Source organism: Lissotriton helveticus, chromosome 7 (assembly GCF_964261635.1).
Source record: "Lissotriton helveticus chromosome 7, aLisHel1.1, whole genome shotgun sequence".
Classification (NCBI taxonomy): Eukaryota; Metazoa; Chordata; class Amphibia; order Caudata; family Salamandridae; genus Lissotriton; species Lissotriton helveticus.
Window position 1 is genome coordinate 632,219,612 of NC_136068.1, and position 576,716 is coordinate 632,796,327.

Sequence of the window (576,716 nt, forward strand, 5' to 3'; positions counted from 1 at the left end):
TTTTGTTCTGCACTTGGAGAATTCTGAGGAATGACCAATACAAAATAAAGAAGTAAGAACGTTACCAGAGTAAACTATGACACAGAAGGCAGCATGGCTAAAGACAAATTGTGATGGTTTTCATGCCTAAACTTTCAGCTGTTAAATTCTTGTAAGAGTGAATACTACATTTGTTAACTGCCAAGGATCATGTATATGAGGTCACTGAGTGCTAAATTATGCGGTAGAGTTGACTAAATCATGTAAAGAAGAGGTATATCACGAGGCAATAGAAGGGAAATTGTGTATCATATTATGCAGATAAAGGCAAATTATGTAGCACATTTTCTGGTATTATATTCTAGCAACTTTTTAAATCGCATTGATACAAAATGAATTCCAATACTGAAGAAAAAACATATGGGATCCTTAAAAAATGAAACTAATCATATTCAACTGATCCTGTAAAAATGTAAGTCGCCAAAACTAAATTATAGTATTTCGCTTGGAGGCACAGGGATGCAATTTTAATAACACTGTCTGAAATATATGCATAATTGCACTCAGCAGTAAAACAAGCCTACGTATGCATCTATGTGTCAGCATTTACGTTATGCAAACCTAGCTGAGAAAGCGACTGGATGCTGACACGTACACAGTACTTTTAATGAAAGATGAGGCTCTTGTATCCCAGTTATGTTCTACAATTTGTCTTCAATTTTAGTTTTTCTTTCTATTAACACTAAACAGCCAATGGAAATTTCAAATTTTATTTTATTTACCTATTTATCTGACACTTTTCTATAACACTACTGCCTCTCTTGAGTAATATAACACTTTACAGAGAACAGTACACACCTGATGTTAAAATAATGTAGGCCCAGATGTATCATGATTTTGTGTCAAGGTTATGTCACTTTTTTTGTAGCAGCCCTAACGCAAAATCTATGTTTGGATTTGCAAATCCTCGCGAAGCCCGATTTGTGTGACTTTGTTAAAAAAAAAGAAGTAAGGAAGCCCATAGCGCTGCCTTACTTTACCTTGCATCACGTAGGCGTTGCAGGGTGAGGCATGGGTGTTCATCCACCCATGTATTTTGCCGCAAACACATGTCTACAAAGACTAGAAAACATGAGTTTGCACCAAAATGATCCGCCTAACTAAGGCTTGTGTAACAAGAAGAAATATCTTTATTTCCCCTCATTACTTCCTCCTTGCTTGTGTGCTGCATTCTGTAGCACACATACAAAGAAGAATACGCTTCAAAGGATAGTTTTTGTGCAGGAAAGTACCCCTTCCTGTGCATAAACTCATCGACCTTAACTCAGGCCCCCTGAGTCATGGCCAGGGCCACTGGAATTATACGATTATGCAGCCGCTGTGTTTGTAGTATCATTATGGATCTGCCACATTTGCCACATATTCCATCATCTGCTGCATATTTGCAGATTTGAAAAAAAATAAATGGTTCCTACGTCAAACGGTTTACAAATTACTTAAAACGAAGAGACACGTGTGAAAGAACCTTTGCAAAAGTTGGATGGTCACCTTTCTGTTGCCTATTGCTATATTTCGTGTTAAACTGATACTGATGAGGTGCAATCTTTGCCCAGGTAGTGTTATCAAGTATAACAAGTATTGGTAAATGCAATAGGTTTCCCCTACGTGATTATGGGAAAAACTGTCAAAATGGGGAATTCCGCGGGCACTACTAAATGCGCTAATAGCCCTTCATACGGACACATGGGTAAAGGTCAGAGTAACATCAAAATGGACCACCTCTAATAAAATTTACACAAATAGAGGCCTTAAACAAGGGTGCACTCTCGCACCACTACTTTTCAATCTGTACCTCGCTGACCTTCCCGAATGGTTAACTGGATCAAGAGCCTTCCCCCCAGGAATCGGCCAAAGCAAAATCCAAATTCTGCAGTATGCGGATGACACGATTCTGTTAGACCAAACTCAGGTGGGCCTCCAAAGGCTGTTCAATTCTCTCGCCCAGTATTGTAAAAACAATATGCTCGAGATAAACGTAGGTAAAATCAAGGCGATGGCAGTCTCACCTACGAACACAAAAAGCTCCTGTGGTTCATAGAGGGGAAGCAATTGGAGACTGTCCCTACATATAAATATTTAGGCGTCTGGATTGACCACAAAGGTAGATGCTCGGTGCATACAACTGAGATGCTGACAGTGGCTCGCCGTCTAGAGGGGGTCTTTATGAGAACAAAGAATGCCCTACATTCTCAGGATTTTGTCCCATTAATAAAATTGATTAATGCAAAATTTCTGCCCACAATTGCCTTTGGAGCAATCATCTTCAAGGACAAGCTGAATAACTGGCTTGATAGAGCGCAATCATCATGTTACCGCCGGGTCTTTCAACTGCCAAATTCGACTTCCCATGCCCAAATACGGAAAGAATTCTCTCTATCCTCCATGCGTTGGATTATGGCTGCAAGATTCGTTACATATTGCTTAAAAGCGAAACAAGCAAATTCTCATACGCTAAAGAGCTGTATATGGCTGGTCCTCAACAACCCCGCTACATCATGGAATAAATACCTAACGTTCTGCCTCAAATTGCTCGAAGCGGGGGACATATGGTCCTCTTCTCTGCCCAACGAAACGAAAGGAAATCTCTTAATCAAGCAAGCAAAAATCCTTTCAAACCAATCGGACACACAACTGGTACTTAAGCTCTCTCATGGCACCTGGGCCGCCAAATTATACGCTCCGAAAACCCTTCCATCCTATCTTGCATCAGCATTGAAACCGTATATTAAACACCAGCTAATGAGATTTCGATTTGGCCTAATTCCGCTGAAAGCATACAAGTTTGGGCAAGGATATAAGATAGGAGCCTCCTCCCAATGTCGGTTTTGCAAACGGGGAGAGGAAAACTTAATTCACATTTTGTGCATGTGTCATCAATTGCGGCCACAAAGAATATCCTGGCTGAGACCAATTTGGCTCCTTCTAGGTATCAGGACATGCCAAGAAGCACTTGAGGAATGCATGAGGGGGGATTCGCCTCAAATGGCGACCCGCTTTGTCAAATTCATTACCGAAATTAATTCCATGACTTTTCCCTCTGTGCAATGCCTGAATTTAATTCCCTGCAAGTAATCGATTTTTGACTTTCCTTGTCTTTTTACTTTCCCTTCCCACCCATTCACTGTTTTAGTTTTTAACAGCCTCGAATGTTTTTACTACCGTTTTTTTGTATTCTTGCATATTGCAATGATTTTAAATAATTGTGCAATAAAAAAACAACTTTAAACTTTACTTCCCCTACGTGATTAATAATGTTTTTTTGTTGTTGTAAGTTTTAGCTCGGTGAGCAGGTGTAAAACTGATATACGGTAAAGTAATATTTGAACAGGGGTACCTGAATGCCAGAAGGTAGGGGTGTGACATGCAAAAGGTGTGCAGGCTCACCGATAGATTTAACGAAAATAATAATACCTTACCCTCTGTGGGACACTGTAGGAGAATAAGGGACAACATTCTAATGGGCTGAGCCAGGGAGAACAAAATGGTGCAAAAATAAAGTGCACGGGCAAGCGACTTACTAAGAGTAAAGTATGTATTACTGCCGTGAGTAGGTGGGTTTAGACACTGCTGCAGGCCCCTGATGTCAGGATGAGAGTCAGAAAGGAGTAATATTTGGAGCCGTGAGGAAGGCACGCTGGTTCCGCACTAACTGGGCGGGATTAGGGCCCCAGGTTTGTGTGCAGCTGCAGACAGGGCGTTATAGACTAGTGCGTTGGTCTGTGGCATTCCACTGACTACTTAAGCCACCAGCGGACCAGCCTTTGTCCAAATCAGGGATGGGCGCGGGGAGACTAGGTGCAGGGCACGCTGGGGGGGGGCACGATGGTCTTACATAACAACAAGTTAACCATAGTCATTTCAAGAATTAAAAACTCCAGTGATTTTAGACAGAGGGAAAATACATTTTTACGTTTTATTGGTAAGAGAGAAAAGAGATTGTCTGGAGGTACCATTTACTGAATGTAAACAGAACCAAAAGTTTGGACAACTAAAAAGCTGGGTTCATGAACTGAATTGTCCTGACCTGCACTTTTTACATAGGGGGTAACAGAGTGGGGAAGGGAGTCTCAACTGATCAAACACAGGACATCTGATGATTTTTTTTTTATTAGGACTGTTTTACTCCTTTTTTTGGAAAGCTGGCAATAAAAAAATTTCTTAGGAAGTAAAAAAGGCAATTCATGATTAAATCTATGTTATATTTTAAACAACTGATATATTTTTTACATGCATTAGAATCAAAGACGAATCTGTAGCTGTAGAAGAGTGGAGTACCCTCTCTACTATAAAAAAACAACCACAGCAGGGTGTAGCCTGGAAACTGAACTGGACGGCTGCATTGACCTAGGACTTCTGGCTTATCCTGTTTCTTAAGTCCAAAAATAGAGATTACTGGTTACCTGCTCTGTCTTGGGGCTTGTCGGTCTTTGGGCATTTTAAATAAATTGTTCGTATCTTTAATGATCCCTTTTCACAAAAACTCTCAGAACTGAAAACCAAGCTACTGCAACCAGATGTCTATTTGTGAAAGCTTTTGACTATTCAGACTCACATAATAATATGCTTAATTAATATCACACCTATGGCCTGTGGGTGGTAGACATTTTGCTCACCCATTGTAGGACCCAACGTCACTCTCTGACTCAGATAACCACCCAAGAGGCCCACTGACTCTAGGATGCTGCAGCACATAATTGTGTGCCATTGGAGGACCCAGGGGGACTGAAGGAAGGTAATTCTCATGTTGCCGAAGTACCAACAGAATTTAAGCAGTTTCTTTTGGTGAAAGGGAAATTCCAGTTGCAACAAATTGCCTTTTTCTTCTTGCCATTCTTTTTGACTTTTATCATTCCCTCCCCCACCTGGTATTATGACACTGTCTCCTGTAACTCTGCGCCTTAGTAACCCATTAATTGTGCCTTGTCCCCGTGGATATTGTGTAATTAGTTCCACCACGATGGCTTAACTTTCCAATAAGGTATTAGCAGGTTGGTACAGGGATCGGTTAATTTGAAACACATTTCTCATTCACTTTCCCCAGTCAAGGTAGACTTGACAATGGCCTTAAATTAGATAGAAAGTTAGAATGCAGGCTTGCTTTTTTCATAACCAGTGTAATCTGACCAATTTTAGTGGATCTGGGAAGACTCCCAAGCACATCATTAATTAATGAACACCGGATTGGTTAAAAGTTGGAACTTTGAATTTATGATATTATCCAGGAGAGTTTTGTAGAAGTAGCTTGCAGTTTTAATACTTTGCAGAGTTCTTTAACTGAAATAGTTATACAAATCAGGGGCGACTGCTGTCAGTCCGAGGTGGAGGAGCGGGAAGGAAAAAAAGAATAATAATAAAAATAGAAACTTACCTTTCCTGCCGGCCGCCGCGATCTCCTGTCGCGCCACGCTGCTCCACTGCTCCCGTTGTAACACTACAATTCCCGTGGGCACAAGCTTCCACTCATATCACCCCCCCTCCCCAATCCCAGCGCTTCTCCCAGCATGAGAAAAACTCTGGGATTGGGCAGAGCGGGCCCCTTTTGCGCTCCAGCAGCGTCTTGGAGCCTGTGCCCCTGAGCACTAGGACATCTCCAAGGGAACAGCCTGGAGGTATCCAAGTGCGCATGTGGGTTTGGGCGGCCAAACCCACATGCACACTTTTAGTGCCTGCCTACCACCACTCCCCCCTGCTGTGTGACGCTGCTGCCTGGCCCCGCCCCACCCCCGACTCGGCTGGCTGGAAGTAAAAATAGAATGAGAATAAAATAGATGTATTGTCATTTTATTTTTCTCCTTACTGCTGCGTTGTAGCAGTGGGGCAACGCTCCTCCGTCACAGTGGAGGAGCCGCGCCTGGTAAAAATGTACCACATGCTGTTTGTCTTTGGTCGGCCATGTACGAAGGAGATCCGGATAAGATGGCTGCTGTCTCTGATGGAGTTGATTTTGTTGGTAAAATAAGACAGATATGCCTTGCATCTGCATACTGAAAGTGAGGATAGGACTGCACGTGAAATAGTAAAGTTTGTATTTTATAACTTTTAGTATGGTTTGCATAGTTACGACAGGTTGTAATTTATTTATGCAAACAGCTTTAGCAGAGGATGTCTTGCCTATACTCAGTGCTTAAAGGCTGGTGAGAGGCAAAGGTGAACTGGAGTCCAGCCAGCTTTTCTCTCTTTGACAAATTAGTCTTTGCTTTTACTGCAAGGGGACATTGAACCTAGGCTGGCAACTGAGGGTGTAGTTTATTCCGGTGTCAGGGTGCAGTGGTGTAAACACACGTATCAATGATGTCATCACGTTTCTTTAATGTGCCCTTGACATTTGCAAGTCGATCAAGAGGAGGGAGAAACAGCCCTGCAGAAGAGTATAGTTCATTTCATATTTACTCTGTTCATGTCTCAGTGGAAACACTTATTTGTGATTCTTCTAAAGTCTGAGAGCCCATTTCATCAAAAATGTAGTAAGCTTGCACTTGTGATGCTGCTTTTGTCAGTGTACTTCTAGGAATAGGTCAAAGGTGTTCATGTGAGTAGAGCAGCAGGTGCAGAATCAGGGGCGCCCAGGAGTTTTAGGGGCCCACTTTACCCAATTAATGGTTGAATGATTGATAATACTTTTTTTCAGGGGCAAGAGGCAGCCATAAAAACACAATGCAAATAAATAAAACATTATCACGTCCTCGTCTACTCACAGAATTTATAAACAGCAAGTAAATAAATGCATGATAAAAATAGACGATAAAAAACATTACACAAATAAAACTCCTTAGTCAAATGACCAGGGTTAAATGCCCACACAATTAATGGATATTTTTTTAAACTATGAAGCCAGGTAATGATGCCCAACACTCTTGCTTGAAGTAGAGTCACTGGTGGCATTGCTACAGCACTGAAATGGGTGCTGATTTACTACTCTTACAGGCAATTTACAGGCAGGACCACGGTAATCCTGAAAGCTGCACCAGTCACACGTTTTCCAAGATAACTACTTCGAATGCCATGAGACAATATTTCAACATTGCAGTTTCCCCAATGCAGATTTGTACAGAAAGTACAATTCCGCATTGGGTTAAAGCCTCCCCACTGTGCAATGGTTGTACCTTTATTTGTTTTTTTCCTCCATGGAAAAAGATCCAACTCCCACACCCGCACAAAGTTTATGGTTTTTACACACCACATTCTATCATTGAAGGGAATTTACTCCAGTCCTTTGCTGGACCAAATATCTGGAGATTTCCAGGATTAAAAGAGGGTAAGGTAAGAGTGCAGGAATTACCACAACTTTGTAAATTTGTGGGGAGACTCAGGAACTCGTCAACTCATATTTTGGCCCACCCTCTCCACACCCATTGTGTGATGTTTACAACTGCATAATTGGAAGCATTGGTGGCATAATGTCCTATTAAACGCTTTTATTCATAGTAGGTACTATTCTGTGGTTACCTGACAGGCGTACATACAGCCATTTGTGTCCGACTTTACGAAGCGGGCCCATGGTATTCAAATGTAGACATGCCCTGACTGTAAGGTCATATTCCCTAGTTGCACCGTACATTTCCCATTAAATTGACTACTACACATACATCCCAGAGCACAGTAACAAGTACCTGGGTTGCTTTACTTCTACCACACTTTCATTTCTCATGATTCACGCACAGATATCACTCTTGACAAGTGTCTACCTCGCAAAGCCTGGGCCAGAGAGTGCTGTAAACTGTAATGCCAATCAAAGAGCACCATTTTGGTGTTTGCTCAGTGAAAGGTCTTCACAACCATCAATAACACAGAGAGGATGCACAGCTTGGCTAGCACCAGGACAAGCTTTCCACAGGTAGTTCCACAGAAGATGCTTCAGCACAGCCAGCAGCACGTGGAATTTCCCCTCCCAGAGAAAGCACATTGTAGGGAACAGGATTACAAAGATGCCTTACAAGATAGATTGTTGTTCAGGGTAGGTGCGTCTTTTCTTGGACATCATAACCTGTATTATTCACAGAGCATGGTGTAACATTTCTGGAAGCCACACAAGCTTCGCTTCGAGGTGCAGTACACTCAGTATATGAAACAAGCTTCGCTTACAGGCAGGGTACACTCGGTATATGACACAAGCTTCGGTTCCAGGTGCAGTACATTCTGTATATGAAACAAGCTTCGCTTACAGGCAGGGTACAATCGGTGTATGAGACAAGCTTCGCTTACAGGCTGAGTACACTCAGTATATGACACAAGCTTCGCTTCCAGGTGCAGTCCACTCAGTATATGAAACAAGCTTCGCTTACAGGCAGGGTACACTCGGTATATGACACAAGCTTCGGTTCCAGGTGCAGTACACTCAGTATATGAAACAAGCTTCGCTTACAGGCAGGGTACACTCGGTGTATGAGACAAGCTTCGCTTACAGGCTGAGTACACTCAGTATATGACACAAGCTTCGCTTCCAGGTGCAGTCCACTCAGTATATGAAACAAGCTTTGCTTACAGGCAGGGTACACTCGGTATATGACACAAGCTTCGGTTCCAGGTGCAGTACACTCAGTATATGAAACAAGCTTCGCTTACAGGCAGGGTACACTCGGTGTATGAGACAAGCTTTGCTTACAGGCTGAGTACACTCAGTATATGACACAAGCTTCGCTTCCAGGTGCAGTCCACTCAGTATATGAAACAAGCTTCGCTTACAGGCAGGGTACACTCGGTATATGACACTCGCTTCGCTTCCAGGTGCAGTACACTCAGTATATAAAACAAGCTTCGCTTACAAGCAGGGTACACTCGGTATATGACACAACCTTCACTTCCAGGTGCAGTATACTCAGTATATGACACAAGCTTTGCTTCCAGGTGCAGTACACTCAGTATATGACACAAGCGCTTCGCTTACAAGCAGGGTACACTCGGTATATGACACAAGCTTCGCTTACAGGCAAAGTACACCCGGTGTATGACACAAGCTTCGCTTCCAGGTGCAGTATACTCAGTATATGGCACAAGCTTCTCTTACAAGCAGGGTACACTCAGTATATGACACAAGCTTCACTTCCAGGTGCAGTATACTCAGTATATGACACAAGCTTTGCTTCCAGGTGCAGTACACTCAGTATATGACACAAGCTTAGCTCCCAGGTGTAGTACACTCAGTATATGACACAAGCTTCGCTTCCAGGTGTAGTACACTCAGCATATGACACAAGCTTCCCTTCCAGGTGCAGTACACTCGGTATATGACACTTCGCTTCGCTTCCAGGTGTAGTACACTCAGTATATGACACAAGCTTCCCTTCCAGGTGCAGTACACTCGGTATATGACACTCGCTTTGCTTCCAGGTGCAGTACACTCAGTGTATGACACAAGCCTCGCTTCCAGACGGAGTATACTCAGTATATGACACAAGCTTCGCTTCCAGGTGCAGTACACTCAGTATATGACACAAGCTTCGCTTCCAGGTGCAGTAAACACAGTGTATGACACAAGCTTCGCTTCCTGGTGCAGTACGCTCGGCATATGACACACGCTTTGCTTCCAGGTGCAGTACACTCAGTATATGAAACAAGCTTCGCTTACAGGCAGGGTACACTCGGTGTATGAGACAAGCTTCGCTTACAGGCTGAGTACACTCAGTATATGACACAAGCTTCGCTTCCAGGTGCAGTCCACTCAGTATATGAAACAAGCTTCGCTTACAGGCAGGGTACACTCGGTATATGACACAAGCTTCGGTTCCAGGTGCAGTACACTCAGTATATGAAACAAGCTTCGCTTACAGGCAGGGTACACTCGGTGTATGAGACAAGCTTTGCTTACAGGCTGAGTACACTCAGTATATGACACAAGCTTCGCTTCCAGGTGCAGTCCACTCAGTATATGAAACAAGCTTCGCTTACAGGCAGGGTACACTCGGTATATGACACAAGCTTCGGTTCCAGGTGCAGTACACTCAGTATATGAAACTCGCTTCGCTTCCAGGTGCAGTACACTCAGTATATAAAACAAGCTTCGCTTACAAGCAGGGTACACTCGGTATATGACACAACCTTCACTTCCATGTGCAGTATACTCAGTATATGACACAAGCTTTGCTTCCAGGTGCAGTACACTCAGTATATGACACAAGCGCTTCGCTTACAAGCAGGGTACACTCGGTATATGACACAAGCTTCGCTTACAGGCAAAGTACACCCGGTGTATGACACAAGCTTCGCTTCCAGGTGCAGTATACTCAGTATATGGCACAAGCTTCTCTTACAAGCAGGGTACACTCAGTATATGACACAAGCTTCACTTCCAGGTGCAGTATACTCAGTATATGACACAAGCTTTGCTTCCAGGTGCAGTACACTCAGTATATGACACAAGCTTAGCTCCCAGGTGTGGTACACTCAGTATATGACACAAGCTTCGCTTCCAGGTGTAGTACACTCAGCATATGACACAAGCTTCCCTTCCAGGTGCAGTACACTCGGTATATGACACTTCGCTTCGCTTCCAGGTGTAGTACACTCAGTATATGACACAAGCTTCCCTTCCAGGTGCAGTACACTCGGTATATGACACTCGCTTTGCTTCCAGGTGCAGTACACTCAGTGTATGACACAAGCTTCGCTTCCAGACGGAGTATACTCAGTATATGACACAAGCTTCGCTTCCAGGTGCAGTACACTCAGTATATGACACAAGCTTCGCTTCCAGGTGCAGTAAACACAGTGTATGACACAAGCTTCGCTTCCTGGTGCAGTACGCTCGGCATATGACACACGCTTTGCTTCCAGGTGGAGCATACTCAGTGTATGACACAAGCTTCGCTTTCAGGTGCAGTACACTCAGTATATGACACTCGCTTCGCTTCCAGGTGCAGTACACTCAGTATATGAAACAAGCTTCGCTTACATGCAGGGTACACTCGGTATATGAAACAAGCTTTGCTTACAGGCAAAGTACACTCGGTGTATGACACAAGCTTCGCTTCCAGGTGCAGTATACTCAGTATATGGCACACGCTTCACTTACAAGCAGGGTACACTCGGTATATGACACAAGCTTCACTTCCAGGTGCAGTATACTCAGTATATGACACAAGCTTTGCTTCCAGGTGCAGTACACTCAGTATATGACACAAGCTTCGCTTCCAGGTGTAGTACACTCAGTATATGACACAAGCTTCGCTTCCAGGTGTAGTACACTCAGTATATGACACAAGCTTCACTTCCAGGTGCAGTACACTCAGTATATGACACTTCGCTTCGCTTCCAGGTGCAGTACACTCAGTATATGATACCAGCTTCGCTTCCAGGTGGAGCATACTCAGTATACGACGCAAGCTTCGCTTTCAGGTGCAGTACACTCAGTATATGACACAAGCTTCCCTTCCAGGTGTAGTACACTCAGTATATGACACAAGCTTTGCTTCCAGGTGGAGCATACTCGGTATATGACACAAGCTTAACTTCCAGGTGCTGTACACTCAGTATATGACAATCGCTTTGCTTCCAGGTGCAGTACACTCAGTGTATGACACAAGCTTCGCTTCCAGGTGGAGTATACTCAGTATATGACACAAGCTTCGCTTCCAGGTGCAGTACACTCAGTGTATGACACAAGCTTCGCTTCCAGGTGCAGTAAACACAGTGTATGACACAAGCTTCGCTTCCTGGTGCAGTATGCTCGGCATATGACACACGCTTTGCTTCCAGGTGGAGCATACTCAGTGTATGACACAAGCTTCGCTTCCAGGTGCAGTACACTCAGTATATGACATTCGCTTCGCTTCCAGGTGCAGTACACTCAGTATATGAAACAAGCTTCGCTTACATGCAGGGTACACTCGGTATATGAAACAAGCTTCGCTTACAGGCAAAGTAAACTCGGTGTATGACACAAGCTTCGCTTCCAGGTGCAGTATACGTAGTATATGGCACAAGCTTCACTTACAAGCAGGGTACACTCGGCATATGACACAAGCTTCACTTCCAGGTGCAGTATACTCAGTATATGACACAAGCTTTGCTTCCAGGTGCAGTACACTCAGCATATGACACAAGCTTCGCTTCCAGGTGTAGTACACTCAGTATATGACACAAGCTTCGCTTCCAGGTGTAGTACACTCAGTATATGACACAAGCTTCGCTTCCAGGTGTAGTACACTCAGTATATGACACAAGTTTCACTTCCAGGTGCAGTACACTCGGTATATGACACTTCGCTTCGCTTCCAGGTGTAGTACACTCAGTATATGACACAAGCTTCGCTTCCAGGTGGAGCATACTCAGTATATGACGCAAGCTTCGCTTTCAGGTGCAGTACACTCAGTATATGACACAAGCTTCGCTTCCAGGTGTAGTACACTCAGTATATGACACAAGCTTTTCTTCCAGGTGGAGCATACTCGGTATATGACACAAGCTTAACTTTCAGGTGCTGTACACTCAGTATATGACACTCGCTTTGCTTCTAGGTGCAGTACACTCAGTGTATGACACAAGCTTCACCTCCAGGCGGAGTATACTCAGTATATGACACAAGCTTCGCTTCCAGGTGCAGTACACTCAGTATATGACACAAGCTTCACTTCCAGGTGCAGTAAACACAGTGTATGACACAAGCTTCGCTTCTTGGTGCAGTACGCTCGGCATATGACACACGCTTTGCTTCCAGGTGGAGCATACTCAGTGTATGACACAAGCTTCGCTTTCAGGTGCAGTACACTCATTATATGACACTCGCTTCGCTTCCAGGTGCAGTACACTCAGTATATGAAACAAGCTTCGCTTACATGCAGGGTACACTCGGTATATGAAACAAGCTTCGCTTACAGGCAAAGTACACTCGGTGTATGACACAAGCTTCGCTTCCAGGAGCAGTATTCTCAGTATATGGCACACGCTTCACTTACAAGCAGGGTACACTCGGTATATGACACAAGCTTCACTTCCAGGTGCAGTATACTCAGTATATGACACAAGCTTTGCTTCCAGGTGCAGTACACTCAGTATATGACACAAGCTTCGCTTCCAGGTGTAGTACACTCAGTATATGACACAAGCTTCGCTTCCAGGTGTAGTACACTCAGTATATGACACAAGCTTCACTTCCAGGTGCAGTGCACTCAGTATATGACACTTCGCTTCGCTTCCAGGTGCAGTACACTCAGTATATGATACAAGCTTCGCTTCCAGGTGGAGCATACTCAGTATACGACGCAAGCTTCGCTTTCAGGTGCAGTACACTCAGTATATGACACAAGCTTCCCTTCCAGGTGTAGTACACTCAGTATATGACACAAGCTTTGCTTCCAGGTGGAGCATACTCGGTATATGACACAAGCTTAACTTCCAGGTGCTGTACACTCAGTATATGACAATCGCTTTGCTTCCAGGTGCAGTACACTCAGTGTATGACACAAGCTTCGCTTCCAGGTGCAGTAAACACAGTGTATGACACAAGCTTCGCTTCCTGGTGCAGTACGCTCGGCATATGACACACGCTTTGCTTCCAGGTGGAGCATACTCAGTGTATGACACAAGCTTCGCTTCCAGGTGCAGTACACTCAGTATATGACACTCGCTTCGCTTCCAGGTGCAGTACACTCAGTATATGAAACAAGCTTCGCTTACATGCAGGGTACACTCGGTATATGAAACAAGCTTCGCTTACAGGCTAAGTAAACTCGGTGTATGACACAAGCTTCGCTTCCAGGTGCAGTATACTCAGTATATGGCACAAGCTTCACTTACAAGCAGGGTACACTCGGTATATGACACAAGCTTCACTTCCAGGTGCAGTATACTCAGTATATGACACAAGCTTTGCTTCCAGGTGCAGTACACTCAGTATATGACACAAGCTTCGCTTCCAGGTGTAGTACACCCAGTATATGACATAAGCTTCGCTTCCAGGTGTAGTACACTCAGTATATGACACAAGCTTCACTTCCAGGTGCAGTACACTCAGTATATGACACTTCGCTTCGCTTCCAGGTGCAGTACACTCAGTATATGATAAAAGCTTCGCTTCCAGGTGGGGCATACTCAGTATACGACACAAGCTTCGCTTTCAGGTGCAGTACACTCAGTATATGACACAAGCTTAACTTCCAGGTGTAGTACACTCAGTATATGACACAAGCTTTGCTTCCAGATGGAGCATACTCGGTATATGACACAAGCTTAACTTCCAGGTGCTGTACACTCAGTATATGACACTCGCTTAGCTTCCAGGTACAGTACACTCAGTGTATGACTCAAGCTTCGCTTCCAGGTGGAGTATACTCAGTATATGACACAAGCTTCGCTTCCAGGTGCAGTACACTCAGTGTATGACACAAGCTTCGCTTCCAGGTGCAGTAAACCCAGTGTATGACACAAGCTTCGCTTCCTGGTGCAGTACGCTCGGCATATGACACAAGCTTTGCTTCCAGGTGGAGCATACTCAGTGTATGACACAAGCTTCGCTTCCAGGTGCAGTACACTCAGTATATGACACTCGCTTTGTTTCCAGGTGCAGTACACTCAGTGTATGACACAAGTTTCGCTTCCAGGTGGAGCACACTCAGTATATGACACAAGCTTCGCTTCCAGGTGCAGTACACACAGTGTATGACACAAACTTCGCTTCCTGGTGCAGTACACACGGTATATGACACAAGCTTCGCTTCTAGGTGGAGCATACTCAGTGTATGACACAAGCTTCGCTTCCAGGTGGAGCATACTCAGTATATGACTCAAGCTTCGCTTCCAGGTGCAGTACACTCAGTATATGACACAAGCTTCGCTTCCAGGTGCAGTAAACACAGTGTATGACACAAGCTTCGCTTCCTGGTGCAGTACGCTCGGTATATGACACAAGCTTTGCTTCCAGGTGGCGCATACTCAGTGTATGACACAAGCTTTGCTTCCAGGTGCAGTACACTCAGTATATGACACTCGCTTCGCTTCCAGGTGCAGTACACTCAGTGTATGACACAAGCTTCGCTTCAAGGTGCATTACACTCAGTATATGACACAAGCTTCGCTTCCAGGTGCAGTACACTCAGTGTATGACACAAGCTTCACTTCCAGGTGCATTACACTCAGTATATGACACAAACTTTGCTTCCAGGTGCAGTACACTCAGTATATGACACAAGCTTCACTACCAGGTGCAGCACTCAGTGTATGACACAAGCTTCGCTTCCAGGTGCATTACACTCAATATATGACACAAGCTTCGCTTCCAGGTGCAGTACACACAGTGTATGACACAAGCTTCGCTTCCTGGTGCAGTACACTCGGTATATGACACAAGCTTTGCTTCCAGGTGGAGCATACTCAGTATATGACACTAGCTTCGCTTCCAGGTGCAGTACACTCAGTGTATGACACAAGCTTTGCTTCAAGGTGCATTACACTCAGTATATGACACACGCTTCGCTTCCAGGTGGAGCATACTCAGTATATGACACAAGCTTTGCTTCCAGGTGCAGTACACTCAGTGTATGACACAAGCTTCGCTTCAAGGTGCATTACACTCAGTATATGACACAAGCTTCGCTTCCAGGTGCAGTACACTCAGTGTATGACACAAGCTTCACTTCCAGGTGCATTACACTCAGTATATGACACAAACTTTGCTTCCAGGTGCAGTACACTCAGTATATGACACAAGCTTCACTACCAGGTGCAGCACTCAGTGTATGACACAAGCTTCGCTTCCAGGTGCATTACACTCAGTATATGACACAAGCTTCGCTTCCAGGTGCAGTACACTCAGTGTATGACACAAGCTTCGCTTCCACATGCATTACACTCAGTATATGACACAAGCTTCGCTTCCAGATGCAGTACACTCAGTGTATGACACAAGCTTCGCTTCCAGGTGGAGCACACTCAGTATATGACACAAGCTTCGCTTCTAGGCGCAGTACACAGAGTGTATGACACAAGCTACGCTTCCTGGTGCAGTACACTCGGTATATGACACAAGCTTTTCTTCCAGGTGGAGCATACTCGGTATATGACACAAGCTTAACTTCCAGGTGGAGCACACTCAGTATATGACACAAGCTTCGCTTCTAGGTGCAGTACACTCCGTATATGACACAAGCTTCCCTTCCAGGTGCAGTACACTCGGTATATGACACAAGCTTCACTTCCAGGTACAGTACACTAGGTATATAACACAAGCTTCGCATCCAGGTGCAGTACACTCAGTATATGACACAAGCTTCGCTTCTAGGTGCAGTACACTCAATATATGACACAAGCTTCGCTTCCAGGTGCAGTGCACTCAGTATATGACACAAGCTTCGCTTCCAGGTGCAGTACACTCAGTATATGACACAAGTTTTGCTTCCAGGTGCAGTGCACTCACTATATGACACAAGCTTTGCTTCCAGGTGCAGTACACTCGGTATATGACACAAGCTTTGCTTCCAGGTGGAGCATACTCAGTATATGACACTAGCTTCGCTTCCTGGTGCAGTACACTCAGTGTATGACACAAGCTTCGCTTCAAGGTGCATTACACTCAGTATATGACACACGCTTCGCTTCCAGGTGGAGCATACTCAGTATATGACACAAGCTTTGCTTCCAGGTGCAGTACACTCAGTGTATGACACAAGCTTCGCTTCAAGGTGCATTACACTCAGTATATGACACAAGCTTCACTTCCAGGTGCAGTACACTCAGTGTATGACACAAGCTTCACTTCCAGGTGAATTACACTCAGTATATGACACAAACATTGCTTCCAGGTGCAGTACACTCAGTATATGACACAAGCTTCGCTTCCAGGTGCAGTACACTCAGTGTATGACACAAGCTTCGCTTCCAGGTGGAGTATACTCAGTATATGACACAAGCTTCACTTCCAGGTGCAATACACTCAGTATATGACACAAGCTTCGCTTCCAGGTGGAGTATACTCAGTATATGACACAAGCTTCACTTCCAGGTGCAATACACTCAGTATATGACACAAGCTTCGCTTCCAGGTGCAGTACACTCAGTGTATGACACAAGCTTCGCTTCAAGGTGCATTACACTCAGTATATGACACAAGCTTCACTTCCAGGTGCAGTACACTCAGTGTATGACACAAGCTTCACTTCCAGGTGAATTACACTCAGTATATGACACAAACATTGCTTCCAGGTGCAGTACACTCAGTATATGACACAAGCTTCGCTTCCAGGTGCAGTACACTCAGTGTATGACACAAGCTTCGCTTCCAGGTGGAGTATACTCAGTATATGACACAAGCTTCACTTCCAGGTGCAATACACTCAGTATATGACACAAGCTTCGCTTCCAGGTGCAGTAAACACAGTGTATGACACAAGCTTCGCTTCCTGGTGCAGTACGCTCGGTATATGACACAAGCTTTGCTTCCAGGTGGCGCATACTCAGTGTATGACACAAGCTTTGCTTCCAGGTGCAGTACACTCAGTATATGACACTCGCTTCGCTTCCAGGTGCAGTACACTCAGTGTATGACACAAGCTTCGCTTCCAGGTGGAGCACACTCAGTATATGACACAAGCTTCGCTTCCAGGTGCAGTACACACAGTGTATGACACAAGCTTCGCTTCCTGGTGCAGTACACTCGGTATATGACACAAGCTTTGCTTCCAGCTGGAGCATACTCAGTATATGACACTAGCTTCGCTTCCAGGTGCAGTACACTCAGTGTATGACACAAGCTTTGCTTCAAGGTGCATTACACTCAGTATATGACACACGCTTCGCTTCCAGGTGGAGCATACTCAGTATATGACACAAGCTTTGCTTCCAGGTGCAGTACACTCAGTGTATGACACAAGCTTCGCTTCAAGGTGCATTACACTCAGTATATGACACAAGCTTCGCTTCCAGGTGCAGTACACTCAGTGTATGACACAAGCTTCACTTCCAGGTGCATTACACTCAGTATATGACACAAACTTTGCTTCCAGGTGCAGTACACTCAGTATATGACACAAGCTTCACTACCAGGTGCAGCACTCAGTGTATGACACAAGCTTCGCTTCCAGGTGCATTACACTCAGTATATGACACAAGCTTCGCTTCCAGGTGCAGTACACTCAGTGTATGACACAAGCTTCGCTTCCACATGCATTACACTCAGTATATGACACAAGCTTCGCTTCCAGATGCAGTACACTCAGTGTATGACACAAGCTTCGCTTCCAGGTGGAGCACACTCAGTATATGACACAAGCTTCGCTTCTAGGTGCAGTACACAGAGTGTATGACACAAGCTTCGCTTCCTGGTGCAGTACACTCGGTATATGACACAAGCTTTTCTTCCAGGTGGAGCATACTCGGTATATGACACAAGCTTAACTTCCAGGTGGAGCACACTCAGTATATGACACAAGCTTCGCTTCTAGGTGCAGTACACAGAGTGTATGACACAAGCTTCGCTTCTAGGTGCAGTACACTCCGTATATGACACAAGCTTCCCTTCCAGGTGCAGTACACTCGGTATATGACACAAGCTTCACTTCCAGGTACAGTACACTAGGTATATAACACAAGCTTCGCATCCAGGTGCAGTACACTCAGTATATGACACAAGCTTCGCTTCTAGGTGCAGTACACTCAATATATGACACAAGCTTCGCTTCCAGGTGCAGTGCACTCAGTATATGACACAAGCTTCGCTTCCAGGTGCAGTACACTCAGTATATGACACAAGTTTTGCTTCCAGGTGCAGTGCACTCACTATATGACACAAGCTTTGCTTCCAGGTGCAGTACACTCGGTATATGACACAAGCTTTGCTTCCAGGTGGAGCATACTCAGTATATGACACTAGCTTCGCTTCCAGGTGCAGTACACTCAGTGTATGACACAAGCTTCGCTTCAAGGTGCATTACACTCAGTATATGACACACGCTTCGCTTCCAGGTGGAGCATACTCAGTATATGACACAAGCTTTGCTTCCAGGTGCAGTACACTTAGTGTATGACACAAGCTTCGCTTCAAGGTGCATTACACTCAGTATATGACACAAGCTTCACTTCCAGGTGCAGTACACTCAGTGTATGACACAAGCTTCACTTCCAGGTGAATTACACTCAGTATATGACACAAACATTGCTTCCAGGTGCAGTACACTTAGTATATGACACAAGCTTCGCTTCCAGGTGCAGTACACTCAGTGTATGACACAAGCTTCGCTTCCAGGTGGAGTATACTCAGTATATGACACAAGCTTCACTTCCAGGTGCAATACACTCAGTATATGACACAAGCTTCGCTTCCAGGTGGAGTATACTCAGTATATGACACAAGCTTCACTTCCAGGTGCAATACACTCAGTATATGACACAAGCTTCGCTTCCAGGTGCAGTACACTCAGTGTATGACACAAGCTTCGCTTCAAGGTGCATTACACTCAGTATATGACACAAGCTTCACTTCCAGGTGCAGTACACTCAGTGTATGACACAAGCTTCACTTCCAGGTGAATTACACTCAGTATATGACACAAACATTGCTTCCAGGCGCAGTACACTCAGTATATGACACAAGCTTCGCTTCCAGGTGCAGTACACTCAGTGTATGACACAAGCTTCGCTTCCAGGTGGAGTACACTCAGTATATGACACAAGCTTCGCTTCCAGGTGCAATACACTCAGTATATGACACAAGCTTCGCTTCCAGGTGCAGTACACTCAGTGTATGACACAAGCTTCGCTTCCAGGTGGAGTATACTCAGTATATGACACAAGCTTCGCTTCCAGGTGCAGTACACTCAGTGTATGACACAAGCTTCGCTTCCAGGTGGAGTATACTCAGTATATGACACAAGCTTCACTTCCAGGTGCAATACACTCAGTATATGACACAAGCTTCGCTTCCAGGTGCAGTACACTCAGTGTATGACACAAGCTTCGCTTCCAGGTGCAATACACTCAGTATATGACACAAGCTTCGCTTCCAGGTGCAGTACACTCAGTGTATGACACAAGCTTCACTTCCAGGTGGAGTATACTCAGTATATGACACAAGCTTCGCTTCCAGGTGCAGTACACTCAGTGTATGACACAAGCTTCGCTTCCAGGTGGAGTATACTCAGTATATGACACAAGCTTCACTTCCAGGTGCAATACACTCAGTATATGACACAAGCTTCGCTTCCAGGTGCAGTACACTCAGTGTATGACACAAGCTTCGCTTCCAGGTGGAGTATACTCAGTATATGACACAAGCTTCGCTTCCAGGTGCAGTACACTCAGTGTATGACACAAGCTTCGCTTCCAGGTGGAGTATACTCAGTATATGACACAAGCTTCACTTCCAGGTGCAGTACACTCAGTGTATGACAGTCGCTTCGCTTACAGGAGTAGTACACTCCGTATATGCGGCAGCCTAGGGGTTCACAGGGTACCAGGGTCCTGCCGTGGCCTGCACCATCAGTCTGCTATCACAAGGCTGACATATCCCTGCTGTGTTCCTCCACACCAGTGCTTGAAAGGAAACTATTGAAGTGCTTGTACTCACTGTCATAGTGTACCCGTTTTCTACTGAGGGGTGCAGGTACTGTCCCATTAGCAGTATTGCACCGCAGCTGAGAAGTGCAGGCACTGTCCCACTAAAAGCATTGCATTGCAGCCGAGAAGAACAGGTACTGTCCCATTAAATGCACTGCACCGCAGCTTAGAGGTGTAGATACTGTCCCATTAAAAAGTGCAGAAACTGTCCCATTAAAAAAGTACATATACTGTCTCATTAAAAACATTGCACCACAGCTGAGAACTGCAGGTACTGTCCCATTAATAGTATTGAACTGTGGCTGAGAAGTTCAGGTGCTGTCCCATTAAAAGCATTCATAACAGCTGAGAAGAGTAGGTACTGTCCCATTAAAAGCACTGCACCTCAACTTAGAGGTGTAGCTACTGTCCCATTAAAAAAGTGCAGATACTGTCCCATTAAAAAAAGTGCAGATACTGTTCCATTAAAAGTATTGCATAGCAGCTGAGAAGTGCAGGTACTGTCCCATTAAAAGCATTGCTCCGCAGCTACGAAGTGCAGGGTCTGTCCCATTAATCGTGCTGCAACGCAGCTGAGAAGTGCAGGTACTGCCTCATTGACAACATTGCACTGCAGCTGAGAAGTGCAGGTACTGTCCCATTAATAGTATTGCAATGCAGCTGAGAAGTGCAGGTACTGCCTCATTAACAACATTGCACTGCAGCTGAGAAGTGCAGGTTCTGTCCCACTAAAAGCATTACACTGCAGCTGAGAGGGACAGATACTGTCCCATTAAATAGTGCAAATACTGTCCCATTAAAAGCATTGCACAGCAGCTGAAGAGTGCAGGTACTGTCCCATTAAAAGCATTGCACCTCTGTTGAGAAGTGAAGGTACTGTTCCATTAGCAGCATTGCACCACAGCTGGGAAGTGCAGTTACTGTCCCATTAAAAGTACTGCACCACAGCTGAGAGGTGTAGCTATTGTTCATTAAAATCATTGTACCGCAGCTGAGAAGCAAAGGTACTGCCCCATTAAAGGCATTGCACCACCATTGAGAAGTGATGGTACTCTACCATTCACATTAAAGAAGTGCTGGCACTAAGGGCCGAATTCCAAGTTGGAGGTGCAGTGGCAGTCGGGGATTGCCGCACCAGTGGTTCGACTGCCGTATTACAAGTACGGTGGTCAGACCATTTTGGGACCGGAGCAACCACCATGGAACAGCATTCCATGGTGGTGGCGCAGTGGTCTGTGGCAGCAATCTGCTTGGCAGTGCCGCTGCGTCACCGCAAGGCATATTCTGAGTTTCCACACCGCCAGCCTCTTCATGGCAGGGAGCCCACCATGAAAAGGCTGGAGGTGGGGAAACAAAGGGGGCCCTACAGAGCCCCATGTTGCTCCTGTACGCTGGAATGCATGCAGGGTGCCGCATGGTGTGCCCCCCTTTATGCATGCACACCCAGTTTCTGCACGGCACGGACTAATCAGTCCATGCCATGCAAGAATTTGACTTGGGGGTCCAATTGTGTGGCCTTTTTCAAAGGCACCGCTGTGGGAATGCCAAAGGACCGCAAGAAAACTCCTAATCTGGCGTGCGGCCGGCAGTCTACTTTCGTGGTGCGGGATCGGGGCAGTGGTGTGCTGCCCCACTCCCGCACCGCTAAAGTTGTAATCAGCCCCATAGTACATGAGAGTCCCAGTCGATTTAAAGCCCTGCTCTTCACACTGTAGCTACTCCAGGCTGCGGCCAAGCCCCCGCTGTGTCCCATGCCTGACAATGAATTGACACCATCACAATTCTGCTTATTGGGTCCTCACAGGCCCCTGGAGCTGTTCTAACCACTCATGCTTCTCGTCATTCCATACTTCCAAGAAGTGCCTGTGTTTGAATGAATCTGCTGAAACTCAGAGGGGAGGCATATAAATCCCAGGGAGTATTTGAGGATGAAGATGATTTACTATTCTATCTTCAGTCCTCAAATATTTGGTGAAAGTGTTTGTATGTCAATGCGCACATGAGGCTCTATGCACATCTAAGAGTGTAAATCTCCACCTCCACCTCTCCCATCTTTTCTACCGGGACTTATGGGAGACCCTCACACATGTAAGTTTATCTCTTAGTAGTAAATTTGGGAGGAACCAGGAGGAGTGGCTGGAGAAGAGGGTATACCTAACACAAAATAGAAGAGGTATAAGGAGGATTACGGAGTGGTTTTAGCAGGGACATGCACCCACCCTGAAAGGGGTAAGCTCATTGCTATTCACAAACTGCACTTCTAGAGTTATTTCAGCCAAAAAAGGAGCAAAAACAGTAGTTAATTACTCCATCTCAGAGCTAGAGTAATTCCAGCACCACACATGTCCAACCACTGTTACTGCAACATGCTCTCATAGAATTTATTGGAGATCGGGGCTTAAAATAAAATACTATTAGAAATAATGTTAAATTATATTAGGTAATTTAAAATTGTCAAAGATATAAATAAATATAATTTATTGTTTAAATAAATCTAAAAATAACACCTCCACTATCCTTCTCATTCCAAATAACTAACATATCCACCACTCAAATTACTTTCATATTTCACTGTACTAATTCACCAGTAATCCTTTATGTGTTCCAAAGTAGCATGCTACTCACAGAAAAGTACTTTGACGCCTCATTAGGGGTAGTAAGCGCTTTATAAATGCAAACCTTTTTCCCTCTATCCCCCCACTACCTTCTCAATACAAATACCTGACTAACATATCCACCACTCAAATTACTTTCATATTTTCACTATACTAAGTCACTACTAATCCTTTATGGATTCCGGAGTAGCGTGCTACTCACCGAAAAAGAACTTCATCAGGATTAGCAAGCGCTATATAAATGCAAATCCTTTTTGTCTCTTCGATCCCTCCACCATCCTTCTCAATCCAAATAACTTACTAACATATCCACCACTCAAATTACTTTCATATTTCTCTGTACTAATTCACTGCTAATCTTTTATGGGTTCCAGAGTAGCGTGCTAATCGCAGAAAAAGTGCTTCTATGCCTTGTAAGGGGTAGTAAGTGCTATATAAATGCAAACCTTTTTCCCTCTATTCCTCCACTATCCTACTCACTCCAAATAACTGACTAACATATACACCACTCAAATCACTTTCATATTGTCACAATAATAATTCACTACTAATCTTTTATGGGTTCCGGAGTAGCATGCTACTCATTGAAAAAGCACGTCAACACCTTATCAGGGGTAGCAAGTGCTATAAAAAATGCAATCCCTCCACTATCCTTCTCAATACAAATAACTAACTAACTAACATATCCACCACTCAAATTACTTTCATATTTCTGTGTACTAATTCACCGCTAATCCTTTATGGGTTCCAGAGTAGCGTGCTACTCGCAGAAAAAATGCTTCAATGTCTCGTTAGGGGTAGTAAGCGCTATATAAGTGCAAACCTTTTACCCTCTATCCCTCACTATCCTTCTCAATCCAAATAACTGACTAACATATCCACCACTCAAATTACTTTCATATTTTCACTATATTAAGTCTTTATGGGTTCCGGAGTAGCATGCTACTCACCTAAAAAGCACTTCAACACCATATCAGGGGTAGCAAGCATCATATAAATGCAAACCCTTTTCCCTCTTCTATTCCTCCACTATCCTTCTCAATCCAAAAAACTAACTAACATATCCACCACTCAAATTACTTTCATATTTCACTATACTATTCATCAGTAATCCTTTATGGGTTCCGGAGTAGCGTGCTACTCGCAGAAAAAGCGCTTGGACTCCTTGTCAGGGGCAGTAAGCACTATATAAATGCAATTACAATACATACATATTACTTAAATAGAAACTATTTTAACAAAATGTTTTGAATTATAAATGAATGTAACAATAATGTTTTTATCAACATATAATTAAATGACTTTTAGTTAATTCTGTACATGACTTTTAATAATTATTACTGCATAATACATTTTTTTTTACTTTAGGTAGAAATTTATTTTTGAATTGAAACTTCAGAAAAATTATTTTATTTTATTTTTTTAATTTAAATTAATTAAACATATAATTAAAAATTAGGTTAATATGATTGTAGCATTTATTCATTTTAAACTACATTTAAAATAAATACATACAATTAGTTTGCATTAATATTTAAAATAAACATTTTTTGCAGTTATGACACCGGGCTTGCTGTTTGCAACTCCTGGCTGATTCTTTGCAAATCTTGGCACTGTAATTATATCAGCAGGAAATAGCTGAGCAATGTTTAATCTGTGAAAATGAATCAAACATGCATTTTGACTGCAGGTTTGCTTGTTTTTAAGTATACTTACCAACATTCTGTGATCAAATACAAGTTCGAGTTTGATCTAATGACAAAATCATCAGAACATGGTATCAACTTTTTTGGCCAGACTGTGACATCACAGGAAATCATTTCAAATTACATGATGATCTAATCATTACTCATCTAATTTCAGGTAACATTCCCAACATGCAGAACATTTGTCAACAGATAATATTTTTGATCAATGTGCGTAGCCCCCCTTTTTTTGTTATTTTCTGATGTCCCTCATTGTTGTACTGGACGAGGGGACGAAACACCGTTGACACATTTGAACGAACCATTGTATAGCCTTCACAAATGTGGTAAAAGGCTAGGAATAATGACTATGTATTGTATGTATTGAATAATGGTAGTTTTTTGTTGATTTTTAAACCTCAATATATGTTATAAATTGCCACTCTGGTGATCACTCGCGGCCAGTGCAGGTAAGAGCGGCGAGGCCGGGGGATTTCGACGGACGATGATAAGGGGAAAATTAATTATTTATTTAATTTCTCCTCATCATCGTCTGTCGTAATACCCCCATCTGGCTCCACCGCTCTTTCTTGCACGGGCCGCTGCTACTGGTGATTTAGGTTCTATGTTGACTTGGGACACTGAGCACCTTTTTTCTATGGTACTAAATTATTTCCACAAATATTATTGTCCTGTACTTAGCATTCTATGTGATTGGCCTTCTTTTTCAGCATCACTATGTCAATGGTAACTGTCATTGCTTATAAATAATATTAAGTATCCTGTACATTGTCCACGTGAACGGCTGTCTCTTTAGTACCTGATTAGATAAAAGGCATGTTTGGCGTCTGTTCCATACAGCCTAATGATAAATAAAAGGTATGGTCTAAAGGTGTGGTTTTTGAGCAACCTTCAGCCCACATGTTCCATCATCAAACAAGGGTAGGGCAAAGATGCCTATTCCGGAAGCAGAAGTAAGATTGCTCAGTCTGACATGCACTTTCTGAAAGGCTGCTTGTACACTCTAATGGTAAAATTTAGAAAATGTATTGACATTAGGAAAATATACAAACATGAGGCTGTATATTAAGCAAAGGAGTGCCTATTCCTCCTGTAATCAAAAAATGTTGAAACATCAACAACATTTTTCTTCAGAAAGATGCATGGTTCATTTTATTTATCAGTTTCAAAGAAATCAGATCCTTCTGCAGGATAATTCCAGAGTGCACTTACTGTACTGTGAACACCTCCCGCGTAGCAGGGTGAGTACCGTTCCAATGTCTTATGAAGGGGATAAACTGCATATCTCAATCAGTGGTGTAGCAAGGTCAGGTGGTACCAGGTGCGGAACATTTATTGTCACCCCCCGGCTTGACAAAATGGCAAAAATATGTGTTTAAAACACATATTTTTGCCATTTTGTCACCCCCCTCAGTGATGACACCCGGGTCGGCTCGCACCCACCGCCACTGCTCTCAATGAAGCCTACCCAGACAGTGTGTCTCCCCGCAGTACACTGAACTGAGTTTTGCCTACACTACAGTATTTTTATCTGCTTTCGTATCTTTTCCATTACCGTCATTCAATGATGTCACTTCCTTGACGGTCACTGGTGTCAAAGGTCATGTGAAGTAATTTCTTGTGATGTCAGGAGCAGCCGCGGTCGGTAGGGAAGTACCTGCCGGGGCGGTGACGTGGGGAGGGGGGTAGTAATCTATGGATAATGGACGTTTACAGGTAAGTAAACATATAAATACCTCAAATGAATTTCGTTGTGTGCACTGCATCCCTAAATGCAATGCAGTGCATGCAACGAAATTCGTTTGATTTATTTATTTGTTTACTTACCTGTAAACGTCCATTATCCATAGATTACTACCCCCCACCCTGCCCCTCCCCCTCTCCACGTCACCGCCCCGGCAGGCACTCCCCTACCGACCGCGGCTGGTCAGGAGGTGGTGGATCGAAGGGTGTATGATATAACTTGCATTTTGGTGAATCGACTTCCATACATATTCGTCAGAAGAATTAGTGCTAAGGACCACATTTTTTCCTAAGAGGCTGCTCAGGCTTCCTATTTTCAAAACAGTGCCACCCACTGCCACCAGGGGCTCTGAAAACGATATCTGATGCTGGCACTGAAGTTACATATGATATATAATCACTTGTAACGGGTTTCAGACCGCCTCTTAAGCCATGGGTCTGTTATTGTGTCATTCACCTTTTTCTTCCTCTCACAACACTGTACAGTCTGGGGAAATGGGTCAACCCACTTCAGCCATTGCTAACTTCACTGTGAGTGATGGTATTTTGCTCTTTCACAAAGAACACGTTGTCTCAAAGTACTTTCCCTCATTACCAAGGACTGCTATGGCAAAGTGTGCTTTGAAAGACAAGAACATCTTTTTGTGTTTAGCCAATGTTTAATGTTTATATTGGCGTGGGCCCAGCCACCACTCCAAAATAAAATGTTACATAAACAATGACAAATCAAAACAAGCACTGGTAAAGCCAAAAGGCTGTCTGCCCACGCCAGACAGTGCCTTTGCCAGTGCTAGTTTTTGTTCATGAGGACAAAATGAACCCTGACGTTTTTTTCACACACCACTATGCACTTTCGAATAACTGATGGAGGTTAATGTTGTACTATGCAGGTAAATAAGCTTCCTAATTTGTCCAACTGTACTTTAAACTAAGAGTACTCAATTATGTGGTTTCACTAATTAAATAAAATATTTATTTTCCCTGTGTGGAAAAAGAGTCTTCCCTAGGGACATACTACGTGAGATACAAGAATTTAAACACATGTGTCTGCCTTAGCATAACCGTACCCTGTTACTGCCTGTTTTCCTGCTCATAGTACGGTGGGTTAGAAGATGAGCCCATCTCTATGCTGTAAAATGAGAGCTCAGCTAAGATCCTGCTTGTTCTCCGGGCAAGTGATTGATGCTAAAACAATGCAAAAATAATAAATGATGGACAGAAGGCAGAACAATGTCATAAATTCACCCCAGTCCAGAGATCTGGGCCTAAATCCATCGTTTTTTGCTCAACATGCCATTCCAGTTTGGACTCAGCCGTATGGAAATCAGTCTTGACCCTGCGCCCAATGAGAACAGTCCAACCAGAACTGCCAGGCCAGGTCCTCCCTGGACTGGAAACAAGCATCCTAAGACCGGTTTTGGGCTCTTCAGCCCTCATCAGCCAGGATAGTGTGACTCCAGTGGCATGGAGAGCACGGGACTCACGTCTGAGCATATCCGTCCCACTCGGAGTGACAAATGCAAAAACAACAATTGATGGACAGAATGCAAAACAATGTCATGGTGAGCAAAAGAATTATGGATTTAACCCAGATCTCATGACTGGGGTGAATGTTTTGACTTGTACTGCATTCCGTCCATCAATTGAGTGTCTTTTGCTTTCTCGCCCTAAGTGTGCCAGGTATGCCCAGATGTGGGTCCTGGGCTCACTGTGCCACTGGAATCAAGCTATCCTGGCTGAAGATGGGTGAAACCCCGAAACCGGTCCTAGGATGCTTGTTTCCGGTCCAGGGAGGACCTGGCTTGGCAGTTCGGGCTGGACTGTTCTCATGAGGCACAGGGTCAAGACTGATTTGCATATGGCCAGGTCTAAACTGGGGTGGCATGGTGAGCAAAAGAATGATGGATTTAACCCAGATCTCTTGACTGGGAGTGAATGTTTTGATTTATTCACATTCCGTCCATTAACTGTGTGTCTGATGCTAAAACAAGTCTGCAGTAGGATATATGTTTGAAGTCTGCCTTGCATCAGTGAAGTTTGGAATTAGGTGATTATGCAGCCGCAGCGTTCTTCTGATAATTGTAGATTTGCTGCATTTGCCATATGATCTGTCGTCTGCTACATAACCTGCAGATTTCAACAAAAACAAATTTTGTTTCTCGCTCAAACAGTTAAAAAGTTACTAAAAATGCTGCGACTCATGTTACTGAGCAGTGGCAGCCCCTTTGCAAAGGTTGACTGGTCATCTTTCTGTTGCTTTTTGCTATATTTGAATGTTAAACTGGTACTATTGAGGTGTAACCAATGCCTAGAAAGTGTTAACAAGTGTAAAAATAATGAAGTAATACTATCACAAAATGTGCCACATTACGCTGCATAATTTGGCTTTTCTTGACGCATAATTTACTCAATCCTGCCGCATAATTTGGCCCGCCCCTTCCTGGGTATGTGGATCCCATTATCGGTAAACCCTTTGGTTCACAGGCTAATTCCCAGTCCTGCCAAGCGTCACGAAACACGTGTGACGCCCACGCATTTCAGTGCGGTGATCCGCATCACCGCACTGAAATGAAATGTCACGCATTTTGCACCTGCCAGGCGAGCCAACGGCGCCTGTCACTGTGCCCGTCACCGTGGCTCTCTCTGCTGCTCGAGGTGCCGCCTGTGTCCCAAACAGTTAACAGCAGCAGACTGCGCAGCGCTCTGAGAGCCGGCGCTACAAATGTATTGAGTACTGCACTTCTGTCTGCCAGTCCCGATACAGTGCAGCCAATGATGATCACCGACGTGTCACCAGGGGGTCGGGATTAAATCCGGATGTGCGGTAGTCCCGCGTCACGTCCGGCCGCCAGGAACAGGAAGTTAGTACGGTCGGCGGGGGGAATCAAAGTGAGCGTGCAGGCTGCCTCAGTTGCTCACTCTCACAGCCTCTCATCATGGCGCCACCAGGCAGGCCGGGCCGGCCGCAGGGGGGTCCCGACCCTCCGGCTGCATCATGAGCAGCTCAGCTGACCTGAGCTCAGACTGCCTCAGAGTGGATGAAGACAGCACTGGCAGTATGGCAGTAGGCAGTGTCTGTGCTGCACGATCGTGGCTGGGCAGCAGCAGGTCAGTCAACAATAAGTAAGTGGACAGTCGAGTGCCAGCTGGCCAGTGTTTTGCGCGGCTCCACAAATGTATTCAAATATGGCACTTGCAGCGTCGCGCTGCCTGCCACAAGCACAACTCTCACCGGTGCCGCCGTGCGCTATCAGCCTCCTCAATTCAATAATGCCGGAGACCTAAGGGAGCCTGAGAAGAGTGAGTGACCCACCACCAGGTTGCAGCGGCCGCCACGGCAGTCTGAGTGTCACCGTGACTGGACAGCCCAGCCCGTGACTCACTGGCCTGCTGAGCCTGGAGGGTGACCATAATTGAGGCGGCCGGCAAACCGAAATTACCGCGAGCGCAGTAGCTTGAGGCCTAAGTGAGCCTGCAACCACTGCCTTACAGAGCGACGGCGTCGCATGTCAAGCAATTGTTAGAGCGCCACAATCTTCCGGACATTGCGACTACTACTGCTAAAGTAAGTGCCACCAGCCTGTGTGATTTACCGAATGAATGGCAGCGCATGGTCAGGCACAGCTGCAGCCTTCAGTCAGTGCCAGCGTGTGTTAGTACTAAGCTCACAGGTGACACTGCAGGATTTTTTCCAATTTCGCCCCCAGTGCTTTGCAGTGTTTGCAACCATTCTGTCTGGTGTACTGCAAGAAATACGAGCACAAATATATAATTAGCAACTGGGGGCTCAGGCCAGCAGGATAATCGAAATTGAAAGACAGAATGGTTGTGAACACTGCAACACTTCAGTTTCACCCCACGCTATTGCTTGCTTGATGGATGAACTACCTATATTAAACACTTCAGCTGCTGTCAAAGAGATGTGCTACAAATAACATTTGCTAGACTGTAGTACCCACAAAAGAGTCATCGTGTTGGTATAATTAGTGTGTCTGATGTGAAATGCCCTGACGCCCTACATTGGTATGAGAATAACTATTAAGCAAATGAACTGTTGGTGAGAGAGGGACCGAAAGATGTTAGAGTGCTTTTGGAATTAAATCGATGATATAAGGCACATAAATTATTGGTACTACACGATAGTGTTGGGCCATATATGATAGACAAAGAGCATTACAATAGAAATTACAGCAGTCACCAATAGTGAGTAACAGCAAATCCATAGGTCAATTGCAGCAGTTTTAAGATCTTCTTAGAGTTTCTCGTTGCTCAAATGTGTGTAATTTCTGATATTTATATATGCTTCCCTCATTTTCATTGCTTGATTTTGCTTGCGCGAAAGTGTCACTCATAGTCATTGAAATGTCACTCATAATTACACTGAAATATGAAAATGTCACACTTAAGCAATCTGAAACCTTGGCAGCTATGAATTCCTCTTACAGTAAACACGTCCAATCTCAATCAAAATTGTGAGACGAAGTTGTCTTTCACAACTTGCACTTACTGCTCACTGGAGAGTTCATGGAAACAATTATAAGCATGCACTGGAGAACCGAGTCAGAATTTCACTACCGGGTACCATCTTGTCCTCATGAACCACGTGACTGACTCAAGCCTCAGCGTCCTCCTGGTGTGCGTGCTTGGGGTGACGTTGTCTTACGTGTTTCCAAGAGACGACCTCGGTTACCTTCAGTCACGCATTTCGAAATAGTGTCTTTTCCAAATGAAATATTATTTGTCTCAAAGCCGGAAGTAAAGTGTCTCCGAGTCCGCGAGTCTGACTCGATGTTACTCAAACCGTGACTGCCTCTTGAGTCAGACATTTGATTTAGTGTGGGCGGCCTGCATCTATCAATGTTGTGTCTGTGTCTATTCCTCCTCTCTGTATTTCCTCTTCTTCTGTAAACATGATCTTGTCCCAGCCAGTCCTGTTCTCACAGGGCTCCCTGCTGCCTTGGCTTGGAGGCATGTCGTATTTCTCTCTCCTTCAAGTTCCCATTGCTTCAAGAAACAGTCAGCGGATGTCCACAGCTAACATAGTTTGATAACTATTCAGAAAGTATCACTGCTTGACACATCACTTAGGAAGCAATCTCTGGTTTTCACTACTCGTAACTTCTTCGTATTGAGGACCACAATCCTATTTTCCACAATGGATCAGCTTCTCTCTCATATGGCAACATTTCTTCAATTCTCCATGACCTACAGTGTGCTCTTTGAAATGTCTTCCAACTTCACTGGGCATTTCACAGCCAGCACACAGCATTTTCCATGAATTATTGGTATCTTACCTTTTGGGTCGCAAATTCACGAACCAGATCACACATCCCAAACCTGCTGTCAACCTTTTGCTGCACTCCACTTTGACTATGAGTGTTATAATGGAGCAGAACTTTGACTACTTTTTAGTTGGTTTTCTCCATGTAGCTCTTCGTCACAAGCATTAAAGTTTAATTATTTGTCGATCTCCCTCTCAGTGTCTCACAGTCTCATAGGCAGGTTACCAATCCGTGTTACGGTAATGTTGGTTAATGCCCTATTACTTACAGGTAATCTTCATTACTCCTGGTCCTGTTGTCCTCGTCCCATTCATGACTTATCAAGATAAACATCTCCCAGATGGAAAAAAGAAAAGAGGAATGCTGAGACCCCACCCCCTCCCACTGGGAGTACTTAACCTGTACTTATCCATTACTCTTCATGAAATACCAAGCCACCAACAGGAAGGTCAGCCATCCAGGAGGGAGGGAGGGGCATCATGAATAGGACAAGGACAACGGGGCCAGGAGTAATGAAGATTACCGGTAAGTAATAGGGCATTACCCCCAGGTCCCTCCAGTCCTCTGTCCATACGTGACGTATGGAGCATACCAAAGCCAGGAACCTGGGCTTCTAAATCCCCAAAGAACACCCAGGACACCACACCGAAAGCAGCATCCCAAGCGAAGTAGACGGGAGAACCACAGGTAAAAAACAGGCAGAAGCAGAGAGCCTGCAACACTCCCAACCAAAAAAAGGGCTGCAGCACCCTGAACAAGCAGGAGATGACCAAGGTGAACACAAAAGTCATGAAAAAACACAGGGTGTCCCAATCTATAGTCCCAAAAGCTGGGCTAAGGAACTACTGTATGTACACATTCATGGGTCGGACAACAAGACCCAGTGCAGAGCTATCTGGTATTACTAGGTCGCTGAAAAAAAGGGCAAGAGGCGAAAGAGGTTCTGGTATGACAGGAATATGAATGCTGTAAGTGCCAACGGGTTTGGTATTACTGTTGCTCACACAAAGGGCAATTAACAAAGGTAATCCCAGGTAGTTTTTGTAAAAGTGTATACACATGTTATTATCACATACAATATAAATTGCTAATATTTGTTTAAAAACATAGGTGATTGCACATCACAATTTATTACACAGTTATAAAAAAAGCAAAACATGATACATAAAACAAGAATCACTGTAATGTCGACGCGGCATTTCGTTTTTTTTCTTATAGAACACCTTCTTCAGGACAGATTCTAGATTAAAAAAACACAGAATTACTAACCATTGATAATCATAGTGTTGTTTTTTTATACACATTATTACAAACTACTTTATTGCCTGTACACATTTCTAATTGGCAAGCCCACTCCGTTTTTATATCTAAACACAATTTTTATATCTAAACACAATTCCTGTCATTGACCTTATCATGAACCATATTATTAATAAGCAACCATTTATACAAAAATCGCATTTTGTCAAACAATGTTGCCTCTTCCTTTTTCCTAATGGTTACAGTCAATATCTGTTTGGACTATTCCCCTATTTTTAAATCTGTATATAGAAACCAAGGTGTTACATACCTCTAAGTTAAAAAATATGAAAATAATTTGTTCTTGTGCACGGCGGTCTGGGATCCTCTCAAGCCGTCGCTGTGAAGGTTGCGTTGTCCTCGTTTCAGCTGCGATGTGCACCACCGTCGTTTGCACCACCTCCACTGTCCTCGTTTCAGCTCCCGTTTCAGTCCTTGCAGCGTTTCAACAGGTACTCCGCTCTTCTGAGCTCCGCTGTACCTCCTGCGCCGTCGGGTGCTGCAGATTCTGCGAGCTCCGTGCTCCGTGCTCCGCTCCGCCCAGTCCACTCCGCAGCCCGCTCCGCAGATTCCGCCTACAGCGCTGGTCTGCCGAGAACGCTGGAGATGCTGAAGGCACTGCGAGACTTGCACCTCGGCTGCCGCCGCAGCCGCTGCTACGGCTGAATTCAATCCCAGGATCTCTTCGACCCCCATTCAGGTATGTTACAGATAAGCTTTGTATTCGGTAAAGCCTTAAAACTTTAAGCCTTTTGAGATATCAAAGTGTAAATTCCACTGGCTGCATCGTATTCCATCCGAGTTCCATGAAAAAACAGGTCGGCATCGGAGCGTTCTCCCCTAGCCACCTAGCCAGACGCCATCTTGCTCCAATCACACATCCTGTAAAGCTGATCCAGGCACTAGGGGTAAGACAAAAGCAGCGCGTGTGATTAGAGGGGCTGCGAGAGAGACTTCAGCTTCGATAATTTTAACAGGCAGGATTGTGGGAGCTTGAAACTGCATATTAAGGTGGACCCTGAGCCTGAGCTGGAGCTTGCCTGGTACAGAACGGTCGAGAATCTCTCAGCGATATTGCAACTCAGGAATAAAGACGGAGGGAAGAAAAGCGGCAGAAGCTGCAGAGGTTGCTGAGGGGGTCAAAATGGCACCGAAAACTACTCGAGGGGGAAAGCCGAAAATGCCTGAGGCGGGCGAGAATCCTGGCAAACAACTTTCTGGGCAGGTCGTGAGAAAACAAGGGGGTGATAAGGATAAGGATATACATCCCCATAGCGCTCTGAATGAGGAAGGAGCATCTGCCTGGAGCAAAACGAGAGCTAGAAAACAGGCTGCAATAAACGCTGCACAGACAACAGGACAATTGAAGGGCATCCCCGGGTATTTTGCTCCCTGCAATACAGTGAATGCAGCTAAATTAGACACTGCCAACACTTCTGAACCGCCCAGCACTCCCGCAGCAGAGACTCAGTGGGGTAATATCATGGACCTCAATGATATAGTGGACAATATAGAGGAAGATACACGCCCCATTGAAGAAACAGCAACGGCGATAAATATGGATATAACCATTAGTGGGACTCCGGAGGCAACAACCACTATAGCGCAACAAACCGGATTGCTGGTACAAGAAATAACTGCAGATAGCGGCCTGAGCAGGACAAGAGAATAATGTAGATCCAGTAGATAATTTCTACTCAGTGACAGATGGGTCTGACACATCTAAGAACACACATTCTGACTTGGAAGAGAATGATGAGACAAATACAGATTCAAGCTTGGCCATAAGTCTGGAAGGGAGAAGTGGATCGCCAAAGGGGAAAGACCATGAACCAAGGAAAAAAAGATTGTCCAGGCGTCAGAGAAGTACGCAGTCACAAGAGAAAGCTGGTAACAGCCGTAGACGAATCAGCGTGGCAAGCACCGAGACAGAAGCAGGCTTAAACTGGGATTACTCAGCCACACAGCATATTTATAATGAGATTGAGAATGAGAAGGAGGATCTTAGTGCTGGGGGGGCACACGGACAGACACCTTCAGCGGAACCCACGCTTCAACTAATTCTAAACTCAATTAAACAATTGCAGGATGCAACAAAGGCTGAGGGGGAAAAAAAACGCTTAGCAACCAAGCATTTACAAGGAGCTATTAAGAAGGTGGCCAAGATTTGCGCAGCCACAAACACGAGGATGACACACTTGGAAGATAGAACGGGTATGGTGGAAGACCAACAAGCCAAAGACTCAGCTAGACTGATGGGGTATGAAAAACAGATGGTGGATGCCCAGTGGAAGCTAGAGGACTTAGAGAATCGTCAGAGACGAAATAATCTCAGAATCCTGGGTATAGAGGAAGGGGCAGAAGGTGGGGATATCAGGGCGTATATTCTGAGAATGTTTAAAGGAGCTTTCCCGGAATTAAACCACTGGGACTGGGACAGGGAGGTTCAAAGAGTGCATAGATTCCCAATGATCCTCAAAAAGAAAGGGCATTCTACCACTGAGGGGGTACCAAGATCGAGAGCTATATTAGTGTATTTTGGCAACTTCTTATTGAGAGAAGAAGTATATGCAAAAGCTCGCCCCAATGCCAAACGCTCGTTTGAAAGTCAGTCCTTCTTCTCAACCCCAGATTACTGCCATAGCACTGTCGAAAGAAGGTGGAGACTCAGAGATCTACTGGATCCATGCCATAAGATGGGCCTGCAGGCCTATTTAATGAACCTGGCAAAACTTAAAATAATATACAAGAACTCCACTAGGGTTTTTTTTTCTGAAATCCAAGCAAAAGAATATATGGACATGATTCGTGTCAGCGGAGAGAACAGCAGTGAAGCTAGAGATAAACCTTGAAGTCTTCTCTGATGATGTTCTTTTCTAATTAACCCCTGCACTCAGTCAAAAGATCAGTTGGTCTAAGATTGATCTAACTTTGTCTAATATATACAAAGAGAGAGTATATGGATGAAGGAGGGCTAGGGGCAAGGGGGTTGCACATATTGGCTGGGGATAAAATAAGGATAATGGAATATAATGATGAGGGTAATGGTAAAGCCACGGGTGATTTGGTTGAAGGGGATGTGAAGAAGATATCAAAGCGAAGTAATCTATTCAGGAGATTTAATGCAATTTTAAAGGTCGGCAAAGGGGAGTCGATAGCCAGACTCCATCACAGAGGCCAGCGGCCTGCTTGCTGTAACAGGTGGGGGAGGAGGGGGGGGGAGGGGGAAGGAGGGGGAAAAAAAACAAAAAAATCATCACATCAAGATAAGATAAAACAAGGGGAGGATCAGAGACACCAAATTATGAAAGACGAGAGAATAGAAGAAAGGCTGAATGTTGATTTGAGGATAAAACAAGAATATCAATGCGGATAGGTACATTGAATGTTTGTGGATTGAACGATGGAAGGAAGCGAAGGGAGGTGAAGGAGTACTTAAAAACCATGCATGTTGATTTGCTCTGTCTACAGGAGACGCATATAGAGGTGGCTCAAAAGGGATTATTGGGGCAGCTAGGTTTCCAACTGCTTTCTTACACGACACAAGGGACGAGGACACGAGGGGTGGCTGTATTAGCGCGGCATGGCGGTGTGGTTGTTAAAAGACAAAAAGCAGATCCATATGGGCGTTGGGTGCTGATGGAATGCCAGATGAAGGGGTTCAACTTTACTTTATGTTCCCTGTATGCCCCGACAGTTGATGATCCTGAAATGATCAATGGGATGAATACACAATTGTCTAACTGGCCCCAGCCCTTGGTAGTATGCGGGGATTTAAATATCAACGGCCTGAACGGTCTATGGAAGAATGATCCCAAAAAATTTGTGGGGAGGAAAAAGAGAAGCCATGAGACTTTGATAAGGCTTATGGAGGACAATGGCTTAATAGATTTATGGGAACAGCAATATAATGTTGGTGGGGGTAGTACGTATTTTTCGGCACCCCACAAAACATTAGCAAGACTAGACTATTTCTTGGTCTCCCCTACAATAGCAGCTATGGGCAAAGTGAATAGGCTCCCAAGGGTCATTTCAGATCATAACCCGCTGATTTTAGATATTGCAATCCCAACGCAATACAAACAGACCTCAAACTGGACTTTTGAGAGAGCCCTACTACATGATGCTAAGTACATTGAATATATGAGAGAATGGTTGAAAGGGTTTTTAGAGGTAAACAGAGGAACAGCATCACTTGCTATAGTTTGGGATACAATGAAAGCAGGCATAAGGGGAGAGACACTTAGCTACTCAATTAGATGAAACAAGGCAGAAAGGGAGGAGATGGCAGAGAGAATAAGAATGGTGGCTAATATTGAGGAAGAAGTTGTTGTGGCCATTAGGTCTAAACAAGACATTATAACAATATTGCAGAGACTAACAATCGCTAAAGCTGCAGTGGGGGAAATATTTGCATCTAAGGCAGCAGGGCAATACCTGGCATGGAGGAAGGAACAATATGAATACAGTGAACAGATTGGCCGCATACTAGCTATTCGAACAAGGCAGGCGGCCACAAAGGGTGATATTGCGGAGATCATGCTCCAAGATGGAAGTAAAGTAACAGCACCTAGGGATATATGCGCAAGGTTTCAAGAGTTTTATCAGCTACTTTATAGTCCTGAACAAGGGGGCGAGATAAGAGATATAGAGGAGTTTCTTGAAGGAGCAAACCTAGAAAGATTGGACGTGGCTGATAAAGGGGCTCTGGAAATAATATTTAATCAAGGGGAAATGCAGAGAGCAATTTTTGATCTTCCAGCAGGAAAAGCTGTTGGCCCGGATTCCATTCCGTTAGAATTTTATAAAACCTTTATGCCTGAAATAGAAGGGGACTTTTTTAATTTAATAACTAATATACAAAATGGTAACCCCCCCCCCAGAGTCTTGGAGTGAAGCAGTCATGATTGTGTTCATTAAAAAAAATAAACCTCCGACTAATCCCGGGTCATGTAGACCTATTAGTTTAATGAATAGCGATGTTAAAATGTATTCAAAAATTTTGGCAAATCGATTAGGGAGTGTAATAGGCAAGATCGTATCCCCCAGACAACATGGGTTCATACCTGGGAGAGGCACCGCAGAGCATATTAGGAGAGTGTTAACCCTGTTTGATGGCACAGCAGCCTCACGAGACCCTATGTCATTGATACTTTTAGATGCGGAGAAAGCATTTGATAGGGTCGCGTGGGGATTCCTCTGGGCAGTGCTAGAAAAAGTAAACATAGGGAGCATATTTATAAAAGCGGTAAGGGCATTATATTTTAATCCAAGAATAAAATTTAGGATTATGGGTGAAATGAGCAATACAATAACGATTGGGCGGGGAACCAGACAGGGGTGCCCTTGCTCTCCGCTCCTCTTTGCCCTATATATAGACGCATTTATACGAAGAATAGAACAGAACATAGATATACGACCAATTGTTTTGAACGGATATGAAACAAAAATTCTGGGGTACGCAGACGATCTGGCGGTTACATCAAGTGATCCCGAATTGGCATTGCGAGCGATAGAAAGGGAGGCAGCTATATATGGAAAATTATCAGGATACAAGCTAAATGTAGACAAAACACAGGTTGTAGTAAACCAAAAAATAACGTTGGTGGACCAAAGAATTACTGGAACAGCGACATATTTAGGGGTTTTAATTACCTCTGATATTTCGACAGTGGTGGCAAAAAATATAGAACCTATAATTAGCAAGGCCAAGCTCGAGTTTAATAGATTAAACAATTTACATCTGACTACAATTGGCCGGTGTACTGTGATAAAAATGTCATTTTTACCTAAAGGGCTATATCTCTTTAGGACCATTCCCTTGTTATTTGATAATAAGTGGTTTAGGGAGTTGGAAGGAGTAACAAACAGATTCATATGGGCAGGAGGAAGAACACGCCGTAGTCAAAAAAATTTGTCGCTACCTCGAGAACATGGTGGGCTAATGCTTCCTGATTTCAAGGCCTATTATTGGACTACAGTCTTGCAGTATATAAGAGGGATGCTGGGGGGAGATATAACGGATAAATGGAGAGGGAGGGACGTGATTCCAGATGTATATGAACTTCTGGTCAAAGACCCGGATAGATGGCTTCTTAAATACGTGGAGAAAAGTTATTATAAGAAGGTACGCTTCAAGACCCTGGGGGCTGCTATAACAGTATGGTCTATCATTAAGAGGAAGATAAAATTGGGCAGAATGAATTATTATACACCACTATATGGAAATCCATCGCTCCCAGTAGTATTTCATGATTCCGTAATGAAAGGCTGGGATAGGCAAGGGGTTAAAACTATAGGAGATCTGATAGGGGCGGCAGGGTTAATAATCACCTATGAGAATGCGCAACGGTTATATAATCTAAGGCATAGAGATTTTTATAAATATTTACAAGTTAGGTCAGTCTTATCAAAGAAGCGTGGTGGGGGTGTTAATATGCAAAAAATAGATATAATGGAAGATATAAGAAAAGAAACTGGATGCTCCATATCGCAATTATATGGTGAAATATGCAAATATAAGGAAGATGACTGAAAAAATGTATGAGAAATGGGGAACAAAATTGGGGCTGACAGGGAATGAGGCTGAGAAATCGTTAAAAATGTCAAATACTGTGCTGAGAGCAGCAAATCTACAAACCCAGCAATATAAAACTCTGTTTGAACTATACCATACTCCCCACAGGGTGGCACAGTGGGGTGGAACTAGAGGTATAACCTGTCCCAGGTGTCAATCTACTCGAGCCGACACTATTCACTTGTTTGCCTCATGCCCTGTTTTAGATAAATATAAACAAGAATTGGAGCAATTTTTCAAGAACTCGTTGGGAATGAATATAGCATTGCTTGATGAAGTAATGATCTTAGGAGTAACAAAGAATGGCTTGGATATACCTCACTACGAGTTTTTGTATATAGCCATGGTATTAAGTAGATTATGCATAGCGTCGTTATGGAAAGATCCCAGGCCACCAACATTACAACAATGGGTCTCTAGGGTTTTGGCAATATATACGTTGGAACAGGCCCTATTTGAGAAAAAGGGAAGGGTGAGAAAAGAAGCTGCGAGACGGATATGGGCTCTAATAATAGAATGGAAACAAAGATTGGGGGAGGTTTAAGTTTGTAACAAGATATTTAATAATTTGTATTACTTTGAGTCAGTAAGAATGAATACAGTCAGAATTTGTATGAGGAGTTTATTATAAGGATCAATTTGCTGAAATGAATGTTTTTTGTTCATTATTTGATTTTGGTGAATAATACAATGGAAATGTAATCTTGATGTTGATGAATAATAAAAATATAAAAAAAAAATAATAATAATAATTTGTTCTGAACCCAATTGTGTATTGAAGTTCGTTTTGCCTCAGGGTCCCTTCACTTTTGTGGGTCTGTTGGGTACCAATGCTTCTTTTGCTGAAAATGGCAACTAGCTGTGTTAAAATCAGGAGAGACAAAATATTTGTACTTTATATTTTGTACATTGTTTAATATAGCCCTTCCTGCCTTCTAGCTATAGATGAAATTCTATAGTACCTTTAATGATTGTACGAATGGCGATACACACTGTCCGGAGGAGCCACCGATAAGAAAGAGATATTTCTTCTTAATGGTATTTCTAAAGATAGATAATAGGGATGTGCATTAATACACCATCTCTCTGTTGTGTTTTGTTGTATGTTAAATAATAGGGTGCATGCACTCACCGTTTGTTAGTTGTGCGAATCACTGCAGCGGCAGACCTTCTTTTGCATTAGGCACCGGCACATGGAGACTCGGGGTTGACCTCCCGTCTCTATAGGGTTTCACACTCGGATCTGGAAGACAGGTTTTTTTACATTTTCTATTACCTGCCCACTAAGGTAGTCAGTCATAGTTTTGTCATCTATGCTGATTTTTACTTTATGATATATCTGTCATACGACGAGCTTATAAGACTGAACCCCTCTCCGGCACCGAGGTATCGAACTCATGCTATTGCCTCTCATCAGGATACTCTGTCCTGTGGGTTGCTTAACGTTAGATCGCTCTGCAGACATCATGATGAAATAGCATTACTTATAGAGTCACATGATTTAGATTTGCTCTGCATGACAGAGATATGGACCACAGCAGACAGTTCGGTTGAACTGGGTCTTGCTTGCCCACCGGGCTATAAAATTCGACATAAGCCCCGGGTAGGGACTAGAGGGGGAGGCATAGGTCTTATTTATAGAGAAAATCTTGACATCTCTCAGTTAGAGATAAGAGATTTCCTGGGGTGCGAACTAATGGCATTTTCTATAAATGGACAGGGAGGCGCTCTGTGTTCCGGGTTGTTGTGCTACAGACTCCCAGCTAATGCTTTGTCAGCCGTTCCTGAGTTGATTGACCTGATTTACGAGCTCTCTAACTCACACACTAGGATTTTAATCCTGGGAGATTTCAACTTGTGGCCGGATGGACCTATGGATCTAGCTTTTACAGAGTTTATTCAGTCTTGCCGGAACATCCATCTCCAGCAACTGGTACTCACCCCGACCCACTCAAGGGGCCATGTCTTGGACATGATCCTGGCAGAGGCCAGTCGGGTGTTGGTACGGAATATCATCCCCCAATGTTGGACGGACCATTTTTTGGTACATTTCTCCCTGTTACTGCCTGCTGACTCCTTACAGAGGGGTAAGACTGGAGTCCACTCAAAGCGGGGCAGGCAATGGTCCAGGCTCCTGAAACAGTCGAGTCTGCCAACCCTGCTACCGGAAGGTTTCTCATTGGGAGACAACATGGAGGAGAGTTATCTGACCCTTTGTCAGAAAATCACCACTTCACTGGATGAACTAGCTCCACTTCGGAAAATTAGAGACAGGACTAAACCGGCTATGCCTCGGTTCTCTAAGGAGCTCTTTCAGCTGAAACTCCAGTGTAGACGCGCTGAGCGCCACTGGAGGAGACAATATTATGAGTCGGATAAGGTGCTTTTTAAACAGGCGTTACTGGTGTATAAAACTGAGATTAAGCGCGCCAAAGCTAGTTTCCTTGAGGAAACATTGCTAACCGCGGCTAACAAATCTCAGGCACTGTTTAAGATTGTGAGGGATCTATCTCGACCCGCATGTGCCTCTAAGGACATCGTGGCCTCCCAACTGCTTTGCGATTCTTTGGCCAAGGCTTTTGAGGATAAGATCTCCCTCATTCTGAGTAAGCTTGGGACCTCGGTCACCCCAGCTCCTCAAGTCACACTTCATCCTACAGGAGGGATCAACCCTGGTCTCCCAGAGCTGGATGATAAGCGGGCTCAGATGAACAGCTTCCCTCTTCCCTCTTTTGAGGATTTCTGCTCTGTGGCGGGCGTGATCTCATCGGGTTCTCCTCTAGACCCATTGCCACAAAAATATTGGAAACTGTTCCATGAGGAGCTTTACCCCCCTCTTCATGCTATTTGCTGTCAGTCCTTCAGAACAGCTCAGGTCCCGGATTGCTGGAAGCTGGCTGTGGTATCGCCACTTCTGAAAAAGGACACATTGGACCCTATTTGCCCAACGAATTACAGACCTATCTCTCTGCTCCCTTTCCCAATTAAGATTCTGGAGAAACTGGTGACAAAACATCTATCCAGTTTTTTGGAGACTAACATCTGTCTGGACACGGCCCAGTTTGGCTTTAGGCCTATCCATGGCACTGAGTCTGCATTGGTAACCACCTTGGATGACCTTCGTTCGCTTGTCGACCATGGTCGAGCAGCCTTTTTAGTGCTGCTCGACATGTCGGCCGCGTTCGACACGGTCAACCATGCCACTCTGATCGGGAGACTAGAGTAGATTGGGGTCTCCGGCCTGGCCCTTAACTGGTTGGTCTCGTACCTTGATAACAGACACCAGGTGGTTACCTTGCCACCCTACCGCTCGGACATCAGGAGGGTGGGGCAGGGCGTGCCTCAAGGGTCGGCCATTAGCCCCATTCTATTCAATCTCTACCTCCGTCCCCTGATCAGCCTAATCAAGTCCTATGGCATTGCGGTCATCAACCTAAGCAGATGATACGCAACTTATCTTCTCTTTTGAGGGTAAGGATGCTGTGTCACAGGAGACCTTCCACCGCTGCATGTCAGCCACTGCTGAATGGTTGTGCCTCAACTCACTGCAGTTCAACAGTTCAAAGACCGAGGTACTGCACTGATCCTCCGATGGCGTCCCTCGGTATTTGCTACCATATTTTTGCCCTTCCTCCTTCCAGAGCACGGGGGCAGTGGCAGTGTCCACTCGGAACTTGGGGGTGCTGTTCGAACCTAATCTCCAGCTCGACGCGTTCATCAATAAAACCGTGGCAACGTGCATGCTGCTGCTCCGAACCTTGCGGAAGATCCTCTCCTCGCTCCCGGGACATGCCCGCCCTGAGGTAGTGCGTAGTATCATCTTAAGCAGGCTTGATTACTGCAACGCACTACTTCTGGGTGCCCCTGCCACCCTAGTGGGCAAACTGCAGCGGGTGCAGAATATGGCTGCCAAGCTGGCACTCTCCAGACGGCGTCTTGATTCTTCCTTTCTGGCGCTCACGGATCTCCACTGGCTGCCAATCGCCCGGCGCATTGACTTTAAGGCATTATGTCTTGTTTTTAGGGCTCTTCATGGCCAGGGGCCTTCATCGCTGCAGACGATGTTCTCCTGGTACATCCCCACCAGATCCCTCCGCTCCTCTTCCGCCTGTCTGGTGGTTATTCCTAAAATCTTGAGGAAGAGGATGGGGGGTCGTTGTTTTAGGTTCACCGCAGCTAAACTGTGGAATGCCCTACCCTTGGCACTGAGAAGTAAGGAGGACCTTTCCTCCTTCAAAAAAAGTCTATGAACATACCTTTTTCCCAGGTCCCCATAAAGTCCTGAAGCAGCACAATAGTTGTGTATGGTTGATCAGGTCAAGCGCCAGGATGCCCTTGGGGTGACAGTTTAGCGCTATACAAGTATGCCATACATACATACATACATATTGATTTTGACGATTATTGGTAGGTGCTTCTCTTAGTATTTATGTCTCTAGAGGAGCAGTTTTTTGGTATATTGTCCTGGCTAATACTACTATAAAGAGCTGTGGTTATGGTGTCTTGTACCTTCTTTTCACAGCATCAGGTACTAGTAGTGTTCGCAATCTGCGTCAAAATCACGGGGGGTATAACATTAAGCCCACCTTAATTTATGCTAAAAACATGCGGATTGGTGTCATGTTTAGGGCCACTGTTCCTGCCGTGGGGTTGAGATGATTTAAAGTTTTAAATTATTGTCAGCAGCATTCGAACTGTAGCCTCAACTCCTGTCACCCTCTCAGCTGTCCATTTATGCTAAAGGGTCATGCTCTGACTTTGGTTTTAAAGGTCTGAGGAGAGTATCCTATCAAGCCTACCTTAGCAATATCATGCGGCCTCCCTGCTCCTTCTCGTCACAGCGTCGCCTGGTCCGTCTTCTTGTTTTTCAAAAGCGAATAATCTATCAGGGGGTTTTCTGCCTCTTTTATATTAACAGCATTTCAATAGGCAGAGACGTCGGGGCTCCGCGATTGGTTAAAAAACGGCCAATCAGGGTTGCGTTGCTACAGTAACCATAACGCAATTTGCCGTGACTGTCATTAGTTGTTTCCAGCCTGATTTGTTAGATTTTAGCCAATAAGAACTCCGTTGCTGCGGTAACCTAAACGCCTTATTGCGCAATAAACACTGTTGCCCGCTCTGAGTTTAGAGCCGCGTGATTGGTTGGCTGGTGGCCAACCAAAACTTCATTACTATGCTAACCCGAATGCATTAGTGCCGAAGGCGTCATGAGTTTGGGGCCGCGTGATTCGGTAGCGACGATGTAAATATTACCTAGGGATTGGTCGATGGATACCCAATCATGTCTCGCTATCCCTCGCTATTCCTCGTTCCTACAATGCCTGCTTCAAATATTTAAAATGGTCCATCACTAGCCATTGTTATAGTCACCTGCGCATGTCGCGTTTACCATAATTGTCGTCTTGGCTGTCTTTATAGTCCGTAGTATATTGTCCCCATTGGGATGTACGGACGTTATATAGTTAAACATCTGCTGTTATATTTATACTAGTTGCAGTACTGTTCATATCGGAACCCTCTATCCTCTATAGTGGATTCCCATACCCTACGTTGTTTTTAGTGTTCTATGTTTGGTCCGCTATTCATCAATCTTGTTTCTATTGTTATGGTGACTGTCGCTGTACCTGCTTGATATTATTGCCCTATTGGTCTTCGTGTCAGCAGATCTGTTCTTTCCTTGTTTGGCAATCCTATCTTCCTGTAACTTGTGTCTAACGGTAGCTCTCTGCCGATATATAATCTTTGCGGCTTTTATAGTGTGTCTGTCTATTCCTATTGCCATGTTGTGTTGTTTATCCCTATTGGTATCATCCAGTGTCAAGTAATGTCTAAGACCATATCAATGTCCATCAATCATAGCATTTGTATAGCGCGCTACTCACCCGGAAGGGTCTCAAGGCGCTTGGGGGAGGGGGGCCGCTACTGCTCGAACAGCCAAGTCTTGAGTTGTCTCCTGAAGGCGAGGTGGTCCTGGGTCAGCCGAAGGTGGATGGGGAGGGAGTTCCATGTCTTGGCCGCCAGGTAGGACAAGGATCTGCCTCCGACGGTGGCTCTTCGGATGCGTGGTACGGCGGCAAGGGCGAGGCTAGCGGATCGTAGCTGGCGGGTGGGCGTGTGGAAGGTCAGGCGGTCGTTGAGGTACTTGGGGCCCAGGTCGTGGAGAGACTTGTGTGCGTGGGTGAGGAGTCTGAACGTGATCCTCTTGTTGACGGGGAGCCAGTGCAGGTTCCTCAGGTGGCTGGAGATGTGGCTGCGTCGAGGGATGTCCAGGATGAGTCGGGTGGAGGCGTTCTGAATTCGTTGCAGTCTTTTCTGTAGCTTGGCAGTGGTTCCGGCATAGAGGGTGTTTCCGTAGTCCAGCCGGCTGGTGACGAGGGCCTGGGTGACCGTCTTCCTGGTTTCCATCGGGATCTATCGAAAGATCTTGCGGAGCATGCGGAGGGAGTGAAAGCATGACGAGGAGACGGCGTTGACTTAAATGGTCATCGAGAGGGAGGAGTCCAGGATGAAGCCCAGGTTGCGTGCGTGGTCTGTCGGCTTGGGGGCGGTGCCCAGGGCTGGGGGCCACCAGGAGTCGTCCCAGGCGGGGGTGATGGTCCAAGGATGAGGACTTCCGTCTTGTCTGAGTTCAGTTTCAAGCGGTTGTTCTTCATCCACTCGGCGACGTCTTTCATCCCTTCGTGGAGGCTGGTTCTGGTGGTGTCGGGGTCTCTGGTGAGGGAGAGGATCAGCTGGGTGTCGTCGGCGTAGGAGATGATGTTGAGGTTGTGCTGGCGTGCGATGGCTGCGAGAGGTCTCATGTAGACGTTGAAGAGCGTGGGGCTGAGTGATGATCCTTGCGGGACGCCGCAGATGACTTCGGTGGCTTCGGAATGAAACGGGGGGAGGTGGACTCTCTGTGTTCTTCCAGCGAGGAACAAGATGATCCACTTCAATGCCTTCTCTTGGAAGCCGGTGTTGCTGAGGCGTTGGACTAGGGTGCGGTGGCAGACAGTGTCGAACGCGGCAGAGAGGTCCAGGAGGATGAGTGCCGCTGTTTCCCCGTTGTCGAGAAGGGCTCGAATGTCATCGGTGGCTGCGATGAGGGCGGTCTCGGTGCTGTGGTTGGCTCTGAAACCGGACTGCGAGGGGTCGAGGGATCCATTCGTCTCGAGGAAGGCGGCAAGCTGTCTGTTGGCGATCTTCTCGATGACTTTGGCAGGAAAAGGGAGGAGCGAGATGGGGCGGAAGTTTTTGAGGTCGGTGGGATCCGCTGTTGGTTTCTTCAGTAGGGCACTGAGCTCGGCATGCTTCCAGCTCTCCGGGAAGGTGGCGGTGTCGAAGGAGGTGTTGATGACGTCTCGGAGCTGGGGTGCGATGGTGGAGTTGGCCTTGTTGTAGACGTGGTGGGGGCAGGGGTCAGTCGGAGAACCGGAGTGGATGGTGTTCATCGTGCGGGCTGTGTCTTCTGTGGTCACTGCGGTCCAGGTGCAGAGGGTCGTGGTGGGGTGCGTTGGTTCGATGGTTGGGTGCGAGGATGGTGTGCCGAAGCTGTTGTGGATGTCGGCAAACTTGCGGTAGAAGAACGAGGCGAGAGACTTGCAGAGGTCTTGTGAGTGGGTGATGTCGTTGTTGCCGGTGCTGGGGTTGGAGAATTCCTTGACAATGCTGAAGAGTTCCTTGCTGTCGTGGGCGTTGTTGTCCAGTCGCTCCTTGAGTGATTTCTTCTTGGTGGTGCGGATGAGCTGGTGGTGCTTGCGGGTCGCGTGTTTGAGGGCGGTCATGTTGTCAGTGGTCCGGTCGAGCAGCCAGGCTTTCTCGAGGGTGCGGCAGGTCTTCTTGGAGTCCTTGAGTTCGTCGGTGAACCAGGGAGCCTTCTTGCTTCTGGGTTTGCTGGGAGGGTTCTTCAGTGGTGCGAGGTCGTCGGCGCAGGTTGTCAGCCAATGCGTGAAGTTGCGGGCAGCTTCGTTGGGGTCCGGTGTGTTGGCAGGTGGGTTCTGGTTGAGGGAGGTGGTGAGCTGGTCGGCGGTGATCTTGCTCCAGCTCCTGTGGGGTACCTGTTGCGGGTGGTGGTGGGTAGTCGTTTTCCTGAAGCTGAAGTGGACGCAGCTGTGGTCGGTCCAGTGAAGTCCGGTGGAGTGGCTGAAGGCGATGTGCTTGCTGGATGAGAAGACGGGGTCAAGCGTGTGGCCGGCGTAGTGGGTGGGGGTGTTGACCAGTTGCTTGAGTCTGAGGTTGGTGAGGTTGTCGAGCAGGGCGACGGTGTTGCGGTCCTTGTTGTTCTCCAGGTGGAAGTTGAGGTCCCCTAGGAGGATGTAGTCGGCGGAGGGGAGGGCGTGTGTGCTGATGAAGTCCGTGATGTCTTCGCTGAATTGTGTGCGTGGTCCCGGGGGTCTGTAGATGAGGGTGCCTCTGAGGGTCGTCTTTGGGTCGGTGTGGATCTGGAAGTGGAATTGTTTGGCGGCGGTGAAGGTGTCGTCGGCGTCGTTCGTCTGGTTGATGCGGTCCCTCCTGATGATCTTGTATCCGTCCGGGATGGCGATGGCGATGTCGGGGGCTGAGGAGGCGTTCATCCAGGTTTCAGTGAGGAACGCGACGTCTGGTGATGTTGTGTCGAGCAAGTTCCAGAGTTCGACGGCGTGTCTGTGGACGGAGCGAGTGTTGAGTAGGATGCACTTGAGGTGCTTGTTGCTGGTGCTTGGCTTGGTGGGTGCGGTGCCTGTCCGGAGGCAGGTGAACTTGCAGGTGGTGCAGGTGAAGGGTCCGTGGAAGCGTTTGGGGGCGGCTCGGCAGCAGGCGGGGTTCCGGCCGGTGTTGAGTGCGTAGAGGGCGGCGGCGTCGTAGGTCTGTCGGGTCGTCTTGCGTCGGTGGGGTCCAGGGGTCCTGGCGCTTGGCGCGATCCAGGCACGGACGGGCGCAGACGGGCTTACCTTTGGTGCGCCTTCGGCGCACAATCGGCGCGCCCGCTGCGCGTGACCGCTGCGCATACGCGCGGTCGCCATTTATGGCGAAGTGGGAGGGAGGGAGGAGCAGCTGGGAGGTGGGAGCGGGGAGGGCACAGAACAGAAAGGGGGCGTGGTCGTAGGACGGCGGCGGGAAGCGGGGAGCGGGGCGGGCACAGGGGGCTGATCAGCTATGAGGCGAAATAACACACGCACGAGGAGGAACAGCTGAAAACAAATCTAGGTAAAAAACAGAGGGCAGTGAGACACGTATGAGGAAGGAAACAGTTAAATAACAAAAGCAAGGTTAAACACGGAGGCAGAAGCACACGCACGCAGAGTGCGGCGTGGGGGCGGGGAGCACGGAGGCAGTCAGAGCGAGGCTACGGGCAGCAGCGAGGCAGGGGGCACGCACACAGCTGGTGGACGTGCGGCGCGGGGGTGTCCTGAGAGCAGGTCACACTCACCTGCGCCGCGCGGTCGCCATATATGGCCATGTGGGAGGGAGGGAGGAGCAGCTGGGAGGCGGGAGCGGGGAGGGCACAGAACAGAAAGGGGGCGTGGTCGTAGGACGGCGGCGGGAAGCGGGGAGCGGGGCGGGCACAGGGGGCTGATCAGCTATGAGGCGAAATAACACACGCACGAGGGGGAACAGCTGAAAACAAATCTAGGTAAAAAACAGAGGGCAGTGAGACACGCATGAGGAAGGAAACAGTTAAATAACAAAAGCAAGGTTAAACACGGAGGCAGAAGCACACGCACGCAGAGTGCGGCGTGGGGGCGGGGAGCACGGAGGCAGTCAGAGCGAGGCTACGGGCAGCAGCGAGGCAGGGGGCACGCACACAGCTGGTGGCCGTGCGGCGCGGGGGTGTCCTGAGAGCAGGTGCATATGGAACAAAGTGTGCTAGATCTCAGCTTATTGCACAATTCGTTCCCAATCTTCTCTGCTGTTTAGGCCACATCTTACACTGTTCAATCGGAACATATAAAATTGTCCCGATTATCTATCTTTAGAAATACCACTAAGAAGAAATATCTCTTTCATATCGGTGGCTCCTCCGGACAGTGTGTATCGCCATACGTACAATCATTAAAGGTACCATAGAATTTCATCTATAGCTAGAGGACAGGAAGGGCTATATTAAACAATGTACAAAATATAAAGTACAAATATTTTGTCTCTCCTGATTTTAACACAGCTAGTTGCCATTTTCAGCAAAAGAAGCATTGGTAGCCAACAGACCCACAAGAGTGAAGGAACCCTGAGGCAAAACGAACTTCAATACACAATTGGGTTCAGAACAAATGATTTTAATATGTTTTAACTTGGAGGTATGTAACACCTTGCTTTCTATATACAGATTTAAAAATAGGGGAATAGTCCACACAGATATTGACTGTAACCATTAGGACTAAGGAAGAGGCAACATTGTTTGACAAAATGCGATTTTTGTATAAATGGTTGCTTATTAATAATATGGTTCATGATAAGGTCAATGACAGGAATTGTGTTTAGATATAAAAATTGTGTTTAGATATAAAAACGGAGTGGGCTTGCCAATTAGAAATGTGTACAGGCAATAAAGTAGTTTGTAATAATGTGTATAAAAAAACAACACTATGATTATCAATGGTTAGTAATTCTGTGTTTTTTTAATCTAGAATCTGTCCTGAAGAAGGTGTTCGATAAGAAAAAAAACGAAACGCCGCGTCGTCATTACAGTGATTCTTGTTTTATGTATCATGTTTTGCTTTTTTTATAACTGTGTAATAAATTGTGATGTGCTATCACCTATGTTTTTAAACAAATATTAGCAATTTATATTGTATTTTGTATTAAAATTTGTATACACTTTTACAAAAACTACCTGGGATGTTAATTGCCCTTTGTGTGAGCAACAGTAATACCAAACCCATTGGCACTTAGAGCATTCATATTCCTGTCATACCAGAACCTCTTTCGCCTCTTGCCCTTTTTTTCAGCGACCTAGTAATACCAGATAGGTCTGCACTGGGTCTTGTTGTCCGACCCATGAATGTGTACATACAGTAGTTCCTTAGCCCAGCTTTTGGGACTATAGGTTGGGACACCCTGTGTTTTTTTCATTTCTTCCCCCTGGTCCCAGACAACCCCAAAGAGGGGGCCTCCTTACTTTTTCAAATATACACTCGGCTTGTCAGCTGAGGAGGACATTGCTATCTCTGTTGACTAACAGAGGGTACGATTGTCATACCGTGAATTTCAGACAGTCCGAGAGGCCAATGGAGGGAATAAAAACCTATAGCTTATAGGAAGACTAGTTTAATAAAATAATGAACGGGTCATCAAAACATGTCACTTCAGTCAGACTAGACAAAACAGAAAAGGAGCAATGGCGCACCCTCTGGAACCTAAAAAAGAAGGTAGTAAGGGCAGAACTGCATGCCGACTTCCTTGTGGAATATTGCAAAAATGGCATAATACCTAAAGGACTACAGGTGACCAACGAGCTGGGCATTTTCATTGCGAATAAAAAATTCGTAGAAAATTGGACTCTAGTGGCAAATCGCTGCAGCCGAGATTGGATGTTGCTAATCATAGAGACGGCACATGAGGTCCTGGTGTTTGAACGTAGAGAGATTGATGAACTCGAATTAAAACTAAGCGATAGGACAGCCCTAGATGAAGCCAAATTGAAACTTGAAGAAATACAAACCGATATAGCAGGTTACAGTGAGTACCTAGTGAATAAAAAAAGTAACAAACTTAGGAAAGATATTACAAATTACAATCCAGAGTTTGTATATCCCTATTTACAGAAGGATTTCTATGAGCGCCCGAGAGAACAGTTTCAACCACGTAAACATTGGCAACAACAACCTCGTAACTTTCCTAAGAAGAAAGTAAGGTTTTTTGACACTTCCTATACAAGTTCCGAATCTGAGGGAGAACAACTAAACGATAAAAGGAACACAAAAGAGAGGAACATCCCAACGGGATTTTACAGAGAGGGCCTATCTTTTTTAGAGTAGCGCCATCAAAACTTTGGACAGCCAAGGGGAAGAGGGAGGGGGCGGGGCAATTACAACTCCCAACCCCAATTCCTTCAACGTCCGAGGACAAGAAGCCAGAAGGTCTGGGATTAACTAACACGCACAAGGCAGCTGTGATTAACCTCTCAAAATATGACTTAACAACAGCACAAACAACACTCTTAGAGAAAGGTTTAGGATATGCCCTCTGCTCCACAATAGATAGATACTCATTGGAACGTGACGTGCAGAGTTTCTTCCGAGAAATTAGGTTAAACATCTTTTTTGAGGGCAAGGAGAGACAATCTAGACCCAACAAATCAGGCCTTAAAAATAAATCAGTTTGGACACCTACCCTAAGTATGGTCCATAAAGATATCAAAGCATTCGAACGTGTAGTTGACAAAAGTATTGACGACCTTTTAAAACAAAAAAACTGGATCAACTATAATTTGACCAAGTAGGAAACAATAGCCTTAAGGACCTTAGAACAAAAGGAAGATTTGACTATAAAGCTGGCAGATAAAGGTGGAAGCATAGTGGTAATGGATAGTCCGGACTATAATAACAGAATGTACCAACTCCTTAATAACATAGAACACTACAGGGAGTCTTACAGAAATGAATGGACAACACTAAAAGATAACATAACCAGACTGTTGATCCAGGCAAGGGAAGACGAAGTCATCTGTGATGATGAGTTCGCGTTTTTATCTAACCCTGACCCTATCATACCAGCATTACATTTTCTCCTAAAAATCCATAAAGATATTAAAAACCCTCCCATGAGACCCATCGTATCCAGCATAGGTTCACTCACAGAACCCCTCAGTAAATATGCGAACGTGTTCCTACAGCCGTTAGTCATCAAACAAAAGGCATACGTCAAAGACACCACTTCTATGATAAAAAAAAGTAGAGTGCCTCAGTTTTAATCCTGATACGCAAATTTTAGTAACGTTAGATATAGAGGCACTCTATTCCAATATTCCCCAGGACAGCACTATTGCAATGATATGAAATCTCCTGAGTGTTGAAGGAGGAGACTTGACAGCCCATCAGACTTTCATTATAGACTGTATAACTCTGGTTCTCAAGAACAACATATTTTTATTTAAGAAAGACCTCTACAGACAGGTCAAAGGGACCAGCATGGGGGCTACTTGTGCTCCAAGCTTGGCCTGTCTGTATGTCTCCCAGTTTGAGGACAAACATGTATTCAATCAAAATGTGCCCTTTTTTGAAAATGTATCAGAGTGGTCTAGATACATAGACAATATTTTTTTCAGTTGGACAGGCAGCATGGACACTCTTACTGAATTTTTAGATTGGCTGAACTTGGGAGATGCAAATCTCAAATTCACCTCACACAAAGATCGTGAGCAATGTGAATTCCTTGACATCATAATCAAACATACAGAAGGTTCACTAAATGTCGAGTTGTACACCAAACCAACCGACAGAAATACCATGCTGCATTTCAACAGCAACCACCCGCCCTGTCAAAAAAACAACATTCCGTTCGGGCAGTTCTTAAGGTTGAAGAGGAATTGCACGACCATAAAAGACTATGATAGACATGCCGAAGTCCTGAAACAAAAATTCTTAGAAAGAGGGTACCCACGACGCATGATCCGTCATGCTTACAAACGAGCAAAATACTACAACCGAGAGAATTTGTTCAGCTAAAAGGATGTATCCCCCAATGAGCCACAACCCATAATCTTTGTTACTAACTTTAATCAGGTCAGTAACAAAATAAAAAACATCGTGAACAGGAATTGGCACTTAGTCACTAACAAAGCACATGAGAAACTACCTAAACCTATGTTCTCATTTCGGAGAAACCGGATGATTAGAAACAGTCTGGTTCACACTTACAGGGAAAACAGACAGACAACACTATTATGCATTGATAATGCACCGTTACCCACAGGTACCTTTCCCTGTCAAGGATGTGTCAATTGTGGCAACATCATCAAAGGAAGCGACATTACTAATAGGGACGTCACTCTAAAAATCAAGAGTTTCATGAATTTCCGAACAAAGAAAATGATATATTTGATACAATGCCCTTGCCAACTGTGTTACGTGGGCGAGACCTCCAGAGAGGTAAGGATCCGCCTAAACGAACACAAGTCGGCCATTAGAAACAACAAGAAGGGTGCCCCACTGACAGAACATTGGAAGATATCAGGCCACAGCATAGACGACCTTAAGTGGTGCGGTCTAGAAACATTAACAATCAAAGCAAGAGGTGGAAATGTGAACACAAAAAGAAAGAAACAGGTACAATTTTATATGTCCCGATTGAACAGTGTAAGATGTGGCCTAAACAGCAGAGAAGATTGGGAACGAATTGTGCAATAAGCTGAGATCTAGCACACTTTGTTCCATATGGTCTTAGACATTACTTGACACTGGATGATACCAATAGGGATAGACAACACAACATGGCAATAGGGATAGACAGACACACTATAAAAGCCGCAAAGATTGTATATCGGCAGAGAGCTACCATTAGACACAAGTTACAGGAAGATAGGATTGCCAAACAAGGAAAGAACAGATCTGCTGACACGAAGGCCAATAGGGCGATAATATCAAGCAGGTACAGCGACAGTCACCATAACAATAGAAACAAGATTGGTCAATAGCGGACCAAACATAGAACACTAAAAACAACGTAGGGTATGGGAATTCACTATAGAGGATAGAGGGTTCCGATATGAACAGTACTGCAACTAGTATAAATATAACAGCAGATGTTTAACTATATATTACATCCGTACATCCCAATGGGGACAATATACTACGGACTATAAAGAAAGCCAAGACGACAATTATGGTAAACGCGACATGCGCAGGTGACTATCACAATGGCTAGTGAGGGACCATTTTAAATATTTGAAGCAGGCATTGTAGGAACGAGGAATAGCGAGGATGAGGATGCCGGATGAGGCTAAAGAAACTGTAGTCCGGGCATTGATCCTTTCCCGGCTGGATTACTACAACCTGCTTTTAGTGGGATGTCCAGGCTATCTGATAAAAAAATTACAGGTAGTTCAAAATGCGGCTGCGCGTCTCCTTCGGAGGTCTTTCTTCCAGGCAGAGCGTGCGGGTCCTTCTCCGCCACCTTCACTGGCTCCCTGTCGAGGCCCGTTTGAAATTTAAAATGCTGGTGATTGTCCATCGGGCCTTGTATGGGTTGGGCCCACTATATCTACAGAAGCGCTTTTCTTTTTTATATTACTTCCAGGACCTGGCGGTCTTCGGACCAACTTCTTATTCAGAACCCGCGCTTTTCACGCCAGAGACTTGGGGGCTGCTCTTTCACCCGTAAGGCTTGTTTAGCTTGGAATGAGCTTCCTCTTGCTCTTAGGAGGATTGCGGATCCGGCTGTCTTCAAAAAGAACCTAAAACATTACTATTTTAAGCCCATCTTTCTGTTCAGCTGGGGGTGGAGGTTTAGGGTAGCAGCGCCGGGATACTCTGAGTAGCTGAGCGCTTTAGAAATGCAGTATAACATAACATAACATAACATAACGAGACATGATTGGGTATCCATCGACCAATCCCTAGGTAATATTTACATCGTCGCTACCGAATCACGCTGCCCCAAACTCATGACGCCTTCGGCACTAATGCATTCGGGTTACCATAGTAATGAAGTTTTGATTGGCCACCAGCCAACCAATCACGCGGCTCTAAACTCAGAGCGGGCAACAGTGTTTATTGCGCAAAAAGGCGTTTAGGTTACCGCAGCAACGGAGTTCTTATTGGCTAAAATCTAACAAATCAGGCTGGAAATAACTGATGACAGTCATGGCAAATTGCGTTATGGTTATTGTAGCAACGCAACCCTGATTGGCCGTTTTTTAACCAATCGCGGAGCCCAGACGTCTCTGCCTATTGAAATGCGGTTAATATAAAAGAGGCAGAAAAACCCCTGATAGATTATCCGCTTTTGAAAAACAAGAAGACGGACCGGGCGACGCTGTGACGAGAAGGAGCAGGGATGCCGCATGATATTGCTAAGGTAGGCTTGATAGGATACTCTCCTCAGACCTTTAAAACCAAAGTCAGGGCATGACCCTTTAGCATAAATGGACAGCTGAGAGGGTGACAGGAGTTGAGGCTACAGTTCGAATGCTGCTGACAATAATTTAAAACTTTAAATCATCTCAACCCCACGGCAGGAACAGTGGCCCTAAACATGACACCAGTCCGCATGTTTTTAGCATAAATTAAGGTGGGCTTAATGTTATACCCCCCGTGATTTTGACGCAGATTACAAACACTACTAGTACCTGATGCTGTGAAAAGAAGGTACAAGACACCATAACCACAGCTCTTTATAGTAGTATATACCAAAAAACTGCTCATCTAGAGATATAAATACTAAGAGAAGCACCTACCAATAATCGCCAAAATCAATATGACAGATATATCATAAAGTAAAAATTAGCATAGATGACAAAACTATGACTGACTACCTTAGTGTCTTCCAGCTCCGAGTGTGAAAACCTATAGAGACGGGAGGTCAACCCCCGAGTCTCCATGTGCCGTGCCTAATGCAAAAAAATGTCTGCTGCTGCAGTGATTCGCACAACTAACAAACGGTGAGTGCATGCACCCCATTATTTAACATACAACAAAACACAACAGAGAGATGGTGTATTAATGCACATCCCTATTATCTATCTTTAGAAATACCACTAAGAAGAAATATCTCTTTCATATCGGTGGCTCCTCCGGACAGTGTGTATCGCCATATGTTCAATCATTAAAGGTACTATAGAATTTCATCTATAGCTAGAAGACAGGAAGGGCTATATTAAACAATGTACAAAATATAAAGTACAAATATTTTGTCTCTCCTGATTTTAACACAGCTAGTTGCCATTTTCAGCAAAAGAAGCATTAGTAGCCAACAGTCCCACAAGAGTGAAGGGACCCTGAGGCAAAACGAACTTCAATACACAATTGGGTTCAGAACAAATGATTTTAATATTTTTTAACTTAGAGGTATGTAACACCTTGGTTTCTATATACAGATTTAAAAATAGGGGAATAGTCCATACAGATATTGACTGTAACCATTAGGACTAAGGAAGAGGCAACATTGTTTGACAAAATCCGATTTTTGTATAAATGGTTGCTTACTAATAATATGGTTCATGATAAGGTCAATGACAGGAATTGTGTTTAGATATAAAAATTGTGTTTAGATATAAAAACGGAGTGGGCTTGCCAAATAGAAATGTGTACAGGCAATAAAGTAGTTTGTAATAATGTGTATAAAAAAACAACACTATGATTATCAATGGTTGGTAATTCTGTGTTTTTTAAATCTAGAATCTGTCCTGAAGAAGGTGTTCTATAAGAAAAAAAACGAGACGCCGCGTCGACATTACAGTGATTCTTGTTTTATGTATCATGTATTGCTTTTTTTATAACTGTGTAATAAATTGTGATGTGCAATCACCTATGTTTTTAAACAAATATTAGCAATTTATATTGTATGTGATAATAAAATTTGTATACACTTTTACAAAAACTACCTGGGATTACCTTTGTTAATTGCCCTTTGTGTGACCAACAGTAATACCAAACCTGTTGGCACTTACAGCATTCATATTCCTGTCATACCAGAACCTCTTTCGCCTCTTGCCCTTTTTTTCAGCGACCTAGTAATACCAGATAGGTCTGCACTGGGTCTTGTTGTCTGACCCATGAATGTGTACATACAGTAGTTCCTTAGCCCAGCTTTTGGGACTATAGATTGGGACACCCTGTGTTTTTTCATTTCTTCCCCCTGGTCCCAGACAAACCCAAAGAGGGGGCCTCCTTACTTTTTCAATAGAACACAAAAGTCAACCAGCAACCCACAGCACTGCCACACAACCACAGCGAAGGATACCCAACGCCACACCACCCAGAAAAACACACAAGATGATGGATGGAATGTTGCACAATGGCAAAACACTCACCCCCAGTCACAGAAGTTGGCAGGGTATGCCCAGACGTAAGTCCCTTGCTCACTTTGCCACTGGATTCAAGCAAGCCGGGCTGAAGACGGCTGGAATGCCAGAAACCGGTCCTCGGAAGCTTGTTTCCGGTCCAGCGAAGGCATGGCTTGGCAGTTCGGGCTGGACTTTTCCCATGAGGCACAGGGTCAGACTGATTTGCATATGCCCATGTCTGAACTGGGGTGGCAGAGTAGGCTAAAGAACGGTGATGGATTAAACCCAGATCTGTTGACTGGGTGTGACTGTTTGATTGGTTCAGATGCTCCGTCCATCACCACCCCCTTTTGTACCGCTTTGTTCACCATAAATTGGCAGGGTATGCTCAGACGTGAGTCCCTTGCTCACTTTGCCACTGGATTCAAGCAAGCCGGGCTGAAGACGGCTGGAATGCCAGAAACCGGTCCTCGGAAACTTGTTTCCGGTCCAGGGAAGGCATGGATTGGCAGTTCGGGCTGGACTGTTCCCATGAAGCACAGGGTCAGACTGATTTGCATATGGCCATGTGAACTGGGGTGGCAGAGTGAGCTAAAGAACGGTGGTGGATTAAACCCAGATCTGTTGACTGGGTGTTAGTGTTTGAATGGTTGAGATGCTCCGTCCATCACACCCCCTTTTGTACCGCTTTGTTTGCCATAAGTTGGCAGGGTATGCTCAGACGTGAGTCCTTTGCTCACTTTGCCACTGGATTCAAGCAAGCCGGGCTGAAGACGGCTGGAATGCCAGAAACCGGTCCTCGGAAGCTTGTTTCCGGTCCAGGGAAGGCATGGCTTGGCAGTTCGGGCTGGACTGTTCCCATGAGGCACATGGTCAAACTGATTTGCATATGGCCATGTCTGAACTGGGGTGGCAGAGTGGGCTAAAGAACGGTGATGGATTAAACCCAGATCTGTTGACTGGGTGTGAGTGTTTGATTGGTTCAGATGCTCCGTCCATCACCACCCCCTTTTGTACCACTTTGGGAACGTACATGTGACCAGGCCGATGCATGATGGGACCTGAGTAACCTACTTAAGTTTTGAAATCAACATGGCGCGTGTTTGTGGTCCCTGGATATGAAGGACGCACGATTCGCAAGAAGGTAACCGGGGGCTAATTTCTTTTCAGAGACGTCTCTGCACTCCGCATATATATGGGATGTGGGTACGAGAGTATTGTTTCGTTTGTTTCTTTGGTATGGCAATACTGTCCCTAATTTTGATCCATCACTATTTCCTCTCCCCCCCTCTTTAGGACGGACGGCCACTATACTGGTTGATCATCGCTTCATTTTCTACTGGGGGTTATTCATGCCCCATTAACACGGAGGTAAGCGGATGCGCTTTTGTGTAATTATGATGGATATCACCCATAGAGGTATTATCACACACATTTGCTTTATGGTCTGTTTTGTCTTGCTTATATTAGGACGGACGGCCGCTAGTTTGGTCTGTGGTCGTCTCAATTCCTACCGGGGGTTATTCATGCCCTGCTAACACGGATGTAAGCAGATGTGTGTTTGTGTAACTATGATGCATATCACCCATAGAGGTATTTATCGCACACATTTGTTTTATGGTCTATTTTGTCTTGTTCATATTAGGACTACGGGCCGACATTGTAGACACTTGGATTACTTTAAGCGAAACGAGAATTTTTGTCGTATTGGCTCGTTGAATTTTAACTGTACTACCTTTCTGATCGACAATTTAATACTGAGGTAGGATGCCGCCTATATCACATAATTGAGAGAGACATTATTCGCATTTGCATAATATGTCTAACTTTGGTATGTTGAACTGTGACTCCTTTTTCAAATAGGAATGTTCGCCGAGACTTTGGGCCACTAGAAACGCCTTTGACTAATGAGAATTTTTCAAGCAACTCTACACAACAAGATTGTTTCAGAGGTGGGACCTGCTTATCTGGGTGTTTGTCTCTATAGTTGGGATTGATCCATGGTCCCTCTGGGTCTCGTTGAACTAAATTGTACATACAGTGCCATTTGAAAGTGAACATTACCAACTCGCTTAGATGTATCTTTACAACTGTGGCACGCTATAGGTGCTGTGTATATATATATATATATATATATAAATATACACCTTCTCTCTAATATCACGTTACTAGTAGAAGGTTGTAGGAACTGGGGTCGCCAGTTCCCCGGGGAAAACTGTGACTGGGCCCTGTTGCCCCCCCCTAATGTGCCTTGAGTAGCTGGGAGCCTTGGGAACAGATACTTTCCCCATTGAACTGCCTTTTTGCCAGTTTTAGGTTTGGAGCCTGGTAATTGAACTGTGAGTTAATGTTTGGTGAACAAATAATCCACTTCATTGACTGGTGGTGCATGGTGGCAGTCTTATGCTGCCTTTACTGTTCATACTGGCTTAAATGTTTTCATGCCTGCTTATGAGAGGATCTTTTTCCCTGTGCTGAATTTCTTGCAGGGGTGGGCCTCTACAGTTCCTGACGGGGTTAAGTTCTGGACCCTAGTGATTTATGCCAGTACTGTTTCGAGGGTCTGATTTTGGTCACAAGACTGTTGATATTCACAAGAGGAACTGCTTATGATTGCTTCCTACAGGTTAATCCATGGTTTATGAAACTACCTTCCAGCCGGCTGAATAATTTACCGTGACAGGCTGTGTATTTGGAGTTTCTGCTGTACTGAAAGTACTTAATGACATGCTCTACCTAAGGTCAATGGAATGTTTTACCCTTGCGTAAACAAATGTTTAAATCTTAGCCCTGTGCATAGCCTAACCTGACTACTGAAGCCGTTCACTCCAGCTAATTAAATATTCTACTCCAGTCTAGGGTAGGGGTTCCCGAATGCCTACGGTGATACAGGAAATGGTTTATTCCTGCTTAAGGTCAGGATTATTCTGATCTGCGGAGGTGTTCCTAGTGGATGTAATGTTTATCTGTACCTCAGGAAAGGTTTTATTCCTGGTTATGAACATGCTGATGCCTGACATGATGAAATGTTTAACCTTTTAATGCAATGCTGGAATGAAGATATTAATGCCTAGTGTATCTATGCTCCTTCTCACCTTGGGCATGGTTTATTCCAGGTTAATGAGATGCTAAAGGAAGCCTACAGTTATCTACGGGAATGTTTACTGTTGTGTAGAGAAACGCTATTTTCTTTCCTGACAGGGTTATGGCGATATGCTGTGGTGATTAGAGAATCACACCCTTTACTCCTGCAGGCAAATGATTATTAAGAGATGCTGCATTGATGATGAAGTTGCCATGTTTACCTTATTGGGTGTTCCCTCTGATTGAGGACATGTTTTACTTTCTAATGACCTATTTACTCCTGATTGGGAAATGTTTGGGCTGTACCTAAGGAGAGGTTGCCTGATTCTCCCTAAAGTGTTTAGGCCTACAAAGGAAGTTGTTGACTCCAGGTCTACAGTTATCTAAGGTACTGCTTACTGCGGGCTGAGGAAATGTCCTACATTTAATGAAATGTTTTATCCTTTAATGCACTGCTCATTCCTGCTGAAGGATATGTTTTAATCCTGCCAAGGAGTTTAAGTAAAGTTCACCCTTGTTGGGTGAGAGGCTAATTGTGTTACCTACTGAACAGGTTACTTACTTGATGACATGGTGATTTCTCCATACCTAATGAGATGTTTTGCTCCTGTTTAATGAGATGCTAATTCTTCCAAGAAATGTTAATCTTTAACTACTGAAATGCTAATTATCTAATGAGATGTTCTTGTAACAGGTTTAAGTGATTATTGAACTGCTCCCTTTTCTCCCCTCCAATGAAATGCTTTAATGACTAGGTGATCCTGTGATTTTCCACTCCTGAACCTTAATCTTACATAAAAGTTATTTGATTTTTAATCAAACACACTGGAGTGGCGTCAGTCATTGCGTGCCTTTTATTGTCTCAGGGAGTGTGTGCTGTGTAGTCACTTGACACATAAGCTTTTGTGTGCCTACCTGCTCGTGCCAGGCTACCCCCGGGGAACTGGCGACCCCAGTTCCTACATTGGTGCCGAGCGGTGGGATTCAGGACTTGTGACTATGCAGCACCCTCCAGTGAGACTGGAGTGCACCGCAATTAGACTGGACACCTATCGTGCCTGCAAGCATAAGTAATTGCCCCCACTGTCTAGCCTGTGTGTAGAGACCTGTTTGACCCAGAATTGTTACCCACGTCCTAGGATCTTTCCTTGATTTTTATCTGGGTCCCCACCTGGCAAAATGGAGTTCCAGCTGGCCAAACTGCCATTGGAATTTTGTCAGGGGATGGGGGTGCCGGTTGGGCGGAGAGCCGCAAAGGAGGAGCTCCGTACCACTGTGAGGGCAAGGGTAAGGGCCCACCCAGAGGGGAGAGGGGACGGGGAAAAAGGAGGGACAGGTTACACCAGGGGAGGCGGGCGCTCCAGAAGGACTAGACCTACTGAACACTGTGATGAGTGGAAATGTGTTGCCGGGAAGACGTTCTGGGACAGGCAGTAGTGTATCTAGTAGGAGTGCGTCGTCTAAGGTGTATGAGGACAGAAGGGAAGAGAGGCGAATGAGATTGGAGCTTGCCAAGCTAGCATACGAGAGGGAGAGAGAAAGGGAAGATAGAGAGTTTGCTTTGGAGAGAGAAAGATTAGATATGGAGGAAAGGAAGCTGGCGCACGAGCTTCACCTTAAAGAGTTGGAGCTGAGAGCTTTACAATTAAGTGCGCCAAGAAATTCTAATGGTGGCAGCGTACCCAAGGTTCGGGGGAGTGATCCTGAAGGGAGTGGTGCAGGGATCTTCCGACCCAGCGAGGCGGGAGAGGGCTGGAGTAACCCAGCTCGGTCCCAGGATAGTGTGAGGGTTGTAGGGCCTCACATCCCATTTACAGGAGGGAGTGAGACAGGGAGGTGTCCCGAGGTGCCCCAACCGCAGTCACAGGGCCTGGAGAGTTTGATAAGTGAACCCCAGGTTGGGAGCCTAGGCTGTCCTGTTGTGCCTTCCAGTAAAGAGGATCCCCTCGTGCCAGGAGAACCCGGAGCATCCGTAATCAGAGCTCCAGTGGTTTGGGGTTCTGACCAGTCACAGGGTTTAGATCCTGGACTGGGGTTTCAGGTTCAGGAGTTGCCTGACCTGGAGGGTGGGGTACCTGTAACCCAGGTCCCTACCAGTTTGATTTCCAGGGGTACTTCTCCCGGTGGGAGGGTGCGGAACTCTGTGAGGGGGTGCGGAGGGAGGAAGGACTCTCCTCTGTCACTGGCTCAGCCACAGGGCATAGATCCCGGGTTGGGTGGCCAGGTTGAGGGTTTGCCGGACCTGGCGGGTGGGACATCTGTGATCAGAGTCCCCCCGGATTTGACTCTCAGGGGTACTTCTCTGGTTAGGAGGGTGCGGAACTCTGGGAGGGTGTGCAGGGGGAGGGAGGACTCGCCCCTGTCACCGTTTCAACCTGAGGGTCTAGACTCTAGGTTGAGAAGGAGAGTGGTCAAATGGTACTACGGGCCTGGGGCTACTGCCCCCCACTCTGCGACAGAGCTAGGGCCAGAGACTTTTGGACTGTCTAGAGGCCAGTCCTGGCCACATCCCACTAGGGAACACCAGTGGGGTGGTTTGAATGGTGAAGAGCTGGCAGATGCCATTGGAGTAACGGGCCTGCGTCCACCTTTTTCCGCCCCAAGCAGGGAAGTCCATCACTGTGATGATTGGTCTACCCTGGCTTTTGGCTGGGGGGAGTTGTGTTGGACTTGGCCCTTTTCACTGACATTTTTTGCTTTTTGCTTCCCCTAATTCTGGAAGTCCCCCTTGTAATGTAGTTGTATAGGCCCTGTGAGGTTAAAATGCCCTGTGTATTATTAAAATCAATGCTAGGTGCAGGTGCTTGACTTCCCTCAACATGGCTGCCATAGGCCCCTGTTACTGCAGTGTGGTCTTGTTAAGGCACATCCTAGTTGCCAGGAGCTGGCATTGACTCCAAACAATGTTGCCATTCCAGCCTGCCTTGCCTGCCCACAGTTAGAGTAGGGAAGCTTCTGGCACCTTCTAGAATAAGGGCGGGGCTTAGTTTTGCCGCCTTAGAGGGTGGTCACCTGACCTGGGCCTATATAAGCAAGGGAGGGAAAACTTTCCAGTCAGTTGGGGCATCACTGACCTGGGGAACCCACGAAGGAGTTTTAGGCGGGAGGGCCTAGTTAGGAACCTATGCTACTGAGAGTGACAGGATTTAGGTGCTGCCTCTTAAGCTGGGTGAGGTGTCCTAGACTAGCCCCCTGATCTGGCCCGGCGCTAGGGAATCCCAGGGACCATCTACAGTGACCTGCAGAAGAAGCCTGCCTGCAGTCCCCAACTCAACCCCCCTTCAAGTAACAAGGAACTGATATTTACAAGGGCGCAGAAACCATCAAGCGCCAAGAAAAAGAAGACCTTCAAGTTACCACAGGACTGCTGGGGAATCCACCAGGTACTGGACTGTGCTGCATCTGCGCCCCTTAATCCTGTCCTGGACCCCCTTTGCTATCCTGCCACTGTCCTGTCTTGTCTGGACTGCTAGACTGCCTAAACTGCCTTCTCAGCACTCTTCTGCAGTGCCCCTGTGAAGCGCTGGGCCTCTAGAGACAGTTGCTGTATTGCCCTGAAGCGCTATACTCGTGAAGCGCCACGAAGTTCCTGGGCGCTGTTGTAATGGCCCCCCCCCTCAGAAGCGCTGACCGCCTTGTTCCTGCCCTGATTGCGCTGTGGCCAGAAGCGCTGTGTTTCCCCCTCAAGCGCTGGACTGTCTCCGATCCTAGCGCTGTGCCCTGGCAATACTGTGCCCCAAACTGTGGCTGCCTCCTCGCAGCCGCCCTCACAGAACTCACCGCCGCAGCCCGGTGGGGGGGCAGGGAATCACTGGCGCTGCCTCGCGCCGCCCGGAAGCCTCTCATCACCGCCGTCCCCGCCGCGGGCCGGCGCTGTAACCTAGGAGCCCCTGCTGCTGACAGCATTGTCCTGGCGGCCCTCGGAGCCAAGAGAGGGCCGCCGCATTGTGCTGTGGGGCCGCGCTGGGCCCAGTGAAGCAGGAACACTCCCATCACGTGACGGGGGACGCCGGCCACGTAATAGGGCGCGCCCCCGCCTGAAGCCGCGCAGCCATTGGCTGCTGCCGACACACCCCCGGGTCCCGCCTCCTGATTTGTACCCGGGCCGGGGAAACCACGGCAGGCCCGGGAACAGCTTGCAGACTCCGACGGGCCCCCGAGAAGGTGCGAGGGCCCCCACCAACCGGCACAAGCCCCGGAAGGGCCAAAGGAAATCCCCAGGCCGGGTGAGGCCTACCAGCGGGCCGGAGCCCCCCTCACCGGCCGCACGACTACGCAAGGGCCCCGGAGGGCCAAAATACACAAGGTAACCCCCGGGGAGGAGGGCCGTAGGCCGGGTAAGGCCCGAGGTCGCCCCTCCCCTGGGGAAAACTGTGACTGGGCCCTGTTGGCCCCCCTAATGTGCCTCCAGTAGCTGGGAGCCTTGGGAACAGATACTTTCCCCATTGAACTGCCTTTTTGCCAGTTTTAGGCTTGGAGCCTGGTAATTGAACTGTGAGTTAATGTTTGGTGAACAAATAATCCACTTCATTGACTGGTGGTGCATGGTGGCAGTCTTATGCTGCCTTTACTGTTCATACTGGCTTAAATGTTTTCATGCCTGCTTATGAGAGGATCTTTTTCCCTGTGCTGAATTTCTTGCAGGGGTGGGCCTCTTCAGTTCCTGACGGGGTTAAGTTCTGGACCCTAGTGATTTATGCCAGTACTTTTTCGAGGGTCTGATTTTGGTTGCAAGACTGTTGATATTCACAAGAGGAACTGCTTATGATTGCTTCCTACAGGTTAATCCATGGTTTATGAAACTACCTTCCAGCCGGCTGAATAATTTACAGTGACAGGCTGTGTATTTGGAGTTTCTGCTGTACTGAAAGTACTTAATGACATGCTCTACCTAAGGTCAATGGAATGTTTTACCCTTGCGTAAACAAATGTTTAAATCTTAGCCCTGTGCATAGCCTAACCTGACTACTGAAGCCGTTCACTCCAGCTAATTAGATATTTTACTCCAGCCTAGGGTAGGGGTTCCCGAATGCCTACGGTGATACAGGAAATGGTTTATTCCTGCTTAAGGTCAGGATTATTCTGATCTGCGGAGGTGTTCCTAGTGGATGTAATGTTTATCTGTACCTCAGGAAAGGTTTTATTCCTGGTTATGAACATGCTGATGCCTGACATGATGAAATGTTTAACCTTTTAATGCAATGCTGGAATGAAGATATTAATGCCTAGTGTATCTATGCTCCTTCTCACCTTGGGCATGGTTTATTCCAGGTTAATGAGATGCTAAAGGAAGCCTACAGTTATCTACGGGAATGTTTACTGTTGTGTAGAGAAACGCTATTTTCTTTCCTGACAGGGTTATGGCGATATGCTGTGGTGATTAGAGAATCACACCCTTTACTCCTGCAGGCAAATGATTATTAAGAGATGCTGCATTGATGATGAAGTTGTCATGTTTACCTTATGGGGTCTTCCCTCTGATTGCGGACATGTTTTACTTTCTAATGACCTATTTACTCCTGATTGGGAAATGTTTGGGCTGTACCTAAGGAGAGGTTGCCTGATTCTCCCTAAAGTGTTTAGGCCTACAAAGGAAGTTGTTGACTCCAGGTCTACAGTTATCTAAGGTACTGCTTACTGCGGGCTGAGGAAATGTCCTACATTTAATGAAATGTTTTATCCTTTAATGCACTGCTCATTCCTGCTGAAGGATATGTTTTAATCCTGCCAAGGAGTTTAAGTAAAGTTCACCCTTGTTGGGTGAGAGGCTAATTGTGTTACCTACTGAACAGGTTACTTACTTGATGACATGGTGATTTCTCCATACCTAATGAGATGTTTTGCTCCTGTTTAATGAGATGCTAATTTTTCCAAGAAATGTTCATCTTTAACTACTGAAATGCTAATTATCTAATGAGATGTTCTTGTAACAGGTTTAAGTGATTATTGAACTGCTCCCTTTTCTCCCCTCCAATGAAATGCTTTAATGACTAAGTGATACTGTGATTTTCCACTCCTGAACCTTAATATTACATGAAAGTTATTTGATTTTTAATCAAACACACTGGAGTGGCGTCAGTCATTGCATGCCTTTTATTGTCTCAGGGAGTGTGTGCTGTGTAGTCACTTAACACATACGCTTTTGTGTGCCTACCTGCTCGTGCCAGGCTACCCCTGGGGAACTGGCGACCCCAGTTCCTACATTGGTGCCGAGCGGTGGGATTCAGGACTTGTGACTATGCAGCACCCTCCAGTGAGACGGATTGTGCCGCAATTAGACTGGACACCTATCGTGCCTGCAAGCATAAGTAATTGCCCCCACTGTCTAGCCTGTGTGTAGAGACCTGTTTAACCCAGAATTGTTACCCACGTCCTAGGATCTTTCCTTGATTTTTATCTGGGTCCCCACCTGGCAAAATGGAGTTCCAGCTGGCCAAACTGCCATTGGAATTTTGTCAGGGGATGGGGGTGCCGGTTGGGCGGAGAGCCGCAAAGGAGGAGCTCCATACCACTGTGAGGGCAAGGGTAAGGGCCCACCCAGAGGGGAGAGGGGACGGGGAAAAAGGAGGGACAGGTTACACCAGGGGAGGCTTTCGGATGCCTACCTGCTCGTGCCAGGCTACCCCCGGGGAACTGGCGACCCCAGTTCCTACAAAGGTACTCTAGATTGTATTGTAACCTTGATGTCAAATACATGCAGACACATATACGTGTCTGAATTTCGATCATCACTGTTCTAATTAGATTTATGACTCACTTGTATTATCTAGAACGAGGCCTGATACATTCGGACTCCTTGGTTCAGGACCCTCTTTTGGACCTACAAGAGACTATTTAGGTGAGATTCACGGATGGATGGGTCCATGAATTGTCTGAAGCATTTATATATTGACGTAATAAATATGTTATACTTTTTGCATTGGTCACTGTTCTGGACCACAGAACCTAAAATCTCTTAGATGAGTGAGGTGGATTCACCTGCACTATATATTATATATTTTTGCTTTTCCCTTCGCACTAGGCCGGTTTCGCTCAGGGGCCTTTTGCTTTCCTTTCGCCTTCTTTCTCTTCACCCCCTCTCAACCTCTTGTTATGAACTTGACGTATATGCCTATGCACTACTTTTTGGTGTTGTATATATTTTTCACGATGTAGCTCATCGGCTCTTTGGTGTAATATAGATTTACGACATTTGGATTTAATGCCGTTGTTGATATTTAGTTAACAAGGTTCTTATCGATCATTTACAGTGTCTTGATCCTCTTGTGTGTTACCTATCTAGGTATGTGTTGTTGTATTTAAGAACGTTTTGTGTTACTGTTCTGCAGTCGGTGTAACAGACCTACTCACGTTTTATATATATCTATATGTGTATCTAAGTATCAGTATAAGTACTGTGTTTTACATATCTGGAACAAGCCCTCTTTTTAGGTCTTGCTGGTGTTAGCAGCGCCAAGCGCTGCGTCCAGCGACAGACCTATTGTTGTGGACTTGCCGGGAATGTTGGACAGGGGATGTGCACACGCTTTTCCTCGGCGATTTCACCTCGTGGGCGCGCACGCCCAGCCCGGCGCCGTGCACAACTCCTGTTCAACATTCAGCAGCCTCTCGCCTCTCTCATTCGCGCGCACACACACACATCCACACTCACGCATGCGCACACACACAAACACGCACACACACTGCATACACACACTGCATACACACAAACGGAGGCATACACACACTGCATATACACATGCGCACACACACACGCACACACACACACACGCTGCATACACACACGCGCTCACACACACGCACGCACACAGCCACCTTCCCCCTCCCCCCCACTCATCTGGCTCTTTTGTCACGACTCTCCGCCGCATCACCCTGTCTTCAAAATGTAAGTGATACTATTGGTCGCACTTGCCAGTTCGTGCTCTCAGTTTAATATCCTGTAGCCATCCTTTCATAGAACAAATCGACGCTCTTGTTTTAACAACACATGTGCACTGAGTGTGAAACAACTTTGCCGCACATGCGCAGTGTGTTTGGCAGCGCGCGCAGTTTACCTGTATTCTCTGGTTCCGGGTTGGTGATGAGTGTCTGGCGTTTCCATTTCCAACAGCCCATTCCCAAGTAGCGTCTAGCATCATCCGAGCTCTCTCGCTCCTTTTGTGCTCGGGTCTTTCTCTTTCTCTCGACCCCTCGTTACCACCACAATCACCTCGGGGAAACGCCAGGCGCCTGTCAGTGGCCCCCAAAGTGACTGCCCTCTCTGCGCCAGGAACTATCCGTGATTTCCTTTTCTGCGTAAGCTACATGCTGCCTTCTCCCGCAGTCACACCCCGCAACAAATGCTTGCTTCCTCGTTAGCCCCTCTCCTTTTAATTTTGAAGAAGAGACTTGTACCTCGGGAGCCCATCTGACCGCGACCTAGTTTCTCATTTGACTTCCAGGTTTGCGTTCACTAGACATAAACTAAGCATACTTTATAAACTACAGTATTAATTGTTGTATACGTTGTACCTAAGTGGTTCCTGAACGCGAACGTGTTAGAGCTTCAAGAATGAGAATACCTGTAGCGGGTAAGCTCGCTAAACCTTAATACCTAATTGCGTGCTGATGATTTTATTTTGCAATGCCTTTAACTTATATACATTTTGTGTAGCTTCTGATTTTGTTTCGAGACCGTGCATGGTAAGACACAAACGAGTCCTAGAACCACCTTAAATTCTATTTGAAGGCTTAAAGTTTGTACGGAATATGGAACGGTATTTACCAGACGTGGAAAATACCATTATCACATAACTCTTAAATCCAATCCTCGGGAAAAACTTTTATTTGACCATAGATCGGAATTTAATTTGACACTTTTAAGAATAGCAACAGTGTAAGAATTGATCGCGATCAACTTGTAGTGGGCGTCTGGAAATGTATCTCTGTTCAGCTTGGCACGGGTTCTTATATCACATAGTTACTTTAACAGCCATACTTTGTCTCCCATCAATATGAGTATTTTTCACTCAGGAATATAAATAATGCCCTTGCTGCAAAGTTGTTTGCTCAGAAAAAAATAGTAAACATGCTCTCCATTCTGCCCCTAATATTGTTCTACATCTTGAGTAAGACGATTTATTTTTGTTGTGTATTGTACACGAAAAAATAACGATTGAGTTGGCTTGGAATCCAGGATACGTCAATGTCTATTTGTCTGGTTTACCGACCACATCCGAGTTTCTGTGTTTACACTCCTGTTGCTTTGTCACAGCTTGGCTGGTATCAGAAGGCAGAGCACTCCTTTGTTTCCAATTAGTTTGTTTTAGGTCTCGCTCAACCACAACGTTAACGTCTTGCAAGCCTCATGTAATATATATAAAAAATACATAATATATGTTAAGCCCTTGTGCCTGCTCTAATAATCCCAGTTTTTCAACTGACATTCAATTTGTGCTTCCTCCAATCAAAGCATATAGTATGGGGTAGTGTAAATCCGTTTTGCCTGGCCATGTACACATCAGCCTAAAAAGAAATGCACTTAAATGCAAAAGCATATAAGCCAACACTTGCTTGTTTTTTTTTTCACTTTTCCTTTCCATTATTTCTTTGTTTTCTTTTGCCACCCATTTGTGTTTAAACTGTGTCTTCAGTTTGCAGTAAAGTTTGTATTAACTTTTTTTTACATTTAAGCATTGTAAATCACATAATTAATATGTGGATATTGTCTACCCAGTCCTAACGTTTGGAACTGTTGCGATTATGTTGTACATCGTATTAAACCAGAGAAACATTATAGCCCAACTACAACAATGAAATAAACAGATAATCGTCATAAAAAACATTGCTGGTGTGGTGTGGTGTAGTGTAGTGTAGTGTAGGCCAGTCCATGGAGAAGCGTATAATCATATTGGCAACATCATTGTCATAGCATGGGTGTGGTGGTATAACTTGGAAGGTCTCACTGCAGTGAGCGTTCCTTTTTTGTGTGGGCCTGTACGAGAAATTATGTATGATTTTTCTGGTGCCCGTTTTCCTTTGAGCCAGCATAATAACCCCTTCATTTCAGACTATATATTGTCTGTTCTTACACTGAACTGCGCATTCAGGGGTTATTGATGCTGTTGTTCCTAGAGAGAACTATTATCAATACTTTTCATTGTTTAGCTATTGGACACCTTAATTCTCCGAAATTGAAAGGCACAGTAAAGACCAGTACACAGTTACATGATAACGGGTGGTTATCCTTATTGTGTTTTGTTGCGTCAACTATCCTTTGAGTGCAATTTTGAACTCCTGTAACAACCCAGTCTCATGAATGACAGACAGTGGGGAGTTCCAGTGAAGTGAGCCTAGCAGGTAAGAGGCTTCGAAATTGGTATTGTGATTGGTGATCTAAGATTGCGGGTTTCGATGTAGCTAGAGGCAAAGTTTATTGATTTAGAGTACTGATATTAGTAATTAGGTTTGTGGTTAATCAATGTGCCTGGTGTTCCTAATCGGAGGTGGGGGAGTGCATGTGTTTAGAAGATTGCAAAGGAACACAGTTTATAACCATTTCTGATTGAAATAGTCTTAGAGGCCTACCAAATTAATATTGCAGTACTAAAGTCTATCTATCTATCGCACTCTATCTATCTATCGCACTCACTCTATCTATCTATAGCATCACCACAGCATCACTCAGCACCACCACAGCATCACTCAGGGGAACCACAGCATCACTATGCGCTACCACAGCATCACTGAACGCCACAGCATCACTCGTCGCCACCACAACATCACTCAGTGCCACCACAACATCAATCTGTGCAACCATTCAACAACAACTGGTTCAAATATGTTCTCTCAATGTTTCAAGCTTTATTACAAATGTCACAAAAAAGATGTAAATATTTCACTTATGTTCTTGGATTTTCGTCACAATAAAATACACTAAACATAATATTCACAAAAGTTATTTACAAATGTTTAAGCTATTGCCATTATAAATTACAATAACTTTTATTTAAGTATTAATTATTAAAAATTAAAAGCCATTGTTATTAACTATTGGCATTGTAAATGACAAAGCTATTAATTTAGCTATTTTCAGAAACAACACATAAATAAAAAAAATGTCATTTACAATACCACTAGCTCAAACTTTCCTAATGCGCGACCTGTTGCATTGCAAATGCTTGTTTATTTATCCTTACCTGCCTGAAGTCTTGTTATATGTTCACCAATTGTGTATGTATATATATATAGTATGTATTGTGTATTGTGTATATGTTTTGTTTTGTATACTTAGTGTGTTTTTTATATTTGTGCCTTTTCAGCCCTGACAAAGTTCCAATGGAACGAAACGCGTTGGCTGAGGTTTTAAAAGATTGAAAAGAATAAAGGACTCATTTGGACAAATTGGAAGCTTTTTAACCTCTACCATTTGGTGCACCGTCCTTTTCTTCAAAAACTTTGGTATCTGTTTCTCAGTGGAGCAAAAGTGCGGCATGCTCCGGATGTGTTTGCACAAACAAAGGATTCACAGATTTACTTTGAAATTGAGGTGCCTAACCATGGTCAGCCGCATTGTTTGCTTTTAACAATATGGTGCATAGGTGTTTGGGGGGGCACCACATGTGCCCCCCTAGTCCAATGGCAGAGACCCACGGGGGCCCCCAAAGTCCCATTCCGTCTTCTTTTCCATGACTTTCGGACCACCACGTAAAGGCAGAGGGAAAAGGGGCATTGTAATCCCTATGGCGGTGCCTCTGCAGGGACTGCCCCCATTGTAGGGATTACGCTCCAACCGATACTCCGACAGGCTTCTTAAGCCTGTCGGAGGCATCGGTCAGTCCCTCCGCCAGACCACGTCATTAGGCGTCAGTCCAATGCCAGACAGCCCGCCACTGAAGGCATGCCAGTGGCGATCTGCCCGACATGATAATCGGGCCCTTAGTGTCTCACTCCATTTCTTATTATAGTATGCTCCCATATCAGAAGGGGATCGAAACACTGTAGACAGATAACACGAGACCCATTTAAATTATACTAAGTTGTATCATAGGTGTTGTGTATATACATTATGACACAAACATTTTTTGATTTGCACAATTGTATCCCAATTTCTGGAGCCCCGAGCATGTTTCTGAACTCACTGACAATTTTAATTATATTATGTTTTGGTCTTAACCAATTTCCAAAAAATCTTAATAAAACATTCTTCAGCAATATAATTTTTGTTTTAAATCTGATTTTATTATTGTTACAATAGTGAGCACTGTACCTTATAAATTGCTAGATACCCTTCGTCCTCATGGAATCCAGGATCTCCCTTGTATTGTAAAATACAGACATCTCTAATGAGTGCCTAATCTATGTTAGCTGCCTTATATTAAACATCGTGCTCCTGGCCGGTATAAAGCTTATCAGGTCTGCATGGACAGGGGCATACACCACTATGAGAAGTCTATTTGTAAGTACTTAGCAGTTTTGCGTCTGTTTTCAGCATCAACAACGGTCAATATCCTGACACTGGGGTGGGTCTTCCCTGCCCTTGGGGACAAGGACAATCTCTGCCTTCCTCTGCAGAGGGGATAGACATCCCATCTTATGTGCCTCCTTGAAGACCCCCAACAACTTATTCACTAGCAACAATGGCACTGCCTGATGAAAGTCAGCTGGGATGCCATATGTTTGAGGTGTTTTACCCTTTCTCATTCCATCCAAAGGCTGTCTCGGCTCCTTCAGTGTAAGCAGTGCTTCCATATCAGCCCGCTGTTCATACTAGGCATACCCTTGAAGGGGATTGCGTAAAAGTTGTTAGAGAGTACCTAGACCTGGAAAACACAGACCTAGGGGCATATTATCTAGGAAACGCAATAAATATTGCATTTCCCACGATTTTGGCCAACGCCAGCTATCGCTGGATTTAATCGCCGCGATATCGCGTTATTATCAACGCATATCTCCAAGGTGATTAAAAATACGGCAATAGCGGCGAAATGTGGGATTATCGTTGGGAATCCAGCAATAAACCTGCAGCGATAGGGGATTCCTTATTGATAGGGAGATGTGGACTTAGCCATACAATCCACCTCCCATGATATAGATAGGCAAGTCAGGATTTTTGCTGATGTTAATTACCGGAGATAACCGCGGTTAGCGCGGCTTTTTTTATCTCTTCACGGTTCTGGGGCCGCGTTGATAATAGGGCGAAGTTGTGTCTGCGAGTGTTTCCATGGACGTGTTAGTCAGGAACTCCTACTTTGCATGTCATCAGCGGTATATATCGCTGACATGCAAAGTGGAAAAAAAATGATAGCTAACGCCTGTAATCCTGCGCTAACGCATGTTAGCGCAGGGTTATTAATAGGGCGATTAAAATATCACTGCTTTTTCGGCAAAAAGTGCCGCAAAAGTGGTGATATTGCCCTTGATAATATGCCCCTCAGTGTCATTTCTAGGTATCCTAGATTTTCTGTGAGACTTATCAGGAGTTGGAGTGTATATTTGCGGTGTGTGCTTTGGTCAAATGGGCACATGCCTTTGCTCCCATACTTTTCCTGGTGGAGGTGAATAACTGAGTCACTTCTTAGAGGGTTTTGGGGAGCAGATGAAGGCTTTCTTTTAGCATGAATTTTTCAGAGTGAAGGTGTGAAAACCTACTCTTCTTGGACAAGAATCTTTGTCACTAGCAGTGAGCAGAATTTCCTTTTCTCTGTAGGCTTCAGTGAAGGAGGGCATTAACTCAACATCAAAGCTCTCGACTCATTGTCTCTCAATGTCAATGATCTTGGCATTATTCATTTTAGCAGCAGCAAATGCCCTGTTATTTGGGCTTTTGACAGTGGATGGCACAGAAGTTCTTAAGGGCAGAGGGGCTCTGCCACCCCACCTTTTTGAAAACATGAAGTGTGTCTGTCAGGCTAAGCAAAGGTCAGCCTGACTGACACCCTTCAAGTTCAGGTCCGGCAGCCAGGCACTGTGCATGCGCTAAATGCATAGGTGCCTTGCTGCCTGAGTTGAACTTTGCCAGGATGAGGATTTCACAGCCCTTTGAGTGTGACCTTCTTAGGATGACAAAGAGCTTGGAGGGCCTCCCATTCATGACAAGGTGGAGCGCCACAGATAGACTTGGACCAGGGTACTTCAGTTTTAAGCCCTGAAGTGCCCAGGGCCAACTGTGAAGTAGTGTCACTGATGTACAGAGTAGGGTGGGGTCACCAGTCTGACTAACCCCATCTCACTCTGGGACAAGTAAGGGACTGACGCCTTCTCTCTTTGGCTGACCCATACCAAGGTCAGTCAATGAGAGGTGACAATCCCAGTCTTCCAGGAACCACTGAGGCTTTCCTCCCGCCACCCGAGATCACCGGTTCGGCCTGGTGAGTTTTTTTAATGTTTGGTGCATGCGCTCATGTGTGTATGTATTTTTGAATGTATGTGTATTTGTGTGCCCGTGTTGTTAATGGGAGTGTGCATGTATTTGCGCTTGTGAATGGATGGGTATTAGTTAGTCTGCATGTAGACGGATGAATGTGAGTGTGTGCGTGTGGCCCACCCTGCTCAAATGACCATTAGTCACTGGAGTGGCTGAAAAATATAAATAATTGGAAAATTTCTTAAGTATGTAGCAATAAGTTTACAGTAACACTGAAGGACATGAAATTATGCTTGGTTTTAGCAGAAAGAGCCACTAAAATTGGTCAGATATGACACAAGTGAGCAGAGCCCAGAGGTACCCGCTGAGAGAGTCCACTGAGCCAAGGGAGCCTGGTATGGCACCCCTTGCCAAAGCACTCCCTCTCCCCTTTTTGGGGGAGGATCCAGTATGTAGGCCTTGGAGTCTCAGAGACCCCTCTGAGAGAGTCCACTGCGTAAAGGGAGCCTCCCGCAACAGAGATAGGGAAGTGATACCACTTCCCCTGGGATCACAGCTTACTGGACTTTGGACGTTGCTTTGACTCGTCTACCGGTTTGTGTCCCAGTCATCCTTCCCCTCCTCTTTCCTTGCGGTGTCCTTCACCCTCCCCTCCACTTTCCCGCCTTCATTACCGGTCTACTTCCCCAGCTCCTTCCCCCTCCCCTAAATCTTTCCCCTTGCCTGCTTTTCCCCTTACGTATTTGTGCTTATTGTTTATCCTGACCTTACAAGTAACTATGTTGCCATGCTCTAAGAACTGTGTAACCTTTGTAACGATGTAACCTGTAACTATGATCTGATGCTCATGTAAAGCACTCTGATACCTCCGGGTCTAGCCCGCGCCATATAAAACCTTTAAAATAAAATAAATAAATAAATTATAAAAATGTACGGCCAGACAACTCCAGAAGCTCTCAACGTTCAGGGCCAATCTGGGGTCTTAAAGCTGTACAACTCCTTGTGTGTAAAACTGCACTACCTCTCTGCCACCTTTCATCCATTTTTTTAGTGGTGACAGGGAGGAATAGGAAGATTCACAGTAACATACCAATAATTTGTCAATTTTAGGATTTAAGTGGCTGTCTCTAGAAAACTTAAAACATAAAAGGTCCCCTCTTGTAAAGTGCTCTGCTTACATACAAAGCTATTCAGTGTTTAGGAATTAAGTAAAGATCATAGGATGGAAAATAGCACTGCATTTATTTTTTGGCAGAGGGATGAAATGAAATCTGGGTTTTCATGACATGACACACTTATCATCACAATAACTGTTGGGTGGTTCCAAAATAGAAGGAGTCACAATTACCCTTATCCTGACATGTCTGTTTCGGGGGGAATGACTGTTCTTTTTCTGTACTCTCAACCCCCAGCCCAGCTTGACGCGTTTCCTCTCTACGGGCTCATTTAAACTTTAGCCGGTGGTCAACCAGATCTTCAAAGGCTCTGACCTCCATGTCCCTAACAGCTTGCCCGTCACCATCCTTACTTCCACGAATGCCTGGCAGGAACCTCTTTGCTTATGCACTGAAGGCAGAGTAGAACGTGCCAATGCTTTTTAGACCTTTCTCGTTATTCCTTTTTTTTGTACTTCTGAAACAAATTCCCAAGGCAGCAGTTTATTCTAAAATAAGAAAAAATACAATGTTCCTCAGGTGCAGTGCTTTCTCTGGGCCCAGGAAGGCCATTGTTTATACCACCTTGCTCACCCCACAATGCCTCGCACGGTGGTCACATGAAAGGAAATTCAGTGATGGTCACCCCGCCCTATACAGACATTATAAACAAAGAGTTCCATTCCATTGCCCTCATCTTTTTTACTGGTGCATTTCCCCGTACTAGTCTTAAAATAGAACGTATAGGAAAAAAGAAAACAAGGTACAATACACTTTTTATTTACATTTCGTAGTGATATTTACAGAGTGACTGTTTTCCAAGGAATGACCACAACAACCAAAGTGATGCCAGAGCAGTGTGGACTTACTTTGCATGGGACCTCCGGCATCAGTGCCTCTGGCATCAGGACTCTCACAGATTCTCCTGATGCCCAGTCTAGTCTTGGCTCAACCATTGACTCTCTGTGTGACCTCAAGACAGCCCAGCCACCTGCATCTGACCTCAGCTCTGCCGCTGATTCACTGTGTGATCTCAGATTCTCTTGATCCTGGGCTCGGTCCAACCCTGGCACTGCCACTAACTCACTGTCCGAATAGAGCAAGTCCCTTGTCCATCCCATACTTCACAATCGGTCTCAGTCACTGACCCTTTTAGAGAGCAAAGACAAGTCCCTTTGCCTCCCTCCCATACCCCACCGAGTTCTATCAATTCTTCTTCCATTTTGTAAAAGGTCCTGGAAGCTTGTTTACAGCCAAACCCTGCATAGGACCCCGACCACTGAACACCACAGTGGGCTGCCTATGGGCTCTAAGGTTGTGTGGTGGTGATGTATGATGTCACTTCCTTTACTCCAGAGGATGCACAGGGGCAGCCGCTACCTCAGGGTGCCCCTCAGGCTGGAATTTCTGTGCAGATACCGAGCGGGTCCGTCTTCGCTCCTGGGGGGCTGTGAGGGGCTCACTCTGCAGGTAGTACAGGAGCACCTGGACCTGAGAGGACAAAGGGCAAAGGTCATGCTAGGCCTGTTTCAGTAGCACACATCATACAATTGTCTCTTGATGCTTTAAACAATAGCTATTTGCTGTCTCTCAAGTTGTGCAGCTGTTATAATGATTGGACATTGGCAACAGGTATTTTCTTTAAATCAAGTTGTTCTTGTGTGACAGCTCATAGTTCTCCACATCTGAGTATTCAGCGGCAGAGAGAGATGTATTAATTAAATCATTCATTCATTAACTTATGGTTTTCTATATGCTGGTCATGTCAAGTCAATGTCAGAGCGTGTAGCACTGAAGTAGATGAGTTTATATAGATAAGCCAGTATTAGAATATTTGTATGTAAATAAAAAGTGATGGAGCAAGTTGGAAACAAAAAAATGTTGTATACCCCTTGTGAAAATAACTTTCAATAACAGTAATATGTACTAAACGTGTGGTTTTGAAATTAACCAACATAGAATAGAATGCACACACACAAATACACGTGGGATATTCATTTGCATGAAATTGCCAAGCATAATTTACTAATTTGTCATGTATCACGTCATAAAAGGTAAGCATTTTTCGTAATCTAATTAGAAATTGCATGAATGTGCTTTTTGTCTGTTTATTTGTGGCATAAATCCTGAAGATTGGCAAGTATATTCACGCATGTGTTGCTTAAAGCTAGGTAAATACTAACTGGGATATTATTAGAAGGGGGGAGGTAAACAGAAGGGCTTTATTTAATAAATTTACGTTTAATTGTGTTTGTTTCTATAATAGTTCCTAAATTGAGGCCTATGTGACCAAAAGAAAATGGAAGCTGACTGTGACTCCGAGTGGCGGTCCAAGAACACATGCGCCGACTGGAAGCGCAAGCTGCCTGTGCCTGTGCAGTATGGGTCAAGGACAGCATGGCCTGCCGCATGGAGCAGATGCCAAATTTTGTGAAAGTCAGCAGATGATCCGTGGGAATGGGGTATTGAATAACAATTTAAAGGACACTTCGAAGGAAGTTGAACATGAACAATGGCACCACTATTTTTTTTCAATTATAATGATGACTCAACATAAATTGAACAGTAAGGCGATAAGGTGATGCTCATCCACCTCTAAATTGACCAATCACGGACACTCTAGGACATAAGAGTTACAAATTTAGATAGATAAGTTAGTGAAAAAGGGTATAAAAGAGACATTTGGGACAATGAAAAAAGCTTGCATTTCAACTTAATCTTTGCACCCCGAGATACTGTCAGCCTGCGCAATTTTCCTATGGCGCAGGGACTTTTTTTTAGTTCAATAAAATTTATTAGTTTGAGAAGAGCACATAAATAGTTAAAATGCATACAGAGTGATACAAATGAAGAGAATTAAAAAGAAGAAACTGTACCGATACGAGAGATCGCACACAATATATCCAGTATGATAAATACAAGCATTATAAAGTGCGCCAATTCATTATAGAAATAAAACCTGTTAGAGAATAAAAGTATCACCTAGAGATGACAAAAGGTAAGAAGAGAAAACCAGGATAGACAGAAAGTGAAGAAGAAAGGAAGAAAGGATAAGAGAAAGAAAGAAAAATAGAAAAAGAAAGAAAAAGAAAGAAACAGAAAAGAAAGGATCTACTGAAGGGCTATCCAGACAAAACAAATATACAAGACACCACGAGATTACGTAAAGGGAAATTTATTGACCAAACCTTTCGACGCCAAATCCATATAGGCATCCAACGCTCTCCAAACACCATTAGAAATTGAGGGGGAAAGATGTGCCACATCCACTGAAGTATGAGCGCTCCTCAAAAAGGAGACCCAAGCCCACCAAGTATGATATGATACAGAAGAAAATGACTTCCATTCCATGAGAACTACTTTAACCGCCACTGTCAATAAAAGATCCATTAGTTGTAAGTCCAAGGGATCTAAAGGTAGGGGAACTCGGGACGCTAAAGGACCTAGCATAATCATGGGAAAAGAGAGTTGGAATTGGATATGAAAAATTAACATAAGATGTTTATGTATTAGATCCCAGAAAGAATAAAGAAGGGAGCAATCAAAAAACATATGCTGGTAGTCACCGGGCGCCAAGCCACAACTCCAACAAAGGTCATCATCTTTCAGTTGTAGAGAATGTAGACGTACTGGGGTCCAATGTAAAAGATTTATAGGAAAGAATTTAGACTGAATTAGCGAAGGGGCTATCTTATTACAAAGGGAAAGCTTCCCAATCATCTGCCAAACATCAGAAGAAATGTGGTCAATCATGTTTGAATCAAAATGTCGACACCATTTAGTTGGGAAACAGTATTGATGTTAGAGGTGAATATATGATGTTATCCTGCGGGATAAAATCCCGCATACCATTATCCCGCATTTTTCATCCCGCAAAACCAAAAAATCGCAATACCATTATCCCGCAAACATTTACTCCACATATGCCTTTATCACGCATGCCATCACAACGCAAAAGCATGCGTGGTAAAGGCAAATACTTTGTAAAAATAGTTTATTTATATATATATATATATATATATATATATATATATATATATATATATATATTTTTTTTTTAAATCAATTTTTTAAAATAAACTTTTTCCTCATTTAAATATAAAATTATATTTTTATCTAAATAACTATTTAATGTTTATATATATATATATATTTTTTTTTTTTTCAATTTAAATTATCCTATAGACCCCCAAAAAAATATACCTTATCCCTTAAAATACCCCTGCACCCCAAAATCATAACCCACCCTTACTCCTTATAATACACCAGCACCCTTAAACAATAACCCATCCTGACCCTAAAAATACCCCTGTACCCCAAAACCCAAACTTACCCCTGAACCCTAAAAATACCCCTTTACCCCAAAACCCAAACCTACCCCTGAACCCTAAAATAACCCTGTACCCCAAAACCCTAAAATACCCCTGTACCCCAAAACCCAAACCTTTCCCTGAACCCTAAAAATACCCCTGTACCCCAAAACACAAACCTATCCCTGAACCCTAAAAATACCCCTGTACCCCAAAACCCAAACCTACCCCTGAACCCTAAAATACCCCTGTACCCCAAAACCCAAACCTATCCCAGAACCCTAAAAATACCCCTGTACCTCAAAACCCAAACCTAACCCTAAACCCTAAAAATACCCCTGTACCCCAAAACCCAAACCTAGCCCAGAACCATTAAAATACCCCTATACACAATAACCCAAACACACCCTTAAAACATATACCCCAACACCCCCAAACTCACCCTTAAAATACTCTTGAACCCCTAAACATATACCCCAACACCCCCAAACTAAAACCATATACTTACCTTACACTTAAAAATTAAAAACATATGCTTTTACCATTCATGCTTTTACAACGAATTTCGTTGTAAAAGCATGCGTGATAAAACCATGTAAGATATAATGGCATGCGTTTTAAAATTTTGCGGACTGATGGTACTTTCGTACTAATGGTATGCGGACTAAAGGTATGCGGAATGAAAAATGCGGGATAATGGCTGCAAACCGTTAGAGGTAGTAGAGGACAAGAATTTATAAATCTTTAAAGCCACATGGCCAGATTTAAGCCACAATTGCAATAATGTAATAGTAGGAGAAGTTGGGTGTAACTGCAATTTGGCTACAGCAACTTTATTTTTCAAAAACGTGTAAAAATCCATATTAGTGAGGGCAAATTGTTGGGCCAAGGAAGAGTAAGGTAATGGATTATTATTTGAGTCATAGAGATGACGTACAAGGGTAATCCCTTTGGTAGCCCAATAATGCATCAGTGTAGGATCAATAACAATTTTAATCTTAGGATTGCTCCAAAGAGAGGACCACCGTGACTTATGAATTGGGACAGAGACCTTCCTGTCAATTACCCTAACTGCTGAGATCGTATCTATAATAATCGTACGAGAAAACGGTATAGAGAGAGAGGAGGCAGTTAAGAAGGACGACATCGGCAAAGGAGAAGAAAGCTCCTGTTCAATACGCAACCAAGAGGGAACATGGTCAGAGCAAGAAGAAAACCAAAGAACCCCTTGAGAAGCCAAAAAAGCTGTTTGATAATTTTCCCAATGAGGAAAACTACATCCACCCATGACATAAGGCTTTCGTAAAAATGTATATGCAATCCTAGCTCTCTTGTCATTCCAAAGAAATTTAGAAGTAAGGATGTCTAACTCGTGGAAAAAAGAAGAAGACAACTTAACAGGGAGCATAGAGGACACAAAATTAACAATAGGTGTGATCATCATCTTCAAAGTTTGGAGACGGCCCCACCGCGAGATATATTTAGGAGACCAGGTATCTAGAAGATGTCGTACTTTAGCTAAAGTTTGTGCTTCATTATACGAGACAGTATCATAAAGAGTACTGCAGAACCAGATCCCTAAATATTTAAGTTGTTTAGATTGCCATTTAAAACCTGCAGATCCCATATGTACAGGAAAGCAATACGCATTTAAGGGAAACATCTCCGTCTTTTCCCTATTAAGAGTATAACCAGATACTTCAGAAAAAAGAGAAATGGTGTCGGAAATAGCAGGAATGGCCAAACCAATATCATCTGAGAAAATAAGGACATCATCCGCATAAGCGGCCGTCTTAATACAATGAGAACCAAAAATAAAACCTTTAATATTAGGATGACGATCAATTAATCGAAGAAGCGGGTCAATGGATAATAAAAACAATAGGGGGATAAAGGACAACCCTCCCTAGTACCTTGACACAAACTAAAAGATGAAGACGTCGCCCCATTAACCCTAATATTTGCTCTAGGTTGGGCATATAATGACATAACCATATTAATTAAAGATTCTCCGAGATTATGTGCACATAAGATCGCTCGTAGAAATGGCCAAGAAACCTTATCAAAGGCCTTCTCTGCATCAAGGGCCACAGCAGCAGCCGGAAAAGTAGATCGCTTCGCTGCTCCTAGAACATGGCAAAAGGTACGAATATTATCTCTAGCCAGTCTACCTTTAACAAAACCCGTCTGAAAAGGATGTACAAGCGTGGGAATATAGGATTCTAATCGTCTTGCCAAGATCTTGGCAAAGATCTTGGCTTCCATATTAAGAAGAGAAATAGGGCGAACATTTTTAGGGTCTGAGTGATCCTTACCTTCTTTCGTAATCACCACAATAGTGGCTTCAGCAGCCGAACCAGAGACCGAGCCTGTTTGGATAAATGCCTCGAAAACAGATCGAGAGGAAGAAAAGTTTTATAAAACAGAATCTGGAAGCCGTCGGGACCAGGGGCCTTCCCAGAACGTGTATCCTTGAATGCTTTTATAATCTCCTCAGGTGTAATAGGGGCACCCAATTTCTGGCCATCCTCTGTTGAGACAGTATGAATAGGGATGGTTTTCAGGAAATCTTGACAGAGTTCAAGAGAGGCTTGTTTCGTGAGAGTATAGAGCTTACTATAAAAATCACGAAAGATACCAAGAATCTCCTTGGACTGGAATTTTTTGATTCCAAGACTATCTGTAATAGAAGAAATTTGAGATGATTTGAAAGTATGATCCTGAAATTTCAATGTTGCTGCTAAAAGTTTACCCGCACGATTCTTCAAGAGCAAGCGTTTGGATTTCTGGGCCTGCACTCCTATATGAGCTCTTTTAGTAACAATAGTATAATAAGAGTATTTCAGATTTTTAATAGAAGTTAAAATGTGTTTATCCTGGGAGCTACGATAAAGGCGTTCTTGCTGTTTTATCTGGTTTGCGAGATTAGTAAGTTCCTTTTTAATAGCCGCATTCCTCTGTGCCATACATTTGATAACATGACCTCGAAAGGTGCATTTAAAAGCATCCCACAAAACTATTGGAGAAGTAACCGAGCCATCATTCTCTGCAAAAAAAGTTTCAATTTCCGCAGAGAGGGCTGAGACCTGAGAATCCTCATGGAGAATCTCCGTATTTAATCTCCACGAACGAGGTTGTTTAGGAGAAGTAAAAGCCAAGAGGGTAAAGGAAACAGCCGCATGATCAGAAACAAGGATAGGATGAATGTACGAAGAAGATGAAGATTAAACAAGGCAGGAATGAACAAGAAGATAATCAATACGAGAAAAACTGGAGTGTGGAGAGGAAAAGAAAGAAAAATCACTACCTGTAGGATTATGAAGACGCCAAACATTCTGAAGGTGAGCAAAGGAACACATATTCGTCATTTGTGTATGTGCTCTAGGCGGACAATGAGAAAAAGCAGACTGCCTATCCAACAGGGGGTCCATTGGTAGGTTGAAATCTCCACCAACAATTAAACTCCCATGATGTGGAGTATCAGCTAATTTTTTATTGATCATCCGCCAAAATGATGGATCGTCAGTATTTGGAGCATAAATATTCATAACATATAAGTCCTGAATACCATTAGAGAATCTGGCCAACACCCAACGACCCTCCGAGTCATGTTCCGCAGAGACCACAGATAAACCAGACTTCTTAGAAATTAATGTAATTATCCCATTCTTTTTGCCCAGGGCATCAGAGCACACAACATTAGATACCCAGTCTTTCCGTAGGCATAGAGCCTCTTTAGAGGAAACTTTTGTTTCCTGTAGGAGAACCAAGTCAGGGGATAAAGATGTACAATAATCTAAAATTTTAGACCTTTTCACCGGATGATTTAGTCCTCTGACATTAAGGGACAAGACATTCAAGCCAGGCATAGTCTTGCAAAAATAAAAAATCCATACCGCATGGATAACAAAAGAGGAGAACATACAGGAGCAAAAGCAGACAACCAGAGACCCGTTAAAAACGTCACAAACAGGAAGCACCCACAAAAGATCCATGGAAAAAGAGCAAGAAGAGAGGAAAAAAAGAAAAGGAAAGAGAAGAAAGGTAGAAGAGAGAAAGAGAAGCCCACCAGGGGAGGTCCAGAAAAGACCATATTCATACCAGGGGGGACATGGAGAGGGAAACAGGAGACCGTCAGGAAAGAACAAAAGAGGTAGCTATAGACCCCATACCAGCCAATATAGTGATAAAGATAGATGGAACCCGGACCCAATTGAAATATACTGCAGAACATATTATAATTCATGGGAAACATAAGGAACATATGAGTATGATTGTAAGCAGCAATAAAAAATGTATGAAATGAAGTCAATAAGTACAACGATCAAAAGCGCTTAATAACTAGAATAATTGTAAGTATGATACAGTACTAATGACAAAACCTATAACTGTATAAATAGTACATAAGTAGAAACAGTACAATAATCAATGCATCAGAAGGAAGAAAAATAAATTATGCTAGCATAAGAAATAGATAAATATACTATCTATGGTTATAAAAAGACAACTTAGATATTTGTAATATGAAGGAAACTAAATGAACAGAGAATGATATGAAACATCTTAAGCATATCAATGGACAAAAGACCAACGTTAAAGCCATGTAAACGGAACAAGAAGACATGACTTCAAACAGAAAAAATAGTCAAAGAGAAAGACAAGAATAAGAGTCAATATGGGGAAGGATAATTAACAACATAACACTACACGGGATAACACTACGCGAGGAAAAAACGAAAAGGCCAAAAGAGCCAATTAAAATCTAAAGAGAATATAATGAGACATGAGAACAACGCATGAAGCAGATATCAAAGAAAATGATAATGAACGATCAGGGAATAAGAGGACCATTGGAAAATGAACATATTTGAAGGTATAGAAAGAGCAACCAAAGCAGATGCAGCATTATAAAGAGGAAGAGGAAAACCAAAACGGACAAGGAATACAAAGAGATCAACAAACTACTCAACAACTACAGGTAACCATGACACCTAAAATATGAAAAAACAAGACGCCTGAAAAAAAAAGAAACATAGTTAACATGTAACACTAAAACAGTGACACATGTCAGACGGAAAAATGCAAGATTTTACAGAAAAAACACAAAGAAAATCAAGATCCAGAAGGAACATGAGCAGGAGAAGAATCCATCTGTGATTCAGATTGATTATCAAGAAAAGAGGAAAGATCAGAAGGTTCATCAAAAATTCTAGAGCGACCCTTGAATGTGATACGAAATTTGGAAGGACCAGCAAAGGAAAAAGGGATGTTCATGTCCAAAATACGTCTCCGCAGGTTAAGGAACCCCTTTCTACAAATCACAGTGTCTCTGGCAAAATCTTGTGAAATAGCAATACGATGGCCCTCCCAAGTCACTGATTTGGCCTTCCTCATATGAGCCAAAATGTGCTGAATGTTGGTGACGCAGTGGTTTGAAAATTACCGCTCTTGGCCTTGTCGAGGATTTAGACCTAAAGGAAGGAACATGATGAGCCCTCTCTATCTCAAAGTCTCTCACGAATGAAATCTGTAAGGTAGAAGGAAGCCATTGGGAGATAAAGTCAATCATCGAGGAGGCTGACTTCTCCGCGTCTTCAGGTAGACCAAAAATTCGTAAATTACTTCTCCGGTTACGATCCTCCTGCTCCGTAAGGTCTCTCTGCAAAGCAGCCATTGAGCGATCCATCTGCTTAAGAGACCGTGAATGTTGGTGGGCAGCATCTTCCACAGCACTAATATGAGATTCCGCAGCAGTGACCCTAACAGATAATGCCTTAAATCATTCCTGATAGCCGCCACCTCAACTTGTAACAGGTCAGTATTAGTCTTAGTAGATTGTGCGATATCATGAACCGCATTGAGACGCGACAAAATAGTATCTAAAGTGGTAGTAGTATATTTCTGAGAAGATTCTGGAGTAGGAGAGTGTTGTTTGGACCTCTTTATAGCCCCTTTAGACTCTTTGGTAGTAGAAGGAGGACCCATGTTGTCCGCCATAAGAGCAGCCCACGTTGAAAATATCAAAAATGCACCTGAACAATTATGCGGAGAGAGATAGAACAAAGCAGGTGTAAGAAAAATGACAAAAATGGTAATTCACAAGGACTCCCTGGTAACAGTAGCTGAGTAAGCAACAAATGATGACCAATGGCCGTAGTATTAGAACACACAATGGCAGTAAATATCAAATGAGGAGAAAACACGCCATAAAAGATTCCTCAGGTACTCAGAAAAACTGAATTTCCAGATATCCAGCAACCTCGCCCTCAGGTTAAACAGAACATCATTCCAAATTGGCCAAAAAACATAAGCAAAATATCAGAGGGAGGCCACTGATGTTATACATGAGGTCACACCGAGCAGAAAGAGTCATGGAACTGACTGCGAGCGGTGGAAACGCAAAGTTGAAAGCAAGAATGGTGAAAATATTGGTAAATGTCACCTCATGTCAGCAGAAACGCAGCTCCCAGAATTTTGCCACTGCGCCTGAGGTAGAAAGCGCGAGCGACGCCGCCACAGGAAACAAAATGGCGGCCGCTCGTGAAATCCAGTGAACGGAGCTTCAAAACGGTGGAAAGTAAGGTTCTTGCCGTCTTCAGCGACAGCAGCGCACTTCCACACGTTCCCGGCACATTCCGATATAAATTGCCGTGTTCGGGAATAAGAGCGACGCCGATAGGGATCCCAAAATCGTCCCGACAGCCGCTGTTGCCCCGGAGCTCAAGCGCCGACCGCCATCTAGTAGCGGCGCGCAAGCCAAGCCCCCATGGCGCAGGGACTTTGACATTTTTATGAACTTTAACTTTTGAATGGGTGCGAAGTCCTAGGAGAGGGGAACATCGAGAGAGATAGAGAGGTGTTTCTTTGGGAACTATTCTGTTCTATGCTGATGTCTGCCTCTCTACATCTTGGTAAAATGTATTGAATTATTTTCCTGAACTGTCATGCTAATAAATGAATGTTTTAAATTTAATTTTTCTTATAGGATTATTAATGCATAACTGAATTTTTCTTTCAATTAAAACGTAGAGATCATGCTAGGAGATTAAATCTCTAAATAAAAATTAAATAAATGGAGAATTAAGAAGGTCTTGTTGTCCTTTAGTTAACTTTTACTAGCTGATCCATCGAAAATAAATGGTGGGGTGTTTTAAGTCTTTCTTTTAGAGAAAAACCATGGTATTCGAATTAAAACTGCAGATGTAAATGATGTATAAAATCTTAAGCTATAGCCCCGCGGCTCTCCTTTTGGTCTTCACTGAATCCTCAGAGCAGAGTAGATGTGTGAATAAATGAATTGTAGTGTTATGGGCCCACTGGTGAGAAATTCTTGAATAGCTCCTTGGGCTGAGGTGATGGTTTATGAAGAATTTCTGGAGCCGCGCTGCAAAAAAAGTCAAATTGCTGACAAATGTGCTGAACGCAACAAGAATGAATCAAAGCAGGGTCAATGTTAGACCTCACAGGGAATACCCATTGATCTTTCTTTGATCCATTCCTGTCACGGGCACTAGGCCCAGCCACACAAGTGGGGCAGTAATTTATCGGGACAAGTGGTGTCTCACTGGGTAGTAGGACATTTATGGATTGCTGTACATTCTGGAAGTTTACGTCACAGAAGTGCAAGAAATATGTATGAATTTATGCAAAGTTTGACATTTGCAGGGCATTATAGGACAGAAAACCGTGTGGGATCCATGCAAGATACACCACCCTGGAATCCCCAGTGTGTCTAGTATTAAAAAATGTCTGGGATTGGTGGGTTTCCATGGGTGACACCTGAGCATGGTCCCAAATACCACAACTACCCCCATCGCTGATTTCTCCCCGTGGCACTTTTTTGGGCCTTTTGTATCTCCATCTCTTGGCCCACCCACACAAGTGCCATATTAGTATTATTTGGAGATGTGCGATCTCTGGGTGGTACCAAATGTGTGTATCTGCACAGATTTCGGAACATTTCAGCACAGATATGAAAGTAAAGTGTGTTCTTTTAGTCAAAGATTGAAGCTTGCAAGGCATTCTGGGTAAGAAACCCTGGTGCGAGTCATGAAAATCACCACACCCAAAACTACTCTGGTGCCTAGTTTAAAAAAATGTGCAGGTTTCTTAGGTTTCCCTAGGTGTCGGCTGAGTTATGGGCCAAAATCCACATCTACCACAGTGCAAAAGAAGGATCAGTTTTCAGTTGTAAAATGTGACATGTCCATGTTGTGTTTTGGGCCCTTACCAGGGGTGGCTGGTGTTAAGGGGCGAAAGGGGCGTTGCCCCCTGTTGTATAGGAATTCCAAGAAAACGATTGTAGTAAGAATAAGCTTGTTTAATCTCAGATACAGGACACAGATCCGTACTCCTCAGCAGCAGTAGAAGTACTGACTGAAGCAGGACAGAATCAGAATACACAGTAAAACATTCTAATTCCATTTGCAAGTCATACATTGAATATAAACAAGGAAGTACAAACATAACACCCCCCTACTAGCTTCGGGACTAGCATCGGGAGCGACGAGAGGAGATAAAAGAGAGAGACTGTACTCCATGCAGCAGCTTCAAATGAAGTGCTCACTGCAGCGTGTGATTACAAATTCAGTTTTTTTGTTTTGGAAGGGATGAGGTCAGAGACCTCCTGCGAGTTTGCGGGCCCGGGCGAGGACTATTGCTCGCCCTCGAAGCACATGCGAGAAGAGTGATGTCAGCCTGAAGGGAGTGGCCAGAGAAAGCGCCAAACGGTCGGTTTAAAATAGGGCGCTTATGCTGGGTTCCAGGTGGTTTTAGCAGCGCGATACTGAAATGAATGACAAAGGGCAGTGCTGGCCTATCTAAAGACAGAGTAGTGGGTGGCAACAATTGGAGCACTCCCTTGCCTTCGCGCTACTTTTAGCCCACCTTATTGGATAATGGGAACTGGGGTGTGAGCTGTGGAAGAGTTTGACTGCACAGCTCTGATTTCAGCATAATAGGTATGCAGCAGGTGTGCTGTATTCCATGTGTTGCTGCTCGGGACAGACACTGGCACCGGCTGCAGTCACTGTAGAAGAGAGCGGCACAAGGTCAAAATTATGCGGAGTGCAGGTGGCTCAGTCCCAGCAACCCCACCGATTCTCCTCTGATCTTGGCTTCATTGCCCGCAGACACCATCTCCCTTAAGAGTTCCACTCCACAATGGCCATGACAACAACCTTCTCTAAAGCCCCAAAAGGCATGCTTCCTACAAGACAGACAGACTGAAATCACTCCATCATTTGCTGCAAGCATTCATTTTCTTTCTTTCCGGGCCACCTGTCAGGCCTATAAATTGGCTGTCCAGAGAGAGGTGGTTCCTCTTCAGGTGCTGGAGGGGCGTTGCGCCCCTGTGTGAGGTGCCCAGTGCCTAATTTCAGACATACGTCCTTTACTAGAACTGGACCCCTGGCTGCTCACTCCGTACATTACCCTTGCAGAGGGAACGGAGTAACAAGTCAACGAGGGGTGGCTAATGTCAGAAGCCAGACTGTAAAAAATAAAGCTGTTCAAATGGGTTTCAAGAGTCATTACAGGCATTTTGATGAACTTGACACATGAAGTTTGCATTACAAGTTGGGATCAGGCTCCTCTCTGAGGAAGGGACACTTTTAAGTGCATTGTTGAACTGCTTTCTATCCCCCTGTGTTTTGTGTTCCCATTTCTAGAATCATTTCTTAACCCAAGGCTTGAGTGCCCTCAGTGTCTGCGGGCAGGGTGCTTGGCGGGGGATGGGTGGGTGGATGAGTGAATGGGAGAGTCTCTAGATGTACGTATGTATGTATGCATGAACAAATAAATGCAGTGGATGATGGAAACATGGATGAATGACTGAGGCTGATTAGGTGAATGATGTATTGACTGAACGCCCTTAAGCCAGCTGTACTCGCTCACTATGTGAAATTCATCCCCAACTATTATGCCCTACCACTTTGAAATGTCACCAGCCACCACTGGCCCTTACCTATCATGTGCCCTATCTAGGACCTATCTAGGTATCCACACAAATGAGGTACTGCTTTTATCGGAAGACTTGAAGGAATGCTGGGTGGTGAGGAATTTGTGGTTCTCCACAGATTCCAGTCATTTTCCTCACAGAAATGTTAGGGAAATGTGTATTTTTTTGTCAAGCTTTGAGGTTTGCAAGGGTTTTTGGGTACTAAATCTTGGTGAGAGGCACACAAGTCACCCCACCCTGGATTTCCCAGGCATCTAATTCAAAAAAATGTGCAGATTTGCTAGTTTTCTCTCGTCCTAACTGAGCAAAATCCACAGCCACCCACAGTGCAAAAAAACGGTCAGTTTTCAGTAGAAAAATGTGATGTGTCCATGTTGCATTTTGGGGCTCTGCCTGTTGCAGGTACTAGGTCACTCACACAAGTGAGGTACCATTTGTATCAGGAGTCTTGGGTGAATGCTGGGTGGTAGGAAATATGTGGCTCTCCACAGATTCCAGAGGTTTTCCTCACATGAATGTGAGGCAAATGTGTGTTTTTTGTCAAAGTTTGTGCTTTCCAAATGTAAGCCAGAGTGTAAAAAAGAAGACATTTTGGAAAATGCCCGCAGAATCACATGCCGGGATAGATGCAGCATCTGGTGTACATTTCAGAAATACATAGGTTTCCTTCATTACCATTTGTCATTCTTTACATTTTACTTATGAATTGCTTTATACTCTGTACACATGCAGCTCAGTTGTTTGCTCTGGGTACCTTGGGTTCTTGGACAACGTGCAAACCTTGTATATTTCCACAACCAAAAGACTCTAGCGGACTTAGTGGTATATTGCTTTTGTAAATCTGCCATTGTGACAAGAACGTACAGATGAAAACGTACCAAATTGACATTTTTTTTACTCATTTTTAATATTATCTTTTTCCAACAGTGAGTTTCTTTTGGAAAACCTTGAGGTATCTCAAAAATGATCCCTTGCTGAATTAAGAATTTTGTCTACTTTTCAGAAATCTATAGCTTTTCGGGCTCACCCGTGGGTTTCACATCGCTCTCCACCACATACTGCAAGTAGGCAGTAAGTACAAAAAGTCGGAAAAATTCTGTTTCTCCCCAAAAACTCTAACTGTAACTATATTTTGGAATTTCCCTTCTAGGGAAATTCAGAAAACTCTGGGTACTGTTCGAATCGCCATGATGCTGGGAAAAAAACAGAACAAATTTTTCGTGGATACCTTATGATGATAAAAAGTTATGGGGTCCTAAGCGCGAAACACCGCAAATAGCCAAAAAAAACATCAGCACTGGGGGTAAAAAGCCTCAGAAGTTAAAGGGTTAACTCTGCTTACATTGGCAATATGTTAGTAGTCGATAACTTGGAGTTCTTATAAGTGCATGTCTACTTTAAAAACTGGCAAATTTGACAGCATACCCAGCACTCGCCTGTCTTAAGGATATACTTTTCTTTCATTTAGAAATGTTTACAGTACTAAAATGCTGTACCTTAAACGTGTTTTCAATGAAAATGTTGCTCATACATATCCTTTTTGGCAAGTATGTTCGATTATCTACCAACATGCTGAAATGTATTAATGGTGCATCCAATATAATGATTTGTCCTTCGGTGACAATGGAGCATAACAATGGTGGTTGTTTTTCTGGACTTGGTTAATTGTATTTTGGGTACTGCCAGAAACAATTTCTGTGTTTGCGAAGCGTGTTTCCTCCTCCTTTTCACATAAAACACAAGGATGTTTGCGCTTCCAGTCACGTGGATAAGCATTTCTATTGTACTGTTCGTATGCTGCTGGCTGCCGTCACAGAGATGCAGGACCGGGCTGCAGTTTCATGGAAAAGGTCCTTCTAGAAACCAGTGGTCAATTTGTAAAATAAAAAGTGCTCTCCTCAGGAAGCAGCGCTAACAGGAGTAATGTGCTGGTGCAAACTGTCTTCTGACTAGAGCCCCCGGCACTTATTATTCTAGAGAGGACTCGGCCTAATGGCTAGAGCTGCCGATTTCGGAGTTGGGGAACCGGGTTCAAGTCTCGGCGTGGCTCAACATTCTGTGATTCTAGGGAAAATCACGTGCCTTCCAAAGGAGTGTGTCCTTAACTGGTGCTATAAGGGCCGGTGCTGAGGATTAGGTGCTGTGCTAAGCACTGGCTCAAATTAAGCACTGCTAGAAACTCTTGTGAATGGAGTTCCGGGCAGCAAAGTGATTTAAGAGAATACATTAGTCTAGGAAAGAGCAAGCTATGGCACCCGTGCTATCTTATTGCGGAAAGGGGAGCCTACAAGAGCAGGGGTGTCTTCATAATTTTGGGATTTTACCTTCTGGTTAGGTTCAGATCTGTCCCATTATATCTGCTGGGTTTTATGAAATGAAATCATTGTCCAGTTCCTTTAGGTCAGTTTCAATGGACTGTTTTAAGCAGTTGTATTTTAGTGGTATGGATATGTGCTTAACTCATTGTTACCCGCTGATGCACCATGAACCCTATGTGGGTTGGTCTGGCTGGTACAAACCTGCACAAGAGTGGCATGCTGCCTAGTCTGCACGTTGCACATAAGCTGCAGAGACCGGGTATGGCTATTATAAACTACATTCTGGTGCTGAGCGCGGACAACCTTCCATCATGTATCTCCTCAAGTAAATTGGCTCGTGATATGGCTGTGTGTGCCATACTCAGAAAATATTAGAATTTACAGCCACTCTCACAGCAGGGAAAATAAGCAGAGACACTATTCCCTCTTCACTGGCCAAACCTCTTTTCTCCTCACATGTTGTATGCCTTGTCTTCTTTTTTGACCCCACCTTGTTGTCGGGTACTGCTATTGCCTCATCTTCTTTCAAACTCGCAACTATTGTGCTCTTTCTAGAAAATTGATCAGTCCCTAATGACCATGCCTCCTTTAGACTTGTTTCTTTACCTCCTTTCTTCTCTCAAATCCTTCATATGTGTCTCTTTCTGGGCTCTCTGATTTTCGTCAAGCACATAACCAACTTTCTCTGGTTCAATCTGGTTTCTGTCCAAGTACTGAAACAGCGCATCTTGTCATCTTCAACTTTCTTCTCCACTTCAGTCACAAAAATCAGCCCTCAATTTAAGTTCTTTTTGATCTTCCAGCTGCATTTAACAGAGTGGATCAATCTGTTCTTCTGTATTCGCGCCATTTGTTAGGTATCTCTAGTTCCATTTTGCCCTGGTTTCCCTCTTACATTTCTCAACACTCCTTCTCTGTCTCCTGGAAGAGAACTGTGTTGTTCACCTTCTGTTCTGTGTCGACTTCTTTTTTCTCTCCATACAATTCCTCTGTCTTCCATCATCCTGGCTTAAGGTTTTCAGTCCCATTTTTATGCAGACAACTCCAAAATATTCTTCTCAATTTATTCCTCTTCAGAAATGAGTTTCTTCCTGCCACTCTGCTCTCAGCGGCTCGGTGGAGACTCATTTTCTAAAACTAGGCCTGGGCGGTGAACTTCGCACCGTTCACGGAGTTTGCAGAGTTTTCTGTACTCTGCACTCCGCAGACCTCGCGGTAAAGGTAAGTTCGCGAGCGCGAGCTGCCTCTCGGGTAGAATTTCTACCCAAGCGGCAGGAATACCAGCACACACTGCAGTTCGCACTGCACTCCACTACTCGTGGAACTTCGCAGAGTTTTTTTGTAACTTTGCGGTGTTCCGTGTAGCAAAACTCCGCAAACTACGCCCAGGGTTATCTAAAACCTACCCTTGTAAAACTAAAATCATGTTCTTCTCTACCCATTTCTTCTCACCTACTCTCCCTCAATTATTCTCCCCTCCTCTCATACCATGTCTTCACGACCTTGGTTTCACCTTCAATTAGTCCTGTAATTTCATTCTTCAGATCTCGGCTGACATTAAACCCTGCAGATTATACCTATATCCGTACATCTCACTGGTGTCTGGCAGCCTGGTTACTGCCTAACAAGGAACTGTGGTTCTCGGTTTGACCAACTTCTTTCCCTCTTGTTGATGATGGGATCTACAAGAAAGTGAGCCTCAGGAAATCTGCTCACAGTGCCTCAATGAGAACTAATGTGCGTCCATTCAACTTTTCGGTCACCTCTGGCCTGGTCCTTGCAGTCAGGCTGGGGTCCCTGGACTAAGAGGGGGCCTCCAAATAGAGATAACAAGTCCCTTAAACCCATGCGAGGCTTGGCAAGCAAATGCCTGTGCCCGCCAGTGCTATGGTCTTCCTCTCCAAGTCAACTTATCGAACATCTCAATATGGACTCAAATGTACTGTAATGATCTGCTCGTATACTCATGCACATGCAGTCAGTCAGATATCAGTACTCCTACCGGACACACAAAACAATGGAAGTAGAAGTTTAAGATCTATGGTAAGGCTTTGATGTGATGGCCTGTAAAAAGATTGCAACATGCGGACTATGGTAGGTAGACTTAGATAGGTGCCAACCACTGGTAGAAAGGTAAAAGACCATGCCACTCAAAAAATGAGTTAAGATCCTGTGTTGGGCCTCCAAAGCTAAGCATGATCCCTTAAATCACAATTGATCTAGTAGTAAGGCTCAAGGACATGCATTCTGTTCATCTACTTTTGCACTAAGGATTTAGTAAAGCAAATATGAAGTTTCTTCAACTCTGTAGTTCTTCCTGTAGATTCTGTGTCTTTTGTGATCCATCACAGGCCATAGAGACACTGTTAATATAGGGTTTGTTTCTTTTATGATGCGTCACAAACAAACCCAGAGATGACTTGCAGAGGGAGTCCCTATTCCCTGGTGCAGTCATTCTAAATGGTCTGTGCGTTTGTAGCCCTTAGAGAAGCTGGTGTTACCTGTGCTAGACCTGAGCCTGGGTAGGTTTGTCACTAGAGCCAGAATAGGCCGCAGGACTGAGTGCATCTTAGCACTAGGAAGGATGTCGGTGGAACGCTGTGTATGGAATGGCTGAGTAAGTAGTATGAAGTTGGCACACGTTGTACATTATGTGATGTCTGAGTATTCAGCACAGGTGCAGGAACAAAACAGAGCAATTGCCAAGTATTTTTCTGTAGAGTAGGAAACTGAAGTGCTGGCAAAATCATGTACATTATTAAAAAACCTTTCACATCTGATTGACAATTAGATTTTCTTGAGGACATATGGCAAGTAAAGCTGGAATCTCATCCACAGATTTCCTGGGTTACTTGCCTCGGCAAAGAATGGGATTTTTAGAGATCGGAAGGGTCTGAGCCTTAAGTTTTCAGCCTTTGGTCAGCAGACTAATCCATCTTCTGGCAAAAGAGCCCTGGTTTGATGCTGAAATGCTGACATGAAGGGAGGATGTTTGAGTGACCAAGTAACTACTAAGACCCAAAACAAAGGTAGGAAAGCAGAGGGTGGGTAGCTAGCATCTCATAATATGAATAGACAGAAATCTGAGGCAAGTGTGCCACTCGCATATAGATGGGTTGGGCCGGGTGGTGATGGGAGCGGAGGAGCACTATCATACTCTTTTTTTCTTTTTTTCCATTCTTCTTACTCCTGGGCTAGGGTGGGGGTGTACTTCTGTTCTTTTCTCTATGGATCGTTTCACCTTGTAATCTAATATGTCATTCGGTTGCACTAGAGCCCGGCATGGCCCAATTGGTTGCAGTGCTATCTTGTTAGCATACAATGCGTGACATTTATTTCAATAAAATGATTTAAACCATAAATTCCCAGCATTGACACATTTGCACTCTTGAGGGGTTGTAATCCTGCAAGTACAGATTGTATTACTGACTGTAAGAATCGGGTCCCCTCTGTCCAGGTATTATGTATAAGAATGAACATTTATTGGCAGCACTGTTCGTTAATGCAGAGACGGGCTAGGGAGAACTATGGCATCCAATTGTTTCTTGTTTTCATCCTTCCTGCTTGATTCTCTATTAGAAGGTCACTGCACCACTTACTATCCTATTTAGTGCACAATACTGTGGGAGATGTTCATGCCAGGGCTTCGAGTGACCATTGCTGAATTGTCACATATAAAGAGACATGGCTTGGGGAATTCCAAGAAGGAATGCTGCCTATAAAAGAGATTGAGAATGACTGGTACTGGAATTTAATTATAGTCTCTTCATTATTAATGACCACCCTGTCTTAGACATCCAGCTCGCACACATTTAACAAACCTAAGATTCTAACTGCCATAGATAATTTCCTAATTATTGATCATTACTGGTGGCGAGAAGCAGTTGTGGATTTCTAGCAGAGTGGAAAGTGACCACGATCATGGTATGTCGGGACATTTCTAATAGAATCGCGTTAGAAGAGTATCCACCACCATGCGATACCCCTGGGTAGAAGTAGACTCCCGTGTGAATAAATATTAGCAGATGAAATGAATGATACAATCACATCAGCACAAAGACGTCAAATGACCGAAAACCATGCTCAACCATCAGTCGTTTAATAAAGAGACAGCATGTGCATTGCATGGTTTAGATTCAATTCCGACCAGAGGCAGAAAACCCCTTATAGATCTGGTAAAAGATAGGGTGGTCTCTCAGGTGGCCATAAGAGAGTACGATGAAATACACAAAGCAGGGCATGGCGTGACCAAACAGAATTGAGGGACCTCAATGATAGAGGGTAGTTTTAGATCTTAGTTGCAATCCATGCAATATCTTGTTCTGTAAGTAGCAGACATAAACATGACATCTGTCTCCATCTCTAATTAGTTCATCTTTTTTCCAAGTAAATCCAAAAGATGATTCGCCAAGTGCTCCTTACATTTTGGAAAAGCCCCCAATAGGTCAGTAAATATCATTTATTGGACTAGGTACGATGGATTATTTGAGACAAGTTAACATAAATGGTACTTTGGCTTACAGTAATGCACTCTGCCTCTGTCGGATGATTTCTGGGGAGATATCCCATTGCTAACCATAATTCAGATTTACCGGACACTAATATCTTCCATCCATGGCATTGGAGGAAGCATTCGAAGTCCAGTCTAATCTTCCTGAAGGGCGGTATGGTCAGTCCAGGGTGTTATAGCCCTGATTGATGGGACACTAAAAAATGTTGGGGCGGTTCATATTTCAGAGTGATCCACTGGCCAATGCATGCGAGGGACTCTGAGTAAGTAATTTTCTTTTTGTGAAGGGTTAGGTACTAATGAATGGGCATTAGAACTTTAGTTGTTGTGGGTGGGACAGCAAAATATGTGCAGCAGATTACATCAAAAACCTCTACTGCCATGGAATCTGGAGTTATCGATTTCCAAGGTTGTTCCAAGACATGTAATACTAAGATGTAATGTTTCTCACTCCAGCAACTCATATTTGTTGCCTGCCGCGGCCCGTGCAGGTAAGAGCGGTGGGGCTGAGTGGGGGGATTTCGACGGACAATGACGAGGTGAAATTAAATAAATAAATAATTAGAGGACAGGATTGCCCTCCATATGATTCCGCTTAAAGGACTACCTCCTATGTGGACTGCCTATTAAACAAGGAGTACATCCGCATCACTCAAATCAAATGGAAGACCACAATGTTTTTTTAGTTGTTACATTTATGTTATTGTAGAAAAAAGGTTCAGCAATTACTCCCACTTCTCTTTTCTTTGCTCTTTTGTGTTTGTTTGTTTAAATGTTAATTTCAAAGGCACACTCCAGGTACCAGTCCCAAGAGTGAAGACTGTTACACAGCAAAAAATGAGCGCAATGAACTATGTATTTTGAAATCGGACATATACACCAGTGATTAATTCAAGTATTCATTGTGAAAATGTATGATTCTTTTCCACAATATACCACACTTTAGTTTACTTGTATTTTGCCCGGGTATCATGAGGTCACTAAGGCAATCCCCTATATATTAATATGTGATTCAAGGTATGGACGTATGGAATTAAAATTAAGCTGGCAATGTTTTATGAAGTTCAAGATTTTTGAACTTCATCAAGGTGCGATATTGTGACTCTCTCGTGCACAACTAAGCCTGCTATACCTTACTATTTTAACACAAAAGTTTCTTATGGGTCAATTGTCCTGCTAGAAGTGGTTTTGTTTTATTGGTTCTGGAAAACCAATTTCCAGCAGGTATTTCAAACATTATTTTCCTACCATGGTTTTGGAATTACATGTGGTGTTTGCGGGTTGTAGAAGGGATGTCCCACATATTTGGCCACCATGAGAATAAAACCTGTGAAAAGTGCCACAAGTGTCTTTAAAAAGCAGACAACGAATCCTTTAAGACTTCAAAAGCAAACATAAGTCTACAGTCAGAAACTGCCAATATTTGATAGCAAGTCTACCTCTCCCCGTCGGAACTACTGATTGAACGGTATAATCCCACCATATTATATGCATAAATGTATATGACAGTGACATTGCACAAAAACATCAGCATACCCAGTACATCGCATGGTAAGTATAAGTAAGTAAAATACAGAAAATACTACTTAAAAGGGTTGCCTGGCCAATGTGGAGGTAAATATTATTTATATACTAACATGACTATGTACTGGTGGGCAATGTGTTAAAATGCGATATATCTCTAGGGTGATATTATTGACCTCGCTATGGTGTTAAAGAACACCACGGAAGACATTTATTATTTTTACTGAAATGAATCTTAGGGTTTGGAAATTGTAAAACATTCCATTTTCTTGATGATGGTCCATGGAACATTTCCTCCCAGCTGTCTCGTGAATTAGATCTCAAATATTTGCTCTACAGATGCATTCCAAACTATTATGGATCTTCTCACAATCCAGTTTTTATTACGCATTTGGTCTAGTAAACATTGCAGGAGATGAAGTTGCCCTTATCTTGTCTCTAATTTGTATTTCTTTCAATTCAGATTTTTTTTATACAGGGCTACCTTTACCCGATGGGGCACCAGAGAGTTATACAAAACATGAGACGAGCCTCTATGCAAATCTTACATGAAAAAGAATGGAAAAACATAATAAAACAACAAAAACTTTAGTCGGTGCTAAGTAATTAATTTTTTATGATTTTTTATCCTTTTTATGGAATGAAATGATGTCCTTTTTCTCTATCTTAAGTGCTCAATAGGAGAGTTCTACAAAGAAGAAGCAGCATCGGAAAAGGATTTGATTGCAGTAAAATGGGATTCAAATCTTTTTGTTTTTCAGTTAACAAGCTTCTTTGAGTCTGAATGTTTTGAAATAACTGGTCTCTTTAGGGTGGCATGGAAGTATGCAATTTGTTGTTGCTTGAGTATTTCGAAGGACAGACATGCCAGCTTGAAGTTAATTCTTGCCTCCAGGGGTAGCCAATGAAACTCCAATAATATCAGTGTCATATGGTGTAGGAAGGTAGGATTCTTCTAGCATGGTTACCCCCACATTATGCCAGATGTCAGTGTGTTTTTGACTTAGTCTACTGGGATCCTGCTAATCAGGACCACAGCATCTGTGCTGTATCCCCTAAATTGACATGGTAAGTATTTTGTTACCTCCACAATTGGCTAATGGGGTACCCTTATAAGTCCCTAGTATATGGTCCTGAGGGGTCTCCAATGGGCTGCAGCAGGATGTATTGTGCCACTCATGGGAGTCCACTTAAACTCTGAATACAGGCTTGCCATTGCTGCTTATGTGAGTTCATGCTCGCACCTCTCACAACAGATATAAGTTTCCTTATATCTGAGGTCACTGCACTTAAAACCTATAAATCGCCCCTATAGCAGGCCCTTGAGTCCTGAGGACAGGGTGCTTTGCTACAAGTGTTATGGTACCCCTGCATGAGAAACCCCTACAAACCCTGGAGTCGATTCTCCAGGCTTTGTAAGTGCGATCAGCTATTTTAAGACATATAGTGGACATCAGTCATTACGAGATGTCTAACTATATAGTAGCTGCATTACCCATACCCCAACACTGATTCCGGGTCTGGAGGTATCATCCCATGTACTGAGTTGCTCGCTAGGAAACCCTCCTGTACTCCCAGTAATGGCATTTCAGAGTCTTCCAGAAAGCTAGTGCTGCTGCCGCCCACAGACACAATTCTGCCTTCCTGCTGCTGAGCTGAGCTCGAGCAAGGGAAGGTAGAACAATAGGTTTCCAGTCACAGGGAGGTATAACCACCTCCCAGATAGGACTTGGTGTATTGGGCTGGGATGGGGGTGCTTAACAGTGCCGCCAGACTGCTTTGAAGGGCACATTGTGTGCCCTCCTTGCATACTCCGGTTTGAGACAGTTCAGGAACCCTTGGTTCCCGCTCTCGCGCAGAACTAGACAAAGGACTATACTCCCCTCTGTCCAGCCCTTTCTCTGGGAGGGATCCCTGGGTCTTCCCAACCCTTTCCTTAGGGTAGTTAAGGGTTACCCTGTGGGTGGGTCATCAGATTCGTTGTGGGACCAGACTCAACCGTGAAACTATTTTGCCCTTCAATCGTCTGGACACTTGGACTTCTTTGAACTTCGACTGTAATCGAGACTGCATCAAGGAAGACTCCTGCTGCTCTTGATCTTGCTGTTCTTCAAGTCTTCTTCATCGTCTGTGCCTGTGCCTCATCCAGATTCTCTAGAAGACCTGTGGGCATCAAGGACATCCAAAGTTATCTCCCTTAAAGAGAAGGAGTCACTCTCTTGTATCTGCAGGCACTGCAGCAAAGCTTACCGGTCTGGTGCTCCTGTCGTCCTACGGACTTCCAGAGGACCAGCAACACAGGTTGTGATTCTGTAGCTCTCTAGAGTCCGGACCTGTCTTCTCAGAAATTTTGAGGATAGTAACCCTCGTCTGGGCCACTGGGACTGAAACCCTGTTCACCACATCAACTTGCCATTGCCAAGGCTTGTTAGCGCTGCACTCCACAGATTTTTAGGCTACAAGAAGCTCCAGCCTCCAGCACCTCACTTCCTGAAGAACGGAGTCCTCCCTGCATCTTCTGCATTTTGGGCCTCTGACTTTGGTGAGCTGCTTGAGGTCCTTTTGCAACTCCTGTGCCTCCGGGTCCTCCTGGGGGTCTTCTCTTGCTTCAGTAGGCTCCCCAGATTGATTGGGCCTGCTCTGACTCTTCTGCCTTTGGTGAGTCCCTTGGACCTTGTTGGTCCCAATGTTTTCTCCTTTTCGCTATCCACGCCAGTTGCGGCTACCAAGGCTTGTTGGTGCTCCTGCAGAACACCGACTATCTAGATACTGACATTTGACATGGGACAGCTTGTGCACAGCTCCTGGTCCTCATCAGCATCGCCTGGTCCTTATAGCTGCAGTGACAAGGTCGTCGTCGTCTCATCTGAACCTCACAACATCGGCAGGAAATGTGATTCCGTGCCTCCTGGTCACCTTTGAGTGGCATAGACTCTGTCCCCTCTGCTTGAAGGTTCTTCACTTCCAGAATCCACCCCCGGATTCCACCGGACTCCTGCACAGTCTTCTCAAGAGGCATTTTCTCTGAAGTCTCAAATTGTTGTCTACGGCAGGTTCCGACATCACTTCACCCCTATACACTCGGCTTCCCTGGTGCAGGTAACCTGGGACATCCAAAATGTGGGGTGGCTCTCCAACCTCTGTCTTCAAAAGGGTTTCTTTGGGGGTCTTGCGGAAAGGGCTCTTCTTCTTTAAAACTGGAACCGCGACTTCTCCATTGACTCCCATTGGGCACGCAACTGTGTTTCCACACAGCCTCCGTGGGGTTCCTGGCTACTTACCTTGGGTGGTTCCTTGTGTCCCCAGCTCCTCTATCTTCTCTGGTCCAATCCCCTTATCCTGTGCAGTTTGAATTCCAATTTTTTTTAATATATGGGTTGGTCTTCCCTTGGAGACCTGTGTATATTTGTGCTACTTACCTGATTATTGCAAAGTATTCTTGTGTTGATATCTCCGGGAAGGAGGTGTACCAATGTGTTACTGAGTGTTGTGCAATAGACAGACGTATTTCAATATACACACTGTGTGGTTCTTTTCCATTTAACTTGCACCATTGATTAAAGTTTGTGAAGCAAGCTGTTTTACACTCCTTAAAGATAAGCCTGGAGGCTGCTCTCCACAGCTACCACTTTGAGAGCTTTCTATGGTTATGAAAGACCACTAAAATCATTATAAGGGCTGAGTGGATTAGTGCAAGGTGCATCACTTGAGTAAGTGTGCACCATATACTAAGTCAGCCTCCTACATATGGTGATATATTTGAAAATGTATACAAGTCTGGCCATTCAGTGTAGTAATTAAGGCCATCAGGAGTGCAACTGTGCTTTTAAGTGCTCCGATGAGTTCTGCCTTGCCTTAGTTAAATTTAAAGATTGCAATGAGTTAGAAAACAGCAGACATACCTGTTATTAGGGATCTGAATAATGTTTAATTAAAAAAGATGCACCGGCTGATTTCGACATGTGATTGATGTGTGCTGCCATTGTGAGACTTTGGTCAATTAAAAAAACCAAGGGTTTTCACTTCTTAGGTAAGTCTAGAAGAGAAGTCTTCGATTTGTAATTTGACAAGCCATTTTGTATTGAACATTAAGTTATGCTCTTGTGTAAGGAAGATGAAATCCATGATTTGGATTTGAGGATGTCTGCTTTTTTAATGTTTACTAAGCAATGCCTGAAGGTGTGGATGTCATCGATTGAGGACGTTTTTAAGTATAATTGACTTCCATTAGCATATTGGAAGACTGACTCACTCAAATCCTCCATCATGAGTCTTGGGGGCTCATGTACAAATTCAACAGTGTTGCGGCCAGAATCAAGCCTTACGGTACTCCGCATGCGACTGTGTCGGGGTCTGAACTGTAACTCCCCATTCTAGCTAACTGTTTGTAGTTGCTACTGGAGAAACAACTACTGTTGAGGATTTCAATGATGTTCGATGATCAACTGTGTCAAAGCCCATTAAGAGGTCAAGAAGGACAAAAAGGCATGTTTCTCCATTTTCAAATGCATTGTGAATGGGATCCAAAATGTTGGTGGTAGCAGTTTCAGTGTTGCTGCCTTTATAGTATCTGGATTGGTAGGATTCAAGAAGACTTTCACTTTCTGTTAACCTTGAAAGGTGGATGGCCACACATTTTTCAATGAATTTCTTCTGTAAAAAGTAACTTATTTGACACCAAATTTTAAAGAAAATATGGAAGTGGTGTACCGAGATTGAACTCAGAAGCTTCCCCTAAGCTGAGGAGGAGGAGGAAGACGAGTGGCTCACATTGGTGTTCCTCATGTATGCGAGGGCTGCACTCAGCAAGCTGTTGGGCACCCACGCCGGGTGAGCCACTTTAGTATTTCCTTGCTTGTAGCTGCATTGAGGGGTACTGCAAAAGCTGCTTAGATCACTAGACATACGGAGTAGTCTGGAAAATCAAAGGGGTTCACTTTGGGAGAGTAATGTCAAGCTTGGGTTTCTTCTTCGACTACCTGGTGAATACCTTGGATTCTAGAAAGCAGACATGGTTAAGCCATATATACTAGCCCTATACAACATGGTGGATTGCCCATGGAGTATCAACAGATGTTTCCAATCCAAAATGTGGCAGTGGTTTTCTTGTGAAGTCAGTTATTTTTATTGTCATATACAATGGGCCATTTCTAAGTTCTGGATGCATCAACTGCATTAGTTCCCTATTTTTTGTCATGTTGATTGCCCCTTACTTTCTGTTTTTGTCCCAGATTTTTGCTTCTGTTTTTTTCATCATTCTTCTGGAGATCTTCGATTAGAGTTTAGCTTGATTATTTTCTACTTCCTGATGTCAGGAAGAGTTTGGTGCGTTGCTGTTATTCTTCAATTCGAATATTCATCTATAAAGCATTACCAGATCGCCAAGTAGATTTTTCCCACATTTGTGGGGTTTCCAACCTAAGTTTGACTCCCTAAGGAGATACTTTACACCTATCAATTATGCTATTCTATGCTAAATAAAGAAAAACCAAAGGAAATGATGGACGGAGCGTTGACAATACAAGCACTCACCCCCAGTCAACTGATCTGGGTTTAATCCATCACCGTTCTTTAGCCCACTCTGCCACCCCAGTTCAGACATGGCCATATGCAAATCAGTCTGACTCTGTGCCTCATGGGAACAGTCCAGCCCGAACTGCCAAGCCATGCCTTCCCTGGACCGGAAACAAGCTACAGAGGACCGGTTTCTGGTATTTCAGCCGTTTTCAGCCCGGCTTGCTTGAATCCAGTGGCAAAGTGAGCAAGGGACTATGCTGAATGGCACCAGAATCAGTGGAAGGAGTCACCCTTTCTACAGTCAATCAGGAGAATGACTAAGGACAATTTTGCAGTGTCCAGTCTCTGACTAATGCGTTTTAAGCAATTAGTGAGGATAACTAAAGTCTGATGCAAACTATCCGCTATTATATCACCTACTATATATACACATATAGCTTTAATAAATCACCGGTTTTTATGAATAAAAACACTTTGGGCACATCCATTATTTGTCTTACCTCCTTCCCAGCAATCTTAAAAAAAAAAATCATTTTTATTGCCATTTTGAATAATATAAGCATTGATCACAGTGAGATTCAGTTCTATGATACATACATAGTGGTATATTATGTTATACAATGGGCTACTGGCGGACTATATCATCATGGGGTGTTCGCTGCTGCCATCCGCTTGTGGGCAATCAAAACACATAATATCATGCAGCCTCTTTTTATTCTGGGCCAGTTATTCACTGTTGTCTGACAAGGAATCCTCAAGTGGGGGTTCACATATTTCCACGGTATGTATTCCACCCTCCCCATATCCGTGTCCATTTTTTAGGGCATCCTATGTGACCATATATACTGATTTCTCCACTGTCATTGTGTTGTCCATGTCTTTACACCAATTATGAAGGGTAGGAGTTTGGCAGGACCCCCAGTGTTTTGCTATATTACGCTTTGCCAACATCATGCCTAGCGTCACACAGTTTTGCGTTGCATGGTTGAGATCTGTGGTCTCCCATATATTAAGGAGACATCTTTTGGCTCTGGGAGAAGCGTAATCATCGTGACTTGCGAAAGTGTGCGCATAACCTCCCTCCAGTATCGTGCGATCTCTGGACAGAGCCAGAGAGTATGGATGAGTGTGCCCTCTGCACCACATTGTCGAAGGCAGAGCGGTGTATCTGTCCCGTTAATTTTGTGCAGGAGCGGCCACGTATAATAAGTGCGATGTAGGATTTTTAATTGTACTAATTTCAGTTTAGACGATATCGCCACCTCCTTAGGGGACGCAAGCGCTGCATAACAGTCTGTGTCATCTAACCCCCCACTTCTGATTCCCATTTGATTTTAAGGGCTTCAGTGGGGTCTGGCTGGTTATTGATTATTTTATGGTACCTGTGGGAGATAGCTTTTATATTTAGGTAATCAGTGAGAAGCCTATCTTCCAGTGGGGAATATTCTGCAAGCTGTGTCCCTGGTGGGATCTGTGCCGTGAGTGCTTGTCTTATTTGCATATTACGAAACATTTCAGCTTTTGCCAGTCCATATGTGACCTATAATTAGGCAAATGTGACCATTTCTCCTTTCTTCCACAGAAATCCCACTCTTGATATTCATATTAGGTCCCATTGTCCCATAATGGCATGGCCTGTGTCATCACTCCTTCCCACCCCAGTGCATGCTGTGCCTCAAACCAGATTTGAATAGTATGTGCCGTTGGGCCTGTGCGGTGCTCTTTTCTGACCTTATTGTACAATGCATCCATAATCTCAGCTGGCTCCAGCAAATGTCTATCCATGCGATATGCAGGGTCATCTTGGGGTACGTAAATCCGTTGATTTATGACCACGAACTGTGAGGCCCAATAGTATAGTTTGATGTTGGGGAGAGCGATGCCACCATCATACCAACTTCTTGTCAGTTTTTGCATTGCTATGCGTGGTGCATTCCCGTCCCATAACAGACTTGTTATTTCTGCATTTATCGCTGTAAAATATGTTGGGGCGACTGGGAACGGGGTATTCTGCAGTGCCTATAGGAACCTGGGGAGCGCCATTATTTTAAAGAGAGCTACTCTCCCTAGAAGTGTTAGTGGCAGTGTACGCCAATGCTTGACGTTGCGATGAAAGCGCATCAGTGGCGGTGTGAGGTTCTCAGCTATGAATTGTGTTTTATCGTGTGTTATGTATATCCCTAGGTATTTAAAGCCGTTATCTGCTATCAGTATTTCGCATCCCCATGGAAACCATGGTGGGGAGCCGTGCAGCACATAAAGTGATTTTGCCCAGTTTATGGTATACCCAGAGACCCACCCATATGATGTACAGATGTCCAGCAGGCAATTAATCAAGAGTGCAGGGGATGCCAGGTACAAACGTACATCGTCCGCATATAACAAGATGTGGTTCTCCCATCCCATGGCCCATTTTATTCCTCTGATAACTGGGTCTTGACGTATCCAGGCGGCCAGAGGCTCCAATACTAGCGCAAAGAGGAGCAGTGACAAAGGGCAGCCTTTGCCGTGTCCCCCTACCCAACGGGAAGTCGGACGATATATGGCCATTTACTACAACCTGTGCCAATGGCTGCGTATAGAATAACTGGACCCATGCGCAGAACTTGGGACCGAATCCCAGATGTTGGGGGTCCGCAAATAAGAAAGGCCATTCGACTAGGTCAAACACCATTCACGCATCTAGTGACAGAATAACCGCATCCTCCTCTATAGTAGAGCGGCGTGCTATGACACCATGCAGCTGCCTCAAATTCAGGGCCGTGTTCCGGTTTGGCATAAATACGGACTGATTCGGGGGGACCACTGTGGTTAGATGCGGCTGTAGTCTCATGGCCAGTGTCTTTGCCAGTATTTTCGCTTTTAGCATTAATTAAGGAGATCGGCCTATAGGACATACAGTCATGCAGTGGTTTGCTAGGTTTGTGGATTGCCACTATGGTTGCCTGGCGCTGATCTCTGGGTAAGACTCCCTTCTCTAAACTTTCTGTGTACATATTCAGTAAGTGGGGTACGAGTTTAGTTGCTGCTTTCTTATAAAACTCCACCGGAATTCCATTTGGCCCTAATGCCTTCCCTGTGTGCAGTGCGCCTATTGCCAGCTCTAGTTCATCTGGCGTCAGGTCTTTTTCCAGAGCCTCAACCACAGCAGGGGTCAGTGTGGGCATGTTTATATCTTTGAGAAATTCCATATTTTCTACTGTCGTGGTTGTGGCCGTTGGGATGTATACCTTTTTGTAATGTGCCGTTAATACCGCAGTTATGTGCTGGGGTTCTGCCGTCATTCTCCCATCTTCCAACTTGATCTGTGCCACCCAGTTGTTAGCTCTTTCCTTCTTATGGAGCCACGCTAAAAGCTTACCCGCTTTGTCACCTAGCTCATAGACAGTGTTGTGTTTTAGTGAGCTTAATTTTTGCCTCTTCCCAAACATAAGCCTTGTACTCCTGTTGTGCCATTAGTACCCTATGTGTCGTGTTCTCATCAGTGTGTGTAGCATGTTCCGCCTCCGCCATGGATACACTTTGCTCCAGACTTTCAATTTGCTGTTTCTGAGTCTGTTTGTGACCCGTAATTAGGGAAATAGCCTGCCCTCGAATTACGGTTTTATAAGCCTCGCACAGTGTCGTCGAGGATGTGACTGAGTGTTGGTTTTCTGCAAAATAATTCTTTGTCATTTTAATGAGAGCTTTACTAATCTTATGGTTTTGAAGGTATTCGGGGTGAATCGGGAATATCCGGCGACGTCTCGGAGTGAAGGGTGTCTATGTAATGAGTACTGGAGAGTGGTCCGAAATACCCCTGGCTAAATGTGTGCTCTCTGTCACCCCTGCCAGCCCTGTCGCTAATGTGAAGATGTAGTCTAATCTGGAGAGGCTATTATGTACTCCTGACTGGAATGTGAATTGTTGTTCTGTCGGGTAACTGGTTCTCCATACGTCCTTTAAGCCAAGAGCCTCAACAAACTCCACCAGTTTAAGATTTGTGCTGCTGTGGTCTCTAGGGGGTTTTCTGTCCATGGAGGCATCCATGGTCGTGTTAAAATCTCCCCCTATTATCAGCTCGCCTTGTGGGAGTTTTAATAGGAATTTCCCCAGGGCCAGGAGAGTTGTCTGCTGTAATGTCGGAGGGATGTAAACTGTCACTAAGTTATACATTTTACCGTCCCATTGACATGTTATCGCTGCAAACCTTCCTTGGTTGTCTTTCCGGGACCCAGATATTATTAATGGGAAACGTTTATTAATTAGGATCCCCACTCCCCGAGAGCCAGAAGTAAACTCCGAGTGTACTACCATTTTGTATCCCCATCTGTCTAAGGCTTTACAGGCAGACCCTGTTAAATGTGATTCCTGGAGATGCGTTACAGCGGGGCCCTTACATTTGATATATTTTAGGACCAATCCCCGTTTAATTTTATATCCCAGGCCATTTACATTCCACGACAGCACTTTAAATGGAAGGCCAGACGGTCCATGAGGTCTGTAGCTGGGTGTCCAAATCGTCAGCGATCATGTCTATTTGCGTCCTATCTGTCATCTATCGAGATGTAGTGTTGTGCCGCCCATCTATGTCCCACTGTGTCAATGCCAAATATATCTTCTGATACTGCATCTTGCGTCAACATTAAAATTATGTCTATGAAAAAACCCTTAAACTTTACCCATCCCCCCTCCCTACTCCCTGCCTCCCTGCACAGCGGATTTAAAACTACCAACCACCCCAACTCAGCAGAGTGCTTTCCCCCTAACTTTGTACTTGCGTAGGGGGGGAGAGTTTCTCCGTGCTGTCAGCTCACTCCCTGATTAGCTCATAGTTCTTTGCGATCAAACTGTACATTTTATGTGTTCAGGTCTGTTCATCCAGTACATTGCTGGAGCATCACACGGGTCTCCAGTGAGAGTCTATGAATACGCAGGTTACGTAGTCGTCAGATCAGTCTGAATTCTCTTCTGCATTTTGTTGTGAACCTTCTGTTGCTTCTAGTCCTGTTCTATTTTGCGACGCTGTTATCATGGATTGTTGCTTCTGCCTGAGTTCCTGTCTCCTTACATCCCCCGCCGGCCGCCATCCTTCCAACCAGTCCGAGGCTTCTTCAGGTGTCCCGAAGAACCAAGTTTTGCATTCCACCTCCACTCTCAACTTTGCTGGATATAGCAATTGCGTATTTAAGTTCGCGGTTGCGGAGTTCTCTTTTCACTTCCATGAAGCTAAGGCGGTGTTTTGTCACTGCCGCAGTATAGTCCGGATATAGGGTTACATTGCAGTTATCTACTTGTATCGATTTGGCTATGTCCCGATCATGGAAGTTGAATATGTGCGCCAATATCGGTCTTGGGGGGGCACCAGGCCGGGGCCTCCCTCCCCCCGGGCACCCGGTGCGCTCCCTCCACGAGACAAAGCTGGACAGCACACATGGTTGCAGCTGTTTATTTTTTTCTTTTTTTTAACATTTTTTTTATTGAAACAAACAAATATACAACAAAAAGAACAAAACTCACAAGGCACAAGTACATTGATATACGATCATGGGTCCATGCAGGCAAAGCTCCAGTGTTAGGTACATATAGTGCAAATGATGAGCATGGGGTGAAAGGGGCGGACAAGGAGACAAGCAAAGAGTTTTTGGCAATATGGAAAAGCTGAACGCCAATCAGGGGGACGTAGAAACGTCAGGGTTTACATCATGTGGGGGGGGTACATATATTCCCACGATAAGCGTTCCATTGGGACCAGATCCTACCCCATTTCCTGGGCCGGCCCCGGGAAAGGTACACCGTCTTTTCCCGAAACATGCACCAGTCCATGTTCTCCTTCCATTTAGATACAGTGGGAGGCCTATGCGATCCCCAAAGCTGAGCAATGTCCCTTTTTGCAACCATATTTCCAAGGGTCGCCCATGTAAACTGTGCTGTGCTGTAGTCGTTAGGCTCCCAGACATTCAACAGACAACGCCTGGCCTCGGGCAATAGCGACACACCCGTGACATTCTCCATCACAACATGTATTCGGACCAAAATTCAACCACCTCCGGGCATTCCCACAAATATATGGAGGAAGGTGCCAGACATTCCACATCCACGCTTACACAACCCATCCAAAGAATAGCCCATCCGTACCAGACACGACCCAGTAACATACACTCGATGGAGTACCTTAAGCTGAACGAACCTCAGGCGAGCGGGAATAGCAACTTCCTTGGGCGAGGACAAAGCAGATTGCCAGTCCTCATCATCCAGTTCCAGTCCGTCAGCGCTCCACGAGGCCCTAAGGCGCACCAGCAAGTCAGTTCTATTGTTAATAAGTTTCTTGTATATCAAGGAGATTGTGCTGTCGAGTACATGACCATCCAGAATGCGGTCCTCCAGAGGGGAGGATTCAGGGATCTCATCACCCGCAGCAAACACGGACAACAGAGCGTGACGGACCTGGGCATACCTGAAGAATTCCGTATCAAGAAGGTCGTACTCCACTTTCAACATGTCAAATGACTTGACGGCACCCGTCGACCACAGATCACCCACTCTACTTATACCAATCATGTCCCATTTATCAAAGCCTTTCATTCTCCACAAATGTCCCAAACATTCGGAATCATACAAAGGGGTAGCCCGAGTAAATCTGCCACGCCAACCCAATGCCGCATTCGCATCACGCCACACCCTCACAGCAATTTTAGTGGGACCAGTCAGTGTTCCATGGAGTCCCTCGGAGTACAACGCTCTGTTGAAGGTCCCCCCTGGCAAAAGAAATTTATCCATGGAAAAAGCCGGTGCAGGGCCCGGGGCGTAGGTTGCATGGTTAATAGCACTCAGCTGAGACGCCCAATAATAACGCCTGATGTCTGGGAGGGCGATACCGCCATCATACCACGGAAGCGTGAGTTTGAAAAGAGCGATACGGGCACGCCCATCCCAGACCAGTTGTCTCTGTAGGCTCTCCACTTCACGAAAATAGCGCGAGGCAATCGGGTCAAAGGAATTCTGAAGTGCGTATAAAAATCGAGGCAGCGACATCATCTTAAAAAGCGCCGCTCTACCGAGGGGCAATAAGGGCAACCTACGCCAGCGCGCAACATCCAGCTTGAGCCGTCGAAGGGGGTGTAGCAGAATACGCTCATACCGCATAGAAGGGTCCAAGGAAACGTAGATCCCAAAGTACTTAAACCCGGTCTCAGTAACTTGAATCGGAAATCTACGAGGCAGTGGAGGGAGTTCTCCAGCCAAAACGTAGACGCAGGATTTAGCCCAATTAATAACGAGACCGAGGTCTTCCCAAAGGAGGTAAGAACATCGAAAAGTACATTCAGGGACTTCTGAGGAGAGGTGAGATAAAGGAGGATGTCATCCGCATAAAGCGAGACTCGATCCTCAAAGTCGGGAGTCCACCGGATACCTCGCATGGAAGGCTCCCAACGGAGCCACTCCGCCAGAGGCTCCAGGGCAAGAGCGAAGAGCAATGGAGACAGCGGACAGCCCTGCCGGGTACCACGCCCTAGCGTGAAGACGCAAGACACTTTCCCATTGACCACCACCTGAGCCAGGGGCACCTCGTAAAGGAGTTTCACCCAGGCGATGAACACCGGCCCAAACCCAAACTTCGAGAGGGCCGCCCAAAGGTAAGGCCACTCGATGGTGTCGAAAGCCATGGTAGCATCAAGGGAAGCCAAAATGGCCGGTTCAGTAAGCGTCTCAGCTCTCGCGAGAACACCATGGAGTCTGCGAAGATTCAGAGCGGTATTGCGATGCGGGATAAAACCGAACTGATCTGGATGGATCAAGTCCCCGACCACAGTGACCAAGCGATTAGCCAATAATTTAGCCAAAATTTTGGGTTCGGCATTGAGTAAAGAGATAGGTCTGTACGAGGTACAACGATCCCGTGGCTTACCCTCCTTATGGATGACTACAATGGTAGCGAGTCGTTGGTCTGCGGGGATGGAACCAGACTCCAAGGCCTCTAGGAACATGTCCTTCAAGTAGGGCGCCATTTTGTCGGGTTGCAGCTTGTACAATTCAATGGGCAAACCATTGGGGCCCATCGCCTTACCGGATCGGAGGGAACGTATAGCAACAGCAACCTCATCAACCGTGAGCGGAGCATCCATGAGGTCCCTGTCAGTGTCAGAAAGGCTAGGCAGAGCGATATCTCGCAGCAACAAACGAGAGTCCTCCTCATCCCTACCACAAACCGAGGTGTACACAGTCCTAAAGTGGTCCACGAAACACTGAACGATCCCAACTGGATCCACAACACATTCTCCATCAGGCCGTTCAATCACGGGAACAACACGATTCACTCTCTCTTTCTTGTCCAGCCATGCTAACAATTTACCAGCCTTGTCTCCCACTTCATACAACCTGCCCTGCTGCTCCCTGTACATCATTCTCGCAGCATAAGTCACAAGAGCCCTGTAATCAGCTTGTTTCAAGGCAAGGGAATGCAACTTCGCACTGGAGACGCCTGTCTCGAGATCGTCTTCAAGCACAGTTATCTCAGACTCCAATCGCACAACCTCCATGTTGGAAGCCCTCTTAGCGGCGGTAATCAGAGAAAGGGACTGCCCACGCACAACAGTCTTGAAAGCCTCCCACAACGAAACAGCAGAAGAAACAGACCCCACATTTTCGTAAAAATAATTGTCAATAGCTTTCACAAGTTCGGAGCGGGTTTTAGGGTTCCGGAAATACCAGGGGTTGATAGGAGCGACCCCACCCTCACTGCCCGCCCCGACCTCATAACGAAGCCACAAGGGGGAATTATCGGAAATACCCCTAGGGAGATGACAAATCTCTCTGATGGAGGAGGACTGGACCGCTGGCATTAAGAAGTAATCCAGTCTTGAAAGACTACCATGTACCCCAGAGTGGAAAGTGTACTGTAGTTGTGTGGGGTGCAGTAATCTCCAGCCGTCCACCAGCCCAAAGGTTTCAAGCAGATCATTCAGCCACATGTGGGCCCTGGGCAAATCCCTGGGAGGATAACGATCAGAAGTGCCAGAGACAACTGAATTAAAATCCCCACCCAGGATCAGAAGGCCCTCAGGAAGCTCCAAAATGACCCTGCTGAAATCAGCGTAGGTCGAGGTTTGTAGACCCGGGGGGACATATACAGAGAGTATGGATAATGTCTTCCCCTCCCATCTACCAGTGAGCGCCGCGTAGCGCCCCCTGTCATCAATCCTAACGTCATCAACTTCGAGAAGGAGAGAGGACCGGACAAGAATACCAGCCCCCCTGGAACCAGAAGTAAACCCAGAGTGGGCCACCAGTCGATATCCGCGCCTATTCAAGGCCTGACATGCATTACCTATTAAATGCGTCTCTTGCAGAAGGACTATATCGGGCGTATGACCCCTAAGGAAGCGCAACACGATCCCTCGCTTTATCCTGTCACCCAGACCATTGACATTCCAGGATAGCAGTCTCAACTCGCCACCCCCCATCCCCAAGAGATAGGCAAAGCAGAACCCACACAAAACCCAACGATCAGAGACAAGGAAGAAAACAATACGATGCCTTGTGAACAAAAGAAAACAGATACACCCCCCCCCTCCACCCCCCAACTTGATCCCGTTACAACACCCCCCACCCTGCACCCCTGCGTACGACTCATAAGCCACCCCAACTTGTAGTGTGCCTGTCGCCCCATTATCAAACTAAGCTACGCAAAGAACCCAGGAGGAGGAAGAGTCCCCAGTCACCCCCCGCCACCCCCAGGCCAATCTAAACTGAAAAAACAAAAAGATCATAGTCCTGAGTTAGCTGAAGAGCGGCAAAAGTTCAGACGCCAGAATCCACGACACAGCTTTCACTCTGGCGCACCACCGACGGCACCTCCGGGGTGCCCAGTACGTTCGTCTCTTCTAGGCAGGGAGTCAAGCCAGTCACTAACATTTTCAGAGCGATCAAAGAAAAATGTACGGTCCCCATATTCAATCCGAAGCCTGGTCGGGAACAACATGGCGTACTTGAGGCCCAAGTCCCGCAATCGTCTCTTCACTCCCTGGAAACTCTGTCTTTGTCTCTGAACAAGCGGTGAAAAGTCAGGAGAAAAGGAAACAGAGGCATTTTCAAATTTCACTGGGCCCTTATCCCGTGAGGCTTGAAGAATAGCATCCCGATCTCTAAAGTGGAACAATCTGGCAATAATGGGCCTCGGAGGAGCGCCCAACTTCGCCTTCCCGCCTGGGACTCGATGAGCGCATTCAATTGCAAAGAACTTGCTAAGTCCTGCGGGAGCAAGATAGTTCGTGACCAGATCCTCCACCAAAAGATCAACCGCAAGTATCTAGGGATTCTCCGGAACACGGACAAGGCGAACATTATTGCGGCGAGCCCTGTTTTCGTAATCCTCGAGACGACGAGACATCAGGTCGTGGGATGAACGCAGATTACCACTCTCCGTCTGGGCCTCCGAGACATCCGTAATGAGACTAGAGGTCTTCAGATCTAATGACTGGACCCTCTCATTAGTCTTCGCCAGATCCGCTCTAATCAGCGTGATGTCAACGGCCACTGTGTCGATCTTAGAGGCAAGGGCCTCGTATTGCTGTCCCATGGAGGCCTGCATGTTGGTAATGGCGCCCATGACGTCTTGTAAGGATACGTCCAAAGGCGTTGAAGAGGCAACCATGGGATCATCCGAAGTGCGAGTAGAACCGCCAGGGGACCCCTTTAACTGTGAATAGTGATCCATAATGTTCGTCTGGGTCTGGCCCCCACGGTGAGGTGTTTTGATCTTGCGCCTCTCGGGAGCTGGTCCGGTGGCCATATTGGAAAAGGGACCCCGGAGGGGTCCTCGCGACCTGGTGAAAATGGCAGGTCGTGAAGTGTCCAAACAGACGACAAAGCCAGATCAGACATGCAGTGGCACCAAAAAGCTGGAGTGTGGGCACTCAGTAGGGGCAGCACAAACAGCAAAGAGAAACCAGGCTAGCCGAAGTTAGATAAGGGCTGTGCTTCCGTCAATCCGAGCCGGGAGTAGGAAACGAAACCGAAAGTCAGGAGGGGGGTCGACCCGAGGGGACCCCGTCGGCCGCTGTTGTTCATCTACTCCACGGCCTGCCAGGAAACTGAGCCTCCGGCCTGCCTCAGGGCGGGCCGCAGAAAGCAGCAACGATGTAAAAGTGGACCCCAGCGTCCGAATTCCATTTTTCGAAGGACAAAATGATCAGTAAGGATATACGAACAAAAGCCCGTCGTTAAAATCAGGATGTAGTCAGGATATCCGTGAAGGGCGGCGCGGGTCCGGGGAGCTCTGTGCTCACGCGACCATCTTGGATGCCCGCGAAGCTCCTCCTCCGCAGCTGGTTTTTGATGAGATCCTCGACAAAGAGATCCAGGGCCGGCCCCTTCACGCTCTCCGGGACATCCATGAAGTGCACATTGTTTCTTCTTGATCTACCTTACTGATCGCAAGCTTATCCACTAGCTGCTTCTGTGTCAGCTCTAATGTTTGTATCCTCTTTTTCAGTGCCGCTGTGTCTATGGATAGAGCCACCATGGTGGTTTCGACCTCCGTCATTCTTGTACTTATTTTGGAGACGTCGTCACGCAGTATTGTGATATCCGTCGAGATTGTTCCTATGGATGTTTGCATCTGGTGCAGTGCGGCCATCACGTCTTGGAGGGTGGCCTCTTTCGCTTTGTTAGGCGGTGTGCAAGTGCCGCTTGTCACAGGGGGGAGACGGCGCACCCGTCTGCTTTTTTTGGCAGGCATATTTGTCTAGTTTAATGTTGGGCACTGTACGTTGTCCCCTGCCTCCCATGGTGGCCAAAGCAAGAGGCGCTACAGTAGGGCACTCTGGGGGGATGAAGGGGGAGACCAGTAATTGCCGCTGCATGCCGCAGGAATGTCGTCCACGCACAGCCTTTCGGTTTTCCTGGACCCTGTTGTGAGTCTTGCACGATAGGCCGATTGCCCTGAGGTCTTGTGTGGCCATGGGGAGCCAGATATCTAGTTGTTCCACCCCCAGGTGGTTCGGTCGTTGGTGCCCTACAACGTGCGCTGCTGGGTCCCGTTTATAACTTCTATGTATTTTTTATAGCACCTGGAACCTCCACAATCCCGGTCCCACTGCTGAGTCTTAAACAGGTGCTAAGTTTGTATAGAGGCCGTGACGGATGTCTCTACCGGCATTTTCTTTCTGCCACGTGTACCAGAGCAGTTTCTAAGTCAGTCTGCAGGGGTCCGGTCATTTAAATTAGTGCGCCAATTCTCCCGCACCAATGCCGCTATTGTCTATTCTTGGATGGGCCCGGGCGCCCGCTATGCGCAGTCAGTTCAGCGAGGGCGGCCTGGGCAGCAGGCTATCAGGGTGTGTCACCCTCAATCTGGTCTTCACAACTCGCCTCTATCTGCCACTCAGCGGCACCCGGCACACCTCGGCCAGTCCTCGGTGCGATGTTTCAGTGTTCTCTCCTCCCCTCGCACAGGTACCCCATGCAGCTACTGGGCACCTCACCGTGTGTTGGCTCATTTTTCCGTGAGGGTATCAGATCTCGCCAGGAGCACCGGCAGTCGGGGGGGCCTCCAGCAAGGATCTCAGTGCGGGTTGGTCCCCAATGCAGTCGGCCCCGAATTCAGGTGAGGTCCCGGCTTTGCTGCTGGTTCTGGGCCTCAACTACTCCGCCACATCTTATTCCTCTCCGGTCTCTCGCCCAAGGCCGGAACTTTCAGCGATCACTCCTCCGGTGTTTTGGAGTGTCTGCTCACGATTCTTGTGTGTTTTCACACCGGATCTATTACAGGATTGATTGGAGATGAAGCTTCGGGCGCGGAGTCATCCTAGGCTGCGGCCATCTTCGTTGGCTGCTAGCCACATCACCTACCCAGCATTCTTAAGTAAATTATTTTTTACCATAGTTAAATATAACAGAAGGACTAACATTTTGATATAATTCTTTAAAGCACTGTTTCCCAAATTGGGGGTCGCACCCCACTGGTGGGCCACAAACTGTTTTTGGGTGGGTCATGAAAATCCAAGCAATAAATAGAGATCATTTTAAATTCTCTAGTTATCTTGTCACATTTGCTGCACTTCAAAGACAGAGTCAACTGTCAGGCTATGCCTTCTGACAAATTGCGGCTTTTTAAACATGGGGATTGGTGTTTACAAACTTCTCTCACTTTGTAGTCAGTGAAAGAAATGTAAGGTGAATTATGTGACAATCGTGCTGGAGTACAAGGAGTGTGAAAGGAAAGGCTGTAGGATGTCAGTTTTTGTAACACACACAAAAAATGTAAATACCTGTAAATGAACTGTTCACGTTCAGCAGTTAGGGAAGCAAACATGAAGCACATTTTTATGTATTTCTGAAGTGTGATGGAAGCAAATATTTTATTAGGATCAAAACAAATCAGTACACTTTACTTGGTGATGTACACATGATTAATATTCAATGAAACACAATTTCCACAAATTATCATTTGTGTGGAATATAAGTAAAACTGTATGTCCATGCAAATTTAATGGCCATTTCACTGGAAAATATGCTGTGAGAACCCACACAATGCTTTAGTTACATTAAAAATTCACCCACCGCACGTCTATTACAGCTAGGTAGGTCGCAAATGTTTGTCGTTCAAAAAAGTGTGTTGTAACTGTAAAAAGTTGGGGAAGCAGTGCTGTAAAGTGTTGATCCAGAGGATGCGTGATGTTTGCTAGGCTCCCTGCGGCCGCGGGTTACAAATAATCTAATGACATTTTCCAACATACTACTGCGAGTCGTATTTCCTTTCAATGGTCATCCAGCACTATGGCTTTTTTTTGTGTAACTGCTGGTCTTGGTGAATTTGGAATTGTAAGAAATGTGAAAAAATTGCCGTCTTGTGATTTTGCAAAAGGTCAGTGTACTGTTTTGATGAAAATCATTAGAATGTATTTTCTTAAATCGCGCCATTTCACAGAAGAGGTTTTCATTACTTGTTTTTCTCTTACTTGGTATTCTCCAAGTTGGATTTATATTGAGAAGACATATGGCTGCTGCAGACATCTAAAGGGCAATGAAAGGGTCTATTGAATAGCGTGGACGTGGTCTGAAGTACTTTATGAGGTGAGTCGGACTCATTGGGCCATTGAAGTCGGACGTGTTGGCCAACTAACTGACAAAGTTGTTTAGCTACACCACTGGGGGTTCAAAAAGGACACTGCATGGGCGAGGCAGGAGTTTGGAATGCTTTCAAGATGTGAAACAACTCCTTAGAATAGTCGCTGTAATGTTCTCTTTTTATTTTCAGATACATCTTTTAGGCCAGGATGTTGGCTTGTTAATGCTTTGACACAGCTGTGTAGCCTCACTGGTCAATGGGAGATTTATACGCAAACAACATCGCTGATTTTGGAGGCAAAGTATGAGTGCTTTTCAAGAAGCAAGCTGGGCTACTGAGAGAGCCTCTGTAGTTATGCTTAGATGGTTACTTGCTAGGGAAAGCCAATTTGTCTTGCCAATAGCTTTAGTGCAGTCTGACAAATCACCATGACAATTCGAAAAATAATTGCTCTTACTCTATGCACATCCAGGGTAGCCATTTCTAGCTTGGTATTTTTAAAATAAACATGATTTACTTTTAGTAATATAGTGAGCTGCTGGATTCATCTGGTCTGTCGTAGGGATACATAAGAACAAACTTAAATTACACAAGACTTTCCTAGAGCCATAATCTACTTGGTAAAGAATGATTTTTTTCCTAGGAAAAGTGGTCCTCCGTGTCCTTAACATTGTGACCAATAATGTGTACAGACTTTGACTCCCAACCTATTGTAAAGTGAGGGTTTGATGTAGCATGACAAGGTCATAGATGCCTGCTTGGGGGAGAGTAAAGGGGGTGAATCGAATGAAACATCTGTCAATTTCATACACGCTTCCAGGAAATAGTAACATAAAGGATGAGACAGATTAAATAAAAAATGAGATAATAAGGAATTTATTCTTAAATGACAAATCAGCTCACACACTATGAACATTGGAATGTTGTGAGCTGCTTTGAAAACAATGGAATGCTCTGGGATTCTAATGGCCAGTAGAAGCCCGGAGCTCCAACATTCATTGTTGCTGTGAAGAAAGGCCTCATGGAGCCCCTTGGGCTCCGTGAGGCCTTTGTTTTATTTGTCGTAACATTCTGCCCTCTAGTGGCGGAATGTTCTCACAGCCTTATAGCCCTCCGTAGCTGGGTTATACCGGCATTGAAGCTCCTCTCCCTTGTTAAAAACCTGAGCCAAAACCTTTAATGGCTGCAATAGCCCGCTACGGCGGGCTATAAGGCTATATTAGAACATTGGAATGTTGGAAGCTCCATTGAAAACAATGGAGTGCTCTGGGCTTATAATGGCTGGTATAAGCCCAGAGCTCCAACATTCCAATGTTTGTTTGTTCACAGCTCTGGCTGTGAACAAAGGCTACAGGGAGTCTGAGGGGATTTCAATCCCCTCACGCTCCCTGTAGACTTTGTTTTATTTGTTAGAACATTCTGCCCTCTAGTTGCAGAATGTTCTAATATCCTTATAGCCCTTTGTAGCAGGGCTATACCGGCTATTAAAGTCCCTCTCCTTTGGTAAAGGCACTAGCCGAATGCTGGAGAGGGCCTTTAATAGCTGATATATCCCGCTACATCGGGCTACAAGGCTATATTAGAACACTGGAATGTTGGGAGCTCCATTAAAAACAATGGAGTGCTCCGGACTTCTAAGCCCGGAACTCCAACATTCCAATGTTGTCTTTCACAGCTGTTTCTGTTAACATATACCTCACGGATCCCCGAGGGGCTTTCAATTTCCTTGGGCTTCGTGAGTCCTTTGTTTAATTTGTTATAACTTTCTGCCCTCTAGTGGCAGAATGCTCTAATAGCCTTATAGCCCTCTGTAGCTGTGCAATACCAGCAATAAAGTCCAGCTCCCGTGTTAAAGGTCCTCGCTGAACTCTGGAGTGGGTCTTTAATGACTTGCATAGCTCGCTATGGTGGGCTATGAGGCTATATTGGCTGATATGAATAGTGCTAAACCTCCAGTTAATTCAAAAACCCTACATTTTGTAGTAAGTTCCTTAGTGGTTCCTTACAAGTCTCAGCTAACTAAGTTTGCTAAGCAGAAAAGGATTTTAGTGAAATTGCTAGATGGAGAAGCTTCTTTGGTGGAAATGTTGGATTGATTGGGGCCATCCAGAAGGCTCTAAATGGGCTATCTGATAAATCTCGACCACCCCCAAAATGCCAGGAGTCTCACACAAAGTGACCTTGGTGAGTACTTGGGAATGCATTTTGCACTCCAGATACAAAACTCCTAAGGAGGTGATATCTTCATTAAACTTAGGAGTGGTACGGGGGGCGCTAGAGGGCGCGCATGCAGATGGCCGAACGTGAGTGAGGCTCCTGCAAGCCTGGACTATAAAACCTTTAATTATCCTGTAAAACCAATGCTAAACCCGGAATAAACAAGCAGGAGTGAAGAAGACATTGTGTCTCACACTCGACGAAAATTTGGAGGCTCTCCGATCTGGCAGGACGACATGAGAGGCGGACAAAGAGTTGACCGCGGATGACCTGGGGCCTGTAACAACAGCGGACTGGGAGCCGGAGACTACGCTAGCCCAAAGGCTTCCCACGAGGCGCACAGGCCTCAGGGCGGAGACTGCATCGAGCAACCCTGCACTCCCACCCAGTGTGGCGCTGGAACTCATGTGCCGCTGAGGCGGGTTGGGAGGGAACCGCCTGCTGTAGAAGACGTCCCCGAAGAGATTGAGCTGCCTGCGGTGGAGAACCAGCGCTCCAGGTTCCAGGCTGGGAATAGCGTGATCCGGCGCCAACTGCTGCGGAGACGCTGCCTGGCCGAACGATGAAGCAATCACAGAGAAAGGCAAGACACTGATTGCAGCCGGGAGCATTGGTCGCAGTACGGGCACGAGGTGAGGTATCTTACGCCACCCCCCCGAAACTGGCTGGTGAACCGAGGCGGCCTACGGGAGCTCAACTGCTGGCTACACGGCGTGTTGGTAGGCCGGTCACCGGCTGGGATATTGTCGCCTGGATGTGGGAGATGTTGGGACCCGAACGACCTTAAAAGAGATTCCTGGGGCAAATCCAATACCCTCCACTACCCTGGTTAAAGGTACACTGTCGGTGCTGCTGGACCCTGCGGCGGAGTGCCCTGCGGGGATTAGCAGTAAGACAGGCCGCAGCACAGCACGCAAGCAGCAGGCTGGGGGCGGCCCCGCCTCGAGCGTCGACGATACAGGGATACAGGCATAAGCCGGCATCTGATGACCGACTGGCCTACATGTCCGGGGCATCCCTAAGGGCCTGCGCTGAACCCTGCTGATACACCACCCCACTCCCCCCGCCCCCCCCCCCCCCTCTTCCCCCCGGGGAGAACGACAACAACCACGCAGGAGGATTTGTGAAATTGTGGGACGCGAAACCGACTTAGGGTCCGGCGATACAGCCGAGTGAGAGGGGGTGCCCGTGCTGCACCCTTGTGATCGGTCCTGCTTGTTTCTTTTTTGCAGAAAGGACAGCACTGTGACGGACCCTGCACACTGAATTTGCAGCTGGGAAGAGCGAAACAGCAATATAGAGTGATACTCCTTTGCTGGACCAGACAGCAGCACCTCGTAAAAATATGAGGCCAGGCCGTGCCTACCATCGTCATTGACTGAGAAACTGCGCAGGGAAGAGGCATCGGATAACGACAGGATTCCACAGCTCTTTCGGACACAAATATCCGGGAGAGCCCATTGCCTGGCACGCTGCATCAGACATGAAGTACGACGCTGTAAACAGCTAGCGATACCTACACCACGATTGGGGTACCGATAACATTGAAGACAATGGTCCGCAAAACTTGGGAGAGTAGCTCTACCTCAAGTGCAGATCTGCAGCATAGCGCGAAGCCATATAGAAGGCAGCGCTGGTGCATGGGGCCCGTACGCTCTGGCCCAATCTTCAACGAGACTGCAGTTTACCACAGCATACTGCGGATCTCTCGAGTCCGGCTGACTACGCCATCACTTACATTTCGGATTCACGAATGCCTGGCTGAAGGGGGTGGCGAACGGACGACACTGCGCCTATGACACAAGGCTCCAGCCCTACCCTGAGAAAGTATACCACCCGTACAGAGCTGACCGCCGCGGGCTCTAGTACTAACCCAACTATGGGCAAACCGGACAATCGTCAGTCAAAGCTCACCTTTGAAGCCACGTCTACAAAAAAAGGGCTGAAACCGGCATCGGAAGCTGGAGGATCTTGTAGTCCGCAGGCAACAGGGACAGGGCCCAGCTCTTCCTGTATGGACATACAGCAGTTGGTGCAGGAGATGAGACAGGGCTTCGCTACTGTTGTGGACAAGGTGGATCTTATGTCCTCCAGAATGGATGCGATTGCGCATAAATTGGATCTACATGAAGAGAGAATCAAGGAGACCGAGCGACGAATCTCTGACAATGATGACACCACTGCCTCTCATACCACACAACTTGCACGTATGGACAATATTCTTCGGGTCATTGCCGCAAGCATAATAATATCCGCGTCACGGGCGTGCCAGAATCCACAAACACGGGGCGCATTGAAGATTATGTCGAAAAGCTACTCCTTTCTGCGACTGGGTCCGAGGTATTTTCCAAGCAATTTATAGTGGAAAGGGCGCATCGCTCTCTTGGACCATGGCCTAAACCTGGGGCCCTGCCGAGGCCCATCATTGCGAGACTTCTCAACTACCGGGACCGAGATGTGGCACTAAGAGCAGCACGCACCAACCAAAATCTGTCTTATGAAGGTGTGCCCTTCTCAATTTACCAAGATTTTACACCAATGGTGCAAGAACAGCGACGTAAATTTCTGGAAGTGAAGAAAAGACTACGAGCAGTGCAGATCGACTACGCTTTATTGTATCCTGCGAAGCTGCGCGTGACACATAGGGGAAGCAACAATTCTTTACCAACCCGCAACAAGTAAAAGACTTTTTGAAAAATTTGCGTCGAGCGTGCCGTGGGACTGGAGATCGTGATGGGGCGCAGTCGGAGGACGAACCGGAAAGGGATGACGAACACTGAATTACCGGTCGATGCCACTTTGCATCGCTTCCCAGACTAAGACACTGCACACACAGAACTGGAGGTGACCCATATCGTGGGGGACTGATGCTGTATGATCGAGATACCATGGATGGGTATTGGGCTGTTGGTGGTAACGTATTCCAGGCACCACGTCCCTCCCTTGATTAAGCCCACCCCAGGGTCGATCAGGTTGTAGGGCAAAGGTGACGGGAGTCGGATATGTGCACCTCTAGATGTCCCCCAGCGGGAATTCCCCAATTTTTACGTTTGAAGTACTGATGTTACTGGGGAGCTTAACAAATGTTGTGGGAGGGGGGCGGGAGGGGTATTCTGGCAAGTTGGGGAAGCTTCAGTGGGAGGGGGGTGGGGAAAGGGGCAAAATCGAGAACCAATGTAATGCATGTTGTTATGGGAAGTTTAAAATGAGAAGGTCCCCCTACTGGGAGGGGAACTAACCAGTGCACAGCGAAAGGACCGTAGTCTTATTCCATAAACATCATAATCACAGCAGTCTGTGTGAAAAGTTTCAAGAATTTTAATCCATTCGTGGAGAATATTCAAGCATATTCAAGTTCAGCCAGAAGCGTGTCGTTACACGTCAAATAATCCAACCATAGTGATTAAATAAACAAGTCCCGATGCATTTCGGGCAAAAGCCCTTTCTCAAGGGAATGCTATGCTGGGATTCTACGGGATGCCTAGCGGCATAACAGCCACTACCTGGCTGTTATGCCGCTAGGCATCCCGTAGAATCCCAGCATAGCATTCCCTTGAGAAAGGGCTTTTGCCCGAAATGCATCGGGACTTGTTTATTTAATCACTATGGTTGGATTATTTGACGTGTAACGACACGCTTCTGGCTGAACTTGAATATGCTTGAATATTCTCCACGAATGGATTAAAATTCTTGAAACTTTTCACACAGACTGCTGTGATTATGATGTTTATGGAATAAGACTACGGTCCTTTCGCTGTGCACTGGTTAGTTCCCCTCCCAGTAGGGGGACCTTCTCATTTTTAGCTTTGTGCTCACACTGCTTGGTCAGACAGTGTTCTATCCAGTGGCACGCTACAATTCTTTACAACCCACAAATTTCATTACGCTGTGCGAACTCCCACTTATCTTTGGTTATGGGAAGTTTTACAGCAGTTCTACAAGATGGTTATGATCATAGTTGGACTGCTCATGTATGGGGGTAATTTGGGAACGACTGAGGAGAGGAGGGAGGGGAGGGATTGTTAACATGGTGCATTTAGGACACACACACTGGACAGTCGGATACTACTGCAATTGCTGCGATTCATGGATGCCGAGACACGATCAGTCCTGCATTGTACAGCCAATAGACATTACATATCACAACATAGTCGGATGGTTTGCCTACCTGAGTAAGACACACGGGCAATGATACCAATGTAAACCAAACTACACATGGCACTGACTGACTTAAACCTTATCACGTGGAATGTACGGGGGCTAGGTGACCCGCGGAAAAGACGACACGTGTTGTCATATCTAGACCGTCATGCTATACATATCGCTTTCTTACAAGAAACACATTTCATACCTCGCACTGGACACACCTTTGCCTGTAGGTGGGCGGCTAATGCGATCTTTTCCTCTTACTCTACATATGCTTGAGGAACGGCGATTCTTATTAAAAAGGGCACGCCGTTTACCTTGGTAGGTGATAAGCAAGACACTCAGGAACGATACTGAGTGGTATGAGGGAGGCTGGGGCACATGGCGGTCACTATGGTGTGCTGCTATGGACCCAATACCGATGGCCCTCAATTCTTTACTGAGCTATGGGCCACTGTTATAGGCACGGGCCCTGATCACATAATATGGGGCGGAGATTTTAATGTAGCACACGTACCAACCATTGATAGGTCGCACCCGGCCCCTCATCACTACACTAGAGCGAGGACTGCACTGCATGCGGTGATTACAGAATATAACCTGATTGATACATGGCGACACCTTCACACCACTACGCGAGAGGGCACCCACTTCACTGCACAGGCACAATCTTGGGCAAGGCTTGATTACATGTTTATATCTCCGCGACTCTGCCATGCGCTCGTAGGGGCACAACATTTGGCTAGGACTTACTCTGACCACTCGCCTGTGAAGATCACATTGAGGGTGGAGGACCTTGGTCCGCCGAGGTCTGCCTGGCGTCTGCAACCTACAATGCTTCTAGATGCCGTCTTTCAGGATGAGTTGAGGGAAGAGACTTTAGAATTCTTTGCACCCAATAAGGATTCAGTAAAAGATGTTGAAATTATTTGGGACGCCTTTAGGGTAACACTAAGAGGGATATGCATTGCAAAAGGGTCAGGAGTCCTTAAAAGCAGACTGACAAGGTTGAATTGTCTAGAAGCGGAACTTAAGGCACTAGAAGGCTCCCTGGCCAATTGTCCAGATAGACTAACATTATCGCACCTCCGGGAAAGACTCACAGAATACACTGAGGAGGCTAATAGAGAGGCCAAGTTTAGAGGGCGTCATTGGATTGCTCGCTGATACGGCGAAGGTGAAAGGCCTGGGAAAGCGCTTGCCGTGACGGTCAGGTTGATGCGGCAACCAAACACTATACTGGAAATTGAAGGTTCGGATGGGCTGGTATATAGAGACACGGCACAAATTCTTAATGCTTTCGTTACACATTATACCGCTTTATACACTACCACGAGAGCTGATGAGCTAAATCTGCAAGACTATTTGGAGGATGCATCCTTAGGTTGGCTGATGCACAGAGGTCTTTTTTAAATGCTCCGTTTGAATTGGACGAAGTGCGCGATGCAATAATGCATATGCAATGGGGTAAGGCCACTGGATTAGATGGAATCCCAGTGGAATTTTATAAAATTTACATTGACTTCATGGCCCCGATGTTGCGGGAAGTATATGAAGACGCACTGGAGGTAGGACATCTTCCCCCATCCATGCGTATTGCGCTTATCACGTCCTTGCTAAAACCAGGGAAACCGGCAAATAGTTGCGACTCATACAGGCCCCTGTCGCTGTTAAATTGTGACGTGAAGATACTAGCCAAACTTATTGCTACACGTATCAACCTACTTCTACCTAATCTGATTTTACCCGACCAATCGGGTTTTGTCCCTGGCAGGGCAACATCTCATAACATACGTACTTTTTTTACGATTATGAATAATGTCCACGAAGACTTAGCCATGGCTGCTATATTCTTAGATGCCACCAAGGCCTTCGATTCCCTAGAATGGGACTAAGTGTTCAAGGTAATGGAACTCATGGGCTTCCTGACCCTATTCTTGTCCTGATTAAACTGCTCCATGAGTCACCAGTAGCTAAAGTAACTGTTAATGGGAGACTATCCCCAGAATTTCCCATCACAAGAGGCACGAGACAGGGCTGCCCCTTGTCGCCCCTACTATTTGCAATTGCCACTGAGCCCTTAGCTGCAAAACTGCGACAGCATCATAAGGATAAAGCGTTACAATGTAACCAGCGACAGATTTTGATATCAATGTACGTGGATGATATCACCTTATATATTCGCGATCCCAGCCACAACTTGAACCCCATCCTCAGAGAGTTTGTTCGATTTGGCAAACTCTCTGGCATCCAGATTAACTGGAGTAAGTTGTGTCTATTTCCCCTGACAACATCCACGTTGAAATTTGCTTTGGATTACCCCATTGCCTGATGTGAAGAGGATTTCAAATACTTAGGTATTCGCGTAGCAAAGGACAGAGATGAATTACTGCGGATAAACTATGGCACGACCATGTCCCGTATAACTGATAATATCATAAGGTGGATCACACTACCGCTGTCGATGGCTGGCAGAGCATCTCTAATAAAAATGGTGATTTTACCACAATTGATTTACCTTTGCCTGAATGTACCGTTCTATCCTGGACGGTACTTCTTCCAACAGCTTCGGTCAGAACTCACTCGGTTGGTGTGGGGAGGAAAGACGGCTCGTTTAAAGTGGGATACCCTCATTCGGCCGTATAATCAAGGCGGATTTGGTATCCCCGATTTTGAAATGTATTATTACTCTGCTCAAGCACACTATGCCTATTTCTGGATATACCAGCCTCGGTAAATGCCTCAAGTAGCAGCAGAACACTGGCTTGCTCATCCAATCCCAATAGAAGGAGCATTATACACCCCTTCCAAAGGTAGGGATCGGACGCCGTCGACGGTGATGAGCACTGTCAATGCGTGGGCTCGACTAGGAGCTATGCTAGACGCGGCTATGATATATTCACCATTATTGCCGCTCACCTATCACCCGGACATGCCCCTGCTACAGGAGACAATCTTCCACAAACTCACTAAACGCTTCCATATCGCAACATGAGGGGACTTATATCATGCAGGGACATTCCGTGCGTTAGACCATTTATGCTCTGGCACGGGAAACATCCTTTACAACGCAACTTTTACCACGCAGTGCCTTTACGAGGCAACTTTTACAACGCAAACCATTACAACGCATTGCGCTGGGGGGCACTCTAGGATAGGGAATAAGTTTAATTTACTATCCAACACCTTCCCTAGTGTCCACGGGGACTGGAGTTGGAATAGTAAATTAAACTATTCACTATCCAGCACCCCAGAGCGCTATGCGTTGTAAAGGTTTTCGTTGTAAAAACCGCGTTGTAAAGGCATGCGTTGTAAAAGTATGCGTTGCAACGTCATACATCCCTCTGGCACACGCCCGTCTCCTCTCGACACCTTCCTTTACATTCAACTGCGTCAAGGACTGAAATCAATTACACCCGACTTTCCTAATGAACCTGAAGTTTTTGCACCACTATACTGTATACTTCAGAATGAAACTCCTAAAAAAACTAGTTTCGACAATTTACCGAACAGTACACATGTTAAGAGACAAGCAGCCACTTGCGGCTAAAGCAAAATGGGAACACAAATTGGGCGCTGAGCTCACAGATAAGCAATGGGAATTCTGCTTACAACAAACTGAACGCGTCTCGTCGAGCAGCAAATTTGGAATAATACACTACAAATTTATACACAGGCTAAATTACACACCGGTCCGCATGCACAGGTTTCACCTGAGTGACAATGACACCAGTGACAGATGTCACGCTCCAGGGGCCGACTTCTTGCATTTGGTGTGGGAGTGTGAGGGTGTGCAGACCTATTGGCGCTAGGTGTTTGGAGCGATATCCAAGATGGTAAATACAGAAGTGGAACCCTCCCCAATCCTTGCCCTGTTGGGATACGTAGAACCGATACAGGAAACACACCATAAATTCATTGCACTAGCATTCCTTGTGGCTAAAAGGAGAGTGACGTGTAGGTGGGGAAGAGGTAGAGCCCCCAAATTTAAGACTTGGCTACAAGATCTTACATATTGTCAGGAACAGATTGCTACCTATGCTGAGCTATTGCCGGTTTCCTCAAGGCCGGCTGATATCTGGGCTCCACTACAGTGCTGTCTACTAGAGAGAGATGACCCTGGTAACGCAGAGACACCACACGAATCACGGTCATAATGCCTTCATGTAATAGTTCACAGCACGTCCTCGTAAGAGATATGGTACAGAGGAGTTAGGAAGTGAGTACAAGATTGGGGAGTGGCTGATCGATGATATAATACAGGCTAAGATGGATTGACCTGAAGGACTCGGACTGATGGGATTACTCGCTTTTTACCTAAGGCCTCTTTAACCATGTGTGAGTACTTAACTCAATAATGGTCTACACTGGACACTTGTGTTGCTGCTTAGATTTGTTGCCTTGCGGCATTCACATGTCTGAACGGTCTGAAACCTAGGGGGAAGGTCTTTTGTGCTGATTGTGACATTATATTGATATGTTTTTCTTGCCCTGTTGATGTGCCCGGCTACATGTACGCATTGATGACTATGAGCTATGTTGTGTATGCATAAATGCACCTTACCTGTTTTCTCATTGACAAAACCTGAAAATAAAGTAAAAAAAACAAAAACTTAGGAGTGGTACCTGAAGGGAATATTTGTGATTGTGTTGGCCTAACTGATATCACACCTAAATATTTCGAAGTGGGCACTGGTCAGGACGAGATCCCAGGGGTAACAAGCTTGCAGAGTGGGTAAAATGTATTAACTGAGCCCCTGAGGGATAAGAATGGTGCATACAAACACAGGGAAACATAGGAAAGAAGTTCTTAATGCATTTAGCATGGACTGTAAAAAGATAAAAAAGGATGACAATGCATTTTGCGCCTGTAGTGGGAGGTGCTGTGCAACATAGGGATCTGGGCAAATTACCCCTCCTTTAATTGTCCTGTTTGAGGAAACACCACATGAAATGGAAATGCTGTTTTAATGCAATGCCCTAGATGGGCGCCTTCATCTAGGTTGCTCCCAACCACCCCAGTCCTGAAGAAGATCCGCACGGCCGAGGTTGTGAATTCCCCATGTGCCCTAAGTCGGATCGAAACGTCGACGCCCTTGGATAGGCCTAGACTTACTTTCATGTTGTATTCTTTAGCGTGCAAATTTTGAATTCCTTTCTGTGATTATACATACAATATCAATCTGTATATAAATAATTGTGAAGCTAGGCCGCATATGACGGTGAATGACAACCACTCATTTTGCCTTTTTTTTAAATAATACTTTCTTCTTTTTCCTCCATGCCACTGAATTATTTTCCTTTCCTCACACTGAGCACCCCTCATCTTACTGGCACATTCCCCCTTGGAGCAACCTTTTAACTAACCAGTACCTCTTGAATATTACTTGAGTTTTCATCAGAAATTGAGTACATTAAATTACTTGGTGAACATAATTTTTTGGTCTGTTTTGTCTGTTTATCCCTATATATAACTGATGTTCAAATTATTGATTTAGATCCTCAGGAGTCTGCCTCAAATTTTGGCTCTAGGCTCCATCACCAACATACGGTTTAATTTAACTATGCTATTTGATTGATTACTTTTGAAAATAAGGTTCTAGGACCATTGACTTCTGTATCCCAAACAAGTGTCAGCAGTTCATAGGCAATGTAGTAGTGCCTGGGGTTTATAATGCGTTTTTGTCCTTATAAAAAAAAAAATTAGGAATATTCCAAGTCCCCTTTCGGGGAAGTAAAGTGATTCTTTAAGCTCACGCTTGTGAATTCGCCACATCTATGGATGATGGCAGCTGTAATGTCTCTTTGACAGAGGGTAAATCTGGTGGCGGCAGTGAACTGACGGAAGCCCAGACCTGTGCATGCCCTGAGGTGAGCACAGAGTTATCCCAATAGAACTATATGAGTGCTACATTTTTGTACTATAAGATAGAAGCTCATATTAAATAGAGGAGGGGTACCGGATGTTTTGCACAGCATACTGCAAATAATGTCCTTAGTACGGAGTATATTTGTCTAAATTTCCACGTGCCTCATAGAATGAAACAACCTAAGTTGACTACTACTCTCAAGGTATGGTTAACGCACAATGAACTACACAGAGCATCTTCATATACTCAGTTATGATCTACTACTGGTACCTGCAGATCACAGTGAGGACTGCCCACTCAGAAGGATGACTATTAATAAGATCTTCAAAGGGAACACAGCTGCAAAAAAGAGTAGCTTTTAAGAACAATCCTCTGCAGTCAGGGTGATTGGTTCTAATTGGAGGTGGAATGCTACCCATTCTCTTTCTAAATTTTGGAAACTATGTGAAATATAGCAATGATGATATAGACAACTGTGACAAGGAAAGATGGGAGTGTTAGCGAAGAAACAAAATCTCAAGGCGAAAGGGTAGGAGAAATCAAGCCAGGATTTAATGCGGGCTGCGCTGGCCACATTACACAGGCTCCATGATCTTGGGGCTCTGGTGGACTGTGGCAGGGAACGCCTGCATGTTGTATGCTATGATTTCATTGAGTATATATCTTGTTTGGTATCGTAATGCTCCAGGAGTTTGTGGAAGTGGATAACATCTTGCTAGAAGGATGTAATACTTTTGGAAGGCCTGCGACCAGAGGGGTTTGTGTGGCTTTTCATTGTTGTTTTCAAATTCCTTTTCTTTGAGGCTCTCACACTGGTTTACATAGGTTCAAACACCCATGTTGTCTAACTGCAAACTACAAATGATTGTAAATAATGGAGTAGGGATGAGATCTGCATGAAGCTCTACCTTCCGCCTTTTGAACAATCTTAACGGGTTGAGAAATAGCTGGTTACAGGCTTTCTGACAAGATGACCATTTGCCCATAAATCATTATGGAACAAGACACCCATATTAAAAGTGACGTACCGGCAGCGCATGGGGCTTGTCAATAAGCCCCATTGTGTGTCTGTGCCTATTCAGCTGTAGGGTACCCGCCCAGGTGAGTTGTGTACTATACAAATGCACATAACCTAACTGTGAAGCCCTTTTTGACCTGGTGGACTGTAACTACCCTAGCTACGAGGAGCACACAGCATCTTTCCTTTGAGGTTTTTGGTCGAGGATCACTGAGAGGCTGTCGCTCACTAGGCTTTCTGACTCTATTTGCTCAGGTTGATGAGACTAGACTCTATCCAAAACTGAAATTGGAAACTGTGACTCCACAAATTCGACAATTTAATGAAAGGGCAATATTTGTGGTGACGCTCTAGTGTTTTGCCGGGCGTGCGTCGCTGGCGGAAACGGAAGCGCGGCCATTTTGTAGAGCCGTGACTATCGAGCCCGTATGACGCTCTCCCCGGCGCTCGGAGCAATTAAAGATAGTCGAATCCAGAACACCGGCTCAGTGTCATATTTTAAGGAATTGAGCAACACAGCAAGGTGTAAGGGCATCTTTACAATGGCGACGAGGCATGGGATGGTGTAGCAGCGCTGAGCCACACGCTGCACAACCGACCACCCTCATCAGTCCGAGCGTGGCAGAGGGACAAGTGTGGGCCCCATGAGAACGAAGCACCTCCCCAAGGCAAGAGCGCGGCACAAGGGGCACGACCTGGCCACCAGAGAGTGTAAATTGCACCCGGAAAAGCTGGTAAGTGCTGATTACCACGCTGAGCACCAGAAAGGGGAGGCACCAAGCACGAGAACGCCACAGAGCAACAAAGTGAAAGGAGACCGCTGCAGACACGGGCGAAGGCAAACCAGGAGGGAAAAGACAAACCGTCCACAGCACTCATAAGAGGGAGAACAGCAAGGGGGTATAGAGCAAGAGTGCGGGAGTGTGAGGTATCCCCGGAAGGTCCCACCACGAACCGGTCAACTGAGGAAGGGAAATAGCCAAACCCAGTTACAAGTTTCAGAACGCAGCCCTGGACTCCCCAGGCATTTCCGGCAGTGGAGAAGGAAGCCCAGGCCCTACACAAGAAGACAGACAGGAAGAGAGACAGGCACAGGGAAGCCCGCCAAGCGTCGTCGCACAGAAGAACCCAGGCAAACGCAATGCAAGGAGAGTGCACAATCATCCTCCCTCACCAACCTGGTCCCATTCTTACCCAAGAGAGGGGAACCAACGATGCCATGGGAGGACTGGAAGAGGTATTTTCGGAATTGTCTATCGGCTCTAGAGGAAGAGAGCGAAGGGCGTACTCAAGCTCCCGGAGGAAGAAGATACTCCTGCACAACCTAATCCCGGAAGGAATCAGGGTATATGACAACCTAGTGAAGAAGACCAGATTTCCTACGGACACCGATGAGTTCCAACATGCGATCGAACATTTGGACTCGCACTACCAACCCGTGGTATGTGTAGCCATAGACAGGTGCAATTTCTTCCAGAGGAGACAGGGCGGAGGAGAATCAATCGACGAATACGTTGTGGCCCTACAGAAACTAGCAGTGACCTGCAAATTTGGAACGCTGCATGACGAACTGATAAGGTACCAGATCATAATGCATACATCCAACACGGCCATCCAAGAGAAATTGTGGGTCAACAGTGACGCTCCTCTCAAAGAAGTATTAGCACTTGTAAAGAAGGCGGAACTATCAAAGAGGTGCGCGGAAGCGACGAGGAAGGAGACAATCAGCAAAACAACAGTTTGCAAGGTTTCAGAAGGGAACAGACCAGCCAAGACCCAACAAGTAGGACCATCCAACACACGGTCCCAAAAGAGATACCCTCAGAGACCAGGGGGGATGCAAAGGCCCAAATGGAACAACAAGGAAAATTGTTACTGGTGTGGAAACCCAACGCACGTTGGCAACGACAAGGCCTGCCCAGCCATCAGGGCCAAGTGCTCGTACTGTGGCATTATGGGCCAGTATGAAAAGGTATGCCGACGCCGGCCCAGGAAGACAGAAGTGAAGTACGTAGCCCAAGGTGGCGAGGAGGAGAAAGAAACACAGGAAGAAGAAGAAGAGGAAGTCTTGTGCATAGATGACCAAGTCCGGGGAATAAACTGCTCGGCATCCAAGAAACCAGTACTGAAAATGAAGATCGGCAGAGTAGAAATCGACATAGTGGCGGACTCAGGGTCCCCATACACGATAATACAATGAACGGTGTGGGAAAGAGACTTTCAACAAAAGACAAAAGCAAGACCTACGTCCCCGGACATACGTCCTGTCACATATACAGGCGAACCCATACCCATGGAAGGGTATTGTCCTCTCACGTTCTAATTCAAGGGGCGAATGGTGGACGGAAAACTGTACGTTGCAGAGAAAGGGCCTTCGGTCCTGGGATGGATTGATCAAGGTACCCTAGGAATTGAACTTAACCCAGGAGGAATCAACCAAGTCCTGATGACGGACACCGAACAAGAATACAAGGAGGGAGCGTGGAAGAGAGAGTACCCGGAGGTCTGCAAGGGGACCATAGGTCGGATGACCAAATTCACGCACAAAATACGCTTGAAGGAGGGAGCGAGCCCGGTGAGCCACAAGGTCCGCAACATTCCATTCCGAAGTAGGGAGGCAGTACAAGAGGAACTACTGCGCCTGGAAAGGTGCGGTTTTATTGAGGCTATCGAGAGTGCGGAATGGCTCGCTCCCCTCGTCGTCTTGCAGAAACCCAATGGGAAGGTGCGTTTGTGTGTGGACCTAAGGGAACTGAACAAGAACATATGGGTGGACAAGTTCCCACTACCCCGGATCAACGAGATGCTGTCGAAGACAAATGGGATAAAGTGGTTTTCCACCGTGGATCTCTCATCCGCATACCATCAAATCGCGTTACACCCTTCCTGCAGTCACCTAACGTCATTCATAACACCGTTTGGATGTTACAAGTTCCTGAGGATGCCGTTTGGACTAGCATCGGCGGCAGTGGTATTTCAGAAACTAATGCATAGACTGTTTCAAAAGGTAGATGGAGTACAATACTTCCAAGACAATATCCTCATAATGGGGAAATCGAAAGACGACCACGATACCAAACTACACACCGTGTTGGCCATACTGGAAACAAATGGGCTCACAGAGGAATGGGCAAAATGGAAGCTTGGCGTAAGATTGGTGACATACCTGGGTCACGAGATCAGTGAGAAGGGAATAGAGCCGAAGAGAGCAAATGTGGCAGCCATTAAAGATGCACCCACACCAACGAGGAAGGAGGACATCCGCTCGTTTTTAGGAATGGCAGAATTTTACAGCAAATTCATCCCGCATTTCGCGTCCAAAACCCATCATCTGCGGCAACTCCTGAAGGAGAAGAACACGTTCAAATGGTCCAACGAAGAGCAAATCGAGTTTGATGCCCTGAAACAAGAGATCTGCAATGCTGTACCCGTCAAGGGATTCGACCAAGCCGCCTTGTCTATATTGACCACTGACGCCAGCAACAAAGGGTTGGGGGCAGTGTTGATGCAGAGATCACAAGAGGGTGAAGTCACCACGGTCAGCTTTGCTTCAATTTCGCTGGCGCCCAACGAAGAAAGGTTCAGCGTGATAGAAAAGGATATGCTGGCAGCGGTATGGGCCATGGAGCGCTTCAGACAGTTCATATGGGGTTCTAGTTTCTTGCTCCGCACGGACCACAAAACACTAGTAAAGGTCCTCACCTCCAGCGGACACGCTCATGCGACACCCCGCATAGCGAAGATGACCTTGAGACTACTGGACTACGTATACGAGGTGGAGTACATTCCAGGAAACAGGAACAAAGTGGCTGATTTCTTAAGTAGGGCAGCAGCTATGGAACAGGCGATAGACCAAGAACCCTCAGGATGGGAAGGCTACATGGTGGCGCTGATGCAAGACCATGCAACGGTAATCCGCAAGAAGGAATGGGAAGAGGCGTACACCCAAGACGAGACCTTGGAGGCCGTGCAAGGCTACGTGACACATGGGTGGCCGGACAAGAGACACCTCGACAGCCAGTTGAAGAAGTTCTGGGAAGTTCGAGAAGAACTGTCGATTGGAAGTAGAAGTAGAAGTAGTTTATTACTTTGCATAATTAATTAAAACCATTGCATACACATAACATTAACAATTTAATATACGTAATTCAATGGATAAAAACACTGTTAAAAACCATTATTATGCATTATGTTAAAGTTAACATTTTGGTCCTAATGCGCTTCATCAGATCTAAAGTGCCTGTGCATCAATAAAAACGGAGCTAGCGAAAGCTTTGCCAAGTTAAGCAGCCATCATTATGCATCTTGTTAAAATTCACATGGTAGGGCTTACGCGCTTCATCAGATCTAAAGTGCCTACACGCCAGATAAGGTGGGCTAGCCCAAGCTTTGCCAAGTTCAGCAACAGTAACAGCCTGGCCAGGCTGTTTTTGTTTATCCAATGTCCACTTGCAGTATGTGTTTGAGTCTCTCTGCCACTGTGTCAAAAATGTTTGTAAGCCTGCCGTTTTGCTGTGTTTCGGCCGGATTGAAGCACAGTTTTACAGTCTGCCTGCAGGTCCTGGTACCGTTATGCTTGAATATTGGTCAAAGTAGGGTGTCTCTTTTATCCTTTAGGTTGGCCATTTAAGGACCGGACAGAGTAACCCCCTAATTTAGACCTGTTTTATGGTAATCCAGGGCCTTTAATTTTCTCTTCTGCCGCCCCCATAAATTGTACAAACCGGTATGCCAGCTGTATGTCTCCTCCACCAAAGCAAGCCTTCACTGCTTGCCTGCAGGTTCTTATCCTCTTGGTGTTAAAGATAGATTTCAATAACAAGCGTCGTTCTAGGTCCAGACTGTGGCAAATGCATAGTAGATGCATGATACTCTCTTCAGCTTCTGCGCAGAGGCGGCACTCAGTTGTTTCTGTGGTTCGCTTCCATGGTGGTAGATGCGGGAGGACAGGAAGAATTCCCAATCGATACCTGAGGTATTTCTCTTTTAGCTTCCGGCTGAAGCCCGCATGCAGGTAGTCTTGAGGACCAGGTGTTGTGTAGCTCTGCAGCACGCACCAGACGTGTGATCGTCTTCTGAGTGTTTCCTTATCTTCAAGTACTGATAGATTTTTAACTGTCTTGTTTACCAAAGTCTTAAAACTATTTTGCGTTCCCGTAGTAGCCCACAATTCCTTCAGGCCTAGACGGTTTATCGATGTGGTCAGGTAATCCCTTGGGATACAAGCTCTGCTTGAGTTTATCTCTTTCCATAGGTGAAACCAACATTTCACATAAGCTGCGTTGCGAGCTATTTTTTGTGACTGTAGGCCAAGCTCCAGCCTGATTTGCGCGGGAGAGGCATAATTTGGTAGGCTAAAGATTATTCTTGCAGCTCTTAGCACAGTTTGTTCCAAAGTCTCTTCATCTTTTCCCCTGAGGCATTCGCTTCCATATGTAATAGCTGGGATTAGCTTTGCTTGTAGTACTTGTAGTAAGGGATAAAAGCTTGGCCCAGCAGTTTTGTGTTTCAGAGATTTTAGAGCTACCGCTATTGTGTTTCCTTTCCGTTTTATGGCTTCTTTTTGTGGCTTGAAGGTACCTTAATCATCCAGTATCACCCCTAGATATTTGTATTCTGACACGACTTCCATAGGAGCACCTGACAGGTTCCAATTAAACCCTGTGGTATTCTTTTTCGGGTTGAACTTCATGAGTTTTGACTTATCTAAATTGATGGTTAAACCGTTAGATGCAGCATGCTTGGCAGTTGTATTTAGCAAGTGCTGAAGCCCAATTGGAGTTCGGCTTATTAGGACGACGTCGTCAGCGTACAGTAGGTTAGAGAGTGACAGCCCGCCTAACCTCGGTGCATTAGAAGTGCTGTTGTTTAATTCTGTAGAAAGGTCTGCCATAAACAGGTTAAAAAGCATGGGGGCCAGTACGCAGCCCTGCTTCAATCCGCTAAATGTTGATAATATTTTCCTTGACAGATATTCTCCGGTTCCTAGTTTTATTTGAACCCAAGTGTTAGTGTGTAACTGGATTATCTGTTTTAATGGTGCTGCTGCAATTTCCATCTTTGCTAGTTTAGCCCACAGCTTCTGCATGTTTATACTGTCAAAAGCAGCAGAATAATCTATGAAGCAGAAAAATAGGGGAAGATTTGCTGCTTTGGCACCGTCCATCAGTAGCGTCAGTGCAAGTAGATTTGTGATGGTCCCAGTGCCTTTGGAGAAGCCTGTCTGGTTGATAGGGATGAGGGATTTTTCATTTGCCCATACTGTTAATTCGTCCAAAAGGAGACCAGCACAGTATTTTGCTTCGACATCAATTAAGGCTACAAGTCTGTAGCTAGTAGGTTTATTCTTATCACCCTTCTTGTAGATAGGGGATATTATGGATCCTTTCCAGGAGTCTGGGATGCCAGCCCCTTCATCTATGGAGTTGAACACTTGTAGTAATGCAGCCGCCCAGTAGTTCGGGTCAGCTTTAAACAATATTGGGGGGATACCGTTAGGACCCGGTGCCCCCTCTGGCCTACCTTTGGTCGATAGGAGACAATCCAGTTGTTCTTACTAAGAGGGGAGAAGGTAGTTCCCCCGCAGACCTTGGTGGAACACCTCCTAACTATCCTCCATGATGGACACCTTGGCATACTGAAGACCAAGACCAGGGCGAAGCAGGCGTACTGGTGGCCTGCCATGTACAGCCAAGTGGAAAGACATGTCCAGATGTGCGAACCATGCAGCAGAGCGGACAAAACACAGATCTTGCTGAGGCCTCCCCTGGGAAAATTCACCGTCCCCACCAGCCCGTGGGAGATGCTATCGGTGGACATTTTAGGACCCATCTTGGATACACATGGAGTGCCGAAATATGCCATAGTACTGGTGGACCGGTACTCCAAGTGGCCGGAGGTGGAAGTGTGTGACACAGTAGACACTGAAGCCGTGCTTTCCTTCCTAACCTCCACATTCGTGAGGGAAGGTATCCCGAAAGTGATCACCTGTGACAATGGACCGCAGTTCGTGTCCGCAAAGTGGGATGCTTTCATGACCCGCAACGGAATCGAGGTCAAACACACTCCAATCTACCACCCAGTGGGGAACGGATTGGCAGAGAGGTTCAATAGAGTGATAATGGGGTCAGTGCAGGCTGCGCTAAGTGCAGGACAAGATTGGGAGAAGGAGCTCCCGAAGATGTTATGGGCGTACCGCATCACTCCTGCCAGCACGGGGTATAGCCCCTTCCGAATACTACGAGGGTGGGACCCTTTCACAAAGGACAATCTGGTGTGGAAACATCTAATAGTCCAGAGCAAATGGTCCCCGGCTGTGGTGCGGAGGAACATTGAAAGGGCTCAAGCCTTGTATACAGGACAATACAACAAACGACGAAATGTTCAAGAAGTGGCCCTAGAAAAGGGCGAGTGGGTGAGAGTGAAACAGGCCATGTTGAAGAAGAAGGGTGACAGCAAATTCACACCACCGTTGCAAGTGATAGAACCGTATGCTAGGTCGGCTCTGCTCAGTGATGGAAAGGTATGGTCGCAAGACAGGATGGCAAAGTGCAGCAAAATCCTAAAGTGGGAAGTTTCTGATGAGACGGATTCGTTCGGCATGGAGAGTGGCGAATAAGCGGGACAGGAAGGAGCAGTGGAAGCGAACAAGTCAGGAAACCAACCGCGTTGGGAAAGCGATGAAGACCAGCGATTTCAGGAGGAAGGTGAAGAAGATGGAAAAACAAACCCTCCAACACCAAGGAGCCAAGGACGTGATGGACACAATCGAGGACTAAGAATGACAACACGTAAGATGGACAGAAGCACTGTCAGAGACCAAAGGGAGAACACCAGCCAGGAGCCTGTGAGAACAAGGTCAGGCAGAGAGATCAAAGCTACCAAGAAATTCGAGGACTTCAGCATGGAAATCAAGAAAGACTGTTCCATTGTTTTCCCTCATTAGACACTTCCACCAGGACTGAGTATTCATCATGTTCTAGGTGAATTTACTGTGAGGGTGTTAAAGGGGGGGAGATATGTGGTGACGCTCTAGTGTTTTGCCGGGCGGGCGTCGCTGGCGGAAACGGAAGCGCAGCCATTTTGTAGAGCCGCGGCTTTCGAGCCCGTCAGACGCTCTCCCCGGCGCTCGGAGCAATTAAAGATAGTCTAATCCTGAACACCGGCTCAGTGTCATATTTTAAGGAATTGAGCACCACAGCAAGGTGAAAGGGCATCTTTACAATATTATGTGTGTTATCTATCTTTACTCTTAAGCCTTATCATTGTAACTCAGTTGTGTTTTCTTTTATTTATAAAAACAAATCATGATTTTACGACTCCTCTCTACAAGCCTCTCTTCTCTCATCTTTTTCCTGTTTTTAATTCCTCTTTTTCCTTTACTAAATTCCTTGTCCTCACTCTTTTTTCATTCTCCTCCCTTCAACATTCGCCTCTTCCATCCTAATCATTTGCCCTAACCTCCTTTTACCATTTCCCTAAATTCTTTCCCCTTCTCTTAATCTCCGTTTACCCTGTCCCTCGTACCCCCTTCTCACCAAATCACTCGCCGCTTCCTTCAGTTTACCAACCTGTACCACCACCTCCTGGGAGATGTGTGATGGGAACCCAGGCTGCAACAACTCGTCTCTCTGAGGAGGGCGGAGTAAGGTGGGTCCGAATACCGTGGCCAGGTTGTAGAGCGACATCTTATTCACAGATTCCCTGGAGGCCACACTGAAGAGGAAGAGAGAAAGACAACAGCAAGAGAACATCCATGAGACCCAGAAGCAAGAAGCATCTAATAGTTCTTACTCAAAGTTGAACATTCCATCAAAAACCTTTTTTTTAAACTTTATTAGGAGAGGACTCTGGAGGACATCTGGACATCTTGCCATGTTATCGTGAATCATACTGGTGACCTCATAAATGTTTTGTGGACGTGATCAATTTTCTATGTTCATTGAATATCGCGTCATGGCTGACCGCTTAAATACACGGGACCACATAAACACATGAGTAATTGACTTGGGGGCCTAGTAAATCACATCTTGGTTGACCTGACTGTTTCCTCAGCAAAAACCTGCAGTTTTTGATCACACAGAAAACACTGTTGGTGTTTTTCATCTCATCTGGCATCTTATTATATCAGTGCGGTAACATCAATAACAGTTTGCTGTGACCCTCATTCAGGACACTGTGGCAGGTAGTACTGAGGCCTGGTATTTACTTCAGCCTTTCATATTGAACACTCTTTGAAATGACCTGCTTTGTTCCTACGTCATCATAGGTTTTATGATTGGTGATGTTGGTGTTTTAATCAATTAGATGTCTTATTTAGATAATAAAGGATGCAGTGTTGATGTAATTGCTTTTATGATTGCTTATTTACCTAGAGACAATAGCTTAAGTGGTAGCATATTTTTGTGATTTGCTATTTCCTAATGGATAATTTGACAATTACCAATTTTAATGTAAACAGTGTTGACAGTGTGTGGTTTAATGTAAACACCAATTGATTACTCCATATCAGTTTTTATAATTAATTTGAGGTGCGGTTCTATCACAGAGGCCCATGAATAATGGATCAAAATTGGCAGATGGAGCTAGTTGTTCACTTGAGATTATTAACTAAAAGGCAGCTTTGTTTACAAAGGTTTCCCATGTAAAGGAACGTCCTAGAATAGCAGAAGACCAAGAATTTGGAAGCAGAACACTGCAACTGCTGCACTAACTATATGATTTAGTTCACAGCACATGATTATAATATATTAGAACATTGGAATGTTGGGAGCTCCATTGAAGACAATGGAGTGCTCTGGGCTTATAATGGCTGGTATAAGCCTGGAGCTCCAACATTCCAATGTTTCTTTGTTCACAGCTATGGCTGTCAACAAAGGATTCCAATCCCCTCACGCTTCCAAAAGGCTTTGTTTTTTTTGCTAGAACATTCTGTCCTCTAGTGACAGAATGTTCCAATAGCCTTATAGCCCTTCGTAGATGGGCTATACCGCTATTAAAGTCCCTCTCCCTTGTTAAAGGCCCTTGCCTTCGGCTCGGGGCCTTTAACGCTGGAGAGGGCCTTTAATAGCCGGTATAGCCCTCTACGGCGGACTATAAGGCTATAATACAAGTTTTCCTAAAAATTGTATTATATTATAATAATGTGCCGTCATTTTTCGCGATGGTATTAATCCGTTTTCCAACATAATTCACAGTTCATGATGTGGTCAAATGGCATAATATTTTTAACATACATGTACTCTTTTGATGCAATAATGATTTATAAGACTCTTGAGTGCCAAAATCAATTGGATTGTTTTATATTGTATAAACTTTATTTGTATTGCATCGAATGACCGTGTAAAGATGGCGCCCGCACTTGCACTAGGGTGTGGATTAGTCCTCTTTCTATGTTTGACTGGTTATTCAGTATATATGCAGTAATGGTACTAAGCGTTTCCAGCGTGACCAAAGCGAAAGCTGAAACGCGTTGTTTTTTCTGCAACAATAAATCACAATTTTTTCTGCAACCACTCCAAGGTGTCCGTATTTCTCTCTGTCATATCGTGAAGTTTGGATTTGTATATCTATATATATGTATAATTTAATTCAGGTAACACGGGGTGGGGTGCCCCCCGCCCCCTCCCACTTCGCTTACTCAAGATTGTCACTCTTCCACTGCGCCTGGTTTCCCTTACCTGGCTGTATCTGAAGGTAGCAGTCCAGTTGAGGCATGCAGATACTCTGGGATGATTAAATTGGGGTGGAGACACAAGTGGACACAACTAGAGAAAGTGGTAAGCGTTACAAAGTCTCTCTGTCACAATAAACTGTGCGGCTGGGGACACTACCTGCCAGTCCGTTAGCTATAGTTTTGGACTTCTTGACCAGTGCCAGGGTCAGTATCTCTTTAACTAGGTGACTTTCAAAATCTTTCTCATTACCCAAGTGTTTTTTCTGGATACCCTGCCATATTTTACAAATAATTTCTCTACAGAGGTTTACACACTTTTGTTTCATTGTTATCTTCGGAAAGGTAAACCTGAACAAATTAAAAGAAAATATCTGTCACTTTAATAATGCTCTCCTTCCTATACTGTAGGGGCCACCAACTGGGTGAAGTATACAAGGCCCAATGACCATCCACGTCTCTGCAGGTGACACGCATGAGCCACATGTTTGGGTTACAACTTGCAAGTGATGCAGCAAGGGCAGATTTTGAAATACTATAGCACAGAGGTATCCAACCTTTTCTGTACTGAGAGCTACTCGTGTTCAATGAAACACATTGAGAGCTACTAATATTAACAGTGTTGTATAATCTCAATTTTGGTATATATATATACATACTGATATATATATATATATATATATATATATATATATATATATATATATATATATATATATATATATATATATATATATATATATATATATATATATATTCAACCAAGCAAAAACGTTTTCTAATTTAATAAGCTGAGCTGCACACAGGTGAGCTACTCAGAGGTAGCTGGAAAAGCTACAGTAGTTCACAAGCTACTGGATTGCAACCCCTGCTATAGAATATCTTAAGACAAAATAGGCCAATAAACGATTGTGAGGCCATGTCATATGCCTTGCCTTAACATTGGCTATCACAAAGATTAAGTAGGGACTTTAGACCCATAGCTAAGAACTCCTCCAAGTGTTGTCCCACAGTGTTGTTCAAACTTACAGATATCTGGTGAGCATGACATTGACTCCCAAAATACTGTTAAAATTGAGTAAATACTAGTAAATCCTTACTTACCTTGATGATATTTTGGTAGTCTAACGTACGGTCATAATCAGCTGTAGGTTAATATTTCGACAGGGGTATTCTGACATACAGCTCTCCAAAGGCACTACCAGATTTTGTTATCTATGGGAAAGGGTGACTGATGCATTGCTTTGCCACAGATGATTCTTCCTTCCAAATATAGCCTGTCTGAATCTTGCAGAATGAAGCAGGTCTCTGGATCTACGCAGTGCTTCATCTGTAAAAGAATGAGTGCCGGTGTCCTACGCTATGCACAGAATTCTGCATCCGGTGCCATTAAATGTCAGTGTGCCGAATATCATGGTAGTCTTAAATCCATCTCATGCCTCTTTAATCCACTACCAGTCACTACTTGCCCCTTTATCTCACTCTTGCAGGTACCTCTATTCTCCCTTTGTGACAATTTTGCTATCTTTCTCATCCTCCTTCTTTCCGATCTGTATGTTTTTCCACATCTTGCACTCAGTAAATAATTGATGTGTGCCGGTCCCCAAAAACAAGTGCTGGTATCCCCCACCGGTAACCACCTGCTCAAATTAACCACTGGATGCAAGTACTTTACAAATTACTGTGATGGGATCACTGAAGAAGACTCATTCGATTTCCTCTCTTAGATTCGTTGCATAGATGTGAACCATTTGTACTATTGGCAAACTCTGGTGGGATTTCATAGAACCGACTCCTAGGCACAGAGGAGATTCACCGCTGCTTGAGCTGTTGGACCTGCTGACCTTACAACGGTCTGTCTATGACTGATCCATCGATAAATACGCCTCACTCAGACCCTGGTCGAAACTGCTTAAATCTAGTGGCTGGCATGATGTGGACCTTCTTGATCTCTACTGCAGTTTAATAGCTGAGAACAGCAACCCGACTGTGCTCAATGGCATGCAACTTTACTAGATTCTGTATAGGCAGTCATGAGATTTCTCAGACACCATCACCTTGAGCTAAAAGAGCTTTAATTTATTAGTGGGGGGATGGGCTTACTCAGAGGAGGTGCCTTGTTATGTGCCACTTGGGTCTGGTTTCTAAGAGGAATGCACAACTCATACCAAGAAATTCAAAACCAAAAAGGTTATGTTTAGGAGCACAATCCTTTACATGCAAACCATGTCTGGGACACCAAACGCAATGCTTATAACATCCCCCTTAAAGAAACATGCAATTACAATTGTACTAAATCTTCTCTTCTAGCCAATGACAGTACATAGCACATTACCCTTAACACTCAAACAGAGACGACTATCAATGCAGTATCATTACTGTGTTGGTATTTATCGGTATAAGTATTGTGTGGTCAAAAGCACTGCATTTGGTGAGTGAGTTATGGTTTGTATGGCTCTTGCATAACTTGCGAATTGCATGTATATTCATTTTCAATGTGTAACCATAACTGCACTTTAACTGGGTTTTTAGGTGAAGTTCCGAGGACTTGTTAACATAAGTTGAATGGCTATAGCTAAAGCTACCCACATCTTCAGTTTAACCATTATTTTTTCACTGAATTGTGGGGTATTTTCGATTACATACCACAACCAAAAGTTCTCTGTGCCCAACGGTATACAGCCAGCAATCTCCCACTGTTCCAACTGGGGTGGCAAAAGCTTTCTGCACATTACCACCAGACTGTGGAATCAACTGCCACTTTCACTGAAAAACTCACCAGACCTGATATCTTTCAGGAAGGGTCTGAAGACTTGGATTTTTAAGGCCTAGTAACACGTGACTTGTTTCTTTGCTTTTCCCTCTTCGGTCTTTGTTCCCTCATGGCTGGCAGGATGTTGGGGTATTAGTTGTGCTATATAAATATATAAATAAATTCATGCACAGCTGGTACTATGCCCAACACTCCACTGGTGATCAACACCTGTTAAGCATGGCCTTTGACGGTGCCTGTCAAGCCTGGCCACATGGTCTTGACTTGAAGCCTAGTGCCCAATGCTCGACTGTCGGCCAAACCTCAGTGCACATGGCTTTTGTCCACGCGCAGCTGGGTTGGCTGCAGGGCATGACCACTGGTGGCCAGCATCCACAGCGTACAGTCTTTGGTCGTGCACAGGAGGGGTTAACTGCAGGGTCTGGTCTCCGGCCGGTCCTGCCCCCAACACTCCACAGGAGGCTATCCCCTCTTGACACATCCAAAGGCTTTGCGTTCCTTGTTTTGGTGCAGGACCTGGCTTCCAACCGCCGACCAGGCTCTGCAGACAACCATCCAAGGAGTGAGAGGTGCTAAATCCATTAAGGATGAGAGCTACCTTCCAAGCCTTCTGCAACCCCCTGCTTTTAACGAACAACCCAAATCAGTACGAACACTTTGATAATCTGCTGCTAAACATGTTTTTCTTTTTTATAGTGACCGTGTTAAGTGATAACGGGTGGTGTTTCATCGAGGAAGGTGCAATTCTTACTGCTTCAGATGTTCCAGAAGGAAGAGGAAGGTGTGCAGATTGACATCCGGAAGTGATTCCAGCAGCACCCGCATCCGTCTATCTTTATCGACTGGGTTAGAAATGTCTAGGAGAAATCATGTAAATATAATAACATGTTAGAAAATAAATTCATATGCCATAGTGGCATCCACTAGGTGTGGCATCTTCATGCACCAATGTTATCTTTACCCTTCACTGCCAACTTCATTCATCCGAGCCAACTTTACCCAACCTTTTCTAACCATATCAATGTCATTCAACAGTGCTTCCTTAACCTAGCATCTTTTAACCAGCCCACATTCATCTACCAGACCCAACATCAACCAACCTCATCTAACCATACTCACATCACCCACTAGTGTCAATTTCAGCCCACCTCATCTAACCACACTTCAATCACCCACCAGTGCTAGCATAACTCACTGTAGCCAGTGCCACCAAACACCATCATTAGCAGCATCCCTCGGCCACAGCAGCATTTTTCAGCAGTCTGAACTAAATCTCGAACATCACTCCCATCTCCCCCAGCAAGATCAGTGTCACGCATGCAGTGATGTCCCAGTCACCAAGTGGCAATGTCCGTCCATCGTCGCTGCTCTCTAAAAGTGTAATAAATCAACTTGGGGCATCTCCAGGGATGCCCACTGGAGTGTTGCATCAAGGCAAGAAACTGAATCCACCGCTGGATTCAGAATGTCCAAGATGGATAGGACTTCCTCCATAAATGTTACCGGTTCCTTTTCTCCACAAGCAGGCACCCTAGCCTTCTTCTTGATAGCTTGTTCCATCCGTTGTAGGTTCTGTCATGGCACCTGTCGCTGTTGCTGTCACTCTGTGCCTGTTTAGTTTGTGCTTAGTAAATCACGTATCAGTTTACTTTCAGGTTGTAGCATATTTTCTTTTTCGAGTGAGGCTTTCAAAAAGTACTTTCTTGCTTTCTATTGTAGGTAGATTGTTATGCAAAGTAAGGAGAACAGGCATTCTTTTTTTCCATGGCACTCAAACCACAGCTGGTTGGGGTTACAGGACATTCCAGAAGCCTATTTTGGGGGGATACCAAAGCCCATATTATTTCTTCCTTCCCTCAGGCTTACAATGCTAGCCTGGCTTTCTCACGCAATGGTTGATTCGAACAGAAATGTTTCGCGAAAATGGGCAGTTGTGAGGGAAATATACGCAGGATGACTCACTCTCATGAAGTAATGGTGTAAATGAGGATCACACAATGAGACGTATTGCAAGAGACATTTTCACATAGCCTGCCCCTCTCTCCTTGCACACATAAAACCTGTAGTTCTTGTGAGAATTGGGCATTGTTAACGAGAAAACAACTACAAAACTGTATCCACCCTCTGAGAAAAGTAGCTATCTGGTGGGAAGCAACATCCGGTGAACATCCTGTGATGTGGAAAACCATGGAATACATGGTGTACAAAGATAAGTAGCCACAATGTGGTGTTTTTTTGCTCAATGGTTTGCAAAGGCGCATACAGAATTGCAGAAGCTGTAGAGAGACACAATCCTCTTGAAGCAATATTTTGGGGGGCTGCTAGAAAAGGGAGTGGTTCCTTCTGCAATGCTGTGCACAAGACTGCTGTAGGTTCTTAAATTGTTAGCTGCTGTAACAGTGAGGGGTGTTGATTCTCCATTTTGAATGTAGCTGGCCAATCACACTGTTGGTGGCATTTACACTCTTTTCCTTTGGCTCCAACGCCACCTGCTTTTGCATGCGTCTTGGCCTCCCCCCTTCCTGCTTGTGTCCGGGCACCTCATGGCAAACGTGCGGCTTGCCCTCCATTTTGTGTGTTAGCGCACCACTCTCAGGTGCATGGTCCATAAGGCGGCTTATTTATTCAGCCCCTTAAAGTGCCTCTGTGTGCTAAGCCTAACAAGGTTGGTCCAAACTGGAGTCTGCAGTAGAACCTCGGAACCCTTCCAGAAATGTATACCAGGACTACAGAAAGCACTACAATACTAAACAAGTGTCAGGCAGTGCGATAGACAAAAACTAATAGCAAAACAAACAACTGGATCTGAGGTTTTAAAGGCACCTTCGAGACTCAGGGCCACCAGATGGGAGAAATTGCTACCCAGTGGATCCTTCAAACACACTATTATAGTTTTGTTGAGATTTCTTACACTTTTTATACGTTTTCTCTTTTTTCAGGACTTACTATGTGATTTGTGTATGTCTGTGTGCTTCATTAGACCAAGGTAGTAACTGTTTGTTTTACATATTTGCAGGAAGCTGTTTTCAGAGGATCACAAACCTAAGACCCCAAGCAGCACTCATAGGCCCAGATTCATCAAACAAAAATCCGCTTGCAAAGGGGCAGATTCTCAGAATCTGCCCCTTTGCGAGCGGTATTTTTGCATTTGGGATGCATCATCCCAAATGCAAAAATCGCAATTTTAGAAATCGCTAAATTGCGATTATTTGCATTTAAGGAATCTCAAATGAGATTCCTTAATTGCAATGCAGGAACGTTAACGTTGAAAAATGCACTAAAGTGCATTTTTCAAAGTTTCATGTTGCGCACACACATGCCCTAGGGGCATGTGTGTGCGCAACATATATGCACATATCAATTTCAGGGGTGCAACAGGGTGTCCTTCGGACACCCCTGCACCCTTGAAATCGCAATCTCAATTTGCGAATCGCTAATTGCGATTTGCAAATTAAGATTGTATTCCCATTCATTCCTATGTGCCTCCAGGCCCATAGGAATGAATGGGGAGGTATTCCTTAATTGCGACTCTAAGAAATCGCTATTTTTTAAGTGATATCTTGATGCATTCCATTTTGCTATTCCTCAATAGCGAATCTGTATTTTTCGCTATTAAGGAATCGCAAATTGGGTTGTTGATGCATCTGGGGGTTAGTCCTTACATCTCCCAGGCAGCAGGGGATGAGCGGCTTGTGGGGGGGATCACCAGCTTCTGTGTGAAGAGACTGGCCTGCATGTATTTACTGCTGCTAAAAACTCTGTTTTGTACTTGCCTAGGTCATTGGCTGTTTGCGGTAAAACTCAGCACTGCTGCTGCTGTTGGTGAATTTTGCTCTCTCTATCTAATGTATGGTCGTTGTCAAGGCTGTATTAACTTGTGTTAGTGTTTAACCGCATGCGCGCTGCGGCGATTTTAGCGCTACGCGGCTTTTTTCAAAAAGCTGCGTTAGATGACGAGCTCAGCTCGTCATCAGCGGGCGAGCGGCGCAACTGATGACGAGCTGAGCTCGTCATCAGCGCTGAGGGGGTTAATTATGTCTTTTTGCTGTGTTTAGGGTTGACAGTGGGTGTACTTGTCCTGTGCCACTGGGATTTTTAATTGCCTTGTTACAGTTGTAGGGTCATTTTACAGACATTGGCCATGTTTTCATCTTTCATAAGCAGATACTCAAAGATGCACTACTTGTTGGAGTTCATGGGTACTGCCCGGGCCGGACAGGGGAACCAAAAGTAGCCCTGGCAAACATCCTCAAAACAGCCCCTTCCCCTCATCTCCTCGTGCAATCCATCTCTTTCCATCCATCTATTCTTTCTCTCTCTCTCTCTCTCTCTCTCTCTCTCTCTCTCTCTCTCTCTCTCTCTCTCTCTCTCTCTCTCTCTCTCTCTCTCTCTCTCTCTCTCTCTCTCTCTCTCTCTCTCTCTCTCTCTCTCTCTCTCTCTCTCTCTCTCTCTCTCTCTCTCTCTCTCTCTCTCTTGTTCTCTCTCTGTCCCCTACTCCCCTTGGATCGATTTCTCTCTGCCTCCCCCTCCTCTCTCTCTCCGTTAACGCCTCTCTGCCTGCTACATTTAACTTCAGGGAGCTGGAGGAAGGGACAGAGGCTCCAGCAGCGGTCCAAGGCTTTCAAATCCAGCCTTCAAGGGCTTCAGCCCACCGGGGAAATACCCAGTACAATAAAAGGCCTGTCTGGCCCTGACACTCTTGGGCTCCACAGCAGAAGCCTAACAAGGGCTTTTGTGCTTTTCAATATTGCATGCTGATATTTTTCTTGTTTGTTAATTTCAATTTCGTTTTGCCTCCTTGGAACTGCATATTATATCTGCTTACAGTGTGCTCTCTAAGAACACCCACTGATGTTAATAGGGTCAATCCCCTACAGCTAACATCACTCAGCATTCCTTTGAAATGACAGCACCCCAAAGCAGTCACCACTTTGTTAAAACATTGCTAGCATCATGCAGCAGTTCCAACAGAGAAAGTATCCTTCAACAAGCATCCAACAGCAGAGTATTCCCCAGCACTGCCATCTTCCCCCAGCAGAACCAACATCCCTCAGCAGAGCTAGCATCCCCTAACAGAGTTAGCATTCCTCCTTGGAACCAGCATAGCCTAGAAGGGCCATCATTCCGCAGTAGTGGTAGCATCCCCAAATAAGGCAGCGTCCCCCAGAAGAGCCATGGTCCTCCAGAAGAGCCGGCGTCCCCCGCAGCGGGAGCATCCCCCAGAGGGGCCAACGTCCCCCGCAGAGGAAGCATCCCCCAGAAGAGCCAGCGTCCTCCGCAGAGGGAGCACCCCCAGAAGAGCCAGCGTACCCCGCAGAGGGAGCATCCCCCAGAAGAGCCAGCGTCCTCCGCAGAGGGAGCATCCCCCAGAAGAGCCAGCATCCTCCGCAGAGGGAGCACCCCAAGAAGAGCCAGCGTACCCCGCAGAGGGAGCATCCCCCAGAAGAGCCAGCGTACCCCGCAGCGGGATCATCCCCCAGAAGAGCCAACATCCCCCGCAGAGGAAGCATCCCCCAGAAGAGCCAGCGTCCTCCGCAGAGGGAGCACCCCCAGAAGAGCCAGCGTACCCCGCAGAGGGAGCATCCCCCAGAAGAGCCAGCGTCCTCCGCAGAGGGAGCATCCCCCAGAAGAGCCAGCGTCCTCCGCAGAGGGAGCACCCCCAGAAGAGCCAGCGTACCCCGCAGAGGGAGCATCCCCCAGAAGAGCCAGCGTACCCCGCAGAGGGAGCATCCCCCAGAAGAGCCAGAGTCCCCCGCAGAGGAAGCATCCCCCAGAAGAGCCAGCGTCCTCTCCAGAGGGAGCACCCCCAGAAGAGCCAGCGTCCCCCGCAGAGGAAGCATCCCCCAGAAGAACCAGTGTCCCCAGCAGAGGGAGCATCCCCCAAAAGAGCCAGTGTCCCCCGCAGAGGGAGCATCCCACAGAAGAGCCAACGTCCCCCGCAGAGGAAGCATCCCCCAGAAGAGCCAGCGTACCCCGCAGAGGGAGCATTCCCCAGAAGAGCCAGCGTCCTCCGCAGAGGGAGCACCCCCAGAAGAGCCAGCGTACCCCGCAGAGGGAGCATCCCCCAGAAGAGCCAGCGTACCCAGCAGAGGGAGCATCCCCCAGAAGAGCCAGCGTCCCCCGCAGAGGAAGCATCCCCCAGAAGAGCCAGCGTACCCCGCAGAGGGAGCATCCCCCAGAAGAGCCAGCGTCCTCCGCAGAGGGAGCACCCCCAGAAGAGCCAGCGTCCCCCGCAGAGGAAGCATCCCCCTGAAGAGCCAGCATACCCCGCAGTGGGGGCATCCCTAAGAAGAGCCAGCGTCCCCCGCAGAGGGAGCCTCTCCTGGAAGAGTCAGCGTCCCCCGCAGAGGAACCATCCCCCTGAAGAGCCAGTGTACCCCGCAGTGGGAGCATCCCTAAGAAGAGCCAGCGTCCCCCGCAGAGGGAGCATCCCCCAGAAGAGCCAGCGTCCCCCACAGAGGAAGCATCCCCCCGAAGAGCCAGCATACCCAGCAGTGGGAGCATCCCTAAGAAGAGCCAGCGTCCCCCGCAGAGGAACCATCCTCCTGAAGAGCCAGCGTACCCCACAGTGGGAGCATCCCTAAGAAGAGCCAGCATCCCCCACAGAGGGAGCATCCCCCTGAAGAGCCAGCGTACCCCGCGTTGGGAGCATCCCTAAGAAGAGCCAGCATCCCCCGCAGAGGGAGCATCCCCTGGAAGAGTCTGCGTCCCCCGCTGAGGAACCATCCCCCTGAAGAGCCAGTGTACCCCGCAGTGGGAGCATCCCTAAGAAGAGCCAGTGTCCCCAGCAGAGGGAGCATCCCCCAGAAGAGCCAGCGTCCCCCACAGAGGAAGCATCCCCCCAAAGTGCCAGCATACCCAGCAGTGGGAGCAACCCTAAGAAGAGCCAGCGTCCCCCACAGAGGAAGCATCCCCCCAAAGTGCCAGCGTACCCCACAGTGGGAGCATCCCCCAGAAGAGCCGGCGTCCCCCGCAGAGGAAGTATCCCCCTGAAGAGCCAGCGTACTCCGCGTTGGGAGCATCCCTAAGAAGAGCCAGCGTCCCCCGCAGAGGGAGCATCCCCCAGAAGAACCAGTGTCCCCCGCAGAGGGAACACCCCCCAAAAGAGCCAGTGTCCCCCGCAGAGGGAGCATCCCCCAGAAGAGCCAGCGCCCCCCGCAGAGGGAGCATCCCCCAGAAGAGCCAGCGTCCCCCGCAGAGGGAGCATCCCCCAGAAGAGCCAACGTCCCCCGCAGAGAGAGCATCTCCCCAGCAGGACCAGCATCTGTAGCCCTGCCTTGTGAGAACTATAGTGATACACCTGTACAGAGAGTCAGTGGCCACACATTATTCCACTTACCCAGGGCTTGGGTGAAGTCAGCGAAGAGCTCGCTGCTGAGGAGAGGCTCAGGAAGGTCACGCAGGTAAAGCTTCAGGCACCCAGCCACGGCGTGAACATCCATCCCAGATGCTCGCACAGAGGCCACCCTTGTGTCTGAGGATGCAACAAAGGCGAGAACAACAGAGAAAGATGGCATGAGAAAACAGAACAAAACTTGTCAGTAGTGATTGCATCAGACACCCAAACAGCAATGGACAACATCAGGCACCAAAGACCAAAACACTAAGACAGTCCAATAACCTGACACTTCTTGCTTTGGGTATTAGGGCATATCATAAACCACCAAAGTCCTAGCTCCAATGAGCCCCAGCTTTAGGTATATAAATGTACGAGATCGAGAGGGCAACATAGGAGGACTGAGTGATCACTTTTTCAGGAAAGTGAGTGGGATGTCCAGTTATTACGTCAGTAGCATACGCTGTGTCTCTGATTTTAGTGATTCCCCATAGTTTGATTTAAAGCCCATTCCTTTTGATAGAGCCGGTGCACTTCAGGGGTTAGTACCCTGAGCTTTGAAGCCTAGGAGTGAGTGAATTCCCTCCTTGGCTCCACCCCTTAACGCCAGCGGCCCTTCCTCCCTTTAGTCCTTTTTAGGTCGAGGACTCCATCGCACTGCGTAAGCAGTGGGCGGAGCTCCGAGATTTTATGTTTCTTAGTGTAGGGGGCTTGTTTTTTCTTCTGGTGCAAGAGTATATGAAGACCGGAACAGAGTTCGGGGGCAAGAGCGTTGGGTCCATGACTGAAGTTTCAGAAAAACTAATCTTATAGGAGCTGCCTGGAATGATAAAATACCTTTCTCATTATTTTTGGTTGGCGTGGATTGTGTTTGCAAATCCAACGCTGGAAGATGGTAGAAGACTTTGTCATTTTCCTAGCTTAGCGTGGACAACTTTCAACATTAGGCCTAAAGTCTCTGCTGGAGTAACAGATATTTGAGGCGAGCAGATTTAGATGTTGCTGGTTTTAAGTCTCCACCTAAAGGCTGGGTCTCCACTGGTGTTTCTCTCATTGGCGTTCTTAGCAGAGAAAGCAAGTTACTTACATGCAACCTGGTTCTCCGGCATTGATATCTTTCATAGAATGGGATTTTTCGACTATCACTGGTTCTGTATGAATTTCAGTTATTAATCTAACATTTCACTTTTATAGCCTGTCCACTTCATTGGGCTTTTTATTCTTAACCAATTAGCAGAAGGGTGAAAAGCCCAGGGTCATCTGGAGGCATAAGCAACAGATGTAGTCACCTGAAGTATCTCCTGCTGAGACTCATCATCTGACATCATCTGACACATGCGGTGTGTGTGCGTCGCCAGGACAGGCTGGCTGCCAGCGACAGGAACTGAGAGCTTTGCGGCACTATTGTACACTTGGTGCACGTGAAGCTATGTTCTCTCAGTACTGCAGTTTAGCTGAGACTTATCCTAGCACCACAGCACTGCTCTGGTGCCGCGTGGGCTCTTGGCCTTCATGGCCCACAGACAGAGGATGACCAAGCATACAAGACTAGAGGAAGAAAAGAACCGTCCAGACCGGACCTACCCTTTAGCCATTATCCTTACCTCCTATTGATGGAGGCGGCCTGGGGGTGGGGTCAGAGGCAGGAGACGCTGCTGCCAGCTTTCTTAGCTTGAGCAGGGCTCTTTGCCACATGACAATAAGGTAACACGACTCGTCCATGATCCACAGATTTTATCACAATATCTGGGACTGAGGAGTCAAGAACTGCCCCATCCTCAGCACACAGGTAATTACAGGGCTCACCCAGGTAAGTCAGGAGAGACCCGTGTCATAGGTGCCACCACCATATGTGAGAGCGCGGAGCCAAGGACGTGACCGACCCTCGACCATAACAAGCTACAACAGAGTCACAAGCTTGAATTGGTCAAAGCAAGAGAAGGAGAGAAAGAGAGAGGGGGGGGAGAGGCACAAAGAGAAATAGAGAGAGAAGACAGAGTTAAAGTGAGAGAGACAGAGAGAGACGGAGATAAAGAGGTAGAGAGAGAGGGAGGGGAGAGAGAGAGAGAGAGAGAGAGAGAGAGGGAGGGGAGAGAGAGAGAGAGAGAGAGAGAGTTTGACTGAGCCAATAACAAGATTGCAAGTTCAGTTGGTGACTGACAGTTATGTTTAGAGCATAAGATATTGTAGATTTGCAACCCTTTGCAACATTTCCACTCTGACCATTTAATGGGTTTAAAGAGGACCTTGTAGTAAGCGCAGTGTTGTCTCAGTCTCAAGACTAGCTGATGAAATGGTGACTATAAACAAGTTGGTATAGTAGTGATACCTGTGCACGGTTCATTAGGGGAGAGAAGCTCATATTAACCTTCTACTGGTAGTGAACACATGCCACTGGTTTATATTTGACCAGTCAAAAAAACTTTTTTTAGACTGAGCCATCTCTGCACTTGCTCTAGCACCTCCATCAAACCCATATTGCAAGAACCCAGCTAAGTTCTTGGCCCTGTTTAAATAGAAATAAAAATAGCGTGTACTAACAGAATATTGAGTTTTAAATACCCTGCACAAAAATATTGTATCAAGAATATCAACATCCTGAAAGTAAGTACATTCTTGCTTCACATCTATGTACCTTGCTAGTTTGCATGTCATATATAAGAATATAAGTAGGTAGTGAATCTCTGGTACAGGCTTTAACACTGAGTTCATTAACAGCCAAATGGACACAGACATCACGACTAGACCACAATGTTCACAAAACTGGTAAAATAAATCATCACCATTTACTTTCGGTGGGTTGTATGTGAGAATATAGACAGCAAAAATATGGTATCCCGAATATTGACTACTGCAATATGGTGAATGTAAGCACATAGCACATCCAGATAAGTAAAGCTGTATTATTTTTAACTTCGCATCTACATACGTTGAGGTTATGTATGCAAATCAAAAAGAAGAAAAAAAAATCTTGCCCTGTTTTGAAGCATTTGCCACATGTAAAGCGCCCCCATGCATATGAAACAAGCAGCAGAACAGCAACCGTGCGGCCTAGTTGTACTGTGGTCGGCAAAAAAAAATAAGTTACTAATAAAGAAGTGAAATAAAACCTGCTTAAAGAAATGAAAGAGAAAATGCAAAATGCTATATAGTGTAAAATTTTGCACCGGAGGAATGGAGCTTCTTGTACCGATAATGTTTTCCCACCAATCTCATTGCTCTGCGCTCACAAAATCACGCTGCAGTATATATCATTTCACACTTCCCTCTGCTGCAGACACCCAACCCCTCAAAGACTGCTTGCACATCATCCATACCTGAATGTTCAGCACCCACTTGAAGCTCAACCCAACCAAGATAGAATTCCTAATGTTCATCTAGAACAACAAAGAAGATACAGTGCATACCTGCTTCAACAATACTAACCTTGCCAGCTTCGAACCACAAGTCTCACCGAATGAGAAATCATGTGGGTTCACCTGGACACCAACCTATCCCTCAAAGAACACACTGCCTAAAAAACAAAAACAGCCTGCTACCAACTCCCGCTCCTAAAGAAAGTTAATCAGTTTCTTCCAGAAAGTGACTTCAGAATTGCGTTGAACGTTAACATCTGGACTGTGGTAAGGCCCTAATATATAACCTCCCAGACTTCACACTTACACCTCTTAGGGGCATCCTACACACTGTAGCACGTCTCATCCTGGGCCTGAAGAAATATGATCACATCACCCCCATCCTGATGGAACTTGATTTGCTCCCCTTGCCAGTCCTCACCATTGTCAAAACCAGCTGCATTGTTTACAAAAACGTCATGCTCAGCACCATCACTTATCTTGCAGACTAGTTCACCACATCTGGTGGTTCTTGGCATACCCACACCCAGGACAACATCAGACTGCAGACTAAGAAGTGTAAAAAAAAAAGAAGAACAAGAAAACAGGCTTTTTCAATTTATGCACTGAAGATCTGGAGCAACATCCCCATATCTACGAGGACTGCCTAAACGCTGCTTCACTTTAGGAGAGCTGAAGACTCATCTTGTCAAAGAACACTACAGCACAATGTGTAGTATCTTGTCCATGTTAATATCCTGTTATTATCTCTATCTCTCTACCAGCTCAGCCCAATGTGAATGTGCTGTGTGCTGCATGCAATGTTGGTGTGATGATGCTGAATTGAATATTTGGGTGCCTGTGAGGTGAAGTGTGACAGCTGGAGCATGGGCTGAGCAGCAGGCGGGCTGCTCCTGGCGGGGCTGCTGTACTTAATAACTACACAATGCATTAAACATTCACAACCCCCCAGCCTCCTCTTCTTTTAGTTGCTGAGCAAAGAGCTCGGCGGCACCCACAACCCCTCGGGGGGGGGGCAGCACTTTGCCAGGGACGGTTTTGGTTCCCAGTCCGGCCATGATGACATAAATAGTTACATTAAAGCGCAAGGACACGTCATGCACGTCATGCTTTATTACAGGGGTGCCATTCTCATTCAGTGTGTGAAAACGCTTCTAACGATGGCCCTGTTTGAACAGAATCAGTGCTTTAAATGCGACGGTACTGTCGGGTACGGAGTACCAGCACTTTTTTATTTTGGGAGGGAGAGTACTGGCACTTCTCAAGAGAAATGCTATACTTTTAATTGGAGAGTACCGGCACTTCTCAGAAACAAGCAGGTACTCTGGTGCAAAGTACCTGCACTTCTGTTTTTCCATTTCTAGCACTCAACAGAATCCTGCGCAGTGTGTGTCCAGTCCTCCAGAAACGGAGTGACTTGTGCTTAGGAAGAGTCAAGCTTCACAGCGACCTGGCCTGAAATAAAAGAGAGGAGTCTTTCTGTACCCCACATTGTGTTTGAGGCCCTGTGTGAGATGAATGAAGAATACTAATAATGGTAAGGAAAATGTGTTTGTTAACCCACCTTGTGCAAAGATTTGTGTTTTGTCTAATACCAGGTGTGACTCACTATAAAGTAGCACAGAGGATTAATGGACCTGCTGTAAAGCACACCTCTTGTTACTTCAAGTTTTTAAGTTACAATCCTGCTGCTTTAGTGCAGGGAGGCAAGAACCGGAATTCAGACTTTGCATTCACACTGCAAGGCATAGATTTAGAACCCTATAGTTTTTGCCAATCTTTTGTTATTCTTGGATTGCTAATAGGCTTCATTTGGACAGTAATAGAACATTTTTTGTATAGGCCCCCCCAACTACTGTATTATGTGTTAAAGCTGGGCTTTGTTCTTCACCAAAACAAGCATTATTAACATACAACGGCTACCAGGATGAAGGATGTGTGACTCCTACACCTTGTAACCCTCATTCTCTTATGTAACACCAATTGTACATTGATTTACACTCTTCTATAATTCCTTGGGTAATATGTGTGTAATATAAAGTGTTCTAACACCCTACCCTTGCCCTAGGATAAGTAGTGCTACAAAAAAAATGTTAATAAAAGTACAATTTAAATAATTCTTAAAGTAATTACTAGTACGAAGAGACACATCAGGCATCCTTATTGTGCCTGCATATCTCTCATACATTAAGTCAAAATCCTGACATCAAATCGTAGTTTTTCTAAGCGCCTATGTAGGGATATCGAAAAAGGTGAATTGGCATCTAGCTTTTGGAGTCAGATAGCTCACAGTCGGGATGAGACACCAACAGAAAGAGGGCTGGTAGTCGTCTAAGTGAGGTCTTTGTGTTGATCCAAGCTTAAAGCGAAAATAAGAAACCCCCCTACAGGTAGCTCCTCTGAAAGGAAAGCAGATAAGTTGTAGTAAATAGTACCTGGCCTAGATTTGGGTCAATGCATTCTACTAGCTGTGGCTGGGTCCCCATCAGATCCTGCACTGATGAAAGGGAAAACATAAACAAGGAGAGAGTGAAAGCCGAACAGGAAAGCGATGACGTGAGATATGCAGATGGAGGATTTTAGAAAGATGTGGGGAAGAAAAAGGGCTCCAAAAGCCCGGGCCTCAACTTGTCCAGATGAGCATACGAAACTGCCCTCAACCCAGATTCTGTCTACACAGGTTCAATTTAGCCTAGTTGTATATCACAGGTGGTGTAAACTTTGGAGCTCACCACCGTCATGTGCCACTTCACTTGCCATCCTGTCAGGGAGGGAGGTGTGACCTCCTACCCATCCAGGTCATTGTTTATCACTCCTGGGAGAGATCATATCTCCTGGCAGGGGTCAGATTTCTGTTATCGTGGCATCAGTTGCGGGCTGCCAGCCAGAGCACTGTAAAGGCTGAGGCAACCATGTGAGAAACCTCTAAGGTAGGCACCTGGCTGCATGCCACATCAACCTTGACACGAGAATCATGTCAGGTGTGATGAGGCACGTTGGTTGATACCAAACATGACATATTTCAGTGGTACCATAATGCAGCTTGTGACCTCAAGTTTGCCCTGGTGCCATCCCATGTTATCCTTGTTTTTTGCTTTGATCCTAAGGAATGCTGCTCAGCCCTTAGTGAAAAAAGGCTATTATAAGGACATATAAGGCTGCACTTATATGTCCTTCCCTTTAATATAATGCACCCTGCCTCCTGGGCTCAGGAGGCCTTCCTTAGGGGTGACTGGCATATATTAAAAAATAATGCATTAACTTTGCCACACGTGGTGAGGGCAAGTCTGTTTTGAGCAGTTTATACTGCTCCTGCAGTCTGCAATTGCAGAACTGACGTCATCTGTTTACTTGGGTCACCCAGGGTGGCACAAACAGTGATTCAGGCCCTGGTGACCTCTTTAACACCCATGCCCTGGTTACCAATGGTACCCTATACAAGGAGCTTATAAGGGGTGTTAAAGTCCTAGCCCATTGCTGGTGCCAATTCACATCTGTCTGTTTTAGGGAGAGAGCACTGGCACTGCGGCCTGGTGAGCAGATTTCAGCGCACTGTCAGAGTCGAAAATCAGCATCTAGTAGTCCAAGTGGGGGCAAAAAGGGTGGGACTCTTGTAAAATGGGCTGGCTTATTACACATTTTAAAAAACAAAAATGCAGAAAAACGACTGGGAAAAGAAAGTACTCTTAGTTAAAGAAGGGTGAAATTAAAATGAAGGTGAAATGTAAACAGGAACTGTGTTGGTGGCATGGATTAGCTTAGGGTTTTTCAGAGCCTTTATTAAGATATTGATCAATGCTTTTGACTTGAAATTTAAGGATATGAATATAGGACCTCTTAGTGACCCATTGTAAAGTCAGTTTTAGGATCTGCTCGGCCTAAGGTCATGGGTAGGTGATCGGTTTAAAGGAGCTGCATAGCCAATGAGATTGCATGAGTTAATGGTGATAAGACAGACAGACAGTGCTAATGATCTTGGAGAATGGAATAGAATTGGACAAGTGAATTGACGATGGTGTCATTAAACTTTTAGTGTTGAGATGTTGGGGGAGGGTACCTCCTAAGGTTTTGGAAAGGTATTTTTCTTTTCCACTCCAATACTTTCATTTTGCCCCTGAACAAACCCATATGCTTCTTGCCAAAACTGTGAGCTTTAGTCGTTGCTGACACATAGGTTCTGTGTGAGATTTGGGGGTCTCTAATTGACACAGGTGGGTACTTGTGACAAAAAGGGACCCTCTCCTCTAATCAGGATAAGGGGATTACACTCCTAAAATAACCCCTGCTCACCCTCTAGGTAGCTTGGCACGAGCAGAAGGGCTTTACTTCAAAGGCGTTGTAAGTTAAGCAGTTGTGACCACATACAGTAACCCAGTGACAACACTACAAATGGACACCACACAGGTTTTATATAAAAAATAAGTAGACTTTATATAGAGTTACCACAAGACAATAAACGACAAAAATACACACTATGATTACTTTAAGATGGTAGATTTAAGCTTAGTTCAGTTCAGTTCTTAGATGCAACACTCTGCGTCAATGTACCTTAGACTGCATTGCGCTTCCACGACAATCAATGTCGCAGCGATGGGAAATGCGGCAAAGTTCACATACAAAGAAATAAAGACGTGAAGATCTTCCAGATGCGGCACGCTTCTCGGGGATGCGAGAAGTTCTCAGTTTGATGCGTGGACTGCAGCGGCGACACCCTTACGATACGACAACAGCAGCTCCAGCGGTGACGCTCTTCTCCCACGATGCGTGAAGCTTCCGCTCAATGCAACAACTACAGCGGCGACCTCCAAGATGCGATGGCAGCAGCTCCGATTGGGGTGCGCTTCTCGGGGATGTGAGGTGCTCTTGCTTGATGTGGTGCAATGCGACAGTTCCAGCGGCAACACCCTCCTACGGAGTTGCGACGGCAGGCACAGCGACACGCTCCGACCTAGTTGCGAGATTCTTCTCCTGATGCGGTGCACTGCGACAACTACAGCGGCGACACCCTCCTTCGGAGTTGCGACGGCAGCAGCAGCGACGGCGACACGCTTCCTCTTCGTTGCGGCATACTTCTCTCTGATACGGTGCAGGGCGACAGTTCCAGCGGCGACACCCTCCTTCAGAGTTGCGACGGCAGGCTCAGCGACGGCGACACGCTTTTTCTCGTTGAATCGCCCTTCCAGCTCCTTGCGACCCGCAGTCCTTCAGAAGGCCCAAAACAGCAGCAGGCACTTCCAAAGAACTCTGGGGAGCTGGGGGGTGAAGTGCCAGAACTACAGCGGCGACACCCTCCTTCAGAGTTGCGACGGCAGCAGCAGCGACGGCGACACGCTTCCTCTTCGTTGCGGCACGCTTCTCTCTGATGCGGTGCAGTGTGACTTTTCCAGCGGCGACACCCTCCTTCGGAGTTGCGATGGCAGGCACAGCCACGGCGACACACTTTTCTTGCTGAGTCGCGCTTCCAGCTCCTTGCGACACGCAGTCCCTCAGAAGGCCCAAAACAGCAGCAGGCACTTCCAAAGAACTCTGGGAAGCTGGGGGGGGTGAAGTCTGTTGTCCCTGAGACTTCAGCAGGAGGCAAGCTCTTTTCCAAGCCCTTGGAGATCCTTCACAAGTTGAAAGCAAAGTATACAAAGTACCTTTCTCCTTCCTTTGGCAGTAAGGCAACCACTGCAGGCCAATCCCCCAAGCAGCACTTCAGCTTGGGAATAATCTCTCCTCAGTTTCTTCAGGTTCCTCTCCTCAGTAAAGGTTTCTTCTTGTAGTCCAAAAGTGATCTAATTTCATGGGATCAGGGTCCCAATATTTATACCCCCAAATCCTTTGTTCTCTGAGGGGAGAGGGGCCTTTGTCCAGCCCAAACCAGTTCTGAAGCACTCTGTTTACCAGACGTCTCCTTTCCTTTCACAGTGCAGGGCATGCACATCAGCTGCTCCCCAGGGGTGGACCCAGCATTGTGGAAGGCAGGCACAGCCCTATTCAAGGTTCAGGTGCAACTCCTTCCTCCCATCTAGTTGCAGCTCTCTCTATTCACCACCGGGTGACTCAGCCTGTCTCCTGGAATTCCCCAGCCCTTTCACTCACAAAACCAGACATAGGAATACACAACCTAGCAGAGGCAGGTTTGAATGATTAGACAAGCAAATACCTACTTTCTAAAAGTGGTATTTGCAAATACACAATATTAAAATAAACTTTACTAAAAGATGTATTTTATTATTCCGAGATCAGGCATACTAAACTCGAATTCCTACCATGTTCTAAGAGACAGTTAGGATTATAAAATGTCATAACTCTAACAGCCCATTCTGGCCTATGGAGAAGAGGTAGCCTTGCAATAGTGAAAAACAAAAATGGCTGTAATTCACTATTAGGACATGCCACACACATCAGGGCTTGTCCTACCTTATACTTACAATGCACCCTGACCTTGGGCCTACCATAGGGGGGACTGATATGAAGAAAAGGGAAGGTTTAGGGACTGGGAAGTGGGTGCACTTGCCCATTCAGCATGACAGTACCAGACTGCACGCAGGCTCTGCAATGGCAGACCCTAGACACATTTTACAAGGCTGCTTCTGTGGGTGGCACAACCAGTGCTGCAGGCCCACCAGCAGCATTTGCATTTACACGCCCTGGGCACACGCAGTGCATTAGACTAGGGTCTGACAAGTAAACCAAATAGCCAAACATGGAACCACTGATTAGTACATCAATTTTACAGTAGGGAGCACTTGCACTGTGGCACTGGATAGCAGTGGCACAGTGCCCAAAGCATCTAACACCAGCAAAAATACATGAGGCAACAGCAAAAATGGAAGGAAGACCCCTGCCAATGGTGCCAGGTCTAACATTCTGTTTAACATTTAGTGTCACAGTAGGTGGTCATGGTGAAGGACTCTGGAGTTGAGGGCAAGGGACTTATCAGAGTAAGTGACTATCTCTTTTTTGGCCGTTGTACATTTTAAAACGAGTGAGTGAGCCTCTTGTCGCAGTTTGCCAAACATGATGTGCTGAATTGCATTAATGCCAGGGTGTTTTTCTTTATATGTGTGTCATTACGTGGGGCTCATCCTGTGAGATCCATGAAAAGCATTAAGTGTCCTCTTTGAGGAGCCACATTACTTAAAGAGTTTCAGAGTTTCAGTGTTTCCGCTCTTGGAATGAATTACACATTTTCATCATCTGCTCTTGTAACGTTCATTCAACAATGCCAGGTTCAAGTCTGGATTTCTGATGACTGAAGTAACACTTAGGTACTAGTTGGGGCCGGTCTTCAAAATCAGTAGTTACTAAAAGGATCAGGACCAGGGCCGGACTGGGAACAAAAAAGGACCCTGGCAAACTACTCAGCAGGCCCCCACCTTGGGTTGAGGGGGGAGTGCAACCGAGCAGTTTGAGAGGGCCGGTTTCGGCCGATTGTGTTACAGGGGGCCACTATTGCTGACCCACGGTAACAAAAATAGCTCCCCAGGGACCCAAAACCTGCCTCCACCCCAGCAGCCTACCGGGGAAACGCCCTGTGCCCGCTATGGCCAGTCCGGCCCTGATTAGGACATGATTGCAGAAGTGCCTAGGTGCCATCCAACTTCCTCTTATTGGATAGAAATTAAATGTATGCTTAGAATGATTCCCGAAAGCTGTTTTTGCATATATTAAGGGCTGCAACTTTCCGCTAATCAATTACTTTCTATTACAGCAGTAACTCTTTTAAAACCGTTTATGCAAATAGACAATCCTTTCCCAGGTTCCAACAGCGAATAACCAATCATTGCTCAGTTTTTAACTTCCAAAAAGGAAACCGCCTTAATTGAAAATTACTAATTATCACACAAAGCTTTTAAAACGGGTCCTCTACCGATTCAAATTAAAAATATATAGTTAGCGCTCTATCGCCATCTACTGGATCTTTTAATAAATCCGCCTAATTAGAGCTCGCCATTTTACACTCGCATCCCGGACACATTTCAACCTCACAGTGGTTTGCTCTCTTTATACTGGAACGTATTGCTCTTAAGCAATTCTGAAGAAAATACGCCTATCCAGTTCTTTATTGAAGCCCGATGGTTCTAAGCTTTTCAATGCTAATATATATTTGCGTTCTTTTTGTCACAGGATATTCTCCCTACCACCTCTGTCGAAAACCCTTTGATATAAGTTCCAAAGCCACAACTTGAGGCCTTCAATGTTACCAATATGTTATGTATGTATATGAGAAGCGATTGCATACCCAAAATCTTAGTTTTTTTTAGATCGTTCTAATATTTTCCACAATTAGGATTTTCAATTGACGGATTTTACAGCCAAAATCAAGTCCTGAGCCTGAGAAACCTACCTACACATACATCTCAAAAGTGGTTTGACAGCTTATACAAGAATTATTCTAAATTCTCTTTTTAAGAAGAAAACCCTTGGCAAACTTTTTATAGCTTGAAAGCCAAATTGACAGTATTTACAATGACCACGTGAAAAAAACACTTGGTGATGGTGGTAAGCACTGACGGTCAGCTTATCAAATTTTTTTAGAGAATAATGCCATGTCAACAGCATATCATTAACGTATGTAACTCATATTTGCCGAATCCTCATTTAAGAACCGGTCTCTTACAGTAAGAGACTTACTCCCATGGATTCCGAGAAGCAACCCCCTTATCAATAAGATTTGCCGCTTTACCTGTATTGAAAGCCATTTTAAGGGTCTGGACATCGGTTGCAAGACCTGAAATACGATATATTCCAAGTTCCTCGAGCCCTCGCTTCTCAACCTGCTCCACGCAACGTTGGATAATGTGGGGGACCGGAGACCCATCTCTCCTGGAGTGGTGGAAGGGAGGGACAGAGAAAGAGAGAGAGGGAGTTAGGATCTTCCATACTTGTTCTTGTGCCACCTCAGATCACAAACAGAGCTAGCTGACAGCAGTCTATAGTTTCTTTTCTATGTATGCTATGCAGATCCTCTGGATACAGTAAACATGGCACTCACAATGAGTCTAATTTAAATTACAGCAGCGTAATTTGCATAATTTAGGATATTTCGTGTTGCGCTTGTTACCCAAAATTCCTGAAATTATGCAATAGTCCAACTCTTTGCAATTATGCCATCTTTTGAGGAAATGATTGCATGGGCGAACAGGAACAAGGTGAACAGCCAGACCACGAGCAGCTGTAGTTCATGACAATTGTGCTTTTTACACAATCGTTTTAGCTCGAAATGTGTTCTCGTGTCAACAATGGATGCAAGGGTGCATTTCGCACTAAAATATAGCGCCAAATGACAAATTTAAGTTTTGCGTAATAAAGCATAATTTCTCTTAATTTTCCTGACATTTTGCATAGTTAAGCAAAAGCAGATCACGTCAATTTTTCACACCGCTACTCACAATCCGGGACCTACTCCTAAGGTAAATATTCACAACCGGACTAAGGGCTTGATTTAGATCTTGGTGGACGGGTAACTCCGTCACAAAGGTGATGGATATCCCATCTGCCAAAATATTAATCCCATAGGATTGAATGGAATTTGAAATTCGTCCCCATATCTCCCATCTCTCTATAGCCCTACAAACAGAAGCTAATGGGAGAGTTGCTGAACACTGTCTAGTGTTCTACAAAGAGACGAAAAAATTAGGATCTTCAGTATTTTCATATAGCTACTTTGCAAGAAAGCAGGTTCCCACATACCTGTGTCATCCCTGGCATTTCTCCTTTGTCCTTCCCCACTTCTGTTCTTTTCGATGACTTTCTGGAGGACACACACAATCCCGCAAAAGCATCCCCTTGTTAGGTGCACATAGTCATCTGAACTGGTGTATTGACCACTACATTTCATTCTGTAGGAGGGGATATTCCAAGACTCCTCTCTGAGGAGGGAAACTGCCCCCACCTGATTGGCTGGACCCTTTGAATGTGGAGGAAGCAGTGCCTCTGTCTGTCAGCGTGCTGTTGTCCAATAACCTATACACACCCACTTCAAGGACACCTTTGGACCAGAGACAGCAGGCACCCTGCTCTCTTGATGGGGACTCACAGAATGCAGACTGGAGTGATGCCGCTCTCTTCCTGGCTGAAGGCTCTATTGACCGATGCTGACCTGATACTGCGGGGAGGCACCAGCCAGTCCAATGAGTATAGGGATTCCTCCACAATGTGTGAATCAATCTATGTCCCTCATCAGAGACCTGAGGATGGCTTCCCAATTAGTCCAATGCTACAAGTATCCACTGCTGATGCAGATTATCAGGCACATTGTCTGCCATTTGTCATAGCTTGCGCTCTCTTCAGTATTGTTATAGGTATTGACAACATTAAGGCGGCAAATGCAAAACTTAACTGGCGCGTAACATAGTAAGATCATTTTGCCCCGGGAGCATTCCGAAGCCTCCATTTTGCATTGTGCTGGTCGTGGTCTGCTAGTGATTATTGTATAGTTTGTGTACATTACTTTGCCCTTCCAAAGGTTCTATAACTGCATTGCTGAGGTATTGCAGTATTAGCTGGATGGTTTTGTCCAGATTCATGATCATTTCATGACTATAAATACTCTATAAAGTACTCATACCGGGGCTCTGGTTCTTGATCACGTTACACTGCTTTGTTTAGTGAGTACGTTCCAGCCGCGCCCGTGCAGGTAAGAGCGGTGGGGCCGGGTGGAGGGGATGGGGGATTTCGACAGACAATGAAGAGTGAAAATTAAATAATTATTAATTTTTCCCTCATCGTCCTTCGAAATACCCCCTCACCCGGCCCCACCACCCCACCGCTCTTACCTGCACGGGCCCCGGCTGGTACGTTCCTGCATACTTTGTATCGTCTGACTCACCGTTGTACTGTAAGTATGTTTATATGCCCTTCTTCTTAAGTTAATATATAAGTGTTGTGCCATAAGAGCTCTGGACGGACATTTACATGTTTGCTGCAAGTACTATAATTTTTTTGCACACTCGCTAAACTCATCCTTTACCAATGCCCTTAGTAAGCCTTTTACAGCTCACCACATTTACCCAGAGAGTAAAGGAGGCTAGGCGAGCCTACCTTTCTGGAGCAGATCCCAGTATCAGGAGGCCTGGTTACTACAGACTGCTATAGTTCTCTCTTTTTGATTATATGGTGGCCATTACAGCTGTAGGCACTGAAGAAAAAGTCGGACAGAAACACAGGCACATACAGACACACACATGTTTGCACGCACACACACACACACTCCCACGCACACGCACACCCTGGACTCTATTTACAAAAGTAACTCAAAACATGCAGATTTACTCAAATGTAAATGTATTCTTGCACCTAGGTGAAAATCTACACTTTTTTTGCTAGTCGCCACTTCCAAGTGTAGATTTATACCTAACTGTATACTTAGATGCCTTCACTCCTTGAAACTAGGGCATGGAGACATCTAAGACTGAATTTACGAGTGCAAAGTAGACACCAGCTTGGCAGAGGTCTCCAACACTGGGGCGAAGATTGCCTATGGTAAAGTATGGGAAGAGTGATGCTGTTTATTATTATTTGTTTTTAAAATACATATATTTGAATATAAAATAAAATTGCAAATAGTTTGAAATTAATATTGATAACCAATAACTTATGAAATACAATGTTACAGCGCATTCATTCAGCAAATTAAATGTGTATTATATATTTAAATAACTACAATATATTAATTACAATTATATATATTGGGTTCCATTCAGGATTTACTCATGCGTAAATTTACTCATGCACTTATGTGTAAATCTACACTTCTGTGTTATTCACCATTTTCAAGTTTAGATTTACACGTTACTTGTCATCACCCCACGAAATCAGGGGCTGGAGATATCTAAGAGTATATTTAATAGTGTAAAGTTACTAACACTAACTTTTCACACATAGGCAGAGATCTCTGCCTCACCCTACTGTAAAGTAGACTGCAATCCCAAGTTAGCTTCAGGCTGGCATAAACCCAGGGTTGACAGAAAGACAGCAGGCAGCAGCTCCACAAGCACTTGCTCAATTTCCTGCATCAGTTCTTCTGCATTCCAAGCAGTAGCATCCCACCCTTATGGCTACCAGCACTCAACCCTCCTTGATTTCTGCCTCTATTTCAGTATACCAATAGTGAATATTAGCCTATTACTCACTGCTGGTATAATAAAAACAGATGTCTGCCCTCACTGTGAGGGTCAAAAGAAGTTCCAAACAAATTTGTCTGGTGGCTGGAGCAGGCCCATATAGGCCTCTGTGCCTGCCTTCAAAGTGATTGTACCAAGGTTGGACATTCCCAGCCCTGGACACAGAGGTTTGCACTGTGGCAAACAGACAGATAGCCCTGGGTTCTTCAGGCTTAGGCCCTGAAGTGCTAAAGGCTATCCGTCACACTGTCACCTCACCCTCTTCATCTCTTTAAACGGTGGGTGGTTTCAATAACCTCACTGATGTCACCCCACTCTGTGATGAGATGGAAGAAGGTGAGGTGAAAAAGCAAGAAGCCAAAAATGTAAGCCTTCTTGGTGAACACCAATCCAATCGTATTCACTAAGCAGTAAATAATGGTGTAGATGTTAGCTTTCAGTGTCCTTCTTCAGAGTCAGAGGCAGGAAGGACCTGGGTACCTGCCCGATGGTCCATGCACCAGCGGCTGAAGAGTTGAAGAAGGCTGGCAGAGGCAGCTGAAGCCAAGACAGCACGAAAAATAATATGTAAATGGTGTTTCTGTGGGAGAGAGAGTGTGTTTTTGTGTGCGCATGCCTTTATGTATATGAGTGAGTGTATGTGTATGACCATTAGTGACAGTGAAAAGGGAAGTGAGTAAGAGTGAGTAAAATTATGAGAATGAGGCAGGGTGAAAATATGTGGGAGTGAGACGGGGGCTGAAAGTGAGCGAGAGTAAAAGTAAGTGAAAATGACACTGAATGAATGAAAACAAAAGTGTGTGAGTGAGAATGTGTGTGTGTGTGTGTGGTATATGGCTCGCATGGAGGTGGGGGAGGATGGAGGCAGCAAAGCAAGACAAAATGCTGGCCTGGACATTCTAGAGACAATGTTTCACATCTGGGTTACCTCATTCTGGAACTGGCATATTGTATGTTGTTCCTGGCCCAAGGGATACCCACTTCTTATCAGGGGCCTGGCGAAGGTGAATGAGATGCCAGGCTGTCCGTTATCTTACCACCTCCTCCCTTAGGCTTCTAAAGGCCCATGAGCAGCAGTGAATCAGTGTCCACCAGAACACTTGCTTCAAAGCCCAGTTATTCACTGCTCTGATATGAGAGCAGTGAAAATGAAACTAGTTGAATAACCCGGTCTGACTCAGGTGTTTTAGGTAATGGATTCCAATTGAAGCTTTACACAACAGTGGATTTACCACTTGCATATTTACAGATTCCCATACTGTACTTCAGTCAATCAGGATTTATAAAGCAGAGCTAATCCCCTGGTATGATATCCATTCACTTAAGGGCCTTGAGGCTTATTCGAACAGCCAGGTCTTGAGAGCCATTTGGAAGTCTGAAAGTGAGGTGATGGTCGGGGGGTGCGTGGGGAGGCTGCTCCAGGTCTTTGCAATGATGTGGGAGAAGGAGAGCCCACCACTCCTGCTTTGATGGATGCAGGGAGTATGGGCAAGTGAGAGGGATGTGAGGTGTAGTCTTCTCACCGGTTGGTGGAAGTTCAGGCGGTGGTTAATGTAGGCGGGTCCTTGGTTGTGTAGAACCTTGTGTGCGTGGGTCGGCAGCTTGTATTGGCATCTCTTCTGCACGGGGAGACAGTGGAGTTGCCTGAGGTGGAGTGTGATGAGGGTTCATCAGGAAAGGTCAAGGATGAGTCTAGCTGCCGAATTCTGTTTGGTCTGAAGTCTCTGTAGGAGGTGCGTGGCAATTACTATGTAGTGGGCAGTGCCATAGTCCAGCTGGTGGTGGTGAGGGTCTGTCTCATGGTGCGCCTAGTGTGTAGGAGTAGCCACTTGAAGATCTTACATAGAATGCATAGAGTGATGAAGCAGGAAGAGGAGGCGGCGTTAATCTGTGATTTCATTGTGAACTTGTTGTCAATGATGATTTCGAGGTTTCTGGCATGGTTGGAGGGAGTGGATGCAGGTCCTAGGTCTGATGTCCACCAGGAGTTGTTCCATGTTTTTCTGCTGTGGCTAAAGATCAGTACTTCCGTCTTGTCTGTGTTGAGCTGCAGGAAGTTGTTCTTCATGCAGTCAGAAACCCTTGTCATGCATCTGTGGAAGTTGGTTCCCGTGATGGTGGGATCATGGGTGAGTGAGAGGATGAGTTGGATGTTGTCTGCGTAGGAAATTATGTTGAGACTGTGGGATCTGACGATGTTGGCCAGTGGGGTCATATATGCGTTGAAGAGCATGGGGCTGAGGGATGAACCCTGGGGGATGCAGTAGCTGATCTCCTTGGGTTCAGAGGTGAAAGGTGGGAGGTGGGAGGTGGATCCTCTAGGGTCTTCTGGTGAGGAAGTAGGTGATCCATCTGAGCGCGTCTCCTTGGATGCCAATGTGGTAGAGTCTTTCGATCAGTGTGCAGTGGGAGACTGCTGCGAGGTCGATGAGGATCAGAGTTGCTGTTTCTCCTCAGTCAAGGAGGGCTTGGATGTTGTCGTTTGCTTGATCAGGGCAGTTTTGCAGGTTATCTATATCAGAACTCTTCACTGTGATTGTTGACAGCATGTCTGCCTAGAATGAAAACCCAGTATGATGTTGGAAGATGACCCTCTATGCCTTATATATTTGCATTATCTTTCAATTGTTCTTCTCCACCACCCTGTCATTTCTTTGACCAGCGGGTCAATCACAGAAGATGAGCGCAGCCAATATTCTGGAGAACTAGCAGCTGGAGATTTTGCCTCACTGTTGTGATTTCGGACTGTTTGAGGAATTAACAATTTACAGATCATATAATAATTAATAAAAATTCTGGAAAATGTGGGTATCTGATGGCTGGAAAATGCATTCACTTTGAATAACTTTCTACTTAAGTTGTGTTAAGGGTGCAAAATATGGTTACGAAGGGTGGATAGCCCCCGATTTATAAAACCAATGTTTACCTTGTGACCATCAAGAACAACAGTTTTCAGGTTATGGAGTGGTAGCTCAATCAACCTCACTAAAATAACCCCTACACACACACATGCGCACCCACCTATCACTACACACACACATGCACACACACAAACATATGCACAATTACACACACACACACGCACATACACACACAAACACACAGTCACACAAACAGACACCAAAGGCACACACACATAAATAAATGTATGCACCTACCCCTCTACACACACACACACAAGTACAAACATAATCACGTAAACACACCAAAAACACACACCAAAAAAGAGAATGAATGAGTCTCCAATTTTTCCAACCTTCCCCACATCCTGTACATCCTTACAGAGTACATAGGAGTATATAGATCTTCTCTTCTTTTTTCCTCCCAAGTTCCCTCATGCTCCACCCTTCCTAACCCCAGTCGCCAGTGCAACCATGTCCTTCTGTACAATTTGTGGAGGTAATTCATCATAATAACACAAAAGCCTTGATCATGTTTAGACTTTGACATTTTTGTAGCCTAAATAGTAAAAGTTGTCTGCCTGAATGGAAGTGAGCTGAATGTGAGATTCCCCTGTTCCAAGTTCCCACTGCTGGTAATCAGGACCTTTTGTGGGCAGGAGATCCCCCCTAGCTGTTTGAAAGTAATTTCCTTTTTGATTTCTGTATGTCTGTACACACTTGCACTTCTTCCATCCCCTTGCATCCTCCCTGGGGCCAACACATGTTTGAGAGGAGTCTTCGTGCTCACCTGGAGGTGCTGGCGATGGGTGCCCCAAACACCTCCCTCTGGGTGGACCACATGGCACTGGGTGGCTGTAGGTCATGAGCCACAAACCGCAGTGAGAGTGATATCTCCACCTGGGAGTATAGAGATAGAGGAAGAAAAAGAAGTTACTTGTGAGTGACATCAGCAAACGAGCCTAGCTGTCAAGATGGCTGGGATAGTTAAGCGCAAACAAGCAACTGGTGCCGATAGAAGTGCTTGGCACTCTCATGAGGGCTATGAAACGCTACTGAAGTGCTACAGTATTTATTTATAAAGTTTTATATAGTGCGAACTTGATCCTGGAGGATATCAGAGTGCTTTACAATTTGAGGCAAAGGTAACAAATCAAAACATGAGTCTAACATAGGGAAACTAGTATGTTGCACTGATTGCCGTGCAGGTTCTCTCCGTGCATACACACCTCAGTGATTTATGGGACAGGTCCAAGCCAGGTGGGCGAAATCTGCATTTGGAGCATTACACCTGGTGCAGTGATGAGTCCTGTTAGGGTCTATTCTGTGGAGTCTGGCTGGGGTTATATACATTCGACGTAGAAACTTAAAGGGATTTTTGTTTAACCAGATGGAAAAGAAAGTAAGACCTACTTATAGTACCAATGTATTCCTAGACGCACTGCGATACCATAAAGTGCAGGCCAGGAGTTTGAATCCTTGCATCACCAATCCAGCCTTCCACCCCATTATGTTGGGTAAGAGCAACACCGGAAGTGCGGTATGAAGGCTATATAGTACATTATGAACTGGATGTTTCAGGAAATTGCTACAGGGACACAGAGCCTGGCACCCCAGCACTGGATCGCCCAAGGAGACTGGCCATCATCACAGAGCCTGCCACCTCTAGGACTGGATATGCTCAGGTGTTAGAGACAAGGTCACAGCGTGTTAATTCCAGGACTAGCCAGACCCAGAGGTCTGATGGAAGAATCCTCTGCCTCCAGGGCTTGACCGGCCGGAAGTGACCTTTAGAACAGGGTGTTCAGAAGCCTTCAATGTGGGATGCAAAGCCTGCAACCTCTCATACTGAGTGGCTTAGGGGCTCCCTGATGGGGCCTGGAGGCCGACACCCCAGTACTAGACGACAAAGGGGCGGGCACAGAAAAGAAGACGCTGATGGACAATGTATGACCTATAACCCCTGGTGCTAAGAGGCTAAGGGAATGGGCCCTTCTAGAGCAGGGCGGGATCAGGGAATAGGACCAGGACCCAAAGCTTGGCGTCCATGTGGCTGGACTGCCTGAAGCGCACACAGTTCTCACCCCACTGAGATCCAGGGTCATCTCGCTCCACTCCGTGGGTTGCAGGTCGTGGGGGTCCAGCTGTGGCAAAGAGAGGAGAGAGAGAGAGAGAGAGAGAAGCAGTGAGGGGCGACCAGAAGAATGTTCCAGAAGAGCAGCAGTCCACCCAGGCACACGGAACCTCTCTGAGGCTGCAGCTCACATCACCACCACCAATGAATGTGGATAAACAGTTCCATTCTAAAAACACGCCTTTTAAGACTTATCAAAAACATACTACATTGTTTGTGACATATGCAACCAATGATCTGCGCAACCAATAATTTACAGGAAAGGGAATTGTTATTTACAGAACTGTGCTGTTTTCTTTCTGAAAGCCCTGGACCATTTGTATTGGCACTCTAACTAATTAAATATCTTTGTACTTATTTTCCTTTTTGATTTCGTTTTTACTTAAAGTAGTCAGTCTTGGATGGGCAGGTTTATGTGATCTAATGATGTTTTTTGGTCTGATTTTGAAGTGGGTTTTAATTGAAAAATCTCAGGTTTCTGGAGGAAGTGACCAATGGGTGAGAATCCATCACTGCAAACACCTTCACCTAAGAGACAGTGACGGTAAAAAATTCCACAGATGAAACCTTGTCCAAATTTAGGGTTAGGGCGTGGTTTAGAGTTTGCCGTGCAGGTTAGTCCATCACAAACACGACAGGTATTCCGTCTTACTTATTTCAATTGCCATAGAATATAATAACTTTTAAAATAATTCTGACAGGCCATCCGTCATGTTTGTGTGACGGAGTAACAAGTCCACCATTCTTTAAATCGAGCCCTTTCTTCAGAAAACAGAGCGTTATCTGTTACCAAACAATTCTGTATCTGACCTCTCGCCTGCAAAACAAGTGCCAACACAAGTGTTCATTAAAATAATGGTTTTGAATTGATTAGCAATGTATTTGAACACAAAAGAGACACTGCAATTAGAAACAACATTGTTAGGAGTCGCGCGAGCGCGTCGACAAGATGGCCGCCGCCACCGGAGTTCCGTAACATCTTCAGCCCAATGAGCTGAATTACGACGATTTTTCTGTCAAGGTTTGCTCAATTTTGTCAGCGCTTGCCTCCTATGCCGACCCCCTACCTTACCTGCGTTTTTCAGGCATTTTCTCCGCACGGGGGTCCTTCTGCCTGCATCCTGGCTCCTCTCCCCTGACTCTGCTCCAGCTCTGCCGATTTCCTCTGCACAGGGGGCGGTGCATTTACAAAGAAAGGGCCTGGCTTGGGCCTAGCCACTCCCACGCCCCACCTTAACTCTTGCACTGCCTTTTTTCAAGTGCTTCTGGAGCTTTGTATACCCTTTTCCCTCATATTTATTAAATTTTGAGGTGGATTTTGTCTATCTACATTTTTCTGACGTAAAAAGTTGTTTTTTCTCCTCAAAATGGAAAACAAAAATTCTGCTAATAACAAAAGGAAGCAGCAGGTGTCTCCTCCCCCAAATAAATCTAAGGTTGTTGAAACTTCTGAACCCTCGCTTACACTGATATTGGAAGAAATTAAAGCGCTGCACATGAACACTGATACTATTGCAAATGAAGTGAAAAATGTTCGCAAAGATATGGCGTCCATGTCCATGAAAGTTTCTGATAATACTACTAAAATTCAGGACAATAAAACTAAGCTCGACGCTTTTACTCCTTTAATGGCTCAGATAGTACCAATGCATAACCAATTACTGGAATTGGAGAACCGTAATAGGCAATATAATCTCCGCATTTTCAATCTGCCTGAAGAAGTTGAGGGTTCCGACTGTCGCTTGTACTTGGAATCTTTGCTTCCTGGTCTTCTAAATATCAAGTTTCCGGAAAAATTTGAGGTGGATAAAGCGCATAGAATTCCCTCACACAGGAATCCACGCCACACCAAACCCAGGCAAATGCCGCTGGCCGCGCGACGCGAAGGGGAGCTAAGCGAAGACAGCATCTTAGTCCCACATTCCGCGCGCACGCCAGCACTGATCCGCCCCTTTCCGCGCTCAGCCTATGGACGCAGGCCTCAGGTGGGGGGCGGCCCTGAAGGAGTTCAAAACCAGCGCGGCAGCGAGGCTCGGCCTTTCCTGCCGTCGCTCCGGGCTGCTCTGCGCTTCTGCTTCATGGCTGCCCCTGCCGGCCTCTGTGCCGGGCGTCCAGCGCCTGCATGGAGCATGGTTTTGCGTCGGGTTTCCATCTTGCGACGTGTTTTGCGGTGAGTGCCGGTGTTTGAGAGCGGTGGGGACAAAGAGAGGAAGTTTTGGTACGTTGTTGTCCCCTGATGCCGAGCAGCGGTTTGTGTTGCCTGGGGCGCCGAGGGAGAGCGTGCACGGTATGGATGGTCAGGCCGTGTTCTTCGGGGGTACTGCATGTTTGGGTGTGCCTGGGTCGTGGATGTGCTTTGCCGTGGCTCGGGAGGCTCTGCTGTTGTGAACTTGAATGAGCCAAAAAAAAAAAAAAAAACAAAAAAAAAAAAAAAAAAACAGTGCGGAGCGTTTGTTTGCGGTTGTGGTGCTGCAGACTCGACGCGGCTGGGTAGCACTGTTGGAGTCTGTCGAATGTCTGGACGAATTTCGGGGTCGCGTGAAAGGGGCCTTGCTGGCCAGGCTGTTGGCCCGAGTGCCCCTGGTCCGCGGGTCATCGACACGGTTTGCAGCCGAGTCGGCCAGTCTGCTCTGAGGTCGGTTGCTGTGGGCAATTTCAGGATGATGGACTCGGGCGCCTTGTCGTGAGCATGAGTCCGCCGGTGTGGTTGGCTATGATGGGCAGGAGAGCTTTGGTTGAGTTTAGGTGTGGCATCGCTGTGTATCTTTGTCGAGGTCGAGAGCATGGCACGGAGTGCCCCTTAGCGTGTGCAATGTCTATCTCCGGTTGTGCTTGGTTTCATGGAGAGGGTGGCCTAGCAGTTGGGACGGTCGACCGCGGAGCTGGGGGATCCGGGTTCGGGTCTCGGTGGGGACGCGCAACATTGCGTGATTGATTTCCCCGTGCCTGACTAGAGTGAGGGTAGCCATCTGCAATATAACTGGGGCTCATTAAAAGTGCCCTGATACCTTCAGGCCTGGTTCCTGATTAAAAGTGAATGTAGCCGTCTGCAATATAACTGGGGCTCATCTCCTTCTGCCGTTTTAGCCAGTTGAGCCGTGTTTCTCTCAGGCTGTCGTTTATATGTTCCTTCTCAGCGATAAAAATGCTGCCTGGCCTGGATCATCGTTTGCCAGACGGCGCGTGCAGTGGTGCGTGCGGTTTCTGGTATAACATGTGGATCAGTCATGGGGAACGGATGTTTGCGCCGAGGTAATGCCGTTAGTTATTTTACCCGAGTGTTGCAGATCTTATAGCCAGGTCGTCTATAGTAATATTCCTCCCCCCGTATGAAACTGGTTAAAATTGCCGTTCACTTGTTGGTTCTCGAGCTTCCAAGGGCAATACTACGGAGAATAGTGAGCAGTCTGAATGCGCCTCGATTTCGCAGAGGATTAGTTCAAATGGTAGAGCGCTCGCTTAGCATGCAGGAGGTAGCGGGATCGATGCCCGCATTCGACTTGAGTGTTATTTCAAGGCAAACCGATCGCTGGCTTTTTTTTTCCAAATTAGGATAGCTCAGCATTCCTACTACATTCTTGCCATTAGCACATGTGTTCGTAGCATTTCATTGACTAACTTTCATTTTGAAACGAATGTCTCGTTTGTAGATGAAGAGCAGGGTGTGACAAATGTAGTGCAATTTCAATTTCAAAAATACAATTTTAGCCCTGTGTTTTGGAGCGAGGCTCGATTTTTAGGAAGCCGGGTCCCAGTCAAATAATATGAGCTTTGTTTAAAAGTGGACCTCCGGCGCGGCAACATGCTTTATAGACCAAATGAGCAACGGAGTCGCACTAGCAGGGCACATCAGAGCGTGCTGCTCCACCCGTTTTATCAGAGCGATAGATTGACGCTTCGAACGAAGAATTTGAAATCCGAATCTGCTCACTGCAAATGCCACATTCCGTTTTGCGGCGGATAGTGATGCACTCAGTTTCTGTTAGTCTGGTGTGCAGATTGTGAAAATACCAGTTTACTTGTCCAAAGGAATCTGATTTGGCGCATACCCTCTCAGCTGATCCAATTTCAGGTCTTCCCTGTGTGAGAGCCCTGATCCTCCTGGTGTTCCAACTCCCTTCTCTGATTCCTCTCCATGTACTTCTGTCTAAGATTCCATTTTCCTCATGGTCTCCATTCGTCATCTCTCTTTCTTCCACATCTGCCGTCATATTACGTTCATTTTATGTTGGCCACGCTTTTATTCAGTAAGAGCAATGTTTTACGACAAAGAAAGGGTTGTTTATTGTGTGCCTTTAAACTTTTCACAGAGCGCAAACTCTGCCACAGGTGCAGCTAGGGAAAGGTTTTGTTTTGAATGCAATAAATAATACAGCAATTGTGGGCACCCACATTGAATGGTGTTCGGCACCTGCAAATGTAATTCATTTTGTTTGGTGACCATAATTTCGTAGTAAGGTTGAGGCAATAACTACTGAGAGTTGTATGCCATGCTGCTTCTCTAGACCAAGTTTAGCAAGGTGTGCTCCGTTGTAAATGGGCCCATCCCCCCTCCAGGAAGCTAGTCCTGTCTTTCACCGTCTTCAGGGACGAGCCTCTTGTCATGCTAATTAACCTTTCGAAAGGCACAATCGCGGAATGCGGCTTTTCGTTTCTACTCTCCCAATAGTAATTGTATGAATAGACATTTTGGAGTTCGGTAAACATTCCCCTATTAAAGGAGTAGTAAATATACATATTCCAGTGGGTGCAATAAACTGCATTAGATATGGTGGGGGGGGGGCATTATTCAGCGGGCGTTCTTTTGCCCATGCATGTGATATTCTGAGCCGCGTCTCATCGGCGTGTTTTCCACATGCACCCTCTTAAAAATTCTTCGACTACGAAAACCTTGATTAATGCCGCACGCATTATGGCGAACGGTTTCTAACTACCACAAATCAAAGTGGTGCTCCTTGTCGATGTCCATGCACTGGGTACTGTGCGTCAGTTACCCAATACGAACTATATGCCCCACTCAAAGCTATTGGCACCGCACAATTAATTTACTAGGCAAGCGTGTGCATGTCCCCGAGTTGATTTTTATGTTCCCTGGATGAAAAACACTTCTTAAAGCTGTGCTTAGGAGCTATAATTAGGAAAACCGCTGGTGCATGTCTCCCAAAACATAACAGCTCCAGACAGTTACCATGCACACACTTGGAGGGCCAGATAGATCCACTGTGTTAGCTCTCAGTAATTATTTGAAAATCGTATTAGAAGCCATTTACACTGACGGAGATCATACCTACGAATGGACGCATCCCCAATAACCTGCCAGCGAGGCTCATTAGCTGTGAACGCCGCATAAATTACGAGCCTAACCTTTGAGCGTTACAATTGGGTTAGTAGATTTTCAGTAAAATGTCCATGGGTAATTTAGTTGGAGCTGTAGGCACATAATAACAGTGCAGTACATTGTTTAATTACCGCCCTTCCCCCGTTCACTGCGGTTCCAAAGTCACAGTGTAATGTGCATCCAAAAGATAGAATTCAGTCCGACCATTTACTTATCGAGTGCACGCATGAATTAATAATACATTTTACAATAAAGCAGCAACGAAAGAGATTATATAGGATCGATTTGAGCAGCGAAGCAGCAGGAGTGAACATCTTGCGCAAATGTTGTTTGCACCACATTGCAAATCTTGAAACGTGTGCAAATTGTGCTTGGTTCTGTGTTTTAATGCTGCGATTTCCACCAGCTAAAATAGAATACGGCCTAAGTAGTGTATATGGGGAAATAGAGCCCTGTATTGCCATGCACTTTGATAGTAGCCTTAAAGACCACTAATGCTTAGCTGGCAAATAATAGGGTGCTAAATCCAACATGTTACCTTGCGGTAGCAATCTACCCCTGAGGTGTTTTGGGGTCCTATTTAGTGTGCCCTTCCCAATCAGGATGGTAGATCGCTTTTAAGTAATATGCACATTACACATGGACAATGCATTGCATGAGTGGGTCATTAAAGCAGCATCCATGTGTTACATGAGACGGCGAGTGTTACAAGGTATAGGAGTCCCTTATCCTTCATAGTCCACAGTGCTATATCAGAAGGATTCCAGTTTGTGAGCTGCAAGTACATGCTACAACAAATGCTAATCATCAGCATCAGATAGAAGAATTCAATAGTCACTTGCCGATCCCCCGTGCAGCAATTCTGGATGAAATAAGCGAACGCAGTGCACATTAAGCAGAAACCAGAAGTTGAACTAATATGATACTTTGATTGGAAAGCCGTTAGTTCACAGAGTGAGGAAAGTAAGTATTTAGACCTCAGGCAAACAAGGAAATATACCGGTCATTAGGTAAATTAGGACCCACAGGCCTATTAATGTCGCTGTTTTGACAATTTGGGTTTCTTGTTTCTTGTTCAAAGTTTTCCTGTCTGAAAAATGGCAATACATAACGTGTTGTTTCTAAAATAGTGATTATTACTGCAATATACAGCAACAACAGCCTTATATATGCCTTATATATGTATATTGGTAAATGTTAATTAGAAGCAACAGAAAACAAATAACGAGCTTGTTTAACGTACCTACCTAGATAATTGAGGTAGAGTAAACCTACACTGGCGCACCTTATAATGCAACAAGGAAATAGAACAGTGAGATAAATAAACCGCGGTTTTTGCAGTTCTGTATAACATAAGCCAGGTGTCAGATGTGTTATACAATGTTGCATGCAACTGAAAACTAGAGAGGGAGAGACAGTTGCATTGCATGCGCCCACGGGGAATTGGGCAAGGGGAGATTGAATGATTGGATGGCAGTAAGACGGTGCATCTTGCAACAAAAGTAAATGTTAAATATGGCAAGGAAAGGAAATGTTAACATAATTACAGCATTTTTCTGCCATTTCGTGCAATGAGTAAACTTGCTTGGTTTATATAAACACATTCCCATGTGTTGGTGTGTGCTGCAAGTAATACAGCAGTCACGAAACATCACCATGTCCTGCCTTAGTCCCGCCCAAGTTCCCGGAGCATAAATAACTCGTGGGAAAGGAAAGGGTTTTAACTGCCATCCTTTCTGTTGAAGCATCTTCAGGCAAGGATGGCGGATAAGGGGGCATTTACCCATCAGTGACAAATTTGATATCTTTCAAGTATGAGAAGAGATAACACGCATTACAATTCAACGGTCTCGCCTTTGCAAAATTTAGAGCAATGGGCATTGTAAATGACACAAATTTATGTATGGTTGGTCTTTGAAACAGACGAAGGGAGAACAGCAAGGGTAGTTTGAGGAACGTGCAAGGCAGTGGAGCACAAACCAAAGTGTGCACAACGAGTACATTTTGTTCTGTCAGATCACGCCTAATACATAAGAGTACCACGCACAGGTGCAAGGATAATATTGCACATAATGGCAAATACTTCACAGGGACTGCTTACATGAGACGGCGAGGGTTACAAGGGATAGGAGTACCACCACCTGTTAGGTGTATCTGCTATAGCCATCAGGTAATGACCTTGCAGTGTTTAGCTAGGACATGCACTGTCATTGTTCGGCTACTGCGTTCAGCAGCGAGCAATTAATCCTGATCACAGGGTGACTTCCATAATGCTTTCGCTTGCTTGGTCACATATCACGGGTTTTCCAGCGCCAGATGCAGTAAGGCAAATAGGCACTGGCCGAAAACTGCCGACGCTTGTTCATCAAGCAGATAGTACGAAGGTGTACCACTGACATCTTGAAATAACACCCTTAAGTTCCCTGAGGGGAAGGATGGAGCATGAAGACGAGGTCATGGCACGGAAGGCCTCAAGCAACGATACCGTTACAACATTAGACGGGAAGGAGGATTGCTGAAATTCATGGTCATAAGGACTACTATGCCGTGCCCGTATTACGGTTACATGTTACAAAAGAGTACTAAACACAAGTACAAGGATAATACTGCAGCCGAATGGCAGTGACTTGGGAGTCATGCCGTGACTGGTTCATCCTACATATAAGTACAGGCACTGAAAGATTGCCAGATGTCTTTCTCTGTCATTGTACTTACCCAAATACGTTTGATAAAGCACTATTCATTCATCACAGCACTACTCTTCTCATCCGGGATGGTAGAGCGCGTTTAGTAAACATGCACACTATACAGGTACAATACATTGCGAAGTGGGTAATCACAGCTGTATACATAGTGTTCATGTGACGGAGAGGGTCACAAGGTACAGGAGTCCCATATCCTTCACAGTCCACGGTGGTCCGTTAGCAGGATTCCAGTGATGAGCTGCAAGTAAAGCTATAACAAACACGAAGTTAAGCAGTCATCTGTTGATACATGATGGCCTTGCATTGCAGGCATTAACATTATGACCACCTACCCATCCCTTTCTGGTCCGGGATCAATACCGGTCTTCATTAGCATCCGACAAAATATTGCAAATAAAAGGCAGTATGCAACAGAGAAGTCAATCCAGGTCTTTCATTAGCATCCGGCAAATCTTGCAAATAACATGCAGAATGCAACAGAGAAGCAGGGACCAAGCAAGGACATGCGGCCCCTCTTGTAGAGATTGTCAGCTAATGCCAAACAGCCTAAATTCAAACAGCGGGATTCACAAGAGGTGGAGGGCCCTGAGCCAGGTACATATTAAGCGGGCGCCCTGAGTCAGGGAATTATGGGTTATGCAGGTCCCAAGGTGGCGAGAGCAATGTTGTGGTATCCAGTCCCGTGTGAGTGGGACCTACCATTCGGCCTTGGCAAGGACACAAATTTTATGGCTGGGTTGCCCGGGTATGAGATGGGGCCAGCTGAGGCGCAGGATCGACTAATGTTTGGCAGCGCAGGGGGGACCTCCCAACATCCTCATCATCCACTTGGGCGGGAATGTTCTGGTGACAATGGGGAGAAGAGCATTGCTAGAGGCAATGCAGAGGGCACAATTGCTATAACGAACAAATTGGGTGCCACTGAACTAATATGGTCGGAGTTCGTTCCACGGAGGGCTTGGAAGGGAGCGCGGCAGCTGTTGTCCTGGAGCAGGGCAGGAAGAGGGTAAACAGGGCCATGCAGAAATTCATGGAAAGGAGAGGCCTGGGGTTCATCAGACATGCATTGATTCAGGAAAGGACTGTGGGTTATTACGAAAAGGACGGGGTGCACTTGTCTGGGCTGGGCATGGATGTCTTCCTCTTGGACTTGGAAGAGTGCTTAACAGCAGCAGGGTGCCAGTGATCTGGCTGACAGGTAACAATGCAGCGAGGCACAGAAGATACGGCAGAGTAAGATACAAGTGATGAAAACAGTACAAAAAGTATAAGGTGGTGGGGGGGCTCTGTCATCGACGGGGGCCTCCTCCAGAGCTGTGGCGGAGTACAGGGCGATCTGGAGGCAGATGGACAGTAAGGGTACCTCTGCGGCAGAAGGACACAAGCAATACCTCTGCCTGGCACAGTAGGGGTGCCCGAGCCAAGAACCTGGAGCCGAGGGGGTTCCAGCGAACAGCGTCGGCGCCCCGTTAGTCCTTCGGGCGGTCGGGGGGCCTGAACCGACCGGGGGTGTGCCTCATCGCTCCGCCCTGACAGGGGGGGCGGGAGTGAACAAAAGAAAGTAAAAAGGGACTGCACCGTCAGAGCATCGACTCGCCGTGCAAGAATGGCTCATTAGGCATGCGGGACAGCGAGGGGCTGCCGTATTGGATCGCCCGTAAGATGACCCACCTTATTTCCACTTGTTGTGCAAAATAAAGCCTGCACCACGGTTTTCCCACTAAATTGTTTCATGGTTTTCTTGGTATGTGAGTTGAAGGTGCGCAGAAGGGAGTGAGCGCTGGGAGTGTGGGCACTATGCCGCTGGCCGCGCGACGCGAAGGGGAGCTAAGCGAAGACAGCATCTTAGTCCCACATTCCGCGCGCACGCCAGCACTGATCCGCCCCTTTCCGCGCTCAGCCTATGGACGCAGGCCTCAGGTGGGGGGCGGCCCTGAAGGAGTTCAAAACCAGCGCGGCAGCGAGGCTCGGCCTTTCCTGCCGTCGCTCCGGGCTGCTCTGCGCTTCTCCCGCCCTGACCCAAACCCAGCGGCAGAGCGGCAGGCAGGCGTGTTGGAACTGTTAATGGTCTGATTTTGTGTTGCAGGCGGAGTCACAGGGCGATCTGGAGGCAGATGGACAGTAAGGGTACCTCTGCGGCAGAAGGACACAAGCAATACCTCTGCCTGGCACAGTAGGGGTGCCCGAGCCAAGAACCTGGAGCCGAGGGGGTTCCAGCGAACAGCGTCGGCGCCCCGTTAGTCCTTCGGGCGGTCGGGGGGCCTGAACCGACCGGGGGTGTGCCTCATCGCTCCGCCCTGACAGGGGGGGCGGGAGTGAACAAAAGAAAGTAAAAAGGGACTGCACCGTCAGAGCATCGACTCGCCGTGCAAGAATGGCTCATTAGGCATGCGGGACAGCGAGGGGCTGCCGTATTGGATCGCCCGTAAGATGACCCACCTTATTTCCACTTGTTGTGCAAAATAAAGCCTGCACCACGGTTTTCCCACTAAATTGTTTCATGGTTTTCTTGGTATGTGAGTTGAAGGTGCGCAGAAGGGAGTGAGCGCTGGGAGTGTGGGCACTATGATTTTCAAGGTCTTGCGTCACCATCACTTGGTCCTCATAAGGAAAGCTGCCAGAGACATTCCTTCGCTTCTGGTAAATGGTTCCAAAATATTTATCCATCAAGACTTTGCTAAGGAAACGGTTGCTATTCGCAAGGAATTTTCCTCTCTTCGTCCACAATTGAGAAGCCTTGGTTTTAAGTATGGTCTATTTGATCCGTCTACAATGCGAGTTTGGAAAGATACCTTCTCAAAATCTTTTCATCGTCCTGAAGATTTAAGACTTTTTCTGGACCAACAAGCTTCGTCATCAATGGATACTCAAGCTCCTATTACCTGAAGGCATTTAATTTGAGCACTCCTGGCGCTTCTTCTTTCTTCATGGGCTCCAACGGTTTCTGGCCATGCTTGTGGAACGGGTGTGCGTCTCTGTGTCCTTATTTATATGCCCTGTTTGTAGCTTTTTCCTCCTTTTCTGTTTCTTCCTTTTGTGTCTTTCCTTACCTTTTCTGGCTTTCTACGTAGAGTTACTTATCTTCCATGGCTGTTCTCCCTCTTCTCTTCCTTTAACTCCTTTCTTCCTCTTCATTTTACCTCTTCATGGCTGCTACTCATGATGTTAAAATTGTTTCTCTTAATGTTAAAGGTCTGCGACATCCAGTTAAAAGAACAAAAATTTTAGACTACTTGGGTGCTTCTAAAGCTGACATATGTTTTCTTCAAGAAACACATGTTGATGACAACATTTTACAATATATGAAGAAAAAGTGGGTGGGCAATATTGTCTCGTCGCCTGCCCTTGGTAAGAAAAATGGGGTTGCGATTTTCTTTGCAAAGAGATTGCACTGTCAAATTATTAGTAAATTTACAGATACAGAAGGTAGATTTATTGTTGTTAAAGTTAAAATTCATGACTCCACCTTCTTTTTCCTTAATATATATGGCCCCACGGCCGATGACCCATCGTTTTGGTCTAACTTATCTACAGAAGTTCTAAAGTTGGGACAAGTTCCTTTGAATGTTGGAGGGGATTTTAATGTGATCATTGATCCGCTACTTGATAGACTTTCTACTACCAAGTTTAGACCCCCTAAAGTTTTTCATGCTTTTAAATCTTTCCTTAGTACAACCAAACTGGCTGACATATGGAGACTGCACTTTCCCACTGAAAAATGGTTTTCTTTTTTCTCTAATCCCCATAATTCTCATTCAAGGATTGATTATTTTTTGATTTCACCTTCCCTACTTCAGTCAGCTACAAATCCTGTTATAGGTACTATAGACATTTCAGACCATGCTTTAATTTCATTTGTCTTAAATATCTCTTCTACTTTTACTAAGCAAAATAGGTGGCGTATGAACTCGAGCATTGTCCTTACTGACAAGCATAAACCTAAATTATTGCAGGCTATACAAGACTATTTTCTGTTCAACCCTGAAGATACCACATCAATTGTCACCAGATGGGATGCATTTAAGGCCTACATTAGAGGTACCACTATTTCTATTATGGCTCATGAGAACAAACAATTTAACGCTAACATTAAGCATTTGGAAAAGCAAATTGCTAAAATTGAGCGTTTGTTTATCTCTTCTAATGACCTTCAGTACAAACTTACACTTCAAAAACTCCGCTATGAATTTAATGCCATCCTTAGTCAGAGAGCAGGAGTCCAACTTACAAAATCCAATGCTAAATTTCGTTTTAATACCAATAGATTTGGAAAGCTCCTTGCTAACTACTTACGGATTAAAAGAGATAAGACTCAGATTACCTCAATACGAGGATCTCAAGGCCAAGTGGCTATTTCCCATAACGATATTGTACAAGAATTTTTACGTTTTTATTCTACCCTTTATAGTAAACCTGACACCTGCCCTGAATCTTTAATTGATTCTTTTTTAAATAAGTGCAATTTACCCCATATTTCTTTGTCAGATAGAACAGGTCTAGATTCACCAATTACTTCTGAGGAAATTTTGCTTGCCATCAAGTCACTTCCCAAGAATAAATCCCCAGGTCCGGATGGTATCCCAGCAGAATTTTACAAAGAATTTCAATCTCATCTCCTCCCTTATTTGAATACCCTTTTCTCTCATTTTGGCTCCTCTGGTACTATCTTGGGCTCTTTTACAGACACCTTAATCATTGTTCTGCCCAAGCCTGATAAAGATCCTACCTTGGTATCTAATTATCGCCCCATCTCCCTAATAAACCAGGATTGTAAGCTTTATGCGAAAATCCCTGCTACCAGATTAGCTCCTGTCCTCCATTCCATTATTCACCCAGATCAATCTGGTTTCATGAAAAATAGATATTCTGCTAATAATACTAGAACTCTACTACACATTATTGAACAAAGTTCTCACCTTACTTCTCCTGCGGGAGTGATGGCCTTAGATGCAGAAAAAGCATTTGACAAGATTCACTGGCAATTTTTATTTAAAACTTTATTGTCCTTTGATTTTGGTGCCCCTTTTATTCGTATGATTTCTGCGTTATATTTTGCCCCTACTGCTCGTTTGTTTATTAATGGTCAAATTTCTAGTCAATTTCCTCTCTTTAGAGGTACTAGGCAAGGTTGTCCCCTTTCTCCACTGTTAGTTCTCTTAGGTATTGAACCTTTTCTTAATTATATTCGCCTTTGTGATGACATTCAGGGTATTGTGATCAATGATGTTACTGTTAAAACTTTAGCTTATGCAGATGCTGTTTTATTATTTATTAATAACCCTCTTTCTTCTGTTCCTTCCCTATTAGACATTATTGCTCAATACTCTATGGTTTCAGGTTACAAATTGAATGTAAGCAAGACTGAATGTTTTCCTTTGAATATGTTTTGTACATCGGAGACACAGATATTCTTTGGCAATCAACTAAAATTAAGTACTTGGGTATTCTATTTGCGTCATCGTTGCCAGCTACATTGAAACTTAACTCTGATTTCATAATTGACTACATTAAAAACAAAACGTCCAAGTGGTCTGCCCTTTATCTCACTTGGTGGGTAAGAATGGAAGCTATAAAAATGAATATAGCGCCTAAAGTCTTTTACTCTTTAGCTATGATCCCCACCCAATTTCCTCTCAGATTTTATAAAACTGTTGACACTCTCTTATCTAAATTCCTTTGGTCTAACAAAGTTCCCCGTATTGCTTACAAGAAGTTAAAAACTCCTAAGTCCCAGGCTGGTTTTTCCCTTCCAGACTTTCACCTTTACCATAAAGCTTTTATCTTAAAACAGAGTGCCCTTTGGTTTAATACTTCGCATATGGTAAAACCTCCCATTTGGTTGGATATCGAAGCATCCATTGTGCGGCCCTTTTCTTTACCCTCCTTGTTGTCGATGTCTTCCACAGCGAAGGTTGTTCATCTTTCCTCTATCATTAAGTGCTCCAGATTGATAATTAATGATTTAGATTCTAATTTTGAATTACCCCTACTCTCCACAGTTCACTTGTCTTTATGGCACAGTGCACTACTTAAACTGAACAGAAACATTTCCTTCTGGTCCTCTTGGATTTCAAGAGGGATTTTATATCTTAAAGATGTATTTAATGGTAAAACTTTTCTCTTTCCCCAATGAAACCCGCCTGTCCGTATTACTGAACCCCCCGTCCCTTCCCTCACTCCCCCTCCTTTCCTGGCCCTCTGACAGGTTGGGGTAGGGTTCTTAGCGCTGGGATACCCCCGGGTGACTACGCGCTCTACAACATTTTTTAATAATAATAATATTTGATCATTTCCGCTTGTAATTTCCTTCCTCTTTTTTGTATTGTACTTTTTCATTTTGTCTTAAAACTTAATAAAATCTTTCTGAACACAAAAAAGAAACAACATTGTTAGAAATGGGGTTGTTGGTTGACTGTATTATGAGTTCTAGTCAAGCAGCAACCACAAGCCTAGTCAGGGTAAAAAGTAGGCAAACCCTAAATTAATCTGTGCCCACCCTCTGAGCTTGGCACAAAGCACAATGGCTTAATTTTAGAGGCAACGGGTAAAGGATTTGTGCAACAATTCAAACAGTGAAGCAGTGAAAACACCACACAAAATATTCTACACCAGGTTAGAGAAATAGAGCCTGATTTAATAAATAAAACAAGACCAAAACAGCAAAAATCCAATTGGTTGAACTGGAGATATTGAATTTCCAAGTTTTAAAAGAAAACTCGGTCTTGATGAGGCGCGGTCCAATCCACGCATCAACGGTGATGCGTCGATACTGCTCGGGGATGTGTCGCTCAGCTGAGGAGATGTGTCGGTTCCACTCTGGGATGCATCACTCGGCAGAGAAGATGTGACTGTTCCACTGCCTAGCACCTTAGGCTCACTTCCAAGGGTCCAGCACTGGTGTGGCACTGTTTGGCAGGGCAGACTCACAGATGGTTGAGTCTAGGTGAAGGGGTTGGAAGTCTTTTATGTCCCTGAGACTTCAGGTCAGGAGGTCAGCCAGCTAACCCTTGGAGTCACTCTGGATTCTGGGGTCCAATGATGCAGGTCCAGTCCTTCTCATTCAGGAGAGAGGGCAGGGGGCAGCAGGTCAGCACACCAAAGCAGGAGTCAGACAAAGTAGAAATCCAGCAGAGTGGCAGTCCTTCAGCAGCACAACACTCCTTCTTCCTGGCATCCACAGGTTCAGAAGTGCACTGAAGTAGTGGTGTCTGAGGTCCAGTACTGATGCCCAATGTTGTCTTTGAAGTGGGGGACACTTCTAAGACAGGCCTTTGAAGTGCACCGAGGTCCTCCGTACTTGCCCTGGCTCAAGACTCACTACAGGAGGTATGCAGCCCTTTGTGTGGGAACAGGACACAGCCTATGCAAGTGTAAGTGAGGCTGAGTCAGCTCCTCCCTCGCATCCTGCCAGGATGGCCCCTCAAGTCACATATAAGCTCCCAGTGTTTGTGGCTGCATAGGTGGGAGACACAAAGCCCAGCTGCCACCCACCCCAGACATGTGATCAGAGAAAGGCAACAGGCACCAAATGGCTAAAGTAAGAAAATACTCCTTTCTAATAGTTCAATACCTAAACTGGGGAATGGACCCTTAATTAGTCAATAAAAGTAGGCCACTACAAATACTACCAAAATACCAAGACGCCAATGCTGACTCTGAAACTATGAACTTCAACTTTACTTAATAACTTTTTAAAGAGCCTTTTTAATTTCTTTTTTGTTGCAATTATTTAAACAAAAAAATCATAAACACAATATACCTTGAAATACACAAAACATATAATGTAACCATCTCCACATTACATCACATTTTTACCCACCCACACAACACAAAGCAATAAAAAAAAAATCATTACAAAACAACAGAGTGCTAAACAGGCTCAGTGCCAGTGCTGAGCCTTTAACATGTCTGTGTGATTGGCTTATACCTAATTGGCACAAGCTAACTTACTGATAAACACCTATTATATGGTACCAGTGGTACCCAGGGCCTGTAAGTTAAAGTTTCCCAACTGGGACTGCAGCACTCATTGTTCTTCCCGAGGATGACAAGGTAAAACATGGCTCCCAGTCTGCCACTGCAGACCGGAAGGCCAATTTAAAACTACTATCTCAACTTTGCCATTTTAATCAATGGTAGAGAGACCAAACTCCCTTTCTAATATGTTTAGGTCACCCCTACAGTAGGCCTATTGAGTCCTATTGCAGAGTGCAGCATATAAGAAACGTAGAATATGTGTTTAACCAGTAATTGTTGTTTTTACTGGGAGAGAGACTGGATGCCTGAATGGCAAGTACACAGTTACACACTGAACACCTCAGCTGTGCTAACTTCTGAATGGGACTACCAAAGTTGATACTTCAAGGTATCAAACAACTCGTTACATTAAGCCCGACTTGGAGCTAAAGTCGGAATTAATGTAACTGGTTGTCACATGCAGCTTTTAGAAAGTTGCCACTCATTTGCCAAGTTCTCAAGTGGCCATTTGCTAAGGCTGGTCACGAGACAGTCTTCTGCCCACCTGAGCAGATGTGTCAGTGATTCCCAGGGCAGATAACATCAGAGACCTGCCACTGGAGGCGGTGTTACACACTCTTGGCAGGCAGCCACACCCTGTGTTGGTCCGAAAAGCACATTTCAAAGGGATACTTTTTTGTTTGGGTGGGCAGTTTGGCGTTGGGGACAGAGAAGGGGAAACGCGGGCCAAACAGCTTTTTCTATGGGTTTGTAACCCACAGGTAGCCACACCTCTGCGTTGGGCAACCAAGCTTCACACACCAAGAGAGGGGTCAGAACATCTTGGGAGTGGGCAGAATAGAGCACTCTGAGATAGCTAGATGCCAGACATCACATGAAGTCTTTATCAGGCGGGAGGGAGCCTAGTAGCCCATTGGCAATCTCTCTTGGGGCCACTTTCTAGGAATAAAATGGCCTCCCTGGCACCAAGAACTCAAATCTCGCTTCCCTGGAAGAAGCAGCCCGAAGCAGGACTGCCCTGCTGACACTGGAACTGGCAAAAAAGAAGCTGCACCACAGTTGGACTGCACCTACTGCTCCTTGGGCTAGCATGGGAAAGGACTGTGTCTGTTGGGTCCAACTCATTGAGAAGTCGTCCTGCGAACCCAGCCAGAAGCAGAGACTCCAAGAGTCAGTTGACTGATTTCCTGTTAAAAGCGCAGGGCCACAAAAGCTGAAGGAATACTACTGGGGAGAGCTGGTGGCCCAGATCATCAGATTGCTACTCCTCACCACTTTGCAGGCTAAGAGACCAAGACCCAATACTCAAAAGTTGCACCTGATTCTGCTGGGCCATGGAGAGTTGTCAGAGTGCAGCCTGGTTGCCCAGAAAGAGAGTAACTGTCCAAAGAAGGAAACCACTGTAGCCGGATGGGGAACAAGCCTTTACAACGCGGGCTGAGCCATGTGTGTCATTTCCCCACAAGCATAGCCATGCTTGCCATACTTGCCTGGTTAAGGCAGATAGCGGTCTGGTGTTCAGATGGACGGGGAGAAGAAGCAGAATCATCGGAACAGGAAGCTCCAGATACGGACAGGTAAGTGGAGCTTGACCAGGTTTTTTGGGGGGGGTGTAATTTTCTAGGGATGGGGTGGTTTTATGGGGCTCATGGCGGGGTAGGTTTTTGAAGGGGGCAGGGTTTTTTAACTCAGGGTGGGGGAGGGGGAGGGGTAGTTTTAAGGGCTGGGTTTGGCGTGAGTTTTTAGGGGTGGGGTCGGTTTTAGGGCTCAGGGCGGGGGTAGGAGTAGTTTTTGGAAGGGGCAGTGTTTTAGGTCTCAAGGTGGGGCAGGGGTCGGGTAGTTTTAAGGGCTGGGGCTGGGTTTGGGGGGAGTTTTTAACGAGTGGGGTGTTTAGGGCTCAGGGCAGGGGGGTCTGGGTAGTTTATTTAATGGGTGGGGGCAGGGTTTTAGGTCTTAGGGCAGAGGAAGGAGGAAGGGGTACTTTTAAGGACAGTGCGGATTAATTTTAGGGCTCAGGGTGGGGGGGCTGGTGTCAGGGTAGTTTTTGGTGGGGCGCAGGGTTTTAGGAATGCATGCCTCTGTCAAGAAACGGCCAAGCAATGGTAGCCCTATGGTGACTGGACTTAATCTGCTGACCCGAAAGGACTCAGAGGACGTCGACCCGTGAGGCCAGAACACCTCACGAGGACTGTGGAACGAGGAGTCCTGCTTCCGTGCCGGTCCGCCTGAGATCATAATCAGGCTTTTAGTCACCAGCGCCTCAGAGGCCTGCTGTGCAGTTTCCCACAAATGTTCAGAGCTACATCCTTGTTGGCTCCACCTCCTTCTCCGAAATACTTCTTCGGCTTTCGTGCCTCAATCACATTGATCAATCCTTTTCAAATATGTAATGAAGGAGATATTAATTTCCATGTATCAAATTATCGAAATGTGAAAAAGGTGTTAAAAGAAGCCTGCACTTCGCAAACCTCGCCGTGAAGTGTTCTTACTTTGCATTGATATATTTATTATTTTAATGTGGCACAACACTTAATAGACTGTAGCTGTCATTTAATTCCTTGTCCATTCCCAGCTACACCCCGAATGTCTGTCCATTTTTTTCTGATTTAGGAATATGTATAAGGCAATTCCCAACTACGATGTCCTACCAAGATACACATGCAAGAACCACCCCTTTTAAATATCTTCCATGCCCACCAATGTCTTCGTCACATCTGAGATAAAAAATACTCTCATGTTACATCATCAGCTTTGAACACCAGGGGCCTCATTTATGAGGCTGTGCGTCACTTTTACGCCGCTGGTGCGTCACTTTTTGTGACGCACCAGAGGCGTAAAAAATGCGCCTTGTTGCACCATATTTACAAAGTGACGCATCTAGGTAGATGCGTCACTTTGTAAACCCCTGCGCCACATTATACCTGCGCCAGGTATAATGTATGCAAGGGGGGTGTATTGACGCAAGGAAGGGTCGTAGAAGTGACGCAGTGGAATCTATAAGATTTCACTGCGCCACTTCTAGGACTCAAATGCATCAAAATCTTACGACTGCCTCACAGCAGGCTTAAGACTGACGCAGGCCCTTTCACATGGGGCTTGCCCCATGTGAAAGGACACATTGCTGGAGTTGCGTCACTTTTGTGACACACTCCAGCAACTCGTCACTTTTGCGCCTACAGATACGTCAGAAATACTGACGTATCTGTAACTCCTTGTGACATGATGCGTCATACTGTAAATATGACTCATCATTGGTGTCGCAAGGAGGGCAGAATGAAAAGTGACGCATCGCTGTTTTCACTCAGAGATGCATCACTTTTCACAAATGAGGCCCCTGGTTTACATTGTTGTAGCTCTTCATCACCAGGCTCGACACACATACATTTGTATATCTTTAGCACACTTTCGATTTTTGGATCAATTCTAGTTGCACCATTTCCCTGTCACCGTGGTTGGCTAAGTTGTGTTTTTTAGCTTCTTGATTTAGCCTTTTTTCTGTACACTCTTTCCCATAAATGTGAGGGAAGCTCACACTACCATGCTTCACGTGCCCTGCCTATTTAACATCATGCGTGCGGCGCCGATTCTCCCCCGGTGCTGGACATTCCAGAACAGGGTGTGGTCGTGACGGACCCATTCCATCATCAGCACAGCTCAATCGTGACTGATGACGGAATGGTTCCGTCACAAGCATCGAAGGGGTTAAGGAAGTATGAAATGCTGTTACACTTGTCCTACCTGTTTGATGTATTTGTAAATCTTGAGGAAGCATTTCTACTACAAAAAATGGAAAACTCTGGGTTGTGCCAAATTTTAATTGCATTTGTTTTTCTGAGTCCATAGACCTAATATTGAATGTGAACGCCTTCCATTGAAGCCTATAGCATCATCACTGTAAAGAAACTCTAAGATACTTTGTCAAAAAGTTATCCAGAACGTTTTAATAATTAGTCCAAACTCTATGTAAAGTTATCCATGTTGATTAGGAAAAGTTTTTTAAGCAAATCTAACTTTTTTTAAAACGGCGATGTAAATGTATAACCAAAGTTATGTTTATTTGTCTAAATGTTTACAGATTCTAAACAACAGTCTTAACAATGTAAAATGTCCTCTCTAACTTTCTAACTTTAAAATAAGTTTGTGTTTGCTTTCCATAATCTACTGTTATTTATTATGACAACATTTTAAAACGTGAAGAATGTGGAAAAAATATTCCTTATTTTGTGTCATTTAACTATCAAATAACATTTCAGAGATATGCATTGCTTTTAAAAAAAAAGCTCCAACTTTAAAATAGTTATGTAACTAAATCATGAGTCTTAACTAAAGTTGAGAATGTTTTTGTAATGATAACACACAAGTAACTATTTAAATAGCTGGAATTGTAGTTATGTAGTAATTGCTAGCACACACACTATTCCTAACTTTTAACAAACAAATCTAAAATTATTAGCCCTGGTGAATAGCATTTATAAAACAGGAGGGACTGCTTGGGAAAAAGCAATAACAACTGAAATACTTCAAAAAACAAGTGCAACATTTAGAAAAAATAAATTTATATTTATAATTCACTTCTCTACAGTGTTTATATCCAAAGGGAATAGTTCAATGCATCTCTCTTTCCATTCTGTAGAGATAGTTTTTTGTAAATGTTTACAATAATCTATCACTACCGTGAGTCTTCTCTTTCTCCTGTACTGCACACATCTCTATAATATCTCCCTTCTTGCTCTGTTGTATGCTGCTCTCATACCATTCTCCATCCATCTGAGCCCACTGCTGTGGAAATACCCATTCATTATAGACGAGATCTTCAATACTCTACTACTAATGGTTGCCAATTTAAGGTTTTCTCAATACCATGTTTTAATGTGGTAAAATATTGATATGATACCATTGTGGTAGGTTGGTTAGCTCTGAGATGGCATACTTTGATGGGATAATAATTGAGGTGGACGGGGAGAGCTTGACATGTAGCTGGCTTTGTCTTAAGCCTCTTGGCCTTTTCTCAGCCCAAGTATACGTTTTACTCCAATTGGCCCATCAAAGATATTAACTGATACACACCTGAGTGTGCCACAGTCACTTACGTCTGTCAAATGCTGGCATCTGACATATAACTGACCCTGCCCATGTCCAAATGACTCCTTAGAGGATTCATCTAGATTAAATTGACTGTGCCTCTATCCATATCGGCCTTTCAAAGGCACTGACTTTACTTGTAACTGACTCCTCCCCAGCACTTGCAAATGCAGGGACTTAACAACTGACTGTCTGTCCCAGTTGTATCTGCCATGTATACAAATGAATCTGCCCCATCAACCTTTCAAAGGCATAAGCTTGAGACCTGCCAAGTGGCTGACTCTGCCTCAGCAACCCATATTACCGGTACTTCAGTCCTCCCGATGACTCTGCTTTTGCACAGTATCTTCTCCGTTCGCTCATAGCACAGAAGGCGCAGGGCTTGCGCTCCATCCAGCTCCAACTCCAACTCCTGCATTGGAAAAAGCCATTATTTAGAGACCACAGCCCTGATAATGTCACTGATTCATCAACAAGGAGTGAGCACATCATTAATGATCAGACATCCTTCCTTCAGTGAGTGACCATTAAATTAAAGATACGTAATAAAACATGCAACAAATAGCTACCATTCCTACTAACAACTGGTTCCTACTTCATCTATGATAAATCACCACCCCACAGAGGGGACGAGGTCAGCAGCAGACACAAGCCCACTACATTCAAGACTAGAATGCCACTAAAATGAAATACTAGCATCCCATCAAGATCAACTTAGGATCATTTGAAGATGCATCTCCAACAACCCATCAGGAGTAAATTCTAGCATTGTCTGAAAATCCAATTTTAGCGCCCTTCAAAGATAGAAATCTAGCATCCTACGACGATATGAATCTAGCTCCTCGTGAAAATACAACTCTAGTAAAGCACGATGGTCCAAATGAAGATCCATGAAAGAATCTCATGATGATCAACTAGAGCATCCCAGATCATCCAGCTGTAGCCTCCTGCAAAGATCTGAATCTAACATCTACTGAATATCAGTGCATAGTCTAACATAGAAATCCAACTCTAGCATTCCATAAAGCTCAAAATCCACCAGTGCATGAAGATACAACTTTAACATCATCGGAAAATCAATGTCTACTATCAGTTGAGGGCACTACTCTAACATCCAATGTAGTTAAAACTCTATTATTTATTGAAAATGCCATTCTAGAGTCCCACGATGATACAACTAAGTATCATCCAATGATAGAACCCTAAAATCATGTGAGGATCCAACTCTAGAATCCCATGTGATACAACTTAACAACCCAGTAAATCAACTCAACTCAACTCAACCAACACACAACTCTAGCCTCGTATGAGAATTCAAATTCAAGATTCCAAGAAGACCCAATTTAGCATCATATGACGACATCATTCTTGCAGCTCATAAACATGCATCTCTTACATGCCATGAAGATAATATTTAGCATTGGTTGGAGATACAAATATAACATGATATAAAGACATAACTCCAAAAATATGTGCAAATATTTAACAGCAGAGTAAACCTCTGTCAAGTTAGTAACCCAGAGTAGATGGTTATCTATCCTCAAATATCTCAGGTTCCAAGCTGAGACATCTGCAAATAGTAACCCTTGTTTGACCTTTGGAGGTCAAAAGCCTTTATCATGTTTTAATTTTACATTATCTTATCGGGTGACACTCACCTCCTCCCAGTCAGTGACTGTTTCAGAAGAGAAGTCACTGCTCTCTGATTTCTTCTCAAAATATCCATATGTATCTGACTCGAGAGAGATGTAATGAGCTTGAGAAAATAACCAAAAGGAAGACAGTGAGAATCTGAGCACATGATACCATCCCATCAAAGGCTCTATGCCATCTACATTTTTATGCTCCTGCACCAATTCTACTTCAACATTGATACAAGTTAGTACACCTACCCCATCCTCTACAGCCAGTGCACCTCCCCATTCTCCACAGTCACAATTTCTGGAAAATCGTTGAGACCAACACTGCTGCGCTGCACATCATGTGTACTTGTTATGTCCTCTCCTCCGAGTACCTATTTATTCAGGTCTTGGATGTAGTTCATATACATGGGCCGTCACATTCACTTAAGAGTGCCAGTGTTTGGATAAAGTTAATAGGCAACTTCTCAGGAAAGTCACCAGGTGTTGTTGTTGGATGTATGACATTACAACGCATGCTTTTACCACGCATGCCTTTACAACGCAGTTTTTACAACGCATGCCTTTACAACGCATAGCGCTTAGGGGTGCTGGATAGTGAATAGTTTAATTTACTATTCCAACTCCAGTCCCCGTGGATAGTAGGGAAGGTGTTGGATAGTAAATTAAATCTATTCCCTATCCTAGAGCACCCCCCAGCGCTATGCGTTGTAATAACATGCGTTGTAATAGTTGCGTCGTAAAGGCACTGCGTGGTAAAAGTTGCGTTGTAAAGGATGATCCCTGTTGTTGTTGCACTTGCTGAAAATGGTACAGCATGGACCGTCGAAGTGCTGCCCTTCTAAGAACAGACACATGCATAAGAGGTGCCGCAAGTTAAACAGTTGTTCTCTGTTTAAATTGGCGTGCCTTCATTATTTTCTTGGGAACACTTGTTGACCTTGTTGTTCCAACATTCAGATAGTCCTCCTCCATTGATCTGGCACAAAACCTGGACGCACTAGGGATGTTTTTGTAACCACAGTTCCATTTTCACTTCTAGAATATAGAAATGCTTTTTCAACAGAAGTGCCACAGGACCACCCTTTGATGGCTGCAGGAGTGTGGCAGAGGAGTGAGGTATACGCATTACCACCAAAGACTTTCCTTCACGCCTTACGTTGTAGGCCTCTGTGTCCCATGACTGGAAGTGATAGATCTCCTGTTGATTCATAAGTGCCACATGTCTTTCTGTGAGCAGTCACAATTCTTTCTCACCCTAGATGTGGACTTACCTTCAAGATATAACCCAAATACCAACTGGCCATTGAGCATGGATGATTTCAGCATATGGTATTAACACAGAGTAACAACACTTCTCATTTGAGGTTCGTGGAAGCCTGGGGTCCACGTAGCATACTGGCCCAAGGAAGAGCCCGGTGTGCAATTTCAGCTTAGAACCTCCCCTACTGTGCCCAAAGGTGGGAGCAAATTCTCAGTTACATGTATTTTTACACTGTGGCAACTACACGTTCCTACTGTGTCTTTCTCAAGGGCCGGAAGGATGGTTTTGGGCCCTACTATCCCTGCCATGCGGAAGTGCAGAGGAGGAAATGGCTGGAAAGTGATTTGTGACCTCTCGCCCCTTCGTGAACAAAGGAGGATCAAAAGAACTGTCACATCATTCTTTTTTTTTTAACACACCTATCTTGCCAAGGGCCAGGATACGTTTTGGCAATTTCCTCAGCACCACCTACGGAGGGGGAGTTGCTGCCTTTTCCAGTAAAAAACGTTTTGTCACTAGATGGATAACAGAGGATTCTATGGGATTTCAGTATTCACTTCCTGCACACCAAAATTAAAAAATAAGCATGTGAGCTCCCACCCTCTACAAACACCCCTCCGAATATTAGTGCATATTGGGCTGCAGTCTTGACCCGGCTGTGACTTGTCTGAAAGGAATTCGTATCTCCTGAGAGTATTATGGGATGTATTCCATCACCATGGAATCTGAGGCCCTGCACATACTAAGGAATGTCTTTCCACCAAGAAGTTGCACTTTACGCACAGAAAGATGTACTTACATTTTGTCTGCCACCATATGTTGAAGTGTATCTCAGCAAAAGAGCGGCTTGTTGATATGAATCTGCAATTGCTTCAACTTTGAAATATTACCTTATCTTTGAAAGTATAAGATCAGCTCACTTTTAGCTACAGCAAAGCTCTGTGCAAGAGTGAACAGGAAGGATTACACCAAGTGTAAGAATCATGGAATCATGCCACTCTCCTTTGGAGATGGGGTTTGGCATCAGGACTGAGAAGGTCTGCCCTGCGAGTAGGTAATCTGCCATGAGAGCAGAGAAAAGATTCCCACTCACGTTCAACAAACAATAAACTGAAGGAAGATGTGCTTGAATTATTCTCAGCCATTGGAGATAGCATTCCACTCCATCTTTTTTCACCCACTATGCCACTCTTGATTAAGACCGGCCATGTGCAAATCCACCTTGGTCCATCAGAAACTGTCAAACAAGTTCCTCTCCACATTGGTACAAAGCAACCATAAACTGGTTTCTGCTCACTGACGAGGCCTAACTCAGCTAAAACCAGTCTCTGGTTAATTGAGTTCCTGTCTGGAAAGGTCCTGGCCTGGCATTTTGGACTATTGAAGCAAGAACAAATCTAATTTGCATATGTCTAATTCCTGATTGAGGTGGCAAGGTGGGCAAAAAAATATGGACTGGGATGCAGCCTAAGTAATTAGCTATGGTTTAGATTAATTCGAGCATTTTACCTATTACCATTTTACACCATAAATGCAGTGTGCATTCCCAGATATGCGCCCTGTACTCGCTGTGCCAAGGGACTAAAGCTATGCCTCACTCACGAGTCTAAATAGGGTGAAACCAGTTTGGATTTGCTTGTGGTCCAGTTTAAGGAGGAAGGGGCGTTGCAGTTCAGGCTGGATTGTTCCAATTAGACCAGGGCCATGGCTTTTTGGCATGGGGCTGTTTCCTGTCTGAGGTAGTATGAATGGCAACAAACAGTGCTCTGGGATGCAACCTGAGTGATTACCAGTGACTGGGATTAATTAAAGCATTCCACCCATCTCTTTTCAGCTTTCCTCACATTGAAGTTCAAGCACCTAATATACTGCTCTGAACCCAGCCATGAGAATATGTTGCCTGAGAGACCTGCCTGTCCCCAGATGAGAATGCTGATGTCCAGTCTCTCCAAGATGAACAGCATCACTCCACTGAGTCTTTCTTCTTCCCCTCTCTTTGCATCTCCCCTAACAGAGTGCATTTCTCCCTACTACACCAAGGGAGAAACTCCAAAGGGAAGACCTCAAGAATGTCCAAGATGGACCAATGGGTTTATTGTTGGTTACTTGTGAGACTCTTCCCTGTGGCCTTATACCCTTTGTCACATGATCATGGTCTGAATCAATTTGGGCCCTTCCATGTTCCCAGTTCAGGACACTCGCAGATCAGCTGGAATGGTTAGGGAACATCTCCACAACACAGTCTCCTACAGAATATCATCCTCGTTGATCTTGCTAATGTGTCCATGCATCATCTCCATTGCGAATCTAGATTTCCCCTTAGACTGGGGCCTTTCGTCCTGGTACCCACAACATGATTGCACATGGAAAGGCCAGTTGCAGCGAATCCCCATATATTGCTTGCAGCGTACGCACTCAACAATCCGCAGGACCAGCACCTACACTGCTTCTAGTGCTACAATACATGTGAGCTCACTGACCAAAGATGAAAACTAAACTGAGCTACATTTGCAAACCGTTATGATCTGCTCGTATATGACCAAGAATACAGCGTGTAACTGAAACAGAGAAATGAACACAGTTTTCCCCACTTTTCTTTGCTAGAACCACAGATTCAGGGTTGAATTGCTATCTTCTAAAGAGAATTAGATTGTGCCTATTATGATGGAAAGAAGGGCATAGTTATCATGAAGGCACAAGAGCACTGGTGGGTTAGGAGCTCAATTTATCGTACTTGCATTAGGAATAGGCCATGTGAAACTTTAATTATGCAAGCAAAATTTATGAATTTCCCAAATTTCGTATAATGCAAAATGTTAGAAATTGGGTTTCTGCTTGGAAGAGGTATGCACACTGTCCTAGCATGAACCACAATCCTAGTCAGGGTAAGTCATATTCACTAAATGCGTTAACCTTTGCTCACCCTCTTGTAGCTTTGCACAGAGAAGACAGGCTTAATTTAGAAGGCAATGTGTAAAGTATTTGTGCAAAACTACAAACAATAACACAGTTAAAAAACTCCATCACATGTTAGAACAATAGATTATGATTTTATAAATAAAACAAGACCAAAACGACAAAAATCCAATAAGTAGAAGTAATTAAGTGAATTTTTAAAGATTAAAGTGAAAAATAGTGTTCAGAAGCAATAAGTGCCTATGGGGTTATCAGGTCGCACTGGATCAGAGAAAAGTCAAGTTTTCAAGCCGACCACAATGGACAGTGGGCTAAATACAGAAGCCTTGGAAGACCTGTTGAACAAAAGTGACATGAGGTGTCGATCCCGTAGTTCGAGGTGATGTGTCGATTTTCTCCATGCAATGATGGCGATACACCATTTCCAAAGATGAAGCGCTGGTTCTGAGATGTGTTGGTTCCAAAGCGGATGCAGCACGCTTCTTCACGCAGTTTACGGGATGCGTCGCTCATCTCTCTCTACAGTGGTGGTGATACTGTGGTTCTGATGTGTCGGTTCCAATGGTGATGCGCTGGTTCCAAGGGCAATGCGCCGGTTCTGTTCCAGCAACAGCAGAGGTGCATAGATCCTACTCATGCAGCAGAGGATGCGTCAATTCCACTGGAGAAAATACATGGATCCACTTCAAATGGACCAGGCACAAGAGCAGGAGGTAAGACTTTGATATCCCTGACTCTTATAATAGATGACAATTCAGTATGCCCTTGGAGATCACTCTGTGTTCAATTCAGCTAGTCCAGCCCTTCCTCAGTAGGGCAAAGGGTAACAGGCAGCAGGGCAGCACAGCAGAACAGCAGTTCTTCCAGAGTAGCAGTCCAGCAGAGTGGCAGTCCTTATAGCAGCATAGCAGTCCTTTCTCCTGACAGAGTTCTTCACAGGTCTAGCAGTGTCTACTTTGGTGGGTCCGAGACACAGTACTTATACCCAGTTGTGCCTTTGAAGTGGGGGTGACTATAAAAAGGGGCTTTGAAGTACACAGGGGTCATTTCTACCCAGCCCTGCCTTCAGACGCACTACAGGGGGGTATGCAGTCCTTTGTGTCAGGACAGGACACAGCCTATTCAGATGTAAGGGTCAGCTCTTCCCTCCCATCCTGCCCAGGATGACCCATCCGGATGTGGATGGCCACTCAGTCATACCTAAGCTCCCTTTGTGTGTGGTTGTCTAAAGGGAATGCACAAAGTCAAGTTGTCAAGCACCCCAGAAGTGTATTGGAGATAGGCTGCAGTCACACAGGGCTAAGAACAGGAAAATGCTGTATTTCTAAAAGTGCCATTTCTAAAAGGGTAATGATAAATTCAACTTTACTAGTAAAGATGATTTATCATCACCTGTCCAGTGATACGAACCACGACAGATCTACTCCTTCTCATTAGAGAATTACAGTGTATAATTGTGATAAGGTTTTTCCAATGTAAACAAATGAGAGGGAAAATGAATTTGGTTGTTTTTCACTACCAGGACATGAAAAACTTAAAAGTACATGTACTACCTTTTAATTACACAGCACCCTGACCTATGAACTACCTAGGGTCTACCATATGGGTGACTTATTTGTAATAAAATGGGAGTCTAAGGCTTAGCAAGGGGTTAGAAATGCCAAGTCGACATGGCAGTGTAAACTGCAACTACAGGGCCTGCAGTGTCAGGCCTGAGACATGTTTAAAGTGCAATCAGAGTTGCAGGCCCACTAGTAGCATTTAAATTACAGTCCCTGGGCACATGCAGTGAACTCTACTAGAGATTACAGATAAATTAAATATACCAATTGTGGCTAAGTCAATCAAACCATGTTTTGTGGGAGAAGTCCATGCACTTTAGCACTGGTTGGCAGTGGTAAAGTGCTCAGAGTCTTAAGGCCAACAAAATAATTCAGAAAAAATATGAGGCAGGCAGGCAAAATTGTTTAGGGGAATACCACCCTAAGGCTGTCAGGTCCAACATAAAATGTGCACATTTTCTAGAAATTTCACATACACAGTTTTGCATAATATTTGCCCTCAGGATAGTTGTCCAGACAGAAAATGTCCAACAGAAGGCCATTTTTGCTTGAACCAGTCATATACCAATTCCCTGTGTGGCTTTTTTTTACTTCAGGTATTTCCTTGCATGAACAAATTCACCCAAGATACTAGCAAACCACATTTTGTGCTAAAAGTATCATTTTGCAGAATTTCCATGAAATCTCACAAATAAATAACACAATCTCGTTAACCCCTAATTAGGACACATGGCACCACTACAACACCACTGGCTGGAAATGATCTTACATGTGAGCTATAGTTTTCTTTTATTGAACTGATGAATACATAGGGGAACTAACCCTTGGAGAAGCTTGCAAGAAACACGGAAGATGGAATTAGGCGCTTCTCCGGAGAACATATCTCTAGGCTCAACAATCTGTCACACAGACCTCCGGAAACATGTCAGTGGGTCCTTAGACAGCAAAATCAATCATTCCTCCACATAACTCATTTTCCTTTACAAGCACACAACTCATGCACATAAAAGTAGGAGAAAGGAAGGATTTCTTGTTGCTCCATCCACAACCCTTGTTTAAGAGAAAAAACTGCCATAAGCATGAGTTTTTTTTTAACCAAAAGTAAATAATCTTACCAGCCGAACTCGTGAGGTTCTTGATTGAGTGAACAGCAACGATCAGTGTTCCACACAGCAAGAAACATGGATTGCTGCCTGATGTGAGGAATTAAGAAGACACAGATGTAATGAAAAGTGGAATACAGGCCCTCTGAATCCCTTCCCTTACAGCCAGCCAGGGTGGAGCAGACCTGCCAAAGTTGCCTTTCAGTTACCTCACTGCTCACCTCCTGTGCCCACACTGTATCTCCAACCCAGAGAGTCCTTTAAGTTTCAAGGTAAAATGGCAGCTGCAGGCTCAGATCAAGATGGCATCACACATGTACTTGAAGAGGACAAGCTTATGCATATGTTGAGCTTGCATGGACAAAATATTGCCTCACCCATGTGATCCATACTGAAAGAGGCTGTCTCACATAAAATATCGAGACGTTTTCTACTGCCACGGGTCATTACATGAGAATGAGGATTCATAAATTCTCAGCGACATATAAAGTAGAAGTGTACATGATAAAAGACACCTTTTTTGGTCTTATACAATTCTTCCTTCCTGTGCTGTGCAATGTATGTTTTTATTTATTATAGGTTTTAAGTATTGCTTTATTGGATTAAAGTATATATATATATTGGTTTGAAGTATATATATGTTTCTAGCACTTTGGCATTCATATTTGCTATTCTTTTGGTTGGGGGCTTTACCTTGTTAGTTGGTGGGATTGAGTGTATGTGTAATTGTGATTTTTATCTTTTTCACACTGAAGGGTGCAGCCTACTCTGATTTGGTTTGTATAACCCTGTCCCCTTGGTTTGAGGGATTTCTTTCTATTATTTGCTTGATCACATTCTGCTCCTCCCATTTCAACCCATATGTAGGGGAACTGCCTGACACCCCTCTCCACTCATGTGCATGAATCCTGCCACGGAAGAATTCCCTCATGCAATGCTTCACTCTAAGAAATAGTTCTTGACCTTGAATCATCCTCGCAGGCACTACTCCCCCCAAGGGAACCAGCCATGAAGGGGCAACCCCACATTTTACTCTACCCATGGAACCAAACTTGCCCTGCATAGACCACCACACACACTGTCCGCCTCATGGGTGTCAACTCATACACATACCATTGCGCTCACTCTGCATGGGCAGTCTCTCTGTCCTGCGCAGTTCTACCAGCAAACTGGTCAGCTTTGTGATGGCGGAAAACACCAATGGCTCCGAGTCCAGATCTGTCAAAGAAGAGAGGTGTAAGTGAGAGTGTTCTTCATCAGGCTGTAAGGAGAATAGGTTCTGCTCTCATTGGAACAGCAGAATGAGGCAATTTCACCAGAGGTAGCACAAGTTCAGGGCTTTGAAAGGTACCTAGCGACCTTGGGGTCCCAGCAGAGGCACGCTATCTCTTTCAGGACTGATCGCTCAGACACTGTGATGGTGATTATGCTTCTCCCTTAGATATTTTAGTATCTCCCTAAGGTCAATGAGGGTTGCCAGCCTTGTACCACAAGCAGAGGTGAACAAATCTGTGGGTAATACTGATCTATGGCAGCAAAACCCATGATTACCCATGGAGATAAGTGTGCCCAGGCGTAGGATGCGCTGCTTACCCTCATCTCTATGATGCCACTGCGTTCCAGAAGTTATCTTTTGTCTCTGGCACAAGTGAACAACACTGGCCAAGGAATCCCCTGTCCTTCTTATTTTTGGAAGTCTGAGGGGGAAAACCCATGTGGATCCTGCAGACATGAGAGAGATTGCTCATGTAGGGTCCCCCATGATGGTGGCTAGCCACACATCTTTCTCTTTTTTGAAAGCACCCAAGGCTAATCACAAGGCTAATTTATAGCAAATAAATGTATTTGGCCAAGCCTAAGAACTTGTGAGAAAAGGTTAAATTCTACGGTAAAGGCAAAGCAAGAAATCTGTTTTTCAGGGAACCAAATGTGGGACTATGCATTAGAAATTAGCATTCTTCCTTCCATAGGAAAAAGAATTCAAGAAGAACCTTAACGTCCACTTAGGAAGGAAGCAATTTACTAGATTATCTCACATGCAGGATGAAGCGCCACTGGTTTCGCCCACAGCATTTTGTAAGTTTGTGTTGTTCCTCATAGCAGAAAGACAACTAATTTACAGTTCTTGTGGCTACTAGTTTTAACCCCAGCTTTCAGGCATAATTGTTGAATATTGAAGAAGTATTTAAATCAACAATGAATGAACAAAATGTTGAGGTTGTGTTGGTACAAATGACAGACACTTCCTCAGATAAAGAACATGGGAAAAGCATAGCAGCTCCCCTGCACCTGATCTGGGTCAACTTCATTATCCTTTTTAAACCTTGAAAAGGTGTGCCAGTTTTCTCAGGTAACAATTTTAGCATAAAAGACAGCTAAGGATGTGAAAGGACTTCAAGTTCCAGGGCCTCAAAGAGTCTGCCCATCTCATAGTCGAAACACCAGGAAGACAAATGCTGCAGGCTTCACAAGTGTTTCTCTTCAATGGTACAGAAGGAAAGGAGAAAAGTAGATGTGACAGGCGGAATAGGAAAGAGGAGAAAAAATACAGAACGGCAAGAACGTTTTGTGGGTTTTACTTCTTACTCCTGTTCTTGGTTTGTTCGATCTGCTCTTTCCAGTCCAGGAGCTCATATTCAGAGGACAGGAGGACAGTGAAACTCTAAGGCAAAAAAGAATAATCATTGTAAATGCAATTGGTCTCGCATTTGTTTTAGTTGGAACTATTGGCACTTTAAATGGCAATGTATTTTACTTATGTGTTATGGAGTGTATGTATGTGGTGAGTGGTGGAACTACATGTGTTGGATTGGATTAGTTAGTTGTGTAATTTTGTGGTGTGGAGTGAATATGTGAGGTGGCATTATGTGGCATGGTATGTTGTAGAATAATATGGTTAGCAATTATGTGGAATTCAGTGTAGTGGCATTATGTGGAGTGGAATTGTGTATTGTGGAGTAGCAAGTAGCGCAGTTTTATTTTGTGTTGTGCTGCTGAATGTTGCAGCACGGTGTGGAGTTGTGTGGTGTGTATTGGATGTATGTGGTGTGTTGTGTAATTGTGTTTTTGAGTTGTATTATGTAGTTGGTGCTAAATTGTGTGGAATGGATTGGAAATGTGTGGAGATGAATTGTGTGGCATGGAACTGTGAGTACAGCTTTGCGTTTTTGATGATGGAAAATAACAAATAGGGAGGAGCTAAGCATCAGATCTGTGTGTTTTAAAAAGGAAACGGAGCTATTGGCATTGTAAATGTAAATGTCTCTTACATATGTGTTATGGATTGCAGTAGATGTATGTGGTGTGTACCAATTGTGTGGGTTGGATTGGACTTGTTAGTTGTGTATTGTGTGGTGTAAAACTGTGTGGTGTGAATTTGTGTGGTGGAATTATGTGGACTGGTGTGCAGTTGTATTATGTGGATAGTAAATATGTGTTTTTGAGTGTAGTGGAATTATGTGGAGTTTGACTGTGTGTAATGGAGTGTAAGTATGTGGAATGGTATTTTGTGAATGGAGTGTTAGGTAGTTGAGTTTAAAGAATATATTATGTGCAACTGAATGACTTTAAAAAAAAAAAAAATTAACAAAAAATGTCTTCTAGTTTGTTTGTCCTTGCAATACTGGCAACCTCTTCCTGCCTGTTGTAATTCTTGTCTGTTATAGCTTTTTTTTGTTATGAATGGAGGGACATAAACAATAGGAGGGTGGAGATTGAGAAATAGTACCTGAATTACAGCACAAGCAGCAGACAGACACTAGGAGGGAATCAACAGATGCCAGATTCCAAGGGCACACTGAGGTGGTGCTAAGTAATGCTGAAGTGGTGCTGAGGTGGTGATGTGCTGGTGCAGATGTGATGCTCAGGTGATGCTGAATGATACTCAGGTGGTGCTGAGTGATGCTGAGGTAGTGGTGTGCTTGTGTGGAGGTGAGTCTGAGTGTTACTGATGTGGTGCTGAGTGATGCTTAGATGATGCTGAGTGATGCTGTGCTGGTGCTGTATTGAGGTGATGCTCTGCTGATGCTGAGGAGGTGCTGCGTGGGTGCTGAGTTGCTGCTGAGATAGGGCTGTGTTGGTGGTGGTGCAAGGATGGGGAAATGGTGCTGTGCTGATGTTTATGTTGTGCTATTCTGGTGCTGAGGTGGTGCTACACAGATGATGAGTTGGTGGTAAACTGATGAGGAGGTGAGGCTGAGGTGATGATGAGGTAGTGCTAAATGATGCTGAGGTGATTCTGAGTGATGCTGAGGTTGTGATGTTGCACTGGTTATGAGGTGGTGCTAAGCTGATGCTCAGGTGGTGCTGAGGGATGTTGAGTTAGTGCTGTGCTGAGGTGGTGCTGTGTTGCTGCTGAGGTGGGGTTGCGTTGGTGGTGGTGCACTGATGCTGAGATAATGCTGTGCCGTGCTGATGTTAAGGTGGTGCTGCGCTGGAGCTGATGTGGTGCTGAGCTGAGGCTGAGTTGGGGCTGCACTGGTGGTGGTACACTAATGTGGAGGTGGTGCTGTGCTGATGCTGAGGTGGTGCTGAGGTGATGTTGAGGTAAGGCAGAGTTATGCAGATTCCCTCACCACCACCACCACCCTTTAACAGTATCCTTTAAGGCTCCATAACCACTAACGTTCAGATGCATTTAATTCGTTATTAAGCGCCACTCATACCAGTGTAGGGTGTCAGAGCACTTGCATCACACACAAAATACACAGAGGCAATTAGTCATATGTGTATAAAATAGCGTAAAGGACATTTTACATAAGATAGAGGAATACAGGGTGTAGGAGTCACAAGCCATGCAAATTGGTAGGCAGCATTGCTAAAGAGTGCTTGGGCCCCCAGAAGCACAAACTCAGAATTGAAAACAGAACACCTTAGTTGGGGATTTTCTTAACTAATGAGAATTGATTTCTACCCAGATGAACCCTTTTTGCATCATTAATATCTGCACTAATCTATACTTTGCAGTGTATGCAGTTCTTTGATGCCTGTTATAAATACACTGTTCTATGTTAGGATTTGAATTTATAAGCTGCAAGTAACAGAAAAGCAGTAACCCCCTGACCTATTTATATTTTATGCACTTTGTGATCTGCATGGTACACTTTCTTTGCAGCCCGCATATTAACCCTCTGTGCCACCTTGCGAACGTTCTTCCACTAAACAACTCTGATCTCTCCAGCAAGAACATTAATCACCGGAGTTATCTTGACATTTTTATTGTCTGGAAATTGCTTGAGGCCGGAATGTGTCAGGGAGTGCTTTTAAAAGCAAAATAAACTCTGAAAAATGAAGTCAGTATCCAGTGGGATCGCACTGAAACATTGCCCCTCTGAAGTCAGTATCCAATGCAATCGCACTGCCCTTGTGCTGGCCCTGTGTTCTTGTTATGCATTTATTAAATGTAATGCATTCAAATGCACATTTTACAGGGGGACATTTTTCAAGAAGGAAACCTTTTTGCCTCTGCACTAAACCGACCAGGAGAGACTTCGAACTCTTCAGCCAGCAGACAAGCACAGGTCCTGGAGTGGAGGAAAGTACACAAGCAGCATGCATATTAAAGTATCATTTGAAGCTTAGATTTAATGGAACTGAAACAATACGCTGTGTTTAAGTAGTGGTCTACCTTTTTACATAATTTAGAGCTGCAGTAGCCAAAAGTTATGGCTGGATGGTGCTGCTTCGGACAGGAAAGACAAGACAAGAGAGCCAGGGCGGTTTCAAGGGACCCGTTAAAGAAACTATCAATGCTAGTTACAGCCCTGTGGGGCCCAGAGCTGCTGTTGCAGTGTTTGTGTGCCTATTTCTGGAGGAAATTAAAGGAGGCAAACTTAAAACCACAATAATTATTTGTTTTAATTCCAAACCAGCCTGGGAGCTGCCTCGGGAAGGATACAAAAGAATGCCAGCCACATGGAAGTAACTGGGAGGGTGAATGCTGCAATAAAATGTAAGCAGCTAAGTCTGTGCACCCACAGTGTAACACAAGCTTGAAAACATAATAAAACAGACCCCCCACGAGCAGTTCAACAGAACAAAGCGTAATGATATTGTACAAAGTCCCTGCTCCTTGGAGGAAAAAAAGGAGGGACAAAGAGGCAGGACTGGCCACTAGTAAGCAAGGATTTTTAATTTCAAATGTGTTTTTATTAAGTTTAGGAGCACAGAAGACAGGCAATGCAATGCAATAAATATACAATAGGCGTATATGGCGAGCGAGACAGACATACACGTCTTCTCTACGAGTCGATAAAGATGCAGATAAACATGCCCAGATCGAAGTGCGTCGCCTACAGTTCGGTAAAGGTGCCATGTAAGAATGGTAATCAAACAGAACAATAAGAAAAGCCCAATCTCCCCCCCCCCCCAACATCCCACACCAACCCCCTCCCTCCTCCCCGACCGGTATGCCAGTTGTTCAGAGGTTCCATCATAGCCCTTACAGGTTGATCTGTATCAAGGTGTACAGGTTCGTGTCGGGTCTCGTGGGTGGTCCGTAAGCCGCAGAATGCGGAGATATTTCGGGCATGTGATTTCGTGAAATTCTCTGGACAGGACTGACAGGAGCGGTTGCCAGGTTGTCTGGAATGAGTCTGCTGTGTGTGTGAGCGTTGCCTGGATACGTTCCATGCCTAGTGTGAACCACAGTTTGTGTAGCCAGTCAGTATGGGTGGGTAAGGTGGTCGATCTCCATAGTGACAGGACGTGTTGTGACGCTGCCTGCATGGCAATGCCCATCTGTTTGCCGCGAGGTGATCTCAAGGGAAATGTGAGCGCATTGGGCAGCCCTATGATTGTGTATGCTGGGAAGCGCGGGATTTCAGTGCCAAATGTAGAGTCTATATCATCTAAAACTGCTTTCCAGTACCCCTGCAAAGCGCGGCAGTCCCACAGGAGATGGGTCAGGGTGTGATGTCGGCGAGTGGGAGAAACCCCTCCACATCAAAGAGATGGCCAGCCGAGCGGCAGTCCGTAGCACGCCATTGTGGAAAGGCGCGAGGATCGGTGCCCGGTGGGAATGCAGGATTATCGAAGAGAGGGGTGAGTGGGGAAGGGAAGGTCGTAAGGCCTCTCTTGACTGCCACCATATCCCAGGTCTTCATGATGGTGCGTGTAATAGGGGAGCGGAGGAGGTATCGTGGTCTATGCTGGCGGGCAAGAAACGGGATCTTCCACAGAGATGTCTGAGCCATTGCCCTGTCTTGGAATAGCCACCTTTTCTCGGACTCGGGTCTGTACCACTCCACCAGATAACGGAGTTGAGAGGCTTGAAAGTATTGCAGGAGGTTGGGGATTCCAAGGCCTCCCTCATCGACACTCCTATGTGCCACCCGTTTGTGTAGCCTTGCGCGTTTCTTTTCCCAGATGAACTGTTGGATAGCATTTTGTAGATCTGCAAGCGCGCCTGGCGGTGGCAGAGCCGGGAGGGTCTGAAAGATATATAAGATCTTAGGTAAGACGGACATTTTTACAGCCGCTATGCGGCCTAGCAAGGAGAGGGGTGTTTCGACCAACGCGTGAGGTCAGCTTGGATTTGGGAGGATAATGTTTTATAGTTAAGGGCCACTGTTGAGTCCGTGGAGGAGGTTAGAGTAATCCCCAGATACGGGAGCTTCGCGGAGGTCTGTAGAGCGCAGCCAAAGTCAGGCGTTGGGGTATTGGGATGGGCGTGGCTGCCCAGGGGCAGTATCAGGGATTTCCCCCGGTTGATTTTGAAGCTGGACACCGCTCCAAAGCTCTCAAGTTCCTCCAGGAAAGCAGGTATTGAGCTGGACGGTCGGTCTAAAGCAGCAATAATATCATCAGCATAGAGCGCCACCACATGGGGTTCATGGCCGAAGGAGACGCCGCTAATGCGAGGATTGTCTCGAATTTTCTGCGCCAGGGGTTCCAAATACAGGGCGAACAGAAGGGGCGAGAGAGGGCACCCCTGACACGTGCCCCGCTGGATCTCGAAAGGGTCCGATTTAAGGCCGCCTATTCTGACCCGAGCCATGGGGTGGTGGTAGCAACTCGCGATCCACGCCTGGAATCGGTCGCCCAAGTGGTATCGCTGCAGGACTGCTTGCAAGTAGGTCCAGTCGACGCGGTTGAATGCGTTCTCCGCGTCGATGGCCAGTAGTGCCGAGTCCGAGTACTGAAAGTGAGTTTTGTCCACGAGGTGCAGCAACCGCTTAGTATTATCGCCGCATTGGCGGTTTGGGACAAAACCCGATTGGTCCGGCTCAAGGACTCCCGGGAGGCAAGGGCCCAGACGGGCCGCCAACACCACCGTAAATAGTTTCAGGTCTAAGTTAAGTAAGGAGATGGGGCGGAATGCGGAGCAATGCGTCGGGGGTTTGCCCGGTTTGGGCAGCACCACTATGTCAGCTGCCAGCATGTCCGGTGGTATGGAGCTTGGGCCCTCAAAGGAGTTAAACAGCCTCGCGAGTGTTGGAGCTAGTATGTGGCCAAAGGTTTTATAAAAACCTGATGAGAAGCCATCAGGGCCTGGAGATTTGAGCGGGCGGAGGCGTGTGATGGCGACAAGGACTTCGTCAGGACGGGATAGGAGCGTCTAGGGCCTCTGTTTTCGCTGGGCATAGTGGCGTGATTTCGGCCGATTGCAAGTACGCGTCAACAGCTGTCGGCGACACTCTATCCGCGCTGTACAGGGAAGCATAAAAGGAACGGAAGGCGGAAGCAACCTGTGCATCTTCGGCAATGGTGTTACCGGAGTCGTCCAGGAGCGTAGTGATTTTTGAGCGTTGAATCTTGTGCTTTAAGGCGCTGGCCAGGAGTCGTCCGGTGCGGTTGCCTCCCACGTAGTACGTATGGCGGAGATGAAGAGCGGCGAATTCCGCTCTGTCAGTGTCGAGGCTGGCCAGTTGAGCTCTGGCAGCTTTCAGCTGGCGCCAGATTCTCGGGGCGCATGTGCGGCTATGAACCCTTTCTAGTTCAGCCACTTTGGCTGTGAGGTCAGCCCTCTTTTCCTTGCGAACCTTGGCATAAGCGGCAGCAATGGCTATCAGTTCCCCTCTTACCACGGCTTTTAAGGCCCCCCAAAGGGATGACATCGAGACTGCAGGGGTATCGTTAGTGGCTAGGTAATCCGAAATGCATTTATGAAGTTGTTTGACGACGGCCGGTCTCTGTAGAAGGGGTTCGTTGAGCCTCCACTAGCCTGGGTAGCGCGGCTGCCTGGGCACCCTGAGTATCAATTCCACCGCGTCATGGTCAGAGAGGGCTGCTGGGACAATGGAAACCTCGGTGATGTGAGGAACTAGTTCTGAGGAACCCAAGAAGTGATCTAGACGTGCATAAGTGTGGTGTACATGGGAATAGAAGGTATAGCGCGCTGCGTCGGGGTGTGCCGTCCTCCAGAGATCTTAGAGGTCCCTTTCCTGCAACCAGGATTTGCCTGCATCTGAAAGCGCGCCAGTGTCACCATAGCGGTGCCCGGATCTATCCTTATTCGTATCCATGACGAGATTGAGGTCCCCCCCCAATGAGCAGCTGAGAGTGAGGTGACTGTAGTGCCTCGGAGAGTGCAGTTTTCAGGAATGGTTCTTGACTCGTGTTGGGAGCGTAGATGGAACCTATCGTAGGTGCGCTAGTCCCTATTGAGAAGGTGTGAGCTAAGAGGCGTCCCTTGATCTCCCCTGTCTTGGCTCCCACCCGGCCCCGGAAACGTCGGGACACAAGAATAGCCACCCCTGCTTTCTTGGATGGGAGAGAAGAGAAGTATTGCTGGGGAAAAGCCCGGGAGCGCATCCTGTGCCAGTCTTTAGCTAGGAGGTGGGTTTCTTGCAACAGGCAGATGTCAGCTTCTGAATTTTCCAAGTATGAGATGACTGCTCTCCTTTTAATCGGGTTATTGAGGCCTTTTACATTGAGAGACAGTATTTTGAGTGCATCAGCCATCATGTGGGAGTGTGGAGACAACCGAGCATGGCAGCGTTGGACGCTGTTGCGTATGAAAGATCATAGGTAACACCTGAACCCTGTAGAAATTAAGCAAGGATTTTTAAAGGATATTGAAACAAACAAATGAGAATCAAGGAATGACATTTGGCCCACAGTGATATATGTATACTAAAGTATACAAGAGGTCGTACACTTTCGCTTGAACTAAAAACAAGACACTGTAATTCTCACCTAGGTGCACGTTAAGAAATCAAAAGGTCTCACATACAGCATTGCTTTGTGCCTCTTCATAGGAAGTTTATTGAGGCCTGGCCCTGGCCTTTTCACTATGGACTTAGAGAACAATGCTTAAACTGTAAACATTTGAATGTTCATAAAGCAATAGAAGTTAGGTTTTCAACCTAGTCGCTGCTTCTCCCTAGAGTCGGGGATGTAACCACCATTGACTGAGTAGAGGGGCACATATTATTTAAAATGTGCTGGTGCTGTTGAGTTCCAGGGTCGCCTGTATGCTTGACAGGAATACTCAGGAAGAGTTGGTTCAAATTTAGTGACAAACGGCATGTGGCTAAGCACTATACTGTAGTCAAAATAAAGCAGAACTCAATAGCTAACCTACATTAACTTTTTAATCCACAGTAGCCTAAAAATACTACTTAAAATCGAGTTTTCCTAAAGCAAGTTTTGAACATGTACTACAAACAGGCACAAACTAGAAAATGAGGAATAAACTGATGCACAGAAAGCATGAAATCACACAAAAAAATCCATCTCAGATCCCTCAAACTGATTTACAGATGCAATACAAATATTCCTCTAGTACATGGGTCTCCAATGTCGGTCGTGGAGGGCCGGATCTATGCCAGGTTTTTAGCATATACAAATTTAGATAAATGTTGGTATCTACAAAATCTGGCATGGATCCGGCCCTCTAGGACCGACATTGGAGAACCCTGCTCTAGTGAAAATGAAATGATATAAGGTATTTTAGCAAAGAAACATTGGTGAGTGTTTAGATAATGTAAAAAATCACAAAAAACCACAGAGGAGAAAGTGTGAAACCTTCGTGCAGCAGGGCAACTGAATGATCCTTTGTTTCTGCAGAGCACAGCTCAGAGATATATTTTAAGCAACATTTGTTCTTTTAGGGCATATTTTGCCTCAGCACAGGCCCAGGACAGGTGATAACAAAGTTTTATATTTGTTGGCCTCTTGCTGTCTTTGAGACTAGAAATTAATCACAATTGTGGGGTCCTTAGAGTTCTAGAGCCAGGTTAAAAGACCAGGCTGCTCCCTTCTATCGCTCTGCTTTAGTCACCCCCAGCCAATTAACAGAGACCCTCAGCTTTGTTTCAAATACACCCAGTTAATTCTTAGTGGACCTCATCAAGGACCTATCGTTAGTCCTTAGACATCCCAGGTTTACCCTCAAAGAGATTCAGAGACCCCCAGATGACCGTCAACCTCAGTCTCCTGACAATAGCCTTTGAGATTGTCATCTCACTGTATTTTCCCTGACTTTCCACTAAGGTAAACATTTTTCCAAGACACAGCCCCAGTCTTTTCACCCTTCAATGGCTTAGAAAGCCATAGCAGTCAAATGTACAAAGCCCTCATCTAATCACCCGGACCTTTGCAGTTCCTGATATGTGAGAAATTGGGTTGATGTTAGAGTGGGGTTTGAACAATACTCAAGCAACAGCCACACTCTTTGTCAGGTCAAGCACAAAAAGTTACTAAATTAACCTGTGCTTAACCCTCTGGTAGCTTGGTACAAAGCAGTAAGGCCTATCAGCAGCACTCAAACAGTAATAAAGTGAAAATACAACACAAGAAAATTGAGATAGCGGTCCCAGCCGCGCGTAGAGCGCGCAGAAGTACGAGGGACCAACTTAAAAGACATACGCTAATACTGACTGGACCCTGATTGACACAGTCCAAAGGGAAACCGTCCTAAATCCAAAACTTAAAGACCCAAACCTCCGGGAAAAATTTCTCCCACGGCAGATTCATTCTGGTGTTGAACAAACCTTAATTGAGCTTTCTTTATGGTCCTGATGAGAACTCAAAAAACTGTTCCGAGTTCGAAACGTGTAGACCTTTTTCTTTTCAGCCATAAAAGTCTTGTAAATAGTAGTTGTTGAACTAAACACAAAATAATTAGGATTGCAGTCGGAATGTTTACTTTATGGCATTTCAGTAATGTGATATAGATATAAAAATCTGAATTTGTGTAAATATTTTGCTCTGTGTTGGATGAATGTGTTGAGTGGGCTTGGATGAAAGTATGCAAAAGTGTACAGTTGGATGGTAAAATGAGAATGAGGTTTTTTTGGGATTTGTACTTGTGTATATTTTAATTGTGTTATTTTTGCTATCAAAAATATGCATAAAAAAGAATAAATAGATACTTGATTAAATCAGACAAACAAGTTGTCTACCCCATTTCTTGTTTCATATCAATTAATGGTAGGAAATTAGGTTTTCAAAAGTTTTCTTCAGTACTAGCATTTTTTTTGTTACTTAGTGTTCAAAGGCTTGGCCTTACTGTTGGGAGCCGAAACCCAGTAGTGTTGTTAATAATTAATTGTGAAGGGGCATTTTGCTGAAGTGTATTCCGGCTATTGCCACTGTACTCGTGCCTCTTAGCGCTCAGCCTCACCTGGAAGGATCTCTCGCCTGTACTCAGTCACCTGGCCTACCCGCCCTGGTCCGACGCGGTAACTAGTACCGTTGCGCGGAGGGCGTGGTAGGTAGAGTCAGGCACTTCAGATTGGGACCGTTAGCGTTCTAGCTGCAGGGGAGAATCGGGCATAAATTCACCATGCCCCAGCGACCGCGCAGCGGACGCGCGCAACGGGCGGGCCGCTGGCGCGCCGAAGGCAAGCCCGTCTGCGCCCATCCGCGGCCGGCTGGGGCCTGGGGCCAGGACCCCTGGAGGAATCCAGGTAGGCCTTACCTACTCTCGGCAGGAGATGCTTGATCTGCGCTCCAATATTATGTCTAAATGTAGGCATGGTATGGATTTCTATGTGGGGGACCAAATGAAGGGGTGCAGACACTGTGGTTATGCGCTTAGCTACGGGGCACGCCACGGAAGCATCATTAGGGAGCTCAGATGCGCTCTTATTAACTGTAGGTCACTCAAGAAGCATAGGATGGAAGTACGTGACTTACTGGCGGATAACAAGTTGGATATTCTTTTTATTACCGAATCCTGGTTAGATGAGGATTCGGCCCCTGAAATACTAGATGCTCTTCCCCCTGGCTTTGGGATATGCAGATTGGACAGACCTAGCGGGAGGGGGGAGGGATTGCGGTGATCCATAAGGGCGACATTAAGTGCACCTTGGAGCCAGTTACTATGGGCGATATGTATCAAGCAAATTCGCATTCGCAAAGGCCGAAATTCTGCGAATTTCGGCCTTTGCGAATGCGAATATGCTAAATGGTATGTATTAAACAAAACGTGGTTCAGAATAAGGAATTGCAAAATCTGCGATTCCTTATTCTGCGATTGCATTTAAGGAATCGCAAATTTTGCGATTCCTTAAATGCAATGTAAGAAGCAAAAAAAAATAGCAAATTGGCCTTAAGGAATCGCAAATTACCACCAACTTCTAGTTGGTGGTAAGTTGCCAATTCCTTCCAAAATAATTTATTTTTTATTTTTCAAAGTGCCATGTGACGCACAGACATGCCCTTAGGGCATGTATGTGCGCCACATGTGCACCCATGTAGATTTCAGGGGTGCAACAGGGTGTCCTTTGGACACCACTGCACCCTTGAAAATATTCACAATTTGCGATTAGCAAATTGCGAATCGCAAATTTCCCCTTCATTCCTATGGGCCTCCTGTTCCATAGAAATGAATGGGAAATTATTCTTTAATTGCGATTAGCAATTTGCTAATCGCAATTAAGGAATATTAAGGAATCGCTAAAAAGAAGCGATTTTGTACATACATACCATTTTGAGATTTTTAAATAGCGATTCCTTAAAAATCGCTATTTAGGAATCGCAAAACGGAATGTTGATACATATCGCCCTATATCTGATAGTGAAACTGGGGCTTTTTCCATAACTGTCTCTAACAGCTATAAAATTAAAGGCATACTGGTGTACAGACCCCCTGGCGGCAGCAGTCACTTTCTGGCTAGCCTTATACAAAATGTACTGTCTCCTGCAATGCGCTATGAGAAATGTTGTTAGGGGATTTTAATTTGCATTTTGACGCTGCCTCTAACTCTCAGGCCCAAGAGGTTCGTCATGATTTACTTACCCTGCAATTAGTTTTAAAATCCGAGCTACCCACACATCGGCTAGGACATCTGCTAGTCCCTATCTTTTGTAACTGGGAAGCCCTTAAGATTGATCCTCCTGAACCGATGGTTTGGACGGACCATTTTTTAGTGCCATTCCATATAAAGTGTCCCACAGGAAATAACCTTGAGAAGGGGGGAGCCACCATTAAAAGGCAGAGAAAATGGGTTAGGTTCTCCCCAGAAAACTTTGCCGCAAATTTAGTGCAGGAGGGTCCCCCAGAAGGTCTTGGCACAGCTATTGAGGGGGAGTGTGAAGCCCTGGACCTTCGTATTCAGCATGCTTTGGATAAAACGGCCCCTTGGTCCAGCATGGGACCCACGAGGCGCACTAAATCCGCAGCGTGGTTCAATGCCAAACTAAAAGCGGTTAAGTCGGCATGTAAGCGCCTTGAAAGAACTTTGAGAAAGGGCTATTTGCCTGCCTCTGAGAGGGCGTATAAAATGAGCCTTAGAGGGTATCATGCCTTGATAAGGAAAACTCGCTCGGCTTATTACACTGAGCGGATTGACAAGGCAGACTGCTCCGCTAAGGAAGTTTTTACGGTCTATAAAGAGTTATCCTCACTGGACTCAATTGGAGAACAGGTGACGGCCTCTGTGCAATCCTGTAATCAGATAGCTGATTTTTTTTATAATAAGGTGCAGGACATTTACTCTACCTTCCCAAATAAGGCTAGGGCTGGCTCCGAGGCAAAGAGTCACTGGGGGAGGGAGTCTCGGAAAAGGACAGCCTGAGGGCATTTACGGTCCCTGTTGAGGATTTTCTGATTAAAGTAGCTGGAGGTGTGAAATCTGGTTCTCCTAAAGACCCGGCTCCAGCTAAAATCTTAAGAGGAAATATTGAGACGTTAGCACCGTATATCAGACACCTATTAACACTGTCATTCGAATCTGGCAGGGTGCCAACAACTTGGAAACAAGCTGTGGTGCTGCCTCTCAAGAAAAAACCTCAGATTAGTATAACCCAATTGAGCAATCTTCGGCCTATTTCTCTCCTTCCCTATTTTGCCAAAATTGCTGAAAAACTGGTCAACCAACAACTCTCGGCGCATATTGAAGCTCAGAGGCTCCTATATCCCACTCAGGCAGGTTTTCGTGCCTGCCACTCAACAGAGTCTGCGCTCCTCTTCTCCAAGGAGGCTCTGCGGAAACATGCGGATGAGGGTCAGACAGCGGCACTGATTCTTCTTGACCTCAGTGCCGCGTTTGACACTGTGGCACATCATACCTTGCTACAGTGTCTGAGGAAGGGCGGAGTGGTAGGGTTGGCATGGCAATGGCTGGAATCCTTCCTCCGTGAGCGCAGCTTCTGTGTTGAGCAGGGGGGACCCTACAGGTCAGAGGCTTTTGACCTAAATCAGGGGGTCCCTCAGGGCTCCAGCCTTAGCCCCACCCTTTTTAATCTTTAATTGGCTCCTGTGGCACTAATCACGGAACAATATGGTGTGAAAATGGTGACTTTTGCTGACGATACGCAACTGGTTGTGGCTCTGACACAGCCAGCTGAGCACGCAGCCAGTAGGTTTGCGTCTTGTCTGCAGGACCATGCCAGTTGGATATCCGAGAATTTTCTCAGTTTAAATGAGGACAAAACAGAGGTGCTAATCGTGGGCAAGTCTCCGTCTGTTTGGACATCTGCATGGTGGCCTCAGGCTTTGGGCCCCTTACCTGTACCTAAGGATCTGTTGAAGAACCTCGGTATGTGGATCGACTAAGATCTCTTTCGAATATCATGCAAGACGTGTGGCAGGAACCTGCTTTGGCATTCTCCGCAGTCTGATGAAGACGCTTGATTTGCTCCCTATGTCAGCTAGGAGGGCCCTGGTCCATGCCTTGATCACGTCCAGGCTGGACTATGGGAATGCCCTCTACTTGGGAGCGAATTCGAGGTGTCTCCAGAGACTGCAGTACATTCAGAATGCTGCCGCACGCCTGGTATTGATGCTTCCCAGGAGATCTTCCTCCAAAAAGGCTCTGGAGACATTGCACTGGCTGTCTATCAGGGAGCGCATTCAGTTTAAAGCTCTCTGTATCAGCCTTAGGATTGTTCAGGGGATTGGACCTCATTTCCTGCGCAGTTTGCTCACACCGTACGCACCAACTCGGCTACTGCGGTCTCAGGGTGCTGGTCTGATGCATGTCCCTATGATCAGTAGGGCCAGAATGGGAGGTAGATCCTTCCGATTCTTGGCGGCTCGTAGATGGAATACCTTAGACTCCGTATGGAGCCCTCGGAGGCGGTTTTCTGGAGGGAACTTAAAACTTTTCTGTTCCCAAGGATTTAGATCTGCTGAGGGGTCTGGTATGCTTTATTGGGGGATTGCTTAGGCCAACGGATAGCGTGGGGACACACTGACTAGTGTAACCAGGCGCTGTATAAGCTCAGTATTATTATTATTATTATTATTATTATTAAAAGTGGCATTTTCAGAATTGTCACTTAGAATTGGACTTTACCATTAAAGAAGGTTTCAAATTACAATTCCTAAGGCACAAAACATAAATTTCCTTCCTGCTGCCAATCAGACATTATCACTTATTAAATCTAATAAAGCAACCCAGTGTTATCCTATGGGGGAGGAGGGTTTTGCAATAGTGAAAAACAATTTGAGAGTTTTTCACTACCAGAACATGTAAAACTTAAAAGTACATGTCCAGCTTTTTAAATACACCGCACCCTGCCCTACAGGCTGTTTAAGACCTACCCTAGGGGTTACATATATGTATTTAAATGCAGGATTAGGTCTGGAAAAAGTTTGGTTTGCCAGGTTGAAATAGCAGTTTAAAACTTCACACACTGGTTGCAATGGCAGACCTGAGACATGTAGTTTCAAGGGCTTCTTAAGTGGGTGGATCAATATGTGGTGCTGGCCCCATAATAGCATTTAATGTACAGCCCCTGGGTACCTGTAGTACCACTTTACCAGGGACTCACAAGTAAATTAAATGTGCCAATTGGGTGTAAGCCAATGTTGCCTTGTTCAAAGGAGAGAGCACAAGCACTTAAGCACTGGTTAGCAGTTGTAACGTGTACAGAGTTCAAAAGTCAACAAAAACGAATTCAGCAAAACAGGAGGGAGAAGGCAAAAACTTTGGGGGTGACCCTGCAGAGAGGGCCAAGTCCAACATCCTCCTTCCCAAACCTCACCCATATTACCTTGCCATTCTTGCTGTGGATATTGAGTGGTATCGTAGGAGCATTTTTAAGCAGCCAGAGCTCATTGTCTATCAACTTCTTCTTAGCTTTTTCTATTGCTCGTGTAAGCGATCCTCGAGTGAGCCTCTGAAAAAGACAACAATAATAAAGATAAGGCTACCTTGTTTTGAAGTATCCATTTCTTTCCCAGTTTAGATTTTTTATGTTGTTGTAAACAAGAGATATTATTACAGTTACCCAAATTAATGGAGCTCGATTGATCAAACCCAGGGAGCTGTAGTTGACCACCTGTGATCTTCTGGTTTCAAGTCAACAGCAATCACTTAACTCACCGAGATATATTGCTGATCACCATTCAACCAATAATATACAAAAATACAAGAGTGAACCACAATTTTCAGGGCAAAACAATTCACAACTAACACTACATGAAGGACCACTCCAACAATGAATACTAGAAATGTGAAAGGACAACTTACCACTAGATGCAAGTTTGACCCAGACAAAATATCAACCAGCATCAACAGCAGAAAATAAATCAGGTCACCAGCATCCCCATAGAATGGACTTAAGCACATCAACACTGATAAATCCCACAACAACACCTGACAATGGAGAAAATAAACCTGTCTCGAATAAAGCAAGAACTGAGTAGATAGAATGCACCAACAGCATCAGACCTGACAAGAGAGCAATCCATCACCAATAATAGAGAAGGCGGTAACTCACCCTTCACACCAGACATGACATCAGCTACCACCAGGACCAAAGAAGAAAACAAACATTGATAAAAAATAAATTAGCAATCCACAAACAACATTAAACAAGGAGGGTCAATTTCCACATCAATTCAGGATAAGAACCAGCATTCCATTAGGACAAAGTCCCCACCAACAAAACAAATGGTGTCAAACCATAAAAATACTTACAAGAAGAATAACACAGCACAAAATATGACAATAAACATAACTACAACAAAGAGTCCAATTCTTTGGGACTGGAGATTGGCATTTACTGTCCTCCTTTCAATATCTTCTCACAATGTTTTGTCCCTTGAGACTCACCACAAGCTCACAACCTCTTCCTAAAGATTCCCCTGACCTCCAATCCAGGTCCTTCCTCTCCTCCTAGAGTCCTTTCTATGATGCCTAAAAAATTAGACATGGTTCAAGTTTGGCACAAAAACTAGTGAAGCGGCGATCCTGCTTTGATGGTGAGATCTCTGTGATCTTACCTTCTCCTCCTGCAGCTCGAGCTTTGCCTGATAGATCCTCAGTCGCACATCTTCAAGAAGCTCAAGAGGCTCACTTGGGACTGGCAGCGGCACTTCACTCTCCAGTGGAGATTGCAAGGTCAGGTCAGTGAGCGGCACAAACCACTCCCATTTGTAGCCCTCCAGCTTCCTGAAGAAGGACAGAAAAAGTTCAATGAAAAGCAAAAAGGGACACACCTGCCAATAATGAGTCCTTATGACCTAGTCTGGTTACAAATAACTAGCAATAGTTGCTCCCTTTTCCATCTGCCTTTTATAGATTTATATACATTTGACTTGGTTGTTCCCTCCACCTTAGGTTATTCATAGGTTTAGTGCACTTAACATGAACACCATTCCTCCCTTGGCAACCTGATGGCTTTAAACACACATACAATTGTTGCCTTTGCCCCATAGGTCATTAGTGCATTCCAAACAGTTGGGCAAACCTCAATTATGCAAAGCTTGAGTAGTTTCTGAGTCAGATGCTGGGGGTTCCAAAGGCTTCTTTTGGCTAAAAAGCTTGATGTACTTAAAGGCTTATCAGGAGGACACTTTATAAATACAGAGCCATAACAAAAAGCGCTGTATATTAATTTGTAACCCAGCAGTGCCAAAATATTAAATGTCTGCAAACACATTTTGTTAGACGGGAACCCAGAGGGTCGGCCGAATACTGAGGGAGAGGCCTCCGATGAGGCCGCCTCCGGCGATCGTACAGACAGGTCACTTCCCTCCCCACAGATAGACACCACACAAGGATGAGTTCTACACTTTATATAGGGTTCGTGCGGCAAGGTTATCAGCGATACAGGAGATATCGGACTCGAGTGTCCTCTCAATTCTAGTCTCTGTAGGGAAAGGGGGTAGCGGGACAGTCTTGGTACCGGGTCGGCACAGGAGGTGGTAGGAGGGGAGCTCACAATCCTCGAGCTGAAGAGTCTGCAAGCTCGGGCCGCGGCAGCGCCAGCTGGCTAGGATGAAAATGTCCACGCAGGGGGCCGCGGCAGCGCCAGCAGGCCAAGACGATGGTTTCACGAGGCAGAGGGCCGCGGCAGCGCCAGCAGGCCAAGACGATGGTTTCACGAGGCAGAGGGCCGCGGCAGCGCCAGCAGGCCAAGACGATGGTTTCACGAGGCAGAGCTACGGCAGCGCCGGTAGTCCGTCAAAGATGAGTTCTTCTCGGTGTCTCTCGACTCCAGGATACAACTGCCTTCCTGGTCTGGCACTGCCCCAGTTATAGGCCTGGTCCCCTTTGATGTCCGGACCCTCGCGCCTGGGGGTCGGAAGGTCCGGGATGAGGGAGTCCAGACACCCAGCAGGGGGGTGGAGCCAGCGCCCACGGCGGCCGGGGGTGATCGACACCTGGCGGAGGAGAGCCGTTGACGATTCCTTCTCCCATTGACCCGCCAAGTGGTCTCTCTACCTCCTGGGTGGAGGTTGGTGCCTCGATGTCGGGGCCGGCCAGGCCCAGGGTTAGGGTCGAGTTGAGGCCACGCGGCCTCGTGCTGTAGTATCAAAAGATGGCGGCTGGGCCGGGGCCATGGTGCGGATGGGGACCAGGGCCAGCCGGTACGGGAGGGTTCAGGAGCTGGAGTCTTGTTGTGGATTACTTCGGGGGTCGCCGGGGGCTCTTGCGGGGGATTCAGGGAGAGCCAGGGTCCGGGCCCCGTTGTGGGGAGGGGGGACAGCCCGACCATGCGGCCTGTCCAACATGCGTCCCCCCCAGCTGAAGGCGGGGAGAGTCAGCCATCCTCCTGGGGACTCTCCTCGCCGAGGCGGAAAAAGCGTGACAGGCCGTCGGCGTTGGCGTGGTCCTGGCCTGGACGATGTTCCACAGTGAAGTCCATCCCCTGCAGGGAGATGGACCAGCGCAACAGCTTCGGGTTCTCCCCCCGCATTTGCATCAGCCATTGCAGGGGTCGGTGGTCTGTTTGTACCCGGAAGTGGGTGCCGAAGAGGTAGGGTCTGAGCTTTTTGAGGGCCCAGACTACGGCGAAGGCCTCCCTCTCGATGGTGCTCCATCGCTGTTCTCTGGCCAGCAGCCGCCGGCTGATGAAGGCCACTGGTTGATCGACCCCCTCGGTGTTGAGTTGGGAGAGGACGGCCCCCACGCCATGATCGGAGGCGTCCGTCTGTACAATGAATTCCCGGCTGTAGTCGGGAGCCTGGAGAACGGGGGCCGTGCACATGGCGGCCTTCAATCTCTCGAAGGCCGATTGGCAGTCCGGGGTCCAGTTGACTGCTTTGGGGCTTTTCTTGGATGTGAGCTCCGTGAGGGGCCCCACGATGCTGCCATAGTCCTTCACAAATCGGCGGTAGTACCCGGTGAGCCCCAGGAAGGCCTGGACCTCCGTTTGGGTCGTAGGGGGTTGCCAGGCCTGGATGGCAGCAATCTTGAGCTGGAGGGGGGCCACCAGCCCGCTTCCCACCTGGTGTCCCAGGTATGTCACGGACCCTTGGCCAACCTGGCATTTGCTGGCTTTGATGGTGAGCCCGGCCTGCTGGAGGGCGTGTAGAACTTCCCGCAGGTGGCGGAGGTGGTCTGTCCAGTGGTGGCTGTACACAGCGATGTCGTCCAGGTAGGCGGCGCTGAATTCTTCGAGGCCCGCCAGCACCTGGTTCACAAGCCGCTGAAACATTGCCGGAGCGTTTTTCATGCCGAAGGGCATCACTTTAAAGTGGTAGTGACCGTCCGGGGTAGAGAAGGCGGATCGTTCTTGGGCCCTAGGGGTGAGGCCGATCTGCCAGTAGCCCGCTGTTAGGTCGAAGATGCTCAGGTAGCGGGCGGCCCCCATCCGGTCGATTAGCTCATCTGCCCGGGGGATGGGGTGAGCGTCGGTCCTGGTAACGGCATTCAGCCCCCGGTAGTCCACGCAAAACCGGAGCTCAGGGGCAACGCCCGGGGCGGCCGCCTTGGGGACCAGGACGACTGGGCTGGCCCAGGGGCTGTCAGAGGGTTCGATCACTCCTAGGGCCAGCATCTTGGATACCTCGGTCTGGATGCAGGCGCGCACCCGGTCTGGTACGGGGTACGCCCGGTGTCGAATAGGGGGGCTGTCCCCGGTGTCCACATCGTGAAGGCACCAGGGGGTGACCCCGGGGTCGAGGGAGAATAGGGAGGTGAACCGTCTCAGGAGGGCTTGACAGTCTTGGCGTTGCTCCGGGGACAAGGCCTCGGAGAGTTGGACCCCTTCCACTGAGCCATCCTGCTCGAGGGTCCTCAGCAGGTCCGGAAGGGGCTCGGAGTCTTCTTCCGTCCCATTATCTGTGGCCATCAGGAGGCTGAGTTCTGAGCGCACAAAATGGGGTTTGAGTCTGTTGGCGTGGAGGACCCGTAGAGGGTTCCGTGCGGTTTCCATGTCGATTAAATAGGTGACGGGCCCTTTGCGTTCGATCACCTTGAAGGGCCCGGACCATTTGTCTTGTAGCGCACAGGGTTCAACCGGGGACATCACCCAGACCTGTTGTCCCGGTTCGAACTCAATGGAGGAAGCGTGCTGATCGTACCATTTCTTCATGTCCTCCTGACTGGCTTCTAGGTTGGCTTTTGCGATCTCCCTGAATCGCCGGGTCTGGTTGCGAAGGGCCAGGAGGTACTTGTATATGTCAGGGGGAGTTTTCTAGGGGGGCTTTTCCCAACCTTCCTTGACTAGGCTGAGGGGGCCCCGGACGGGGTGTCCGTACAGGAGTTCAAATGGGCTGAAGCCGAGGTACTTCTGGGGGACTTCCCGATAGGCAAACAGAAGGCACGGGAGTAGCACGTCCCACTGGCGACGGAGGGGTTCTTCTAGGAACATGATCATTCCTTTGAGGGTGCGGTTAAACCGCTCGACCAATCCATTTCCTTGCGGGTGATAGGGGGTCGTGAATTTGTAGGCGACCCCGCACTGTTGCCAGAGAGACTTCATATATTTGGAGATAAAGTTCGTGCCCCTGTCGCTGACGACCTACCGGGGAAACCCCACCCGGGAGAAGATCCCCATCAGAGCTCGGCCTACCACGGGGGCCGTCACAGTTCGAAGAGGGATGGCCTCGGGATAACGGGTGGCGTGGTCCACCAGGACCAGGATGAACCGGTGTCCTTGGGCGGTTCGGGGGTCCAGGGGCCCTACAATGTCTATTCCCACTCGTTCGAACGGGGTGGTGACGACAGGAAAGGGCTGTAAGGGTGCTTTGATCTTTCGGCCACTTTTTCCGCTGGCCTGGCAGGTGGGGCAGGCCCTGCAGTGGTTGGTGACATCCTTTCGCATTTGGGGCCAGTAAAAGTGGGTCACCAGGCGGTCGTATGTTTTGTCCTGTCCCAGGTGTCCGGCAAGGGGGACATCGTGGGCTAAGTTCAGGAGGAAATCTCTGAAGCGAAGGGGCACCACCAGCACCCGACTGGCCCCTAGTTCTGCAATTCTTTGCTCGCTGTAGAGCAGGTCCTGGTCCCAGTAGATCCAGTGGGCCCCCGATGTATCCCCTGCGCTCTGGGCAAGGGCTTGCTGCCGGAGTCCCTCGAGGGAAGGACATGTTCTTTGTTCATGTCGGAATTGTTCCTGGGTGGGACCCCCCTCCTGACGCCACTGTGCCAGGTCATGGACGTCCTGAAGCCGGTCGGATCCTTCTTCGGTTTGGGTCGGGGGACTTGCTTCTGGGGCGGCCTCCTCTGGGGTGATCGCGGGAGGAGGTTCCGGCCACTCGGGCTCTTCTGGACCGGGGACCGCACGGGCGGTCATGGACCGGGTCGTGACACAGACCCATTCGGGGAGGCCCAACATCCCCAGGTGTTCTCTCCGTTCGACGGCTGCCCAGGGAGAACTTTCGAGGTCGTTCCCTAGGAGGCAATCCACGGGGGCATCATCGCGGACAGTCACTTTTAGCATCCCGGATACTCCCCCCCATTCGAAGGGGACGCAGGCCATGCGACACAGACTTTCTGAGTTGTCTGCTGATCGGACAGGGCAAAGAATGTTCGGCAAGATTTGGTCTGGGGTCACCAGGTGACATCGGACCGCGGTTACACTGGCCCCGGTGTCGCGGAGGGCTTCCGCCCGGCGGCCATTAATGTTGACCCACTGGCCGTACTTCTGCGTGTTGGCGGGAAGGGGGGCCCGCGGAATCATGTTGCTCTCCCCCAAGCAGACCAGGGACATGGCGGCCGGTGCCCACTCAGGCTGGTCGGTCTCGTACTCTTCTTGGTCTTCCGGGATTGGTTCTTCCCCTAGGGCGGCCGCCGCGACCTGGCGGGGGGTAGCGTTCTGGTTCTTTGGGCAGTTGGGATCATTGGCGTAGTGGCCGGGTCGTTGGCATCGGTGGCAAATAATGTTGGCCCGGAAGCCGGGCCGTATTGGAGGGCTCCCCCTGCCGGCCGGGGGCGAGGGGTTGCTTGCGGGAGTCATGGGGCCGGGGTCTCTACCCCGACCCTGGCCTCCTCCTCCCCCACGGGGGCGATGGGGCCCTTGGTAAGGTCTGTGCGATTCGCTGGGCCCATTCCGGCCAACTCGGGTGCTTTCCCATCGGTCAGCTTCGGCGGCGAGTTGTCGAGGTTCCGTCAGTTTACTGTCCAAGAGGTGTTGCCGGAGTTCGACGAAGCAGTTGTTAGAAAGGTGTTCCCATACGATGAGGTCGAAAAGTTGTTAGTAGGTGGTCACTTTGCTGCCCTTGATCCACCCCTCGAAGGCTCGGCTAAAGAAGTTCACGTACTCCACCCAAGTTGTACCCGGGATCCGTTTGCAGTCGCGGAACCGCTGGTGGTACATCTCGGGGGTGAGTCCGTAGCGAGTGAGGAGGGTGGCCTTCATGTGGTCGTAGGATGTCATCAGATGGTCCGGAAGCTGCAGCAGGGCGTCTCGTCCTTCGTTGACGAACCTCCCCCATAACCCGGCTCCCCAGTCGCTCCTGGGAATCCGGTGGGAGGTCATGGCTACCTCGTAGGCTTTAAACCACTGCTGAATATCGTCGTTCTTGTAGTACTCCCTGATGACATCTTTGGGGATGTGAACCTTGGGATCGGTAGTGGCAGGCAGGATCGGGCGTTCGGGAACCCCGAGCTCTTTATTCTGTTTCTGAATTTCTAGTTCCTTGAGGTTGCGCTCATGTTCGTAGGCTAGCTTCTTTTCCTCTAGCTCTCTCTGTTTTTGCTTCTCTTCTCGCTCCTCTCGGAGCCGTAAGTGTTCTAGCGTTATTTTTTGTTCCGCCAGTTTGAGTTCTCCATCCAAGCGAAGTCGCGCCAGTTCCAATTCATGGAGTCTGCTTTTTTCTCGTTCTCGGATCTCTTCTGGGGAGAGACCCGCTCTCCTTTCTTCTATCGGCGTGGGGCTCGTTTCGGGATTTCGTGTTTGGGGTACGGCTGTACCCGTCTCTGCCCAAGATTCTAGGGCTCGTTTGAAGTCCTCTTTCGTGCTCAGACCTGTGGTTGGAAGGCCAAGTTCTATGCAAAATTGCTTCAGTTCTCTGTGGTTGTAGTCTTCCAATTTTTCCATCTGGAATTTTTCCGTTGTTCCGCTCTCTTTTGTTGTCATGGTGGTTGTGTGTCGTGGGGCGAGTGACCCTCTGTACGATTATGCGTCGGTTCGGATCGCGCCGCTGGCCACCAATGTTAGACGGGAACCCAGAGGGTCGGCCGAATACTGAGGGAGAGGCCTCCGATGAGGCCGCCTCCGGCGATCGTACAGACAGGTCACTTCCCTCCCCACAGATAGACACCACACAAGGATGAGTTCTACACTTTATATAGGGTTCGTGCGGCAAGGTTATCAGCGATACAGGAGATATCGGACTCGAGGGTCCTCTCAATTCTAGTCTCTGTAGGGAAAGGGGGTAGCGGGACAGTCTTGGTACCGGGTCGGCACAGGAGGTGGTAGGAGGGGAGCTCACAATCCTCGAGCTGAAGAGTCTGCAAGGTCGGGCCGCGGCAGCGCCAGCTGGCTAGGATGAAAATGTCCACGCAGGGGGCCGCGGCAGCGCCAGCAGGCCAAGACGATGGTTTCACGAGGCAGAGGGCCGCGGCAGCGCCAGCAGGCCAAGACGATGGTTTCACGAGGCAGAGGGCCGCGGCAGCGCCAGCAGGCCAAGACGATGGTTTCACGAGGCAGAGGGCCGCGGCAGCGCCAGCAGGCCAAGACGATGGTTTCACGAGGCAGAGCTACGGCAGCGCCGGTAGTCCGTCAAAGATGAGTTCTTCTCGGTGTCTCTCGACTCCAGGATACAACTGCCTTCCTGGTCTGGCACTGCCCCAGTTATAGGCCTGGTCCCCTTTGATGTCCGGACCCTCGCGCCTGGGGGTCGGAAGGTCCGGGATGAGGGAGTCCAGACACCCAGCAGGGGGGTGGAGCCAGCGCCCAGGGCGGCCGGGGGTGATCGACACCTGGCGGAGGAGAGCCGTTGACGATTCCTTCTCCCATTGACCCGCCAAGTGGTCTCTCTACCTCCTGGGTGGAGGTTGGTGCCTCGATGTCGGGGCCGGCCAGGCCCAGGGTTAGGGTCGAGTTGAGGCCACGTGGCCTCGTGCTGTAGTATCAAAAGATGGCGGCTGGGCCGGGGCCATGGTGCGGATGGGGACCAGGGCCAGCCGGTACGGGAGGGTTCAGGAGCTGGAGTCTTGTTGTGGATTACTTCGGGGGTCGCCGGGGGCTCTTGCGGGGGATTCAGGGAGAGCCAGGGTCCGGGCCCCGTTGTGGGGAGGGGGGGACAGCCCGACCATGCGGCCTGTCCAACACATTTGTAGCCTATGTGTAACTTCAAGTATATTTTTATATCACAAACAAAAAGGAATGATTCATTGCATAAGGAACAACCTTAAAGGATGCTTTAAACATTGGGGTGTGTGACAGTGCTAATTGTGCACACCATAAAAATATGACAAGTGAAATGATACACAAGAACATTTTTATAAAGGCTAATGACTGGCTAAATCAATGCAACTTTTTGTGGCCTAACAATGGTCTTATAATGCAGTTGACATTTCACCCTTCTTATTAACTTATAAGGGGCCTTTCACATGATTTGGCCAAGAAGCACTTCAGCTTCAACCCCTTACGGGCGCCAAAAGCATTTGCTAGTCTAAAGCAGCTGAACTTGTTGAGTGGAACATAAGTAGTAAGCAAAAGCAATAGGAGTATCCTTACCTCCTGAATCAGGATAGACATTATTTGGGATGGAAATGTTACCTTCATGGCAAAAAGCCAAGTACCCCTCGCCTTAGTGACCTGACTGCATGTGAAACTGTTAGCCTGACTTTACTATGGCTCAGATAATATGGTAATCTCGAGTGTGTGCTGAAGCCTACAATTGTCTATGATGACTCTGAGATCAAGTGTGCCCTCTGTTTTGACGTAGGACTACTGTCCATGTCCTAGGTTGTTGACATAAAGCAGTGGTAATAACATCCAGTTTTCTTAAGATTATAATACTGAACAGACCTTTTTCCTTTGTTCACTTGGAGTGTGGTGCCTACTGGTCCTACTTGTGTAAAGTTCTGCTTATATGTGATACTCAGAACCTTTTGAGATTCCATTTTCATTTCAAGTGCTTGTGTGTAATGTGAGGATGGTCACAAGTCTCCATGTTGTGGTGACAGAATGATTGCTTGGGCAAGCGGAATCCACTGTGGACTGTCGCTGGTGTCACATGGGACAAGATAAGGATGGAATGTTTCTGCCCCAGACAGTGTAAGTGTAACGTCTGCATTCTTGAAGCTGAAAGGAGGAGCTCCAGGCTCTCAAGTGTGGGACGATGGATGCAGGACTACCCTTACAAATTCCATGATAATTTTGTAGGACGGCACTGATGATTAGTTTCTCCTATCCACTGTCATCGGGTTGATCACAGGGAGGAGTCAGCAGATTCTATTGACAAGACTAAGGAAGTTTCGAGGTAGGGTCTTCCATTTTGTCCTTCCCTGAATATTACTCCAGGAAGGCTGGTGGCAGTCAGATATACAGTCTTCACACATCATTGTGGTCATAGTTTGGATACTCCTGCTTGCATCCAGCATCATTGCCACCTGCTGTAACAGCCATCCCCTTACACAAAGGCAGTGCCTGCGCTGCAGACAGAAAATGTTATTTGAAATTGAACCACCGTGCAGCAGTTCCTGGACTTTTGATAGTGGATCAACATCCTCAGTCTGAAAAACCAGTGTAAAGGTGAAACCCGATCCATCAGACTTTGTTCCAGTTCCAAGTTCTTCTTGACCAAGTAAGGCAGTGCTACACATAGTACTTTAAGAGCTACTGCTTGACAGACCTGACAGACTTTCTCTCAGAGGTGACAGGATATCACCTGGTGGAGAGCTTTGTGTCTGCCTAGCACATAGAAGTCTGTCTGCCTACTCAAGGGATGGAAAGTGTGTGCCTGGCCCTGCAGGATGAGAGAATTATTAGGAGGAGAAACTCAGCTGTGTTCCCAGAGTGTGGAGCACCCATAAGATAAGACCACAGACCCGAGATGTGAGGAGTCAACCGGCCTCCCTCTTCCATGGTTTATTTAGTGAGCTACATGAAGAATCAACATCCTGATCCTTCAGGCGACAGAAGGCCTTCTTAAATCCCTGCGACATGACCAGGGTGACCTGTTCTTTCACTGCCTCGAGAAGATGCACCAGCAGTTCCCATGCTGGACCTCGTCCCCTGGAGCAGGTAACACAAGGCCTGTAATGAAAGACTGAGAAGCTGTGTCTTGAATAATAAATCCATATGTTCCAGGGAATAATGATTGCCTCCTTGAACTATTTTATTTCAAATATGAAGTGAACTGATGTAGGAGTTAGCAAACCTAGTATTTTCACGCACAATGCTAATAGTGAATTCAGTCCCATGTCTGCTTCCTTCCCACAGTCTGTGTTGGAAGCCTATAGTTGGTGGGGTAACTGTAACCACTGTGTTAAAATGGCATTGTTGATGTGGGAGCTGTAGATATTGTCTAGAGCCCCATAGTGTATTCAGAAAAGCCTAGTACCTGAGCCTCCATTACTGTGTGTAATATCTCCTTTTGCTGTGATAGTAAATGCATCTTTCTTACTAAGACAAGCAGTGAGTTGGACAACACATCATTGTGTTTCTCATTTGACTGTTTGAGTGCTTAGGGCCTCATTTATGAAAAGTGACACATCGCTGCATGAAAACAGCGATGCGTCACTTTTCATTGCGCCCTCCTTGCGACACCAATGATGCATCATATTTACAGTATGACGCATCATTGCGCAAGGAGTTACAGATACGTCAGTATTTCTAACGTATCTGTATGGCACAAAAGTGACGCATTTCTGGAGTTTGTCACAAAAGTGACGCAAGTCCAGCAATGTGTCCTTTCACATTGGCACGCCCCATGTGAAAGGGCCTGCATCAGTCTTACGCCTGCTGAGAGGCAGGCATAAGAAATTGACCCATTTGTGCCCTAGAAGTGGCGCAGTGAAATCTTATAGATTTCACTGCGTCACTTCTATGACCTTTTCTTGCGTCAGAACGCCCCCCTGCATACATTATACCTGGCGCAGGTATAAGGTAGCGCTGGGGTTTATAAAGTGACGCATCTACCTAGATGCGTCACTTTGTAAATATGGTGCAACAGGGCACATTTTTTATGCTGCTTGTGCGTCACAAAAAGTGACGCACCGGCGGCGTAAAAGTGACGCACGGCCTCATAAATGAGGCCCTTAGTCTCTACCCCCACACTACCTGCCTGAGATAGCGTTGGCTGCTCGCACTCTTTACCCTGAGTATCAAGTGTAGAACGTGTGTACTTGGACCACTTTGCAAAGCCACAGTAGTAAGAATCCAAGGATCCCAGAGACCAGCAATCCCAACCACCACAGTCAAGGCCCAGCAGCCCCTGCCTGTCCCGTTGCCCCTCGAAAGGGGGTCTGATAAATAAAAAATAGAAAACTATAGAACTAAGAAATAGATGATTTCTGGTCCTGCTGCGACAGTCCGTTTGCCATGGGTCAAGCGGCAAAACAAAGAAGCTAAAACTGAACTCAAGAGTGGTATTTGGCTTACCGGCGAAACATATGGGCAAGGAATTCTAAAATCACAAGCTTTGGCGTTTTCAGAAAAAATTAGATCAAAAGCCCAAGGCAAAGTATTTAGTAAACATGATAAAACTGAGTGACCATGCACTGCTACTATTCTTAACTCCACCTATACTTGTCTCCTAAGACATTGATAGAATGTATGTGAAGAACGGAGGTGTGCATTATCTGCGTTACCATTTTACATGCTTTCCTCTAACAGCATGCAAAGGATGTAAATGTAAAAGTAGTATACTTGTAAAGCGCACAGCTGCCCCAGCAACGGGGCGTCCCGGCGCTGTATAACTCTGGGGAACCCGTCCTGGCTTTCCCTGTGGGATGGTCCCTTGCTGGGAGTCCCCAAGGTGGAGCCAGGCATCCCCGGAATTGGTGGGGCCGTTGTGGAGATTAGGCAAGCTAATGCCCAGAGTTGCCGAGTGGAACCCCTGATTAGAGTAAGCACCGAAGCGAGAATTATCGAGTCCGCTGACCAAGGTCCACGACCCTGCCGCGTCGGGAATTGAACCCTGGTCCCAGGCTGACTTCTGCTTTCAGGCCTGCCGCCTCTAACCAGTGAGCCACACTACTCCACATGTCAGCTTTGAGAACCTCAGAATATTCAGTTAAATCAGTTCCACTGTTAGCAGCCACTTTCCTTTGTGTCTCCTCTTAACAGATAAGTACCTTTTTGGTCTGGCCTAGAAAAATCCTAATCTGTCTTGCGAGCCCCATATAATCAAAAAGCATAATAAAGAATACATACATATGTGCATACGTGAAAGAGCTTTGGGTCATCCCTCATCAACCATTGGTCTGTTCAACTGTCATTCACATTATGCTTCCTCCAATTACAGCATACAGCATGGAGCAATGGATCAGGCCACTTCAGCTATTTCCTTTCTTGCACTATGAGTGACAACTTTTCACCTGAAAACATGTGCACATCCACTTAAAAAGAAGTGCACTTCAATGGCTAGATGACTGGGATGAGACACAATATAAACTTCAATTAAAGAGTTTACTTTGCCCATGCTTTCTTCAACTCATTCTTTATATGTTTTTAGGGCTCGGCCTACATCTCACGAAGTGGGTGTGGCTTCAGAGTCCTTTACAGAGGACTTCGACAAGCTAACCTACGAATTCCAGAGAAGCGCGTGAATTTTGTTTGTCATTATTGGTAGCTGCATGGCAATTGGCCCTCGCATGGCTGTGTTTTTACAAGCCAGCACGCAATAGGCCATATTCTGTAGAGTTTCTCCACTTCCTGCATATTCCGTGCGGACACGAGCAGCAGAAGGGCATAAATCTTCAATTACCAGCTGTCATGGCTCGCGGTAATTGAAGACAGATGCTGGGCGCGCAAGGCAGATGGTGGGCGCGCGTGCTCACGTCAGCCCCACAGAGTAAACAACATTCCTCGCACGAGCAGCACTGCGCGTTCGCCTCTCTTGCACTCCCTTGCCCCCGCTCCTCTTTGATTCATGAATGTAAACATACATACATTAAATGAAAGCCAACTGTGCTTTTTCAAGGGTAGAGTTGACCGGTAGTGGCGACATTTGCAATGTTTTTGCTGATGATGACGTCCTGTGGTAACAGCGCCTAAGGGTCGCGAGAGCAGACACCACAGGTCTCTTATCAGTTGCTTCCCGGTGGGCGACAGATAATTGGCTAATTGACTTTTATCGCACAACAGAGTGCGCTGTGGATGCGATGAGGAGACAGATACTGCCGACAAAGCTGAGCATGAAATGGAGACATCTGAAGCCCAGGAGAGAGTGACAGAAAGCTATGACTCTGAGGGGAGAATGGCTGAGAGGCACGCTGTCAGTGACACAGCAGGAGCAGGCAGGTAGACAGCACATCAAAGCACAGGCGAGCTAGTTCACCAAACTGTGGATATTGTGTACGTGATGTGGAACAGAGCATCAGATGCTTTTGTGTGGGTTTCAAGAGTCGTTGAATCCTCAGGTGAGACGCCTCCTTGACATTTCACAGGCAATGTAAACTAATACCATGCCTTTAGGGCACTGGCGCTTTAGAAAAAGTGGCGCTACAGCTGCAACATGGGCAAAGTCCGCACGGATTATGAATATACGTTAAAAACAGGGCAAGCGTTGAAAAAATGAACATTAGAAAGTTGTGCGCACTTGTCGTACAAACATATAAAATGCTCTCTTCGTAAATGTCCCAGTTATTTCGTGAGATAAGGACCGATTTGGGCTGTCATTTCGAGTGACCTACAATATGCAGCCCCTCAAAATACGCTTGTACAGGGGTCAAATTTATACAATTTGCAGATTTTGTGGCCACCTGGTATTTAGCAGGTGCGATAAAGTCCGCTTCTGGAGCGCAATGTAGCCAGCTCAGTCCTGCGGCGATTTAACATGAGAAAAATGCCTGCTAATTGTTCTGCAGGTCACTGACCCCGCCTCCAGCCTGGGTGACTCCCGCACTCATGCAACTTAGGATCGCAGTTTCTATGCTTACATTTAATAGTTGCATGTACATGAAGGCAGCCTCAAAACACACCAAATAAACACGGTCACGCTTTTCACGGCATCTTAATTTACAAGTATTTACTGAGACATTCGCATTCCCCCGGGAACGCAGCCACAGATCCCTAGGGGGACACACCCCACAGTTTGAAGATGTCTGTTCTAAGTCCCTTTACTCAGCCCAGCACGTGGCAATCGCCAGCATCAGGCAGTCTAGAGTGTTTCTTTGTTTGAAGATGTCTGCTGGCGTTTTGAGCTATGTTGTAACTTCACACACTGGATGCCTCTTAAAGTCACAAGACACAGGGAGTTGAAACATGATTGATTGAATGCCGATCATAATACCAAGTGTGTCAAGGGCCATAGAGCAAGCAAGGAGAATGGTCCCCCATTCACAAGTGGATGAACAGTAAAGTACAGGAATTATCAAGGTTTACTGGGTTTCCCATGTTTCTAGGGCCCAGGGTGTGTATGTGTATTACTGTCTTTGTATGTGTTGGCTGTCATATAACACTTCCATCTGTTTCACGGCGCAGTGAGTGCAGAATGAGTGCGAGAGTGACTGAGTGCAGAGTGAGTGCCGAGTGAGTGTGAGAGTAACTGTGAGTACATAGTGCTGAGTGAGTGTGAGAGTGACTGAGTGCAGAGTGAGTGCCAGAGTGACAGTGATTGCAGAGTGAGTGCCAGAGTGACAGTGAGTGCAGAGTGAGAGTCAGTGCTAAGTGAGTGCAGAGTGAGTGCTGAGTGACAGTGAGTGCAGAGTGACAGTGAGTGCAGAGTGAGTGCGAGAGTGACTGTGAGTGCAGAGTGAGAGCAGAGAGTGACTGTGAGTGCAGAGTGGCTGTGAATGCAGAGCGACTGTGATTGCAGAGTGAGTGCGAGAGTGTCAGTGAGTGCAGAGTGAGTGCAAGAGTGACAGTGAGTGCGGAGTGACAGTGAGTGCAGAGTGACAGTGAGTGCAGAGTGAGTGCAGAGTGAGTGCGAGAGTGACAGTGAGTGCAGAGTGAGTGCGAGAGTGACTGTGAGTGCAGAGTGAGTGCAGAGTGTGAGTGACTGCAGAGTGAGTGCAGAGTGTGAGTGACTGCAGAGTGAGTGCAGAGTGAGAGTGAGTACAGAAAGATTGACTGCAGAGTGAGTGCAGAGAGATTGACAGCAGAGTGAGCGCAGAGTGTGAGTGACTGCAGAGTGAGCGCAGAGTGAGCGCAGTGTGTGCAGAGTGAGCGCAGAGTGAGTGCAGAGTGAGTGTGAATGCAGAGAGAGTGAGTGCAGCGTGAGTGCAGAGTGAGTGCAGAATTAAATAGAGTGAGAGTGAGTGCAGAGTGATAGTGAGTGTAGAGTGAGTGCAGAATAAGTGCAGAGAGAAGTGAGTGCAGAATAAGAGAAAGTGCAGAGTGAGTCCAGAGTGCAGAGTGAGTGCAGAATGACTGCAGAGTTAGAGTGAGTAACTGCAGAGTGTGAGTGAGTGCAGAATGTTTGCAAAATGAGTGCAGAGTGACAGTGAGTGCAGAGTGAGTGCAGAGTGCTGAGTGCGTGCAGAGTGAGTGCAGGGGCAGAGTGAGTGCAGTTGCAAAGTGAGTGCAGGGTGAGTGCAGGTGCACAGTCAGTGAGTGCAGAGTGAGGGCAGGTGCAGTGTGCACAGAGAGTGAGTGCAGAAAGAGTGAGTGCACAGTACAGCGTGAGTGCAGAGTGAGTGCAAAGTGAGTGCAGGTGCAGAGTCAGTGCACAGTGAGTGCAGGTGCAGAGTGAGTGCAGAGTGAGTGTAAGTGCAGAGGGAGTGCAAAATGAGTGTCAGTGCAGAGTGCGTGTAGAGTGAGTGCAAGTGCAGACTGAGTGCAAAGTGAGTGCAGGTGCAGAGTGAGTGCAAGTGCAGAATGACTGCAGAGTGAGTGTGACTGCAGAGTGACTGCAGCGTGAGTGTGACTGCAGAGTGACTGCAGAGTGAGTGTGATTGGAGAGTGAGTGTACAGTGAGTGCAGGTGCAGAGTGAGTGCAGGTACAGAGTGAGTGCAGAGTGAGTGCGAGTGCAGATTGACTGCAGAGTGAGTGTGACTGCAGAGTGACTGCAGTGTGAGCGTGACTGCAGAGTGACTGCAGAGTGACTGCAGAGTGAGTGTGACTGGAGAGTGACTGCAGAGTGAGTGTGACTGCAGAGTGCCTGCAGAGTGACTGCAGAGTGAGTGTGACTGCAGAGTAACAGTGACTGCAGATTGACAGTGACTGCAGTGTGTGAGTGTGCAATAGAAACAGTGTGTGAGTGTGCAGGGTGAACAGTGTGTAAGTGTGCAGGGTGCACAGTGTGGGAGTGTACAGGATGAACAGTGTAAACTATGCAGGGTGAACAGTGTGAGTGTGCAGGGAGAACAGTGTATGAGTGTGTAGGGGCACTGTGTGAGTGCAGGAGACGAACACTCAAACTAAGTCCACCACACACATACATAAGACCACATACGAAATACCACACCACACACACCCCACACACATACACCACACACATACCACACTCACACACACCACACACACCAGCCTCTCACCACCACACACTCATCACCACTCACCACCACACACTCACCACCGCACACTCACCACCACACACTCACCACCACATACTCACCACCACACACTCACCACTACACACACAACCACACACACAACCACACACCACCAGCCGTCAGTGCACGCTTTCACCAGGCGCAAACACCACCAGCCATCAATGTTCGCTTTCATCAAGCACAAACACCACCAGGCGTCAGTGCAAGCTTCCACCACACACACAACACCAAATGTCAGTGCATGCTTTCACCAAACACACACACATCACCAGCCATCAGTGCATACTTTCACCAGTCACACACAACACCAGCCGTCAGTGCATGCTTTCACTAAGCGCACTCGCCACCAGCTGTCAGTGCACCCTTTCACCAAGCACACACACCACCAGCCATCTGTGCACGCTTTTAGCAAGCACACACACCACCAGCCATCAGTGCACAATTTCTACAGGCACACACACCACCACCCATCAGTGCACACATCAATTGTTAACGCATCCACAATTAACTATTGTAGCAATCGCAATATGATGCCCTTTACTTTTAAACATATTCATCTAAAGTGCAGCATGCCACCATTCCTACTATTCCAATCCAACACACATTTTCCACTGCACACCACATGCATACACTCCATAACACATGGCTAAAACACATTGCCATTTACAATTCCATTAGCTCGAACTCAAAAAAATCCGAGACCTATTGCATTTCTAATGCTTGTTTAACTTTGGGCCTGATTTAAAACTTAAATTACTCTGTTGTCCTGGCGAGGACCTGATGACCACAGTTCGGACTGGCAGATATTTCGAACATTGACATGAACCGTGCTATACGGCTCCATCAAACATGACAAAGCAGTGTAGCAAAGTTCCAATTTGTTTTTCAAAAACAAAATCCCAAAGCAGGATTTTGTTCTTGAAAATAAAATAAAAATTCCCCTCGCCAATGGAGTCATGGAGGTATTTTGCAGTATTCACTGCCCCTTACAGCCAGGCTTTTCCTGACAGTGACGGACAGTGAAAACTGACTTGTATGTCTGCCCATCAAAATTAGGTCGGGTCATCAGATGGGTACAACATCAATGGAGCTGGAGTAGTCTCCACTATCGTTACACCAAAGTTCACTCGCATTTAAATGGGACGGGCAGACCATTATATTGGAGGAAAGGCTATCGGAAGCCGGTTGATTTCACTTTCGACCGCCGTCATTGTAATACAGCGGGCTAAAAAGTGAAACCGATGTTGGTCGGAAAGCCTCCAACCACAGGTCGTAGGCTTTCTGACTGACATCAAAATGAGGGCCATAGTGTCTTAGTTGGTGTCAGAGGTACCCAGCAAAGAGGAACCGTGTGTCCTACATGTAGTATGGGCAATGTTGGTTTAAGTCTTCTTTCTGTCCTATGGAGTTGGCTGGTTAGACCTGACATTTTCTCAGAAGGGGGATAACAGATAGGAGCCCAAGAATTGCCTTTGAATGCATTTGGGAGGCAATCTCCAAAGAGGGAGGATTATTCATGAGGATTTCTCCTCAGGTCTGCATTCTGCTCAGGACACTGACAAATCTTGGAAGCTTAGAATTACCCAGATACAGTTCCCAGCCATTAGACATCCATGGAACTTCTGCATTGAAATTCTCCCATCCACTCCAGTAACAAACACCACAACAGGATTCATCAGTATACACCTGGTGATTTTTGCTTTCATGAGCAAGAGGATGCACAGCACCAATGCCATACAGGTGGTGGGTCAACAAATCCCTCAGCTGCATACACTGCACAACCACTTCCAGGACCAGCTAATAACTGACTAGGCTGAACTACAATTTCAAAATAGGCTTTATCACCCTTGGTAGCTGGCTGAAAGCAGGAGGGAAGCCATCTTGAGAACAAGCACTTTGCTCAATTGAGTCTTCCTGGTCAATGAGGCGCGCACATGCCAGGATGCATCATCTATCCGTTTCAAGATCAAGGCTCCCTGGTTGCTGGTGAGATGTGCCAAATTTGTCAAAACTCTGAGACATCAGCTTTCCCGAACAGTGGCAACAGCACAGCCAGAACTTAATAACAAAATATGCGATCCAAGCTGGGACGTCCACGTTGTAGACGGTATTTCCGTTGGGCAGTCAATCGATGTAAAGCACCGCAATACGATCTGGTGAGCGCTACGCCAAGCTCAGCCTAGCCCAGCATAAACAGCCATCGTAATTGTATACTGGTCACTTGCAACCGCACTTTGAACATCTTAGTTGCTTTTATTGATTGGTTCTGTTGTGGGCAACCAATCAATGCAAAACACCTGAGCATGAACGGATGATTGCTACGCCAAGTTTGGTTTAGAACTGCGCAGACTGCCACTATATTAGCACTGTGGGCACATTAGTTGTTTTTACCTGATCTTGCCTAGTGTAATGGTTTTTTATTTTTATATATTTTTTATTTTAACGGCTGTAACTGCATATTGGTTACCTGCAAACTGCACTTTGATCATTTTAGCTATCCATTGGATTTTAGCAAACAGCAAGGCTTTTATTAGTTACTGTAATTACACATTGGCGATTTGCACACAGCATTTTGAATATTTGATCCTTTTAATTGCCCTATGTTTCTATGTCCATCATGGAATGGTTATGGATCAGATTCTCCTCCATCCATATCAAAGTTGATACATTTTTGGACATGATGCTTCAGTTCAGAGGTACCTGGCCCAATACATGTCAGAGTTGGGACAAAAATTAGATGAATTCAATTGATATTGCAAGATGATCCAGAGATGCCAATGCAGCCCTTGTTTGATAAATTGTAGTCTAATGCTTGATTACAAGTAGGTCGGATGGTGTGATGAGGTGAGACATCTATCGCACCTGGTAAATACGGATAACTGTGTGTGTGGGATTTGGTGCATCTGATTCAGAGTTTTTGCCATAAAAATGAGGAATTACATCCGGAATAGTTGCTGTCCACAAGAAATTCTGCATATCTCTGAATTTACCATGTTTTTTTCACCCAGTAAATTGGGGTATGCCTAAACTGCCAAAAACGTATCTTGGTAAAATTGCGTGGGTGTGGTAATTATCATACATAATTCAGATTACTGACATAGCGACATAGAGATATTTGCACAGGGATTGGAATTTAGCCCTCAACTTTAATCACTGCTTAAACAGCAGAATCATTACGGTATTACCTATTGTTCTGCCTCAAACAGCCGCGGGCCATGCAGGTAAGAGCGGTGGGGCCGGGTGGGGTTGATTTTGACGGACGATGACGAGGGAAAATTAAATAAATAATGAATTTCGCCTCATCATGGTCTGCTGAAATCCAGCGCCACTGCTCTTACCTGCACGGACCGCAGCTGGCCTCAAAGCTAGATGCTCAGACATCCAAATCACTAGGGGCATTTATAAAGCATACCATCCTCATAGTTGGTGAATGTACACCCACCCCTTTACTCCTAGGATAGATCATTCCCAAGATATCTTTATACCACACACAGACACAGATAGACAGACAGACAGACACACATACACACGCACACACACATATATAATCAGTACTCCCTATAATAACGCTGAATCGAGGAACAAGATTCCACCCAAGCGATCCCTGAGATACCTTACACACTGCGCATGCACACTCTATTGATTATACCCCACTAAACCATACTCAAAGTGAGAGACAAACATCTTTAATGGGGTAATGCACAGTTGGCGAGTATGACAACTGCTCAGGCGGGCAACCAACTCCTGTTGAATTTCAGATACTCTCTTCTTCCAAACCAAAAAACACATAAGAGAATATTCGAAGTGAATTTCCACTCTCTGCCCTAAACAAGCGAGCAGAGAGGCAACTGCAAAAAATCACCTACCACCCCTTAACAATAACAACACACTATCAGGTGCAGACGCCTTGTAGGGAAGCACTAACTTCCATCAGAATATATCTTGACACCCGCATCTGCATCAACACTGTATCATCAGGTATGCTATACACAATGTATGCTCTAATCCCTGTTTTACTTGTGTAATTGAAATTTGCTGAATAAAATCTGTTTACAAAAAAAAAAATCAACAGGTATGCTATCAAACTGAAACGGTGTAGGCTCCAGCACCAAGACCCTGGAACTACTCCAAATTGGTGGAAAATAGAAGCTATCCAACTATCAATAACACCACCAACCTTTTCACCTACTGGTACTCACTGTTGGTGAATACACAACCATCCCGTAATCTTCAGCTAAAATCTACCAAATAGAGATCACAAGAACCCGCCATCTCTGCCATTCAGAATTCAAAGCCGTCAAAATAACATTTTCTTTAACACCTCCTCTGCTAATGCCTGGTAGAAGTACATCCATCCATGGAGAACCGAAAAATGCAAAAACTAACCTTCTCTTCTGCACAGCAGAGAGGGGCATATTATCAAGAATGGCGTTAAAAATTATCGCTGGTTTAGCGTCAGAAAACTGCAGCTAAAACAGCGATAATGGGCTTGATAATATGCCCATGAGAATTCCAATAGAGTCCATGTTCTGTTGTGGACATGGGCTTCTATTGGAATTCTCCAGGGCATATCATCAAGCCCATTATCGCCGCTTTAGCGGCAGTTTTTTTCCGCTAAACCTGCGTTAATTTTAACGCCGTTCTTGATAATATGCCCCAGAATTCCTTATAGACTTATGAATCCTACACAAAGCAGTAAAATCGCACACCAAGATCCCCTATACCTAAGAATGCTCACCAGGGAAAAACATCCTAATAGGGACAATTACACTATTAGCCTGTATCGTAATGCCATCATCAGGATCCTGGCATGCAACTGACATCTGTTGACTTTCAACTAACTTTTTATTTAAATTTGTAAAGCGTGATGTACAGACTAAACTGCATCTAGGACCTAAGGACATGATGGAAGCTGTTGGCCGATAATATGACATCTCCTGAAATCTCATGTTCGGCTAGCATACTGAATTACCACCAATGCCCTAAAAAAGCAACCACCTATTAACAATTCAGACTGAAAAAACACCAGAAAGGGCACTAGTAGCAGAGTTAACTGCTAACAGGAGGCACAAAGAATGACACACCCAGGTCAGCACCAGCAATGACACCTCCAACGCTTGACCTGGACTTATCAGTCTTCTGCCCTCCTAAGGCAGATCCACTCAGCCCCCTACTCACCCTGTCAAGGTCATCAAGATCAGTGCACAAATGACTCCAAACGTACAACATACTCAAACCGGAAAAATTGCCATTTAGTAAAAGTTACAGAATCTTGGCTTGAAGCCAATGCACCCACTACCTAAGATAAATCGCTCGCATCTCACTACAAAAATAATGTATCAATTAGTGAATCTGGTAAAGGTGGAGTAATGACAATTATTTATTTAGAGATTTTTGGTTGTATCACGATAGCAGACTTGAGCTAACGCGCATTGTCCCCCCTCAGGGGCGGCTCCAGGCTCATGGCGGCCCTGGGCAGGGAGCGTAGGTAGGGGGCCCCGGAAGACGGGGTCCGGGTGGGGCGGAGCCCCCCGGAGCTCAGGAGGGGGGGTCAGGGTGTTAGGAAGTGGAACAGAGCCAGAGGCTGCCAAATCCCTGCCAGGGACCGCCACGCAAATATGTATCCATCCTCAGAGGATTATTATATTAAGGATATACATTGGCGTGGTGGCCCCTGGGGTTTGGTGGCCCTGTACAGGTGCACAGCTTGCACATGCCTAAGGCCGCCCCTAACACTGTCCCCCCCCTCCTGATAATTGCCTGCCACAGACCATGATGCATTGCCTCCTTCCTTGAGAAAATCATTGATCTTTACCCAGCTTCTCAGATTATCATCCAAGGCCCTACACACAAGGTACAAACATCGGATGTAGTCGACCACCTGGGTTCGCCAGAGTTCCTCTAGTTAATCTTCAACCAGTAAATCTGGTCACACCCTGGACTTAACTTTCATCTGTGGTTTTAACGCATTAAAACTGGATGCCCAGGCCAGAACATCATCAAACCACTTGTTAAGCAAAATCAATGTTCACATGAAACTAAAAGCTCCTATCTGTCCGGACTCGATTGAACATAGATACACCAGATAGCTAAACACTACAATTTGATAATAACTTGAGGTGCCCCACACTGAGGAGAGGTTAGTGCTGAGTAATTTCTTGATGCCTTAGATGCCAGTGTTCTCCAACATAGTTTAAATAAGGCAAGAGCCATACTTGATTTTCAGGATAGCCACTGACTGCGTAAATGATCCTCATTTAGTTCTGTTGTGTGGAAACATATCTTATGTGGATGGTCTTAAAATTCCCTCTGGAATGAATCAGGCTGCCGCAGATCTGTTAAGGAGACCATATTGTACACCAACATCACCCAAAACCTTGAAAAGCTAGCCCGGATATAAAAGCAACAAATAAGGTGGGCAACAAGTGATTTGCAATACAGTCCTGTGGGTTGAAAAGACTAGGACATAAACTATAAAATTGCTGCAAATAATCTGCAGAATCCAATAATGTAGGATGCTGCTGTGTAAAGCCTCTATACGACAATATCGCAAAGTGGTGCCTAGAGAGAGTGTATTACGCCGCATGAACTGATCAGACAACAAACCAAACCAAGAAGCTGACTCAGATCTTCAAGAGGTATTAAACCTGAAACAAGCATGAGTTCTTCACTTTCCTCATTCCAACTCTGTGACAAACTTCTATCCTTTGCTGAGGCAGAAATTGAGAAGATATGGTACACAATGAAGAACAACCTACAAAACAAAAACCATCAGCCTGGTGATGCTCACTACGACCGAGATATCCCAATTTTGATGTAATGGGTAACTTGACCAACTCCATGAAGCACCTAGAAACATTCAGCCTCCCATCCTATTGTGGCTCAGGTACAGTAATTTAGGATGACATTGGCAACTCATGTCCAGCCCTTATCCATCTAGTATATGCCTCCCTTTAAAAGGGCTCAGTACTGCAAGGCTTTAAACAGGCAACAATAGAACCCCTGCGAAAAGAAATACCAAAAAGCTCTAGCAGATGTGTAAGACTATGCTAACTACCACCTTATATACAGTCTGTCTTTCTCGGGTACTCGAGCTGGCATGTGGACTGGTCTCAAGTTGCCAGGTACCGGAGTATGTTTCAATTACTTTGTGGGTGGCATTAGAACAGGTTTAATCTCTGCTAGCTCTTGGCAGGTATCACTTAGTCTAGTTGGTATTGAGCAGGTCTCTCTCACTCCGGTTAGTAGTGAAGAAGGTCTCACCACAGCTAGCACCGGAGAAGGTCTCTCCTACTCTGGATCACACTGGACCTCCCAGTTACCCTAGCCTGCAGAAAAGTAGGTCTCACGCAGACAGAATGTCACAAGGACAAGTGCCATTCACCAAGACAGGTAGCAGTGCACCAATTGCGCCCAACAGGTTGGTACCAGAGCCTGACATGGGGAGGATCTAGCTCACGAATACAGACGGTGAAGAAGTCCTCATTCTCGCTGATGCATGGGCAAGCCTTGCTTACCCGTGCTGGTAGCGGGGCATATCCCACTCACCCTGGCTTGAGCTTGGCACAGAGCAGGACGTCGCTGAAGAGGAAAAGATGGCGCAAATGCCGACTCCCGTCTGAAACATCGATGAGGAAGCCATCCTTCACAAGATGCCGCTTCTGTAAGACAGGCAAGAAAAATTATGGATGATATGTAATAATATACGGAGGGTGGCAAAGATATAGAGAGAGCAAGAGCAAAAACAGCTAAACATAGGGAAAAACGTATTTACCATTTTTAGAGAAATTGTATTGTACAGGTAATACAGTAGAGGGTCATTATAACAGGCTTCAGATTGTCTGCCTCCACATGAGTGCCTCCATTGCTATGCAGCATACCACAATGCATATTGTTGTAGGTATAATGAACTGATTCTGTTTTATGCAAATCGATAGGTAATAAAAACTGCTCTGGCATTCCTGTGGCATTCAGAATCCTTCAGGATAACAAGCGATGACACTGGAACTTATTACCGCAAATATTGTATTGTTCTTGTATGCCTGGCAAGCTCTTGTGTGTCTCCCTAACAAATGATGGTAGTGGATGGAAGTGTGCATGTATACATGCCTGCATGTGTGTGAGTAAGGGTTGCTGTGTTTATTTTCAAAGATGTATGGATGGTAAAAAACGTGTTCAATAGCAATCTGTGCACTACTGGGCAATCGACCACTACCTTAACGAAGCTGATGTAGGAACCAATGTCTACAGTGTTCTGACCGACGCACCCAAGCATAGATAAATATTGTGATATTACTCTCAATACTCTCTCCTGTCTGTTAGTTTGGCTCGTCTATCTTTCTGATTGGGACTCCACTTTCTTTTTCTTTCTTTCTTTCTTTCTTTCTTTCTTTCTTTCTTTCTTTCTTTCTTTCTTTCTTTCATTCTTTCTTTCTTTCTCTCTTCCTTTCCCTTTTTCTCTCTCTCTTTCTTAAAAAGCGCTCAACCTGATGGAACCTTATTTATGCAACTGCATTTGGCTTGAACATTGGCTGAAGGCCTTACATCGCATTCAAGAGGAAGCAGCAAGTATAACATTTTACACAGGTTTTACATCATGAAAAAGGTAAAGGGTGAGCAATATAAACGTGTCACAGTGCATCCCGCTCGTCAGCAATAGTCCCCGGCAGTCTCATTATATGATAGGAACGGAGGATGTTAGCCAAGATGGAAGAAAGTGGCATGAAGAGACCATGAGAAGTTAAAGGGACCTGGCAGCGAAGACCCAGAGGGATGGAGTCGTGGATAGGGTTTCACGCAGCAGAGAGCAGGAAGAGGACAGCAGAGAAAGGAAGGGAACGGGGACAGGAGCAAGCCCTAACCAGATATTCAGGGGCAGATTTACAAACCCCCTGCGCCACCAGTACATCACTTTTTGTGACCCACTGGCAGCACATTTCACTGCCCCATATTTACAAGGACAGGAAAAGCCACCCTGCCTGACTTTCCTGTCCTTGTAAATACGACCCCTTTACACGCAGCACTTTGAGTGAAAGGGGAGTTCCATGGGTGTTGCTGTGGGTGTTCCCACGCAACAGCCATGGAACCAGAAACATTTCCAGATTTACGAGGACTTGTAAATCCTGAAATGTGTGTGAATGCTACGCCTCCCCAGAGGAGGCGTAGGGATGCGCACTGATGAGAAAGGTTTTAATTTCTCCTTGTTTTTTCCTCTTGCAATGCGTGCTGCATTCTACAGCACGCATTGAAAGAGGGAAATTCCTGTAGTGATTGTTTTTGTGCAGGAAGGTGCCGTGCGTGGGGGACAAGGACTGTGCAAGGGGAGGGAGGGGCTGCAGAGGGGTACTGAGTGTGTTTTTGGTACTCTTTTGTAACATGCACACGTCACTTTTCTCTTGTAACACACTGTTTGCTACCTCTTACATTTAGTTTGCTTTAGATACTTGCACAAGTGCCACGATTGCCTATGTAACGTTTGTTCTTGTGTTTGTGTGTCTGCCATTTATTGCAGTACTATGCCTCTACTGGTACTTTGTACGCTTGTGTAACCTGCACACATGTCACTTTCTCCTCCTGAATTGTACCGTTTGCTACTTCTTGTATTTGTTTGCTCACGATTGTCACTTTTGCCTCATGTAACTTTATGTCTGCTTTTGTAATTTGTTCACTTGTAATTTTCTCCTCATGTATCATTACTGTTCCTATTGTGAAGCGCTCTGACACTTTCGGGTAAAGTCTGCGCTATATAAAAACACATAAAATAAATAAAGAAAGAAAGAAATTGAAAATCTGCCCCTCAGTGTCTGGTAGAAGCAGTCAGATAAGAAGTTGCGCAAAGAGCGATCAGGAAAAGAGGGATTAAATAAAAATATCTTTGAAAGAGAAGGGCTTATAGTTTGGCCTTGAATATAGGAGGTGAAGTATTTAAAACCTCAAGTTAAATCCCACAAAAGAGAGAATTTGTACTTCTTTCAAACTGCAGCCCGGACGCCAATATACCTTCCTGTTTAAATGAAGGAGCAGGAAGGTTTCAGACCTGCTCTCGTCAGCCTCAAACGCTCAGATAGTTATCAAAGCTTGAGTTCAAGTATTAGGAGCTGATTTAGAGGTGGACAGGAATGGATATTAGGCACTAAATGGATGTAATTAGCAGCAGTAATAGTGGAAGACCACCATGAAAACCACGACTCACTTATGTGGTGCCGGCCAAAAAGTGTCACTGAGGTGTGGGACACTTCTTATGTGGCTACTGACAATGTATCCCCTTTTCCCCATCCTTGGGGCACCCACATTCCTGCTGGCCATGAACTCAGGGCAGACAGCCATTGTGGAATTTCTTTAGTCAACATTTTTCTCCCTATACGTTCCCGGCCATGTTGGCTGGAGGAAGCCTCCCAGATGCATCCAGAGGAGGCTCCATTGGTAGAAGTTTGACTGCTCATCGGACTCTGGTGGACATGAAACTTCACGATGTTTGGGTCAGAGGACCCTGCCTACCAAACTCAAGCCTGAATTGAACGCCGGTCTGATGTTGTGAGGAGTACTCTCCGCGACTCGGATACAGAGAAACAGATCCTTTTAATTTCGGATCTCATCTGGATGCCTAATAAAATACTAAGCGAGTTGTAAAGGATTTTACGTAGTGAAATCTTCTTCCTGAAAATCGTTTTTTTCTGATACAATTTTGAATAAAGAATATCTTAATAGCCCTGAAGAATTTAGAGATGCGGAGGCATCAGAAGTGACGAAACACGTGTTGGCTTTGGATAATTTGAAGACCATTATATATGAATGACAAGAAGATTTGATCAGATTTGAAGAATAAAATCATCTGTAAAGAAGATTGATTGGACTTCTTTACACTCGATACGAAGTTGTGCTCAGGACATTGTTCTCAAACTCTAACTTAGGTCCTACTTGTGTTCCCATAAAGACTCAATGTAGGACACTGCCAACTGGTTTAACAGCTGATTATTGGAAGACTTGGACACGCATGCACCTTCATCAAGCGGCTATAAAAATGCAATCTGGAAGAATAACTGGTTTATACAGGAGTGCTGGATAGCCAGAATAGAGTACAAGCAACTCCACTGAAAGGGACGAAAAGCGAGATAATAATAATAATCCACATTTGTATAGCGCACAATCACCCGTTAGGGTCTCTAGGCGCTGGGGGCCGTCGGGAAGATTAAGCAAGCTATTGCCCAGAGTCGCATGGTGCTGGGCTAACCTGCCGCCGGAGCCGGGGATCGAACCCTGATCCCCAGATTCCAGCGTCAGTCGCCCTGGCCGCGGCGCCACACCTCTCCCACGGTCACCTAAATGCTTTTGTAAAAATGCTTTTTGTAAAAATGCTTTTGTAAAAATGCTTTCGGTGAAGCAAAGCTCACTGATTCAGGGTGAACCGAAGATAAAGGCAGGGGTTTTGCAGCCCTCTTAGATTTTTGAAGCACTTACCACTTTAGGGCACATGGTCGAGGTCTCTACTGCCTCTCCGACAATGCTCTACCTACAACCTAGCAATGTTTTTCTAGTAGAAAATTGCGATAAATTGGAACACCATCCTAGCCAGTAAGCTCATGCCACTTTCAAACAGGTCCATTGTAAACATGGAAACTGCACAGATATGGAAGAGGGAGAAAGCTGTGGCCTGGCTGCTGTTTAAACCGGGCCACACCCCTTCACGCTTAAACCTGTACCCCATGTTTAGTTTCAAGATTCTAAAGGGAGTCCTTGCTTCAGCACTGATCTTCATTTTCACAGAAGGGTTCAAGTGTGAAAACTTCCAGGAAGTTGAAATGGTGAAGTAAAGCTATCAGTGGGGAAGAAGGACTTAATAACTTCCTCTACATCAGAAAACTATCATCTCATGTCTAACTTGCCTACATTCAGTAACATGATGAAAGCTGTTACTTTTGGTCAGTTGCATGCACATGAACGACTTTTGCTGACCACAACATGCCTGCCTTCATTCCATTCCAGATGAGAGCCGGGGGCCTGCCTGGGGTCACTTTTCCTGCCTCGATGGATGATGACTCATAATGATTCATGGAATATTTCTCTGTGTCAGCATTTAGTATATATCCAGCATCTAGGTGGGCTACCCGTGGAGTACAAGGGGGATAATCAATGGTACCGAGTTGGTTAAGTGGTGTCAAAGTGATTCTCGCCTCAACTTTTTGATCGGGATCCAAGGGTGGATGGGTCTGAGTATTCTGGCCTTAAAAAAAGTCAAGATGGAGATAATGCTGATGGACAATGAAGCATCACCCTTCCGCAATGTGACATGTTTCAACAAGTTTGTTGGGTGTCTCAGTTCCATGCCTGTGCTTTAAGATGTGCCAGTGGTATGTATGTGATGTTTTGATGTGACGTGACATGACATAACATACGTGACACGAGAAAAGATAAAACATAAGCAGGCATCCTCAACCAAGTCATCATACCCCCCCCCCCCCCAACTGTACTCCCTCCTCTCCTATACGTTCTCTCACTAACATTTATGTTTAAATATAACATTTTAATTTCTCCAACCATAACCAACCTATCTCCAAAATCCTTGAAAAGTTTTAAAGACCCGCAAATTAGAAACTCTTGGGATGTAAATAACATAGAGGATAGAGAGAGAATTGGCCCAATGTGACAACCAACTATGTGCACACTAGAACTTAGAAATGAACAGTACAGATATAAAGACAGATTTTAAGCATAGACAACGAACAACAGGATTGATAGAAGGAAAATGCAACACACAACAAATACACCTTGAATGAGACACAAGGTATTGAAAACACAGGGTCCACCATCCAGACTGACTCACCTTGGACGCAGCTGAGTTTTCACTGCTCTTGTGAGGAGATATCTCATCATTCACCCCTGAGAGGAAGTAGTTGGAGGTGCAGAGTGCATCCTGCAGCAGGGGATAATCGTGGTGGTCCTTCGGGGTGTACCGCAACAGGTCCTGCAGACCAAAAAACATGCAAGGAGAGGGCATAAAAGGCTGCGAGAGACACTAGTCGAAAGGGATAAAGAGTGCGTGAGAGGGCAGGCAGATGAAGAAAGTGAGGACCCTATGACTTATTGCTATTAATTTAATGATCGCTTTTGAACAGTACTTTAACACAATTAGCTCTATTTTTTCCACATACAATTACTTGTCTAAAAAACAGACTCCATTTTCCCTTTGGCTGAGCAGAACAGGATAGGCGTGTGTGGACATCTATCCTCAATGAAGGTGTAACACGTTCGGAGCAACATGCAAGGGAAAACATGTCCGGCGAAACTTACATGAAGAGCCAGAGTATTCCTGGTTACTCGATCAATTGGTGTCAGAAGAAGCTCTGAAAGGAAAAAAACATCCTGAGCCAGATCATTGGTTGGGCAAAGTTACTTGTAGACCTATTGCCATGCTCTTGAACTGAAAACCTGGCCTTCAACCCTAAAACAAGATAGTCATCAGGCTTATCTCTGTGGACATTAAACCCAAGAAAAATTAAATACCAAACTCACTGAGCTCTTGTACAAAATTGTTTTTAAGTAACGCCAAATGTCAAACATGGTAAAACTACCAATGGTGGAACCCCTGCTAAAGTATCAATGGTGAAGCCCAGTATATTAATTTAATTCAAGATCCAAAGACATGTGGCTTTCTAGCTTCTATGGTATATATAGCAACACTGGATTTAAGCTTTAAACAAGGCAATGATATTTCTGTGTAATTGTGAATTTTCCATATAATCCACCATCTTGTTTATCGCTTAGAGGTTTTGGGGACAAATGGTTTCTTAAACAGAAAAGATAATAAAAGGCGATATGTGAAATGCTGTGTACCTCATGATACTTTGGAAAATTTAACTATGACCTTTTATCTGTTGATTGTGCTATATTCAGGTACTAAACAGTTGATGGTTTTTACAAGATGGTGTTAATATGAATAATGGGTGGATTGCAAGATGTGCATTTATCTACATCAGGACACAATAATTTGCTATATCTAAATATATTTCAAACTGATCAGAAAGAAAAATGAATTATTTTTCACTATTTAGTTCACTCATTTCTTTCATTAATTATTTTCACTTTGTTTGACATTGGATGCCCGTGCATGCTTATATTGCACTGTTCTCAAAACAACAAATAAAAAGAGAGCTATAGTTGCAAAACACATTTGAAACATGTTCACTTCAAAATTTAAAGAAGTAAATAAAATTTCAACATGCAGTGCAACACACAATTTACATCACAAGAACCATATGTTTCAACTCGTAGGTCTGAAATAAACAAATTAATTCACATTTACATGTAGCCCTTAGCCTAACCTTAAAATGTGACCCGGACACTAACCTGACCCTAATAGTATCTGTAACCTTCCAGCTAAACACTAAAGCCCTCATTATGATGTCGGGGGAGCGCCACTGAAAGGCCGGCGGTGGAGGTCTGCCCGACATCCAGGGCATTGGTCCGACCGCTGTATTACAATGCCTCGAGGACCATCGCCTCCAACAGGATCAAAGATCCCGTCGGGAAGGCAGTTGGATTTCAAACCCTACTGCGGAGCGGTGCCTGTGCAGGTGATGCCGCAGATATTAGGATATCCCTTTCCAACTGCCTGTTCATGGCGGTCCCACCGCCATGAATAGGCAGACGGAAAGAGACTTTGTGGCCCCAAGTAGGCCCCTTCCCTGTGGCCCACTGCTTAGTGGCCTGGGGGGCACATGTAGGGCCCCCACACAGCTATGCACTGTGTGGCAGGAACACATGGTGCCTGGTACACACTGCAGGGATGTGCACAAAATACTTTTTTCTAGTGCGGCTTGCACTGTAGCCCTTTTCCTGGGACGCAGCACAAGCCACACTAGAAACCAGCATTTTAAAACCTCCTGCATGGCGGTCGTATCCTAATAGGACGGGCAGGTTGCTACCAGCGGCTATGGCAGTCAGACACTCATCCGACCGCCATCGTAATGAGGGGCTTACTTCTAACCCTATCCCCGCCCCAGACCCTCAGCCTTCCTCAAACATGAACCCTGAATCTAAACATGACTGAACACTAATCCTAGCCTTTACTGTCAACCCAACCCTGATCCAGGTCCTTTATTTAAACCCTATTTTGCAAATGACTTTTGAAACAAATGGTACTCTTTTCCAAACCTTTCCCTTTCACGCCTTCATTTTTTAAAGGTTTTTTTCAAGCTTTTATATTTCAAACTATGTCAACTTTTTACCAATTACTAATGTAAACGGGCACTCACAATTTAGAAGAATCCAAAAGATTTTATAATTCTTAATTAAGGTCTCATCTTTTGAACCTTGATATGTTTTTTATTGGAAAGGAGTGGGTCCAGAAACCTCAAAACGTGAACATAAAACACCCCAATACTATGCACCAGGCCATACTAAAGGGGCACTTTTTTAATTACCATAAATTACAAGAAATGTGTAGATATAGGATTTCTCATTGATGAGTGAAACATTGAATAAACATATTTTACACAACCAGATTCACCCTGATGTACATGGAGAAACCTATTAATTAGATGTTACAAAGGTGATGTTATTCTTCTATGCAAGACAAAATCAATAGAATCCCGTTTAATAGAACCTTCTGAATGTGTATGTCTTTAAGAAACCATTAAAGCATCGGGATCCCGTTTGTCGAAATAATTTGTTTTTATCGCGTGCTCCAAATGCTGCATCTAGTTTCAAGGTCTGCCTAAACTAATTTACATGTTCTAACCTCTGAAGGATGGACGTTTGATGGGTCCTTCTCCAGATTCAAGCTCATGACCTACAGATCAAAACATAGTTAGTTCAAGGGCACCTGCTTCTCTGAGTCATCTTGTTAACTATAGAGAACGTATGCTTGTTAATACGTCATTATAACTAAATAAGAAACGCACAGAACATACTGAATATTTTGCCTTTAACATAAAGGCTCTTTATTTTCCTGTGCTGGTTGCATAATTAATTCAGTCCCGAAACATAATGTGGTTCTGGAGCTCATGTGCTTCCCCCTGTCTCTGGGTGTAGACAAGCGACCAACCATTAAACAAGTTAGAGGCATTAAATACAAGACCAGCAGACTCAAAGTGGATGACTTGAAGCACCAAACCAGCCAAAGATATACAAGTCTTCAAACAAGCCACAGCCATTCAGTGTAGAAGGTACCAAGGACCTTCACACCGTCAAAAGGCACCAGTGTAATTCAACAGAAAGCCTATGCCACTCTACCTTCAAAAGCAGCAGACAGCCCTAAAGCCCCCATAAAACGTACAATACAAAAACATCATATTGTTCTACACCTATCAATGGCCTTCAAGCTCTATTTGATAGAGATCTTAATTCTCAAAGGTGTTCTGTCTTCAAATATATAGAAGGCCTTTGAGCCCTCAATGCTCAGCATGAGATCCAAATTCACGGTGCTCAAACACATAGCTGAAGTTGGCCTTCATACATTTTGTAGTCCAATACACAGTAAAAATACCTATGGTGTTTCAAACAGCTACCCCTCGACATGAGGTACAAAACCCTATGGGGCTTCACCTCCTGTAGCGCTAGAGGCACTCGTGTGGTCTGGCACCCTGTGATGACCTTTGACTACCATTATTTTAATTGACTTGGGTGTGTTATTTTACCCTAGCCTGAATGTACGATGTCCTGCACATGCCTTGTTTCTCTTAAAAGTTTTTTTCTTGTAATCTTGCTGTCTTTCAGTGGGAGCTGTCACGGAGTAGAACAGCCTTGCCAAGAGCAGAACGTGTGGGATGTGCATTTGAAAGCATGAGAGGGAGAGAGAGGTGAGGAAATTATTTTTTGGTCTCGAAGTTCAGTGTTGTGAGCAGTGGTACACAAATGTACACTGTGTGTACATTGAGAGATGAAGTATGTGATGCCATAAGCAGTGTGTTCACAAATGTACATTGTGTTGTATATTGGTAGAATTATGAAGTTCTTACTATTGGCTTTGACATGGCCTTATGTCATCCTGTTTTCTGCCTCTGCTTAGTTTAAGCTTTCTGCGTGCACAGCAGCTCTTCCAAGTTGTTTGGGTTAATCACGTTCAAGGATTGTTTTGTGAGAGATTGTTTAATGTACCCTGGAGGCTTTCGTGAGCTTTGTCAAGATAAAGGCTGGAACATGCAAGATTGGAGAAGGGGACGTGGGAACCCCTTCCTGCCAGGGAATGCTTGCTTGGAGGATGGCCAGTTCTGGTAAGATTCCTTTGGTTCAGGGTGGGAAGGTTTCTCTCTAACCTTTTAGTGTGTTTGAGACTATAAAGCTGAGGTTTGTTGACTTAGAAACCGGGATTTTGGAATCCAAACGGGGACGGACACTTCTACTTTGGTACCCTGGTTGCTCAGGCTCTTATCCCCGGCTGTTTAATTCCCCTAGTCAGGAGTGGGCTAAGATGCAGTGTCTGCACCAGGTGAAATGTTGAGTTTTGATTATTGAAAAACCAAAGGTAGTGATGGACGGAGCGTTGACAATACAAACACTCACCCTCAGTCAACTGATCTCGGTTTAATCCATCACCGTTCTTTAGCTCACTCCGCCACCCCAGTTCAGACATGGCCATATGCAAATCAGTCTGACCCTGTGCCTCATGGGAACAGTCCAGCCAGAACTGCCAAGCCATGTCTTCCCTGGACCGGAATCAAGCTTCCCAGGACCGGTTTCTGGCATTACAGCCGTCTTCAGCCGGGCTTGCTTGACTCCAGTGGCAAAGTGAGCAAGGGACTCACGTCTGAGCATACCCTGGCAACTTAGGGCGAACAAAGAAAAACCAAAGGGGAGTTTTGATTATTGCCATTGTGATGTTTGGCCAGTGGCTTTGATCATTTGAGGTGTTTTCTTTGTAATGTGTGGGTGAATTGAGGTGCACGTCCAAAGTAATCATTTGATGTATCTAGTAAATATAAATATCTTTCTGATCTCTTGCAGGATGTCCAGCATATTATATTTTCTTGAGTGTTATCCCATTTTATTTGCTGCTTGTCAATTCATGGTATTACTCATGCATTTTACTGTTGCATGTGTTATTGTTGCTTGCATATAAATATATATATATATATCTTTGTGTATTTGAATTTTGTGCATTTGGCATCTGGGAAAGCCTTTCTGTTAGAGATCATAGTGTAAAATAAAACCCCAAGCCTTATTCTAAAAGAGAGAGTCTTTGCATTTTGCAAAATGAAACCCTTTTCTAAAGGTGTTGTTTGTTTTGTGTTACTGTGTCCTGCTTCGTTGGGTTGAGCCACCGTGAGGGAGATTCTGTATTATCTGATCAGCGAAGTGCTGTTGTGTTCCTTTACCTCGCATTCTTATCACCTGTTTACTATTTGTGGGCTCCTCTATTCCTCATTTCATGGTTTAGAATGTATGCACCCTGTTGGTGCTTCTATTATATGTTACTCTGTATTAGAATTTCAGGGACAGGGGATTAGAACTTTGATAAGCAGTTTGTGCTGATCCTCTGGGCCCGTTGGACCAGTGAGCTTTTCCTGTAATAAACTTCAAGAGAAAACTACTTCGATTGTCTGTCTCTCAACTTCACATTTGGCGACAAGCTTGGGATATGGACTCCAACTCGGAAAGTTTTGTTTTCCACTTTCATCCTGCTTGTAATTGTTTTGAGTACTTTTAGCCTTTCCGCTACTGCTACTGTTTTCTCTGTTTAACCGCTTCCGTGCGGCACCGTAGCCGCGCCCTGTGCTGGACATTCCAGAACAGGGCGCTGTCGTGACGGAACCGTTCCGTCATCAGCACAGCTCAGCCGTGACTGATGACGGAACGGTTCCGTCACCAGCATCGAAGGGGTTAAAGGCCCAGGGATCTCCGTGTTTATTTCCTTTCCGGCCTCTTGATTTTATTTATGCCGATCACACGCCCTTACTGATGTTTTCTTTTATCTATGAGTGAATTATCCGCATCAGCTGGTACTGTTTCTTTTTTAATATCCATGCTTGCACGACCCTCTCTCCTCTCAACACAGCTGCGCAAGCTGTCTTTACGAACTCCCAGTGTTCAGCATTCCATGCATTACTTGGATACCTGCCTCTATTGTCATGACTTCTATCATTGGGGTTCTTTCTGTGTGACTTCATTTTCGACGGCAATGCTGCCCCGCTGACTGCAACGTGACACTGCTACCTGATTCCTTTCAAAATGGCAAGCTTACCTGTTCCGTGTCACACCTCCGTCTTCCTTTGACTGTGGGAAATTGCTCCGGTCACTTCTGGTTCTTCACGTCCTCTGCTGTGGGAGATCGCTCCGGTCGTGAATTGCTCAATGCTGTGTTCCTTTGTCTGCTGTGACATTCACACGCATGTGCACCTATTACATACTGCTTCTAGCACATATTCTTCATTTTGCACTTACTTGCCTGCTGTGTCTCATGTGGTTTTGGTGATCCACACACCAATTTTTTGACATTTCTCCAGCAATTTTTGTGGATTTATTCATCCAGTCATTCTATTAGTTAAATTCTTTTGAAACAATTACTCACTTATTTGCCTCATTGTTTGTTTTTATATTGCCATTCACACTATTTTTTTTTGTTGGTCATCTTTTAGAAGCATTTATATTACTATGCAAGCTGTTACGCCTCCCAGTTATTTTTTACAAGAACCTGGTGAACCATCTCTTAATTGGCAATTATGGTTCAGATCTTTCAATGTGTATTTGGGAGCAATCAATGGGTTGAAATTTAAACCAGACAGAAAACGTAGTCTTCTGTACCACTATTTAGTTGTAGAAGGGCAGAATGCCTTTGACCATTCACCTGTGTATATACTGGTCATGACAGTGGTGATATGGATGAATATCAAATGGCTCTCAAACAATTGAGTACATATTTTGAGGGTAGAGTCAACTTGGTGGTGCACAGATATTAAATTCTTTACTCGTGTTCAGGGTTCGAAATAATTTATTGATACATATGTCGCTGCCTTTTAAGTCTTAGCCAGTTACTGGGATTTTGAAGACTTTACGTCTCAACTCATCAGAGATCAAATAGTTTGTCAATGTTTTTCAAAGGAAATTACTTTCTTGTAAAAACCCATCCCTAGATGAAACCATCGATATAGCCAAGAGTATTGAACGTTTAGAGATGGATTGTAAACAATTAGAATTTAATACCAACAATACCACTGTAGCTAAAGTTAATGTTTCATGTAACAATCCACAGACCTTTAATCCCAATGATGTTAAGCAAAAGAAGGGCAAAGATTCTATTGATAGCAGCACCAGAGAAGGAAAAACCGCAGCACCAGGTCGAAACTTTTTAGATCTGGTTCCTTATCTCATCTATCTAACTAGACAAAATTGTCCAGCTATAGCTCAGGAATGTTGGAGATGTAAGAAAATGGGCCACTTTGGAAAGGTTTGCAGGGGTGGTAAACGTTTTCATATCGGAAGTGTTCAAGAGCACTCAATTTCGGACAACTAAGAGTTTGTTGAAAAAAGAGTGGGTGAATTAATTTTGTCTGTGTTTTCTGTTGAATATTTCGAATTCAACAACGTATGCACTGAAAAAAGATATGGCGACCCGTTAGTAAATATAAAAATTCAAAACTCTGACATTCCTTTAATATTTGACTCTGGAGCCATAATCACTATTATTTCGATTGACATGTACAATCAACCTTGGTCACATATGGTACTACTTCCTCCTGATGTTATCACAACTGCATTTGAAGGCAGCAATATTCATTTGGCTGGCTATTTTTGGGCAGATATCACGTTTGATAACAAAACCATTCATGGAAAAGTATATGTGGCTTACAAAGGCATTAATGTGTTAAGATGTTGGCACCAAGCGGAGTTTGGCATGATTATCAGACCAGGCCGGAAAAATCCTGTTTTTTTAGGGAATTCTGTTTTTGAACGCAGTCAATGAATTAAAAAATTTGAAAATGTGTTCAATGATAAGATGGCGGGGTCAAAGATTTTGTCCATACCAGTAAGGTTAAAGATGGTGTAATTCCCATGAAACACAAACTTAGAAAAGTCCCACACAGCATAAGAAGTGAACTTACTACCATGTTAAATAAAATGCAGACTGATGGCATTATTGAAAAAGTTGATGATACCCTGTGGTTATCTTCCATGGTTTGGCCAAAAAGAAGTCTGGTGAACTTTGTTTATGTGTGGATTTAAGATCCCTTAACAAGGCCATTTGGGTGGAGAATTTTCCCTTACCACGCATTGATGATTTGATTACAGCTGTAGGTCAGTCCAAATGGTTTTCTAAGGTGGATTTGCAGTCAGCGTACCATCAGGTTGTTTTAGATAAACAATTTTTTTTTGGTCAAATCTGTTTATTGGCATTTGCAGTACAGCAATGAAAATCACAGTGCATTGGACATTTTCTCATTGGCAGCGCAGTAGAGGGTTACATCGGGTATACTACGACAAGCTTTGTGATGGGAAATCACAGGGCACAAAGTTATATGCGCAATCAGCAGAGGAATTACCCACCCAACGCTAGTCAAACATGTGATGTCAGGGCCATCGCCCCATGATAAGTCCATGGCTGTCCACACGCTAAGTCTCTGTGCATCAGCATGATTGTTTTAGATAAACAATCTCGTCATCTAACAGCTTTTGTATCACCTGATGGTACATTTCAATTTTGTGAAATGCCATTTAGACTGGCTTCTGCTGCTTCGGTGATTCAGAAAGTTATGACCAAGATGCTTCAAAATGTTCCTAATGTTGTAGACTTTCAAGACGATATCCTTGTCCACACTGATACAGAAAATGAACACAACCAAGTACTAGAGTTAGTTTTACAAATGATCCAAAACAATGATGTAACATTGAGAGAAGATAAATGTATTTTCGCTGTTAATGAAATTGAATATTTAGGCCATGTTCTCACCAAGGATGGTGTAAAACCGAAACCCAGCAATGTCGAAGGCATTGTTAATGCACCACATCCTGTGTTTCAGGAATTTACTAAAAAAGGGATCCCATTTCATTTGGATGGCCACTTGTCAAGAACATTTTGTTCTTATCAAGGAGTGCGTTTTATCCGTTCCAGCTCTTCAGGCATATGTTGAAAGCAGGGAAACCTTTATTATAGTAGATTCCAGTTCCTATGGTATGGGCGCTGTCTTATCTCAAATGATTGAAGACAAGGAAGTGACAATAGGTTTTGCTTCAAGGAGAGTGAAAGATGTTGAATTGAGGTATTCAGTTATTGAAAAGGAAATGCTGGTGTGCGTATGGGGTGTTGTTCAATATAAATTATATGTGTGGGGATGGAAACTTTGGTTGAGAACTGACCATAAACCTTTGGTTGACATCCTCTCAGGTATTAAAATAAATAAGTCTACAGCTAGACTTGTTAGGTTGGCCACTAAATTGTTAGAATTTAATTATTTTGTGCTTCATATTGCTGGTGGCAAAAATGTTAAACCTGAATTTCTGTCCAGACTTCCCATCGAAAATGTTGAGTTGAAAGCTGAAGGTCTAGAGGATATTGAAAAATGTATCATTGTCAATGTAGATGACACTGTGATATGTCCCAACATGGAGATTTGGCAGGATGTCTTAGCCAATGATTTTATCCTGAAACAAGTTATGGCCTATGTTGTCAAAGGTTGGCCCAAAGAAAAATCCTTGATGGCTGATTTACAACCTTATTGGAAAGTAGCTGATGAACTTTCAATTGAAAATAACTTACTAGTGTGGGGAGATAAACGTATTCCTCCCAACAACTTCAGGATTAAAATTATGGAAGCGGCTCATTCTGGTCATTTTGGCATGACTGCCACCAAATGCAGGATCAGGAATGATTTTTGGTGGCCCAGTATTGAGTGTGATATTGAGTACATGGTAAGAGATTGTGTGCAATGCTCTTACAGTGATAAGCATTTGACAACATCTACCCCTGTTCCCAAGCCTGCTCTTTGTCCTGACAGAGTATGGCAAAGAGTTGGTTTGGATTTTCTTGGTCCTTTTCATATTCTACCCAATTATATAAACTATTTTATTGTACTAATTGATCACTTATCCAGATGGGTGGAAGTGGGTGGAACTGAGAGGCATTTCTGAACCCAATACCAAATCTGTCATTTGATGTGTTTAGCAGAGAAGGGGTGCCGGAGGAATTGTTGACAGATAATGGTGTACAGTTTACTTTGTCGTGTATGCAAGAATTTTTAACAAAGTTAGGTGTGAAACATCTACGCACTCCTCTTTACCATCCACAATCCAATGGCAAAGTTGAAAGGTTCAACAGGGTTTTGGTTGAATGCATACAAAGTACTGTCAGTGAGAGGAGACTGTGAAACAGCTGTGAGAGATGTGGTTTGGACACATAGAACCACGCCCCATTCAGTTTCTGGAGCAGTTTCTTTTGAGTTAATAAGAGGAAGACAGGCTTCTTCTTCTCGCAATCATTTTTGGAAAATAAAAGCACTTGGTGGTGATTGTGATGTTTCTTCTCATTCTAGAAAGGCTAAATATACTAGTGATCTTTTCAATCGTGAGAAATATGTAAAGAACAGCTCTTTAAGGTAAAGAAAAGAGACAACATTTGTGGTGGGTGAGTGTGTTCGAGTAAAAGCTCCTCTACTTTTACAAAAAGGCAAGTCTAAGTTCAGAGAACTCAGTTGCATTGTTGATATTAAAGGCCATGCTGTCAAACTTGAAAATGGACAGTGGTGGAATGTGTCTCGTTTGGCTAAAATTAGTCATTACATTGATAAATCAAAGTTAGAGTTTACTGATTCTGATGTTGAAAATGTACGGAGGAGTTGCAGAATAAGAAGAATTCCTAAGAAACGTTGTGACTAGTTTGTTTTGCTTAATTTCTTTTTCTCTCTTTTATTTTTTTTAAAGGGGGAGGAGATATGTGGTATTCCTTTACCTCGGATTCTTATCCTTTGTTTACTATTTGTCGGCTCTTCTATTCCTCATTTCATAGTTTAGAATGTATGCACCCTGTTGGTGCTTCTATTATATGTTATTCTGTATTAGAATGTCAGGGACAGGAGATAAGAACTCGGATGTGCAGTTTGTGCTGATCCTCTGGGCCAGTTGGACCTGTAAGCTTTTCCTGCAATAAACTTCAAGAGAAAACTACTTCGAGTGTCTGCCTCTCAACTTCACAAGTTCCAAAACCAATGAAGGATTCCATATATGCCCCCACGAAGTAGTGATTGTTTGGTGAGATCCAGAATTCTGGACTGACAGCGGAAAGGTGTGAATAGATACTCACCTTCGAGTGTGTAGATAGACTTTGCATCTTTCGAAGAGATTGGTAGCTTTATTGCCTGTGGAAGAGAGATATGACAGGGAAATTGACAGCTGTGTGAACCTACAAGATCATGCAGCCAATCTTTTCAGTCTATGTCAGCTTAAGAGGATATACAAGTTCATTTCCTATAGACTATGCATAGTGCAGGAATGCACATAAATGCAGAATTCTTCTCCCCATAATTCTGGAGTAACACAGTATTTATCCCCAACAAATCACTTTCCCGGAAAAAAATATTGACCTCCTATTGGATAAGGCAGCTACTCCAGCAATAAATGATTAACTCATCATAACCTTTGAAGGCGGCAGGACAGTTCCTTTTCTCAGATGGTCCTACCCACAAGGACTCCATGTCTCTAATACATGGTTTAATTCTCCACATTCACAGGGCAGGTGGGGTCATGGTCTCCCCCATGAGCACTTGCTTTGGTACTGTACCTACCTCAGCCACTTTCTGGAAGCGTCCATCTGAGTTGGTACACTTCTTCACTGTCTGCAGAGCAATGTGATGGTTACCAATATAGGAGCGGTATACACCCAGCTGGGTCACCTGTACAGAAACATAAGTAAGATGGACCTATGAGAGGTGGTAGACATAGCAGAAGTAAGAAAACTAAAAATATAGAGATAAAAGAAATTCAGAGCAGAGAAGGAGGAAATGAGTTGGGGAAGAAAAATGGTCTACATCAGGCTGCAGGTACTCCACTCTTCCAGATGTCTCTTCAGTCTTTCATAAGCTAAGTCATGGTGTACCAGAACTGGGAAAATCCCCTCTTTCTATTCTCCGCCATTGTGTGTCCGACTGTGAACGTGGTCTCTTTCAGTGTCTGCTGCTTACCGGCATCTCCTTCATGGATATGGTTGAGGTCAAAGCTCTTCTCTGGATGTATCAATGCTGGAAAAATATGGTTCCTGATATCACCCGTTTTCCTCGCATCATACCGCTCGCCTGATATTTTCCAGCTTTTAGAAAAAGGTTGTGATGATAGTAGGTTGGCCGCTTGCCTTTGCTTTCATTTTGCTAGCTTCGACTCTCTTGTGTGTTTTGTCTATCTTTACCTTCTCTCAATCCAAAGGGTAGATCAGGTAATTCTGTAGCTCTTTTGAGGACCCCTTGAAAGTGGATAACCAATTGGATGTTTGCTCATGCACAGAAAGGGCTAGGAGCCAAACCCTCTAGCGGAAGCCGTCTGTCTGTGGCAATGCCAGCAGAGTAGATTTTAGATTGCGGATGTGTTCTTATACTATTTCTGCTCTCTTGGCATAGATGCAAGAAATCCAGTTTCTAGTGCACAGATACACAGCGATAAGGCTTCAGTAGATTCTGGAAAAGCTTGGATTCATTTTACCATTTTGTACCTTTCTTTGCAAGCCAAGTATAATCGTTCCAAACCCCACTGCATACAAAACTGTGAATTTACTTGGGATAAAACACTCTATTGATAGTCCCATGAGTGTTTCATTCAAGGTAACAAGATCAGTGATCTGTAGCACTTTTGTTCAAAGTGCCCTGACCTTTGTCTTGTGTTGCAGGAGGGACGGGGACATTTTCTAGAAATCCAGATGTGCAGATCTGAACTTAGCCCTCCAGTGGTCAAAAAAGCGTGGATGTGCGTGTCATTAAAACTTGTTGCGAGAGAGGGGGATTATTCATGTCTAGGTGACGAGATTTCTGCCTCACCTGAAAGTGAGAGAGGTGATGACCTATGTTCTTTTCTGTCAATAAGCTCTTAAGGCATGGCTGCGTAAAGCAACCAGGAAATATCGTCTTGGACCCCAAGAGAACTCAACCCTTCCTCTATACCCAACCTGTATGATTTAATATGAGTTGAAACATAAGATTGTGGTCTGTTAAGTGAAAAGTCGCTGCTCATATCTCTTGACCAGAAGCTCTGAAGTCTATCCATGCCAGATCCTCCTCCTCAACAGGGTTTAATAAAGATCTAGGGAGTTAAGATCTCTCACCACCCAGTACTAGCAAGATCACTCCTCCATCCAAAGCTCTTCCAATTACTCTGCTTGTATCTCTCCTCTGTACTGTTTCCAGATGACTCCATGTGTGAAATGGCTACTTTTAGAAATCATTGTTTTCAGGTATCTATTCATTCAGATAAACTAAAGTGAATCCCAACTACAACTCCCACTTCGCAAAAGGTTGTTACCTGAAACCCAAGACTGAAGCAGTGTTTCATTGGTCACATGGACCTGTCTGGTTACATTACCCATGCGCTAGGTTTTGGGAACCGTCTTCTGTCATAGGCTACTCCTTCCTTTGGCTATTCTCTAGTCCCCCTACAGGGAATATGTAGTTACTGCAGGTTGGGTCCTCACTTCTAACACTTTGTTTCTCTCCCATACCAAGCACCCACTTACTTTCAACCTCGGACTCGGCCACCTGATTATCCCCCAGACTCCCTGTCTCATAACAGGCTCTGGGAATGGACCCTTGTAGATATGGGATACCCCTCCTCCTTGTTTACTGATCAGTTCTCTCACTATCCAGGTCCTGAAGAAAGCCTCTACTATCAGCTGCTTGCTCCCTCCCTCTTCCATCTCCCTAGCCTTCGCTTACATCCTACTTACCAGTTTCTGAAAATGTCTCCTAATATAGTGCGTTCTACATTGTTTTTGATCTCCAGTTCCCCACTGTTCCACTGCCTGCTGTTGTCTCCACTCCATTCTTTATAGCCTAATACCTCCTGTCGCATCCCGTATACCAGATTCCTGAGGCGGTCTCCCTCCACAGGCTGCTTTCCCAATTCTTCGCTTCATCTCCTCTGCCCCGCTCGGATATCCCACAGACCATGTTCTAGTAGAGTTCTCCTACTTTTGGCCTCCGTATACTGTACTTGCCCGCATTCTCCAGTCACTGGAACCCACTCTTGAATTCTCAAAACCAGAGTCTGGAAGAGATCTCCCACCATTGGCTGCCAACCCCGCACTGCCCCTACTATCCTGATCCACGCTCTCACATCCCACTTACCAGGTTCTGGAAAAGGTCTCCCACTGCCGGCTGCTGGCTCTTGACCTGCTCCAGGCGCTGCCTCAGGCAGCGATAGAACCACTGGTGCAGCTCCAGGAGTTCTGGCACCTGGAAAAATATAGCCTGGATCTGTTGGGAGCTTAGGACTGGCTGGGAGGTTTTCGCCGTCATCTTCAGGGCTTTCATGAGCTGAAGTGAGAGACCCAACAAAGGCTGGTTACAATAAAAGACAAAGGAAACTTAACCCAAAGACAGTTTCATCAGGTGAGGATTTTTATTGTATTTTTTGTTTTAATATATTTGTATTTTTGTATGGCACTGATGATGTCAGATGGAGGTTTCTGATGATCGAAGATCATAAGAACTGAGATGGTCAGTGCAGACTTGTGAGGAGTAAGTTGGGATGTTGATTGTAAGCTTGATGGAAGGGGCAAAAGTTCAGTCCTTCTCAGGAAATTGCAATATAAATTCCATATAAAGTGACAGGAAGTTCAATAGGTCAGAGCCTTGTACACGTTCTATACCTAAACTATGTGTACCTCACGGATAGATGAAGGATTACTTTGTGTAACTGATTGTGGGGTCTGGCAGGTTGGAACAGCACCATCAATTTAGCGAGGTAGGGTGACGCCTGATTGAGTATGGCCTTCTGGAAAGTAGGACTTGAATGTACCATTTGTTTAATTCGGAGCCAGTATAGTGGTGACAATTCTTTGATTTTGTACTTGTTGGAGGTTAATCATCTTCTTGGCTATGTGCCGCTCCCCCTATACACCGATGCAGTGGTCATTGCAGGATGTGATCCTTGTGTGATTGGTGGTGGTCCTAGGCTGCAGCAGTGGCAGCATTCCTGGAGGATGTAGAGGTTGTGTAATGTGCTTTTTGACACTGTTGCACTGTGCAACATGTGCAATGTCTGCAGCCAACTGCTTACAAGACTGTAGACATTTTGGGAGGGAATCCGAAGACGGACACGTCAAAATATTCAAGACAAATGAAAGTACCGAGCAGTAGGTATGTGTAACACTACAAACACAGCAAAGGGAATATTGTATATTGTGGAGAGGAATGGACATGTTAGGATTGTATCCAGAGGGGAAGGGATCATCTTCCGGTTGGGCTAAATGGTCCAAAGAAACTTTTTAACTGGGAGACTAGCTGGACAAAAAGTAGAAAAAAGAAAGGCAACAACAACAAAAAAAGGGAACAAGTTAATGTGTACACAAATAATAAAGTACTCAAACAAGTGTCAGACTATTGTGTCATAAATATATATAATTGTCAAAAAATATTGTGGACCCATACTTATATTGTAAATTACAAAATTATTGTTTGCGAAAATATCGCCCAAAATTTGATAAAAGATGATTTGTATTAACTATTGTCTTAAAAGTAGTGTATCAAACAATTTACTCTCAAATGTAATATAATTTTTATTTATTAATATAGTATAATTTTCTAAAGAATATGTCTATTTATATATATTATGTATGTGTATATATATATATGTATATATATATATATATATATGTGTGTGTGTGTGTGCGTGTGTATATATATTTAACCTAAGTCAACAAAGCACAATTTTTATGTTTAATTTTTCAGAATTAACAGTAACATAAATTAATAATATTTTAAGAATTGTAGACTTTTTTATTCATAATAATATAAATGTAAAGCTATATATATATGTATATATATGTGTGTGTGTGTGTGTGTATATATATATATATATATATATATATATATATATATATATATATATATATATATATATTTTTCCTCTCAAATGCCCTGAGCTTTGCAAAGGTCACACAAAGCAGCTCTTTACCATCCGGTTTAGAAGCCTCGAGGCTGCTTGCAGTTTTTTGGATCCACTTCTTTTCTTGATTCCTTGCTTAATTCCCCGACGCGTTTCGAGGCAGAACGCCTCTTCCTCTTGGGAGCTGCACAGAAAAAATGAATGCCTCACCAGTTTTGTCTCACTGATTATTTTATTGAGAACATCGCCTCCATGGGCGTGGCACACAGTTGCCCAATGGCATGATGGTCCGTGTAGTTCTTGGGGTGAGTATTATATATAAAAGTTCATTTGAAAGTTCATTGTCTCTGTGTTTTTGTTAAAGCTTATTATATCCTTAAGTAGGCTGGATTTCAAAAGCTGCAGGCTTCGTTTTGCCTAGAGCTACATGCTTTCACGGACAGAAAGGGTTTCCTTCCTAGCCTTTCCATATAGTTATCGGAAATGGTGCTCCTCTGCCACGGCCAGGACTGCCGTGTGCTTAATCTTCCTCTCAAATGCCCTGAGCTTTGCAAAGGTCACACAAAGCAGCTCTTTACCATCCGGTTTAGAAGCCTCGAGGCTGCTTGCAGTTTTTTGGATCCATTTCTTTTCTTGATTCCTTGCTTAATTCCCCGACGCGTTTCGAGGCAGAACGCCTCATCCTCTTGGGGGCTGCACAGAAAAAATGAATGCCTCACCAGTTTTGTCTCACTGATTATTTTATTGAGAACATCGCCTCCATGGGCGTGGCACACAGTTGCCCAATGGCATGATGGTCCGTGTAGTTCTTGGGGTGAGTATTATATATAAAAGTTCATTTGAAAGTTCATTGTCTCTGTGTTTTTGTTAAAGCTTATTATATCCTTAAGTAGGCTGGATTTCAAAAGCTGCAGGCTTCGTTTTGCCTAGAGCTACATGCTTTCACGGAAAGAAAGGGTTTCCTTCCTAGCCTTTCCATATAGTTATCGGAAATGGTGCTCCTCTGCCACGGCCAGGACTGCCGTGTGCTTAATCTTCCTCTCAAATGCCCTGAGCTTTGCAAAGGTCACACAAAGCAGCTCTTTACCATCCGGTTTAGAAGCCTCGAGGCTGCTTGCAGTTTTTTGGATCCATTTCTTTTCTTGATTCCTTGCTTAATTCCCCGACGCGTTTCGAGGCAGAACGCCTCTTCCTCTTGGGGGCTGCACAGAAAAAATGAATGCCTCACCAGTTTTGTCTCACTGATTATTTTATTGAGAACATCGCCTCCATGGGCGTGGCACACAGTTGCCCAATGGCATGATGGTCCGTGTAGTTCTTGGGGTGAGTATTATATATAAAAGTTCATTTGAAAGTTCATTGTCTCTGTGTTTTTGTTAAAGCTTATTATATCCTTAAGTAGGCTGGATTTCAAAAGCTGCAGGCTTCGTTTTGCCTAGAGCTACATGCTTTCACGGAAAGAAAGGGTTTCCTTCCTAGCCTTTCCATATAGTTATCGGAAATGGTGCTCCTCTGCCACGGCCAGGACTGCCGTGTGCTTAATCTTCCTCTCAAATGCCCTGAGCTTTGCAAAGGTCACACAAAGCAGCTCTTTACCATCCGGTTTAGAAGCCTCGAGGCTGCTTGCAGTTTTTTGGATCCATTTCTTTTCTTGATTCCTTGCTTAATTCCCCGACGCGTTTCGAGGCAGAACGCCTCTTCCTCTTGGGGGCTGCACAGAAAAAATGAATGCCTCACCAGTTTTGTCTCACTGATTATTTTATTTGGGGAATTAAGCAAGGAATCAAGAAAAGAAATGGATCCAAAAAACTGGCATTTGAGAGGAAAAAAAATAAATAAATATATATATATATATATATATATCAGTCCACTTCCTCCATTTACGCTGGGACCTTTCAACCGCGGTGCAATCCAGGGGCGGAGGTCGCCCTGTCAATATCGTTTGCCACCAAACACAGCGTCCGCTGTGTGTATGCAACTCCACTCCAATCAATTCAATCCAAATAATTACCATTTAGACAGCGCATTTTGCTGATGAAAAATTTATTCCATATTCAGTTCCAGCATGTAGTACACGGCTAGTGTAGACCAACCCAACGCGTTTCGGCGATACCTCTCGCCTTGCTCACGGGTAACTCGTGTGTTACAGACAACTGATTAAATAAAGTTAAACCAAAGTGCATGCGTGGTCAGAAACGATCATGAACATAGAAAAAGGACACAGTTAGATTCCTGTGGTGGCCATCTTTGCATGGTGATTATAAATGACAACCCTTTCGTTTTAAATAACACAATGCTTCTTGTGGACATTTATACTTCATATAATGAAAACCGCATCAGGTTTACCTGCCCAGTGGCTAATTATACACAGTATTTACATATGTACATATGATCGGTTTTTTTGCATCAATAAATGAAATCAAAAAGCGGACCTTAAATTATAATTTCCTTCTTAACACTATGTGAACCCAAGAAGCTCTTTAGTTTCAGCTATGCAGGGTTTTTCATGTACCATGCAACAGTCAATGGTGCATTACTTACGCAATGAAATAAATTAATAATAATAATAATGTTATATATGCATGACTCGAAATTCAGGCCCAGTGGCCGATATAAGACTGCTATTTTCACCCAGTATATGGGTATCGTACTCGTAAAGCCTAGGTGAAATATACTTCTATACCCCAAGGTCTCCCAAAATAAAATGCAAACGTTAAATAAGCAAAAGCCAAGTGGCCAAATTTCACTCAGTTCATATAGGATGTATTTGCTTCTTTTAAGCCATGTGGGGTTAAGGATACTGCTACGCTCATCTTTCTCATCTCATCTTCTCAAGTGATAAACCATATATTCTCTCCTGGTGACAAGTCATCTGAAACCTGCAATATGGACAAAATACAGCCTGTCAGCTCATGCATATTGAATACCTTCAATCAATTACCATCGTATTCTAAACTATGTTCAAATAAGATCGGTTACAAGACCTCAGTGATACCAGTGTGATTAAAAGATTAAAATCATTACAGGATTTAGGACACACAATATTGTTCATCTAGTAAACTAAAGTCAGTACTCAGAATTTTGCAGAGAAAAGAGGTTAGAAACCCCCTTTGTCCTTGGTAATTTACTCGCCCAAGTGCCATACCATCTCCTCCTCGGAGTTCAGACCTCCCGGGATTAGACAGTCTAGGTCAACAATATATCTGTTCTCAAGCTGTCGTAGCTTGCGGATCTTGTCACCACCTCTTTTCATTGGTGGCAATTTGTCTATTACAAAGAATTTCAGAAGATTGCGGTTCCCTCCATGCAGCTCTTCAAAATGTCGAGCGACAGGAGAATTTTGTTCCTTATTTTGGATTGCCCTCATGTGTTGTAGGATGCGGGTCTTGGCTGGGAACATAGTACTGCCTACGTATTTTTTGTGACAAGGACATGTTAGTACGTAGACACAGTATTCTGACAAGCAGGTGAGATGTTTTTCGATAATTCTTTCTTTGTCCTCAACTGGGAAGTATACTTTCTTGACATTAGAACTATACTTGCATGCCTTGCAGTTCATGCAAGTATAGAAGCCCTGAATTTTAGACGAGCTTGGTTTAATCATGCTCACCTCATTACGGCTTACTTTGCTTCTTAAAGTGTCTGCTCTACGATAGGTACTGCTTGGCCTTTCCTGGAGGATATCATTGAGGGTAGGTTCAGTTTTTAGTACATTCCAGTGTTTCTGTAAGCTTTTTTGAATTTTCCATGATTTTGAGTGAAAAGTGGAAATGAATCTTATTGGCTCAGTTTCCTCCTTCTTTTTATCTTTTACTGGATTCAGAAGGGACAGGTGGCTGACCTTGCTAGCTTTCTCCAAGGCACAATTTACAACTTCCTGTTTGTATCCTCTTTCTGTGAAGCGCTTTTTCATGCATTCTGCTTCTTTAAAGAAGTCGGAGTCTCTGCTACAATTCCTCCGGGCCCGGAGGAATTCCCCGTAAGGAATGCTTTTAATCAGCGTTTTGGGGTGGCTGCTTTCTGCATGGAGCAGGGTGTTACCTGCGGTCTTTTTACGAAACAATTTCATCACAAGTTTATCTGCTGCTGCCTCCACAGACAAATCAAGGAAGACTGCGCCTTTATCACTGATGTTACCCTCTAGTACCAGGTTCATTTCGTTCCTATTTAGTTCTTTGATAAATAGCTCTGCACTGCTTTGTGGACCCTCCCAAATAATAAATAGGTCATCTATGTACCGCAGCCATACTCTCACATGGCTGCGATACAGATGATTGGTCCTGGCTACCTGCTGCTCCCAGCTCGCCATGAATAGATTAGCGAAGCTGGGAGCAAAACAAGTCCCCATCGCCGTGCCCTGACATTGACGATAGTACACATCATTGAACACAAAATAATTGTGCTCAAGACAGAACTCCATCATCGTAATGATCATGTTAGTATGTTCAAGATAGGAGATGGATCTCCTCTTCAGGAACCTACGACAAGCCTCAATACCATTGCAATGTCTGATTGATGTGTAGAGACTACACACGTCAAGTGTGATGAATAAATAGTTCTCCTTCCAGACACAGTCTTTCATCTTGTTAATGAAATCCCTGCTATCTTTAAGGTAGGATGGGGTGTCTTCCACAAAGGGGCGTAGGAAATGGTCAATATATCTGGATGTGTTTTCCAGCAGGGATCCAATTGAAGAAACAATTGGTCTTCCTGGAGGGTTGACACAATCCTTGTGGAGTTTTGGCAACAGGTATAAGACTGCTACTGTTGGGTTACGGTTGAGAAGGAATGAGTATTCGTTCCATTCAATCAGACCTTGATCTTTCCAAACTTTCAACATTTCAAAATACCTTACATTTGTTTCTTCAATCTTTTGCATAGATGAAACCTCATAACAGTCAATACAGTTCAATTGTCTCATACCCTCAGCGATGTATGCTGTGGCATCCATCACTACCACGTTCCCCCCTTTGTCCGATTGTCTTATCACTATTGATGAATCCTCGCGAAGTGTTTTTATGGCAGACCTTTCACATTTGGTCAGATTGTCTTCCGACCAATGTTTATGTTTTGCCATGTGCTTTAAGTCATTAATCATCAGAGATTCAAATGTATCAATACCACATGTAGGTAACGAGGGGTTGAAAGAGGATTTCTGCTTGAACAAATTAGGACAGTTTAAGTTTGTATCAAAACCCAAAGTTTTGGCATCAATTGGTTCATTCATAGGAGTACCCCCTTCTAAACTTTTCAAGGTAATCAAAGCTTCTATATCAATTATACTTTCTTTAGCAGGTTTTATGCTAGATGGTACCACATTGGTATTCTTTACTTTTAATTTATTCCATTTATGGAGTCTTAGCTTCCTTGTAAATTTAAAAAGGTCTATACGTTCTTGTGAGTAACAAAAGTTAGTAGTAGGACAGAAAGAAAGACCAAATTGGAGTACCTCATATTCACCCTTGGATAAGGTGCGGGACGACAGGTTTATCACATTCTGTAAATTCATTTTCCTCTTCTTTTCTGGCCCCGTGTTTCCACTCCCATGGGGGCTGTGTTTCCTTTTGCCGCTTCCTCCACGCCTATCTTTTGGTTGGGCTTGTTGTCGCTTTTTCCTTGATTTCCTCTGCCTCTGCCTCTTCCTCTGAATCCTTGGGCCCTTCCTCGGCCCCGATCTATTTGCCAGTTCTGTTGTTGTAGGTTCTGGTTCATACGTTTGAATTCCATCCAAAAATTTGTCGACTTGGTTGTATCTTTTGCTAAATTTTCTGTCGAACCTGAGGCCTGTTCCTCTACAGACACATCACTCTCTACCACTTCTTCACCAGACTCACCCCCCGTCTGGGTTTTGTCAATATTCGCTTGTATTCCTTTGCGCACCATGTGGTCATATTTCTTGCTGAACGTAAATACTCTTCCAGAGTTATAATCAATTTGATCTCTTACGAACTTTCGTTCTTTTTTAGCGATTATTTCATCTTCGTGTTTTCCAATTCTTTTGTTAATTTCTTCCATCCTTTTGGTCATATTTTCTAGTGTCTCCTCCTTGGAGATTTCTTCTCTGAGCTCTGCTATCTTCTTAAGTAATATAAGTCTATCCTTCCACGCATGTTTTATTAGGATGGATAGCATTCTATTCGAACAATCCATTAGATTTTCCGCCCATTCCTCTGCAAGTTCCATGTCTGGTTCCTCATATGATGGTGCTATCAAAATTCTCAACCCTCTAGGGATTCTTTTTTCTTCTTGGTATTTTTCCAGGGTTATAGCCTCCCACCATTTTGAGACCTCTTTGCGGATTAATTTTTCCAATTTATTATATTTATTATGTAAATTCACTGTTGCAGATTGGGGTTCTTTGCTGGATTGTCCTGTAGGTGTCACTACAAACATTGTTTGTGCCCTGAGCCTCCTGCGGGACTCTGTCTCCTCATCCATACTGCCGTGTAAAATATTGGGTAAGTACCCACGTGTATGCTGGCTATTTGTTAGCGTTAATATGCTGTTTGCGCGCTGTTTTGGATATCAGTAATACCTGGTTGTATTGGGTGCCCGTGCCTCCTACCTGCCGATTTATCCCAATGCAGGTCGAACACAGAACGGTTACGCTTGAGATTGTCACAAAATTAACAAAAAACGGAAAACGAAACAGGTACAAAAATGGCTTTGCGTAGTTGCCGCCACTCAATCCATCATTCGGAAAGTCTGTTATGCAGGCAGCATTGTTCGTAAGATTTGCGCTTTGCCAAAAAATGCAAAAAGTAGAAATTTCGAACGGACTTACCCCGGGATCACGCCAACATTCCAGAGTGAACCGTCTGTTCTCTAAGTCGGCGGTTCCCTTCCGGGTTGTCCAGTATATTTCTCTTATTCTCCTGTAATTTCCGCTTTTGTAATGTACATCCAGCGCGGTCAACCAGCGTCTGTAATAATATATCAGTCCACTTCCTCCATTTACGCTGGGACCTTTCAACCGCGGTGCAATCCAGGGGCGGAGGTCGCCCTGTCAATATCGTTTGCCACCAAACACAGCGTATATATGTATACACACACACACACGCACTTATATATATATATATCCACAATGCTTCACGCCACACCAGCCATTCAAAGGACACGAAAGCAGACCCAAATTCTGTGCAAAGCAGTTTTAATCCAGAAACGCCCGCACCTCTGCCATTATGCGTTTAAGCCTCCAACGAGGCCTTGATCACATGACATGTTTCTGAGTCATTTTTTTCCCTTATTTAAAGTGACAGTGCAACGGTCTCACGTAAAGAGCATCATAGAAATAGATGGTACACTTCACATGGTCATGGAGATCCAGTTACCATACAGAATACGGGAAATTGATTCATGAATTGAAATACGAAAAATATGTGCAAAAAGAGCATAATATAAATATTCATGATTCCATAAATATTTAAAAACACCTACACATTATATTGGGTCCAATAAAACAGATTATCCCTTTAAAAATGTGCTGAGCCGACAGAGCTAAAATCAATTGTATAAAATGCCATAAAAGATTATATATAAATATATCAAATCCTAATTTTAAGAGGCATTAATACCTTTCTAAAATCATGTAAAAATCACTAAATGCAAAATAGCTCTTCTGTAGATGCCCCGTGTCACGGTAAAATACCTATTGCTCCGGTTAGAATCTACACCTAAATTGCACATCCACTCACATGCTGTAGTAACATGGATTCTCATGTCCTGTCCAAGTATATATATATATATATATTCCAGCAGGCAAAATAAGGCGGGAAACATCCTTTACAACGCAACTTTTACAATGCACTACCATTACGACGCAACTTTTACAACGCAAGTCATTACAACGAATTGCACTGGAGGGCGCTCTAGGATAGGGAATAGTTTAATTACTATCCAACACCTTCCCTACTATCCACGGGGACTGGAGTTGGAATAGTAAATTAAACTATTCACTATCCAGTGCCCCCCAACGCAAATCGTTGTAACGACTTGCGTTGTAAAACCTGCGTCGCAATGGCACGCGTTGTAAAAGCATGCGTAGTAACGTCATACATAAGGCAGTGTGTTGACAGGCTCTAAACCACTGCTTGATAAATATAACAGCCACTACATGCGTTTGCTTAAATAAATCAATTCACTGACCTCACATCCAGTAAGAGACCGGCACTCAGGGACTGCTTCAAATTGCTTTATTTGAATGCTGTTAGGTAACACATCTACAATGTCTTTCCTAACGGCATTTAAAAAAAGCAATTTGAAGCATTTCATGAGTGTTCTCTTCCTGGAAGTGAGGAGAGTAATTACATATATGTATATACTTTGGGTTACTCAAAGGCATTTAAATTAGGTAATTTGAATCAGGCCCTGAGTGGCGTTCTCTTCCTGGATGTGAGGTCAGTGAATTGATTTATTTAAGCAAACGTGGGTAATGGCCGTTTTATATGGATATAAATATATATTATCTACTGGTAATAGTTAGGACCAACTTTTCCCCGTAGAAGAAGCGTTTTTTATTTTGCTAATGACTTGCTCACGATTGACGAATCTTTGAGAAATTTTCAAACCTACGGTGCTAGTTAGTTTAGCTGCTGTCTGAGAAGTTTCAGGGTGAATTGTCAAGTAGGGGCTGAGAAAGGGGTGTCCTAAAATGCTTTTCCCCCAGGCAATGTATATAGGAATTTAGCATTTTTTTAACACGACTACATGCCTGACCACTGAACGGAATTACACGAAATTTTGCAGAAAGGTAGATCTTGGTATAGAAAGAGCCCTTTTGTAATGTTGTGTAAATCTGTTCAGTAGTTTGGGAGCTATTAAAGAAAGAATCATTTGTATATCTAAGGATGCAGATCCTTCATAGAGCCACCCGAGGACTGTCCGCGGGTACTTGCAGGGTATCCGCGCGTCTAGAAGCAAAGCAAGGCCCTGATTGACTAGCCACAACCTGAAAGGAAAGTTTCGGGCACAATTTTGTTTCTCGATCGGCCGGGAAGTAAAGTCCACATTTGTAAAGCGCACAATCACCCGTAAGGGTCTCTAGGCGCTGGGGGCCGTCGGGAAGATTAAGCGAGCTAATGCCCAGAGTCACATGGTGCTGGGCTGACCTGCCGCCGGAGCCAGGGATCGAACCGTGATCCCCAGATTCCAGAGTCAGTCGCCCTGGCCGCGGGGAAGGGGTTAGGGAGGAAAGTGAAAAATAAGATAAAGGGTCAAACTAGAGGTAGACTGACCCCATGAGAGAAATGGAAGGGTCTGTAAAAGACCCCTCAGTTGCCCTTTTTTGGGGGCTGAATCAAGGTTCTGCGGATCCATTGGGATGTTCAGTGTATATATATATATATATATTTAACCTAAGTCAACAATGCACAATTTTTCCGCGATGGATCTGCGGATCTAAAAGCCAAGGAAAAAAAAAAACTACCCACACACAAACCCCTCGTCGCACATGGCCAAAGACAGTGTACGACATGGGGGTGGGTGCATGCGGGTGGGGGTTGGCCGCAGTGTCAAGCTGCAGGCGGTGTTTGTATTAATGTACGGTAATTATATATTACTTTATGTTAAAAAAACATAAAAATTCACTGAAGAGTCAAAGGTTACAGGGACATTATAGTAAGGTTGATGTTTTACACACACAAAACAATAGAAAGGTAATAGCTATAGTTATACTTACCTGAGGAAACCATGACTCGTGCCATTAAGTAAAAATTGATGGACAGAATGCTGAATAATGAAAAAAATTCCCCCCCCCCGTCACAAAGATCTGGGTTTATTCCATCATTCTTTTGCTCACTTCACCACCCCAGTTTTGACCCAGCCATATGTAAACCAGTCTTGAGCCTGTTCCTCATGAGACCAGTCCAGCCCGAACTGCCAAGCCAGGTACTCCCTGGACCGGAAACAAGCATCTTGGGATCGGTTTGGGGGCATCACTCCTCATCAGCCAGGCTAGATTGAATCCAGTGGTATACACAAAGGGTTAGACCCAATAAAGTCAAGGGACCTGGGTGATTAAGTGTTATATAAGAGAGGGGTCCCAGACAGAGAACTGACAATTACAATTTTAAACAATTATTTCCAAAAAAGACAAAAAATGAATGCAAAAAGATTTATTTCAAATTTGCATTGTTACCATCCATTGGTTGGATTTCATCAGCATCACAATACAAAATTCTTATATAAGTGCCCACATACACAACAGGGAGGGGGGTGAAGTGAGGGAGAGTGCCAAGGTTAAAGACGGAATAGGGAAATAGTCAGATTCGCTCGTGATAAGTATTAATCACAATTCAAAAACAATAGTCCATGTGATTCCTTGATCCAAGGTCCACGAAAATTATGCTCTTATAGAGTCCAAGATAAAATGGGTGTAGACCACCTAACTCGCCATCAGCTGCTTAAGTCTAGCTTGGGGGTAGGAGTTGGTGGAGATATTGGCGTCTACGTTTCGACCCACAAGACGCGTAGGATGTTAGTCCTTACAAACGGGGTCTTCTTCAGGACGGGATGGTTGTGGGTGGGCAACCACCTATCGTACACAGGAAGATGAACCACAATAGATTCTTGATCCTGATGGGTCACAGAACTTTAGGTTGTATTCCCATTAGTAAATTGGTGCCGTTGGCGAGGGAATAGGCCTGAAAGGAGCGTTTCTCAAAGGGGAGTATAATTCAGCCGCGACGACTTGAGCGTGTGGTTCAACAACCTTAAGTATACAATTCAAATTGTAAGCTGTCTGGGCTATACTGGACAGTGACTGTGCGACTTAGTTTGGAAGTGGAATCGGTTTGAACCCTACGGCGGCGGTGTTAGTTGGTCACCGCCGATACCCTCTTGACTGGTGGCGATTAATTTAAGAAGTATATCACATGGGGATCCATTGATAACGCAGGCCATACGTGAAACGACAATTATTATTATTTTTTGATTTGTCTGCCAGCAGGGCTCTGTTAAGGACAAAGAAGGAGATATAAAACAATCATAATCCTATGAACTGAAGGCACCAGAGTGAGCCGCCAAACAGGATCCTACCCCAATCGTGAGCTATATAGGCCACCTTCCAGTATAGCCCAGACAGCTTACAATTTGAATTGTATACTTAAGGTTGTTGAACCACACGCTCAAGTCGTCGCGGCTGAATTATACTCCCCTTTGAGAAACGCTCCTTTCAGGCCTATTCCCTCGCCAACGGCACCAATTTACTAATGGGAATACAACCTAAAGTTCTGTGACCCATCAGGATCAAGAATCTATTGTGGTTCATCTTCCTGTGTACGATAGGTGGTTGCCCACCCACAACCATCCCGTCCTGAAGAAGACCCCGTTTGTAAGGACTAACATCCTACGCGTCTTGTGGGTTGAAACGTAGACGCCAATATCTCCACCAACTCCTACCCCCAAGCTAGACTTAAGCAGCTGATGGCGAGTTAGGTGGTCTACACCCATTTTATCTTGGACTCTATAAGAGCATAATTTTCGTGGACCTTGGATCAAGGAATCACATGGACTATTGTTTTTGAATTGTGATTAATACTTATCACGAGCGAATCTGACTATTTCCCTATTCCGTCTTTAACCTTGGCACTCTCCCTCACTTCACCCCCCTCCCTGTTGTGTATGTGGGCACTTATATAAGAATTTTGTATTGTGATGCTGATGAAATCCAACCAATGGATGGTAACAATGCAAATTTGAAATAAATCTTTTTGCATTCATTTTTTGTCTTTTTTGGAAATAATTGTTTAAAATTGTAATTGTCAGTTCTCTGTCTGGGACCCCTCTCTTATATAACAGATTGAATCCAGTGGCACAGTGAGCACAGGACCGACGTCTGGGCATACCCTTCCCACAAGGGACAACAAAAGCAAAAGAAACAATTTATGGATGGAAGGCTGGGTACAAACTAGGGTGGCATGGTGAGCAAAAGAACAACGGATTAAACCCAGATCTTTGTGACTGGGGGTGAAGGTTTGCATTGGTCAGCATTCTGTCCATCATTTCTTCCTATTGGTTAAGTAACTTTAGGCCACGAATGATAGTTTCTTAACATAAGTATAACTGTATAACTATAACTGCTGAATTTCTATAGTTTTGTGTGGGTAAAACATCAACCTAATTATAATGTCCCTGTAACCTTAGTTTTTTTCAGTCAATATATGTTAACTCTAATTATATAATTATATCATATATAATCACACGAAAATTACCCAGCAATGCCTACAAGCAAATGGTATTGCTAAAAAGCTCATGACTATCATTAAGAAAGCCAGTCTACCAGTGCCTAATGTGCACTGGTAGTTGAAGGTGGGGCCCACTAACACCGATTTTTGAGGACCACCACTTATTTTTCTTCATCAGACTTTGAGCCAGAGCCAGAGAGAGTAAAACACACAAGGAAAAAAGAAAGATGAAGAAGAAGACGGAAAAACCATGACAATGGGGAAAGCAGGGATTTAGAAGAACCGCCATGGGTGAGACAAAGAGTCCAGGGCTTTCTTCTGGTGGATTAAAGAGGCATGAGATAGAATCCACTTCTGGCCAAAGAATCAGATATCAGTTCAGAGGAAACTCAAGTTAAAGGAACAAGGGTGTCCACAATTGGCTTATAAAAGTCCATAAGGAGAAATATTTCTTATTTTGAATGTGTGACAAAGTTGTATATACAGGGCCTGATTCACAAAGGCAACTTACACTTTTGAGTAATTTACACTTTTGAAAAGTGTATTACTTTTTGGCTATTCATTTAAAAAAAAAGTTTTTTATTGGCATTTCACAAAAGATTGTAATACAAAAGTACATTCGCAGTATTATACTTAAATGCAATATGTTTGTTTTAAACATTTTATAACTGCTCAACCATGCTTATCAACATTATCACATACAAGGCATCTTGTATTAAATGCATACGATGATACTATGTTTTGTAACCAGATTCTTGAACATATCCTTTAGTTCAATGTAACTCCCACAACCCCCCCCACACACGGACGGCCCTTGGATACTTATACCATAACATGTTATCATAGTAGAAATTGTTGAAATTCCTATTTTTGTGTATTATATGAAGGCTGTGAGTCAGGTGTCTCGGTCTGCGGGTTCGTGTTCGGCTTTGTCTGGAGGTCATTTATCATTAGTGACCATGCTAGGAGGTCGTCTGCCAATTTTTCATCTTTTCGAACCATTTTCATTGTTACGCGCTCAGCAGTGGCCGATTCACAAATATCTTTTAACCATCTATCTACTCTCAGGGGCGTTGGTCTTTTCCATTCAATTGCAATGTGTCTTTTCATAATAATGAAGTCCAACATAGCACATTTCCTGCTTAACTTCATATTTATGGGTGTAGGGAGCAGACCCAGCCCCACTGTCCTTATCAACTTTTTGGCTATTCATAAAATCAGGGAGTAAATTTACTCTTAGAGTATTGCTTACATGTCTCCCACAAATTAAAAGGCCTGGCAATTCACGAATTGCATTTTGTTGAACTACAAAACATATCACAAAATGCAAGCAGCTACTTACATATGTAATTTACTCTTACACTTTTGATTAACTTTATTACTCTTGGCTATTCACAAAACCCTAGTTTAAAGTTACTCAAAAGTGTAAGAGCAAATCACCCATGTATGTTACTCAAAAGTATAAGTTTCCTTTCTGAATCAGGACCATGGTCTTCAGAGTCAACGTATTTTAAGAAAGTAATGGTGAAAGATAAAACCCAGATGTCATAAGTTAAATATGATGTTCCTTTACAAGACTATTCTGGTTTTGACACCACAGATGACACGCCTGTTCATATATCTGGAAGGATCATATGTCTACCTCAGCGTTTAATGTGAACTGCAATTGTTGACTGTTTTTTTGTGAATGTTTTCTTCATCTGTCTTCATTTTCTTATACTTGGTTCTTTCTATTACTCTCTTCATTTGTTTATTTTAAAAAGGGAAACATGTAATGTTTCTGTTGCCTGTGGTCCCTTGGAGTGGGATTCTCTGGTTCTTAAAATATTTAGAGTCTCACAAGTACAATGTAAGTTTTTGACCTGTTGGCCAGTTGTAGAGATGCATGAAGATGAAGTGATGATTTAATGCTGAAGCTCCTAAACTCATATGGAGGTATATAAATGCATTCATTATCTGTGTCTGTAGCTCCTAATACCCCTTTTAACAAAATCACGTCCAAGGGATTCACGCTCGCCGCCTCTAGGCATAGAGGTAAGGATGAGGCTTTACACCAGAGCTACTGGCGTTGGAGCAGGAAAACCAAGTTTGAGTCTCAGCATGGGCTCAACATCTTAGGATACAGTGCAAATCACGTAATCTCTCTGGTCCTAAAATACATAAATGTAACCTTGTGTAATGTAACTGGTTCTCATATGAAGCGTTCCAATAACTCTGGATTAAGTTTGTGCTATATAAAAGAACTGCAAAAACTGTAGTTCCTCATCACACTTCTGTCTCGCGTCCTAGTGCATTTACTGCCCTTTTAAATTGAATCCGTGGTGAGTTCTCACTCAGTTTGGGCGGACATGTTTGTTTAGGAGGTGTGAAGACTGCTAATGAAAATTCTACTGCTTGTGGCCTGACTGTGACCTCTCTGTAACGAGAGAGGTGCCTGGAAGAAGGCATGGCCAATCAGGCACAGAAGCTTTGACTTGGTGGTGGCAGCATCAGCAGGATCCCTCTAAATGAGCCCCTTGCACATCCATCATTTAAAAGACCCCTCTAGGGCCCAGTTTGGGTTGAGACTTTCGATTTGCACACCTACCAATTAGCCTCCTCTGTAATGATAAAGGTACTACTGAAATACGAGAAATCAAGCCAAGGCAGACTGATGACTGGAGTACCACAAATGACCCAACTAGGGCACCACGCATTACCAACGCTGTAAGCATGAATCTTGCAACTAACGTATCGTAGAATACCCAACTACGGCATCATAAATGACACAGATCTGGTAACTTGATGTGCTCAATGAGTTACCATAGAACACCCAATATCAGCACCAAACGTCACACAGGTACGATATCGTTATTTGTGCAATTATGTTTCCACAGATCATCGAAATATGGTCGAACAAGCACCAGAGATCACTGAAATAGGGAATTGTACATTACACAGCCAGCAAAGTACCATGAATCATCTATAAGAAAAAAAGAAATCCTTCTACTTGGATATCATAGAACATCAAAATTGGGTACCCCAGACCAGTCAACTAGAGTACCTGTCAGGGCCCACCCTGGGGATTATCCTCACCTTTTCCTCCACTTCTGCCTTATTCTATGATCCTCAGATCGGTGCCCCATCGGGTGTCCCTGGAGCCTCCTCCATTACCCTTGTCTTCCCACTCAGGGCCGGACTTGCTATACCTGGTATCGGGCGTTTCCCCGGTAGGCAGGAGGCCAGAGGGTCGATTTTCCCTTAAGAGGGCTGATTTTCACTTTTCGGGCCGCTCTCACTGTTTGAGCAGTGCACTACAATGAAAATATAAGCCTCAGTGCAGCCGAACGGAGCTGCCTGAGACCGACTATGCAGGGAGGGGGCTGGTCTGACAAAATTTGCCAGGGCTGCTTTTGGCTCTCAGTCCGGCCTTGTTCCCATTCAAAGTCCCTGAGGCTGCAGCCCCTTCAAGTGTGAGGAGTGTTTGTTCAGGCAGTTTATTATATGGACACAGGCACTTATCAAGGAATGTGGAAGGTTCTGGTGAGGTCTCCGCATCCCTGGTGTTGGGGCACACGGCTGTTTAAACCTTGCTCTTCCATAAGAAGAATGTGTTCAGGAAGGGCAAGATCTCACAGGAAGATTACGGATCTAGCAAGATCACGCATACTTGCGTGGAGCTGGGGTATCTATGTAGGTTCTGTGCAAGATGGCCGCTGTCAGTGATAGAGAGCAAACAGCAGTTGTGCCAAAGAAATCCAGAGGGCTTACCTAAAATGAATCTTTTTCTCATGAAAAGTGGATATCATAACAAAGGGACAAAAACATCCTGTTGAGTGAGCATGTCACTATCTGTAGAGTGTGTGCAGTTTGATGAGTGAATAGGAGACAGGGAACTGGGTACTTTATGACCAAGCCACAGCCAAGCACCTCCAGGGACATTTTCTGTGTGACATTTGGAAAAGGGATGTAGCAGATTGTGGACGAAAATGTGGAATAAAGGTAAAATAATAAAAGTCAATATCCAGTCCAAAGAAGTAAGACCTCCAAAGGAATCCAATGACAATTTGCCACAGAGTCTGCATCGTAAGCAGAACTGTTAGATGTGTGTTTGCAGTTTAGGGGTGCAAATTGTAGCAAATACAAATATGCAGGCTATTTATGAAAAGGATCTGTGTTAATGGATGTTTATCTTTTCAGGCAATTACTGGTTCTCACCTAATCCCCAACATCCCTTCCTTCTGAGAATAGACAGTAGAAGGTCAGGTTCTCCTTGAAGAGACATCAATTGGCAGTATCATCTTTGGGTGTTGGTTGAATTGTACGCATTGTTAGATAATTGTTTCAGGATTTCCTTTCTACGTATCAATAATAATGATTAAAATACCATTTGAATTCTTGATTTTACATATATAGTTTCAATTGGTATGTATAAATGCTTTTACTAATGTTATTTGTTTATACCACATTCATTATGTAAAATGCCATCTTAGACAAGGGGAAAGTCACCACTGTCACTCACTCACTCCTGGCCCCCTCCTCCCGCCACAAACACATCTCTCCCAAACACATGTTATGACTTGTTTGTTTTCATACTAGATCCATTCACTGACAAAAGGTCCTATTGTCAAAAGTTCAATGTTAGTTTAAACATCTCTGGATGATGTTAGCATAGAAGGTTTTGAATATTTTTTCCTAGAAACTGGTGTGGTGCTTATGTGTTAAGATAATGATTATTTACATTGTGTTCTGATTTGCTGAAGAATTTATACTTTTGCTCACACCAAGATAGTTCTGCTGTTTTTCCTAATTTGTTATGCAAGATTTGTGCATAAGAGACTCTTAATTTGTAGGTGAACCAGGAGAAGATTTTCTATTCTACTAGGGAAGCTGCCCGAATTCTTATTGATTTTGCTGCTCATTTGGGAATAATTTCTAATTTTATTATCCTCTGTGTAACTTTGCATCTGAAAGCCTATGTGAAATTGACTAGAATTGTTGAATGGACTCAATTGATTACTAATCTCTTTCTTCTCTGCTAATTGATGTTTGGAAGGCTGCCTTGGAGTGCAAATTCTGTCTGTGGGAGAATCGTATAAGGTAAATGCTTGGGGTGTTTACATTTTTTTTTAACTTCTTTTTATTAAGAAATAGGAAAAACAATCAACAGATGCCTTACATTTCGGGATAAGCAGCATGTATACAAATCAACAGTGGATAATGTACGGAATTCCATAAGGCGAAAGCAAAATATCCAGTCACCATGGCATGCGATCGTTAGAACACAGGATATATCATTCCGACCAGTTCGACACATTTCGTAGGGCATCCACCCTTAGAAGCAGGATTTTAAAGGAGAAAAAGAATCATAAAGTTCGAGTGGCAGGCAGGCTTAAAAGAATTGAACCGTATAAAAAACAACCATCGCTCCCCATTTGCAGCACTTAAAGGCAAAACCCATAAAGGATCCTTGCCCATCACCACCCCTAGGACCCGTCCACCCACCAATGAATCTAGCCCTCAGGAAGGCATCTAATGACAGAAACGGGACAGGATATTATACATAAAAACAAAAAAAGGAAGACATTACAACAAACCCCTACCCCTCACCCTGCACCCCTGCATAAGGCTTCCGTCCAACCCCAACTAGCAGTGTGCCTGTCGCCCCAAATAACTGTGTACTAAACGTAGAAGAAAAGTGGGGGAGGAAATTGACATACGGCTCCCGGTCCCCCCTCACCCCCCGTGAGAAACACCGACCCCTAAGCGTGTAACCAAAAGACAATCAGGATATTCAAACAGAACTAATAGGGGAGGTTACAAACACCGCCCGACCCTCCGCAGAAATAGTGGTAGCAAACCGATGTCTATTGAAGCAACGTTACAAGCCCCTTTCAGTCAATCTTACGGTCTGCAATTCGAACTCCCTCAGGCGGAACCATTCTCCCCACCTGATAAACGAGATGGAAAAAAGGGGCAAAAATGTTAAGTCCATGTAAAGTCAATAGTGGTAGTCCATCACGGATCCCAGTCTCACATAAGCACCCCCTTTCCGACAGTAAGTCCCAGAACCGTTTCCTCCGAAGACACGATGAAGCTTCCGGGGGGGGAGAAGTTGTTATTGCGGTTCGAGAGTAGTTGAAGAGAGGCTCCGGGAACTGGGGGACGGACGGTTCCATCTTCGTCGGAAGAACTAGTAGATGTGGCAATATAGTCATGATACCAAGGTTACGGTCAGATATTTGATTACAAACCAAGGGATCCAACACTGCATCCAGCACGGGGCTATCATCCACCGGCAGAGAATGTACCGTGGGAAGCCCCGAGCAATCGGGTTCCCGCAATGGAACTTTGTACGGTCTCAGGCGCTCAGTCCCAGCTGCACAAGCGGACATCTTGTGGATTAAAGCCTCCACATGTGAATGTAGGGCCCCGATGGCCAGTAGGACGGTCCTCAGCGATGGTTCGCTTTCCGTCCGACCCATCTCCGTTCTGTTAGTTAATGGCAGGATTGTGGTCCCCAGGGGTTCGGGTCACCGGGGAAACAGGCCAGAACGGAGCGGTCGGTCACAGAGGGCGGTTAATCTTGTACCGCACAGGCAGTTTATTCTCCGCTACCGCGAGCGGGGACCCCGGCCCTTCGAACCCGGGGGGGGAGTGCGTGCCTGGTCTCCGGGGCGGGGGGCTCCGGTACGCGGCCACAGGAGCGTCGCGGCACCTCTTCTTCGGTGTTAAGTAGACCAAGCGACCGCCATCAGAATCAGGCAAAATGACTTACGCAGCGAGAGACCGGACCCAACCTGGGTCCCACAGCCGATGTTGTTCAATTATAACCCGGCCGGGCCAGTACTCGAAGCCCCGGTTCACCAGCCGGGTTAGGCCGAGAATTTCAACACGGTGTAACTTTGTCGCTCAGGTCCGCAAAATGATCGAGATTGCACCACCGGGGTCAGCAACTATTCATCCATCTGGAGGTCGGGCGTAAGATCAGGATAAATAAAAGGATGATCCGACGGGAGACGGAGGTCGGCGGAGCCGAGAGCCTAAGCGGCCATCTTGTTCGCGAGCGTAGCTCCTCCGGGGTGTTTACATTTTTACGATGTCTTGATTTTGGGGTATGGTTTTGCTCCCACAGCATCTCAATCAAGGAACTAAGATTAGCAGTCTTAATTGTTTTTACTTCTAGAAGACTTTTTCCTCATGAACAACATTGAACTGAGCACTCGTCAACATCCCTCCAGAAGGCTCTTATTGCTCTTGACTGTTTCCTAACTCGCTCCTCTACATTTTACCAACATCTGTTGTCTTCCCTCCAAGCAACAGCTCTATTAAAGTGCGAGTGGCAAGTGGTTACATTCTGCTCCCATGTAAGTATTCCAGAAACTGGCAGAACCTCTGTTCACATGTCTACCATAGTAATGGTCAACAAGGGTTCCATGGATCACACAACGAACAAGATTTACTCAGCCATTTAGCAGTTACAGACCCAGCAATTCACTAAATCACAGGATTTGTGATGGCTAATTAGCTCTTTGCTATTGCAGTTTTGGAAGAACTGTGTTTAGGGCATCCCCTCCAATAGGCAGTTTGGAATGCAATGTCTCAATGGCATGCAGCCACAATTTTGGTTAAAAGAACAATGAAAAGTTACTGACCCTCTAATGAGGTGGTGGTAACCCATTTACAAAGCGGAAGGAATGTTCTTGGGACTCGGTCTCCTTTGTGAATAATAAAAAATGGTTTGCTGTGGAGTAGGCAATGGTCCAGCGGTGTACTAAGCAGACCGCCATCCCTGTGACGGCATCCTAATCAGAGTAAGACCAATTTAATATGTATCCATACTTATGAGGTATGTCGGATTGTTACCCACTCTGAATGAAAATTTTGCAAACAGACCTTGTAGTAGCTAAGTTGGTTCTCAAAACCTCATTGGATTCACAAAAGTCGGTGTGCAAATTGCAACCACTTTTTCCAATCTTGATACACCTTCAAATGCAGTCCCATGGAACAAAAAATTAGGAAATAAAAAATAATATGAGATTAGCATGAACCGCCTAACAAGTGTAAGATGGATTGTACAACTAGGGTACCACTGGTTCCATCTCTGTGATGCAACAGATTCCAAAGTTCAGATGAACACAGGTGATACGAGCAGGGTCAAACCCATCACCTAACTTTGATAACATGAATTAGGAACCACAGATCACACAGTTTAGCATAGCTAAGGGATAATGGATAAGCCAACCAGGGTGCTACATATCACATATGTAGAGAGGCACAGATTACAACATTTAGGCATATCAGATTAAATAACTAAGAAACAAATCTACCAAAATATGGAACTACAAATCTCATAATCAGTTTTGTAAAGTGCATGACTACATTTTCACGGATCATACAGCTAGGGTACAGCAGGATATAAAAATAGGGCACAATAGAACGCAAAACTATGGATAGCCGGATATTTGTTGAAATTATTTTCATGTGTCACTAGTAGAAGACCGATCAATGTGGCACTATTAAGACACTGTCTTTGGAGAAAGTGTCCAAGCTACTAAGCTCTGTAGACGTAAACGGCAAGCCACTTAACACACTTAGGGGCATGAGCCTTGTTCTGACAGTGACCTCACAATACTCACGAGCACCAGGGCCTGGAGTCCGCTCAAGTACTCTGCTTCACACTCCACCATCTTCCGCAGGGCTGCGGTCCGCTTCTCCAGCAGATCTTCCTCCCATGACACCACCTGAGGTAAGAGACAGAGACTAAGGGCTTGCGTATTGCACCACAGTGGTGTCCGACACCTCATAATATTTTCTCTTGAACCTCTTCTAACCGAAGACCAAAAGCGCAGTGTTCATTTTTTAATGTGCCAATGGTGTGTCCTGGTTTTCAGGCCATTGTAGAAGGTATATCCCTTTTTGAAATTACTAGACTGGATTACATATAGTAGAACTGAGACGGTTACAATTTGCACCCAACAAGCAATGCAAAACATCTGCACTGACTGGTAAGTGCAAACATTTGTTGTTTGCACTGTTCAGTGTAAATGTCAGTGAAAATTACACAGTAGCGGGAAGATGTACGCATTCTGACTCCCTGGATCGTGAACTGGTGCTGGTACTAGCTCATGGCATCGTTGCTGACATCTCAGGGACGCTTAATGGTGTAGAGCATGAATGGGTCTGGCAGACATTGTTAGAAACTGTAAAACAGACCTGTTTAGTCAGAAATTGGGGGACAGCTTTGCACTCCCTATGGCAAAATCAAATCACTACCTCTTGTGTCTGATTCCAGGGACAAACCCCAGCGGTTTGTGGTCACCTCAGTACCAAGGACAGAGTTAGTTCTATTCCCAGGGGCGGCTCCTCCATTAAGGCGGGGGAATGTCGACCCACTAATTGAAATGCCCCACCCCCATGCTCCAGAGATGAAAAATAAAATGGTAGTAAAGTTAATGTACTACCATTCTATTTTTCAATAACCCTGTCTTGATGCGAGCGTCAGGACATGGGTTGGGCAGGTGCTGACTGGCAGCAGCAGAAAGAAATCATGGGCAGGGCACTTATGTTTAAAATGCACATGTCCCTTTGGCCGGACGCTTTGCGACGACCAGCCAGACATGCGCACTTTAAACCTCTCAAACCAGCTGTCTTGAACAGTTGGGTTGAGACCGAGCACAGGCCTCAAGTGCTCTTTGGATCGCTGAGAGAGACTGCTCCAACCAATCCTGGCGCTGTTCTCATTCTGCATTAGAGCAATGCCAGGATTGGTTAGGGGAGTTGTCTGGGGCCTGTGCTGGAGGAGTAAAGGACATCGGACGAGAGCGTGGACGGGATGTATGACGTTACAACGCATACATTTACAACGCCTACCTTTACATCACAAGTTTTACAACGCATACCATTACAACGCATAGTGCTTTTTGGCGCTGGATAGTGAATAGTTTAATTTACCATTCCAACTCCAGTCCCCGTGGATAGTAGGGAAGGTGTTGGATAGTACATTAAACCTATTCCCTATCCTAGAGCCACCCCAGTGCAATGCGTTGTAATAGTTTGCGTTGTAAAAGTTGCGTCGTAAAGGCACTGCGTGGTAAAAGTTGCGTTGTAAAGGATGTTTACCGCGTGGGCGTGTTTTATTTTCTTTTTTTAATGTTTTTATGTTAATGTTTTGAATTTATTTAATTGCCAACATGCATTACATTACTGTTTCAGAGTTATGATAATGTAATGCATTTAGTTGATGTATTGTGCCTGCATTTACTGGCACCCACCTCCCATTTGCCTGCCTTACCACTCCCAGTAGGTAGCAAAGGCCACTGTCTATTCCAAGGAGACTCTTGTCCTCTTGAAAAAACCTAGACAGGGGCACTGGAAGCAGGTGTGCGGGTGGTCCTGCAGCACCCACAAGTTAATGCTGCAAGAGTTGAGAAGGGGATGAGCATTAAAGAGACCATTAAGTATAATTTTTATCTTGCCACATTTGCAGTGTGTTCAAAGAAGGAGGACTATGCTATGGTGCCAAACAGTCCCCATAGCGGAAGGCCAGGGGGAAGGGGGCCCTGCTACGGGCACCCAAAGTCACTTTCCGAAAGCCTTTCCATGTCAGATAGGTTGACATGGAAAGGCTGTCGGAAACCAACATTGGCTTTCCGACGCCGGAGCCGAGACTGGCTCCGCCGTTATTCATGGGATTACAATTCCGCTACTCTTCTGACAGCCTCTGTGAACCTGTTGGAAGAGGAGAGGAATTCCCACGCGGGTTTCACTCGACTGCCATCATCATAATACAGCGGTCGGAGGAAAAGCCTCGATGTTGGCTGGAAAGTCTCAGACAGAGTGTCGGAGGCTCTCCGCCCAACATCGAAATTAGGCCCATTGTTTTACATGATGCTTTAACAGGCTTTGAGAACTATAGTAAGGTGATTATTCGAGAAACATTAGTGGAAGGGAGAGAAATGATATGGTACTTGGTACACTGTAAGATGGCTGCTGGTTACCGGGTTTTACGGTGAAAATCGAATTTACCTTTCACAATGCTTACATAAGAAGTCAGTTATCAATCTATTAAAAAACAGTGTCACTTTTTCACCATTTAAGGAAACTGCACATATTCAAAACAAGTCTCTGTTATTTCTAGGCTAATCAGTTACACCAACATAAATCTGTTATTTATAAGTAAAAAGTCAGTTTATTCTCTAGAAAAACTGTAAAAGAATAAATTGTCTCTTGTACCTTTTTTTAATGTTTTATGTATGCGCTTTGCCATCTTTTTGTTAATATATTTTTATTTGTTGTCTTCGCTTTCAGTGTGGTTTTGAATAAGAAGAGGTTTGATATGATATTGCTACATTTGTTGTTAAGAACTTTTTAACTTTTTTGGAAATCATCATCCTGTCAGAGAATTGTCTCTATTCCTTTTTCTCTTTCAATAGGGTCCATCCTCCTTTGCTGAACCCCGGAATGGGTCAGTGCTATGCCTCCTTGTGCCATAGGTAAAGAGACATTGGCTATCTCTCCTTCTTCTATGTTTTATGATTCTTTGTGAATTGTGGAGCCCCATGCTGGTGACATCAATGTACATCATAAAACTGGTCTTTAACTCAGCTTTTCACTGATGTCAACCTCCTTCACTGCATCCCAGTCTCAGTAATTGCACCCCTTTCTTCATTGCTAACCTCAAGTCATTACTGAACCCCAGCACCCCTCACCGTAACCCTATTTCCCTCACTCAACACCCCAACCTCCATTATAAATGCCATCCTTCCTCAATGAAACTCAGCCTCGCCCACTGGGCTCCAGATTTGTTCTCTAAAGGCCAGGACAGACCCAAACTGGGGTACAGGAAGTGGGTTTCCATTAAGTCACACAGACCTGCTCATTGGGCATGGTAGAGAAGCTGTCCTGGGAACCCTTCAGTAGGCATAGGGGGCTGTCCACAAAAGTGATGGCATCGCCTGTGCCCTCGCGGAACACGGTCTCGCACTCCTCGTAGTCTTCTCCATCCGATTCTTCCACTGCAAACATGCAAAAGAGCAAGAAAGGATCACAACAAGCATTTAATAATTCATTACTGTTATACAATCTCTTTACAGAGGCTAAGGTGAGAGTGACAGAGGGAGAGCAGTCAGTGGCGTAACATAGGCCCCCACAGCGCCCACGATATGGGGGCAAACTCCAGAAGCCCCCTCAGCACAGTAAGTTGACCTGAGCGCTCCTGATTAAGACCGGAGGGGGACCCCTCCATGTACCTTGCAGGTTGACCCTTAAAATTTCGTTTCGTGACTGAGCTGCTGTGAGTGGGTGTGCCGCACAAACCTCCACTTGGTGGGTGAGGTGTATCTATATCTGTAGCTGACTTGATATCATGATTGTGGCTAAACCTGTCCTAACATCTTAGACACTAACAATGAGTGGCCTGGTAATGCGCCGGATTTTCCCCAAGCACTAGTTACCCAGACTGGGGTTACATATTTTATAAGGTGGGGAAAATCTGTCACATTACAATTTGGAACGTTAAAGTCCACTAAGAAATTAGGAATTACCGGGGAATCAATAATTCCGAGTCTTATTCCCCTGGCAAGGCCTCCTTTTCCCCACTATTTTCACACAGAGGTTTCAGCTGTTTTCAGCAGCTAAAATCTCTGTGTGAAAGTTATGAGAGATATGCTGTATGGGAAACATCTATTACAACGCAGGGATTACATTGTAGTGCCTTTGCAAAGCAGTCAGTACCACAACTGCGACGTTACCACAGGTTTCTTTACAACACAAGTCATTACAACTACTTACTTTAGGGAATGTGGTGTAGGACTAGTGTTGGATTTTAAGTCCAACACCTTCCCTACTGATACACCGACTGGAGTTGGAATAGTAATTTAAATTATTCCGAAGTCCAGTGTTTCCATAAAGCAAGTTGTCGTAATGACTTGCATTGTACTGGAACTCGTGGTAACGACACAGTTGTGGTACTGGCTGCGTTGTTAATCCACGCGTGGTTTTGGCATGCTTGGTAACAGGTTCTATTCATGTGGTGTTCTAGAAGTTCTCGTAATTTCGATGAGATTGGTAACTAGTATTTCACAAAGTAGCCTTAAGCTCTTCCTGTAATCAAATTGAAGGCAATTTCAAGAAGGACCATCCACCTCAAACCTTCGAGTCAACCCAAGTATGTGTTTGTTGTTTAATGCCTGTTTAGCGACTAATAGTGCGGCCATGATTCACAGACTCTTTATTGCATCGGTTTGGAGTTCGATACACTTTGCATTTCAATGACATGGTTTGTACAAGACTGGGGACCTTCTTTGTCTAAACCTACTGTCTGAGGACTTCCATCAGAACTTCTTTATTTATTGGATTTTAGACAGTGCTGATAGACCCTTGAGGGTGGCGCACTATTGTTCAATACTGATTAATTGAGATTTCAGCAAGATGTGCAGGAGATTTGTAGGAGGTATGCTTATATATGACATGTCCGGTAATTAGGCAATCTACATAGATTTACAGGAGGTCAACAATAGTACAACAATACAGCAAGGAACTAATACGTACATTAGCGGACAGTAGCAGTCAAAAGTAGTCCAAAAGTGACCTACATTAGAAGCCAACATTAGTAAGGAGGCTGGACGGCTTATGAATTTTTAGCCATAATCCATCTATAAATTGGGCCCAGGAAGGATAAATATAAGAGTGGGCATCAGCTATTTTAATGATACTAAAGATGACATGGCAGTAAAAGAGAAGAGGTCTGAAAAGTACAGGCGGTTGATAGTGGAATCCCCTTCATAGCACTGTGGTAGATATGACATAATCAGGGCCCCTAGAATTATGGCGCAAGGAGGCTACAAAATATGCAGCAGGATTGAGTAAATTATGCGGCAAGAAAAAGCTAATTATGTGGCCTAATGTGGGCACATATTGTGGTAGTATTATTGATTATTTTGTAATTTTTACACTTGTTAACACCCTCTGGGCAGTGGTTGAACATCAACATTTAACACCCAAATTCAGCAATAAGCAACAGAAAGGTGTCCAGTAAACCTTTGAAGAAGGCCTTCCACTGCGTGACAAGAGGTGTCGCTGAATGTGTTATAACTTTTGCACAGTTTGAGTGGGAATGTTTTTTTTTTATTAGTTAAAATATGCAGATTATGCATCTGATGTTGGATTATTGGAACATGTGGCAAATCTATAACTAATTGGCAATTTAGGGCAGGATTTATAGTTTGGCAGAGGATTACTCAGTGACAAACGTGATGGCTATCCCATCTACCATATTACAAGTGCATTATATCCCATGGCACTAATAATATGGCGAACGGAATAGCCATCACATTTGCAACAGAGTAACATTCCACCAAACTCTCAGTCAGGCCCTTAAAGTGAAGGGGCGAGTCTTATATTTATGGAAAGGGTATTCTACAGTCAAGGGAAGGTAGTTCCTGAAAAGGAATGTTTTGAGGTTGGTCACTTTGTTGATGCAACATCCACTGTAGGTCATCTCCTCTCCGCTTCGGTGGCTAGCTGGCAAACCCCATTACAGCCCCCACAGTCAGTTCCAGTGTTTAATCTTGCCACCTAAATGCATAGTACGTCCAATTTACTGTTCAAATTTTCAACCCCAAACAGGCCAGATTCGGCTTCATTCCAACTGCATTTCAGCTAGCAATCGGTTATGCCTTACTAGGAGTTGTCTGCCCTGTAGTTGTTTTCTAAGCAGCACTGCAGAAAGCCACGGACAAGCCCCATTTCCTTCCTCTTCCTCACAGCTGTTATACGCTTCACCCTCTATGTTAACAAATGATAATATTCCCTTTTTGCTCTTGACTTTCAGATGTTTTGGCCTCTTTCTTAATTTTTGCTGGCAAGATATTGTGATGTAGGGTCTGCATCCTCTATTCAATTTAATACAAGCCAGGCTCACCTTTTTGCTAACAGCGGCGCAGACCATATTATAAGTTTGGGTCACAGCTATCTGCTGCTCTGTGCTAGTCACGTCCGCCTCCCCATCATGAATGGGATAAAGAGGTTTTCCTAAGGGTCTAATCCTAGGCCAACTGGAGCATCAGTACACATTAGCGTAGGGTTACACCACTCTGTACGTGGAAGTACAAGTCAAGTAGAAGACAGTCAGAAAATGTTATTGTTGTGGGTTAATGTAGATATAAAGTAGATGGTAGCCAGGTAAATAATCCAAGTAAGATGTTTATTAGTTGGTTTCAATAAGATAAGTATTAGGTCCCACCAGGAGCTTGATGGATGTTGCTCAGCCCTCACTCACCAACTGACATTCTCCACACACACCAGGCACACACACATTCTATTCACTCTGACATCACGCACACCAACATTCCACGCAGACATCTCACTCATTCTGGCTGAGCAACCTAAAGGAGATAAATCTAGTTACAACAGTTATCTTATCCCTCATTTGACTAAATATTATTATCACCTCTAGGCAAATTGTCAGCACTTGTACTTACCTTATCTAATAAGTCACAAATTATATTTCAAGAACATATGCAATTTCTTGAAATCAGTATCCTGATAGCACTGAAATGCCCAAGCTCTCCTCACAATGTGTAATCCTATTCATGTCACTTTGTCTACTTACATTCCCCCGGACACCAATTAATTCTTGGATACCTACCTAGTCCATAAACACAAAGGCCACAATGTTGTTACATCCAACCATCAGATAAGTTAGAGTATTGATTATGCCCAAGCCTGAGACTGGAGCAACATCCGACGTTTACTGTAAAAATTAATCTCTGCTACCCTAGTTACCCCCTCTAACAACCCTGCTTCAGTTTGCATCTAGGCATCATACAAAAGTAACTGCCGGAGTGTTGCAAGAAGTAGGAGGTTGTTTCCTCCTATGGGTTACACCCGCAATCCACTGGTGCACACCTCAAAGCTTGCCAGCAATGTAGGAAAATGGTGGACCACTAAAATGGCGCTATCATTTATGTCTTCTATGAATTGGGGTTGCAGGTTCCAGATCTTCAACAATCTCTAACAGGATCAACCAGGCCAAATTCAGACATTGGCAGATCCTGATCACAGGACAAAAGACCTGCCCTCACTCTACATTTAGAAGAAATCTGGTCCACTCAAATATAAGTCCCATTGGATATAATGAGATTTATATTTTGGCAGATGGAATGTCCGTCACCATTGTGATGGAGTAACCCGTCCGCCGAAATCTAAATCAGGCCCTAAAACTCTGAACACATCACCAGAAAAAGGACACACTCTGGAATTCCCCCTCATCCAGAGACACTACCGCCTAGAGGAATGAGACACCTGCAAATACACAAAGAAATCAGTTGGGATCTATTACAGTCATGGGAACACCTTGGATTCAAAGAAGTCACAAACAGTGCAATTCTGAGAAGATAGTTTATTTACTAACATGTCCCAACAAAACGTTTAGTAATGACATGAAGACCCACAAGATGAAAATCCATTTATTTCACCTTCAGAGCATAATTTGTTGATAAGATGATTACTGAATAAGTTAACGATTTTAGAAAATAGGCATAAAAACCGATAAATGCAACCGAAAGGGCTTAGTCCTTGCAGTGTCCCTGAATCAACATGTAGAGCATTGATAGATAGGAATACTATATTTCCAAGTATGGGGATGAATGTCTTCGATTCTTCTGGGTGACAGTATACCCGAGACAAAAAAAACGAAATAATTATGCACTCTGAACTGAGGGCCAATTTATTCAATTTTCCTCACACTGCTGTTTAGGTCTTGCCTACAGACAGCTTTAGCTATCTGTTGCCAAAGCCCTGATTTCTTCAATACATTAAAATATATTTAAATAGAGGGCTTTGGGTCAGCCTCTGCTTTTTATTCAATGGCTTTTCTCCCTGTTCTTTGTTTGTCCTGCCTTTGGAGTATTTTCTTTAGCATGGTTTGAATAGATAACCTGTGTTTTTCTAACAGCTTAAATTCCAGGAACTACTTCTTGATCTCTTCCCCTTTTCCTGGTGTTCTGTTTCCCCATTCACACCCAGCCTCCTGAGCTCTCCAAGTTGCTTTCCCACCCCTGTTCATCCACAGCTTCCTCCAACATTCGCAATCCCACTCTGCTTTTGTAATAAATGTTGGGATGGAAATTTCCCCTGTATTATATACTATCATGACTCCTGCCCTGCATGTCCAAACTGCATTTACATTTGATCCTGTTTTTTATTTTTGATCATGCCACACAATAATCCCATGTGCACCTGTTGACCTAGGCCCGCTTTTGACAATGATCATTTCTGGGCCTTGTTCTGAACCAGAAGAAGTGCACCAAGCGCATCCTCACAGTGATAATGGACTATCATCCCTGTCACGGGTTTCATGCTTGAAGTGCAGTGATGGCAGTATGCTGTGTTAGGGTGTTCAGACAAAATATTTAATAGAAAATATCGGGAGACATAAATATTAGCGATTAAATATCGCGACACACAAATATCATGATTCACTAACATTGTTGACAAGAATGGTATTTTTTGATGTAATATCGTTTTAAAGCATATCAATGATTTAATATCATTTTCAGTAATATCGTTGTTAAAAATATCTTTTTTATTATTTTAATGTGTTTTAGCTGCTACGTTACTTTTATGTGTTACTATTATATATATAAATGTTGTAATGATTTTTCAATATAGCTTGTAATTTTAAGTGGTTCAGAATGTTTTATTTAATTATTAATAGTCATTTTGACGAATAAAGTCAGCCTGTCAAGAAGCCGGCGTTGGGCTCTTTGTGTTTGGTGGCAGTATCGTAGTTGCCAGGATCTTCATTCCTGGCGCCAGAGCCCGCCCTGCAGGATCAGGGGCCCCCGGTAAATGGAGGTGTTTTTGGAATGTTAAATGAGGGGACATGATCCGCTCTCAGAAGCGCCAGCACAAAGGACTTCCACAGCAATTAGGCACACTTCTGATTGAAAAAGGGAGGGGTGTTTTCTCTCCCTGAAGGCACCGCATGACATGCAATCATCAAAGTAAATGCAGAGGAACCGGCACTATGCTAAATGAATTGAAGCATTGGGACATTGCTTAAACACGCGATACAGCAATAAAAATAAATGTGCCATGTCGCAATGAACTGCAAAAGAACGTTGCATTCTGGGGCGTGCGGTCAAACTAGCAAGCCACATGACCACTTGGTCTATAATTGTAACCACACTCACCTGTGATCAAGGCTATAGGCTAAAACGCGTAAGGTACAAAAGTGTGTTAATTTTCCCTCCGCATGTTGGTGAATAAGGTCAGCCTGTCAAGAAGTCGGCGTTGGGCTCTTTGTGTTTGGTGGCTATATATATATATATATAGGGTCTTGACGAAAAACCTTGAATAAAAAACACCGCTGTTTCAACATTTGTGTCCACGGCGTGCTGCTTGATCATCCAGGAGGCAGCGCATTTGGAATTATATATATATATGTGTATATATATATATATATATATATATATATATATATATATATACTAGCAGCCCGTCCCGACCTTGTCCGGGAGCAATCAGGCTTCAGGGCCCCCGACATTGTCCGTGGGTCCCCCGGAGTAGCAGGCAGCCCCTCCCGGAGTAGCAGCCAGTCCGGACATGGCTTCAGGGCCCCCGCCCGCCCCGACATTGTCCGTGGGTCCTCCAGAGCCTTACCTCATCCGCCGCACCTCCCCGCGCTCCTGAGTTCACCTGTCCACCGCTCCTCCCCGCCTGTCCGCCGCTCCTCCCAGCCTGTCCGCCGCTCCTCACCACTCCTCCCCGCCTGTCCGCCGCTCCTCCTCGCGCTCCTGGACGCCGCTCCTCCCCGTGCTCCTGATGTCAACATGCACGTCGCGGCCGGCACTACTTCCATGGGACTACTTTTTTTTCTCGTACATTTTTTAAATAACTTATATTTTTTAAATTTATATAGCCTATGTCCATCTGCACACCCTGACAATTACAACGATGTATCGGGTGTGTGGATTGGTGCTGTGGTTCCCGAGTTTACCCGCCTCAAAGGTTCAAAGTTCTTCCTTTATAATAGTAGTATAGATATATAGATATATATATATATATATATACTGCTGTCCTGCCAGGAAACCCGGAAGTAGGCTCCTTGACGTTCGGCCCTGTTTGAAGGAGGGGTCTGCAGATATCAGCGAAGCCAGCCGATAATTATATCCAACACTCCGTTCCTCTGCTTGCCGTCACCAAGAACGAATGCAGACCCAATGGTATGTGCTAAAAGTTGTTTATTTCTCCCGCACCACCGCCACAACGCGTTTCACCCTGCTCCCAGGGCTTGATCACATGGCGTTGTGGCGGTGGTGCGGGCGAAATAAACAACTTTTAGCACATACCATTGGGTCTGCATTCGTTCTTGGTGACGGCAAGCAGAGGAACGGAGTGTTGGATATATATATATATATATATATATATACTAGCAATGCCCACAGCTGTGGCATAAATGCAACAGCTTATTTCTTGGGGCAAAGGCCATTGGAATTTCATCAGCATAACAAAATGATTCTGAGTTTAATAGAATGGTGTTTACACAATAATTACTTTTCTTTTGGAAAGGAGGTGTGGAGACAGCTTCGGGGTGTGGCGATGGGGGCCTGCTTCTTCCCCAGCTACACGTGTTTACACGTGGGCTTGTGGGAGGAGCGGGTCCTCAACGTCACACATCAGGTCTGGGTCAGAGAAAAAATTGTTAAGTTTTTGCGCTATATAGACGACATTTTTATAGTTTGGCAGGGAGACGAAGGGGAAGCCCATCAATTCATTGATGAAATCAACAACAATACCCTAAACCTGAAATTCACGTCCCATATCAGTGCCAAACAAATTGAATTTTTGGATGTCACTGTCTATGTAGATAAGGATAACAGATTACAAACGACCCTACACAGAAAAGCCACTGCAGGCAACACAACCCTGCATGCTTCCAGTCTCCATCCCCGGCACACCATTGACAATATACCTTTAGGAGAAATCCTCAGAATCAAAAGAATATGTAGCTCCCGAGAAAATTTTCTCAAATGTGTCAAAGATTTAAGAATAAGACTTAAAGCTCGAGGATATTCTGATCAAGTTTTTGATCGTGCTCTGGCTAGAGCCGACAAACGATCCAGATCTTCTTTATTCCCTGAATCTGCTGAGAATGCTTCAGTTGCAGTAACCCCAATTGTGGAAATCTCTAATGAATGTCCGAGATTTATTACTGCATTCAGCAGTCAGGAGAAAAAGATTAGACAAATCATCAATCGTAATTGGCCTACCATTCTAACTGACACAGTGCTAGGAAGTATGTTGCCAAATAAACCACTGGTAACATTCCGGAGAGCACAGAGCATGGGGACAGTGTTGGATCAAAGTAGTCCAGAATTGAAGCAAAAGGCGGTCTGGTTTCAACCAGCATCGGGGTTCCGTAAGTGCTCTAGTTGTAGGGCTGGCCAATTTGGCACTAATAAAACTCACTACAGCACCCCATTTAAATAAGTGGATACGCCTATTATTGGCAACCACACATGTAAGACCGACCATGCCGTGTACGTCCTGACGTGCACCTGCGGCCTTAATTATATAGGCAGTACCAAGCAGCAGGTGCACGTCAGGATCTTACAACACATCAGGGCCATTTTGCACTGTGACCAATCTTATCCAGTGGCTCGTCATTTTCAAAGCACACATAATAAAGATGTTAATTGTCTATCTTATTATGTGGTAGCCTCAGTCCCCCCTCTTAGACGTGGTGGTAATCGAGAGCTTAAACTGAGGCAACTAGAATCTCGCTTTATTCTTGAATATGACAGCAAGTGGCCGAATGGGCTCAACAACACTGTAGATTTACGTAACTTTCTCTAAAAACTTTACCCCTTGCTCCAATAAATCTTATTCCCTCAGGTAGTCAGGTTCCCTGTGCATAGTGAACTTTGTACTTTTGCACTAGTTCCTTGCATGTGAACAAGGGCTCTTGAAGCCGGAAACGCGTATTGCCCTCCTGTTTTATCAGCTGCAATAAAGTAAGGAACCTGTGAATCCAGTGGTCCGTCTCCTACTTTGCCTGCCTCACCGGTCCTGGGTGGATCAGGAAGTGGCGTTTTGTGGAGTTTCGATATATATATATATATATATATATATATATATATATATATATATATATATATAAAAACACAGGGCTCTCAGAACCTCCTCTTCGGCAAACTGAGAGAAACAAATATATATAATAAAGCCATAGAAATATAAACAATTCAATAAAATATATATATATATATATATATATATATATATATATATTTATTCCAGCTCAAGTTTTACACCAAAGCGACGGGGCACTGGCGGTGGGTGCCGCTAACACGGTGGTGTACCGTGTATTAAATACACCTCCAGGTCTCCTCCCCAGCCGGGAAGGAAAAAGAAGCACTCACGGGTTGTTTTGTCAGCTTGTTCCAATTTAAGCAAGCGCTCCTCACAGACGCGTTTCGGGTCAAGCCCTTTATCAATGTGTAAACACGAGTGCAGCATGCAGTCTCATAGGAAACAACGAGGTAGGACTACTCATCAACAATTGTACGAGCGCCATCTTGGAATGTGCATATTAGGCAAATTCATGTACAAATGATTCATAGTCGATGATCGACAAGTCTTTAAACAATACTAACAAATATGTCAATAACAATGCTACATTAAGCCGTGAATCGGCCAGCCAAATTCTCTTATATAGAGGCAGAAAATGTATCTCTTTATCATGCCGTGAATCGGCAACTTTAACACTTGTTACAATGATTTAGAAAGTTTCAAATTCAAAAACACATTCTGTAAGTTCAAATATAAGTATTGGCAGTTTAGTTCAAATTTCAAGACGATATCATCAGGAATATTGAAACATATTAATGACCGCAAAGTGTTGACATTGAATGGTAATGTTGTACAGCCTAATAATAAACACATAACCGTTTGTAAATCTTGCCGTCCCTACCAGACAAATTGCAGGCTGAGCTAGGTCCCCTGGAAGGGGAGGACTGGCGGGCGACCCTAATGTCCCCTAGAGAGACAGCAATCAACCATAGGTTCCGGTTGATTCAATTGAAGGTATTACATAGGGCCTACATGTCTGCTACATTATTGGCTAGAATCGGCAGGCGTCCTGACGACCCGTGTTTAAGGGGCTGCGGCCTATCTGGCATATTCTATCATGTCTTGTGGGATTGTCGGATAATACAACAATTCTGGGGGGATTGTCCGAAATATGGGAAAGCCAGTTCCGCTGTCACCGAAGGAATGTATCCTTAATATATGGGGGGCCACAGACCCGAATGAACTGGAATTGCAATGGGTTTCCTACTTACCAAACGCTCAATAGTGATGAAATGGGGCTCTGTTGAAAGACCACTGGTGGTTGGTTGGATGGCAGAGATGGACCGCTGTATGCTCGTCAAAAAAACAGTATATAAACTTAGAGGCTGCCCTGCAAAGTGGGATAAGAAGTGGGGACACTGGAACAAATACAGTGGAGAACTATGTGACTCTCCGACGTTGGAATTAGCCATGGACAGAAATGGACCTTTAGCTCGAATTGTGCGCTGATGTACCAATGTATCTGTTTTGTATTTTGCTTTCATTGTGTCATTCTAAATGTGACTGATTTATTGACTCTGCTTTTTTCCAATGAATTACGTTAAAAAAAAAAAAGTGTGTTTCCCATGTTAATTCTGATAGAGTCTTTATACAAGCCTGCAGCCAGAATTGCTGGACGGAATTACACCAAATTTGTCAGAAAGCTAGCTTTTGGTCCGCAGATTGTGCTTTTTGTTATTTGATGTAAACCCAGATATTAAGGGAAATCCAAATTTGTATGTCTATGATTGCGAAGCCTTCGTGAATAATGACAAGCTTGTGCAGAGATCTGCTGAGCTCTGATTGGCTGCCAAAACTTCAACCAGGCAGTGTTGGCAGCCATTTTGGAACTTGCTTCAGCTGAGTCCCAAAAACAATTGCAGAAAAAAGAAAAGGGGGTAGGGTAGGAATCCCCTGACCCTCTAGCTCTGGTGCTGGGGTCCCAGAAAGACCCCACCAGGGAACAAAAGCAGGTTTTTTTTTTAATTCTTCGCAATTTTTGCAAAATATTCACGTATATCGCCATGACTTAATAAAAGAAAACAAGTGTTGTCTTCCGCGCTTGCTTTTAATAGTGCCCCTGGCAGACCAGGTCCCGTGGCCATGTGCATTTTAAATAAATAAGGAGAGGGGAGCACAGGGCCCCCTCCGGGGGCTAATTTATGCCCCAGGAACCACCACCTCCCTGTGGCTTTATATTAAAAAATACACAGTGGGGCCTCATGGGTCCACCCTAAGCCCCGGGGACAACCATCACCCCATGGCTAAGGTCAACATTAAAGGGGGGGGGGCGCATGGACCGTCCCCATGCCATCATTACCCTGGGGCTATAAAAAAATGTATATGGGGGTCCTGCAAACCAGGGCAAAATGTAAACATGGAGGGCGGCCGCGCGGCCCCCTCCCAGGCCTTATACGGTCCTGGGGAACACCACCTACCTGGGGCCAGTCTGTGCACAAGAAAGGAGGGAGCCCCGCAACCCACCTTCTGGAGCAATATATGGCCCTGTGGACTACCACCCCCCAGGGGCGGCTACAGCTATGTCCTGGGGTTCCAATCCCCGGGACATAGCAGTTTGCCTTTGCTTAGTGAGAGCTGTGACAGCTGCAGCCGAACAAAAGCAAACACTTCGGTTGCAGCACGCGGAAGCTGTCAAAATGCTCCCGCTTGCTGGAAGCAGAGTTTTCATCTATAACTATTGCACTTGCATGCAGGGAGATGTATTTCCAGCAGATCCCTGTGCAAGCGTAATTTTGTCTCCCGCAAGAGGTGGGGAGCCGCTGGAACCGCAGGGGCCTTGAGGCTCTCCCCGTGGTCCCATAGCACACTAGGTGCCCTATTTGGGACCAGGGCACCCAGGAAGACGGGGCCATGCCCCAAGGGATGGGGTCTGGGAGACGTGGACAGGCCTTGAGGGAAGGGGACTCCAGGCTGAAATCAGCCCAGGGGGCTGCACAGCTTTCCTCCTCCATTGAATTAAGGCCGGGCCCCAGGGGATGGGGTCCCTAAGGCCGAAATCGTCCCGGGGAAGGTGGCTGCACAGCCCCCTTCCCCCATTAAGTTGTGGCCTGGGCCCCGCAGACAGTAAAAACCAAAGGTTATAAGGATGTTATAGTTAGGCTCATATCTCACTCATAAAAAACCAGAGAAATTCAGCAGTTATAGTTAGCTGAGCTATAACTTACGTCCCCACAATGCGCTGCCTATGAACTTACATATTTAATCAATCATGACATTGTCAGAGACATCACTGATGACATCTCAAATGGCATCACTGAAGACATCTCAAATGACATCACTGATGGCATCATCCAGTGATTGTGAGTGTTTTCTAAAAATTACAGAGTGTTAAACATATATACTAAGGTAAGTGGCTGTGGGAGTACCTGTATAGGTGAGAGAGTGGGTGTGCACGTGGTGTATACAAGAGTGAGTGGGTATGTGACAGACTGGGTGGATGTGTGAGTGACTGCATGGCTACCTAGGTGTGTGAGTAGCTGTATGGATGAGTGATCCAGTGTGAGAGTGGCTGTATAGGTATATGAGTGGGTGTATATGGTGCCTGTATGTCTGTATGTCTGAATGTGTGAGTGGCTGTATTGGTCAGTGAGTAGGTGCATGAGTGGCGGTATATGTGAGTTAGTGGTTGCGTTAGTGGTTGTGTGGGGAGGCTAATGGGCAACACCTAGAGGGGGTGGGCCTCCTTTCCTCCCTATATATAGCGCTCTGCAATTCCAGATGTGCGGGGAAGCACGGGCCATCCATTTTTAAATGAATTCCTGCATCCCCCCTGGACCACCTGCGGGCTGAATTGTAGAGAAGAGCGCCAGCGCTTCTTCTTTCTGCTGGAGCTGTAGATCCAATGTGGCTCCCACCGAAAAATAAACCTCAAGCCGAGCCCCAAGATGGCTGCCAAATTTGAGATCGGAAGGGTTCACGGAGCCTTTGCGCCCCAATATATACAAATTTGGATTTTCCTTAATATTTCAAGAACTACTGATTTATACATATTTACAAAAAGGTCGCTTTCTGGGCCAACAGCTAACTTTCTACCAAATTTGGTGTAATTCCATTCAGCAGTTCAGGCTGTAGTTGTGTCTAAGATCTCTGAGGGAATTAACATGGGGAAAACACTTTTTGGCACCCCCCCATTTTTCTCGGCCCCAGCTTGATGAATCACCCTAAACCTTTCAAGACAGCAGCTGGAGTGAGCGTCATACTAGTTTTGAACATTTTGCAAGGATTAGTCAAACGACGCCAAAGTGATGGGGAAATGAAAAAATGCTCTTCCTATGGAAACTACATCCTAACAATAACTACCTACCGGCGACCACCAGCAGGTTTTATATATATATATATATATATATATATATATATATATGAAGAACAAATCCCAACCCGTCAATGGACGACAGGCTACGGCAGGGTGCAGACCTCAGGACGCCACATCAAACGGCCAGAAAAGCTCAAAAACGATCCAACTCGAGTGAGTATGCAGGAAAAACGTTTATTACAGAATGACGCGTTTCGCTCCGCAGGGGAGCTTGTTCACATAACATATATATATATTCCTGCGAAATCCCAAAGCATCACCATCCACAGCTGCGCAACACCAGGGCACAGACTCGGAAAGCTGATATGAAAGTAGTTAGAAGTTTATTCAAGCATCAAGGTCCAAATGACGCGTTTGGGCTGCCAGACATGCAGCCTTGATCACATAGATATACATATATACACATACATATACATACACTGAGAAAAAACAAAGGTTAAACTAATGTTATATTTAGGTGCGATAAAAGACCTGTTTTTAATTACAAAAAAGATCTTACAAATTCACTGACGAAAAACAAAGGTTAAAATAACCTTATAGTTAGGAGAATTCATCAGTGACAACATTAACGTTTACGACAAAAGAAAAATCACAGATATTCACCAGATATAGTTAGCAGAGTGGGCCTCCATGACCTGCTTATGACATCACATTTAACATCACTCATGACATGTTCTATGACATTATTTATGACATCACTGATGACATCTCACGTCATCTGTTTTTCTGTGAAATATTTAAACATAAAGTAATATTTTATTAGCATACGTAAAGTCAACCCCAAGGCCGTGCATGGCGGGGGCATTCGCCAAAGGGCCTTATGTTTTTTAAAGGGGAGGGAGGCCAAGAGGACCCCCTCCCCAAGCCTTATTAGGACCTGCAGACCGCATCCCTGATGGCAGATTATTTTAATTGAAGGGGAGTGGGGCCATTTGGCCCCCCTCTGCAAGCCTTATAAGACCCTGGGGACCCCATCCCCCGGGTCCTTTTTTTATGTAAGGGTTAGCGCAAAGCCCAGTCCCCATACCTTGTTAGGCCCTGGGGGCCTGTCCCCCGGCTCCACTACTAAAATTAAGGGGCCGTGCAGCCCCCCCCCTCAAGCCTTGTTAGGCCCCATAGCCACTTATTTAAATAAAGGGGAGGGGCGACCAGCTGCCCTCCCTGAGCCCTGTGAGGCCCGGGACCCCATCCACCAGGGCAATTTCTTAAAATTAAGGAAAGGGTGCACATGCCCCCATCTCTGAGCCTTAAAAAAGCCCTCTATAACCCAGGGCCATGTATTTTTATAAAGGGAGGGGGCTGCGTGCCCCTCCAAGTCACTGTCAGCCCCGGTGACCCCATCTCCCAGGGCCTGCATTTTTTAAAGGTGAGTGCTTGGCGGCTATGGGGGGAGCTCCACGGCCCCAGAAGGCTTCCCGATTGCAGCAGGAGCCAGCATTTTTCCCACCCAGAGGCAGAAGCTACTAATGATGTTCTCTCTGGTTGGGGGCAATATTTTTATCTGTTTCCTTTGCCCACTTCAGTGCGGGTAGGGAAACAGATCAAAATTCTTCTCCCAGCGGGTGGCAGCATTTTCAAAGCTCCCGCCCACTGGGAGAAGACTTTCTGTGTGGTCCTGCTTGGCTGGAGTTTTGAAAATGCTTCCACCAAGTGAGACCAAACACAAGTTTCCAAGGCCATGCCTGTACAGGCAGGGAAACTGGTATGTCCTGAAGGTGTACTCCTGGGGACATAGATTGTGAGCAGGGTCCAGGGGTGGGCTCCCTGGGGCCTCTTGAGGCAATGTGATGCAGTGCGCGCAACGAAATTAGTTTTATTTATTTATATGTTTACGTACACCACCAAATTAATAAATATCATGCAGTTTTCATTGTCAGCCCCATTAGTTTATGAATATATTTTCCCAATTATGAGTAGCAGTGTTGAAAGTAGTTGGAAATATATTTATAAGTACAATGTTGTACTTCGCAATATGCGACTCAAAAAAGCACAATAAATATTGCATTGTTTTTATGATTTGTTTATTTACATTTCTTTTGGCTATATGACACAAAACACTTGCAAAACGGTCTATTTAGAGCACGCCCACTCCACTTCCTTCTTGTGGTTTACCAATAATTTTCTTTCACGTACATAACGTTCAACCGATCAGCTCATGTGTACCTTGTTATTTTATTGGTTATGAATCATGATGGCTCTTTTGGGGGGAGTGTCAGCGACGCCAACTCTACTGTTGTAATGTATACATTCTTCATAAGGTACCGGGACAGGGTGGCACTGTGGAATAAAAGTTTCTTGCCATTGGACCTACTGTCTGGGGTAAATGTGGTGTTTAAACAGATATAGCAATGATTGCTCTACAGCATAAGCTCCTTACATGGGAAATGTTGTTTCAAACGACTCCATGGGCAAAGAGCTCCCTGACATGAGAGTCCAGAGAATGATTCCCATGTAGGCTTGGAGTCTTGGAGTTGTCCCCGCCCACCAGCGGGATCCAAAATGGCAGCACGAGCGGCAAGAGAGCGAAAAGAACAGCAGTATGTCGAGGGATACACCTTGTGGCTCAGCCCATTCTGACTGCTGTGTAGACGTAGCTAGTGCCAGATCCCCGGTGTTAGTGTCTAGTTTTGTTTTCTTGGTATTCCTCACATGACGGCTGACGTAAAGTAAAAAAAAACAAGGGCGGGGCATTACGCCTAAGGCAACATCGTGCAATTCAATTTAGCCACTAGATGTACATTCTTTTCTTCCCCTAAATCCACCTACATCCCCTCCTTCCATCCCTATCGACCACTAACCTGCTGGCATCAGTGCGACCCTCAGTCACACTACAGACCAAACATTTTGTGCCCCGGGAAAATGCTGTGAGTACTCATGTTCTAAACATTATTCCAGGGAACCAGTAACAAGCAGTTTGACATTTTGTAAGGCAGGACTATCAGGAGGTCCTCAGAGGATGTACTAAGCTGGATACTACTTATTAAACCCAGAAATAAACAAGCATTTACAATGCAACGGTCTCGCCTTTGCAAAAGTTAGAGCTATTGGCATTGTAAATGACATTTTTTTTATTTATGTGTTGGTTTTGAAAACAGATAAATAAATGGCATTGTCAATTACAATGCCAATAGCTTAATCTCTCACAAATGCGAGACCTATTGCATTTGCACCCACACACACAGAGCCACACACACACACACAGCCACACACACACAGCCACACACACACACACACAGAGCCACACACACACACAGAGCCAAACACACACACCGAGCCACACACACATTCTGACTACCTATATTGTTTGTGACTACTATTTTAATGTATCGAACACCTATAGAAATCCAAGTAACTAAACTGAAAATGCTGGGACTGAAAAGCGCATTGGATGGCCGGGGGGAAGATGAAGGTGTTTACAATTTCTTACGATGGCCAAATTGTTTGACATAAAACCTGTACTATTCCTGATAAACATGTGCGGTGGGGAGGCGGTGTAAAATGCATATGTTGAACTATGTAACTATAATTGGCTGCCGTGCAGGCAGTTGCTCTTTTCTCGTTCAATGACTTATGGGGAGTTTCGCCCACCTCCAGGGGCGAGCACAGACCCCGTGCTGCTGCTGCTGCCCTGAGTAGGGCAAGTGCTACAAGAGAGCGCCTCGCCATTTCAGAGGGAGTGCAAGGGTGTGTGTGTCCCTGGGACAGAAGGGGCAGGTCACCTTGTCCTGGAGAACAGGCCCAGTAAACCTCTGATTGCTCCAAGACCCAAGAAAAGGTTTCCCTTAAAGACCCCAGTTGAGGGGGGTAGGGTTTTGTTTACTTTTATTTGTCAAGCTCCTTAGTACCAAAGCTTCTTGCCGCTGTATGTAAAACGAACCTTGCGGCCGGATTAAAGCTGTGCTCTTGCCCCCTCAGGGAGTGCTGTCGCTGGGCCTTAAGGTGATGTCACCTCCCTGGGGGACTTCTGACTGGCAGCACCTCTCTCTCACAACATCCCTCTCTAACGCCTTCCGTCCTCGTGCACTCCGTTAGTAGCCATCCCGGCCACTTGGGGGCTGCACATCTTACAACTGTAGAGCGCCACCGCTGGTGGAAGGTAAAACTAAAAGTACCAGAATGCAAAGCAAACCCCACATGATCAACTGCACAAAGTAACTTGTTAGCACTTGGCAGACATGACAGGGGCCACTCGGTAGTCATGAGTCACAGCTCCTCTGGGCTAACATTAGAAACCCCCTCTCTCTCACTTGGTATTGGCAAACATGGAAAGGGAATAGAAAATGTTTTTTAAAAATGAGGGCGGTGCGGTCTATTTAAGAAAATCTAGCACCCCACCCTAGCCACCTCCACCCCGCCCCCACGAGCCACCTCCACCCCGTCTCCCCCCCCCCCCGAGCCCGAAGCCCCGACCATTAGAGTAATGATCGGTAGAAGGGCTGGGGTGTAGGAGACAACAACAATACAACTGACTTGGAGGCTTGGGTCTGCAGGACAACAAGTGAGTGATGGTGCAGCCCCTCCTGAGGGGACTGATGAGGAGTGAGGGCTCAGCCTGGATCCTTCCCGGGGTAACTGTTGGTGCCTGCTGCTGAAGAGGGGCGCCGGGGCGGGAACGGGAAGCTTGGCCCTGGCAGCACTGAAGAAGGACGGCAGAAGCCCTGGGGAGATCATTGCACCTGCGAGCGACCCTGGCTAACCTGAGTGCGGCTGCCGGAGGGGAGCCCCGGGGAGGGAGCTCCCTGCCTGTCCCGAGTGGGGCTATAGGAACGTGGTAGGGAGACACCTCACCCTGCACCCCGGAGAACACCCATCCCTCTTTAGGAGGAGAGCGGGGACACCCCATCTTCTCTCACAACCACTGCCTGTCCTGACTGAGGCTGTGGGCGGGATAACCCCTCACACAGACCCACCGCACTTGCCGCCGGTAGTGGCTGCGTCGAGCATTTATACTTCCCTCACCTTTTCCTTTTAAAATAAAAAAAAACATACATTCAGTGCCAGGTGGCGCTGACACTCAGATAACCCCCTCCCATTACCAGCCTGTGCCAGTGCTGGCAAAGGAGCCGCCTGCCCTGCGGCGCAAGTGAAGCCATGGCTCTGAGGCAGCTGCAGTGCGTGAGACTCCCTGGAGTGCGGTACAAGGGGGGCTGGAGGATCTGTGCGGAGTGGGGCGCTTGGTGGGATCCTCAGCAGACAGACGGACAAGGGGGGCTGGAGGATCTGTGCGGAGTGGGGCGCTTGGTGGGATCCTCGGCAGACAGGCGGACAAGGGGGGCTGGAGAATCTGTGCGGAGTGGGGCGCTCAGTGTGATCCTCGGCAGACAGACGGACAAGGGGGGCTGGAGGATCTGTGTGGAGTGGGGTACTCTGTGTGATCCTCGGCAGACAGACGGACAAGGGGGCTGGAGGATCTGTGCGGAGTGGGGCGCTCAGTGTGATCCGCAGCTGACAAATAAGGCAAGCAAGTTTCCTGACCCACCCTCCAGAGTAGCGGGAGTGCGACCTTGTGAGGCCCGGCGGCTCCCGAGTGATTGGACCAGCGGTGCTGCGTGTTCCTACCTGGGAGATCCGTGCAGGTTTGACACCGACAGTTACAACAACAACAAACAAGCACTCACCTGAGGACGACTTCTTCCGGCGGCGGTCGGGGGAAATGGCAAAAGAAAAGCGCCGACCAAAAAATAAATAAATAAACGCCCACAATGGCCCACCTCTGAATGACGAAACAAAGGGGCGGGGCTTAAAAAAACTCAGAAACGCCCACGAATCTGCTCCAAGAATGATTGACATTATTCTCTTCCAATGGCTAGCCTCCATTTATGGGGCTAGCCAATGGAAGAGAGAGGCGGGTTCAACCCCAGTAACTGAAAAACAAAATTTCTCGAGCTGCGCGACCCTGCTGCGCAGTGTGCGCCAGTCGAGACCTAAAAAGTCTGGTGGTTTGAGGGAGAAGATAGGACCCATTCCTCTGCCGGCAGCCATTATACAGCTTTTATAGCAGCATGTGTCATGCATATGAATTTTCAGTGCTGTCACCACAAGCCTTCATTCGAGACCTGCAGCAGTTTAAGTTATGCTCCAGATAATGTCTCAAACCCAGATAAATAGTGTTTACCATAACAAGATGTGATGTAATAGTGGCAGTAGTCGCAATGAATAATTTGCAGCAGGAGTAGGCTAAATGTTCTTCAGATGCGGTAGGTGGAAGAAACAGAAAGTGATAACTGCACCTGCTTCAGAGTTTAACCAGTGCTTAATTTGATCCGGTGGTTTCCAGTACTCTGCCCAGGTACTTAATTGTAAGCATGAGCACAAAATCCGTTCCGCTCGCGGATTTTGCGGATTTTCGGTAAATTCGCAATCCGCGAACTCCCGTGAATTTACTGAAAATATGCAAATCCGCGAGCGGCGGATCCGGGGGGAAAAAGTTCAAGCCTTCAAGCTTGAAGTTGTTGTAACTATTTTAGGATGGCGCCGGCAAGCTGCCAGCGCCATCCTAAAATAGTTACTAAGTTAGCTTCAACAGGAAGCACTAATAGATAAAATAAAGCAGGTGCTCGAGCACCTGCTTTATTTTATCTATTAGTGCTTCCTGATGAAGCTAATTTAGTAACTATTTTAGGATGGCGCTGGCAGCTTGCCGGCGCCATCCTAAAATAGTTACAGGATGATGGACAGCTCACTCAAGGGACCCCTGCGCACATTGGTGCGATTGCATAGTAACACACACATGGTCGCTGGAACTAGTTGAAGCTCAATTCAGTGACGCATTCATCAGCCCAAAAACAATCGTGAGCGTTGAGGAGGCTGGGCAGGTGTGCTTCCTTCCCAAATCTAACGTCGAAAATCAGCTGTGATGCTGGATAGAGGCCTTTGCATCCTTGACTTTCACGAGCGCAATCCCCGTGCTGTTCCTGTGACCAGGAGATTCTTTCTCTTCATCTGCTGCTCTGATCTTTATTTGACCTTTTATACACACAAGAGGCATGTGAACTCGCATGGAAGCCCCGCCCGTTTGGCCCCGCCCACACACTCATGGTGTGCACAGTCTACCCGCCATTTACCCACTATGATGGACAGCTCACTCAAGGGACCCCTGCGCCCTTCGGCACGATTGCATGGTAACACACACATGGTCGCTGGAACTAGTTGAAGCTCAATTCAGTGACGCATTCATCAGCCCAAAAACAATCGTGAGCGTTGAGGAGGCTGGGCAGGTGTGCTTCCTTCCCAAATCTACCGTCGGAAATCAGCTGTGATGCTGGATAGAGGTCTTTGCATCCTTAACTTTCACAAGCGCAATCCCCGTGCTGTTCCTGTGACCAGAAGCTTCTTTCTCTTCATCTGCTGCTCTGATCTTTCTCTGACCTTTTATACACACAAGAGGCATGTGAACTCGCATGGAAGCCCCGCCCACACAATCGCGGTGTGCACAGTCTTCCCGCCATTTACCCACTATGATGGACAGCTCACTCAAGGGACCCCTGCGCCCTTGGGCGCAATTGCATAGTAACACACACATAGTCGCTGGAACTAGTTGAAGCTCAATTCAGTGACTCATTCATCAGCCCAAAAACAAACAAAAGAATTGGCTTTTGTAGTTTGGTTTGCCCTGTTCCCATCATGCACTGGGACAGGAACAGACTAATTTGCATACAGCCAGGTTCTGAAACTGGGATGGTGCAATGAGCTAAAAAACGGTGTTGGATCTAGCCCTGATCTTTTGACTGGGTGAGAGTATTCTGCTTAATTCAGAGACTCTGTCCCTCACCACCCCTTGTTGTAAATATTTTTGTCCACCCTAAGCGTGGAAGGGTATACTCAGACATGAGTCCCTTGCTCATTGCACCATCAGGATTCAAGCAAGCCTGGCCGAAGACGGCTGTAATGCCAGAAACCGGTCCCCGGAAGCTTGTTTCCTTCCCAGTGTAAGAATTGGCTTTTGTAGTTTGGTTTGCCCTGTTCCCATCATGCACTGGGACAGGAACAGACTAATTTGCATACAGCCAGGTTCTGAAACTGGGATGGTGCAATGAGCTAAAAAACGGTGTTGGATCTAGCCCTGATCTTTTGACTGGGTGAGAGTATTCTGCTTAATTCAGAGACTCTGTCCCTCACCACCCCTTGTTGCAAAAACAATCGTGAGCATCGTCGAGGCTGGGCAGGTGTGCCTTCTTCCCAAATCTACCGTCGAAAATCAGCTGTGATGCTGGATAGAGGCCTTTGCATCCTTGATTTTCACGAGCGCAATCCCCGTGCTGTTCCTGTGACCAGGAGCTTCTTTCTCTTCATCTGCTGCTCTGATCTTTCTCTGACCTTTTATACACACAAGAGGCATGTGAACTCGCATGGAAGCCCCGCCCACACAATCGCGGTGTGCACAGTCTTCCCGCCATTTACCCACTATGATGGACAGCTCACTCAAGGGACCCCTGCGCCCTTGGGCGCAATTGCATAGTAACACACACATAGTCGCTGGAACTAGTTGAAGCTCAATTCAGTGACTCATTCATCAGCCCAAAAACAAACAAAAGAATTGGCTTTTGTAGTTTGGTTTGCCCTGTTCCCATCATGCACTGGGACAGGAACAGACTAATTTGCATACAGCCAGGTTCTGAAACTGGGATGGTGCAATGAGCTAAAAAACGGTGTTGGATCTAGCCCTGATCTTTTGACTGGGTGAGAGTATTCTGCTTAATTCAGAGACTCTGTCCCTCACCACCCCTTGTTGTAAATATTTTTGTCCACCCTAAGCGTGGAAGGGTATACTCAGACATGAGTCCCTTGCTCATTGCACCATCAGGATTCAAGCAAGCCTGGCCGAAGACGGCTGTAATGCCAGAAACCGGTCCCCGGAAGCTTGTTTCCTTCCCAGTGTAAGAATTGGCTTTTGTAGTTTGGTTTGCCCTGTTCCCATCATGCACTGGGACAGGAACAGACTAATTTGCATACAGCCAGGTTCTGAAACTGGGATGGTGCAATGAGCTAAAAAACGGTGTTGGATCTAGCCCTGATCTTTTGACTGGGTGAGAGTATTCTGCTTAATTCAGAGACTCTGTCCCTCACCACCCCTTGTTGCAAAAACAATCGTGAGCATCGTCGAGGCTGGGCAGGTGTGCCTTCTTCCCAAATCTACCGTCGAAAATCAGCTGTGATGCTGGATAGAGGCCTTTGCATCCTTGACTTTCACGAGCGCAATCCCCGTGCTGTTCCTGTGACCAGGAGCTTCTTTCTCTTCATCTGCTGCTCTGATCGGTCTCTGACCATTTATACACACAAGAGGCACTTGAACTCGCACAGAAGACCCCCCCCCTCCCCCCCGAGTGGGGCAGAGGGCAGAAGACCACAAAAACGAGTTGGCCAGAGGGCAGAAACGAATGGGGCAGAGGGCAGAAGACCACAAAAACGAGTTGGGCAGAAGAGCACAAAAACGAGTGGGACAGAGGGCAGAAACGAGTGGGGCAGAGGGCAGAAGACCACAAAAACGAGTTGGGCAGAGGGCAGAAGGCCACAAAAACGAGTTGGGCAGAGGGCAGAAGAGCACAAAAACGAGTGGGACAGAGGGCAGAAACGATTGGGGCAGAGGGCAGAAGAACACAAAAACGAGTGGGACAGAGGGCAGAAACGAGTGGGGCAGAGGGCAGAAGACCACAAAAACGAGTTGGGCAGAGGGCAGAAGAGCACAAAAATGAGTGGGACAGAGGGCAGAAACGAGTGGGGCAGAGGGCAGAAGACCACAAAAACGAGTTGGGCAGAGGGCAGAAGAGCACAAAAACGAGTGGGACAGAGGGCAGAAACAATTGGGGCAGAGGGCAGAAGACCACAAAAACGAGTGGGGCAGAGGGCAAAAGGGCACAAACACGAGTGGGGCAGAGGGCAGAAGGGCATAAAAAACGAGAGGGTGGCAGTGATGAACCAGAATGCGCATCACGGTCTCGCCCAAAAAAAAACCCGCGAACACGCAAAGCGCCCCGCGAACATGCCAAAACGCCCCGCGAACACGCAAAGCACCCCGCGAACACGCAAAAATATAAAAATCCACAAATTCGCACAAATTCACGAATTTTGTGGATCGCGAGTTCGCAAATCCGCAAATTCGCGAATTGCGAATTCGCAAAATTCGCCCATGCTTACTTAATTCTCAGCACCAGCGCATGTGATAGTCTGCCACAAGATGGTGCTGTCTGGAAAATTTAGAGATGAACACAACCACATGTAATTATTAATTCAATATACATTAAGAATGACTATTTCCTGCCCCCCAAGCCATTCTTATAGCTTTGAAGGCCTGAAATAATTCGAAGTGTCACACTTGTAGGGGTGTATTGGTTAGTAGTAGTGTTGTTATTATCATTGGCAACATGACAGAGGCAATGTGTGGCGTAAGCTGCAGTGGCCTCCTGACGAGAGCCCTGGCACTTACGTTTTTTACAAATTAAGCACTGAAACCCATTTTAATGGTCGGGCAGTGTTCTCAAGACCCTGATCACAAGAACCCAGGCAGGGTAGTCCTGTAGCCTGGAAGTGGCAGAGGAACTCGTAATCATGTAGCGTTTGACATTCAGAACAAAGTGGGGTTACCGTGCCACATGGCTCAGAATGAGGGCTTGAACCTCACTTGTGCTACCACTCTCTGTCCTTTGAATGGACCATGTGTGCCTGAAACACGAACCCAGATTCTTGCAGAGACATATTGCTGGAAGACAATTCCCTAGGCACTAGCCAGGGGCACCGATCAAGAAAACATTTTGTAAAAATAGCCAATCCTGTAACCGATTTTGGTTATCTGAATGTTTTTTTACGCCCTAGGGTAGCATGGGGTTGCAGTGCGATAAAACTGTGTTTATGTTGAAACTAATCACAGGGGATTTTTTTAACCCCTCCCATGCTGATGACGGAACTGCTCCGTCACCAGCCTCGGTCGTGCTGTGCTGGTGACAGAGCGGTTCCGTCACGGCCCGCTCGGCGCGCCTGCACGGCGCTGATTTCGCGCCTGCGCGGCGCATTCTATTAAGCGGGCGGGGCCGTGACGGAACCGCTCCGTCACAAGCACAGCACGCCCGAGGCTCATGACGGAGCGGTTCCGTCACGAGCCTGGGAGCGCCGCGCGCCCCCCCTCCTCCATAGCACTGCGGCGGAATTGCCGCCGCAGTGAAGGGGTTAAATCTGTTTTGTGATGTAAACAAAGGGTTGTCTGTCAGCCACTTAGAGCAAGACTACAAGTTTATCAGATGGGGGCTTGGGAAGCAACAATCTATGCTGCCCAGTTTGAGGGGTCACTTAAATATATCTGTTATTAAAAACATTGAACATTGAAAATTCCTGTGCTTGGGGTCAGGAAACTCTTTAGTGCCCCATATATTCGAGGTAAGTAGACGTCTGATTGCAGGATGAATTACTTTTTGGTGCATTACAACACCAAATGGGTTAAACTACAAAGGAATTCCCATGCAGAAACTTATCTTAGGACACTCACTGATGCTGCCTCATTTAGGGCACAAACAAGAACCTATGGTGATCCCATATCAGGAGCTCCCTCAAGAGAATTATGAGGACCTATAGGCCAAACTTAAACTGTGGGAACAGTTTCTGACATTTCAAGTATGGTTCACTGGCATTTCTGGTACCAGACCAACCAGAGGCACTTAGTCCACAATTATATCCATTTGGGATGACCTAAAACTTAAAGTGGGCAAGAGCGGTTAGGCTGCTCTAATACGTATGGACCTAGCAGCAGTATTTGACACTGTCTACCACCACAGACTACTACTATGAACACTTCATAATTTCTCAAGAGAGCCAGACAAACTGACATGCATAGTCGGAGGGTCCATCTTGCTCCTCCAGTCCTCTATGCTGGCAATCGGCAGCAAAGATGGACACGCTCCCATTGATTCCGGCTGGTGGCTTCTACGCCCTAAACGTGAAAAATAAATTGGCAATGAAATTATTTAATTGCCATTTTATTTTTCACGTTTAACGCCGCTGCAGCGGGCGGGCGGGGGTTGCGCCACCTCGCCCTCCCAAAGCAACCGCCACTGAATATAATTACATCGGAAATGTATCATAAATTGCATTTAGATTCATATTTGGCCTATTGCTAACAAATGACCGCGTATTTAAATGGAACACACTTAACGATGCGACTGATCATTATATATATACATTTTAATATTTAATCTAATATATATTAATATGTTTCGACAACAATAATGATATATGGGGTTGTATTACTGACAAATTCGAATTGCCCAAGGGTAGTGACGCTGCAGCACCTCAAGCATACTCAAATGGTACATATACAAGCCCATAATGTAAACAATTCAATGACAGTGATGCGTTCCCCAAAGTCGGTCCTCGTGTTCTCATTTGCTAATCTGGACCTGATATCTATCTGATGCTGATGGTGTCAATGACCTTCTTGTGCCCGGCAAATGAGGGATATTTTGGAACAGTAATAAGCAGGTCGCAATAGAAGCATCTTTTCAGGCCGTAGGTCTCAGCGTTGGGCCACAAACATTTAGAGTTTGGTAAATGTGGGACATCTGCCAAAAAGCGACAGATTTCCTGTCTGTTAGCTTGTGGTTTCCGGTTCTGTTTAATGAGGGGAAGTGTCGTGTTCCTGACGGCAGGGCCTGTGCTGTCATGAACCTTTGACCACCAACCCTTCTGCCACTTCTCTGTTGGCCAATGGACGACAGAATTTCGTTTGTGTTCAATTATTTTTATGAAAGTTTAAGGTAGACAGCAAGTAAAAATACGGGGATGTTCATATGTCTGCATACCATACATCGTAAATAAGTTAAGGAACATGAAAAATCAGAATGTTATAGCAGAATTGACTGAGTTTCCTATGTTGCATCACACAAATTATGCAGAGTACAATGTTAGATACATGGTAAATCCGACATTAAACAAAATAGCAATATAAAAAGAAGAGAGAGAGAAACCTAAAACTAATGATGGGGAGAAAGGGATAATATTGTAGGAGAGGAAGGGGGACACTTCATGATGGGGTATATACGTTTATTTGGTCAGGCAGGATGTGATTGCGTGAGATGAGAAGCTAATAATACCACTAATTGGAGAGAAAGTCAAAGGCCAAAGAAATATGTTGCTATATTGGAGGGAGTTGATTTTTTGCAATGTAGAGGTCTAATTTGTTCCTCTTCTTTTTTTCCACGTCAGAGTATGTCACTGATTTACATGATCACTTTAAACAAAGTGAAAATCAGGGCAGCAAGAAAATAACCCAAAGGAGCAATTAAATAACTAGAATATCCTAAAAATATCAAAAGCGTGAAAAATACATATATAGTAGATGACAATACAGTATCATGTGTAATTAATCGTGATTGGCTTTAGTAAAATCCCACCAGAAATTATTCCAAAGCTTCTCGGCCCTAATTTGTTCACAAGTGGTTCAGAGGGCCTATTGGGAGTTAGAATATTGCCAGAGATCTTAAAACAGGAAACTCAAGTCCAGCAAGTGTGAAATGGAATGTTGTTGGAGTTCTTCCATTCACATTGGATTTTCTTGATTCCTATAGTTAAGAGGAGGTCAAAGAGAGATGAGTCGCTATCTGACAATCCTTGAGATAAATCTAAGTGCCAGGGTCCAAGGCTGGCAGTACAAGGGTTTAAGGTAAAGCTCGCTGGAATATGTCACGTATTGTTGTCTCTAACTCAGACCAGAAATTCCTGGCATTAGATCAATAAAAACTATGTGTCCTAGATCTGCTTGGTTGTGATTGATGCACCACAGAATTTCTGCCCTATTTAGGGCAGTTGTTCCTTTGTACATTTTCCCTGTTTGCGACCACCTGGGAAAGGCTGTTATCCTGAACAGGAAACCAAAGAAACGATCTCCATGCACTGGGAGAAAACACCCAGCAGTCAGAGGGATTTCTTGCTTCTTTTTCAATAACAACCCCCCCCCATCTTTTCCCAGTGAATCTTTATTGTATTTTTCAGAAAGTAAGTACATAGGTACCACGCAAAGCAACAACATATTATATGATGATGTCCCGACACAACAATTATATTGTTTTCACTGCTTTGGAAGTGGATAAGGGCTTGTGACACTCCCTTGTGTGCTTTGGAGCATCTATTGAAATAGCCAAAGGCAGCATGCAGGTAAGGCACAAAGTATGACTTAAAGTCAGCTCAAAGTATCTGTAGTGTGTCTCCCACACGTGCCTTCATGAAACAAGAACAAAGCCCAACAGGGTCATAACTGTTGAGAATTAGCTGTGAAGGATCTATATTAGAATCAGAATCAAATAAAATGTATGCGGTTTCACATAGATAAAACCATAAAAGTTGCATAAAATCCATAATGAATTCATTAAATAACACACTATAAAAAAAGTGAAGTGAACCCATTGCACAACCTCCCATTTCAATCTATAACAGTAAAATGCATAAAACCATAAAAGCATCGCCCTTAGGTTGTTTTTTCTCTTCTAGAGTGAGCTGGTCCTCCTTGACCTTTAAGACCTTGGTGATTCATCAACCAAATGGCTACATATCCAAGCAGACCCTGGTTTTCACAGTGGATTTTAGGTAGACTACAATAAAAAATATGCAATCCTCCTCCAACAGTTGAAGATACCGGAGGGCAGGATGAGCCTGGGTAAAATTCATCCTCTTTAAAATAGGGAGTAAAGAATACCTTCGAGGGATCGCAAACAAATTACAGAAAAGCATAAAATGTAGCAGAACCTGTGGAGACTGTCCGTCGCAGCCACAGGGTGCTAACACTTGACCACTACTGGACCCTTTGGGCCTAGCTAGCAGGAGGTGAAAAAAGATTCATGCGTAACCTAGTCAATAAAAAATGCTCATGTGTGGATGAAGACCCAGGAGATAAGGCTCAGTAGAAGGAGTTGTTATGAGCGTTAAAAAGATGCACTCGGCTTCCGAAGTTCACGCTCATCCCTTTCCAGTTTACTTAGAGTGAGGAAGGATTCCCTGATTAACTCCACGTCCTTTTTTACAATGGTTTCAGGCCTAAAATATAAATCAGCAGGCCGTAACCCTTTGAGGTTACATTTAATATAATTAAGCCACGGTATTCGGGATACATTATCAAGAGACCTACACTCTCTTAAAATCAGATGATTAAGAGTTAATGCCTGATTTAACCAACACTTCAACCAAAACACAAGTGGGCGTAGTGCCAGGGTGTCACAGGGTACCCCCAGTTCCTCATGGGCTGCCAAATTCGACAGACCACGCGGAACACACGACAAGCGCTTCAAAAATTATTCTCAGTCACCTGGAGATAATCGACAGCGATATACCCCCATATTTCACTTCTATAACTAGCTATAGCTACACTTTTCACTTGGTACACTTTCAGCTGCGCTGCAATTGGTCTCTTCCCTAGTTAGAGGCAACATTGAAAATAGCTGCATCCACCAAGGCCAAATCCCCCCTTTTCCTAGAAATTAGTGGCCCCCATTTTATTTGATCATCCAAAGGGACCCCAAGATAAGAAAAAACATCAGTGCTGGGGACTTTAGCGGGCCGACTCTGAATTGAAAACTTTTTTGGGGTCGAGACCCCACCTGCATTATATAAGATTTTGAATTGTTGATTGATAGGTCACGGTCCGCCATGAAGTTGGAAAATGGATCTAGCAAGGTTTGCAGACCTATGGCAGTCCTCGATAAAAGGACAGCATCGTCCGCATAAAGTAGGACGGGAAGGCCATGCCGCCCTACATATGGATAGTCTACCCCAGTAGCTCCTAAAGCTCTGTCCAAATCATTAATGTAAGAATTAAACAAAAATGGGGCCAGGATACAGCCTTGCCGTACTCCCCTCTTTATCTCAAAGTCCCTTGAGACGCGGAGGTCTTAGGAGAATCTAACATTGGCCTTGGTTGAATTATAAAGGTCCTCTAAAAAATTAACAATTTTATTCTCTACCCCCATTGCCCTCATGGACTGCCACAGTTTAACCCTATTCACGCAATCAAATGCGGAAGGCAAGTCCATGAAGGCTAGGTAGACAGTACTTGGGCGCGTGACTGTATATTTGCCTAATAACATAGTTAAATTAAGGCATTGGGCAATGGTTGATCGCCCAGGACGAAATCCAAACTGGGCATCAGACATGATCTTGTGCTCCTCCATCCAGGTGGATAATCTTTCTAAAACTATATGGCCCACTACCTTAACCACGGAGTCAAGAAGAGAGATTGGCCTATAGCAGTACGTGCTATTCCAATCACCCTTCTTGAAAACAGGGACTATAGTAGAGGTGGCCCAGGATTCAGTGCAACCTTTCGAAGCAACTGCATTAAACACAGCCATGGGGACCAGTGCCCAAAAAGATGGATCAGATTTAAACAAATCTGGAGGAATACCATCTGGTCCTGGAGCTTTAATACTGGTTAACCCTGCAATGCCAACCTCAATCTCGCCCCGTGCAAAAATCACTACAGAGGCGTTCATATCATGGCACGGCTGACCAAATTGCTCAGTAGGGCTTTCAAATATTGATCTTAAATGGAGCACCCATTCCTCCTCAGTAATATGCGAATCTAAAGCCCCCCCCAACTTCATATTCAAAAAGCGGTCTGTAAACAATGCTTCAAAACCTAGAGCTATTCCTGAGGGTACCTGACTAACTTTCCGTTTGGCCAATGTTGTTTTATATTCTTTGCGACACGCGCAAACCTGAGATTGATTTCTCGGGTTAGCTGACAGGGCTTCCCTCAGCTTTTTCGCATCCTGGGAGCAGGAAGAGTCAAACCATCTGGGGGAAGAGGTCGCTACTCTGCGGGTCAGTCCACTTAAAAGTTCACCAACTTTGGTGGAGATGATTTAATAGGCACAGATAACCTTGCCAGGGAAAGTACCCGCAGAGGTACACAGCGCTAACTCAGAAGCACAGGATTCTCCTACTGCACAATAAAAGTCATCTGGAAAAATCTATAAAATACCCCCTACCTCTCCCTTTAAAGGTGGGGACGGGAAATGTACTATGCGGATCAGATAAGGACATCAGGGACATCATATCAAATCCATTTAATAGATTATTTAGTAGTTCCCCCTGAGCAAGATGTTCAAAGTGAATCCCCCTCATCCGAGGGCAGCCTAACTCAGAAATGAAGGTTGTCCTTGGGTCTCCACAAGGGTGGATGTTAAAATCACCGAGAACCAGGAGGTTATGTCGAGTAGAGTCAAAGGACTGCCTTATAAATGTCCCCAGGGCTGTAATATTACAGGCACCTGAAGGGCATACCACGGAGTTCTAAAAATTAATGAGACCCAATCTAGTATCCCCCCTTTTTAATATCAATGGCAGTATTCATGAACTTGGGGACGGCACAATCTGAATCTGGCAGTCGACTGCCAGGGATATATAAGTAACTAGACCACCCTTACGTCTTCCACCCATCAAAGGGGAGGCTGGCGCAAAAAAAGCCTTATATCCTTCCAAAAATAAATTACAATCCACCAACCACGTTTCCTGTAAACAAATCACAGGGAATTGATTCACAAATTGCAACCATATTCGGTCGTGAAACTTGTTAGCCAGGCCCGCAATGTTCCATGTTAGAATAATATTATCAAACACACAAGAATCCCCCTCAACTACCACTGGTGAGTGATGCTTATTTAAATTGGGTTCGATGCCAGAAAATGAAGGGCTCCTAAGCCAGTCACACTCCTCCAACCCTGCTAATGGGAAAATCTAATAATTAACTCCAGTGTTGGAGGGGCAATATACTGACAGCCTGTCACAGATGTTGCATTAACCGCGGGTGTAGGCAGTTGAGCAAATGCAGGCGGAAATCTATGTGAACACCCACCTCTGGGAGCTTCCATGGAGACATTCCTATAAATATCCCCTGGAGGGTCAGGTTTATAAAGAAAAGCCCAATGGTAAAGCCCTAACAACAGATCCAAGTTTGAGAAAAGCGGGGTGTGTGTCCCTGAACAATATCCTACCAGCAAGATGAAGACTATCAAAGCTAATAATAACACAATCGCCCGTGCCCGTTTTACAAGAACTACCAATCCAACTAACTCTGCGGACCATGATGATATTTTTAGCCACCCGTGCACGCAAAGCGGTGTTGCTTGATAGCCAGTGAAGTACTTTGTTTTTTAACTGCCCATAATCTTCGTTAATCCCCCGGGGAAGAGATGGAACATTCCCCAGGACTACTACATAAGGGGTGGATTCAGGTGGTAAGTCAATTACTGGTAGACTCGATATCTGGGCCTCTCTGCTAACCAACCTCCCGGCCCTTAAACAGTAACTTTCATCTGTAGCTCTAGCATGCACAGAGGAATCCCTCCTCTCGCCTGCGTCTATATTCTTTGCTCCAAGCCCCCTGAACTACAGACTTTCTGTGGTTGATTTTGTGGCTGGTCCATGATGGTATTCAACGGGTTTGTCCGCATGTTGGAGTACCGTACAATTCTCTGACCCAAATCGACACTTGACTCTCCTGTTAGAGATGGCACGTCATTGATATTCCAGGATGCTATGGTTTTCTCGGTCCGAATCAGCCTCTCATGGATAGGACCCAATTTTAAGTCCTGCAAGCTGGTCATCACTGCCTGGAGAGCTGCTAACGCGGGATTACTGGTTACTAATTATCTTACCAAATCCCATTTCCTGTCGACTGAATCGTTGGTACCTGTCTTGAGTAAAAGGTAATCTCGCAATAAACAATCAATTTAAGAACTTACACCACTCTAAATGACCACTGACCAAAATAAAGTTTTAAAGATTTAATATAAAGTCAAAGATAACTGAAGATACAAACTTCTCAAAATGAGATTCAAGAGGTAGATCGGAATCACTATGAACATGAACTTTTTGAATAGTCTGAGTCTGAAGAACAAGATAATAAGTACAACTTCTAATAACATGAGCGTTGCCAAAATGAATACAAGTTGCAACCTCAAAGTCATTACAGAAAGAAAAATTAAGGTTAGTCTGTCCCTACACTACACTAAATGACATCCCTACTTAACAAGATCTTTACCCTCTAGGTGTCAGCCGTGGTGATTTCCTAAGAAGATCACGCACTTCTCTTTGTCTCTTCTCTGATAATGGGTCTCTCCTGATCAACCTATCTGCCTACCCATCCGCTTCCTTAGGCTCCCAAAATCATCTGCTCTGCTCTCCTCCCGGGTCACTTTCCCTAATACCAAATCACATTTCCAATAGAAACGCCCCTTGGGACGCCCCTCACGTGGTACATCTTTCCGCGGCAAACTCCATGTTGGTACTCTTGAAGACCCTCGTTATAGTTGACCTTGGTTCCCAGGCTCCTTCTTCCGTGCGCTGATACCCCCTGAAATTCCTGGAAACTCCTACAGGCCTGCGCAAGGCGCCGCTGAACAAAGTCCCTTTCATTCGAGCTGATTAGGACCCTCGCACCTGCATACAGCTCGTCCTGCAGTGGGCCTCAAATTCCAGACTTCACCATATCTTAGGCCATAAAACACTCTCAGAACTCCATACTGGACACCTCACGACCTCTCCTCTAACGAGCACATGACGATTTAAACTACATGACATTATCTGTTCTGGCCTACTTGATTTACATGCAGCAGGTTCCTGCACTCTTAAAACGTTAACTTGATTTAAACAGCAAAACATTCTTAACTAGCATACGTTTCTAAAATAACACATCTATAAAGCATATACTTTTAACCCTAAGTTCAATAGTACATTTTGAAAGAACCATGTCAACTTTATCTCACATTATTTTAGCAGCACGTTCAGGTTTGCTGTGAATTGCCCTAAGGCCTACACAAAATACTGGAATCCAAGTTACATTTAATTCGGACATGACTCTTTTAACATGAGAGAACCATGAGGTTTTCACATATACTCCAACATTTCTACATTTAATCTCACACCGTTATAATTATGGTTACTCTACTTAACATTCTATACATTTCGCTATTGAATATAAAACACTCGTGTGCAAAACATGTTTAAACTAACTACGTGCTTGTAAATATGGCGTACTTATACATTTTTTTCAAACTTGTGCTCTCTCAGTCCCCCCTTTGATGACCTTTAGGGGTCATCATCACCATGACACTAAAAATGTAGAACCTTTAAAGTGAAGACAGGGCAGTACCACTTCTTTTCATACTCTCTAATGCTTTCAGACTCTTATATTGAGTGTCCTGCATCGCTGTCAACTCTTCTTCCTGTTTCTTCATAGCTCTCTGTAACCTATTTGCTCTATACCATTGATACAAACGCACCAATCCCCACAAAGTGATTACACAAATCACTACTATGATGATGGGTTTCAATATGTACCAAACGATACCCTTTCCTAAGTTGGCAAACCAACTTCCAACTTTACCCATTCCATGGCCTACTTTTTCCCACACATTTACCTTTGCCAGGTCCTCAATTTCGTAGTGTATGGCAGTGATGTTTTGTATATACTTCTCTAGAGGCTTTGAATTGTCTGGAATGTAAGTACAGCATTCCTGTACCTTCAAGGCCCTACAGACTCCTCCCTCTTTTGCTAACAGAACATCTAAAGCAAGTCGGTTCTGAAGAACCATTGCCCTAATCGATTGCATCTCCCCCTCTATCAGCATCAAGGATCTTGCAGTACTGGCAGACAGTCTATCTACGACTGTAGCTAACCTCCTGATCTTAATGTCATTCATTATCAATCCTAAGAAAGGGAATGCAGCACCTATTACATCTCCAACTACTTCTGCTGCACCCAGCCCTCTCTTCCATCTAGTTGATATTTCTTTCTTAGGCGTGTCTAAATTCTCAACATGATATATTTTAGGGAAGACAACAGCCAGATAGCATGATCCGTACCAATTATCTGGTAACTTCACATAGGCATATCTTCCACATACAAAATATACATTTGGTATTGCTTGCATCCCTTTCATGAAGTTCTTAGAGTAGTACTCCAATTGAAAGGCATGTTCACAATTTACTTGTCCTACATAAACGTTTTCATAATAGGAGTAACTCCTGTGAATGCACAGTTTCCCCCGTTTCTCCTTATCCAAAGCAATTGGACCAATACTACCTTTTCGTTGTTGTGCCCTTTCCTCCTTGGTCCAATCTGTTTCTCCTTGTCCTGACGCCTTCAATACCTTCTGCTTCCTGTATCTAGTATCTACCTGTGCTATAAACTTTTTCTCAACTTCTGATATTTGACAAGTCAGATTGTTTATTCGAGCATGTGAGGTATCTAACGTTCTCCATGGAATAAACCATTTGTGTAACCTGTCTTCGCTTTTGTAGTAGTCCCATTTGTTCAAATGCTTGAAATTCGGAACCTCTGGCAATGTCGAGTCGAAATTCGAGAAGTAATACTCAAATCCGTCTCGTCCATAAAACATACTTAGCAATAAACTGCACGTTATCCCATATGTCAACGGGAGATGATGGTATTTGATACCCTCCTCCACCGAAATTGGTAATTGCATACAGACATAGCAGTCCTTTACCTCCATGGCATCAACATATTCATAAAGCAACTTAGCATAAGCATTTGACTTGTAATTCCCCTGTGACTCATCCATGTGTAACCTTTTTACTTCTGCATCTAACAACGCTTTGTCTTTCTCATTGATGTTTCCCTTCTCCTTAATAATGGTAGTTCTCGGTGTTGACACTCCCTTATCCTCCTTAACTGTGGTTCCATCCCCTTCGTGTCCCGCTAGGAATGAAACAGTTACCACTAAAATGATAAGAGAAACCACTACTCCTAAAAATGTAACAGCTATACATTTTGCCCTGCGGTTCGGGTTGCCAGCCTCCATGTTCTCAAACAGTGTATTTTTCGACTATCTTCCAGCATTCACTTCCTCTTTTTTTTCAAACAAAGTCTTTCTCTCTTGCAATGTCTTTCTCGAAACACTTGGAAGCTTGACAATTTATTTCCGCAAAACAATTCAAAGTCCAGTAATATAGACAACCCTAGCCCTTCTCCATCCACTAAAATGAAACCCCTATCACTTTTCTTCTTCCACTCGGCGCTAGGTTATCTTGCAACAAGTTTACAATTTCTTTGCAACAGTCTTATTTTCGTCTGAAGTTACGTATGGTTCAAGGAGTGACACTACATCCTCATAGATGTCCATACGAAGAAACATTCCCTCAAGTTCTGGGCAATTCTTGCAACAACACGGGAATTCAACTGTCTCTAGGATTATTCTCCTTATTTCACTCTGGACCAGGGGACGAACAAAATGAAGAGTTAATGTCTTTTCAATCTCCACTCCTGGTACTATCAGTTCTACATCCACAGTTACAAAGGGGTCCGTTCTAATCAAGATCACTTTCTTCACCTTTCCAGTTCTGCGCCCCTTTGAAGACATTCACAATATGGTATTAGTCCACAACAATAAGCGCTCCTAGCATTTCTACTACTCGCTCAAGCATTTCCAAACGAAGAAGAGTTCCCTCCAATATTGGATATCGTGAACAGCAAACTGGAAACTCAACTGTCTCTAAAAGCAATTTTCTTATTCCACTCAGGAGAGCAGGATGAACGATGTTGAGTGTCAGCAACCTTTCGGTCTCCGCTCCTGGCAGTAGAAACTTTATTTGCACTGTGATGATCGGGTCAGTTCTGATCAGTTCCACTTCCCTGATCCTCCCTGTTCTGTGTCTCCCAGACATCTGCAACAAGGTAGGTCCAGTCGGGAGTAGAGTATCTTCTGCTAGGCACTCGCACCCTACTTGATCTTCTAAGACCCTCCTCGGCTTGATCCTGGATATCTTCTTCTGGATCTGAGTCTTCGGATATAGGAGTAAGCGTTTCTTCCTGGGCCGACCTCAGACTTAGCCTTCTTCTCCTTGTTGGCCAAGTGGCAGCTCCAAGCCTTATTCTCCTATTCCTTGTCCTCCCACTTGGTTCTTGATCGCTCCGATACGGATCTGAGTCTGAGTCGTATTCACTTCTGCTCTCTCCTTCAGTTGCGTCTTCTGTCTCACTGCCGTCCTGCCTTCGCTCTTCTTCTGAATCCGATGCGTTCCCAACTTCTTCCGACACCTCCTCAGCTGCCTCAATCCCTTCTTGCGACTCTTCTTCCACTTCCGGGCTTTCGTCTGGGATGGGAGCTGTTCCTTCTAGAGGTGCTGGAACTCTTCTAGTATGGGATGCATGGATCCAATTTGGCAGCCCCCCGCACTTCACCGCGGTGTTCGTGATCAGGATTACCTGAAAGGGCCCACGCCAGCGAACATCTAGGCAGTTCTTCCGGACGTGCTTTTTTACCAAGACCCAGTCCCCTGGGTTCAGGTCATGACACAGGTTCCTCGCTGCTGGAACTTCAGCCGCATGCACCTGAAGGGACACAGAATGGATGGCGTCAGACAGTCCTTTACAATAATCCAAGATCAGATCATCTGTAATATTCAATAGAGCAGTAGTTGGAACTGTAGGAAGTCTCATGGCCCTCCCCATCAGGATCTCGTGGGGAGAGAGACCTGTCCTCCTATCAGGTGTGCTGCGCATGCTCATGAGCACCAATGGAAGAGCATCTGGCCAACTCAAGGATGTGGATGCCACTACTTTAGCCAATCTATTCTTCAAAGTGCCATTCACTTGTTCCACAATTCCTGAAGCTTCTGGTCGATAACTACAATGCAGCTTTTGATCGATATTCAGTGTGGAGCACAACATCTTCACTATTTCGCTGTTAAAATGTTTTCCTCTGTCCGATTCCAAAGAGGCAGGCACCCCGAAGCGCGGTATCAACTCCCTGAGCAACAATTTAGCCACTGTGAGTGTATCGCACCTACGTGTAGGGTACGCTTCAACCCATCTGGAAAATACGCATACAATCACCAACACATACCGAAGGCGATTGACTCTTGGCATTTCGATGAAGTCTAGTTGCATTCTATTGAAAGGCCCCCCCGACCTCCCAATGTGACTCAGTGTGACTGGTGTTCGTTTGCCTACGTTCAGTTGTTGGCAAGTAACACATCGTTTACATACTGATTCTGCTGCTATTCTAAATTTAGGGCAATACCAAGTTTGCCTAAACACTCTCATCATAGCATCCCTTCCTAGATGTACTGGACCATGTATTTCTCTCGCCATGGGATTAGCTAATTCTTCAGGTAACACAGCTCTCCCATCTGCTGAAACCCAAAAATCCATTTCACTTCGCACACAGCCTGCTATTTCCCATGCCTTTTTCTCTGTTTCAGGTGCGTTCTCCTGCATTATCCTTAAATCCTCCCAAGTGTCTACAGTTTCTAACATCATACTTAATTCAGTCTTTTCTTCTGCACCTTCTATTTCCACCTTTGAGAAAGAATAACTTTGTTCCGCACAATAGCGTGCGACTTCATCAGCATATCTATTACCTTGTGACACAAAATCTGTATTCTTAGTATGAGCTACACACTTCACTACTGCAATGTCAACAGGACCTTGTAATGCTTCTATCAGCAATCGCACAAATTCTCCATTTCGAATGGGCGAACCAGAGGAGGTCATGTAACCCCTCTGAGACCACAACTGCCCGAAATCATGAACCACACCGAAACCATATTGGCTGTCCGTGTAGATGGTGACTCTCTTTCCATTTCCTGCTATGCAGGCACGAGTTAGGGCAATAATCTCTGCTACCTGTGCGGAATGTACTCCTTCCAGGCAAGCGGCTTCCACAACTCCAGTAATGGTACAAACAGCATAAGCTGCTCTCAACCGACCAGTATCGTCTCTTAAACATGAGCCATCAACAAAGTAAATTTCATCGGGGTCAGACAATGGCTCATCCACTATATCTGGTCTGGGTTTCGTGCATAGTTCAGTCACATCAAGGCAATCGTGGTCTTCACATCCTTCGCCTTCTATTACCGTAGGTAATGGCATCAAAGTAGCAGGATTCAAGACAGAGCATCTCCTGAGAGTCACGTTTTCTGCGGCAAGTATAACTTGCTCATAACGCGTGAGCCTACTATTGGTCAGATGCTGCGTCTTCGTCCTGGTCATTAACAATTCAACTGAATGCGGTACATACACCACCACTGGATGTCCCATTACAATACTTTCGCTCCTTTCAATGCTGACACCCGTTGCGGCAACGGATTTGAGACATCCGGGCAACGCTGCGGCTACTGGATCTAATGTAGCCGAAAAATATGCAACTGGTCTACGGGCATTACCGTGGGTCTGTGCCAAGACTGACAAAGCACATCCCTCTCTCTCACAGCAATAGAGTGAAAACGACTTTTCATAATCTGGCATTCCCAGAGCCGGAGCACGACATAAATCGTCTCTCAGCTGTAAAAACGCCACCAGACATTCCTCATCCCATGGTACCGGATCACTCACCTCCTTGTGCGTCAGTTTCTGTAAGGGCTTTGCTTTCAGTGAAAAGTTAACTATCCACTGTCGGCAGTAACCCACCATTCCTAGGAACATTCTAACTTCTCTCTGTGTTGTAGGCGCATTCATTTTCATTATCGCCTCAATCCTCTCTGGGGACACCTTACGTTTCCCTTTTTCTAACCTGTGCCCTAGATACTGTACTTCTGTCAGACAATACTGTAACTTGCTCGGAGATACCTTATGTCCATTCTCAGCTAAATGATTCAGTAAGGCAATTGAATCTACTTTACAAGCTTCCTCTGTTTCTGACGCAACAAGTAGGTCATCTATGTACTGTACCAGAACCGAGTTCTGTGGCAGTATTAGATTCTCAAGATTCTTCTTCAACAACTGATTAAAGATGGATGGACTGTCTGTGAATCCTTGTGGGATTCGACACCATGTTAAAACGCGATCTTCCATTTTAAACGCAAAAAGGTACCTGCTCTCTTCATCCAATGGGATTGAAAAGAAAGCCTGACAAAGATCTATCACTGTGAACCATTCTGCTTGACATGGTATTTGAAACAATATTACTGATGGATTCGGTACCACGGGACAACATGAAACGACTATGTTGTTAATTTTTCGTAAATCCTGAACTATCCTAAACTTCCCGCTAGGTTTCTGCAAACCCATAATCGGGGAGTTACAAGGACTGCCCACGATTTTCTTCAGTATTCCCTGCTGTATCATTGACTCGATCACAGGCTTTATTCCCGCAATCGTTTCCTGGGACAATTTGTATTGAGGCGTTCTTGGAAACTCAACATTTGGTTTTACCAGAATTTTTACCGGTTCTACCCCTTTAATCAATCCTATATCTTCTCCTGTGAAATCCCACACCTCTGACGCCACTGCATCTCTTAAGTCTTGTGGAAGATCTTCTACAGTCAGAGTAGGATATAGTTCTACACAGAATTTTGAATTGGCCACCTTAAAGGTAGCATCATCATCGGTAGTCTGTACCTCCACTCCTTGTGGGGTGCAGTATATGGTGCAATTCAATTTGCATAACAAATCCCTACCTAACAGACATACCGGACTCGAGTCACAAACCACAAACTGATGTTCGTTCATGTGGTTTCCAATTTTCACAGACACTGGTTCTGTCAACGGACTAGTCATTCTCTTATTTGCGACTCCTACCACCTGAATTGTTTCCCCTGACATTGGCAAGTCTGGAACTACCGCTGATCTCAGAGTCGAACGAGTAGCCCCAGTGTCCACTAAGAACGTAGTGGGACACCCTGCCACTTCTGCCTCAACAAATGGCCCTCTCTGATCCACTTCTAGAACTGCCCCGAGGGTACAGTCTTCTTCACTGCTCACCCGTTGTCCTGTCAATGGATCAATGTAATAACATTTTTCTTCCTCGATAAACAGAGGCATTTGTTTAAAGACCTTTCCTCCAGCTGCTATCTTCGGTGGCTGTGGGAATTGGGCCCGTGGAGCCGAAGTCCCCCCTTTGGCCACCTTATTACTTGGGACTGTCACCTTTTGCACTGGGTCTTCTTGGACCTGTTCTTCTACTTCTAGCTCCCCATTTTCAGGGTTAAAGGGACACTCGCGTCGCCAATGCCCCACCTGATGACACAGATGACACTTTGTCGTTTTCTTTAAAGTGGCAAAGTCTATCCTAGATCTCTGCCCTTCTTCATTATCTTTGTTCTGACCATTTGGTTTTCGTCCCATCCCCTGCTTCTGCTGGCCACCCTTCCCAGCGGACTGCATTTGCACCACCATCAATTTCTCCTTTAGATTCTTGGCTTTAGAATCTATCTCGTCACTGCAGTACCTCGCATATCGTAAAATCTCATCTAGTGGTTTGTTCTGCCAACAGATTAAATGTTGCTGTATCATCAAACAAATATCAGGTCTCAACCCCAAGACAAACTTTGACACGAACTGCCCTATGTCTTTGGGATCCATTACATCTAGTCCACTGTATTGCTTGAATGTTTTCAACAATCTTTCATAAAACTCGTGAACTGTCTCCTTGGGTTCCTGCCTTGTTCGGTCTATTTTTACCCAATCTATATCCTGTGGTGGTACCTTATCTTTCAGCCATGCTATTACCCTTTCATACTTTCGCATGACAATCTCAGATGGTCCATTAGTTCGAACATCCCTCAATGGTTCAGCATTTGGCCATTCGACACTAGTCTTGCACGGGGTCCATAGATCAGATGGGACCACGATGTCAAACAACGTGTTCAAATCTATCCACAATACTTTCGAAATTTTAACAAACCTCTCTACCTGCTTATACCACTCGACTGGATTGTCCCGCAACTTCGGAAATGAGTTGGTAAATGCGGCTAAGTCTCCTCTACTCCAGGGCACATGTACATAATTTCCATTTGATATTTCTCGCAAAGGGAATGCCTCCATATGCATTGCCCTTCCCTCAGGAGTCAATACATTTGTACTTCTCCTAACCGTGCCCTTTTTCGACCACCTTTCTTCCCATTTATCCAGTTCTCTCCACACTCTTATCCCTGTTACCAGCTCTCTTATGTGTGTTTTTAATCCAGCAGTTCTCTTCTCATCTAGATCTTGGTCTGCGTACTGTAATCTGTGGTTGCTCTGCAATGCCCTTGTCCTAGACAAATCCACGGCATACTTGTCTGCCAAATCAGTCAGTTTTTCATGAAACGCTCTAGCTTTCCTAGTAATATCCTTTGCCATGAACAATAACTCATCCTGTTCATACAATTCTATCCTTTCCAAAGGCAATGTTCCATCTATTATCTCATCAACATCTGATTTTAAACTGGTAACATCAAGCCTTTTTGCCTTTATTTCAGCTTTCAAGACACTCAATTTAGCTCCTCCATCCGCATCTCTCCCATCCCAGCTCCGAGATCTACGTTTAGGTATTGGTGAATTATAGGGAGTCCTCCCCTGTTCCCATCTCTCTAAGTCCCATGCCTTTCCATCTTCTCGGGGTGGGTGGTGAAACACTCCTTCATGCCTCCCAGCCTCTCTCTCTCCATCCTGGCTAGTTTCACGGGATAGAGGGTAAGAGGTTCTATTACTCCCTCTTTCTTCCCTACTTCCCTGTGATTCCTGATTATTCGAGGCGTGGCGGGACCTATCGCTGTTCTCCTTTCTCCAATGTTGAACGTCTTCCCCAAGTGTATGATGAAGGCACCTAAACCTATTCTGAAAAGCCCGTACCGCCTCATCTCCTCCTTTCCCCCAGACATTTCCTCACATTCTACAATCCTAGTATTTTGTTCCGGCTGTTCTCTCTGATTTGTAGGACATGTATCCCCTCTATTCTCTTGACTTTGGCCTTCCCGGCTCTGACTACTCTCGCTGGCCCCACAATGAGATACTGTCCCGTTTCCCCTGCTTTCCCACTCTGGTTCCGTTCTTGTCCTGTTACTCGGAGATACTATGGACCCGTCCCATTCCCTCAAATCAGCTCTTAACTCTGAAAAAGATCTTGGCCGCGGTCCCCTTAGATCCATTGGTCCTCTCGGACCTCCCTGTTCTGAATTGGGACCGACAGTTGTGTCTAATGGGGTGTTCCACGTTACCGAACCTGGTAATTGTTTCCATGCATTCGTCACATTATTCCTCCTTTCCATCTCAATCCTTTCCCTATCCAATTGCCTTTGTTGTTCCCCTCTATCTCTCTCAGAATTATAGATCGAAACTATGGGTCCTATGGTAACAGGCACTTGAAGAGCGTCTGGCAATCCCACAGACTCAACCCTTTCTGTGGTAGGCGTTTTCTGCACCACAAACCTTCCCACTACACTCTGTACAGTGTTGTTTGGAGGTGTTTCTCCACTTTTGATAGGTGTCCATTCCGATATAGGGAGTGGTGTATATCCCTCTATGTCATTCCCATCTTCCCTTGCGAGCCCTCTATCTTGGATCCACGGCGGTCAATGGTACCTCGTGACCTCCGTACTATGGTCGACAACTACCCTGGATGTTCGATACACCCAAAACCACTTAAGCTCTGGCCTGAACTTAAGATTTCACCAGTTCACCCGTTTACCAGGTTACCAGTTTACCAGGTTGCGCGCGCTCACAACCTTCTCTCTTTCACACTACAGGCATTCAACTCCGCAAGACATTACAATACAAATACAACACAAAACACCGCAATCTGTTCACGCATGACCCTTTTTATACTCACTCTCCGATACTGCTGCTTTTCTCGCACCGTCTGCACCTTTCGGCACACGATTCTTCCGCTGCTCGTCTCTCGACGTCTCGGGCCTTGGGGTAAACTAACCTCTCTAGATTACCTTCCTCAAGAAGATAACCATCCTCACTCTGCTACCAACTGCTAACGCGGGATTACTGGTTACTAATTATCTTACCAAATCCCATTTCCTGTCGACTGAATCGTTGGTACCTGTCTTGAGTAAAAGGTAATCTCGCAATAAACAATCAATTTAAGAACTTACACCACTCTAAATGACCACTGACCAAAATAAAGTTTTAAAGATTTAATATAAAGTCAAAGATAACTGAAGATACAAACTTCTCAAAATGAGATTCAAGAGGTAGATCGGAATCACTATGAACATGAACTTTTTGAATAGTCTGAGTCTGAAGAACAAGATAATAAGTACAACTTCTAATAACATGAGCGTTGCCAAAATGAATACAAGTTGCAACCTCAAAGTCATTACAGAAAGAAAAATTAAGGTTAGTCTGTCCCTACACTACACTAAATGACATCCCTACTTAACAAGATCTTTACCCTCTAGGTGTCAGCCGTGGTGATTTCCTAAGAAGATCACGCACTTCTCTTTGTCTCTTCTCTGATAATGGGTCTCTCCTGATCAACCTATCTGCCTACCCATCCGCTTCCTTAGGCTCCCAAAATCATCTGCTCTGCTCTCCTCCCGGGTCACTTTCCCTAATACCAAATCACATTTCCAATAGAAACGCCCCTTGGGACGCCCCTCACGTGGTACATCTTTCCGCGGCAAACTCCATGATGGTACTCTTGAAGACCCTCGTTATAGTTGACCTTGGTTCCCAGGCTCCTTCTTCCGTGCGCTGATACCCCCTGAAATTCCTGGAAACTCCTACAGGCCTGCGCAAGGCGCCGCTGAACAAAGTCCCTTTCATTCGAGCTGATTAGGACCCTCGCACCTGCATACAGCTCGTCCTGCAGTGGGCCTCAAATTCCAGACTTCACCATATCTTAGGCCATAAAACACTCTCAGAACTCCATACTGGACACCTCACGACCTCTCCTCTAACGAGCACATGACGATTTAAACTACATGACATTATCTGTTCTGGCCTACTTGATTTACATGCAGCAGGTTCCTGCACTCTTAAAACGTTAACTTGATTTAAACAGCAAAACATTCTTAACTAGCATACGTTTCTAAAATAACACATCTATAAAGCATATACTTTTAACCCTAAGTTCAATAGTACATTTTGAAAGAACCATGTCAACTTTATCTCACATTATTTTAGCAGCACGTTCAGGTTTGCTGTGAATTGCCCTAAGGCCTACACAAAATACTGGAATCCAAGTTACATTTAATTCGGACATGACTCTTTTAACATGAGAGAACCATGAGGTTTTCACATATACTCCAACATTTCTACATTTAATCTCACACCGTTATAATTATGGTTACTCTACTTAACATTCTATACATTTCGCTATTGAATATAAAACACTCGTGTGCAAAACATGTTTAAACTAACTACGTGCTTGTAAATATGGCGTACTTATACATTTTTTTCAAACTTGTGCTCTCTCAGAGCTTCCAGTACCCCGGGAAGATCCAAGGTAGGGATAGTGGTAGGGTGTACTGTGGCAGGTGGTGGAGGATTAGAGACCATATTAAGTTTTGGTTTCTTCGCTTTACCCCCAGTAGATTGAATTTTCCTTGCAGAGCCAATGTCCGACAGTAAGTTCCCTTTAGCTGTCAGGTTTACATCTTCACTTCTACAGGCTGGAGATGGTTCCATTGGCTTACTGTTCATGTGAACGACATTTCCCTGAGTATAAATAGGGTCATTACCCCCCATGTTGCATATTATAGTGACAGCCGAGAGAGGCGTTGGCGTTTGCTTAGAATGGGCAATTAACACACTAGTTGTCCCAGCTCCGATCTGCGAGTCCACAAAAATCCCAGGGCTACTGGACAGGTTCAAGAGTTAGTCGTCACCCTCTGTCTGAGACGCAAGAGTCTCTATGAGGGGAAGAAGAGAAATGCCAATTGGAGGCCTCGAGAGATGCCTGTTCACCAACTCGATCTCCTTGTCTATCACTGCTGCTGCCCTCTGCAAGAAGGAATCCATAGTAGAAACCGTAGCAGTGGAGCCAGTCTTTCCCTTCACCGAGGCTGTAGCTGACGTAACCTTGTGCCTAACCATAACCAAATGATCAGGAGATAGAAGCAAAAACTGAAAAGCAGGATGACACTGGCAAAAGAGGGGGTAAAGCAGACCCTCTTAACCTTGTAGACAAAGATCAACCGCAAAGCAATGATATTGTGGTATTAATCAAATTAGAACAGTCATGAGACGAGCCCAGTCCACCACACCACACTACACAATCCTAACTCTTTTGTCACTGGTAGATGACAGGTAACAAGTACTGGGGCAATGCACAGCTCCTTCGGCGGCCTAGAACATCATAGTTACCACAGTCATAGGTGAGCATGAATCCCAGGACATCAGACCAAGAGGGGGGGGGCAAGCCAAGCCTCGATTGGCCGCGGACTGTGAACCAACACACCAAAGACTTGAAAATACAAGGATTCAAAGGCTCCCACGCTGCGGGAGCACTGGCCCCTCTTAAAGCGTCTTCTGATGCATGGACAGCGTAGGCGGCGGCGCGCCCCGAATACTGCAAGGAGATGTAATTCCTGCCCTCTGGTACACCTCTGTTCTGCCGTAACACCACAGCACTGCTACAGTGAGCCAGCACACCAAAGACTTGAAAATACAAGGATTCAAAGGAACTATGTGCCCGATGTAGGACACCAAATACCGGTCGGTAACGGCCGATTTCGGCCGTTACCGACCGGTATTTGGCTATCGAAATGTAGGGGGCCTTAAATTTACCGATTTGGTAAATTTACCGATTCGGTAAAATACCGAATCAGTAAATTTACCGAATCGGTAAATCTAGATGTAGGTGTCACTGAAAACAGTGCCACAGGCCCTTGAGGAATTCGTTATTTACCATGAAATACTATTTCATGGTAAATAACGAATTCCTGTATACATGCACATCTGTGCATGTACACCTGTGCCATGTGGCACACATACATGCCCTAAGGGCATGTATGTGTGTCACATGGCACACAAGCGAGAATCAAGGGTGCAACAGGGTGTCAAAGTGACACACTGTCCCCCTTGACAATTCGGTAATTTTACCGAATCGGTATTTACCGATTCAGTAATTGACATTGATTCCTATGGGCCTCAAGGTAAATACTGATTCGGTAATTACCGAATCATACCAATTCGGTAAAAATTACCGAATTTTTACCTAAATCTCATTTACCAAATCTAGAATACCGAATCGGTAAAATTCGGTATTCTAGAGTCGGTAAATGAGATTTACCTACATCGGGCCCCAAATTATCTCTATGGGGTGGGTTGTAGTGTAACAGGAAGGTCCTGTGTGTACCTCATATATATGCATGTGTCTGGAGGGGGACCAGTGTAAGGTACTGTCCTACTGTATCACTCCCACATGCTCAACTCACTTGCTCTTGTGAGATGTGACATAACCTTATCCAGTTGCCAATGGTAGATAGGTGACCCCAGGTGTGTGAGGCTTGGAGCCTCAGGGAGATCTCTCATCGTTTTTAGAGGTTAGTTTGTTGATATATGTGTCCCATGCTTCACACTGGGAGTTCACCCCCTGCCGTAGTGACAGTGAGCACCAAGTTGTATTTTCTACGTGGGCCCAATTGGATAGGTCGTATAGCCAGAGTCGCAAGGGTGGTGCAACCGGACATTTCCACTACATTGTTGTATGTAGTTTGAGTAGGACATAGGTTAAGTCTATACATTTTGTGGTGTACTTGTTCTTACATGAACAAAGTAATATCCCCAGTAGACATGTTAGGGGGTCTACTGAAGGATCGACCTATAATTTCTGACAATGTGGTCACAGCCACTGACCAAACTTGCCCAATATCTGGGCAGGCCAATATCATGTGGCAAAAGTCTGCCTCCTGGCATGTACATTTTGGGCATTTCGGAGGCACCCTAGGGAGCATGCAGTGGACACGGTTGGAGGTAAGACATGTCTGGTGTAGGTAATTGAATTGGGGGTATTTCAAGCAGGGGTTTCTGGACACTCTTTGCACTTGTTCCAGTGTGGAGATCAGTTAACTGTCCGTAAGGTCTTGTCAAATTAGAGGGGCTTAATTTGATTTTCAGGACAGTCAGGGGCACAACACAGGGTTCCAATAGCAGCCAGTATAGCCCTGTGACAGCCCTGCTGTCATTTCCATGGCTACACAGCAGCTTCAGTACCAGGGATGTTGTAGGTTCCGTCTGATCTGGCCCCTATACTGTCCTAAGCTACTCTACCCTTTGGGGATATTGGGAGAGAGCTCCAGAAAGGTATGGAGTGATGCACGCCTGCCACCACCTTTCCGAGGTTACCTGAACAAGGTCCTTGTCTGAATGGTATACGTTAGCGCCCAGATATTTAAGAGTGCCTAGCTTCCACTCTGGTCCTGTGCCTGTGAGGGCTCCGCGTCCATGGTTTGACAATTGCTGTGGGGGAAAAAGGCATGTCTTTGCCCAGTTTAGCTTATGGATGGAGATCATTCCAAGTTCGTCCAGGTTGTCGATTACCTGTCTAGATTTCTGTGTACATTCCACAGGTATATCAACTCATTGTCCGTATAGAGTAAGACAGGCTCCCATACATTGCAGCTCAGTATCCCCAACTACGGTCCCCATTATCGAAATACTAAGAAGAAGGGGGACCCCCAATTGTTTAACAGGCAGGTATGCTGGGAAAATATATCCTCAAAAGTCAGAGAAGGTACCTGCCTATGAACATTCCATTATATGCCTAACTAAGAGGTCATTCCAATCCAATCCAATCCAAAAATTCTTTATTTCGGCCATTTAGGCCATAAAAGATACATATAAAAACATATATTACAAAAGATACATATTATGTTTAAAACATTGTGTTAAGACAAACTTTGGAGGAATAAGTAAAAACAAATATTAATTCCCGGTTAGTAACCAAGAAATACATTGGCAATACAATTGTATAAAAGATCCATCTTTTGGTAGTCACGGTTTTAATAACTTCCTCCTGATGAGCCACATGGCCATTAGAAATTTAGCAATTGCAAATACTATATGAGGGGAAATATTTGTTTTCAATATTCTGTATGAAATCACAAAGCTCCTTACGCCCAGGTTCCTACATAAAGGCACTAGCCAGTGTTTCCTGGGTCTGTTGTAGGCTGGGCAGAAGAACAGAACATGAATTTCCTCCTCAACATAGTTGCTGCAGCCAGGGCATGTTTTGTCTTCCCCCTTGGCCCATTTGCATGTAAAAGATGTAATGGGCAATGTACCAAGCCTCCATTGGATGAATAGTTTTCTTGCCAATATCGGGAAGATAATATCCATAAAATTTTCAAAGTAATAAGAATTTTTGGAAAGCAGGAAACGTTCAGTTAAAATCCCATTGTGGGGTGCAAGCACAAGGGAAGCAAGACTTCTCTCCTTATAAATCTCCACAAGTCTTTTCCGGGAAACTTTTTGTCAGCCTACCTCAGGAGCCTCCCAAAGCTCATGGAGACTCAACCGGTATAGTTCTTTCTTTACAAAAGCCAGGGGATCTCCATGCCTTCTGTCACATTGGTTCAAGTTCATTACATAGGTAAGTCTTGCCTATAGTGTACAAGCTCAGTGGTGGCCCAGAGCCTGTGCCAGAATCTTAGTGGCTTTGATTCCAGATCCTCACCTATAGGGGGAAGACCCACGTCTAATCTTAACGGAAGGAGGGGCGTGCCACGGGGAAGGGCCAGGAGGCGTCTCAAAAAATTGTTTTCTACGCTCGCCAACGCTGACCCTGCTTTATACCCTCATAGCTCACTGCCATATGATGCAGCAGCTTTAGCTTGTGTTTTGTACATTTCAACTGCAGGCGCAATGGGTTTGAAGGTAGAAGTATTCGTAACCTTCAGAATTGCCCCAGACAGTTGAGACAGCCTTATCCGAGATCTTGCTATTTGTGGTTCCCAGGATAGATTCTCGTGCAGGGTTACCCCCAAATACTGGAATGTTTTTACCCTCTCCAACCTTACAGAGCTCAGTGAGGGATTTGGTCTTGTCTTGGGTGAGGGGCTAAATATCATGAATTTGGTCTTCCCTGTATTGATCTCTAGACCGTATTGTCTACAGAAAAGACCAAATCCATCCAGGATTCGCTGTATCCCCATCGGGGATTTGGAGAGCAGGAGGGTATCGTCAGCAAACATGATGGCCGGGACCCTCCTGCCTGCCAAAACTGGAGCATCATTATCCCTTACATTACAGAGATGGGATATAATGTTATTAACGTAAAGACAAAACAGGGTTGGCGCCAAAACACAACCCTGCCTTACCCCCCTAAGAACTGGGAACCTTTTTGACAAAGCTCCACCCCTCCCACACCTGACCTGAGCAAAATTACCATCGTGGAGCCGGATTATGGCCTGAAGAAGGTGTGTAGGAACCCCCATCTCATTTAAAACCTCCCAAAGTTTCTTACGGGGGACCAGGTCAAATGCTGACCTCAGGTCCACGAACACCATATACAGCCTCCCCCCCTCGATCCTCACAATTTTCCAATAGAGGAGTACGAGGCGGAAGATCTGGTCCATGGTGGACGTGTTTTTCCTGAAGCCAGCCTGCAGGGGGCTTAGGATGTCTTTATCCTCCATCCAGTCCAGGAGATGGTCCAGTATGAGGCGGGAAAAGAGTTTTTGGGGCACATCTATAAGACTAATCGGCCTGTAGTTGGCCGGGAGAAGAGGACAGCCCTTCTTGAAGATGGGTACTATCTCCGCCCCCAGCCAAGTACAGGGGATCTCCATGCCTCCTGCAATTGAATTAAAGAGAATTTGGAGGTACGGGGCCCAAATCTCAGGATGGGACCTAAAGAGGTCCCCAGGCAATCTGTCAAGACCCGGAGCTTTACCCAACGCCAGTCTCTCTATTGCGCTGACCACCTCCCCAAGACTAAATTCCAATCCGTCGCCAGATTGGAATAAGACGGCTGCAGCCACATCATTGGTACCTTCATAAGTATCTGCATAAAGTTTACCAAAGTGGGCTTCCCACACAGGAGCTGCAATATTAGGCTCTACTGCAGTTTTTGGTTCACCTGTGCCAATGTTTACCAGGGACCAGAATCTCCTGGAGTCCCTCGATTCTAGGGCGAGAGAGAGATCCTGCCATCTGTCCCAGTCCCATTCTGACCTTGCCCGTGCCATTGTATCCTTGTATTCCCGCCTCAACTCGGCGACCTTACCCCTATCTGTACCTGCTTTTAATGCTGTTATTATCTCAGTCTTGGTCTTTTTACAGGCTGAGTTGTACCAGTTAGAGGTTCGGGTCTTTTGTTTACGCTGCACTACCTCCGGGTAGAGGACCTCACCCAGAGCACCCACTAACTCTTCATGGATTAGGGCCAACCTCTTATTAAAATCTTGCAGTCTAGGTTGGTTTATTAGATTGTCCAGGTCCTTTAGCTTGGGGAGTGCTAGCTCATACAATTTCCTGGTACTTTCTTGCGAATTTGCCAGTTTCTCCCATTTTACCCTGCGCCTATTAGAGGTGAGAACCAAGTTACATGGGTCCTCCCCGGTCTCAACGGGTTCCGGTCCAACTGCGACTGCAGAATGCACCAAGTCTAAAAGAAGTGCATTATGGTCGCTGTCCGTTCGTGCAACTACTTTAAAATCTTTCACCTTGGACCACAGGCTAATATCTACGAGAATGTAGTCCAGCAGCGATTCCTGGCCCTTCCTATTAAAGGTACATTGTGAGGGGGAGTCTGAAATTATTCGGCCATTGCAGGCCCTTAGCGCAAAGTTAAGTGTCAAAGACATAATTTGCACCGCTAGGGGAGACCAAGATTTGGGGTGGGGAGATTGACACACCGGAACACCCCAAAAGTCATCTTCTGCAGTGAGTGCGCCTTCCCTCAACCCTTCCAGAGGTTCGAAGTGACAATTAAGATCACCACCCATCACTATCTTGCAATCTTTGGGTAGCTGTCCCAAAAAGGACGAGAGATCGTCAAGTGTGGGTGACTCCATGGTTGGACCAACTGGACGAGAGTACACTTTTATGATTGCTAACTTTGGAGCATTGGGCCACTTAAGTAGAACACACTGTATGTCCTGGGAGAACGTAACTACATTCTCCGCAGTGCATCCAATGTGGCTGGCTACCCACACCGCCAAGCCACCCGAGGGCCTCCCCTTGCCGCTCCAGCTGGCCTTGATTTCAAAGATTGCATATCCCATTCTGGACAGGGGTTCCCTAGCCCAAGTCTCTTGAAAGAGACACACGTCACTATTAGCTACTAGTAAGTCCCAGTCATCAGTGTGTATTTTGTTGGCAATGCCCGCAACATTCCAGGACGGAACCTTCAAAATTCCAGGTAGAGCTTTTGATTTGGAGCCCAATGCCCCAGTTTTGGGATAATCAATGACCACTTGCTGAACAAGGGACCCTTGTAATTGTGTTGGTTCCTGATTGGGTGAGACAAAAGATGTTAAAATCGGGCCAGGCTGATCAATGAGTACCAGTGCGCGAGCATGTGCACTATCAGGTAAAAAATTTACTTGAGCCCGCGCACTGTAGGGGGTTGGGTTATCTGGGTGGGACGTTTCGTTTTCCCGAGTAGAACTGGCAGCATTGCCTCCCACAGTCCCCTGCCCTTCGTATACACTGGAGGTTGGCCGGATCTGTTTACAGTGACTTGGATACACTTTATTGCTGTTATTCCTCAGGGGTAACGATGAGTTAATGGAGATACCCAACCGTCATTCGCAATCTTCGAGGCCTGATAAGACTTCAAATCTATTGTTGACTTCTAAAGGAGTAAAGGGTAGTAGATGTTCCATCCCCCTTGTTTCTAACATGTGATCCGCCCTCCCGAAGTTACTACCGTAACCCCTATAAGGAACGTTGTCCCACCCAAATACAGTCTTTGGGGCCACAGGATTGGGCAACAACGAGAAAAACTGATTATTGTATTTGGAGCTTGGGTTACTCAGTAGGGCAGGGAGTGGCCAAGGACATGACATGGGAGCCACTAGGGCTCTTGGATAAAAATATGTAAGGTCACAGGGGACAATTGTTTTACCTATGTTCCCTGGTGTCCAATTAAGAATGTACCTGACCGCTCCAGGATCTCTGAGGTCATTCAATATACAAGACAAACCCCCCCAGGACAGACCAGAGACATGTTATTACCGTTACGTAAACATTTTATTAAGTCATATAAATCATTTTTGATACATAAATATCAACCACATGCTGGATTATTAAAATCAGAATGCCAGAGAAAAAATCAATACAGTCCCACATATAAAACATCAACTGTCATACTATCATACATACCGAGATTACATACAAGCCATATCACATGCACACTACATATCAAAAGTACATATCAGCCTCAGACTGATCAAAGAATGACAGATGGAGACAGATCATTGGGGAGATGGAAGGGAGATCAGTCACAATATCCCCAATAAAATCTCCCTTCCATCTCCCCAATGATCTGTGTGATCCCTTTCCAGAGAGTCCAATGCATGACTGGAAGGGCCAGTGATTGCACCACCGTCATTGCTTGTTCTCTCACCCCCTGTTCGTACTTAGGTCTGCCCTTGGAACCCTTGTGTTACCGTTCTTCCGATATCCGGCAGCGCCAATCAGGGTCCATCCTGTGGTCTCAGGTTGCCGGGGAGACATAAAGAAGAGCTTGTTTCCAGAGTCTATTACTCTCAATTTGGCCGGGAACATGAGGGAGTATGGAACTCCCATGTTGCAGAGTTTCTGATTATAGCCCCTGAGTTTCATATGTCTGCCGTGCAATCTGCATATATGTTCACTGAGCTGTTGTCTATTTTCCAGAGGCTTTTGGTTCTGGCAACTTATAGTATGTGATCTCAGTCTCGATAGTTGAATAGGCGCACAACTACCAGCCTGGGCAGGGCCCCCATCATAGGGGTCCAGCCGGGTACTCTGTGTTCCCTCTCCACCGAGAAGAAGGTAGATCACTTGCCACCTAGGACTGTTATTGTTCCATGTCCTGGCCTTTCATTCCCTCTGGTAGGCCCACTACACAAATATTATTGTGGTGTGACCAGCTCTCAGCTTTCTTGGCCCTGGAACGCAGTGAAGAAACCTCCAGCTGAAGGGCCTTAATGTTAGCTTGCCTGCCCAGCATGGAGGCAACCATGCCCGCTAGTGTGGATTCCATTCTTCTCATCCTGTTTCTTAATTTTACCTTTTTCGGCCCCAGGAGTCCCATATCGATCATCAGGGTGTCTAGTTTAGGTTCTAGGGCGTTTCACCATGACTGTGTTGAGAAATGCATCAAGAATTGAGGGGGTTGCCAGTGTGAAGCATGCAATACTTCCAGCCCGGTGGGCCCCAATGTTTACATGTCTCCGGGGTGTGACTGAGCAACGGAGGGGGGTCTGTAATGATATCCGAGTACCAGTGCACCCCTGCTCCCCCATGTATGAATGGTTAGGGCCCACTGAGTGGCACCTTAGAAGGACGGAAGTTGGAGGGTGCCTATATCCTGCTCCCCTACCACAACCCACTGCTTCCACACCGCAGGCAGTGTGTTTGCATAGGGGTAAATGGGGTAAAGGAGATCAGGCCATCCAGTACAAGTCACACTGTAGGGCCCCAGGCAGCTGGATCATGAGGCCCTCACTGCCTATGTTGTAGGCAGGCGGCGGTGCCCTCGGGTCCTCAACTGCAAAGCCCAGCAGATTTCTGCTGCCGTGAGCTCACACTGCCAGAGGTTCTAATGAAGGCTCCCGGGCCAGCGTATCGGGGAGGTCTAGATCTGAGCATTGCTCCTCCCGCCCACCCTTCTTCCACTTCACATACGGTCCCACCATCCAGTATTGATGAGTGGGCACCACCTCCCATAGGGTGAGGTAGCACTCGGAGAGAGGGAATCCAGTGGCATCCAGAGTAACTAGTAGATGGTCAGGGCCGCTGCCACCTCTCTCGTCGCTGAGTACTGGTGTGTTCGAGCACGTGGCTGCAACTCACAGTAGGCTGCGATTGTGTACCGGGGACTCAGTGCTGTGGCTTCAAGCCTTCAGGTCCCAGCCCTACCCTGGGGGATATCAGAGATTTTGCAGCTAGCCCCCTGAGTCCAGAGGGGGATTTATATAGTATACAGGATGTTTTCGGTGAGCTGTCGGTGTGAAGCTTTACAAGGCACATCTGTCTTGTCAGCGATCTTGTCAGTGTGTATAAAAACGCATCAGTAATAACAACCCAGGGAGAAAACAATACCAAACAACAAAACTACATAAAGATTAAAAAAAAAATTCGTATCTTTTTAATAATATTCTTTATAAAAACATATTGCAAATGTACACAATTAAAAATAATTTTTTTAGATACACAAGATAGTACAATACTAAAAATAAGTCATAAAAATCCAAATAACCATATAGAACAAAATTACATTCAATATTTTATCAAGGTTAATATAAATTATTACAACCACAAAAGAAGAGAGTGGCAATCAATAATAACACGACGCTCGTTTCGGCGTTTGAACCAACGCCTTCATCAGGAGCCACACATATATATCTAAGAACTAAAAATTATTATTCAACCATCAATGATATGGTGAATTAATGCCTGTTTCCAGGTCAAGCATTTGACATTCCTCTATAGGCGTAATTTAACAGTTTTCCTATCGACAAAAGGAGGGAATTTTGAAGCTGCTTGATGTGCAACCACATGGAGTCGAAGGACGCTTTCCGTCACGTTAGATCCCTTTTTCCCCTTCCTCTGCTATATTATTTTCTTTTCGTTAGATTGAATGGTTAAAAACGTACATGTAGAGTTTGTTTATTCCGCCCGCACGTTAAAGATTCATGTCGGGGGTCATAAAGTTCATCGGTTCGGCAAGGACTGATCTGTAACCCGCCTTGCGTTCCGTGAAACTCGATAAAAGATAGATGGCAGAGCTTAACTGGCGTTGTCGATGGTAACTGCCGAGGAAAGTGGTCAGCGTTCTGTGACCGTTAGAAAGACAAGCAGCTTCAAAATTCCCTCCTTTTGTCGATAGGAAAACTGTTAAATTACGCCTATAGAGGAATGTCAAATGCTTGACCTGGAAACAGGTATTAATTCACCATATCATTGATGGTTGAATAATAATTTTTAGTTCTTAGATATATATGTGTGGCTCCTGATGAAGGCGTTGGTTCAAACGCCGAAACGCGCGTCGTGTTATTATTGATTGCCACTCTCTTCTTTTGTGGTTGTAATAATTTACATTAACCTTGATAAAATATTGAATGTAATTTTGTTCTATATGGTTATTTGGATTTTTATGACTTATTTTTAGTATTGTACTATCTTGTGTATCTAAAAAAATTATTTTTAATTGTGTACATTTGCAATATGTTTTTATAAAGAATATTATTAAAAAGATAAGAAAAATGTTTTTAATCTTTATGTAGTTTTGTTGTTTGGTATTGTTTTCTCCCTGGGTTGTTATTACTGATGCGTTTTTATACACACTGTCTATTTCCCTGTCTCATGAACCATCGAATTTAAACAGGGGGTCCTTGTTGTTTACATTATATTGTCAGCGATCTTGGCCACGCCCCCATAACAAGCTCCCACTTAACGAACCTCCACTTTGGGAGTTTGCTTCTGAAAATAAAAGGAAAACTTTTCTGAGTGAGCACATTAAAGGTGGCACCTGCTCATCAAACTTTCAGTCCCTTCCATAGGGCCGCCATATAGGTGATTTAGCTGAAGGCACAGAGAACCCTGCTAGCTAGACATCTCTAGGCAAGGCAGGCGATTTCCATCATGTTAGCAGAGAACATCCCAGCACTAGTCAGGTGAACAGTTGGGACATCTACCATACTCTAATTGATGTCCTATGTATCCTCTGTTTTGAAGCAAATATCTAAAACTATTTGCATCGCCTTATTTTCTCTGCTTCTGGTTTGTGACACAATATATTGATCTTTTTTATCTGTTTATTAGATTTTGCAACTGACTTCAAAAAGTATCACCTTTTTTTGGGAGGGGGCGGGGTCTCTGAGGGTTCTGGGCATCATTCACGAATTGACTGAACAGTTTGAGGTTCTGCTGGCACTGGAGAAGGCGGAGCCACTTTTTTTTGTTTTTTTAAATTGAACTTAGCGTAGTTGAAATACAGGTGAGGAAAAAGGTTCAGGAGATCATTGTTTTCATGGAAGAGGTTGTTTGGGAGAGCTGTTGGGTGGTGCATGAGATGCAAAAGTTGTTGGAATACCTACATTTTGCATGTAGAGTGCTTAGGGCTGGTAGAACCTTTTGTAGGAGAATGTGTTTTGCCAAGTCTGCAGCATCAGAGGGTACCAAATTTTTTAAAACTTTTTTTTTGATTCACCAGGCAGCAGTATATACATACACCAACAATATAGTCTCAGATACAGCATCTCGTCTCTCTGTACAATGTTACATTATAAAAAGCAGTAATAATCATACGGCAGTGATGCAGCATGTCGACATATTACTTGTGCAGGAGCCTACAATGGAATAGACAGTTCACATTATACTTGTATCGAGCATATACATCATTTGGTGGGCCTTATATTACATTTTCCCGACCTGTAGCTTGATTTACAAGTGCGTCACCTATTACAGCGCCTCCCAATTCCTCCCCATTGTCCGATGATCCAGCCTCTGATTGTTTCTGTAAGTATTCCATAAGGGGCTGACAAAAATCTTTCGGCCTAGATACCTGTGGCAATTCTTCTTCGTAGGTTCAGTGTTTCCTTGCAATATACCATATCAGACACCCACTCCTTAAACCTAGGCGGGCGCTCACTGCCCCACTTCGTAGCTATGCGTCTTTTTGCCAGGAGGAGCGCCAGTGCCAGCAGTTTGTGCCGCCTAGTCAGTTTGAGCCTATAATTGCCTAGAAGACATGTCATGGGTGTGTTGGGGATGGGGTCTGCCAACATCCGAGGCAGTACTTCCACCACCTCACGCCAGTACGTTTCCAGTACAGGGCATGCCCACGCCATGTGTAGGAAGTCAGCCTTAGGGGCGGCGCATCTCTTGCATTTATCATCTGCTCAAAGCCCATATCTATACATTTTATCTGGTGTGTAGTATGTCTGATGTAGAAAGCAAAAGTGTATAATGCGCAGATTGCAGTTCGGCGTAAGCAGGCACAACTGTGTACAGCTGTAGTTCCATTCCTCCTCAGATATAGGGGCCCCAAGTGCCTCCTCCCACCTTGCCACTGCCCTATTTGTGTCTGTATATTGCTCATTTTGTGAAGTTGTGTATAATTTTGTGACCAGTGCTGCCCTGGTCAGCGCAGTGAGTAGCGTCTGTAGTGCTTGCAATGGGATCGGTGCAGTCGGGAAATCATCATATAGTTCTCTCATTGCCGCCCGCAATCGAAAGTAGGCAAACCGTTTCAATGGCGTTTGGTGCGCACTCAGAGACGGGTCCTGGCAAGAAATGAATTTGTTAGGTGGGAATAGTGCACCCATTGTCTGAATACCCATCTCCCCAAGAATCTTTCTCATATTCTGTTCTTGTGTGACCGACAGTTTGGGGTGATGCACCAGTGGCAGCGCCGGTGCGTAAATTGGTAATTTACGTGCTCGCATTGCTAATACATGCCAAGCTCTCGAGGTGCACTTGACAGGGTGTATTATGTCATTTGGGTAATTCCCTACTGGGTCTACTATGTATTGTATCAGTTTATGCGGGTGGATGCTGTCAGTCTCCACAGCTATATGCGGGATATGTGAGTGTGGCTGCGTCCAGTAGTGTGCATGATGTGCTTGTGCACAGTAGTAGTATAGTTGCAGGTCGGGGGCGGAGAAGCATCCTTGGTAGTACGGTTTCGTGAGGACCCTATAGCTCACCCTGGGCTGCTTTATGGTCCACGTGAGTCTTTGCAGCGTCGTTCGCAATTTAGTAAAGAAGGCCTGTGGGAGCCAAATAGGAACATTCCAAAACAGGTAGAGGAATCGGCGCAGTACTATCATTTCTTGCAGTGCAATACGATCTGCCATTTATAGCGGCATTTTAATCCATCGTTCAGCTTGGTGCTCTAGTTTGCTCACTGCCACTCCATAATTTGCTCTGATCACGTCTCCGGATCGCGGTGTATCCAGATCCCCAGATATTTCACCGGTTCAGTACTCCATGTCAATGGATAATCTAGTTGGGATTCTAAAGTTCCCGCCGTCAAAGGTATCACTACTGATATGTCCCAGTTTATACTTAGACCTGAATATTGTTCAAACTTGATGTATTCCCTGATCAGCGGGTTGAGGTTCTTTTCGGGGTATCTAGTGTACAGTACCATGTCATCTGCATATAAGTATATGCTCACAGGGCGAAGACTAAATTGGAGAGGGTTCAGAATGCTTTGGCAGGTAGTGCAGACTTGCAGGCAGGGCATCATTATTTGGAGTATTTCATGGTGTTTCCATGTACTTCTCAGAGGAGGAGGCAGTGCAGAACGTGCAAATGGGATTTTCTGGAACAGGCGCCTGTGTATGTCAGAGGTGCTTAGGTCAAATTACTGCTTGGGTTTGTGCAGCAGGCAGGTGTAAGTGGAAAATGACTGTGTGAGAATTCAGTTGTAGCAGTCTAAGAAAGACCAGAGTGGCAGAGGATGGTGGGTGTGTTTGAACAGATTATAGAATAGAGCTGTATGTCCTGAGACTGCTTGGCAGGAATTTTTGGAAGGGCAGGGGGCAGAGGTCGCGGGGACAACATTTGACAAGTGTTTTTGACAGGCCAATGTCTCTAGGGTGAAGGTATACAATCTTTTGGGAGAGTTAAGGAAGACATTATCTTTACTGGGTGGGAAAGATGAAGGTTATGGAACACAGTCATTCAGGATTGGGATGGCCACAGAAGCAGCTAGTTTGGGTTTTCCCATAAAGGATATCACAACAATTAAAAGATGGAAGTCGTGGTGATGCCTCAAGCATATGAAGCCACTGGATGAACTCTTGGGTTAATAGCTTCCTTGTTGTGATGGGTTGTTTTTCTGTGTTTTTGCTGCTGGTTGTATTCAGGGCCCGTTTGTTAATAAAATGATCACACAGATTGCGGAACATTTTCTGGTGCGATGGGCCGCAAAATATGCTGATACCCACCCATGTGGCTGCTCTCTGGGACTCAACAAAAAGAGAGGGGACTAAGGGGGGCTTTTTAAAGAGGTCCAGACTCCCTGCCCACCTGAATCATGTCCTGCAAAAAGAGAGATTGGAGCAGTTCCTCTATGTTTGATGTCACCTACCAATTAATTAGTGGTGGTGAGAAGGGAGAAGGGTAAAGGAGGTAGAGGGATGGGGGATCCCGCTTGGGCGGAACTAGGGTCCTCACACACCCAGCAAGCTAGGTGTCATGCTTCATCATATGGACCTGCTCCTCGTTGAGCCGGCGCTGCAATGCTCAACGGGCACCCGCGAAGGGGCTCTTTGTTGGAGATCTTTTGTTCCTTAGCCGTATGATGAAGTGCGGGTATGTGGCCCTTGTGTGTGTAGATAAAAGGGTGGTGCAGTGAGTGCGTTGTTATAAAAAAGGTTGGATATTCCAAATAAATGCGTTTATTCTGGTTGGTAATCCACCTTAATAAAAATAATATATAATAGAGTGGCAACAGCCCTAGTGAGGGGTATTTATTAAATCTTGTGCTCTACTCTATGGGTCAATAGACACATGACACCTAGAAGCATGACACCTAGCTTGCTGGGTGTGTGAGGACCCTAGTTCCGCCCAAGCGGGTTCCCCATCCCTCTACCTCCTTTACCCTTCTCCCTTCTCACCACCACTAATTAATTGGTAGGTGACATCAAACATAGAGGAACTGCTCCAATCTCTCTTTTTGCAGGACATGCTCTCTGGGACACACCAGCAGCAGACACGAGGCGATATGGTGGGGTATAAACAGCAAGAGATGCTCCACAAGTCGCAGTTCTATAAATACCTACAACTGTGCCATGCTATGACGTTCTACCAGCCTACTCCCACTAACACGTCAGAATAAAACGCTTGGTCTATTGGATCAGGGAATTATTTCAACCCTATACCAATTCCTCATAACCAATGCCCCAGACCAATTTGCAGCTCTAAAAGAGCGATGGAAAGGCCCCCTAGAAGACAATGAGAAGTTATGGTTGCAGTGTACGGCTGATGTGCAGTGTATTTTTGTGGTGAGTCAGGAATATACCTTTTAGGGTGTTCCTGGTACCTTGGGGGCTGGTGAGTGAGGTGCAGATATATCCACTTTTAAGGGGGGCGTTCAACCAGAAGGGTATCTTGGCTGCTGAATAGATGTTTATTGTTACCCAACTCAATGGGACTCATTTTATTGAACTCTGAAGGATGAAAGGCTGAGTGCACCCTGAATTTGAATCTTTGACCATGAGGTCAAACACAGGCCCCTAAAGTGGACGTATTAGCCCACTGAGCCACCAGACCAGGCCAGAAAGGGTCTAATGCTTAGGGTTTATCTGCAGGCCAAATCAGTGATGGTTTTGAAATGTTTGTGGTTTGTGAGGGGGATGGAAGATGGGGAAAGGATGTTATGGGGTATGACTGGGTTTTGGGGCACTGTTCCCACTTTGGCGAGGCTTAAGGAAGGGGTAGTTTTAGGCATGTGATTGCTCTAGTGAGGCTGTGGTTACTTGATGTATTGTATGTTCTAGTCAGTGGATTGAATTAAAATTGCAGCTCAGTCCAAATAATGGTGTCCCACTATGGTACCACTTGGGTCTTTGGTCTGAGTGTAGCCTCGCGCGTCAAAGTGTACGCCTGGCCTGCGCACGTTGGTTGGGTAGGCCGGGCATGCGTGTCACGCGTCGCTAGCCGTTATAACTCCTTTACCCGCCGATGTTTCTGTGACTGTCGATCATATCGGTGCCCTCACCAACGGGACGGAAACAGCTGACCGTGGGACACTCCGAGAGTCAAACACGAGACTCACCACAGACTTTATCGGGCATCACTCAAGAGAGAGGAAGTGCCCAGTGCCCCTCCTCTGCCCCCGCCAGGGGAAGCCCGTTACCACAGCTCAGTTGGTTCATGCGACTGTATACAAGCTAACATTTGGAAGAAGGAAGGAGCGTAATAAAATAAACCAGGGGAATTAATTTCCTCCAATCACTTGTAATGAAGTGGGAGCGATTTTGCGCTTTTGGGTTTAAAAGTCGTGAGACTCCCTCCCTTGTAGAGGGTGTGCCTGGTCATGTAAGCACCTGCAGTACAACAATACACGAATGCGTGTGTCGTGACGAGTCCTAGACGGGCTCACTCAGCCTTCCAACCTTCCAAAGTTGATATATGCAGTAGTTTATGTCGAGTACCCTTAAATCCTTTCATTCAAGGATTCCGTTGTTGCGGTATGCGCTCTACGCCTGGTTGTTCTCAATTAAATGTAAGTCCATTTTCACCTTTATAACGTATTTAACAATTATTTGTGAACATAGCAACCCCATGGCTCTACTACGTCGCCAAAAAATAAGGGAAAGGGAGTGATCCCATTTGCCAAGAGACAGGGTACCATAGGTAAGAAAAAGAGAAGAGTCTCTTGGGGCTACTGTGAATCTCTATTCAGCTATATATATTTTGTTTACACATCTATAGTACACGTTCAAACAATCACAGAAAACACATACACATTCCTGTATGAACCCGAAAGAAACAACCAAGATACACACAAAGATAAGGAACTCAAAAATCCATACAATAAAACATTTGTTAATTAGTGTATTATATTTCAATTAAAAAGTCTTTTTAGGATAAAACATGATTATACAATACATCAAAATGATGATCAACAGATTAAAAAAAAATTGAGAGACAAATGAACTGTAAACAATCAAAACATCACAACACAGTTACTCCAAAAGGAATCACTCAATAGCAATTCATCAGTCCATTACTTCATAATTCTATTGGACATAGGGAGGTTCCTTGGATGTAACCATATCCCAAAAAGGAGTTTTATTGTATGGATTTCTGAGTTCCTTATCCTTTTGTGTATTATGGTTGTTTCTTTTGGGTTCATACAGGAACGTGTATGTGTTTTCTGTGATGTGTATGTGTTTTCTGTGATTGAACGTGTACTAGAGATGTGTAAACAAAATATATATAGCTGAATAGAGGTTCACAGTAGCCCCAATAGACTCCTCTCTTTTTCTTACTCTGCTAGGTCGCCTACAGCTTCCTAACTCTAGCTCAGCAACATGACAACTGTGCAGTTTCACAAATACTCATTATACCTGAGGATGCGTTTAGAGCTGTGGAAAACTAAGCATCAGCTACATTTGAGGGAGCTGCGTGGGTGTATTCGTCATAAGGAGTCTGTCTTGACTGGGGCCCCCCTCGGACAGGTGAGTGCCCCGCCGCGGCCTTACCTCCAGCTCGGTTCTCCTGGAGATACTCCACCGCCTCGAAGAAGAGGTCCATCGCGTCAGTTCAAGGAGCCCTCCGCCGCTGGACTTCACTGTGCGAGGAGGCAGTGAGAGGGCGGGTTCAGCTCCTCGAGCTCCCGCGAGGCGCTACACCATTGGGGTCTCGAGCGCAGGGTGCCCCAGCCAAGGTCCCAGCCGCGCAGCTCGGGGCGCCGGTCCCTGCCGTCTCGGGTGTGATGCAAGTCAACGGATGCGTCAGGCCTGGTTCCCAGCTCTGCCCGCCCGCTCGCCGCAGCCTCCGCCACAGTTCCTTCCTCTCGCCATATCTGTCTATCACCCGAGAGAAAGACCCGAAGCGAAACTCAGCCTCGCGCCAACTCTGCAGAGGCGACGGGTGACCAGGGCCCCCACTCCACCCTACCCCCAGGGCCCCCACCCTACCCCCAGGGCCCCCACTCCTTGCCCTGCCTCGGTGAGAGCCTCTGAAGCATGAACTGTCTGGAGGCGGGAGTTCTCCAAAACCTCTTAAAGCAAATGTTCTTCATACTTTTAATGCAGCTGTGTCAGTATTTCTTTGAGCCTTGGAGCAATTGCACAAGGGAGGGGAAAACTGTAGAGGAGACAACTTGTTTGGGGGTATCAGTGAGATGAGAGGGATGCTCAGAGATGGGGGGAGCAGGATGATGAGAGATGGAAGGGAGAGAGATGATGTGAGATGGGAGCCCATGTTGTTAACAAATGTCAGAGGCGGCAGCAAGGCAGTACCTATTATTAGTGAAATAGTCGCAGTGACACTTTTACCCTGGGACCTACTGCTTCACAATACTGAATGGTTTACAATAAAAAGTGGGCATTGGGGCTCCTTTTCCTTGCTAGCTTTAGGGCAGATGACACCCTTGGCGCAAAGAAGAGGACGCAGCAGCATGCAGTAACTCATTCTCTTTCTGAAAGAGACTGGAATTGTTTTGAGATTGAAGTGATGGTCAGACTGAAGGAGTGAAAGATGAGGAGATAGCCTGGTACTCAGGACTACATCCATCATTAGTGCAGCAAGTGGGGTGCATTGGAGACCACAGCACCCCAATTATGGACAGTAGTATTTTTGGTAAATTCTGTTCGTATTTGATGCTGTTGCATTTTTTATAACTCTCACATTTAGTGTGGTTTATAGCTACAAAAAAGCATCACATAAATGTTTTCATGATCCCCGCCAGCCGCCACTGTGATCATCCCTCCCCTCCAGCTCCCTAAATCCTTGCCATAAAGTTTTGGAGGGGGGCCAAGACCTCTGAATTAAACTAACATAGCATAACATTTTGGTGAAACTTCACAGAAAAACATGGGAATTAACACACTCCTTCTAGGATCTTGTAGTACTTGGGCAATCCAAATACATTTTGACCCAGTTACATGTCACAATAAACTCTATGCTCTGTCAACCCTTCTGTTAAAATTATTTATTTTCTATTAGGAGAAGACTGGCAGTTACATCGATGAACAACAAAACACACCAGTTTATGGCACTGTTATCATAATAGGACAGGTATCTGAGTTCTCATTTATTCCCAGAAACTTTCTGCACTCGGTTCTCTTACTTTGGGGGGATGCCAGTGGTTTTGCATTGCACTGCTATGCATTGTTTTGTACCCCAGGCCACCCCCACGCCGCACGGCTCCTCCTGACCGCCCGAATCACTGCCCCCGGCGCCGCCGGTCCGCCCCTGGTATCCGTGTTCTCGCTTGCTTTGTGAATTGTATCTTTATTTCTTGCTGCCTCTGTTAATTGTGTTATAATTGTACTTTATTGCGTACTTCGTTCTGTTTTTGCTTCTTTTAGGCGCCCCTGCCCTCTGTGCCCTCCCCGCTCCCCGCTTCCCACCGCTGCTCCCCCACGCGGCCCGCCCCCTTTTCCCTTCTGTACCCCCTGCCACTGCCCATTGGCCACCCCGCTCCCGCCTCCCAGCTGCTCCTCCCTCCCACTTGGCCTCTTATGGAGGTCGCGCGGCGCAGGTGAGTGTGACCTGACCCCAGACCACCCCACCCCCCACGCCGCACGACTCCTCCTGACCGCCCGAGTCACTGCCCCCGGCGCCGCCGGTCCGCCCCTGGTATCCGTGTTCTCGCTTGCTTTGTGAATTGTATCTTTATTTCTTGCTGCCTCTGTTAATTGTGTTATAATTGTACTTTATTGCGTACTTCGTTCTGTTTTTGCTTCTTTCAGGCGCCCCTGCCCTCTGTGCCCTCCCCGCTCCCCGCCGCTGGTCCCCCGTGGCCCGCCCCCTTTTTCCTTCTGTACCCCCTGCCACTGCCCATTGGCCACCCGCTCCCGCTTCCCAGCCGCTCCTCCCTCCCACTTGGCTTCTTTTGGAGGCCACGCGGCGCAGGTGAGTGTGACCTAACCCCAGGCCAACCCCCACGCCGCACAGCTCCTCCTGACCGCCCGAGTCACTGCCCCGGCACCGCCGGTCCGCCTCTGGTATCCGTGTTCTCTCTTGCTTTGTGAATTGTATTTTTATTTCTTGATGCCTCTGTTAATTGTGTTATAATTGTACTTTATTGCGTACTTCGTTCTGTTTTTGCTTCTTTCAGGCGTTCCTGACCTCTGTGCCCTCCCCGCTCCCTGCTTCCCTCCGCTGCTCCCCCGCGGCCTCGCCCCCTTTTACCTTCTGTACCCCCTGCCACTGCCCATTGGCCACCCCGCTCCCGCCTCCCAGCTACTCCTCCCTCCCACTTGGCCTCTTATGGAGGCCGCGCGGCGCAGGTGAGTGTGACCTGACCCCAGGCCACCCCCCACGCCGCACAGCTCCTCCTGACCACCCGAGTCACTGCCCCTGGTGCCGCCGGTCCGCCCCTGGTATCCCTGTTCTCGCTTGCTTTGTGAATTGTATTTTTATTTCTTGCTGCCTCTGTTAATTGTGTTATAATTTTACTTTATTGCGTACTTCGTTCTGTTTTTGCTTCTTTCAGGCGTCCCTGCCTTCTGTGCCCTCCCCGCTCCCCGCCGCTGCTCCCCGCAGCCCCGCCCCTTTACCCTTCTGTACCCCCTGCCACTGCCCATTGGCCACCCCGCTCCCGCCTCTCAGCTGCTCCTCCCTCCCACTTTGCCTCTTATGGAGGCCGCGTGCTGCGGGTGCGCCGCTGGCGCGCCGAAGGCGCGCCGAAGGCAAGCCCGTATTTGCCCATCCACGCCTGGACCGCGCCCAGCGCCAGGAACCCTGGCCCCCGACGATGCCAGCCCACACGACGGACTTATGACGCCGCCACCCTCCACGCACTCAACGCCGGCCGGAACCCTGTCTGCTACCACGCCATCCCTAAACGCACCCACGGACCCTTCACCTGCCAAGCCTGCAAATTCACCTGCCTCCGAACCTGCACCGCTCCCGCCAAGCCAGGCACCAACAACACTCACCTCAAGTGCATCCTGCTCAACACCCGCTCCGTCCACAGACACGCCGTCGAACTCTGGAACCTACTCGACACAACATCACCAGACGTCAGCTTCCTCACAGAAACCTGGATGAACGCCTCCTCAGCCCCTGACATCGCCATAGCCATCCCGGATGGCTACAAGATCAACCGGAGGGACCGCATCAACCAAACAGGAGGAGGCATCGCCATCGTCCACAGAAACACCATCCGAATCACGACCAACTCCGACGACACTCTCACCGCCGCCGAGCACCTTCACTTCCAGATACACACCGACCCCAAGACCACCCTCAGAGGCACTCTCATCTACAGACCCCCGGGACCACGCACACAATTCAGCGAAGCCATCGCAGACTTCGTCAGCCAACACGCCCTAACCTCCTCAGATTACATCCTCCTAGGGGACCTCAACTTCCACCTGGAGAACAACAATGACAGCAACACCACCGCCCTGCTGGACAACCTCACCAACCTCGGAGTCAAGCAACTGGTGAACACCGCCACCCACTACGCCGGCCACACGCTAGACCCCATCTTCTCCTCCAGCAAGCACATCGCCTTCAGCCACTCCACCGGACTACACTGGACAGATCACAGCTGCGTCCACTTCAACTTCAGGAGAACCACGACCCACCACCACCCGCAACAAGTTCCCCGCAGAAGCTGGAGCAAGATCACCGCCGACCAACTCACCACCACCCTCAGCCAGAACCCTCCCACCAACGCGAGGGACCCCAACGAAGCAGCCCGCAACCTCACACAGTGCCCTCACCAACTGCGCCGATGACCTCGCGCCACTGAAGAACCCTTACAGCAGACCCGGCAGCAAGAAAGCCTCGTGATTCACCAACAACTCAAAAACTCCAAGAAAACCTGACGCACCCTCGAGAAAGCCTGGCGCCACGACCAGACAACAGAAAACATGACAGCCCTCAAGAACGCCACCCGCAAACACCACCAGCTGATCCACACCACCAAAGGGACAACATCCAAAGAACGTCTGGACAACAACACCCACAACAGCAAGGAACTCTTCAGCATTGTTAAAGAGCTCTCCAACCCCAGCGCCTGCAACAACGACATCACACCCTCGCAAGACCTCTGCGACTCACTCGCCTCGTTCTTTCACCGCAAGATCGCCGACATACACAACAGCTTCGGTGCAAAGACCACGCACCCAACCACCGAACCAGCGCCCCCCATCACCACCCTCTGCACCTGGACCCCGGTCAGCACCGAAGACACCACCCGCACAATGAACACCATCCACTCCGGCTCCCCAACCGACCCCTGCCCACACCACATCTTCAACAAAGCCGACTCCATCATCGCACCCCAACTCCGGGACATCATTAACAACTCCTTCGCATCCGCCACCTTCCCGGAGAGCTGGAAACATGCCAAGCTCAGCGCCCTCCTGAAGAAACCCACCGCGGACCCCACGGACCTCAAGAACTTTCACCCCATCTCGCTCCTCCCTTTTCCTGCCAAAGTCATCGAGAAGACCGTCAACAAACAACTCTCCGCCTTCCTTGAGACAAACGGATCCCTTGACCCGTCGCAGTCCGGTTTCCGAGCAAACCACAGCACCGAGACCGTTCTCATCGCAGCTACCGACGACATCAGGTCCCTGCTCGACAACGGGGAACAGCTGCCCTCATCCTCCTGGACCTCTCAGCAGCCTTCGACACCGTATGTCACCGCACCCTGATACAGCGCCTCAGCAACACCGGAATCCAAGGAACGGCCTTGGAATGGATCATCTCGTTCCTCGCTGGAAGAACCCAGAGAGTCCTCCTCCCCCCGTTCCGATCCGCGGCCACCGAAGTCATCTGCGGCGTTCCGCAAGGATCCTCGCTCAGCCCCACCCTCTTCAACATCTACATAAGCCCCCTTGCAGCCGTCGCACGCCAACACAACCTAAACATCATCTCCTACGCCGACGACACCCAGCTGATCATCTCCCTCTCCAACGACCCCGCCACCACCAGAACCAGCCTCCAGGAAGGAATGAAAGACATCGCGGAATGGATGAAGCTCAGCCGTTTGAAACTGAACTCAGACAAGACGGAAGTCTTCATCCTGGGACCATCCCCCTCTGCCTGGGATGACTCCTAGTGGCCCCCTGGCCTGGGCACCGCCCCCAAGCCAACGGACCATGCACACAACCTGGGCTTCATCCTGGACTCCTCCCTCACGATGACCAAGCAAGTCAACGCCGTCTCGTCATCCTGTATCAACACCCTGCGCATGCTCCGAAAGATCTTCCGGGGGATCCCCACCGAAACTAGGAAGACGGTCACCCATGCCCTCGTCACCCACCGACTGGACTACGGGAACACCCTCTATGCTGGAACCACAGCAAAACTCCAGAAAAGACTCCAGCGCATACAGAACGCTTCTGCACGACTCATCTTGGACATCCCCCTAAACGGCCATATCTCTGCCCATCTGAGAGACCTGCACTGGCTCCCCGTCAGCAAGAGGATCACGTTCAGACTCCTCACCCACGCACACAAGGCTCTCCACGACATGGGACCCAAATACCTCAACAGCCGCCTCACATTCTACACACCCACCCGCCAGCTCCGATCGGCCAGCCTCGCCCTCGCCACCGTCCCACGAATTCGCAGAACCACCGCCGGAGGAAGATCCTTCTCCTACCTGGTGGCCAAGACATGGAACTCCCTTCCCACCCACCTACGGCTGACCCAGGACCATTTCTCCTTCAGGAGACAACTCAAGACCTGGCTGTTCGAGCAGTAGCGACCCCACCTCCCCCCAGCGCCTTGAGACCCTTGCGGGTGAGTAGTGTGTTTTACAAATCTGCTGATTGATTTATTGCATTTATAACGTTTCTGACAGGAGCACTGAACACAGTTCAGGAGAGACTAATTATAATAGCTCCAACTGGTCCTAAAAGTTACTTGGCCAAAAGAACGACTCTGGGTGCTTGGAATGGACAAGAATCAAAGTGATTGCTTAAGGAGAACCCAAAAGGAGTGGCCCGTGTCTCATGAACAGCCAGTTTCAGTATAAATCCTCAAAAGCCACTGCACCATTGGGATTTGAGACACTCACTGGACCCATCGGTTTCACTTGAACTGGGAGACCGGGATAAGGCACGGTGGTCCTTTCACACTTTTAAAATGCAATATCTCAGAAACCTTAAGGGGTGGTGAGGTGGCTCAAATAATTCCAAATTCAGGGCTACAAGCCTCGGCCAACAAGTATTGCCCTAAGTCCTTGGTTAAATAGATATAATCCTCCTTATCTGTGGTGGTCTGGGGAAGGGGTGACACAGGGACGGTACAGATAGGGTTAGGATAATGCAGGCTCATGGCAATTGGTTCCCTGGGACTTAAAACCAATGTATGTGCATTTTTTTTAATAGCTTGAACCAGGCTGAATTGGTTAACCAGAGCACTTTACAAGAGTTAAATAAAAAACATGAACCCATCAAAGGCAATAATGTACGAAGTGTGTAGAGCAGGACTTAAAAATTTCACATGTCTCTCACAGGTGCTCAATCCCCTTGAGTCAGAGTGTCTTACTTCCCTCAGATGACACTTAGGTTCAGTGCTATTGGCCTCGATCCTTCCATCTTCTATTCTCATCAGGCAGCCGAGTTTCCTTATTCCTCCATGGCAGATCACTGCAGCGCACCCTCCTCCAGATATCTAGATTTGTTCCCAGAGTTGGGTGGTGTACAGTAACTTCCAGAGTTCTTTTACTCACCAGCCATCACCCCAGCCATCCGCCAGCCTCGCCCTCGCCACCGTCCCACGAATTCGCAGAACCACCGCTGGAGGAAGATCCTTCTCCTACCTGGCGGCCAAGACATGGAACTCCCTTCCCACCCACCTACGGCTGACCCAGGACCATTTCTCCTTCAGGAGACAACTCAAGACCTGGCTGTTCGAGCAGTAGCGACCCCCCCTCCCCCCAGCGCCTTGAGACCCTTGCGGGTGAGTAGCGTGTTTTACTCTCTGTTGCAGCTACTGCCCACATAGCGGACTGACTTTTTCTAAAGACTGAGGCCGAGCAGAGGAGGAGAACCACGCTTTTGGGCTTCTTAGCGCTATTTGGCAGCGCTTGTCCGTCACCTCTCGCGTTTCCCGCTCTGCGGGAAACGCTCGTTGCTGGGGGTTAGGTGGCCAAGAGGGAGGCCGAAAAACAACATTGCCCACAATACAACTGGGCCAGGAGCACCTCCCCGCCACGCCCTCCACAGGTGATTGAAATTCTGCACCAGCACGGCGGATTGCGGGAATCTCTGTTGCAGCTACTGCCCACATAGCGGACTGACCTTTTCTAAAGACTGAGGCCGAGCAGAGGAGGAGAACCACGCTTTTGGGCTTCTTAGCGCTATTTGGCAGCGCTTGTCCGTCACCTCTCGCGTTTCCCGCCCCGCGGTAAACGCTCGTTGCTGGGGGTTAGGTGGCCAAGAGGGAGGCCGAAAAACAACATTGCCCACAATACAACTGGGCCAGGAGCACCTCCCCGCCACGCCCTCCACAGGTGATTGAAATTCTGCACCAGCACCGCGCATCGCGGAACGCGCGCTGGACGAGCCGGCCCGTTTTAGCCCGTTCTAGACCGAGCGAGGCCGGGCTGGGCCACCCCCCTTGGCCTTGCGATCTGGTCTACACGTTTCCCATTTAAGGTACATTTGTTTTTATTGACATATTGCTAGATTAAAAGTAAACTTTCTCCCCCACCATGACCAGGGGATCTAGAAGTAAGACGGCCATGAAAACTGCTTTGCTTACTGGGCCGCTCGATCAATTCATTACTAGAACTAACGAGGCCATTAATTTAAGCATTTCCTTATTGGAGCGGAGGGTGTCACAGGACCTGGCAATCGCTAGGAGGTCCTCCTTGGGCCCCTTAGCATCAGTACAAACGCAACTTCAACTGACTACATCCATCCCGGTGTTGTTGCAACCAAATGTCATAGCTGAGGTCCACTCCAGCCCGAAAACGGTCGACTTGTCAGCTACCAACATCACTTCTGACTTTGACTCCACGGGGAACCTTGAGAATTCCCCAGACCTCCAGTTACTGTTATCTCAAGATCAAGGCCCCGAGATTCAGCCAATTGGGGCAAAGGAGGGCGCTGTTCCAAAACAGGCAAAAGACCTAAAGAAAGGCAATCTCACGAATCCCCAATCTGCTATTACCAACAAGAAAGGGGCAATCATTTCTCCATCGCAGGGTGTATCGAATGACTCTAACTCTATATCTATTAACCTACTGGAACCTACAGCAAATTCAGTGTTTACGGCCAAAGAGGGGGGGGGTCTGTATCTCAGGTAACGCCAATTCACAGCTCCTAGCGAATATTAGGGAATTACTACATCATGTTTTGAAACCCCTAGAACAGAGCATTATGTCGATAGAAAAACAACTCGCTATTCTTACTCAGAAGCCATCGACTCAGCTCAGTTTGGCCCAAGCAAAACCCGGGGTGGGTCTAACGATTCCTTCTAGATCAGGAGTCCTAGGGGCTCAACTGGACAGCGGAGTTAAGTCCTCTACGTCATCAAAAACCCAGCCCAATTTAACTAAGCCTAAAAAGCTAGAAATATCCTCTTTAACCCCCCTTGGGAGTGTGCTTATGACTGAAACTACGGCCACCCTTCCTTCTCAACCCACTTCCACTCAGTCCACCCAGTCTGTCCCTAACAAGGGTCTGTCTCAGCCATCGAATAAAAGGCCTATTACCCCACTTTTGCCCCAGCATCCATCATTGACTCGACCTGATGAGGGAAAGAGGGGTTTCAGGTCTAAACGCCCCGTTCATTTATCGCCAGAAGTGTCCCCTTACACCATCGTTCTTACTTGAGTCCCCGAGCTATCTACAAATAAAGAGGAGCCATCCTGGTCCCTTTGGAACAAGGTCTCACAGTGGCTTACCATGAATAGGTCCCTTCAACCTCCCCACAATTGTCGAATCTCAGAAGTACGTAGAGTCCCGTGGATTGGGGACGAACCCAAAAACATACAGGGAGACTGTATTATAGTCACTTGTGATGATCCAGACATGGTGGATTACATTTGTTCCTGGCCTGCCTTGGCCAAGAAGGGGGGGATTGATGCCCACCGCCTCTCCTCCTTCTATCCCTATGAACGTAGCCACCAGAACCCGTTAGCCCCTAATTGGGTACATCCTCCTGAGCGCCAGCACCCGATAGTCCCAAACTGGGTACAACCATCTGAGCGCCCGCCCCCGATAGCCCCAAATTGTGTGCAACCACCTGAGCTGCAGCACCCGATAGTACCTAACTGGGTGCAACCCCTTGAGCGTCAGCCCCCGATTGCTCCTAACTGGGTGCAACCACCTGGGCGCCAACATCCGACAGTTCCAAATTGGGCGCAACCACCTGAGCGCACGTGGAACAACATAGGTCCTTGGTACCCACAGAAGAATAGGAGTAGCGTGTGGGGTCAGCGGCCGTGGCGCACTAACAGCGGCCACCATACTGCGGGGGGGGGTGGCGGGGAATCCCTGTTAGTAATAGATTTGATTGCCTGGAAATGGTCGATTGACCATTGGCCACTCCATCTAGCGATAACCCAACCCAGGGGGCCCAGGGGACAGATGTGATGCTAGGCAGTACTTTAGCTATTCCCCATGAAACTTGTATAGTCCCAGTTTTACCTAATGACCCAAACCCTACTACACACATAGCAGGTATCCATACCTCATGCAGGATCCCTGACATTGAAGTAGCTACTACAGTGGTTCATCAGGAATCATTTGCCGGGTCTATAGGTGACAAGCAGCTTGCCCTTGATATATTGCCCGCCCCACAACGAGATAGTGTTACTCACTTAGCAGTCGTATTGGCGGGGCTTAATTTTGTTACCTGGAATATAGCAGGTATCTCAGGTAAACTGAATACCCCCTTTTGGAAGGAATTTATAGGGGCTGGCCATGACATTATTTGTCTCCAGGAAACGTGGTGCCAAGAACCAATTTATGTAGAAGGCTATTCATCCTACTGCCTCAACGCATCTAACTCCCCATCAGGTAGAGCTAAGGGTGGCCTATTGATGTTAATCTCTAACAAGTTGACTAATTTTAAAATCAAAAGTTACTCCTTTATTGAACCACATAGTCAGGTGTTACGGATGGTGGCCAATAAATTTAGAGATCTAATCCTTGTTAATTTCTACAATAACACTTTTGATGCCTCTAGGGGAAATATTTTATTTCCCCTGGAAACTGAACTCAAAAGGGTATTGGCATCCTCCCGTAGAGTGGCAGGCATCTTGTGGGCTGGCGATTTCAACATTCAGCCATGCCCTTTAGCACTAGGTAACCCATGCGGTTTTAGGAGAGAGTTGGGCAATAATGGGATGACAGACAGTGTGGATTCTCTTCATTTTCCACACTGTAACTATGGTAGTCTTTTAAATAACATGATAGCCAAATTTGACCTAGACCTGCTTAGCTGTAATAGAAACAAGTTTAATCATACTTGCCCTACATTTAGAGGCAGGCATGCTAACACCAACATCGATCATATTTTGCTGTCAAATACTAGTGAATTTACCAACCTGAGGGTTAGGGAAGAATCCCTAAGTGATCATAACAGTATCTCTTTAACTCTACTGGGTTGGGGATTTAAGACATCCAATAAAGAATTCTGTTCTACCGATATAGTCCCCACGAGACCGAATGGCCCAAGGATCAAATGGGCCGGAATTGACCCTGCGGAAAAACTCAAGGAGGTTGTGGAAAAATGTAGGAATGAGATCTTCTATTGTCTTGGAGAAGACACCAACTCGGCAATCCTGCTGTCAAGCTACACTAGGATAAATACAGTCATAGAAGATGTATTTACAAGGAAGCAACATAAAACTAGAGTAGTCAGGCTGGGATGGTTTGACAAACCCTGTACCCTGTCCCTACGTGAACTTAAAAAGGCATTATGTCTCAAACCACGCAACTATAACAATATCAAAGTTTTGCGTGTCAAATATAAGGAGGCCCTTTCTAATAGGAAAAAGGCCCTGCAAGAAGAAGCTTGGGACAATCTTAATCGAGCAGCGGAAACCCAAAATAGTAAACTTTATTGGGAGACTATAAATAGCCCCTTTTTAAACACTGAGGGTATTCCAGAACTAACATCTTATGTAGCATGTAATGCATGGATTGAACATTTTTCCAATATTTTTAACCCGGAAGGGAAGCCCATAGAAACTCCGGCCCATGAGGTTTCAGCCTGGTTGCCCTTACCTTTGGGAATTAATTTGGATGTGGTTTATGAAGGCCTGTCTGATAGTAAAGGAGGAAAGGCCCCGGGCCCCGATGGAGTACCTATAGACCTTCTCAAAACCGAAATGAATCTGTGGGCGCCGATCTTAGTGAGGGTCTTCAATGCTGCAGCTGAGGGAAGTCCCCCACCATCTTGGGGCCAGTCGGTCATCATTCCCATATTTAAGAAAGGCAGCAAATCGGAGGCGGGTAATTATTGCCCCATTTCATTACTGGATGCCTCAGTAAAGGTGATGAGTCGAATCATGCTGCAGAGGCTGGAAACCTGGGCAAATGAAAAGGATATTTTAACCAAGGTTCAATATGGTTTTAGAAAAGGTATGGGGACACTAGAACAGTGTGTTAATTTAGATCTTTTAATTAACAAATATACGGAAGTTAAAAAAGGGAACCTGTTTCTATGTTTTGCGGACCTGAGCAGTGCGTTTGACTTGGTCGACCACCGTATATTATGGCAGGTCCTGATAGAGGCAGGAGCACCAAAGGAGATTGTACATTTTTTGGCCAGGCTATATGAGAGACTGTCATGTAAGGTGCGCTTTGGATCCCTAGGCGAATGTACCTCTTTCTTCAAAGTCTCAAGAGGCATCCGCCAGGGTTGTGTTTTGGCCCCTCTTTTATTTTCCCTTTTTATTAACCAAATTGATTCTATACTGTGCCAGACCCCGGCTGATGCACCTTTGATTGGAGGTAAACCGGTTCCAATTTTATTGTATGCGGACGACGCTGCGCTATTGTCCCGTACACAGATTGGTTTACAGCGCCTCATTGACAGATTTATGATATTTATCGAAAGTAGGAAACTACTAGTAAATAAATCCAAAACCTTTGCAATGTCCTGTGGTATGAAAGCTAAGAAAACCCATTCCAGCTTTTTTATTGATAAGGACAAGATGTCACAAGTTAAAACCTTTTGTTATTTAGCAATTACTTTTGCTAATAATGGGTCATGGCAAACCGAGTTTGTAAACATTAGTTTAAAAACAATGAGGTCCACTAACAGCATCTTTAGATTTTCATCTAAACTTGGGGTGAGGAGCATCAAAGATATGATGAACATTTATAATGTAAAATGTGTGTCCTCAGCGCTGTATGGTGCGGGGGTCTGGGGTCATTGTGTTGGCCCAAATGTGCAGAGAGACGAAAATAAGTTCCTCAGAAAATTGTTATGTGTACCACCTTCTGCAGCAGTAGAATTGATCCATGAAGAAGTAGGAATTGAATTTATTTCGGATCTAGCAGCACTGCGCCCCTTGTTGCTCTGGCGCTCAATCTGGGCTAAGTCTGAAACCCAATTTACCCAGGAGATAATCCTTGATTGCCTCAGGTTGGACCACTCCTCACGTATCCTCTGGCTTAAGTATATACATCATTGGTTTTATCTCCTCTTCCAGTTTGACATTTTTCTTGACCCTAAATCTGTTGTTTCAATCCCAAAGAAAGACATTAAACAAAGGTTTTTAAGTCATAAGAGAGAATGCCGTGCAAAGGTGTCTGGATGGCTGCAATCAGTGATGACTTACTGGGACTACAACCTACCCACTGGTTTCCAACTTTACCTCTCTGGTGTCACTCGTAATTCTCACCGGTTTGTCTTAACACGCTTATGATTGGGAATCGTTCATCACCTTGTTGCATTTCCCATTATGAACTCTAGATCTGATATAGCATGCCCCTGTGACAATGTTTCTCGCCAGAGCTGCTGCCATTTTTTATTGTTTTGTAAATGTTATCATTTTTTTAGGGTAACATACTTAAAACCCGTCTTTTTAAAATACAATGTTCGTTCTACGAGAAATGCTTTACAGCTTCTTAGTTCCCTAGAGGATATGGATATTTGCTTTTTCGTAGCAACATATATATATTAAAATGTACAGCTGCCAGGAAAGCCATAGTTTTATGATATCTTGGACTGTGTCCTGTTTTTACTATGGCCTCCTGTCTGTATATTTTACCAAATGTACAGCTGCCAGGAAAACCATAGCTTTATGATATTTTTGATTGTGTTCCGCTTTTAACTTGGCTTCCTGTCTGTATATTAGTTTATTTATTTATGTGCAATATATCATATGTATAATGTATGCAGTATGTATTATAAATGAATTTAGTTCTCTTGGGCAACAGCCTTTGTACAGTACAATCCTAACTCTGGTCATATCATGTTCTTAGAACCCCCTCTTACTATGTTTACAATGGTTTTCTTTTGATCATTTTTAACTGTTGTATCCTTGATGCCTTTTTAGCAATGTATGTTACATATGCATGTGTTCTGCTTGTATGGTTTGTTTTACAAATCGAATAAAGCTTTTGAACTGAACTGAGTGGCCCGTGTCTCATGAACAGCCAGTTTCAGTATAAATACTCAAAAGCCACTGCACCATTGGGATTTGAGACACTCACTGGACCCATCGGTTTCACTTGAACTGGGAGACCGGGATAAGGCACGGTGGTCCTTTCACAGTTTTAAATTGCAATATCTCAGAAACCTTAAGGGGTGGTGAGGTGGCTCAAATAATTCCAGATTCAGGGTTACAAGCCTCGGCCAACAAGTATTGCCCTAAATCCTTGGTTAAATAGATATAATCCTCCTTATCTGTGGTGGTCTGGGGAAGGGGTGACACAGGGACGGTACAGAGAGGGTTAGGACAATGCAGGCTCATGGCAATTGGTTCCCTGGGACTTAAAACCAATGTATGTGCATTTTTTTTAATAGCTTGAATTGGTTAACCAGAGCACTTTACAAGAGTTAAATAAAAAACATGAACCCATCAAAGGCAATAATGTACGAAGTGTGTAGAGCAGGACTTAAAATTTCACATGTCTCTCACAGGTGCTCAATCCCCTTGAGTCAGAGTGTCTTACTTCCCTCAGATGACACTTAGGTTCAGTGCTATTGGCCTCGATCCTCCCATCTTCTATTCTCATCAGGCAGCCGAGTTTCCTTATTCCTCCATGGCAGATCACAGCAGCGCAGCCTCCTCCAGATATCTACATTTGTTCCCAGAATTGGGTGGTGTACAGTAACTTCCAGAGTTCTTTTACTCACCAGCCATCACCCCAATGCCAGTGGAGCAGAGAATTTCATGCTTTTCAATGGATATAACCTACTGGCTCCAGGCGGCAGTGCCCATCTCCTACTGAAGAAACCGGCTACAAGCGGGTACCAAAGAGTGCCTTTGAGTGTGGAACTCCAAGAGGTGTGTCATTCAGAATCAAAATCTCTGGGCAAGCAGAGCAGGTCCCAAGTATTCAGGCTTTTGCCAGAAAGATGTGGAGTAGAAATCAGCTTATCAAAAGGGATGATTTTCCAGGCGGGGAGGGTATTATTCCTGAGTGTGGGCTCTGGGTTATCTAGATAGCTCCCAATGCAGGACAACATGATGGAGCCCCAAGATGGCCACTGGGTGTGGATTTGAGCAGTCCTTTGTTAAACACTACAAGTCGGCGTGTTTTGTTGCAAGCAGTGGAGGTATACCTGGTTTGGATCAATCCTTTGTTCTATAGCAGGGCTTATGGCTGGAAAGGGTCAGGAGTGGGTTTCATTAGGACATCCCAGTCAGGATACAGAACACAGCAAGAAGAAACTGTGTGAAGGATGCCACGCGTGCAAAGCAAGGAACTTCCACCTTTTGCTACAGTTACTGTGTGCTCAATAGCCATTCATTGCTCACCTGAAACTTCTCACAACTCATCGCATAGATACAGCTGTAGAGTAAAAGCTCAGCTGGGCGAAACTGAGGGGTATATTCACAAGCTCCTATCGCCGTGCGAACGTCACTTTTTTTGACGTTCCCGTGGCGATAGGGCCAGAGCCCTATTCTCAAAGTAGCGTTAACTCATTGTAGCGTTTCTTTCCTTTCTCTTCCCTCATGAGGGTTCTCATGAGAGTCCCCACGAGGGCAGCCTAGAATCCTCATTATGGTCGTCACTACACAGAGTTGGGCGATGATCTTAGCCAGACTGAGCCCACGTGTCTGCAATTCATCGTATTTCCTGAAATCAGTTTCTTCAGGATCACGTGACGTTTTCCTCCCGACTCGCCTCTCAAATTGCTTTGAGTTTCTCCGACTCTTCCTCCGCGACAGGAACATTTCCTTGTTCTGCAACATTAATTGGCACCTGCAGGACACTATTGTTACCTTGATAATACTCATTTGGGTATTTGCGCAGTTCTGGAGTTCACAATTTATACTGACTTTGTGTCATTTTATTCTTGAAATTGTAAGGTTGAATATATTTTAACTCTAATTACCTCAGATTTCTTTTTTTTAATCCATTTGCACTATGGCGGCTCCTACTACCAACATTACAGTCAACCCACCAAAAGAGTTTATGTGCACTCCTGGTGATCCGCCTGTTCCGTGGTTACAACGGAAGGAGCATTTTATCAATTACCTTCTAACTATTGATCATGCTAATAAGTTATCTGGTGAAAGAAAAAAAATTATTGCTGCATAGTTTGGGTCCTGAAGGCTTAAGGATATATGGTAAATTGAACAAGGACACTGTGTCTGGTGATGACAATGTTTTTAACCAAGCAATTAAGCATTTAGACAATTACTTTTCACCTAAGGTTTGTATTGGTGTAACCCGTTTTAAGTTCTTTCAAAGGAAACAGCTTAAGAATGAATCTATAGATGACTTCGTGACTGCTCTTCAAAAACTTGCTATTGATTGCAGATTTGGAGTAATTGAAGAAGAGTTAGTAAGAGATCAAGTAGTCATGCATGCGTTTGATCCCTCCATAAAAGATAGATTATGGGATGCACTCTATGCGGAAAAAAAGGCCATTTCAGCCGAGTGTGCCACACTAAAAAGCCTAACAAAGAGAAAGTTAAATGCATTGAGGAGGGTCTTTTATCCTCCGCTAATGAGGACAGTGATGATGAAGATTGTTTTATTTCAAGTTCTAACGGTAATGTAGTCCTTAATATTTCGCACAGTAATGATTCTAACAAGACAATGTGTTTAATGTCCATGGGGGGAGTTAATGTGCACATTGCAGCGGATTCCAGTCCTCCTTTCACTATAGTGAATGAGGCTGTATGGTCCGACAAATTTGTTTAAAAACTTGGTTCTGAATTACTACAACCAGATATTGCTCCTGAGAGTTATACGGGTGAATCTATTGATTTGCTTGGTTTTAGGAAACGTATCTTTAGATTCAAGAGCAGAAGTGCTTTGTGCAAACTTTATGTTTCAAAAAAGGGTCCATCTATTCTTGGGTGGAAAGATCAAAGCAAACTAAATATTATTTTTGATCCTAATGGTATAGAACAAGTTGTTTTAGATGAAGGTGAAAACTTGGGCAAGACTCTACGTGATCCTTTTCCTGATATTTGTTTTGGAACTTTGGGGAGATTGGAAGGTTTTGAGCATCACATTCCCCTCAAACCTGATGCATCTCCAAAAGTCCACAAATGTAGGAATATTGCTTTCTCTGTTAGAGATGAAGTTGAGAAGGAATTAAATAGGTTAGCCAATTATTGTGTCATCGAACCTATAGAGTCTTCTCAATGGATTTATCCGTTGGTCGCAGCGAGGAAGGCCAACGGAAAGCTTAGATTATGCATTGACTTGTGCCATCTCAATGATAACATTTTGATAGACCAGTTCCCACTCCCAAAAATCAATGAAATGCACACTAAAACCAGAAGCATGGAAGTTTTTTCTACTATTGACCTGTCTCAAGCTTACCACCAAATTCCCCTTTCTGATGATTGTAAAAATCTTACTGCTTTAATTTCTCACATTGGCTGTTTTCAATACACCAGAATGCCGTTTGGTTTGGCTTCTGCAACTGCTGTATTCCAGCGTTTAATGCACAAGATTTTGGTCATTTGGATTATGTGCTCATTTTCCAAGATTACATTTATCTCATGGAGAAGAACAGTAGCGATCACAAAACCAAACTCCTTCATGTGCTTTCCCTCTTAAATAAATTTGGATTAACAGTAGAATTCTCTAAATGCAAGTTTGCTGCCAATAGTGTGAGTTATCTTGGTCATGAAATTAGTGCTGTCAGCATTCATTCAAAAAGCAAATTAGTTTCTGCCATTACTAGTGCCCCAGTCCAAAAAATAAGGATGAGGTTAAATCCTTTTTACGACTTATTGAGTTTTTTATTAAATTTGTTATTAAAAAATACTAGCAGAACCTTTCACATTAGGCAACTTCTCAAATCAAGTCTGAATTTGTGTGGTCTGGTTCGTGTCAGGAGGAATTTTACGATATTAAAAATGCAAATTCCTCTACTCCCGCTCTTCAGGGTTTTGACCCTTGTGGAAAATAATTCATTACCATGGATGCCAGTGGTACTGGTATTGGTGCTGTCTTGTCACAGGTTGACGAAAAAGATTTTGAATCCATTGTTGCATATGCCTCTAGACCTTTGTCACCTGCAGAGTGCAAATACGCTGTAATCGAACTTGAGGCAATTGCTTGTGCTTGGGCCTTGGATCATTTTCGTAAATTTGTTTGGGTCAATGAAGTCTTTATTAAGTGTGATTATAAACCTTTAGTTAAGTTCTTGTCTAATGTTGGAATAGTTAATGTTACTGCCAGGTGAGCATGGATGATCAAGCGGCTGTTGGATTTTCTCTACAAAGCTGTATACCTACCTGGTAAAAAGAACGCTGTTGCTGATTTTCTTTCTTGGTTGTCAGTCCAGATGGTTGAAAACTAGGATAACCTCATGGAAGTGCATTGTTAAAAGCAGGTATTGGTGGCCTGGTCTTGATATTGAAGTGGAGAGAGCTGTGAGAGATTACGGTTTGTGTTCATCTGCGAACAAAACCCTTAAAACTTTAAGACCTCCCATGAGTGATCTTTTGTCCCCTGTATCACCCTGGGAGCAGGCTGCTGTGGACATCATGGACCCTGTTGGCAGTTCTGGATAGCATGTCATTTCTATGATGGATGTGTTTTCTAAGTTGCCTGTAGTCAAAGTGATAAAAAAATTGGACACTGACATCGTGATAAACTTTTTTGATGATGTTTTCCTTAGTGAGGGCACTCCCGCTTTCATCATTAGTGATAATGGGGTACAGTTGACTTTCAAGGTTATGATTCAGTATTTATCTAAATGTGGAATTCAACATAAAACTACCTCTTTGTACAATGCAAGTAGAAATGCTTTGGTAGAAAGGTACAATAGAGTTTTTAAAGGTTGGCCTTTAAGAATATAATTCCTTGGGAGACGCAATTGTTCAAAACACTTTAGTTTTATAGAGTTTCTGTTGTTGACTCTACAATATTCTTCCCTTTCGACCTCATGAGGGGTAGAAAGCCCAGAGCCAAGTGGTTGCCTGGTTGGAATATAGGTTGCGGGGAGGTGAGTTGGTCTTCTTCTGATGTCATGAATAATTTGAGTCTTAAACATGACAAGTACAAAGAACTCTATGACCGAAAGCATAATACTCTGGTGGAAGGGTGCCTGTTATGGCGATAAATCATGAGATTTATCGCCGTCGATGTGGGTAACGCCAGACTGCACAACATTCTTGTGATTAGTGTGCAGACTGGCATTTCCGAAGTGACAGTGAGAGGTGTTAAGCCAAGGTGGCTAACACCTCCCACCACCACTTTTTTTGTGAAGATGCCCCTGAATGTTTTTGTACATGGAGAAGACCATAGACTCCTCTACAAAGTGGTTAAGTGAAAAGTCCCTTAGCTTTCATCAACAGGTAGTTTCTCCAGAGCCTGGCAAAACTGCAGTGGCCACATTCTGCCATGGGTAGAGTTATACTTTTGGCGACCCAGTTCACCCCTGGTCTGCAGAGCCTGGTTTCTCCTTGTGAAATGTGAAATATACATTGAGCCCCCTCATTGGGTAACAGATTGTCGATCACAAAGATGGAAGCAGGGCAAGACTGAACAATGAAAACAAGGATAGGAATATCCTTCTTGTACCTGTACAGAGTGCCTTTTGGCACTGCACAGATAGTATCATATACAAAAAAGCCCTTGTTGCACATTACACATCAACTCTTGTATGTGTATTTAAAGGTAAAACGTGGGCCTGTGCTAGAAGGTTATTCTTACAAGTGTTAGACAAATATTAAATATGTATGTGTTTAAGAAGTGCCTCACATGAGCAACCACCATGGAGCGAACAAGTGGGAAACCCCTACAATTCCGTCTTGATGTGTAAGGAAAGTGCAACAAGGGCTTTTTTGTATATGATCCAGAAGTTGAGTTGAGGGCGCCCTTGTTTCCTGTTTTTGCCTCTAAGGTTCCTCCTTTATGAAGACTACACAAATAGTATCTACATACATAGGAGAGTTAGATTAGTTGCAACAACATGCCCCTGCCAGATCAGACATTCAGGTTCTCTCCTTTGGTGTTCTTCCAAAAAATACAGAACTAAAGTAGACTGTGTGTGGTAAAAGCTTGCAGTGATTCCTTGCAAAAACTACCATGCTCAGGGACATTTTATGTATGTGTGTACATATAAATGTCGCTCTTATACACTGTCACTGCTTTCTTTATTTCTGGGACCTTTAGTGGAAGGAGGGTATTGGAAATAAATGGGTCTCTAGAAACTAGTACTAAACAGAGAGGCAGAACTTGCTCAATAATTCTTTATCTTTAAGTTCAGGGAAAAGTTTAATTAAGTAAGTGCCAGCAGTACAAACTGCTTGATTCATATATGTCTCCAAGGAAATGTTAAAGAATATTTAAAAGCAAACATTTTCAGAAATACCCCTACCCAGCTTCTCCATAGTTCCTCAGCAACTCAACTAGTGCAACTTGCATTAAAAAATGTTTCTTGTGGTCCAAAGGCCTTTTGTAAGCTTCTCCTTATCTCTGGAATAAGTTACCAATATAGGTCTAAACACTTTGGGCTCTATTTATATCTTGACAGTGTGTATACTCCATTGCAACGGTGACAAAGTAAACATACCGCCCTCATAAAAGTCTGCCCAACAAATTTAAAAGCGGACACACCTTCATGACGGAGACTACTCTGTCTTTGCCGTGATTAAACCCCTCCATCAGCACTCGTTGGAGACTGACCTCTAATTCCGCCCACCTAATCTAGATGGGTGGAATGATAGGTCAGTTTTCACTATCACTTACCACCAGGAAAACCCTGGCAGTGAGGGGCAGTGAAAACTGCTAAATGCTCCTCTGGCCATGGGATAGGACTCCCATGTTGAGGGGAGGATTTTCTTTATTTTCAAAAAGAAAATTCTGTATCGGGATTTTCTTTTTGAAGATATAAAAGAAACCATTTAGTGCAAGGCTGCGTCATGTGGACGGTGCATTGCACCAAATTGTAAACAGCATTGACTGGATCCGGCGTGAAGGCAGTTCCTACCAACGCTTTAGAAATTACCGCCAGCTTGGATGTGATTTCTAAAGTAGCGCGGTGGCACCTACATAAGGGCTGAGAAACGGGCTACCCGGTCTTACATAAATTAGGCCCTTACCCTCTCACAGACCTTTTCTTAAGAAACTGAAAACATATCTCTTTTTATAATATTGTTTCTGTGTTCCAGTGGCAGCCACCACAAACAAAGGGTGGTAGGGCAGGTGGAGGGAGCGTGGCAGGGGTGGCGTGGGGGGTAATGTTAGAAATAATATATAAAAAAATGTTTAACTTTAGCTGCCAGCCGCCTGCTGTGTCACGTCACGTCGTGCCTCCTGTCCTCTTTCTGGTCCCAGCAGGCCCTGGGACAGTCTCCCATCCAATCCCCATGCTGCAGAGCAGCACGGGGATTGGCCTGAGCGGGCTGGAAAGACACTCCACTCAGACCAGGGAGTCTGTGTGGTTTCTTCAGCCCAGCTGTTCAATGCAGCTGGGCTGGAGAAACCTAAGTGCAAATGTGTGTTTTGTCCGGCTCGAGACGGCCAGCCAAACACATATGTTCACTTAGGGTGTGTACATAGCACTCCTCCCCCCTCCCATGCCTCGGCCCGCCCCTCCCTACAGCGCCAGCTGAGAGCGGATGGTATGAGACCCACTCAAAGACGGCTGTCAGACAAGTTCTGATTTTCTTTCCTCAGGGAATCTACGTCCTGCTCCCAGGAGAACAGTAGCTGGGTGTCATCAGCATCAGAGATATTTTTCCTCCCAGGTCCTCAGCGAATAAGGCAAGAGGAGTTAGACAGATATTAAAGGGGCTTAAAACAGAGTCTTGAGGTACTCCCACTTGCAGTCCACCCAACAGAGATGAGAAAGGAGGGATCCAGACCTTGAAATGAGGCGAGCCAGTCTAAAGTTTTATAGCCGATTCAGATAGATTGGAGACGGGCTAGGAGAGTGGCATGGGGTACCATATCGAAGGTATTGCCAGTGCCCGTCCCCAGTGTCCTTAGATGTCTCAGTCTGAGTTGGTGAAAAGGAAAGATTACATGACTCTGAATCATCACCTGACACCTGACCATATGTTTATAACCTTATCCAACTTTATGTTAAATGAACATAAATGCATGTTTATGGCCACTTGTATTCAGATCATAATACGAATTGTATATATGGTGTATCACTAAACTGAATAAGCAGTATACATGCACAATATGTATTGATGGGCAACAATGGACAATGCAAAGCTCCACTCAGCTTTACTATGTTTTAACCTGAATAATTCTTCTATCCTTTTCCTTTCTTTCTCTACCTCTCTGATTATAGTTCTATGCAATGACAATAAAATTGAAAAATATAGGGCATAATTTATGAGGCCTTGCGTCAGTTTTGTGCTTCCGATGCGTCACTTTTTGTGACGCATTGGCGGCGTAAAAAATGCCTCCTGTTGCGCACTATTTACAAAGTGGCGCATCTAAGCAGATGCGTCACTTTGTGAACCCCTGCGCTACATTATACCTGCATCAGGTATAATATATGCAGGGGGGGCATTCCCCCGCAAAAAGCTTCGTAGAAGTGACGCAGTGAAATTGATGAGATTTCACTGCGTCACTTCTAGGACGCCGTTGTCTCAAAATCTTGCGCCTGCCTCACAGCAGGCGTAAGACTGACGCGGGTCCTTTCGCATGGGGCTTGCCCCATGTGAAAGGACGCATTGCTGGAGTTGCGTCACTTTTGTGACACACTCCAGCAATGCGCCACTTTTGCGCTTACAGGTACGTCAGAAATACTGACATATCTGTAACTCCTTGCGACATGATGCGTCATACATTAAATATGACGCATCGGGTATGTCGCAAGGAGTGCGCACTGAGAAGTGACGCATCGCTGCTTTCACGCAGCGATGCGTCATTTCTCATAAATGAGGCCCATAGTGTTTACAAAAAAGACACAGTGAGGGTGCAAATGGTCCTAATCTTTGACATCAATGTACAGTCTAACCTACGCATCTGTGCGGGAAGCCTTCAAACCGTACACCAGCGGATTCGTCTTGTCCACAGCAGCCGCAATTACCAAGTCGCTTCAGCTGGAACTGGCTCTTCGCAAAGAAAAGATGTGAACTCAAAGGACCGCTATTTAGAAATGGGACCACATTTAATCTGAGGATTCTTGTATCGCTCAAAAAGACACAGCCATGAGAAATGTAAACTTCTGATGCATCAATAGGTGGATGGGTCACGCAGGATCTTGGCCTGCTTGACTAGCAGAGGGAGGGTTCCCACTAATATGCAAGCACTCATGGCGGTAGACTGTGCATTGGCAGTGGGCAAAACACAAAAACATAATGAATTTAAGTTCTTTTATCAGGACTGTCCTCGATTAAACTCCAGGACAATGAATCAAGTATGAATTACAAACTGGCTGGCTGTGGTTTACAGAGACTTAATCTGGACGTTGCAAGGGGTTTCAATGGAGACATCACAGAACAGGAAATCATGGGGGCGCTGAAAGATGCAGCAAAAGTGCGAGTGCCTGGCTGTAGTTGATTACAATCCGTCTAGGGATTGTGGGATTAGGTGCTCTCTAAGAAAGGCTGCCATGATGCTCTTGAAGTCTGGCTAGGATCGGGGCGACTGTTTGCTCTTGAGAGCCCTTTTGTTAATTGAAAATAGTTTGTCTTATGGGCAGCTATTTTCAGCGCTCTCCATTCGGTATGGTACTAAATATAATTTAATGTCAGAATATTGTTTTATATAAACCCCAGTTCTTAAATCCAATTTACCAAATCAGCACCCCGTTGGAATTAATAACTACAAATCTGCATTCAATGGGATACTATTTTTTTAAACGATGTTTTGGGTTTATTTTAATGTCAGAACATATACCTTATACGATATTCTGACATATAACCCCCCCATTATGCTGCATTACATTGAAACCAAAGGGTGTCAGATTGCCTTGAAAATAGCAACGCAGAATAACAGTAAAGTAGATTTGTGAAACCAGACAAACGTGTTTAGCGAAAAAAAAAAGATTTCCTACCTATTGCCCATTCATTTTCATTATAACTAAGGAGTAGAAGTTGAGTAGCTTCACCACACATTTTGTTTTATTAATTATGAATAGCTACCCCCAGCGTCTAACTATTTGAAGTTCAAAAAATACTCCTGGACCGCTCAGGACAACTGGGGTTGGCGACGGTTGTAATCGCACCAATTGCCCATCCATTCCCCTTCTGGGTTTCCGTGGACCACCAGGTAGAAAAGGGCTCCCTTCGGTCTCCTACCAAAAACAGCCCAAATCACCCTAGGAGGTTTGCAGCCAAACAGCTGGATCCCCATGCAAGTTTTGTTTTTGTAAAGAAAAGTATCAGGTCTTTAGAAATGTATAATAAGTGATGAAAATTCATTTTTCCGTGACCTGAATACCTAAACTGTTTGGCCAAAAATTCCCCACTTGGTTTGTGTGATCTCTTAAACTGACAACTGTGGCATTCTCTTTCTAACCTTCCCCTTGGGTTTTTTTAATCTTTTCTTTTTTCTTCCTTTATATTGCTGTGGAATTTGAGCTCACTCAAATTCATATAAAGTCCTTGAATTAGTAAATGTATCGTTATGTTTTTGTCATAAATGTAAAATATCTGTTTTATGGTTGTATTACTTTGTGGTTTGCCAAAAGAATAACATGGGCAATGCTCATGAAAATAATAACATGAACTAGAGAGTCCTTTTGATAAATATTTAACTTTATTAAAAAATAAAATAAAAATATTTATTAACTTTTTCACTCACTATGAGTGTCACGTGTGATTGTTTTTGAATGAGATGGGAAATAGTCATCCGTACTAGCAATGCTTTTGTTGTTCCATTGTAGTCACTCTAGCTGTCAATTCATCTTGGTCATAAGTCTATTCTACCAAGTTTATTTCAAGCTGATCAAGCCTGGTTTTGGCCTTCTGGAGGGAATGATGTAGGTCGGCCAAGCATTTGGTAAAATCTGGTTGCCGACAGTAAGATCTTAAAGGAGCGCTGTTTCAGTAGCTGTATGTCAACCGTTGTCAAACAATCAACGGGGTCCCTCAGGGCTCCACGTTGAGCTCTTTGCTTTTTAACATATATTTGACCCCGGTAATTTTTTTGGCGGAGGAGCTGGGAGCAAAAATGCTAGCCTGCGTAGACGACACCCAGCTGCTATTCACCTGAAAAGACTGATCTGGACACCAATGCTGCCCAGATATGCCTCTCATCTGTATTCCACTGGCTTGCACATGCCCAACTGAAGTGCAATGAGGATAAGTCAGAGGTACTCTTTTATGGCCGGTTCCCCCCTGCCTTCAGAGAATCTTTGTGGCCTCCAGACTTCCCCTGCCCTAACTCAGAGGGTGGCCAGGCAAAGAACTTAGCGGTGTGTTTTGGTGAAGATCTCCGGTTTTCAGATCATGTTAAGAAAGTTACCGGAGTCTGCTTCGGCACCCTTCAGGCCTCACGAAGGTTTTTTCACTTGCTTCCTAGAGAAGCTAAAGAAATGGTAGCGCATGCCCTTATCCTTTCCCGCCTCGACTATGCCAATGCTTTGTTCATTGGCATTCCTGGCTATTTGGTAAAGAAACTTCAAATAATACAGAATGTGTAGCTAGACTCCTGTTTGACATCTCTTGGAGATCTAGTGTTCGGCAGCATTTGCAGGATTTGCACTGGCTACCTGTGGCCCAGCGGGTGCAATTCAAGGCCCTTACCCTATCTCACAGGGCCCTTCATGGCCAAGGGCCTATGTACCTCAGGAGGTGCTTTGCTTTGTACACGCCCAGTCGACCCTTGCGTTCTGCCACCCAACGCCGGATGGTTATCACGCGGTTTCGCAGGTCACGCCTGGGGGCCAGTCCCTTTCTGTCAAAGCAGCAGCTGCCTGTAATGCCTTCCCCGTGGACCTACAGCATACCCAAGATTTTTGTCTTTTTAAAAAACATTTAAACACATATCTTTTTAATGAGCTAATTTAATTTTTCCTGCCTTCTCTCCCACAGTCCACTCATGCACCAGGACACTCTAGAGTATTAGAGCTCGATATAAGTCTTTTTATAACATAACTTTGCAGCCGTTGCTGTGGGGTCAGCAGTCTTACTCACATGGTTATGAATGTGTTTTTTGCAGCTGGAGACCCACTTTCACCTCACCAGGTGTGTTGGAGCAAGTCCTTTATAAAGGGGATCTTCACCCCTTTTGCCTTCCAAGCCCTATGGCAGCAATTCAATGGACTTCTGGGATCTACATCTCTGGGATAACCATATTGGCACCCAAAAGGTTGATGTTATACACAAAAGTCTTTCCAGATATTGTAGCCAGAATTTGGGAGTGGGCTTCAATTTTCAAAAAGAAGAGTGGTCAGACAGTACCCTAGGACCAAAATGAAAATCTTTAGAACACTACTGGACTGAGGACTCTGCAAGAAGAAGGGCTGGAGCTATCAGGAGGAGCCCATTTGCTGTGTTGCTTTGCTGGCTTGGTCTGCAGTTGCTGCTTCTGTCTGTGAACAGTGAAAGAACTGGACTTTGCTTTCTGGAATCTTGCTTTCGTAGTGCTTTGAGGGTTTGTGTGTGCTTGCTTCCTATTGGAAGTCTCAGGGCCATTAGACTTCATCTGCAGCTCCCCTGGACTCCTCTGCATGGAGTTTGACCGGATGTACGACATTACAACGCAAGCTTTTACATCGCATGCTTTTACAACGCAAGTTTTACAACGCATACCATTACAACGCATAGTACTTTGGGGCGCTGGATAGTGAATTATTTAATTTACTATTCCAACTCCAGTCCCCGTGGATAGTAGGGAAGGTGTTGGATAGTAAATTAAATATATTCCCTATCCTAGAGCGCCCCCAGCGCAATGAGTTGTAATGGTTTGCGTTGTAAAAGCTGCGATGTAAAAGCATTGCGTGGTAAAAGTTGCGTTGTAAGTGATGTTTCCCAGTTTGACCTGCCAAGTGGTGCCAGTTCCAGTGCTGGGCCCTTGGAGGTGGTTTTGCTGCTTCAAAGACTGAAAATCAACGCATCTCCCTTCAGCAGTGTTTTTCCCTCTGCGAGCTTGCTGTAAGGTTGAAAAACCAAAACATCATTGCGGCGCAGTCGAAAAAATGACGCATCACCTGTTTCACCACCGCATTGACCCAGTGCCTGTATTTTCCACGCATTACAGCTGTGCGTCAAGTTACCAACGCATCACTCCGCAGTATGAGCCACCTCTGGAAATCGACGCATTGGGTCTTCTCGAAGTAAGAAATCGACACACCACTTCTCCTGCTTTCAGCAGAACTGACGCAACCATTCCCCTGGGGCTCAGGAATCGGCGCATTGCTTGTGTTTTCCGATGCGACCCTCCTTTGCGACTGTTTTTCATCTTGGATTTTGACATATCAAAAGTACTTTGTGCTAAAATCAACACAAGTGATATTTCTACTTCTGCATGTTCGATTTTTGTCGTTTGTGTCTTGTTTGGTTTAGATAAAAATTGGCTATTTTCCTAAACTGGAGTGGTGTCCATTTTTAGTGTTTTCACTGTGTAACTGTGTGTTTTATTTACAAATGCTTTACACATTGCCTCTGGGACAGGCTTGACTGCTCGTGCCAAGCTACCAAGGGAGTGAGCAGGGGTTATCTTGGATCTGTAACTCCCGTACCCTGACAAAAAAGGAAAGGTCCCTACTTCGACACGGTGCGTACCACTGCCAACTAGAGATCACCAATTCTAACACTGTGGTCAGCAAGGAAGATAGGACTTGTGTTTGTACTTGACATACAGTGATTAGTGTGCACAACATGCAACAATATACTACTTTTTGATTTTTCTGTTTCTAATTATTCTTGAGTTTTGGATCTATAAATCATGTCTCAGTCAAGTTCAAAAGACCTTTATTCGAATTTCGTAAAATTCATAAAAGTACCGCAATAAAACATACATTTTCACAGTAAAAACAAGTATAAAATTAATAAGTTATTAAAAACTGATGCGTTTCTCATCGGACAATTTTCAAGGGCTTTCCATTGTTTTGTGTACACATGTTATAGTTCTCAAAAAAGTGCTAGTGCGAAAAATTAATTCATCTGTATCCAGGGACAATAACATTGAATAAGATTCCCCTAACGAAAGGGGTTTGTGATTCCTAAAATACGGAGTTAAAAACCAATTAATATATTTTAAATAAAATTTACAAAAGAATAGAAAGTGCAAATCATTCTGTTTACTGATACCATCACATGGGCATGGGTTGTAATCTTTTGTATGCTGATAGCCCAGGGGAAATCCCAGCAAGAATTTAATAGAGCCTGCCCTTAGCCGGAACAGCAGTGATCTCTCCCAATTCGTCATAGGTAAGGTGAGGTATTGTGCAAGGTTACTCCTGCTTAGATCATTTTTCTGATAAATCGCAACAGTTGATTTGAGTGCTTCTCTTTCCATTCGATCTGAACTATAAAGTGCCTCGTGTCTCAGTCTGGTCAGCCAGCAGTTGAAGTTGCAGAGGTTGTGTTTGAGGTAGAAAGGAAAGAGGAAGTACAAAAGGTGCTGAGGGCATGGTGGTCAACAAGAGAAACAACTGGGGAGGCTGAGAATGAGGATGTGGATCTGGAGGTACAGAACCACCAAGGGGATTGTGAAGCACAGAATCTGGCCGTGGGGGAAGCACCCTCCAGGCCTCAATGTGTCATCTAGAAATCTGTCTTCAGAGGAGCTGGAAGACAGGCAACAGACCAGAGAGCATCAGCGGAAGCTTGAGAAAGACAAGTGGGATATGGAAAGCAAAAAGTTGGAATTGGAAAGTAAAATGTTTGAAATGGAGTTCAAGCAACAAGAAAAAGAGAAGGAGAAAATTGCTTTTGGCTCATGAGTTGTGTATGAAGTTGCTGGGCATCAAGGCCAAGCAGGCAGAGTCCAGAACAAATGGTGGCAGAGAATGTCCAGTGCAATCTGAGGGGAGGGTGTACATTCCTAAAGATATAGAGAAGGAGTACACAAGGGAGGATGACATACGCAGGTGCTTTCTGGGGTATGAGTCAGCTCTCAACATTTACCAGGTCCCTGATACACAATGGGGCGGGTCTTTGGGAGCACTTTGAGGTAGATGGGAGGGACACCTTGACAGCCCTAGGGCCAGTGGAGGGTCTCACTTGCCCTGCCATGAAGGACTCCCTGATCACTAGATCTGGTCTCACTCCAGAGCAGTGCAAGGTAAAGTTTAAGACATACAAGAAGCCTGAATGTGTAGATTTGTTTTGCAGAGCACTGGATGGTTGGATGAAGGGCATCAAGGCAATAGACTTTGAGGGGCTGTAAACTTGAATTGCATGGGAGCACTTGTATAGCCTTTGTTTTTCAGAGCTGCGCCAGCCTCTGATTGACAGCAGGCTGACTGACCCCAGAAAGGTTGCTCAGGAGTCAGACTGCTGGATGCGTACCAGGGTCCTCGCGAGGTTTGAGAAAGACTCCACTAAGGGTGGGCAAGGTCCCCAGCAGAAGAGTGGGGGGACAAGGGTAAATAGAAGGAGTTCTCTAAAGGACCACATCTAGTTCCCAAGGTAAGGATTTCCATCTCCCAGGTGATAAGAAACCTTGGATCTCTAAAGGGAAGCCTGCAGGGAGGGTGCCCACAAGTGTTATGCAAGTGATCAGGAGGGTCACATGAAGGGGGTCCCAAGTTTGCACTGCCACCCACTGGTGGGCAGTCACAGTGGTTGACTAGTGTAGCGCTTGGGGAGTAGTTGGTTCCAGAAGGGAGCCAGGTGAGATGACCCTTGTCTCAATAGAGGACAGTGAGATGGTCCAGGGGACCCTAGTGCCTGAGAACACTCAGAAGTACAGGCAGTGGGTGACCATCAATAGACAGAGGGTAGAGGCTCTGAGAGACACAGGAGCCAGCGTGAATACTGTCAGGTGTCACTTGGTGTCTGAAGAGCAGGTGTTCACAAATGTGTTTCACCAAGTAGTTGCTGTGGACAACTCAGAGCACCAGTATAAGGTAGCGCAGGTTCTCTTTGAATGGGGGGGGGGTCTCAGCCTCTTTGAGGATAGCTATGAGTCCATCAATGCCTGTTGACTGTCTGCTAGGTAACAACTTGGAGGAATCCCCTTGGTTTGAGGTTGAATGCAGGTCACACATGGAGATGGTGGGCCTGTCTGAGTGGGTTTGATTTGCATATGGTGGGTCTGAACTGGGGTGGCGATCTGAGCTAAAGACCGATGATGGATTCAGCCCAGATCTGTGACTGGGGGTAAGTGCCTGAAAAGTTTCAGCGCTCCGTCCATCATCTCCTTGTGTTTGCTTTGCCTGAGTGGGCATGCATGACCACTCGGTCTATGAAAGCCGGTAAGTGTGATCGAAAGACCTGGAGTCTGAAAGAGTGGCCCAGGTGCCTGCCAGAAAGAAGAGCGGGAGGGGGTATGGAAAACCCACCCCACAAGTTCCCACAGTCCAGGATGAGGCTGACCTTGATGGTGATACCCCGGAACCTACAGGGGAGCAAGTGACCGAATTGGGAGACTTGCCTGAGCTGACCCATTGGCAGCAAGAAAGGGGTTCCATCAGGGAGGCATTCTGAAGGTAGTAGCAGGATTGCCCTTCTCTTGAGGGTCTGCGGTGGCAGGGTACAGACCAGGCAAATGGCAAGGAGTTACTGGGAGAATGGTCTCCTGTATAGTGAGCCTAAGATTGCTGAGCCTGGGGCTGCCCATGTGCTGGTGGTAGCTTCAGAGCATTCCTACTGGGTTTGGCTCATGATGTGCCTTTGGCAGGGCATTTGGGGCAGGACAAGGCCTTTGAGAGGCTTGTCACCCACTTCTTTTGGCCCAAATACAAAGGCAGTCTGATGCGCATTGTAGGTCTTGCCCAACTTGCCAGGTAAGTGGCAAGAGTGAAGGGAGATGAAAGGCTCCGCTCCAACCTTTCACTGTCGTGAGCACCCCTTTCGAGTGGGTGGATATCGACATTGTGGGGCCTCTTGACCCCAAGACAGCCATGGGGAACAAATACATCCTGGTCTTGGTGGACCATGCCACCCGGTAGCCGGAGCCTATCCTTCTGTGTACAGTGACAGCAGCTGTGGTGGACTGGGAACTGATGGGAATCTTTCCTCAAGGAGGTTGTATCTGACTGGGGTACCAACTTCATGTCCCAATACATGAAGGCCATGTGGGAGGAGTGTGGGGTGAACTACAAAATCACCACTCCTTACTACCCCCAAGGTAATTGGTTAGTTGAAAGGTTCATGCTTACCCTGAAGGGCATGATTAGGGGTCTGGCTGAGGGTAAGTGGGACATCCTCTTACCATGCATTCTCTTTGTTTACAGGGTGGTACTGCAGAAGGGGGTTGACTTTAGCCCCTTTGAGCTGCTGTACAGGCAGCCTGCGAGGGGACCTTTTAGTCTGGTGAAGGAACTCTGGGAAAAAGCTCCCAGGAAGCCCCCCAGGATGTATTTAGCTACATGCTGGCCTTCAGAAACCTGACAGCGTGCTTCAGAAAACTCGCTCAGGCAAACCTAGAATCAAGCCAGGAGGACATGAAATGCTGGTATGATCAGAATACTCTGGTTGAGTTTCAGCCTGGCCGGAAAGTGTAGGTCATGGCCCCAATGGAGCCCTGCACTCTACATGACAAGTTGTCCGGGCCTTTTCAGGTAAAAGAGAGCACGTGATGTCACCTACCTGGTGGACTTGCAGACTCCAAGGAACCCTTTAAGGGTCCTACATGTGAACTGCTTCAACCCGCTCTTTGAGAGGTCTGATTTGACCATGGTTTTGGCTACAGATGATAGGGTGGAAGAGGAGAGTCAACCTCTCCCTGACCTCCTGGTTGCCAAGTAGCAGGATGTGTCAATGGAGGGTGTGAACCTCTCTCCTACACTGAACCTGGAACAGCAGAATGACTGTCGTCAATTGCTGGGACAGTTTGCCTCACGGTTCTCCTTGACCCCATTGCAGTGAGAGTATCCCTTGCATCACCTCTGGGAAGTGTTGGAGGCCCCGGATAACGCAGGCCTCACTATCAAGGCCATTAAGTGCCAGATAGGGCAGGGGTCTGTTGTGTTCTTGGGACACCAGATAGGAAGCGGCCAAGTGGTTCCCTTACAACCCAAGATTGACACCATTCTGGCTTGGGAGCCCCTCAAGACCCAGACAGAGGTGAGAGCCTTTTTACATCTCACCGGTTATTACACAAGATTTGTCAAGGGCTATGGCACCATTGCTGCCCCCTAGACTGAGCTAGCTTCCAGGAAGCTGCCCAGGAAAATGATCTGGACTGAGGCTTGCAAGACCGCTTTTGATGCCCTAAAGGCCTGAGCTCAAGGCACCGGACTTATCCCAAGAATTTGTTGTGCAGACAGATGCTTCAGAGCATTGTGTGTGGGTGGTACTTGCACAGCTAAATAAAGGGGGCCCCTAGACCAACTGGTAGCCTTCATCAGCAGGAGGATACTCCCCAGGGAACAGAGGTCGAGCGCAATTGAAAAGGAAGCTTTTGCTGTGGTATGGGCACTGAAGAAGCTATAGTCTTACTTGTTTGGGAATCACTTCCGGGTTTAGATGGACCACAGGCCCCTCAGATGGTTGATGCGGATGAGGGATGAGAACCCAAAACTGTTGAGGTGGCCCAGCTCCCTACAGGGAAGGGACTTTACGTTGGAACACTGCCCTGGGACAGAACACACCAATGCTGAAGGTCTGTCCAGATTTTTCTGCCTTAGTGATGAGAACCCCCAGGAGGTTGGGTAGTTCTCCCTACTTTCAGCTGGAGGGTACACATGCTAGACTTGGCATCCTTGGTGTGGTTTACCCTGTATATTTGCCTCTACCTCCTGTATTTTTAATGTAATACTGCATTAGTTTTTGCTGGTGTTTGAACTCAGGGCACTTTACCACTGCTGACCTGCCACTGCAGTTTTGTGAGTGCAGTTATAAACTGCCATGTTGACCTGTCAAAGGCACCCATTTGCCAGGCCCTGGTACAGAACACTCCAATGCTGATTGTCTGTCCAGATTTTTCTGCCTTAGTGAGGAGTACGCCCAGGAGGTTGGGTAGTTCTCGCTACTTTCAGTTGGAGGGGACACATGCTAGACCTGGCATCCTTGGTGTGATTTCCCCTGTATTTCTGCCTCTACCTCCTGTATTTTTTATTTAATGCTTTATTAGTTTTTGCTGGTGTTTGAACTCAGGGCACTTTACCACTGCTGACCTGCCACTGCAGTGTCTGTGAGTGCAGTTATAAACTGCCACATTGACCTGTCAAAGGCACCCACTTGCCAGGTCCTAACCTTCTCTTTTGTTGCATGTAAAGCACCCCTAAGTTAGGCCCAAGGTAGCCCCATGGGCGAGATGCAGTGTGTGAAAAGTAGGACATGTACTGCTGTGTTTTACATGTTCTGATAGCGAAATACTCCTAATTTTGTTTTTCACTATTGCACAATTGGCAAGAGATAGAGATTTGGAGTTTGGGTTCTCTGAACTCAGAATTTAAAAACACATCTTTCTTTAAATGCCACTTTTAGAAAGTGGGTCTTTTCTTGCTTTGCCATCGGTCGGGCTGTTTGTGCATTCACTCTAGACAGTCACACTGTCGTGTAGTTCCTATAAACCTATATAGGACCTGAGCGTTTAGACAACATACACTGTAGGATTGGTGTACGGACTGATTCTAGACACCCCGGCGGGTATGTTAGCCTGTATACCAGTTAGCTCACAGTGCCACAAGAAACCCCTCTTACCGAGGAGAGAATAGTTATTGGCAACTATCGAACATCACAACCATAATCCCTCAGGATCGTGGAAACAGTGCGATACTTTTCGCTCAGTCGCTCATGCTCACTTTGGCTCAGAGAGATACCAGAATAAACGGTGGGGCCGTTTCTCAATAAGCATTTATTGAACCAGCGTCATTCCAGTGTAAAAAAGGTGTGCTGAAACAACCATTATACAGAAACAGATATAAATGATTAGAAGCACTAACATAGTAAAATGATGGTAGATTTCTACCATTGTGCTAAAACAATGAATACAGGCAAGTATATAAAATACATGACAGTAATAAATGCGTACTCCTACAATGTGACTCTAATTAGATGTACCTAAGTGTACCTAGCATGTATGTAGGTGTAAGTCAACCCCGCTACCTGAAGTTAGAGACTGCGGGACCCAGTCTTGGTTTCAAGATGGACACCCCGCAAGGGATGTCAGCCCACTGCAAGCTGGAGTGTCTGCATGCAGGAGACTCAGCATCTCGCGTCAGTGTGTCAGCATGGAAGGCCTTTTCTCCTCTGACTACCTCAGCAAGATATGGTGTTTATATACCCAAAGTGGTACCCTCAGGGGTTCTACCTTGCTGTGTCATGTCGGACTTAGGATGACGGAAGGAATGACCCTTATACATATTTATTATGCAGGAGATGGTAGTCCTGTTGATTGTCCAAGAATCCTCATGCATAATGGATGAGGCTAGTTTTCAGGGGAAACCCTAAATCCTGTAAGCAGTATTATAACTAGGTAGAAGGCCAGTCCCAAGAACCATTATGTAGTGTAATGGTAGGGGAGAATATAGGTGAAATGTTTGGTGACTACCTGAGCCTATATTTGGATACCGATATGAAACATACCAATACAAAGGGAGCTGAGGTGTGCCCTGCATATCCTGATTGTCCATCAGCAGCCTGATAGGGCTTTCTGAGCTATAGTGGTTGGAGAAGCTGTCATTGGCAGCTGAATAGGGCTGTGCTTGTCCTCACACAATGCTGTCCCCACCCCCCTGTAGTGTGTCTGGAGCCAGGTCAGGGAAAGGTAAAATGTGTGCACTACAAATACTATTCTTTGTATTATGCCTTTTTAGAACACTTCTGGACTGAGGACTCTGCCAAGAAGAAGAGCTGAAGACCTGTCAGGAAGAGTACTGCCCCTTTGCTGTGTTGCTTTGCTGTGTTCGCCTGCAGTTGCTGCTTCTGTCTGTGAGCAGTGAAAGAACCAGACTTTGCTTTCAGGAATCCTGCTTTCCTAGTTCTCCAAATGCTTGTGTGTGCTTTCTTGCTTTTGGAAGACTCAGGGTCATCAAAGACTTCATCTGTAGCTCCCCTGTACTCCTCTGCTGGGAGTTCCGACTCGCCAAGTGGTGCCAATTCCAGTTTTGGGCCCTTGGAAGTGGTTTAGATGCTTCAAAGACTGAAAATCCATGCATCGCCCTTCACTGCTGTTTTTCCCACTGCAAGCTTCCCGTGTGGGTGAAAAATCCAACAGATCAACGCAGTGCGGCCGAAAAATCAACACATTGCCTATTCCTGGCTGGAAGAACCGCCGCAGCCGGAGTCCAGAGCACCGTATCTCTGATGTCCAAGACCCCCTCTCTGACTTTGATGCAGGCCCGGCTGAGGGAATCGAAGCATCATCTGCCAGTGGCTGAAAAAATGCATCCTGTGCGCCATGTTTCCACCTCATTGCCCCGCAGTAAGGAGCCGCCTCTGGAAATTGATGCATCGCTTCTCCTTGCCGTAAGGAATCAACACAACACTTCTCCTGAGTGCAGCAGAACTGATGCCACCAGTCCCGTGGGACTTAGGAATCGATACATGGCTTGTGTTTTCCGACACTTCCCTCCTTTGTGCCGGTTTATCATCTTGGATTTTGATGCACCAAATGTACTTCATGCTAAAATCAAGGCATCCATGGAGTCCTATAGACTGAATTGCTTAAATCTTTAAAAAGTGATATTTCTATTTCTGAATGTTGGATTTTTGTTGTGTTGGTCCTGTTTGGTTTTGATAAAGATTGGTTATGTTTTCCCTATGTTACTGTGTTACTGTGTGTTTTATGTACAAATGCTTTGCATATTGCATTTGAGATAGGCCTGACTGCTCGTGTCAAGGCACCAAGGGGGTGAGCAGGGGTTATCTTGGGTGTGTAACTCCCTTACCCTGACTAAAAGGAAGTGTCCCTACTTGGATACTGTGCATTCCACTACCAACTTGAGACCCCCATTTCTAACATTCGTCCTTGTAAATCTGCATACAGACAGCTTTATCAGAAGAAATACAGTAAATCATCATATCCACCTCTCAGAGTCTTCCCTATCCACATGGGTCTCCTGCAATTATGTCTCTGAAATCCATTCTCATTTGAAGAATCTGGAATATTTGCTTTTGCTTAACAGGCCTATTGATATCATTCAAGTGAAGAGAAATAATCTTAGTTAGGACAGACAGTACCTCAACAACAGCAATATCAAAGTAATAATGGGTGAGTCAAGAGAGCTGAAATGATCATTGATGAACATGAGTGTGGTGAATGGTAACATCATCATCAATCTAAAGAGACAATGCAACTCTCTAAAAGACTTCCGAGCATGTAGCCAAGTCCCTAAAAACAATGACCAAACCCATCCAACATAACTCATTAACAACATGAACTATCCTTTAGGGCCCTACCCGTATATTAATATTTATGGATCCATGTGGCCACCCTTGCTCCTTGCTGAAAGCACAAGGAGCCACCCATGTCGACACTGTCACATAGCTCAGTGTGATGCCCATAAAGAAGTGCCACTGTTTCAAGGAGTCCGTTGTTTCTTTCTTTTGTCTCTTCCTCAATTCTCAAGACTCTCTGTTGGAGGCCATACCACACATCTTAGACGGATCTCCAATACAATATTGAGACTGATGGTTATTCATCCATCATGCTGCCCAACGTAATACTGTCTTTGACAATCAATCTTTTACTGTTGATTAGTACGTTATTCAGCGAGAGGAAGTCATCCGATATATCAGCCATATCGCCTCTCATATCCAAGGTGATTCTTGACTTACACTATGTGAAGTTGTCCACAGTCAACAGAGCAGTGTGTGCTCCCTTGTTTCTTATTGCTTCCTCTAATCCGGCAGAATTATCTACCAATACTGAAATGCATTTAATTTGTGTTATATTCCCGAGTTAGACCTATGTAGCAAAGAAGCCTATTTTTTACATTGCCCTAGAAAATAACATTTCAGCAGTGAACTTTTGCACACATTTGCATGCACAACAATGTTGGATTCGTTTCTTTGAAACTACTTTGTTTACACATCCAGCTTTGCACAACATTATCACAATGCCTTGAACATCATGTACTACGCCTCTCTACGCACAAAAGCTGTCCTATGTTCATCCACGATGCGACAGTGCCATCTATATATCCACAGCATCACTAATCTAATGCGCACATAGTGAAGGCTGCTTTTTATTGGCACTCGATAGATTGGTAGAGGAGGCACTTCTGCTGACACTGAAGGTCAGTGCATGCTGAGAATCTACCAATCACTGCTCTGACATTCCGTAAGGGGTGTCCAAATCGAGACCAAGGCTTCAATCTATCCTATCAGGTAATGGGGTTGGATTATTCCTTGGGGAGATTCTTTGCTCTACACCCATACACACTCTAGGTACACTTAGAGTAGGGCATGCATCGTAGGAGTACGTTAGATTACCATATTTTGTATATGCCTGCATATATTCGTTGCTTCAGCACCATGGTAGAAATGTATCTAATCTTCACTCTTTTGGTGCTTGTAATCTCCTTTATTTGTGTCTGTCTCCTAATCATTGCAGCACATGCATTTTATACAAGATTAACATTGGTTCAATAAATATATTGAAAACGTCCAACTGTGTATTCTGTATACTTCTCTGAGAGAAAACAAGCATCAGTGACTGAGCGAAAGATTCTGTACTGTTTCCACGATTCCTGAGTGATCAGGGTTGTCATGTTCCATGGTTGTCAGAGTACATTCACTCCCTGATAAGGTTATGAATGCTTACAGTGGCACTGTGAGCTAGCTGGTCTATAAGCCGACATATCATGCGGGGGTGTCTGGAATTAGTCTTGACACCAAAACCTTAGTTTATGTTGTCCAAACAATGCGCAGATCCTATGGATTAGTAGGAACTACATGACATTGCTCAGCAATAATTTATTCATTAACTGTTTTCACTGTGTTTCTTTCTTTCTAGCATACGGTATATACTTATTTTTAGAAATGTTAATTTATTAACAGTGGTATGATTGTTAGTACCATATTATTTTTACATATCATACCCTTAACTTTGTCAGGTTACTGCTTTCTTTGCTCTTACACTTTGTAATATCTTTCTTTGTTAGTATGCACAAAGCACATACCAGATTAACTTCTAGGACACAGAAATATTTTATTTAACAGCAAGTACAACCCCCCTGCACCATAGTGCAGAAATAAATAAGATCCGGTAAGGAGAGAATGACTTTTTGCATTTTATGTGGGGTGATGTCAGTAGTGCAAATCTGCATTTCTATTTTTCAAGAGTGTGGGCGTGTATGGTGTTGGCAGTGTGATATTTTGTGTGCCTGCTTTAATAGAGGACTTCTGCAGTTGCCCTTAAGCTGTCATTAAAAGCAGGCTTATAGCTTAGCAAGGAGATTTGGGTATGTGAATCTCAAATATCCCAACTAACAAAGTAGTGGGTTGCAGGGTGGAAGAGCGAGATGATCAATTCATTTTTTTACAGAGTTTTATATAGCGCAAACTTGACCTGAAGGTATCGGGTATCAGAGCGCTTTACATAGCACCAGTTGCGTTACATGAGGACACATTCATTTTCCCAGAATCACAGGATGTTGTGCGTCCTTGCCTAGACTCAAACCCCGTTCCCCAGATTAGAGGTCGACCGCCCTAGTCGTTAGGCCAACTCCTCTCCCCAAGGTTTGGGATGGACTGTTTCCATGAGGAACAGGGCCATTACTGATTTGCATTAGGTGAGCTTCTGTCTAGAGTGGCACAATGAGCAAAAAACAGTGGTTTGGAATGCTACCCCGAGAGATTGCCAGAGCTTAGGCTATTTGTGAGCATTCTTCTCATCGCTTTTGGGAATGTGATTGCCAGTAGTATGCCTGGAAACTTGAGACTGGTGCAGCTTTCCAAGCCTGCTACTGCCAATGTTTGTGACTCAAAAAATAAGTAAATGTGCACCCATTCAAGGAGTTCTGTGGGTGAAGATTTACTACTTTTTTGGTAAACCAGTCACTATATACATTTAAGGTCCCGACCTGGAAAATTAGCTAGATAAAAACTCTCTTAGTAAAATGAGAAAAACTGACACAGACAAAGCAGACCCAACTCAGGGCCCCTAGATGCAACTACCAAACCAAGAATGCATTTAAGGTGTGTCACAACCCACACAATCTCTGCTGAAACAACGCCCCTGTCCATACCACCAGAGCATGGTAGATCTCCTGGGGAACTCATGACTTCGGTCACATACAACACAAGGACCTGGGGTCCCTGCTTTGGGATAATTATTTTAAATGTATTTTCACGTCACACACTCTTCTTCATCTCTGTTACAAGACGCCTTGATGGTAGAGTTGACAATTTGATACTTGTAAGCAGGGCTCCAACTTTCTAGTCCTCACCGTTTCTCAATCGTTTTATGAATTGACTGACAACCCGTGTACTAGACCCGAGTTGGAAGTAGAGGTGGGTGCCAACAAATTAATAGGGTGAGCAGAGCTGAGCCATAGGTCTGGTGTGGCTCTAAGAGTCTGTGCATGAGCCTAGCCATGAACATGTTTGGCATGTATGGAAAGGCGGGATTTTCTCTTTTAGAGTCTGCTTACCATTCTCCAGAATCCCGACACAGGTCGACTGAACCTTTTTATCTGTCATAGAATGAATTAGGCAATCTATCTCTCAATAATCATTTAAATCTCAATTATCTCAATATTTCCCCCAAAGAACCACTGACCAAGGACTAAGTTTGAAGGTTTATTACATAACCAAAAACAACTGAATGTATAAACACCTCAGCAAAAGATTCAGAAGGTAAACAGGTACTAATACAAACATAACTCTACGGAAAAGTCTCAGGCGGCTTATGAACAATACAAGAATCAATTCGAGAATCATCAGGCTAATAGGAATTGCTATAACCTGAGTTCTAGTATGCATTGGGAAAATATAAATCAGGTTAATCTGTCCCTACACTATACTAAGTGACATCCCTACTCAACAATAGCCCAACCTAATAAAGGTGTCAGCCGTGGTGACTTCCAAAGAAGGTCACTCACTTTCTCCCTACTTAGTCTAGAGACTCTTTAGTCATAGCTAAGCTCTCTGGCAACCAACTGTTCCCTCTCGCACCTAAGCCCATCTGCCCTGCCTCTACCCCGGGGCACTGTCTCTAATACAAAACCCCACAATGTAGACGACACGCCTTCAGGCACGCCCTTCTCGAAGGTGTTGGCTTTCAGAATTTTCCATCATGGCACCTCTCCATCCTGGTCCGTTAAGACGTCCTTGGGTCCCAGACTCTCCGTCGCTTCAAGTTGTATCTTTAAATTCCTCGGCTACTCCTCCATGTCTGAGTCTAGCATCCTAACACTTTTACACAATGGACCCTTCTACTCTACTGTCTACATAGCGGTGCACCTGCAAAGAAATACATGCAAAACGGCTCACATTCCAGTAATGTTGCAATATTCTTTTCTATGGCATCTTTTACCACTATTCTGCAGTTAAACGTTAAGCAAGACATTTTCTATCAGGCCTGCACAATTTCCATGACTAGGCCTCTGCTTGTCTATAGGCCCAACATCTTACATGAGCAATCCCTTGGTTCTCTAGGCCTCCAACTTTAACAGCAAATGCATTTTCTACTTTCAAGCTAGTTATCGAGTATAAAAAGACACAGTTATATATTTCAATAAAGCAATCTAGATGTACAATAGTGCTCGTTTAAGTACGTTCTCATTAGTGAAAGATTTCATTTCAACAACATCTCTAGTTAAACAGCAATGGTGGAATTGCAACTCTTAACATTGGCTCTTCGTGTTCTGGTACCAATTTCATTAGTTCTCTATCCCACATTGCATCTAAACATGATTAGAAAGTCCTCTATATATACGGGTGCGGACTACTTGTACATATGATGCACCCCTACAAAGTTTCACTGTAAATAGCGCTCTCTTAGTTCCCCCCTTTGATGACCCGTGTCATCACCACCCTTACACCATCCCCAGGGTAAGAACCAAACTAAACAGAGCTTGTTGCCACTTTCCCTCGCTTGAGCATCTCCAACGCTCTCAAGCTGCGATATTGACTGTCTTGCAGCCTCTCCATTCGCTGCTCTTGCACTCTCATCGATCTCGCCAATCTAGTTGACCTGTACCACTTGTACGTTCTTACCAAACCCCACAATCCAATCACACATGCCACTACTATGATGAGGGGTTTCAGTACAAACCCAAGGAAACTCCTTCCTAGATTTGCAAACCAGTTTCCAACCTTTCCAAATCCCTTGCCACCATCTCCCACGCGTTCTCTTGAGTCAAATCTTCAATCTCATAATGGATTGCAGTAATGTTGCTTATATATTTCTCCAGATCTTTAGAGTTGTCTGGAATATAAGTGCAACATTCTTGTACCTTCAAACGTTTACAGACTCCTCCCTCTTTTGCTAGGATGACATCTAGCGCAATACGGTTCTGTAAAACCATTGTCCTTATCGACAACATTTCACCCTCAACCAACACTAATGACTTAGCTGTATTCATTGACAGCTCATCCACCACAGTTGCCAATCGTCGTATCTTCACATTGTTCAAAATGACACCCAACATAGGTATCGCTGCTCCAAACACATCTCCAACTATCACACCAGCACTTTCCCCTCGCTTCACCCTCTTCTGCTGCCCTCCCTCCAAAAGAGCAAAATCCTCAGTATGGTAAATCTTGGGAAAAATAATCGCTAGATAGCTTGTTCCATACCACTTCTCTGGCAGTCTCACATACGCATTCCTTCCGCAGACAAAATACACAGTAGGGATCACTTGCACCACACTCTTCAAGAAATCTTTCGTGTAATACTCCAATGTGAAAGTGTGTTCACATGTAGTATGACCCACATACACATTTTCATAATACGTCTGTGGTCTGTGAATGCACAACTTCCCTTTCTGCGCTTCATCTAGAGCTATTGGACCATAACTCCTTCTTGACCTGTGCTGCTTCTCCACATCCGTCCAATCTACCTTGCCTTACCCTGAATCTCGCAACTGTTTTTGCTTCGTGTACCTATCTTCCACCTGCTCAATGAATTTCTGCTCGGTCTCCGATAATAAACATGTCAAATTGTGTCGGTGTGCATACGGGGTGTCTAATTCTTGTGTGGGGATGAAGAAATATCCAAGTCTGTCCTCTGACTTATAATAATCCCACTTGTTCAAGTGCTTATGAGCAGGGACTTCTGGTAACACAGCATCATAATTCGAAAATAAATATTCAAAATGATTTCGCCCATAAAATATACTAAGCAGCAGGCTACATGAAATTCCATATGTCAATGGAAGGTGATGGTATCTAATACCCTCATCTACTGAAGCCGGCAATTGCATACACACATAACAGTCTTTCGCATCCATTGCATCAACATATTCATACAACAACTTTGCATACGCATTCTGTCCAAAATTTCCCTTAGACAGATCTGCATGTAACCTACGACTTTCTGCAGCCAGCAAGGCCCTCTCTGCTTTTGCTCTGTCTTCCTTCTTGCTAGGGGTGGTAGGTGTCGGTGTCCCCTCAACTTGTACTACCTGTTCGTGTGGTGCAAAGTAGGAAACTAAAACTACTACAAATATAAGGAGTATCACTCCTCCTAAAAGGGTGCCTACTATGCACTTAGCTCTACGATTCGGGTCTCCAGCCTCCATGGTTTCGAAACAATGTAGTTCAATTCCAGCAACGACCCAAAGTCTCTTTCTTGGTTATTTGTGTCTCTTGAACCACCCTCGGAAGCGGAAATCCCCCTTTCAGTTTTTCTTTTTCTTCTCAACAGACAACCCTAACCCTTCTCCGTCCTGTATGGGAGGTCCCTAACTTTCTTCTTCTTCCACTCAGCTCTAGGTTAGTTCAACAACTATTTACAAAAGTCTTTAATAATCAATGATGATATTTGCTCCAACTGCACATAGCACATAATCCAAAAGTTCCATGCGAAGTACAACTGCTTCGTATGCTGGTATTTCAGGGCCAAATGTAGGAAAAATCAGTCTATCTAGAATTAGATCACGTATCTTGCTTAGGTAAGGGGGATTAGGAATAGTGAGTGTCAGTACGCCTTCAATTTCAAGTCCAGGTACCAACAGTATCACTTCCAGCTTAACGTTTGGGATCGTATTGGTCACAATCACTGACCTCACCCTCCCGGACCTCAGTACACCTGGCATTTGTCAAAGGGTAGGTCCACTCAGGAGTGGTGTATCTTCGACAAGGTACTCTCACCCTCCTTGACCTTCTCGGACCTCCTTGCTCTGCTTCTTGTTCTCCCTCTTCTGGGTCTGATTCTTCGGACACAGGGGCAAGATCTCTTTCGGAAGCCAATCTCACATTCAATCGCCTCCGCCTCTCGGGCCAATGAGCCTCTGCACTCCTGGCTCTTCTGCTTCTCATTTGTACACCCTGTTCGTCCTCACTTTCAGCTTCTTCTGCGCTCAGATCACCTTCATCGCCACTTTCCCCTTCAGAGGCAGACTCAGTGTCACTGTTGTCGTGGTCGCTTCCTGCTCGCTCAGGAGAGTCCCCAACTTCCACCGGCACCCCCACAGCTTGACTTGTCCCCTCTTGTGGATCTTCTTCCTCGTCCGGATTTTCCCCTACTCGAGGAGCTGTATCTTCCAGGGGTGCTGGGACTCGCCGGGTGTGAGAAGCATGGATCCAAGTCGGCACCCACCACACTTCACATCAGTGGTTGTCACCAAAATGACCTGGAAAGGTCCTCTCCAGCGCACATCCAGGCAGCTTTTTCGGACGTGCTTCCGCACCAGGACCCAGTCGCCCGGACACAGGTCGTGACAAAGGTCGCTAGAAGCCGGGATTTCAGCAGCCTGCACCTGAAGAGACACAGAACGGATGACATCAGAAAGTCCCCTACAGTAATCAAGAATCAGATCATCTATGATATTTAGCTAGGTGGTTGTAGGGATAGATGGCAGTCTCATAGCCCTCCCCATCAATACTTCGTGAGGTGAGAGTCCTGTCCTCCTGTCTGGTGTACTGCGTATACTCATCAGTACCAACGGCAATGCATCTGGCCACTTCAGGGATGTGGATGAGCACACCTTTGCCATTCGAGCCTTCAGAGTTCCATTTATTTGCTCCACTATGCCAGAAGCCTCTGGTCGGTAGCTACAATGCAGTCTCTGGTCAATGTTCAGGGCAGAGCAGAGCATCGTCACAACTTCACTATTAAAATGCTTCCCTCTGTCCGATTCCAAAGAGGTCGGAACCCCGAATCGTGGCACCAATTCCCTCAACAACAATTTTGCTACTGTGAGTGTATCGCACCTACGAGTGGGATATGCCTCAACCCATCTGGAGAACACACACACAATCACCAAGACATACCTGAGGCGATTGCACCTAGCCATCTCAATGAAGTCCAGTTGCATCCTATAGAAAGGTCCGCCGGACCTTCCAATGTGACTCAATGTGACTGGTGTTCTTTTCCCAACGTTCAACTACTGACATGTAACACCTCTCTAACATACTGCTTCCGCAGCCGTTCGGAATTTCGGGTTTTACCAAGTTTGTCTGAACACTCGCATCATCGCATCTCTCCCCAGATGTACGGGACCATGTATCTGACGTGCCATCGAACTCACCAGCTCATTCGGCAACACCGCTCTCCCATCAGCCGAAACCCACAAGTCCAACTCTCCTCTAACACAACCAGCCAACTCCCACACCCTTTTCTCATAGTCTGACGCCTGGTTCTGCATGCTCTTCAACTCTTCCCAGGTATCCGCCACCTCAAGCATCATGCTTAACTCGGTTCTTTCCTGTGCCCCTTCGACTGTTTGTTCAGTAAATGAATATCCCTGCTCAGCACAGTAACGTGCGACTTCATCAGCATAATGATTTCCCATGGACACAAAATCAGCACCTTTAGTGTGCGCCGTACATTTTACGACAGCTATCTCTGCCGGACCCTGCAAAGCCTCCAGCAGTAACCTGATGAATTCTCCATTCCTGATAGGGGAACCTGATGATGTCATGTAACCCCTTTGGGACCACAATTGTCCGATGTCATGAACCACACCGAACCCATATTGGCTGTCTTTATATATGGAGATCCGAATCTTGTTGGCTGCCAAACAGGCACGCGTCAACGCGATTATCTCAGCCACCTGAGCGGAGTGTACTCCTTCCAGGCAGGCCGCTTCAACTATTTCAGAAATAGTACAAACAGCAAAGGCTGCTCTCAACTGACCAGTATTGTCTCTTACACATTAGCCTTCCACAAAGTAAATTTCATCAGGGTCCACCAGTGGCTCATCAACAATATCTGGTCGGGGTTTGGTGCATAGTTCAGTTACATCGAGGCAATCATGGTCTTCCCAATCATCGTCCAAATCATTTGGCAATGGCATCAAAGTAGCAGGATTCAAGACCGAACACCTCCTAAGGGTCACATTCTCCGCAGCAAGTATGACCTGCTCGTAGCGTGTGAGCCTGTTGTTGGTCAGGTGCTGTGTCTTGGTCCTGGTCATCAACAATTCCACCGAGTGGGGCACATGTACTGTCAGTGGATGACCCATTACAATGCTTTCACATCTTTCAATGCTGACACCTGTTGCGGCAACTGATTTGAGACATCCGGGCAACGCTGCGGCTACTGGATCTAAGGTAGCTGAGAAGTAAGCAACTGGTCTACGGACTCCTCCATGATCTTGCACTAGGACTGCCAAAGCACACCCCTCCCTCTCACAACAGAACAGTGAAAATGATTTGGTGTAATCTGGCATTCCCAGGGCCGGAGCGCGACACAAGTCTTCTCGCAACTCCAGAAAAGCCATCATACAATCCTTGTCCCATGGTACCGGATCACTTACATCCTTGTGCGTCAGTTTCTGCAAAGATTTCGCCTTCAGGGAAAAGTTGGCGATCCACTGGCGGCAATAGCCAACCATGCCCAGGAACATCCTAACCTCTCTTTGGGTCGAAGGCACCATCATTCTCATGATTGACTCAATCCTGTCAGGCGACACTTTTCTCTTTCCCTTCTCTATTCTGTGACCCAGATACTGTACTTCGGACAAGCAGTACTGCAACTTGTTGGGGGATACCTTGTGTCCATTCTCTGCCAAATGGTTCAGCAAGGCAATGGTGTCAATTCTACATGCATCTTCGGTGTCTGACGCAACAAGGAGGTCGTCTATGTACTGGACGAGAACGGAGTTCTGCGGCAGTACCAGACTCTCAAGATTCCTTTTCAGCAACTGATTAAAGATCGATGGGCTCTCTGTATACCCTTGAGGGATACAACACCACGTTAGGACGCGGTTCTCTATTTTGAACGCAAAAAGAAATTGGCTCTCCTCATGCAATGGAATTGAAAAGAACGCCTGACACAAATCTATCACAGAAAACCATTCAGCTTGGAACGGTATCTTAAACAGTATCACTGATGGATTCGGTACCACTGGACAGCATGGAACGACTATGTTGTTCACCTTTCGCAAATCCTGCACTATTCTGAACTTCCCACTTGGTTTCTGCAAACCCATGATCGGGGAGTTACATGGACTGCCCATGACCTCCTTCAGAATTCCCTGTCTAATCATGGACTCAATCACAGGTTTTATTCCTGCAATTGTTTCCGGAGTCAACTTGTACTGGGGTGTTCTCGGGAATTCAGCATTCGGCCTTACTTGAATTCTGACTGGCTCTACTCCTTTGATCAATCCGATCTCCTCCCCTGTAAAGTCCCACACCTCCGGTGAAACCGAATCCCTCAAATCCCAAGGGAGTTCTTCCACAGTTAGAGCAGGGTACAATTCAATGCACACCTGTGTATTTGCAACCTTAAAGTCAGCATCATCATCATTTGTCTGCAATTCTACGCCCTTGGGGTTACAATAGATGGTACAGTTGAGTTTACACAAAAGGCCCCTCCCTAACAGACACACAGGACTGGAATCACATACTACAAATTGGTGTCTGTCTCTGAAACTTCCGATCCTTACTGGGACTGGCTCAGTCAGGGGGTTTGTCATTCTTCTGTTTGCGACTCCTACCACTTGGATGGTATGTCCTGATAGGGGCAAATTGGGGACTACTGCAGACCGCACAGTAGAACGGGAAGCACCAGTGTCGACCAAAAAGGTGGTGGGGTGTCCGGCTACATCAGCCTCTACGAATGGTCCCCTCTGATCTACCTCCAGGACTGCCCCGAGGGTGCAGTCCTCCTCCCCACTCAGACACCGTCCCATCACGGGGTCAAAATAATAATACTCGTCCCCTTCAACTATGAAGGGCATCTGCTTGTAAACCTTGTTCCCTGTTGTAATCTTCGGTGGCTGGGGAACCGGAGCCCTAGGGGCTGAAGTCCCCCCTTTTGTCGTCTTGTATTTGGTTACTGTTACTCTCGGTTCCGGAGGGGCTTGAACCTCCTCCTCCTCCTCTTCCTGTACCTGGTTGTCTGGGTGATGGGGACACTCGCGTCTCCAATGTCCGACCTCGTGACACTGGTGGCACTTGGTCATCTTTTTCAGAGTCGCCAGGTCTATCCTTGGCCTTGGTCCCTCCTCATTGTCCCTTTTCTGCCCCCCTGATTTTCTCCCCAATGTTCCGTTGCCTGACTGACCCGGCCCTCCCGATTGCATCTGTACTAGCATCAGTTTATCCTTAAGCTTCTTTGTCTTGGAGTCTATCTCGTCACTGCAATACCTCGCGTACCTCAAGATCTCATCGAGAGGCTTGTTCTGCCAGCAAATCAAATGTTGCTGTATCATGAGACAGATATCAGGTCTCAATCCCAGAACAAACTTAGACACAAACTGTCCCATGTCTTTTGGATGCATCACATCAAATCCACTGTATTGCTTAAAAATCTGCAAGAGCCGCTCATAATACTCATGGACTGTCTCCTTCGGTTCCTGCCTAGTCCGATCTATCTTCACCCAGTCAATGTCTTGTGGTGGTACCTTACTTTTCAACCACGTGATCGCCTGGTCATACTTTATCATTACCTTGGGTGAGGGTCCATTCGTGGCAGCATCTCTATCTGGCTCCACTGTGGGCCATTCAACACTGACCTTACATGCTATCCACAGGTCTCCTGGGACCACAATGTCAAACAATGTGTTCAAATCAATCCACAGCACCTTTGATATTTTAACGAACCTCTTTACCTGTTTGTACCATTCCACTGGAATTTCACGCAACTTTGGAAATAAGTTCGTAAAGGCAGCCAGATCTCCCCTACTCCAGGGTACATGTACATATCCCCCATGAGCCACCTCCCGCAAGGGGTATGCTTCTGCATGCATCAGCCCTCCTCCCGGTGATGTCTCAATAGTACTCCGTCTAACACTCTTTTTCCTTGACCACCTTTCTTCCCATTTCTCCAAATGGGACCACGTTTGGATTCCCACAACCAGTTCCCTGATGTGGGTTTTTAATCTGATCACCCTCTTCTCTTCTAGATCTTGGTCTGAATACTGCAACCTATGGCCACCCTGTAGTGCTTTTGTCTTTGCCAAATCCACAGCATACTTGTTCGCTAGTTCAGAGAGTTTTTCATGAGCTGTCCTAGCCCTCCGGGTAACATCTTTCACCACAAGGAACAGCTCATCTGGTTCATAAAGTTCGATCCTTTCTAGTGGCAATGTACCTTCCACTATTTCCTCCACTTCTGACTTTAGTCTCAGCACATCTAACCTTCTTGCCTTTATTGCCGCCCTCAATGTACCTTGACTAGAAGTTCCGTTAGGGTCCCTCCCGTCACCGTCCTGAACCCTCTCTTCTGTTTTCTTCCGGGGTGTTAGGGGGAACCCTCCTGTTTTCCCAATGTTCTCGGTCCCACTCCTGCCTCCTATCGCCAGAAGTGTGGTGGGACACCCCCCTACTTCCCACACTTCCGCGATCCCATTCCTGCCTGATTTTGCTAGGGGCACAGTGAGACACCCCCCTACTCTCCTGATTTCCAGACCCAAAATCATTCATCGACCTGTTGCTCTGCGTGTCCACAATTGTTTCCCAAGTTCTCAAATCAGGCCTCAATTCTCTCATCGACCTCGGCCGTGGTCCCCTCAAATCCATCGGTCCCCTCAAACCCCCCTGCTCTTCAGAGGAGTCTGCCGATGCTGCCAAAGGGGTGCTCCTTTCTACAGGCCTTGGTAAATGTCTCCATCCATCCGCCACATTACTCCTGTCTTCGCTGACACTTCTTTCCCGTTCTGTTTGTGGCGGCCCCTCACCTTGTGTCTGTTCTGGACTGTACACTGATACTATAGGACCTATGGTAACAGGTACCGTAAGAGCGTCTGGCAGTCTCCGAGACTCGACACCCTCTTCTACGTGTACTTTTTGTACTGTAAATCTTCCAACTACTCTCGTCTTTGGTGAAGGTGTAGGTGCCCTTTCTCCTTCTACCGGGCCAAACCTGTCGCCTAAGGGGCTCGATCCGCTCACCATTGAGACACCACCGTCCCCGACTCATTGCTGATGTTGGCGTTCCCTCCACCTCAGGATTATATGGAGGTGGTCTCTCTGACAACAGTCTCTCTATCAGGCTGTCGTCTGTCTCACTGTCCTCATCCTCCGTACTTTTCCTCTGCGCATCCCCTGTATTTTCCAGCAACGGGTACAACCTATCCCCTTCAATGGTCTGTACTCTCCATCTTTTGGCCAGTGCATCCCACCTCACATCTTGAACCGCATCTTGAACCGCCCTAACTGATCGTTTCACTCTTTCTTGCCTCCTATCCCTGTTCTTTTCCTGGGATGCCCTGATCCATGCATTTAGCGCTTCAAACTGTGTTGGTCTGGGCAAAGGTCGCATGCAGCCATAATCGCTTTCAACTGATACAACACCTCTCGTCTAAACGTTCCATATTTAGGAAAAGTCAATTCCTCGTTTCCATCTGTCATCTTGCACCAACTGTCAAGCCACAATATGGTATGTAACCCAACATTCGTAGCCATATAATGGGCTGGAGTATCCTCGGGTGGAGCCTCCTCCCCACCCCGAGGTTCTATCTTCTTTTCGCCCTTGAAACAATTCCGCAACACTTTAAAACATTTCATGATGAAAACCACGTTTCCTTGTTTACAGCACTCGTTTACTTCCTGATGACAATCCACCAATCCCAGCGCGGCTTCACACTAACCGCCCTATCCCAGCGCGGCTCCGTCTGACGTCACTCGCCTCCGTTTCGCAGCAGTTCCCCTCCTCTCTCCGCTCGTCTCCCGGTCACGCATGCGTCCCAATCATACACTGGAAATGATCACTTCCGACCAAGCAACCACTTCCTTGACTGTACGGCCACAGTCTAACTGTAATTGTCACCAAACTTGACAAATGTCTGTCCGCGAACGACCGGACAATCGCCCCACTGATAGGTTACAAAACACACGGCAACTTCCGACCAGCGTCCGTTACCCTACGCACTCACACACTCGTCCCCCCTATCTCGGTCCTTCGGGCGATCAATGGTACCTCATGACCCCCTTCACAATGGTCGACAATTACTATAGGTGTTCGATACACCCGAACCACTCAAGCTCCAGTTGAGCCTAAGATTTTCACTGGTTGCGCGCGCTCACAACCTGTTCTCCTTTCACACTACATGCATTCAACTCCGCAAGGCAACACAACACAACAGTACAACGTAACACCGCAATCTAACAACGCATGACCCTTTTCATACTCACTCTCTTTCGACCTGCTGCTTTCTGCCGCACTGTCACTCTCCGTCAGTTTCCATGGGACGCCATCCTCCGTCCGCGACTCTCTGGACACTCGTCATTGGTTCTCTATGGGCCTCTGGAAGTCTCAACCTACTTCTAGATTACCCTCACTCCAGAAGATAAACCATCCTACTCTGCTACCAACTGGAAAGGCGGGATTTTCTCTTTTAGAGTCTGCTTACCATTCTCCAGAATCCCGACACAGGTCGACTGAACCTTTTTATCTGTCATAGAATGAATTAGGCAATCTATCTCTCAATAATCATTTAAATCTCAATGATCTCAATATTTCCCCCAAAGAACCACTGACCAAGGACTAAGTTTGAAGGTTTATTACATAACCAAAAACAACTGAAGGTATAAACACCTCAGCAAAAGATTCAGAAGGTAAACAGGTACTAATACAAACATAACTCTACGGAAAAGTCTCAGGCGGCTTATGAACAATACAAGAATCAATTCGAGAATCATCAGGCTAATAAGAATTGCTATAACCTGAGTTCTAGTATGCATTGGGAAAATATTAATCAGGTTAATCTGTCCCTACACTATACTAAGTGACATCCCTACTCAACAATAGCCCAACCTAATAAAGGTGTCAGCCGTGGTGACTTCCAAAGAAGGTCACTCACTTTCTCCCTACTTAGTCTAGAGACTCTTTAGTCATAGCTAAGCTCTCTGGCAACCAACTGCTCCCTCTCGCACCTCAGCCCATCTGCCCTGCCTCTACCCCGGGGCACTGTCCCTAATACAAAACCCCACAATGTAGACGACACGCCTTCAGGCACGCCCTTCTCGAAGGTGTTGGCTTTCACAATTTTCCATCATGGCACCTCTCCATCCTGGTCTGTTAAGACGTCCTTGGGTCCCAGACTCTCCGTCGCTTCAAGTTGTATCTTTAAATTCCTCGGCTACTCCTCCATGTCTGAGTCTAGCATCCTAACACTCTTACACAATGGACCCTTCTACTCTACTGTCTACATAGCGGTGCACCTGCAAAGAAATACATGCAAAACGGCTCACATTCCAGTAATGTTGCAATATTCTTTTCTATGGCATCTTTTACCACTATTCTACAGTTAAACGTTAAGCAAGACATTTTCTATCAGGCCTGCACAATTTCCATGACTAGGCCTCTGCTTGTCTATAGGCCCAACATCTTACATGAGCAATCCCTTGGTTCTCTAGGCCTCCAACTTTAACAGCAAATGCATTTTCTACTTTCAAGCTAGTTATCGAGTATAAAAAGACACAGTTATATATTTCAATAAAGCAATCTAGATGTACAATAGTGCTCGTTTAAGTACGTTCTCATTAGTGAAAGATTTCATTTCAACGACATCTCTAGTTAAACAGCAATGGTGGCATTGCAACTCTTAACATTGGCCCTTCGTGTTCTGGTACCAATTTCATTAGTTCTCTATCCCACATTGCATCTAAACATGATTAGAAAGTCCTCTATATATACGGGTGCGGACTACTTGTACATATGATGCACCCCTACAAAGTTTCACTGTAAATAGCGCTCTCTCATGTATATCGTGCAACAAACAAAATGTAAAAGGAGGATGCAATCACTTCAAAAGTAAAAAAAAAAAAAAGCAAATGTGGCTGGTGCAGGGCCCTCCAAAATTATTTAAAAAATAAAAAATTAAAGACCTTGAGGGATGGGGGAGGAATGGAGAAGCCGATATATAGCAGGTGGAGGGCGGTTTGGGGACAAGCAATGGAGAACGGGCGCATGGGAGCAAGGAAGGTGTACGCAATAACTTTTTGGAATGCAGAACTGCAAATGGCAGCCTCCAGGCCCTCCAAAAATGAATGCGAAAACATTTTCTTCAACACAGGACTGGATGTAGGGGAACCAACGAAAGGGAAGAAATGGGGAATATTTAGGGGGACAGCAGCAAGAATAAACATGCACTCTCATGGAATACTTATTGGAAAAGTAAAAAGTACCTTCTAAATGAGAGCAGTGAAAGAATACAAGCCTTTAAGCCCACTGTACATTATTGTTTCAGTCCACAAGAGGCCTTTCGCAATTAGCTAAAAGCTGTCTGCAGGTAAGACCTAAAAAGGAGGGGTCCTAAAAAGGTGAACCAGAATATCATTGTCAGAATGTCTCGTGATATATATCTAACTAGGGCTCTAAGTGGGCTGGGTCTCATTGGGTCTGAGCACCAGAAGTTTTTTTAAGAGGGCCTGAAAACAGGTCTCTATCAGGCTCTGTTTTGTGCCCTGGCACAGGCGGTCCGTTTTTTTTCCAGACGCGACAGCAGGCACATCACTGTGCGTGTGGTGAGCGTTGTAGAGGAAGAGAAATCCTTTAAAGAGAGTCCTTTTCTCTCTGGATTTCCCTTCTCTTTTTGAAACGCAGGAGCAGCAACATTGGCCTGGTGTCACCAGGGCTTTAAGTGGAAGGTTTTTCAATATTATCTACAAGCCATAGTTGCTGCTTATTTATCTTATGCAACTAGCAACCATTGACAAAGCCAATAGTCCTGACTTGTAGGTATTCGTTGACTTATTGTATCATATATCTGGACGCAATGACAGGAACAGCAAAATACAAGTCGGGCAACACACTGTGCTAAACACAGATTTCTAGCTTTTGTGTTTTTAAGCCACGCCCTTGATTACATTGACCACGCCCCTTTGAGAGACCCCCTCCAGTTTTTCATCCCACTTAAAGCCCTGTATATAACTAGTCCTATTTATTGCCTACAAAAATGTTGCCTTCTTGGAACTATTAATATAACATTTACTCCAAATGGGACAATAGTTTTTAAACGATATTTAGGAAAACAATATTGATGTCAAACATATTTCTGTGTGAGATGTTCACAAATACAACCCCTACAACAGTCACGTGTCATTACAAACGTCTGACATTCCCTTCTGCATGTGATTGTCTCGTTAAAAGAAAGAGATATTCAGTTCTTACCTCAGTGCTTTATTTTTGGTTTTATCCTAGAGCGCACCGCTTTCCATGGAATTACCTTTATGTTGTATCTGCATTTGCGAAATCCTGAAACCCCTAAGATGCTACTGGCTCCGACCAATATTTAGAATTTTAAACATAAAAACATGTGGAGTCGCTTACCTGCCTACAAGGAGAATCATATCAGTTATCTGGGCGCTTTATAAAATTCATGAAATCAGTAACAGAAAAATCGAAAAGTCAGTGTTGGGTACTGATGATCTGGAATATACGGATGGTAAGACCTCCGCGAGGAACAATTTATGTATTAAGAATTATAAGTACGACTGAGACGCACATCCTTTAAAAGCTTATGAAGTAATGTGCGCCCTTAAAATACTGTTTTGTCATGCCATCATTTACTATTCTGCATTGAGGTAGATAATTTAATTAAAATATTTTTTAAAAGTTGATGCATTTTAACGCAATATGAATTAATACACCTGCGTCTAAATTATGTTTTACAATTAAAAGCACTTTTTGGTTACAGCTGATTGCACTTACTGGGCCGCCCTTAGAGAATGGCCTTGTCCTGATCGCTTTCGTGGTGTATTCCTTATAGCACCACTCTTCTGTGAGTTTTTTTCTGTAGAGCAGTGCTTCTTTTCTACCGCATGAATGTGTGTTTTATTTATTTCACTCTGTTTTTGCTTTTCTCGCTCCATTTAGGATGTAAGGAATTTAATTAATTGAACATCAATAAACTAAACTTCTAACTTTATGTTGGGCACTCCCTGCATTACATTCAGTGGATGAAGAAGCGTGTAAAGTTGTCTCTCTGAGGCAAAGTCGGTCACCTTAAAGGGGCATTCAGTTAATGATGTCACACTAGGTCTCAAAACCCAAGAAGACATCATCAAGCAAAGAAATATTCTGGAAAGCCTGTTGTTGGTGATTTATGCAAAAGAAACAATTGATGGACAGAATGCTGGATAATGCAAACATTCGCCCCGTCACAAGGATCTGGGTTAAATCCATCATTCTTTTGCTCACCACACCACTCCAGTTTGGGCCCAGCCATATGCAAATCATTCTTGACCCTGTTTTTTGTGAGAACAGTCCAGCCCGGAATGCCAAGCCAGGTCCTTCGTGGACCGGAAACAAGCATCCTGGGACCGGTTTCAGGGCATCACCCTTCAATAGCTAGGCTAGCCTGAATCCAGTGGTGTAGTGAGCACAGGACCCACGTTTGGGCATACCCTTCCTACTTAGGGCGACATATGCAAAAGAAACAATTGATGGACAGATTGCTGGATAATGCAAACATTCGCCCCGTCACAAGGATCTGGGTTAAATCCATCATTCTTTTGCTCACCACACCACTCCAGTTTGGGCCCAGCCATATGCAAATCATTCTTGACCCTGTTTCTTGTGAGAACAGTCCAGCCCGGAATGGCAAGCCAGGTCCTTCCTGGACCGGAAACAAGCATCCTGGGACTGGTTTCAGGGCATCACCCTTCAATAGCCAGGCTAGCCTGAATCCAGTGGTGTAGTGAGCACAGGACCCACGTTTGGGCATACCCTTCCTACTTAGGGCGACATATGCAAAAGAAACAATTGATGGACAGAATGCTGGATAATGCAAACATTCGCCCCGTCACAAGGATCTGGGTTAAATCCATAATTCTTTTGCTCACCACACCCGAATGCATGACATTGTTTTGCATTCTGTCCATCAATTGTTCTTTTTGCATTTGTCACCCAGAGTGGGATGGGTATTCCCAGACGTTGGTCCCGTGCTCTCTATGCCACTGGAGTCAAGCTATTCTGGCTGATGAGGGCCGAAATACCAAACCCGGTCCTAGGATGCTTGTGTCCAGTCCAGGGAGGACCTGGACTGGCAGTTTGGGTTGGACTGTTCCCATTGGGTGCAGGGTCAAGACTGATTTGCATATGGCTGGGTCAAGAACTGGAATGGCATGGTGAGCAAAAAAAGATGGGTTTAGGGCAAGATCTCTGTACTGGGGTGAATGTATGACATTGTTCTGCATTGTGTCCATCAATTGTTCTTTTTGCATTTGTCACCCCAAGTGGGACGGGTATGCCCAGACGTGGGTCCTGTGCTCTCCATGCCACTGGGGTCAAGCTATCCTGGCTTATGAGAGCTGAAGGCCCGAAACCTGTGCTAGGATGCCTGTTTCCAGTCCAGGGAGGACCTGGCCTGTCCGTTTGGGCTGGACTGTTCCCAATGGGTGCACCGTCAAGACTGATTTACATATGGCTGGGTCCAAACTGGAATGGCATGGTGAGCAAAAAATGATGGATTTAGGCCCAGCTCTCTGTACTGGGCTCAATGTATGACATTGTTCTGCTTTCTGTTCATCAATTGTTCCTTTTGCTAGTGATTGTTGTAGGTGCAAAACTAGCTAAAGAAAACTTTTATTTTCTCCACGCCTTTACGTTTAATAAGTCGTACATGTTTAAATGGCCATGGAGACATTGCTACACTCTTTCACACAGAAAAATGCTAGAGTATTGTGCAAAGACCGGAGGGATTGGTTAACAGCTGTGACCTCTTTGCTAGGTGCCTGCCTGCCTCGTATGAGGAGACAGAGTGTACCTTATGTAAGAGGAACTTTCTGCTGTGGAAGCAGAAGTAGGGCAAGGAGAGAGATTTGAGAGCTCTGCTTTGGGGTTAAATCGCATTTACTTGTGAGTTGTGACATTAGGTCACCACAGATATCTGAGTGTTTCCAACACCACAAAAATGGCTGTTTGTGTTCACTCTGCTTCCTCCAAAACTATTAAATTTATAGTTATAAATATCAATATCTCAAAAATGTGGTAGGGAGGCGGGAATCAGTGTAGGTTGCACCAACATTTCCAGAGCATGATACCCCCTTTTGGCTGGATTGAATGTTACAGCATGTTAAGCATTTTGAGCCTCATTTATTTTTTTCTTTTGCCATTGGGTAGCACAGCAGGCCTTGCTGCTGCACTGCCCTACGGCAAAAGAAAATAGCAGGAATGTGCAGTATCTATAAGATACAGCACATTTCTATCTTTTTCCCCTGCGTCGGCACACAATGGACTGCTGTGCGCCAACTTAGGTACCTTTGCACCATGGTGATTATTTTGGTCAGGAAGGGAAACTTTCCTCCACAAAAACAATCACAAGAGGCATTTTACTCTTTGTATGTGTGCTGCAGAATGTAGCACACATAGCAAAAGGAAAACGAGAAGAAATAAAGATATTTCTCCTCGTTGTGCCTCCCTCACTCCTTTCCTGGGGAGGCGTACGTTTTTGGCGATGCCTCAGACTTACAATTTCTTCTGTCAAATAGCCATGGAAGTTACTGAGAATGCCCCAGCAACACCAGTGGAATGCCCCTGTCATACAGTTTTCTGTGTGTAAGGGGTACATATTTATAAGGCCATGAAAAGCCATGTAAAGTAGCTTTACAAGGCCTTATAAATATGCCAGTGGTACATTGCGCCACCAGAACGTCAAAAAAGTGCCATTCAGGTGGTGCAAAAGTGTTGTTAGGGAGGCCCTTTGTGTTTTGCATTGTAGGTTGCGAAGGTTTAGCTAATACGCCATTTTGTATTCTATGTTACTATTCATTTACATTCCATAGTTTTGAAAAAAATTAAATAGTAAACATCAGTGGTTAATGCCCCAAGCATTCTCAGAACTAGTGTAATGAAAGCCCTGGCATTAAGAGTTGACAGTTAGTAAAATACCTGGCATCATCAGAGCATCATTGTCACTCAAAGCTCACTCTCGGTCTGACGTCATTCCCCTGCATTCATCATCCCTCTCTTGGTTCGGTCATGTCCCTAAACAATAAACCATCCACCAAAGGATCCATTCAATTGGCCTAATTTCTCAGCTCAACATTGTACTTCCCATGTATAATCAAGATATAGGAATGTTCCATTAGGTTCGCTCCCATTATTAGCTCAATAGTTCATTTCAAGCTGCAAAAACTCAATAATTGTTAGAAATGGGATTTCTGGTTGGCTAAGGCTTGCGCCAAAGTCAGGCAGAAACCACCACTCTAGTCAGGGCAAGGGAGTTACACGCCAAGATAACCCCTGCTCACCCCCTTGGCAACGTGACACGAGCAGTAAGGCTTATCCCAGAGGCAATGTGTAAAGCGTTTGCGCAGCACACACACACAGCAGCAACACACTGGGCACGCCACAAAAAGGAACTCCACACAAGGTTATATATAAAAATAGCCTTTGTATTACCATAAACACATTAGATCATAATCACACAGGTACACTGTGTCAACTGGCACTGGGCAGTATTTACAGGGGATTATTTACACCAGGACAGGGCCACGTGGGCCACTGTCAGAATCAGCACTTAGTAGAAATAGCACTTAGTAGAAATAGCACCTCTAGAACATAGAATAATTGTAGCACCAAATAACAAGTGTAGAACACAACCAGTAACCACTGCTAAAAGGTAGGTAGGTACACACTACGCACTGCTAATCACCATAAGCATAGATCACGCAGGGACACATAACCTCACTAGTTTAAACTATACTAGGCAAAACAACCTCCTAAGCATGAAAACACATTTCCGAGGTATAGGACAAGCATAAAGGCATAACGCATTACGCATTCATTACATTAGGCAATCACCTTGCGGCAAAATCACATATGATACTGACCCCAGGCCAACTGGCCTTCAATGGGGCTCAAAAGCCCTTTGTCCAACAGTGTCAGGGCAGGCTGTACACGCAGCCAAGGAAGAGTGCGCAAGAGTTTAGGGCCTAAACGTAGCAGCTGCCCACTAATTGCTGGGCAGCTGTAAAATCACCAAGAGGGTCACCACCTAAACGTTGCATCTGCCAACTAAGTGCTGGGCAGCTGGGGAAACTGAGCCTGGCACCAGTGTGCCTCCTGGCTCTCCTCTGGGGCTCCTACAAAATAAAGTGTGCCCCCAAACGTTGGAGCCACGGGCGCTCGAAAAGGAAATATGCCCCCAAGTCCGCCTTGGGACTTTGATGAAAGATGTGCCCCAAGTCCTCCTTGGGACTTCAAAACAAATGGCCCCCAAAGAAAATATGCCTCCCCGCGCTGGAGTCCCGCTCTGGGGGACTCGGGAAACAAAGGCACAGAGAACGGGCACAGCTGTGGCTTTGGAGCCCCCTCCAGGACTCCTGAAATCACTGCCAACAGGGAAATGTGGCAAACTTCTCCCAAGGCGCTGTCGCTGCCCACTGTTCAGCGGGGCAGCGGGAAGGAGGAAGGAGCGCCAGGTCACGGGGGCGGGCACCGAATGCGTGCCCCGACGCACCCCCCAACCACCTCACACAGAGCCCACTCACCGGCCTTATTGCGGCGGGTTCCTCTGCCGGTGCTGCTCCTGGTGCCTGTGCAGCTCGGGGGAGCCCTCCTCAGCGGGGCTCCTCAGGCGTCCGCAGGCTCTATCTCCTTGGCGGCTTCCGGCTTCAGTCCTTCCCCGCATCTCTCCGGGCACACGCAGGAGCATGGGGTAGGCTCCCGCTGCTTCCAGCTTAAACGCTTACGGGTCAGGCCCCGCCCACGTCACGGCGAGGGTTGCCTGACTTTTTGCTTTGATCCTGGGCCGCGGCGGTGATGCAGGGCAGATGAGGGGTAGGCTCCCTCTTGAATGAACATATAAAGCGGGGTGGGCACCCGCTAGGAGTTACAAAAAGAATCACCAAAGGCTGCAGAAATGCATCAAATTACCAGGGCAGCGCGGGGGTCTCACACGCTGGAGCTTCGCGCGGTGGCCACCAGTGCCCTTTAAATAAAAGTGAAGAGCCCTCAGGGATAGGAAGAGATAGCACTCCTCAAAATTACAAACCAAGCGCTATTTACAATAAAGCCAAGTTCTCCCAAGGCACTAGAAGTGGCTAAGCCCAGGGGAATCTCTTCAGGATGCAGGGGGGCAAAGGCTGGGCCCAGGGGCCAGCTCACAGGGCCCTCCAGCAGGGAGGCAGTCCCCAGTGGCGGTACCTCCTGGTGCCCAGCAGCAGGCCCCCCTCAAGATAGGATCAGTCAGAGCCTTTTGCATGGGGTCACAGTCCCTTTTTATACACATATTTCCTTTGTCTGGAGCTGTAGGGCAGGGGGAGAGCCAGTTATAACTGGTTGTTGAGCACTTTGTTTTGCTCAGCCCCTGTCCCTAATCCCAGGACAGGCTAGGGACATCAGACGCGCCACAGGGGGCGGAGCAAGCATTGTGGAGGGAAGGCCCAGCCCCATTCAGGTCCCAGGTGCACTCCTCCCTCCCATCAGCATGCAGATCTCTCCATTCACCACCGGGGCAGACCCATCCTGACTCCTGGAGCCAGGCACACCAGCCAGCTCCATCCAATCACAAGCCAGACAGTCAATTCACATTCACTGCACAGACATGCAAACTTCTAGAAGTGGCACTTCTACACTAGACACATTAAATCTGCGCACACCGTCGCACAGCATTTAATCTCACGAGTTTTCACATACCAAACTCGCTCCTGCACTCCCCACACATCAGGAACTACCATGGACACACACATTCCCCATGCATTCCTATGGGAGGGCAGGCCAATCTCGCCACACGCACTCAGACTGCGCACGTACTTTACACTGGGACACAGTGTTAAAGTGCGCAGAAGCCAAAAACAACTAGTATCAGGTCACGATTAAAAGCAAAAAGTTTAGGTGTGAACCTGCCAAAAGGGCCAAGTCCAACACTAATGATAAACGTAAAAATGTAAGAAATTACTGTTAAAGTCTATGATTCAGATGAGGCTAGTAATTACATTTTGGGCGCAAAATGCCTGTTTGTACCTAGTACAGATTACGATTTGGCTGCAAATCATTGTTTTTTTCCCTCGCTTTTTTTGTGGCAAAAGGAGGGAAAAATAATTCACAGGTGCTGCTTGTGCACCTCGAAATGGGGAAAACATACTAAATGTAAGTGTGAATCCCCACTCCCAGATGCCTAAATCATTATCAGACCCAAATTATGCACTCTCATATTAGCGCATCTCACATTAAAGCAAATGCAGCGGTGCGCAGATTGCACAAATGTTTTGTGACTCTATTGTGATCGGGCCCTTAAGCAATCTCTTAACAACTGAGAACATAAACATTATCTTTATTGGGAATCATGCCGACTGCATGTGGGCAATAAGGCCTATATGTACGAAAATCAGAATTTGCAATTTCCAAATAGCGAATTCATAGAACTCGCTATTTGGGAATCGCAAAACGGAATATATATAACAGCAGATTCCCGAATAGCGATTCCTACAGATTCACATTCGCTGATAGGAAATCACATTTGCTATTAGGAAATTGCATTTGCTATTAGGAAATTGCATAAAAAGAAATCCCAAATTATGATTTCCTAATACCGAATCGTAAATTAGGACACTGAGGCTTATGGAAGCAGAATGATGATGTCATATCCCAGATAGTCTATAATTACAAGATGTGGCCACAAGCCAGAGGTCTAAAAAGCTACCGTAGCAAGGATTGCTCCTGCATCACTGCTGCCGGTTCATCTCACCAACTCCAAGCAATACCATGGCTGCTGAAAAGGGGAACAGGAAGAGAAAGGTGAAGTTCTCTGAGAGGGAGTTTGAGGTACTGCCTGAGGAATGTGTCTCCCACATGATCCAATTTTTTGGGAAGGCCTCCTTTACAGTACCTAAGGCCCAAAAGCCGTGGCTGTGGAAGAGCATGCTGGAGAAGGTCAACTCCCTAGGAGTCACATAGAGGACCATCCCAAAGATCCGCAAGAGGTGGTACGACCTGAGGTATCGTACAAAGGAGAAGGGGGCCAGCAGGATGGCAGAGGGATGTGTTACTGGTGGAGGACACTCACAACCCCCGACTCCCAAGGACACACTCATAGAGGGGACACTGGAACCCGAGAGTGTGGCAGGAGTAGGAGACATTGACACCTCCAATCCAGCAGGCACTAGTCAGGGTAAGTCATCTTCCCTTTATGTACCATACACAGCATAATGTTAGCAAATCCACATATCATACGTCACAGCATGAATTACTACATGGAGGTGCTTGGCCCACTCAAGCAATGCATCAAAGGAGTTTTACTACACATTTATTTGTGGGTTTGTAACGCGCCGGAATCACACCCGAAGGTGTATCTCCGCGCAGTGCTGTAGGAGGAAACAGATCTTAGCAGGCGCTAATACTGAAATAAGGTTGTCTTAAGACTTTTCCTGAAGGCTGGATGGCTAGAGCACTGTCTAAGGGAGAGGGGGAGGTTGTTCCACAGACGCGGACCCATAACAGAAAGAGCACGTCCTCCCTGTCTGGTCTTGTTATGTCGGGGAATCTGAAGTAACAGCTGGTTACTGGACCGTAGATTACGGGGGGGGTGATGATGGACAAATTTTTCGGCCAGATAGGGCGGCCCTAGGTTATGGAGACTCTTGTGCACCACACAGCAGGTCTTAAATTCCACCCGTCTCCGGATAGGAAGCCAGTGAAGCAGTTTAAGAAGGGGCAGAGATGGTGTTCTGGGGGGGGCATTTGTCACCAGGCGTGCCGCGGTGTTCTGCACCACTTGAAGTTTGTTAAGCACTCCTTCATTGGCCGCTAAAAGTAGACCATTACAGTAGTCGAGGCGACTCAATACGAGGGCCTGGACCAAGGTCTTCCTTGTGCTGTCAGGGAGAAGGGGGAACACTTTCCGGAGGAGGCTGATGATATAAAAACAAGACCCCACCGTGGTGTTTGCATGATGTACAAGATTGAGGTCATGGTCCAGACGGACCCCCAGATTTTTCACCACCTGTTTGGGGGAAGGGGCCGCTCCCAAACTTGTAGGCCACCAGTCAGGGGTCCACAGAATTTTTGCTTCCCCGAACAGCATGACTTCCGACTTCCCCACATTGCACTGGAGAAAGTTCCTGGCCATCCAGCCGGCGACCGCAGTCATGCCATTCGAGAAAGCTTGCCTTATCTCCGGGGTAAAGGTTTTAAAGGTAAACAGCAGCTGTGTATCCTCAGCGTATGAAATGGGTGAAAACCCAAAAGACCTCATAATATCAGCTAAGGAGGAGACATAAACGTTAAATAACGTAGGGCTGAGACAGGAGCCCTGCGGGACTCCTCTGGTGATTTTGGTGGAGATGGAACTGAAGGCGCCCATATTAACCTGCTGGGTACGGTCTGCAAGAAAGCTGGTGAACCACGCCAGGGCAGATTTCTCTACGCCGATCTCCTTTAATCTTGTTAGGAGAATGGTATGAGATATGGTGTCGAATGTTGCGGACAAGTCCAACAGCACCAACACCACAGATAGACCCCTGTCCAGAGACATACGTATAGTATCCGTGACAGAAAGAAGAGCCGTCTCGGTACTATACCTAGGTCTGAACCCTGACTGAGAGAGATCCAAACAGCCGGTCTCCTCTATGAAACTGGAGAGATTGAGATTAACGTGTTTCTCCATTAGTTTGCCGACAAACGGCAGAAGGGAGATAGGCCTCAGATTGGTTATATCCGACCAGGGAATGGAGGTGTTTTTCCTTATGGGCTTAACCAGGGCCTTTTTCCACTCCAGAGGGACCAATCCTTCAGAGAGGGAGCGATTAATCACCATCTGAATGGTGGGACTCAGAGCATTCCCTATAAGATGCATCACTCGGGCGGGGACAAGGTCCGCCGGGCTGCCCGATTTAATCGTCCCAATCAGCGAGTTGACATCATCCAGACTGATCTCGGGGATAGCGGACAGTACCGGAGGGCCAAGACCAACTGTTCCGAGCTGTGGGCTAGGCGAAGAATCCTTAATATCGACCAAAGTAGTGGCTTGAGCAATATTTTGGTAAATAGTGTCGATTTTATTTGCAAAAAACCCAGCAGTATCATCGCAGAGTTGTTGGGACACCGTCTCTGGGCTGTCGCACGCGATGGGGTTAGTAAAGGTTCGAAGAACCTGATACAATATTTTAGGGTCATTACCTGCCTCAGATAGTTGGGAAGCAATATGGTTTTTGCGGGCAGCTCTGATATTTCTATGGTAGGATCTCAAGGCAGAGTGATAGCGGGATTTATCTACTACACTCTGAGAGATCCTCCAGGCCTTCTCCAACTTCCTACATGCTTTCTTTTCTGCACGCAGTGAATCGGAGTACCATAGTTCCTGCCTGCGGTTGTACCGCTGATTACAAAGTCTTAGAGGGGCAATGAGATTAACAGCAGTGTTCAAGGCAACATTGTATTTGGAGAGGGCCATGTCGGGAGTATCCAAGGGAGAGAAGTCCGGGGGGATAAAAGCATCTTTAAAAGTTTCTGTGGACACCTTGTGCCACTGCCTACGCCATAAAGGGAGGAGAGCAGGTTGGGGGCGTTCCTCTGTAAGGGTAAGGAGGGAGAAGCTTATCACAAAATGGTCTGTCCACTCCACCTGTGTGGGAGGGTAACAGGTCAGGGTGTGTGAATTAGACAGGATTAGGTCAAGAGTGTGACCAGCACGATGAGTAGGGCCCTGGTTACACTGTCTGAAGCCCAGAGTTGCTAGATCAGCCAGCAAGGTATGGGCTTCAACATTATCGACCAATTCGCTATGGACATTAAAATCTCCAAGGAGTAAAAATTAGTCCCCATGCTAATATGAGGGGCCAGAGTCTCTATAAGGATAGTGGAAGCATCTGAGCAAGGGCCCGGGGGGCGATACACCAATGCCCCCTTCCAGCTGGCCGCCAGGTTGGAACCAATTTTAAAGACCAGGATTTCAATGTCCCTGGTAATACATTGGTCTAGCATGGTGACGGTAAAGGTGTCCTTATAAATAATAGCGACCCCTCCGCCGGTCTTAACAGGGCGGTCCAGCCTAAGTATCTTGTATCCCAAAGGAATCCCCAATGTGATTGCAGGAACCAGGTGGGGTTTGAGCCAGGTCTCCGTGCAGAAACAGTAATCTGGGCGGGCAGAATGGATCAAATCCCAGACCTGTGAATGGTGCTTCGAGAGAGATCTTATGTTACACAGTATACTATTTCCCATAGGGGGCCTGGGTCTAAGGTCCTCAAAAGATGATATGTCAGAAGGGAGTATACAGGGGTATGACTGGAAATGGCGGTATTTACATGAAAACGGGCCTCCTGGACATGGCCCAGAGTCCTGTGCACAGCCTTTGTGGGGATAGGTCCGCAGATTGTGCAGTTCGTTGGAGGAGTACCTTGTTCTGTCCACTACACTACAGGTAGTAGCGGCAGAAGTAGGGGTCATGGCCCCTGGCACCGTTCGGTCACGGACGGGCACAGACGGGCTCCTCTCAGGCGCGTCTCAGGCGCACGTCTGCGCGCAACCGCTGCGCGCTTGGGCGACGAGAGGGCTTAAATGCCCTGCCTGCTGCTGAGACTAGAGCGCTAACCGCGCGAGAGGCCGGGTGGGGTGACTGGCTCTTCCTGTCCCGCCCTCCGCTCAAACGGCACTGGTTGCCGCGTCGGAACGGGGCGGGGCAGGGGAAGAAACGAGCGCAGGCCCTCTAGATGTAGGAAGCTCCAATAATTCCCCGGTGCACCAACAGAGTGTAGACAAAAGTTTAAAACACAATTTTTAAAATGTCGCAATCACAATTTAAAATGTGCTAAGCACAACAGACAGGTGTCAGGCAGTATGGAGCGCAGAGCGCTGTAACACTCACAGCATGATGAAAAGCGGGTCGGGGAGACTCTGCCACCGCCCTCCCTACCGCAAGCTCACGCTGCTCCTCGCTGCCTTAAATGCCCTGCCTGCTGCTGAGACTAGAGCGCTAACCGCGCGAGAGGCTGGGTGGGGTGACTGGCTCTTCCTGTCCCGCCCTCCGCTCAAACGGCACTGGTTGCTGCGTCGGAACGGGATTACCATGCAGGATTGAGTGCTGCTAACCACACCAAACATATTAGTGCAACACAAACATGTCAGAAACATGCAGCAGAGTCACAACAATATTGCGGCCAAACATTTCTTAATGATAACAATATACATGCATTTCCACAGATCACAGCGATGACATCTCAGGACCCGTGGTAGCTGAAGGGACTACTGACAGTGAGGAGGTCCTTGAGATTACAACACCCCCATCCCCTCAGCCAATAACCACAGTCCCAACTGGCAGGAAAGCCACCATCTCACCACTGTGAGAGTTTCAGGACAGCGATGAGGGACAGTCGCAAGGCAGGGACCCCACAACCTCAGAGACCAGGACACAGCAAAGGCTCAACGGCCAAAACCTCAGCAGGTTGTACAGAGACTGTGAAAATCAAACACAAGAAGATGATGGATGGAGCGCTGAAACTTTTCAGACACTCACTCCCAGTCACAGATCTGGGTTGAATTCATCATCGTTCTCTAGCTCACTTCACCACCCCAGTTCAGACCCATGCAATTAGTCTTGACCCTGTGCCTCATGGGAACAGTCCAGCCCAAACTCCTAAGCCAGGTCTTCCCTGGACCGGAAACAAGCATTCTGGGACCGGTTTCGGGGTAACACCACTCATCAGCCAGGCCAGCTTGAATCCAGTGGCAAAGTGAGCAAGGGACCCATGTCTGGGCATACCCTGCCTCCTTGTGTTTGCTTTGTACAGAGACTGTGTAAGACATGTTGGATGCACATCCAGTGTTTGGTGGCCTGGAGAGGTCAATCATATCCACACAGCGCCTGCACACAAAGCAAATAAGAACAGTCTGTTGGCAGCTGCAACGCATGTCCAGGGCACTATGGAACATGGAGAAAGAGCAGGAGCATTGGCTAGCAGCAATGTAGAGAGAGCACCATGTGCAGCATCAGAGGCACAGGCAGTACTTGGCCGGGTTTGACACCTTCACCCAGTCCATCAACTAGCTGGCAGCCGTAACATCAATGCTGGTAAGGCAGGCTGTCAACATTTAGATGGACATGACACACTGCTGCTAGGACATTGCACGTGGGTTAGTCCAAGCCACCACCACACCGGAGAACATCAGACCCATAGTCTCTGTATCCCAACATCTCGGCCCCAGCGGATAGCAAGGAGGACTCTACCCTCAGTGGTGTATCCGTGCACGAGCCATGCAGCACCAGGCATTCACACCGCCACACATCTGGCACTGAGTCCCGCCACTCCCACAACCCAGCGCTGCTGACAAAGCACCCAGCCCAAGGGGCTGTAAGAAGTGATACTATCTAACCTCAGTTTAATGAGTTGCATTAGTTTACATAACACCATATTTACTTTGTTGTTCTCATGTCAACTATGTATCATGTAGAAGGATGCAGTCGATCCTTGTTTGCAACTATGTTGTGGCCACCTGAATAAAAGGTGGTCACTCAGTTGTGCACCATGTGTGATGTCTCATTTATAGGATGTTTAGAAATCTCTTACCTCAGAAATCATTGTTGGTCAGCTCTATCCATTGTGCACGTCCCTTTGTTGCACCCTCCTGCTGGTGGTAAGGCATCATCTGAGTCTGACTCAGGCTCTGTGGGGGGATGTTGTGCAGACCTTCCTCATTGCGATATTGTGCAGTATGGCATATGTGGTGACTATCTTGCCGCAAGTATCTAGTCTGTACAGTAGTGCCCCGCCACACTCCTAGAGGCAGCGAAAGTGGGACTTCAGGATCCCAAAGGTCCTCTCTGTGATGGAGCGCTTTATCCTCAGTGGCGGCTGGTGAGTTTTGAAAGTGGTGGCGTAAAGGTTGGGGATGAGTGTTATGTTACTGATAGAGCAAGATTCGCATCGCGACTTGCTCGAGTCATGAACCTCGCCCGTGTGTAATTAATTAATAGATTGTACGTCTTACTAATGTTTATTTTTATATTCGAACAAACTAGATGAAGCTTTTCTATGTGTTTTCTAATATAACTAATCCATGTCTTTAAAACATGGCCGCCGCCTGGAAAATTTCTTCTGCGCATGCGTCAGTCACACTCACGTGACCTGACGTAGTTATAAGTTTAGGTGGGAAAAAGTGCGCATGCGTAATACACAGCTTTCGTGAATAACGTGCTGATGCTCTTGTGCCAGTGTATATGTTGCTAACATTTAAACTGCATAGTATATTTTTACAATGATAAGTTTAAAGTACAAAACCAATGATGTGTTTTCATACTGTCACTTCTGTGTTATTAATTTGTTTTCGCTTACTTTTCATGTATCCTCGACTCGGAGGGGTGCTGGGCTGGGGAATCCATCTTGGAGGGTATTTCTGCGCAGACTCACCAGAAGTTACTATGGCATTGAACTGAGGCCAAAGAAGGTTGATGCCAGAGCCACCCTGGGAACAGGACACCTTCGCCCAGCCGAGGCATCATGATATTGTTTAAATGTAACACAATTGTATTCTTTCATTGTATTCTGCGCGTCTTTCTCATGGGAACCCCAATCTTGCTAGGCGGTGCCCAGAGATGTAAATTAGGCCTCCAAATAGTCTATTCTGATTGGTGTGTTACCCAAATCCTACCTTAGGACCAATCCAAATTGAGGGATTCTGACACTTTGCAACATTGGGGGGTGGTACACCGTCCCAAAAAAGTATAACTACCCTGGGTTCACCTAGGGAAATTGTCCGACTTGTCTGATTTAGCTGACCTGTCACTGACCCAACGCACTCAATAGGTGACTGAAGATACAGAGTACTGCGGAGCACTCTGTCCGAAATCGACCATAGACTAAGGTTTTACTAAACCTTAAAAGTGCTGGCGGAGCACTTTGCTGGGAATTCGCTGACCCAATCGGGGTCTTGATCGATAGCTGCAGAGAGGGTGGAGAGCAGGCGTTGCTTCCGAACTGCGGGTGCCGGTCCTGTCCTGAGGGTTTCCTGTCCTGATTCCTGTCCTGAGGGTTTCCTGTCCTGTCCTGGGTGTCAATTCTGCACCTGCTGTCCACTGAGGGGTATCCTTCCTTGAGGGTTTCCTGTCCTTAACTGACCCGTGGCCAGGGTTTGGTTTCCACACCAGTCTAGGTAAATATTGCTCTGAAATCTTTAAAATCTTGCACCTTCTGAATTTCTGTCTTTTGCTTTAATAAAGACATACTTTTGCACATGTTAACTTTCCATGCTTTTTTGCATCCATTGAAATCATAAAGTCATTTGCATTTATTTCATAAAGAGTTCCTATGTTACCCTACCTGCTAGAAATTATATTTTGCTTTGCAGTTTGTCATTTCCTGATATGGTCTAGAACCTCCTTACTTAGACTGTCTAAAGAACTCTTGCCCTAAATGCATAGCATATTCCCGTTATATCTCATATTTACATTTCAATGATTACCCTGACTTTATTTCTCTATAGTTACGAACTTTTCATTATCTTGATTATTGATTGTCTTATTCTTGTAAACCTAATGATTTCTGAGAACGAACTTTAGATAAAGACTTTAAAACTTCCAGTTGTCCGTGGTCATTTGCTAAGAACAATTTTAATGTTATTGGTTGGGTTTGTATTTTGCTGCCTTTCCTTTTACAGCTAGCTCCCTGATCCATTGTGGTCATAGGTACCCGTGTCGGTGGATGGTAAGTCGGGTACTCTGAGAAATAACGAAAAGAACACACAAACTTTGATAGCAGACCGTGAGGTCATCCGATCAATGTATATGGTGATTTGAAATATATGGGCCCGAAGCCGGAAGCGGCGAAATTATTGGTCGGGTGACCCACGAGCTCTATCAGTTTTTCTGGTAGCAGAGCTATGGTTAGGGACTAGTTAAAGGTTAGGTAGGACTAGTTGGGCTAGTCAAGTCGGTAGCTGCTAGTATATTGATGCTGCTACAAGAGCGGCCGTTTCGAAGAACTGATCACTCTCTTGAAATGTGTTGCTTTTAAATTTATGAATTGTTTTAAAATTGTTATTCTTGTTCTTATATTGTTATATGTATTAATCCATGCGTTTGTAAAACGTCTCGTTAAATGTTGTCTGAACTCCCCGGGGAATTGAATGGCAAGTGGTGAATAGAATCCATTGCCTTGAGGTCGCAGGCTCAAGGAAAGTTAGGTGCAGGTTAGGTAAACCCAGAAGCACTAACTAGGGCTTTTTCTGAATACATGTGTGAATAAATGTTAGTAACGAGGTTCATTGGCAAAATTCCAATAGTGGCGCAACCTAGCAAAAGGGTCACATCGGAAAAGTAGCAGGTTCATCGGAGCTTGGGTGAAAGCAAAGGAAACCTTAGACTCTGATATATCCCGGAACAAGTGGATGGGTCTAGGGAAGTAACAGGTTCGCTGATGCTAGAGTGAAGGGTAGGCGGAAGAGATCTACCCGCAGCGTGTGAAAAGTAAATGGAAGTAGTTTACTTGCAGTAAAACAACTCTTTCCTGTCTAGACACTTGAGCACTGTGGCGAATGTGTATTCGTTGTAAAATAACCAAGCACTAGCACTTTAGAAAGAAAGAAAGTTTCCGTTACCTTGTGAAGGGAGGGAGTCAGTCGCGAAGCGTCTCTGACGTCACTCCGTGCCGCGCTGGGATTGGTAGAAACAGCGGGCGGGTAGCGGGGCTGGAATTGTGAAGGAGGGGTAAGCGCCGAAGAGTGAGAACTGTCTCACGAAGGGGCCGCGCACCCATTGGCCGAAAATATTTTGAACTCGCGCACCCATTGGTCGCACGGAATTGCAAGACGCATTCTGATTGGAGGTAATTTTGTAAACAAAAGTTAAGCGTAGAAATTGTATGTGGCACTCGTATACTCCAGAAACTAGACCCGATCCAAGAAACCTAGGTTTTGAAAGGGATCAGTGGAAGGCTAATAGATACGATATTATGTACGGAACTAAGAGAAAAATGTCCCTTGTAAATAAGGTAAAGAATTACTTCAAAAAGGACAAGCCGATTCAAACTAGAGAAGGCGTTATTATTCCACCACCAAATACTCCCGCCTCTTTCATGATGTTTGACAGAGGGTACAATACATGTGTGTGGTTAGAAAATTGGGTGAAATACACCAAAGACGACGGGATAATGGCTTTTCCATTAGAAGGTACCTTTAATGCTAGGATCCTATTCAATTTAAGAAACCGAATGAATGAATTACATCCCAGACCGAGACTAACGCAGTACGAGGCATTAGAGGAATGGGAGATTGAGGCTTTCCAAAGAGATAAGCCCCGAATGGACAAAGGGCTGACCAAGTTTTACCCAAAACAAGAAACCAGAGATAAAAAGATGAAGCAGTGGAGACAGAGCATGATTGTTGAGGGACTGTTTCCCATGATGCAACCAGAAGAACCTCCTGGGGGGGGGAAAAGAACAGAAAAGACCAAACATTGGGGGCCCCCGGGAGAATCAGATGATGAATTATTAGATGACTTATGCATGAGAAGTCCGCCTCCTTATAATGAAGGGCACCGACCTGCCAGTGCAGGAGATATTCCCCGGAGACCTCTACAAAGGGAAGAGGGCAGGCCCATAAGTGTGGGAGGGGATTATCTAATTCCTCCTTATACTGAGAATCTAGGGCCCGTAGAACCCAGAAGTATTTACCCCCGGAGACCGGCAGGTGGGGAGATGGGATATTCACGGGAAGGAGATGTTTGCCCGCGTCTCCCCTACGGAGGCGAAGCGAGGTCCTTAGGTTCAGAAATGCCGTTATTACAGCCCCGGGACGAGGAAGATCCGAGAATTCTAGGCACAGGAAGTTTGTTTCAGAAGCCTAACTATGGCGGAGGGCCGAGTGAGACTCATCCCACTGCCCCGAGTCATGCTCCCATTCTGACCCCGCAGGTGTTACATGGAAACTCCTTGGACAGGGCATTAGAAGAGAAAGAGCGAGAAGCGCTAGGAAATTTAGAGAGCTGAAATAATACGGAAAATGTCACAACTAAATGCAAGTCCTGAAGCCTTGACAATCCCAGTAACAATCGGACCGGTGGTTCCGTTGTATGGGGACCGTCAAAGCAGCCCGAAACCTCCCGTAATAACTCCTGTCCTTGCACCGTCCAGACCAGAACCCTTAATTATAGATGACCAGACAAGTGAGTGCGAGTCGGAGGTCTCGCTACTAGATCTGCCCATTAGAAAGAACGGGAAAAAGATACCGAAGCCGCACACGTTTAGTACGAGGGCAATTCAGATGGAATCAACCTCGGGCACTAGGAGTGTCACATTGGTGACTCCTGAAGAAATTGAAAGGTGGAGTCAGGAATTGGAAAAGCCAGCGTCCCCAACGAAACCTTTAGATCTCTACAAACTGAGAATAGACATAGAGGAATTGATGGCAGGAAACGTAGGATTAGACAGATTAAATACCTACTCCGAAGACGAAATGCTGTTTATCTGCAAAAGTCTCACCCGAAATACCCGAATACTTCATGAAAAACTGACAGACACTGCTGCTAGCATGGGAATAGATATTACAAGATCGAAACCCCTGCAAAAACCGTATAGGGCAGATTTCTCAGACAAAGATTTGGAAAACTTGAATGCTTCAGGGAAGAAAGCACAGGTCAAGGAACTATTGTCAGTATTGCAGAAATGGGGAGATGTGGAAAGATGGAAAGCCAGGTGGACCAAGAAAAAGGATGAGGCCAGGACTAGGCAGGTATCTCCCGAATATATTCTGAGGGAAACTGAGAAACCAGAACAGTTATGCCCCATGCGCGAAGTACCAGTTTGAAAATATGTGCACGTTCCATGGTCCAGACAGGATATTGTATCCTTTACTAACGATTTCCCGAAATTGCGCGAAAAGCCAGTTGACTGGTATAGACAGGTGGAAAGGTTCGTAAAGGTGCAAAAATGCCTGTGGAAGGACCTGGATGGGTTCTTTGACATTGTGGTTCCGGTAGATCTGTGGACCGAGTGTAAAATAGCGATAGCCTGGCCCAGTGAAGAGTACTCGAGGGTTTCCAGAACAGGGGAACCGTCTGTTGAAGTGATGAGAAAGTATGAACAAGTAATTCAGCATTTGAAAAATAAGGTGCCCGCAAAGGAAACTGATTGGACCAAAATAGACAGGACAACACAGGAAAGAGAAGAGACAGTGCACTCCTTTTATGAAAGGCTGTTGCAGGTGTTCAAAACATACAGTGGTATAGATAACATCGAGATGAAGGATATGACACATTTTATTTACAGGTTTGTAAACGGTTTAAGACCCGAAATTTGTCAGTGGATAAAAGATAACAAAATTTGTTGGCAATCTAAAAAGATGGATGAGGTCCTACGGTACGCAAAGTACTGTGAGGACGAGATGGCAGAAAAGAAAAAGGCTCTCAAGGAGAAGGTTATGTGGGCTCAAGTGAAGCTCGCAGAACAGCAGGAAAAACAATTGAATGAAATGGCTAACTCTACTCAGAATAAAGGTCCTGGGGGTGGGGGTGGAGGAAAGCCCCGGCCCAAAATGAGCAGGGAGGAGGCAAAGAAGAAATTTCCCTGCCACCAGTGCGGGGAAATTGGACACTGGCGAAACGAGTGTCCTTATTTGCAGGATGATAACGCCCAAACACCTGATTTAACTCCACAGACGCAGAAAGAAAGACGGAGAAAGACCCAACAACAGGTAAAAACGATTCAGTTGCCCCGAGCACCAAAGCAAGTATTTAAGGGAAAGTCCACGCAGGGTGATGACGTAGAAGTCTGGGAAAGCAATGAGAACAGAAATACAGCAACTTCGCAGTATTTACTAAATGATACCTTCCTCTGTGATGACCAGTACTGACAGGGCCTGAGAGGGGAGGACGAGGAGTGCGTACTTGGCGCCTCCTTGCCGGTAGACCAGTCCGGACCATACATAGAAGGAACGGTTGACGGAAATTATGTCACTTTTCTGTTGGACACTGGCGCTACCCGTTCTACTGTGAGAACAGTGGACGTTCCAAACCTACCCCTCTCAGGAGAAGCCATCCAAGTAGTAGGTGTATCTAATCAACTGATTAGTACTCCTGTTACCGAGCCCATGGAGATCTCAATTGGAAACTTTAAAGAAATGCATAGATTTGTCGTTTGTGACACCAGTCCAGTGAACTTACTGGGACGTGATTTGCTGTGCAAAATGAACTGTACCATCTTTTGCACACCAAAGGGTGTTGAGATTCAGACCCCAGATGAAGATGGCATTTATAAATTAATGTTAATCAGACCTGACTCAGAAATTAAACGAATGACTATGCAGGATTTGCCCAAAGAACTCCAAGAAACAGTGAAGCCAGAGGTATGGGACTTTACTGGAAAAGATGTAGGATTAATGAAAAACGTAGACCCCATACAGATAGCAATACGGGACAATGCAGTATACCCTAATACTAAACCCAACAGAATGAATGCAGAAGTAAGAGCAGGTGTTGCCCTGGAAATACAGAAATTGCTGGAAGGAAACATCATACAGGAAGTAATGAGTAGCCCATGCAATTCACCGATTATGGGCATCAAAAAGCCTAGTGGCAAGTACAGGGTAGTGCAGGACCTAAGAAAGGTAAACAAAATAGTGGTTCCTTGCTGCCCTATTGTCCCGAACCCAGCAGTGATTCTGTACCAGATTCCCTGGGATGCTGAGTGGTTCACTGTGATAGACCTATGTCATGCATTCTTTTCCATTCCCTTGCATCCAGACAGCAAATTTCTTTTCTCATTTGCCTTCAATAGTCACGTGTATGTCTGGAACAGGGTCCCCCAGGGGTACACAGAGAGCCCCTCTATCTTTAATCAGATCTTGAAAAAATGTTTGGAAACTTTGGTCCTACCTGGAAATTCTGTCTTGGTGCAATACATCGACGACCTCTTGGTGGCGTCCAAAAGTCATAGGGACTGTGTGATTGACACCATTGCCCTACTAAACCACCTGGGTGAGAAGGGACATAAAGTGGCCCCTGAAAAATTACAGTTCTGTGCAAAATCAGTAAAATATGTGGGGCACCAGATAGAAAAGGGCATCAGGAAAGTAACGTCAGAAAGAGTAAGAATAATTCAAAAAATGCAGTTACCCCGTACTCAGAAAGAAATCAGAATGTTCCTTGGAGTGATAGGATACTGCAGGCAATGGATTGTGGGATTTGCAGTCCTAGCTAGGCCCTTGATAAAAATGACCAAGAGAGGATCACCAGATGTTGTAGAATGGGATGATGAAAGCTTAACAGCCTTCACAAAATTGCGAGATTGTCTGTGCACAGCACCTGCGTTGGGAATGCCAGACTATTCCAAGGAATTTGCCCTGTTCTGTGACACTCGCGATGACTGTGCATTGTCAGTCCTAACCCAAGAACATGGCAGAACCGGAAGGCCTGTGGCATATTTCTCTGCCACCCTGGATCCAGTGGCTGCTGGATTACCAGGATGTCTGAAAGCAGTAGCTGCTACTTGCACAAGCTTAGAGCCGAGTGAATCCATTGTCATGGGACATCCTGTAACTGTGTATTTTCCACATGGAGTGGTAATTTTATTAACACGAACGAAAACTCAGTATCTCACCCCTAGTCGGCTGACTAAATACGAGAGGATTCTTGTGGGTGCTGCAAATATAACAATTGTCAGGTGCAACATTCTGAACCCCGCCACTCTGCTTCCCGACTCAATGGATATGGAAGATGGGGAAGAAGATGAGCATAACTGCATTGATTTAACAGAATTGTGCACAAACCCACGCCCAGACATTAGTGAAACACCTTTGCCTAAACATGACATGGAATTGTTTGTGGATGGTTCATGCCTAAGACATGAACAAGGAGGCCTGAGTGCTGCCTATGCGGTAGTCTCCTTAACAAAAATTGTAGAAGCAGGTTATTTATTTGAAGTAAAGTCTGCACAAGTAGCCGAATTGATCGCTATGATAAAGGCTTGCAAAATTGGGAAAAACATACGCCTAACAGTGTATACTGACAGTCAGTACTGTTTTGGCGTTGTGCACGACTTTGGCCAATTGTGGCTACAGAGGGAGTTCCTGACTTCATCAGGTACCCCTATTCGAAATGGGAAAGTTGTTCAAGACCTTTTAGAGGCAATCCAGTTACCAAAGGAACTGGCAGTGGTCAAGTGTGCTGCTCACAAGAAGGGCATTGACTCTGTATCTTTGGGAAATGATTTCGCTGATCGAGTGGCCCAATTGTGCGCCAGAGATCGATATATCATAAATCCAAAACGAGGGGGGCCTGGAACCAGCTGCCAACTTCGAGTGTTTGAAGAAGTGCCTACATGGGATGAAGTGAGAGAATGGCAGCAGGCGGCACCCTGGCAGGAGAGAGAGAAGTGGAAGGAAGAAGGGTGTAGACCAAGACGTGAGGATGGTGTCATCTTGGGCCCAAATGGTATGCCTGTGTTACCCAGACACTTGCTTGGCACAATGGCGAGATTGATACATGAGGGATCACACATTGGTAGGGAAAGTTCAGGAAAGTAGCAGAGTCCCTCTGCCAGAGGTGCCTGTCATGTCAAAAGATGAACCCAGGCAAGAGAACAATGGTGGAACTGGGAAAAATTGGGAGATCAGGGGTCCCTTTGTGAAAATACAGGTTGATTTCATCACCATGCCACGTTGTGAAGGGAAGCGTTATGTCCTTGTCATTGTCTGCCTATTCTCAAAGTGGGTGGAAGCTTACCCTACTCCCCAGAGCGACGCACTGACAGTAGCAAAGTGTTTACTGAAAGAACTGATACCTAGATTCGGGGTTCCAGTCACGATTGAATCAGATAAAGGCCGACATTTTCAGAATGATGTGATCGACCAACTCTGTAAGGCATTTGGGATCTCGCAAAAACTCCACTGTGCATATCGTCCAGAAGCATCTGGAGTAGTGGAACAAATAAACGGGACTATCAAAAACAGACTAGCGAAATTGTGTGATGCATCTGGCATGACCTGGGTGAAGGCCCTGCCTCTGGTCCTGATGGGACTCCGAAGTATTCCAGACCGAAAGACAGGCCTGAGCCCCCATGAAATCCTGATGGGAAGAGTGATGAGACAAGCGTGGGTACCAGGAAGCAAACTGTTGAGTATTACTGATGATTTGGTGCTTGAATACTGCAAGAGATTAGGTGACCAAGTGCGTTATATCTCTCGCCAGATGGGAGAAGACGCCGTCGCCAATCCAACGACCCCTCTCCACAAACTGGTTCCTGGGGACTGGGTCAAGATAAAGAAGCATACTCGGTCAAGCTGCCTGGAACCGAGGTGGGGAGAGAAGCGCCAAGTGATCCTGGTAACGACCACAGCAGTGAAGTGTGCAGGTGTTCCCCATTGGATCCACGCCAGCCACACCCAGAAGGTATTACCAGACGAGGAGCCTGAAGAAGAAGGCCGTCCAGCAGAGGGGCCTGCAGAAACAAGACCAGAAGTAACTGACGACGCACAGCCCAGTACCAGTCGAGCTGAGGGGTCTGCAGGCGTTGGTCCAGGAGTAGTTGATAACAAGCTACCAAGAGTCCAGCCGGCTGAAGGGTACCCAGAAGTTGGTCCAGAAGTAGCTGATGACGAGCTGACAAGCATATGGCCAGATGAGTGGATACCATTGATTGACCTTACCGAAGACCCCATCAGAACAAGTGAACGAATTTGGAAAGGTAGAGAGTGGAATAGAGAGGCAAAGCAAGGCACAGGCGAAGAACCTCAGACTCTTGAGATTCACATCAAAACTGAGGAAGGAGAAGGTCAGACAGGGACAGAACAAGTGGTCGATACTCCTCCACTGACTCCTGATATCGAAAAGGGACAGATTAGACCTAGTAAAGAGATTCGAGCGGAAGAAAATCAAGAGATCGAAGTGCTCGAACAGGATCAGACAGGATTAGATAAACGTGTTCAGGACACAGAGACAGAGACATTTGATAAGCAAGCTGAAGACACTCCTGAACAAGGCCAGATTAGTAACCAGGCAGAAGAAATAGATGCAAGCCCTGGAACTAGTCAGATAGGAAGGGAAATAGAAGAAGCAGAGTTGCCACAAACTAAAGAAAATAAAAGAGCAAGAGAAGAAAACGAAATCCAAGTGCCAACTAAAAGACTTAAGAAAAGAAAGCACATTGAGCCTGGCTTCGTAAAGAAATTGAGGCTGAGGATAAAGACAGTGGAAGAAAAACGTGCTGAAGAAAGGAGAAGTGCTCGCATAGCTGAGCAACAAGAAGACACTTCCAAAAGAAGGAGCGATCGAATAAAAAGACAGAACAAAAAGTACAAGTCTCCTGAATGGACGCTCGTTTTGGAAGAATTTGAAGATCTTGATATAACTGACGAAAGCGACGGAGAACCAGTCGCTGAGTACTCTGCCGAAGAAGAAGACGAGCCACCGTGAATTTGCACAAAGTAAGATACTCGTGTAAAGACACAAAGAGGGGTCGAGAAACTTCTTCTGAGCCAAAATGTCTGATTCAAACGTGAGTGGTAGACCTAGTCGCAGTTGTTGCAAAACATGCTGCAGGGTATGTGTATGTAGTATAATTATATTGATAATAGTTTGGATAGGACTAACAGTGTTCATTCCTTTTGCGGTGAGCAAAAATACTAATGTTGTCCCTACTGAAATTGTAAATACTGAGACTGAAGAACTAACAACACAAAGTGTAGCAAGACATGAGAGAGCACTCAAACAAACAAAACGAGACCTAGAAGCATCAGATGAGGGAGGACTACATTATCATGGAGTTAAGAATAAGACACATTTAAATGTTTTCGCAAACTTGTTAATACACTATGTAGAGACTATGGAAATTGAGGATTGCTATGTCTGCATGAAGCTACCTACCTCTGTAGCTGAAGGCGTGACATACCATCACCTGCCCCTGACATACGGAATTTCCTGTAGCATTTTAGCAAGCTTATTTTACAAAAGAGGACCGTTACAGTACTATTACTCTAACAATGACGTGATCTTTTCTGAACTTCCTATACGTGGGAACCTGAATCCTGTACATACCAAAAGTGACGTTACTCGCTACATGGGCGAATACTTCCTGACTATAGGTAATATCGACATAGGTGACGCACACAGAGATAACTTGACCTGTTCTTTGCGTGAACAGGAAAAGATGTTCCTGAACATGGCAGAGAAAAGGAGAATAAAAATACAAAGAAAGGCAGATGACGAGAGACAGAAAACGCCAAAATGGGCTGAGAACATGGAAGGCACCTCAAATGGTGGGGCGGGTCCTGCTCTGTTGCTGGATTTTGAAAGGAAAGGAAAGCTATGTCTTCACCGCGAGAAGACTAGCTACTATAATAACATTTTCATTGGTTCCAGTGAATGTGAACATAATTACAAGCTAATTGGAGGTTGGGGTTTCAAAAATGGGTCAGAGCCTGTGTTTCCCGGAATTTATTATATATGTGGAGACAAGGCTTATTTCAAATTGCCGGATCCCTGGTATGGAAGCTGCTACTTTGGCATTGTCTTCCCGAAAATATACCATGTGAATAAAGTTGCTGGAAGCAGTGAAAATACTAATGGCTTAATGCGTAGTAAAAGAGAAAGCGTAGGTGAAATAATGGGTAGTATTTTTAGTGCACTGATACCTGGAGTGGGAGTGGTTCTGAACACTCACAGAATTTGCAAATTGTCCACAATAGTGGATGTGTTGTCTACTGACACAGCTCATGGATTTCTGCTGGTCAATACCGAAATGGTTGCGATCAGATCAATGGTTTTGCAGAACAGACTTGCTCTTGACACCTTATTAGCAAAAGAGGGCGGAGTCTGCCGGATGTTGAAGGCGCAACATTGTTGCACTTATATTCCGGACAAAAGTGTGCAGCTCAAAAGATATGTGAAAAACATTACTAATTTGGAAAAAGAACTCAAACCACTCGAGGTTGACAGTGCCTGGAAGAGACTAGTAGATGGTCTCTCAAACGTAGGTCATTGGCTTGCTAGCTTAGGTAAAAGCTTATTGTTTAAGGTACTGATGCTAATTGGAATTATAGGTCTTATCCTATTCTTCATATTTGTCTGTTGCAAATGTCGTAAGCACACCAGAAAGCATCAAGTGAATGCCAGAGGAGTGAAACGAAGTGTGGATGAGCTTGAATTAGAGGAAATGAATAATCAGATATACAAAAGGGTGAAAAATTCTCACCCTACCAAAAATGAGAAAGAAAAGCTGAATCGCTTGTTGGAAGAGATAGAGCTGTATAAAGTGTGAGAAGTTGGCATCTGGTTCCATTATTTTTGTGATGATAGTAAATATCATCAAAGAGGGGATTGATAGAGCAAGATTCGCATCGCGACTTGCTCGAGTCATGAACCTCGCCCGTGTGTAATTAATTAATAAATTGTACGTCTTACTAATGTTTATTTTTATATTCGAACGAACTAGATGAAGCTTTTCTATGTGTTTTCTAATATAACTAATCCATGTCTTTAAAACATGGCCGCCGCCTGGAAAATTTCTTCTGCGCATGCGTCAGTCACACTCACGTGACCTGACGTAGTTATAAGTTTAGGTGGGAAAAAGTGCGCATGCGTAATACACAGCTTTCGTGAATAACGCGCTGATGCTCTTGTGCCAGTGTATATGTTGCTAACATTTAAACTGCATAGTATATTTTTACAATGATAAGTTTAAAGTACAAAACCAATGATGTGTTTTCATACTGTCACTTCTGTGTTATTAATTTGTTTTCGCTTACTTTTCATGTATCCTCGACTCGGAGGGGTGCTGGGCTGGGGAATCCATCTTGGAGGGTATTTCTGCGCAGACTCACCAGAAGTTACTATGGCATTGAACTGAGGCCAAAGAAGGTTGATGCCAGAGCCACCCTGGGAACAGGACACCTTCGCCCAGCCGAGGCATCATGATATTGTTTAAATGTAACACAATTGTATTCTTTCATTGTATTCTGCGCGTCTTTCTCATGGGAACCCCAATCTTGCTAGGCGGTGCCCAGAGATGTAAATTAGGCCTCCAAATAGTCTATTCTGATTGGTGTGTTACCCAAATCCTACCTTAGGACCAATCCAAATTGAGGGATTCTGACACTTTGCAACATTGGGGGGTGGTACACCGTCCCAAAACAGTATAACAACCCTGGGTTCACCTAGGGAAATTGTCCGACTTGTCTGGTTTAGCTGACCTGTCACTGACCCAACGCACTCAATAGGTGACTGAAGATACAGAGTACTGCGGAGCACTCTGTCCGAAATTGACCATAGACTAAGGTTTTACTAAACCTTAAAAGTGCTGGCGGAGCACTTTGCTGGGAATTCGCTGACCCAATCGGGGTCTTGATCGATAGCTGCAGAGAGGGTGGAGCGCAGGCGTTGCTTCCGAACTGCGGGTGCCGGTCCTGTCCTGAGGGTTTCCTGTCCTGATTCCTGTCCTGAGGGTTTCCTGTCCTGTCCTGGGTGTCAATTCTGCACCTGCTGTCCACTGAGGGGTATCCTTCCTTGAGGGTTTCCTGTCCTTAACTGACCCGTGGCCAGGGTTTGGTTTCCACACCAGTCTAGGTAAATATTGCTCTGAAATCTTTAAAATCTTGCACCTTCTGAATTTCTGTCTTTTGCTTTAATAAAGACATACCTTTTGCACATGTTAACTTTCCATGCTTTTTTGCATCCATTGAAATCATAAAGTCATTTGCATTTATTTCATAAAGAGTTCCTATGTTACCCTACCTGCTAGAAATTATATTTTGCATTGCAGTTTGTCATTTCCTGATATGGTCTAGAACCTCCTTACTTAGACTGTCTAAAGAACTCTTGCCCTAAATGCATAGCATATTCCCGTTATATCTCATATTTACATTTCAATGATTACCCTGACTTTATTTCTCTATAGTTACGAACTTTTCATTATCTTGAATATTGATTGTCTTATTCTTGTAAACCTAATGATTTCTGAGAACGAACTTTAGATAAAGACTTTAAAACTTCCAGTTGTCCGTGGTCATTTGCTAAGAACATTTTTAATGTTATTGGTTGGGTTTGTATTTTGCTGCCTTTCCTTTTACAGCTAGCTCCCTGATCCATTGTGGTCATAGGTACCCGTGTCGGTGGATGGTAAGTCGGGTACTCTGAGAAATAACGAAAAGAACACACAAACTTTGATAGCAGACCGTGAGGTCATCCGATCAATGTATATGGTGATTTGAAATATATGGGCCCGAAGCCGGAAGCGGCGAAATTATTGGTCGGGTGACCCTCGCGCTCTATCAGTACGAATGAGCAAAGCAAACAAGCTCAAGTGAGAAAAGTTGGGATGGGGGGGGGGTCCACTCCAAAAAACTTTTAAGATAATGCGTGGCAATAGAGAGATGGGAGGAAAGCATAGAGGGTGAAGGGGACATTTTACTGAGAGAAGGTACGGGCACAAGGAGAAGGAGGCATTAGAAGGAGGGAGTATAAAGGGGAGATGAAGATGGGAGAAAACACAAATGTACGAAGGAGATGGGTGATCAGGAAGGAGGGAGAAGTGTAAAAATTTGAAGTATGTAATAAAAGGAGACCTGGGAGGTTGAAACATTGTAAAAGGGTGAGCAAGGTGGGAGGAAGCAAGTGCGTAAGATGGATGGAAGACTTGGTGGAGAGAGAGACAGGTGGGTCGAATGACTAGTCAGAGAGATGAAGGGGAGAGAGCTAGGGGAAGGGACAGCCAAGAAGAGGCGGAGAGATGGAGAGAAGATAGGGAATTATGTGACAGAAAGAAGAGGTGTTAGGCAAGTGAAGGAGCAGTAGAAAGTGAAAGAAACTTTGGGGAGCATAAGTGAGAGGGTGTAGTGGCAGAGAGTTGGAGTGCAGTCCTGGGGAGAGTGGAGGCAGAGGGGGAAGGGAGTCAGCACAACAAAATGTAGGCAGCTAGTCAAGAAGGGAGAAGATGAGCAGCAACTCTCACTGAACCTCTGCATATTAATGAATATCCCTTGCCCTTGTCCAGCGCTGTGCGTCTTGCCGAGTCTGGTACAGCATTGTGCACACGATCAGCCTCTGGGCAGCTTTGTGCACATGGTCAACCTTGATACAGTATTATACCCACTCCAGGACGTTTGAAAACACAGGTGTAGGGTCTTTAAGAGCTGACGGTCACTCCTGGCACAGTACTGATCATCTTTCTAAGGTTGTAAAAATGAGTACCTCTGAGTTGGGTAATATCTGTATCAAATTATAAATCTGATAAGTGTCTGTGTGTGCATTCATGCATGTGGTAAGGTTGAAAAGGGTGCCGCAAAAAGCTGTGCCACTTCAATATGGTGGGGTGTAAAGTCTTGATTTTGCATTAAACACATGTGATCGCCATATATTGCATTTCGATCACCAGAACTTAGGCCCCAACAGGAGAAATGGAGGCTATTACAACCACCCCTCTCTTCCAATGGATTAAAAATAAATTGCTTATTTGGGGATCAGAAATACTGTTAAAGTGACTGACCAGTAGAATGCAAACTACCCTCCTTTACTCCAGTGACTGAAAGCTGGTCTTAAACAATGTGTTCCATTATACTGTTTCTGGTTAGGCCATATAAACGCGATAAAGATGACGGTACTCCTGCGAATCCTGGGCCTCTTTCAGGGACTGCCCATTGGCGTTGACATGGAATTCTTCTCCTCTGTTCGTTAGGCAATTGCAAAATTAATTTGGCAAAACGACAGAGCTCGATCATTACATAGGTTACCGGCTCTCCCCAAAACAGCTGGAGGTCTAGCTCTCCCAGAACTCACCCTCTATTACAAAGCCTCACAATTACGAGTCAACTCCCAATGGTCTCTTAAGGAATCTGATAAACATTGGCTCCACATGGACAGGGCTGTGGTGGGTATAACATTCTGGGATGATCTGTGGAAACCCAAACATGATCAACCATATAACGTCTACTTGAGCACTCCGCCCAATACAACTTCAACAGTGTGGAATAGCGTCACCTGGGCACACAGCCTGACATCACTCGCCTCTCCTTACAGCCCTATTCACTGTAACGCACCTTTAAACCGGCCTATGTTCCAGTGGCGGCTCCTCCGCTAGGGCAGAGGAGCGTGGCCCACTGCTTTTAATCAGTGTAACTAAAGAAGAACTAAAATAATAATAACTGAATGTTATTATCATTTTATTTGCTCCTGCTGCTTTGCAGCCGGGGCAGGCTGGGCTGCTCTGCTCTCAGAGCAGGGCAGGGGAGGAGTGGTTTGCCCACGCCAAATGCGTATGAATGCTTGGCCGGCCCACATTGGCCGCCCAAACAGTCATCCGCACTTTGCATGTTCCCCACGCTGGCTACATTACAGCCTGCGTGGAGAACATGCCCAGGCCCCCCTTCCCTGGCTAAGCACCAAATCCTACCTCTCAGACCAATCACAGCGCTGCATTGCAGCATTGTGGTGGGTCAGGTGAGCCTGGGTGTTTCCTGGTTCCTGTTCCGGCTGAGTCCTGATGCGGAGGAGAGACTCGAGAGATGCGTAGGCAATAAGGTACGTTTAATTTTTTTTGAATGTTTTACAACTCCCCCTGCCACCCCCACTCCGTGCAGGCTGCCACTGCTATTTGCCCTGTCCCTTCGATTTGTGGTGGAAAGGAGGATGCCTCACTATCTCAGCTCTGTTTCAATGGTGGGATATACTCACCTTTGAGAACTGCTGTCATAACTTTTACCTTCCTGCGTCAAAGGTATATCATTACACTCAACTAAAGCACTGGGTACTACAGCCAGACAGGAGACTAGCTGCCACCAGATACCTCTTACCTATCAATGACTGTGTTTAAAGGCCAGAGACTACCCAGTGGTACAGTTCCTTTCTATACTCACTCCTGACCTCCACTGCACGCACGCCCACCCCATGTTATACGTTACTCTGGGAACAAATATTGGGGACAGCGATCACTGATAAACAATGGCACACACTTTAGAAAGATATGCCCGGGTTTAACTGCTCAATTGGCTTCCGGGAAGTGCACTATCAAGTGCTCTATGATTGGTACCAATATCCAGAAAAGCTACAGAAAATATTCCCAAACACTTCAGATCGCTGCTGGAGAGGGGGTGGACTTCTAAGGGACTTTAAACACATCTGGTGGGACTGTCCACCGATACAACCGAACTGGGCTGAAATTCTTGGGCAGATAAAAGATATTATGGGCTATCCCATTCAACACACTCCGGATTTTGTCCTCCTAAGCCTCCGAGATAAATCTCTTGAACACCAAAATTTGGGTGGGAGATCGATCAATCCTATGGCTCTGCCTGGGAGCAGCAAAAATGGCCCTTGCGGCGGCATGGTAGAAAGCTGCTGCCCCCTCATTGTCGCAATGGCATGGCCCGCCTCTGGCCATCCCTAGCGATGGAGAGTACGTCTGACATCCTCACAGACACTAGGAAGGGTTTTTACTTTATTTGGGGACCTTTGGTTCAGTTCCTCTCTTCGGGCCTTCTGCTCTTCTCCTGCCCCACACACACAATGGCGCTCCATCTCTTTCAAACCTGACGTACCCTGGTCTCACGGTCACCTTGCACCTCCCTGCGATATGACACATGCTGCCACCTCCCCATGCCTGGATTATGCCCTTCTTCCAATGATATGTATTATTGATATTCCTCCCACACATTAAAATTATTCTTCTTTATCTCTTTTCTAGGATATTCTGGAGCTATAGTCTTAACGGGCAACTGACATGAGTGAATGTTCTTTACCTGACAGACAAATGTTGCATTAATTTCCCTGCCATGTAATTGTTTCTTGTATTACTGTGTACTGTGACCTGCTCAACATAATCTGGACCTGTTATTAGCTTCGTGTCTGCATAGATGGTCCTCATTATCTGTAACACTGTCATACTGCCTTACTTGCCCTTTAAAACTCAATAAAGGAAGTTTGAGAAAATAAAGATTATGGAAAGAACCCCAACAAATGTTACCGAATAACAACACAAAACGCTTCTGAGAGATGGCTGCCTGGTGTCCTCAGAGAGACTGCCTCTCACAGATCTCACAAGCCTCCTGTATTCAGAACTTTCAAAATGTCTTCCAAAATAAACCCTTGACTGAACCCAGGAGCAAAAGCAATACAATTATGACAACTTAAGCCATAGACATTCTGAAACCAACAGCCACCTGTAAAAACACAAAATGGAAACTGGTTCCATCCTAAACAGGAAGAGGAGGCAATCTCCAGCTTAAAAAAATAAAAAGCACTGAGCCCCAACTTCCTACCATATGAACTGTTTAAATGCACCCAAACTGGTGTGCAAACATTCTGAGGGGCCCTATTCCATCACTGCATCCAAGCCTGCACCTTCTCCAACGCGTGGTTCAATAGTGTAATGGTGCGGCTATACAAGCAAAGCAAAACGTCAGCCTCAAAATCATACAGGTCCATCAGCCTAATAGATGCGAAGATCTCACCAGCATAACCTGAAAAACATCCATGAAAAGGAAGATGACAGAGCCATCCTGACCAGATACTTAGGCTCCACCTCTCTTTTTTTCACCAACATCTTGTGTCAATCTAGATTTATTCTTCGCACTCAACCGTGCAGATAAAAAAATAAACTATGGTCGAAACTGGATAAAAAAATCTGTGAATCCACTTGTTATTTCACTTAGCAAAATACTAAACCAAGACACATCTGCGCAGGTGAGTTTTGGATCACCTGGTCAGCTGACACCAACATTTGACATCAAAACAAGAGTAAAACATGGCTGCCTGCTGAGCTCCTTCCTTTTTTAACATACATGTAGGCGATCTCCCTGTGGTACGCCTGAAAATGATCACAGACACACTGAAAATCCCATTAAACCATGGTACAAGATACTACTCAGTGGACCTTGCGCACACTAAAAATGCCAGCTCCTTCTTCATTTAGAAAACTCCTGTGAAGAAAATAGCATCTTGATTAACAAAGGAAAAAGCATGCTAATGGTCTGGGGGTTCACAATCTAAGAGATCTAGATCTAACCAATTTTAACCGGCGGGGGAGCCAACAGAGTAGAGACTTTTACCTACCTTGGCATAACGTTTGTCATTGCACCCTCCTGGAAACCACATTAAGAAAACTCCTCTAAGAAGACATAAGCAAAATCTAAGGGGAACATGTGCTTCACATGCCACTTTGGAGGAAGAATTCTGTAGTATTTATCTACCATAGCTCAACCAATATGGATGGTGCTGAAATATGGCTGGCCATAGAGAGAAATCCAAACATGAGAACCTCACAAAGGAACCTTCTGAAATCCCAACTACAGACACCACAGTCACCGCCCTCCAAAAGATTAAAGGTTATGCAGCTCAATGCAGCAAACCAAATTTTCACTTTAACAATAAATATCACAAATAGGGGGACCTCCATCTATTTATAACATTTATTGTTACAGTGGAAATGTATTTTGTTAAACATGGTTGTTTAAGGAATTGTCAACCTTGGTGGATGAGCTGAGAAGGGCCACTGGTATTTCTTGTAAATGCCTTTTATTTCTCTACAATTCCTACATTTTTGAAAATGCACCAAAGCATGGTGAACTACCCTGAGCAACCTTTACTGGGAACAATTTATCAACTCCACCAGCAAAGCTGCAAAGAAAGACCAGGCAGCTAAAGTTGCATGAAAATGGATCTAGCCTGCCCGAATGTTTCTCTCCCATCGATGTCCCTCAAGACAGGTGGCCCCAAAACAGGACTCAAAAAGGAATATACAAGACTCAACCATCAAGAATTTCAGGAGAATGTGGATCAGATTAAGAGCATTCCATGGACTTCGATCTCTGAGCTACATTCACAGCGGTAACCATATGTTGCCACACTGCAAGGCAAGGATGGTTGCAGAAACTTTGCTCTGTTGTAATACATATTGAAGAAGGCATCTCAGTCAAAATGCCTTTGTAATGTAAAATCAATTGAAAACATCACACATGTTCTCCTAAAATGAAAATACTACTCTCAGGTAGAAAATACCTTCTGTAAAAACATTGACTAATTCAATCTCAAGACCACCAAAATACTTTATTACTTTGACTGGGAGACGACGACTTAGCAGAAATTACTCAGAAAGTCACAGCCTTCCTCCAAGCAGCTAAGAAAACTACAAGCAAAAAAATAGCAGAAAATGCCACTACTTTAAAGGAGTTATCAGAAGATAAAAAATTCAAGATCCACATCATCCACGGCCCAGAACAGACCATTTTGAATTCCTTTCAAATATGGATTAACCCAAGAGCAGAATAAATACTTGCCAATGGCATGTGGTCCTCCTATCCTAGTAACCCCACGTTCTCCCACACTGGGCACCTCAACATTGCTACTGGTACTAAACCCACCAAGTTCTAAAGCTCAATGAAATGATTGATAAACAGGCCATACTAAGGAAAAAGCGAAAGGTGCTTGACCAAGGGCAGAAAGATCTAAACCTTACCAAAAACATTTGTATGTCAAGGTGGAGGGTTCCTTTTTCTATTATGGTCACATGCACCCGCTCTTTCATATTCTCCGCATCCAGTGCTCCAGGTCATGGTTCCCCTGACATTCCCACGCCCTTTCACCCCTTCTTGCTCTTGTCGCATGCAAATAATTATTTTGACTTTTTGACTTTTTGAATGTAAATATGCCTAAATACCAAATAAAGAAAGATCAAACAAGTTCATGAAGAGCAGCTAGATGAAGATTAAAAAGTAATGGTGTGATTGTTGATCCTTGTTGGAACATACTTGTATATTGTGCAGTGGTGACTTCAGTGGTAGTAGCCAAACAATGTGGGGCCTTCCCTTAAGGCAAGATTTTATCCATTACAGCACAGTCTTATAGATAGCTATATCATAACATATTTGGGCTAGAATTTGGTGGACAGCTGTATCAAATGCTGAATTTAGGTTGAGGAGAAGTAGAGTAGCCACTCAGTTAGCGTCTATGTATTTCTTGAGGGCGGCCAAGATTTTGTGCTTCTCCATTTCTAAAACCATTCCCTCTCCCCAATAGGAGGTTGTATTGTTTCACGATGGATGAGATCTGGGAGGATTCCACCTTTTCGAATAATTAACCTAAAAAGGAAACATTTGATATTGGTCTGCAGTTCGCTAAATCAGCCTGATCGAATCCATATCTCCTTAGTCTAGGTCTAATAAAGGATGTTCGCAGTTTGCATAGTAATGTACCCATTGATAGACAGGAGTTCATGATCCCTCTCACTAAAATGGATGCAAGGAATTATAGGAGAATGGTTCTGGTGATCTTTTGAGAGCAGGGCCCTCTTGGTGATCCTGCCAACTTTACGCCTTTGATTAGGTTATTAGTTTCCTTTTCAGTCAGAAGGGTGAAGGAGCACAGAATAGGTTGTGTAATCAGGGTGATTAGTTTTAGCAGGGTCGTTGCAGATTGGTATTAGGCCTTCGAGAAATTACCTTTACGCTGGTGTAATCTCACAAAATTTCTGTTATTTCGCATTATGCAAAATTCCAGACGTTACCCCAATATGCCTGGTTGCGTAACTAAACGCCTTCGGTAAGAGTCCTATTCCAGGAGTGTGGGAACAGTGTGAACTACTAGAAAGTGAGCAGCTGCAGCATATGGGCACTTGTGCTTTTTGCATTCACACTAAAATGTAGCACTACATGATGGATTTTCATGATTTTTCAGAAATTTCATAGAATTATGAAAAAGGAAATTATGCGACTTTAGCTCATGATCTTCCTTGTCACTTAAATGTATCGCTAAGGCATCACCGAGCTCCAGACAACGTTTTATGATTGTTTTGATGCTTGCAGTGTCAGGAAAAACATTGACTCTCTTGAAGAGCACTTTGGCAGGCACGCATCTGTGATGAGTTGAGTGATCTTGTCTCGATTTTGAGGGATTTTCTGTGGATTTAGTACTGTCTTTGAAGGCACTTTTTTTGTCAATAATGTTGAATTTTTCCTCTACAATCTTTCAAGGGATCTGGTTACTGTCTTTAGCAGTTCTATGCTTAAGAGTTGTACCATGTGGCCTTATGTTATATTCATGCATAACTTTATTGTTGTAAAGGATTTTAAATTATTATTGTTTCCTTGTTGTTTTTCTCCCCTGTGTTCGTGCTTATATTAGTTGCGTCCTTCTTGCACCTGCTCCAAATGTTCGGGGCTGGAGGATTCTAAGCTGGGCATTGGTGCCTCACAGGAGTGCTGCCCTACGTAATGGAAAGATGATGGGGGGTATTCTCAAGAACGTGTGATAAACATAGCAAAATTAGCTTAATGCGTCTCTTCACATTGCATTCTATCGCCGGAAAAGAATGGCGGTACCATGCGATAGTCTCATGATAACGCGTCAAATGACCGAAACACGAACGCGAAAAAAGTTGCAATGCCTCAAATTGCAATACAAAAATCAGCGACAACCAGCGACAGGCCTGCAATTCCCTCACGTCATGCGGGAGAATGCACTATAAAAGCAACAAAAAAACACACCAAAACGAAATCAAACTGCGTAGCACCATGGATGCACCCGGACCGAGTGCAAAGGACTACCCGAACCCCACAACCCCATGGAGGACCAGCCAGGAACCCCGTGTTCGGGGAAGGGCAAGGAGATGAGGAAGAGGAAGACGGGGTTCAGTACACAGGAAGACCAGGTCATCGTCAAGGAGGTGAGCGAACACTACCAACAACCGTTCGTCACCTCCACTGCGTCATTGGCAACACAAACGGAAATATGGCAGTCCATCATTAACAACGTGAATGCAGTCAGAGTTTTGAGGAGGTCAATGGAGGGGGTCAAGAGGCGCTGGCATGATGTGCAAAGCCAAACCAAGCAGAAACTTGCTGCCAATAGGAAGGCAGCAAAGGTGACTGGAGGTGGGAGCCCTGCGCCACAGGAGAAGTTGAATAAGCTGGAGCAAATGGTGGCCCCAGTCATCAGTGTGGAGACGGTGTGGAGACGGTGCAAGGAGTCGGGAGCCCTGACACAGCTCAATATGACCTGACCCAACAGCTACACGGAGGGAGATGGGCCCAATGGTATACATGCACAAACATGTGTAGCACACTGCACACCCACAATGATTGTGGAACATGTCCCTGATACCCTTGGCACACAGCAGCACACATAGAAACACCAAGTAGGCCTCTTTCCACTTTGTACACAAAGACCCCCCCCTCCCTATCACCAATCCCACAACCTACCCATGCACATGTGCTGAATGCAACAAAGCCGAGGCTCTGTGAGCCACTCTGACAATGCAAGTGACACTGCATGACAGATAGCATGACTGCAGCCAAAATACATGACATGGTGCACGACACGACACTGAGGTGGACCAGGGTGGTTCACATCCTCAAAGTAGCAGGTCACACTCTGACACATCCACGTGCACATACAACCCCTGACGTCAACAGCACATCTGCAGACAAACAATGCACAAGAGTACAAAAACCGTCTAAGAGCACAAATGTGCCAAGTCGTCCACACCACAGCACTTGAAAAGCACTCAAGTCAAAGGCCCACCGCCTCAAAGGGATAAAGGGACGCTAAATCAGAGCTGCAGGGGCAACTCTACCACAATGCAGCACACACACATAGCATCACAGCACATCAACATTGACAACAATGTAGTGCAAACTGAAACACTTACACCACAGGACAGAGGACACAATTGGTGCCCCTTGTTCGTAGAAACTGGGCAATCACCTCTGGCATTGCATGAAAGTGTGAGATCATAATGTACGAGTACAACCGCATATCCTTCATGTAGTCTAAATGTCCACTGTCTCCCATCAAATAGTCTCCAAAACATGCACAATGTTGTCTGTCTGGAAACAAGTACAATGTGTCAACATACATGGGATACACTGTTAACCTGCATCTCACCTTTACATTGCATGAAGAGGACACCCTGGTCATCTGCTCCGACACCCTCCAACAATTCGTAGACAGCCTCCGCACCCCGACTCCAGGAGCAGGGCAGCCCAGCTGCATCGAGGTGACCCCACCCCCTGCACAGATCACACAACAGGAAGCACACACCACCACGGATGTTTCCCAGGACACCCACGTCCAACACATAGCATTCCAACGCCGTGTGTTAAGGTACCAGGAGAAGATGGATGATCAGCTGCGGGTGGGGTTCGATCTCATGGCAGCCAAACTAGATGCCATACGTGGGTGTCTGAATCCCATCAGGGACCACTTACAGCCCCTAATGGACACCCACTCTCCGCTCCATGCTCTCCAACAATCCTTGGCTGACATCGCTGGGGCCATTACTCCGATACAAGAACTGTCTAATCAGACAGGCTCCAGCGAGGACAGCACATAGTTGGCACAGATGTGGAGGACAATGAAGACCATGGAGCCGATGCAGGCTGGAAGTATGGCTGCCACGGCTAAACACCAGCGAGATATAGCTAGGATCTTCCGTTCCCTGCAGATCTTCATCTTGCCATGGCTGCCACAGAGCCAGTGCCAGATAACTGCTGCAGGTTCTTCGACACACACATCTCCGCCCCCTGATGTGTCATTGGCACACAGTGATGCAGCCCCACCACCTCTGACCCCTTATGTGTCAGTCGCACACAGTGATGCAGCCATAACACCACCACACACCTGACACACCGGACACAAAAGACATATCAGAGGAGTAAGATGTGGATGATAATGACTGCGTGAAATAGGAGGTAGTAGCATTCATCCCTGCCATATGGCCTGTCCCTGCCTCGTTCAGCCCCATGCATCATGCCCTGGAACAACACCTCCCACTGTCCCCCAAAACACTCTGCGACATTCACCTGGACCCAAACATGGACTGCCATATCTGCTCTGGTTACCAATGACACAGCAATCCGGCTGCGGACTAAACTCTTCCTCTTCCGATTAACTTTTCATTCCCCCGAGAACTTTGGTTGGCCCACCACTGGGCAACCATGTAATGTGGGCATGGCATGGCCATGTACTGCTCCAGCGGATGTATGTCGTTACAACGCATGCTTTTTCCACGCATGCCTTTACAACGCAGGTTTTACAACGCAAGTCGTTACAACGACTTGCGTTGGGGGCGCTAGATAGTGAATAGTTTAATTTACTATTCCAACTCCAGTCCCCGTGGATAGTAGGGAAGGTTTTGGATAGTAAATTAAACTATTCCCTATCCTACAGCGCCCTCCAGCGCAAGTCGTTGTAACGACTTGCGTTGTAATTCCTGCGTTGTAAAGGTACTGCGTGGAAAACGTTTTGTTGTAAAGGATGTTTACCTGCTCCAGCTCCAACACTCCACAGAATGTGAATAAAACATTGTCAGAAGTTTGTAGAAAGCTGAGTAAGAGTGGTTTGGTCCTGAGTGCTGACAAATACCACATATTTGAGTCTCAAGTGGATTAACTAGGGCACACTATTTCCCACAAAGGCGTGGTCCTGAAAGAGTCTTTGGTGGAAGCTATTTCAGATGTCCCAGAGCCCGACAATACAGAGAAGTTAATATCTTTTATAGAGCTGTGTGAATATTATAGCACATCTGTGGAGTAATTTGCATCTAGGATGGAACCTCTGAGACAACTACCAAGAAAGGGAGCAGAATTTGTATAGAAGGATGAGCAACATAATCCCTCAATTGCATTAAACAACAAATCATCAATGCACTGCATTGCAGCCAATCAACTATGGGAAACATTGCCTCATCACAGTAGATGTGAGTGCATATCGACTTGAACCCGTTTTATCACAAAGATCTGGCGAATCAGAATGGGTGGTGGCGTATGCTTCAAAAACATTGAGTGAGACAAAACAAAGATATTCTGTCATGGAATGAGAACTTCTTGCCTATGTATCAGTGCTTAATTTGTGCCAGTGGTTTCCAGTACTAAGCACCAGCACTTAACTTTTAAGGCCAGGTCTACGCACCATATTGGCTGCTCACTAAATTCACACAGGTCTCCCCAGTGAAGAGCTGATATCGCATGTGATTGGGTGTGTAACATTTTACAAATTGGACGCTGCAGCAGCCCCCCTAATGAGGCACACACTCAGAAACTGCCAGGGTCCCTGCCTCATCGTAAATTACAGGTCACTCTAATTAAGCGCTACCAATGATGCCCACTTACAAACTACATTATAAGCCCGCTCCGTCCCTATTCGGCAAATTGTCACGTGTGTTCTGAGTCAGACCAATGGGATCAGTGTTTTCTCTGCGGCCCGCCCAAGAATACTGCGCAGCAGCAACGCTTTTCTACCGATGACATGAGGCAAGCAGCGTGTTGCGCAGCAGGCCTCAGATTAAATAAAACTAAAAGCCTGTCCCAGTAAGGTGCGATTTTGTAACATGATGCTAGCAGTAGTGTGTGAACTGTGAAGGCGAAGCAAGTATGGAATGTCAGATGTATGCTATGTTGCATGTTGCGTCATTGTTCAGTAGGTGGGGACTCACAATATATTCACTTGAATTTACCAGGACAGGGAGTTATTTTGCACGTTGTGTGTATTATTTATTCTGCCCTCACTCAATTTTAAGTCTCTCCTTGCACACCACCTCTGCCCTGGAAGGATAACACAACATGTTCCTCTCGCTGACGTCAGCTTTCGGGCACTAGCTGGTCGCCCCCTCTCGGGAAACAGCCATTACAACGCGGGCTTTACACCGCGCTACCATTACGAAGCAGCAATCACAACGCAAGTCGTTACAACAACTTGCGCTGGATGGCGCTATATACTAAGGAATAGCATGATTTACTATTCCAACACCTTCCCTACTGTTACGTGGGCTGGATTTGGAATAGTAAATTATACTATTCCTAAATCCAGCGCCTCCAGCGCAAGTCGTTGTAATGACTTGCGTTGTGATTGCTGTGTCGTAATGGTAGCGCGGTGTAAAGCCCGCGTTGTAATGACATACATCCCCCCTCTCTTGAGGTTGAATCAAAGAGACGTTTGCTCATTTTGGTGCTAATGCTCCCAGTGCACCCTTCTTTCTGTCAGCTTTCTCCTATGTCATCCAGAGATGGTCGCCCCCTGTGGAAATATGACAGCTTCCCAACAAGCCCGAGAAAGGCTAGAAGAGCTGGGAAGGAGTCAGTCTGGTATTACTTCTGCGGTCACAAAACTCAATACTGATTTTATGTGCCTTGGAAAAATCAGGGGGCGAGCAGACAGTGACAGGACTACAGAATGCCACCTCATGTTACACAGGATTGGCAGAACCCTACTGCAAGGTCTTTAACCTCACATATTAGCTTGACAGCCCTACGGTTACTACCTGGCCTAAAATGTTATTTTTTCCCCTAAACTACACTTGAAAGCCTTATTATGCAGAAAGCAAAGGCCAACTTTCACTGCCTCAGTCCCTGATGGAACCACAAGTCTTCCTGTGGCTGAATAAAGTCACATGTCATGCAGCCTGCACGGATAGGTAGAACGCAGCAACAACAGATCTGTGTATAAAGTCATGGCTGAAACGAATTAAAGACATTTTCTTTGCAAACCCAGTCGAAGAAGTGCAGACTTTCCGGTCCTCGGGCTGTCAAACGTGGTTGAGGAGCTGCGTATATTGTGTCCAGAGTTTGAACAGTAAAACAAATAGATCACTTAAGGCCTCAGGTAACAGTCTATCAAATGTGTTGCACTCTAAAAATGTATTTTTCCTAAGGTGGACCGCTCTGCATGAAAATCGAAAGATTTTGTGATAGATCAAAACGGAACACAGAAAAACGGTGACAAGGGGAAAAAGGCAAGGACAAGAAGGAACCAGCAAAAGTGAAATAAAGTGGGTAGGTAGAGTTTTGGGGGTGGATTAACAAGGCATAAGGTGGATTCAAGAGTATGCAGCCTTCAACTCCAGCCTCCGAACTTGTAAAAAAAAAAGTTATATGAGTACTTTTAAAGCTATGTAATTTGGCATGGATTTGAGCTTGCTGTAGATAATGCTTTTTTTAATACCAGGTAATTCAACAGGAAAAACACAGCCCAGTAGTCCATAAAACACTCCCACAAACAGACGAAATAAACGCCCCACACACTGACCTGTCTGACCAGCCCATCGGTCACTACCTAATTGCCCTATAGGCCAGGCCGACCCTGGTAGCCTTGGCATTCTGCATACCGACATTCAGTAGCACCAGCCATTCTCTTCTATGTAAAACTTTGATCCTTGGCACTTAATGTTTTACAAATTGTAAGTAAACAATATCTGCATAACAGTGTCAATTGATTTGACCGTGCACTACTTGTATTACGTTTTCAAAGTACCTGTGAACATTAAAAGCCTAATGGGCCACGGCTGCAGTCGGCATGGTGGACACCAGTGCTTCAAATGGAAAAAAATAAGTGCAGGTACTCATCAAATTGAGTTAGGGGTGTGGCTAGTGGGCGAGGCTAGGGGCAGGGCTAGGGGTGGGATATGATAAAATGGCACTTCTTCCATCTGATGTGTATTCATTTTTTATTTGCATTGTCCTTGTTGGTAATCTCAAATTCCCCATATGTCCCTCTGCACATGTGACATAATACATGCTTAGTAATTAATAGGGAATTTGCTGTTATTTAACTACTGAAATATGTATGCAGCCCATTGCACTTAAAGTGATCTTGACATATTCTGTGTGGTCTTTGGCCAGAAATGTTTTCACACTGCTCAACACAGTGTGATTTCTAAACCTTCCTTGCCTGATCATGAGCCTTTGCTGTATTTAGCCAGCACGGAGTGATGTTGGGCAATCTATGTAGTATATTGTGCCAGTGATGTGGGGTCCTGGTTCAGCCCTATCAGACCTTGCCTCTGGAATTTCAGATCTTTGCTCTGTACCTTGTTTCTCACAGAGAACACAGACCACGAAAAGATCAGGATGAGCTCACGAAGAATAGCACTTAGTTCATAATGGCATGCATGCAAAAACTTGTGAAACAGAGAGGAGACTTTTAGCTTTAACTTATATTTGGAGTTTCTCATCCTTTTTCCTTCATTCTCAGGAAAGCTAACAGGCAATACAATTGAAATGTATCTCTCTAATAACTCTTAGGTATTCCGAATATGTTGACATGTATACATTGGGGGTCTGTAATGTAAGTAGCCATGGTCCTTCCACCTATCTTTACTACATGAAAGGAGATTGCAGGGGAAAACCCTGGCACAGCAGCTTCAACATGCACATTCCTAGACTACTGCCTTACCATTTTTTTCTTTTAAACCAGGTAACACCAAACCGTATTTGTACAGTCCTGGGCATTGTCCCTCTTTTAACACCATAGTTTTCAAGAGATTCTCATTTAAAGGGCTCATCTTCATCTCCTCTTAAATGCAATGGGATCTCAGCACTGTGGAGTACTGGGTGTTGGTAGTTTAGTATGTTAATTTGGGCACTGTCATACTGGGTCTGCAGTGGGCGTGCGGAGTAGAGTAAAGTCAGTAATGGGTGGGACCTGTGTTAGTTCATGGTTTAAGCCCTATGGAAACAAATCAATGACAAACATTTTTAGCGTCTGGAAGGGGGATGTCAAACATCTCAACTATCTCTCTTTGTGAGTTATGAATCCCCCAGCCTAGGCGTGGCACAGCCAAGCATGAAGGCAGATGTGCAATAGTGTCTCCCTCACACCTGCTCTTCTTACATCGTCCTTAGTTGGTGTCAGAAGGTGAATAGCTAAATATTCTAGAGTAGATTATTTGTAACACTATGTGCATCTCATTATTTTAGCTCAATTATCCCTAAAGATGACATTACATTCCTTGAACAGTATTACCATTCATGCATTACTGCCAACACACTTTAGAATACTTAGCATCTGCCATCCTCGGCTTGAAGCCACCGACCATCTAGGAACTTTTAGGTTCTACCTATCCTACATAACACATGGAAATATGTTTGAGGCATCAAATATTCAAGACTGACTGACTTGGGGTGTCTTCTGGCACATAAGGAATCTCAGCTCACAACCCACATTTCCTTTTCAGTTTGGTGATTTAACAGGGGTGTGCTGCCTACAGTGAAAGGACAACCTAAAAGAACTCATTAAGTACAACGTACGGATTCTGCAAGTCTCTCTGCGTGCTGGACATGTCTTGGATGCAGGGGCCAGTCCACAATGCCGCTGGGATAGCCAGGTAAGTAAAGGCCAAGGGCACGGAGTGTTTATACCCCACCCTGGCCATCCCGATGGCGGCACCCAGCGATGACGCACTTCCGGTCACCCACCAATCGTGAGGCTGGAAGGCGCGGAGGTCAGAACTGGTTCTGGATACCCAAGGCCGGCATCCCACCGGATCGTGCAAGTCCCGGCCCACGGGGGCCCGGTACCTAAGCGCCGCGTCCACTCCCCATTATTGGGGGTTGGACACTCTGTCCACAACCTACTGAACCCTTTTAATGCATTTTATGCAGCCATGCCAGATTCTGTTAATTGCATTCCCTTCCCCACAATCCCGCATGCACACACACACACGCTCCTAGTCCTCTCTCATTTTAACTCGGGACAATAGAAACAATAAATGCAGCAAAAGAACATCACAGATCTGTCCTCCTTCAGATCCTGTAGGGAAAATGAAGCACAGCTTACCCCCTTTTCATTTTAAGGTTTGGACGGCTCATCAGCCTTATGAAATTAATTTCCAGAAATAAAAAGTACACATGTAGAGGGGAATTTTACTAAACCGTCTTCATCAATGGTTCTCTCAGCTATCATTCTTGGTCTGCTTCCACTCACCACAACAACTAGCAAGGGGTAAAGCGGCAGCCCATGAAGGCAACTAACCACCTTGCACTGTGAGTGACAACATTTTTCCTAATCACAGTGGCAAATTTGCCTGAAAAAGTGAACTTGACTGCCAGGATGGTGGGCCAGTACTTTACTTTGGCAATTCTTTTTTTCTTAACAGTTTTTATCAATTTTTTAGTCATTGTGTTTGTTTAAAATAGGTCTCCATGTTACAGTAATTACTGGCCAATGTAGCTTTTCCTTGCACCATAAGAATCATACTTCCAAGTAATGTGTATTAAAACTAAAAAAGGGGTTCTAAACCAGTTGAGGAGAGGATGTTGCCCAACAACTAGAGCAGTTGAACTTGAAGCTGGAGAACAGGGCTTGAGTCTCAACAGGGATGCTCAACATCAATTAATCTCCCTGTGCCTCGCAACAAAATTCTCATCTGTAACGCAACTGGTGCTCATGTAAAGTGCTCTAATACCTTGGAGTCTAGTTTGCACTGTAGTAAACTCTCCCCCTTACCCCCCCAAAAAACAATTCTAATTCACATGCCTGATAGGGCGCACTGATACTGTTAATTTATATGCAATCGTAAATCCTCTTTTATTTAAATTAATTTTTGGATGCTTCAGCTCACCACATATAGGAGGCATGTTTTCTTTTTTTGTGGCATATTAGTGCAATAATCTTTTTTGAATTAACAATTGCACTAGCGTTACCAAGACCACACCTAATGGCTTTGCCAACACTTGTTTATCTAGTGCAGCTTCTTGATACCACACTGTTATTGTCAGGAAAGTGGAATTATGCGATCCCTTTTCACATAAATTATGGATCTGCCGCATTTGCCACATCATCTGATGCATAATCTTTATATTTTAACAACAAAAAATTGTTTCTACCTAAAACAGATCAAAAGTTAGTAACATTGTACCAACACGTGCTGCTGCTCATTGGAATGCCCTTTCCAAAGGTTGACTTCTCACCTTCCTGTTGCTTATTGTTATGTTTAAACTGAAGGGCAACCTATGCCCAGACAGTGTTAACAAGAATACACATTACAAAATAATGAAGTAATACAATCACTAACTATTCTGCATTATGCAGCATAAGTTGCCTTTTCTTGCTGCTTAATTTAATCAACCCTAATGCATAATTACAGTGGCTCTGATTATTATGATTTATTTGCATTGGGCTTAAATACTCAAATTCATGTGTGCGCACACACTCACACAGGCCCGAGCACACATACACATACAAAGCAGTACGCACACTTTCTTTAAAACACCTTCTCAGTCTATCCAGATTCTTTATTTTCCTCTTTCCCTTACACATAAAAGCACACACAAGCCGTTAAACACCCACAAGCAGTCACACACTCACACAAAAGGCTCACACAGGGTAAAGGACATTTTTACCTCCCATGGTTCCTTACTTGCCGCTCTCAGTGGCTCGCCTGGATTCCAGGGTGCGCACAATTCACACCATAGTGTAAATGTGATTGACAGAGCAGTGTCTGAATGAAATGGACACTGCTCTGTCAAGCTCAGCGTGAACGTGAAATTCTCGACACCTGCACATGAAAGACATAACGCAACTGAGCTGCATTTGAAAGGTTCCTCAGGGGCTCAGCACAAGGGTACAGGGGCACTTTGGCTGTCGAAGTATCATCATAGAGGCAGGCGCCACCCTGGCTCCACAGAATTAGCAATGATCAATTTATATATGACAGTACCAGTACTCTCCTTGGCGTGGAGAGAAGTGCCGGTACTTGAAGGGATAAAAATAATAAGTGCCGGTACTCAGTACCGGTGAGTACCGGCCCATTTAAAGCACTGGTGGACACAGTATGTAAAGGGGCAAATCAAAGTAACAGGGTCCCTGGGGCTGCATTGTCATGGAGGGGGGGTGCAGGTTATTAGAGAAGTCCGGGTCTGTGGACGAGAGGGGGTTCCGAGGACCTTGTGGTTACAGAGGACGATGGTGTGTGAGACTCCTTGGGACAGTGAGGGTTATAAGAGGTGCCCTTGGAAAGGGGCATATGCCACCTGCCCTGAACAAAGAGGCCACCCACCTTCCTCAAATGCAGTGAAGGTGTCAGCTGTCCATACTGTACACATTGTGCTGCTTTTCCAGAATACCGAATGGTGGCAGACTACTCTTTGCTACTCAGAGTGAGGTATGGTCCTTAATGTAAACACTGACCTCTTCCCTTTAGCTCAGACTTCCATCTGTCCTTAAGACATGATCTACATCAAGGCCGGTCAAGCCGTACTGGGAGGCTGGAAGGGAGGGGGGGCACATTTGTAGCAGTGCAGCAGTTTTAAAAGCACTGCAGACTTCCTTGTATATCCAACAGTTTTCAGGCAACAATAAATGTGCCAAGATAACTCTGGTGATTAATGTACCTGCTGGAGAGGAATCAGAGTTTTGCCTAGTGACAGTTTTGACTCATCTAAGGTAGCACCGATGGTTAATATGCCTGTTGCGAAGAATGTGTACTGTGGAGATTACAGAACAGTATTGCATGGATGTGCAATGCCCAGTGGGATGCTGCTTTTGTTACAGACATCTTTTGTTACTGTACAATTAATAAGTTACAATGTTGATTTAGAAGAGTGAGCTATAAACTGCCATCAAAGCGCTAGATGTAAACAGCATGGTACACGTTAGAAAGTGATGATTTTCCCCAGTCTTAGACTATCCTAATTTTACTAAAAAGGGTTTGTTTGGGTAAAAATATCTTGTTATTGATAAAGTCAACCTTAATGGCTGTGTAATGTTGCAGAAGTTGCATTACTTACAATAGTCATTTTTGACAATGTATTCCTAAATTGTGTTTTCAAAGCACTTTTGCTTTCATTTTTATCAACATTTTCTCGGGGTGGCGGAAACCACCTATCAAAACCATACTTGAGGAAGTCTCCCTTGCTGAAATTCAGATCGGGTATTACATCTAGCTTTCAGCAGTGCCAGTTGAGGATGTGGGTGAAGCCAATAGAGTAAGTGGGTGGAGCCAGTGGAGGAAGTTGATGGAGCTGGGGGAAATGAGTGTGGCCTCCTAAAAAATGACTGGACTTAATATTTTACAAATTAACCCCTTCCATGCTCATGACGAGCTCAGCTCGTCATGCAGTACACTGGTCCTGTGCTGATGACGAGCTGAGCTCGTCATGAACGATGGTAAATAATGGTCTTCAGCACAGAGGGGGAATTGCCTTAGCACTAATGTGGTTAAGCACTGCTATGTATGGGCGATCAACCACTTCAGACACTTTGTGTGGGGAAACAATATTTCATTGCATACAGACCAAAAACCATAATTTACCATTTTGTCTCCGGGAAGTGAGAGGAATTTCACAGCTTGGATTGTTCGGCTTAGTTCTATGCCACAACAGTACAGTAACATTTTAATGTTACTTCTGTACCAGGAAGAAACAATTGCACAGCTGATTGATTTTATAGATTACCTTGTTAAAAGAACATATGGAATGATGATGAGAGTGAGTTGGTGGCTTTGTGACGGATGTATGTGTGAAATGTGATGATGCAATCGTTAAAAAGGAATGGATGATTGAAGTCTCTAAGGATGATGATCTTAATCTAGTAAAGAAATACATTCAAGAAGGGTGGCCATCCAGCAAGAATCTCACTGGTGCACTGCAATCCTTTTCTCAAGTGGCAACAGAGTTGAGAGAGAATGGTCATTTGGTACTCAGGAATAACAAATGCATACCATGCGAAGTTAAAGAAGACTTGTCTTGCGGGACACATGGGAATATCTGAATTGAAGAGCTTGTTGCATGAACATGGCCGCTACATAGGAGCTCTCTGTAAGAGCTCCTGGGTTAGGGATAACTAGATTTTAGTTTAAATCTCGAAAAACCCAAGCAAAAAGCCATCTTCGCCCCCACCTTCCCCCCCACAACACGAGGAACAAACGCCAACTTACCTGGAGATACCGGGTGACGAGAAACCAAAATCCATCGAGACTGCTCCTTGCTGAACTGAAGATCGTCCGCCTGGGGAATCGACTGGACCGCCTGGACGGACTGAGGATCGTCGGCCTGGAGGATCGACCGGGCCGCCTGGACGGAGGATCAATTGCCTGGATCAATTGCCTGGAGGTCTGACTGCGGCGTGCCCGACCCACGCTGTGTCGGTGGCCACGAAGAAAGGGAGGCGTCCATGTTGCCCTAGATGCTGGATGTCCCTGGAGGCGTTTCGGGAGGTGCTGCAGCGCTGGTCAGCCCTGGCGCCGACGCTGGTTGCAGCGCACCACTGAGACGGGGGCCCCGGGACCGGGGGCTGGCCTTGGGAGCGGTGCGGTGCGAGGAGCGGTGAGTGTGCACTGCCGGCGCGGCTGGAGGCTTGGAGAGAGGAACGGATGAGGAGGAAGAGCGACGACAAGGAGACCTGGAGGTGGAGAGAGCCAGCGGGTGAGAGACACGGCGAGAGGAGAGCGGAATGGAATAAAGCTTACGCGGGAGCACTCGAAGCGGCGCGCCTGACCTTAAAATGGCGGCCGCTCGAGACATTTAACTTGCACATAATAAAGGAAGTAAACAAACGTGGAGACTAGACAGTGAAGAAGGACAAAGAAAAAGGAGAGACACAGAGAAAGGAGCCTAAAACAAAGATAATATGAGGCGAGAAAGGGAAAATGGACCAATTGAATAACGAAGGAAGTAAACAACCTGGTGACTAGAAAGTGAAAAAGGACAAAGAAACACAGAGAAAGGAGCCTACAACATAGATAATATGAGGCGAGAAAGGGAAAATGGACCAAATTGAATAAGTAGAAAGAGAAAAAGTCCCCTGACTTTAGCAAGTACAAAAACGGCGGACATCTTGGAATATCTAGTTTTTAACCGATATACCTCAATAAAGGGCCAACTATAATTAGTGTTACCAGATACCACAAATATAAGGCCCCAAGAACGCCCCTGGAAGCGAAATTAGCATCACTGACATATTGAAATAAAAAGTGTGTAGTGTGTTCCAGCAGGGAACTACGCAATACAACATAGTCAAAGGCTTCTAGGGGAACTACGCAATACAAATAGCCTAAAGGCTTCTGCAGACCCCCAACGTGAAAACGAAGCGGAAATGGAGGGAAGATACCGAGGGACGTCCGGGTCTCATGCAAAGAATATAGAATATCCTTCCACCCTATCCAAAAATGCTGCCAAAAAATTCAAACATACTACACTGAGAAAAAATCCGGACACTCTGTTCGCGGACCCATATTTTGATAGAGTTAAAGGTATCATGATGAACGACCTGATATTCTACACAGACAAAACCGCTAAATGGCGTGATATCTTTACAAAAATGCTGTTCACAAAAGTGGTAAAAAATATACCACATGGCACAAAAATAACGACCTCAATAACCAAAAGAGGTAATACAGAAGTATGCATTACTATATACAAAACGGGAATAGTGCTGATACAAGCAACCAACAAAGAACTCGAGAAATTTGAGATAACCTTCCAAACTTTAAAGGAAACCATAGTAAGACCTAATCACCAACATAATATAGTAAGACCAAATCACCAACAAAACATGACCCCACCAGATATCACACCCTACAACAACTACCCTGTCACTAGAGATGTCAATTTAACTGACAATCAAATCTCTCTAACGACGGAGCTTTATCTGTTACGGCGATGGCAACACCGGACAATCAAATCTCTAACACCGGAGCTTTATCTGTTACGGAGATGGCAACACCGGAGAATGAGACTGAAAAGATAACGGTGTATAATATCATTGCAAATGAAGAGAAAAACCAGACCGTAAGAGAAGAACCACTGCCGCCATCTCACGTGGCCACTCCAACGGAAGAGGGTAGCTCAGATCAGAGTGAGCGCCCCTATGATGAGAACCATGAAAGGAACATAGTAGAGGCTATACACCCTCCCCAACCCCCTTCGAATACGAGACTAGAAGTCCACGGATCCATACCTACAAAAACACCCCCTACACCTAACAATATAAGAAACAATGATGACACCCTCAACAGAATCAGGAATCACAACCAAAGTAAGGATACAACGACAAGTTATGTGGCAACGAGAACAGACTACGCTCAGAGGAGAGCAAATGGCAGAACGCAGACTGCCAGATCTATCTCACTTAAGAAATTACCCAGAACGCAGAAAGAAACCAAGGAGCTAAAGAAACTAATAAGCAACATGGCACAAGACTCGCGGAAAGTTTCACAGACAATTGGGAAAATCTGGGAGATGACGGTAAACACGAATTCCAAAATCACCCACATCCAGAATCTAATACTCCGACCCAACCGACCAAACCGGACCAACCCCATTCCAGAAGAAGTAGCTCATGCCCTACTTCGATCTTATGAACAACAGGCTCCGAGAAAGGAAGAGATTATCGAAACTGTACCTATCGAAATTGTACCTATTGACCCGAATAGATTGTCCCGAAAGAATGATAGGAAAGCAATCCACCACAACCTACAACATATCCAGGTAAATACAACCGAAGTAGAAAATGGAAACAGCGTCAACTCACAGAAAACACTGAACTGCCTACTGCTTAACTGTCGCCCGGCAAATAAACACGCATCAGACATAGCCGCCTTAATCCTCAACAAAGAAATCGACCTGGCCATCCTCACGGAAACATGGCTCAATGAATCATCCTCTCCTACCATGGATCTTCTAGTACCACCACAATACAACATTGCCAGGTTGGACAGACCCAGGAAAGTGGGAGGAGGTGTAGCGTGCATCCATCGCTCAGAGATAGAGGTCAACCAATTCCAATCCGACCATATAGAATCATGTGAATACCTTGGTCTTAACATAAGATCACCAAATAATCAAAATTACAACCTACATGCGTTTTACCACCCACCGGGAGATAACGCAAAGTTCACAGAGCATCTTATGGAGATCATAACTGCTAACTCTAACCCAGATGCCAACAACATATTCCTAGGTGACTTTAACCTCCACTGGGACGACGGCAATGATAATATGGTCAATTCGATCAAAGACTTCCTCAAGGAGCTAAACCTCTCGCAAATATGCACCCAGCCCACTCACTCACAAGGAGCGACTTTAGACTGGATAATTTCTAGAAACAAAGAAATCTCAATCACCGCCATAGACCCGTGTGATTGGTCTGATCATCACGCCATAACATTCGTGATACCGACAATGAAAAAGGGCAGGAACACGCAACCTCGCAAGGTCAAAAAACTGATACGAGATACAAAAGAAGCTAATATTGAACGATTGGTTGAAAGATGTGAGAAAGACCTGAAGCCAGGCATCAACGAGCAGAATGTAAAGGAGCTGACTGATCATTACATAACCTCAATCGGTAATATAGTCAATGACACCTTACCTCAAAAACTGAAAAGTGTCTCGGAAAAGCCCAAAAATCCTTGGTTTAATGAGGCTTTGAACGAGGACAGGCGAAAACTGAGAATGGCAGAAAGGAAATGGAGACAACATCCCTCCTCCCCCGAACTGAAGGCCCTCAGAAAAACAAGAAAACAATATAATCTAAAGATAACTAGCGCCAAAAAAGAATTTATAAGGGCTGAACTGGACAATGCCATAAACAGACCTCGAAAACTCTTTGAGATCCTAAAACAACAGTCAAACAAATTAACCAAAACGGCCCAAGAGAACCCAAAGAATCCCATAAGTTGTGAGAAATTCTCCTCATTTTTCATGGATAAAACTAAACTGCTAGAAGCTGAGCTCACAAATGCAGCGGCTAACCTCACGACCCATCCCGTTACCAAAAATAAGGCGAACGCGACAACGGAAGATCCCCCAACAAAAAATAAGGCAAGTTGGGATACATTCGAACTATACAACCAGGAAAAGATCGCCAAAACTCTAGCGGAACTTAGACCCAACAACCACTACCAAGACCCGCTACCGGCAAAATGTGTAAGAGAAATCAGCCACACGCTAGTTCCAATCTGGACCGAGATAATAAATGCCTCACTATCACAAGGGACCCTCCCTGACTGCCTAAAAATGGGGCAGGTAGTTCCCATCATCAAAAAACCGACAGCGGATGCAACTGACCCAAATAATTATCGACCAGTGACCAACATCCCTTTACTGGCCAAACTTATTGAGAAATGCGTGCAAGGCCAACTGAGTCAACACATCGCTAAGTTCTCACTATTAGATGACTGCCAATCAGGTTTCAGAACAGGACACAGTACTGAAACTGCGATATTACATATTGTTGATGACGCCTTACAAGCCCTTGACCAAAATCATGCATGCCTACTGATTCTACTAGACTTGTCATCAGCATTTGACACGGTAAATCATGAGATACTGATGACCAGACTACATGACAGGATGGGTTTATCTGGAAATGTTCGGAAGTGGTTTAACTCCTTCCTGCAGAACAGGACTCAGCTATTCCTGGTCAACCAAGCAATCTCCTCCCCATGCCCTAACACAATAGGGGTCCCTCAAGGTTCAACGCTATCCCCAGATCTCTTCAACTTCTATGTAGAACCTCTCACAGAGATTCTTCGGAATACACAGATCTCCTACCACATGTACGCAGACGACACACAAATATATATGAAGATTGCCTGCAGCGATGACATTGACCTTATGAATGAAACTCTAAAGAAAGCGTTGCATTGGCTAACAGCCAACCATTTGAAACTTAATGCCAACAAAACAGAATTCCTGTTAATCTCACCGACAAGGAGTCAACCAGAGGTAAAGGAATGGGCTAAAATGGTGACTGCGCTTAACTGCACTCCGACACTTGTTAATTCAGCCAAATCTCTAGGAATTACACTAGACGAGAACCTAGACATGAAAGAACACATCAATGCAATGGCTAAGAGCGCCCGTTTCCATTTGAACTATCTAAGGAAACTGAAACCCTTTATCTCAGAAGCAGATCTAAAACTTGCTATCCAATCGCTAGTTATCTCAAGGATCGAATATGGCTGCACTACGTTAGCTGGCCTACCAAAAACATCCACTGCTCCGCTAAAAGCCTGTCTCAATGCAGCGGCAAGACTTATCACGGGAACGAGGAAATTCGATCACATATCTCCCCACCTGAAGGCACTAAACTGGTTACCCTACGATGCTAGAATTAAAATGAAGATGGCCTGTATCACACACAAAGCGGTCCACTACAACACGCCGAGATATCTAGCCAAGAAAATCAAGCTATCGGGAGGTAACAGATCAACGAGAAGCGCTAAAGAGTTGCTACTACGGCCGGCCTTCTTCCGGAAAAAAAGACCTATGACCGAGCTTTTTCGGGAGCCGCCCCCAGAGTCTGGAATTCACTCCCACCCTATATCAGGAAGATTCAAAATATTGCAGCATTTAAAAGGGAACTGAAAAGCCATATGATGAGTAAATACCCTACATAGAGATGACCACAGACCAGTGGCACAAACTTTTTACGCCAAAGATGACGGGAGCCATCATAAACAATTGGAAGACCAATAAGACAAATGTCTAACCACTCTAGCTATGACTATCCACTCAAGCCTCGGCTGTACACCCTATCGCTACCTCATATTTAGGTGTTATCTGCACTATGTCTCACACCAAAGATACTACCCCTACCTTGTCATGTGAATATTTATGATCGTTACAACTAGCCATACCCATTCTACCCTTTGGTAATTACTCTGACATTGCTCTGATAATAATTTACAATCCTACCTCATCGAACTTGACTGTACGACTATGGCACAACCTAAACCATATGCACCACTTATCGCTAAGTGATCAGGCGTTAGGAATATATTTATTTAATCACCCTAGATAGCATATTGCCTCCTACCTTCCATATTTGTTTTTGCTGTTTTAATTGCTACTATAATGTCAATTTATTAACCTCCTATGTCAGTTTGTAACCATCCTAGATAGTATATTGCCTTCTACCTCCATGTATGTTTGCTGTTATAATTGCTTATATAATGACAATCTGTAATCTCATATGTAAAGCGCTCTGATACCCACGGGTCTTGTCCGCGCTATATAAAACACTATAAATAAATAAATAAATAAATATTGGTGGCCGAGAATGGATGTTGAGGCGGAGAATACTGTAAGACAATGTCAAATTTGTTCCACAGCAGATAAAAAGATTTCCAGAAAAAATACTGCATTATTGAATGTTGGATGGCCTTTAGTGGGTTGCCAAAAAGTGGGTGTAGACATTGAGGGTCCATTAAAATTTTTTCCCAATGACATGTTGTTTACCATTGTTATTATCGATTACCATTCGAAATGGCGCAAGGTTATGTTTGCAGAAAATGTTACTACTTCTGTTGTATTGGAATCCTTCATGGAGATATTTGGCAGAGAAGAGTTTCCCCAAGTCTTTGTCACTGACAATGGTGTACAGTTTGTATCCTCAGAAATGGCCTCTTTCTTACATACACATCACATTAAACATGTCAGGTCAGTCCTTTAGACCCGGCATGCAATGGCCAAGTGGAGCTCTTCAATAGGTACTTAAAAGAAAACATTAATTTGCTCATGGTTGGGGATATTCCCTTCTTTCTAGCGGTGAGGAACAGAATATGGGCCTACCGGATTACTCCAAATTCTGTCACACAACTGTTACTGTTCATATTACTCAAGGGAAGGCAACCATCTTCCATTTGTTCATGGTGGCTAAAAACCAGACTGGGGAATAAGATGGGAGTCACTTTGAAACCTAATCTCGGAGAAGTGAGATCTAAAGTATCTAGAAAACAGAAAGTTGCCAAAGAAAGGTATGATTTTCAGCATAAAGTAGCAAGACCAAGGGGCGTGGCTAGCCGTCTAACATGGCGGTCATACCTTGAATGTGCTCCGGACCCTCCCGGGGGAATCAGCATCTATACCCCAAGATATCGGCGGCCACTGACCTGGGGATGTAGATACCAGATCACCGGAGCCCCCGCAGTGAGGAGAAGTGCCTGGAACGGCGCTTACAACTGCCTGCACCCGCGGACGCCATCTAAGGCCTACACGTTGCTTGTGATCGCTGGAGACTGGGACCTGAGGTGGAGGCGGGGCCCGAGCGCGACGTGCCTGGCGCTGAAGTGTGGAGTGTCCCCCTTGGCTCGGGGACAGAAAACGGCAACTGACACCCCCTGGCCGCAGCCTGCGGGGGTCCCTGCCCACTTGGCGGCGGCCCAAGTGGAGCAGAGGTCCAGCGGAAGATACCGGAGGTGCTATGACCCTGCTGGCCTGTCCCGCGATCAACTGGGAACGCGCGGTAAGAAGATGGCGGCGGCTCCCTAGAACGGGAAAGCAGAGACTGACGCGACGGGGGTTGCGTGGCCCCACAGTGGCCTCCGCCCCTCGCCTGCCAAAGACTTTTGTTGCGATTGGGCTCACATCTGGCCCCGATTGTTACTGCGAGTGGAACCGGGAGCGGGCGGAGCATCCACAAAGTACTGCTTCGGTGGTACCGAGCCCGACTGCGACTGCATCTACAGCCGGAGACTGAACGCCCCCCCCCATCTGTGCCCCATGCCCCCTTTAGGTGGATTGTTCGACCGGACTTCCCGAGGGGCTGGACGAAGGTCATCGTGCAGAACAAAGGGCTGAGACACGAAGAAAGAGGCGCAATATAAGAAGACCCCAGGGATTGCAGAGCGGTGAGTGACGTGGCCCTATGGTTTCTGCCCTTGCCCACTCACCTCACCATAGAACCCAGGGAGCCAGAAAAGTCACCCGGATAAACTCTCCCACGGTGGCATAGAGCAGAGAGATCAGGGAGCTTACTGTTTACCGGACCTCATGGTACTTCTCACTGAGCTCACCTGCTGGCATAGGATTGACTTGGAGCTCTATCCCCTCCTCCCCTGCTGCAATAAAGAGACCTGCCATACCGGCTGGAGCGGAACCCCCCCCCCGAGGCTGTAGACTATTACTGAGGATTGCAATAAGATACTGTTGGGAGTGACCACGGTACTGTTTGCTTGATGTGCGGTGAGTGGTTCTTGGATGTCCTATTTACTGCCCCCGGAACACACTGGGCCTGTCTAGACTGGTGCTGTCTTTTGACACACGGCGGGACCCCCCTGCAGGTGAGGAGCTACCTATAAGAAACCACGGACGGTGCAGCTTCCCTTCTCTGTAGTTACCCGCTTGAGGAAAATAGCGCCGGGCCGAGTGAGACCGCCAAGTCATGGGAAGAACCCGAACGAAAACGTCAGGAGACCCACAGGAAACGGCTCCATCCTCCGACATGTCTGGACGCGGTAGCCGGCCCCCCTCGCCTGGAAAGGCCCCTACAAAGCACCCGGATGATGCGCCGGACAAATTCGACCTTATTCTCAAGGAGATCCGTGAATCTAGAATGGCGCTGGAATTACAGATAGGTACCCTCACTACAGGCCTTACGCTACTTAAGACAGATCATAGCAAACTGGCGGACACAGTCAAAGCCCATGACCATTCAATCACAGAGCATCAAAGTTACAGATCACTTGTCTGCATTACAGCGACTGCAGCAACAAATGACAACACTTATGGACCGGGTGGAAGACGCGGAGGGCAGAAATAGACATAATAATATACGCGTTATTGGTCTACCGGAACGCAGCGAGGGAACTATGGCGGCGGACTTTATGGAAAAATGGTTCAAGGACCAAGTGGCTCCCGAGGGGCTCTCCCATACTTTTGCCTAGAGCGCGCACACAGGATCCCGACCGGCCCACCAAAACCTGGCACACCGCCTCGTCCTCGTCCTCTGATAGTAAAAATCCTCAACTATAGGGACCGTGATACCCTCCTACAGAAGGCGAGAGAAAAAGCTCTAATCCAGTTTGAAAATCAATGTATCTCCTTGTATCCAGACTATACCATCCTAGTACGGAGACAAAGATCCTCCTACCAAGCCATAAAGAAAAGACTCCAGAAAGCACAACTCAAATATGCGCTTTTATACCCGCCCAGCTGAAAGTAATCCATGACAAGAAATCCCACTTCTTTGAAAGTCCAGCGGACGCTGAGGAATGGATGGAGGTGATGGGAATTGGCTCCAGCCGGACTAGCCACGCAGACTGCTCCTCACAAGACTCGGCCAGCCTCCCAAAGCGAAATTCTCGCCGCCCCCAGAACTCCGCCCGGAATGGAGGTGGCACGGGCGCTTCGCGGGAGCAGCAGCGACTGGATCAGGAAGGAGCGCTAGCAGTGACTGGTGCTTTCCGGGACGATATCAATAAAATATCCAAGGATTCAGATGAGAGTACCATACATTCAGACTCTGAACATAGTATTACTCTCTTCCCCTCCATCACACCTGGCACTGCTGATGGCATGCTCGACAACTGAACACTGGTGCCGAATGTAGGGAACTCGTGGAGAACGTAATGGTCTCCCTGTTCACCATTGCGCAGGACTCTACACCCCTGAAGCTGTTATATCCTTTTACTAAACTTGTTTCTCCAGCCTATTGTTACCCTGCTGTGTCTGGTAGATTATGGTAGAAGGCACAAACTATAAATTCTAGGGATACAGACTAAGTCTCCCCGGGTATAGGCAATATATAGACCATCTCTTTTATTTTCTTCTGTTCTGACGGGGTCTCCGAAGACACCCCGCAACAGTCCGTCGATGACGGATAGACACAACATCCCCCAGGAGCAAGCACTGAGCACACCTTCTCCCCCCCCGGGATGGGATCCGTAGAGACGTAGGGTTTTAGATCTGACGGTCAACACGATTCTTGCTGAGGAGAGCCGCCTCCATGTTAGCGTATGCACCGTTATTTGTTATGCACTATTTATGCAATATTGTTGGGCACAGCAAGGTTCCGATGCTGCGCCAAAGTTAGTTAAGATTGTTGGGATGTGGGACTCCTGGTCGGGCTCGGTTCACACATTCTGCACATGCAGAACTCTTTCTTACTTATACAGACATGCCCGGGACCGTTAGTAACACAGGGATGTATAACTTTGTCACATGGAATGTCCTTGGCCTAGGGGCCATTCAAAAAAGGCATCGTATTCATGCATACCTTCTTAGGCGTAAGGCACAAATAGTATTCCTCCAAGAATCTCACTTAACTGACTCTGAAGCACAAAAACGCGTAAAAAATGGAGGGGGCACATTTATTCTACCAATTACTCCACCTTCGCTAGGGTGGGGGGGGCGACCATCTGGATACGCCATGGGGTCCTATTTCTGGAGTTGGACAGAAGAGTAGACGATCAGGGCAGATATGTTTTGGTGAAGGGTTCTTTAGACGGCTCATTAGTGGTCTTGAGCTGCATTTATGCCCCTAACTTTGACCAGGAACAGTTTCTGCGTAGATTAGGCACAGCGCTGGCCGACTGGGATGGCATACCCTGGGTCCTGGGTGGCGACTGGAACGCAGTCCTGAGCATGACTTTAGATAGATCACACCCCCCCCTACAAAGCACAAACGCCAATAAACTGGCCGATTTCTTCACTACATGGACGGATGGGTGGACACTCTCCGACACATGGTGCCACCTACACCCGACTCATAAAGAATATGCCTTCTACTCCTCTGTACATGGTCTACACACTAGAATTGACAGATTCCTTTGCTCCAGAGCCATCATTGATAGGATTCCCCACTCCACTTATCTGGCTGAAACATTCTCCAACCACAACCCCCTAGAACTCACGATAGGCTGGGGCCCGGTACCCATCCCAATCCCTACTTGGAAACTGGACCCACAACTACTAGAGGATGGCCCGTTCCGCACGACCCTCTCTAACAGTATCACTAATTATTTAACTGAAATCTGGAACACAGCCTCCTCCAACTTGGTAGACTGGGATGCCCTGAAAGTAGTAATACGGTAGCATCGATTGGTCAAGTAGTGGGGGCCAGACAGGAGACACACCAACGGTTGAAAACTATAGAACAGTGCTTAAACACGCTGGAATTGGAAGTGTTAGCCAATCCAGAAAAACAAGGGGCGTTACAAGATGCCCACATAGATCACGCAGAAACATTGGAAACATTGCGGACCATTGACTACAACACATTCCTCCAACGGAAACACACTGACGCAGATAGGTTGGGTGCATTGGTGGCCCGCATAGTTAGGGATCGGCCAGACCCGCCAGTCATAACCAGTATCCACACCCGGGCAGGACAGATAGTTCACACACAAAGGGAAATTAACACTGCCTTCTGTGAGCAGCTGACAATGCTATATGAACCCCGACCCGGTGGACAGTCGCTCCATAGCAGCGTTTCTACAGGACCTCCTTTTACCGGAGATCCCTGAGGCAGTAAAAAAAGACATTGATGGCCCTATTACTCAAAAGGAAATCCGCGCTGCCTTTAAGGGGCTGAATCGTAACAAAACCCCGGGGATGGATGGTCTCCCGGTAGAATTTTACCAGACTTACTCAGAGACTTTGGTACCCACCCTGGAGTCTGTCTATAGGGTAGCCTTTGAGGCTGGTCATCTGCCAGAATCCACTATGCAGGCCCTGGTCACTTCGATACCTAAGCCAGGCCGAGATACCTTGGAACTCTCCAACTATAGGCCCCTCTCTTTACTGTCTACCGAATATAACATTTTAAGCAAAGCCCTCGCTAATCGTATACAACCACATCTTAATAGGCTGATACATGAGGACCAATGCGGATTCTTACCGAATCGTAGTACTTCACTGAATACTAGATGACTACACTCGGTAATGCAGGCCGCCCCTAGAGAATATCACGCTGCAGGATGCATTGCATTGGACCTTAAGCAGGCCTTTGACTCCCTCTCCTGGGATTTTCTGTTCATGACACTGCAACGATTCGGATTTCCAGATATTTTCCTTAAATGGTTCAGTTTATTGTACACATCCATCACGGCTAGAGCACGCACGGGCCGCTTCATCTCTGACCCTTACACTATCCATAGGGGCACCAGGCAGGGATGCCCGTTATCCCCATTATTATTTGTAATCGCACTAGAACCCCTAGCACTAGCCCTCAGATAGTCAGCGGCTCAGCTCGGAATTCCGATTGCTGGGACCCACCACCTAATATCAATCTGCGCGGATGATATACTGTTATATTTATGAGATCTAACGACGGACAATGCTCCTCTCCCAGATATCTTTTCCATTTTTGAACAGCTGTCAGGATTGACTATAAACCCAGAGAAATCGATTACTTATTTTTTCCAGGATTCACAACATCCACCCCACATACAATTCAGAACTGATACAATACAGGTAGCCCCCTCCACCTTCAAATACCTGGGCATTCAAGTCTATAGGACACAGCCAGACCAAATTGAGGGTAATATTATCCAAGCCATGACAGCCCTGCGCGCCAGTGTGACTTTTTGGGCCTCCCTGCCATTCTCGGTGATGGGCAGAGTTGCTGAATCGAAGATGGTGATGCTGCCCAGACTCCTATATTTCTTTGTAAATATACCTGTGATCCTTCCCCAATCCATTTTTGACACATTAAATGCTATGCTAGTTACACTCATCTGGGGAGCTGATCGACGAGATATCAGTCTCCGCAAACTCCAGCTGGAGACACACAAAGGCGGCCTAGGAGTCCCCGATTTCCGAAGCTACTATTATGCTAGCCAACTCCAATGGCTATCATATTGGACAGCAGGGAGAAATCTACAGGAGATTGGATTCACGCCACAGAGAATAGAGCGCGGTGAATTACACTCCTTACTATTGCCAAGAGCCAGGATACCTCCAGGCTGCCCCTCCCTATTGAGAACCGCCCTTCAATGCTGTAGGAAGGCTCTAATGTACACCAATACAGTGATCCCTTACACCACAAATATTCCCCTCTTGGGAATCCCTACACCGCAGGGTAGACTATCGAGGGTAAGGATCCAAGACTGGACGGAAGCCAGGGTGGAGGACATTGGCGTATTCTTTGGCGATGGCACTATACTAGACCACGACTCGTTTAAAAAGGTCACCAGAGCACCGCCGCGTTTATTCTTACTACACGCCACTGTGACACATTACATACGGACTACCTGGGCCCCACAGAGGGAGGAACCCCCACAACATAATCTGGTACACCTTCTGTATTATATGGGACCTGGAGGCAATTTGGTGCGGTGGTTGTATACAGGAATTAGGACACATGTGGCTATCATACTCACCTCCCTCAGGACACAATGGTCCGAGGACACTACACTGGAAATCACTGACACAGCATGGGCACGTATGTTAGAGCACCCCAGAAAGGTATCACGCAACGCGAAACTAAAATTCATCCAATCCATGGTCCTGCATAGATCGTATCTCATGCCCAAACGGATCCATCATATGTTCCCGAACTCCCCTCATTGCTGTTTCCGATGTCGAGAAGACGAAGTAGGTTTTCTCCACGTGCTATGGTCTTGCCCTTGCCTTAGTGATTACTGGGGATGAATCTGTACCTCATTGCACACCGTTACACAACTCCCAGTACCGGCTGAGGTTCTGAGTTGTCTCATGGGTCACCGGAGACGCTCAAAGATACAAAAGGTACGATTAAAGGTCTTGGACATAGCATTTATTTTAGCGGTGAGGGCCCTCACTATGAGGTGGAAATCCCTGAGATGCCCCGCTGTGTCCATCTGGCAAGCAGACATGCTACAGTGGGGAAGCGCGGAAAGGGCAGTCCTGCACAGGGAAGAGGAGAGAGGGTTGCGGAAACAGCCCATTTCACTAGAGTGGGAAGCCATGCTGATAGAGCTTGAAACACTTGATTTGTCACCCATATAACCCGTATTGCCCCTATACTATATTACACTTGGATAACACTAGGATACCAGATAACTGCAGACTCCTAGGCCCCCAGTTCAAGACTAACACCCTCTTGTCCTAGGCCATGTTTACCCCTCGAGCACCATGTCTGTAATAAAACACCCTGACCTTTACGGCCTAATAGAGAGCCCTTGACCGGGAGTCCTGGGGGAGGGAAGGGTGGAGGGAGGGAACACCGGGAGTTAGGTTTAGTTCTGTTACGAGTATCCCCACACTGTTTTACTCCTGCTGTGACTCACGTTGCTAATAAGACGCCTTGCTGGCACGTATGCTAATGGAGTCCAGGTTTCAGGACTATTTACTAAATTCACTGAACGATATAAGTTAGAGCTAATTGTATAATAATGCACGGAGAGAAAATAAAAAAGACCGTCTCTGATGTATTTCATGCATACTATGTAATGTACCATGGTCACCAATAAAGTGTGTTAAAAGAAAAAAAAGTAGCAAGACCAAATGCCTCTGTTGGTGACTTTGTTCGTATAAGATTGCCCAGGCAGGCGGAAAAGGGGAAAAGTACATTCATAAAACCTATTAAGATAGTAAAAATCAACAAAAATAGTATCATTACACAAGATGGAAAACGCTGGAGTTTCAAAAGTATTGCTTAGGGGAAGTTTGATCATCAAGTCATGTCGCCCCAACTAGAAGGTGGTCAGCAAGATAGTGAGGGATCTTCCCATGACAATTGTGTTACTATTGATCTTATGAGTGACTACTCTATGTATCAAAATGATAGCCCCAATCTGAATATCTTTGCGAGTTCAAGTGATAAGTCAGTGGTTGAAAGGCCAGAGGACAGTCAAAGTGGCAATGAATCTGTTGCTCATAATGTAAAAAAATGACATAGTGCTAGAATGACTTTAAGAAAGATTTTATTTGATGATTAATGCTAGTCACTTTTTGCTTTGCTTATTCTATTTTTATTCTATGAAGAAATTATGTGTTACATACATGCATAACTTTATTGTTGTAACTTCTTGTAACTGTTCTTGTTCTTAACTCCGCCAAAATTCTTATCGTTGGCGACTTTAATTACTGGCCCTCCGATTCCCGGGAGAGTAGCTCTTCTGTTGACTTTACTGACCTTTTAGTGAGTTTAAATTGCAGCCAGCATATCACGACTGCCACTCACTGTAAAGGTCACATTTTAGACCAAGTCTGGACAGCCAACCTCGAGATATCCCCCCCCTTAGTGTATCCCTGTTCTTGGTCTGACCACTTTTTTATTTCTTTTTCTGTCAATCTCGCTTTGGTTACCCGCCCGACCCCCATTTCCAATTTCACCGCCCGTAATTGGAAGCATGCTGACCGTACGGAGTTCCATACTATTCTGACTTCCACTGCCCCTGGGGAACAGAGCTTGCTGATCGACCAGGTTAGTTCCCTTGATCATTGGCTGACATCCGCAAGTGATATAGTAGCCCCTCATAAAATCATTAAAAGTAAACGTCCTCACGACGCTCAGCGCTGGTTTATTGACCAACTTAAATTTGACAAGCTGTCCTTTCGCCAAGCTGAGCGCCGCTGGCGGCGTAATTACGACCCTCAAGCCAAGTCTGAATATGTGGATCTATTGAAACATTATAAAAAATCTATTCTCTCAGCAAAATCCTCCTATTTTTCCCAAAAAATTCTTGATTCTGCGTCCAAGTCCAAGGTAATTTTTTCCATAGTTGAGGAACTTACCCTGCCAGACCGTGTTACCGCACAACCCTTACCCTCTCAGGGTTTGTGCGACTCTTTAAACTCGTACTTTCTGGATAAAATTGTTACCATCAAAAAGAACATCCCTCCTTTTTCATCACCCACTCCCCCACCCCTGCCTCCTATGAACCCTTGCCGACTAGAGGTCTTCCCTCCCATCTCTCGGACGGATTTTATCTCTCTGTTACAATCTGTGAGCTCTGGATCTCCCAATGATCCCTGTCCCCCCCAAATCCTTAGAGACATTTTCCTGGCTTGTCCTGACCCTCCGCTGTCATTACTCAACAAATCGCTTGCTACCGGCCTGGTCCCTGAATCCTTCAAACAGGCGGTGGTTGTCCCCATTCTAAAAAAGCAAGGGGCTGACCCGTCTGTCATGAGTAACTTTCGACCTATCTCTCTCCTCCCCTATTTGGGGAAAATCCTGGAGGCCTACGTCACCCGCTGTCTCAGCTCATTCATCGAGAGCTCCTCCTTTTTGGAGGGGCATCAAGCGGGCTTTCGTCCAGCTCACTCCACCGAAACTGTCATCGTAGCGGTGATGGATGTGTTGAGACAGGGTGCCGATAAGAACATCGCCCAGGCCCTTGTTTTACTGGATCTGTCGGCCGCATTTGACACGGTCGATCATGCTATCTTGATCGACCGTGTCCACAATGCCGGCATCCAGGGTTTGGCCCTTGCCTGGATTAGATCTTTTCTCCATCAGCGCTCTCAGGCAGTTCACTTGTCCAACTTTTCTGCCCCCCTCACTCCCTTAGTTTGTGGTGTCCCTCAGGGTTCTGCTCTGTCCCCTCTTTTATTTAATCTTTACGTGCAACCCCTCTTGGTCTCCCTCCGTCACGCCCCTGTCACTATTCTGAACTACGCGGACGATCTTCAACTGATCTTCCCCGTGGATTCTTCCCCTTCTTCTTGTTCCAACTTTCAATCAACCATGCTGGAGATCTCAAAGTGGATGCAGTTTAGCCAGCTGAAGCTTAACCCTAATAAGACGGAGTTGGTATTGATGGGTGGGCCAGCCAATCCTTGGAATTCTAGCTTCTGGCCCCCCTCCCTTGGGCCTCCACCTTGCCCTGTCAAGTCGGTAAAGAGCCTTGGGGTCATCATTTCAAATGATCTGTCTATGAGACCTCAAATCAATGCGGTAACATCATCCTGCCTTTTCCATCTTCGCAGGATCTGCAAAATCCGTAGGTTCCTCACCACTGAAGCCCTTATTTTGGTTATCATGGCCTTGGTGACCTCACGCATTGACTATGCCAACTCCCTCTATGTAGGTATTCCGGCCTATCATCTTCATCGGCTACAGCTGGTGCAAAATCAGGCGGCTAGACTGGTATTCCATCTCCCGAAACACCAACACGTTTCACCCCTGTTGAACAGTCTGCATTGGCTCCCGGTGGCCTACCGCTGTCAGTTCAAACTTGGTTGTCTGGTGTTCAAAGCCCTCATTGGCCAAGCACCTGCTTTCATTATCTCCAGCCTCCAGTGTTATACTCCTTCTAGAGCACTCCGATCTACTTCCCATAACTTGCTGACGATCCCTAGGTACAAAAGGAAAAAGCATGGTGGCTCCTGTTTTTCCTTCTTGGCCCCCACCTTGTGGAACTCCCTTCCCTCCTGTCTCAGACTATGTCCTCAGTATGATTGTTTTCGTAAATTACTCAAAACCCACTTTTTCAAACTAGCCTACTGAGCCCCTCACAGCACTCTCTCTCCCGCATTTGTCTTGAGCGCCATGAAACCTTTTGGTGACCGTGCGCGGTAGAAATGCTTTTAACATAACATAACATAACATAACATAAAGCATTGCAAATTATTGTTATTTACATGTTGGTTTTCTCCCTCATGTTCGTGCTTATAATGGTTCCGTCCTCCTAGCACCCGCTCTGAATGTTTAGGGCTGGAGGATTATAAACTGAGGGCCTCATTTATGAGAAGTGTTGCATCGCTGCGACAAAGCAGCGATGCAACACTTCTCAGTGCTCCCTCCTCATGACACCATAGATGTGCCGTATTTAAAGTATGATGCATCGTGTTGCAAGGAGTTACAGATACGTCAGTATTCCTGACGTATTTGTATGCGCCAAAGTGGCTCATTGCTGAGGTGTATCTGAAAACAGACGCAGCTCCAGCAATGTGTCCTTTCACATGGGGCAAGCCCCATGTGAAAGGGCCTGTGTCATCCTTATGCCTGCCATGAGGCAGGAGTAAGGTTTGCATGTAATGGCGTTCTAGAAGTGGCGCACTGAAATCCTATAGATTTCAATGCGTCACTTCTAATAGGCTTTGATGCAGGGGAACGCCCTCCTTGCATTCATTATACCAGATGCAGGTATAATGTAGCGTAGTGGTTTACAAAGTGACGCATGTGCCTAGATGCAAGGGCTCATAAATAAGCCCTAGAGCGTCTGTGCCTATCACGAGTTCTGACCTCCGTAACTGAAAGAATAAATCTTGTTTGCTCCTACCTCACTTCCAGTTTCTTTATTGAAACACCTTCCTATAATGGGATTGTAGACAGACTGTTTTGAGATGACTTATCACGTCTGATGTCCCAGTTAGCAAATGATGGAACTGCTTTGTAGCATTCTCTCACTGTGTTTGTCTATGTCATATCTGTGGTTTCTTTCTATTGACTGTCAGTGCATTGATTATAAGAATGTAGATTGTTGTTATTTGAATCTGTGGACTGTTGTCACACAGATCTCCTGAGCCATTGGCTGTGGACTAAGCTATTCTCTGTTTAGTCAAAAAAGGTCTCTTTTTAGCATGATTCTGGATACATGCTATATGACTTCACATTTGACAAGGTTACCCAGAGAGATCCTGCTGCACTGCTTGTAAGGTACTATGTGCCACATGTATCAACTAAATTTGTATTTGCAAAAGGGCTGATTCACAGAATCAGTCTGTTTGCGAATGCAAAAAAGGATTTTTACATGCATCAAAACCCATTTTGGAATTCGGTAATTAGAAGAGGCGTGTTTAGGGCGTCCGTTCCAAATTGCGAATCCCATTGGTGTGTATGAAAGTTTTGTGACCATGAATGCAGTCGTAAAATATTCGCATTTTACCACCTACTTCAAGTAGGTGGTAACCCATTCGCAAATGGGAAGGGGACCTTTTGCGAATGGTTGTAAAAACGTTTTTTTGGACCACTGTCTGCTCTTAAAAAATGAAAAGAAAACTTTTTCCTTTAAGGAAAACGAGCTGCATTTTAAAAAAAAGATTGCTTTATTTAAAAGCAACCACAGACATGGTGGTCTGCTGACCCCTGCAGGCGACCATCCCTGTGACTTTGGCGATTCCTAGAGGGTCCCGAATTGTGATCTACCTCATTAATATTAATTAGGTAGGTCAATTTGCGAACCCCTAGGAATCGGTATATGAAACTCTTGGAGTTTCATAGATTGGAAATTGCGATGACCTAATTGTGATTCTCAGAAAATCGCAATTAGGCAACCACAATTTCCAATTTTGATACACGTGGCCCTTTGTCTGTGTCTGCAAAGAGCCGCAGGTCATTATTTTATGCATTACGTGCAAGGCACAGGAAGTATCCAGTTGTCACTGCACGGCGTTTGGGGAAATTTTCTAACCACTTCAAGTTCACAATTTCGCTCTTATTTTCCTTATCAGCATTGTTTTGTGCCGTTGTCAGAGACTGTCATAGCCTTATGACTAATACTCTAGAATGTCCTGCGCTCGAGCCGGCTTCGTTGTTTACACTGTGTAACGTGCTGAGCTGCCTCTCACTGCTGATGACTTCCCAAAAGCAGGGACCAAGGCCCTAAGGTCCAGTGGACTGGTCTGACAGATCAGTGTGTGGGCAGTTTTTTTATTGCCAGGTGTGCCAGGTTTTGCATTTGATTTCCCTGATATTACTTCTTTTTTTCTATCTGCTTCGCTCATGTGTGCCACTTTTATTTTTGTCCCAGTCCAACCCTGCTCAACAATACCTTATCTGGATCATGTTTCACTCATTGGAAGTTGGATGGCCTTGTCACCCGCTGGCTGACAATAAAGGGGACAGCCCCTTAGTGTTTCCTCACTGCACAGGTTTTTTTTTCTCTGACCACCTGGCCTATGAAGTTAGCCGTGGTCAGTGCAAGATCACGCCTCCCCGTGACCCCAGTTGTATGGTGTCCCTTCTGGGAGATCGGTGGGGTATTTAGGTGGGTTCGCCACCTAGATATTCCTCTTCCAACCACCCTACCCATTGGCTCGCAGAACCCATACAAGAATGGAAGATCATAGCTCCCCTGAGTAATTCTCCATGGAAATACCCCTAACCCAGGGGCAGAAACAAGCGAGGCAGTGAACGCAGCTTTCTGGTTCGAATTTACAACATTGACTCAGGCACAGGGTGCCAACTGGGCCATATGGGCTCTAGCGGATCATAGAGCTGCAACTTTCGTGGGACCCCCAAAACACAACAGCCGATGGCTCCGCGAGGCCGTCAGACAAAGACTCAAGTGTAGCTTCCTTGAGCTAGGACACCCCGCCACCTCAAGAGGAAAAAGGCGGCAAAATCATATGAACCATAATCATGGAAAAGTCCCCAGAGCAAGGCCCAGCGCTATGCAGTTAAAATAGGACCATCCAAGATGAGGTCTAGATCAATGGGAGGACAGGTTGGTTAACATACAATAGGGATTTCAGGCAAAAGATGGAATACACTCACACAATGACATGGGACAGCAAGGATGTAGCATTTTTGGATGCAACACATGGGGGCCAGAATTGCACCTGCCCACAGGGAGTCATGGCAGTTCAGTATGGTCACTCTACAACAACGGGGCATGCACATGGGGAATGGCATGTAAGTTTAGCCACACATGTGCCAAGTGCTTTGGCGCCCAGCCGGTGTCAGCATGCAGGAGACAGGGCCCAAGGCTGGACAAACCAAGGGGGAAAGGGCCCAACGCAAAGCAGACATAAGGTTGACAACACAGTACCTCCCTCACCTATTAAATTTAACAATTTAGCAGCATTACTGGTAGGCTATCCTTGGCATGATGCATGAGAACTACTGTTCGCAGGTTTCAGAAATGGCTTCAAAATCCCTTACACAGGCCACTGGTAGTGAGAACGGCAAAACATTTGTAGTCTGCCATGGACCTACCACTAGTTGTGGACAGTCAATTAGTGAAGGAGTGCCAGCTAGGGTGAGTAGCTCACCCTTTTGAATCCCTTCCACTAGGGAACATGATAATTTCCCTACTAGGTGTTGTCTCCAAAAAAGAGCAGGGTAAATTCTGCCTCATCCATCATCTGTCCTACCCCAAGGGTGCATTGGTGAACGATTTCATGGCAGCTGGTGCATGCTCAGTGACATATGCATCCTTCGAAGATGCAGTGGAACTGGTTCGCCAGGCAGGACCACTCGCACAGCTGATGAAAGCGGACATAGAATCTGCATTCAGGCTATTACCAGTCCACCCAGCAGTTTCCACCTGCTAGACATACATGGTGTTTTTATTTCACCAAGTGCATGCCAATGGGCTGGTCTGTTTCCTGCTTGTACTTTGTAGGATTCAGCTTCTTCTTGGAGTGGGCACTCAAGACAAAAGACCCACCCGGGGAGTGCCATGCACTACCTGGATGATTTATTGCTGGTTGGGAAGGCAGCACACACAAGTGCAAAGAGACCCTCTTAGCCTTTTAGGGACTCTGCAACGAGTTTGTAGTGCCACTGGCACCCGAAAAAACCAAGACCACACCCATGCCCTGACATTCCTGTGCATAGAGCTGGATACAGTTAAGGGGATGTGTCTTTTGCCATGGGATAGTGTCACTCTGCACAGAGATACAAAATATACTGGCTATGGAAAAGGTGACACTGGGTAACATCCAGAGCCTGTCAGGCAGACTGAACTTTGCTGCTAGAGTAATTCCGTCAGGAAAGCCTTTTGCTTGCAGATTGGCAAGGGCTTTGGACAAGGCAGTCAGGAAGCATCACTTGGTTCGGCTGAACCAGTGGATCAAAAAAGACCTGGCCATGTGAACCACATTCCTGAGAGAGCTCAAAGGGGTTCTGATCTGGCGAGCCCCACAAGCAACCAACCAACAGTTTAGGCTCTTCATAGACGCATCAGGCGCGAAGGATTTTGAGCCATACTAGGAACTAAATGGTGCACAGCAAAGTAGCCCAGTGCTTGGCACAAGGGGGGGCATAACGAAGAACGTGATGGGGGGATGTGGCCTAATGGCTAGAGCGGTCAACCCCGGAACTGGGGAACCAGGTTCGAGTCTCGGCTGGGCAAATCACTTAATCTCCCTGTGCCTAACAAAAATGAATATGTGTGTCTGTAACACAACTGGTGCTCATGTAAATTGCTCTGATACCTTCGGGTCTAGTTCACGCTATATAAAAAAAACTCCCCAAAACGTAGCACTCCTAGAGCACTTCCCCATAGCATTGGCACTCCTGCCTTTGCCCATGGAACTAAAGGATAGGGAGATAGTGTTTTGGCCTGACATTATGTCAGTATTGCATGTGGTTAATGCCCAGACAGCAATGCTGGGCCTGATCAGAGAGCTGGTCAAGATGTGCCTGTACGGCAATGTCGACTTCCTCTCGCGCCACGTGCAAGGCGTAAAGAATACCGCAGCTGACGCACTTTCTCGTTTCCAGTAGGAGAGATTCCGAATGGCATGCCCAGCGGCAGATCAGGAGATGACGCCCTTCCAAGATTATTGGTGGAGAGGGGTGCAATGGACCCCAGATTATTGGCTCTGTGTGAGCGAGTATTGTCGCGCAGTATCAGAGATCGGTGCAGGAAATGCTTCTCCACTTTCCTGTCTGTAACATCTAGTCAGGCTAGTGGAAGTCCAACGCAGAGGGAAGTCAGGGTGCAACAATTTGTGCTATGAGCAAAGGACAAGAGGAAATTCCCATGCCTGGGTGTGCTGGCATGCTGCAGCGAGAGCCTACTTCACCAAGCAAGCAGGGAAAACCAACCCAACTAGCAGTTTCCTACTAAGGGCTGCTCTGAAGGGGTGGGGATGGGACGAGCCCAAGGCAGTGGACAGCAGGCTTCCAATAGAATTTGTGACTCTAGAAAGATGCTCGACAAGCTGGGTAGCCGGTGCACCACTGGTTCAGGGCAGCATTCACAATAGCACTCTTTTACACCTGCAGATGCAGCGAGCTAGCTCCAAAAGGGACACAGTGATGAAAGCCCTGTCAGCAAAGGACGTTGAAGTAAGAGGCAAACAGCTGCACATCACGGGGAGGAGCTCCAAGACAGCTCAAGCAGGGAAGGATGCAACCATCACTCCACATGCCCTAGAGGGGCGCATGTACTGCCCAGTCATGCTAGAGCAGCAGTGCATCCAAGCACAGCAGGTTTCTTTCTCATGCACTTAGATGGCGCACCACTCACCATGTTTCAGTTCCACAGAGTCCTGTCCAAATACCTGCAAATGGCGGGTTACACAGAAGGAGCCTACTCTGCACACTCTTTTAGGATTGGCGTAGGCACAACTGCATTCAGTCAAGGCTTACTCAGTGACAGAATATAATGCATTGGCTGCTGGGCATCCGACAAGTACACGCTGTATGTAGGACCATAGGCAAAGGATGAGGTTCCAGGGGAACATGCCATGAATCAGGAAGAACTAACAGAACAGTACAAAGGTGGTGCAAGGGGGTGCATGCAAAGGAAAGGCAATGACTAAGATGGCAATATTTTGCATTATACATAGGGTGGAAACCAAGGGGCCATCGCAGTCCCCAGTAAAAGCTGCAGCACCAAACAATGGCAAGGGTTTAGTGGGGAATCGATAATTGAACATAAAATGTGTTAAATGATGGACGGGAGTGTTCCACCACCTTGGGAAGAAGGGATGTATGACATTACAACGCATGCTTTACAATGCATGCCATTACGACGCAACTTTTACAACGCAAGTCATTACAACGAATTGCGTTGGGGGTGTTGGATAGTGAATAGTTTAATTTACTATTCCAACTCCAGTCCCCGTGGATAGTAGGGAAGGTGTTGGATAGTAATTAAACTATTCGCTATCCTAGAGCGCCCTCCAGCGCAAGTCGTTGTAATGACTTGCGTTGTTATAGTTGCGTCGTAATGGTAGTGCGTTGTAAAAGTTGCGTTGTAAAGGATGTTTCCCGGGAAGAAGCTCATGAGGTGGTGACAGTGGCAAAAGTGCAGTGAAGAAGGGAACATCACAAAGCAGGAGTGGGAAGGGAGGCCCATTAACTCAAGCTCAATTATCTAAGTATTCCTTTTCATTGCACACAGGTACAAGAGTCTGGGTTATGGGCCACTTTTTCATGGCTAGGGCAGCAAGATGGGTGAACTAGAATGAGTGGAGCGGACACCCGAGCGCACATGTGACATTGATCGGCACCCCGTTCATGACACGGACAATGCTGGAACCCAAACCAAGGCACATCCTGAGGGCAGTCAAGAAGGTCCCAACATACTGGCTATACACTTAGGGGGTAATGACCTTACCACGTTGGGCATGGGCCAAATTCTACGCAACATGAGGGCAGCACTGATTAGACTGGCAGTGGACCTGGTTCCCTGTGACATAATCTGGTCTGAGATCACCCCCAGGGGTGAGTAGCAGGGAGCTTAGTCACACACAGCAGCAGAAGCCTTTAAGAGAAGAGTGAATATCACAATGCAGAAGTTCATGAGGAACCCTGGATTTGGCTTTATGAGGCATGACCCGCTCTGCACAAGAACGCTTGGCTACTTTACGACAGATAAGGTGTACCTATCAGACCTTGGCAATGAGGTGTTTGTGAGGAACATTTGGTGGGGCCTGGAACCAGTTGGTTGCAGCGAATGAACTCTAAAGCTACACACGTGGGGGACTCAGGGTTGAGGTAGGCCACCCTGAGTCGTGGCAGGTCTTATGGGTGATCTTAATGTAAAAATTATAAATGCTCCATCAGGTGGAGATGGGACCGCTAAATATGAGATCCTCTGGCCATAGGGAACCATAAGGACGCGACAGCGACCCCTTCATCCCGTGAAGGACAGTTGGTACCGTGACAGCTGGGGGTTGGCCTTAACTCGCTTCATGTTGGCACGGGTGCAGCAACCATTAATATTATTGGGCCGCAGCCCCAATGCAAAATATACAGCACTGGATGAATAGTAAGATAGCAAGGTAATGCCCGGTGGCTGTAGATTGTTTCAGGATGGGTGTCAGCGGGTAGTCCTAAACCGCGCTGCACTCAGTTTTTCCCACAAGAAGCGCATGGTCTGTTTTGTTGATGATGTAACTGTATTTTTTCACAAAAATGCGTGTAGACATGTCAGATGACAGAAGGCCTAGGGATAAAAATGCTAAGCAGCAGCGGCCCGTGCAAGTAAAAGCGGTGGGGTCGGGTGGGGGGGGGGGGGATTTTGACAGAAGACGAGGGGAAATTAGGGGCATATTATCAAGCCCGCGATAAATGCGTCAGCGACTTTTTAAAGTCGCTAACGCATTTTTGTATCGCACTATTCTCAATACGTCTGTAACCGGAGTTAGAGATGTATTCTTGACTTCATCTATCGCCCTCGCGCTGGAGGCGATAGATAACGCTAATGGGATGCAGGGTGGGCGTTCCCACGTCCAACCACATGTAGAATGTGGTTAAAGGTGGTAACACCCTATTATCAAGGCAGGCGTTGGGAGAAGGAGACCTGCGATAAACTCGTTTATCGCAGTTCTCCCAACGCCTGCTTTGATCAGGTGTTAGGCATTGATAACATGGGGGTGTGGATCATAAAACTGAATCCACCCCCCATATTATCAAGGCACACATTAGCGCGTGACAACAACGCTTGTTTTCACGCCCTAATGTTCCCTATCGCTGGCTATCGCCGGATTTAATATCGCCTACGTGTTACGCGTTGATAATGACGCGCTAACACGGCGATATAATCCGGCGATAGCTGGCGATAGGGAAATGTGCGATGTACATTTTTTAACGCACATCTTGATAATATGCCCCTTAATTTGTTATTTAAATTTCCCTCATGGTCGTCTGTGTAATCCCTCCCCCAACCCAGCCCACCACCCCGCCTCTCTTACCTGCACGGGCCACTACTGATGCTAAGTGCTGGTACTGTTCTTCCACACCTTGACAGTTCGGATACAGCTTTCTCCAGTTGAGGGTTAGATGGAGTCTCATTCTGCACGTTAAGAATATAAAAGCTGATGTAATGCTGCCACCTGCTGTTCACTGTTGAATAGAGCTTGTTGAAGCTTTATAAAAAGAAGTTACTTTTAGTGCTCTGTAAATTTCAGCCATTTGCACGCTGCGCTAATTGCGGAATCTACAGTTTTGACACAGTTTATCTGGAACCTTAAACCAATAGAAATTAACTTGTGGTGTCTGATTCAACTTGCAGCGATTTGCAAACTGATGCAAATCTTGGGGCCTCATTTATGAAAAGTGACGCATCGCTGCGTGAAAACAGCGATGCGTCACTTTTCACTGCGCTCTCCCTGCGACACTAATGATGCATCATATTTACAGTATGACGCATCATGTCGCAAGGAGTTACAGATACGTCAGTATTTCTGACGTATCTGTAGGCGCAAAAGTGACGCATTGCTGGAGTGTGTCACAAAAGTGACGCAACTCCAGCAATGTGTACTTTCCCATGGGGATGTCCCATGTTGTTAGTGCCTGCGTCAGTCTTATGCCTGCCATGAGGCAGGCGTAAGATTTTGATGCATTAGTGTCCAAGAAATGGCGCAGTGAAATATTATAGATTTCACTGCGTCACTTCAATGACGCTTTCGTGCGTCAAAACGCCTCCCTTGCATACATTATACCTGGCGCAGGTATAATGTGGCGCAGGGGTTTACAAAGTAACGCATCTACCTAGATGCGTCACTTTGTAAATTTGGTGCAACAAGGCACATTTTTTACTCCGCTGGTGCGTCACAAAAAGTGACGCACCAGCGGCGTAAAAGTGACGCAAGGGCTCATAAATGAGCCCCTTGGAATCTAACTGTGGAGTAAATAAGGTATAACACGCAATTCTATTTCTTTTGTATATATTAATTTTATGTTAATACAACTTGTATATTTGGTCTGCATTCTGTATTCATAGCAATCGCTAGCATTTTTTGATTCTTATTCCTTGTTCTTTTTCTTTTATCTTCTTTCACTCCTGCTACAATATGATGCAAACTGTAACTTCTCCTGCTTTATTTCTGCAGGAACCTGGTGAACCACCCCTCCTCGAGGTGATGCAATTGGTTTTGATCAGTCAATTCTTATCTTGGTGCTATTGATAGTATTACGTTTTAACCCGGCAGAACAAGGGGGCATATTATCAAGGGATTTATCTCCGCTTTTTTGGCTTTAAAAGCCAAGAAAGCGGAGATAAAATTATCTCCCTATTACCTAGCTGTCGCTAACACCAGTTAGCGACAGCTAGTAGGAGATAGCGACCATCTTGGGCCCCGCTTTGCATGTCAGAGATATTTATCACTAATGACATGCAAAGTGGGCGTGCCAAGATGTTAGCGACTGGAAACAGTCGCTAACATCGCTATCTCCTATTACCAACTTTTGGAGATATTTGCGCTAAGCGCGAATATCTCCAAAAGCTAACACCTGCCCTGAGCAGTTCTTAGCCATGTTATCCAATGGGAGGTGGATAACATGGCTAAGAGCATTAGCTCAGTAATACATGAATATCGCTGACTTTACAGCGATATTCTTGCATTTCGGACGATTTTTATCGCTTAGGAGATAAACCTTGATAATAGCAAAGCTCCTAAGCGATAAAAATCGCCGCAACACGGCGATAAAATTATTGCCACTAAGCCAACATAGCGATAATTATCGCTAGTTGTTGGTAATATGCCCCAAGAAGTCTATTGTATTATTATCTTGGCATTGAGTGTCAAATTTTGTTTGATAATTTGCCTGATTTTACTTCTGATGAGGATGAAGTGCTCAATGAATTTCAGGTCGCTATCAAACAATTAGAAATTTATTTTGAAGACAAAATAAATCTGGTCATACGCAGACACAAATTATTCACGAGGACACAGTGTCCTACTGAATCTATCTATACCTATGTCACTGCTTTGAAAGGGTTAGCTTCTTATTGTGAGTTTGGAAATTTTACCTCACAAATATTCTGTGATCAAATAGTTTCAAGATGTTATTCTACAGTGTTCCCAAGAAGGCTCAAAGCAATTGGAAATACACTTCACCCATGTTGTGGAAGTCAATAGTTTCAGTAACACAGGCTAGCCATTGTAATGCCTATGTCAATAGAAGTTCTTACTAAGAATCAGGGTTTGCTCTGCCAAAACTACCACATCCGGGCACGGGAACTATTATAAATGCAAACAGCAATGCGGAGGAATAAATAAACTCTATTTTTAGAAGGAAAAAACAAATTGATCCCTCTTGCTGAGCATAGATTCCGTACACTATTTGAATTGACTCTAATACCAACACCAGAAGTAGTAGTCAAGAAGTATATTTATCTTTTGAATAACACAACACACAAATCATGTACAGAAGTAAATACAGATATATATATATACAATTCCTTCCTACCCGTTCTTGTGTTATGGATGCTACATAATAAACAAACAATACAAACAGCAATCCGAAAGGAGAGAAGATAGTCCAATACACACTTAAGGGGATACTTCAACCCTCTACTTAAAAAGGAGTGTGTAGCAATTTCTTATGCATAACCTTTCGGACTCCTCCAAATTGTGGGGTGGGGTCGGGGCATTTCAGCCCATTTATTTGGGCCTCATCAGGACAAGGGCAAAAGGAATGCAACACCTATAACTTAACTTGAAAGAAAATATGGGTGCCTTGAAAAGGTATGAGCAATTAAAATTCAACAGTAAAGTGCAGCAGGGTTATAATTCGCCATCTATTGCGGCTTAGTAATGCTTCGCGGGGAAATATAAGAAAACAAGTTCTTGTGTTTGATGCACACTCAGACACCCTCTGGTGCGGCGTCTTCAGTCCAAGCTTGCAGTGGGATGGCAGCGCTCTCCGTGTCAGAAAGGATCATGTGAACTTAAAAAAATAATAATAATAAAATAGAGTTTATTTATTCCTACACATTGCTGTTTGCATTTATACTATGTCAATAGAAGAACATGTGTCTGGACTCCTGAGTCAAGACCCCCTGCTCTCTCGGACCAGGAAACAACGCACATCCTAGGCAGAGGTGTCACACCTCCTCCTCCAGGATGGGCACAGTGCTTGAGTGGGAAGCTTGAATGGCCTGCTGCCTTTGAAATGCAACCACCTAGCCTCTGCTGCTAGCAGCAGATGGCAGAATCCAGTTTTGCCCCCTCCCTTTTGGCATGAAGACCGGCAGGAAAAAATAGGAAGAATAGGAGATGTGCCCACCTATGCTTACACTACCCCCAAGGTGTAGGAGGCAAAGTGAAGCACATCTTTCACTCCCCGCCATCTTGAAGATGGTGAGACTCCTCCAATCAGAGCTAGGACTATGCCCCTTCTCACAGGAGGGTGGCATAATTGAGGGTGTAGACACCCCAGGTAAGGTGCCCATTGGCCCTACCTGTTACTCCCTTAAAACATCCCTAAATGCAGTATTTAGGTGGCTCCCCCAGACCCTGAAACTAGTTACCTCTGACCTAAGAAGAAAAAAGGATGAAGAAGGTTCTGTGCAGAGAAGACTGGTGATGCCCACTGACTTGGCCCCAGCCCTACTGGCCTATCTGCAGCCCTCGAAGATCCTGCAAAGAAACTATGCCGGTTCTGCAATCTGTGACCTCCACAACCCCTGGGAGGACTGCCTGCCTTTGAAGAGGACAGGAACTCCCAAGGACAGTGGCTCTATCTACATGAAGGCAACACAAAGGGCTTTCTTGCACCCCGGATCCCCAATCCATGACCACACTGCACCCGACACCTCCAGCATGTGTCCAGGTGGCTCACCAATTCAGAAAAGGTTCCTCAGCGATCCGGAGTCCAAGTCCAGAGTTGGCTGATCCCTCCTGGACTTCAGGATGATACCTGCAGTGTGAATCCAAAGGCTCCCCCTGACAGCGACCTGCTCTGGTAGAGAAACCTGACATCACAGGACACCCCTGCACCCGACGCCCCTGGAGCTTGAGGAGATCAAGCATGTTTGCACCCTGCACCCAGTCGCCCCTGTACCGCTGGTGGTGTATGTTTGGTACTACCTTGTTCCACCCGTGCTCGCCTAAAACGCTGGAGCTTAAGCCTCGAGGCTGCTTTTAGTTGCCTGCAAGTAGTGTGTCTTCAAGCACCCCCAGTCTCCATTGGGTAACATTGGACCTGGTCTTCAACTTTGACCTCTGCACCCAGCAGCCCTGGTGCAGCTGGTGGTGAAGTTTTTTTGGTCACCTGAACCTTGCCCTCTGTTGACCCTGCAACCCAAAACTGGATTTGTAAGTTGTTTACTTACCTGTTAAACCGCATTGTTTTTATACATTGGTTGACATTGCAAAGACTGGAAATTGAAATGTCCACTTTTGAAACTGAAAAGAAGTTTTATTTAAAAACGTGCTTACCTTTTTGCAAATATCTTGGTCTTAAAATAAGTCTTGAGCAAAGCTTATTTTTATAAAATTGCCATGGGTGTCTGTTGTGACTTTAACAAACGTAGACAGGAAACAACTTAAATCAGTACAAGAGTCTGGGTTATGGGCCACTTTTTCATGGCTAGGGCAGCAAGATGGGTGAACTAGAATGAGTGGAGCGGACACCCGAGCGCACATGTGACATTGATCGGCACCCCGTTCATGACACGGACAATGCTGGAACCCAAACCAAGGCACATCCTGAGGGCAGTCAAGAAGGTCCCAACATACTGGCTATACACTTAGGGGGTAATGACCTTACCACGTTGGGCATGGGCCAAATTCTACGCAACATGAGGGCAGCACTGATTAGACTGGCAGTGGACCTGGTTCCCTGTGACATAATCTGGTCTGAGATCACCCCCAGGGGTGAGTAGCAGGGAGCTTAGTCACACACAGCAGCAGAAGCCTTTAAGAGAAGAGTGAATATCACAATGCAGAAGTTCATGAGGAACCCTGGATTTGGCTTTATGAGGCATGACCCGCTCTGCACAAGAACGCTTGGCTACTTTACGACAGATAAGGTGTACCTATCAGACCTTGGCAATGAGGTGTTTGTGAGGAACATTTGGTGGGGCCTGGAACCAGTTGGTTGCAGCGAATGAACTCTAAAGCTACACACGTGGGGGACTCAGGGTTGAGGTAGGCCACCCTGAGTCGTGGCAGGTCTTATGGGTGATCTTAATGTAAAAATTATAAATGCTCCATCAGGTGGAGATGGGACCGCTAAATATGAGATCCTCTGGCCATAGGGAACCATAAGGACGCGACAGCGACCCCTTCATCCCGTGAAGGACAGTTGGTACCGTGACAGCTGGGGGTTGGCCTTAACTCGCTTCATGTTGGCACGGGTGCAGCAACCATTAATATTATTGGGCCGCAGCCCCAATGCAAAATATACAGCACTGGATGAATAGTAAGATAGCAAGGTAATGCCCGGTGGCTGTAGATTGTTTCAGGATGGGTGTCAGCGGGTAGTCCTAAACCGCGCTGCACTCAGTTTTTCCCACAAGAAGCGCATGGTCTGTTTTGTTGATGATGTAACTGTATTTTTTCACAAAAATGCGTGTAGACATGTCAGATGACAGAAGGCCTAGGGATAAAAATGCTAAGCAGCAGCGGCCCGTGCAAGTAAAAGCGGTGGGGTCGGGTGGGGGGGGGGGGGGGATTTTGACAGAAGACGAGGGGAAATTAGGGGCATATTATCAAGCCCGCGATAAATGCGTCAGCGACTTTTTAAAGTCGCTAACGCATTTTTGTATCGCACTATTCTCAATACGTCTGTAACCGGAGTTAGAGATGTATTCTTGACTTCATCTATCGCCCTCGCGCTGGAGGCGATAGATAACGCTAATGGGATGCAGGGTGGGCGTTCCCACGTCCAACCACATGTAGAATGTGGTTAAAGGTGGTAACACCCTATTATCAAGGCAGGCGTTGGGAGAAGGAGACCTGCGATAAACTCGTTTATCGCAGTTCTCCCAACGCCTGCTTTGATCAGGTGTTAGGCATTGATAACATGGGGGTGTGGATCATAAAACTGAATCCACCCCCCATATTATCAAGGCACACATTAGCGCGTGACAACAACGCTTGTTTTCACGCCCTAATGTTCCCTATCGCTGGCTATCGCCGGATTTAATATCGCCTACGTGTTACGCGTTGATAATGACGCGCTAACACGGCGATATAATCCGGCGATAGCTGGCGATAGGGAAATGTGCGATGTACATTTTTTAACGCACATCTTGATAATATGCCCCTTAATTTGTTATTTAAATTTCCCTCATGGTCGTCTGTGTAATCCCTCCCCCAACCCAGCCCACCACCCCGCCTCTCTTACCTGCACGGGCCACTACTGATGCTAAGTGCTGGTACTGTTCTTCCACACCTTGACAGTTCGGATACAGCTTTCTCCAGTTGAGGGTTAGATGGAGTCTCATTCTGCACGTTAAGAATATAAAAGCTGATGTAATGCTGCCACCTGCTGTTCACTGTTGAATAGAGCTTGTTGAAGCTTTATAAAAAGAAGTTACTTTTAGTGCTCTGTAAATTTCAGCCATTTGCACGCTGCGCTAATTGCGGAATCTACAGTTTTGACACAGTTTATCTGGAACCTTAAACCAATAGAAATTAACTTGTGGTGTCTGATTCAACTTGCAGCGATTTGCAAACTGATGCAAATCTTGGGGCCTCATTTATGAAAAGTGACGCATCGCTGCGTGAAAACAGCGATGCGTCACTTTTCACTGCGCTCTCCCTGCGACACTAATGATGCATCATATTTACAGTATGACGCATCATGTCGCAAGGAGTTACAGATACGTCAGTATTTCTGACGTATCTGTAGGCGCAAAAGTGACGCATTGCTGGAGTGTGTCACAAAAGTGACGCAACTCCAGCAATGTGTACTTTCCCATGGGGATGTCCCATGTTGTTAGTGCCTGCGTCAGTCTTATGCCTGCCATGAGGCAGGCGTAAGATTTTGATGCATTAGTGTCCAAGAAATGGCGCAGTGAAATATTATAGATTTCACTGCGTCACTTCAATGACGCTTTCGTGCGTCAAAACGCCTCCCTTGCATACATTATACCTGGCGCAGGTATAATGTGGCGCAGGGGTTTACAAAGTAACGCATCTACCTAGATGCGTCACTTTGTAAATTTGGTGCAACAAGGCACATTTTTTACTCCGCTGGTGCGTCACAAAAAGTGACGCACCAGCGGCGTAAAAGTGACGCAAGGGCTCATAAATGAGCCCCTTGGAATCTAACTGTGGAGTAAATAAGGTATAACACGCAATTCTATTTCTTTTGTATATATTAATTTTATGTTAATACAACTTGTATATTTGGTCTGCATTCTGTATTCATAGCAATCGCTAGCATTTTTTGATTCTTATTCCTTGTTCTTTTTCTTTTATCTTCTTTCACTCCTGCTACAATATGATGCAAACTGTAACTTCTCCTGCTTTATTTCTGCAGGAACCTGGTGAACCACCCCTCCTCGAGGTGATGCAATTGGTTTTGATCAGTCAATTCTTATCTTGGTGCTATTGATAGTATTACGTTTTAACCCGGCAGAACAAGGGGGCATATTATCAAGGGATTTATCTCCGCTTTTTTGGCTTTAAAAGCCAAGAAAGCGGAGATAAAATTATCTCCCTATTACCTAGCTGTCGCTAACACCAGTTAGCGACAGCTAGTAGGAGATAGCGACCATCTTGGGCCCCGCTTTGCATGTCAGAGATATTTATCACTAATGACATGCAAAGTGGGCGTGCCAAGATGTTAGCGACTGGAAACAGTCGCTAACATCGCTATCTCCTATTACCAACTTTTGGAGATATTTGCGCTAAGCGCGAATATCTCCAAAAGCTAACACCTGCCCTGAGCAGTTCTTAGCCATGTTATCCAATGGGAGGTGGATAACATGGCTAAGAGCATTAGCTCAGTAATACATGAATATCGCTGACTTTACAGCGATATTCTTGCATTTCGGACGATTTTTATCGCTTAGGAGATAAACCTTGATAATAGCAAAGCTCCTAAGCGATAAAAATCGCCGCAACACGGCGATAAAATTATTGCCACTAAGCCAACATAGCGATAATTATCGCTAGTTGTTGGTAATATGCCCCAAGAAGTCTATTGTATTATTATCTTGGCATTGAGTGTCAAATTTTGTTTGATAATTTGCCTGATTTTACTTCTGATGAGGATGAAGTGCTCAATGAATTTCAGGTCGCTATCAAACAATTAGAAATTTATTTTGAAGACAAAATAAATCTGGTCATACGCAGACACAAATTATTCACGAGGACACAGTGTCCTACTGAATCTATCTATACCTATGTCACTGCTTTGAAAGGGTTAGCTTCTTATTGTGAGTTTGGAAATTTTACCTCACAAATATTCTGTGATCAAATAGTTTCAAGATGTTATTCTACAGTGTTCCCAAGAAGGCTCAAAGCAATTGGAAATACACTTCACCCATGTTGTGGAAGTCAATAGTTTCAGTAACACAGGCTAGCCATTGTAATGCCTATGTCAATAGAAGTTCTTACTAAGAATCAGGGTTTGCTCTGCCAAAACTACCACATCCGGGCACGGGAACTATTATAAATGCAAACAGCAATGCGGAGGAATAAATAAACTCTATTTTTAGAAGGAAAAAACAAATTGATCCCTCTTGCTGAGCATAGATTCCGTACACTATTTGAATTGACTCTAATACCAACACCAGAAGTAGTAGTCAAGAAGTATATTTATCTTTTGAATAACACAACACACAAATCATGTACAGAAGTAAATACAGATATATATATATACAATTCCTTCCTACCCGTTCTTGTGTTATGGATGCTACATAATAAACAAACAATACAAACAGCAATCCGAAAGGAGAGAAGATAGTCCAATACACACTTAAGGGGATACTTCAACCCTCTACTTAAAAAGGAGTGTGTAGCAATTTCTTATGCATAACCTTTCGGACTCCTCCAAATTGTGGGGTGGGGTCGGGGCATTTCAGCCCATTTATTTGGGCCTCATCAGGACAAGGGCAAAAGGAATGCAACACCTATAACTTAACTTGAAAGAAAATATGGGTGCCTTGAAAAGGTATGAGCAATTAAAATTCAACAGTAAAGTGCAGCAGGGTTATAATTCGCCATCTATTGCGGCTTAGTAATGCTTCGCGGGGAAATATAAGAAAACAAGTTCTTGTGTTTGATGCACACTCAGACACCCTCTGGTGCGGCGTCTTCAGTCCAAGCTTGCAGTGGGATGGCAGCGCTCTCCGTGTCAGAAAGGATCATGTGAACTTAAAAAAATAATAATAATAAAATAGAGTTTATTTATTCCTACACATTGCTGTTTGCATTTATACTATGTCAATAGAAGAACATGTGTCTGGACTCCTGAGTCAAGACCCCCTGCTCTCTCGGACCAGGAAACAACGCACATCCTAGGCAGAGGTGTCACACCTCCTCCTCCAGGATGGGCACAGTGCTTGAGTGGGAAGCTTGAATGGCCTGCTGCCTTTGAAATGCAACCACCTAGCCTCTGCTGCTAGCAGCAGATGGCAGAATCCAGTTTTGCCCCCTCCCTTTTGGCATGAAGACCGGCAGGAAAAAATAGGAAGAATAGGAGATGTGCCCACCTATGCTTACACTACCCCCAAGGTGTAGGAGGCAAAGTGAAGCACATCTTTCACTCCCCGCCATCTTGAAGATGGTGAGACTCCTCCAATCAGAGCTAGGACTATGCCCCTTCTCACAGGAGGGTGGCATAATTGAGGGTGTAGACACCCCAGGTAAGGTGCCCATTGGCCCTACCTGTTACTCCCTTAAAACATCCCTAAATGCAGTATTTAGGTGGCTCCCCCAGACCCTGAAACTAGTTACCTCTGACCTAAGAAGAAAAAAGGATGAAGAAGGTTCTGTGCAGAGAAGACTGGTGATGCCCACTGACTTGGCCCCAGCCCTACTGGCCTATCTGCAGCCCTCGAAGATCCTGCAAAGAAACTATGCCGGTTCTGCAATCTGTGACCTCCACAACCCCTGGGAGGACTGCCTGCCTTTGAAGAGGACAGGAACTCCCAAGGACAGTGGCTCTATCTACATGAAGGCAACACAAAGGGCTTTCTTGCACCCCGGATCCCCAATCCATGACCACACTGCACCCGACACCTCCAGCATGTGTCCAGGTGGCTCACCAATTCAGAAAAGGTTCCTCAGCGATCCGGAGTCCAAGTCCAGAGTTGGCTGATCCCTCCTGGACTTCAGGATGATACCTGCAGTGTGAATCCAAAGGCTCCCCCTGACAGCGACCTGCTCTGGTAGAGAAACCTGACATCACAGGACACCCCTGCACCCGACGCCCCTGGAGCTTGAGGAGATCAAGCATGTTTGCACCCTGCACCCAGTCGCCCCTGTACCGCTGGTGGTGTATGTTTGGTACTACCTTGTTCCACCCGTGCTCGCCTAAAACGCTGGAGCTTAAGCCTCGAGGCTGCTTTTAGTTGCCTGCAAGTAGTGTGTCTTCAAGCACCCCCAGTCTCCATTGGGTAACATTGGACCTGGTCTTCAACTTTGACCTCTGCACCCAGCAGCCCCGGTGCAGCTGGTGGTGAAGTTTTTTTGGTCACCTGAACCTTGCCCTCTGTTGACCCTGCAACCCAAAACTGGATTTGTAAGTTGTTTACTTACCTGTTAAACCGCATTGTTTTTATACATTGGTTGACATTGCAAAGACTGGAAATTGAAATGTCCACTTTTGAAACTGAAAAGAAGTTTTATTTAAAAACGTGCTTACCTTTTTGCAAATATCTTGGTCTTAAAATAAGTCTTGAGCAAAGCTTATTTTTATAAAATTGCCATGGGTGTCTGTTGTGACTTTAACAAACGTAGACAGGAAACAACTTAAATCAGTTTATTCAGTTCAGGCACATAGAAGTTACAGCGTCCCTTTCTCCTCAGCCAGCAGCAACAGCCACTCTGACTGAGTCATGAGGAACGCTTTGTATCAGAATAACTTAAGTATAGCAAGATTCCAGGGAGGCACTCGGCCACCAACACAAGTGGAATCATAACTGTGTCCTATTAGAATTGCGTGCCATTTATTGGACATTCTGTGCACAACAAATGTCTTAAACCGATCTGTGTTAGGACTAAGGCTGCTCACCCACACTACCACAAATAGAGCACTTTAGGTTTGCATTGAGCCCTGTACACTTCTGGTGGGATATCTGGACTCAGTGCATGATATAACTACCTAGTGGTATATCATATACAGAGCCAGCTTCCTACAGTGCATCTTCCCATACCAAAACATCAATGGGCTTTGATCCACATAGACCTCTTTTGGATCATCCAGATACTCCTGGAATATCCTGTGCAGGTTCTCTGTTACTGCCACTTGCTCAACCTCTTTTGACATCGCCTCTGCACTGGACTTAAGCCCTGCGGATTGAAACCAATACAATGCAGAGGTTAGATACAGTCCTTCTGTTGCTGTTGTTGCCGGTGTTCTGGTTGATGCCGTTGTTGGCTGCTGGACGAAATTATGTCAAGTTGCAGTCTTGTATTACAAGCAAAGTGAAGGAATTAGCTCTCAACCAAAGCATGTGCATCTGTGTTTTCTTTCACACCTGTGGAGGTGAACCTTTCAGACACCTTCTTTACCTTGTCCTGTAACAGATGCAACTGGATAGCTTGGCCCATCGTACTGTCCTCCTTGCTAACTTCCCGTGTGAAAACCTCAAAAGGGAGTAGCATCTGTGTTAGGCATTTCACTAGGCCTCATTTGTCAGCATCCATGGTCATAACTTTCCCAACTGCATCCTCTCCTCTTTGAATGGCATAGTCATTGATCTGTTTGTATTGCTCAAAAAGACGTTGCAACACGTAATAGGTCAAGTTCCAACATGTTGGCACCTCCTGTATCAGGGCATTAACTGGTGCTCTATTAGCTTGCTGAATAATCTGCAACTGCTTCCTGGCTTTAAAAGAATGACTGAAATGAGTACAGATTCTTCTGCAGTTGGTCAGTATGTTACTGACTAGGTCTTCTTTTTTGAAAAAGTCTTGCACCACCATGTTGATGCATTGGGCCAACACAGGACCCTGAAGTAGCCACAGTCTGACATGGCCTTGACTATGTTACTGCCATTGCACGTGGCAATAAATGCAATTCTGAGACTTCAGGGTCACACTCATTCTTAAACCTTGCTGTTAAATTTGTCCAAGATGTTTATAGATGGATTTGATTTATCCATGGCGAGCATGAGCAATGTTGTATGCCACCAAACACTGTTAAAATTGTCTTCTGGACCAAGACCTGTAGATGTCTTTGCTTTACCTCTGAAAAAGAGATCCAGTGTGCAGTGATGCACATGTAATCAGTCGCCTGACAACTGGTCACACACGTCTGTCGTCAGGTGGATAGTGTGAACAACACTTTCCTGCAAGGTTGTCCAACCATTTGCAGCACATTGTGATGCAGCCCTGGAACAGCAACTCTGGCAAAATAGGTCCGACTTGGAACCTTTCTTTTCGGGCAGATGGCTGCCACACATTCTAAAAATCCCTCTCCTTCCACAAAAGAAAAAGGGAAGAGGTCCCCTGCTAACATTTTTGCCTGATTCCTATTGTAAAATGTGCCATTGGGTGGTTGTGATCTTAGGGCCCATCCTGCCTGAGCATGTCCGGAATAGTAGCTTGTATTTTTTCTTCTTTTCTGGGGCAGTCACTGTATACCGTGGTGTCTCCAGCTCACTCCGAGTCTTGTGCCATTGTGAAGTCGCTGAGGTGGTTGCACTGCTGGGGACAGGGCTGCTTCATGTGAGGATGTCACCCTCTTCTTCCTCATCATCATCACCTCCCACCGTGGTTATAATTGTAGCTCATGTTCCCCAGCTCTCCACCTCACCTTCACCACCACGACAAGGTTTAGCAATTTTTTTAACCACATCACTGCTTACTACTTTCCCCTTGTGTGCTGGACAGCAACGAAAACGGGTGTGGTTATGATGAGCTCAGCTCGTCATGAGCACCTGAGAGGTATATGCCATGACGAGCTGAGCTCGTCATGAGCATGGAAGGGGTTAAGGTTCTTCTCCCACTTGATTGCGTGGTGTTTTTTCATATGTGTTGTTTGGCCTACCGTACCATAATGTGTACCAGACTTACCTAGACATACCGCAATGCGCTCCCCCTCTTTGCTAACCGTAATAAAGTCCCAAACTAGGGAGGAGTACTTTTTTACTGTGTCTCTGCCAAAGACTGAAGTAAAACTGGAGGTAGGTGGGCATGTCATTGATTGCCTCCTAGCAGTGCATACCTCTACTGAGGCAGTGGTTACTAGTACAGGTCTCTGCTGGGCTTTGAAAATATGCGAGCTGGGGGGTGCTACCTGTGCCACATCCCTGGGAGCAGGTTGAATAGCAATTTCAGACTCCTCTGTGTCACCTGTCACAATGACTGCTTCATCGTGCTCATCATCCCCTTCCCTAAGTCTATGGCTTTGAGGAATTTTCCTTTTCTCTTGACTCTCCTGGCGTCTCCTGAACTCTGCTGGGTTCCAGTCCATGTCCCAATCATCATCATCAGAAGTGGTGCTTGGAGATGATGGTGGAGTAGTACCTTTCCTTTTTCTTGCTGGAAAATGAGAGCCAATGATCATAAAAGAGGAGGTTCTTGCTCGGAAGGAAGCTCAACCTCCTGTTCTGCTCCAACATCAGGAAGATGTACTATTACCTGCTGCAGCTGCTGTCCACTTTGCTCTTTTTATTGAAATGAGTGGGTACCACTTTGTGAAAGGGACACTTCAAATTCAGTGTCACGGCTCATCGGCATTACCATGATTGCTGCGGCCGCCTCACTGACAGACATGGTGTTCTTGGGCTTAGGTTGGGGTGCTGCTGTATATTCAGGAGTGCTGCTCTCAGCTAGCTCCATGGAGACCAGTGCGGCAGGCACACAACGTGGTGGTCCAATAAAGGTTTGGGGCGACATTTCGCTGGTGGGAAGCTGCTTCTTCTCACTGACCACTTTCTTGAAAGCATCTTTCTTTGGGGCCATCTTAAAGATCTCAGTTGGCAGTTGCATTAAGCTGCACAAGTGTCAGAGATTGAAGGATTGACATGTGACTGCACAGGCCTTCTTTTTGCCAGTAATGTGGGTGATGTCTCTTCTCTTGTGCACTTAAAAGCAAACAAGCAAGAAAAACATTAAGGGCCTGATTACAATGTCGAACAGAACACCACCGACAGGCTGTTGGTGGCGGTCCAGCTGACAGACAGCCCTTTGTTCCAACCGTTGTATTTAGATGCATGCCGCTGGGGGGAAGACCACCGCCTCCGCCAGGATCTCAGATCCCGATGGGGCAGCGGTCACAATCACAGTCTCGACAAGTAGCGTGCCTAGGCAGGCACCACCGTCGGGATTACAATATCCCTTTCCAACAGCCTTTTCATGGCAGTACGACCACCATGAAAAGGCTGTTGGAAAGGTACTTTGGGATTACTCTACAGGGCCCTCATCCCTTGTTGGCCACTGAACAGTGGCCCTGGGGGCACCTGTGGGGCCCCCACACACATCAATGCTATGCTGTGTGCCATGCACCACATGATGCATGGCACACAGTGCATGGATGTGCACAAAGTGCTCCTTTACACTGTGGCTAGTGCTGCCACCCTTTTCCTGAGCTGCAGCACAAGCCACAGTGTAACGGAGCACGTTCCAACAGTCATATCATAATTAGGCAGACCGCTTGTCGAGAGGTTTCCTGACCGCCGCAACAACGGATGGCGGGCCGACCGCCCGGTATTACAATCAGGCCCCTAGTACAGACAAAGGCAATATTAGTGTGGTTTTCTACTTCTGTAGTAATAACCACTTTACAGTTTAACCACACCAACGTACCCTAACATTTTATTCACCAGCAGAAAAGCACGCAATATACAGAATGATAGAGCTCTTTCCTTTATGTCCATATTAGCTAAAGGAGATGCATGTGCCACGCAGGGAACTATATGGGTAAATGGAATAGTAATATTTACAAAAATGCAAGTTAGGGTGCGCCTATGGCAGGCAAGGTGTGCTAGGCAGAAACGGAATAATCATCATCACACAAATAAATGATGCTGATGTGTCTAAAGTGCACTGCAGCCAGGTTGTCAAGGAGGAAATGGAATTATATACCTAACAAAACTGAATGCTGTTGCATGGCTGTGCACCTATGGTGGATGGATGATAGATCAATCGAGGAAAAATGGGAAATAAATACATTTGGAGGCTTTGGAGGCGCGTTCCTGTAGGAGCAACCTTCGCATCACAGGTGTGCCCGCATCCACCAATATCTTGCGAATGGAGGACTTTGTTGAACAAGTTATCTGTAAACTCTCAGGCGAGGTCCTTTCTTCGGTCTTCATCGTTGAGCGGACCCACAGCTCCCTTGGTCCTCGCCCCATCCTGCCGGCTCGCCTAATCATCTCCAAAATTAATTTCAGGGACCACAACACAATTCTTCGAGCGGCCAGAGAGAAAGGCGAGATCCGTCACCAGGGCAACTCATTGTCTTTTTACCCCGACTACACCATGGCGGTGCAGGCTGCCTGCCGCGAGTTCCTTCCTGCGAAACTAATCCTCCAGAAGCATGAAGTCTCATACTTCTTGGCGTATCCTGCTAAACTGCGAGTCAGGCAAGGCTCCAAGACACTTGTCTTCACTGATCCCAAGGATGCTCTGGCCTTTGCAAGGAAACTAGACCGATCGCATCAATTCTCTCCTGTGAACTCTTAAGCCACTGCCGACTGCAACTTAAGTGACAATGACTGAAATGGAGTGAACAATGGTCCTTTCTGCTGGTTCTTCTTCTTGTTGCTAGATTACCTGTTTTGTCTTGGTCCACTTTGCATGCCCTTTTCCCACAGGGCTCTTCCTATCACAGCAATGCTCTGGGCTAGGTGCCTCAGAACCTCTGATGTCCTTCCCTCTGCTGTCTGCTACGCCATTTTGATTGGCCACCCTGCCTCCTTGGCAGGGTGTATGCTGAGTGACGCCATGCCTCCACGGGATGATTCCCTCCTTGGACATAGACTTCCCCCTTCCCAGTTGTGGGTCCCAGGGGTGGGTGTGGGTGGTTTATCAGCCTGATTGGGGGGTTGGTGTGAGTGGCAGGGTGGGGGTTCCTGGGGTTTGTCGCCTCCCTCTCAGGCCATCTTGTTTGTTTTGGTACATACTGTGTTGTTTTATTGCACTTCCAATGCTGCTGCACTCTGCTTCTCCCTTCACTATATACTGCACTGCTCTACGCATTTACATGAGGTTTCTCCCTCACTTACCACTTCCCTCGACACTACTTTCCTTAATACATCACCATGACAGACACCACCTTCTGGACATGGAACGTCCGTGGCCTTAATGACCACGGCAAGGCACGCCTGGTTCATGCCCACCTTAGCCGGCATAAGGTAGACATTTGTCTTCTACAGGAGACTCACCTGCTACCTGGGACCTCTCCAGACTTCTTTCCCACCTGGTATTGAGGCGAAACACACTCCTCTTTCTACTCTAATTATTCTCTGGGGTGTCCATCCTTATACGCAGAGGGCTTCCGTGGCAGACTTCCCAGGTAATTATCGACCCTGGGGGGCGTTTTGTGATCCTCCATGGTACCCTGCAGGCTCAGCCGCTGATACTCGCTGCGCTGTACGGTCCCAATAGTGACAACCCGGACTTCTTTCCCCAACACAGCCTTATGGCCAGTAGAGGCTGGCAACATTAAAATATTGTGGGGCGCGATGCCCAAAAAACTCACCATATATATTTTGTGTTTGCTGTCCACATGGTCTGATCGCCGTCTCTCTCTTCTGGCGCTCTTTTCGGTGTCTAGGGGCGGAAAGGGAGGGACATGCTCCCTTGTGCGAATCCAACCAATCTTGGAGCTGCAGCGCAGGTCCAGGATTGCTGAAGCAGGCTAACCGAGTGCTTATTTTGAGGCTGGGGCCTGCGGCTGCAATCCCTAAGCTTTTTCTCAGCCCTGGGTTTGCTGGCTCTGAAGTGCATATGTCAGATTGGCCAGCTGTAGGCAGCCGGCCAATCTGATATGCGCACTGACAAGGGGCTAAAGTAATAGTGCAATTGCACTAATCAGCCCCGACCCCTGACCTCACGCTGTAGCAGCGCGAGCCTGCCACACATAATAAAATGATATTTATTACCATTTTATGAATGTGTGTGCCTACTGCGCGGGCAGCAGGCAGGGTGACTCTCCACCACTATAACGCATGAGCTGCCGCTGCTAATGACGTATATGTACATCATGGAAACATGTCGCATTTGTGACGGAAGTGTCTTTACAGGGATACTCAAGGCCCGGGCACATTTTTGAGAAAACATTGGCCACAGGTGGTCGCGTACCACTGCTTTCAACAGATTAAGAAAGAAATGGGAAAGGATAGAAGAGCCGGAAGAGAAATGCCAGAGAAGAAAGGGGAAATGAATACAAAGAGAAGAAGTGTTCAAGCGGAAGAAGAGGAGGGAGAAGGAATGAGTAAGTAGGAAACTGGAAGCACACGGAAAGAAAGGAGCACAGAAAAGCCAGAATAGGACGAATCAATAGCAAAAGGTGAATGGGGAGAAAGAAAATCAAAGAGAAGGAGGGAGCAAAAGAAAAGATGATAGAAATTAAATGACATAAGAAGTTGGAAAAAGGAAGGCGTGAGTGCAGAGAAACGGTAGGAGGAGATGAGGATAAAAGAACAAACAAGAAGAGGGAGAACGGAGACACAGCGGAGGTGAAAGTTTAGCATGTGGTCACAGCAAACAACGACTTTTGGGTTTATGAAAATAGAGGAAGAGTAGAGACGAAGAAGGAGAAAGTGAGAAAGGGTGATGTCAAAGAAAGGAAGGCGAGGGGGAGAGGGTGGTGAAAGAAGAGTAAGCAGATTTTTCTTACGGAAATTATGGAAAGAGGGCTTTATTACCACCATGGCATTAAAGACATTTCCCCAGATGCATCAAGCATACATTTTGCGATTCCTTATTTGCGAAAAATAAGGAATCACAAATAAGGAATCGCAAAATGCAATGCATCAAGAAATTGCTAAAAAAATAGCGATTTCTTAAAATTCCTAAATTGCGACTCGCAAATTGCAATTCGCAAATTGAGATTGCGATTTCAAGGGTGCAGGGGTGCACCCCTGAAATTGATCTGTGCACATATGTTGCGCACACACATGCCCTTAGGGCATGTGTGTGCGCAACATGAAACTTTGAAAAATGCACTTTAGTGCATTTTTCAAAGTTTTTGCAAATTACCATGAAGTTGTACTTCATGGTAATTTGCGTGCCCTATTAGCGAAATCGCTATCTTTTAAACTTTAATGCATTGCATTTAAGGAATCTCAATTTGAGATCCCTTAAATTCAAGTAATCGCAATTTAGCAAATTCTCAATTTGCGATTTTTGTATTTGGGATGATGCATCCCAAATGCAAAAATACCGGTCGCAAAGGGGCAGATTCTGAGAATCCGCCCCTTTGCGAGCGGATTTTTGTTTGATGCATCTGGGTCATTATTTCCTATGAGAGAGCCGTTATCACGGAGCACCGCATAGCTAGAGGAAGCTGTGGTGGAGTTGTGTGGGGCTGCACTTACCCACCCCCGCCCTCGTGGTTTCGTCTCAACATGTAACTGTAAAAAAGGAGAAGTGGCACCTGCAACTATCCGAAGCTGGCTACATTAGGACATTTCGTGTTTTATAAACCGCAATCACCGTTCAGCAGCAGAGACCTGCCCTGCTGCCCAGCTGCCCGTGTCTCCTGCCTGTCCTGGGAGGATAGTTCTTCCGCGTCACACCACAGCTCTGTCACTCAATAAATGCAATGTGCAGCCAGCGCCTTGGGCCAATAGGGGCAGTACTGATCACATACTCGTTACTTACTGTGCAAAAAGCTGCTTTAAAGAAGACAGGTGCACATCACAAAAAATTCACCCTAGGATTTAGACTCACAAAACCAGACATCACTATACAGTTCTTCACCTAACCTCCCCCTACCCCAATCCCCAAATTTCCCGCCCCCTTAACATACTTACTTTGCAACTATAACTCATCCGGTGACATTGAACTGTCAATCTTTACATCTATAAACACTTTAACCTACATCTACTATCATATAACTATCTACGTATCCTGACTCTTACCTTTACCTTTGTTTCCTCCAGGTATAACTTCATTACCACTCCCCCATTGTGCTGCTTCCCCTATGTTCACCACCATTATCTTAATGTATAGCCATGCAACGGAAATTGCCTACCACCTCCAATCAATAACGAAAATACAACAAAAAAAAAACTTTCTACAGCACCTGAATGAATGAATGAATTAATGATATTTATTGTTGGTTACTGAAAACCATTATATAAGACCAAAGATACAAAAGTCACAACATTACAAAAGTTAAAATAAAATAAAAAAATAAAAATTTCAAACAGATCAAGTTATCTAGTTGCTCCGAGAGTACAGAAATGCCAGGGAAAAGGTTCAAGGGCCAGCAAAAGACTCTATGGTCCGACCAGTAGAAGTCATCAGCATTGTCCGTGCTTGGAAGATAAACTTCCCAAAGGCAGCCATGTGCTTTACCGTGGACAGGGTATAAAGATGAAAGATCCCATCCTTTGCAGAGCATAACCCTAAATGTCTTAGTAGTGGCCTAAGGTAAAGACTGCGGGGCGAACGCAAGGCCGGACAGCAAAAAAGAAGATGGGCCAATGACTCCCGTTTATATCTGCAGAGCCTACATTCCTGTGCTCCTGGGCTGGCCTTGCCGCACAGGTATAATTCTTTGAGGGGCAATGGGTGTAATCTGTAAGCCAAGATCTTATGAAGGGCTGCACTGCCCATTGCCTGCGTGAGATGCTGTGTAGGAGTGTGTAGGGTGTGCGGGAAACACAGTGTCTCATGCAAGTCTTCTCTTCTCCTCAGCGACTCCAGATCTAGTTCCCGTTACCGCGCACGCACTTGTTTTTTAATCATGTTTTTGATGGCAGAGTATGTAACATATTCAGGGTTCCAGGAGTCCATGGCAAGGTTGAGATGGACCTTAGCCGCTTCGAGGGTAGTTGACCAGGGGTTCCCATTTCAAGACTGCCTTCAATGTATTCTCTTGTGCCGTCGTTGTTAAAAAATAATATTTACTTAAGGCGGCCAACTCTTCCAGGTTTTGCTGGTTGAGTGAGAACTCCAGGCGAACGAGGGTGTTTCTGGTGCAGCTTGGGAGATGGAAAAGTCTCTTGTATGCCCTGCAATTAATTTTTTCTAATTCATTGCTCAGTTTGCCCGGGAATGCCTGGAGGGCATAGTTGAGTGCCGGCATAAGCTTGGCTTTAAGTACTCTATTGATGGCCGTGGTAGACGGACTGTATAAGGAGGCTTGCAGCTTGCAAATGGCATAGGTGATGGATTTACCTTTAGCCTGGATTGACTTAAGATGGGCACTTGAGAGCCCCGACTCCTGAAAGCAGATGCCCAAGTAGATGTACCGCTGTGTACTTTCCAGCACCTGTGTTCAACAGAACCACATAAAACCATAAAATCACTTCCAAGTGCTCCTAAATCTGAGTAGAACCTTCAGATACGTAACAGTCTGCCACAATTCACATCCTTCATCATGATCAATCCACATGTTGCCTCAAACACAAAGTGGCCCGTCACATCCATTCGTACAAGTTGATAATATGCATCTGTGATTCTGCCAGTGGTGTGAATCTCACCCTGGCCCTCATGGGCTAGTAGGATTGTCAAGGCCGGACTGACCGTACCAGGCATCAGGCATTTCCCCAAGAGGCAGGAAGGGAGTGGGGCCACTTTTGTGATGGTGGGTGATATTGAGGGAATCATTGAAGAGCCACAATAAAGATGGCTGTATCCTGTTGCACTGTAAGGTTATCATTTACTATGCTTTAAAAACGAATGTAATTGAAATTATTATGAAAAATGTGTTCTAGATTGCACCATTTGTGCAATTTTGTGATGGAAGAATTCCCCCCCTAAATTCCCCTTGTAGTGGTCATGCTTGCTCACTGCACATGCTCGCTATACACCGTATGGGGGCTGGTCTGACACAGTTTGCCATGGCTGCTTTGGGTTCACATTCCGGCCTTTGAGGTTGTCCTTATAATATTCTATATACGATCATTTTTGATAGCCAGATTTGGCTTTTCATAAAAAAATAATGCCTCCTCGAAGCAGGCACAAAGTTTGAGAAATGTTTTCATTTCTTCCAAGATTTGACACATTGTATGTGTGCTGTACTGTACCAAACACATCCAAAAATGTGGGATGGTATAAAAATTATCTAGGCATGATATTTTGTTCTGTGAGGGTATATTTGCAGTACAATACCTATGCCCGACATCACACACACCTTTGCACAAAGGGGCAAAGAAAGGTGTGTGCATGTCACTTGGCATCCTGTTTGTACACCAGTACATAGAAAGAAACAGCAGGCCATTTCTAGTCAATATAGTAATTTAGAAAATACGCTCCATTATGTCACAACTTTTTTCAAGCTATTTTTTAAAAATACTCCCCATCACTGGTCCATTTATTAGATCACCAGAACTATCTTTGTCCACAACACCCCCCTCCCCCAGTGCTTATTAATCCCTTTAGTACTTCGAAGTTTACTTAGGTTGGAATCGGCAGTTTATAAGCAATCAACGACATCATGTAGGACCCTTAGTGCACTCACACAGAAACAGGGGCTCACACTGACACCAGAAAACTAACTCATGGTTCCCAGCAATGACACAGGAACCCTGGCATGGGGGCACTAACGCCCTCACTGGACCACTGCGGCAGGGAAACCCACCTTGACATGATTACAGCAACAAATGTTGACTGACACTAGGGCAGTAGCAAGGGGACACTGACACTGGGATAGTAACTCAAGGAAATCAACACTGAGTCTAGGTCACTGACAAGGGACAGTGAAACAGGAGCACCAATACTGACATGAGAACAATGACACGCCTCACAATCACTCATGCTGGGACACTGGCATGTGGGAGTCTCACTGGCACTCAGGGACTCTACGACACAAGAATATTGACACTAAGATAGAAATACAGCGGCGAAGCACGGGGACACTAATTTAGGGGACAAGACTTTAGGGTACCCAAATTCGTGCACAATGGGGCATGCTGACACAAAAACACTGACACCAGGAATATGCCCCTCTGAGGTGGACACCAGAATACTGACACCAAGACATCCATACTGGCATGGGGATTTTGACGAGGGGCAGTGAAAATGCAACACTGACATGGATAACAAACATTTAGGCTAGGACACTGACATAGGGGCACGAACGCTGACACTGGACCCTGCCGCAGGGGCACAATCACACATACACACTGTTATAAAGACACAGGGGCATATCATCAAGGTTGGGCGATGATATTACCGCCGCTTTAGCGGCCGTTTTCGGACGAAATGCGGCGATAATATTATCGCATCATTTACGAGGACACGCTAGCGCTTGGTTCCTTGATTCTGCGCCCATTTTGTGAATGTCTCGCTTTGCATCGCTAATGAGATGCAAAGTAGGCATTCTCTGGGAAAACAGATGGGAAATTATCGCTAACTGTCCTTCGCCGTATTTACAAAAAGGTCCCAGACACCCTTAGCAATAATTAAAGACTTACTAACAGCGTTGATCGCCGTTATTATACGTCTGCTTTTTTCCTGACTAACATATATTTTAGATTGCAGGTGGATTGAGTGGCTAAATCCACATCTTCCTATTATCAAGTTTCCTCTACGGCTGCAGGATTATTGCTGGATTACCAGCGATAATCCTGCCTTTCGCGGCCATCGCTGGATTTCACATCACTGTGGAGATAAGCGTTGCAAATTATGCGATATCTCGGCGATCTGTTCCGGCGTTAGGCAAATCCTCGCTAAGCCCGCTCAGCGCTATTTAACGCTGTTCTTTGATAATATGTCCCACAGTCACTAGGACACAGACACAAGAGCACCAACACTTACATGGGGATGTTGACTTAGAAGCAGTGACACTGGAACACTGGCATGGGGCACAAACATTGATGCTGGGACAATGGCAAGGGGCAGTGACACTGAGAGATTGAAAAGAGACACCATGATACACACACTAATATATTGACGCTTGGACACAACACTACAAAAGTGAAATGGCACAGAGACTCTAACACAAGGGCCCTGACTGCAGGAACACAGTATTGGGGTACTGATCTGTGGTTGGCTGACATCGGTCATTGACATAGGGATACTGACACAAGGACACTGACATGGAGACACTGATGGAAAGTAAGTAAGTCATCTTTATTGGGTCAGTTACTAAAAATGGCTACAAGGTAAAAAGAAAATTACAACCAGGCAGTGCAAGCAGTTTTAAAACATTGGAAAAAAAGGAAATTCTTTAAAAAATCGTTCTTTGAAACATATAAAAGCAACGTGTTAGTGCGCCCTGTTTTAAAAGTTCTTTATAGCAGTGTGCACAATGTTAACAAACTTGCCAAGACGCAGCAAGTCTGACGACCTGTTAATTCTTAGACAGTAGACCTAAACTTCTTGGCAGGTTAAAATTCCCTGAGTTAAAAACATTGGCTTAAGTACAGTGTGACATGCGGGTAGGAATCCTGGGCTGCAATTTAGGAGATGAAGCATGGTTCCTTTCTTGTAGTCCCAAAACCTGCAGCACGTTGTGCCACGTTGAATTGACCAGTGTGATCTATTCTCAGATATCATCAGAACCACTAGCCTAGCACGAAGTCTTAAGTGTCTACACTTTCTGCTTAATGCCTGTTTTAAATATGGCGGCATCTTTGTCGTGTCATAGGAGTGGGTGATTAACTGGCCATAAGAGCGTCCTGCATCTACTCCAGGTCAGAATTTCTTGACAGGGACATCACCTGTTTTTAGTGCTCAATTAATGGCTTGATATGATACAGACATTGCATGTACTGTCTCCAAATTGACATTTAGGTCATTGGTTGCGTTTGCTAAATATGATGCCCATGGGTTGTTTGGTCCCCTAAAAAGCTCGAATAGAGCTGCCTTTAAAGTTCCTGGGTTGGTGGCAACAAGTGAGTGGTAATACCTAATGAATGACGCCTTACATTCTACGTCTTGCCTATTTAGTCTAAACTCGAGTTGCAATAGTGGTTGCTGAGTCAAATTTGGTAGAATGAAAATTCCTCTATATGCTTTGCACTGAAGCTTGTCTGAAATGATGGAAAATTTCCCAGGAAGGGTTTGGTGACCACAGGGGATGATTGGCAATAACTTCGCTGATACTGCAGGTAGGTGTTAGCCTTTGCATTTCATTGACCCATACTCCCAGGTAGTTGTAATGGAGCGTATGTCTGATTTTTAACTGACAAAGTCTCCTGAACTGTTTGACTTTGTTTTTATATTTTACGAAAAACAAAGGCAGAGCCACTAGAATTATGTGGCAGCAGTGTGCCAAATTATGCGTCAGGTTTGATTAAATTATGCAGCAAGTTAAGGCAAGCTATGCAGCGTAATGCGACATATTTTGTGGTAGTAGTACTTAATTTTTTCTGATTTTTACACTTGTTAAAACAGTCTGGGCTTAGATTGCACCTCACTAGTACTGGTTTAACACCCAAATATAGTAATAAGCAAGAGAAAAGTGGCCAGTCAACTTTTGTAAAGGGAGTTATGCTGCGCGGCAACAGATGTCGCTGCATTTTTAGTCACTTTTGAATCACTTGAGCTAGAAACAAAATCTTTTTTTTTTAAAATCTCCATACTTAGGACTCGGACTCCCAGCATGCACTGCCTCTATAAGCGCACACCCACTGAGGGTAATAGGCGTGCAAATAATAGAAATAAAGGAGGGATGATCTCACTGTCCAAGTACGAGCAAGCCCCTGATGAGATGCAACATGGCATCGAAACGCGCCAGGCAAGATAATGAACTGCGGGACTATGTGGAGAGATGAACGTGAAGACCGGATGGTCGACTTCGAAGAGAGTGACTTCCCGAAATGCTGAAGGGCAAATTGGTGAATACTATGTAAACGGCGGCCTCGTCGTGGGAGGAGCACCGTCTCGTTTATCAAGGAGAAGCTGTGCCATCGAACTACTCTGTGGCGAGTCAGCGCTTCGAAGTCCAGTTGAAAAATAATCTCCACAGCGTCCCAAATCCTACTAAGGATATTATAATTGCTCTCAATGATACTTACAGCGGGAACCCACTTAGGGATTACGAAATGGCTCTCCTGGGGAATCCTGATCTCCATACTTAGGACTCGGACTCCCAGCATGCACTGCCTCTATAAGCGCACACCCACTGAGGGTAATAGGCGTGCAAATAATAGAAATAAAGGAGGGCTGATCTCACTGTCCAAGTACGAGCAAGCCTCTGATGAGATGCAACATGCCATCGAAACGCGTCAGGCAAGATAATGAACTGCGGGACTATGTGGAGAGATGAACGTGAAGACCGGATGGTCGACTTCGAAGAGAGTGACTTCCCGAAATGCTGAAGGGCAAATTGGTGAATACTATGTAAACGGCGGCCTCGTCGTGGGAGGAGCACCGTCTCGTTTATCAAGGAGAAGCTGTGCCATCGAACTACTCTGTGGCGAGTCAGCGCTTCGAAGTCCAGTTGAAAAATAATCTCCACAGCGTCCCAAATCCTACTAAGGATATTATAATTGCTCTCAATGATACTTACAGTGGGAACCCACTTAGGGATTACGAAATGGCTCTCCTGGGGAATCCTGATCTCCATACTTAGGACTCGGACTCCCAGCATGCACTGCCTCTATAAGCGCACACCCACTGAGGGTAATAGGCGTGCAAATAATAGAAATAAAGGAGGGCTGATCTCACTGTCCAAGTACGAGCAAGCCTCTGATGAGATGCAACATGGCATCGAAACGCGTCAGGCAAGATAATGAACTGCGGGACTATGTGGAGAGATGAACGTGAAGACCGGATGGTCGACTTCGAAGAGAGTGACTTCCCGAAATGCTGAAGGGCAAATTGGTGAATACTATGTAAACGGCGGCCTCGTCGTGGGAGGAGCACCGTCTCGTTTATCAAGGAGAAGCTGTGCCATCAAACTACTCTGTGGCGAGTCAGTGCTTCGAAGTCCAGTTGAAAAATAATCTCCACAGCGTCCCAAATCCTACTAAGGATATTATAATTGCTCTCAATGATACTTACAGCGGGAACCCACTTAGGGATTACGAAATGGCTCTCCTGGGGAATCCTGATCTCCATACTTAGGACTCGGACTCCCAGCATGCACTGCCTCTATAAGCGCACACCCACTGAGGGTAATAGGCGTGCAAATAATAGAAATAAAGGAGGGCTGATCTCACTGTCCAAGTACGAGCAAGCCTCTGATGAGATGCAACATGGCATTGAAACGCGTCAGGCAAGATAATGAACTGCGGGACTATGTGGAGAGATGAACGTGAAGACCGGATGGTCGACTTCGAAGAGAGTGACTTCCCGAAATGCTGAAGGGCAAATTGGTGAATACTATGTAAACGGCGGCCTCGTCGTGGGAGAAGCACCGTCTCGTTTATCAAGGAGAAGCTGTGCCATCAAACTACTCTGTGGCGAGTCAGCGCTTCGAAGTCCAGTTGAAAAATAATCTCCACAGCGTCCCAAATCCTACTAAGGATATTATAATTGCTCTCAATGATACTTACAGCGGGAACCCACTTAGGGATTACGAAATGGCTCTCCTGGGGAATCCTGATCTCCATACTTAGGACTCGGACTCCGAGCATGCACTGCCTCTATAAGCGCACACCCACTGAGGGTAATAGGCGTGCAAATAATAGAAATAAAGGAGGGCTGATCTCACTGTCCAAGTACGAGCAAGCCTCTGATGAGATGCAACATGGCATCGAAACGCGTCAGGCAAGATAATGAACTGCGGGACTATGTGGAGAGATGAACGGGAAGACCGGATGGTCGACTTCGAAGAGAGTGACTTCCCGAAATGCTGAAGGGCAAATTGGTGAATACTATGTAAACGGCGGCCTCGTCGTGGGAGGAGCACCGTCTCGTTTATCAAGGAGAAGCTGTGCCATCAAACTACTCTGTGGCGAGTCAGTGCTTCGAAGTCCAGTTGAAAAATAATCTCCACAGCGTCCCAAATCCTACTAAGGATATTATAATTGCTCTCAATGATACTTACAGCGGGAACCCACTTAGGGATTACGAAATGGCTCTCCTGGGGAATCCTGATCTCCATACTTAGGACTCGGACTCCCAGCATGCACTGCCTCTATAAGCGCACACCCACTGAGGGTAATAGGCGTGCAAATAATAGAAATAAAGGAGGGCTGATCTCACTGTCCAAGTACGAGCAAGCCCCTGATGAGATGCAACATGGCATCGAAACGCGTCAGGCAAGATAATGAACTGCGGGACTATGTGGAGAGATGAACGTGAAGACCTGATGGTCGACTTCGAAGAGAGTGACTTCCCGAAATGCTGAAGGGCAAATTGGTGAATACTATGTAAACGGCGGCCTCGTCGTGGGAGAAGCACCGTCTCGTTTATCAAGGAGAAGCTGTGCCATCAAACTACTCTGTGGCGAGTCAGCGCTTCGAAGTCCAGTTGAAAAATAATCTCCACAGCGTCCCAAATCCTACTAAGGATATTATAATTGCTCTCAATGATACTTACAGCGGGAACCCACTTAGGGATTACGAAATGGCTCTCCTGGGGAATCCTGATCTCCATACTTAGGACTCGGACTCCCAGCATGCACTGCCTCTATAAGCGCACACCCACTGAGGGTAATAGGCGTGCAAATAATAGAAATAAAGGAGGGCTGATCTCACTGTCCAAGTACGAGCAAGCCTCTGATGAGATGCAACATGGCATCGAAACGCGTCAGGCAAGATAATGAACTGCGGGACTATGTGGAGAGATGAACGTGAAGACCGGATGGTCGACTTCGAAGAGAGTGACTTCCCGAAATGCTGAAGGGCAAATTGGTGAATAATAGATATATATATATATATATATCAACTGACGAACTACCAATTTTTATTTAATAAACGGTGCTGTCTCTGACGCGTTTTGGACACAAACTGTATATATATATATATATGTGTGTGTGTGTGTGTGCGTTTATAAAGGGAGATAATTGCCTTTAAAAGAATCTGGGAGATGACCCCTTTTCCAATGCCTGAAGAGAGCAGTAAACAGGGTGAGATAAAATCAACCATGCTGTCTATAGCGGATGGTGTTTGCCTGAAGCCATTTTGGTAAAATGGAATTAAGCTTTCTTCTAAAATCCATGCTTCTATGTCATGTAGTAGGTGTTCAGCATACAGTTTTTCCTCCATGTTTAACAGCAAGATTAGTTGTAGTATGATGGATCGGTATTTGAGACTTTTTTGTGGTTGGGATTTAACATGGGTCCACACCAGGAATCAGGAATTTGAGGCGTTAAAAAGCATTGGTTATAGAGTGGAGTAAGGATATTGCCTCAAAATTCTGTGTTCATCCTGAAGATGGATCCTGGAAGGCCATTGAGCCCTGGCGTCCCTTGCCCTCCGATTGTTTTCAAAGCTTTGCCGACTAAGGTCTTGCCAAGTGAAGTTGATTAACTGGTAGGATAATCTTCTTGTGTCTGTCCAAAGTGCTACACCTGTCTGGATCTGTCAGGTTTTGGTGAGGAGAACAGCCTGATCCAAATGACCCAACTTGAGAAAAGGAAGAGGTGAGAGGGTAGAGCAACAGGAGGGGGGTGAGGGTAACAGAACAAACGAGATGAGCAAGAGGGCAGTGACAGCGGCAGGGGATGATAGGGAAAGTGACCTCAAACAAACGACAGATTGTGGAGTTAACGATTAGAGAGGAAGGGTAAAGGCGAAGAAGGAAAAAGTGTGAAAGGGTGACGACAAAGAAAGGAAGGCAAAGTAAGGGGGCTAAGGACGGTTGCACTTTTTTCATAAGCCTGTTGTGGAAGAAAGGCATTCCTATCAACAGGGCCTTTAAAACAGGGGCACATCTAGACCTAAACTTTGGGGGGCTAAGACTCCCAGCCAGGGCTGGCCCTAGCATTGGTCACGCAGAGTGCAACAGTCTTTTTTGCACCCTTCCCCCTTTTCCTTCTTCCTCCATGAATTCCCACATCACCACTAGCCAACAATGCACCTCATCTCTCTGTAGCACCTTTATAGCAAACATTTAATGTTTTTATAGGGTTACCCGTAGTTTACTTACACTCAGTTCTGTGATATGCATGGTACACGTTCTTTGTAGCAGGCACATTAATCCTCTGCGCTGTGTGGGTGACAGGAGTGCCCATGTGGGTGCACCGTGAGCGATGCAGCAATGTGAGAATAGGGTTAGAGGAGTGGCTGCAGGGTGAGTGAGGTGACCATATGAATTTGAGCGCAGATGTAAGTGCAGAGTGGGACAAATGAATGTATGGTTAGTGATGGGCTTGTTTGAGTGAAATTGCAGAGTGAGCAGTGAGGGGAACAGGTGAGTAAAGTATTGCATGAGTGCAGGGTGAGTAGTGTGCTTGTGTGACTGTAGGGTGAGGTACAGGGTGAGCAGCGCAAGCACATTGTGAGCGCAGAGTGATCACTGTAAGTGCAGAGTGAACTGTGTGCTCATGTGACCGCAGGGTAAGTAGAAGGAGAACAGTGTGAGTTCATGACGAGTGGCATAAGTGTGGTGTGGTCACTTTAAGTGCATGGTGATCAGTGTGAGTGCATTGTGATCGCTGGGTGAATTGTGCGAGTGCATGGTGATCACTGTGAGTGCAGGGTGAGTTTGAAAGTGAAGGGCGAGAACGAAGAGTGAGTTGTCTGAATGCAGGGTGCATTCCCAGACACTTGAAGTAACTTAGCATGTTATTGAGGGCTGGTGTAGGGTTTCAGATATAAGTTACACTATTGCTACTATGGCATTTTTCAGGGTCAGGGCCGGACTGGCCGTAGCTGGCACAGGGTGGGCCGGAAGGGTGGGGTCGGGTTTTGGACCGGTGGGGTGCATTTTAGGTCCAGGGGTCAGTTTTGTAGCAGTGCTGCAATATCGGCCCCCTGTACCAAAAGCTGCTGAAGCTGCTGAAGCCTTTTTAGCCCTATGAGGAAGCCATTATCACAGAGCACCGCTCAGCGCAGGGAAGCTGTGATAGAGCTGGGCTTTCTTGGCAGAAAGGAGAAGTGGCATTGTGGCTCCTACAACTGAAGGTTGCTTCATTAATACAGTTCCCATCTTATGAAGCGCAGTCCATGTTCGGCAGCAGTCTTGCCCTGCTGCCCACCTGTGCGAGCCTCCTTCCTGTCCTTGCGGATGGCGCTTCCGTTCCTCACAGCAGCTCTCTCGCTCGGTAAGTGCCACGCGCAGCGCCCCCTCCTCTCTGGTTTTGTTCAAAGCTCGACAGTGCCCGTGTTACAAAGATAAACCCAGGGCACAAGTCCTACACAAAGAAGTGGGGGGACGCTGATGTCACGACAGGAAGTGACTTCACAACAGGTGGCTTGCACAATCAGACTCATTACCTCCCCTCGTTCACCCCTTAGATGCGATTGCATCAGAGAAGCCAGTGCGTGAGCAGCGTTCTGAATGAGCTTCGATCTCGCCCCAGAGAGGCCAAAGAGTGAATGTGTGGCTCCATTTGCTCCAGCCGGTAAAATAAGCGTGGGGATGCCGTCCACCCGCTTGGTGCCCCGACTCGAGCCCTGCATAAACCTGAACTTCGCTGGAGGTTTCCTTCACAGATATTTGAGAAGTTTCCCGTCATACTGTACCGCGAGGCAAAAGGATGTCAAAAAAGAGACATTAACGTGTTTTTGATAAACTATTATACATATGAATGCCGCAGCAATTACCACCAGCTAACCCCGTGTTTGTGAAGGGTCATTGGCATTTGTGCACCGCAGGTTGGTTTGTTTATACACTCTGCCAATGATTCAGTTAAGGAAAGTGAGGTACTAAAAGAGAGAGTAACGTAACAGAAAACTCTCTCCCACCCATGCACCTGTGTGTCCAAACAGATTCCAGAAAGGGCAGAGGTAAAGCGTATAAAATGTATAGATCTGTGATCCCGAGTGCAGTGGGGGCCTGAGGATAAACTGCACAGCGCGAAAGCAGCAAACCTTGCCCTAATCCTGGCTTCCACTTGACCACATTGTGTGATCATAGGGAATTACTTTTTTCACAGTACCTCCTTTTCCTTCACCACCACATGAGAGCACCTTAAAATACATCTATTCGGGGTGTGTGCTACATAAAAATAAAAGACTATAATGTTACTCCATCTATATTAATACCCAAGGTATAGGGATCATAAGACAGCAGACTGCCCTCTTGGTTTACTAATAACATGATCGTCAGGACAGTGGGGGCATGAAGGTTTCTAAGATCATGTTTAGAATCTATCACTTCTAATATCTGGCACTCAATGCATTGGTATACGTTAGCATACTAAAATTAATTGCTTTGCAACAGTCGCATTATAAAGAAATATACTGTTTTGGATTTTGAAGATGTTAGTCATATATGTTCTGGACTCTGTTAGCCCCTCATCCCCTTCCCCTCAAGGTCATTGCTGTTTGTGGTGACCCTACACTGCCTGCAGCAGACAGGAGCCAACTAAATGCCAAAACAAATGGGTCTGAAGTGAGCTGACTGGGCACACTTTCAAAACATCTGCTTTGCAATATTGCAGGAATGACATGCGGCTGGTCTGGCTGCCAGGAACACAACTGGCCCCAAGCCCCCCATAAGCAAACCCGCCCCCCACATCCCAGACTCCTGGGGAATAGCCTGGTGCCCATTGGAGCCAGCTCGGGCCTGCAAATAGGGGATGGACGGAAACCCTAGGACAGAAAGAGAGGGGACAGAGAACAGTACCCTGAGAAAGAGAGTGACAGACAGATATATGAGCACTTGGATGGGGGTTGACAGAGATCTGGAAACTCAGGGAGTAAGGGGCTGAGACCCTAGCAGAGAGAAGAAAAGGAGCAGATACTTGTGCACTGAGATAGCCTTATCTGAAATGGAGGACTAAGATGGTGGTGGCTCTCTTTGGGTAATGGCACAAAACATGGGGGATAAAGTACGCGTCACTGAAATGGGAGAAGAGGAAATTCTACTGCATTGAGTGCTAAAATAAGAAACAACCAATGTTGCGGCTAAAACAGATAGTGACCTCCAGCATACATTGCCAGGATACAGGAAGATCCTCGGAATACTGTGCTTTGTGACATAATGCCCATGGCAGGAATGTGCCCAGGAAAATAATGTTCCCCAAAATAACGTGCCAAGACAAACAAGCCTACCTGGGATACTGTGTTAAACCGCCAGGAGAAATACCACTCAGGGTGTTGTGTGACAAATGATGCTCTGTGATGTCCCTGAGAATCAGATGTCAGGAGAGATGAAACAATGTCCCAGAGATTCCTGTACAAGGTGAAATAATAGCTCCCATCGAGGTACACTATGGTAGATAAACAATGCGGGCACAGAAGGTGTTCAGGAGCTTACCATTACAGTTTGATTTACTAGCTGCCTCCGGTTAGTTGAGCCCCCATCTCAATTACGAGATTTTCTAGGATTGAGAAATACCACAAGTATCATCAAATGAGCATTTAAGAATTTACGCAAATCAGGAGTTAAGGACCAGATGTACTAAGGCATTTTGCAGTTGCAAATGGTCTGGGTCACAAGATTGGACTTTTTTTGCGAATGCGAAATGGCCTTTTGATATGTACCAACATCAAATTGCGATTTGGTAACATGTTACAGAATCACAATTTTGGTTTGAGACTACATACTGAATAGCTATTTGGAAGGGGCATGTTTAGGGTGTCCCTTTCAAACAGCGATTCGCAATGGGATGTATTGTCTCCCTCCACCCCCTCCCTCCGACGAAATACTGTTAACTTTGTTCTTTTTCCTGTGTTCTTACTATGCTCTTGTAACAGATGTCATTTGTAAATTGTAACGCAGCGATCCTCATGTAAAGTGATCTGATACCTCCGGGTCTAACCAGTGCTATATAAAACTCTTCAAATAAATAAATAAATGAATTAAATAAATAAAGTAAATAATGGTTTGCGACCAAACCTGTAATTTTCCAAATAGAGCTACTCTCACTCAACTGTGCTGATTTGCATATGGCCTTGTCTGAACTGGGGTGGTGTGAAGTGCAAAAAAACGATGGATTTAGGCCCAGATCTCTGTACTGGGGTGAATGTATGACATTGTTCTGCATTCTGCCCATCAACTGTTGCTTTTGCATTTGTCACCCCGAGTGGGATGGGTATGCTCAGACGTGAGTCTCATGCTCTACACACCACTGGAGTCAAGCTATCCTGGCTGAAGACGGCTGATAGCCAGAAACCGGTCCTAGGATGCTTTATTCTGGTCCAGGAAAGACATGGCTTGGCAGTTCGGGCTGGACTGTTCCCATGAGGCACAGGGTCAGGGCTGATTTGCATATGGCCTTGTCTGAACTGGGGTGGTGTGGAGTGCAAAAAAAACGATGGATTTAGGCCCAGATCTCTGTATTGGGTTGAATGTATGACATTCTTCTGCATTCTGTCCATCAACTGTTGCTTTTCCTCACTTAACCCTACACAGTGCTCATATGGCCTCTCCATCTCTCAGTATTACGCGGTCTAGCTGATCTGTAATAGCACATACTACGGAGATCCACGTGATTGCACAATGTCCCCCCCCACCGAAACCGGCTCGCAGGGCTAGTTTGACTGCTCTCGTCACATTGACGTTGTTGCTAGCTGGGTCAGCGTATGTGCTCTGCTCCAGTTTTCCCACGTAATACTTAAAAAAAGAATCTTCCATCGGATTTTCTTATTGTGCCACACCATTGCAACCTGACATTTGTTTCCTGCCCTCCCTGGATTCTGTCCACCTTAAAGGGCACTCACACACAGCTGATTGCTCTTCCAGCCCTACTCACCAATATCATCAACCACAGATGCCCTTTCACCTTGTGTTTATTAATTAGGTGTGAGGTTTTGGCTCCCAGTTGTCTAGCCTTCCCACCACAGGCTGACAGGTTCACTAGTCTTCCTTCATAACATTCCTATAGAGCTTCACCACGCGACTCATCCAGATGGCTTGACTTATCACCATTGGTCCTTCTCACTCCACACTTTGCCTTCTAACTACAGTTTCTGCTTATTTATTTATTATGTAGAAACATCACCATACTCCACCCGATGTGCCCATGTATTTTTTGGGGGTGAATACCATACTCCAGTCCCCCCATCTTGCCCTTACCCCACCTCCTATGCCAGATCAACTCACTACCCACACCCCTTCCTTGCTTGCAGATCCTCTGCAAATCACCCACTCTGCAACACCAGCCCAATCTCCAGGGTACATCTGGTCCTTGCAAGTGTTTTTCTCTTGAGTTATTTCATTTCTAACCAACCTCCTATTAATATTATTATATTCCCCTTTAATTCTTCTTGTAGACTACAGGGCTCTTCATTGTCTCCCCATTCTGATGATGACTTCCCACTAAGTAGAGAGTCAGAAATGTTGTTGGTTTCAGACAAATACACAGAATCACTGACCCCCAATGTCAAAAATCCTCTGGACTCAAGAGTGATTAGACTTTTTAAAATATATACACGCCACTTCTTCAAATGTTTTGCACTGTGTGGTCACTGTTCATAGCACTTACATTTGCACAACAATTTCCAACATTGTATACATGTAAATAGATGTACTTATTCATTTTTCCCTTTGATTGTTTGTGGTAAAATGCTTTCATAAAGGAAATTCCTCTGGATGGATTATGCACAGACAGAAGGCAGGATGTACATTATCCAGGTTAGAAATAGTAGACAAATACAACTTCTCTTGAAAATAAGTCCAAAACAAGTCTCTCCCCTGAACATGACAGCAGATTTGGAATGGATGAATAATGCTTGTTTTAATTAAAAGTATGCATGCTGATCATCTTCGTTTAGCAAGTATCTCTGTGTACAATGCATACGAGAGACAAATTAAATTGGCAATGATTGAGTGTACTTTTCATATGTAAAATAGTCCCCCATGTGTCCCAATAGGGGTGAAAAGAAAAACTCAAACAGACAATAGTAAGGCAGTGAGACTAAAATGCTCCTGTGAGTTGATCCAAGAATTGATAGACAATGTCTAAAAACCATTGGTTGAAGAGTCCTGAGCAAAAATATCAATCCTTGAAGGAGGCTGGCCCAAAGCCCATTTCTGTATGTGAAAAGTATGTATTTAATATACTATGTTCACTCTGAATGTCACAAGCAGAGGGGGGTGGATATCAACTCGCCTCAGGCACTGGTCCTCCTTGATTTGTCCGCCGCCTTTGACACGGTTGATCACTCCATCCTTCTCACCCGTGTCAGGGCAGCTGGCATCAGGGGGCCTGCTCTGGCCTGGCTCGCTTCCTTTCTGAGTGACCGTACGCAGGCTGTCCACCTAGCCAACTTTTCCTCCCCCTTACGCAAGGTCCAATGTGGGGTCCCTCAGGGCTCTTTGCTCTCCCCTCTTTTGTTTAATTTATACATCTTCCCCCTTATTTTTGCTTTACAGCAGATGGAGGTCACGGTCTTTAACTATGTCGATGACCTCCAGCTTATTTTCAATCTCTCTTCTTCCCCAGGCTCCATCCACAATTACCAATTTGTTATGATTTTTATCCGGGACTGGATGAACTGCAACCACCTCAAGTTAAACCCTGATAAAACCGAATTGGTACTTGTAGGTGGTTGCCCCAGTCCCTGGACCCCTTCGTTTTGGCCGTCTGTCCTAGGAACCCCCCCATCCCCCTCCTCCTCAGTTAAAACATTAGGGATAAAACTTAATAACCATCTCACTTTACATTCCCAGATCAACACAGTGGTTTCATCTTCCTTTCTGACACTTCGCACAATCCGTAAAATTTCCCGCTTTTTTTCTTTTTCTGCGTTGAAACTTATTCTCGTGGCCATGGTTCTGTCCCGCCTAGACTACGGTAACATCTTGTACAATGGTGTTCCAGCTTATAGTCTTCGGCGCCTCCAATTGGTCCAAAACCAAGCTGCCCGCCTTATCCATGGTCTCTCTAAATCACATCATGTCACACCCCTACTTAAAGCCCTCCACTGGCTCGCTTTCAGAGAACGTGCCACTTTTCAGGCCCGCATCGGCTCTGCTCCAGCTTTCATCAATTCCGAAATTAATTCTTATATCCCTGGCAGAGAGCTACGGTCCTCTTCCCAGTCCCTTCTCTCTGTGCCCCGTTTCAGGAAAAAAAAAGCGGGTGGCACAAAGTTTGCTGTCCTCGCCCTTTCCTTTTGGAACACCCTTCCTTTTTCCATTAGGTCTTCCGCCTCCTACCCTGAGTTTCGCAAAGCGTTGAAGACCTTCCTCTTCTCATAAGCCTTCTCGCCTTAACGAACGTGCCTCGCTCCCCCCGGGTTCGCATCCCCAGCGCCAAGAAACCGCTTGGTAGTTGTGCGCTTAATAAATATTTTAACTTCAACTTCAAGCACCATTACATGTCAAACCTAAAATCACCAAAAGTTCCCCAGTCATGAACAATCCCATCCGTGATCCACAATAACCTCCCAATCAATTTTGAGTATGTGCTATGGAAGTAGGTACTAACTCAACTTTAAGGGTAGGGAGCGCTAGTGTAGTGCTGCTACCACCTGTGGGGCTTTAGCAGTTCTGGATATCACTCCGGGCATCTAGAATTATAGGGTTCCCGTGGTTGGAATTTTTAGAAAGGAATTTGGCCTCTGACATGATAGGGGATGTCTATCAAGCTCCTTTCAACTGACCACTAATAAATCTTCAAAGGTTGCAGCCACTTGGTTCCCCTCTGAAACCTGGGTGCTGGCCATAAAAAAAACTCCATAATACAAATTCCAGTACAATAAGAGTCAATGGACTTTAGGTCAGCCCACCCATTCAACCACTGCCTTTCATGTGTTTTTCATAGTTTGACATTGCTTGGAAGGGCTATCCATCAAGATCATGGCGTTTCGCGGGTAGTTACTTTGTCCCGTTTGTATTGCATTAGGTTTTGGCAAAGGGGAATCAAGTAGTCCTTTTATTAGACTGTAGATATGATGTGACAACTGTATTGTAAATAATACAGTGTGTTTTCTTAGGTGTATGTACATATATAGCAACATTTTAATTTCTGGTTTACAGTTTTTTAGTTTAGTATGGGCTTGCCTTTTGGATGCCTTACTCTGTCATAAGGGCGCATTGCTATTTACTGTCCTCCTTTGCAAATTCTTTTTGTTTTACTGCCAATGTAATAAGTAGGATGTACAACTTTTTTAAACAGTTTTTTTGTTAAAAAAGTAAGGATGTGTAGGTGCCTAAGCTTTCTTAAAGATACAATGGAAATTCTGTGAATTCTTTTGGTGTGTATGCCTTTTAAGTTTGTTAATTAGGGTAGCTAAGGGCAACAGACACTCCAAGTTGCCCAACTATTACCAAGCAATTTCCCTCACCAAAATTCAGACCCTTTGCCTTTGTCAGTACTTGTTTTAGAAGTTAACTGAGACAGGAGCATTGTCTATAATCCAACAGCTAATGTTGCATCACAGAATACGACTATAAAATATACAATTACATAGATACAAAGTTACGTATGGTAAATCTACACTTACTTGTACAATAATTACAAATATACTTCCCAATATTCTGGTAGTGGCAATATTTTTGCTAAAATATTTTTGTACCACAATATTTGAGAGTTGATATTCTGTTACCAAATCCTATCTAAATACAAACCTCTGGTAGAGCTAGTAGCACCTCAGAAGACCTTTGTCTAATTATGGGACTCGGACGGCTTGCAAACTAAATTGGCTTTTGCCTGAATAGGTTTGTCTCCAAGTAGTTGGTGCCCAAAGAGTACCCAGCTCATGGATGAGGAAGGCAACTGACCTCTTATGCCAGTCTATGGGGAGATAGAGGAAAGACGGCATCTGATTCTAGTTCCTTGGTGAAGGCCTTTTTACCTATCGCCCTGCTAGCCAAGCAGCCTATAAAATATATGCAGCGTCCAATGACTAGTGTCCTAACTTCATTGTTTTTTTACATTGTGTGGACGTGACATATTGCAAGCTGCTGGATTGTGGGACCAAGGACCCTCTTCAGTTTTGTGTATGTAGACCCAAATCCTGCTAGCTAGAATTCTGTGTGTCAACAGTAGCTCAACAGCCTTTTCCCTTTGTGTTGTGCTAGGAGTCGCCTACCAACCTGAGACTTTGGCCATGAGAGTCTGGCGCGGGTCAGGTTAATAAACAAAGCCTATGAATTTATCATCAGCATTTGCCCAGCCATATCAGAAATCCTGTGACTAAGCACTATTATTTGTTAGAACATCTGTGAATTTACTCATTGCCATATATGACTGTATAAATGAAGTCACTGATGAACTGTACATTGAGCCCCAGTGCCGGTGTTGGTGCTTCAAGGGCAGCAAGTCTTTATGTTGGGAGAGGTATGGGAGAGGTGTGGCGCCGCGGCCAGGGCGACGGACGCTGGAATCTGGGGATCACGGTTCGATCCCCAGCGCCGGTGGCATGTTAGTCCAGCACCATGTAACTCTGGGCAATAGCTTGCTTAATCTTCCCGACGGCCCCCAGCGCCTAGAGACCCTAACGGGTGATTGTGTGCTTTACAAATATGGATTATAATATGGATTATGTTGTAGGAAAGCCGAGGACTGGACCAATTGTATTTTTTACATGAGGGGGGCAAAAGTCAAGTGGGACTGTTGGGAGGTGACTACATTTTGGTTCAATATAGCCTCAATAGATACTCCAGGAAAGTCAGGCGCCTCGGAGAAGAGAACTCTATTCACTAGTCATTTATAGGGACTGACCTAAAAGGGAAAGCCACACTGTTTCCACGGCTGCCATATTGGGTGAGGAAAGAGATAAGCAGTGGTGATCGAAAAAACATTTAATCACAAATGAGTTTTAATTCATGACTTAATATTGTACAAAGCCCCAAATATTGGAATGCAAGGTTGTGAGAAGTTGGCCTGATGTATGATGTCCACAGTTCTGTGGGCACCTTGTATCAGTCCAAACAATCCCTTATGGTGGTGGTTGTAAGTCAACCTTATAGACTAGCTATCCTAGGGGTAGCATAGGCCTAAGCAGTCTTAGGCTTAACTCAAGAGGGCATGTGAAGCCAGCTGTTTTACCATATGCAGTCCTGTAATATCAAATGAAAGGACACCACACAAGTTATATATTATAAAAATATATGTATTTATTACTAGAATAATCCTCTGTACTCTTTATGAGTCCAGAGGCACAAGCGTTTAAACAAAAGCACAGTTAAACATACACAAGTTGCACGATTATGGATAGGGCCGGTGGCCACTCAAACCATATATTAAAAAAGTGGTTTAAGTATCACTTTACGAACAGTGGTAAGGCCTTGGGCCTTGGGAATCGCTGGGACTACACTGGACTAACAGCAGTTAGGACGGGAGTAGCCCGCGGGATTCTGGTGCAGCGCTAAAAGCACACGCATGCACCAATGCAAAGTCAATGGTGCGTAAAAGTAGAAAGTTACTGTTTTGGAAGTCTTCCGACTGGAATAGAATTACCACCCTTTAAACTAGGACACTAGAGGTGTAAACCACTACAGGAGCACCGGTGTTAGATCGTTACCTCACCCACAGGAAGCAGGTGCATAGGTGCCAAAGTGTGTCGGGTTTCGTCGTGGAGATCTATGGAGCCTGGAGATGAAGATGCTGCAGGCGGCCAGGAGAGAAGAGTCCGGTTGGATCCAAAGGTGGATCGAAGATGTAGAGTACCTGAAAGCAGAGGGGACAGAGTCTGGGTCACTCAGCAGTGACCAGGATGGAACCAGGAAGGAACCATGCAATGTTGGGCGCAATCAGGTAGTTGTCAAGAAACGTGTCTCCGCTGCCACGTGGACTCTGGGGCATCGAGGATGTCCAGGAGTGGATCACGAGATGTCCCACAAAGGCTCTCGCTGTCGGCGGTGTCGGCTTCCGGATCGGAGTAAACAGGCCTTGGCAAATGCAACCCACGCAGGATTAGAAGATCGCTTCTTACTCGGACTATCAAAGTCAGAGAGGTTGCTCCTTTTTAGGGGAACGAGGGCCAGGCTGGAGCAACCGGACTAGCAGTGTAAATTTGAAGGTTCGTCGGTACTGGGGCCACTAGCCAACGGGCAAGTGACCGGACCAACGCGTAGAGCAGAAAAATGCAAAAGGGCCCCACGCAGCACTCGGTGAGTGTGGAGGGGAGATCTTCGGTGCAAAAGCTGCTCGGGGCAGGGGCTTCTCAAACCTAATGCACAGCTTCGAGGGAGCCTCGGGATCTGCGCGGTCAGCACTTCGTAGTTTTTCCAAGATGGCCGGCTCCACGCTTCACGTCGCCTCCACGGGTCTCAGATTCGCTGGGACTGTGGATCGGGCTGTTAGAAGTCAGGGAAGCTGGGTCTTGTCGATCTCTGTCGCTCGAGTTCTGGCGGGAACTGCAACAAAGCAAACCGTTGGGCGCTGGATGGTGCCTGTTTGCACAGGGTGGTCACTCCTTGACCACAAGGGAGATTCTTCAGTCTTCTACGTCGAGTAGGATATCGAAGGGTCCAGAGTTTCGTTTCATAAGTTTCAGTCAGGAAAATCTGATGTGCGTTGGAACAGCTCCTACCTTTATTCCAAATCAAGGGGCCGGATTACCTGCTAGGTCCCTCCTATGGGTGGGACCCAGGAAGGGGGTGGTTACACCCCTTTCCCTTTGTCCAGTTTCACTCCAGAGCTGGGGCTGGAGTGTCCCAGAACCGGTTTGACTGGATTTTGCATGGGACACCTTGTGTGCCCCAGGCAGTGTCTAGTTTCATTCAGCCCTCCCTGCCCCAATCCACTATCTCCTGTCTGGGGAGGTGTAGTACCTCCCTTTGACAGGAAACTCTTTGTCCAAGCCTCCCCTGCCAGGTTGGCTCAGACGTGAGTCCCTTGCTCACTTTGCCACTGGATTCAAGCAAGCCGGGCTGGAGACGGCTGTAATGCCAGAAACCGGTCCTCGGAAGCTTGTTTCCGGTCCAGGGAAGGCATGGCTTGGCAGTTCGGGCTGGACTGTTACCATGAGGCACAGGGTCAGACTGATTTGCTTATAGAGGAGCGTGGAGAAGTGTGGCTCAATGGTTAGAGCGGCAGACCCTGATGCAGAGGTCTAGCCCGGGACCAGGGTTCAATTCCCCGCCTCGGCGGGTCTTGGGCTCAAAATTCCACAGACCTGATAATTCCCGCCTCGGTGCCTATTCCAATCATGGAGTCCCACTCTGCAACTCTGGGCAATAGCTTGCTTAATCTCCACAACGGCCCCCACAACGCTAAGGATGCCTGGCCTCCACCTTGGGGGTGCCCAGGAGTGGACACCTCACAGGGAAAGCCAGTATGGGTTCCACAGCGGTATTCGTACAAGCGCCTTGAGACCCTTGCGGGTGAGTAGTGCGCTATACAAGTATCAATTTACAATTTACATAGCCATGTCTGAACTGGGGTGGCAGAGTGGGCTAAAGAACGGTGATGGATTAAACCCAGATCTTTTGACTGGGTGTGAGTGTTTGATTGGTTCAGATGCTCCGTCCATTACCACCCCCTTTTGTACCGCTTTTGGCCGCCATAAGTGTGGCAGGGTATGCTCAGACGTGAGTCCCTTGCTCACTATGCCACTGGATTCAAGCAAGCCGGGCTGAAGACGGCTGTAATGCCAGAAACCGGTCCTCGGAAGATTGTTTCCGGTCCAGGGAAGGCATGGCTTGGCAGTTCGGGCTGGACTGTTCCCATGAGGCACAGGGTCAGACTGATTTGCATATAGCCATGTCTGAACTGGGGTGGCAGAGTGGGCTAAAGAACGGTGATGGAATAAACCCAGATCTTTTGACTGGGTGTGAGTGTTTGATTGGTTCAGATGCTCTGTCCATTACCACCCCCTTTTGTACCGCTTTTGGCCGCCATAAGTGTGGCAGGGTATGCTCAGACGTGAGTCCCTTGCTCACTTTGCCACTGGATTCAAGCAAGCCGGGCTGAAGACGGCTGTAATGCCAGAAACCAGAGTGGGCTAAAGAACGGTGATGGATTAAACCCAGATCTTTTGACTGGGTGTGACTGTTTGATTGGTTCAGATGCTCCGTCCATTACCACCCCCTTTTAAACCACTTTTGGCCGCCATAAGTGTGGCAGGGTATGCTCAGACGTGAGTCCCTTGCTCACTTTGCCACTGGATTCAAGCAAGCCGGGCTGAAGACGGCTGTAATGCCAGAAACCGGTCCTCTGAAGCTTGTGTCCGGTACAGGGAAGGGAAGGCATGGCTTGGCAGTTCGGGCTGGACTGTTCCCATGAGGCACAGGGTCAGACTGATTTGCATATAGCCATGTCTGAAGTGGGGTGGCAGAGTGGGCTAAAGAACGGTGATGGATTAAACCCAGATCTTTTGGCTGGGTGTGAGTGTTTAATTGGTTCAGATGCTCCGTCCATTACCACCCCCTTTTGTACCGCTTTTGGCCTCCATAAGTGTGGCAGGGTATGCTCAGACGTGAGTCCCTTGCTCACTTTGCCACTGGATTCAAGCAAGCCGGGCTGAAGACGGCTGTAATGCCAGAAACCGGTCCTCGGAAGCTTGTTTCCGGTCCAGGGAAGGCATGGCTTGGCAGTTCGGACAGGACTGTTCCCATGAGGCACAGGGTCAGACTGATTTTCATATAGCCATGTCTGAACTGGGGTGGCAGAGTGGGCTAAAGAACGGTGATGGATTAAACCCAGATCTTTTGACTGGGTGTGAGTGTTTGATTGGTTCAGATGCTCCGTCCATTACCACCCCCTTTTGTACCGCTTTTGGCCGCCATAAGTGTGGCAGGGTATGCTCAGACGTGAGTCCCTTGCTCACTTTGCCACTGGATTCAAGCAAGCCGGGCTGAAGACGGCTGTAATGCTAGAAACCGGTCCTCGGAAGCTTGTTTCCGGTCCAGGGAAGGCATGGCGTGGCAGTTCAGGCTGGACTGTTCCCATGAGGCACAGGGTCAGACTGATTTGCATATAGCCATGTCTGAACTGGGGTGGCAGAGTTGGCTAAAGAACGGTGATGGATTAAACCCAGATCTTTTGACTGGGTGTGAGTGTTTGATTGGTTCGGATGCTCCGTCCATTACCACCCCCTTTTGTACCGAGGTTTCGGTCAGCAGCAGGAGGCCAGACTTGTGTCTGTGGCAGCAGCATCCATTTTGTGATGCTGATGCTCTGGTTAGGATTAACCGCGTTTTTAGTAAAGTAACATGTCTTCTCCCTCTAGAAGGGTGGAATGCTACCCCTGTCACCAGAAATGGTGAGGGGGTAGTATTCCAAAGTGTATGACACCTTACACAACATGTTTTGATAAAGCCAAACCAAAGTTAGCAATAACTGCGAGGATTATAATGCACTTAAGAGTATATGGTATGGCAATACCCTGGAACAGCTATAAGGAAATGGTTCCGAAAGCTGCACACAGGCTCAGCTCATGCTAGAGCACCATCTCACATAAAACCAAGCCCTTTGCCTCCAGGATTGTTAAGGCCTGCCATAGGAGTGACTTATAGGTATATATGTGTCCAGATATAGGTTTAGATACAGGTATACTATATCTAAGCAAGGGGTGATTACACCACCTTGCCCCAGCTGAGTCGTCAGCCAGTTGTGTCAGTTTGGATAGCCAGCCAGGGGTGGCAAAAGATATGCTGCAGCCCCTGGTAGGCCTTGGATGCACCTATGCCCTGGGTACCTATAGTACACTGTACAGGGGCTGATAAGGTGACCCAATCCAATTTAGTTATGCACCTAGGGTACATGGAGTCCATTTTAAAGAGAGAGCAGATAGCCTGGGACCCTGATTAGCAGGATCCCAGGCCAACTAAGTCGAAAACCAGCTAAACACTAGGCAAAAAATCTGGGGTAACCATAGTCAGGTATCCACCCTCCTACATACCCCCCCCCCAACGAAAGGAGATAAGGCTATCCTTGGCCAGGTAAGCGTATATTACCTGAGTGGCCATATAAGGAGGAACCTGCACTGGCATGGTTACCCCCTGTGTCATGGTCCACCAAGTAATCCCTCACTCTAGGGGTATCAGAGGGTCTCCACCATGGGGAATTACTACCTGTGGTGTGTTTTGGCAAAGTAAAGGGCTGGTGTTGAGATGGAGTACTGAAGTGAGGGTCCACTAATGTAGGGCTCAGCTTCCTCCAATCATCTTCCACCATGTGTGCCTTTCTTTCCTTGACTGAGTTGCACTGTGCTCTCATGGTCAACCTCTGGCTACCTAAAGCTGGAGGCTGGGTCCCTTTTGTTGGCTTACTGGAGGGACAGGTCAGGTTTGGGGCCTTGGGGTCCCAGGTTTGGCTGTGTCCAACAGTGTCCATCTGGGGGAGGTCCCTAACTAGTGGTAAGGGGGATCCCTCAGGAGTTTTTAAAGTGTTCACCTTGCTAGGGCTGCTAGCTTTGGTGCCCCTAATCTGCTGATAGGGGTGTTTTATTTGACAGGGGGCCCTTTGGGGCTCACTGACATCCTTGACCTCTGCAGCCCTGGGCTGACTGAGGCAGGGTAGAGAGGGGCAGGTTACCTGCTCCAGACTGGGTCCCACCTTGGAAGGGTCCACTGACATCAGGGGCTCTGTCAGGCTAGGCCTGACTACCTCTGGGGCAGTTTCTTCACAAGGGGTAAGATCAGTTCCCTGAGGAGGCTGATCCTTTCCTAAAGTCTGGTGGGAGGGAGATTTCTCTTCCTCCTCAATGCTCTCTGTTTGTGTGGAGTGATCCATAGTTTCAGGCTTCACAACACATGAATCAGTTTGAGTTTGGGCTGTGGCCATCACAGCCCACCAACCTTTTCAGGTAGGGACTCGGTTTGGGTATGGGCTGTTACCATCACAGCCCTGCTAATCTGTCTAGGGAAGGAGTCTGCTTGAGATGGGGCTGTGTCCAGCACAGCCCTACCAACCTTTTCAGGGAGGGCATCTTGGATTGGGGCTGTGGCCATCACAGCCCCACTAACCTTTCCATGGAGATTTACCATTTTAGAATGGGTTTCTTGTTCCACCTCAGCCCAGGCTGAGATCTCCAAATCATTCCCCAGTAGACAATCTACAGGCAAGTTTGTTGACACTGCCACTCTCTTTGGGCCAGTGACACCTCCCCAGCTGAGATTTACTACTGCCATGGGATGATTGGTTTGCACTCCATCAATATTGGTCACCTGGTATGTGGCACCAGGTAAAAATTGCCTTGAAGGGACTAGTTTCTCAGTCACCATAGTGATACTAGCCCCTGTGTCTCTATACGCCTCAACTTTCTGACCATTGATGAGGGGCTCCTGTCTGTACTTGCTCAAAGCGTTTGGGCAAGAGGTGAAGTTGGCAAACCCCATGCCATTTTCACAGACAAGAGTAGCTGTATTGGGGGACCTGGTTAGGCCAGAGTCCACCTGCGTTCCAAAAGTAAACCCAGCCAAATTCTTGGGGGTGCTCCCACCACCTGGGGGATTATTGCTAACAGTAACAGGAGGTGTTGGAGCTTTACTTGGAGGAATATTCTCTTTATCGCTATTCTTTGGACAACAGTTATCTGTTTTCCAGTGGCCAGTCTGCTTACATGCATGGCAGTAAGGTTTCTTTTCTTCTGGGTAGAGGAAGTGTTTTGGGACCCACCCCCATCCTTGGAGTTTTGGGGCCCTGTGGGAGACTTGTCTTTAGATTTATCCCCCCTTTCTCTTGAGCCTTGGAAGGGTACACAGTCAAAATATCGAGTAGTAAATATCGACCTACCAAAATATCGTGTTTGAAATTTCGAAGGTCATGAATATCGATGTCAAGAATATCGTTGGACAGAATATCGATCCTAAGGTAAGTAATATCGATTTCATTTATATCGATGTAAGTAATATCGAAGTTAGTAATATCGATAGCATATATATCGATGTAACTAATTTCGATGTCACTAATATCGATATTTGTATTATTTTTATGTTTTTTATTATGTATGTGTTATATGTATTTGTTAAGTATTTAAATTAATTCATATTATATGTGTATTTTTTTTATATATTAATAAATTTATTTTTAAGTAAATTATATGTTTTAGTACCGGAGCGGGTTGTGGGTTTATAGGGGAATATGGTGGGAAGTAATTTATTTGTAAATAATTAATGATTATTGTATGTGTAATTAATTTTTAATATAATTAATAATTGGCAATTAATTAATTTAATTGATAAATTAATTATTTAATTGGTAATTAATGTTAATTTTTATTAAATGTTATGTTTTAGTATCGGAGCGGGTTGTGGGTTTATAGGGGAATAGGGTGGGAAGTAATTTAATTGTAAATAATTAAAGAATTTTTTATGTGTAATTATTTTTAATTTAATTAATAATTGGCAATTAATTAATTTAATTGATAAATTAAATATTTAATTGGTAATTAATGTTATTTTTATTAAATGTTATGTTTTAGTACCAGAGTGGGTTGTGGGTTTGTAGGGGAATAGGGTGGGAAATAATTTAATTGTAATTAATTAATTTTTTTGATGTATAATGTATTTAGTAATAATTTATTATTTGGAAATTAATTATTTTAATTGATAAATTTATTATTTAATTGGTAATTATTGTTAATTGTTATTAAATGTGATGTTTTAGTATTGGAGCGTGTTGTGGTTTTATAGGGGTATTGGGTGGGAAGTAATTTAATTGTAAATATTTAATTATGTAAACAAATTTTTTACTGATAATTAATGTATTAATTAATTATTAATTGGCAAATAATTATTTTTAAACATAAAAAATGTATTTAATTGGGAATTAATATTTTTAAATCATAATTATTTTTTTATAACTAGAAAAAATCATTAATTAATTGGTAAACTTTTTAATTTTTTTAAAATATTTTGTATATTGTTTCTTAAATTTTAATAGTAATTTAATTAAAAAAATGTTTTATGATAACTAGTTATTTTTATTATTTTCATTATTTGGTGAGTAATATTTAATTATTATTATTTAATGGTGTTTGTTGTTAATTTATTGACAATTAATTTTTTTAAATTTCATTGGTTTTATTAATTAGTGATTGTATTTTATTGATGTTGATGTATTTAAAAATGGATTTATACATTATTTCAAATATGAGAATGATTTATAAGTATGTTAAAATAAAAATCTACGCTATTAAACGCTTTCCCTGGTGTTGCACCCTCTGGAGTGGGAATAGTAATTTTTACCCACCCGCTATCCAACGTTTTCCCTACAGTTGCACTCTCTGGAGTGGAAATAGTAATTTTTACCCACCCGCTATCCAACGTTTTCCCTACTGTTGCACTCACTGGAGTGGAAATAGTAATTTTACCCACCCGCTATCCAACGCTTTCCCTACTGTAGCACTCTCTGGAGTGGAAATAGTGATTTTTACACACCCGCTATCCAACGCTTTCCCTACTGTTGCACTCTCTGGAGTGGGAATAGTAATTTTTCCCCCTACGCTATCCAACTCTTTCCCTACTGTTGCACCTTTTGGAGTTGGAATAGTAATTTTACCCCTACGCTAACCAACGTTTTCCCTACTGTTGCACCCACTGGAGTGGGAATAGTAATTTTTACCCACCCGCTATCCAACGTTTTCCCTACTTTTGCACTCACTGGAGTGGGAATAGTAATTTTTACCCACTTGCTATCCTACGCTTTCCCTACTGTTGCACTCTCTGGAGTGGGAATAGTAAATTTTCCCCCTACGCTATCCAACTCTTTCCCTACTGTTGCACTCTTTGGAGTTGGAATAGTAATTTTACCCCTATGCTATCCAACACTTTCCCTACTGTTGCACCCACTGGAGTGGGAATAGTAATTTTTACCCACCCGCTATCCAACGCTTTCCCTACTGTTGCACTCTCTGGAGTGGGAATAGTAATTTTACCCCCTACGCTATCCAACTGTTTCCCTACTGTTGCACTCTTTGGAGTAGGAATAGTAATTTTACCCCTACGCTATCCAACGCTTTCACTACTGTTGCACCCACTGGAGTGGGAATAGTATTTTTTACCCACCCGCTATCCAACGCTTTACCTACTGTTGCATTCTCTGGAGTGGGAATAGTAATTTTTCCCTCTACGCTATCCAACTCTTTCCCTACTGTTCCACTCTTTGGAGTTGGAATAGTAATTTTACCCCTACGCTATCCAACGCTTTCCCTACTGTTGCACCCACTGGAGTGGGAATACTAACTTTTCCCCCTACGCTATCCAACTCTTTCTCTACTGTTCCACTCTTTGAAGTTGGAATAGTAATTTTACCCCTAAGCTATCCAACTCTTTCCCTACTGTTGTACCCTCTGGAGTTTGAATAGTAATTTTTACCAACCCGCTATCCAACGCTTTCCCTACTGTTGCACTCTCTGGAGTGGGAATAGTAATTTTTCCCCCTACGCTATCCAACTTTTTCCCTACTGTTGCACTCTTTGGAGTTGGAATAGTAATTTTACCCCTACGCTATCCAACGCTTTCCCTACTGTTCCACTCTTTGGAGTTGGAATAGTAATTTTACCCCTACGCTATCCAACTCTTTCCCTACTGTTGCACCCTCTGGAGTTTGAATAGTAATTTTTACCCACCCGCTATCCAACGCTTTCCCTACTGTTGCACTCACTGGAGTGGGAATAGTAATTTTTACCCACTTGCTATCCTACGCTTTCCCTACTGTTGCACTCTCTGGAGTGGGAATAGTAAATATTCCCCCTACGCTATCCAACTCTTTCCCTACTGTTGCACTCTTTGGAGTTGGAAAAGTAATTTTACCCCTATGCTATCCAACACTTTCCCTACTGTTGCACCCACTGGAGTGGGAATAGTAATTTTTACCCACCCGCTATCCAACGCTTTCCCTACTGTTGCACTCTCTGGAGTGGGAATAGTAATTTTTCCCCCTACGCCATCCAACTCTTTCCCTACTGTTGCACTCTTTGGAGTTGGAATAGTAATGTTACCCCTACGCTATCCAACGTTTTCCCTACTGTTGCACCCACTGGAGTGGGAATAGTAATTTTTACCCACCCGCTATCCAACGTTTTCCCTCCTTTTGCACTCACTGGAGTGGGAATAGTAATTTTTACCAACTTGCTATCCTACGCTTTCCCTACTGTTGCACTCTCTGGAGTGGGAATAGTAATTTTTACACGTACGCTATCCAACGCTTTCCCTACTGTTGCACTCTTTGGAATTTGAATAGTAATTTTTACCCTTACGCTATCCAATATTATTTATATTTATTTATGTATTTAATATGTTACATAATGTTGTATTTAATTTTAAAAATATTAAAAGTATATTTAATTGTTATTTATTAAAAATAATTATTTATTATTATTTATGTTAATTTTTTTATGAGTGTTGATGTAGTTTTAATTAATTTAATAAATATATATATAATAATTAAGTATATATTATATATTGTATGTTTAATTTGAATTAAATGTTTAATATTAAATATGTTTTATTTATTCATTTTAAACATTATAACAAATTTTAAAATAAGTTTAAATTATATATAAGTATTATTTATTTAATTTAACTTTTTTTTTTACTTGAAAAAAACGATATTTTTAATTACGATATTTTTAACATCGATATTTTATTTTCGATATTTTTGTACTTACCATGTTGTAGATAGGGTGTTGATATACTTGCCTTCGATATTCCAGCGCCGATATTTTGTCTGTCGATATTTGTATTCTCGATATTCTGTCATAGATTCCCTTGGAAGTATCCTTCTTTTGGTCATTACCCTGATTCTTAGGCCTAATCCTGGTTCTGACCCATTTGTCTGCCCTCTTACCCAATTCTTGTGGAGAGGCCAGATCTCCAGATCTGAGTCCACCAGGTGCTGGTGCAAAAGCTGGTTTTGACAATTACTAAGGATCTGCTCCCTCATAATCAAATTATACAATCCGGTATAGTCATGTACTTTGCTGCCCAACCTTCCAGAGCCTTAGTAGCACAATCTACAAAATCAGTCCAGTCCTGAGTCTGAGCTTTTTGGGTATCTCTGAACAACAACCTGTATTGCTCAGTGGTTAGGCGAAACCCATCAATAAGAGCACTCTCCAGGACAGTGTAGTTTTTAGCATCCTCAGGTCTAACAGTGAGGAGCTTATCTCTCCCTTTCTCAGAAAAGGATTACCATAAAATTGCTGCCCACTGATCTTGAGGAACCTGCTGTACCATGCAGGCTCTCTCCAGAGCAGTCATCCATTTGTGGATGTCATCCCCTTCCTTGTAGGGGGGCACAATCTTTTTAAGGTTTCTATGGTCATAGGACCTGTCTTTCTCTTTAAGGATATTGCTGCCACCAGTGGGTATTTCCCCACTCAATTTTTGTTCCCTTGCTAAAGCAAGTTTAGCTTGGGCCAGGGCTATCTCTTCCCTCTCTATCTGGAGTCTGACAGGCTTCATTCTAGCCCTATGCTCTTTTCTCTGAGAGGAAGTCATTCCCTTTTCAGAGGCCCTTGAGGCACTAGAAAGGTTAGATTCCCTGGAAAGGGATCTCTCTCTTCTATTGCCAGGGTATATTCTGCTATTGGGTCTGGGGAGGTGGTCTCCCTCTCCATTCCCATGTAGGGTCAAGTCAGTTTGGCTAAGCCTCCCAACTTGGACCTGGTCATCCCCTTGGTCATCTGAATCTTCTGACTCACTTGATTCTGACTCTACCTCTATCTCTGGGGTGGGGTCAGTCTCTGGGGGATTTACCTAATCTCCTGGGTTCCCTGTGGGACCTGCACTAGCTTTCTCAAAATCATCTTTCTCTAAGATTGCTATCAGGAGTGAGATGGTAGGGTTGTGACCCTTTTTCAGCCCCCTTGATTTGCAAAAGCCACTCAAGTCCTTGAAGCTGAGATTTGCATATCTGGAAGGTGCCTTGGCCAGGTCACCTCTCACAGGTAGAGAACTGGGAGGTTCACCTGTGCCAGACATAGCTCTAGTGAGGTGTAAGTGGTGCACTTACCTACACTAAGTGTTTTCCTACTGGAACCTTGCTACTGAGTTGTAGTCAGGGTGTGTTACTCCCTTTAATCTACAACTACTAAGTTCAGTAGAACTTAAGTATGCTAAGCTTTTGTTTATATGTACCTATAGTACTTAATGTGATCTTTCAATTTGATATAAAGATTGCAATGGTAAACCAACAGCAAGTTCAAATCCCAACCGCTGCACACCAATGTGAGAAGTTGGCCTGATGTATGATGTCCACAGTTCTGTGGGCACCTTGTATCAGTCCAAACAATCCCTTATGGTGGTGGTTGTAAGTCAACCTTATAGACTAGCTATCCTAGGGGTAGCATAGGCCTAAGCAGTCTTAGGCTTAACTCAAGAGGGCATGTGAAGCCAGCTGTTTTACCACATGCAGTCCTGTAATATCAAATGAAAGGACACCACACAAGTTATATATTATAAAAATATATGTATTTATTACTAGAATAATCCTCTGTACTCTCTTTATGAGTCCAAAGGCACACGTGTTTAAACAAAAGCACAGTTAAACATACACAAGTTGCACGATTATGGATAGGGCCGGTGGCCACTCAAACCATATATTAAGAAAGTGGTATAAGTATCACTTTACAAACAGTGGTACAGTCTAGGGCCTTGGGAATCGCTGGGACTACACTGGACTAACAGCATTTAGGACGGGAGTAGCCTGCGGGATTCGGGTGCAGCGCTAAAAGCACACGCATGCACCAATGCAAAGTCAATGGTGCGTAAAAGTTAGAAAGTTACTGTTTTGGAAGTCTTCCGACTGGAATAGAATTACCACCCTTTAAACTAGGACACTAGAGGTGTAAACCATTACAGGAGCACCGGTGTTAGATCGTTACCTCTCCCACAGGAAGCGGGTGCATAGGTGCCAAAGTGTGTCGAGTTTCGTCGTGGAGATCTATGGAGCCTGGAGATGAAGATGCTGCAGGCGGCCAGGAGAGAAGAGTCCGGTTGGATCCAAAGGTGGATTGAAGATGTAGAGTACCTGAAAGCAGAGGGGACAGAGTCTGGGTCACTCAGCAGTGACCAGGATGGAACCAGGAAGGAACCAGGCAATGTCGGGCGCAATTAGGTGGTTGTTGACAATCTTGTCTCTGCTGCCACGTGGACTCTGGGGCATCAAGGATGTCCAGGAGTGGATCACAAGCTGTCCCACAAAGGTTCTCGCTGTCGGCGGTGTCGGCTTCTGGATCGGAGTAAACAGGCCTTGGCAAATACAACCCACGCAGGATTAGAAGATTGCTTCTTACTCGGACTAGCAAAGTCAGAGAGGTTGCTCCTTTTTAGGGGAGCGAGGGCCAGTCTAGAGCAACCAGACTAGCAGTGTAAATTTGATAGTTCGTTGGTACGGGGCCACTAGCCAATGGGCAAGTGACCAGACCAACGCGTCAAGTAGAAAAATGCAAAAGAGCCCCACGCAGCACTCGGTGAGTGTGGAGGGGAGAACTTCAGTGCAAAAGCTGCTCGGGGCTAGGGCTTCTCAAACCCCAATGCACAGCTTCGAGGGAGCCTCGGGAGCTGCACGGTCAGCACTTCGTAGTTTTTCCAAGATGGCTGGCTCCACGCTTCACGTCACCTCCACGGGTCTCAGATTCACTGAAACTGTGGATCGGGCGGTTAGAAGTCAGGCAGGCTGGGTCTTGTTGATCTCTGTTGCTCGAGTTCCAGTGGGAACTGCAACAAAGCAAACCATTGGGCGCTGGATGGTGCCTGTTTGCACAGGGTGGTCACTCCTTGACCACAAGGGAGATTCTTCAGTCTTCTACGTCGAGTAGGATGTTGAAGGGTCCAGAGTTTTGTTTCATAAGTTTCAGTCAGGATAATCTGGCGTGCGTTGGCACAGCTCCTACCTTTATTCCAAATCAAGGGGCTGGATTACCTGCTAGGTCCCTCCTATGGGTGGGACCCAGGAAGGGGGTTGTTACACCCCTTTCCCTTTGTCCAGTTTCATGCCAGAGCTGGGGCTGGAGTGCCCCAGAACCGGTTTGACTGGATTTTGCATGGGACACCTTGTGTGCCCCAGGCAGTGTCTAGTTTCATTCAGCCCTCCCTGCCCCAATCCACTATCTCCTGTCTGGGGAGGTGTAGCACCTCCCTGTGACAGGAAACTCTTTGTCCAAGCCTCCCCTGCCAGGTTTCGGTCAGCAGCAGGAGGCCAGACTTGTGTCTGTGGCAGCAGCATCCATTTTGTGATGCTGAGGCTCTGGTTAGGATTAACCGCGTTTTAAGTAAAGTAACATATCGTCTCCCTTTGGAAAGGTTGGAATGCTACCCCCGTTGCCAGAACTGGCGAGGGGGTAGTATTCCAAAGTGTATGACACCTTCCACGACATGTTTTGATAAAGCCAAACCAAAGTTAGCAATAACCGTGAGGATTATAATGCACTTAAGAGTATATGGTATGGCAATACCCTGGAACAGCTATAAGGAAATGGTTCCGAAAGCTGCAGACAGGCTCAGCTCATGCTAGAGCACCATCTCACATAAAACCAAGCACTCTGCCTCCAGGATTGTTAAGGCCTGCCATAGGAGTGACTTATAGGTATATATGTGTCCAGATATAGGTTTAGATACAGGTATACTATATCCAAGCAAGGGGTGATTACACCACCTTGCCCCAGCTGAGTGGTCAGCCAGTTGTGTCAGTTTGGATAGCCAGCCAGGGGTGGCAAAAGATATGCTGCAGCCCCTGGTAGACCTTGGATGCACCTATGCCCTGGGGACCTATAGTACACTGTACAGGGGCTGATAAGGTGACCCAATCCAATTTAGTTATGCACCTAGGGTACATGGAGTCCATTTTAAAGAGAGAGCAGATAGCCTGGGACCCTGATTAGCAGGATCCCAGGCCAACTAAGTCGAAAACCAGCTAAACACTAGGCAAAAAATCTGGGGTAACCATAGTCAGGTATCCACCCTCCTACAAAGGTAAACTAAATTAAAGGTTGGTATTGGTAACATGATAACACATGTGTCAGGCAGCCCAAAGGCTAACTTATAATTAATGTAAAATAGCAGGCAGTAGAGCAAAATAATTAAACGACAGTTGCCAATTTAAGTCACCAGAGCTCTCACTAGTAAAGTGTCCGTTGGAGCATAATGCTTAAATACATACATTTCAGAAACAATGTAAAAAGGTGTTCTTTCAAAACAAGTCTCTGGAAGCTAATTATGTGACAGAAACGAGTTACTTTCAGCACAAAATTATCTAATGAGGTGGCAGGATCTTTTTCCAAAGGAAGCACAAGACGTCCTTGAGGGGAAGATACTAATCATGAATATAAAAATGAGCTAATTATTCTCTCAAAAATCTAGCTTCCGGTATCCAGGACAGGAAACGGGGTTAGTTACGCTTTGCAGAGACGTATAAATATACAACCTTAAAGAAAACGGCTTCTGGGCCTACCAGAATCATGCAACTTAGCAAGCACGTTTGAGGGTAATGGATACCTTAAACCAATAATAAATAACATCCATATTTGTTCATAAAATATATTGTTAAACACGTTGCTATACATATTTAAATAAAACAATAATACCGTAATACCCTAGGAAGCTGTGATTTTTTTCACCAGCGGCGGCTCATTCACAATGGCAGAGGAGTGTCGCCCCCCTGGGTCAGAGCCAGTAGCTGAGAAAAACAATATATTACCATAGTTTTATTTTTTAGCCGCTGTCTCTGAGCCAGCATCTACAGGGAGGGTTGGGACAGGGCCATGGGAGGAGGAGTGGTATGTGTACCTGTAAGTGCGCATGTCAGTTTGGCTGGCCTTCCTTTTTCCAACCCGGCTGTATTGTACAGCCGGGCTGGAGAAACAGCACAGACTTCCTGTGCCATAGCTAGCATCTTTTCCGCCCGCTCAGTCCAATCCACATTCGGCTCTCATGCTTGAGGGCCGCACGAGGATCGAATGGGGAGTCCATAATGATCCCGCAGGGACTGCTAGGAGCAGCAGAGCAGAGAAGCAGCGACAGATGAGGCGGGTGTCATCATGAGGAACTTTTTTAGTTTTTTTAATCCCCTGCACGCTCACCCCACAATTCCCGTGCCCCTCCACCCGCCCTCCACTTTTAAATGATAGTTACCGCCACTGGTTTTCACATGTGTTTAGGCAAAAAATAGACAGCCACTACATTAAACAGTGTAATCAGAAGTGTGTAGGAGAAACAAAGCTTTATTAAGGAGAAAGCACACTATAGTGATGCACATTTGTTGAAAATGGGTCTATAAAAACAAATCCTGATGGGAAGCCCGGGGCACGTTAAATGTTATAATTGTATTCCCACCTGGTTGCTCCTGTCTCCTCCAAAGTTTGGATTATCACCATTCACTGTGCTATATTGGGATCTGTGTTTTTGAAGAGCTCTATAAATAATCATATTTTTCATATTGAAAAGTTTAGAACTTTGTAAGTGGAAGTAGACCTGATCACTCCTGTTTAGCTATTCAAACCGTTTTCTCTTTAAAACAAATCCTGCAGCTCCCTGATTCGATTTGTTTGATTTAATTTGAAATTCGACACCGTACGGAGACATCTTAGAGTACAAACAAAATTGAGTCATAACTGAACTAGTTTGTCTAACAGATCATCTGATGTGTAGGAGTACCTGAGATCATGCAAGTTAATGATAAGAATATACATGAAGTGTTGGTCCACCGTCTGAACGCCATAGGTGTCAAATACAAAGCTCTTGTATTGTTAACATCCTTCTTATCGGAGACAACTCAAACTCTGAACCTTGGTCAGTTTAAATTCTCACCCTTTACACTACCATGCGGGGTTCCCCAGGGCTCTCATTGAGCCCAACGTTATTCAATATCTATGTCTTGGATTTCGTCTCCCTAATCAAAAGCTTCAATTTAAGTCCAATATGTTATGCTGATGACACACAATTGGTTGTATCAGCTGTAGACAATTATGTCTCCTGTTCCTTAAGATTACATGACTGCATGATTACCCCGAGCAGTTGGATGAGCAGTCATTGTCTAAAGCTGAACTCAAGTAAAACTGAGGTTATACTATTTGGCAATCTCTCTCCAGCATGATTTTCTGCCTGGTGGCCCGATAGTCTGGGTTCACCTCCCCACCCTATGACCAGAGCTAAAAACTTGGGCTTTATGGGGGATGATAAGCTCAGACATGAGGTAGTTTCCTCCTCATTCTATACTATCAAAACTTTAAGGAAACTCTTTCCTTGTATTCCTAGAAATACCAGGAAGACTATGGTCTCTGCACTAGTCTTGTAAATATAAAATAAATCCGTATTTGTAAAGCGCAAACTACTCACCCTTAAAGGTCTCAAGGCGCTGGGGGCCGTCGTGGAAATTAAGGGAGCTATTGCCCAGAGTCACATGCAGGGCCGGACTGGGAACAAAAACCGGCCCTGGCAAAGTGCTCGGCCGGCCCCCCCCCCTCCCCACTCGGGGGGGGGGGAGGGGGGTTGGAGGTGCCGTCGAGCGCTTTGCTAGGGCCGGTTTTCGGCCGATTTTGTTGCAGGGCTGATTTTGCAGCTATACTGCAAAAACGACCCTCTAACAAAATCGGCCCCCAGGAGCTCAAAACCGGCCCCCACCCTTGCGGCGCACCGGGGGATTGCCCGGTGCCCGCTATGGCCAGTCCGGGCCTGGTCACATGGTGCTGAGCTGAGCTGCCACTGGAGCCGGGGATCAAACTGTGAATCCTGTGCTCAAAAGTCAGCTGCCCTGGCCATCTTGTTGAAACTAGACTTTTGTAACGACTTGTACATGAACCTCTAGGAAAAACTTCTCTGAAAGCTCCAAGTGGTGCAAGACGCAGCAGTCAGATTGATTCTGGTTATTCCCAAATATTATTCTGTGTCTTCAGGCATCCGGGAACTACACTGGCACCCGGTCCGACAACACATTAAATCCAAAGCACTTTGCACAGCCCTTGAGGCCTTGCATAGAGAAGGGCCGGCATTTCTTTGGAAGCTTTTTAACTGGCATACTCCAAACAGACATCTTCGGTCGGCCAGTGCTAGACTGATTACCACCATGAGATTCAAAAAAGTGAACTGGGGAGGAGGGAGCTTCACCAACAGTACAGCTAGGCTTTGGAACTATATTCCACCATATTTTAGGTCCATGCTTATCCTTATTACTTTCATAAAGGAACTTAAGGCATGGTTATTTAACAACTTGTAACTCCCTGCTCACCATGTTTATGTGCAGCAAGCACCAAGACACCCACGGGTAGACGCGCACTATACAAGTCTGTATAATATAGCATAACATTAACTAGTAAGGTCACATCTAAGGAGACATTTTAGCTGCAGATTGCAAAAAGACCTTCATAGTCTGAAGAGGATGCAACCTTCAGCTGTGGGTCACAAAGCAAATTTGAAAGATGGTGATTCAGCTAAATCACTTAATGAGTGCCATCCTTGCCTCCTTGACATGGGGCCCTTCACATGACTTTCTAAGAAGGTAATAGACTTCCAATGGGTTGGAGAGAAACCAAGGATGAGCCTTAAGACCCTAAGGTGAGATATGACTAGAGTATATCGGAGTGTTCCCAACTTTCAGTGTTACATTGAGCCTCAAGATTAGCATAACTTGGAGGAACTCATAAAAAGGCAGAAGAACTAGTTGTAACAGTACTTTATGAGGGACATTTAAAAACAGCCTGTAATAGCCATGGACTGGTTTAGACAGTAAACTAGACCCTTACCAGTAATCCTTTTTTTTCACATTCAAGGCAAACATAGACTCAGCTGCACTAAAGAGCAGGCGGGAGAGGATGTGGCCTAAGGACTAGATCGGTGGAGCTTGAACCGGGTTCGAGTCTTCTCAGTGACGCTCAACATCCTGTGATACTGGGCAAACCACTTAATCTCCCTATGCCTACCAAACATGGATGTGTCCATCTGTAACGCAACCGGTGCTCATATAAAGCGATCTGACACCTTCGGTTGAGTTCCCGCGATATATAAAACTAAAAAAAGAGAAAAAGAGAGCATGTCTTTACAAGTTCACAACTGTGCCAATTTGTAAATTATTTAGCTATCTGATTCGCTAATGGGGCTATTTTTTTTGGGTGCTCTGTCCGATTTTCTCCCCCAGTCAATTTTAGGCCAGGAAAAGCCGATGCATGTACACTTTGCAGGCTAGCTTTTGCCTATGTAAAGCGGATCCATTTAGATTCATTGTATGTAAGTTATCCTAGGTGTTTATACTGAAAACCTGGCCTCAATATGGTCCTAGAGGACCTAGACCAACATTGGATGTGCATCAATGAGACCCATGGTGCATCACACAGCATCATTATGATACAAGGAACATTTCCAGATCGAAAACAAAACAAAATGTTTCAGTGTCATTGCGCAGAGCATGCTCTGTGACCGTACACATATATTTTCCAAAAAAGGGAGGTTCTGTCTTTTCAGGACCTGGAGTTAATATTTAATGTAATCAGGAAGCACATCTGTAAATGCCTTCAACTCCTGTGTTGCACAGAGAGCATCACCTCACATCGCTCTTAAATGCCATTCTTAGTTTGTCGCTTCACTTTTTGTTTTACGAATGCAGCGATGAATATTAGCTGATTGGAGTTCTGAGATCTGAACTGATCTGATCTGATCTGAGCGAGGATTTTTCCAGGACACAGGTCGAACGCTCTATGAATTGTGGGGAGGTTGGAGAGCCTCCCCGGAGTTTAATTTGTACCCGTTTTTGCCGGTGCTATGTACTGGAATTTATTTTCAAACACCGGCACTTGTTTATGAGAGTACACCACATGGCGGCTCAGTCAACCTATTTTTAAGACAGCACAAGAGTTTAGAAACTCAGTGAATTAAACAAAATTAAAACTCTCCCTTCCAGGCAATCCTTACAATACGGGGTCATGTGCGATAATCAAAAATGTTTCACTTATTTAAGTGTGATCATGGTTAGTAGGTGATGCTGGCCCTGACCTTTCACCAGCAGCGGCAGGAGCTGTGGAAGGTGCTGGCTGCAGCAGAATACCTTGGCCCCTGGCACCGCGTGCCCCATATTTTAAGCTTTTATCCCCCAAAACTAAATCCTGACAACGAATACAAGAGTAACTGACAAGTAAGGGTACCGCCCTGGCTAGTCTGTCGCTTACGTCAGATGATGACAATCCCAAATGCCAACAGAGATAAGCGGTAGTGTTGGGAACGGTCAAAAGAGTCGATTCATACAACTACTGGTAAAATGCATGTAGCAACTTTCTTTTATAGTGCGTGGGCTTCGGTGATGATTAAGCAGCCGCATATGAGAAACTCTGCAAGAGGGGAAAGCTGTGGAGGAGTGGAAATCTTGAATGGTCTCCTTCCACTACTGCTCTTTGTTTTGACTTCCTTGGCTTTCCTTGAACAGGTGGCTCTGGTATGAGTAGCATGCATGCCATCATTTTAAATGGGAAAAGTGGGAGATTCTGAAAAAAAAGAATAATCGGGGGAGTGTATTTTCCCCATTGACTTACATTGAAGCAGAAGCAATTTTAGGCGGTGGCAGCTAAAATAAAGCTATTTTTTGCTTCAAACAGCGGGAGTCTCCCGCCTGATTACGGTCCTTTGGCATGTATGAGTAGGGTTGCTACCTGACAGATTTTCTATCGGCATCACACCAGTACTTTGATGTCCCAGCTGATACAAAAATAAACAAAATCACCCAAAGCCGGGATTTTTAGCATTTAGCAGTTCAAAAGTCAAACAGCAAATATAAACTGAAAACACTTTTAAACGTGTTCTGTCTAGAGCTGCATTAATGATCCATGACAAATATTTAAAGTAAACAAAGACATAAAAGTCATGTTATAATAGAATAGTTACTATTTTATTTAGATTCCTATTTAGAGGGAGAGGTGTGGCGCAGCGGCCAGGGTGGCTGACGGCCCGATTGCCTGTGGCAGCTCAGCTTAGCACAATGTGACTGGGCAATAGCTCACTTAGGGCCACATGTATCAACATTGCATTTTGCGATTCTATAATAGCGAATTTTAACGATTCGCTATTGTAGAATCGTAAAATGCAATGTATGTAGGTTTCCCAAAATAAATAGCGATTCCTGCATATTCCTTAATAGCGAATGAAAATGTGCGATTCGCTATTAAGGAATGCCTTCCATTTATTCCAGTGGGCCTATAGGCCCATAGGAATTAATAGGAAGGCATTCACAATTTACGCTTACCAAATTGGTACTCGTAAATTTCAAATGCAATTCAAAGGTGCAGGGGGGCCAAAAGGCCATCCTGATGCACCCCCAAAAATGTCATGTGTGCACATGTGACGATGTGTATGCACCACATGGCATTTGGAAGTCGGTGGTGATTTGCGATTCCATAAAGCAAGGTCGCAATTTTTTAATATTTTCTGTATTGCATTTAGGGAATCGCAAATTGCTATTCCCTAAATGCATTCGCAAAATAGGTAATCGCAAAAAATGTGATTCCCTTTTTTGTGACTGCCCTTTGGGATGACACATCCCAAAAGGCTTTTACAGTTCGTAAACGGGCCGTTTCTGCGAATCACCCCGTTTGCGAACGGTAAAAGGCTTGATACATCTGGCCCTTAATCTCCCCAAAGGCCCCAGCTCCTTGAGACCCTTCGGGGTGCGTAGTTTGCGCTTCACAAATGCCGGATTTGGTTTTAGTATCATGTCCAGGCCTTGCAGACTCTTAAAACAACAAGAAAGGGCCGGTACTATTTTTCTCTTGGAACCGTGCCAACCTCTGAGGGGCAGATTTAATTAAAATACAGGCAAGTTGTTGATACGGGTGAAAACAAATTTGCAATATCTGGAATTCACCGTTACAAGTTTGGCTGCTGTGTTATGCTTATTTCTGTGGGCTTCATGAAAGGAGTGGCATGAGGGAAACGCGGGGGAGCGCGGGAATCTGGCCGGATATGAGTTTACTACAATAACAGGGAGCTTAACGCTTTATCTCAAAGCTTGAAGGTCGGTGGCGTTGTCATTATTCCCAGTTGGGGATATATTTTTTCTGAGAACTTGATATTAGCTGTGGGTAAAAAAGGGACATCGTGAATCAGCAGTGCCCTCCTGTGGCCATGTGAGAAAGTGTCTTGTATCTTGAAGCTCTACCTCCAATGTAATAAGCATAACCCCCGCACAGGGCCCACTCCGGTAACAGACATGTTACCAAAATCACAGCCAACACGAGTTATAGTTTGTTGTGGTCGTTGTTGGCCGCAGTTTTATTACCATTATATACCAACTCATTTTCCTATCCCCTGGGCATCACTTTTATGGCCAGGATCATAAATCATTATCATGGCATATCATAAATCATGTGTCATACATCATCCATATGTCATAAATCATTAGTGTCATGATAAATCGGACATTGCAAAAAACACAGTTGATGGACAGAATGTAGAACAATGTCATACATTCACCCCAGTACAAGGATCTGGGCCTAGATCCATCGTTTATTTGCACTCCACACCACCCTGGGCTAGACACTGGCTATATGAAAATCAGCTCTGACCCAGTAAAGTAAAGTAAAGTCCACATTTGTAAAGCGCACAATCACCCGTAAGGGTCTCTAGGCGCTGGGGGGCCGTCGGGGAGATTAAGCGAGCTATTGCCCAGAGTCACATGGTGCTGGGCTAACCTGCCGCCGGAGCCGGGGATCGAACCGTGATCCCCAGATTCCAGCGTCAGTCGCCCTGGCCGCGGCGCCACACGGGAACAGTCCAGTCCGAACTACCAAGCCATGTCTTTCCCAGACCGGAATCAAGCATCCAAGGACCGGTTTCTGGCTACGGTGATGGATTAAACCCAGATCTTTTGACTGGGTTTGTGTGTTTGATTGGTTCGGATTCTCAATCCATCACCACCCCCTTTTGTACCGCTTTTGGCCGCCACAAGTGTGGCAGGGTATACTCAGACGTGAGTCCCTTGCTTACTTTGCCACTGGATTCAAGCAAGCCGGGCTGAAGACTGCTGTAATGCCAGAAACCGGTCCTCAGTAGCTTGTTTCCGGTCCAGGGAAGGCATGGCTTGGCAGTTCGGGCTGGACTGTTCCCATGAGGCACAGGGTCAGACTGATTTGCATAGCCATGTCTGAACTGGGGTGGCAGAGTGGGCTAAAGAATGGTGATGGATTAAACCCAGATCTTTTGACTGGGTGTGAGTGTTTGATTGGTTCGGATTCTCCGTCCATCACCCCCCCCTTTTGTATTGATAAATCGGACGTCATAACTGATTAGCGTCGCCTGTCATAAATCATTTGTCATAAATCATTTTGTTGGGTCATAAATCATTTTGTCTGTCATAAATCATTGGCCTGTCATCACGTATTTGCATATCAGAGGATCATACATCACGTGTCATAAATCATTTGTGTACCATAAATTATGTGTGTCATGGACCGCCATAATTTGGACATCATAAATCATTTGTGTTACATTGTTGTCACTCATTTGTCATCCATCATTCTTGGTCATTAATCATTTGCTTGTCATGCCTCCTCTGCATATCCTAGAATCGTGAATCACCATGACAGTTCGTTATTACACTCTCTTATAGGCGTATCTTCTTTCTTGGCACTTTTGTGGTTCAACTTGTTCTGTTGGTTTCCACGCCCCTTTGGGTGTGGGGGGGGGGGGTAGCCTCTCCCCAGAGTTAGGCCCCAACTCGCTACCTTGCTAGTCTCTTTTTGTGCCCTGCCGTCTGGCTGGGTCTGGGCTGCGAGCGCCATCTCTGTCTGCTACCCTCTTTTGTCCAGCCTACCCACCCTGCCGTTCGGCATCCCAGTGTGAGTGGCCCTCCTTCTACACACCGCCCTGTCGGTGTGCCTCCATAACCATCCGCTGTACCCCTCTGTTGGACTTGGCCCTTTTCCCCCAAACTTTTTCGCTTTTTGCCCCCCTAATTTGAAATGTCTCCCCCATGGTAATAAACCTGTATAGGCCATGTGTGGTAAGAGTTGCCTGGTTTTAAAATGTAATGTCACGAAATGGTGTGCAGGAAATATTCCCCCATTTTAGAAATGCACCTGACTGAAATGTTCTGTATTTAAAATGGATGCCAAGGCCATGGGTTTTGCCACCTGACTGCCGTAGGTCAGCGGTCTAGATATTATTACCCAGCCACCCCAAGCTTTTGGAGGGAAGCCTGGCACCCAGGGTGCTCAACCCCTCCCCTTGAGCCAGTTTAGGCCAGCTTTGCCAACATTCTAGAAGGTTCTGGCACTGCCTGGGAGGAGGGTATAAGTAAGGGGGATGTGCCACCAGAGACTGAGACAGAGATGGGACAGGAAAAAGAGGGGACCTGCTGCGAGGTGTTACCACCACATGGGCCTGTGAGCTGGGCCCTGTAGCCCTCAAACCCCCCCTCTGCTGTCCCCCGGGCCCCTGACGAAGGAGGGCCCCCCCAGGTCCCTGTCACTGGGTGGGACCTTGAACCACGCCAGCGCTGAGCGAAAGAAGCGCCCAGGAGGTGAGGAGTGTGCCCCTGAGGAACTGTTGTGGGACTGTCTGCCCCCCCTGGTGAAGCTGTGGCCCCTTTGGAAGCGCTGGGCTGTGAGGAGCCTACTGTGTAGCGCTTTGTACTGCTGACTGGCACAAACTGCTGCATTGCCCCCTAAGCGCTGTGAGTCCAAAGACGGTTGCCCTAAGAAGCGCTGACATTGAGTGCCGTGAATAGCGCTGTGGGTGCCTACCCCACGTTTATGCGCCCTTTTCCCGAGGAGATAGCGTCGAGGGAGCCTACCCCTCGGTGTGGCGCGCTTTTGTCCCCTTAATGCTGGCTGGAGCTGCCCCGTAAAATAAATAATTAAAGAAAAGGGAGCCTACCCCTTAACGCCGCCGAAAATCACCACCGCGGCCCGGCGCTGTATCAGGAGACCCCCGCTGCTAGGGGGTAACGTTGCAGCGACCCCCGGAGGGAGAAGAGGGCCGACGGAGAGAAGAAAGGGCCGCGCCAGGCCCGAGAAGCCAGCCTCGACCTACCCACGTGACAGGGGCGCCCGGCCGCGTCATTGGCCGCGCCCCCGCCCTTGCCGCGCGCGGATTGGCTGCCCAGCCGGACAGCAGGAAGAGGCCCGGAAAGCCCGCGGAAGCCGCCGTGGTCGCCGCTAGAGAGACGGAGGGGGGGGCCTCGAGGCACTGAGGCCCCGAGAGAGCTGCCCGACGTCCGCAGGGCTCCCGTTGGTAGGCGAGCCCTGCAGCCAACCTTGGAGCCCCGGGTCCCCGTGAGGTAGGAGGGGCCCGGGTGAAGCCAGAAGAGCGAGTGCCGCCCGGAGAAGCCTGCAAGCCTCGCGGAGGCTGCCTTGGAGTCCTGGGCCCCCGTGAGGGAGGAGGGGCCCGGGGGAAGAAGTGAAGCCGGCCGCAAGACTGCCCCGCCGGTCAGGACCCCCACAAGAGCAGCGCGTCGCCTGCAGGGCTCCGCGTGGAGAGGGAGCCCTGCCATCGAGTGTGAGGAGCTTCCGGAGAAGGGAAACCGGCCGGAGGACGTCTGCACTTCAGCGGGGCTCCCATCTTGTGAGGAGAGCCCCGCCCGCTTGTACAGAGAAGCCAGAGCCCCGGAAGACGCCTGAAGGACATGAGGAGCCCGGTGAGTGGGGCTGCTTGCAGTGGAGTTGGGGGGTGTCGGGGAACAGGATCGGAGCCCTCCCCCCACCCAGGACCAGTGTTTTGTTGTGGAGACTCACCCCCAAGGACAGGGGTGCCCAAACCGGGGACAGTGGTGCCTAATGATACGCATGGCACCAGGATATGCCCACAGGTCAGGCCGAATGCTTCCAGGCTAGATGTGGGCCAGAACTGAGTTCCACTGCTACAGTCCCCTGCTGAATCAGTGATCTGCTTGTCCCCAACTGAGTTGATAACTGGGTACTGGTTTGATGGATTAGCTACCGGGGCTTGGTGCTGAAATGTTGCCTGGTCCATTACACAAATGGGTCTACAGCCCCTCTAAGGAAGTGTTATTCGCCTGATGAGATATTTAGGTTCGCCCTAATGAAATGTTTATTCCTTCACAGTGACCGGGTTATAGTAATAGTTTGATTATACCTGCCCATGATTGGAGGTGTCCGGCCTGGGGTCCCCATGTTACCTTTGATGCCTAGCGTGTATGCCTAAGGTTTTAGTGAATACAAGGTGCCTACTTACCTGATGAGATGGTTATCTCCCCGGCCTAAGGTGAGGTTGCCGATGGCTAATGTTGCAGATGCTAAGGTATATGGATGCTTTCCCCCGGAGGGTTGATGTTAAGCTAGTCCGGGCCCCGTGTTATGCACCATATGTTGTTGATTCTCCTAAGGTGCTTAGGTGAAAGGAGTTCCTGCCTGACGTGTTATTCCAGGCCCATTGTTAGGCTCCATGCTAATGAGGAAGCCTTGATGTTTTTTTACAGGTGTCCCGCCCCAGGATTGAGACCGATGCCTAATGTTGATGCCCTCATGCTTTCATGCAGGTCCCGGGCCGAGTAGTTATCCAGTACCGGTTGATTCCTAATATGCTGTTAAGGCCCTGTGTTCAATGAGTTTGTGCCTAAAGTTGGATACCCACAGGTTTAGGCATTACAAGTTCTGCCTAGTGTTTTATTCCCACAGGTGGATGGTGGAGTAAACCTTGATGTGCCTTCTATGAAAGGTGTTCCTGCTTGATGTAAATGCTGGGTGATCCCTATCCTTTTTGCAGGAGACGTCATTGACAGCTATTTTGGGTTCTTCCCACTAATGTTTGATTTCATGCTTAATAGGCTCCCATGCCTAGTGTTTTCTTCCCTCATATTGATGTCGCTGATGGTACATGCCAAGTGCTAACCTTTTTATATTTCACCTGGACAATTCAGACTTATCTACCGTTTCAGCCTTGTTCCCAATTCCCTTGTAAATAATCCCCCGGGCATACCCTGCCCTGGCGCTCGCTAGCGCCTTGTTGTGATTGCGGCCTATGTTATGTTTACCCTTGCAGGTTGGAGTCAATAGAGAACTTACTAATTTTCCAACTCAAGCTGGTGTCGTGCCTCTTTTGTGGTGTGCCTGGTGAGTCGTCTGTGAGTACTGCGTGAGTGCTTCACATGTCCTCCGAAGTTTGGCCTGCCCGCTTGGTTCCGTGCTACACTCCTGGAGATTTGGTAACCCCATTTATTACACTCTCTTATCCACCAGCACTGCGACACTGCTGGCACGTAGGTATGGGTGGGTGGGACTCGAAAATCCTTGTGCACCGCTTCCCAGCTCCACGATGTAGTGACGAGCTGCAGTATGGGGAGCGGCGTCTTATACTCCCCCCACAATTTTCCCGCCATTAACGGGCAGTTCTGCCATTTGGGGGAGGGTCAAACCTCACCTGGCCCCCCCATTGGCCAGGTGCCTAGGCGCCACCCTGGCGTGAGTTTTTTACCACCACGAAAGTGCCCCCTTTTGGTTCGGGGCGCTTCCCGGCTGCTAGAACCGGATCCTTCCTGGGCTCTGGCGTCCGTTATGGCGCTGGCCCTCGAGGCCCCCTTTGGGGGCGGCCTCTGCAACATCAGGCAATGTTTGAGCTTTCGCCTTCAGCCTTTTTGCACAAGAATATGATATTAAAGCATGCGTCTTGTCACTCATCTTAACCCTTCCGACCATATCTGTCGCGCCAGCGTTCAAAATTGATTTATCTTGCCCCAGTAATATTTGTAGGCACCCATCCTGGCACTATATGCATCCTTTACGCTTGCCCTGGAAATCTTCAGTCTTCATTTGAATTCCTACAGTGAGGAAGTAAGCCTCTCTCCGCCTAGCTCTCTAACAAGTACCTAGCCATCGCTCTGATACCTGAAACGGAGAGGTCACTCAGCTGGAAGAATAGGGCTTTTTCTTGGTGGAACTGGCTTGAATGGCAATCTGGCAATGCAGAAGGGCTGGTCAGACTTTGTGGGTGACAGTTTTTAGTTCTGCATAGGAGAGAGACCTAATGACATCGGCACAGCTTTGGGGGCAAAAACGTGCACGCATTGCATTGCTTGAAATGGCAATGCGTGCACGTCTGGTGATTTCCTTGCGGGAGCGCATGGCGCCATATGGTGGCGCCCTATGGTCGCACGCTCCCGCAATGGAATCGAGCAGGCCCCCTTCCAGGCTGCCGCGCGAGGCGCGCACTAGTTTCTCTAATGAGCGTGATAGTTTCTCTCTGATGGAAACCGGCGATTCCAAAAATTACTCGGGAAAGCCAATGCTCAGATTGCCTCCAGGTTTGTGCGGGAGCTTGTGCGGGCAAAGTAGTGTCAACAGCAGAGTTGATTAACTTTCTGGCCGTTGTTCAGTCCCGATATCGCTTTGGCATCTCTGTGCTTCTATTTGTGGGGGAATTTGTGCTGGATTTTGTACCTCGCCTACACAACCTATGAAAGACATTGCTGGTTTACCATTCACTGCCTCATAGTGCAAAGTACATTCTTTTCTAGCACTCGTGCGGTCAAAGATGTCATCGGAAGGCAACTCTTTGTAAATTTGGTGCTACGCGTTTTTTTATAGTGCAATACAGAGTTGAAATTTGCGCTCCGTTTCCGTGGAAGATAGTAAATCTGGGCCTAGGTTGATGTACTTGCATATTTATGTCATAATCCCATGCTCTAAATTAAATACACATTTTCTCCTCAAAATTTACATCTTGCTGATCTCTTCTATAACAAGCAGTGGTATAGTCAATAGGTCTCGCCTTTGGGACCTTGTAAGAAAAATAAAATGAAGTATAAGACTTCATGTTTACATTTACTTTGAATTTAGGATGCAGTAAATATAAACGTGAAGTCTTACACTTCATTTATTTTTTTACTTACAAGGTCCCAAAGGCGAGACCTATTGGCTATGCCAATGCTTGTTTTGTCTGTTTGTAGTCCTGTTTTATAGCCTGGTTTTTACTGTTGATTTCTTTAATATTACCAAAAACATTGCCTGCAGCAAAACCAAATATATGCACACCCCCACATACCTTGTAACACTCCTAAAATGCCTTTACAAGTTCAAAATTGCCTCAATTTGCAAATGTGGGCCTCTTCTTTAGCTATCTGATTCACTAACAGGGGTGATGGATATTTTGTTATTTTGGTGCCCAGATTTTTTTTCTGTCCCTGTCCGACCCTGGGTTTCCAAGGCCTTTGCATGCAAGTTGTCTTGTCGATATCATATCAAGCATGGAGTTGTTGATGATAAAGTGTAATAAATCTCAGCTACCTCAGATGCAAACTTCGATTGCGTTTCTTCATGACCCTCTCAGTTGCAGAGTGTTTCTCCTTGCTCAGGCCAAAATGTTGGCGATGATGGGGCCAGATTCCATGTGCTAAATTTTCTTAGGAACCCCTGGCTGATGGTCTTTATTGCCTGCTAAAGAAGTGTGGAGGGGAAAAATACAGATTATCAATATACCCCTTTCCTCTCTCATGGCTAAATGACCACAGCCTCTTAATTTGAATTTCGAGAATTTATTACAATGCCAAAAATAACACAATATAGACACACCTCAAAATCAGAGTATAGAGGTACATGAATATAAGTACAGAGCCAAATCTACGAATATAGCATAAGAGGCACAAAATAATGAACTTCAAAATGTGAACACAACTGAGTAAGGACGCTGTGTCCAAATCTCATTTCATTTGTATTTCAGAGAATTAAAAGAATAATCTGTCCCTACTCTATCTCTAGAGTGATATTCCTACCTAGTTTTCAGATTGAAATCCCCGCAAAAGGTGTCAGTCAGCACGTGTTGACTTCATAAGAAGTGCACTCACGCTAAATGGGTCAAGTAGCATAAAGGTATGGAGCTCGCTCTAAGATGCTTCCTTTCCTCAGTCAATAGCAGACGTCCCCCAAACTGTCTCTGTACCTACTACAAAAAGGCACCAGTAACACCCCTAACAAATCATGTGACATGTTATTCAGTGAACGTCTCCTTTGAGTAACTTTCCACAAATTCCAAATAATTCAGCGCTTCTCCAACGACCTTGGATCCCAAGTTCCACCAGGCACGGAAGGTGTCCTCCCTTCTCGCTGTTCAGACTCTTCAAAGATATTCCTCTCCTCTCTTAGGGGCCCATTAGGATGGTGGGCAGATTGCCCCGCCAGGCTGGCGGTAGCCACCGCTGGCCTGGTGGGGGCAATCCACCTGCCATCCTAACCAGAATGACCCCCCCGCCATATTAGCATGGCTGGGGTTCCGCGGCTGATGGAAAGACCGTCCGCCGCTTTTCCGCCCGCCACAATGTTAAAAATGCAGGATGCTTCCTCCTGGCACCGAGTGGGCAACGCAACCGCGTTGAGGAGGCCGGATCCTGCAGCTAGTCAACAAGAGCGGGGGGGCTGCAGTCGCGTCCGTGACCACGGTCACGGTGGCTTCATCACAGGGCAGCTCCGGAGCGGCCTGAACTTTGGTCGATTGAATGGTTCGTGTCGGAGGGATGCCTTCAGATCAGGTATCGAGGGTACTTATGTACTTTTTGGGAAGACACCCCGGTACGGTCCTCTGGGGGATCACTGACTATACCCCGGGCCCCTGTTCCCTACGACGGCCCGATTCTTCCTATGATCTGGAACTGTCGACTTCTTTAAAATGTTTGGGGAGCTTTCCCCATGCCTCTCCCCTGTGTTTCCCCCTGTTCTGTTGTTCTGTGAGGGGTTTTCAAGGACCGGGGAGTGCTGTTGGTTGGGTGGGCTCCTGCGGGGAGGGGGGATGTTGGGGAATGGGGGGACAGTGGTGGTGACCTAGATGGCTGCGTGTGGACGGTTGTATGTTGTTGGGCTGCTGTTGATTATTTTGGAGCGACACCAGTCAAGGAGGGGGATTGGTGGGTTTTCTTTTGGCAGGATGTGCGCAGCGAGGGGGGAGGTTTACTTACACCATGGTACTTAGTGTAGGCGCGTGGAATGTGAAAGGTATGAACTCCCCGCAAAAGCGTCAGAAAATCTGGAAATACGTGCAGGACCATCATTTAGATGTGGTGGGTCTCCAGGAGACTCACCTAGCGCGCAAGGACGAATTGCGCCTCAAACATAAAAACGTCCCCCTCATATATAGATCCTCGGCCACCTCGAAACATAGGGGAGTTGCCCTTCTCTTCCGATCTACTCTTCACTTTCAGCCCTTAGATGTGCGCAGCGATAAGGAGGGGCGATGGCTGATGGTCAAGGGGCTGTTATTTGATAGGATGTGCTCCTTTGTGGTGGTGTATGCTCCGAATGTGGGCCAGAATAGCTTTTTGCAGGATCTACTGGGGAGGGTGGAAGATTTTGTGGAAGGTGCCCTGTTTGTGTTGGGTGACTTTAACTTGGTTTGGTGCAAGGATGTGGATAGCTCCCACAGTCAGAGATCGGATTCTGGGGTATTCTCTGCTGCTACTCAACGGCGGGTGGGTGACCTGGGGCTGGTGGAAGGGTGGCGCTCTTTCCATCCCCTCTCCCGAGATTACACTTTCTTTTCCCATGTCCACCACACCTATTCCCGCCTGGACCACATTTTTTTAAGCCAGTCCCTTAGGGGAGATGTCCGCGACGCAAGTGTGTTCCCGCTCTCGGTTTCCGACCATAGCTTGCTAGTGATAGGCCTCCACTGGGCAGCAAGAGGGGATGGCCTCCGCAAATGGTATTTCCCGGCCCGCTTGTCCGGGATGACACCTCTTGTAGGGAGCTGCGCAAGTCCATACGTGAATTTTTCGATCTTAATCCCGTGTCTGATACGTCGGTGTTTACCACCTGGGAAGCCTTTAAGGCCTCCACGAGAGGCACCTGCTTGGCCCTTAACGCCCAACTTAACAGGCTGCGCCGTAAAGAACGTGAGGATTTGGAGAGCGAACTCTCCGTTCTCGAACAGAAGCATAAGCAGAACCCCTCTAGACTGACCCTTCGCCCATTAACGGCGGTCAGGGGGAAGCTTAGGGCCCATTATAATAACAGGGCGGAGTTCACCCTCTTGAAACTTCGCCGCCTCTCCTATGCCCAGGGGAATAAGGTGGGGAGACATTTGGCTCGTCAACTTCGAGACAAACGGGAGCGGGACTATGTGGGGGGGATTCTGGATTCGGCAGGGACCCTGCACCATCGAGATGAGGCCAAGTCCGAGCTCTTCGGCGTTTCTACGAAGCTCTTTACAGGGGGGAGCCCTCTGACCATGGTGCCCAGCGTACCTATTTGGGGGAGCTTCCGCTGCCCCGAGTCTCCGCGGAGTGGAATGGACTGTTGGAGGCCCCGTTCACTAGGGAGGAGGTGCTGGCCGCTATTGCCAAATTGAAACCCCACAAGGCCCCTGGGCCGGATGGCTACACCTCACTCTTTTACCAGACCTTTGCGTCTGAGATAAGCGACTATCTGGTATCCCTCTTTAACACCATGGCGGACGCTGGGAAGACAACGGGCTCCATGGCCGAAGCCGTGATCTCCATTATTCCAAAGCCGGGGAAGGACCCATCCAAGTGCTCCTCCTACCGGCCGATTGCCCTCCTCAACATCGACGCCAAATTGTACTCTTCCATCATAGCAGGGAGGCTCCAGGACCTGATGCCGGCTCTCATTCACCCCGATCAGTCTGGCTTTATTAAGGGGCGCCAGACCCATGATAACACAAGGAGGATCATTCATCTAATTGAGAAGGCGCGCAGATTCCGGATCCCGGCGATCCTGGTGGGCCTTGATGCCGAAAAGGCCTTTGATTGGGTGGACTGGGGCTTTTTATTTCACACCTTGGAGGCCTTCGGTTTTTCAGCTAAATTCATCTCGATGGTGAGAGCAAACTACAGCGACCCTCGCTTGAGAGTTGCGGTGAACGGTCACCTCTCGGCCTTTTTTTCACACTCGAGGGGAACCAGGCAGGGCTGTCCCCTCTCCCCTTTGCTCTTCGCCCTCAGTATCGAACCGCTGGCGCTGGCGATTCGTGAACATGAAGAGATACGGGGCCTCCCCTTCTCCGGGAGCAGCATAAGATCACCTTATTTGCGGATGACATCCTCTCTATTGAGGACCCGGCTCATTCCCTCCCACACGTCCAGCGAGTTTTGCTACGTTTCGAGGGCGTGGCCAGCTTCAAAGTTAATTATGATAAATCCTTTATCCTTAATCTTACACTCTCCGGGGCGGAGGTGGATCAACTACGGCCCTTAACGCCCTTGGCGTGGGCTTCTCGATCTCTCCTGTACCTCGGGGTCCGCGGACTCCCTCGATTGGGCAGCTTTACGCCGCTAACTTTCCCCCGCTGCTAGCACAGACTCATGCAGAGCTGGAGCGCTGGAAGCCGAAGTACATCTCGTGGCTCCGTAGGATCCATGCACTTAAAATGGTTCTTCTCCCAAAGTTTTTGTATCTTTTCCAGGCCCTCCCTATACCGCTTGAGGCTGATTTCTTCCGTCTTCTTAAGACCCAGATGCTGCGGTTTGTCTGGCAAGGAGGTAGGGCACGCTTCTCTTTTGCCACTCTTCGCCGACCGCGGAAGGAAGGGGGAGTGGGCCTCCCTGACATGCACTTATATTACAAGGCTGCGCAGTTGCGGGTATTGGTGAAGTGGTCGATTTGGGATTTGGCATGGAAGCCCAAACACGACAGGCCCAGGAACGCGTACATTAGTACACCCACTAGCACTACTTTAAAGGTTTGGGACACGGTGACTAGTGATGACCGCTGGACTACGTTCCCCTCTCCCTTCACTCCAATACACTTTAATCCGGCATTCCCACCGGCGCTGCATGAAGGCCCCTTTGATGTCTGGCGGGAAGGTGGCTGTCGCGCTCTCACACATCTGTTTCATGGCTACTCTCACCTTTGATAATTGTATGCGGGACTATGAAGTGCTGCGATCCGAGCGCTTCCACCATGTCCAGATGCTCCACTGGGCTACGTCCCCTGCGGTTCAGGCGGCGGCCACGAGACACCCCTCCGTCTTTGAGGCCTTCCTTTTGCGCACCTCTTCTATGAAGGGAGTCATCTCATTCCTCTACAATCTCCTGCTCACTTCCGCGGTGGCGCCTCGACCCCGCTATATGAGTACCTGGGAGGACCTCCTGGGTAGAGACATCTCGGATGCTGAGTGGTCGAGTTTATGGCGGGACATTGCTGCGCATAACCATTCCGTGGAGCTCCGGGAGGCCCACCTTAAGACTCTCATGGATTGGTATCTGCACCCCGCCCGCCTACATCGCATCTTCCCAGCTGTTTCTGACAGGTGCTGGAGGGGCTGCGGCCTTCTTGGGGATTTCCGCCACATTTGGTGGGATTGCCCGATTATCCGTCCGTACTGGGAAGAGATCTTGTCCCATATCAAAGACATTCTAGGTTATCCTGGCGCTGACTCCATGGCCCATGTTCTACTGGGTCTTCGAGATCCTGCGCTCGAACACCAGACCCAAGCGGACAAACGAATTCTATGGTTGTGTATCGGTGCTGCTAAACTCTCCTTGGCGGCAGCATGGAAGAAATTAGAGGCCCCGGCGATCTCCTTGTGGCATGCGCGGTTATGGAAACTGCTGAGCATGGAGCGGGTGGCGGACATCTTCCTAGGTAACTTCAAGAACTTTATGTTTCGCTGGGGGCCCTTGGTGCGTTTCCTCTCCAGGGGACTCCCGTCCGCTGTCTGTCCGGCCTCGTTTCCGGCCCTCCACCTATTCCAAGTCTGAGTGTTGTTTTTTGGTTTGCCTGATGAGATGAATGCTGTCACCACCACTGGGGGGAGGGGGGAGACGGGGGGGGGGGGTTGTTCCTTGATCTCTATTATCATGCGTCACATCTCGTAGCATTGGCAGCGGGCGTACGCACTACGCTATCGGCTACGATGGTTGCTGTAGCCTACCCTCTTATATGACTGCCTTGCACTGCCTTGCCTTTGCTTTACGCCTCTCTCTTCGGACATTGCTGGGACTGCCTAGAGACCTCCAGTTTCGGCCTTTTGATCTGTATGATGTGCACTCTGTTGATAGTAATGCCTTGCGTCCTAACCACTATGATTACCTCCTGTGTGAGGGGCTGTGCGGGATTGTCGCTGATGATCTTTTTCTTTCTTCCTTCTCTCTCTCTTTCTTTTTTTCCTCCTTAAAACGAAAAATAAAAGTTTTACAAAAAAAAATGCAGGATGCGCCCGCTACTGTGGCGGGCACATCCTAATACCCCCCACGGGACCCCCGCCCTTATGGTGGGCAGTCCCAAATACCGTGAGGATGGCCCCCAAAGTGTCTTCTTAAATCTAAAATAACGAGTTCAAATTGCGGGACCTGCAGTAGGGGTGAAAGAAACCTTCTATACACACATACATTCTCTTCACCTTTACAACTGAGGAGCAAACAAGGAGAAATGAAACTTAAGAAAACTAAAGTTACGCCTACAAGGTTGGCTAACATGAGAACACTATGTAATACATAATAATGCACAAAACGCAATACGAACCATTTAAGTGAACTAATACATTTATTTTAGCTAATGTTCATACTACGCGTACATGACTATATAATTTCTCTAAATGTATGTAAAATACTATTTCAATTTGCATTTAACATTGCAATTCTTAGTTAAGTGTCTTGATATATTGATACAAGTTTGTTCTCATAACACGAATTATAACATAACCACACGATACGCATATGAGTGCAGATTATTCATGAGTATAATGCACTCCTACAAATTTGAGAGTGCCGAGCGCTCTGTCAGCGTTCTTGTCCATTGCCCAAGGTGACTCGATAGGGAGCTTTTCAACAGATTGTCCTTCAAATTGTGATGATTCATGTAATCTGGAGTGCCTAGCGGCACAGGAGAGTGTTGTTTTGGTGATTTACCTACAGGAAATAGTAGGGGGTAGACCTGTAATCAGACAATACATAACCATATCCTCCCCTCAGTGGGTGTGGGTCCTGAATACTGAGTAAGGAATGTCTCTATGCCAAAATATCATAATAAAACTGTGGTAAATAAATAAATAATACCTCTCTTTTTGACTAGACATATATCATAACAGATAGCTCAATAAATAAGAGTCAAGATTCGAGGTAGTAGGAGTTTTGCAGGTTTAATACAGCATAAGGACAGGAACAGGACAACCTGCATAGGAATAGGATGGCAGGGCCCAGCAGCTGCTGGGGCTGGATCTGGGATGAGCGCGCTGACTTTTAATAACAATACATGAGCATATATACATAACGCAAACACATAGCATTATATTACAGTAGGCGTAGCAGTGGGTGGAGCAGAAGGCGTGACGCGTAGCAGTCGCGAAAGATAAGGGCGGAAAGAGGTGTAACGGGGTGTATACATAGACATGTGATGCAAACGTAACAGAATATGTCATGAATGGGGCGGAAACCATGGAGGGGGCTACCTAAGGAGCCGGGACCTCTAACCTGATGGTGCGCGCAAACTAGCAATGACGTATCACTAGGAGAAGCTAGGGGCTATGAACTCTGTGCTAGGAGCAGAGACTGAAGTCTGGAGAGTCAGGGCGACATGTACCTAAGCAGTATCTAGTATCTGGTGTTTAGAGAACATGTTGATATAAACTATAAGTCAGGAGGGGAAAGGCTGACTTGATTCTAAGACTGGACCATGCATTATTCTACATGTAGTACGTGATGAAGAATATTAAATGACCATTAAATGCAGTATTTCTCTAACGTGGAGACGTGAAGGCTAGACAATGACGGAAACTATTGATGCAGTTCAGTAACTTAGGAATGCAGAGAAGGAGGACTGAACTGATAACTGGAACTATAACATACTTTTGGCAGACTCAGAGGCAGAGCCAGCTGAACCGGGCACTGCGAGGCAGGAAGTAAGTGAAGGGTCGAGGATACAGGTGGGGGCTGTATCGCTCCTCAGCGAGGCTTCAGGAGACAGGAGCTGAATCTGGTGTCCAGGCCCTTTTGAGGCCTAGAAACGGGGACTTTATAATGGAATAACGTGCACACTGAGAAACGTGGCAACGTAGTTTTACATAGGCCTGATATTCGTAGTATTCACGAGGGCTGGAAACTGGCATACTAGAGGTGGACACAACTGTAATTGCGTCATTAATCGGACATGGGGAATACATATGCATATTTAATCATGCACACATAACATATGATGGATGACACGTAGGGACACAGAACATGGCAAAATTTACTTTTCCACATTCCCTCCTTGTCACTACGTTTCCATCAGGAAACATCAATTTTCATGATACCGTCTATCATTTCATACAGTATCATTTGTTCGTCTCGAATTATCCTGGAACGGGATTTAGAACGGGGCTTGGGACTAGGAATACAAGAGGTAGCACAAATGCCGCAAATCGCAGGGCCACATTGTATACAGAGACAGCAGCTAAATATGATCGCTACTGCAATACCTAGAAAAGACAATATTTTCCATCCCCATGCGGAAATTATATTCCAGAACCAACCGGACCATGTCCAGGTGCCTGGATCTTGGTGTATCAGATGGGCAATTTTATGGAGTCTGGTTATAGCTGAATAAACAGACGGCGCGTTATTTGGAATGAAAATGCAGCAACTAGATCCGATGACTCTACAGGCCCCGCCCCTATCGGCCAGTATGACGTCAAGGACGGGACGATTCTGTAAAACGACAAATCTCATAGCAGATTGCTCTTCGGTTAAGTTACCTAGAGCAGAGGCAGTCTCATTTACTACAGCTTCGAGGGTTCTGGTTAACCTACGGATCAGTTTACTATTCTGGATAGGTCCTATAAAGAAAAAGAACCCTCTGTTGAAATCTGTATACTGTTCTAGAGCAGTTTCAGTATAATCAACAATTGGGGACTCCCTTCTATGTCTAATGTGTACTAGACGTGTATTTCTATGATAATCAGGTGGGGTTAGAAAAACTGGTGGCAGTAGGAAGGCAATGTGACAGGTTCCCTCCCAATCGAGGGGCAAACGAACATATGCGGTTTGACCACAAATAAAATAAGAATGACGTGAAGCTTTGAAAATAGATTTCCCACTGTCACTATACTTGACAATAGTAGTACAATCACTGTGTCCTACATGTACAGAACCATAATTTCGGACACATAATTCGCCTTTGACTGGTAGTACTGAAATAGCAGGTAAGTCTGGAGTAGTATCAGACTGAACATTCAGGACCATAAAATTCGACGAATAATGACCTAAATTATACACTTCATTTTCTAGATCTAACCCAGTTCTGTGGGGAAGACCTTGCTTGTCTGGAAAACATGTACTGTTAAGAAAAGACATATCTGTTGAGGATGACGTTAACGTGGACCATGCTCCACACGAACCATTATGTGAAAACGGATAAGGAAAAAGTGGCAGAACTCCCTTCGGTGTCTGGAAAGGGGGGAGTCGACCACACACCCAACAATTTGTGGTATTGCTGGTTTGGTGTGAGTAATGTAACATGCGGATGAATGAGTTATTTCGCATAGCGAGGCGGTAAGAGAGTTCATGAGGAGGCAGATCACTAAACGTGTGCTCTACTGTAGCATTAGCAGACTTATTTACATGAAGAACTGGGAAATACAAGTAGAATGCATAACTCGTGCAGGAAATCATAATGCTGAGAAACAATATGAAACATAGAAAAACGATACATCGAATTGAGTTTTGACTAACTCTCTCACTATGGGGGTCTATTTTATACATGTCAGAAACAGTCTAACCGTTTCACCTAGGGGAGGACTTAGACAATCAAACTGACTGACTTATTTTACTAGACCGGAGTTTTAGTTTATACTCCTGTTGCGGAGTTTTCTCTAACAGGGGAGGGGTTGTAGCAATGTCATTTGCGGGACAGTCCTTGAGAACAATATTTTGGCAATCCTTCAAATCCTGGGAAATGTTCTTTAAGACGGGTTTCAGTCCATTAAAAAGTTTAATATGAGAAAGGTGCACCCAGCCTTTGCGTCCTTCCAACTTCACGGCTGTACGGGTGGTGAGGAGGACCTGTCGGGGCTCTTTCCAACGAGGCTCCAGCGGACTTGATCTGTCAAAGTTGCGGACCATCACCATGGATCCTGGAACGATTTCATGCGGTGCCACCTCGGTATTGTCTGGAAATGCGGCGGCAACCTGTGAACGACATGAGTTGAGGGCAGACATCAAGGAAGCTAGGTAATCTGTCAGCATATTACTTGAAACATCGGTAATACTTCGGGGTCTAGGAGTACCCCACATGTTAGGGGGGCGGCCGAATACGACCTCATACGGGGACAGACCTGATCTGGAATGTGCGACCATGCGCATATAAAATAAAGCGACTGGCAGAGCTACTAGCCAGTCCACACCTTTTTCTTTACACACTTTTGCAATACGGATTTTCAGAGTCTGGTTATGTCTCTCTACGAGACCGGCTGCTTCAGGATGGCGTACACAATGAAACTTCCACTGGTACCCTAACAACAGGGAAACATGCTTCATGAGTTCAGATGAGAATGGCTGGCCGTTGTCAGAATATACGACTCTAGGGAGTCCATAACGAGGGAAGAACTCACGAACCAACTGCTTGGCAGTGGTCGCGGCTGTGTAATCTGGGACTGGATATGCTTCTGTCCACCTGGACAAAGCGCATACAACTACAAGGACATACTTGAAACCTCGACATCGCTCCATCTGAATATAATCCATCTGGAGGACTTCAAAAGGGTGGTCAGGAGGCTGGAATCCACCTTGTTCCACCGGGACACTTTTACCTGGATTAAACTGACAACATATCATACAGGTACGGACTTTCTGCTTGGCTGCAGCTCGTAAATGCTTGTTGAACCAAATGTTCTGGATACTGTCTAACATAGCTTTTTCTCCTAAATGTGCTGGACTATGTGCGGTATTGATAATGACTTGAACCATAGAGTCGGGGAGAAACCATGTGGCTCTACCCTTCGTTAACCATCCTTGATCTGTCTGGACCCCTCCTTGTTCGGACCATTTCTTGATTTCATCGGGAGTAGCATGTAACTGGATATCTATGACATCTTGTGTAGGGTCCTTAACTGTCATACATGTAATCGGATCTGGAGTATGTGTCTGTGTCGGATTAACTTGAATGTCTGGAGTCTGTGCTGTAAGCTTGGCTGTGCGGTCTGCTAGATCATTACCTTGGGAAATAATGTCAGTAACTTTCGTATGTGCTTTGCACTTCATGATAGCAATAGATGTCGGCAAATGTATGGCATCTAACAGAGCTTGAATAAGGAGACCATGCTGAATCTTGGTTCCATGAGAAGTCATGAAACCTCTCTCCTGCCAGAGCACTCCGAAGTCGTGTACGACTCCAAATGCGTAACGTGAATCTGTGTAAACATTAACTTTCAAGTTCTTGGCGTGTATGCAGGCCTGTGTCAGAGCAACTAGCTCTGCTGCTTGAGCGGACAGGGTGTCAATACGGTGTGTTTCAATAACTTCGGTGTCAGTAGTCACTGCATACGCGGCGACTAGTTCTCCTGTACTTGTTCTCATACATGAACCATCCACATAAAGTGTCAGGTCGGGATCTGGTAACGGAATATCTGTCAGATCTTGTCTTGGCTTTGTCGTAATGTTAACTACTTCCACGCAATCATGTGTGGCTGGATTTGAAGTAACTGATGGTAACAATGTAGCAGGATTTAAAATGTTGCAGCGTCTGATTTCTATGTGTGGCTGGAACAGTGTCAATTCATAACCTGTTAAACGTGCAATTGTCAAGTGCTGAGTTTGTGTTCGGTTTAAAAGAACTTCCACAGAATGTGGAACTTGTACTGTCAAGGAATGTCCTAAGACTATGGAATCACTTTGTCTGATAGCTAGTGCTGTGGCTGCAACTGACTTGAGGCACGCAGGCAGGGCCTGGGCTACAGGATCTAATGTGCTCAAAAAATAAGCACAGGGCTTGTATTGTCCTGCTTGATCTTGTGTGAGAACAGATAATGCTGTACCTTCACGTTCAGTAACGAAAAGTGTAAAAGGCTTACTGTAGTTCGGTGTTGCTAGAACTGGAGCTTGGCATAGGGCTTTCTTTAACTCATTGAAACTAAGTGTATGTTCAGATGTCCAAGGGAGGACAGTCGATACGGCTGCCTCCTGTGTTGTTAACTGTATCAGTGGCTTTGCTAGAAATGCATACTGAGGAATCCATTGTCTGCAGTAAGAAGTGAGGCCGATAAAAGCACGTACCTCCTTCTGGGTCTTGGGCTGAGGAAGACTCGCTATTAACTGGATACGGTCTGGTGTCAACTGCCTACCCCTCTTGGACAGTAAGTGTCCTAAGTATACCACTTGCTGGACACAGAATTGAAGCTTAGAAGGGGACACCTTGTGCCCCATCTCGGCTAGGAAATACAAGACTGTAAGGGATGCTTGCTCGCAAGCACGTTCAGAACGGGCTGTGATCAGTAGATCATCGACATACTGGAGCAGGGCAGTGTCAGTTGGCATGTGAATGTTGTCTAGTTGTCTCTTGAGTGCTTGACTGTAAATACTAGGACTTTCTGTGAAACCTTGAGGAGCTCGTGTGAACATATAGCTCCTTCCATTTAAACAAAATCCGAAAAGGAACTGGCTGTCTGGATGAATAGGAACACTGAAAAATGCGTTCTTGAGGTCTATGACAGTGAAGAACGTGGCTTCGGAATCAATGGCTGTTAATAGGGAAGAGATGTCTGGGACAACTGGGTACTGAGGAATAATACATTTATTAAGCTCTCGTAGGTCAATCACTAATCGATATACTGGGGGTGCATTTGGATCAGTACGTTTCATGACTGGAATGATCGGAGAATTACATACATTGGAGTCAGTTTCTACAACCACTCCTTGAGCAATAAGCTCGTCAATAATTTTGGATAAGGCTGCTACAGCCTCAGGTGGCAATCTGTACTGTCTGATTCGTGGTAACACTACACCTGGCTTGAGAGTCACACGATAGGGTGTGATTTGCATATAACCGACATCAGTTGGACCTTGCGCCCATAGATGCTGTGGAACATTAGACAGTCTTGAATCAAAATCTCGTAATACATAGTGACCCTTAAAGTCACGTAGGAACAGTCGTATTCCCTCTGGGGAACAGCATATAACTGCACCTAACTCTTTCAGTGTTTTAATGCCTAATAGATTTTCTGGACATGATTTAGTAAGTAACAGATCAGTAGTGCGGGACAATGGACCTACTTCTAGAGTAACTGGCTTTGAAATCTCATTTACGATAGGTTTTCCTGAAAATCCAAGGGAAACATTTCTTGAGCCTGAGAGCGGAGCCCCTGGAACTTCGGCGTGACTAATTGTGGTCCTACTTGCCCCTGTATCAATCAAAAACTTTCTGTCTTTCCCTAATACTTGACTGTGAACATAGGGACCTTCTTGATCTACAGGTATCTCGATGAGAGGCAAGCCTACCTCCCTCTCTAGGCTGTTTCATGAATACTGCTGGTACTCTGGATACTCAGACTGTGCATACTGGTACATCTGCGATGTAACATGCTGTGTTGCAGCAATAGGCTGCGGTGCGGTAACTGTCTGTTGTGCATTCTGTGGCTGAGGAATCTGTGAAACTTGTTCTTGTCTAGGCGGACGTGGTCTTTCTTTAGTCTTACCAGTAGCTATGTTGTGTTTCAGAACTGCACACTCATTTATAAAATGACCTGGCTGTTTACAATAGTTGCAATTCCCTTTAACGGGAGCTGCAGGATGACTGGCTTGATTCAGACCCCTCTTCTGACTGTCTTGAGGAACAGATTGTACAACTAGTACTTTCATTTTCGTGTCTTTCATACGTTTTCTCTCGTGTTCTTGTTCTTCTCTGATTCTATTCTGATGGTATTGGAGCATTTGCAACATCTGGGACGGGGTATTAGCTTGCCAGGTACTTTCGACTTTCAAAACTCGATTTTTAATTTGTGGGCTTGAATTCTCGACTAATTTAGTAACAAAAAGGTGAGGGTATGACTCACTACTTGTCTTGAGGCCACTGTTGATGCTGAAACATTTTTCAAATCTAGAATAAAAATCACTAATATCCTCATCTTGCTTCTGTTTACAGGCTGAGATTGCATCCCAGTCTTCTTTTCTAGTTGTCAATAATCTGGGTAAAACTTGTATTAATAATTCTGGTAATTCTTTACATTTGTCTCCAAGACCGGTACCTGGTACTCGTGCCTTATCTTCAGCTTCTAGAACTGCCCAATCGATCTTTTTCTCTCCCACCTCCCATTCTTTTTCCTTGAGCTTTTCATACACCCCTGCGGGCAGCAGAACCTTTAACATTTTAATTATATCTGGATATGTGTATTCTCCCATACGGAGCATGTCTTTTAATTCTCTATGGAACCCTGCTGGATCTTTGTCATGACAGGGAATTAATTTCTTCATCTCGAGGAGTTCCATCTTTGTTATTGGAGTGTATACAAACACTCGCTGCATTTCGCCACCCGTTCCTTTAACTGGGTGGACTTCTCGTAACGGATTCTGTCTCTCCATGTAAAATGGTTTACTTTCTGGGGGTGAGACATGAACAAAATGCGGATTCAAAAACGTTCTATATTTGTGACGCTGTTCTAGAATGACACTAATTAAGTCGGTACCTAGACCTCTCCATCTATACTGGAGTAACTCGTTCAGGATATCATGTAACGGGCCTGGATCAGAGTGTTGACCCTCATACAAAGTAATGAGGTGCTGAATCATATACATACCCACCAGTCGTTGTTCGGCTGGGGGCATTTTCAGAAACATTTGTGCCACTATTTCGTCTGGAAAAGTGGTAGAATCAGTAATCCATCGGACTGCTGATCGGGCTAGTTCTTGTTCATGCATGGTACTTAACTCACTGTAACCGATTCGTGATTTCAGAATGTGATCGGTAGCTTGAAACACTTGTTCTAGTGAACCTTGTTCTAGTGCTGGATGATGGAAAGTAGACTTGTGTTCTAGGCGTAAATGGCGATCTGGAAATCTAGGTTTTCCTACATACGCTATTCTGGCGGGATTCTCGTCCTCTACCTCTTCAGTATCAGAGTTACTTTCTTTCTCGCTTACTTGTGCTGCTTTACGTTGTTCGTGTATCTTTATTATTTCTCTACGGATTTTCTTGTACATACTCTCCATAGCACCGACGGTCTTGTGCTTACCCTCGGCTATATTATCACTCCACCTTGTCAGGGTTCTCATTTCGGCCGGATCTTTAGACGGGTAATCTAGTTCTCTTATTAGACAATTGATCAGAAACTTTAATATCATGAGCTGGATCTCGGCTTTCCTTTGAGACATGGCCTCGCTAATGCTTTCTGGATCATCCCCTGTACGGATGAAACGATATATTCTGTCTAGATCTTCTTTCATATTCGGTAAGGTGACTAGATACTCGGCCACCTTTCTTACGCGGAATGAATATAAAACCATATTATCCTCGCCTGGGACTGGATCATAGCCGCATTCGGCAAGGGATTTTCTTATTTCTGCTATAGTCTGATGTCTAGGCGTACGCTGTGACGCTTGTGCATGTAATTCGGCTGTCGTTAAACGCTTGTGTGGCGGCGGGGTTTGAGGAGTACCTCCCCCTGCGGCCCCTAAACTGGAGTCGTCTACTGAGGCTCTTCGTCCTGGCAGAGTGGGAAATGGAAATGCAGGCTGGACTTGTATGGCGGGCTGGACCGGGGGTACCGTAACAGGTACTCCGGTGTCTGGAGGAGCGGGAAGTGCCTGATTTACAGGGACTGGCGGAGCACGAACAGGATTTGCATATTCTGGGACTGTGTCGTCCAAATAGGATGAAATAAAAATATCAGCTGCGGTCTGTTTGTGACGTAGCTTGGTCGGAACTAATGGTGGCGGGAAATTACTGGATGCCTCTGGGGTCGCTTTTGGCAAGCCCTCGGCAAGGAGAGGATACATACCCCTATTAAGGGCATGCCTCTGTCTGTCTGACTGTTCGGCTTTGACTTGTTCACCAATCTCGATTAGTTCTTTTTCTTGTGCTCGTTCTAAGGATTCTCTACTTAATTCTGACTTTCTGATTTCTTTTTCGGTTCTTTTTTGAGATTCTTTACGCCATAACTCAATGGCATCTTTCTGTGATTGTCTGGCTTTCTTTTTCCATAATTCTTCTTCTACTCGCATGATGCACTCGGCATCCCATGTACCCGATACGGGCCATCTATACTTTTCTTCTAACTGTTTGGTATACTCTACCCATAAATCTAGATACAATATGGCGCTTATGCCATGCTTCTGATACATAAAGTGACCTGGACTGTCCCTCGGCGGAACAGGAACTGCTTCTTCTAACAAACCCTTTCTAGTTTTTAGCTGACGTAATCTCGAAAAGAGAGACATTGTAAACTTGAATCGGAACACAATACAATACACGAGGAACAATAACAATTGGGAGAACAATTCAGGCATACCACGACATTGGAAATACATTGAACAACATCATAACATAACAGTTCGGACAGAATATTACCTGGAATACTGAAAGCAGAAACACAAGAATTTCTCGAGAACGGAACAGACTAGAGTTACTGGATGCACTGCTGAAACAGTACGGAACATACCGGTCCCATAAAGGGACGCATCAAGACCCGTATCCACCTAGGTGAACACTTCGTTTGTGAGTCTGTGTACCACCAACCCACGGACCAGAGTCAATTTAGATTGACCCTGTCTAGATACTACCCCAGTAATGGTACTCACCGGGCAGCAAGAACGGAAAGCCTCGGACTGGACTGGACTGCTACGACGACGGACGACGAACTTCGGACTTCAGTTACGGGTGGACCTCCGGATACCTCGGACCTTGGACTCTCGGCTTGGGCTCTGGTCGGGACTCGCCGCGTTCCTCCACCGTCTCGTTTGGATGCTGGACCGCCTCCTCCGTCTCCTCCGTGGGCCTGAGGGATACTTGAAGCAGAAATATCTGCCGGTGCACGATATGGTTCCGTCACGGCTGCAGAGGGTCAGGGGGTCGGCGTGGCTTCACCGACGCGTGGGGAAAGGGCAGGTCCCTGTTCGGGCGCCATTATGTGGTAAATAAATAAATAATACCTCTCTTTTTGACTAGACATATATCATAACAGATAGCTCAATAAATAAGAGTCAAGATTCGAGGTAGTAGGAGTTTTGCAGGTTTAATACAGCATAAGGACAGGAACAGGACAACCTGCATAGGAATAGGATGGCAGGGCCCAGCAGCTGCTGGGGCTGGATCTGGGATGAGCGCGCTGACTTTTAATAACAATACATGAGCATATATACATAACGCAAACACATAGCATTATATTACAGTAGGCGTAGCAGTGGGTGGAGCAGAAGGCGTGACGCGTAGCAGTCGCGAAAGATAAGGGCGGAAAGAGGTGTAACGGGGTGTATACATAGACATGTGATGCAAACGTAACAGAATATGTCATGAATGGGGCGGAAACCATGGAGGGGGCTACCTAAGGAGCCGGGACCTCTAACCTGATGGTGCGCGCAAACTAGCAATGACGTATCACTAGGAGAAGCTGGGGGCTATGAACTCTGTGCTAGGAGCAGAGACTGAAGTCTGGAGAGTCAGGGCGACATGTACCTAAGCAGTATCTAGTATCTGGTGTTTAGAGAACATGTTGATATAAACTATAAGTCAGGAGGGGAAAGGCTGACTTGATTCTAAGACTGGACCATGCATTATTCTACATGTAGTACGTGATGAAGAATATTAAATGACCATTAAATGCAGTATTTCTCTAACGTGGAGACGTGAAGGCTAGACAATGACGGAAACTATTGATGCAGTTCAGTAACTTAGGAATGCAGAGAAGGAGGACTGAACTGATAACTGGAACTATAACATACTTTTGGCAGACTCAGAGGCAGAGCCAGCTGAACCGGGCACTGCGAGGCAGGAAGTAAGTGAAGGGTCGAGGATACAGGTGGGGGCTGTATCGCTCCTCAGCGAGGCTTCAGGAGACAGGAGCTGAATCTGGTGTCCAGGCCCTTTTGAGGCCTAGAAACGGGGACTTTATAATGGAATAACGTGCACACTGAGAAACGTGGCAACGTAGTTTTACATAGGCCTGATATTCGTAGTATTCACGAGGGCTGGAAACTGGCATACTAGAGGTGGACACAACTGTAATTGCGTCATTAATCGGACATGGGGAATACATATGCATATTTAATCATGCACACATAACATATGATGGATGACACGTAGGGACACAGAACATGGCAAAATTTACTTTTCCACAAAACAAATAAAAATAAACTGACTTACCTGGGTACTGCCGGGTGTCGTCGCATCTGCTCCATCTCCCCTGTGCAGCAACAGGAAGCTCCCAACCTCCCAGCATCGACATGTCCAATCAAAATGCTGCCTTAAGCAGCATTGTGATTGGTCTAAGCACTGATGATTGGCGCTCATACAGGGGCTGGGAGGCTTTGCATGTTCCCCACCAGCCTGTGTAATGCAGCCTGGTGGGAAAGAAGCAAAGTGCGCATGACGGTTTGTAACTGGCCCTCTCAAAAGAGATTAAAACGGAGATAAAGAGACAGGAAGTGGAAGATAGTGGAAGAAAAAGGCATGAAGTAGAATCAAGACTTGGCAGCCTTCCATCCCTGGAATTCAACTGCACAGGAGGCTGGATACTAAGAAAAACATAGGGCCCCACCACTAATTTTAATGCAAGTTAATAACTGGGTGCAGGGGGTCCATCACATGCATTGACCCCAGTGCCAGTACTTCTTCTACACTAATGACCCTGTCACTTACAGGTAATCCTTATTACTCTGAGTCCTGGTCTTCCTCCTCCACAGACCTTACAAACTGAGGTCTTCCTAGTCCTTACAATAGACAGGGTTTACCTATCCCAGAAAATTAAAACAAACTCAACTGTTGTACTGATTAACTGCATGATGCAGTGGTCCTCAGTCTTTTTCCATTCTCCAGGACACCAACACTAGTTCTAAACTAGGGATTTTGTTGTGATGTTAATTCATAGTTGTGTTGTTACTTACCTGAGGTGTCTCACTCTCCCGAATGAGGTATGAACACTGCTGTTGGGAATGTGTTGTGATGTATATCCATACTTGCAAATGCTTAAGTGGTACGAGTTACCCCTAACTATCTGTATTTGCGTAGAGATGATACATTGACTTTGGAACTTTCAGAAGAGATCCATGGTGTCCTACATGAGATGTCAACTGTTAAAATGTTGAAAAGCAATGGGTTTCCAATGGCATTTATTTAAAACAATACATCCCACTTGATCCCTTACTTTCTAGCTTTTATTTGGGGGGGTCTTACATAAAGTCACTTCATACAATTCTTCCATGGCTACCATTACAGTCATACCCAAACCAGATAAGCCTTCCAATGAGTGTGCCTTAAATAGGAAAATCTAACCAATCAATGTTGAAACAAAAATTCTGAACAAGACCCTAGCTAATATTTGGGAAAATTATCTGATCATTAATCAGTCAAGGCCAAAATGGCTTGAAGCCAGGCCGAGTCACTCACCATTGTATCAGACGCCTACAGTTGGCACTGGCATGCACTGAACAACTCCATGATTCTACTCCACTGGTTCTGGTGGATTTTGAGAATGCCTTTAACTCAATAGGCTGCTGTTTTTTCCACCAGATCCTAGAAAAAATTATCTCACTGGTGCATTATTTATATATGTTACAGAATTACCCCTATACCTTCCCAACAATTTCTTTGCAGGGTTGCAGTTCTCACCGACGAGCTACATGTGGGCGGGTGGGCCTCCAAGAGATTCTTTTAACAAATGTGTTCATACTTCAAATGATGGTGGACTCGTGTTTTTGACCGGGTGGATTATCACATCACCACTGGCATTGTGTGCGAAACGAAGTACTAAATCTGGAACTCATTAATGTTCAAGTATATTACACTAAATCTGTCTGGAGCCTTGCACGGTCTTTAAGCAAGATCGTAAACACTGGATACCTCGCTGATTATTCCAATTCGAGAAGGACATCTGTAGAAGAAGTGAATTCTCGATTCCCATCTAACGACTTGTTAGGACGTGGAATTGAATATTCTACATTAGCCCTGATGAATCCCGCTGGGGTGAAACGCGTTGGCTGTGTGGATAAAGAATAAAAGAAGATTTTTCTAAGAAGACAAGTTTTCACAATAATTTGTGTGATCTGTGTGCATACTGTATGCCATTCAATTCGTGCCTCTTTGAGCAATTATATTGTTTGGACTCGGGCTGGCAGACATTAAGCTTTACTATTATAGGGTGCAGTCAATCCCTCCGAATGACTAGCTGTTTGATGACAGGCTTGACCCTAGAGCAAGACTCAAAAGAGATACCCGTGACATTTAGCAGACTGGATCGAATTGTGCTGCAAACAGCCTACACAAGTGCTGCCTACAATCACCAAAATTCCTCTTGGTTGATAGAATCAAGTACTGAGATTGACTAAACAGGAGGGTACTCTAACTTGTGAGACAACCTTGTGTCATGGCAGCTGGATCGCTAAGGTAGCACAACTCAAAGTTTCATACCTGAGATTCTGATTAGGACCTCAAAGTTAGGGGATGCCTGGTGTCCCATCCACATTAAATCATTTCAACAATTATCAATAGAGAATACATCATAAGGCACTTATTTTTCTATTTGAGATGTATCACACTAGTGATGAAAATAGAAGTGGTTTGGACCCCATCCCTGCGCGAAACCCCTTAGGAGTCAAAATTAATTATTGAAACACTTGAAAAGAATGGCATCTTGAGGCTCTTAAGGGCCCTGGTAGTGAATACGCTGGATCCTTTGAAAGAGCTTGGAACCAGATGGGAGCAATACCTGAGTGAGATGTGAGATGGGGCTGGATGGTTGCTATGATGGTAGTCAGACAGTTAGCAATACCATCCAGACTCTCTTTAGTCCAGTTTAAGTACTCTCATAGAGCCTACAACCCTCAAAGTTTATGGAAGATAGGAAGAGGGCCGGTTCTAACTGCCTACAATGTAACACAGCTGTGGGAATCTGTTTTCATACCATAAGGGTGTGTTTATTTTTCAGACAACTTGGGCCCATATTCATAAAATGCTAGAAACAGTAACTGGTATACCACTAGGCAAACCACAATACTAGGAATAATGACAGGGCGGGTTGGATCCCAGGGGCCGACTACTTGTAGCCATTGGCTTGATAGTATCACAAAAAGATATTGCTTGCCACTGGTGCTCTTACAGAACTAGTGCACTTGCACAATGGCTTAAAGGTATGGATTTTTGTCCTACAGCCAAGTGATCTATATAAAACTCAAGACGATAACCCAAGATACACAAAGAGGTGTGAAAAAATTGATTGGATTACTTTCATAGTATACCGTCTATAATATGATTATTACATGTTGGACTGTGAAAAGTAATGTTTAAAATGCAATCTGAGTCTTTCCTTCATTTCATGTACAAATATTGAACATGTAAGTACCAAAGGAATGTACTCATGTGCAAGTTGCACATGTAACATGTTGTTATACTGAAAATGCAATAAGATAATGTATACACAAAAGCGTTTGGTACTTACCTATGATGTCTCGATGTCAGGCACAAGATAAGAACACTATTTGTTGTTCCTTGATCAAATAATTGTTAAACTTTCTGCAAAGTGCCTTTGGTGGTTCTTGGAGATGGTTGTGTTTCCAGGGCTCCCTGTTCTCTGTATCCCGTCAGTAAACGTCAAGACACCTTTACTGATGTCCTATAGGCCCTGTGGACACTGCCTATAGGAGAGGGAATGGAAGCTTATGACTAGTGAGGAAAACCAGGACTCAGAGAGCAGTGAAGATTACAGAAAATGGACCAAAACCTAACTACATCACAAAGATCTGTGTCTCCCAAAGCTGCCACATTTAGCAGAAATTTAACAAAAAATATACAGACCTCATGAAGCTAGAACACTCAACACAAGAGAACCAAAATCTGCAGATAAATCCCCTTGGACACACAAAGGTGAATGAGCTATGAAGGTACGTGGAGAGGACCATCTTGCTGCAATACAGATGTCTCTTAGAGAAGCTCCTATCAAAGCTCCTCAAGTTATAGAGCTTACCCTAGCACATAATTTGGCGAGCTAGCATCGCTAAGCTCTTATGCTGTTGTGATCACTAAACAAATCTAACAAATTAGTGAAGATATGGTTGGAAGCTTTCCTCACCCTGGAAGACCAAGAATAAAAAACAACAAAGTGATTTTAAAGAAATGTGTTGTCCTAGGTCAGTAGACCGTCATAAGCACCAGTGCTCCTGTGATCATGACGGAACCATTCCGTCATGAGGACAGGGGCGCTAAATCCCTCTGCTGCAAACAGCAGAGGGATTTCTTTTTTGGCGGGGGACCTCAGGAGGTTTGGGATATGCTGCCCCAACCTCCCGAGGCCCTTTGGTGATTTTCAAAGTAATGACGATCGCGTGCATGGCGTGCTGTCGCAATTACATTGAAAAAGAAACCGAAACTTAGTTTCAGTTTCAATGCTTCGGTGCTTGTGGGACTATCTCAGCTCCTGAGCACCAAAACACTTGGGAGAGGAATCGTTGGAAAGGGGAGAATCTCCCCTTTCCAATGGTACCCTTCCCTAGTGGATCCATGATTGGGGATTGCCCCAGGGATATTTTTTTATTGGCATGGGGTGGGGGCTTCCCAGAATGGGCATTCCAATGCCCCCCCCCCAAAACAAGGCATAAGACTTTCAGACCCCCCAGCAGGCAGATGGAGGCAATAGCCCGTGATCTGCCCCCGGGGGGAGGCAGAAAGCCCACTAGGTCCCAGGGATCTTTTTTTATATATATACGTAGGGGTGGGGGCTGCCCAGACTGGGCATACCAATGCCCCCACCCCCCAAAAAATGCTACAGTATTTCTGCCCCCTCCAGGGAGGCAGATGGGGCAATAGCCCCTTATATGCCCCCCTGGGGGGAGGGGCAAAAAGCCCCCTAGGCACCAGGAATTCCCCCCCCAAAAAAATGCCACAGTCTTTCTGCCCCCCGCCAGGAGGCAGATGGGGGCAGTATCCCTTCTAGGCACTATAGATTTGTTTGTTTTTCATACGTAGGGGTGGGGACTTCCCAGAATGGGCATGACAATGCCCCCATACCCGAAAAATGACCACAGTCTTTCTGCCCCCCACCCCCCAGAGGCAGAGGGGGCAATAGCCCCTTATCTGACCCCTCGGGGGCAGAAAGCCCACTATGCACCAGGGGTGATTTTTTTTTCAAAATTCAGGAGTGGGGGCTGCCCTTGGGGGCATATCGGGGCCATAGCCCCCAATTTCCCCCTCCCCAGGGTGGCAGAAAGCCCACTAGCCACAGACTTTTTCTCTGAATGTGCCTACCTGTGGATATTGGGTCCTAGCACAGCAGGCACCCAAGGAAACCTAGCAAAACGATACATTTTAAAAAACTAGACACCCAGGGGAATCTAGGATGTGGTGACTTGTCGCGTCTCACGCGGTTGTTACCCACAATCCCTTGCAAATCTCAAACTTTGTAAAAAAAACACATTTTCCTCACATTTCTGTGATGGAAAGTTCTGGAATCTGCGCAGATCCACCAAATTCATCCCACGCCGCATCCCCCAAAGTCTTTAGATAAAAATGATGCCTCACTTGTGTAGGCCTAGTGCCCACGACAGGAAACGACCCAAAAAGCAACGTGAACACCACATTTTTGCAGTGAAAACTGACCCCTTCTTGGCAAAGTGTCTAGCTGTAGATTTTGAACCCTAGCACTGCCGACACTTAGCGAAACCTAGCAAACCTATACATCTTTTTAAACTAGACACCCAAGGGAATCCAGGATGGGGTGCCTTGTGTGACTCTCACCAGGTTCTCTTACCCAGAATCCTTTGCAAACCTCAAACTTTGTTAAAAAATCTGATCCGATTTTCTACGGTTTCTGCGGGGAAAAGTTGTATGACCACCGGGCTGAGGCAAAATTCCTACCACCTAGTGTTCCCCCTGGTCTCCCGGTAAAAATGGTATCTCACTTGTTTGGGAAGGCATAGTGGCTGCAACAAGAAATGGCCAAATCGTACTATGGAGACTTCAAAATCACCTATCACAAAGTACCTGGTTTGCAGGGGGGCACCTGGTTTTTGGCTCCGGGCCCGTGGCCATCTAGGGAATCCTACCATTTCTGAAAACTAGACACCCTGGGGAGTCCAATGGGGTATTGGTTGCATGGATCCCCAACGTTTCCCTACCCAAAATCCCCTGCAAGCCTCAAATTTAGCAGAAAAAAATCCCTTTTTCCATACATTTTTGCGTGGGATCACAGTGCCGGGACAAATGTCCCACCACCCAGCGTTCCCCTTGTTCTCCCGAGTAAAATTATACCTCACTTGTGGGAGTGGGGCAATGGCCTGTGACTACATTATTTTAAAAATATGTTTTTAGCCAATTCTGCATTGAACACCCACACAAGTGAGGTATAATTTTACTCGGGAGACTGAGGGGAACGCTGTGGGTTATGTCATTTGTGCTGGCACTGTGACCAACACATAAATATGTGGAAAATGTGTTTTTTCAGCTAAATTTGAGGTTTGCAGGGGATTCTGGGTAGAAAAATGTTGGGGGATTCATGCAACCCAGACTTCATTGGACTCCTCAAGGTGTCTAGTTTTCAGAAATGTGTGGGTTTGTTAGGTTTCCCAAGATGGCCACCGAGCCTGGGACTGAAAACCCAGTTGACCCCCCCTTGCAAAACCAGGTTGTTTTGTGATAGGTAATTTTGATGTCTCCTCTATACATTTTGGGCCCCTGCGTGTCGCATGTACTTGACCTACCCACGCGACTGAGGAACCATTTTTATCTGGAGCCCTGGGGAAACGCTGGGTGCTAGGAAATTTGTGGATTCATGCAGATTCCAGAACTTTCCATCACAGAAATGTGAGGAAAATGTGTGTTTTTTTTACAAAGCTTGAGGCTTGCAAGGGATTCTGGGTAACAGAACCTGGTGAGAGCCAGACAAGTCACCTCATCCTGTATTCCCCTGGGTGTCTAGTTTTCAAAACTGTATAGGTTTGCTAGGTTTCCCTAGGTGCCGGCAGAGGTAGGGTTCAAAATCTACAGCCAGGCACTTTGCAAAAAAAATCGGTCAGTTTTCACTCTGAAAATGTGATGTGTCCTCATTACGTTTTGGGCTGTTTCCTGTTGCGGGCACTAGGCCAACCTACACAAGTGAGGTACCATAATTCTTAGAAGACTTTGGGGAATGCAGGGTGGGTGGAATTTTGTGGATTCATGCAGATTCCAGAACTTTCCACCACAGAAATGTGAGGAAAATATGTTTGTATTTTTTACAACGTTTGAGGTTTGCAAGGGATTCTGGGTAACAGAACCTGGTGAGAGCCAGACAAGTCACCCCATCCGGGATTCCCCCGGGTGTTTATTTTTCAAACATGTATAGGTTTGCTGGGTTTGCCTAGGTGCCAGCAGAGCTAGGGTTCAAAATCTACAGCTAGGAACTTTGGAAAAAAGGGTCACTTTTCACTGTGAGAATGTGGTGTGTACACGTTGCGTTTTGGGCCGTGTCCTGTCACGGGCACTATACCTACCCACACAAGTGAGGTACCATTTTTATTGGGAGACTAAGGGGAACACAGAATTGTAGAGCAACTGTTATTACCTATAGAATGTCAATGTATTTCTGCCTTCCAAATGTAAGACAGTTTGTAAAAAAGAAGTCACTTTGAAAAATTTCCTATAATTCACATGCTGGTATAGGTACCCACAATTGTGGTTATGTGCAAATAGCTACTGTTTCTAAACTCTATATTTTGTTCCCATTTCAGAAATACATAGGTGTCTTTCATACCGATTTGTCCCTGTATATATTTACCCAAATGAATGGCTATATACCATGTACACAATAAAAAACATTGCAAGACGCAGCTCCATTATTGGCTCAGGGTTCCTCTGGTGAACCTACAAGTCCTCTATTTCCTCACAACCAGAAGGGTCCAGCGGATGTAACAGTATATTGCTTTAAAAAAATTTGGCATACTTAGAAGAAGTTACAGGTGAAAACGTTGGCACAAATGGCTATTCTTTTAACTCATTTTCAATTTTTCCTATTTTCAACTGTTAGGTTTTATAAAAAAAGCCGTGAAGGATCCACACAAATGACCCCTTGCTGAATGTAGACTTGTGTCTACTTTTCAGAAATGTAGAGCTTTCCATGATCTATGATTGCTTTTATACCCATTTTAAAATTTAACTGAAAGGAGGCTGAAAGCTCCAAAAATAGCAAAAATAGGCTATGTCCCAGTAAAAAGCAAAAACTGTGTAAAAAGTTTTGCTGTTCTGTCAAATGTCTGCTTGTCCCTGAAAGATGGGAAGATGGTGATTTCAGCACCACAAACCCTTGTTGATACCTTTTGCAGGGAAAAAAAACAAATGTTTTCATCTGTAGCCCTTTTTTCCCATTTTTCCAAAACAAAAAAACATTTAGGTGTATTTTTGCTAATTTCTGGGTCCCCTCTAGGGGAATCTACAAACCCTGGGTACCTTTAAAATCCCCACGATTTTGGAAAAAAAGGACTTAAACTTGGCGTGCATACCTTATGTGGTCAAAACCTTACAGGGGCCTCAGCGCGCACTAACCCAAATAGCCAAAAAAGTCTTAGCACGGGGGTGGACCAGCAGCAATGGGGTTAAATCTTGGTAAACTTAAAAAACATGATTAAATATGGGAAAATTAAACAATAACAGATGAAGAACTACTTTGTCTGGGAATAATCTAAAGAAAATGTCTCCACAGAACAAGGCACCCACCTGTCCCACCTGACACTGTGAACAAATGGCATTAAGACAGCAGACAGAAGAACTTTAAAAGGGGCTTCTTGTAAACCCTGCAGAACTAGAGACAGGTCCAGGGAAGTATCTGGGGCAGGGACTTAGGGCATTTGAGATGGAAACTTTTCAAAAGACAAGAAGTCAAATCCTGGATGGGTTCAATATCTTTTTTCCTGAATGCTCTACTAGCAGCTAAATTACTTTTAAAGTGGAAACAGCTAACCCTAGTAACATGCATAAGCAAGTTGAGAATTGTTTAGACAGATCAATAGAAATTCAAGTCACACGTACCCCAACCCTGAGACTATTGGGGGTGATTCCAGACATGGTCGTCTCCCATGGGGAGTTTATATTTGTTGCTATGGCAGTCTTCAGACTTGTTATAGCCAGGGCCTGGCTGGATAAAACACCTCCTGCAATGCAACAGTGGCTCGCAAGTCTTCTGGCTGCTTATAATTTAGAAAAAGGAATCTACGCACGGAAAGGCAGGAGGGGGAGACAGTTAGGGCTAAGAATTTGCGATCCAATTCAGAGATGGAAGGAGGGATTGGTGATGGGTTGAATGTTTGTAATAATGTGAAGCTTGTCCTGTGATAGGTGTTTTTCCTTGCTGTGTAATAATGACTTGCCCATATGTGAGAGAAGCCTGCTTAGGCTGAAATAATTTTTTCTTTATTCTGTTTTTTCTTACTTTTTTCCTAGTTTTACTAGGTGTGTTAACGTTTAGCTCACACTGGACAGAAGTTTGTTCATTGTATAACATTTGACTTGTTATTGCATTTTTTTTCTTCTTGTGCTGTGCTGTACTATATGAAAATGGCGGAAACACGTTTTAATAAAAACATTTAGAAAAAGAAAGTTGAGAATTTTGAGAGGATTACAAACTGTAGTCTGAAATTCCTTAGATGAGCACCAGGTATGAAAATACAGCCATGTCTGTAGAAAGTTAGAGTTTCAAGTCACGAAGGTTGTGGTATGCATAGTGCAACCTCCAAGGAGCAGTCCTGAGGCAGTGGCATAACAATAGCCCCCCAGCTTCAAGGGCCCCTTCCAGCAAGATGCACAGGCATTTGGCCCCAGGCCTGAGGAATTCTGACTGAGTCCAGAGAGCAGTGGGCCCTCTCCATGTACTTTGCAGGGGGCGGCCCTCAAGTTTCGTTACTCAACTGTCCCGAGGCTTTCAGACCATCCTCTCAAACTCCAAACTCCAACCAAAGACGCTTGAGGTATCAACCTAGAAGAGTTAGAAATTTTAATAGAG

General features: G+C 45.6%; 1 protein-coding gene across 1 annotated transcript; it reads right to left on the reverse strand.

Annotated features, from left to right (window-relative positions):
• Positions 1 to 76,987: 76,987 nt before the first annotated feature.
• LOC144768868 (active breakpoint cluster region-related protein-like) lies at positions 76,988 to 353,164 on the reverse strand. The gene is made up of 23 exons (XM_078652876.1): positions 352,857 to 353,164; positions 290,258 to 290,400; positions 287,023 to 287,127; positions 264,461 to 264,649; positions 261,920 to 262,027; positions 261,439 to 261,493; positions 250,500 to 250,552; positions 250,033 to 250,173; positions 244,761 to 244,873; positions 221,155 to 221,323; positions 219,921 to 220,046; positions 205,119 to 205,194; positions 203,646 to 203,750; positions 202,545 to 202,622; positions 195,706 to 195,803; positions 194,352 to 194,459; positions 172,896 to 172,955; positions 171,602 to 171,711; positions 164,473 to 164,612; positions 152,446 to 152,580; positions 145,858 to 145,963; positions 140,232 to 140,376; positions 76,988 to 77,714 (listed from the first exon to the last, which is right to left on the reverse strand). Exons 1-23 carry the CDS (start codon positions 352,906 to 352,908, stop codon positions 77,571 to 77,573), a joined length of 2,559 nt encoding a protein of 852 aa, XP_078509002.1. The 5' UTR covers positions 352,909 to 353,164; the 3' UTR covers positions 76,988 to 77,570.
• Positions 353,165 to 576,716: the final 223,552 nt, after the last annotated feature.

Bases quoted from the DNA above. Each gene is read 5' to 3' on its own strand.
- LOC144768868 (XM_078652876.1), bottom strand. From the start codon at position 352,908: ATGGACCTCTTCTTCGAGGCGGTGGAGTATCTCCAGGAGAACCGAGCT. The intron at 205,195-219,920 runs GTAATATGGGTG...TTTTTGCCTTAG, and splicing joins TCCACAGCAAGAATGGCAAG to AGTTTCACTGTCCTCCTGTC. The intron at 77,715-140,231 runs GTTGGTAAACTG...TTGTCCTCTCAG, and splicing joins CCCAGGAGGTGGTGGTACAG to GTCCAGGTGCTCCTGTACTA.